The sequence below is a fragment of the Manis javanica genome, chromosome 6, assembly GCF_040802235.1.
Source record: "Manis javanica isolate MJ-LG chromosome 6, MJ_LKY, whole genome shotgun sequence".
Taxonomy (NCBI): domain Eukaryota; kingdom Metazoa; phylum Chordata; class Mammalia; order Pholidota; family Manidae; genus Manis; species Manis javanica.
This window is the reverse complement of record NC_133161.1, coordinates 68,387,153-68,938,653: the sequence shown is the minus strand read 5'-3', so window position 1 is coordinate 68,938,653 and position 551,501 is coordinate 68,387,153. Positions and strand designations below refer to the sequence as shown.

Genomic DNA, 551,501 nt, shown 5'->3' with positions numbered 1-551,501 from the left:
TGTTACTCCAAATATGATATAAAAAGCTATCAACCAAAGCACTTTGAAAAGAAATTGAAATAGGCCATTCATTCTGTTTTGTTATACCTAGACTCTTCCCGATCCTGAGCCCCACCCCTCTCCACAGACGATATGATTAAACAAACCCTAAGGGAAACAGAAGTGCTGAGCCTCAAGATTGTATTAAATTATACAGCTGGTTCACAATGATAGTCCAGAACATTAAACTTAAGCAATAATGGCAGTATTTGTTGAAACCCATAGCAGTTTTGTGAAAGAAGTGGCTTCCCAGAGAGATACTGAGGTCTATTTTGTAGCTGTAGAAATTATGTAAGGAATCCCCTTTATCTAGTGTAATTGAGGCCAGTAATTAATCAAAACAATTATTTAAAATGAGAACCACACTATTTTAATTTAAACACATAAATGTACTTTCACTGGTCAATCTTAATAGAGGCCTATGTTTCACTGAGTGAAACTCTGAGTTAACTTTCTTGCATAAATTATGTAAGTAACAAAAAGTAAGTGACACAACAGTGATAAAACACAACTTTTTAAAAGCATATACAAGTAATTAAATGTGAGTGTGGAGAAGAATCCCTTTAGATCCATACCTTAAAAAATACAGTAATGAATTCTAGATAAATCATTAAGAAACAAGAAGGGCTTAATCATGGGGGAGAGTAAATTAAATTATTCACGGAAGAAGAATTAAAAGTAAGATGAATGGTTTTTTGTTCATAAATAATATGCACAACAAAATGAAAAAATAGTTGGTACACACCTATATAATATGTGATAACTAAGTTATTTACCAAGAACTTAATATTCTCCTGGAGAAATTAAGTAAATACCTCCTCTACCCCTTGCCCTTAACTCCTTTTCTGGCTGCTTTGAATGTAGGTAGAAAGGAATCTGAATGGATATTAACTAACTAAAAACTTGAATATGTGTGTGTGTGTGTGTGTGTGTGTGTGTGTGTGTGTGTGTGTGTGTGTGTGTGTGTGTGCGCGCGCGCACGTGTGTATTTGCTGATTTCTTTCAACATGCTGAACGTAAGGCTGACGTTTTGGGAACAAAATGCTGGATACAGACTTTGGACTAATATAATGAAAGTACTCTCCAGCCCAGGTACCCCAAATGCTCTTAGGCACCATAATTGCCCAAGTCATTTGTGAGCAGGCACTATTTAACCACCGTTTCGTGCAGACAATGGGTCTTTCTTAATTTTTGGCACTTTGAGTTTTTTCTAGAACACACTTTTAAAATTTTATTTTATTAGTGTTTCACTGATAATTAGAAAGGATCAAGAAGAAAAAGGGAGGCTAGATGGCACTTTTCTCAAGCAATCAAACTCCCTAATTCTATGCCTAGATAATCCTTAGAGTTGACACATGCACATCTAGAATAGCGCTTCCTGGTAACCCAGGATAACTTACAGAAAAACATTTTGACCCAAGACAAGCTTAAAGGGAGAGCAAGTGAACCTCTGGAAAATAGCTGATTACTGTTTTATATCTGGCTTTTTACATAAGAAAATACTGAACTAAAATTATCACTTTATATTATTGGCTAGTGCTTCCCAAACAGTACACATCATAAAGCAAGAAAAAAAGTTGGTGGACATTATACCCAGAGCCCCTCATGAAAATTCATTATAGATGAAATTCTTTTAAAAAATTAAAACACATAAAATAAATAAAAATATCTCAAAACACCTTTTTTCTATTCTATTTCTAAGAAGTTTCAACATTATTTGAATCTCATTTACATCAACCTGATGTTAGGATAAGTCTAGTAAAATTTAGCACAACATCCTACTTTCTAGGCCTAAATTGACTTCATGACTATGTATCACTCATTTTTATAACTTTGAATCATCTCAGTATCACCCCAAGTTTCATCACTGCCTATAGTTCTTAAGATTAATCATAGCAGATGATAGCATTTTACTAGCATTAGGACCACAAAATTGTCATATCAATTTACCCTGTTAGTCCAACACTGAAATAATGCCCAATTCTGAGGACTAGGGTTAAACCTTGTTACCAGGTGTTAACTCTCACTGGAATCTATTGTTGGGACTGGGAGAATGTGCACTAATCACTTCTCTTCTCTTTTGAAACTCCTTCAGAATGAACACAGAAGTTAGATGTGGATTAAAATGTATTTTTTCCTTTTTCAATATTTTTTATTAAGATAAAATTGGCATATGACCTTGGTTTCAGGTGTACAAGATAATGATATGTATATATATTGTGAAATAATCACCACAATAAGTCTAGTTAACACTCATCCCATATACAGCTACACATTTTTTTCTTGTGATGAGACCTTTTGAGATTGACTATCTTACTTTCAAATATTCAATGCAGTATAAATAACTATGGACACCATGCTATATATTATATCCTCAGGATTTATTTATTTTATACCTGAAAGTTTGTATCCTTTGGCTATTTTCACCCATTTTTCCCACCCTCTCATCCCCTACCTCTAGTAACTACCAATCTCTCTTTCATTTCTATGAGCTTTATTTTGTTACAGATTTCACATGTCACTGAGGTCATAAAGTATTTATCTTTTTTTGTCTAGTTTATTTCACTTAACATAATGCCCTTAAGGTCCATCCATATTATGACAAATGGCAGGATTTCCCTTTTTTCGTGGCTGAGTAATATTCCATTGTATATATGTACCACCATTTCTCTATCTGTTTATTCATTGATGGACACTTAGGTTGTTTCTGTGTCTTGGCTATTCCAAATAATGCTCCAGTGAATGTACAGGTGCAAATACATTGTTCTGAGTTAATGTCTTTATTTTCTTTGGATAAATACCCTGAAATGGAATTGCTGAATCATATGGTAATTTTATTTTTAACTTTTTGAGGAAACTCCGTACTGTTTTCCATAGTGGCCACACCAATTTATATTCCCACCAGCAGTGCACAAGGGTCCCTTTTCTCTACAACCTCACCAACATTTGTTATTTTTTTGTCTTTTTCATGATAGCCATTCAAATAGGTGAAGTGATACCTCATTGTCATTTTGATTTGCATTTCCATGATGATTACTGACATTGAGCATCTTTTCACATACGTGTTGGCCATCTGTATGTCTTCTTCAGAAAAATGTATATTCAGATCCTCTGCCCATTCTTTAATCAGATTTTTTTTTTTTTGCTATTGAGGTGTATGAAGTTTTCATACGTTTTGGATATTAATCCCTTTTCAGATATATGGTTTGCAATTATTTTCTCCCATTTAGTAGATTACCTTTTCATTTTGTTCATTGTTTCTTATGATGTGTAGCTTTATTGTTTGATGTAGTCACACTTATTTATTTTTGTCTTTGCTTTTGGTGCCAAATCCAAAAAAAAAAGTCATTGCCAAAACCAAGGTCAAGGAGCTTACCACCTGTTTTTTTCTAGGAGTTTTATGGTTTCAGCCCTTACACCCAAGTCTTTAGTTCATTTGGAGTTGATTTTAGTCCATGGTGAAAGATAGTGGTCAAGTTTCATTCTTTTGCATTTGGCTGTCCAGTTTTGCCAGCACCATTTATTGATGAGACCTTCCTTTCCTACTGTGCATTATTGGCTCCTTTAGGGTATAAATTAATTGGCCATATAGGCATGGGTTAATTTCTGAGCTTTCGTTTCCATTCCACTGATCTATCTGTCTGAGTTGGGGACAATACCACATTGTATTCATAACTATAGCTTTGTAACATCAAGGAGTATGATGCCTCTAAGCTTTGTTCTTCTTTCTCAATATTGCTTTGGCTATTTGGGGATTCTGTGGTTTCATACAAATTTCAGGATTTTTAAAATTATGGTTTCATTAGTATACACTCTGATGAAGGTTTCACATGAAAAATATTGTGGTTACAATAGTCACCCATATTATCAAGTCCCCCACATACCCCATTTAAGTCACTGTCCATCACTGTAGTAAGATGCCACAGAGTCACTACTTGTCTTCTCTGTGCTACACTGTTTTCCCTGTGACCCCCCAGACACACCATGTGTACCAATCATAATACCCCTCAATCCTCTTCTCTCTCCCTCCCCATCCATCTTCTCCAAACCCTCACCTTTGGTAACCCCTAGTCCCTTCTTGGAGTCTGTGAGTCTGCTGTGTTTTGTTCCTTCAATTTTGCTTTGCTGTTATACTCTTCAAATGAGGGAAATCATTTGAAACATGTCTTTCTCCACCTGGTTTATTTCACCAAGCATAATACCCTCTACCTCCATCTATGTTGTTGTAAATGGTAGGATTTGTTTTTCTTCTCATGGCTAAATAATATTCCATTGTGTTTATGTACCACCTCTTCTTTATCCATTCATCTACTGATGGACACTTAGGTTGCTTCCATTTCTTGGCTATTGTAAATAGTGCTGCAATAAACATAGGGGTGCATGTGTCTTTTTCAAACTGGGCTCCTGCATTCTTAGGGTAAATTCCTAGGAGTGGAATTCCTGGGTCAAATGGTATTTCTATTTTTAGTTTTTGAGGAACCTCCATATTGCTTTTCACAATGGTTGAACTAATTTACATTCCCACCAGCAGTGTAGGAGGATTGCCCTTACTCTGCATCCTCACCAGCCAGCATTTGTTGTTCCTAGTCTTTTTGATCTTGGCCATCCTAACTGGTATGAGGTGATATCTCATTGTGGTTTTAATTTACATTTCCCTGATAATCAGTGATGTGGAGCATCTTTGCATGTGCCTGTTGGCCATCTGAATTTCTTCCATGGAGAAGTGTCTGTTCATATCCTCCACCCATTTTTTAAATTGGCCTATTTACTTTTTGTGTTGAGGCATGTGAGTTCTTTATATATTTTAGATGTTAACCCCTTGTCAGATATATTGTTTACAAATATATTCTCCCATAATGTAGGATGCCTTTTTGTTCTACTGATGGTGTCTTTTGCTATACAGAAGCTTTCTAGTTTGATGTATTCCCATTTGTTCATTTTTGCTTTTGTTTCCCTTGCCCAAGGAGATGTATTTAGGAAAAATTTGCTTGTGTTTATATTCAAGAGATTTTTACCACTGTTTCTTCTAAGAGTTTTATGATTTCATGACTTTCATTCATGTCTTTGATCCATTTTGAGTTTACTTTTGTGTATGAAGTTAGACAGTAATCCAGTTTCATTCTCTTACATGTAGCTGTCCAGTTTTGCCAACAACATTTGTTAAAGACGCTGTCATTTCCCCATTGTATATCCATGGCTCTTTTATAGTATATTACTTGCCATATATGTGTGGGTTAATATCTGGGCTCTCTATTCTGTTCCACTGATCTATGGGTCTGTTCTTGTGCCAGTACCAAATTGTCTTGATTACAGTGGCTTTGTAGTAGAACTTGAAGTCAGGGAGCATAATCTCCCCAGCTTTATTCTTCCTTTCCAGGATTGCTTTGGCTATTCAGGGTCTTTGGTGTTTCCATATGAATTTTAGAACTACTTGCTGTAGTTCATTGAAGAATGCCATTGGTATTTTCATAGGGATTGTATTGAATCTGTAGATGGCTTTGGGCATGATGGCCATTTTGACAATACTAATTTTTCCTACCCATGAGCATGGGATGCATTTCTATTTATTGGTGTCTTCTTTAATTTCTCTCATGACTGTCTTGTAGTTTTCACAGTATAGGTCTTTCACTTCCTTGGTTAGGTTTATTCCTAGGTATTTTATTCTTTCTGATGCAATTGAGAATGGAATTGTTTTCCTGATTTCTCTTCTGCTAGTTCATCATTACTATATAGGAATGCAACAGATTTCTGTATATTGATTTTGTGTCCTGCAAATTTGCTGAATTCAGTTATTAGTTCTAGTAGTTTTGGAGTGGATTCTTTAGGGTTTTTTATGTACTATATCATGTCATCTGCAAACAGTGACAGTTTAACTTCTTCCTTACCAATCTGGATACCTTTTATTTCTTTGTGTTGTCTGATTGCTGTGGCAAGAACCTCCAAAACTATATTGAATAAAAGTGGGGAGAGTGTGCCTCCTTGTCTTGTTGATAATCTTAAAGGAAAAGCTTTCAGCTTCTCACTGTTAAGTATTATGCTGGCTGTGGGTTTGTCATGTTATTTTTTATGTTGATGTACTTTATTATGTCCTTTATTATGTTGAGGTACTTGCCCACTATACCCAATTTGTTCAGAATTTTTAACATGAATGGATGTTGAATTTTGTCGAATGCTTTTTCAGCATCTATGGAAATGATCATGTGGTTTTTGTTCTTCTTTTTATTGATGTGGTGTTTGATGTTGATAGATTTTCAAATATTGTACCATCCTTGCATTCCTGGATAAATCCTAGTTGATCATGTATTTTTTAATTCAATTTGCTAATATTTTATTGAGTATTATTGCATCTATGTTCATCAGGGATATTGGTATATAATTTTCTTTTTTGTAGTGTCTTTGTCTGTTTTTGGTATTTGAGTGTTGCTGGCCTCATAGAATGAGTTTGGAAGTATTCCTTCCTCTTCTACTTTTTGGAAAACTTTAAGGGTGATGGGTATTAGGTCTTCACTAAATGTTTCATAAAATTCATCAGTGAAGCCATCTGGTTAAGGTATTTTGTTCTTCAGTAGTTTTTTTATTACCAATTCAATTCCATTACTTATAATTGGTCTGTTCATATTTTCTGTTTCTTCTTGGGTCAGCCTTGAAAGTTTGTATTTTTCTAGAAAGTTGTCCACTTCCTCTAGGTTATCCAGTTTGTTAGCATATAATTTTTCATAGTATTCTCTCATAATTCTTTGTATTTCTGTGGTGTCCATAGTGATTTTCCCTTTCTTATTTCTGATTCTGTCCATGTGTGTAGACTCTCTTTTTTTCTTGATAAGTCTGGCAAAGGGTTTATCTATTTTGTTTATTTTCTTAAGGAACTAGCCCCTGCTTTCATTGATTCTGTTGTTTTATTCTTCTTGATTTTATTTATTTATGCTCTAGTCTTTATTATGTCTCTCCTTCTACTGACTTTGGGCCTTATTTGTTCTTCTTTTTCTAGTTTTGTTAATTATGAGTTTGGACTGTTCATATGGGATTGTTCTTCTTTTCTATGATTGGCCTGTATTGCAATGTACTTCCCTCTCTGCACAGCCTTTGCTGCATCCCACAGATTTTGTGGTGTTGAATTATTGTCATTTGTCTCCATATATTGCTTGACCTCCATTTTTTATTTGGTCATTGATCCATTGATTATTTAGGAACATGTTGTTAAGCCTCCATGAGTTTGTGGGCTTTTTCATTTTCTTTGCTTAATTTTGTTTCTAGTTTCATACCTTTGTTCTGAGAAGCTGGTTGATACTATTTCAATCTTTTTACATTTACTGAGACTCTTTGTGGCCTAGTATGTTATCTATTCTTGAAAATGTTCCATGTGCATTTGAGAAGAATGTGTATCCTGCTGCATTTGGGTGGAGTGTTCTGTAGATGTCTATTAGGTCCATCTGTTCTAGTGTGTTGTTCAGTGCCTCTGTGTCCTTACTTCTTTTCTGTCTGGGTGACCTGTCCTTTGGAGTGAGTGGTCTGTTGAAGTCTCCTAAAATGAATGCATTGCATTCTATTTCTCCCTCTGGTTCTGTTAGTATTTGTTTCACATATGTAGATTCTCTGTGTTGGGTACATTTAACAGTTTTTATCTTCATTTTGTATTGACCTCTTTATCATTATGTAATGTCCATCTTTGTCTCTTCTGACTTTCTTGTTTTGAAGTCTATTTTGTGTTATAGAAGTACTGCAACTCCTCCTTTTTTATTCCTATTAGTTGCATGAAATATCTTTTTCCATCCCTTCACTTTTAGTTTGTGTATGTCTTCAGGTTTGAGGTGAGTCTCTTGTAGGCAGCATATAGATGGGTCTTGTTTTTTTATCCATTCAGTAACTCTATGTCTTTTGATTGGTGCATTCAGACCATTTAAATGTAGTGTGATTATTAATAGGTGTGTACTCATTGCCATTGCAGGCCTCAGATTCATGGTTACCAAAGGTTCAAGGGTAACTTCTTTACTATGCAACAGTCTAACTTAACTCACTTAGTATACTATTATAAACAAAATCTAAAGATTGTTTTTTCTTTTATCCTCCTTTTTCTTCCTCTTCCATTCTTTATATGTTAGGTATCATATTCTCTGCTCTTTGTCTATCCCTTGATTGACTTTGGGGGTAGTTGGCTTGATTGTGCATCTGCTTAGTAATTAATTGTTCTACTCTCTTTATTGTGGTTTTATTTCCTCTGGTGACAGCTATTTACCCTTAGGATTACTTCCATCAATAGCAGTCCCCCCAAAATACACTGTAGAGATTATTTTGGGGAGGTAAATTCTGGAAATTGTTTAATCCCTCCTTCAAATTTAAATGATAATCTTGCTGGGTAGAGTATTCTTGGTTTGAGGCCCTTCTGCTTCATTGCATTAAATATATCATGCCACTCCCTTCTAGCCTGTAAGGTTTCTGTTGAGAAATCTGGTGATAGCCTGATGGGTTTTCCTTTGTATGTGATCTTTTTTTCTCTCTCTGGCTGCTTTTAATACTCTGTCTTTATCCTTGATCTTTTCCATTTTAATTACTATGTGTCTTGGTGTTGTCTTCCTTGGGTCCCTTGTGTTGGGAGATCTGTGCACCTCCATGGCCTGAGAGACTATCTCCTTCCCCAGATTGGGGAAGTTCTTAGCAATTACCTCCTCAATGACACTTTCTATCCCTTTTTCTCTGTCTTCTTCTTCTGATACCCCTATAATGTAAATATTGTTCTGTTTGGATTGGTCACACAGTTCTCTCAATATTCTTTCATTCCTAGAGATCCTTTTTTCTCTCTGTGCCTCAGCTTCTTTGTATTCCTGGTCTCTAATTTCTATTTCATTTACTGTCTCCTCTACTTCATCTAATCTGCTTTAAAATCCTTCTATTCTATGTTTCATTTCGGATAGTGAATTCTTCAACATTTTTATCTCATTCCTGAATTCCTCCCTGCATATTTTTCACCTCCACGAGCATGTTTATGATTTTTATTTTGAAATCTCTTTCAGGAAGATTGATAAGTTCTGTTTCATTTGGCCCTCTTTTTGGTGTTTGTGGGATTTGGGTTTGAACCAGTTACTTTAACATTTCATATTTGTATGTGGTGCCCTCTAGTGCCCAGGTCTACTCTCTGGAGCTGCTCAGCCCCTAGAGTGATGTTGGGAGTCACAGGTAAGGTGTGCTGCGGCCTTTTGGGAGGAAAGAGCTCTTTTCTGCTTCCTGTTTCCAGCACCTGCCTTTACTGCTAGGGCCAGTGAACTGAGCACACAGTGAGAAGCCTGTATGCTTTGTGCTTGTAGCTACCATAGGTGGGGCCACCCTCTAGCTGGCTTGGTGCAATGGTAGGGGCATCCAGGTTGTGAACTGGTCCTGGCTGGGTGGAAGGCACAGCAGGCTGCATATTGTGGGTGATGGTTAGCTGCTTAGTCAGCCACAGGGATAGAATGCATAAAACCTGAAAGTTCTGAACCTGCTGGGCAGAGTGCACCCAGACAATTTTGTCCACCTGTCCTCTCTCCTGAGCAGCAAGCTCTGTGCAGTCCTTGCCCCTTTAGCAGCCCTCTCACTGTTAGGAAGTCTCTCAGACTACCTACCTTTATTTTGTGGATACGTGTTTTCTACAAGCAGCTGGAATCTCAGTCTCTCCAAGTATTCTATGTGTTTTAGCTTTCCAACTCCGCTAATATCCGGAGCACCATGTAATGTAGGTTATGCTCCCAGAGCAGATCTCCAGGGATGGGTGTTCAGCAGTCTTAGGCCTCCACCTCATCTCTGCTCCATTTCTCTTCTGCCCTCTGGTGGGGTGAGCTGGGTTGGGGGAAGGGCTTGAATACCTCAAGATCACGGCTTTGGTACTTTACCACTTCTTTGAGGTCTGCTGTTTTCCCCAGGTGTAGGCAGTCTGCTGCAGCCTTCTTTCCTGTTGTTCTTTCAGGATTAGATGTATTTGCTATATTTTCATATTATATGTGGTTTTGGCAGGAGATTTCTCTCTCACCTTTCACACAGCCATCTTTAATCACCATTCAAATTTATATTGGTATTAAATTGAATATGTAGATTGCTTTGGGTGTTATGGACATTTTAATAATACTAATTCTTCTAGTCCATGAACATGGAATATCTTTCCATTTCCTTTTTGTCTTCTTCAATTTCTTTCATCAATGTCTTACAGTTGTCAGTGTACAGGTCTTTTACCTACTTGGGTAGATTTATTACTAGGTATTTTATTCTTTTTGATGCAGTTATAAGGGGATTGTTTTCTTATTTCTCTTTCTGATAGCTTGTTGTTAGTGTATAGAAATACAATCGATGGTAAACAGAAAACTGTTATTTTTTTGTACATTAATGTTGTACCATAAAACCTTGCTATAATTGCTTTTTAGTGCCAGGAGTCTTTGTGTGCATTTTTTCTACTTTTCTACATCAACAATCATGTCATCTTTGAATAATGACTGTTTAATTTCTTTCTTCCAAATCTGTATATCTTTTACTTACTTTTCATGCCTTATTGCATTAATTAGCATTTCCAGTACAATGTTAATAAAGAGTGGTGAGAGGGGGCATTCTCACCTTCCTGATCTTAGTAGTAAAGATTCAAGTTTCTTTCCATTAAGTATGATCTTAACTGTTGGGTTTTGGAGATACTCTTTATTAAGTTGAGGAAGTTCCCCCTTTAGTCCTAGTTTGATCAAAGATTTCATCATGAATGTGTATTGGAATTTATCAAGTGCTTTTTCTACATCTCTTGATATGACCATGTTATTTTCTTTAACCTGTTGATGGGATATGACCATGTTATTTTTTAAGCTGTTTTTTTAACCTGTTGATTATATTAATTGATTTACAAGTGTTAAACCAGTCTTGCGTAGTTGGGTAAATCCCACTTGGTCATGTTGCATAATTCCTTTAATACATTTTCTTGAGGATTTTTTCACTTAAGTTCATAATAAGGATTCATTTGTAGTTTTCTTTTCTTATAATATCTTTGTCTGGTTTTGGTATTAGCCTCATAAAATGAATTAAGAATTATTTCATCTGCTTCTGTCCTCTGAAAGAGATTGTAGATAATTGTTATAATTTCTTTTTTAAATGTTTTGTAGGATTCACCAATGAACTCATATGGGCCTGGTTATTAATTATTGGAGGAAAGTTGTTAACTATTTTAGAAGGAAGATTATTAATTATTGATTTAATATCTTTAATAAATATAAAGATTGTCTATATCTTCTTGTATGCATTTTTGCAAACTATGCCTTTCAAAATTGGTTCATTTCATCTAGCTTATCAAATTTGTGGTTATAAAAATTGCTCTTATTCTAGTCCCTAAATTAGATGACTGATTTTAGATTTTCTTCTTTTCTAATATAGATATTTAAAGCTATAAATTTCTTGCTACACAATGTTCTTGTATATCACAAATTTTTATAAGTTGTATTTTCACTCTATTGCAAAATTTTTATAATTTGTTAAATGCTTCTTTGTTGACCACATGTTATTTAGATATATGTTGTTTAATTTCCAAATATTTGTGAATTTTTCAGATTTAGAATTGTGTTGGTCTAATTTAATTCCATTGGGTCTTACAACATATTTTGTATGATTTCTATTGTTTTAAATTTTTAAAGGTGACTTTTATGTCCCAGACTGTAGTCTACTTTTGTGAATGTTCCATGTAGGCTTGAGAAGAATGTGTATTCAGCTATTATTGAGTTATAATTATATTATAACAGCTATTATATTGTAGAGTGTTTTATAAATGTCAATTAGATCAAGTTGATTGATAGTGCTGTTCTAGTCAACTATATTCTTACTAATTTTCTGTCTTCCTGATCTATGCATTACCTATAGAGGGTTGTTGAAGTCTCCATAAATAATAGTCAATTTATCTATTTTTCTTAATAGTTCTATCAGTTTTTGCCTCACGTATTTTGAAGGTCTGTTGTTAGGTACACATACATTGATTAGTAGGTCTTCTTGAAGAACTGGCATCTTAAGCATTATATATTGCTTATCTTTATCCCTAATAATCTTTTTTTCTGAAGGCTGTTTTTTCTGAAATTAATATAGCTACTCCAGTTTTCTTTGTTATTAATGTTAGCACAGAATAGTTTTCTCCATTCCTTTCCTTTTAATCTGTGTCTCTATATTTAAAGTGGCTTTTTTGTGAACAATATATAGTAGGTGGTTTTTATTTTTTAAATTTATTCTGACAATCTTAGTCTTTTAATTTGTGTACATCGACTATTCACATTTAAAGTGATTATTGATATAGTTGATTAATATCTACCTTGTTAATAACTGTTCTCTATTCACTGTACTTATTTGTTCCCTTCCCCCCTCTTTTTCTGTTTTGTGTGGCTCAATTGAACATTTTGTGGTTCCACTTGTCTTTCACCATATTAATTATATTTATTTAAAAAAATAATTTAGTAAAGGTTGTCCTGGAGTTTGCAATATTTATTTTTAACTAATCAAATTTTACTTTCATAGAGAAAGACAATTACTATATGATTTCACTTATTTGTGGAATATAAAACAAAGCAAAATAAAATGAACAAAGCAGCAGTAGACAAAGATACTGAGAAGTGACTGGTAGTTACCATGGGGGAGGGTTTGGGGTGGGTTAGTGGAGAGTGTGAGGGGGATAAAAGGGCACAAAATTCTCCATTATAATGTAAGTTGGTCACAGGCATAGTAATACAGCATGGAGAATAGAGCCAATAATTCTGTAGCATCTTCCTATGTTGGCAGACAGAAACTGCTCAAGGTGGGGTTGAGGATTTAATAATATGGTTTAATGTTGAACCACTGCACTGTGTTGTGTATTTGAAACCAATACAAAATTGTATATCAATGATACTTCAATAAAAAAACATAGTATACATATAAAACAAAAAAAATTTTTACCTTCAAATAAAAAGGGAAGCTGGGAAGGCACATGTCTGGCTTCTACCTTGGTGATGCTTATAAGGTGGGAAATTCCTCAAATATTGGAAGGATGTTCAAAACTGCTGAGTTGCTAGAAAGAATGACAAATGTCTACTACATATTTTCTTAACTGTTTTTGTCTCATATTTTCCATCTCTTTGCTTAGTGTCTGAAACAGTGAATTCCATTCTAGTTTATCTTCCAGCTATTAGGTCATTCTACAAATATTTTATTGCTCTTCTGTCCTATAATTGAGTTCTTTTTCAAAAAATATTGTCATGCTTTTAATTTCCAAAAATGCTCTTATTCTGATAGTTTCATTTTTTTGGATGCTGTAACCTTTCAAATCTATTTGAAGGTATGAATTATAAATTTTCAGGTAGTCTTTTTTTTCTCCAGACTTGTATATTCATTTTGGTATATTTGTTGCCATTCAATTTCCTCAAAATACATGGTAACTCATTTTTTAAAAAATCATATGTATGTGAAGGACTTGGTTCATCAATATATGTGTCATGGAGTTCCTTGGCAATTTTCAAGCTTTCTTTCCTATTGAGAAGTGCCCCCCAAAAAGAAATAACTTAAGGGTTCCATAAATGTGGTGAGGTAAAGCTTAAGTAAAGTTTCTTGCCAGGGAAAAAAGGGCAACTTTTCTAAAAGGCCCATAGATAAGCAGCAGATAGACAACATACTGACCTTCCTGAAATGCTGAAAAGAAAAAGGTCACTGTGGTCCTGCTCATTTCAACCTGAAGCCAAATGACCTTGTTTTCTTCATGTCTATTCATGCCCATTTGAGGGTCAGATTTTAACTTTTTTACTTTACTCCAGCACAGGTGCTTTTGATGGATCTTCATTTTCCATGAGTTAGAAATTGCATCTTATTTAGCTCTTCTAATGGGATTTAGCCTGTAGGCTAATGAACATTCAAATCTGGGCTGTCCCGACTAGGTCACAATTCTTTAATAAATTGGCTCTCTAATTGGCCTGTGGCCAGCTCCCATTACCAACACTGCTGACTCAATGTTTTATGTTCCTCTGAGGTTTATAGTTGATATGTACTGTATATTTCAAAGAAATTCCTCAAATTTTCATTATGATGATGACACCGTAAGATTTGTTCCTTATCTTGTATCACTTCTATTTTTCAAGGTGATTTTACACATAAAAGAAATAATGTCTGTCATGTTGGTGTGGTGTCTACATTTGTTTTTTCCACTTCACTGTGGGTGAATAAGTCAATAGGTAAATCAGAATGAACAGATTAGCTTAGATAAATATACATTGATCTCACTGAAAATTAGCTTTTTCATTGGTATATTTGGAATTTGTGCTTGTGCCAAGATTCTTAGACATAGGTTTTTTCTATATTACTTTAAAAATGCAAATGCAAAGTGTTATTTGATGTTTATATAATTCATTTCAGTGCTTCTTAGAAATTTCTTCTTAGCTCTTTTCTGAACCACATGTATGTCCATTATCATAAAAATGTATTAACATAAATATATTTCATACTAAGATGAAAACATTTATAATGATTATTATGGAAGGTAGAATTTTGAATGAGTTTATTTTTGCTTTTAAATTTTATCTTCTAAATTTTGTACAGTAAACATCTAAGTAATTAAAAGGGGGCATTTAAAGATAAATGTATTTAATTTGCTTTTTCTCAGTTTGCTAGACAAATGTTACCATGCCCATGGATACACAGAGAAGTAATCACATTTTTGAGCAGTAAATTTAAGGTCTGGGAAAATCTGAAAGCATAAACAATCTTACACGTACCAGTTACACAGATTGTTTTGCATACTATGAAGTTTAAAACTTTGTGCATTATTTCTTCTCTGCTTTTTCCTGCCAGCTGCTGACCTTCTAAACACCATATTATTGAGATGACTCATGAGAATCAGTGTGAAATAGAACATCTTACTTACTGCTCGAAGTTTTTTCCTCCTTAGACTGCTTCGGACTGTTTGGCAGTATTGCATAAAGGAAAAACAAAGTTATAAAAGCTGAGATTAGAAATTAGTTCTGTCAGCACACCATAAAAGCACTATAATTTTGTTATGAACTTGCAACAAAGGAGTCAACGTGAACTATTCATTTAACAATCATTTATTATGTAGAAGAACTAATAGATTCCCAATATTAGAAGATGAGATCTATTTTAAGGTCTAATATGGCAAGTACAGAGCTTAGTAGGTCACATTATAGGCCAGCTAACAAACCACACCTCTCAAATTTCTCCATAAATGATATGAAGCTATATGCACAAAGATAATTTTACTTAAATTCTATACGTTAACATTTCTCTTTATTACTATTTGGGACTTATCCTGTTAAAGTATCTGGGGATTAGCAGACAGAAGATGACCCTAAATGTTGATGTGACATTGGGAGGCATTTTCAAAATCTAGGTAAACAATGCAAAGTATGAACATTTTTATTTGCTATGAAAAAATAGACAATATTTGAAAGTGAGGTGAAAAGTTGGGCCCATGTCCCTTCACTGTCATACTGGAGTGACAGCCACTGAAGGATTATTTAGGCAAATGGTCCTCAAACTTCAGTGTGCATCAATATCATCCAAAGGACTTATTAAATCAGATTACTGGTCCCCATCTTTTACTGAAAACCAGAACTTGTCATCAAAGTCAAATCACAATGACAAGGTTTTGAGGAAAGGAAAGGAATAGTTTACTAATTTGCCAAAAAATAAGGAAATGGTAGGCTCATGCCTTAGACCACTGTTCCCCTGAAGCACAAGCAATTAGGGCTTTTAAAGGGACAATTGTGGGGGAGAGGCTATGGTGTTTGTTCACAGACACGTGAAGTAGAATCTTGCAAGGATTTAAGCAGAGTTTCTTGCACTGATTCAATTGCTTTTTGTTTCTCTTATTGGTTCCTCCTTAATACTCTGTTCCTGCTCAGTACTCTGGGACAGGATGGCTTGGGTTCTGTAAAGTCAGCTTTCTGCATATCTCTGACCCTGAGATTCAGAAAAGAGGGAGAACAAAGAGAAACTGCCACCTGATAGTGGTTACAAAGATTTTAGGGCTACTTGAGTTTATTTTCAAGTTAATACTAGTGTTAGATTTTAAATGCCAGAGATTAATTCAGTTTTTCTGTTACACACCTGAAATTTCTGATCCTTTAAGTCTGGCATGGGGCCCAAGCATTCTCATTTCTAACAAATTCACAGATAATGCCAATTACTTTGATCCAGGGACTATAATTTCAGCAGTACTAATGTAGGAGAAAATGCCTATTTAGACCTACTATACACTGTGATTTAAAGTTTTCAAGCATTAATTATGGATTGTTAAATTAATTAAACAAAGGGGCCGTCAGACTAAGGTGGCTCTAATACCTTCCCAGCCTATATAAACAAACCAAAATCTAACCCTTTAAATGCCTCAAGGTTACAAAATCAAAATCAAAGGATACTCAATCACAAACAGCCAACTAGGCTCTCAGCTATAGCCAATCAAATAATTTCCTTCCTTGGTTCTTGTTGGCTGCGTGCTCCTAACCACTTCCTAATTGTCACTGCCTTATTTGAATCTATTTTGCTCAGTAAACTCTTAAAAATTTTAATATGCCACCTTTAATCTTTTAAAAAGATTTTTGCTCAATAGAGATGTAAATAATGTCTGATAATGCTATTATTAACACTAAGTATTATTATCCTCTAAGACACTATCAGTTTTGCATCTTATCCAATCATCTTATCTAAACATTTCTGTGTCTGCATGTATGTGTGTGCACACATGTGTATAATAGCTTTTCAGATGCTCCTTAAATAGGTTTTAACATCTTGTTCCCTCATGAATGAGTGTTTTCAATAACATTTTTGAAACAAATTCATAGTACATTTATATGGTAGTCATCACTTTACTTTTGTAAAAATATACTGTAATACATAAGAATGGACCCATTTTGCCTGAATTTTGATGCTCTTCTGGTCTTTATAATTTTAACCAAGTATTACACAGACCATCAAGAAAACAGCTTTAAAACTTAAAACTTCGTATTTTGTGAAATGTTAAGTTACTTTGAAATTTCCTATGTTAGTTCAGCAGACTTCCTTTGCTTGCTTCGGATTTATGTGCTTTTACATTTTCTTAAAGTTGTATCAAAACATTGTGTTAAAGGAAGATGATTAATCAGAAACCACTTCCTCTTCATTTTCATTTCGGTAACTTGTAAAGAGCCCTTTTTATGTTAATATGTGGGAATATACAACATGGCTTTACGTGTATTCTGCATAAAAACATAAAAATTTGGTGACATTCATATTAGGTAGTAAAAAATATATATTTTAGCATACGAAATAGTAATAGAACATGGAGCTAGGTAGTTGACCTGTATTTCAAAAAATTAAGTAAATAGCTGGAATTCAGAGCTACAAATTCAACTCCCAATGTATCACTAATTTCCTGTGAGTCTTGTAAAATCACTGTGAACTTGAATTCTTTTGCATCACTGTTTGCCAAGTATGGTAATATTTACAAGTATGCGATATGGCAATTTAGTGAAGTTATAGGCAACATTTATAATTGGGATGGTCTAGTGCAAAAATAAAGTACTGTCAAAAAGTACAAAGTTTTGAAACTACCACGAGATATTTATTTCACACCCATTAGGTTGGCTACTATCAAAAATCCCCTACAAAAACAAAAAAAAATAACAAGTGTTGGCAAGGATGTGCAGAAATTGGAACCCTTATGCGCTGTTGGTGGGAATGCAAAATGGTGCACTTGCTATGGAAAACAGTATAGAGGTTCTCCAAAATGTTAAAAATAGAATTCGTATATGATCCAGCAGTTTCACTTCTCAATTCAAAGAATTGAAAGCAAGATCCCAAAGAGATATTTTGCACACTCATGTTTATGGTAGCATTATTCACAAGAGCCAAGAGGTAGAAGCAACCCAAACATACATGGTATATACAATGGAATATGATTTGGCCTTAAAAAGGAAGTTAATCACGTTACATGCTACAAAATGGATGAACCATAAGGACATTAGGCTAAGTGAAATAAGCCAGTCATAAAAAGACAAACAGTGTGTGATTCCACTTAAAAAAGTATATAAAGTAGTCAGATTCATAGAACAGCAGAACAGCAGTTGCCAGGGGCTGGTGGGGAAGGAAAAATAAGGATTTGTTGTTTAATGGGTGTCCGTTTTATGACATGAAAAACTTGTGAGAACGCGTTGCACAACATTGTGAATATACTTAATTCTACTGAACTGTACACTTTATAAAAATGGTTAGGATAAGAAATTTTACATGTTTCTTAGCACAATTAAGAATAGAAAAAATATATAAATCTTTCTGGATAGGATGAACTTTATAGCTTTTTAAGAAGGCAGCTCCAGGAGTGTAATTTAATGCTCACCAAAAGACTCTCTTTTATCTATAACCCATCCTTATGCCTTAAATGCCACTATTAAAGTACCATTTCTTGCGGTTATAAGCATATTCCCTATTGTGAGTAAATACCAAATATAATGATCTATAATCAAGTCTTTACCTTTTAAGACCATTTATGTCAGATTGTTGAGGGTAAGATTTGATGGAGCAAGAGAAGGAAAAGTACAGGAGGGCAAGGGGTCCTGGGTGAACGTGTCAGAGCCTGGGGGAGCCTGAATATTTAGCAAAGAAGTCACCTATTAACACCACCTTAGACCTGCAGAAATATTTCCCCTTCCTATTTCCTCCTGCCCTGGGGAAAGTGCTATTGCCTTAGAAAAGAAATTCTGTATGTTTAACCTGTGCATTCCTTTCTAGGGCAGACGAAAGAAACACTGTGAGGAAATGACTTTCAGCTCTTCACCTCCAGACCATTAGTCTGCCCAATTTCAAGCAGTAGTTTTCCTGTTTTTGAAGTTAAATCTCTTTCTGATTGTTTCTTCTTCTCATTTCCACATCTTCCTTTAGTTTGATTGGGTAATATTACATTACGATCCTTACAAAGGTGCCAGAAGCGTCGATCCAGTTTAGGGTCCATTCAAACACAGATCATCACCTGTCCACCTTATGCTGTGGACCTTACTTCTGAGAGAAACTCCGATCTTAATTTTGTAATTCTTACACACACAACAACAAAAAAAGAGTTTACCCTGGAAACCGGGGAGCAAGTAACTTGCGAACTTGAGCAGAAGTGCTCAGTCGCTATTGCCAAAGCTAGAATAGCGATTGTGCATTTACCAGGGGAATACAGAACTTTGTATCCTAAAGTTGGCTCTTTCTTTCTGCCAGATGCTCTCTAACTCTTCAAATGTATTCCCAGTAGAGGAACAACATTTTGTGTATTAATGACATAGGAAAATATTATTTTGACATAACAGTATGGTGGTTAGAGAAAAAAATTAACTTAAAAGACAACTTATATTACCTTATGTCTACATCTTTCCCTTTTCTTCTCTCTGAGGTTTCCAAAGAGCATCCTTGAGGATTTTCTGGTTTATTAATTTTTTATTGATGTTATCACTGATATACAATCTTATATTGGTTTCAAATACACAACACAGTGGTTCAAAAGTTACTGACATTATTAAATCCTCTCCTCCACTAATGCAGTCACTATCTGTCAACATACGAAGACGTTACAGATTCATTGGCCATATTCTCCATGCTGTACTACCATCCCGTGACTAACTTATATTATGATGGAGAATTTTTGTGCCCTTTAGTCCCTCTCACCCTTCCCACCTATCCACCCCAACTCCACCCCCATGGTAACCACTAGTGACTTCTCAGTGTTTCTGAATCTAGTACTGTTTTGGTCATTTTGTTTTGTTTTTATATTCCACAAATAAGTGAAATTATATGGTATTTGCTTTGTCTGTTTTATTTCACTGAACATAATACCCTCTAGGTCCATCTTTGCTGTAAACTGGTTTCCTTTAGTTTTAATTAAACATTGAAGTGATTCATTACACAAAATCCAAAGAGCAGAGTAAAATGTAAAGAAGATAAGATAAATCAGTCACAATAGAACAACTACTATATCATCCCACTTACCGCAGTCAGATTCATAAAGTCAGAATGTAGAATGTGGCTGCAAGGGGACAAGGAGGAGAGAGGGATGAGGTGTTTAATGGGTATGGAGTTTCAATTGGGGAAGATGAAAAAGTTCTGGAAATTGATGGCATGAGGGTTACACAACAATGTCAATATACTTATTGTTCTTAATAGCCCAGAAGTGTACATTTAAAAATGGTTGTGAGGGTACATTTTGTCTTATATATATTTTGTCACAATAAAAAAAATGAAAAACATCCTAAAAGTTTAATTTTTCTGAATTTAGGATGTGACCTTGAGGAAGGAAAATAAAGAATTATCAGAAAAGATTTGGTTATTTGGTTGAGACAACAGTGTAATTACCTATGAGCATTGACAAGTTATACCCTAATTACACATAAATCAAAGTGACAACAATATTTTACAATAAAAATAGAAGGTAACAAAATTTTAAGGAATTTTAGCTGTTCTGAAGGGGTGAACTTTTTTTAATAAGAACATAGTAAAGTTAGAGCAAATTATAGGAAATTATTCTGTGATATACAGAATTTCTGCTAAACTTGCTGACTACAAAGAAGATAAAGAATAATTTTTTATTCCCTTATAGAAATCTGACTACATGTTTCAAGATCAATTTATATTTTCACAGGGAGAAAATAAAATTCTAGTATTATATTAATTTAGTCTTTGGCATAAATGCTATTAGCATATCTTTAGAAATAGAGTCATCAAAATTAAGCAAGCTTTGCCAGAATTTTACCTGTTTTGTCTATTTTCTTTCAGACTCATATATTATAAAATGTGGCAAATAAAATTCACTTCCCTAAAACCTTCCACAATTTGCTACATACACTTGTGTTTTGTCTTTCACTATATATATTTTTTAATATTCTGGAACAAACTGAACTTTACTCTAGAAAAAGTTTATGCTATTTTCCTCAAACAACATGCCAGCCTACCACTCCTAATTGTCAAGAGCTATGTTTCTTGTTCTCATTTTGTATGATTTCATGTTTGTCTTAATTTGTTGAGATTTGTTACATGACCCATAGTATGATCTATTTGGAGAATGTTCTGTTCATTTGAATGGTCATCATTTAACTTTTCCAAGTAATAGTTTTTCGCTCTGAGATCGACATTATATATTAATATAGCCACTCCAGTTTCTTTTGATTGTTGTTTAGTATATCTTTTAAACATTTAAACCTATCTATTATCGAGAGAGTAATTAATTGTGGAGGAGCATGAGGAAATTTTGGAGCTGATGGAAATATTCACTATCCTGATTGACAGTAATGTGAGAGTCATATATCTATTAAAACTTACCTTGTATATATATAATGGATATAGTTACATGTCTATTAAAACTCAAATTGTATACATGAGTTGAGAGCAGTTTTTGGTAGAAAAATTACACCTCAATTAAGCTTGATTAAATACAGAACATAATAAAAAATATCTAGAAATTCTCCAAGTATTTGAAAATTATCACACCTCCGGATAAAGCATGGGTCAAAGAAGAAATCACAATGAATATTTGAAATGTTTTGAACTGAGTAATAATCCAAAAATGTTATATCAAAATATGCAGGATGCAATTAGCATAGTGTTTTGGGAGGATTCTATAGTTCTAAATGTTTTTATGAGACGTGAGAAAACATTTAACAACAATCACCCAAGCTTCTATCTTAAGGACCAAACACCAAAACATAAGTCCAAAATAAGTGAAAAGAAAGAAACAGGAAAGACCAGAGTCAAAATCACTGAAATGGAAAATAACCAAAAATAGAGAAAATTAACAAAGCAAAAAATCTTGTTCCTTGAAAATATTAATCTAATTTAAAAAATCCCTGGATAGAAAACAGGCTGTTTTCTTTTGAGACATGAGCAAACTTACCAAACAAAATTGGATATCTCAGTGTTCCAGATAATATTACTTTTTACACTGAATATTATCAAGACAACTATGGATGCAAGTATTTGCTAACAGCTTTCAGTGAGCTTTTAAAGGCTACAGGAGGTTTGCTGGACAAAGAGTGAATGGCAACACATCAAATTAAGAGCAAGCATGTTGTAGTCACAATTTATGAAAGATTATCCAAACCTTGGGAGTAAATTCGAGAGACTACGGTATATATTTTAAATGTCATATTGAATCATTGTTTAATAAAAACATCTGAATGTTATTTAATTCTTTAGGAAAATTAAACTAGCATTTTGTTGTTGCTGTTTTACCATTCTCTTTGCTATTTGATTGGAGCCAGGACACTGAAATTTAAGCTATCTTGTAGATTTCTCTGTGATAGAAAAGTTAACTCCCAGAATTATGGTGTGTATTTTTGTTTGTTTTTCATTGCAAAGTAACCAATTTCATATCTAACCTAGCAATCTTATTCTACCATTACTTCACTCAAGTTCTTATAAATTAGAAAGTTCCTCAAAATATCTTTTCAATTAGGTTTACCATCTTAACTTCCTCATGTTAGCACACAATTCTCCATGGTCTCTCACATTTCTGTGTGTCTTATGAGCAGAGGTACTAACTGCCTTTGTTCTGCATTACCTTTTCAAGAATGTTTGTATAGCAAACAGCCTTTGAAGAAGCAGTATTTGCTTCCAGAGCAGAGCACAGGTTTGCTCATAGCCTTTGAAGCTCGAGATAGGTCTTTTTCTTGAGCAGGGTATCAGGCATGTATTACCTAAGCTCAGAATTGCTCTCCTAGAACACAACCTGCAGCATGTGTAGATGTCACTTGGCCTTCGTCACATCACTGGGTGGAAGTGTGGTTTGAAGCGTTGGCACCAAATATGCTTATACTTGTGCTGCTTGCTCTACCAGGAGAACTGAATTTCTTTTAGCCTCTGATCCAGGCTTCTTGTGACTTCTGTCTGCATCCATGAATCCATGGAAGGCAACTTTTCAGCTTGCAGGGAGGGCAAATCTCAGACTCTTTACTGTTCTTGATAGGTTCTTAGTTATTTTAAAATTTGGACAAAATATTGGACTTGTGTTCATTCTATATTTGTATGAGAGCTATGTTTCAATTCTGTGAATATGGCACTTTAACACACTGATGGGTCAACTACTGAGATACCTGAGTGAACTCACCTGTTGAATTTAACTGTCATTGTCCGAGAAGTGAACTTAACGGGCTGTTAAATCTAGGCAGGGTCTTGTCTTTGTGTGCCACTATTCCCGATCAACTGTGGAAACTCACCTTTGCTAATTCACTACTTCTCCGTTTTTAAATTTTTTTCCCCATTTCTTTTCTTTTTCCCTCCTGATTTTTGTTTTCTTTCTTGGTTCTTTCTCAGATCTGTTATCTGGTCTATGTTTTGTCTAACTGGGTGTTTGGCTAAGTTGCATTCTATAACTAAGAGCAGGGACAAAGGGCCTAGTAGGCTGGTCTTGATGGGACAGTCAGTTAAACACGTACAGGAATTTGATGTGTTTATGGCCCATAAATATTTCCTAACTGATTACAAAATGATTGGTGATCTGTTTGTATGTTCTTGACATTTTAGTAATTTCTTTAAGGGTGGTAGAGATCTGTTCTTTGGCAAGAGAATACAATAAAACTGTTTTTAGGTTTTTTTTTCTGTTTGACCATTTGTGAACTCCCATCAGTTAAAATATTTTTGTGTCCATTGGAAAGGAGAATAGCCCTTTGAAAATAGCCCATTTTGTGCTCTGTGTTTACACTTTTCTGTGGCTAATATTGTAGAACTGTAAAGCTGCAAACTTTCTCTGTGGTGTTTTGTGATTTAGGAAAAGTCTTTAGCTCCTTTTGGGTGATTTCAAATGATTTTCCTACCTTCAGAGGGTGTTAATAAATTAGATTGTAAAGCCTTACAAAATAAAATAACTCTGTTCTCGTTGGTTTATATAAATTAGTAAGTTATTATATAAACCTAATATTCCCAGAATTTCTGGAAATTAAATAAATGAAAATTCAACACTTCATATATGTTAATCTTTTTAACACCCCTTTCTAGAGAAATTTAGTTCAGAAGAATTTTTACATAAGAATCCAAAGCCACATTATGAAGGTGAAATTTTGCACAAATTAGACTGGACTTATAATTCTGGTTTCAACCACAGTTTCTCCACTGTGGCATATTGACATTTGAGGTCAGATGATAAGAATTTAAAAGACTGAACATTTTCCAAAGACATCTCTCCTTACATTTTCATTTAAACACATTTATTTAATCCTAAAAAATTGGTGGAAACAGAAGTAACTTACTAGATCCATGGAATTAATAGGAAATCTTTAACATTCGAATCATGAAAAATTGAACTCATCTCGTACTAACTAAAATATCTTGCTAAACATTTTTACATGTTGATAGAATTAGTAAGAAGACAGTGTTGATTTTAGGCTACAATTAAATTACTGCAACTTGTCCAAAAAATTGTCTAAGAAGAATATTTTTCCCAATTTTTCAAATGTAAATAAATTTGTAATGAAATATCAACAATTTTAAAGACTGGAATTTTGCCAAAAGTTCTGTGTTGAGATTTTCTTTCTAGCTAGGAACCACATCTATCACTTACTCTCACATTTAATTTTTCCTCTGAGTTTCACTGTTAGCAAGGAAAAACATACAGAAGAAGCACAAACAAATATTTATTTTGTCCCTTTTTTATTTCAGAAATTCTTGACTTTTTTTTAAGGTATCACTGATATACAATCTTACAAAGGTTTCACATGAGCAACATTGTGGTTTCAACATTCACCCCTATTATCAAGTTCCCCCTTCCCCACCCCATTGCAGTCACTGTCCATCAGCATAGTAAGATGCTATAGAGTCATTACTTGTCTTCTCTGTGCTATACTGCAGAAATTCTTGACTTTTTATCTGCACTAGATATTCCTAAAATTTACATGTAATGACAGAGCAATACCCATGAAAATTTAATTGCCAAATATCCAAAAAGAAGGTGAAAAAAAGGAAGAGAAGTGGGTAAGAAGAGACAAGAGGAAGAAAGCTTAAGGTAGATATGAAGTTATCATGATAAAAGGCTAGTTAATTAAACTTTGCAAGGAGAGAAGAAGGCTTAGATGAAAGAAACCCTAATTTTTACACATATGCACCCTGGAGAAAATCATTACAGTTTATTTAAATAATAGGGCCTTCTAACAATTCCACTGAACCTTATAATTAGTGAGTTGACACTTGGTAATCATCGAAGTAGGAAAACTTGAGGGAGTGAGGTCTCCTGACTTTTGGACACACAAGTCAGAGAACCTTTCCCCAAGGTTTTCCTGCCATTTGTTCTAATTTGGCTTTCAAGTGATCCATCTTGTTCATGTCAGAAATATCATGAAGTGGTCGCAAATCATTCTAAATTTTTCGTGGTGAAATTAGAGAAATATGCACATAAATGAAAGTGTGAAATCAGCTTATGTGTAGCTCAGAATGTCAAAAAAGACCTCACAATAATTGAAACACTTGGTAAGAATCTGATCAGCAAATCCCACAGCTTTGAGATTTCCAGCTCCAAGCAAAAGAAATCAAATTAAGTAATTATTAAGGAAACAAAGACATGACTGAGGAAAGTTCTTATTAGATTTGGATAGGTGGTCCAAGGCAAAATTGGTCCTATACGGATGCTGGTCTGATGAGACCTTCTGAACTTGTTAGCCCTTGAGGATGGATTGAGAGACTACTGAATCCATGCTTTTCTCTTATGGACTCACAACAAAAAGTGACAAGAACAGAGAAAGAACCAAAACATTGTATTATTAATAACAAGCCTAAGTTTGCCAAAGGTTTTTCTACAAATAGAAAAGTTTTCAAGTTTGAGCAGATGACCCAAGGTTTCCTAGGAGGAACCCTCATTCCCAGGACACAAAATAATCTTCAGTTTTGGAGGACTTGACATAAATCTACTGAGTGTGAACACCAAGGCAGGACCTATCTCACCACTGTAGTGGGAGAGACTCCTTGAATATGAGGTTCAAGAAGCCTCACAGGTACATGTGGGTTCACAGCTGCTGAGAGCTTGAGCTGAGTCAGCCAGGGGGCCTTGCTCAGCCACTCTTGTGGCCTTCAGGGCTATCAATACCAATCCCCCAGAAGAACATCAGAAAACCCTGTTGATCGAGTGAAGCTACATTTATTAGACTGATGGTAACAAGGCACAGCACCACTTTGAAAGTCCTAGTAGTGTCTCAGAAGGGAGATTCAATAAATAATATCCATAGGGTTTAGGAGGCTGATCTTCCAAGGCTTACAGCAAGTGTTTCATGGCAGGTTACTGTGATTGTGATCATTTGGACACAACAAATTGGGCTTGGTGGACATAACTATTGAAGGACAAGCAAATTGTTTGCCAAAGGCTGCTATCTATTGTCTTAATAGGAGAGCTGTTTATCCAAATGAGCAAAGTATTTGCTTGGAAAATATTGGTTTGCAGAAATTCCCTAAACAAATAGTCAAATTTACTGATTTATAGTCTTATCTCCCAGGGCCAAAATCCTTTGGAGCAAACAGTTGTGAAGTTATGGCACAGGTGCTCTGAGTTGTCAGAACCTCTCCATTCTGCGGCCTCTGCCCTAGCTTGCCCTGTAGCATGCCCGGAAGTCATTGCCTCCCTATGATTTCTCACATAAAAACTAGCTCATATTTTTCACAGGAACGATTTTCTTCTGTTTCCTCATAACATGCCATTTCTTTAAAAGGGTATTATCCTCTCATTGATCTGGTATTTCTGTTTCCCATTTCCTTGCACATGAGGTACGGTTGTTAATAGGTTAGGATTAAAGGTTTTTCCTTGGATCTCAGATTCTTTCAAGATTCACAGGTACACTGGCTTATCCTTCCTTAACCTGCTCCCATTTGTTTGTAGCAAAAATTCATCAAAACTTCTAAGGCTGGCAACAATTTCTTCTTGTTTTAATATTTTTCAGTTCTTTCCATAAAAATGTAGGTTGAGAAAAGTTAGCAGCTTCCGTATAACCAGTGTGTAAAGCAAACAAGTTGGACACATTCCTGCTAATGGCTGGTAAAATAAAAAGTAAGATCACAGATGACAGAATCACGCTGGTCACTTTGTAGTATGTCATTGGTTTGGAATAGAGCAAAAATGTCTTTGTCAGTAATAAAGCAGTGAAGCAGTTTGAATGGAGGCCTGAAATATATACATTACTGCTTGCATTTATTGAAACAAAAAAATTAAAACCTAAATTTGACTCACTACATATTAGAAATTTCCATAACCCATCCAAAAGAGCTTTTTAATTTGACAAGCCAGAAGAAGAGGCAGACATAGACAGACAATAGAGATACATAAAGAAAATGATCATACTGCACGTACAAGCGTCAGTAGAAAGACTTCAGGAGTCGAGAGTGAAAAAAAACCAGACAGACTCTTTAGGTTTACTTTAAAAATCTTTTCTAATATTTATAAAAATTGAAATCCTAGACGACAGAAAGGATGTGAAAAGAATGCAAGATATGGTTCAAGACCAACGATCTTTTAAGGTAGATATTTAAACATCTCAGGAGACAAGTAAATGAAAACCTAACTGCGATGAAGAAGCAACTGGCAACAATCTTAATGGGGGCTGCACATAGTTTAGAAGACAAGTGCAGGCATTTCCTGATTAACGTTAGCAAACAGTTCCTGACTATTAGCACTTGGGCACAAAATTGTTAACAGAAGCTAATGCCCAATTATTTTAAACAGGAATGCTTTTAATATGTGAGCCATCAACTCAAATGCCTCCAACCAGTTTCTTCAAACACAGGAAACAGTTGCATGAGTAACATATTCAGTGTTAGGATGTGAAGTTATTATAACTAAGTGTATTATATGCAGTAATGCTGCCATGCCTCTTTTTACACCATGGACATCATCAAAGTCACATCTCTTTTTCTGATGTTGTGATAAACTTGTCAAGTCTTCCACATGAATTCTGTGATTCCATCAGTTGTGTTTAGACCACAGTTCAAGGCCTTTTCCTCTCTTTTTCAAAGCTGAGCTTTGGGGTCCAAAACATACATTTTCCCCCATAAAAACAGCAGCTTAAAATGTTGTTTTGAGAGAGGAAAGTTAAGGGTGTTAAAATCCAGGAGGCATATTAGTGGGAAAATCTTAACTGAGGAGAAAATCAGCAGCTTATACCTATATTAAGAAATTTGTGACCTATATTAAGAAATTTGTGACTTCATGGACATGAGCTACATGAAACTCTTCTCCGTTCCCCTTTTGAAGGTAACAGTGATCTGGGTAAAATGGATGTTCATATAGCCGGGATCCTAACCTGACCTAAACTACTTGATGATGTAATTGGACTGCTGCTAGGCTACTGCTTCCACACCCCTTGGCAACCGAGTCACTATACAAAGAGCTATGCCCAATGCTCTAGGCAGAGTTAGAGATGGAGGTGGATTAGAGATTGAAGACTGCTGGATGCAGATGTGATTCTGCTACTCAACCTACCGCCATGAGAATAAAGCCAGGTATAAACCTTTTTACCCCAAGAATGTTCTGTTGTCATTTCCTGGTCTCAGCAAATGCATAGTGAGCTTGCCCGGGGGCTGAAACTCTCAGGCAAGACAAGTGATTATAACTAAGACTTAGTTTGAGCCCCATGCTATTGTCATTAAGAATCATTCTAGAATTACACTTTAAAGAAAGGAAGGAAATTCTGATGCACAGTACAACATGAATGAACTCTGAAGACATTTTGCTAAGTGAAATATATGAGGCTATATGAGGTGTCCAGAGTAGTCAAATTCTTTGAAAAAGAGAGCTGAATGGTGGTTGTCAGGGCCTGGGAAAGAGGGAGAAATGGGGAATTGCTTTTTAATGCAAATAGAGTTTCAACTTTCCAAGATGAAAAAGTTCTGGAGATTTCACAGCACTGTGAATATACTTAACACTGCTGAAATGCCTAAGATGGTAAATTTTAAGTTATTTCTTTTTTACTATAATTAAGAAAGTAAGAGGGAAAAAAAATCATTCTAGAACCTCACTTACTCAGAAGGCATCTCCAAAAAACTCTGGTAGAATGTAAATGTCTCTTTAGTGATTAAGCATCTTTTTATCCAGAAAGAATTAAAAGTAGTTATAAATATTTCAAGAAAATAAAATCCATAGTATTAATATTTTGTGTTAAGGAATCTTGCATATTTGTTACTATATTTCCTTATAATGTTTGTCTTACTAGCCTTGTAATTCCATTCTCTAAGGTGTACTTGTGTAACTGATTTAGTTTTATATTAAATTAAATTCTTATTAAGTTTATGTATATTCTTGAAAATTTTAAGATAATTGAGGTTTTATAAGTTTGATTTGAGATTAGTAAGTATTAAGTAGTCAGAAAGACTGTCTTTAAGTTGGACAATTGTATTGCTGAAAAAGAAAATTAAACATTTTAACAAAAAATGTCAAACATAAAAGGATATTAAATAAATTGAGACATTTAATAAGGTTCTAAAATCCCCTTTAAAACTAAAAATTTGCTGAGCTTTTAAAAAGAATTCAAAGACTACCAAAACTAAAAGCTTGAGAAAAATCAGGTAAATATTCATTTAAAAAGAAACCTAAGCAAATCTCTAAATGGTGTTTTCTACACGTAAAAATCTGTCCTTGAGGGAATTAAAAAACTCACTTTCACACTGGCAATAATATTGACTGTAAAGAAGAGAATGAGAGCTGGGTTGCAAGAAGCTAATATGTAATTGTTAACTACCACTGACACAGAGTGGGCAAGTCAGGTACCCTATAGGAGAGAAATAACTAAATTCAATGACTGAGGAGAACCATGGCTAAAATGTAGACGTGGACTATTTGTCTTCCTATTTGAATTATATCAAACCTTTCTTGGTAATTTTTAACCTCAGAGTTTTTACTCAGTTCTTTATTCATTAACTGCCTCACCAGCAGACAATTTATAGGAGTTCTAGGGTCAGCCTGAATCTGTGGGGCCAAGACTACTAGGAGCCTTGATAATGAGCAACCTGATTCTCTTCTCCTCTCCAAGACAGAGTAACTTGTAATTCTGCGAAGTGCAAAAGCAGTTTGAAACTGACTGTGTCTCTGGTTCTCAAAGGTTTTCTCACAGTCAAAAATATATTTTCTTTTCTCTTTAACTAATCTGCAAAGCACCCTGCTTAGGAACATGTACATTTAATAATTTGGGGGGAAGATAATAAGGATAACTTGGTGTGATACCATTTTAATGAGCCAGTTTCTCTCTCAGTAAGCAGTGGGTTTTGGGGAATCTGAGGTACACTTCAAATGAGTCAGAATCACTTATTGATCACCTCTGTGTGTGGATGACTGTGTTAGCATTATTGAGAATTTAAAAGAATAACAAAAGAAAAAGCCTTGGACTTCAAAGAGTTTCTAACAGTGTTTTTGGAATATGGGCAGGCCAGGCCAGGGCAACATGCTGTGGCCAGATGTCAGCTTCAGAGCACTAGGTCACACAGCAGGACAAGAGGAAAGGAAATGAGAACTAACACTAGGCTGCAAAAATGAAATTGCCTTGGAAGAAATCCTCAGACCGATGGGTCAGTAGAACATGTCAAGTAGGGACTAGAGAAACCCATCCAAAATTATACCTCTAACTGGCTGCAAGACTTGGTTCAACTCTCAGTTTAATGAAGACTTTTCAGATAAGAATAAAAAATCACTGCCCTCCTTGAGAGACTGAAAATGCAAACAGACAATGCCAGAACATACAGGATCATACAACTCTGCCTCACAGTGTCTGCAACCAACCCTGAATGATCAGGACCTGGTCAACAACCACCAGGTTCCTCTAATTTTTGCCCCAGCTTCCATCTCAGGACCAACCAGAGAGCCAAATAGACTTCTCAAAGCAATCATGTGGAATGCCCTCTTTCTAGCGAGCCCATGTCCAGCATTACCAGACCAACAGCATCCCATCAGAGCATATGTGAGGCCTAGTCACTGACCCCAAAACCTCCCCCCTTTTTTTAAATCATAAACTTCCTGCCTGTTTTGGAGTCTCTGCCACAAGCAGGTGAGGGTGGCTGACTCCCATACTCCAGCAAGCTCTGAATAAGTAGCTTTTAAAATTCTCACTTGGGTGGTATTCATTTATTTCCAGTTTTACTGTAGGCCCCACCTAGATATGATCTGCACTGCCTGTTGCCATGGATCCCAGCCTTCAGTCAGTTGAAATGCCCACGGAGGACCCTGGCACCTTACGGCTCCTGGTGTGGAGTGTGCACCCATATGGTAAGTCAGCACCGAGTCTGAACTCTGCCGTCTTTGCATTGAGTTCCTCTGCTATTTATCCTCAGTTTGATGGGCAGGCTTTGTTCTTGGTTCCCACTTGTTTGGCATTCTGGGTGAAATCAGTTCATTCTTTTTCATCACTTTTAAAGTGTTGTTTGTTGTAAGAAAACTCACAAGTGAGAACATAGGCCAGGGCTTATAAGCCTATTGATGCTGCTGACCTCATAGACTCCTGAATTTTCTGCTCTTTCTGAACAGATATCCATTTGGACAAACTCCACTAAGGGTCACCAAAAACCAGATGATTTCTCCTTCAGTCTAGAAGATGTTTGGTCTTCAGAACTTAGCTTTTTGATTCAGAGAGTGTTGCTCTGGTTTTCTGCCTGCAGGAAGGGGAGCTGGAGGGTACAGATTGTTGGGTCTGCACTTAGAGGCCAACCTTCAGGTTAGAGGCCCAAAGTATGAGATGCACAAGTAACTCACCTCTACTGACCACCACCAGCTCTCCTGGGCTCATCTACACCTAGGTCGTTCCTCCTAGGAAAATCTCTTATCTCATAAATACTCTTATAACAACTCTAATTCTAATTTTGTGTAGCATATCTTCACCAAGAATGATATGGGCCTTCAGTAGCCACTGTGGGACACATTTGACTGAAACAGATGGTTCATTTGAGAGGCACCTTAGGAAAGACAGAATAAAATTTCTCTTTGAAGAGATTTGTCTTTTGAAGAGTATTTGGCCATAAACAATGAGGAATTTAGCAAACTTAAGCAAAAACAAACTAGACTAATTTCCTTAGTAAGGCCTCCTCCTCCTTGTCCTCGTTGCCTCTCTGTATCCAGGTCTTCCTCTCCCCCTTATCCTCTGATCTCTTTCTCTTCTACGCTTCCATAGATTCTCCTTCTTCACCTGGCCCAGCTCATCTCCCTCTTGCCAGTGACTCTCCAGAGAACTGGAAATCACACTTGCCTCTAAAGATCCATCCCTCCCAGGAGCCAGGGATACAATTTAGGAATTAAACTTTTGACCCAAGATGAATTAAAATCTATAATTAAAGATTTCCCTAACTTTAGAGAAGACTAACAGCTATTCATAGATGACTTTGTAATTCTATTGGATGCATATGACAAAGGGTTATCTGGCCTGTATCAACTTGTGCACATATTGGTTAGAACCTAAATGCTAAATCCTAGATGGCAATGTTGATTGGATCTACTCAGAAAGGAACCTATCAGATCCCTCTTTTGAGAGTAAATCTGAGGGTTAGAAGAAGACTCAAGGAAGAGGTCAAAGTCTCCTCAAAGCCATACCTGAATCATTTCCAATAAAAATTGATTGGATCATAATTTAATTATGAAAACACAGAAAACATGAAACCATAGGAACAAGTCCTCAATCAAGATTTAAATGTCTAAATTTCCCTTCTTATTCAGTTCTGCTACTTTATGGATTGAAGATCTTATAGTACAGTTGACTATAAAATGCCTGAACAATCCCCATTGGTGAAGAGTGCATCTCTAGCTTTCCCTGAGTTGGTCAACCTCTACAAGTGAGAGAATGACTAAAGGGGAAGACGGAGACTAAACATTCAAACTGACAATGGCCAGACCACATGTGTAGCTCAGCTCTGGCTCACAACCTCTGCTGCGATCAGCTGAGAAGGATCAGAACTTGGCCAACAACTGTCAGCTTCCGTAACTGTTGCCCTGGTTCCAATTCAGGATGAATCAAAGAAAGCTAAATATTCTCCCCCAAACCAAATCCCATTTCTAGTTAGCCCCTTTTGCACCATAAAGCTTTTGGACTCTCCTGTCTGCCTTTGAGTCTCTGTCAAATGTAAGTGATGGAGGCTGCCTCACTATAACAAACTCGAATAAATAACCCATGTGTTCTCACTTGGGTTGTCTTTGCTTATTTCCACATCCCCCTCAGAATTTTCCCAAATGAAAAATTTCAACTTCTAGCTATGATAAATTCCTGAGCACCATCAATTAAACCCAGAGTCAATACAACAATTATGCTACTTGAGCCCAAACTCCAGAATCAACACATCTGAGTAAAAATACCATTTTTGTCTTACTCTAAAGAAATATATAGACACATATCATTTATCTGTCATGGTAACTATGAATCAAGCTAACTTACCCATGCTTGCCTATCTCTCTTGGATTAAACTAGATTATGGGCATCTCATTTTCTAAACTGACCTCTGAAAACTAATCAATCATACAACCATAGATAGTATGAGTAGTAAATTCCTAGTGACTTCATAGTCATTTCCACTAACTGGTCTACTAGGAGGGCTGCTGGTAAGAAGAGAAGCTTGGGCAACACTTTTTCTGATCATGTAGTTTTATAGAAATATCAAAATTATACTCAGGAAAATACTAGCCAGCCCTTAAAGAAAGCCAACATATTATCTCCACCAGTGTGATAGAACAATTACCCGAAAACCAGAAACAGGCAAAAGCAAGTGCTAGGTATTCTTACACAGTGCTGGGCTTGCAACTTTGATGAACTTTCTGTTGTCTTCATTATTTTACAACACTATAGGGACAGAAGTTAGCATGTAGATTTTTGTCCAGGAGAGATACAAAAAGCTTCTACATTTTATCATTTATTGTCCTGTAAGATATGAACCAGTTTAGCATCTACTGCAGAAATCTAACACGAATATTCTTTTATTAAATTATCTATAGATTCCTGGCTCTTCCAATGCTTTCTAATTCCCTCATTAATTTATGAGTTGAATAAAATCTGACACATGTTCATTTGATATTTTCATGAGAGGCATGATTTTACCCTTTTGAAAATTATACTTGAACCATTAAAATATTTAAGCTCTTAAAGAAAAGATGTCATAAGACTTTTTTCTCCTTCAATGTTATAATATAATTTGTACTAATAGCTATCCTAATATTGAGTTGAACTTTCATTCATGGGATATAATACATATGATATTACAGTGACAAATTTTATTTGCTAATATTTATAATTAGGAAATTTGCATTTATAATTATTAACAATTTTCAGCAAAAACAAAAATCATGACACTTGTACAAATACAAAACAACGTATTAAAGAATTTATTTTAATTGTATCATAGAAGGAAGAATACAGATATTATAAGCAGTTCACAGACACATTACATGCGGTAAAAGAATATTGAGAGGAATTTCAAATGGGGTTACAACTATTTTTTCCAAAGAAGGGAAGAAATAAATTAAAATTACTAACAGATAAGACAATATTTACATATTTATCAGTTACCTAAACATGAAAAAAATGCAAAATAGCTCAAAGACAATGAATGGAACTAGAATCTAATAACCTGGAAGGGTATGATATAGATGATACATAGTTTCCACTGGAACATAAAAATTTTTTGATGCAATTATTGATAAAATTGGCCTTTAAATTTTTTATGCAAGCTTCATTGCATTTTTGTATTGGAAAGGGAAAAAAATATTTCTCCAACCCTTTCATTAAAGAAGAATTTCAAGACTCATCAATGTCAGTGAAAATGATGGAGTACAAAGCTCCAGAGTCCTGTCTCTCTCAGACACATAAAAACTTGTCAAAGACTCTCAGAGTAGGCCTTATAGGAACTCTAGAAGATAGTCAAGATAGTTGCAGCAACCAGGAGAAAGGCCACAGTTATAGGATAAGAAAATTTTGTGACGGCTAAATTAGCCTTGCCCTGCACTTCTCCCCAGTACAACAGCAGTTCTGAGGATAGCGACCTATGTTGCTGATGTGGGAACACGGTTCCAGAGCGAGCTGAGCAGACCTTGTTCCTGGGAGATGTATTTTCCTCTGTGGACCTGTCTCTGGGTCTCGTGAAGGGCAGCTTCCAAGGGCCTGCCTTTGTTTCCCCTAACTTGGAACTCTCTCAAAGTGGAGGATATTCCTCCAAAATATCAAAAGTCAAAAGAATGAGCTTCTGCCAGCTAGAGTAAAAAATAATAGTTGGGACAAAGGATGGACACACAGAAAGCCTAGAATAAGAATTTGGAGAGTGAGTATCTTTGAAGAATAAGGACTTTGAACAGCTCCTTCCTATAATGGGGAATCTAGAAGGCTACACATATGCCCAGGGCAGGTGCCCACTCAGAAAAGACCTGAGGAGATCACAACCTTTCATCTCTGGCTTACCTTTAGAATCAAGGAAAGCAGGAAGTGAAGGCTTAATGAGAACTGTAAACAGACTAGCTAACACAATGAGAGAATGCCTCAACACACTGCCAACCTTCAAAGATGTGAGCTGTATTATTTTTCTTTCTTTTCTTTCCTTGCCTTCCCCCTGTACCCCATTCTCTTTCTTTTCCTTTCTTTCTCTTTATTTCTCTTTTGGCTTCAGGAGTGTAAAAATATCTCTTCAAGCAATTAGCTAACAGCTAAACTGAAGGAATATACATGACTTCAGAGACATACATGACAAAGAGTACTGTCCTTGCAAAAATGTATAAAAGTTGCTAAAAGAACTACAACCCACAACAAGCAAAAATGACAACTCCCAGAGTGAAAGGATAATTTAATTCCCAGTTACCACAACATAATATTCAAAATGTCTGGTTTTCAACAAAAAATTAGAGGCATCCAAAGAAAGAAGAGTATAGCTGTCTCACAGGAAAAAAGAAATGAGCACACTGTCCCTGAAGAGGCACAAACACTGTACTCAGGTAGACAAAAACCTTAACAAATTGTCTTACAAATGCTCAAAGAGCTAAAGGAAACCATAGACAAAGCAGTAAAGCAAACCAGAAAAATGATATTTCAATAAATAAAGAATAGCAGCAAAGAGTTAGACATTATAAAAAGGGGCCAAATAGGATATTTGGAGATGAAAAATACAATACCTGTAATGAAAAAATTCACTAGAGGGGTTTAGTAGCAGATCTGAACAGACAAAAGAAAGACTCAGAGAACTTAAAGATATAAATGAACTTACACAGTTTGAGAAACAGAAAGAAAAAAGGATGAAGAAAAATTGACAGAGCGTAAGAGAATTGTGAGACATCATCAAGTGTATCAAGAAATGCATAATGGAAATTCCAGAAGTGAGGAGAGAGAAAAAAGGGGGCAGGAAGAATATTTGAAGAATATTAAGTATTGCAAGAAATAATGGCTGAATATTTCCCAAGTTAAGAAAAAGAAATTATTAACCTATCCATCCAAGAAGTCCAACAAAGTCTGAGATTCATATTTCATTAGTAGTCCCTCGTATTTTCTCTTCTGTTACCTGCTTGTTCATTTTTGCTCATTTTCTTATTTTTGTTTACAGAATGTCTATATAAAAATATTTTTTCATATTGTCTTTTAGACAGGTGACCTAATTTTCATATTAGTAATTCTGTCCTTTTTGTTTTTTTCTGAGTTTTATGGATGGTCTGATAGTAATACTTCCTCCATCTCAAGATTATACAATGATTCCATTTTCTTCTAATATTTAATTTTGAACATTTACAATTTTATTTCATCTGCAATTTGCATTTTATATGTGATAAATTGGGGAGGTGTAAACCTTTTTCTTCCACATGTTTAACCAGTTGTACTGGCATAATTATTGAATAATATATTCTTCCCTCCACTAACTCTCTCTCTCCTCCCGTCCCCCAGCTTTCTCTCTTCAAGATTCAATATACACATGGATAAATTTGCAGACTTTCTTGATCTATTATCTATTTCTTTACCAGTATCCCAACATTTTAGTCAAAGAGCATCAAATGTTCATATTTAGTAGCACAATTTCTCCAGCATTATTCTTCATTTTCACAAACTTCTGGCAAATTTCATGTGTTTGTTTATTCTTTTACATGAACTTGAGAATTATTTTATTGAATGCCAAGGTTAAATATCTTGGGCTTCTGTTTGGAATTACGTTGATTTATATATTATTTTGGCAAGGATGGGCATGGATTCTTCTTATCCTGGAAAATGATGTCTTTCTATTTAATCAGATTTTGTTTTATGGTACTTTACATCTTTCTAAATTTCTTTTCACAAAATCTTAGTTTTCTTATTAAATATATTCCTATATATCATATAACTTTTTCACTATTATGGATGCAGAATATTTTTCCATTTAAATTTCTCTGATGAATTCTAATATAAAGGACTTGACTTTTATATATTTATTGTTAGCCATTTATTAAATTCTCAAACTAGCTATAATAGTTTTCAAAGTGAAGTCTCAGATTTTCTAGGTACAAATTCATAATAACTATAAATAATAATCTTTCAATAATTGTAGTTATTTCTTCTTCTTGCATTTCTAATATATTTAGAAAAAATGGAATAACAGCAGTGATAAAAAGATATTTCTGTCTTTTTTTCTGGTTTTAGTGGCAGTGCCCTCAATATTTTTATATTTTATGTGATTTTTTTGTTGGTAGTGGTGGTTTCTGTCTTTAACACCCTATCTTTAAAGAATTTCTTTCTGTTCCTTTTTGCCTAAATTTGTAATCAGGAAAGACATGAGTTTTACCAAATGCTTTAAAAAAATTATTAATTGATATCATGATATATTTTTCCTTTCATAATTATAAATATTATGGTGATAGACCACCTAACTGTAATTGCCTTTCTAGTGAAAAATATTCTTGCCCTTTGATTAACTTCCAGATTTCTTCCTGTGCTCTGCAGGATCTGGGTCTTAACCTATCTCCAACATCTTTTCAAACCAATTTCTCCCTTGACCCTTGCTTACTGCTATTTCATCTCACCAGCCTCCCTTCTATTTCCCCAAGAGCATTAAGTCTTTCCTATATATTGTTATCTTTGTCAGGAATGCTTTCTCCCTAATTCTTCTCAGGTCAAATAGTCTCATCCTACAGAACTCTATCTCCTCAAACTAGTTTTCCCTGACCCATCTCTCTGAAGATGACTCCTCCAGGTATTCTCCATGTCGCTAATTGATTTTTTCTTTACATCAGTTTTTTAAAAACTGTAATTATCTTTTCTTTTTTTTGGTCTATTTCAAGGTCAGCAAAATTTTTCCATAAAGGGCTAGTTGCGAATATTTTAGAGGTTTTGTTTTTTATGGTATCACGACTACTGAATTCAGACACTGCTGTGTAAAAGCAGCTATAGGCAAAGCATAAAGAAATAAATGTGGCTATGTTCCAATAAACTCTGTTCACAAATCAAGCAGCAAGCAAGATTTGGCAAAGGCTGGAGTTTGCCAACTCCTAGTTGTTAATATAATTACTTTGCTTTTTCTTTTCTCAGTTTACCAAATTGAATATCAAACTTCTACTTGAAGCAGCATGTCTTCAAGTACACGTTAGCTGTGTTCTTTTAGGTTTTTATCTGATATATTTTCCATTACTTTTTTGGGGATTTTACATTTCATTTTAAAATTCCTATTTCTTCTTGGGATCATATTAATTTATGGATCAGTTATGAAGCCACTAAGTTTATATTACTTCTTTATTATTGATTTTAGTTTTTTCACATTTTAGGGAAAGACCATTGTTTGCTCTCTTCATTTAAAATTTTTCCAAGCTTTTTGTCTGCCCAATTTCACATTTTTTTACAATTGCTCTATGAGTGTAACGAAATAAGAAATATGTATAGTGATAGAGACAGATAGATACAAATTATCATACACATATACATATATACATGTTAGTGGCTGTTCTGTTCAAAATCTTTATATTCTTAGTTACTTGGTAAACAAATATTAGTGATTGTCATGTCAATTTTTATTGTATTTTCTACAATTTTAAGTATTCTTCTTTGAATAATTTTGAATTCTACCACACTTGATATTAATATCCTTTGATTTTCTTATTTGCATATGCCTATGTTCCAACTCCTATGTTCATCATTTTATTCGTTTATTCTAGTCAGTGTATGGATAGATTTTATTTCTTAAACCAATCTGAAAGTCTCTTTACATGGGGAATTTAATCAAATCAATTATTCAGTTTGATTTTGTTTTGTCCAATGTATTTTATATTTATGCCTTACTATATTTTGTGATAGCCTTGTTTTCCCTTTCCATGTGTTTCTTGCATTGATCTTTTTAAAATGTCTCTTTCCCTTACTAATTTATTCTATTAGATAGTATGATTTTAATATTTTAACCAATCATATTTAAGCATGAGTTTCTCTATTGATATGACAAAATGAAATAATATTGTACTGCTCTGTACCAATTCTCTATGTTCTCTCCTTTTCCTTTTTCATTTTCTTGAGCTTTTGACTTATTTCTCTAACTTAAATTTTTTCCAGCTTTACTGAGAGATAATTGACATACATCATTGTATAAGTTTAAGGCTTACAACATGATGATTTGATTTACATATCCTGTGGGATGATTATCACAACAGATTCAGATAACCTCAATCTTCTCAAATGGATACAAGGAAAAGAAAAGAAAAGAAATAAGGAAAAATTTTTTCTCCTTGTGATAAGAACTCATGGATTTACTCTCTTAATAACTTTCCTACATGTCATAGAGCAGTGTTAGCCATAGTCATCATGTTGTACACTATATCCCTAGTACTTATAACTGGAAATCTATACCTTTTGACCACCTTCTTCCAATTTTCTCTTCCCCCACCCTCTGTCTCTGGTAACCACAATCTGTACTTTTCTTATAGGAGGTATTTTGTTTTGTTTTTTAATTTCCACATATAAGTAGATCACATAGTAATTGCCTTTCTCTGTCTGACATATTTCACCGAGCATAATGTCTTCAAGGCCCATCCACGTTGTCACAAATGGTAGGATTTCCCTGATTTTTATGGCTAAACAATGTTTCATTGTGTGTGTAAATATACGGACATCAGTGGTCACTTTGGTTGTTTCTATGTCTTGGTGATTGTAAATGATGCTGAAATCATGGAGGTACAGCTATCTTTTGAAGTTAGTATTTCCATTTCATTTGGATATATTTCCAGAAGTAGAACTGATGGATAATATGATTGTTATTTTTTTAATTTTTTCAGTATCCTCCATACTGTTTTCCATAGTGGCTATACCAATAATCCCACCAACAGTGTGCAAACGCTCCCTTTTCTCCACATCCACACCAGTATTCGCTATCTTTTCTTTAATGATGGCATTCTGAAGGTGTGAGGTGATATCTTATTATGCTCTTAATTTGCATTTCCTTAATGATGAGTGATGGTCAGCATCTTTTCATGTCCCTGTGGTGTTTCATATATCTTCTTTGAAGAAATATTTATTCATGTTGTTTGTGCATTTTTAATTGGGTTATTTCATTTTTTACTATTGATTTGTATGAGTTCTCCATATAATTTGGATATTAACCCCTTGTCAGATATATGGCTTGTAAATGTTTTTTTCCATTCTGTAAGTTGTCTTTTACTTTGTGGTTGGTTTCTTCTACTGTACAGAAGCTTTTTAGTCTGGTGTAATTCTACTTATTTGTTTTTTATTTTGGTGCTTGTGCTTTAAGGGTCATAATCAAAAAATCATTACCAAGACCCATATCAAGGAGCTTTATTCCTATGTTTTCTTCAGAAGTATCATGGTTTCTGGCCTAACATTTAGGCCTTAATCCACTATGAGTTAACCTTTTGTGAGTGGTGTAAGATATATAGGTCCAGTTTCATTCTTTTACATGTGATTATCCCATTATCCAGCAAATTTTTGAAAAAATTGTCCTTTCTCCATTGAGTATTCATGACTCCCTTGTCAAATACTAGTTAACCATATATGCTTGCATTTACAAGGGCTCCTAATTCTGTCCCATTAGCCTATTTGTCTATTTTTAATACCATGAGTATACTGTGTTGATGGCTATAGCTTTACAGCATTGCTTGAAATGAGGAAGGGTCATATGTGCTTTGTTCTTCTTTCTCAGGATTTCTTTGGCTATTCTGGGTCTTCTTGTGGTTGCATATAAATTTTAGGAGTGTTTTGGTTCTTTTTTTACTTCTATAAAAAATGCCATTGGAATTTTGATGATAATTGCATTAAATTTATAGATGCCTTTTGGTACTATTGACATTTTAGCAATATTCTTCCAATCCATGAACACAAGATACCTTTATATTTATTTGCATCTTCTTTGATTTCTTTCATTAGTGCCTTACAGTTTTCAGAGTAGAGATCTTACACCTCAGTTAAATTTATTCACAAGTATTTTTGATGCAATTATAGTGGGATCAATTTCATTATTTCTTTTTCAGAAAATTGGCTGTTAGTATATATAAACACTACTGACTTTTATATATTAACTTTGTATCCTGAAACTTTACTGAAGTCATTGATTAGATTTAATAGTGTTTTTGGTTGAGTCTTTAGGATTTTCTATGTATAAAATAATTTAATCTACAAATGGATACAATTTACTTCTTCATTTCCAATTTTGATACCTTTTATTTCTTTTCCTTTCCTTATTGCTCTGGCTAGGACTGATAACACTATGTTGAATAAAAGTGGTGAGAGTTATCTCCCTCATCTTGCTCCTGATCTTAAAGGAAATGCTTTCAGTCTTTTACCTTTGAATATGATCTCAGCTCTGAGCTTGTCATATATGGCCTTTATTATGTTCCTTCCATGTCCGATTTGTTGAGTTTTTAATCATGAATGGATATTGAATTGTCAAATGCTTCTTCTGTGTCTATTGAAATGATCATATGACTTTCCTTCCATTTCATTAATGTGATTTATCACATTTATTGTTTACATATGTTGAACCTTCTTGTCTCACAGGGATAAATCCCACTTGATTACGGTGTATGACCCTTTTAATGTGCTGCTGAATTTAGTTTGCTAGTATTTTATATATAATGTTTGTATCTATATTCATCAGGGATACCAGCATATAGTTTCCTTGTTTTAGTATTGTCCTTTTCTGGTTTTGGTATCAGTATAATGCTGGCTTCATAAAATGAGTTTGGTTGTGTTCCCTCCTGTTTGATGTTTTTTAGAAATGTTGAAAGGAATTGGTGTTCATTCTTCTTTAAATGCTTGGTAAAATTTACCAGTGAAGCCACCAGGTCCTAGAATTTTCTACATTGGGACATTTTTAAATTACTGATTCAATTTCCTTACTGTAATTGATGTATTCAGATTTTCTATTTCTTCCTAATTCAGTCTTGATAAATTGCATATTTCTAGAAATTTATCTATTTTTTTCTATGTTCTTCAGTTTTTGGCATATTGTTATTCATAATAACCTCTTATAACCTTTTACATTTTGTGGTATCAGTTGAAATGTTTCCTTTTTCATTTATAATTTTGTTGATTTGTGTCCTTTCTCTTCTTTCCTTTGTTAGTCTAGCTAAGGGTGTATCAGTTTTGTTTAGTTTTCAAATAACTATTTCTTAACTTGGTTAACCATTTCTATTATTTTTCTGTTCTCTATTTCATTTATTTCTGCTTTAATCTTTACAATTTCCTTTCTTTTGCTAACTTTGGGCTCAGTTTGTTTTTCTTTCTCTAGTTCCTGAAGCCATGGAGTTAGGTTGTTAATTTGGGATCTTTCCTACTTCTTAATATAGACATTTATTGTCATGAACCTTCCTCTTAGAACTGTTTTTGTTGCATCCAACAAGTTCTGTTAATGTTGTGTTTCCATTTTTGTTTGTCTCAAGGAACTTTACATTTCCCTTTAATTTCTTATTTGATCCATTGCTTGTTTCAGAGTGTTAATTTCCATGAACTTGTGACTTTTCCAGTTTTCCTCTTGTTAATAATTTCTAGTTTCATGTCATTGTGGTCAGAGAAGGTACTTGTGATGTCAATCTTCTCGAATTTGCTGAGACTTGTTTTGTGGCTTAACATATTGTCTATAGTAGAAAATGTTCCATGTGCACTTGAGAAGCACATGCATTCTGCTGTTGTTGGGTAGGATATTCAGTGTATGTCTGTTAGGTTCATTTGGTCTATATTGTTGTTAAAATCCACTGTTTCCTTATCGGTTCCTTGTCTGGATGAGATATCCACTGTTGAGAGTAGGATATTAAAGTTCCCAACTAATATTGCATTAATGTTTATTTCTCCCTTTAACTCTGTTATTTTTTGCTTTATATATTTAGGTGTTCCAATGTTAGGTGCATAAATATTTATAATTGTTTTATATTCCTGAGTGTTGTTGACACCTTTATCATTATATAATGTCCTTCTTTTCCCTTTTTACCATTTTTAGTTTAATGTCAATTTTGTCTGATCTAAGTATAGCTACCCCTCCTTTTCTTTAGTTACCATTTGCTTGGAATGTCTTTTTCCATCCCTTCACTCTCAGTTTATGTTTATCTTTAAGGCTAATGTAGGTTTCTTGTGGGTAGCATATCATTGGATCTTGTTTTTTTATCCAGTTGGCTATTCTATATCTTCTAACTGGAGAATTTAACTGTTTATGTTTAAAGTAATTATTGATAGGTAAGTCCTTACTATTGCTATTATGTTCATTGTTTTATGGTTGTTTTGAAGATCCATTGTTTGTGATCCTGCTGTCTTTTATTGTGTTTTGATGTCTTTTGGTAATCAGTATGCTCTGCCTTTATCATATTCTTCTGTGTAATTACCACAGGATTTTATCTTATGGTTACCCTGAAGCTTGCTTAAAATACCTTAAATTTATAATGCACTATTTTAAGATGATAACAACTTAACTTTAATAGAATTCACAAACTTTACGCTTTTGCTTCTCCTCCCCTTCACGATTTTAATTTATTGCTTTTACAATTAACATGTTTCTTCTATTATGCAACTAATAACAGATTATTGTAGTTACTGTTATTTTAACTACATTCATTTTTTTAAAAAGCTTTCAAACTGAGTTGTAAGTGAATTATACACAATTATTACTGTGTAGCAGAATCTAACTATGACTATATACTTACTATTGCCAGTGAGATTTACACTGCTTTTTTGTGTCGATGCTAACTAGTTTTCTTTTATTTCTACTCAATGTATTCCCTTCAGTGTTTCTTGTAAGACAGATCTGGTGGTAATGGACCCCCTCAGCTTTTGTTTGTTTGGGAAAGTCTTTTCCTCCTTGGTTTATGAAGGATAGCTTCATCAGGCATAGAATTCTTGGTCGACAGTTTTTTTCTTTCAATGTTTTGAGTATGTCACCCATTCTACCTGGCCTGAAAAGTTTCTATTAAGAATTCTGCCAGTGGCTTTATGGGAGTTCCTTATATGTAACTTCTCTCTTTTGCTGCCCTTTAAATTCTTTCTTTGTATTGACTTGATAATTTAATTATAGTATATCTCTGTGTAGCCCTATTTGGGTTTAGCTTATTCTGTGTTCTTAGGGCCTCATTTGTATGTCCATTTCTCTCCTCAGGAAATTTTTAGCTATTGCTTTAAATGTACTTTTGCCCCTTTCTCTTTCTCTTCTCCCTCTGGAATTCCCACAATGCTAATATTGTTTCTTTAAGTTGTGTCCTATATTTCCTGTAGGCTTTCTTCACTCTTTTTCATTCTTTTTTCTTTTTATACCTCTAACTAGGTAATTTCCAAAGTCTTACCCTCCAGGTTACTGATTCTTTCTACTGCATGTTCAAGTCTACTTTTGAAATTCTCTATTGAATGCTTCAGTTCAATTATTGCATTTTTCAACTGCAGGATTCCTGTTTTTGTTTGTTTGTTTTGCTAGTCACTATATCTTTGTCAACCTTCTCATTTTGTTCATGCTGTTTTCCTAATTTCATTTAGTTATTTATGCTTTCTTGTAGTTCATTAAATGACTTTAAGTTTATTCTGAATAATTTTTCTGACAGTTAATACATCACCATTTCTATTGGTCATTATCGGAGCTTTATTAGTTTCTTTTGGTGATGTCATATTTACCTGACTTTTTGTGGTCCTTGATTTCTTACATTGGTATTTGCTCAGTTAAGTACTTGGGTTTGGTTTCTCTGGCTGAACAAGCTGAAGGCTATCTTCATCAACAAGCAGGACTATGAATTAGATTCCTTGACCAGGCACAGTAGAAGAAGCAGCTCTTTAAAGCTGGCAAAGCTCTTTGTGTCTTAACTCAAGCCAATCACTACCCCAAGTTCCCTAACCAAACAGGGCCCCTGGCTTTGTTTTGTAAACTAGTGGCTCTGCCTGCCTGCCTCTTGACTCAAATGACACTGGGCTGCATACCTTGCAAGAGTTGTCACCAGCCCTTCAGGTCAGATAGGTTAGAACACACTTCCCACAGCATGTTTCTGCATGTGGGTCTCTGATTCACCTCCTTGTCTAGTCAGTGTTGGGAGGGGCCGCTCCAGGCTACTTTCAATTTACAAAATAGTCTCTGCCTGTGAAGGGCTGAGCGCTACCCTCAGCCTGGACTACCAACCCCCCTGCCTATGTGCAGCACAAAAATGCTCTACCGCTCAGTGTTGCCTTTGCTCTGGGGCAATTAACTTTACATGCCTGCCTGTTGGCTTGAGTGTCACTGGGCCACACAGCATCCAGGAGCTGTCGCCAGTGCTTCTGGTCAGATGGGGCCAAAAGACCTCTCCTTGTGAATCAGCTCCTTACCCGGGTGTGGGTAGACTGGGTATCTAGGGCCAGCAAACCTCTTCATTTGAGGATCCAAATCAGACAGATCTGCACCATGCCAAATTCCCTGGTCAGAGTATGACCTTAAATTGAATCTGCAGATGCCCAAAGTCATTGATTGGGATTACTACATAGGCACTGCAGGTAGGCCTGCCAAGATCTGGGGGCTGGTCATTGCAAGCCTCTCCCACTTGCCTGTCTGTCATAGTCACATTCCTAGTGGTTGACCTCCACAGATTCCCTGCAACCCCTTTAGTATGAAATCAGAGTAGGAGCTCCCACAGAGCAACATACAACACTGAGGGGGCTTGTTGCCCCCTCTGGGTTCTTGTTTTCCCACAGGAGGAACTGGAGTATCCAGGAGACCTCTTCACGTGGTGGTGCGTGCTACACAGGCCTGGGGGTGGAGTAATGTGGTCAACATGTAGCTGTTTCTCTTACCCTTCTAATGCAGTCTGTCTTGGTCTCTGTGTGCAGGGACTGTTGCAGCCTATGTTCTAGGGTTCTCTGTGTCATGTTTTGCTCTTAAATAGTTGTTAGTTGTTGTGACTGTGAGCAAAGTCAGGAACAATCTACATTACCATATTGGTGATTTCACTTTTTCTGATGCTGGGGATTACTGGTCTCTGACTTAGCTACAAAGCAGCACTGTGGAGACAAAATATCCACTCAGATAATTCTCAAGTTCTCTTAGCTATTCTAAATTAATGTACAAAGAATAACATAACAAGGAGGGGAGTATAGAGAGAATAATATTCTCCCTTAGAAAGCATCTACAGTGAGAAGGTAGTGTCCAGCCAGTTTCCGTTTGTTGGCCTTTTACCTGTCAGAGGGCTGCTTTCATTCCCTTTTGCATTGTTCCAGGGCAAAAGGTCAAATGTTCACTGGCTATGATTTGACTTGTTTAACCCTTAACATCTGCTTCTAATTAGTATGAGCTGCTCTAAGATTCTGACATATGATGAATTCTAATCCTTTATTTCTAGAATCATTGAACATGTTTTTCTGATATCTTTTTTCATAGATATTTCATAAAATTTTTGAGGGTTTTTATAGCTACTGAAAGAGCAACATGCAATATCTCCTAACATTTGGAAAATGCAAAAAAAGCCCCCAAAAGAAAATACCAATAATCCACTTATAAATAGTTTATCTCTGTTATCAGATTATTTCATATACATTATTCTATTTTTTATTTTATATCTATTTTTATAATGCTAGAGATAATCTATTTATAAACTGTTTTATGTTTTTAAATTTATATATCATGAACATGTTTTCATTTCATATAGTATTATTCAGCAGCATAATTTTTGTTATTTAGTATCCCATCTATAATTTCCAGAAAGTTATCTTCAAATTTATCAATAGAGTTGTACTAGTGTTTTTTCCCTGCGTTTTAGTGTCCTCTGCACTGTGCATATATCCACTTTCTCAGTCATAAATTTGTTTATTTGTGCTTACCTTCTATTATTTTTATTAGATTATGTAGATGTTATTATATTTGTCTCCTCTTTTAAATCGACACTTTAAAAAATTTCTTTGGTAAATTTTTATTTTAATGTAACTTCAAACTTGTATGAAAGTTAAATGAGTAAGGCAGGAAACTGCCATATGCCTAGTACCCAAATTCACCATTGTTTATACTTTTCCCTTTTCCTGTACTATATTTGTATATTATATATAAATTGTATATTACATATGTATTTCTATTACACAATATATTTTTATTGTATATTATATGAAGATAATTTTTAATTAATACACAATATTTACTGCATATTATATGGAGATAGGCCTATTTTTTTTCTAAATATTTTGTTGTGTATTTCCTAAGAACAAGGATATTTTCTTATTTAACCACAGGATAATTGTCAAAATTAGGAAACTAGACATTAATACACATTGTTGAATCCATAGTCCAAATTCAAATTTGTCTGTGCCTCAATGATATCCTTTATAGTATTGCTTTAGTTATCATGTCTCTGTTTTTTCCTTAGTCTGGAATAATTCTTCAGTCTTTTTCTTGACCTTGACATTTTGAAGAGGACAGGGCAGTTATTTTGCAGAATGTCCTTTAATGTGGCTTGTTTGATCATTCCTCATAATAAGATACAGGTTATGAATTTTGGTGGAAATATCACAGGAGACGTGTCATTCTCAGTGCATAATATAAGAAGTAACACGATCTTAGTTTTGATCACTTGGCTAAGATGGTATCTGCACGTTTCTCCACTTTAGAGTCATTGTTTATCCCTTTGTCATTAATAAGTAATTTGTGGGGAGATAATTTGAGGTTGTGAAATGTCCTGATCCTTTATATTCACTAATTTTAATATTTTTTGGTGATTTTTAACTCTGTTAATCCTTCTGTATTTATTGATACACTGTAAAAAAGTCTATTTATTATCACTTACTTATATTTGATTGGGATCATGGATTCTTATGTTACTAAATTGGTTATAATCCGTTACTCTATTTATTTAAATTTACAACTCATTCCAAATTTACCTGGTGTGAGTCCCTTGAAATTCTCTTTTTGTTCTTTTTTTGATAACCTTCAAATTGTATTGTCTTTTCATCAGCTCTATCAGTTGCTTCCTCTTGTTAAATTTGTTTCCATGTGTACTCATGAATACATTTAATTATGGTGTATAGAAAATGCCTCATAAAATTTCAACCTTTTGCTCAAGTTCTCTAATCAGATTAACCTTGACTTGCTAAGAAGTTTTCTGCATTAGAAAATAATTATACAGGTAAAACATAACATACTATGGATGTCAAGATTATTTACCTTCTCCCTTTTGTCTTTAACCATTTTAGTTTTTAATGCAGTAACTTATGGAAAAGCATCTGCTGTTTTTGTCTCTAGGATAACGGTCTTGTAGGATGTGAAAGGAGGACCTCATTGGGTTTGTTGATGTTCTAGTGACACTACTTTAGTGTTAGGGCCATGAATCTGTATCACCTATCACAAACTTTTGATTTTCAGTAGCCATTTTACTCTCACCCATTTCCACAGTTTGTTGATTTTATACACGCCATGCTTTCTTTTTTAACATGTTAGCAGGAATGTTCTGTGAGTTTGTCAATGTGTTTGTGTGTAAGTATACAAAGATGCTGTAATTTCCTCTGACATTTCTGTCTCAGATATATAAAAAGAAACAGAGAGGCATCCAGATATGCTTTTACATATTTGTGAAGAGAAATTCTCTGTTGCTTATAATCCTCTTTTTCTTGAATTTTTTAAACTCTCTTTACATGTATACTGGGATTCTTTCTTCTTTGGTCTCTGCTTTTTACTTGTCATGGTGGGATGTTTACTTGTTACTGAAATGCCACATTGAATGAGCCTGATGAGTATGCCAAAGAGCCAATATTTGTTGGTGACTGTGCTCTCTATGGACTTGTCCCCAAACATGCCCCTGCCAGTCCTCCTGTCTACTCAGCAGTGCAGGCCAGGGATTGCAGTCCATGCTTCTACTGAGGCTCTTCTTAATTCTTTTGACATATCTTCATGATTCTTGGAATGCTTTCTTACTTTCATTTTCCCAAGGAAATCTGGTAGTTTTTAGTGAAGAGTGGTGTTTAGATAATAATATCTGCATGCTAGATATGATCATTGCTCCTGATATGTCATTGCCTCTAGTCTTTTCAACAAAGAGAGCTAGGAAATATCTTTATCTGTTTATTTCCATCTATGCACTATATCTGTATTTATTTCTGTACCTATGTTTTTCTTTATAGGTATCTAAATTAATGACCATGAGTTTCATTTCCAATTAAATGTCACAGAGCACATGAGTCTCTACTGTCAGAATTAAAGACTCAATAAATAGAGCAGAAGAGACAAATTTCCCATGAGGGAGTTCCAAATAACTTGTGTAAATACTCTGCTGTTAAGAAGTGGGAACATAACCCCCCCACCAACTCCTTTAGTGTGTACTGTTCATAGTAACTTGGTTACAAGAAAAACGGGGACAAAGTAACATTACAATAGAGAAACCTGGCAAATACTACCTTGCCCAGTTCGCCAAAGTTAACATAAACAATGATTCCATATTAATAATATGTATTCTTGATAGAAAGTGACAGAAATGGTATTTTACCTCTGTTCTCTTCCTTATAAAAATACCTAACCCCAGTCTAACGATGGGAAAAATATCAGGCAAATATCACCAGAAGAGCCTTTTACAGAATACCTAACCAGTGCCCTTCAAAACTGTCAAGGTCATCAAAACTGTCAAGGTCATCAAAAACGAGGAAAGTCTGAGGAACTGTCAGAGCCAAGGGTAGTATAAGGGGACATGATGACTAAATGTCATATAGTATTCTGGATGAAGTCCTGGAAGAGAAAAAGGACATTTAGTAAAACTAAAGAAATAAGGAAAATCTGAATAATATATAGACTTTAGATAACAATAGGTGCCATAAAATTCTTAGAAGAAAACATAGGCAAAAATCTCTTGAATATAAACATGAGCGACTTTCTTCTGAACACATCTCGGGCAAGGGAAACAAAAGCAAAAATGAACACATGGGATTACATCAAACTAAAAAGCTTCTGTACAGCAAAGGACACCATCAACAGAACAAAAAGGCATCCTACAGTATGGGACAATATGTTCATAAATTATATATCTGACAAGAGGTTAACATCCAAAATATATAAAGAGCTCACATACCTCAACACCCAAAAAGCAAATAACCCTATTAATAAATGGGCAGATAATCTGAACAGACACTTCTCCAAAGAAGAAATTCAGATGGCCAACAGGCACATGATAAGATGCTCCACTTCGCTAATCATCAGGAAAAAACAAATTAAAACCACAATGAGATATTACCTCACACCATTTAGGAAGGCCAACATTGAAAAGACTAGGAACAACAAATGCTGGTGAGGACGTGGAGAAAGGGTAACCCTCGTACACTGCTGGTGGGAATATAAACTAGTTCAACTATTGTGAAAAGCAATATGGAGGTTCCTCAAAAACTAAAAATAGAAATACCATTTGACCCAGGAATTCCACTCCTAGGAATTTACCCTAAGAATGCAGGAGCCCAGTTTGAAAAAGACAGATGCACCCCTATGTTTATCACAGCACTATTTACAATAGCCAAGAAATGGAAACAACCTAAGTGTCCATCAGTAGATGAATGGATAAAGAAGAGGTGGTATACATACACAATGGAATATTATTCAGCCATGAGAAGAAAAGAAATCCTACCATTTGCAATAACATGGATGGAGCTAGAGGGTATTATGCTCAGTGAAAGAAGCCTGGTGGAGAAAGACAAATACCAAATCATTTCACTCATCTGTGGAGTATAAGAACAAAGCAAAAACTGAAGGAACAAAACAGCAGCAGACTCATAGAACCCAAGAATGGACTAATAGTTGCCAAAGGGAAAGGGACTTGGTGGCAGGGTGGCAAGGGAGGGAGAAGGAGATTGAGGGACATTATGACTGACACACATTGTGTGTGGGGGCGGGTCATGGGGAAGACAGTGTGGCACAGAGAAGACACTTGTAGTGACTCTATGGCATCTTACTACGCTGATGGACAGTAACTACAATGGGGTGTGTGCAGGGGACTTGATAATATGGGTGAATGTAGTAACCACAATGTTTCTCATGTGAAACCTTCATAAGATTGTATGTCAATGATACCTTAATAAAAAAATAATAATAATAGGTGACAAATGTACCATACTCATACAAGATGCTAATAAGGGAAACTGGGTGTGAGGGATAGGGTAACAGTATTATCAACTCAATTTTTCTGTAAATCCAAAACTGTTCTAAAAAATAAAGCCCATATTTTTAAAGCATATGTTGAAATAAAAAAGGCTTCATGGTTTGAGACTGTATGTATAAACTCTTAGCAGTCTAAAGGTCAATTGTATTGAGTTATTATTTATTATTCTTTCCTTGGTTTGCAATGTTAACTGCATTTTCTTGATAAAATGATTCAAAGTTATTTACTTTCACTCCCTCAGGTGAAAACTTCCACATATGCTCTTCAACATTCTTTAACCTCTTATTGAAATATTTTTTAATAAAATTTTTTTTGAGAAACAATATATTATGGAGTTGTGTTTTCAACTTTATTGAGTGAAGGACATTAGTTCTTCCCATTATAGGTTCAAATAAGTCTTGCATTCAAAATGCAGATTTCACATATATTACTTTTACTCTGAAAAGGAAAATGTGCCTTGTGAGATTAATTAAACAGAGTGCAACATGTGACAGTTGCAGATCTTGAGAGCTGAAAGTGACCCTGAAGCAAGGAACTCCAAGTACAACATTGTACAAATTATTCCAACAATGACTCAATTATGGCAGTCAGGGCAAAAAGAAAGTGCTATAAATAAGCAAAACAAAACAAAACACTTCAAGCACATCATAAATTGAAAATATAAATGTTAGAAATAACATTTATATAACAAAGATCTTCACTTTTTTCAGGAGTTCTCAGTATAGCATAGGAACACATTTAGGGGCCCATTTGCCATATAAACATGCAGTTAATTCCTGTTTCTCTATTTTGGAAATACCTATTAAAATCAAAGACTCTTCTCTGATATTGAAATTCTGTACAACCCAAGAAAAATTCTGGAAAGAAAGTTATTTTTTTATTTTGTGCAGGAATGCGTATTCTGTAATGGTTGGGGGAGAATTCAGTTGAAAACAGGGAGTTGTACCTCGAGCATGATGATGTTAGAACTACAGAAAGCAGCCTTTAGATATTGAGGAAAGCAATTATATCACCAAGGAAAATTATTTCAATTTGAAATAGGACAGAAGCATGACTGTACATTCTTCCAATATCCTATTGGGACATTGTCTAGTAGGACCACCCAAGGATTGTCTAATTCTCTAGGGGATGTACCTTTGCTTAAATTACTAGTTACCTTTGATTAAGGCCAAGGATCTGTGAATTATATGTCAATGGTATGGATTTTTTTTTTCCAGTAGAGGTACAAATGATTTCTCTTTGGGACAAAAATTAACCAAAAAGAGTATATAGTTTTATTGCCCTGTAGGATATTAATCAGTTTGTGTCTCACTGAGTAAATTTATTTCAGCAAATCTTTTTTTCCTTACTGACTTAATATGAATCAATTTCAATCTCCCTCCCTCTTTCTTTCTCTCTTTTTAGAAACACACATACATATACACATTTTATACATATATACATAATATATATGTATAATATATATGAAATATGTATTTGTATCTCAAAGGTTCTTTGTCTTAGCTTAACCATTTTACTTCGCATCCCTATTAGTAAGTCAAATACATTTTTGGCATATGTTTATATTATATTTGTATGACACTTATGTTATAATAAAATGATTCAAAGTTATTGACTATTACTACCCTAAGTGAGACCTTCCACATACACTTTCCAACCTTCTTATACAGGTAACTGAAAAAAAAAAAAGGTTTATGCATAAATTGCTTGGTTGAGAGCTACATTATTTCCCTAGAGTTCATTCACCTCTTCCCTGCTACTACATATGTCTTCATCTATTTATGATTATGAGGTGGCTCAAGATGGTATTTGTGAGCTACTATTAGTGGTGACAAAACATAGCTGGCTTAATCTTTGCAAAGCTGAACAGTTTGACCCTGTGATGGATGAACAAGTTGAAAGTGCTGGAAGTTTTCAGAGCTTTTAAGTAGATATCAGTTGGAGAAAATGATTTTGTTTAACATTTCACACTTTAAAAGGAAACCACTTTATTAATAAAAATCAATATTTACTCATCTCTCATCAAATATTATCCTCAAGGGAATGAAATGGATTTCAATCTGTGGATTACATGGGCAGAAATAATATAATCAATTCACATTATTTATTAAGGAGTCAATTTTATAAAGTGTCCTTTTTGTGATACAATTACCACAGAATCATTATGTAAGTACATTACATAAATAATTGAAATACATAAAACAAGGGCAGAATAACTAGTATGTTAATTTCATTAAATAATCAAGTGGACAAATTAATGAACAATAAACCATCTGGCCACTCAGTCAGCCTAGGAATAAAGTTCCACAAAATGATAGTCACCCTTGAAACCCTTCTGTATGTAGTCTCGAACAAAATAAAGAAATGTCACCCAAAGTATCCATGCTGCTGTAACCAGTACTGATGATGATAAGGCCTTAATTATTAGACCTTTACATTGTATAAATAAATGGTCATGGCAGTACAGATCCTGTCCCAATGAAAATCCCTTGCTTCCCCTGCTTATGTTCACTTGTCAGGGTTCTTACTTAATTTGTAATTTACAAGTCACCTTCAGGAGCCAATAAGTAGCATGGTAGGAATTTGAATGCAAAACTTTCAACTCTACCTTCAGTGCTTTCTTCAAAAGATAATAGTGTCCATATCCTGCACATCATGACTTTCCATTAGTTCAGATTCAGAGTTTATTAAAATCTTGTTTCATGTTTCAGCTTGGGTGACAAAATTTTCAAGGTTTTACACCATAGGAACAGGAGGTATGCACATACAGTAAATTCTAAGTTAACCCTGTCAAGGAAGAGCATTAGCATAAAAAATAAAAACATTATAACTAGCATATCACTTGATATAGAGATAAGTCACCTGCAAGGAAGTAAATGTATGTTTCCATGTCCATTTGTATTTGTATGTTTCATGACAAACTCCATAGAGTCAACTCCTAATTTTTTCCAAAAGATTTTCCCAAATATTTCCTACATTTAGTGCCACTCCCATTAGGGGTTCCCAGAACACACATATTCAGAAAACTTGGGGATTCTTCATTCTTTTACTGAAGTACTGCATTACTGAGGCAAATTGTACCTTTGACCAAAAGGCCAACAAATCTAGTAAATTTTTCGATTTTTCATCAATTTTAAAGAATATACAGAGCATTACTATTTAGACAGTCTTAAAATACACAAGTGAATTATAAATAAATCAAATGGAAAGGTCAACCACCCTGGACTGTAAACTAAGAACCTCAGGTTCCAACAGAGTTCACACTACCTGTGCAACATGACAAAATTAGGAAATCACCTGAAATTGTTTTTCTCAATTGGAATATCAGAGGGCTAAGTGGACTTCTAGAAAATGTTTGAAGTCTTTCTCTTCCATTTCATCATTCATTGACTTCTCTAAATTTTCCATGATGAAAAATAAATTCCAAGTAAAATTCTCGTGTTTATGAAAACATAAACACCTAACTTTAAATAGATATTTATACAGGGGGCAGGGAAAGAAAATGGTTTTCATAACTGCACCTAGGTTTTACACTTACTCTAAAAAGCTAAAATAACCTGTATAATGCAACCATGAATTTCTTTTACAGAAGAAATGTTCAATTTATTGTAATGATGCCAGTAGTTTTACCAAGTAAGACAAAATTATAAATCTCTTAAATTTAAACATTCTGCAGCATTTTAGACGTATTGACAAAAAAAATGTAACTATATCACATTGTGTGAATTCTATCAGCTTTTGTTTTCCAACCCCCTGAATCTTCTTTCCTTATCAAAAAAAAAAAATTCTACTTAAGTGGTATTATCTTCAGCATCAGTAATAGCTAAGTCAATGTGGTCTGATTGTATAATTTGGTATTTCAGCAAAAAGTAAGGCAAAAAAAAGCAAATAATTTCCAGAAGACTTAAAACATGGCTTTCTATTAGTGTTGGCATTTCAATTCTGTTCAGAGACCCTCTAAAGTTTAGGTAGAGAGTTTCCATGGTAATTGAAGTGCTCTGATGGGTCTTAAAACTGATAAATAAGAATCTTTGCTTCTCACAAGTGGGCAACAATTTACCTCTCTAATGCTTAATGGGAGACATCTGAATCTACTTCGGTTTCAGACAAAATCTGAGAAAAGGCCAATTCTGTCAATTTCACAAAGTCTAAATAAAGGTAGATACTAGTAAAGCTGAGGTTAGTACAGGACATTGATATACACCCCAGCTGTTTTAGCCTTTTCAAGATTCTTTTTCCAAAAGGAAGGGTATATTATCTGATCTTAAATGTTCTCCAATGAAGAACTTCAAAAACAGATTTTCTTAATCCGAGTAAATACATCACTTTCCATTGTCATTGTCAATTTTTAATTAATTATTACTGAAGAATATGAAATGCAAAGATAGATGATGTTTAATTTTTAATTTTTTTGTAAAGAAAAATTGGAGATGGATTAATTGGGAATGTGCAAATCAGTATGTGGAAGGATGAAACACTTGGAAACTACTGAGTTGTAAAACAGGTACAGCCTTTTAAAGTCTAAAAGAAAGAACAAACCTTGAATGTGAAACAGAACATTAGTATTACTCAAGAAAAAATCATGACCCTACATGAAAGTATCTCTGTATAAACTTCAATAGCAAAGATAATGGAAACAGATAAATATGCCCCAATCCAAAACCAAATCAACAAAAGGCATTCAACTCCCCAGAGAGGAATCTGTGTTTCTCTTGGTTGTGACAGTGGTTACCAAGGTACTGATTATATCTGATAGACCCATGGCTATAAATTCATTCTCTTGAATACCTTCAGTAGACTCTAAATCAAACAGACCCTTATAGTGGACACATTTATGTTCCCTACTGTTCAAATACCTGAAGTTTAGCAAATGAAACTTCGGATGTTGCAAAGCAAAGGCAAAAATCAAGCTAACTATTGAAAAATTTGGTTTAAACTGCTTTTATCACAACTTTTCAGAACAAAAAGTTAGAATATATTCATTTGGTGTCATTTGGAACCCTGTGACTCAGACATAGTAATTGTCAGGATAGCCTCAAGTCCACATGATGTATTTGTGTGATATAGAGGATTTGAGCGCTATGTTAAATTTGAGTAAATAAAATGTACCTTGGATTTGAGCTCTCCCTCGCCCTTCATCAGACATATTTATTTATTGTATAAATTATACAACTGTGCAAGGCAGACCTAACATTGGGTCTTAAGTATGCAATGAAGAATACAACAGGCCAGTCAATTCCAACAGAAAACAATGGTTGGAATCTGGTTATTAAAGGACTATTAGTATTTAAACTGACGTGGTTGACATTCATTGAGAACCTACTATGTACAGGAATACTGTGGAAGGGATACAAAGACAGTAACCAAGAACTACAAAAAACTGTTGACACATAACAGCTCTTTCAAATCTCTGTACTAAGAGACTTTACCAAACCAGTCACATCTTTTGGCAGCCAAACATACATTGCTGGGACTACTCAGCCCCTCTTTGAGTTCCTGCCTGAGAGAGCTCAAGGTTGTCAAATGAATTTACTGTTGGCTTTATTCAATACCCAACAATAGGCCCCTCCTACCCACCTTCTTAGGATATTTACTTAAAAAAAAACAAAAAAAAAAGAAAGGATAATAAAAGCTTACAATTGTGAATCTGTTCCCTGTTGTTTTGTGATACATATCTCCTAGGACCAAGGAGTGGCTTTCTCAAGGACCTAAAAGCCATTCCTTCAAAACGTAAACTTCAGGAAGGATAGGATCCTTGTTTCCCAGTGTCTATGAGAGGATATAACCCTAACTTCAACAATTGCTGGTGAGGAGGCACAGCAGCCTGATCGCTTTGATACTGGTCCAACACTTTTTGTTATTTTTCACTCCACTTAAACTAGTTGAACCGTCCCCTTCCCTCCTGCTTCATTCTTCCTCATTCTTTAGAACACTCAGTCACCTCTACACAAATTGGAGTGGAGCTCAGCACTTTTTTCTGCTGTCAGTAGTTACCAAATATAATGTGTTTTTACCACTTTAAATAATGTTTGACTTTGTATATCTCTGACAGATCTAAAGAAAATATTCTAGTGTGAAAAACAAATATGTTCAAAGTGACCGTAAAATATACAATAAAAATACTTTGATAGTACATTTGGTCAATTCACTTGAGAGTATGTGATAGTGATGTAAAGCCTGCACATTGACATTGATAAGGATAACGATTTCTGAGAAGAAGGGAGACTTCACTGGGTAGAGAAAAAAGGCAATACAGAAGGATTGGAACTTTATCAGGGCTTTATGAGTTTGGATTTGGACAAGAGAAGTTGTTAATTTAGCATTGTCCCAGGTTCATATCCCAGAAAACATAAGCATGGTCATAACCATACCAATAAATTCCAGGATCCATAGGGGAGAGATCTTGTCTGACTTTTTTTCATATCTACATCATCAAAGGGTAATATAAAATGGTCTTAACAAAAATTCCCTGAATTAACAAATAAATGAGGTATCATTTAAATAGAGACTAAATATGTGAACTAAAAGGCAGCATAGGCCTACCTAATCAGAAATGAAAGGAGAGATTACAACTGATGCCACAGAAATAAAAAGTATATAAAAGACTGGTGTGAGCAATGATATACCAACAAACAGGATAACCTAGAAAAAATGGATTAATTCCTAGGAATATACAATCTACCAAGACTGAATTAAGGAAAAATAGGAAGTCTGAACAGACCTACAGCTGATTTGAGGATGGAATTATTAATCAAAAGCTTCCCAGTGAAGAAAAATTCAGGCGTATATGGTTCCCCTAGTAAATTCTATCAAACATTTAATGAAGCATTAACATACATTTTTAGGAGACTCTTCTAAAAAATTGAAGGGAAGAGAATAATTCCAAGCTCATTTTATGAGGCCAACATTACCCTGATACCAAAACCAGACAAATATACCACAGAAAAAGAAAACTTAAGGCCAATATCCCTGATGAATATAGATGCCAAAATTCTCAGCAAAATACTAGCAAACCAAATCCAACAGCACATTAGCACATTAAAAGCGCGGTACACCATGATCAAAGGGATCTATCCCAGGGATGCAAGAATGTTTTAACATTCTTGGAATAAGCAGGTAAGGAAAGGCACAGACAAGAAAATATTTACAACATATATATGTGACACGGAATATATTAAATAACTTCTAATTGATAAAAATATGAACAACCCAATTTTTAACAAGGCAAAATATTTAAATAAGTATTTCAAAAAAGATATTTAAATGCCATTAAGTATATGGAAAGATGTGTTGTAAATTTGTTCATCAACTTCTAAAACATTAAAATTATACCTACCCAATGACCCAGTAATTCTATTATTAGGTATATAGCTCAGAAAAATGATATGTGCAGTGAAAGACTTATACAAGAATAAGACTTGTTTAAGAATATGAATAATTATCATACTGCCCAAATCTGGAAACATTCCAAGTGTCCTTCGATTGGTAAATGAATAAACTGTGATATATTCATACACTGGAATACTACTTGGCAATTAAAAGACAATAGTACTACCAGCACATGCAACAACATGTATGAACTACAGAAATATTATGCTGAGCAAAAGAAACTGGATACCAAAGAGCATATACTCTGATTCCAATTTTACCAAATTCTAGAAGATACAAAAAATCTAGAGTGAAAAAAAGGAGATCTGTGGATGCTTTGGGGTTCAGGAGAGAGTTTGATTTCAAAGAGCTCAAAGGATCCTTTTAGAGTAATTGACACATTCTGCCTATAGTGGTGGTTACCCATTGTATACATTTGTCAAGACTCATTAAACTGTACATTTGAAATATGTCAATATTATTGTATATAAATTGTGCCTGCATAGAATTTGAGGATATAGTCCAGTTATATAAAAGATGGCTTGAAATAACAAACTTAAAGATAAAGACACTGTGAGTGAAAAATGTGGTATTGGATTTGAATACAGTGAAACAGATTTAAATATAATCATATTATAAGATATTAGCAATTATAAGACAATTCAATAAGGTAGCTGGACACAAAAATTAATATTTAAATCTTAATTGCTTTTCTGTTTACAATTTTAAAAAGTAATGATGACTATTTCATTCAAAGTAACAGCACAAGTAAAAATACTTGGGAAAACACTTGAAAGGAAATATAAAGGATGTATATGAAAAACACTTTGTAATCCCACCATGGAACACAAGATATACTTGAATAAAATAAGACTGTTTTGGTTGGCTGTTGCTGTATAACAAACCACCCCAAAACTAAGTGGCTTAAAATACTTACTTATTTGTAGATTTGCTGGTGTTTAGGGGGCCAGGGAAGAGCTTGGCTGGGCAGCTCTGCTTCTCTCTATAATTCTGCAGACTGCCTGGGGTGCTTCTTGCCTGGCGTGCTTCTTAGCAACTGGGCTGGATCTGCTCTCCACATCTCTCATTCTCCTGATGGGTCATTAGTAGAGATGGATAATGCTTTCCTAATGGCAGAAGCAGAGGCTCAAGAAGGCAGTCCCATGACTCAGGAGCATTACAAATTCTGCTTATATTACTTCTGCTAATTATCGTTGGCCAAAGCAAATCCACAAGTTCACAGCCAAAGTCAATGGGCAAGAGAATAATGACTCCTATGGAGGAGTAGAAGGGACTGCAAAGTCACATGGAGAATTGTTTTAGGAACTGAATGTTTGTGTCCCTCCCACCAAATTCATATGTTGAAGTCCTAACTCCCAATGTAGATGTGAGGCCTTTGAGAGATAATTAGATTTAAATGAGGTCATGAGGGTGGAGCACTCATGATGGGATTTGAGCCCTGGTATGAAGAGGAAGACACACCAACCTTCATTTCTCTGACATGTGAGGGTGCAATGAAGAGACAGCCTCCTGCAAGCCAGGAAGAGAGCCTTCACAAGAACCCCACCTGCTGCCACCTTGAACTTCCCAGCCTCCAGAACTGTGAGAAATCACTGTCTGTCATTTAAGCTACACAGTCTCTAGTTTTTGTTACAGCAGCCGGAGCTGACTAAGACAGGTTGTCATTAAAGGGGTAGGTGAGGAATTGGGCCAATAATGTTATCTACTGAAAAGACATACCTATTTTATGGGATTTTGGACAAAAAAAAGAATCAGCAATTGTGGTGATTTTTAAACATGTACACAAATTTCTTGAAACAAACTAATTCTTTGACTTCTCCTATGAAAAGGAGTTACAATTCCTCCACTTGAACCTGGGGAGCCCTTGTGAATGAGTAGAATGTGCCAGGAAAGAAGCTTCATGACTTCTGAGGCTTTGTTAGCAAAGGCCACACTTTTAAAATATGCCTCAGTACTTGAGAATGATGATTATTGTGCTAACTGAAGTCATTTGCATAAGGTGTTAGTACACATGTTTTAGTTAGAGTGCCTAAATGTATCCAATAATTAACACCTACAATTGTGCTTACCTTTACATTTAAAAAATTTTTATGAAATACATAAACAAATTCAAAAATAGACAAATAGACTTTTAGCTTTGTTTATAGCATTCAGCTTTCAAACCACATGAATCAAAATCATTAAGAACATAAATAACTGTATAACACCAATTTTCCTGATCATTTTCCACAGAAGTTGTGAGGAACTGGCTAATGCCTACACAGTTGTTATAAGGCAAAGCTAGGGGTAGGTGAAGGCCAAGTGCAGGCCAACAGAATAAGGTACACAGAGACCAGTTCACTAAATCACAAAATGCTGAGGGTGGCATCAGTGCGGCACCATGGAACTCAAGTTGTCCTATTGTAGACCAAAGTGCTCCCAAAGGCCTCGGTCTTCTTTGCCTTAAGAAAAAACTACACTGAGGTCCTGAAAGCAGCCAGTCCTCTCACACGGCAAGGCTGAATTCACAGCTACTAATATGACATAGAAATAAGTGCAAGGATGACTTATAATGGGCAACATCTCCACTTCAAGATTAATGCAAAAAGTATATCTAAAATGTTAGAAAAGATGAAATAGTTTTCAAAATACTTGTGTAATGTAACAAAAGGCAGAGAAGAAAATTGTAACAAAAATTGGAAACAAGATGGTAGACTTAAGTCCAACCATACAAGTAATTACATTGAATGTTAATCATGATGAAATACTAAAATTAAGAAAAGATAATAAGACAGATTTTTTTTTAGCAGCTCTTTATTGACTCCATCTCTGGGTAAAGACTTGAGATCATCCACGGCTGCTGGAGGGCCTGTGCTTTGTGGCCCTCGACACGGAACTCCTGGTTGAACTTAACTCTTTCAAAGCTGGATTTGGCTGACTTTAAACCTGTATCAAGATAAGCTTTTATCTTTATTTCTAGTCATTTTTGAGGAAGTGAAGATGGAGAAATAAACATAATTATTGAACAGATATTTTAGATAATAAATTTATTAAATACTCAAGGCCCAATGTAGTTTTTTCACAATAGAAACATTTAAAAATATGAAAATTGATAGGCTGAAAGAAAAAGAATGAAAAAATATACACCATCCAAATATTAACTAAGAGAAAGCTGATGTGACTATATTATAATAAAACAAAGTAAACGTTGATCAAGCCATAGTACTAAAGATGGACATCTGATGATAAAAAAGTCAATGTACCAGGGACCATAAAAATACTAATTTTATTTCCACCTAATTATGACTATGAGGTATACAAATAAAAATTGGCAAAACCAAAAGGGGAAAACAGACAACTTCATAACCATAGTAGACAATATTAACACAACTCAGCAACTATTAGAACAAACTGACAAAAACATCAATAAGGATATAAAGATTTGAACAATGCTATTAAACAATGTGGCCTGAATGCACATTTGGATTACTACATATTATAACTGCAGAATACATTCTTTTTAAGTGCATAAGAAACTTTACCAACAATAGACTATACACTGGACCATAAAGCATGTCTTTGAAAATTACAAAGTATTGAAATAGTGGAGAAATGAATTAAAAATCTACACAGAAATAGAAGCGTAAAATTCCCCAAATATATGTATTAACATCTTTTTAAACACCTTAATAAGTAAGACAAAAGTCACAGTGAAAATTAGAAAATATTTTTAACTGAATACAAGGTAAATAGATGATAAAATGTGAGGAGTACAGTTAGGTATATAAAGAGACATTCCTTACTACAAATTCATGTTAGAAAAAGTGAAAAATGGAAAAATAAAATTTCTACCTCAAGGAGGTAGAAAAGGAGGAATTAACCTAAAAAACATAAAGAGAAGAAAATAATAGAAGAATGTAAGAAAAAACTTTGAAAAGAAGACAAAGAATAGAGATGATCAATAGAACCTAAAGCTAATTCTATGAAAATATTTTAAAAAATCGATAAGCCCTTGGAAGACTGAAACTCTAAAAAATGATGAGACACAAATCGCACTGTTAAAAATGGAAAGGATGACATCACTACCAAAATGGAAGGAACTTTTCTATATGCATTTTTAAAAATCAGAGGATACTATAAATTTAAGACTGACAAAATGAAAAAAATTTCTAAAAATTTTAACTCAACAGAACTAGTATAAAAAGAAATTGAAAGTCTGAATAATCTTTTTTCTGTTAATGTAGCTGAACCTTTCCACAATGAAAGCTCCAGGCAAGGATAACTACAAAGGCAAATTTTTTTCAACACTTAAGGAAGAAATAATACAAATCTTATGCAAACTCTTTGACACAACAGAGCAAAATGAAAGACTTCCCAATCTGTTCTATGATTGTAGTGTAACCCTAGTAGGAAATTACCAAATCTTTACAAGAACATTACAAGAAAGTAATGTTACAGGCCATATCTCTTACGAACATGCATTTAAAATTCCTGAATAAAATATTACCAAATAAATTTAGCAATGAGTATATACCAATATGTGTGAGCTAAATATAACCATTATATATATATATTATATGCATATATATATGCATATAATATATATATTATATGCTCTTCCTTCAGAGAGCCCCAATCACGCAAAAACATAAAAAATTTTCTCTATAGCTCCATCAATATGACTCAAATAAAATTTTACATATTTTAGTAAATATCCATAGACACTATTTTAAGATCTTAGTTATTAGCAAAATTATCTACATATTCAATACAATTCCAGTCCAAATCTTTCAGAAGAACATTCCCAGAGGAAACTGAATAGCATATTATATGCATATATATGTTATTTTACATTAGAAACAATTGATTTTTATGATGGTAAGATTAATTGAATATTTGTAAAGTAAGCAATGCTAATTTGCAACATTAACAAAGAAAGATTTTAAAATATGATCATTTTAATAAATGGAAAAGATAGTATTTTCTTGTTATAAAAAAATTATTATTCTCAGGAAGGTAGGAATAGTATAACTTCCTTAATCTGAAAACGGGTATCTAGGAAAACCCATTTCTGTCATCATACTTAATAGGGGCATATTGAATACTTTTTCCCTAAGATCCAGAACAAGACAAATGGAATATAAGTACATTTCTATCCAACATTGTGTTGAAGGTCTTAGTCAATACAGCAAGACAGGAAAAAAAAAAAAGGACGAAAGAAAGGAGAAGAGTAAAAGAGAGTGAACCATATAATTTTATACATGGAAAGTGATAGAATCCAGACCTGAGGACCACCTTTCGAATAAGCCCACCTGCCAACTCAGAGAGACCTAGGTGTCATCTTCCCCAGGCTAAAAGCATTCTGCAGAGGACGTGTCAGCAAGCCACAAGCCCACCTTTCCCCTGACCCCTCCTTTCAAAGAGCCCACCAAAAACCCTGGCCATAAAAAAGCCTTTTGGCCTGTTAGAGACTCTCCTTTGTTCTGTTGGCCAGGACAGAGGGATCCCTCTCAGGTTCAGCAGTAAACTTGCTTGGACTGTTGAGTTCACATCCCCTCTTTTTCTTTCATCTATCCCCCCTTTTCTCTTTCAGAAAGCCCCCAAGTACTCTACAAAGACATCATTAAATTTGGCAAGATTGATAGCTATAGATAAAATATTCAAAAATAAACTGAATTTCTATATTCTAGCAACAAATTATTGGAAAAAGAAATTTACAGTTATCCATAATTGAATTTTTAAAACATCAAATGCTCAGATATTATCTATTGAAGATGTGAAAGCCTTCTTTACTAAAAAGTATAAAATACTGGGAAGTTTTTATCTATATTTATTTGTATTTTCTGAAAGTAGGCATAAGCCTTCTAGAGCAAGAACAGATGAAGAATTTATAATAATAACTGTGTCAATTCTCATTTGCTCAGTTCTTTTCTCTTCTGGGAAGACAGGAAGAGTCAGATTAGATGTCACCCTCCTGATGCAGGGGTAAGGATCTGTACCACAGACTAAGAAAGAAATACGAATCTGGAAGATAAAATAGGAAAAGGGCCTTCCCTTCTGAGAGGATGATTGAAGACTGCTCTTTTATGATGTAAAAGATCCTTGAGAAGAGAAAGAGAATGATCCTCTTAATCTTTTAGAATGTAAATAAACGCCTTTTGGGGAAGATAACGGAAGCATCTTTGAGTTTACAACCAAAGTTTTATCTGTCTGTCTCCAGGACTCATCCCCTTGAAATGAAACTCACACCCCTATGAAAATAAATCTCTTAAAAAATTCTCACTATTGGTTCTCATTTGACTTTCAAGTCTTGAGTTTTAGCCCAGGTTTCAGATTTCTTTCCTTCAGAGAGCCCCAATCACGCAAAAACATAAAAAATTTTCTCTATAGCTCCATCAATATGACTCAAATAAAATTTTACATATTTTAGTAAATATCCATAGACACTATTTTAAGATCTTAGTTATTAGCAAAATTATCTACATATTCAATACAATTCCAGTCCAAATCTTTCAGAAGAACATTCCCAGAGGAAACTGAAAAGCTGTTTTAAAAATGTATAGGAAACCACAACAATGTAAAATACTCAAGAAAAATTTGAAAAAGACAGATATAGGGCATATAGTAGTAGATTTTAAGAATGTAAAACTGTAAAAATTAAGGCAGTATGATATTAGTGTAAGGCTACACACATAATTCAGAGGACTAGAAAAGTGTCTGGAAATAGTCCGTACGTGAAAGCCCAGTTGATTTAAGACAGATCCATTGTATTTAAATTTCCAAAGCAAATGGATTGTCTTTCCAATAAATAATGCTGGACCAATTAGCAATCCCTAAATTTGAAAGATGAATCAGTAAAGGTTCTGGAAAGTAACCTAGGACAATATTTCCATGACATTGGAATAAACAGTATTTCTTAAAAAGAGCACCAGAAGCAGCAAATTAATTAATATCATTAAATGACCGATATATTTGTCATAAGGGAAATTTAAATTAAAGCCACAATGACAGAGCATTTCACTCACAAAAGAATGTCTAAAATATATTTAAATAAACAGAATTGTATAGCAAATGTTGGTGAATGTGGACCAACTGGAACTCTTACACACTGCTGATGAAAAAAAAACCTGTTTAATAAAACTGACAATGTCTCATAAAGCTAAAGTACATCTATCCTATGATGTAGGAATATCCATCATATAACAGTCTCAGGTATATATCCTGAAAAATAAGTCCATAGGTCCATCAAAATATATGCATAAGACTGTTCAAAGCAATTGTTAATCATAGCCTAAATCTAGAAGTAACCCAAATGTCAATTACTTGGGGAATGGATAAATAGATTTTAATTCATTCATTCAATGGAATACTGCACAGTAGTATATGATGAATGCACTACTAATAATAAATAGGTGCACTACTATTACACAGACATGTTGAGTAAAAGCTGCTGAGCACAAAAGGACACATACAGGGTGATTTCATTTACGCTCAGTCGAAAAGACAGACAAAAGAGATGGTAATAGATGTCAGAAGAATGCTTACCTCAGTTTGAGGATATCGGCTGGAAAAGGATATGAGGGAACTTTATTAGAATGATCTGTATTTTGGTCTACTTGGTAGTTTCACAAGTGTATAAAAAAATCATTTAACTCCTCACTTAAGATTAGTGTACCTTATAAATATCATTGAGTATATGTTACAAGTCAAATGTAAAAAATAGGAAGACTTTTTATCTGGTGAGCTTTTTTGAGCATGTTTTGTGTGAGACACAAGAGGATGCTCAGAAGGAAAGATAATCATTTCTTGTTATTCACAGTAGTCATGTTCTATGAAGTCCCCACAAACATGCATTAGCAAATACTGAACCAATGATCCAGGAGAAATACAAGTTTAGCTTCCTGCTAGCATTTGGTCACAACATTTTTGTCAACTGATGAATATATAAACTTATTTTATGAGTATTTCTGTTTAAAGACACCTTATATAATATATGCTGTTGATTCATTAACATTGAACTCACAGCCAACAGCATTGTAACTCATGCCTGAACAAAGCTTCTCTAAACATACATGTTCTCCATAAGTCACCAACAAAAAGTACCAAAGAACAAAACCATGGTACTAACCAGACCATAGAATGGACAGAAGGCGCAGCATCACCTTGTTCAGCCTCAACTGGGAACATGCCATTCAGACAATTCAAATTTTTTGCCATTCTGCACATGGCCATGAATGACCACAAAAGCAACATAAGTATAGACTTGGGAGACATGAGTAAATTTAATGAACAGGCAAATGTGCAAATATGGAATCCTTGAATAGTGTGGATTGAGTATAACCAGAAGGCTATCAGACACATAAAGCTTTCAACAATTCTCAAATTCAGGAATAATGTCCCTTTTGGGGAAATTGATTTGGAAGACGTCTGGATACAGGAAGAAGTGTGTAGGAATCAATGAAATGTCAAGGCAGAAATGAGACTGAGAATAATAAAGCAAAATTTGAACTGGGACAATGACTGAACAGAGCAATCAGGGAGAACATGAGGTATCACTGCAAGAAATAATAAGGTGAAATGGATTGTTTAGTCTCCTAAAATCAACTAAAAACAAAAACTAATTTCTTTTGCTCCCTACAACACTTTCTCACCATGTCTTTTGGGGGACCCTGATCCATAATGATCTCAGTTTCTACTAACTTTGTAGACATTTATTTAAGATACATTAAACCCATGATAACATACCACAATAACATTAATGTAGGTATGATAAATTGGTATTTAAAATGGGTGTATGTGCACATCCCATAGCTTAGCAGTCAGGACAGTATAGGTTATGCTGCATTAACAAACAACTCTAAAATCTCAGTGGCTTCACACATTAAACTGTTTTATTTTTTGTTTTTCTCTCATGCATGTCTTTTGCAGGTCAACTGAAAGTTCTGCTTTAGCCGCAGTGCCACTCCAGGGAACAGCTACTATTTCAAAAGTTGCCTCTGGAGTGTAGTAGAGGTAAAGAAATGGTTTTGGAGAATTTTATATCAGCGATAAATGCTTCAACAGAGAAGTAACATACATAGATTTATCATCACTGGCCAAACCTAGTTAAAGAACTTTATCCAAACAAAAGGAGCCTTAATATTTTGTTAGGGATATTTGTGACTGTGGCATTTGGGTCTGTAGTTTCCTTTTCTTGTAATATTTTTATCTGGTTTTGGCATGAGACTAATGCTAGACTCATAAAATGAGCTGACAAGGTTTCTTGCTTCTTTATTTGCTGAAAGAGAGATCTAAAATTGGGATTATTTCACCCAAATGTTTGTTTATTAAATTTACCATTGAACTCTGAGCCTGGAGGTTTTTTTAATTTTTAAAAGGGATAAGAGCAATCAGATTTTCTATTTTTTCTCAATTCAGATTTGGTATTTTATGTCTTTCAAGAAACTCATCTGTGTAATACAGGCTGTAAAGTTGTTCATAATGCTCCCTCATTCCCTTTGGTATCTGCAGGTTATGTAAGTGATGTTTCCTCTTTTATTCCTGATTTGGTCATTTTTCTCTTTTCTTTTTTCAGATCACTATGAATAGAGTTTTATAACTTGTATTGTTCTTTTCAAAAAGAGCTTTTAATTTTACTTTATTATCTGTCCATCATTCTAAGATACAGAACAAGTGAGAGATGGGTGATATTTGGAGTCCCAATGACCCCACTTCTGAGTCCAGTGTTTGCAGATGGGGTTGAATTATAAAGCAAGGGGTTAGTTCAAGGTGAAGCTCCCAACAGAGCTGGCACCCAGATGCCAGAACTGCAGCATAAGCTGGAATTGCTGAGAACATCAGCCACATTTTAAAAACTCCTGAAAGTTTCTCTTGCAAATATCTGAGTTGTCTGGTGGCCTGCCAAAACTGATGTTTATTAAATCTTAGATATATCCCCAAGAATCCTGGATAACCTAGACATCTAAGAGAAGTCATGATCAGCAAATGTTGGGCTGCACCAGCAGGGGACAATATAGCCAACTGGGACCCTACAATGACTGTCACCTGGGTGAGAGGGTGGAGATGAGATATTGCATTCAGATCAAAGGGGTCTGGGCAGCAGAGATCATTGCAGCTGGGCTAAGTCAGATATGCTCTGGAATATGCTGCAGATTCGTTATTTCTGTGACTGAAACATTGGATCAATAGGCTATTGTTATTATGTCTACTGAATCTTTCTAACTTTTAATAAAATTGCTCTCAAATTTTGTAGGCAATGTGCTCAGAAAAGAGGTCATTGATAACAGAACTTTTGTATCTATGCAGAAACTTCTATCAGCAGAAAGACTTTTCTAGGACTCTTGGTGGAATTCAAATTAACTGATTGAATCAAGTAGTTGATAATTTTTCCTGTTTGTATCTTATCTCCCTAACCAGAACCCAGAATAGTACATTCATTTGTATCCCTTATTATGTAACCCTAGTTCATCATGTTCTGGGCATGTGTAATATTAATATATATGAACACACATACTCATGCACACACTATTTATTATTGTTCTACCTTTCAGACAAGTTCACAAATTATCTCTCTCATCTCACCGTGTTTTTCAGACATTTCCCCCATATGGTCCTGTAGGGCAAAATCAAAAGAGCATTAAGGCTGGGTACAGATGTTATGTGTATGCTTTCTGTTGAAATGTGGTAGTAGGACAGTAAATTATACTTTTTGTCACTCCTGGACCTTCATTCGTTTTAATATACCAGTGTTATATTTCTTTAACATTAGTATAGATACTGTGAGTTGACAACATTTGTAAAATAAAATGAGAAAGTGAGCAAAAGCTTCAGGGGAGATACTTAATAAAAAATTCATAGAATCAACATGGTAATAAAACTGTACAAATATTTATCTAATTGCAAAACTGTTATTAATGTTCCAAGTGTGCAATTTGGCATTATTACAAATTGGAAGAAAAACCATGTCTTTGTGAAGTAAGCAAATGTGAAGTGAGTAAAACTATACAAGGGTGTTTGCTAGCTCTAAAATAATTGTTCACCTTGAATTTTTCATGAAGACTATTTAATTAAATATGCTTGCTATCTTGGGTTGCATGTCATCATCTATTTCTTGGTGCTGTGAATGTTTTATATTTTAAAGCAGTACGGCATATTCTGAAAATAAAGCTTGGAAGGTCATTTACCTGTTTATGAATGATTAATTCTATTGCCATATTATTTGACCATTTACCAAATGTTCTTTGGTTCAGTCATCTCTATCCTTCTAAACCATTTTAAAGGAAAAAAATGGGATCTCTGTGAACTTTTTGGACTGGAAATTGCAAAAACTTGGTAATTTAATAATATATCTTAAATGTATAATACTGTTTGTACTGATACAGGGCTGAGAATGGCAGGTGGGAAAGGTTAAATAGAATGTTTATATTCTAGTAGCAATATGATGATTTCCAAATTCAAGAAATAATTTGTTCTGCTGCCTTTTTAAAAACATTTCCTTACCATTACTGTTCATAGCCACAAGACACCTACCCTCACTGTGATCAGTTTTTAACTTGGAACCCCCCTGTTCCATCTGTCAACGTCTGTCATTCTGAGCCAAATTTTGAAGTCTTAATTTAAGTTCCCACTCTTTTCTTTGTTCTTTCTCTTGGTTTCTAATTAATATATGTGACATTGCCATAGGGACTTGTGAAGTTTTTTGGGGAGATTGTCCTTGAAATCTTAAATTATTCTTCAGATTAGTCTGAACATGTATACTTACAGATGTGTAAAACATGTAAATCTTGCCATTTCTCTCTTCCAGTTCCCTAACAGCTAATTCCAGTTCTATTTTGTTAGGATTGTTTAAAACTTACTCTGTAAATACCAATTTGAACATATTGGCTTTGTGCACATTAACGTATTTCATATTTCACTGAGTTCATTTACAAAATAAATACTGAGAATCTATCATGCTTGCTCATTTTGTATCCTGAGGGATGCAAACAGGAGTGATATTCTAAGATCTGGTTAGGTTGAGAGATTATATACAGAAAAAGTCATCAATCCATATTAAATATACAATGAGGGTCACAGACAATGCTATAAGAATACAAAGCACATTTAATCACTGGTTGCTGAATTAGTCAAAAACCCTTTGTTTTTGAAATTCAGGGTACTAATGTAATTTTTAATTGTCATAATCATGGAATTCAACAAATTTCTTAATCAGCTTTGTGTCAAGGTGTAATTTTCAAAAAATTTACAAGTGACTCTCATGTAAATATAAAATTAAGACTTGCCATAGATATATTAAGTCATTAATGAGAGAGCTAGTAAGATGGATAAAACTTATTCAAAGATAACTTTGAGAAATTGGTTATTTAGGAATTTTGGGAATTGTGGGGGGAAATTTTAAATACAAACTAGTTAATATTTACAGGAGAGTTAAACCATAACCTGTGTAGTTACCATTTCTACCAAATAGAAATCTGTGAGTTAACATGTTGTTCACAGTGTCTACACTCAAATAGTAAAGTAGAAAGGCAAACACAGGTACATTCTCTTAGAGAATTAAATAGTTCTTGGGTAGGCCTTTTATACAATAATCTATATTACATTGAAAAGTCATACGGCTCTACCTCCATTTCCAAGTTTTGGATAAAAATTTTTTTAACACCAGTTTACCCTCTTGGGTGCTGTAAGTAAATTTCATAATTTCCTAGACCTCCTATTTCTTGCTATTAGAGGAATTCAAAATTTATTTTTCTCACAGTGGGGTTAATAAGCTGATGTACAAAGGGTCTTGAAAATATGATATATTTCATGGTCACTAATTATTTTAGTATTGTCCCACTCCTGTATTCTTCAAGAAATATTTACATAGCTACATGGTATTCTATTTTATCTTTCCTGATGTGTTTTTAGAGGTTAAGAACCTCTTTCTTCATCTGAATTTCAAATGATCTTGTGCATTGTCTCATGATAGACATCAACAAATGTTTGCTGGATGAATAACTAGTTTTTGTAAACATTGCTCATTGTTAATAAGGAAAGGTGGTAAAACCCACCTACTAATGAATTTTTTTTTTAATTACAATCTGTAATGCAGTGGTTTTCCTCCTTAAGTGGGCACCCCTGTTCTTTACTCCAACAGAACAAGTCTTCTTTGTAAAAAGATTAAGTCAACTTCGAGAGGCATTTTTGATTTAGCTATCACACTTAGCTCTGACAGTAGAGTAAGATGGTGCTTTGTTCAATAGCCTTATTTATTTATTTATCTACATGAAGAACATTATGTTTACTAGACTTCCCCCTTCACCAAGTCACCCCCACAAACCCCACAACAGTCACTGTCCATCAGCGCAGCAAGATGCCATAGAATCACCACCTGTCTTCTCTGTGTTGCATATCCCTCCCTATGCCACCCCACATTATACATGCTAATCATGAGGCCCCTTTCTTTTTGCTGCCCTTATCCTTCCCTTCCCACCCATCCTCCCCAGTCCCTTTACCTTTGGTAACTGTTAGTCTATTCTTGGGTTCTGTGATTCTGCTGCTGTTTTGTTCCTTCAGTTTTTCTTTTCTTCTTATATTCTACATATGTGTGAAATCATTTGGTACTTGTCTTTCTCCACCAGGCTTCTTTCACTGAGCATAATACCCTCTAGCTCCATCCGTCTTGTTGCAAATGGTAGGATTTATTTTCTTGTTATGGCTGAATAATATTCCATTGTGTATATGTGCCACATCTTCTTTATCCATTCATCTACTGATGGACATTTAGGTTGCTTCCATTTCTTGGCTATTGTAAATAGTGCAGCAATAAACATAGGGGTGCATCGGTCTTTTTCAAACTGGGCTACTGCATTCTTAGGGTAAACTCCTAGAAGTGGAATTCCTGGGTCAAATAACATTTTGAGCTTTTTGAGGAACCTGCATACTGCTTTCCACAATGGCTGAACTAATTTACATTCCCACCAGCACAGTAGGAAGGTTCCCCTTTCTCCACAACCTCACCAACATTTGTTGTTGTTTGTCTTTTGGATGGTGGCAATCCTTACTGGTGTGAGGTGATATCTCATTGTGGTTTTAATTTGCATTTCTCTGATGACTAGCGATGTGGAGCATCTTTTCATATGTCTATTGGCCATCTTAATTTCTTCTTTGGAGAACTGTCTGTTCAGGTCCTCTGCCCATTTTTTAATTGGGTTATTTTCTTTTTGTTTGTTGAGGTGTGTGAGCTCTTTATATATTTTGGATGTCAACCCTTTATTGGATCTGTCATTTATGAATATATTCTACCATACTGTAGAGTACCTTTTTGTTCTATTGATGGTGTCCTTTGCTGTACAGAAGCTTTTCAGCTTGATATAGTCCCACTTGTTCATTTTTTGCTTTTGTTTCCCTTGCCCGGGGAGATATGTTCATGAAGAAGTTGCTCATGTTTATGTCGAAGAGATTTTTGCCTATGTTTTTTTCTAAGAGTTTTGTGGTTTCATGACTTACATTCAGGTCTTTGATCCATTTTGAATTTACTTTTGTGTATGGGGTTAGACAGTGATCCAGTTTCATTCTCTTACATATAGCTGTCCAGTTTTGCCAGCACTATCTGTTGAAGAGACTGTCATTTCCCCATTGTATGTCCATGGCTCCTTTATCATATATTAATTGGCCATATATGTTTGGGTTAATATCTGGGGTCTCTGTTTTGTTCCACGGGTCTGTGGCTCTGTTTTTGTGCCACTACCAAATTGTCTTGATTACTGTGGCTTTGTAGTAGAGCTTGAAGTTAGGGAGTGAGATCCCTCCCACTTTATTCTTCCTCCTCAGGATTGCCTTGGCTATTTGGGGTCTTCGGTGTTTCCATATGAATTTTTGAACTATTTGTTCCAGTTCATTGAATAATGCTGTTGGTAATTTGATAGGGATTGCATCAAATCTGTATATTGCTTTGGGCAGGATGGCCATTTTGACGATATTAATTCTTCCTAGCCAAGACCATGGGAAGAGTTTCCATTTGTTAGTGTCCTTTTTAATTTCTCTTAAGAGTGTCTTATAGTTTCCAGGGTATAGGTCTTTCACTTCCTTGGTTAGGTTTATTCCTAAGTATTTTATTCTTTTTGATGCTACTGTGAATGAAATTATTTTCCTGATTTCTCTTTCTATTAGTTCATTGTTACTGTATAGGAAAGCCACAGATTTCTGTTTGTTAATTTTGTACCCTGCAACTTTGCTGTATTCCAATATCAGTTCTAGTAGTTTTGGAGTAGAGTCTTTAGGGTTTTTTATGTACAATATCATGTTATCTGCAAATAGTGACAGTTTAACTTCTTCTTTACCAATCTGGATTCCTTTTATTTCTCTGTTTTGTCTAATTGCCGTGGCTAGGACCTCCAGTACTATGTTAAATATCAGTGGGGAGAGTGGGCATCCCTGTCTTGTTCCCAATCTCAGAGGAAAAGCTTTCAGCTTCTCGCTCTTCAGTATGATGTTGGCTGTGGGTTTATCGTATGTGGCCTTTATTATGTTGGGTACTTGCCCTCTATACCCATTTTGCTGAGAGTTTTATCATGAATGGATGTTGAATTTTGTCGAATGGTTTTTCAGCATCTATAGAGATGATCATGTGGTTTTTGTCTTTCTTTCTGTTGATGTGGTGGATGATGTTGATGGATTTTCGAATGTTGTAGCATCCTTGCATCCCTGGGATGAATCCCACTTGGTCGTGGTGTATGATCCTTTTGCTATATTTTTTAATTCTGTTTGCTAATATTTTATTGAGTATTTTTACATCTACATTTATCAGGGATATTGGTCTGTAATTTTCTGTTTTGGTGGGGTCTTTGCCTGGTTTTGCTATTAGGGTGATGTTGGCTTCATAGAATGAGTTTGGGAGTATTACCTCCTCTTATATTATTTGGAAAAGTTGAAGGAAAATGGGTATTATACCTTCTCTGTATGTCTGATAAAATTCCGAGGTAAATCCATCTGGCCTGGGGGTTTTGTTCTTGGGTAATTTTTTGATTACCACTTCAATTTCTTTGCTGGTAATTGGTTTGTTTAGATTTTCTGTTTCTTTCTGGGTCAGTCTTGGAAGGTTGTATTTTTCTAGGAATTGTCCATTTCTTCTGTGTTTTCCAGCTTGTTAGCATACAGTTTTCATAGTATTCTCTAATAATTCTTTGTATTTCTGTGGGGTCCGTCATGATGTTTCCTTTCTCGTTTCTGATTCTGTTGATGTGTGTTGATTCTCTTTTTCTCTTAATAAGTTGGGCTAGAGGCTTATCTATTTTGTTTATTTTCTCAAAGAACCAGCTCTTGGTTATGTTGATTTTTGCTATTGTTTTATTCTTCTCAATTTTGTTTATTTCTTCTCTGATCTTTATTATGTCCCTCCTTCTGCTGACTTTAGGCCTCATTTGTTCTTCTTTTTCCAATTTCGATAATTGTGATATTAGATTATTCATTTGGGCTTGTTTTCCTTCTTTAAATATGCCTGGATTTCTATATACTTCCCTCTTAAGACTGCTTTCGCTGCGTCCCATGGAAGTTGGGGCTTTGTGTTGTTGTTGTCATTTGTTTCCATGTATTGCTTGATCTCTATTTTAATTTGGTCCTTGATCCATTGATTATTTAGGAGCATGTTGTTAAGCTTCCATGTGTTTGTGGGCCTTTTTGCTTTCTTTGTACAATTTAATTTCTAGTTTTATACCGTTGTGGTCTGAAAAGTTGACTGGTAGAATTTCAATCTTTTTGAATTTACTGAGGCTCTTTTGTGGCCTAGTATGTGATCTACTCTGGAGAATGTTCTATGTGCACTTGAGAAGAATGTGTATCCTGTTGCTTTTGGGTGTAGAGTTCTATAGATGTCTATTAGATCCATCTGTTCTAGTGTGCTGTTCAGTGCCTCTGTGTCCTTGCTTATTTTCTGTCTGGTAGATCTGTCCTTTGGAGTGAATGGTGTGTTGAAGTCTCCTAAAATGAATGCATTGCAGTCTATTTTCTCCCTTAGTTCTGTTAGTATTTGTTTCAGATATGCTGGTGCTCCTGTGTTGGGTGCATATATATTTATAATGGTTATATCCTCTTGTTGGACTGAGCCCTTTATCATTATGTAAAGTCCTTCTTTATCTCTTGTTACTTTCTTTGTTTTGAAGTCTATTTTGTCTGATACTAGTCCTGCAACACCTGCTTTTTTCTCCCTGTTGTTTGCATGAAATATTTTTTTCCATCCCTTGACTTTTAGTCTGTGCATGTCTTTGGGTTTGAGGTGAGTCTCTTGTAAGCAGCATACAGATGGGTCTTGTTTTTTTATCCATTCAGTGACTCTATGTCTTTCGATTGGTGCATTCAGTCCATTTACATTTAGGGTGATTATCAATAGGTATGTACTTATTGCCATTGCAGGCTTTAGATTTGTGGTTATGAAAGGTTAAAGGTTAATTTCCTTACTTAAGAATCTAACTTAACTCACTTAGTATACTGTTATGAACACAATCTAAAGGTTCTTTTCTGTTTCTCCTCCTTTTTCTTCCTCCTCCATTCTTTATATAGTAGGTATCATATTCTGTACTTTTTATCTATCCCTTTATTAACTCTGGGTAAAGTTAATTTAATTTTGTATTTGCTTAGTAATTAGTTGTTCTACTTTATTTACTGTGGTTTTATTACCTCTGGTGACAGCTATTTAACCTTAGGAACAGTTCTATCTATAGCAGTTCCTTCAAAATAGACTATAGAGATGGTTTGTGGGAGCTAAATTCTCTCAGCTTTTACTTATCTGGAAATTGCTTAATCCCTCCTTCAAATTTAAATGATAATCTTGCCAGATAAAGTAATCTTGGTTCCAGGCCCTTCTGCTTCATGGCATTAAATACATCATGCCTCTCCCTTCTGGCCTGTAAGGTTTCTGCTGAGAAGTCTGATCTTAGCCTGATGGGCTTTCCTTTGTATGTGATCTTATTTCTCTCTCTCTGGCTGCTTTTAATAGTCTGTCCATATCCTTGATCTTTGCCAATTTTATTACTATGTGTCTTGATGTTGTCTTCCTTGGTTCCCTTGTGTTGGGAGATCTGTGGATCTCCACGGCCTGAGAGACTATCTCCTTCCCCAGATGGGGGAAGTTTTCAGCAACTACCTCTTCAAAGACACTTTCTGTTCCTTTCTCTTTCTCTTCTTCTTCTGGTATCCCTATAATGCTAATATTGTTCCTTTTGGATTCGTCACACAGTTCTCTCAATATTCTTTCATTCTTAGAGATCCTTTATTCTCTCTGTGCCTCAGCTTCTTTGTATTCCTCATCTCTAGTTTCTATTTCATTTATCGTCTCCTCCACTGTATCCAACCTGCTTTTAATATCCTCCATCATGCTCCTAAGTGATTGGATCTCTGCCCTGAATTCATTCCTGAGTTCTTGGATATCTTTCTGTACCTCCATTAGCATGTTTATGATTTTTATTTTGAACTCCCTTTCAGTAAGAGTCGTAAGGTCCATGTCATTTAAGTCTTTCTCCAGAGTTGTATTAATTTTACTCTGGACCAGGTTCCTTTGGCATTTCATATTTGTATATGGCACCCTCTAGTATCCAGAAGCTGTGGTCTCTGGAGCTGCTCAGCCCCTGAAGCAATATTGGGGGTCACAGGGGAGTGGTATTGGTGCTTGGGGGAATGAAAGAGCTGTTCCCCACTTCCTGGCTGCTGTGCCTGTCTCCACTGCTAGAACCAGTGGGTGGAGCACGCACAAATAAGCTTTTTGTCCCAGAGCAGCAGGATATGGATCCCTGCTTTCCACAAGAGGCCAGAATCCCAGTGTCCCCAGAAACTTCTCCTGTCCCAGCTTTCCAACCCCATAATCAGAAGAGTATGATGAAAGCACCATGAAATGTAGGTTTGTGCTCCCAGAGCAGATCTCTGGAGCTAGGTATTCAGTAGTCCCAGGCCTTACAGTCCCTCTCTGCTCTGTTTCTCTTCCTCCCGCCAGTGAGCTGGGGTGGTGGAAGGGCTCGGATCCCATGGAGCCACAGCTCTGGTATGTTACCTCGTTTGGTGAGGTCTGCTCTTTTCTCCAGGTGTGTACAGTCTGGTGCTGTCCTCTTTCCTGTGGCTCTCTCAGGGTTACTTGGGCTAACTATATTTTCTAATTGCATCCAGTTTTAGGAGGAAGCCTCTGTCTCTCCTCTCACACTGCCATCTTTAATCTAATAGCCTTTTTATATATTCTGTTAGGCAGAAATAAATAATAATCCAGCCATCTATTTTTTTCATTAGCCTTTTATGGCAAATAAGGTTGCAGCACTGTTCATAACCAAGCACTAGATTATCCGTCTCCTCTTTTTTTTCATCTGTAAAATAGGGAGATTGTATTTTCTTATTTTTAAGAATCTTTTTAGTCTGTTATCCTCTACTGAAACATTGAAACAAACCTTTGAATTAAAAACGACAATTTGTGGGCCTTCACAGTTGCAGTTGTTCTTAATTCAAATGCTGTAGCACTGTCTTCATTTGGTATAAATCGTGTAATATCTTCACAGTTGTTAGGGATGGAATCATAGAGTGAATAAGAAAAATTACTGAATCAAGACTAAGTTTAAATTCTTAACTTAGTTAAGCAAGGGGCTGTGCCCCTTGCTAGGTTTAAAAGATCACATTTGATTAACTTTCAGCGTATGTATGAATTTCACAAAACTTAAAATGTGAGAGGCATGGGCCTTATAAACCCCCAATGCCTATATGTTTTATTTCTACAGAATATTAACAGTTTTCCACTGATAAGAAATAGGAATAGGTACAAAAAAGTTCCTTTTACGAAAATCATCTTTCAGATGCTAGCTATCAGAAGAAAGGCAAACATATGTCCTAGTTACAGAAAATAAACAGAAGGCAAGCTCGGGGTAGGGTTTTAGCTTGAACTGTTATAACAAAGTAACATAGGTGGTGGCTTACACAGCATACATTTATTTCTTACAGTCTGGAGACTGGGAAGTCCACAATTTAGGTGCTAGCACGTTCAGTTCTTCCTGGGTTGTGGAAGGCCACCATCTTGCTGTGTGCTCTTATGACATTAATAGGAAGCTCTTGTCTCTTCTTAGGAGGTCACAGTTATCAGCACGGTAACTCCACCCTATGACCTCACCTAAACCTGATCACCTCTCCTCGGCCTCATTTCCTAATACCATCACACTGGGGATTAGGGCATCAACATATGAATGTGGGGGGCACACATTCAGTCCATAATAGTGGGTATTTAAGCTAAATCCTCCAAACTTGGGGAAGGGATGGGAGACAGAGGGGCATGGGTATTCCTCTGTAAGTCTCCCCTGATGTCTGTGGACAAACAAACATTGTATATGCCCACTGTTAGCAAGCTGCTGTGATTCATCTCAATGAGAGATTTTGAAGTAGTGTTTGGTGTGATTTCTGGGAATATGCTTTTTATTAATCATCCTGACTGATTTTGACTCAGGTAGCCTATGGACTATACTACTATTTAACATTGGATTAGTTGCTCTGTGAGATCATTTAAATATTTAAAATGCTGACTATAAAAGCCTAGGAATTCAAGAATTCCATCTGATTTTACTATATTATAGTACAGACTGTCAAAGCAAAAGAATACTACCTATGAGTTATCACGATAATTAACCTGAGGAAGAGTAATACATCACCTTTGAGATTTTTTTTTAAAAACCCTAAACTAAAAGAAATAATTAAGATCTCTTTTTGTTCTTTGCTTGGCACAATGAATTTATTTTGCCCTGGGAAAATAGATATTTAATGTTAATAGGTCTTCCTATCAATACATTATCCTTTTTCTTTGTTCTTTTTCGTATTTATTCATATTTTCTCTAGGACACTAAAAATGCAACTTTAAAGAATTTCTACATAACCAATATCATTGCTAAGTAGTCATGTGTCCCTATACATACTAGTCATTATTTTCCCCTTCATTTTTTTTTCAATTTTATGAAGCTTATTCTAAGGCCACAGTGTCCTTCTTTAGTTCAAATAGTTTCTAATTAGAGTATCAGCCTCATTTTGTTTAATAATGCTCTTGAGTTGTCAGTTCCATTGGTGTTAAAAAAGGGGGAGCTAATATAGGAAAAGAAGTCAGAGCATCTGAATTCTATACTCTTCTACAGCACAGAAAACTGCTTTGCTTCTCAATAGGGACTTTTTTGTTTGTTTGTGTTGTTTTCTACTTTTATGGTAACATGTGCCCACTATTAATAATTTACAGGACACATAAGTTGGACCAGTAGAGCAATATGTACACAGTGACAGGTTTCCTTTTGCTCTGCTTTTTAACAGGACAAGTAATAAGGTTTCTTGGTGCCATGACCACCTCTATTGTCAAGAGCTCTTGGCCAATTTCCAGGTCAAGGCCTATTAAATGAAGCTTCTAAGAAGAGAAACAATTTAAATACCCTGGTGTTAAATTAAGGAATTCTATTCAAGTAGACATCAGCAAAGGTGACAGTACTGCCACTATTCCATTAACAATTCATGAATTTTCAGCAAATGTTGATGAGTTAATTCAATCACACAGTTAAAAAAATGGAGCTTAGATTCTACTCGTTTTTCTTCTTCAGCCAGAAAACATTAATACTTTTTTCTTTTTAATGAAAGATATTAAGGAGGAAAGAGGACTTTGGAACTGTAGTAGGTTGGTTCATATTCCAGTTCTGTTCATTATTAATAGCTTTGGGAAATGTTGTAACCTTTCTGAGTTTTAGAGTTTTTACCACAGTCAACTAGGAAAATAGAGCCTACCTCATTGAGGTACTGCAGGAATTGATATAAGGGCCAAAGTAATATGCTTAGTATAGTACATACAGGGCCCTTAATGAATGGTAGTTATTTAGCAAGAGGACAAATATTGATGTAAGTGAATGTGTAAGAATCACTAGGAGGGAAAGAAACACCTTAGAAAGGGAAATTTATGCCTGCGTTCACACAGATGGAGAAAGGCAGCAAACTCTTCCTGCATCTGTTTATTGTCAATTGCTTTCAAATCAAAACAATCCTTATGTCAAAATGACATATTTTGGGATGGCGTGTCCTGATCTTTTCAACTTTGTGCAACACCATATTGATAGCTACATGGCTACCTAAGCACTTCCTTATTCAGTCAGTTCGACTTCCATGGTATGCTCACTATAATCTCACAAATGCTGTGAGGATCACCTGTGTGCCTCCTTAAAAATTCAAACTAATAAGCCCTTTTACCTGTCTCTGGAGATGCTGATCTACATTGCAGGTATTGTTATGCAATTTAAAATTCAAGAATTCCACTTGTGTATCCTTAAGCACATACACATAATAAAAGAAGCAATAATGTTCTTACAAATAACACTTACCAGATCTTCAGTAAGGCCTGAATAGCGAGTCATAAGTTCTGTCTTGGAAGTAAATGGACACCTTTTCCCTAATGTAAGAGATAGCTAAGCATCCTGCTGTTACTTTGACCAATCCTAAAAATTGGGTTATAAACAGAACCAAGTTGAGCTCTATTTTGAGACATGTTAGCATCCCCTGAAGAATTCTTAAAGTCCTAATGCTCAGGACACACTCCAAAACAATGAAGTCAGGACCTTCGAGGGTGGGACTCAAGCATTTTTTAAAAGCTCCTCAGGGGATTACAACATACAGCCACATTTAAGAATCAGTGTATTAGAGTCCTGATTCTCAATCCTGGCTACATTTTTGAATTACGGGGAGGGTTTTCAAAAGACCTGGAGATCCACTCCCAGATTACCATGTAATTGTTCTGGAGTTACCCAGTTGTATAAAGGGCAGCCAAAGTTGAGATCAAAGGCAAGAGAGCCACAATTCGAAATGGGAATGAGGAAGGGTGGTGAGAAGGAAAATTTACTTTCAGGTTTGAAACAAAGAAGAGGAGAGGGGAAGGGGGAGGATCAAGTTTAGAGTTTGAGAGCAGGAAAGGGGCTAGTTTACATCAAATGATCCAGTATAGGCACTGTAATATAAAAGTGAACTACTATTTTGAGTACTCTAAACCTGAATGCACAGTTAAGGGTAGGTTGTTCCTATTTGAAAGACTAAGCAATTCTATACTCTAGGCTTTAGAGAAGCAGTATTCTAACTACTCTCAACAGCAGGTGTATTTTAAAACAACATAAGAAATGTTAGAGGCTTTTCATTGGTGTTCAGGGTATGTGGCTGGCTAGGAAGACTGTAGAGGTTCTTCTTCCCTTCATGTACAGGGTATTAGAATTTAACAAGATCTATGATCTGTTTTCTTGATACTCAAAATGTTGTCTATACTATCAGCTCCAGCAATAGGAGGGATTTCTTTAAAATGCAGGATCTCAGGCCCTATTCCAGATCTGTTACAGGTTGAGTTTGTTCTCCTCAGTTCTTGTCCCAGCCGCAACAAAGAATTGAAAGACAAAGACACAAGAGTGAAACAGAGCAAAGGTTTTATTTGAATAAAACTCCAAAGGAGAAGTGGGCCAGAGTCAAAGTAGAAAGACCTCCATCTGTTAGGCGGGAGGCCTATATACTGCATTCTGGCTAGGAAGCATGTCTTTGATTGACAAGATGGGGTTATTTGATTGACGGGTCCATCTATAGAGCCAACCCTCTCAGTGTGCATGTCCTTTCCTATGATGAGGCATGTTTTCGGCAGTTTTTAGTTTTGTTCAATTGAGCCCACGCTGGGAACAGGTTGGGACCAGTTTGGCCTGGTTTCGATAGGCAAAGAAGTTACCTCCCTGCAAAGCCTGTGTTGTCTTCACAGGGGACCCCAGCTGGGAGGTTTGAGCAGTTTTTTCCGTTGAACTTTATCTTCCCTGGATGATGTTCTTGTCTATCTTGTTATGTAACAGACCTACTGAATTAGATCTGTGTTTTGAATGAGATCTGCATTTGAACCAGGTTTGTATGCACTTTAAAGTTTGAAATGCATCGAATGGCACCTTAGACTTAATATTTTGAACCAGTCCTGTATTCAACCATGCAATTTACAACTTAGTCCTCTGACTCCTAAAATAAGGTCAGCTGAATCCTGCTAAGGTATTTGTATAGTATCTCCAAATGAAACTTTTCATACAATGCGATGGTTGGAGTACCTCAACAAGCGGAACAGAGAACTGGGATTTTTAACTTTTAGAACAGTTTGTGTCTGCTAATAAGTGTGTGCATGTGTGATGGAATTTGGTCTGAGATTTCCTCCTTGAGATACATCTCACCTAATAGCAAGGTTGTGCCTGCCTTTATCTTTAAATATTGGTGGTTCCATATAGCTGTCAAAAAAAACCTAATTAATTGTAAATGATGACATAGACTTAAATCAGTCCCAAAACTTGTCCAACCTCTACATTTGACAGACTAGAACATGGGGGTTCAGGGAATCTAGGGTCCCAGAATCCCATTGATACATGCCAGGGGCCACTTACAAGGTAGACTTTAAGAGAAACGAAGGGCTTCTTCTCTAAAGCATAGTTTTATTAATGTCACATCTCAAGAATCATTTCAATTTATGTATGTTATTTTTGAAGATCTGGAGAAAAGCTGGCTAACATAGTCACTGTTTTAACTCTGTTAAAAGTAAAATAATTATTCTTGGATAGGTATAAAAAAATGACTGTCATATAGTATTAAAGATTTTATTTTACTAGTTCATCAATGAGGGAACCAAACAGATATTAAAACAGCTTCAGAGGAAAAGTGAAAAAGCACAAATTTATATGGAATAAAGGAATTGGATTACCAAGGGAGGTAACACTGATTTTTTCCACAGGAGTTAGAGAAGTCAAACAAAACTCTATTGGACAACAGAGTTTTCATTTCCATCTGCTATCTGCAACTTAAACAATGGTGCAAAATAACTTAAAGACAATGAATAGGGCTATTACTAGACAAGCTGGAAGGATGTGTTATAGATAATGCACAGGTTTTCATTGAAGCACAAAATATTTTTGTACAACTGATTAAATAACTCACCATTCCTTATTTTTCCATAGCTATTATAATGACTATGTGGTAATGTGCCTTACAAATAATCCAGAATAATAAAACATAATCACTACCTAACACTATAAAAAGGCAGACTCCAAATGGATAAAGGACCTACATATAAAAAGCAAAACTATTGTGTGAAAAAGGGATAATATAGGAGAATATCTTTATGGTGTAAAGATAAAGAAGGATTTCTTAAAACTCCAAAGGCACAAATTGCAAGGCAAAAAAAAATACATGTATATATATATGAGTCGATCAAAATTAAGGACCACCACTGGCAAAGCTAGAGACATGACAGAGTAGGATGTGTTATGTACAATGTCTAAAACCAAAAAGGGCTAATATGTAATATATGGGGAACTCCTGCAAAACAAAAAGAAAAAAGCATGAACTCCAATAAAATAATGGACCATGAATTTTATCTAAGACTTTGCTGTTTTAACTTATCACCTAATCACAAGATCCAGCCACTTGCCGTTAACTGATGAGAATCACTAATATTTTTTTAATTAAGAATTCAACAGTTGTTGGTTGGCCAACTTAACTTAGTTGGCAAAAATATCTCAACGTTTCTGTGATGGAAACACTGGACTAGGAAGTTTTGACAGTGAAGAGGAGGAAGTCAAGCACATGAAACACTGCACTGAGAGATTCTGTTGGAAAAGGAAATGTTTGTAGCCAGGAGAAAACAAGGTGACTGACATCTTGGGAGCTGAGGAGAACTAACAGAACCAGTGTCACGTCTGCACAGATGAACCCAAGACACAGTTTGCCATGTGGGCTGGCCTTTTACTGCTTCTCACCCCATCTACTCACCAACCTGGAACTTGAGAAGCTAGTGCACTTACAGGCCAAGAAAATCATGCCTAATTATGTACATGCACATATATGTGCTTATCTTTGTATATTTGATATATTGTGTATTTGATACGTAAATTTTATATATTCATTCATTCATGATACACTCTGTTTTATGGAGTAAACATACATTCCCAGGAGACACATCCACATTGAAATTTGTATTTTGATGAGTGCCTACTAGGTGTATGTAACCTAAGAACAGGTGTATCACAAAGATCAGAGAAAGAATACTAATTAATTAATGACTTGTTACAATTTGTGGATGATAGTTCCCAGTGTTCAGAACAATGCCTCAAATATAGTAAATGTTCAGTAAATAGTTTTTGAGTGAAGAGAAATAAATGTGAGTATTCTATGTTCTGATAAGATATTGTTATTGTCAATTAACTAATTATTACCCCAACAAACTACTACTTATTATTAAATTGTTCTGAAAAGAGGGGTTAAGAATAACCAGTATTAAATAAAAATTACAATTTTAGGCAAATATTTGCAAATATTTGATAAACTTCTGTCTAATAACCCTATATAGGAGACTAAGTTAATATACCTATGGATATATTTTGCAACTAATTCATCTTGGAAGATTCACTGGAATATATATATTTAAAATTTTAGATATTTTCTGGGTGAATTATTAAGTTTTTTAATATATCATCTCCTATTAAATATTCCCAGGCACAAATAATTACAATTATGTACTATTACTCTCTAAAGTGGGACACTGGGGTCTTCCACATCCATTTATCTAAGTGCTAAGAAGATCCAGAATTACTTCTGGAGGAAAATCTTGGCTTTATCTAAAAATAGGCCCTGGGCCACCTCTGTTGGAAGAATTCTGGCCTTCTACTCAAACCTGTGCTTCCTTGATAGCTTTAATTTTTATAAAAAGGAATCTTCCTACTTTAACAATTAGTTGATTGTTAACGGCATAGCAGTCTTTCCATATTTGGCAAAATAAGATATGTCCATTATAAATTCCTACTAAACAGTCTGTCCTAGATTTCTTATTGCCCAATTCTTATAAAACCTGTAGGGGGAAAAATACTGGAAGATTGATAGAAATATTTCACACACATTTCTCTATTTGTATTAATGAAGTCATTTTTTCTCTATTTTTGATACTTTGACTTCTGGGGTCTAGCTGACTCTGGAGGGACTGTCTCTAGCAGGCTAGCTGAGTCCTAGAGATAGTGAACAATGTACCTGTATAAGCCCCTTTAAAATGCAAACCAGTTGATCCAGAGCCCACATCCCAAACATTCCCTTTAATGGGCTCATAGAGCTCTCTTACTCAAGGCCAATATTCCCTTCTCCTAATCACCTGAGGGCCAGGTAGATTACTAGAGACAGCCCTTAAACTCCAGAGACTGCTAAAATTTTCCAACGAACAATTTTCCTGAGCCAAGTATCTGGCTCAAGTTCAGGGGATTACCCTGATGGCAGAACTACCAGAAAACTGACTGTGTCTAATTCAGTGAGTAAAAATGAATCTGAGTTAGGTTGGCACAGCTAAAATCATTCTCTGTCAGACTGGAAACAGTGTCTCCACTTACTACACTATCCTGAAGTGAAGCCAGAATCAAAACGGCATCTTGGTTCATGAGAAAATAGTTGTTTGACTTCTTGTTTTGCATTAATAAAGAAGTTAGACCTGCAATTACAATTACAAAAGCCATGGTCAAAAGAGCTTAGGCATTTATATACTTTCAAATTATATGGCACTTAGATTTTAATACACAGCTAAATAATAAAGTCCTTGAAAAATAAGGAAGCAATTTCCGTACCTTTTGAGGCATTTGTGAAGCTAGAAATTTGAAACCTGGCAAAGTACGTTTGTTTATAAAATACCTTCTCCTGCCAATTAACCTTGATCTTGATGATTTTCCAGGGACACTCATACATATAAAACTGGTTTTCTTTGCTGTAGGTTCATCTTACAACAATGAAATCACACTTTTTTTCCTATTGTGGTAAGAAACACATAACATAAAATTTATCAACTTTTTAAAGAGTATATAGTGATACTAACTACACACTCTTGTGTGATAGATATCTAGAACTTCTTCATCTTGGGAAACTGAAACTGTATCCATTGAACAATTTCTCTTTCTCCCCACCTCCCAGCCCCTGGCATTCACCATTCTGCTTTTTGTTTTTGAGTTTGACTACTTTAGATTTCTCTTAGAAATAGAAACAGGCAGTATTTGTGTTTTTGTGACTGGCTTTTTTCACTTAGCATAATGTCATCACTGTTCATCCATGTTGTAGCATACAACAGGTTTTCCCTCTTTTTAAAGGTTGAACAGTATTCCATTTTATGCATATACCACATTTTTAAATCCTTTCTTCTTTTGATGGACATTTAGCTTGCTTCCATATCTTGTTTTTTGTGCAAAATGCCACAATGAACATGGAAGTGTAAATATCTCTTCAAGATCCTATTTTTCAGTCCCTTTTGGGTAAATACCCAGAAGTGATATTACTGGGACATAGAGTATTCTATTTAAAAAATTTTGAGGAATCTTTGTACTGTTTTTCACAGTTGCTGTATCATTTTATATTCCTGCCAACCGTGCCTGAAGGTTTCAATTTTTCCACATCTTCACTAACACTTCTTTTTTTTTTCATAATGGCAATCTTAATGGGTGTGAGGTGATACATCATTGTGGTTTTGATTTTCCTGATGATTAGTTGTGTTGAGCATCTTTCCATATGTTTTTTGGCCATTTGTATATCTTCTTTGGAGAAATGTCCATTCAAGTCCTCTCCTTGTTTTCTAATTGGATTGTGTTTTTTGTGTGAGCTGTAGGAGTTCTTTATATTCTAGATATTAACCTCTTACCAGATATACAGTTTGCAAGTATTTTCTCCCATTCCGTAGCTTGCCTTTTCACTCTGTTGATTGCTTCCTTTGCTCCACAGAAGCTTTATGTTAATGTAGTCCTACTTGTGTATTTTTGCTTTTGTTTTCTGTGTTTTTAGTGCTATATCCATTGTCAAATCCAATGTCATGAAGCTTTTCCCATGTTTTCTTTTAGGAGTTTTATAGGTTCTGATCTTATATTTAGGTTTCTAACCTATTATGAATTAATTTTTGTGTATGGTGTAGCAAAGGGAGCCAACTTCATTATTTTGCAGCTTTATATTCTGTTTTCCCATCACCATTTGTTGAAGTAACTATCCTTTTCCCATTGTGTAGCATTCGTTTCTTTGTTGAAGATCATTTGGTCATACATGTAAGAGTTTTATTTCTGTGTTCTCTGTTCTTTCCACTGGTCCTTATGTGTGCCTTTTTGTCAACATAATACTATTTTGGATTACTGTAACTTTGTAATATGTTTTGAAATCAGGAAGTGTGAGACCCCCAGCTTTGTTTTCTTTCTAGAGATGATCACACTTTTAACAATGAAAATGAAACAAGGAAAACTGACTATGAGGCAATCACACTTTTAACACTGAAAACTGGCTTTGAGACAATACTCTGTGAGCTTCTTCCACATTTTTGTATAGTATGCTAGGAATGACTTTCCACTGTATACTGAAGCTGTTTAGTATTATCTACTATATTATAAACAGTGATTGTTGTTATTTCTATAATATTTGCTGCAAATACTAGGCCATTTTTAATCTGTAACTTTGACAATACTGAGGTATATTAAAATGCAATAAAACAAATACAAAAATTATGCATCAAAATTAATGTTATCATCTTCCAAGAATATGCTTTTTCCAATAATGTTAAAAACTATTCTTTGGAATGCCTCCTTTTTGTAAACTGGCCTCTGATCCAGTGAGCCACTTGATAAAACTGAATTCACTACCATCATTTCTTATGTCATATTTGACTACAAATGTTTTTAGATTGGCAATAAATGTCAAATTCTACTTCAAACATTGAAGATGTGCATTACTGAGTAGACTTAGGAGACTGCTTTGAAGTAGGACTTTTTGGATGCAGTTTGGACAGGTTTGTTTAAAAATTACCCATATTGTCTGAGACATTTGTATGTAGAAAAAGTTTTGACTAATTGTAAGACATCTTAGAAAATAAATAAAACAAGAAACAAAATCAGCTGATTACAGAGGTTATCTGCCCATGAGTACCTCACATATTCCCTTCTAATTTTTAGATATGTCAAATCAGGGAATTAATTGTGTGTGTGTGTGTGTGTGTGTGTATATATATATATTTATTTATTTATATATTATATGTATAATATATATATATTCATTTTATCATATTCATATATCATATATCACATATATATCAAATATATATTCATCATATATATTTATATTTATATGTATAATATATATATTATATATATTTATATATTATATGTATAATATATATGTATATAATATATATATTTATATATTATATGTATAATATATATATGTATATAATATATATATATATATTCATTTATTGTCACTGCATTTCAAAAAGCATTTTAAGTTAAGCAAGGTGCAGTTCATAAAGAAGGAAACTACAGAGTCCTTGTTGCCTGGCAATGTAAGGAGAACATTATGCTTCAAGAGAAAACTATGCATTGTTTAGATCACATTCTTTCAAGTATTTGATTATAGTTTTTCATTGTCTTTGAGCTATTTTACAACTTTCTAAAGTGCAGATAGCTGATAGCAATACCAAAAAATTCCTGTCTACAGACCTACAAATTCTGTCAGGTGAAGGGTCTATTGCCTTTTCTCCCCCAGAAAAGAGGCCATTAGGCTTTCATTTGCACATTAATTTCAATATTTCTTATCTATAAATATGTGTTTTTAAAAAATAATCTCCCTTGAAGACAATTAATGACTCTATAACATTTATGCTGACAGACAGTGACAGCAATAGAGGGGATGAAGAATTGATAACATGGGTGAATGTTGAAACCACTGTGTTGTTTATGTGAAACTATCAGAAGATTGTGTATCAATAATACTTCAATAAAAAAGTAATAATCTCCCTTGAACTGGTTGTAATATCTTGCCCGTTTCCTCATTCATGATTTAAATATAATCATTAAGATGTTTTTAGATCTACATGGAGTCATGATTTTACTTTTTTCGAAAATGATCTTTTAACAACATGCTCAATATTTGGCTACCTCCAAAACTTCTCCATTTTCTGATTCAATTACAACTTCAGTGGCTCTGAGAAGTAGCCACCAGTTGGTTGAGAAATTTCTGAAATCTCAACAAAGGTAGTCAACATATCACTGTACTCTCAAATTTAAATACATTCTGTCTAAGAGACTGAATTTTCCCTGGATAGTCTTGAAGTCAGAGCAAAGTTTTGAGCAGAGGGACACAAGAAGGCTTCTCAATTCTTGGATATATGTGTACCACTTTTATAAATTTTTCTAGCTTAACTGGGGTCAATGTAGAGAGCCAATCAAGATAGTAACTATAAAGCAACAGTTTTTACTATCATCTTAACCAAAAAGCTAGAAGTCGACTTCATATCTAAAAACACAGGAGGTAAGATGGGGCTAGTGTGGTTTCTAATACCTCCTAGAATGGTCCCAAAAGCTTCCCCACATAGATGGCAACCATACTATATAGGGTCAACAAAATAGTGATTCAGGATTGAGAACTTTGGGTATATACTAGACATTAACAACTTATTAGATGCTAATATCAGTTACATTATCTAGTTACTGTTTCCCAAACATCCATTCTCCATCCTGCTGCACAAGACAATCACCTTTGGAACATTTTGAATTTATTAGATTCTACTCCAGAGATTCTTATTCAGGAGGACTGACATAGTATACAGGATTCTGACTCTGATCAAGCTCTTTAGGTGATTCTGATTTCCACACAAGATTTGGAGCCAGTTGATATGATACTACTAACAAAGATTTTCTGAACTTGGCAATATAATTATGTGCTTTTTAGTACGGCTTTCCAGGTATCCTTTACAAAGGCAAAGACAAAGATAGCTAACATTCACTTTTTCTGCCTACTGCTATGCCAGGGAATTAAATCCAGATAGTCAAACTTTTATGAGCAAGGAAAGTAGCAGAGTGTTATTAACTTATTTAATAAAGATTCTATAAGCCACCTAAACATTTTTTTAAACCTAACTAAAGGACAAGGTAGTATTTTTTTTTTTTTTTTTTTTTTTTTTTTTTACAATTCAGTATTTTTTTTTTTTTTTTTTTTTTTTTTTGAGAGGGCATCTCTCATATTTATTGATCAAATGGTTGTTAACAACAATAAAATTCAGTATAGGGGGGTCAATGCTCAATGTACAATCATTAATCCATCTCAAGCCTAATTCTCGTCAGTCTCCAATCTTCTGAAGCATAACGAACAAGTTCTTACATGGTGAACGAATTCTTACAGAGTGAATAAATTCTTACATGGTGAACAGTACAAGGGCAGTCATCACAGAAACTTTCGGTTTTGATCATGCAATATGACCTATAAACCATCAGGTCAAATATGAATATTCATTTGATTTTTGTACTTGATTTATATGTTGATCCCACATTTCTCCTATTATTATTATTATTTTTATTTTTAATAAAATGCTGAAGTGGTAGGTAGATGCAAGATAAAGGTAGAAAACATAGTTTAGTGCTGTAAGAAGGCAAATGTAGATGATCAGATGATCAGGTGTGTGCCTATGGACTAAGTATTAATCCAGGCTAGACAAGGGCAGCAAAACATCCACGGATGCAGAAGATTTCTCTCAAAGCAGGGGGGGTGAGGTTCTGAGCCTCACCTCTGTTGATCCCCAAATTCTCACCTGATGGCCCCCCTGCGACTGTGCCTGTCTTAGGTTGTTCCTCCCTTGAGGAATCTTACCCGTCTCTGGCTAACCAGTCATCTTCCGGGGCCATACAGGGAAATGTAAAGTTGGTAAGTGAGAGAGAAGCCATATTGTTTGCAAAGGTTAGCTTTTTACTTCTTTGCAGATTTATGCCCTGTGGCTTCTATGCCCAGCACTTGTCTCGAGGTATCTTTACCACCTGGAGGAATTATGATACTCGGTAAATTCGATATGAGGCACGAATTCTATTTAAAGTTTGTAATTAGGAAGGAAGAAGAAAAGCTATAGATGTAGCATATGAAGGAAACTTGGGAGGATTGATTATTTCTTTGACATATCTTCTTGTATAGTACCTTAAGTATGTATAGGTTTTAAACTACTAACTAATTTGCACACACATATTGACATAATAGGAATATGGTGACATAAACAAAGCAAATCTATAATTACCAACCATCTCCAGTGAAGCCAAGAAAACCATTTAGGCACCCTAGGCATTTGTGAAAATTTATCTATGATATGATGGATATTTTCCAACTGTACTTGAACCATCAGACAAATTAAAGCAGCCCATTTCTGGGATCTGTTCACATCCCATATGTTCCTTTAACCATAGATAGTCTATAGTCATGAGATTTTGGGGTGCTACAACTTGCACCCCTCCCAACTCCTGGTTGAGTTCCAACAGTACAGATCCAGTCAAATTCGTTGTCTCACTGTATGCACATGCCAGCCTAGACATCTCCCTCCTCCTTCTCATGGCAAGTCCAGGAGATGGTGGGCTGGATGCAGCCACAACCGCAGCATCGTCCGGATCCCTGTGGAGGCTTTTTGATGATCATCCCCCGGCACGAGTCCTCCAGAGAGTGCTGATGCCGGAAGCTCCTCCTCATATCGTATCTTAGTTCATTTTCTGGGTATCCAAGCTAGGCCTTGATCTTCTGCGTAGAAACAAACAGACCCTTTGCCCACACTTTGACATGCCCTCTATACCACTGTGCAGAACTCATTGGAGGTCAGCACACAGTAACTGCTTTTTTTTTTTTTTTTTTAATTAAGAGAAAGGAATATTATCAGAAAAGAGTACCTCCATAGCTGATCATCTGACACCCTTTAAGTGATCAACATTAAGGATATTTAAAGCATGCGTTGATCTTTGATTTACCAATAGTTTTATCCTGTTAAGGAGTAATCCCCCTTTTCTTTCTTTCTTTCTTTTTTTTTTTTTTTTTAAATTTTTAATCTACACTTACCTGAAGAATACTATGTTTACTATGCTCTCCCCTATATCAGGTCCCCCCTAACAACCACATTACGGTTACTGTCCATCAGCTTAGCAAAATGTTGTAGAGTCACTACTTGTCCTCTCTGTGTTGTGCAGCCCACCCTCCCCTTTCTCCCTCCCCCCCATGCATGCTAATCTTAATACCCCCCTTCTTCTTCCCCCCCCTTATCCCTCCCTGCCCACCCATCCTCCCCAGTTCCTTTCCCTTTGGTACCTGTTAGTCCATTTTTGGGTTCTGTAATTCTGCTGCTGTTTTGTTCCTTCAGTTTTTCCTTTGTTCCTATACTCCTCAGATGAGTGAAATCATTTGGTATTTCTCTTTCTCCGCTTGGCTTATTTCACTGAGCATAATACTCTCCAGCTCCATCCATGTTGCTGCAAATGGTTGGATTTTTCCACTTCTTATGGCTGAGTAGTATTCCATTGTGTATATGTACCACATCTTCTTTATCCATTCATCTACAGATGGACATTTAGGTTGCTTCCAATTCTTGGCTATTGTAAATAGTGCTGCGATAAACATAGGAGTGCATCTGTCTTTCTCAAACTTGATTGCTGCGTTCTTAGGGTAAATTCCTAGGAGTGGAATTCCTGGGTCAAATGGTAGGTCTGTTTTGAGCATTTTGATGCACCTCCATACTGCTTTCCACAATGGTTGAACTAATTTACATTCCCACCAGCAGTGTAGGAGGGTTCCCCTTTCTCCACAGCCTCGCCAACATTTGTGGTTGTTTGTCTTTTGGATGGCAGCTATCCTTACTGGTGTGAGGTGATACCTCATTGTAGTTTTAATTTGCATTTCTCTGATAATTAGCGATGTGGAGCATCTTTTCATGTGTCTCTTGGCCATCTGTATTTCTTTTTTGGAGAACTGTCTGTTCAGTTCCTCTGCCCATTTTTTAATTGGGTTATTTGTTTTTTGTTTGTTGAGGCGTGTGAGCTCTTTATATATTCTGGACGTCAAGCCTTTATCAGATCTGTCATTTTCAAATATATTCTCCCATACTGTAGGGTTCCTTTTTGTTCTATTGATGGTGTCTTTCGCTGTACAGAAGCTTTTCAGCTTAATGTAGTCCCACTTGCTCATTTTTGCTGTTGTTTTCCTTGCCCGGGGAGATATGTTCAAGAAGAGATCACTCATGTTTATGTCTAAGAGGTTTTTGCCTATGTTTTTTTCCAAGAGTTTAATGGTTTCGTGACTTACATTCAGGTCTTTGATCCATTTTGAGTTTACCTTTGTATATGGGGTTAGACAATGGTCCAGTTTCATTCTCCTACATGTAGCTGTCCAGTTTTGCCAGCACCATCTGTTGAAGAGACTGTCATTTTGCCATTGTATGTCCATGGCTCCTTTATCAAATATTAATTGACCATATATGTTTGGGTTAATTTCTGGGGTCTCTAATCTGTTCCACTGGTCTGTGGCTCTGTTCTTGTGCCAGTACCAAATTGTCTTGATTACTATGGCTTTGTAGTAGAGCTTGAAGTTGGGGAGTGAGATCCCCCCTACTTTATTCTTCTTTTTCAGGATTGCTTTGGCTATTCGGGGTCTTTGGTGTTTCCATATGAATTTTTGAATTATTTGTTCCAATTCATTGAAGAATGTTGCTGGTAATTTGAGAGGGATTGCATCAAATTTGTATATTGCTTTTGGCAGGATGGCCATTTTGACGATATTAATTCTTCCTAGCCATGAGCATGGGATGAGTTTCCATTTATTAGTGTCCCCTTTAATTTCTCTTAAGAGTGACTTGTAGTTTTCAGAGTATAAGTCTTTCACTTCCTTGGTTAGGTTTATTCCTAGGTATTTTATTCTTTTTGATGCAATGGTGAATGGAATTGTTTTCCTGATTTCTCTTTCTATTGATTCGTTGTTAGTGTATAGGAAAGCTACAGATTTCTGTGTGTTGATTTTGTATCCTGCAACTTTGCTGTATTCCGATATCAGTTCTAGTAGTTTTGGAGTGGAGTCTTTAGGGTTTTTTATGTACAGTATCATATCATCTGCAAATAGTGACAGTTTAACTTCTTCTTTACCAATCTGGATTCCTTGTATTTCTTTGTTTTGTCTGATTGCCGTGGCTAGGACCTCCAGTACTATGTTAAATAACAGTGGGGAGAGTGGGCATCCCTGTCTGGTTCCCGATCTCAGTGGAAATGCTTTCAGCTTCTCGCTGTTCAGTATAATGCTGGCTGTGGGTTTATCATATATGGCCTTTATTATGTTGAGGTACTTGCCCTCTATTCCCATTTTGCTGAGAGTTTTTATCATGAATGGATGTTGAATTTTGTCAAATGCTTTTTCAGCATCTATGGAGATGATCATGTGGTTTTTGTCTTTCTTTTTGTTGATGTGGTGGATGATGTTGATGGATTTTCGAATGTTGTACCATCCTTGCATCCCTGGGATGAACCCCACTTGGTCATGGTGTATGATCCTTTTGATATACTGTTGAATTCTGTTTGCTAATATTTTATTGAGTATTTTTGCATCTACGTTCATCAGGGATATTGGTCTGTAATTTTCTTTTTTGGTGGGGTCTTTGCCTGGTTTTGGTATTAGGGTGATGTTGGCTTCATAGAATGAGTTTGGGAGTATTCCCTCTTCTTCTATTTTGTGGAACACTTTAAGGAGAATGGGTATTATGTCTTCTCTGTGTGTCTGATAAAATTCCGAGGTAAATCCGTCCGGCCCCGGGGTTTTGTTCTTGGGTAGTTTTTTGATTACTGTTTCAATTTCTTTGCTTGTAATTGGTTTGTTTAACTTTTGTGTTTCTTCCTTGGTCAGTCTTGGGAGGTTGTATTTTTCTAGGAAGTTGTCCATTTCTTCTAGGTTTTCCAGCTTGTTGGCATATAGGTTTTCATAGTAGTCTTTAATAATTCTTTGTATTTCTGTGGAGTCTGTCGTGATTTTTCCATTCTCATTTCTGATTATGTTGATTTGTGTTGACTCTCTTTTTCTCTTAATAAGTTGGGCTAGAGGCTTATCTATTTTGTTTATTTTCTCAAAGAACCAGCTCTTGGTTTCGTTGATTTTTGCTATTGTTTTATTCTTCTCAATTTTGTTTATTTCTTCTCTGATCTTTATTATGTCCCTCCTTCTGCTGACTTTAGGCCTCATTTGTTCTTCTTTTTCCAGTTTTAATAATTGTGATGTTAGACTATTCATTTGGGATTGTTCTTCCTTCTTCAAGTGTGCCTGGATTGCTATATACTTTCCTCTTAAGACTGCTTTCGCTGCATCCCACAGAAGTTGGGGCTTAGTGTTGTTGTTGTCATTTGTTTCTATATATTCCTTGATCTCTATTTTGATTTGTTCATTGATCCATTGATTATTTAGTAGCATGTTGTTAAGCCTCCATGTGTTTGTGAGCCTTTTTGTTTTCTTTGTAGAATTTATTTCTACTTTCATACCTTTGTGGTCTGAAAAATTGGTTGGTAGAATTTCAATATTGTGGAATTTACTGAGGCTCTTTTTGTGAGCTAGTATGTGGTCTATTCTAGAGAATGTTCCATGTGCACTTGAGAAGAATGTATATCCTGTTGCTTTTGGATGTAAAGTTCTATAGATGTCTATTAGGTCCATCTGTTCTAGTGTGTTGTTCAGTGCCTGTGTGTCTTTACTTATTTTCTGCCCGGTGGATCTATCCTTTGGGGTGAGTGGTGTGTTGAAGTCTCCTACAATGAATGCATTGCAGTCTATTTCCCTCTTTAGTTCTGTTAGTATTTGCTTCACATATGCTGGTGCTCCTGTATTGGGTGCATATATATTTAGAATGGTTATATCCTCTTGTTGGACTAAGCCCTTTATCATTATGTAGTGGCCTTCTTTATCTCTTGTTACTTTCTTTGTTTTGAAGTCTATTTTGTCTGATATTAGTACTGCAACCCCTGCTTTCTTCTCACTGTTGTTTGCCTGAAATATGTTTTTCCATCCCTTGACTTTTAGTCTATGCTTATCTTTGGGTTTAAGGTGAGTTTCTTGTAAGCAGCATATAGATGGGTCTTGCTTTTTTATCCATTCTATTACTCTATGTCTTTTGATTGGTGCATTAAGTCCATTTACATTTAGGGTGACTATTGAAAGATATGTACTTATTGCCATTGCAGGCTTTAGATTCATGGTTACCAAAGGTTCAAGGTTAGCTTCTTTAGTATCTTACTGCCTAACTTAGCTCGCTTATTGAGCTGTTATATACACTGTCTGGAGAGTCTTTTCTTCTCTCCCTTCTTATTCCTCCTCCTCCCTTCTTCATATGTTGTGTGTTTTGTTCTGTGCTCTTTTTAGGGGTGCTCCCATCTAGAGCAGTCCCTGTAGGATGCCCTGTAGAGGTGGTTTGTGGGAAGCAAATTCCCTCAGCTTTTGCTTGTCTGGGAATTGTTTGATCCCACCATCATATTTAAATGATAGTCGTGCTGGATACAGTATCCTTGGTTCAAGGCCCTTCTGTTTCATTGCATTAAGTATATCATGCCATTCTCTTCTGGCCTGTAGGGTTTCTGTTGAGAAGTCTGATGTTAGCCTGATTGGTTTTCCTTTATAGGTGACCTTTTTCTCTCTAGCTGCCTTTAAAACTCTTTCCTTGTCCTTGATCCTTGCCATTTTAATTATTATGTGTCTTGGTGTTGTCCTCCTTGGATCCTTTCTGTTGGGGGTTCTGTATAATTCCATGGTCTGTTCGATTATTTCCTCCCCCAGTTTGGGGAAGTTTTCAGCAATTATTTCTTCAAAGACCCTTTCTATCCCTTTTCCTCTTTCTTCCTCTTCTGGTATCCCTATAATACGAATGTTTTTCCTTTTGTATTGGTCACATATTTCTCTTAGTGTTGTTTCATTCCTGGAGATCCTTTTATCTCTCTCTATGTCAGCTTCTATACGTTCCTGTTCTCTGGCTTCTATTCCTTCAATGGCCTCTTGCATCTTATCCATTCTGCTTATAAATCCTTCCAGGGATTGTTTCACTTCTGTGATCTCTTTCCTGACATCTGTGATCTCCTTCCGGACTTCATCCCACTGCTCTTGCATTTTTCTCTGCATCTCATCCCACTGCTCTTGCATTTTTCTCTGCATCTCATCCCATTGCTCTTGCATTTTTTTCTGCATCTCTGTCAGCATGTTCATGATTTTTATTTTGAATTCTTTTTCAGGAGGACTAGTTAGGTCTGTCTCCTTCTCAGGTGTTGTCTCTGTGATCTTTGTCTGCCTGTAGTTTTGCCTTTTCATGGTGATAGAGATAGTCTGCAGAGCTGGTACAAGTGACCGCTGGAAGAGCTTCCCTTCTTGTTGGTTTGTAGCCTTTTCCTGGGAGAATAGCGACCTCTAGTGGCTTGTGCTGGGCAGCTGTGCGCAGACAGGGCTTCTGCTTCCTGCCCAGTTGCTTTGGGGTTTATCTCCACTGTTGCTGTGGGCTTGGCCTGGCTGGGGCTGTTCCTCCAAAATGGTGGAGCCCCGTTAGAGGGGGAGCAGCCAGGAGACTATTTATCTCCGTAAGGGGCCTCTGTGCTCCCTGCTGCCCAGGGGGTTAGAGTGCCCAGAGATCCCCAGATTCCCTGCTTCTGGTCTAAGTGACCTGTCCTGCCCCTTTAAGATTTCCAAAAAGCACTCTCCAAACCAAAACAACAACAGCAACAATGAGAGAGGGAACAGAAAGGAAAAAAAAAAGAAAAAACACGCGATTTTTTTTTTTTTTTTCCTCAGGTGCCGGTCCCAGGCACCCGCGCACTGGTCCTGCTGCCCTGTCTCCCTAGCACCAGGGTCCCTGTCCTTTCAAGGCTTCCAAAAAGCACCCACCCACCGGTCCCGCAGGGAAGGAACGCTCAATATTCTTTGTCCTCAGGCACTGGTCCCACGCACCCGCTCACCAGTCCTGCCGCCCTGCCTCCCTAGCACCGGGGTCCCTGTCCCTTCAAGGCTTCCAAAAAGCACTTGGCAAAAAGAGAGAAAAAAAAGGGGAAAAACGCGCGATTTCTTCCGTCCTCAGGTGCTGGTCTCAGGCACCCACCCACCGGTCCCACAGGGAAAAATGCGGGATATTCTTTGTCCTCAGGTGCCGGTCCCAGGCACCCGCTCACCAGTCCCGCCGCCCTGCCTCCCTAGCACCGGGGTCCCTGTCCCTTTTAGGCTTCCAAAAAGCACTCGCAGAAAAGAGAAAAATAAAAGGGGAAAAACGCGCGATTTCCTCTGTCCTCAAGTGCCGGTCTCAGGCACCCGCCCACCGGTCCCGCAGGGAAAAACGGGGGATATTCTTTGCCCTCAGGCGCCGGTCCCAGCCACCCGCTCACCAGTCCCGCCACCGTGCCTCCCTAGCACTGGGGTCCCCGTCCCTTCAAGGCTTCCAAAAAGCGCTTGCCATAAAGAGAAAAAAAAAAAAGGGGAAAAACGCGCGACCTCCTCCGTCCTCAGGCACCGGTCTCAGGCACCCGCCCCCAGGTCTCGCAGGGAGAAACGTGGGATATTCTTTGTCCTCCGGCGCCGTTCCCAGGCACCTCCTCACCGGTCCCGCCACCCTGCCTCCCCAGCAACGGGGGCCCGTCCCTCTAAGGCTTCCAAAAAGCGCTCGCCAAAAAAAAAAAAAACTGCTCCGGTTTCTCTCCACCCGCCGGGAGCCGGGGGGAGGGGCGCTCGGGTCCCGCCGGGCTGGGGCTTGTATCTTACCCCCTTCACAAGGCGCTGGGTTCTTGCAGGTGTGGATGTGGTCTGGATGTTGTCCTGTGTCCTGTGGTCTCTATTTTAGGAAGATTTTTCTTTGTTATATTTTCATAGCTCTATGTGTTTTTGGGAGGAGATTTCCACTGCTCTACTCACGCCGCCATCTTGGCTCCCGCCTCCGGTAGTATACTTTTTTAAATGTCTAAGTATTACCAAGAACAATTTAAAAATCAGTTGCCTATTTGATTTCTACATGGTGAGCCTGCAAGACAATAATTTATTAGAAGTACTTTGTGTAATTTGTATTGGTCCCTTGGTCAGTTCTGCATTGTTTCTTCCTTGTATTTCTTAGGTTTTACACATCCATACATATGGTTAGGATACTGCAAAGAGGTCTTACCTTCCACAGTTGGAGACAATATCATTTAAAGCAAAATAAAAGTCACTATAGTATGCAATGATCTCGTGAGTAAAATATCTCACAGAGGCAATCAGAATGGTTTTAACGATGTGATGATGAATACAAATATTTTGGAAACATCGGCTTATGTAAATAAGTAAGTTTCTGGGTCAGCACTCATCTGAGAGTATCTTAGTGTCAATTTTAAGCTTAGTGTTAGATTTTTTAAGGTGCATTTGCTTTTCAGAAAATCAAACTACATTACATAATAAATGACTATTTATGCATCTAAATGCCTTATTTGGCCTTTGTCCAGCTCTCCTTTGTGTGAACATTTGGTAGTCTCTCATTTGGTTGTTTCTGGCCTTGCTTAACTTCTGAGACTTGAAATGAGCTCAATTTATCAATTTGTGAAATATGTATACTTTGCATAATTTGTAGCACACTGTACTTGAATACATGTAATTTATTATAAGAAAATTATTCAGGCTTCTCAAAATACTGTCAGACCAGATTGTTAAGATTGCATGGCAAAGCAAAACTTTAAAAAATCCACAAAATTCAGTTCCTGCCCTTTAAAGATATAATAGGTCAAATTTATATTCCCAACAAAATAGTATCGTTTTTGTTTCTGAAACTACACTATTGAACCCCCTTCTAAAATTTAATTAGTATCAGGTCAATATTAGCTTACATTAATGTGTTTGTTTCTATTCTCAGTATCATAAAATATGTATTCCATTTCTTTTGAGAATCCAGTTAGGTATTAGGCTGTTCAACTGTAACTATGTTGTTTCTGTATTCACGAAATAAACAAGATGTTTAGATTATTGTTTAAGTTTTTGTCACAATTCAGTATCAAAAAGCGTATGGTCTTTTTGCCTAGATATATATGGTCTTGGTGCTCACTGTTTTCTTTTAAAAGTAACTTGGTATAAGGAAAGAAACACTTGGCTCATAGGCCAGAGAATTATTAATGTAGAATTTAACAGTGTTTCGCTCAATTAAACAAAAAATAAGAGTGGGATTAAGTACAAGATGTTCTAGACTAACCGGTCCTTTTGTTTTGACTTATACATTCTCAGAAAACTAAAATCTTAAAATTTCAGTTAGAAAATTGTTTCTTATAACAATACCAAAAAAGCCCAAAAAGTATGTGACCCACCTATACATTTAGAATCTAATCAAAGATACTAGTTAAGTGAAGAACTTTGTAGTGGCTTAATCAAGAAGAATCTAGCTCTAAGGCCACCAACATTCCCAAATCCAGTCAGGGTGCTGAGTACTGTCCGAGAGGAACAACAAGAACAAGAGGGTTTGGTGCTCAAGGTCTGTCCGCTGATTAGGATAAGTACTTGTTCATTATTCATCCAATTCAACATGTAAGACATTATGATCTATTTTCAAACTTTATTTGAAATTACATGTTAAAATAATGGTAATTGACAAGAGCTTATGTTGGGCATCAAGATTATGGCTAAGAATTTATGGAAAATGCACTAACAACTTCAGAGCAAACTTTTAATTATTTCTAAAAGCATATGATCACATCTACAAATTAAATACTAGCATTTTCTTAAGATACAGTTTGTTATAATTTGAATTTTGTACAAATTGGGACAATAATGGACCTCCATAAGGACGTTTTATTATTAGAACAAGACTGGAAATGGGAAAAAAATTGCAGAAACTTCTTATTTAATTGTAGACAAACAGGGATGTTTATTTATTTACTTTGATAATTAATTTACCAAAGCTAATGCCATGAAACAGAGAAGCTACTGAGGTATCTTTGTCATTCTCTGATACACAACTACGAGTGTTTTGGATAACTATGTCTCCCAACAGTTGTTCAGAGAAGAACTATGCTATGTAGCTCAAGAACTAGGTTTAGCCTTTCTAGAGTAAAAGAATAGTGAATATGGATTCTAGTATAATGGTTTCAGATCGAATTCAATTTGACATTACACTCAGTGTTATCTTAATTTAGGATTGTTATGTCTCTATGTGTTTCAGTCTTGAAATCATAAATTATGCTGAAGCAGAGTAGACAACATGTGGATCCCAAGGATGCCAGAGTTGAGGTGTACCTAGTGGGGGGAGGATTGCCAGATGGAGTACACTATTACACTCCTGCCAGAGGAGCCTATCTGCCGAAAGTAACGTGGGCTTCTGTAGAAACAGATAAACACTTCACACTTGTGTTTAAACATGCAATTTGCACTACGGTAAAACTGAAAAAGGAAAAGAATGGTTTCAGCAGCTATTGTTTCAATCTTAGAAGCAGTATCAGTAATGAAAAACATCATACCCATTTCTAGTGCAATAAAACACTTGGTTTTCTGTTTTGTGTGGGCAACCAAATAAAGTAAAAATAGGGAGAAAAGAGAAGATGCATCACTTTTGTCTAAACACACTGTGTAAGTCTACTGTGGTTTATTTATGGAGCTAAGATATTAATAATACTTTTTAAATGACTTTAAGAAATCCCAAGAAGTTCTATAGGTTATTACTTGTTGCAAATAAAAGTAAATACTCAAACGTATCATGAGCCTATTTTTAGGCTGAAGCCAAGATATTGAATGTATTGTAGAACAAGGAATGGATCAAGATGATGGGATGCCCACACTATGAAAAGTAGGTAGAAAGTCATGCTGAATCATTATCAATTTATTTGGGCAGAAATGACATCTTCTAGATTACAAAATCCATTTATTGATTTAAACTTAATTTTATACTTAGCATCACAAAATCAGATTGATCATAGATATCTCTGATGTATTCTGAATGTACGCCTGAGAACGCTATCACTATTTTGGAGAAATATATTTTACCACTATAATGGAGTGTGTGTGAAATACCAAAAGACTAAAATATCACACGACAAACTTAAATTTTTACCCATAAATAAGGTTGGTTATTTTAAAAGGTGGAACTTTAAGATACCTGAATACCAACATTCACATCTGAAGGGGTCAAAGCACCCTGATATTTACAAATGTGAAATAAGCAGTTATAAGTAAACTTTTGGTAAACACATTTTCTCATAAATATCAACACATTTTTCTTACTAGTATTGGTAAAGAAACAGTAATAGGAATAAAATGTTCTTTTATGCTAAATTATATTTAAAAATTACCCATAGGAATTGGTCTTCCATTACTTTGCCTACTCCTTAAAGAAATTATTCTAAAGACCTTCAAGTTTGTTCTATTCCTTTGTCTCCATGTATGGACCTCTGTTAACACATAATCAGCCAGGTGGCTTCCTGCTATAAATTAAGGAGTGATAGTCAGCCTTCAGCCTCAACTTAATCAATTTTCCCTCCCCTTTAAAATTTGATTCAGGCTTGATTTAGGCTTAATTTCACAACTGCTCCTAATATTTCCCTCGTGCACATGAATAATTTAGTTCCTTGAATAGTTACTCAGAATATCCATTATGAAACTTTAAAAGTATTTGTTGAGAACATCCCTAAAACAATGCATTTAGTACTTTTTGTTTATTGACTGATCTTATAGTCCATTTTTACTACTCATGGTATTATTGGTTACAAAGGAAGTAAAAATAACAATAGCCTACATTATTCTACATGATATATGAAAGAAATCATATGTAAAAATCGAACACCCTCCTCATGCATTTTGCATGCACTGCATATCAGTACTAAACTTCACCTTTTATGCCTTTAAACTGTCCCAGTCCTTTTCCAATTGGAACAGGCAAAGTTTATGACCTCTAACCCCCAGTACAGTGATCTAGTCAACCAAATTTTACCTCTTATTAAGTCAATATGCTTTTCATAATTTATAGATATGCAAATGTTATCTAGGATAGCACTGTCTGGTAGAAATTTCTGTCATGGAAATTTCTACACTATACAACAGGGTAGCCACTAGCCACATATAGCTATTCAGTCCTTCAAATGTGGCTAGTGGGACTAAGGAACTGAATTTTTAATTGTACTTAATTTTAATCAATTTACAGCTATATGGCCACATGTACTGGATTACTCCTGACTAGAGGACCCTTCAAACATTTGGGTAAGTGTAAGAAGTGGTAGATTATGGGCAATCTAGGAATCTCTAAAATTAACAGCATTGTTTTAAAAACTGTCATTTGTTCCTTCAGTATGAATTTTTCCAGAAGGTTCACATTTAAAAAAAAAAAGAAACCCAAACTAATCAAATTCTTTTGGAGGCTTTTTTGTATGAATCATCTTTTTGCAAAGAGGTGTAAGACTGATTTTATTGCCAACTCTGCCTCCTCTTCTAGACAGAGCTCAGTGATTAGGTTCCTGCATTTATTTAGGTTATTCTCCTAAAAAACATGGTTTCCATACTGCAAATAAATGACAGGAACTTTTCCACTAAATTATCCCAGACAGCACAAATGTTCTTTCCAAAAGTGGAGACTAGAACCACAGCCCCCTCACATTGCCTGTTACATCTGTTTATGCTTCTAGAAGTGACATCCACTTCGTAGACAGAGAATGCCAGTTTCTTGGGAAAGCACCCAGAATTTGGTAAGACTTGAAGAAAAAAAAAATTTCACTGCTTAAAATAAAAGTTACATAGAATTGAGTAGCTGCAAAACCCCCAGGGTATAGATTCTGCATATACACTTGCCAGAGTTCATATCCAGCCATAATCATTTACTAGCTGACAAAGCTGTGGGGAAGTTACAAAAGCTAAACCTCAGTTTTCCCATCTGTAAAATGCTGATAATACAGTTCTGTTGGGAAAATGTATGTAAGACTTTGAAATGGGCAAAAGATGACTGACTGGGTGTCCCTTCAGTGGAATGGTGAACATTATCTACAGGACTCTGGAGTTTTGTTTTGTGGTCCCACAAGAGTCTGTGCCCTTCACTCCTTTGACTAGGCTATTTCATTATTCTATAAACTGTATCAGTTTATGGTAATATAAATGGTTATCTTTAAAAAATGCAAAATTAATTTGTTCCTTAGAGATAACAATAGATTACTACCCTGTAGAGCAGATAATTCAAAACATTTTAGTGCTTTATAGAACATTATTCAGTTTTGCCTCTTTCTGATTGTCTACAGAGATTTGTTCTTCACATTCTCATTTGAATGGGTTGCAGTATCTTGCTGGTTCCCTCCCTAGTTAATGAATCAAATAGCATTTTTGATACATGTTCATTTTATATTTCTATGACTCATATCTTTATCCTCTTGAAATTTTTCCCTTAAAAAATTTCGACTCTAGTTTTTGGGAGGATTGGTTTAAAGGTCTATATTGAGGGTCATGATCAGTTTCAGGTTTTGCAGTAAGGCTGTAACACTTCCGGTATTTTGGGGGGTGGGATTGAGGGGGCACTCAGCATTTATAAAAGGGTAGGGACTGAAAAACTTCCTCCTGACAGACAACAAAGTCACAAGACTTCATCCTTTTCCTTTGAGCAGTGGAGCCTTAAGGTCAAGGTGGGTGTTAGGCAGAGCACAGTGACCTAGATGTTAGCCTTCTAGGCCAGGAGAATGGCCTGGGGTTTTCGATGCCCTGGGGTCATGGAATTACCTGAAGACAATCTGGGGCCCCAGCAGCGAGCAGCCCAAGAACCCTGCTCGCCCCGAGACAACACCCGTGCAGTAAAGTGGACAGGGCCCAGAGGTGCAGGCCTTGCCCCAGGCCGGAGAGGCCCCGCGCCCACGGCCTAGGGGGTGGGGCGGCCTCGCCTCGGGCCGGTGCTTTTCGCCCTCCGTTGGCCGCCAGAGGCTCCCTCTCTCTCCCTCTCCTGGGATTTTGCTGCCGGGCTCCCTCTCTCTGCGGCCCTAGAGTTAATCCCATCAGCCGAGGTGAGGCACCTGTTACCCCGGGCCTTCCTCACCCCCGCGGCTTCTTCCCTGCTACAGCCCGGCTCCCAGGCCGGTCGAACGGCCCGGGGCGGGTGCCCGCACGTGGGCAAAGCCCGTTCCCCGGCCCCCCGGTCCAGGCCGCCCGAGTGTGGGCGCGCCTCAGGGCCCGGGCCGCCGCCCGCCGCCGTGGCGTAGGGGAGCGCCGCGCCTCCCGGGGCCTCCCGGGGCGGGCAGGGCGCGCGTGGGGGCCGCAGCGCGGGGGAAGCGGCCGCCGCAGCCGCCCTCCGCGCCGCGCAGGGAGGGGCGGGTGGAGGGGCGCCGAGCGGGCCCGCGCGGAGCCGAGCCGCGGTGACTGCGGGGCGGGGGGCGCCTCGGAGCAGGGGGTGGGAGCCGCGGCCGCCCAGCCCTCCCCGCCGCCGCCGGCGGCTCCCGCTTGGGTAAGGGGGAGGCGGTGCGTGGGGCGAGGAGCTGGGGCGGGTGGAGATGAAGAGGAAAAAAACCGGGATGTACAAAGGCTGAGGAGCAGGCTGGGGGTTGGGGGTGGGTTGTGGTCGGGGAGCGATAGGTTGAGGATCGGAGGCATTATCAGTGGGATCTATTGTTTCCTGGCACACTGGGAGGAAAAACAAAGGGATTTATTATCATTACCCTGTAATTTTTTTTTCTTTTTCTTTTTTAATGTGGCCAGGGAGCTCGGCTCTCCCCGTGCCACACTGGGATCCGCCTGGCAGCCGCCGGGAGCCGCAGCCAATGTGTTAGGACTTCAGGTGCTTCTTGGCACAAAGCTAGACTGCGACCTCCTACCATAGCGCTTGGCGTCACCTGCTCTCCCGGCCCTGCCCCGGGGCCGAGAGACTGCGTCCCGAACCAGGCTTGGGAATCGGCTGCCTCTCAAGTTGGTGTTATTTATGTTTGTCTTTTGTGAGGGCAGGTTTTGAATCCCCCGGCGGCCCCGTCTCCCCCGCCCCCGCCCCCTCCCTCTCGGGTTCCAACTGGCGGGGGCGGGAGTGGGGTGTGCGTGTCGGGGGGAGGGGAGGGTGTGCAAGGCTGAAACAAATGTCAGGGTAGGAGATTGGCGATGCTTTACAAAAAAACAGGCACCACACTCTTAAGCTTTTCTTGTTTGTCTGCATGGGCCATGCATGCGTGCTGGGCCAGGAGCCCAGTTTGGAGAGGATTTAAGTGAAAGTGTGTGCTTCCTCAGCTGATTGTGCATGCGGGTGATGCGGCTCGACCTAATATTAAAAGACAAAACAAAAACAAAATGAAAAATCTTTAGAACTACCTTGTCTGCTCCTCAGCAGATCCTGAAGTGTTTGATTGCTGGCATACTGATATAAAAGCCAGCTGGTGGGCCAGAGGAGGCCAGCAAGCATGCATTGCTTTGCATTTGGAGCTTGTAGTAAGTTAGGGGCACGTAGGAATAAACAACTCAGGGCTATGAAAAGAGGTCTCGGGGTGTGTTTGCTTTCTGATCGTCATGTTCTCATACATTTATTCCCATGCTATTTTTCTACATCCCACTCTATAGTTAATAATATTCACTCCTAGTAAACTTCCAAATATTTGAAATAACTGAACTTAAAGTGAAACTTAGTGCCATTTAAGAACTTCCTTCTGTTTCTTTCAGTCCGGATTTGCACTAGTGTTGCTCTGGGGATGCTGTAAATGAGAATATTGGACCAGAAAGAATGAAACAAGCCTTTGCAGGCATGTTTTGGAGTTTGTAAACATAGATTCCAAATGTAACTGTACTTATGTGGAAAGAATTAAGTTCTGTCTTACATGGAGAACCCCAAATGAAATACTATTTTTTTTGTGTGTGGACAGTTTGATAATTTCTTAAAGATCTTTGTGCACTGCTGGCTTCTTTTAAGGTCACTCAGAAAAATCGACTAAAACTTGGGCTGAAGTATTGCTTTCAAGTGTACTCATGTGTAACTTGTATGTGTGTATGTGTGTGATGTTGGTAGGGATCTCCAAATTGTGTTTGAAACATTTTGGTTGCCAAAGACCCATCAGAGTTACAACTTTTAAATTCTTGGCTTTTAAATTCCCATTTCAATAAGTAATTAAGTCTTTCTGTTTGACAAGTGGCGAAGCCACTTTGAAAAGAAAAGTTTGTGTTGGTTGAATAAATACAAATTCACATAAGTAAATGAATTCAGAAATTCATTCTTTTCTGTTACAGATGAACCTCTAGTCTTGCTTTGAAAAAGCCATTTTGTATTAACTCTTGACTGAATAATTTCCTAATACACCTGTTGGGAGGATCACTGTCACAGTATGCCATTTGAGAGGTACTTTTTCTTGATCAAATACTGGTGATTAGAGAAGAGAGGTGGTTTTTGTTTTTGTTTTTGTTTTTTGTTTTTTTTCTTGATCATTATGAACATTGGCTTTTCACCCCTGAAGTAAAAATGTTGAAAACCGAGTCTTCAGGTGAACGAACCACTCTGAGAAGTGCTTCTCCTCACAGGAATGCATATAGAACTGAGTTCCAGGCACTGAAAAGTACCTTTGACAAACCCAAATCAGATGGGGAACAAAAAAAAGAAGGTGAGGGCTTCCAGCAGAGCAGGGGGAGGAAATATGGCTCCAATGTCAACAGAATTAAAAATCTATTTATGCAGATGGGTATGGAACCCAATGAAAATGCTGCAGTCATTGCCAAAACAAGGGGGAAAGGTGGCCCTTCATCTCCTCAGAGAAGAATGAAGCCCAAAGAATTTCTGGAGAAAACAGATGGCTCAGTTGTTAAGTTGGAGTCCTCTGTTTCAGAACGAATTAGTAGATTTGACACAATGTACGATGGCCCTTCGTATTCTAAGTTCACAGAAACTCGGAAGATGTTTGAGAGAAGTGTGCATGAATCAGGACAAAACAACCGCTATTCCCCAAAGAGAGAAAAAGCTGGAGGGAGTGAACCTCAGGACGAGTGGGGTAGTTCCAAGTCCAACAGAGGCAGTAGTGATTCCTTGGACAGCCTTAGCTCCCGGACTGAGGCTGTCTCCCCAACGGTGAGTCAGTTGAGTGCAGTATTTGAGAACACCGATCCTTCCAGTGCCATTGTTTCTGAGAAAGCTGAAAATAACGAATACTCAGTGACTGGGCATTATCCCCTGAATTTACCATCTGTTACTGTCACAAATCTTGACACCTTTGGTCACCTGAAGGATTCAAATTCTTGGTCTCCAAGCAAACAGAGTGGGGATCCAGAGGATGCTCAGAAGAGGAGTACAACTCCAGTACCGGAAGTGGCTTCGAGAAGTACCTCTCTAGCTTCGGTGCCCAATGAAGAGACACAGCAGAGAAGGGAAGCTGAGGACTCCACAGCTAACCCAGAGACTCCTGACAGAATTGACAAAGACATTGCTGAAGAATCTTGTGCTGAAAGCAAGGCAATGCCAGAGTCTAAAATCCCTTCAGCACAGAATTCACCTTTAGAAGATGCCGGGGCTAGTTTGGTTGGGAGTGAGGCAGCAATGCATCAGAAGAAAGAACTTGAAGGGCATAATTTTACCTCTGCTGATGCTTCTGAATCCAGTTGTGGAAAGGAAGTACCCGAAGATGCAAATAATTTTGAGAGTTCCCATGTTTACATGCACAGTGACTACAATGTATATAGGGTACGGTCCAGGTATAATTCAGACTGGGGAGAGACAGGCACTCAACAGGATGAGCAGGAAGACAGTGATGAAAACGGTTACCATCAACCAGACATGGAATATTCGGAAATCGTGGGACTGCCAGAAGAAGAAGATGTCCCAGCTAACAGGAAAATTAAGTTTAGTAGTGCTCCAATTAAGGTAAGTATGTTTTCTCAATTTGTTTTTGAAGTTTTTTCTAAGTTTAAAATTTTCTTTTCTTTTTCTTTTTAGTATTTGGGCCTAACTGTATGCAGAATAGATTTGACAGTTATGAGGAGTACCAGGGTGTTGATATGCACAAGTTGTCAGGTGATTTTAAAAGTTTGGTGTTTGAGAGGTATCCACCTATTTTCTAATGTGTTTATAGTTGCCTTAACCAGTATTGAGTGATAATAAAGTTGAGGAAGTTTGGGGATTGTGAGATAAGATTCCAATGGACTGGAGTATAAAAAATAGGAACACTGAAAATGAGGAGTGTTAGTTTGAAATAGAATTCCTTTTACTAGTTTTACCAAAAATTACCCAGGAATAATAACATTTTCTGAACCTGAGCACTGTAGAGCCTGGGGTATAATGGATAATGGGAGAGTTATGGTAATCTTGAAATAACACTCTATTTCCTTGCTTAAGAAATCTAAGTTATCCCTTACTTCACTGTAAGTGGGTTGTGAGGAATGCTGGAACTTTTTTTTTTTGTACTGTTACTTGGTAGTGAAAGTTGGATTCATGGGAATCTATTAGCAGATTTAAATACCTTCATTGGAAAGTCATGACTGTAAATAGCTTTGAGTTCAGAATTCGTTACACAGCTTTAAAATGAAATTTTGTGAAAGGAAGTTAAATTGATTTGCCATTCATGGATTTATTTTTACCTCTTAAAAACTGGCTAAGTGCCAGTTGCATTAAGAATGCTCTCTACTAATGACTTCACTTAGTTAACTTTGGGGGTAGAAGAATAGCACAAAGTGCATCAGCAGCAGGTGGTGAAGCATTATTAGCTGATAATGGCAATAGGGGCAGGAGGTGGTTGGTCGAGTATCAGAATTGCCTGGAGTGCCTTTTCGAAGTGTTCTTGCCCACCAGCTCCAGTCCTAAGTTTCTGGCATGCCTTCCTGCGGGAATCTGGAGGCTTGTGGTGGCAGCCTGTGTACTTTGAAGCCACTTTCTAGGGGCTTCCAGCTTACACAGTGTGTATATATGATAGATTTGAAATTTGATATGTATCTTTTGAAAGTTTCTCCTCAAAATCTAAAATCACTATTGTTATTTTCATCTTATTTTGAAATGAAGTAATAACAGATATTAGCAGGCAAATTTTCATCTCATTAGTTTAAGGCAAAATTCTGGATCAGAATGGGCCATGTCAAGCTATGTTTAAAGTAAAACTGGAGATGTGAGTCTGGTTTCTGAGTAAGCTCAGTTTCTTTGCTGTGCTTGATCATTGTCCTTTGCTATTCTCTCCCCTGCACCCCAAATCTAGGCACTCTTTTAGAGGTGCCTTTACTTTGGGCTTATCCAGTGACCTCCTAAATTTCATCATTCATGTCCCCTTTGCAAGGGCTCCTCTTTGAACATCATTGTCTTTCCCCTTAGGAAGAAAGTGATATGATTAAATTGTTTCCCATTGAACAAGGCAGGAATAATTGAAATGAACTCTTCAAAGAGTTTGTTAAAACCAGTGACTGATTCCCTGATGGGAGGTTGCAGCTTAATGAACATTTATGAAGTAGAACATTACCCACTCAATCAAATGGGACACTAGCCTTGTTCTTGGGTCCCATACTGCAGAAAACATAACTGCACAGTAAGAGGTTTAATGAATTTTTAAGGATTTATCATTGAAATATGGCTGTTGGTATGTGAACAAACAAGGTTCTGGGTATCATATTTTGAAGTTCAAATGACTTTTTTACTACTATTGCTCATAATAAGCATTTTGTCTCTTAATTTGCATATAATAAAAAGAATGAAATAGATTACATACACTTTAAGTTTCATCACACACATTTCCTCAGCGACATAGACCAAGCATAACATTAGTGAACCAGAAAGCTTATACACTGTGTTTTAGTGGGCAGTTAACAGTACTGATTGGAGTGGATTAAGTTTGCAAACAGAAGCACTGTTCTTAGCCCTTTGTACTGAGTAAGAGTTACTCTTTCTGGTTGTTCCTATTATTTAACATGTAAGTGGATTCACTTGGAAATTTTGAGAGCTACTTTCTACTTTCTACTGGTGGTGGCAAGTGATGATAGTGTTTAGATTATTCTCCAATTAAGGTTTTTGCCTCAAAGGGTGGTAAAAATTAAATTCAGTAAGTATCTAATGAAGGCTTATCATGTGTCTGTTTTCATTCTGTTGGCTGCAGAATACAAAAAAATCTGTAAAGTTACCTATTTCCTCTGTGACTTGGGAGAGTCAATTCTTAAACTTATGGTATTTAAAACCCATAGGGTAAAAAACCTGTGCCAAAATGTCCAGTGTCCTATGAGCACTTTTACTGTCCTTGGCTCTCTAAATGCATGGAGTGAATAGGATTTGATAGGCCATTTGGAAGAGAATACACTCAGCCATTCCAATGTATGTTTCCTTATTCTTTTTGTAAAGATTTACTTAGGGACTGGGGAGTTACGATTTCCCACCTAAATCTTTTTCTTTGAAAATTAAACTCACTCCCAATATCAGAAACCATGGGGAACATATTCCTTACAGTAATGATCTTTACAACTTTTACCTTCTTTTGCTGATATTCTCATCTTATTTTTCATTAGGGCAAATATTCTCAACACCTTTAGATTTTTGTTTTACATCTTGTTTATGACCTTTGTGTGTTTCATGATATCCTCAATTTCTATTTCAATTTTTCTACAGATGCTTTAAATAGATATTTCCCTAAGATGTCTTAAGTCTGAATCTAGAGGAACATCAAAATAATAGCTGATCTTTCTTATGTAGCATATTCCTTAAACAGAATTGTTGGTGACTTTTAGAAATGGTCAGATTGTTTCTTCATGGATAGATTGATGTGTTTCATAGTGTCATAGAAAATTAGAATGGAATTAATAACAGAAAATATAAAACCCAACTTGGAATAAGGAGTGAGGGAGTGTTTTGAGCCATGCTAATTTGTGGTGTGGAATTACGCCTTCATTTTCAGGAATTTCTCAAAACCAAGGGATTGAATTAATTAAATTTGCCTTAGATAAATCAAGGATAGAAAGAAGGTCACTTTTCATTATCTTTTTCTATTAATTCAGAACATTTATTGAGCCTCTATGTTTCAGGACCAATGCAAAGGTAATAATAAATGCATAAATGACTAGAGCTGATCAAGTCAGCAACTGCTGGTGAGTGGGAAGTGTACAGCCCATTAAGGATGCTTCTTAGGCTGTTCTACTCACCTCTGTTCTTGGATGATCTAAGGTCACTGCAACCCTCTTAAGGAAGTCACAACTCCTTCTCTGTTTCTAGTAGGCTTATGTCCTTTGGATTGGTGTGTCTGAAAAAAGGGTATTTTTCTAATTCCCAGCAAGAAGGAGATTGCAGGGTTAATGCTGAAGTGCCTTAGGCTCTACTCCTCTGAGTGTGTTCTCCAACTTGACCGAGTGTACTGAGCTTTACAGAGCTGGTGGTTCAGAGGAGAGTAAGCAAATCAGCAAGGGCAGTCAATTGCTTCTCTAACCTGTTCAGGATAGTTGTTGAAAATGGATCCCTTAGCTTTCACTCCCTCTTCTGGGGCTCTGAGTTTTCAGAGGGTCCATGAAGCCTTTTATTCAAGGTGGTGGTCAGAGCATAGTTCTGAGATCCAAATTTTTGTCTTTGGAGCTTTCTCTTTCTTCTAACAGTGTTTATCAACTTTAATATGACTGTAAATCCCCTGGGGGTCTTTCAGAATGCAGACTTCTGCTTCAGTAGATGTTCTGTGGGAAATTACCTGGAGGTAATGGTTACCCTCCAGGTGTCCTACTAGCTATCCCAGAGGTTATGAAGTAGAGAGGCCCAGCAACCACATTACAATGCTCGGATCACACTGTTTATCCAATCAGTTTAAAACATAGCCAGAAGAAGAGGAAAGCCTTGGGGTAAGTTTACACACTTGAGGTGCAAACAAGGCTGGAAGGACAAGGATACTCCTTGAGTCCTGGGCGCACAATATTCATGTCCCATTCCTCTCCCTTTCACATCAACCTCCTCATTGATGGTGTGGTTATGAGGACTAGAGTTGATACTTGAGCAAGGACTCCACAGACTAAGAATGCCCTGGACTAATGATAGATACTTGTTCTATGGGAGAGAGTGGGGACAAGTACACTTAGATAAAGCTGTAGCTTTGCCAGTTCACCTGCTGATGATCCATTGTATTTTACCTGTGTTGTTTGGGTGTAGCACCTATTCCGGAGTAGAATCATACTGGGTGTCTTCCATAGGTGACTGATAGGGTGATGGCATAGCTGTCAGTCCAGTGATGGCAGGATGATGACTCAGTCTTTCTGGTAGCAAGTACACCTCTTACTTGTTCCATTGTATCTCTATTTCGGAATGTCTCATGGGTTACTAACTTACCTGTTTTTAACATGACTTGTAAAATTGGCCTTCATCATAAAAGCTCTCATTATCTAAACTGCATTGACTGTGGACTCTATCTCATAAACTATTAGCCTACTTACCATCCACAACTATCTCTTCTTATGAGTTTCATCCCTTCCATTTGTTTTCTTGGCCTTTACAACAGAATTTAATATTCTCAAGACAGCACACTCACCAAACAGTGAGTCTGGGGTGAGACTTTGTATTTCCAGCAAGTTCTCCAGTCGGTGTTGATGCTGCTGGTCAGCACACTGCTCTTTGCGCTATGATTTTGAAGAACAATCTTTTGGCTCCTGAGAGGGGCTGGTCACAAAATACTAGGAAAGCTCATTTAACACATTTGCTTCCCAGATGGATCTGCTGTAGCAGGTTGTGTGGGATAATATTTCTTAAAGATGGAGCTTTCGAAAACCTATAAAGTGTGTGAAGCACTGTTTCTGGGCACCAAAGTGGATTATGACCCCTAAATTCATGAAGAGTTTGGATCCTTAAAAAGTCACATCCTAGACTTTTTGTGTGGTCTCAGTTTTTAAATATGCAAGGTCAGGAGGAAGAAGTTCTTGATAGACTTAGAAATTCCATTGCTCTGATTCTTTCAGTAGCTCAGTTAATAAGTTTCGAAGAGAGTATATAAGTATTGTCATCTTTTTTAATAACTTGCTTTTATTTGGATAATTTTGATGTCATAACATTTAAATTGGACTTCCTTTTAAATTTGGATGTTTTGTAGTTGGTGGTTCATAACTGGGTAAATATGTCAAGTATTTTAATGTACCATGTAGAGTCAATGAATACTGAATGAATCTCTTTTTTAATATCGAGTGTGTGTACTAGTACATCTTTTTTTTTCCTACTGAACATTGGTGATCACTTGGTATTTCAAAAGGGATACTTTGTACATCACACTATTGCACATATTTGCTGGCATTTATTTGTAGTAGAAAAATTTAAAGTTTCTTGCTTCTGGGATCATCCGTACTATTTTGCCTTCCCCTGTAAACTTCCTCACAAAGGGCACTAGTTATTGGGTTAATGGACTTTAGAGATAAGAGGTTGAATTTGGAGGAAAATAACTTTCTGTTATGTTACCCATATATTGTTTATCTGATTAATAGATCTTAAAGATAAGAGGTTGTATTTGGAGGAAAATAACTTTGTTACTCATACATCATTTACCTTATGAACCCAGCTACATGCCCATCAGCAGTAATTTGATTTAAATCTCACTTGCATTAGGTATTTTTCTAACATCTTGCTTCTTCACCACTCAGAAAGAGAAAAGGTTTAGGAATTTCCGTAGAAAAACATTTCGATATATGACAAATTCTATATAAACAAAACACATTGCTGTGTTAAATTCTGAATATCATTGATTCTTGTGTTGTTTACTATCTAATTTACTTAATATATATTTTCTTAATTTTCTATGCTCTTCCTTTTTGGATCTATTTCATTTTGTTCTTTTGCTTCATTATTCCATTCTAATTTCTTTTGAGTAAGAAGAAAACTTTTCAAGGAGTGCTTCATATTTTTTCTTCCTGGTCACTTTACAAATTTTCCCCTGGCTTTAATGCCTGTATTTTAGTTTGTGATATAGAGATTTAAAGATGGAAAATACTTAAAGGTAATCTACTGTAATTTCCCACTCAGTTCAGTTGGCCCTTCAATAGCACATTGCTGACAGATGATCATTCAGCTTCTGCTTGGATAATTCCACTTATGGGGAGTTTATTATTTTGCAAGGTAAAAGGAAAGTAGGAAGAAGGATATGCTGTGTGTGTGTGTGCATGCATTTGCACAAATGAACATGCATGCATTGCATTTGCTTATTTTCATTTATTCTTAATTTGCAGTTTTTATTATGATAAAATTCAAATGACATAAAATTCACCATTTTAAAGTGTGCAATTCAGCAGTTTTCAATATATTCACAATGTTGCACAGTCATCACTATTATCTAATTGTAGGACATTTCCATCACCCTAGAAAAAAACCCCTGTGCCTCTTAGCAGTCACTCTCAATTCCCCTTCCTCCCGCATCCTCTGTCAAACACTTATGTACATTCTCTGTACATTTGCCTCTTCTGGACATTTCACATAAATGGTATCACATAAAGTGCTTTTCAAAAAGAATGTAGGAAATGCAATGAGTGTGGTTTGGAGAGGTTAAAATTTAAGACATCAGACAGGCAAGTCTAGAAAGCAGGGGGCAGAAGAGTTTTCTGGATGGTGACATGGTCTAAAGATGAAGTGGCAACAAATGCTGTCTGTCCTTTTTTACATTTTCATGGAGAGAAAGAAAACAACAAACTGAGGGCTTAGCAGGATCCAGAGAGACATGAGGGTATTTGTAAACTGAGGAAGAACAGGAAATGTGGCAAAGAGGATGGTCGCAATGATACCCTTGCTTGGAACACTGCACTGCTGCCATGTCATCTGAAATTGCTTACTAATGAAGCATAAATGTTTGTGTCAGCATAGTGAATCTTCAAAGGCACAAATAGTGCTGATGCTGCTTTTTCATCTTTACACTGGTCTTTTCTATCATGAAGGGACCCTTGTGCTTTCCTAATGATGTGATGTTTTTTCCATCCTACTGTTCTTATGTTGTTGCTTGCATTATTCTTTTATTTCAGCTGGAACTGTTCATAGACAAACTTCACTCTTTATTTTTAAAATTCTCCTCATCCTTCAATATTTTAATATAGATACCATAAGCTATGCTTGCTATTATCTGTAATATAACCAGCTATGAGATGAGTGATTTGAGGCAGGCATTTATTTAGTTTATTGCAATTGTTTATGAAGCATGTTAATATTATTATTAAATATTATTAACTGGTAATGAAAGTAGCCCCAAGAGTTACTTGATATTCTGTAAACTTGGGACAAATTTGCCTCTTGAGGCCTTGGTTTTCTTATTTGTGATTGAGTCTATCTTACTTTTAATTTATCATTAAGACCCCATCTCAGCTTTAACATCTTGTGATTCTCTGCTTCTCTCTTAAACATATTTGTACAGTACCATCATTATAAAAATTTGTGCTGTTATCTCAAAAGGAAAATTTGGGACATCCTTTGTTGAAATGTCAAAATGAAAAATTCATATTAAATTGCTCTTAAAAATGTTATTTAGGCTCTGGATTAGAGTAAAAATCTTAAGATGGTTAAAATATTAAATCCAAGGGACTGCATTTTTATAGAGTGGATTTTTAGAGCAACTCAACTTTTGAAAATATGGGTTGAACTATATATTAAATCACCCTGCTGAGGAACTGAAAAAGAAAGAAAGAAAGAAATGTTTTGTGATACAGTTGCTGACATATTAATTGCTTCACTCACTTTGTTCTGGAAATAGCTTCATAGCACAGTTCAACATGATTGAGATATTGGTAATTTTTGCACAATTTCTAATTTTTCAGCCTAACTTGTTCTTTTACGCGGCTGTCCTTACAAAAAGGACAGTGGAATAGACAAAGAATAAAGATACCTGGAAATTTTATATTTTAGAGGGAGGAAAGTTTTTGTTCTTTACTTATTTTATCTATTTCAGAGTGATTTAAAAATGTAGAGTTATAACTGTTCCCCATGTACTTATGTATGAAGAAAAGTGGTTTTAAGTGAAATGGCTCATAGACGCATTAGTCTCCTCTCTTTTATAAATTAGTTAACGAGTTTTGTTCTGGGGAAAGCTAATCTATCAAATTATTTTCTACATCAGCTGAAATACAGTGGGCTAGCCTGGGACACATAATGGTTGGCAAGAGTCAGAAAGGTAACAAAGTCATGACTGTGGAGGCTTCTTTCCAGTAGTGACTGGGTGAGAGGCTTCCAGAGTAGGTATTTGGTGTTTATCCTTTGATGCTTTGGGACTGGCAAGGCCAGGCATGTGTGACTCTATGGCTTAAGTCTGTCATTCTACAATGAGGCAGACCCTTCTGCATCCACTTCAGATCTCTCCTACAAAAATTACTTTTTCCTTCTACTCCTCTTTCAAAAGTAGGTTAGGTTAGAGATTCTTGGAAGATACATTCATACCAGAAACTTTGTCTGATCTCTAACACAAGGATTATAAATAATGCTCAAATTCAGGTGCCTGCTCTGTGTTTTGAAGAGATTTTCTTCCACAGTCAGGGACCTTAGTAAAGGAGAGGGAAAGCCAGGTTTGTTGGTTGATTACTAAGATCCACTTGTGAATCAAGCTTTATTAACTTGTATTAAGCATTTGTTTCAAAAATAGATGTGTAAAGTTGTTTCATAAGGGAAGAAAAAGACATAATTAACACTTTTAATTATGAATCAATTGATACAAGTATTTTTAAAGAACCCATTCCTCAGGGGGAAAAGCAGAACTTACTGTAGGATGACTTGCATCTTGTGCACCAATACATGAAACATACTTTTAGAAGTTTATCCTATAAGTAGAATAATAAAATAATGGAGTAATGTAAGTTGTGCATCTGTTATTATATAATATACTATGCCCAAAGCACCTATTTTCTCTTAAAAATGTTAAGATTGAGTACTGAGCATTAAAACAAACACACAAGCCTTATGAAAAATAAAAGCTGGATGAGAAGTGAAAATCTATGATACAGTAGGGAAAAAGCAGAATACAAGAATGACAGTAATGTCCATCAGCTCTTCATTGACTTTTGATACATGTGAATAACACTAAATTATCATTAAAAGGGAATTAAGTCTACAGTCCCCCCACCCACCAACATCTGGGATTATCTGTGATTAATTATTTAGGGTAGATTGCTAAAAAAAAAAGTATTGGCTAAAATATTTTAAAGCCCTTGATACATACTACTGGAATTATTATTCAGAAAGGTTGTACTAGTTTATAATGAGCATTGAAATGGGTGTCTCACATCCCCGTGTCAACACTTAGTATTATTTATATGCTTTATAGGTCTCAGGTTGGTGGGTGAAAAATGTCTCTCCTCATTTCTGTGTGTTATGTTGACTTATTGGTAAGGTTGAGTATTTCCATGTGCTTATAGACTTTTTAAAGATATGTGTTGTGACTGTTTTTTTCGTTGCCTTTTTTTGTCAATGATCGTTAGTGAAGAGTATATCAAAGTGTTATTTGTCTTGGTAGAAAGTAGAAAGAATCACATAACCAATAGTAGGGGGATGGTCCAATTCATTATGATACATACATATACTGGAGTAGGATAAATCATGTTTTCTAAACTTTTTAATATGAGAAATATACTATACCCAATGTACTGTAATGTAAAAAGACTGGTTAAATACTTAGTATTCATTTTTATCACAATTTTATTTTTAAAGTATGTGTATTTGCATATAGAGCAAAGATTGAAAGTATATAGATGAAACTGTTAACTAGTAATTTCTGTGTAGAGAGAATAAAAGTGATGTTTTAAAGAATTTTTTTTCTAGATTTACTAAATTTTCTACAATGAACATGTTACTTTAATTATGTGATAAAGGTGATGGTAGACATAACTGGAATGATTGGCAAGAGCAACTTTAGAAGTTGACAGAAACATTTTTTAAATACTGTCCAAGATTCTAATAATTCATTTCTTAGTGTCATTTTCTTTGGAGGTCAATCTGTCAAAAAAAAAATTCTGGTTGAAGAGTATAAATTTGCTGAATACTGAAGGTGTTGGTTTAAGAAAATGGGTGGACTTTTTGACAGTCAAAATCATTAACTGCATACTTTTTAATCCTTCATAAAATTGATCCCACATTTGTGACTAAGCTTGTAAGTGTTATGGTGGGGAGACCTTCCAATGTATTTTAAATTACAATGATAACATTTATGTAGGTGTTAGGTATTTTCCTCGAGTTCCTGTTGTGTGCTTGGTATCCTAACATGTTTCTTGAAGAATGTTTTAAAACCTGGGCATGTATTCTGTATTTGAAGTGAAAAATATTTTAATGGGTAGTCTTACTACAAATAATAAATATTTGTTTAAAGAAAGCCTAACAATAGTTCTGAGTGAGATCATGTCTTTCCGTGTGAATGTATTAAGTTATTGAGCCTCAATGAGCTTTTCTCTTTCAGAAGTTGAGAGAATAGAGATGTCAAGTGTAGTATCTTTTGTATATGAAATCCTGTGAAAACACTTGCATGTACTCAGTTAAAAACAGGATTTTGATTTCTGGGCCTCCACAGTATCCTTTTGAATATGTTTCCTGTTCCAAAACACTGGCCAATATGTAGTTTCCTGTTGTTCTTTGTAACAAAAGTTTTAGCTGAAAAGAGGTTCATTGCTGTATGATTAGCCTATATGATATATATAATATTTTTAGCTCGAGTCCGAGGTTCAGTTCCTCTCATGCACTGGCTAGTGTTCCAGCTTTGAAAGGCTTTGCTAGATAATGCTGGAGTATATAAATGATGCAAAAAATTGTTTTGTTGGGTAGCAGAGTTTTCTGAAATTAGAGGTTTAAAGTGGCCTAGTTAGATCAAATGATAATTGAAATCTTACAGTTTTAAGCAATTCTGCCATTATATAAGCTTTGGTAAAGTCCTAATTAAATTGCCTTACTGTATAATCTGGTGCTGCATTACCATTTTCATTAGGTGTACTTAAGCCTTACTACAGAATGGCTAATAAATTCAATCTGTATTTTACTGAGTTTGTATTAGCAGTATATATAGATATATATATTACAAATACACATAGTACAATATATATATTACAAATATACTAAGTAGTAATACTTAGGTGACTGTATATAATTGTAAGGATTGTTTAAAGGAAAAAAGGCAACATTTTTTTTTTTGAGAGGGCATCTCTCATTTATTGATCAAATGGTTGTTAACAACAATAAAATTCTGTATAGGGGGGTCAATGCTCAATGCACAATCATTAATCCATCTCAAGCCTAATTCTCGTCAGTCTCCAATCTTCTGAAGCATAACGAACAAGTTTTTACATGGTGAACGAATTCTTACATAGTAAATAAATTCTTACATGGTGAACAGTACAAGGGCATTCATCACAGAAACTTTTGGTTTTGATCACGCATTATGAACTATAAACAATCAGGTCAAATATGAATATTCGTTTGATTTTTATACTTGATTTATATGTTGATCCCACATTTCTCCCTTTATTATTATTATTATTTTTATTTTTAATAAAATGCTGAAGTGGTAGGTAGATGCAAGATAAAGGTAGAAAACATAGTTTAGTGCTGTAAGAAGGCAAATGTAGATGATCAGGTGTGTGCCTATGGACTAAGTATTAATAAAAGGCAACATTTTTATGCACCCAACAGAGTTGGAGATAAGACTTATGTTTTTCCATTAGAGACTATCTTGCTTATGGAATTTTTATATTGATTCCTTCTCTGAATAAAGAGTTCTTCAAGTTGAGTATATTTAAGGGAGTAGAAAGCTGTCAGTAGATTGCCCCATTTTAGATGTAGCAATCAGAAGTTTTAGTCAGAAGTTATTTGAGTCTGGCTTTTACTGTTTCATGAAATTCTTACCCTTAATCTAGAAACATCGACTAGATAGAATTGATCCCTTTTACTGGAGTGTGGCGGAAGTAAGTTGTAAATAACGATATGAAATACTTTTAAAGGTGTCTTTTTTCCAAGGCTTGTGGTTAATGTTTAGGTAGCATATTAGTCAGGATTCTCTAGAGAAACAGAGCCAATAGGATGTAAGTGTGTGTGTGTGTGTATACAAATATGCATGTATATATGTGTGGATATATAGAGAGAAAGAGAGAGGAAAAGGGAGAGGTATAGAGAGAGAAAGAGATTTATGTAAGAAATTGGCTGATGTGATTATGAAGGCTGGCAAGCCCAAGATCTGTAGTGAGGACTGGCATGCTGGAGGCCAGGGAAGAACTGATGTTGCAGTTCAAGACCAGAGGCTGTCAAGTGGCAGATTCAGGGAAGGACCCAGGCTGGGCACTCAGGGTTCACATCCAAAGGCTGTCTGCTGGAGAATTCTGTCTTACTTAGGGAAGTCAGATGTTTTTTTCCCTATTCAGGCCTTCAACTGATTGGATGAGGCCCATCCACATTATGGAGGGCAATCTGCCTTACTCACAATCAACTGATTTAAACATTAATCTCATTCAAAAACAAAGAATGAGATTCAAAACACAAAACACAAAAAATCTCACAGAAACATCCAGAATCAAGTTTGGTTAAGTATCTAGGCACCATGGCCCAGCCAAGATGACAATTAAATGAACTGTTACAGTCAGGTTTTCTTATTTGGTTGTACCTTCTGAGGCTGTTTCAGGGGAAACAAAAAACCCTCAAATATTCCACATATCTTAGTGAAGGAGTTGTTCTTCTGTTCCTGTCATTCTTACAACACCTGTTGAAGGGGTTCCCCTTCGTGGGCAGTGTGTGGTAGTGGTGGAGGGAAGATGACATGGTTTGGGATCAGACCTGGATTCAGATCCTACTGACATCTGAGCTGGCAAAAGGGTGTTTACACTTTGAAGGCAGAGAGTTTATCTGTTTTACGGTTATGTCTCCTGTCTGTCATATTGTAGTCACTGCTTGGCACATCGTAGGTACACAATCAGCATTAGTAACTTTGATGTCCATCACGCATGTTCCCCCTCCTTTCCTATTCCTTTCCCCTCATACCTGAAGGTCAAAATTGGGGTGATGGTGATAATATTTGTACATGTATAATGATTGTGTAATTTATGTATAAGTAAAATCCTTCAAGTTAGCTGTTATGAGTGAAAGCTGAGTGATCTCATTACAGATTGTAATCTTTTCTAGCCTATGCTCTCTGGGTTGCTGAAGCTGTTGTACTCTTTGATTTGGGAAATCTCAAACTATTGCCCTTTAAGATAATGACAATTTATAAGTAACCAGAACAGTCATTAAAGTATGGGTGCATGAGATATGGCCATGAGGGTTGAAGGGGGAGAGTATTCATTTTGCTTTAACTTTCTTTCTGCCTTGAGTGATCAGCCAAGCTTGTAATTAGTTGCAAGAGAATATAAAAATTGAGGCTCTGTATGAAAGCTGGAAAGCTACTTATTTAGAAATTGCAGTACTTTGCCACAACTTTGGTAACTTGGATATGTGGGTATATCTATATTTCTATTTGAAAATTACTGAAAATTTAATTTAAAAAGTGAGTTTAATTTGTTTTTTACCATATAGTCCCTTCCCCACCTTTTATTTCCTGACCTGTTTATTAAAATCTGATTTCTCTGGTTCTTTTTAGTGATTAAAGAGGAATTACTTGTTTTGGATAATTTCTGCCCTCTCCCCACCCCTTGATAATTGGTTTTAGAACTGTCTTTGTTTTTAATCATAAGGCTAAGTTATAATTTTGTGGTTACTTGGGTAGTCAGTTGTCCCATCCTCTAATCCAGCTCCTGCTGAGTCTGACTCTTGTTTATCTAGAAAACAGTTTTCTCTTTTTCTTTGTGACTTGAAAGTAATTAGTAATAAACTACATGGGAACAAATAATCCAAGGTCTTCAAATCACATTTTTGTCCCTATGTTTCCTCCATGAATTATATTATCTGAGACATGAAAGACAGTTATTATTAGGTCAAAAAATAAAATGGCTTTCCTTATTCATGGAAATTTGTTTATGTACAAAATGTACATCATTTTCCCCAGGCAGAAATACATTTTAATGGCACTAGAAGAGATTTGCTAAGCTATTTCCTACATTTCCCTTTTTAAACAAAAATAGAATAGAAGAACTTTTTTTGGATTTATGTACTTTTCTGGAGACACAAAAAGTGTTCTATAAAAAAATCACCTTTTAGTGCCGGTGATGTAAGCACTAACATCTGTGACTATGAAAGTTCATTGTGTTATTTGAATGAACTGAGTTCAGTATGTCGGCTGTGATGTTATTACTGCTGCTATTTTTTGTTTCAAGATTAATATGATTATAAAATTCTATAATTATGTGTAGGGTATTATTGGTCAAGGTTGACAGGTCCCTTATTATTCAGGTGTTTATAAATAATGGTTATGCTGCAGTTACTTGGAGACCCGTTGTCTTCTGGATTGATTGATAACAGTCAACAAGCATTATTGAATATACTTAATATGTTATGAGCTTTGGGCTCTGCTGTGTGGTTATTAAGATAAGTAAGACAAGCCTTTGCTTCTCAAGAAATTTAGTCTTGTAAAGAAGACAGAGAAGAAAATAATATAGGATAATGTCATAAGTGTTGTGGTATAGAATAGGTACATACAGAAGGTGACCATTTATCATTGTCCAAACTGTGACTCTTTTCAGAATAGAAAAGGGTGAATAACAGTTACACATATTTGATAAATGAGATACTGTGAGTGTGTTTATGTGTATTAAAAAAAATAAGACCACAGACCATTGCTAAGTCTTTTGTATCACACTGTGTCTAGGGTGACCATGTGATTTATTGTCAAACTGGGACACTTTTTGACATTAAATGAGTACAGTTAATACTTCGCTGGGGCAACAGGCATAACCTAGGAGCTACCCTGGGCAGCCAGCACACATGGTTGCCTGCATATAGCCAGGTACAGAGGTTCCCCTGAGCGGGGGCGTCTGCCTTCGCTGGAAGGAGGGGAATCATCAGGGAAGGCTTCTTAGAGGAAGTGACGCTTGAAGCTTTAAAGATTAATTAGAATCAATTAGGTAGAGAAGTGGGGCATCCTGAGTCAAGGGAAAAGTATGTTTGAGAACTGCAGATCAGTCAGAACAGCTGGAGGAGGTGTGTGTGTGTGTGTAGGAGTATAGTAGGCGTAAGTATTTCAAGGAGAGACGTGTGTGTGTGTGTGTGTGTGTGTGTGTGTGTGTGTAGGAGTATAGTAGGCATAAGTATTTCAAGGAGAGACTTGTCCACTAAGGGTTCGGAAATCAAATGCAGATGATGGGAGTCCTGCGGTGCTGTAAGGCATAGATACCTCATCATCCTACATAGTGCTTCCGTCCTGTGTGTTGGTGGTTATGGGAGGTTGGAGGAAATCCATCAGCTCTTCATTCTTTCTCTTTTGCTCCCTCTGTTCTTTCAGTAAATATTTACCTTAGGAGCTTTCAACCCACTTTAGTTTAACCACCTTGTTGGATTAACTGATTCTTTCCATTTGCTGGATAAAACACACTGATGGAGGCCCATCTGAGTGATTCTGGCTTTAGTATGCCCTCAGCACTCATCCTGCCAAATTGAGTTGTAGGCTCACTGTGAGTTGACTATGTCCATTTCTAAACCTGTTTTTGCCTACTTCTTCTCAAAGTATGTATTTTATTGAATATTATGTAAATTCATGAAATATGAATGTGAAAAGAAAGGTATTTTTTCTATACTAATGTAAACTGAATTCTTTGGAAAGATCTGATAAAGAGGGCACTTAAAATTCTTTCTGTTGATTTAAATGAGGGTGATATGGATGAATAAAACTGAGCAAATTAAAAAAAAGTAGACTAATACCAATTATTTTTCAAGTGTTTTTTAAGTTTTGGTTCACATTATAAAAGCCAAAATGGCATGGTAGCCAATGCATTATGCAGAAAGATAATGCTGATCATTAATCTGTACACCTAAACTCAAAAGGCTCTGGTCTAACAGCTAAAGATCAGTGAATGAATGTACTTTTAGATGTCTTAAATTAATATGGACCTGATGAAATATATACCAGTTTTTATGATGCCCCACTTTAACTGCCTTTTTCAATTAGTTGACAGATTCTTAGTCCAAACTGCTTCTGCTAAGAGGCCATGTTCTTGTAAAGAATGTGTGCACTGAGCTAGGTACTAAGCTATCCACCTGAATTACCTGCATTCCAGTGGGAGAGATGGGTGAGGAAGTCAGCAGCTATAATGGAGTGGGAGAAGCCCTGGAATAGAGGGGTGCACAGGACGCTGAGTGCAGAGAAAGGACACCTGGGCTCTGGTACAAGTAGAAGAAGCTTCTGGGAGGAGATGAAGCTCTAGCTAAGTTTTGAAGGTTTAGTAAATGTTTGTAGAGAAAGGGCAGGTGTGCAAGGTAGGAGGAAGGCAAAGAGGAGAGAAAAAAATGCTCTTTCATAGATCTTAAAGTAGTTTAATATTGTTGGTACATAGTAAGACAAGGGCAGATCAGGAAGGTTCCTTTGTGCTAGACTTAGGAGTTTGCATGCTTTTCTGAAAACTTATCATCATGGGAAAGGAATTTTGAACATGAAAGGCATGGTTGGATTTGTATATTAGAATGACCACTCTGATGCAGGGTGGAGATAGATTGAAGGGAAGGTGTGGAGATGGGGGTTGGGTGGGTACAGAGGAGTCCAGGTGAACAGGGATTAAACTGTTGAATGTAAGAATGGCGGTCAAGACAGGCAAAGGGCTACCTGGGATGTGATTCATTATACCAAAAATGATGAGAGGTGGTGCTTTTATAAATTAATGTTTCAGTAAAAAAACCAAATGCAACTATTTCTTATTCATCTATGATTTTCTCCTTCCGTCCCTGAGGAGGGCCTTGCCTAGTGCTTGGTTTATAACAGGTACTCAGTAAATGAGAAATAGTGAAGGAATTAACTGGACAGAAAGAGGGAGTTGACCGTCTTTGATCTGGCAGTTGCAAAAATAGGGTGGGTGAACTAATGGGGGCCTACAGCAAAGGCTGTGGATTTGAGAGTTGGATCCAACTCTATGTATCTGTGTCTTTAGGGTATTGTGAGGAGAAGAAAGATGAAAGTAAAGGAGTAAGACTTGATGAGAATATTGAGAGGCAGCATGATGGGCCAGACCCATATTCTGGAGAATAGAGTTTGGGACATAGTGCTTTGAAGAAAGCTCAGAAGAAGAGATTAGGAAGATTTTAAGAAGTGTAGAGGTTTAACAACTTGCTGGTGGGTTAGTAAGTGAGCTGGAGTAAGTCCTAGGAAAGCTGGTAGTATTTATGGGTTGATACTGGGGGCAGAGTGTTCTGATCCGGAAAGGGCAAGGAGGTAAGGAGATGTAAAGATAATTGACTCAGTTATTTCTGATAAAGGAGATTAGTACTACTGGACCATTGAAAATATGAAATAGTAACAAAGGGCTGTATACAAAGTTGGTTGCTGATTTGTAATCAGATTTCAGGGCCTTAAATAACTGCTACTGTGCTTATCTGTCAGAGTCTTGCAGGTTAAGCCTAGACGTTAACGCATATATCCAAAATAGCCACACATGCAGATTGCTATACGTGCTGTAGAATTACTTTCTACATGGAGAAATCTACTGCATAGTCTTCCTGCATGTGCAGCTGGAAGTTCTTTTCTTCCTGTGCAGGTTTTTTTAGCTGTATTTTGCCTGCTGATGTACTGGATCTGTAATGACACTAAACAAAGGCTCTAGGGTGATATACATGAATATTATTCTCTCTTCACTAGCCTGAAATTTCTTTCAATCTTAATTTTATATTGCAAAAGTAAGTGCTCATCAGTGAGCTGTTCCATTTGTTTTCTTTTCTAAAGGCAGGTTGAGCTTCAGGTGGTATTCTGATAACTCTTAAAATATGACCCAGTTGATTTCAAGCAAACCTTTTGACAGCTTATTGTAAATTAAAATCTTTTTCCTATTGGCCCAATATCATACAATGAAATTTTGTTCCTGAAAACAGATATCACCTTATAAAGATACTAAAGTTAATCATGAAAATGAACAAAGAGAACATATAATGTAAGTTTATGCAAATACGAGGTATACCAACCAATACAATAAAAATGTAAGTGTTCCTTTTAGTGGATTTTTCTGCATGAATTAGACTGACTATAGGTTCTTAAAATATTATTTCTCTGTGTATGAATGTGTTGCTCTGAAAATACTTCAATTGGGAGTGGCCATTTCCATGGCTGTTCTTCTTCAGTGAGCTTTTGCTGCTGAAACTGTGTTGACCTAGCTCTTGGCATTTAAGTCACTTGAGGTTGGTGTTGGGCTGGGTATTAGCCAGTTTTTAACGGCAGGTTTAGTTTCCTTTGCTGTTATATAAAATAAGCTGGCAACTGCTTCTGCTTAAGTCTTTCTATCTCAGGGGTGGCTAGAAATACACCTATTTAGTATTGACCTTCTTTAGAAAGAATATATAATGATTATGGTTATTTTTTAAGAAATCAGTATTTACCAGTTAAAAGGTGCTTTGGATTTTGTGTTGTTATATTTTACTTTATGATTTTATAAATTGTGTCAAAGATACTGAACTGGTACCAACTCTACTGATGAAGGTGCTAGTTTAGATGATCTTTACATCTAGAAGTCACTTATAGATATAAAATTTCAAACATTTATTATATAATTCTTAATTTGCTACATGAATAGTCAGAGCCCCTGCTTCTGTGAATGTTATTTTGAGGTGTGAATTTAGTGTTTTCTCATTTTATTAGAACTGAGGCAGAATTGTGGAGAGCTAGTTCTGGAAATTAAGTTTAGGCCTATGTTAAATTCAGAGAATGTATATTCACAGCATTTGACCTTGGAATTAGAGGTGGGAGCAGTTGAGAGAAAGGTAAAGGGGGATGGTGGGACTCATCATGACAGCTCATGAATTGAGTTAACCACCTACTCCACCAGTGATAATTATGATGTCTTTTTTTTTATGCTGCTCTTCATTTACAAAGATGGAGGGGGAGATTCCAGTCTCCCTGGGGCATATGCTTCACAGGAAATGTAATAAGGTTTTGATTCATCTACATTCTGTCTGATCTCCTGGGTGACTGGTGTCCCATAAGTATGAAACAGATGGTCAAGAGTGTGATATGTATTTGTAGACAGCATTATGGTACAGAACATGTGACTAAATGATTAAAAGTTAGGAAATCATTAATGTTGACTATAGAATGCACACATATATAGATTGTCTTTGGCTATATGTGCACCCACATCTCTATGCACATATTTGATATATAGCATATATAGTGTCCCTCCCGCATGTAGGGAAGTTTCAGTGCTTTAACTACTAAGAACAGGTACATTATCTTATCACAAAGCTGAAAGAAATTTTCTGGGAACCTAGTTTGCCATGATTACATTGAAAATGTGCAAATTTACCAGGAGATTAACAGAGAGAACTTTATTATGGTTCATTTTTTAACTACAGGCTGCTCCTTCTCTGAAAACTCAGAAATACAACAAGGTGAAGTTAAAATATTCTGAACTATTTGCAGAAATGCCACTGAAGCATGTAAAGTATCAGAGTGCTTCTTAAATCATCACTGAATTTAGGTAGACAGGCAGAGAGATCAGAATAGAATGTGAAGTGGGAGTCATTCTCCTCCCTTCTCTCAGCTGTATTGGGGACAGTTCCAGTGTGGTGGATGCTGTGTGCTGACATTTGAACATCAGTGTGGTCAAGTCCTTTAACCTGCAGAACTGGGATGAGCTGAAGAGCAGCATCGTAAGGCAGAGTAGTGAGGTATAGTGAAGTTAGGGTGCTCATAGTGCACAGTAAGGTTGCCTGAATACATTTTCGTTTCATTACTTTGTCTCTGTCTGTAACTACCTAGAGATTTCTTCGTAATTGAAGGAATTTTCCTAGCCACTTGAACACTTCACAATAGTAGAATAACAAGAGACATTCTTGCTTCCAGAGTTAAGAACATAAAACCTCTGTAGGTTCTTAGGTATAGATCTGCTATCCTTTACCAGTAGAGCAACAGACAAGTCTTTGAGGGCCTATTCATCCTAAATTTCCAGGAAATTCCAAACTTTCCTTTTAAAGATCCTTTTGTTACTCTGCTTCAACCAAGTAATCTCTGGTTGTGAGTGCTTACGGGCAGGGAGCTCAATGTCTCTGTAATTTTTATGTCCCTCCTGCCTATGGTACAAATTAGGTGCTTAATAATTAATTGTGAATGAATGATAGTTTATAGCCATCTATGCATAATTTAGTTATATGAGTATATGTCCTGATTTCCAGAGTTCTGAGGCATTAATTAGAATAATGAAGCCTGTGAATTTTAAGTATATGGCAATAAATGGCTTAATTTATTACAGAACTATATGCATCTTATGTAAACTGCTTTTTAGGGAAAATTGGAGATACAGCATTTTTTTTCCTTCTTTTTTTTATCTGACTTTTGAGGAGATGAAGATATTCAAGATATCCTAATGGTCTGCTTCCTCAGATAAGCCATTAGTTAGGTGGCTCTGATGATGGATATTGGCCTTTCCTTCAAGGTGCGACATGAGTACAAATTGAATAGCATTTTGGATAGGTTTCCAAGCTGTCTTATTTCTTAGTTTGATTTGTACTAACTTTGAAAATTAGTTTTCTTTTACAGTCTTGCAACAAAGCATATACTTATTTGTTGAATATTTGCTTTGGGCCTGGTGATGTTTTAGACATCTCTCCATATGTTCATGGAGGGATTTGTTTCTCCCTTGCCATTATTCCAGCAAACTTATGACAGTGCTTATGGGAAGGGAGCAGATATTTGAGGTTATTTATTTAAAAGATACGTGCTTTGTGAATTTCAGGCATCTTCTCCCTGTTTGCCTGTATCCTTGTATAAGTCCGAGGGTGCATAGGAGTGGTGTTTTAATGTCTTACTTATTGGGGTTTTGCTTTTATTTAAAATATTTATTGTGAAATATATTCCTTAGATTTTTATATTGTTATATAATTATTTTATGTGCAACTTTTATTTCCTCTTTCCCATTGTATTTCTATTTTCGATGTTTCTTTTTATGTGGTTTGCTTTTTTTCCCCCTGTGAGAAAGTAACTGGAGTCCTTGAATCTGCTGTCTTTGTCTTTTGTGGCTTGCTGTGCATGAGCATCATATGGCTGGGGTTGATATGAGATCAAGTCATTTTTTTTCTTTTAGTAAAACTAAATTGTGATTCTGTTTCAGTAACAGAAATTTAAATCTAGTTTTATTTCAGATGTAATTTAGTCCTGATTTCTGTAAAGTCCAGACTTCCTACCTAAGTTGATATGTATAATTTTGTTATTAAGTTGCCATTTTAAGGCTGCCACTTTTCTTTTTTTTTTTTTCATTTAAAAAAATTGAAATGTAGTTGAGGTACAAATATTAATTTCAGGTATACAACATATTGATTCAACATGTATATACATTACCAAGTAATCACCATGATAAATCTAGCTACCATCTGTTGCTATACAAAGTCGTTGCATATTTTTAACTATATTCCTTATGCTGTACATTGTAGCCCAGTGTCTTATTGTAAGGCTACCACTTTTACCCATTGTGGCATTTTTATAGAATCCTTCCATTGTCATCTGCTTAATATTGAAATCTCTTGTCCCCCCTTACAGGGTTTTTGCTCCATACCCTTTTTCATTAGTTCCCTTTTCTACTAACATTTCCTACTGTTTTCTATTTCATTTTGCTTACATAAACATTTGTTTCTTATTTGAAAAACTTCAGTTTTCAAAGTTTCTTTCTGTTGCTGTTGTTTTGTGCAGAGTATTTCTCAAAGGGTTCCAAATGACTGACAACAAGAAAACACAATAAAAACAAAAATAAATGGAAAATCAGAAATAAAGCAAAGAGGAGCCCAAATGTGGAGATTGTAAATCAGCAGAATTGGTTGCTCTGTTCGTGCTTATCATGTGATCTTAAGCATCCTATAAATCATAATGAAAGGGAGGTACACTCAATTACATATTTCTAATGCTAAGGACACACAGCATTTTTTTTTTAACCTCAGAAGCAACAAAACTTTGCCTTGCTCCTGAAGAGAAAGTTTTTATGGGGGACATTATCATGTTGATGATGATAATAAAAATATCTCACATTTACCATGCTAGGCACTCCTTATAGGGTTTTATTTGTGTTGATTCATTTAGTCCTTAGTTTAGCCAGCCATATTACAGAGCAGAAACACAGACACAGACAACTTGAGCACAGTTTATGGGTGGCCCCAGCATGTGGTGAGGTGGTCTGGCCCCAGAGCCTGTGTTCTTTCCGCACGTGAGACTCAGTCTTTAGGACAGGCCCTTCACGATCAGCTGTCTTTTTTTCTAGCTTTTATCACATTTGGAAAAGTTTTCCTATGAATACTTTTAGAGTATAGAACTTACTGGCATTGCATAGCATGATTAAACTACATTCAGATTCTCAGTTTGAGACAAATAGAACTCTAACATTTTCAGTTTTTCTTAATGTATTTTTATTCAACTAGTCTTTGAAAAATTTCTGTGAAATAGTCATATTTAACAGATGGAGAACCAAAGGAAGAGTGTTAAACCCACAAGATCAGGGCAAAATAAGATGATCACACTAAATTTACTTGATATACATTTTATGTCCAGAGGAGAGCATTGGACCATTGGTCAGTTAATGTGTCTTTCTTGTATCAGAGTCACTTGACAGCTCAGTAAGTTTAATTGAGTCACAACAGCACACCCTTAACAATTTAGACATCAAACAGTTGCTTTGAACATATTGTCCTCTGTTTAATCTCTTCTAGTGTGACATTTCAAGATCCCTAACATGTGGTATAAATTTTAGAGCTTCTCAGTCTTAACTGCAGAGATCTATCCTGAGTTTTATCATCCAAGTATTACCCCTAATGTTTATAAACCATTATTATTTTTGTTAAAAAGATCTGGCCTTTGAATTCAGAACCGATTCAGTATAAAGAAAATATCTCAAAATGAGTACATTCAGCAATTCACATTCCCTTTGTATTCTGTTTAGTCTGTTTCCGAATTTTTGTCATATTTTGCCCTTTTATCTTCTTTTGTAGGTTATCTCTTAAAAATACATACACGTTTCTGGTGTATGGAATATAAATTTTTGATTAACAACAATTCTAAGAGAATGTTATGTAATAAAGTATGAGAATAACAGATGCAGTGGTTTGAGGTTGAAGACAATATAATTGTATGCTTGTAAGTAGTAACTTGTGTTTTCATACATTAACTCTGAAAAGGCCATTTTCATTGCCCAGTATAAGCCACTTCTTTCATTTCTCTTTACTAGGGTACAAGGATAGGGCTGAGCTACCACCTTGACAGTTTTTAATCCAAAGCCCTTCTAAGAGGCCTAGTGAGCAAGGGCTTTGTTTAGTCTAGAGTCAAATGACAAGATGTGGTGGCATATCCCGAAGGTGTGTTTTACTGGGTATTAGTTCTTTAAGGAGCACTGAGAAAATTTCTGTGGTTAAATATGTTTTGAAACTTCATACCATAGCTCCTTCTTAGAGAAACACAAGACTGTTAGTCTATTAGTCAAGGCTCCAAGGAGACCATGCTGTTACATTTTTGGAAAAAATCATTTACCACCCTCTTCTTTTTCATTTAGTATTCCATAATATAATTGAGCGTTCCATGATTCATGGAACATGCTTTGGGAAAAATTGTTTTAAAAATGTATAGTTTAAAAAACTTCTTCTTTTCCCACCATTGATATCCCAGAAATCTGAAATTTTATAACAATGTATGTTGGATGGTTTCAATTAATGAAAGTACTGCTATGATTAAGTAGTTTCAACTTGAGGAGAGCTTGTTGATTGTAGTAAGTAGTCCATTTTTTCTATTTCATTCTAGAAACCAGAGATTCTGGATTTTAAATTTTCTTTCAATCCCTTGAATCAGTCTGGATTACAGAATGCTATATTTTCTGTCTCATGATAACCAGATTGCCCTAAAATATAAGAAAAAATTTTTAAATTCTGTTTTCCTATTGTTTAAATAATTGAGTGAAGTAAGAATTTTAGGCTGTGTTTATAATTGGGAGAGGAGATTTGAGCTATAATCCCACCCACTAAAGATACCCCATTTAGATAATTAAGCCTAAATTAAAACAATTTTCTTCAATAACTAGATTTAAGTGTTGCTGTGTGGGTACCAGAGAAGGCAGTGGAATGAGAGTAAGGAGACTTTAGACATGCCTGGTGGTTTTCTCGTATTGGTAATGACTAATGATGAGTGATCTTTTTTTTAAAGGGCCTCAGTTTCCACTCTGTAAAATGAAAAAGTCTATTAGATGATCGTTTAAAGATCTCTTCCAACTCCTAAAATGAGTTTTCCTTAATTCTATACCTAACAAAATTTTTAGTTCCTATTCCTTATTTTGCTTGGAAAAACTTTTAATACCAAATCAGGCTTAGGCCACTAACATTCTTTGTTCTTTAGTAATACTGGAGGTCCAGGAAAAAGAACTCTTTTTTTATCCTATTATTTTCTGTCTTATTTTATGCACTGTTTTCTTTTCTCTTTTGGATTTGAATAGAAAAAATATTTCATTTGTATAGGACATATTTATGTAGCATTATAAACAGGGAAACTTCAGAAAGGATCATATGAAAAAACTTTTTGCAAGTGCTGTACCTTGAAATAATATTAATGTTGTTTAAATCAATATATTAGTAAAACCTCAGTACAGGGAAAATGAAAAAAATACACACATATAGTTATTCATTTAGAAGAATAACTTACCAATCCAAATAATTAAAAATTCTAAAATTACTGGTGGGAAATATTGCCAGTGATAGTATTTTAATATTCAACATTACCATATTTATCATACTATTACCTTAAAATTCATAAACATTTTTTTTCAGAGTTGGGAGAAAAAAAATCACTATTTCTACCTTAAACAGTAACAGTATATCTGCATCATGATACTAGTCTAGAATTAGTAAATGGTAAAACATTAATTCTGTAATATGTTCAGTTTAATGAATGACTAGCTCATATTCATTAATTGCTTCCTTGACTTTGAGAATGTCATTTCTCCAGTTCCTGGACTCCTCAGTTCATATATATACTTAAAAGTATATAAAAGTAAAAATAGGATCACATTTGTTTTGTCTTCATGCTCCTTCCATTTTTCAATTAATAGTATGAGAGTTAAAGCCATGATAAGTCCCCTCCATGTCTGTGAATCATCATTTTTAATAGCTCCTTAGTATAGGTATAATTTAATATTTACCTTTCCCTTATTGATGGGTATTTGCTTTTTCCATTTCTTTTCTCTGAAGAGTAATGCTACAGTTAATATCTTGATGTGTTTTGTGCACATATGTGAGTGTTGTTGAGGGACAGATTTCTGGAAGTGGTTCTACTCAGGGTCCTTTCCGGACCTCTAACCTGGGTACGTCCACCTCTCCTAAGCTCCCAAAGCTTCCCACACATTCCTCTGCATTTTATTGTAAATGTGAGGCTGTTCCTTTCACTGGACAATCTTAAGGGACATAGGTTGTGATTTATTTACCGTTGCATCCCCAGTACTGAGCACATAGTATGTCAAAAAGAAATTTGAACTTAACTTGAGACTTGAAAATCAGTATCCAACTCCTCCATTTTTAAGGTCTAGTCCTCTCTCTCACAGACTTCTTTCACACTCCAGTAATTTTTTTCCTGTGTATTTGGATCATGGCAACATAGCTCTCCTGACATTTAGAGCTATCAACATATAGAGTAGCTCCTCTGTTCTTTGCAACTCAAGTTTCAAAAGCTTGGCATGACCCAGGTACCCAGGTGTGGTTTTTTACAGAATGAAGTGCCTTACAAATCTCTCCAGATAATTCTCCTAATTAGGAATCAGGAGAATAAGAATTTTAATGTCATCAGCATTGTGGTAGAGTGAAAAGAATACAGGTTTGTGAATCAGATGTTTGAAAGCATCTTCTCTGTGGCATATTGCAGTCCTTTAACTTAGGGCAAGTTTCTTGATCTCTGTGAGACTCAGTTTCCTCATCTGTAAAATGAGGATAGTGTTATATATTAAGATAGGGTGTTGGAAGGATTAAAGGAGGTGTTATATGTTAGATGTCTAATTTAGGACTTGGCACATGATAGGCATTTGGGAAATGTTCATACCCTTCCCCATTTATCTTCAGAGTTCTCCAGCCTTCAGGGGAACTGGCCTGACAGCACATCCTCCATGGTTCTCTACACCACTTGGGTCCTCTGGTAGAGTAGAATGTTATTCTAATTGACAGGCATTTTGGAGATTTTAGACAATTCCCGTTCAGTATTTTTCTCCATTTGGATATATTGGCTGTCTCCCCCAAAATTGTTTCCTGTGATGAGTGCATGGACTGTGGTATAGGCAGTTGTCACCAGGAGAAAAGTGCCCCCAGTTCACACAGTCAGTGCTTCTGTGTGTTCACTCCACCTCCTTGTCTTGTTTCTCAGTCATCCTTCTTCATGCGATTCATTTGAAAGCTTTCCTTGATTGCATCCTGTTCCAAAGTGAGTTAGGTTACACTTGTCAAAAGATGAGAAGTGGGCCTGGTTCTCATCTTTCTGGATCAAATTCATTTTTAAACTAATCTGTAAATTTCATCAGACCGATTTGTGAACAAGAAGGACAGCTACTTTCAAATGCATAAACTAGCAGAAGTAACAGTTGGTTCTTCTTTTAGTAAATTCTCCTTTTTGGGGGTACAAAACTGAAATATGCCCTGCTTTATGTAGCTTTGGGAAGTAGAAGGGTTCTGGCAATATTTTCTTGTATAATCACAGACTGGTATCATGATGTGGATATGCTACTTTTGTTTTTTTAAGGGAGAAATAAATAGTGATTTTTTTTTTTCCTCCTAAACTGTGAGAAAAATGTATGTGAATTTTGTGAGCAAATGTATTTGTTTACTGGCCCGGGTGCTAAGCCAGGCATTCACTGGCATGTGATATAGGTGAGAATCACTGTAGAGGCTCTGATTTATCGTAGAGAGGAGGATGGGTTTGGACAGAAGAGATCTGGGTTTGGGACTCAGCTCTGAAGATTACTGATTGTGTAATAGTCTACCTATCGTCCCATTTTCAATTTCTTCATCTCCAAAAAGGAATGACAGTACGTTTTTATAATTCTGTTTAGGGACATAAATGAGTGTGTGAACACAATTTCTAAACTTACAAGTATTATCTACATAGGTGGAGCTGTTACTATGCTGGCTCCTAGTGCTGTGCTGGCAGATGGTGTGTGTACAGTAAATACTTGCTGAGTTAATGAACCAGGAGAAAATTAGCTGGGACACTTTGCTTCTTAACATAAACATCCAGCTTACCCCTTCTCATTTTCTTCTTTCTATATGTTTCAAGTCAGGAAAAAATAATCGTCTAATATATAGATTTTCGGCAGACAAGATTTTTTATAGTAATAATGGGCTGCTCAGTATGCATTGGACCTTAGATCAATATAGTCAGCAAAACAGAGGGTGCAAATTATTTACATTGTTAAACAGTTTACTTAATAAATAAGCATTTGTTGAACCTACACTGTGTACTCAGCAGATAGTCAGGTAAATATTGGTTTGGGAACACTCCATGTGTCCAACCCATGGGGTTGCTCACAGGCATACCTCAAAGGTAATATGGGTTTGGTTCTCACATAGAGCACCGCAGTGAAGTGAGTCAAATGAATTTTTTTGGTCTCCAAGTGCATATAAAAGTTATGTTTACACTACACTGTAGTCTACTAAAGTGTGCAGTAGCGTTATGTATAAAATAACAGTGTACATACCTTAATGAAGAAATATTTTATTGCTAAAATGCTAACTATTGTCTGAACTTTCAGCGATTTGTAATCTTTTTCTGGTGGAAGCAACACCTTGTCTGGGTGCTGAGGGCTGCTGACTGATCAGGGTGGTGGTTCTGAAGGTTGGGGTAGCTGTGCAGTTTCTTAAAATAAGACAACAGTGAAGTTCACCTCCTCAGCTGATTCTTCCTTTCACAAATGATTTCTCTGTAGCATATGATGCTGTTTGATAGCATTTTACCCACAGTAGAAATTCTTTTGAAATCAGAGTCAATCCTTTCAAACTCTGTCCCTATTTTATCATGTACGTGTATGTAATAATCTAAATCCTTTGTATTCATTTCCGCAACCATTGTAGCATCTTCACTAGGAGACATGAAGTGAGCACATGTTTTTGGAAGAATGGCCCTAGTAGACTTGCTCAATGCAGAGGTGCCACAAACCTTTAATTGGTAAAAACCACAGTATCTGCACAGTACAGTAAAGCACAGTGCAGTAAAACAAGGTATGCCTGCAGTGTCGTGGCTACCTCACCCACCTTGCCTGCTGGTTAGACTCTCTTTGCTTTCTCCTTACCTCGACCTGTCCTGATTGCAAACTGCAAATTCCACAAGTGCGGGGCTGAGTTTTGTTCATTTCTGCACCAACACTTGGCACGGTGCCTAGGACATAACAATAAATACATGCTGGGTCATGAATAGATGATGGTCCCAATTTAGTAGTGTTTGTACAGAAAAGAATTTGAGCCATAACAATAATAATGTCTAACATTAATTAAACACTTGCAATGTATAATGTCCTATGCTAAGTGACTTACAGGCAGTAACTCATTTAATCCTCTCATAATACCTTGAGGAGGCTGCTGTTGTTATTCTCATTTTCCATATGAAGAGTTGGCATCCCAGAGAGGGTAGGTAATTGGTCTGATGTCTTGTGCTGTCTTCCATTGCTTCCACTCAGGAGGATCAAGCGTAGCATAGCCTCTCCTTTTACTTTTCCTCTTGCTACAACTGAGTGAACTTGAGTTAAACTATTTCATCCAGATGTGCAGCAGCTTCCTTAATACTATTTCCCTTCCCTTCGAATTCATTCCTAGTTACTCTGAAGAGTGTTTCCCTCTCTTCCTTTGATCTGTAAGCCTAAGATGATGGTAATCATAGCTCAGAAACATTAAGATTGGTATTAGCGTTATATTTGTAATAAAGGAAAAGGAGAGCTTCAAGCTTTAAAGTAAAATGTACCAGTGTTGTTAGCCTCTAGAGTTCACTGAAAATAATTAAAAGTCCATTCTGGATTCTTCCAAATGTCTTCATCTACTTTACTATCTTTCTCCACTTAAACCTGTTTCTCTTCAAAACCAGAGTGCAAGATCAAACAGTAAAGTATTATATATAAGATTTTTTTTGTAGATTCATAGAATTGGAAATTGAAATTTGTAAACAGGCTCATTTTATTTTGGCATATTTTATTTTTTTAAGTGGGACAAACCTTTTATAAAAGTTTAGGAAACTAACTAGGTTGGGAAATTGGAAGCTGTAAGAGTGTTAATTCTGCCAAAAAGCTCCTTACCCTTCTATTATATACACTGTCACTGTGATTCTATGTTTCATCAGAAAGAATAAAAGATAAGTTTCTCCTATTTGGCTTGGTGTTATCTACATGAAAGACTAACATTTTTTAAATTGAGAAATAGTAGGACAGACAGTAACATGAAAGACACAAAGATAAAATAGAAGTAAAAAGAGGAAGAAGTAAAAAAAGAAAGCACTATTACAGAGACAGGTGGGACAGACAGACAGAGTTGGTAACAAAGAAACAAAGCAGAGATTGGTGTTGCCATCAACAGGTGCTGTGGTGAGAGTGTGTGTGGGTGGTGAGATAGTGTGTGTGTTGGGGATCACCTAAACCGTGGTGAAGGTATAGACATTGGAATTGTATATTTACATGTACCTTTAGACCTAGTGACTGGCTCTGCCCACCTGCATATTTGATAGCATGTGTCAGTGATAATTTAAACATCTTCAGTGTGCTCTTTTTTGGAGGCATGAAAGTATGTTTGCATATTTCAGAAAGAAGTTTATCTAAAGGTTCCTACAATATAATTTGATACTTAAATGGTCAAGCCTCAGTTAATTGGCAACTTATTTTCCCCTTTCTTGCTGTAGGCTGACCTATTTCCTCAAAATTAAACGCCAGTCATATTTGGGGGTCCAGTAAGCTTTTGTGTGCTGGCAAGTGTCGATACTTAATTTCCATTTACATCTTTATTTTTGCATAATTAAATTTTAGCTTCTATATACCCTAAAAACCTTTAAAATTTCATCTTGATGATAAAAATTGGAGTGCTATTTTTATTTTTTAAATAGAGAAACAAAAATCGTTGACTATTTAGCAAGGCAATGTGCTTGGATTTTTGGAAATAGCATGAATTTGGTTATTTAAGTTTCATCTTTCACATTCTCATTGTGATCTTGGACTTCAGTCACTTTCTTTGATCCTCACTTTCCTTAGCTAAAAATAGGAATAATTTCTGCTCCATATGGTTTTGTACGTTACATGAAACTCTTATAGTTTGTGTCTGACACATAGACTCATTCAGAAATATTGTTTTCCCCACTTCTTTTCAGTCAGATAGAATTTTCTCTCTGATTCTTAGTCCCTGGGCCATTCATTCAGAAGCCCTAATAGCATAAACATCAGTTTCCCTAGGCTATAGAAATACCTTAGAGTTTAATTTGAGCTTCAAATTAGTTCCCCTGTATTCTACAGCAGGAAGCAGCCACTTCCTGGTCTTGCATTGGAATTTAAAAAGGATATGAACCATCTAGGAATAAGTCAACCATCTCAATGAAAAGCAATCATCATAATTGAATAATTTAGAACAGAGGTTGGCGAATTGTGACCCCTGCGTCAAATCTAGACCTCTATTATTGTATGATTGTAGATTAAGTTTTATAGAACACAACTATACACATTCCTTTAAGCGTGGTTTATGGCTGGTTTTACACTATAAAGACAGAAAGAGTAGTTGTGAAAGAGATTGTATGGCCGGCAACGTCTAAAATATTTATTATCTGCCCTTTTCAGAATGATTTTTCCAACTCTGATTAGAAGATTGTGATAGTTCCTTTAGGTGAATGTTTCCTGACAAACTTTGGCTTAAATATCCATATTTGAACAACTGTGCTAATATTCTCATTAAATATCCCATCTTATAACTTCTGGGAGTTTGCTACACTGAGTCTGGGTGAGCTAAAATGTGATCTGGAATTCATAGATCTCATTATTTTATAATTCTTGGACTAGTTAAGTGTTCTGGGTAGAGCCTGTAATCTTCAATCTCAATCTTCTATTAAGATTAAGGTAAAGCCTTAATATTTCATGTGTTTCCCCAAATTTCAGGAAAACTGTTTCAAAGTTCCTAAAACATTGTAAACTGCTGATTAAAATAATTTCATAAGCATTTTTATTTACATTATTTAGACATCTGCTTTTGGAAATGATTCTTTTATCTGAAACTACTCCATCTAATAATATATTTTGAACTATCGTGGTGCAAGGCAGTGTGGTAGACCTAGAGGGTGGTAGTGGGGTGGAGATACTATTTATTGTGCGTGTTTCAGACACAAAGGTAGGCCGTTGTCCATACTGACATTTTAAAAGATCTATGAATTACCATAATTTCTATGCCTGTTGGATAGTGGTATCTTATGAAAGAGGTTACAAACATGTTGAGAATTAAGATCTCTTTCAGTGGAATATGATTAGGAGGCAATCAGAGAAAGCTAAATTATGATCTATATTTTAGCAAAACTGGAATATTTGTTTCTTCAGTGTTGTCTGTCAGTTGCTCATTTCTGAGTTTGTTCCCTTTGTAAAATGCTTACTTACCTCCTTCCACCTATATGAATATTCTGCCTGTAATCTAAATTTCTTTGTATTAACGCCTCCTCCTTCAGCCTATCCTTCCACCCCAACACATAGACCTGCTTTGGATCACCTGCCCCTTCAAATCTCTCTCATGAGATTTAAATGAAATAATGCTGGATGCTATCACTTTTAATGCTTAGCATCATGTCCTCCACACTCTTACTAAAAATTTAACATATAATTAGTGAGGTAGTTTATGACTATAGTAGAAATGTGCTCCATTAAAAAAAAAAAGATCATTACTACTGTTCTTTGGAGTTGATTCATGGTTCTTTAGATCAGCTAATTTTTATTTCAGGTGGAAGAGTGCCCCTCATTTCCTAAACCTGTAGTTTAAATTTGGCTAAAACCAGAGTGATGGACCTGGTGATCAAAGACATTTCTTTGACAGATTGTTCATCTGTAGAAATCACAAACCCTTTTCAGAGCAGTTTTTATAGCCACTTTTTGTATACTTTGTTAGGCTTTCTGATTCTTTATTTCAAAATAGCAGATTGCCTGGAATTGGTATTCCAGTTACCTCTGAAGAGGATTTTTGGAAGCTACTGTAGAATCTTTAATTGAATTCTATTATTTTAGGGCATGAGGGCAATGCTTTTCAGATGTGTATGGATAGTTAAATTGCAAGGATTCAAAAAAATTCAAATTCTTAATCAAAGTTTGTGTTTTAAGTCTAGATTCTCCACCTAGTTCCATTGAGTTTGAGGGGTGATCTATGATGTCTGTGTTAATAAAATTGCCTAAGAGAATACTTTTTGGAAGTACATGGTAGCCAAGAGACAGGCTTTTGTTTCTAAAGATCTCTTACTTGCCCTGATTACCTCTCCTCATGTGAGGTATGTACTTTTACTTAATTTTCATAAGATACACATGTATATAAAAGCAATCAGAGCAGGATGGTAGTGAAAGCATTTAGGTTAGGTGCCTCAGCTTTTTGCGAACTTGAGTAAACTCATGTAAATTCCCTAACCTCTGGTGCATTTCTTTCCTCTTACAAAATGAGAATGATTGTAGACCTTCCAAAGTGGAGATTGTGAGGCTTATTTTCATGACATACAGAAAAGTCAGGGATTCTTAGGTCAAATGAACACAGTGAGGGTTATCTGGATAACTAAGTCTGAGACCTTGAGAAAAAGGTTTTATGGGGGTGGAGGGACATATTTTAGGGAGAGTGTCTAAATAATTTAAATTGATTCATTGTGCTTGTCTCAGTTCATGGAAAAATTGCCAATGTTTTGTTTTGTATGAAATTGGCATAAAACAGCCATTTTAGTCACTTCATATTTATGCCCAGTTCACAAACATCCTCTTGCTGTTTAGTCACAGTGTGAAGACAATAATATTCTATTAAAATGTATCAGTTGAAATAGGCTAAAATATTTATGAACATATGTTTTGAAATTTGGACATACTGGAGGAAAAGAATCAATAAAGATGTATATTTGTTTTGTTAAAACAGTTTGAATCTGTTAAGCATTTTCTTAGTAATCTGCTTGACATGCACAAAGTATTATACATAGAAATGAAAGAGCTTGTTAATAAAGATGTTTGCATAAGTACAGATTTTATTTTTTGGATTTTGTTCCATTCACCTGAATATTTTAATTGAGTGTACTTGATCAGTGGCTCACTTAGCATTAATTCTGGGAACTTACAGTCATCAGAAAGATAATATGATGCTAAGACTGTATAGAGCTTCTTAATAAAGCTTTAAATTATACATAAAGAAGATGTATTGAGACTCTTCTCAAATTGAAGTGATACCTGTATTGTAGCAAAGTTCTGAAAGCTTCTTTTCCTTTCTAAAAGTAGCACTTTAAAGCTCCCTGAGGATACCCTGCATAACTTCCACTTCAGTGTTCCTTAGAAAACTCTGGCCTTAAGGTGTGTCCAAATATAGGCTAAATTTTTGCATTTGCTTCCTTAAGCACAGCTGAGATAGGTTAGAATTAAAAAAAGAATCTTAAATACTAAGGGATAATGGTAGGAAAATGTTTTTTATTAAAAAAAAAAATTACAGGGTTTGCCTATCTGTTTCCAGTTTTGACCAGTGTGAGCAGAACTACTCTAAACAGATTGTGCCTTGTGAGGGCTTTGCTTGATTTACATAGGGTGAACTCAAGGGCTAGCACCTGGTCTTTGGGAGTTTAAGTGCGTAGTTCTGAAATGCTTACTTACCCTTTTTTATGACTACCCCTACAAACTTCCACCATTCACCTACTGATACAAGGAAGAGTAATAAAAGGTGAACTTCATGAGGACCATTAGGTTCATGGTTATATTAAGAAGAATAGTAAGTCAGATTTCGTGCTGATTCTGGCTCTGGTTGGAGGTATGAAGCACAGAATGGAACACTCAGTAGGTTAGCTCAAGGAGGGACCTCGGAATTGGGGGTGAATGCTGTGCCTCCCAAACAGCAAGAATGGGATTTACTTAAAAGGCTACTATGACTTATTTTAGGGACTTTGAAGCCTCTACTAGGCCAGTTAGTAACTCAGGCAGTGGTGGGATTTCATCAAAGTGTGGTGGTGTCTATAATGTCTGCAGTGTAATAGCAACACATTGAAAAGCCTCTTGTGAGGACAGGAACCTCATTGGGGGCAGAGGGGGCGGCAATGGGGGAAACGAGTTAGAGAGCCCTGAGTTCCTGAAGTAGATCACAGCGTGTCGTGTGGAGGGCTTTTGCTCCTCCACTGGAGCACTTCTCTAAGTTTATGGCTTCTGCGTGCTAGAGCACTCAGAATGCCTCATGCTTCCAAATGATGTGTTCTGCCCCCTCTACAATCAGGATCCTACTCTTTTAAGAAGTACCTTTTTTCTTCTTTTCTGAAAAGCAGCAATTCTATATGGAAGGTATTTGCCTCTATTGCATTTGTTTGCCTGTCTTCAATAAATTATATCATTTCCCCCCACACAAACTTAAGAGGCTAGGATGAGCAAGGTTTCTACTTGTTGTTCTTGGAGTATGAATAGTGGATGTTGGAAGTTTTACATTTTTCCCTTTTATGTAACTTAATATATAGTTCAGAGAGCTGGATTGCCATGTCAAGGGTAATGGACTAGGCCTGCTCTCTCTGATGTTCATTTCCATGTAAGAAGCATTTTGTTTCTGGAATCTCTGTTCTGTTCTGTTCTAATGATTGATTTGTCATTACTTCTACACCAATCTCAACCCGTTTTCTTAACTTCTGTACGTTCTGGTACCTGACAGTGCAAGTTCCCCCACCTTGTTCTCTGTTAAGAGCCACTTGGCTCATCTTAGTCCTTTGTTCTTCTTTATAATTTTAGTATCAGTTGTGAGATTCCTCAAAAATCATTTTCCCATTTTGATTGGAATTTCATTGAATCAGTACAGTAAATTTGAGAGAATTTTTGTATTTTCTAGTCCTTGGCTATGGAAAGGTATGTAGATAGATATACCTTTCTGTTTCTTTGGGCCTTCGTTAGTGCTTTATTAGTTTTATGAATTACTGTATAGCTTTAGTTAAAATGTTTTTATTGTAAATGGTATCTCTCTTCTTTGGTCCATGAATTTAAAGTCAGTTGATATTTAATATTGTTCTTATGATTTGTGACCTTTTGAATTACTATTAATTCTAGATTTTTGCTTGCAGAATATTTGGGCTTTCTAAAAAGATGACCATATGATAACTTAATAATGGTAGTTTACTTTTTGTTTTCCAAGACTATACCTTTGTTTTCTTTTTCTTGTCTTGGACTATAAAATACTGACCAGAGGTGGTAGTAATGGACTTTTTGTCATGTTCCTTCCTTTAGTGGAAATCATTTTAATATTTTATTACTACTTTTCACATATGCTATAGATTTTTGGTAGGTATTCTTTATCAGGTTAAGAAAATTCTGTTCAGTTACCATTTATTTGGTGATCTGTTTTTTTAAGTTTTGAATGAATATGGAAATTCCATTGCCTGAATCTATTTAGATGATGTATAAGATTTCTCCTTTGATCAAAGTAATAGGTTTGTTTGTTTTGTTTTGACATTACACCACTCTTGAATTCCCAGGATAAATCTAACTTTGTTATATTCATATCATCTATTCACTGATTGATTTTATTTGCTAGTATTTTCTTTAGGAGGTTTGTTTTGCATCAGTATGAGACAGACCCTATAGTTTTCCTTTCTTCTACTATCCTTGCTTGGTTTGGTATAACCATTGTAACAGACTCATACAGTGACCTGGGAAGTGGTTCCTTTCCTATATTCTGAAGTAGTTTGTGTAATGCTGGATTGATCATTTCCTTAAGTGTTTGATTCAGTTTCTTGTAAGACCATATAGGCATCTTTTTCTGTCTGTGAGATTTAAGATTTTCATTCACTATCTTTAAAAATTTAGCACTGAAGTTGAAAGTCACTTTTGAATCAATTTTTGTAGGTTATGTATTTTAGGAAATTGTCCATTTTGTCTGTTTCAGAATCATTGACATAAAGTTTTTTATAATCTTTTGTTCACATTTATGCTGCATTTGTAGTTCCTAATATTGTTAACTTATGATTTATTACAGACATATGTCATTTTTAGTCTTTTCAAAAGAACCAACTTTTGTCTCTTTGATCTGTTGTTTTCTGTTTTATTCATTTCTATTTACTTTATTCTTTCATTTTCATTGTTTTTTATGTGTTTTTTGTAAATTTTAAATTTGATGCTTAGCTTATTAATTTTCAGCCTTCCTTTCTGAAAAAGATTTTTAGACTGAACTTTAGGTATTGCTTTAGCTAAATTTTACAAATTATTAGTATTTTTCACTATTCATTTTTAAGTATTTTCTGATTTCTATGGCAATTACTCCTTTACCTATGAAATATTAGAAGTGTGTTTTAAAATATCCTAATACCTGTTCCCCCATTTATGTTTTTATTATTTATTTTGAACTTAACCTGCATTATGACCAGAGAATATGTTTTACACAATACTAATTTCTTGAGTTAAGCCTGGCCTGAAGACTTAGGCCATGGCCAGTTTATGTAGCTGTCCCTTGTGCTGGAAAGGAGTCTGTGGTCTCTGGTTCATGGCCCCAGTTTTCTATATATGTCCTCTAACTCAAGTTTGGTACTTACATTGTGGAACTCTATATCTTTGCTAAGCATTTTATTAGCTTTATGTATTAGTTGTGAGAGAATTGTGTTAATCTCTCACTGAAAACTTTATTTGCATTTTTTGAAGGTTAAGTTATAGACAAGTTTAGAGTTGTTATGTCTTTTATAATTTCTGATGTCAGTCTTTCTTTATGTATTGTTATATGCCATTTCATTATTTCTGCTCAAGGTCCATTATGTCAAACACAAATAATGCTGTGTCAGTGTTTGTTTGTCAGCCTAATAACATTTTTTAATCTATTTATTGGCAAACTTTTTGTGTTTTAGGCATTTCTAATGAATATACTATTGGGTTTTTAAAAAAATCAGGCCTTTTTTTAAAGTGAAGGGTTTGTTCTGCTTAGATTTATAACAATTACTAATGTATTTGTGTCTGTTTTGAGCTTTTTTTGCATGTACTACCACCTAATGCTGTTTTTCTTTTTCCTCTTTTTTTTTTTTAGGAATTTTTAAGTTTTTCCTTTGGACTTGTTTTATACTCACCACTAGTTTAGAAGATATAGAGTCTATTTTTAATTGGCTACTCTAGAAATGTGTTTTTGAGTATATACATAGGTATGTATATATATGTGTATATGTATATATCTTAGCAAAGTCTAAAATCATTCAATATTTTTACTTCCCTCCTGAACCATAAAAGTAATTTTTATTGATCCTCTTCCTATGTTTACAAAATTATGCATATTGTAGGTCCTTCATAAAATTTATATTAGTCAATTGTTATTAACATAGTCATTGTTTATTTACAATTTTTGTACTTTTTGTTCATTTTCATTTTTCACTGTTTATTCATGAGTTTTTCTCAGGTATGATCTTCCTTTTCCCTTAGTCTTTTAATAAAGGATCACTGGTGTTAAGCCCTTTCCAATATTTCATCTGAAATTTCATGTTTATTTTTAAGCAACCTTAAATAGCACACTGTCTGATTCTTATTGTAGTAAGACAGATTTAGTGTAGAATTTTTATTTCTTAAAATGTATATCAGAGTGTAATGGTTTTTGTAATATCTGTTGTTACATTTTATCCATACCCCTGTATTCTTCCTGTGGCATGGATAACAAGCATAACCTGAAGGAGATCAGAATATTCTTTCTATTACAAAATTGACCCAAAATAGTTCCCCTATTTCTTTTGATTCCCTCTGGATTGTACTTTCTTTTTTGCTGTAATTGCTGTCCCATAAAAATGTCTGAACTTGACTTGTGTTAACTTTTCTTTAGTTCACTTGTCTGTCTGGGCACTGAATTTCCTCATGAGAGAGGAATAGCTATTCTCAGTACATTCTCTTTTGTTGCAAATGTCTTGTTTCTTATTCTAAAAATCAGTGCTTATTTGAAGGAGAAATAAGACTTAGAATTTCTTCATGTATGTGTTTATAGTTCTGACTTTGTGATCACCTGCGTGACTAAATGTCTCCAGATTCTACCTGTCTCCTATAAAACTTCCCTGCTTTTTGAATCAGTCCTAACTTAGGCTGTGGGGCCAGTGTTGTTTCATGTTGGGGAAGATTAGGTGTTCAGTCCTCCTGTTGTAGGATGGGAGTCCCTGGCTTGCTTCCTGTGTGTGGTTATCTACATAGTACCATGGCCACATGAGCTGGGGTCTCAACCTGCTGCCAGGCCTGCCTGCTTTGCTGCCCACCTGTCCCTGTCACAGTGTTGTTCACTCCATCAGGCTGCCTGATGCCCGTTCTCTGGTTACTTCTGGCCTCCAGCCTGGCTAGATTCCTTCCATCATTGAATGAATGATGATGGATGAACTGCCAAGCCGGTCATTTCTATAGGCATGTCTGGTTTTCCAGGACAGCCCACTGCACTGGCATCTGAACCCCTGTTCTAAAGTAACTTTGGGCATTTCAGAAAAGACAAAGTTGGTTTGTCACTAAAGCTTGTAAGAGAAATATTAGTAGCAAGTAAGAAATGTTCTGTATGAAAACTTACTGGACATTAATGTACTCTGTCTGGTTGTAGCATACTTCCAAACAAAAGTATAACCACCACCTGTGTGCCATAGCAGTAGAATCTTAAATCCTATATATTATATATAAAGATTGATTTCTTAATTTCATTCATTTTGCATTTAATATTATTTTGTCATATTTAACTTGACTAAACAAATGGATTATTTTTGTACAGTACTGAAATATTACCTAATTGATTTATTTCATTTTTCAAGTTGTTACCCAGTGATTCAGTTTTGTAAGTCAACAGAAGTTGCACTGTGGTATGACTGTTTAAAATTTAGCAGTAAGAACTTTTAAGATTGATGCAGCAGTGGTAAAAATGTGTTTTCTAGAACATGCATTTTTGGCCCTAGGAGCTATATTTTCATATATAAAGGCAAATGACAGCAGTAAATGCATTAGATTCCTTTTCTCAAATAATTATGTCATTAAACTGTATCTTTAGTACTTTTTCTTTCTTCTGAATTCCCATGCCTTCTGGCTTATGTTAACTTCCTTGTGTGAATATCCACATTTAATTTAAAGTATAGAAGTAGTATATATATATATATATATATATATATATATATATATATGCCAAATATATATATATGCCAATATATATATATATATATATTGCCAGTCCTCTAAAGGCAAATCTTACCCTTCTTTATTCCATGGCCCCTGGTTCACTGCTTGTCTACAGTGGACAGAGTTGTGCTTCAGCCAGTGTTTGCATAGACATCAATCAGATGGGCTAGCATTATGTTTTACATGCAGACTTTCATTTGTCAATATTTGCAGAGATGTAGGTAGTTCTAAGATAACTACTTTCCTACAGTTATTTCTAGACATCTGTAAACATAGCCAGTTTTCCTTTTCACAAGTAAGTGCTAACTAAAATAAACATCAAAGTAGTTTCTCTCCTGTTTAAATATAACTTTCAAATTTTAATTATCATTATATATTTTATTTCTTTTAATGTGTATGAGGCTTATGGACTGCAGACTTCTCAAGTTTTATGACTTATTTTGGAACAAGTACAAAATTTGGTTCCCTACATCCTTTGTTTTAGAGCTATGCTGCAGTTTTATGTTAGTCATGGACTTAATCTTGGCATTACATCCAGTGGTTGAAGGGGGAGACAGTCTCTGCCACAGTCATTAATAGCATAAAGGGATAGGACAGCCCAGACACGTGGCTACTCAGCTGTTGCACCTAACCACGGTTAACCCCAAAGTTCTTCATCTCTTTAAAATTTTTGTGTTTTTGAGTGCAACTCTGTTAATATTACCAACATTCATCAAAGACGGCATCTTTTAAAAAAGGAAAAATTTTGAATAAAATTGATTCTGCTAAGTAGAAAGAATGTTCTTGATGGAAGGATGGAAGCCAGGGCTTTAGGAAGAGTGTGATCAGGAGGCAGATGGAAGTATGACTAGCTGGTTATTGCCAGGTGTGGCTGGAGCTGGGCTCCAAAGATTAAGGATAGGGAGAGGAGGACTGTGTTTCTTCTGATGTGGATGTTTATTTAGGCTTTGGGTTTATTGTCTTATTGGAGGTGGTATATACCTCATTTTTTACCCCTTTCACAACAACATAAATTTGGCATATTACTAAGACTACATTATCTGTAATTTTCTGTGTATTGGCTATTACCTCTGAAGTTATCTGTGTAGAATTTGGGAACAAACTTTCATTCTTTAACAAATGGAGGAATCTGGTTATTGCTCTTCCTGCTGTTGTTGAAGAGACCGACACCAATTGTACAGTTAAAACTTGGTCCCTGGGGATAGCATGCTTTGCTACTTTGCTGAACCCCAGCTCATCACCCCTCTTTTTGTAAGAACAACAGTATTAGCAGGAAGTAAGCCACACTAAGTAAAGCAATTAAAATTTTTTCTTTCTACATTTGGCCAAGTTATTATGAGAAAGCTCCTGTGGATTTGATTGGCCAGTTATTATGATTTGTGATTAGAAAATTTACAGGCAGCCAATGTTCTTCTTTATATTAAAAAGTGAGGTATTGATGTGAGGTCCTTATTCTTTATTAAATAAATGATTAATCATCCAGGAATGTGAACTACAAAAGTGCTGTAGAAGGCAAGACTAATGTGGACTTTTTGTCAAAAAAGCCTAAGAGGTGTTTGCTGTGTCAGTAGATCCAGCACTTGCCAAGAACACAGGAGAAACTAAATTTTGTGAATGATGTGCCAGAAGGATTTTACAAATTTGACTCCAGATACTGTGTCTTTCATACTTGTACCTGTCTTTGGGCCTTGAACTAGGCATCTGTCTGACCTGAGCTTGCCTTCTTCCAGATATTTGCGTGGCTGGTTCCTGACACTGTGCCTAAATGTCATCTCCTTAGAGGCTTTCCCTGTTTACTGGTTTATATCAGCCCATTATGCTCTATCATATCACACTCTTTGTTTCCATGATAGAACTTACCAATTGATGTTTTCTTTTGTTATTTCTGTCCTATAACAATTTATCCTCCAGGAGAACAGAGACCTTGTCTTTCTTATTCACCTTTATATTTCCATGGCCTAAGTCAGTGCCTGGCATAAGATAGTTGTTCAAAAAAGTTCACTAACTATATATGTACATTTTCTTATTCTGTTCTTTTTTTGGTGGTTGTTATTTGTTATGATGGTACTGAGGGAGTTAGTATGGGAATAAATGATAGTTGAGCACTAAAACATAATGAATGGCCATCCCAAATTAAGGCACTGGGGTTGATGTAGTTTCATTAAGTCATCTGAAATACTAAATTAAACTTTACAAATGTATTTGCTTTTTTGTTACATTGAATATACATTTATTGTCATCCATAAAAATTGAAATCTGGCTAAAATCTGAGATTATACAAACAATTTCTTTTTTCAGTTGACTTGGTTATTTTCTAAGAAAAGAGACATTTTCCATATCACTGCCCAAATTCCCTTTAGGGCTTTTCCAACAGTATGGCTTAAAATACCAATATGAATATAGTTATATATTTTTTGTAAGGTTGAGAAAATAGTTAATGAACAACTACTACAAAGTTAATGAAAACAGTTAATGAACAACCACTAGAAAGTAGAATAAAAGTTTCATTTATATCCAAACTAAATCTAGAGTGTCCTTTCATTATGACACTTTAGATTCGGTCTGGATATAAATGCAAAAGTACAAAGTGTATCAAGATTAGTAAGTATTTCATTTTACTTTTGAAAGAATCATTAGTTATACCTTCGGTATTTAGTAATTACCTACAGTTGAAGGGATCGTATGAATGCACATTCTACAAAAGAAGTAGCCACTTTCAAAGCCTGTCATTAAATTTGCTTTATTTAGTGTGATGTTTTTGGTACTCCTGAGCATAGTGGTGTGTGCAGAAAAAATTATCCAGGGATTATACAGATTTGAAAATTAATATTTAAAGTTACAGATTCAATTCCTCATTTTACTTTTGGCTTGTAAGTTTAGTTTATAAATTGTCCTTGTTATAAGTCTATCAAATTTTAACAATTTAAAGGTTGAATAATACTGAGTCACATTTACAAACTTAATACATTAAACCACTTAAAATTCTTATTTATATAAAGTTTATTATATTTAAGTGCTTTTCTGAGAATTAACATAATTTTTATACATCTACAATTTAAATTTATAAATATGATGACTCTAAAGTTCTCATAATATGTCAACACTATGTATAGAGCCAGTGAGGTTTCTACTTATAATTACTGGTCTAAATCAGTTACTCAATTTTGTATTTTAATTGGAATTATAAGGCTGACCCAGTATTCTAATAGGTGAAATTGTCCTTAAAGTTACAAATACTTAAAACATAATTGGGCTTATTATCATAAAATAGTAATGGTATGAGTTTGATTCTTCTAAATATGTTTACATTTAAATCTGAATCTCCTCATGATTATATCATCCCAGGCATTTCACTCAACCATTTGAGACTGCATGAGGAATTTGAGCAGGATGCTAACCAATTTCTTGTCAGTTCGTTTCACAGATGTACAGATATACTAAATGTTATTTGTATATAATAAGGATGTATTCAGTTAGTCCCTTCTTAACCATATAGCCCACCTCCATACTCTATTCATTTATAGAATGTCATTACAATACTTGGTTGAATTTTGTATTCTTTGGCCCTTAAGACAATTAAATATCTTTTCACCAAACTTTGAAGAACTTTGAAATTGATGGGATTATCTAAATTAAAAAAAAAAAAACGTTTTTTCTGTGTGGCTGGAATACAAAAATCTTACTGATATTAAAAATACCTAATGGAATGCTGGCTTTCTCTCAAGACTTTGTTCAGTCACAACTTCCAAGGTCATTTAACTCATGTTAAGTAAAAATGACCAGTGAACTTTGTTAGTTTCTTGGTCCTTTCTTCAAGGGCTTGTGTATGTCCTCTATACAAGGGGAAAAAATTGAAAGTGCTCTTAGGAAGTACATGGATGCTAATCCTGTGATATCTTTATTTGATAAATGATAGCTGCTGTTCCTTTTGTTTTAGGTCAAAACAAAATGAAGAGAGAATCCTGAAGTCCTTTTAGAAAATAGGAGAAGATAAAGGAAATAACACTAAATCCCATGCTTTGTCTAGTGCTTTACCTGTATTATCCAATTTAAATTCCTTCCATTCTTACCATATACCTGCCAGATAGGTATTAGTTCTTCATGCAATGTCGATGTATAGATAAGTGATAATGATACAGTGAGATTAACAATTTGCCAGAGGTTATAAAACTATTAAGTGGTAGAGCCAGAATTTGAATCTTGATCTGTTTATGCCCAGATTTTTTCCCTGCCTTGCTAGAAAATAAATGAAAATAAAATGGAGATTGTATTCTTTTAAAAAATGTTCCTTCTGGTTGATGCTTTCTCACGTTTGCTTATTTTCCCTGCTAATGTATTTAGTAGAAAAGCAAAGTTCAGTGCCTCTCTGAAATTGCCCCTATTGGTTTTGTAGACTCAGCTGCTGGCAGAGAAAGATGCACATTCTGTAGAACTGGCATCCACTTGCAGTCTTCTGTAGACTTTCTTCTATGTCAGTTTGAATCAGTAAAGGAGAGAGCTGAGTAATGATATGCATCTGTTCTGGAAGGGAAACTCCTAAGTTCACTACCTTCCTGACTTTGGTTTGTTTTCTTCTTCCTCTGCTTTATAAGAAGGAAACAAAGCTGGCCAATAAAGTGACACATTTGCCCTTGAAGGGGATTAGGGTATGCTACCTCAAATTATGCCAGTTTTGCATAAGAATTATTTTCAACTGAAGGAAATTGAGTCAACAGATGCAGGAAGAGTTCTCTGCTCTACTCTCATCTGCCTGAAAGCAGGGCATAAATTTCTCTTGTACCACAAAGAGCAGAGTGACTCTTTTATTACTGGATTTGGAGATTTGGCATCTACAGGAGTCTGCATAAATAAACCTTATTGAAATAGCTGTATCTTCTATTAGTCTCCCCCATATATTTCTTAGTCACTTTTCCACAATTTATCATCCCTTAAAGTCTAAATCCCCCTTCCTTTGTTAAAATGGTATATAAGCCCCTGAGTCCAACCAGTTCTTTGAGTTTTACTTCTTTTCAGTGACTTCTCATTCACCTAAAAAGTTAATAAAAATTGTATGCCTTTTCTCCTGTTCATTTATCTTTTGTAAGTTGAATTTGCAGGCACACCATCACTGAACCTAAGAGAATAGAGGAAAACATTTTTCTCATCAACACCTAAAAGGGAAACATGAACCTTATGAGGGGTAGTTCATTTTTTCATACAACTATGCTCTCTTTTGACTATATGAAATGTTTATGCTTTTCAGAGTGGTATCATGGCAAATAATATTAGTATATCATTCTACTAGCCCAATGGGTTGGGTAGGACAGGTATTATTACTATTTCATTGATAAGTAAATTAAAAAATGAACAACCTGAGTCATTTACCTCAGGCTAATTTAGAGTAATTTTTTAAACAGAAAAGCAGACAATGAGTTTCCTTATAAATATAACATTTGATAGATTTAGGACCTCTAGCTGTTTTTTTATAGGCAGTTGGAACAACTAAGGAGCTAAGGTTAATTTTAGAGATGACTGGTACCCCCTTTGCAAAAACTATTTAGAATATTTATACCCACTGTGGCAGCAAGTAGTGCCAAATTTGGGTATAAATGGTCTCTTAGGCAGCAAATTGCCTTTTAAAGTTTGAGTTAAAAGTATTTGGAAAATGTTTACCCTAGGACTTCAACACACTTCTGCTTTACTTGTGATTCGGGCCCCTCTCCTAGAACAGATTTTTATTTGTATAGCCAATGTATTTGGGCAGAGCGTGAGGATCAGTGTGCCAGAGAATGCTCATGTTGCTGTAATTTATGAATATGGTTGATTATTACAGAAATATCTGAATACTCACTCTGTGCCTAATATGTACCTTATAAGAAATACATTGAGTACTTTTTGAATCTTCATTGGGTTTTAGGATGGAAGCTTACTTTAGATTCAAATTAATTTCCTGGGATTCACTGCAGGTCAACTAATCCCCTAGTCTTAATTTAAATCTTATCAACTCTCAGGAGTGTCAGAACTCATTCTCCTAGAATCTTTCTTTTCTTTTTGTATTTTTCTGCAGTGCAGCTGGGTATTCATCCTTTACATAGAAAGAGTTTAAAAAATATTGGCTTATGTCCAACTCGTTCTCAACTTAGCACATGCTGTATTTCTGTGCAGGTCTAAAATTTGTTTATCACAAAAATGTGCTACTGCTTAGATATCTGTTATTAATTAATTTCATTAAGTATATGCTGTCAGCTCTAATGGTCTTTAAAAACCCTCCTGATAAAGCAGGATAGTTAGATATTATTATATTGTGTTGTCTGTTGAAACTAGTGGGTTTTAAAAAATCCCAATTTTTTATACATATTCAGAAGAGTTTTCTCCTCATGTTGGTGGTTTATGACATATGACCTTAAATTGATTTTCTTTAACTTCTTCCCCCTCAAAGAAAATCTCACTTCTCTGTTTAAAGAAATGTAAAAGTTATTCCTTATAAGGAGAAAATCTAGAGTTCTATTTATAAGCATATAGTATTTAAATTAAAAAAGAACTCATGTTGAAAATTCAGATAAACTGGCAAAATCACTGTGCATTAAAAAATACATTGAAATGATGCATGTGGAATCTAAAAAACAAATACACGTTTACAATGAAATCCACCTTAATTTTAGGCTTTATCTTGGGAGTCTGAGTGACTACAGGATCATTGACTTGATCATAAAAGGACTACGTATATTCATTCCCACTGGAGTCAAGTTAGCTCCCTTAGAATTTCTGTATCTGTGGGTTTCAGTGTAGGCAGAAGACTTGCCACAGATTAACAGGATAATACATAGTAGCTCTCAGAGAAAGAAATTTCCTTTCCTGGGGTTGCTTCCTCTTTATATATGCTTTATGAGTGAAATGCCTTGCTTTTGAACTGAACATATGAAATCACAGCATTTAACTTTCCAAATAGAAATTATTTAAATACAGTGGAAATCTTTCTAGCAAGATGTCAGGGAAATCAAGCATTCAGTTTTATAGAACCACATAGCCTTTGTATGAGGAGGCACTTCTCAGAATATTAAAATATATTTAATATCAAAACTTCTTTGACTGTAAATAGTGCGGTTTGTTTTATGATGTAAACATGGCATTTTTGGCATTTGAAATGAATTTTGGGTCTACGAAATTTTCAAATTCTAATATGCCAGATAAATCTGTTTTCAACTATAGTTACTATCTTATGCAACAGCTTTATTGAGATATAATTCACATACTATTAAATTTTTAGTACTCAACCATCACCATAAGCAATTTTAGAAATTTCTATTACCCCTGAAGGGAACCCTATACTAAGTTACTCACCATGTGCCTGTCACCGAAGCCCTGGACAATGGTTAATCTATTTTCTGTGTCTTGATCTTCCTGTTCTGCACATTTTATATAACCAGAATCATACAGTATGTGATCTTTTGTGTCTGCCTTCTCTCACTTAGAAAAAATGTTTTCAAGGTTCATCCATGTTGTAGTATGTATCAACCCTGTATTCCTTTTTATGGCCATGTGATATTCCATTATATGGCTATACCATATATTTATTCATCCATCAGTTGATGGACATATGGGCTTTTTTTCCCCTTCTTGGCTATTACGAATAATGTTGCTATAACCATTCATGTGTAAATTATCATAGGGGCATAAGTGTTCATTTCTTCGGATATATTAGTAGAAGTGCATAGTGAGTATCTGAAAACATTTATTTGTTACATTGATAAAAGAAGATTACATTCTGTATATATTGAACTAACATAGGATACTTCTTTGAGTGGTAGAAATGGGCTTTTTCATCCTGGCTCTAGTATTTAACCTTTTATACCTCAAATTCATTATATGGCAGGTGAGAGTTCTATTGGAAGCCATCTTACAGTCCATTTAAACTCTTAAGCTCTTTGTGTGTGCGTGTGTTGTGTGTTCTCATTCAGCAAACCTTTGGTAAATATCTACTCTGTGGCAGCTTTATGCAAGGATGTGGGGACAGTGAGTCTTCAGAGGTGCTCAGAGGCTAGTAGGAATGTGGGGAGAGGGACAAAAAAAAAACAGCTTATAAGTCAACAGTTGGAAGCCAGTGTTGTGCATGCCCAGAGGGTGGTGATCACTGAATGCTGGTGGACTACTGAGGAGTAGTACTCAACCCATTGTGGGCCAGGATGTGGATGGAGGGAGGTCTGGGAAAACCTCTTGGTGGAAATGACACTTAAGCAACCCTCAGGAAGGCAGCCAAGTGGATTAATGGGTGAATAGCATTTTATAACAAAAGCTACTTGGTGATCATTTTCAGCTTAAAAGTGGGGTAAATGAATTGTTAAAGTTGACCAAGCAAGAAAAGACTGCAATATTTTTTTTCTTTACTGTTTGCCAGACCTCCTAGTTGTTTTTCTCATTGCAAAAGAATGTAAAACAAGCTGATTAAGCTTAAAGTAATTCTTAACACTTACTTGAACTCTTATTTAAATTATTCTAGTCACCATCAAAACCTGCTTGAACTCTTACTTGAACTATTCTATCCACCTTCAAAACTATCTGGGGTCTGCATGAGAGAATTCAGTTTTCTTTCTTTTTTTCTTCAATAAGAAATTGAACTTTATTTGTTTAAATATTGATTTAATGTTTTAGTAATTATACCTTTCCTCACAAGGAGATACCTAGGAATGGCATTGGCCTTGGCTAAAGGTGTCTGGATGAGAAAGCCTCAGAATGGAGTTGTCCGGGCTAGAAATGTGGATCTGTGTACTGTATAAGCATGGCCAGCTTCAAGCCTGGGCATGGATGGGCTGCTGCTTGGAAGGCTGAGTCTGGACTCCCTTCAGAGATTGCCAAGCACCGGCTGAGCACCAAGTGTGTGGAGGGCAGCTTTCCCCCATGAGACCTGCCAGGCAAAGCCTTTCCAATTGTTTTTTTTTTTTTACTTTTGAGGCTCTTGGCCTCACACTCTTTTTGCTTGTTTATTTTTTGTTGGGTTGTAGCTGACATATAACTTTGTGTAAATTTAATGTGTATAGCTGTTGATTTGATTCATTTAAAAATTGCAGTATGATTACCACTGTGGCTGACAACCTCCATCATGTCTCATAATTATCATTTCCTTTTTGTTGTGAGAACATTTAAGATCTAATCTTTTGGCAGTTTTGAGAAGTACAATACAGTATCATCAACTATATCACAATGCCTTAGATCTCCAGAACTTATTAATCTTCTAACTGCGAGTTTGTACCCTTTGACCAACATCTCCATAATTTCCTCACCCCCTGACCCTAGCGATCACCATTTTACTCTTTCTATAAGTTTGACTTTTTTAGATTCCACATGTATGTGACATCATATTCTATTTGTCTTTCTCTGTCTGACTTACCTCACTTAGCAAAATGTCCTTAAGGTCTATCCATGTTGTCACAAACAGCAGGATTTCCATCTTTCTCATTGCTGAATAATACTTCATTATGTATATACATATTTTTGAATCACATTCCATTGTGTGTATGTATGTGTGTGTGTGAGTGTATATATGTATGTATCTTTGTTTATATACATCTTCTTTATCCATTCATCCACTGATGGACACTTAGATTGTTTCCATATGTTGGCTATTGTGAATAATGTTGCAGTAGACATGGGAATGCAGATAACTCTCTTCAAGCTTGTTTTCATTTCCTTCATGTATACACTCAGATGTGGCGTTGCTGGATCATATGGTAGATGTATTTTTTATTTTTTGAAAAACCTTCATACTATTTTCCCATAGTGGCTGCACCAATTTACATTCCCACCGATGGTGTTCCAGGGTTCCCTTTTCTCCACATCCTCACCAACACTTATTATCTCTTATCTTTGTTATGATACCCATTCTAACAGGTGTGAGGTGATACCTCATTGTGGTTTTGATTTGCATTTTCCTGAGCACCTTTTCATGTACCTGTTGGCCAATTGAAAGTCTTCTTTGGAGTAATGTCCATTCAATTCCTCTGCCCATTTTAAAATTGGAATTTTTTTTTGTTACTGAGTTGTATGAGTTCTTTATAAATTTTGGATATTAACCCTTATTGGCTATACAGTTTGCAAATATTTTCTCCCATCCTGTAAGTTATGTTTTCAGTGTGTTTATTGTTCCTTTTGTTGTGAGAAGCTTTTTAGTTTGATGTAGGCCCACTTGTTGATTTTTGCTTTGTTGTGAAAATTCAGTTTCTATTCCTTTGGTAGTTAATAGGTGGAGTATATGTAACTTTGAAATCGTCTGTATGTGATAATCTATAGTAATCACAGGGGTGTTTCCATAGGAGTGTTTGTAAGTGACTGTGGGTCACTGGAGAAACAGATAAAACAATAACCAAATAGTGCTGAGAGTTGCTCTAATTTGCAGAAACAATAATCTAGTTGAAGTAGTTTTAAAATCTCATTAGTGCTATTAAAAAGGTGAATATAATGAACTTTGTTAACAAACTGAAAATTTCAAGATTTTTAAACTGGTCAAGATAGATGAATTCTTCCCTTCCCAAGTTCTTCCCTGTCTTTTATAAGCGTCATTTCCTTCAAAACCTGATTTAAAGTTCTGCCTTGAAGGAAGCCTTCCACCATTAAAAACTCCTCTTATACTATTTTCTTACATACTAATATGTATTTTATTACCTAGCTTGTATTCTCGTAATGGATTCATTTAAAACAAAAATACAGAGATTTCTGCCCAGGTCTTGGTGACAGAGGCACACACAGAAGGTGGCTGTGAGACATGAAATGACTTAATCTTAATCCATAAACACAGTTATCTGTTTTTTTCATATCCTTGGTTTTGTACTGTATGTACTATTTCAGGGTCTTATTTTAATTAGGCAGTTTGTCTCTTCTAGGTTTTAGTTCCAGATCTATAAAGGGGTAAGATTCACATTGATCTCAGCTTTCATGATTTATTACATTGATGCAAATCTGTTAAATAAGAACAGAGAAGGGAAACAACCTTTCTTAGAGGAAGCAATGCATTCTTAATTTACGACTTTTTTTTTCTGTTACAAATGTGACAAGTATCGTATTCTCTGGCAGTGACCTCTACCTTGGCCCTGACTCAGCTGGTATGATGGCTCCTTGTGCAAATATTTTCTCAACCTTCAGTTTGTCACAAGTGTAGCTAAGCATTATCTCATGAATAATAGATGTATGCTTTTTCTAGCACTAGCAAAGCGGCTAGGGTACTAACTTGTCCCAGCTGTCCTGGATTTGTTCTTTCTTTGCAGGGACTGGCCTTTCTGAGCAAGAAGAAAATGAATGGTTAGTTTAATAGATTACAATGGGTATGTATTGGCTTGGCCCTGAGGAAGATTAATCTGAATATAGGTTAAGAGCACCTGGAATTCTTTAGGCTTTTGATAATCTGAATGTAAAGTGTTGGCAAGTCATGCTGTTATTGATGAGGAGACTGTATTTTAGAGAGATAGAGAGGAACTTGCCAAAAATTTGTCCCAATCTAAATTTAATACAAACTTTGAGACTCCAAGTTCCATGCTCTTTCCATTCAATTGTTGTATATAAAGACTCAAGGAAATGAATAGATTTTTAATGCTAAGAAAATAACTACTTCCTGGACAGAATAATTTAAAAAAGTAGAAATTACTGTGTTTCCTGAATGTTTCAATTATTAAATGCTAACATTCCACTTGCTTCATTTTTTTGCCTCATTAGAGTTCTGTCTCTTTTCTTAAATGCATGAAAACAAGGAATCTCCACAAAACAAAGTAAAAAAAAAATCCACCGAATCATAAAAATTATGTGTTTGTATGTTTTGGTTATTATTGTTTACTAAGGTATTTTCTACCTTAGATTATAAACTCCTTACTGTTTAAAGGGCCACACTGTTTATTTAATCTAATGATGCTGAGTTTTGTACTGTGTACTGAAAGAAATAAAGGATTTTGGATTGGCAGAGTGGGAGGAGAAGATCCTTCCATATTAAGAAAAGTAGCTTGAATGAAATTGGATTTTAGGGCAACTGGAGTTAATTGATTCAGTGTAGTTGATTGGGCCTTGTATGCTAGACCTAGGATTTGAACATAACTGGAGGGATAATAAAGACCAGTATGGCTGTTGCTGCATAAGGGAGTCTGAAAGCAGTTGTAATAAAGTGATGTGTTGAGAGCCAAGAGACAGTTAGGGACTAATCTTCCCCTTGAGGAAGTCATAGATAAGAGAGGGGTGGACATTACAGGGTGTGGGGAGTTGAGCTGGTGGTGGTAGAATATGTCAGACTAAGATGAGTATGATCGTTGAAGTATGGGTTAGCATTTTGATCTGGGGTTTGTGACTGGATTGAGGGCTCCTGGGGGACAAGGAGAGAGATAGGTTGGAATCAGATTATAGATAGTCTCAGAAATTAGGAGGATGAATTTTAATTATGGTGTGTAATTCAAGACCAGTTAGAGAGCACGGAAAACAAAAATGGCATTTTAGAACTTTCAATTTAAGGAATAGTTGACATCATTCAGGAAATTGATTGTGTTTAAGGATGTTGGAATGTAGTAGCAATAGGATTTGGGAGAGGAAGGATGCGATCTGGATGCACTGAGTGAGTTAGGGAGGGAAGTAAGATAGAGGTTCTCAAACTTAAATGTTCAGTAGAATCACCTGATGGGTTTATTAAAAATTCCCAGATAATAGGCTTTGAGGATCTGATTTTGGAAATATGGGTAAAGGGCAGAAATCTGCATTTTTAAAGTTACTCTAGGTGATTCTAAGTGGTGAACAAAAGTTCCCAGCCAGAGTTACTGGGATAATCGTAGATGAAATGGAAATTCAGTGAGTAATTCTGTGAGGCAAATGGTGAGTTTGATTTTGGACAAGCTGAGTATGTGATCTATATGTGCTACAGTGAGTTTGATGGCTGGACATCCAAGTGGAAAGAGCTGTCCTGGAAAAACAGGTCTGTACATTGGATAGAGTGCATTTGTCTGGCTTTGAGAATGGGTGACATATCAAGAGGAAGGGTGCTGAGAAAAGTGCAAGAATGTGACCTTTTCTTCTGGTTAACTTACTTCAGAAACACCAGGACACTGATGGATCTCTTCAGTTAAATCAGCCCAGCACAGCTTCATTCTTGTTTTTCTTGCAAAAGAACACTGACATTTCTTGTTTTGTTTTTTCAACTCCTGGGAAATATACATAAATATCTTTGGCAGAGTCAAGCTGGTCTTGACATAGCTAACAGTATTTTCAATCACTGTAGACAGCTGTTTGAGCTATTCAGTTGACGCACACTAAAATAATTCATAAAGCACAGTTAGTAATTACAGCACTAACCTGTAACAGTATGCTAGTGACTTATTTGGTTCAATGTCCTCTACTTGTGCATTTCAACGTAGGAATTTACATTGTTATTATGTTAATAGTATCTGAGATATCACCATTCATAAATGATTTATAAGTGATTCTTAATCCATATTTTTCAGGACCCCCAGAAAACTTCAAATAATTTTAGCTACTATTTTGAAATTCTCAAAAATTAAGTCTAATTGCTCTTAATTTGAAAGTCAAATACTGTTTTGCACTGTTTAGAAGAGTCTGGATATATGAATTGCTCTGGTCTCTAATTCAAATTTGTAATGACAATGTACTTCAACTCCCAAATTGATGTGAATCACTGTGACAAAGGAATTTTAATTCATTCATAGAGGAAGAAAAGTGGCCTGGTAACTTGAAGCCCTTCTTTTGGCTTTGCTGCAAATTTTATAAAATGTTGAGCATGCTCATTCACCTCTGGACAATCTGTAGTTCTTTGAAACTCACTATCTGAGTAGAAGAGGCCTAATATAAAGTGACTTACTCTTAAACATATTCAGAAATGCCATGGGCCAAATTGAATCCCATGAAACTTAACCTATATACAGATAGTTTCCAGCATGTGAGCCAGTGTGTTTCAAAAGTTTATGTGTAAGGCAGCTGTTTGGAACTCAGAACACATTTTTTTCCCACTTACTGAAATACTATAAAAAAATATTGGCTATGTTCCCAGGCCAAATCACAAATCTTTTTAACCCAAAATGTACCTTTAGTTTTAACAGTACAGTTTCACTTTACTAAGTTGACATTTTTGTTTCTGTGGGAAAATACATCCCAAATCAGTTTGAAACAAATGCATTATCTTTGCTAAACTGAGTTAGGGTCTTCTCAGAAGATGTCACTGGTCAAGCTGGAGCCTAGTAATTTATTAACTACATTTGTAAATAGCCATCCTCTTGCTATTATAAAGACACTTTTCTAGGTTATTCATTCTCTAGGTTATTACTGTTTCAGAAAGATGGCCTCAGTTTCTCACTCTTCTCTTTCTTTACTTTCTCCTCTTCTCTTCCCCAATGTGGGTTATTATTAGGTGATGTTCATAAATCAGGGGTTGCCGGTAACAGGTAACAGATTCAGCTTTAAAATGTCTAGTGCTCCTGCATTTCATAACCAGCATTAATTAATAGGGTTAATCACTTTCTGTCTTAAATGAGGCTGGTGAGGGCTTATGATGTAAAATAAAGCTTGTTTGGGAAATTATCAGTTATCTGACGAGGATGGTTGATAATTGGTGTTGTCTAGGGAAAACACTGAAATACCTATTAAATTATCAGTGAAATAAAATGATATGAAATACTATTGTAGCAGTGCCTATTATATTGGATTTTAGTGCTTTGAACTTGGTGATCCATACATAATATATGATCTCTACTATATTAACATGTTTTATTATTCTTGATCCATATTTTGTTTTGACTGGTCGTGATTGGTGAGTATGTATTCAGTAAATGAAAGGAGACTCAGATTAAGTATATCTTAGGTTCAGCCACAAGGAATGTTTTACCTTGGTGGTATTGCTATTGTTTGAGTGGAATTGAAGATCTGGAAACTCTCATCCATTCATTGAATTATTCACTCCACATAGATTATTGAGTGTCTGCTGCATGTCAGGCTCTATTCTAGGTTCTGGGGATACTGCAGTGACCAAAACAGAGGTGGTCCTTTCCCATATGTAGTTTATAGTCTTGCTGGGAGTAAAGAGAATAAACAATAACAGAATAAATAAATTGTTAGTGTGTCTGGATATATTGTGACAGTAGATCCCACTTGGCTAACAGACTGGCTGTTGTGTATGACTCAAGTAAAGATTCTGGCCTAAAGCAACTGGGAGCATGTATTGCTTTTCCTGACAGTGAGGAAGACTGCATGTGGTGGGAGCTTGGAGGTACTGGGGTGGATCAATAATATACTTTTATGTATTAAAGTTGAGGTACCTGTTAGGCATTTAAATTGAGATGTTCAGAAAGCAGTTAAGTTCAGAAAGTCAGGGTTGAAGATAGAAATTTGGCAATTGTCGCTAGAGAATGGTTATAAAAAAAGAAGAAGTCCAAAGTATGAGCTATGGAGCACTGCAAAATTGAGCAACTGGGGAGATAAGGAATCAGCAGAGGAGACAAAGAAGAGCAGTTGGTGAACTTCAAGAACCAAGATAGTCGGTGCCAAGTTAAAGAAAAAGTTTCAAGATGATCACTTCTGCTAATTGTCGCTTGTAGTCCAACTAACACAAGAAATGACCACTGAGCAACACTGAAGACATGGTGACTTATGACAAATCATTTTCATAAGAGGTGGAGACAAAAGCCTGAATGGGGCAGCGGGGTTGTTCAGGAGAGAATTTAAAGGAGAGGAATGAAAGGCAAAGAAAACAGTTGGGAAACAGTGAGGCACAGGGGCAGCATTTCAGGATGTGAGGAATGCTAGGAGATGGGGCCAAGCCAGGGAATACAGAGAGCATCCTGGGGATAAGAGGATCATTTGGGCTCCTTAGGCTTCTTATAGTGACTGATGTGAAGCTGGATAAAAGACATGATGCATTTAGTCCTAATTATCTTCAAAGTAGATTGCAATGCAAAGCTGTTGAATGTGTAGGGATAGGAAAGGGCAGCTGTTTGGCCAAGAGCTCTAGGCTGTAGGCTTGTTCTCAGCCAATAACATGGTTTCTTGTAGAACATTTTGCTAAAGAATAATCTAGGTAAGTAGTTAAGTTACTCCAGTTTGCCTGTATGTTTTTGATGAAGGTATGATTATAAAATAGACTTCATATTTTGCCTGGCATGTAAATGGCTATTGAAGGAACAAATGCTTGAAAGAATGAATAGATGCTGCATTCTCCTTTCAGTATATTTTTGAAGACCTGGTAAGTGATTTTAGGTGTGAAAGCATTTTTCCTATCATTTACTCATTTTCTTGGAGGTTGCTTCTACATTGCCACTCCATACCTCAATATTTTTTTTCTGTTTGGTCTTTTTTATGGGGCTGCACTCATTTTCATTCAGAAAATTTTTTGCTGAGTACATTTCCAAAATAAACACCATGATAGTTAGAATGAAATCATGACGAGTGTTAAGTAGTCCGAATGCTGTTTCAACATTTCATTGTTTCTAGAAATTCTAGACTAATTCATTTTTCAGTATCCATTTGATTTAGGTGTTCAGAGTATTGTTTCTTTCTAAAACATCAATTTTTGTGTGTGTGAGATAATTTGAGTTAGGTGAAGTTTATAGAGCTTTCTAGGGAAATTCTGAAGGAAGAAATAACTCTTACTATTGGAATTTGCTTGTTTGAACAAACTCCCTACTATTGTGTAAGTCAAATATGTCATATATTTGTAATTCCAGGTCAAATTTTAGTTTTTCAGCCACAAATTGCATTAATTTCCAATTAATAATGGCCAGACGTATTCCATGTATCTCCATCAGCCAGTCTTTGTAGGAACTGCAGTCAGAAGTTGGTGCCTTCTCATGTGAGTTCTGTTGGAGATCTCTCAATGGGATGTGTGGTTTGAATATATCACCCTTATATTTTTACAGAAGATAATAAACACTGTTAAATGCCGTTTAGCAAATGGATGCAAAAGGTTGATAGTAATTTTAGGTTACGACTAGATAATGTGGACTTAAATTTTTTTTTTTTAGAAAGCAGTTTTCAGTTAGCTCACAGTTGCTTGTACTCTGTTATTATCAAGGTCACCCCAGGGAAGATCTCTGAATACTCACTGAGCCATGTATAGTTATTACCTCTTAGTTTTCTGCAGAGGAAATATAAAATTCTCTAGTGGCTTACATGGATGAACAAGTAAGGCTCGTTATTAAGTTTCTGTGTTGACTGGTAATGGTGCAGCTATCTTCTCCTATATCCTTTGGCCAATTATTTAACATAATGGAAGCCAAATTCTGGCTTGGCCGTATATAGGCATAACTCTCAATTATCTAACAATGAGAAGAGAATAGTTGTGTATAATTCATACAGGCTGGTAATGTAAAAAATCACTATCTTTTGGCTTTGGAATACCTTTTAGTACTTTCTAAGCTATTAGATCTGAAAGTTAATACTTGTGAAGCACCACCTATATAATTGTCAAGATCAGAGGTTTTTCAATGTGATCACATCTCTTAACTGATAGTAAGAATCCATTCTACACTGTAACCTAGTGCATGGTCTATCACATTTGTATGTGTGTATATGTATGTGTTAGTAATTGTAATATGTAATACATGATATATAAAGAAGTTTCATGAAATAATACTGAAACTACATCATGCAGTGTATTATAATGTTTTCTATTCTAGTTAATTTTTGAAAAAAATAATTGCATGTGAACTAAATTGCTTTCATAACCCATTATTAGGTCATGACTGGTTGTTTAAGTAATCCTGCCTTAACTGATCTCTAAAGGTGTCCTACAACTACGGAATGTTTTATTATGATAGTGTACACTTAAAAAAACTGTTTTTAATTCCTATGAGAAGAGTATTAAAGTATTGAATATTTACTTAAAGCCCACTGATCTTAAGAAAGTGATCTTCACTATCAGATAATCTAAGAAATGCTTTTAATAGAATAATTTATTCATTCAGTAATCTTCCCTGAGTGACAGTTTTGTATCAGACTCTGAACTAACACTACTGTGTGTTCTAAGTTGAAGAAACAGAGGCCCTCTATGGCTCCAAGAAGCTTCCATTTCAGTGGGAGAGAAGATGAACAAGAAAATAAATATGCACTTAATAATTGCTGTGGAGCTGTGATAGAGGATAATACAAGATGTTTGCTTGCCCGCAGCTTTTAATCACCTCATTTATGAGTCATTGAAAGAAGGAAGATGAGAACTGAAGCCTCAGTGTTTAGTTCCAGTGTCAGATTCTGTTTCTCAGGGAGGGTAGTCTCCTCTCCATATGTCCTCTTAGACAGGAGGGCTAATGTACACTTTTAAAAAACCTTTAATATTAAAAATAATTTTCTTTTGGGCATTTTTCACTTTGCATTGCAGATAATTTTTTTGCTGCCTCCCATTTTCTGTTTAGTGTTTTCAAGTAAAATCCTCATCATAGGTGGTTAGCTTATAATTGTGATATATATATGTATATGTGTGTGTACATATATGTATATATTCTAATACAGTTTTCTGTTTTTAATTTTTTCACACTAATGTTCATACTTGCATAGCAGTCATGAAGAAAAGTTGAGGTTGTTACAGATTGTTGGAGTTTTCAATGGAGGAGAGTTTCACATGAATAAGGGTGTTAACCCGAACTTCTTTCTACCTCTATAAATGAAATGAAATCATATAACATTTTCATATTTTCCAACTTAATTCTAATAGCTGATGGTATTGCCGTGTGTAGATGTATATGAGAAACTTTTGAGAAAATGAGATACCAAAGCTGATTTGGCAATGGGAGGAGGGAAAGTGATAGCCCTTATCAGATTTTTAGTAGAAGAGGGACTGCACAATTTTTTAAAGTTTTACAAACTTGAGATCAGCAGGTAGAAAATTCCAACAGAGCAAATTTTAATGCATAAGGAGGAAACTGTAACCTTTTTGGTGTAATAATATGTTAGATAGATTCTTTCAAAGTTTGCCCTTCTTTTACCTCTACTGTTACCTTCTTTTTAGTTAAATCTGTAGTTCTGTTGCTCAAGTTCTAGAAGGACCTGGTCTGTTTCTCCGCTTTTCTCCATTATTCTTGCCCACCTGATTTTGTTCTCTCTTACAATAAACAAAATTATTGTCACAAATGGATTGAAATATTGCTGTTCACAGATGATATTCATGATTCTTACTTTTGGAAGAAATTTATACTTTTTGTCATGATACTGTTTTTTTAATTGAAGTATAGTTGATACACAATATTTTATTGGTTTCACATATACAACACCATGGTTCAACAGTTACCTGTATTATTAAATTCTAACCTCCTCTTGTGCAGTTACTATCTGTCAACATAGAAAAATTTTACAGAATCATTAGCTATATTCTCCATGCTGCACCTCCATCCCTATGACCAATTTATATTATGACTAAAATTTATATTTTTAAAAAGATGATGCTTCTGGTTTTAGATAGTTTGAATTTGTCTTTCTAGTAGTTGCACTGGCTTATATCATGTCTTTAATGCTCTGAAAGTATCCTCTACTTTCCAGCCACATATAAATGAGCAGCAGCATTTGGTTTGGAGCTGTTTTCTTGTCTTGATATCACTTGGGCCACCTTCTTCTTAACCATGAACTGTAGTAATGGACAATCCAAACAGCCTGGTTCCTCGGTGACCTCAAAGCAAGAGGCCAGTAAGGTTTAGTGTAAAATAAGATATCTGCAACTGAGTAAAAATTTATAAACTATCAACCACATGACAATTATGATGTGGTTGACAAAGTAAGGAATATAGTTGACCTTTGAACTGCATTAGTTTGAACTGTGCCAGTCCACTTACACATGGATTTTTTTCAATAAATATAATGGAAAATTTTTTAGGGATTTGTGACTATTTGAAAAAATCATTTTCTTTATTGTGAGAATAAAGTATATAATACACAGAACATACAAAATATGTGTTAATCAATTTTGTGTTATTGGTTAGGCTTCTGGTCAGAGTAGACTATTAGTTAAGTTTTGGGGGAGTCAAAAGTTTTTTGCAGATTTCGACTGCATGGAGGGTTGGCACCCCAACCCCTACATTGTTCAAGGTCAACTATATTTATTTTTGAAATCCTTTTCTCTTTTAAACCTAGCTTTGGCTGTGCCTCTGCTTTTATATTAAATAAAACACTTCATTCTATTCAGCAAAGAAACAGCATTTCAAACTTTGTTTAAAGTAAAAGTATTGTAAATTTAGTGAAACTGCAAAAATAGTTGAAGATTTAGAATTTAAATCTTATTAAGAAAACTGTGTCTTAGCTATATTAAGTATGGTAGCAGGAGCCGAGGTATTTTCTCCAGTAAAAATCAAGACATGTTTATATTCTTGGAGCAGGTAGGCCCACTTCTTCTATATAAATAATTGAAAAGGAGAGGCATGGTTTTTGTAGCATTATTTATACTAGTGAACATATGTATTCTTGCCTTTATATATATCTTATCCTAAAGTATAACATTTTAGTTATCATCCCTGAATACTACTTTATGCAGTCATTAAAAGGAATATATTTGGAATTATTACAATATGGGTCATGCAATTAAATTTATACCACTTATGTAAAACATTTTTTAAAGTCTCAAAAAATGCTCTTTTCTTTTGAAAACATGTTTAGAATAATTTTTTCTCTTTTGACTTATTTACTGACTTAATTTTTACCACTTGCTCCTATTCCATTGCATGCATTTATGTTGTTCAGATTTCTACCTTTTTTCTTTTAAAATAGTAATTGTCCTTTGACAATAATTGCTCTTTTATATTCCAAATTATTTAATATCTTAGCTTAAGGGTGAGAAAACACATCCTCATGTGTATAAGTTTTGTTTGTTGTATTTGAGAAATAGTTAACATGAAAAATATTGCAGTTGGGTCAGAGGTTCATCACACTCTGGCAGAGAGGCCTGGGAATCTGTCATCTGTGTTTCCAGATGAGAGATGCTTACCTTTTGATATTTAGTCTTCATCACTTCTAAAATACCAGAAAAATTTTGTCAGAAGCAGATGTAACCCAAATGTGTATTTTGCAATTCTGGAGGAAATAGCACAGTTACAAACAAACAAACAAAAAAGAAAAATGTTAAAACCCCTGTATAATCTGATGATAGAACTTTCATATCATCTCATATTTAAGTATTTATTTTAGACATTTACAGTTTAACTATTTAAGAAGAGACCTATCCAGTTTTTTAAAAATTGCTGGATAAGAGGCTTATTCAGCAGTTTTGTCATTTTTTTTCCTTAAATTTTCCAAATGGTAACGTTGTGTATATTTAAGTAAGTAGCAAACTGGAGAGATGAGCTACTTTCCAGAAAATATGATTAGATTAGAAAGCCAGGCTAAATAATTCCTGTCGAATATAACAACAGGATTTGAATATCTCAATTATGTAGGTATTATTTCAGTTCCATTTGCTTAACTTGTTGAAAACAGTAGAAAGGTGAAATGAGAAACTTTATAAAAAATAAGGAGAGGGGAGCAGTGAATAGGCAGAACAGAGGGTATTTTTAGGTTCAGTGAAAATTCTCTGTGTGATATTAGGATGGACATATGTGATTATACCATAGTCCAAACTCTCAGAATGTACACCAAGAGTCAACCTTTAGGTCAACCATGGACGTTGTTTGAGTGGTTGTCTCGTGTCAATTTAGGGTCATCCTTGGTCAAAATGTCCCATTCTGTTGAGTGATGTTGATAATGGGGGAGGGTATGCCTGTATGGGAAAGCTCTGTACCATCCTTTCAATTTTGCTGTAAACTTAAAACTGCTCTTAAAAATGTCTTTTAAAAATGAAGGTAAGAAATTATGAGTCAAAATATACATTGAGAGGAAACCATTCTTCAGGTGTAGAGTAGAATAGATGCAAATCAAATTCATTTACTTTTCCATTTCCTAACGTCTTGAAGTGATTGACACCCTTGAAGTGATCCTCACTTCCACCTGTTTGGATGGTAGTGGTGGTGTATTACCCTGTATTTCTAATATGGCTTGACTCCTGATTTAGCCAACGTTTTTCAGTACTCTTAAACTTGCATTTCATCTCTTAGGTTATTTGTCTCCTTATAAAACTAACAACTTGATGTGGCTTTACAGGGGAAACCATCAAAATAAATATAACTAACCCCCAAACAATGGTCATCTCAATTTTAAGTGATCTTTAGTCCAGAGTTTTCAAATTTTAGCCTGCATCAGAATTACTCAGAAGTTTTGTCAGAAAAGATTGTTGGCCCTTATCCCCAGATCTTCTCGTTTTGGGGTCTGAATGTGCCCTTCTGACCCGTTTCCAGGTGAAGCTTATGCCACTGGATTGGGCACCATCCCCCCAAAACCGCTGATTTAGCAAGTGTAGTGTACAGCTCATTCTTCATGTTTCAGAAAAATTTAAAAAAAGGTAAAATCATCACTCTCATATACTGAGCTTATAAATATTGCACACATGTTAGATGTTAGATAATTATTTAAGTCATTGTTAATGAGGGAAACAGGCAGATCTTACAACTGATTCAAAGGAGAAGTCAAATTCAAATTTGTATGGTGCAAAGAATATTGAAGGGAATTTATAAATGATCAGGAAATTGGCCTTTTCCATTTGAGGGAGTCAACTGACCCTCCACAGAGATTATCTGTAGACAAGAATACTTTGCATTGCTCTCAGTTACCTGTGATAATCAGGTATCCACAGCTTACTTTGAGTTGTAAAATAGCTCAAAGTTAGTGAAAGACCAGAACCAAGTAACAAAGAAGTTTGTCCACTGCCAAGGCCATATTTTTCCACTGGAGCACACAGTTTTCTTTTTTCTCATTCCTAATTTTCTTACAGTGGTTGTAGAACTTGGTTTTAACATAGTGATAGGCTTTTAAACAAACCATTTACATGATTCTCATGCACTCCAAAATTTGAGAACCATGATTTTAATGTAACAGGGTAAGGACTTAGTATATTCATAACATTATTTACGATCACATTTTTCTCCCATCATACAAATTATGTTGTATGTAGCCATTCATTATTTGAAAAATCTAGGTGAGGATGCTCCCAATAGCTGAAAAGTTTAACCCATATTAAATTAAAGGAATTTAATATGCATTTATATAATTAAGTAGTTATGAAGTTTTTAAACACAATCAGGAAAAGGCTCTGTTTTGATCACTGTAAAATGTGCTTCATAACGCATTTGGTTAATCAAAATATTAAAAATTTTAGTTGAAGATTTTTTAGTGAACAATATCTTAAATCAACCTTTTTACACATAGTAAAATGTATCTCATAATTTTAAAAAACACAGTTATTTTAAAAGGCCAAATACTATAAATGAATTTAGGAGGTCTCTTTCCCTTTTGTAGCCAGTAAGTTATTAAATTTGTACTTTATGATGATGGTGGAAACATAAATGCATTAAACCTCTTGTGAAGACAGGAGCTTGCTTTTTTGGACCTCAGTTTTCTCAAGAACAGAACCATAGTGATAGAATCAGATGAGGTCCAAATCTTCTTGAACACTAATATTGTATGATACTTTGGATTTTGTACAGCAGAAATCATTAAGTGTATGTTAAACAGTAGTTGTTCACCATTTCTCTTTCACATTTTCCCCTTTGCTTCGCCAGGCTTGACTGGTTATAGCTTCTTCTTTTAAAATAGCTTTACAAGTGTAGTCAATATCCAGTAAATGGCACATGTTTTAAGTATGTTATTTGGTAAGGTCAAACATAACATATGCGCCTGTGAGATCACCACGGCAGTGAAGATCATGAACATATGACATCGAAGTTCCTTTGAGTCGCTCTGTAATCTGCCCCCTCCCACTCCAGACAACTATTGAGAAGCTTTCCACTATTAAAGACTAGGTTGCATTTTCTGGAATTTCATATAAATGTAATTACAGGATTTGTTTTCTTTTTTTGTTTGTCTTTTTGTTCAGCATAGTTATCCATGTTGTGCACATATTAATTCTTCATCCCTTTTTATTGCTGAGTAGGATTCTGTTTTATGTTATACTATAATTACATATCATATATATATACATATATCATCCATGTGATGTTTTCAGTTTGGGGTATTACAAATAAAGGGTTGCTATGAATTGTATGTTATACCGGTTTTCATATAAACATACACTTTTCTTTTCTTTTGGGTGATCACCCAGGAGTGGGTTGATTAGATCATTTAATAGGTATATATTTAACTTTTTAAGAAACTGCCAAACTGTTTTCCAAAGTGGTTGTACCACTTCACATTCCTACTGCCAGTGTCTTAGAACTGCAGTTTCTTTGCTTCTGCATCAGCACTTGATAGGGGCAGTGTTTTTTTTAATTTTAGTCATTCTTATAGGTGTGTAGTAGAGTGTTAAGGTTTTAACTTAAATTTTGCTAATGACTAATGATATTAAGCATCTTTTAATGTGCTTTTATTTGCCACCCATATATCTTATTTTTTGAAAATCTGAAGAAGTATTTTCCCAATTTTTAAAATTAAGTTGTTTGTTTTTTTATTGTTGACTTTTAAAAGTTCTTTATATATTCTGGATGCAAGCCCTTTAATAGATACATGCTTTTGCAAATACTTTCTTCCAGTCTGTGGCTTGCTCTTTTATTCTCTTACCAGTCAGTATCTTTTGGGTAGAAGAAGCTTTTTAATTTTGAAGTCCAGTTTACATAATTTTCTTTTATGAATCATCTTGTGATGCCACATTTAAGAAATCTTTGGTTAACTCACAGTCACCAAAATATCCTCCTATGTTTTCTTTTAGACTTTTATAGTTTTCAGTTTTACTTTTAAGTGTATGATACATTTTGAGTTAATGTGAGTTATATATGCTATGAGATAATGGATCAATGCTCTTTTTGTTTTATATGGATATATCTAGCTGTTGTACTTGTTGAAAAGATTGACCTTTTTCTACTTAGCATTACCTTTGTCAAAAATCAGTTGTTCACATATATATGTGGGTCTGTTTCTGGACACTCCATTCTATCCCACTGAGCTGTTTGTCTTATGTTGACAATACCACATTGTGTTGATCATCATAGCTTTGTAAGAAGTCTTAAAATCTTAAGGAATTCATCTTCCAACTTGTTCTTCTTTTTTAAAGTTGTTTGGCTCTTCTTTTCATCTCCATATGAATTTCAAAGTTAGTTTGTCAATTTCTACAAAGAGCATGCTCATGATTGAATCTATAGATTAAGTTGGGGAGAATTGACATCTCAACACTGTTGAATTTTCATGAACAAGTTATCTGTGCATTTATGTAGGTCTTTAATTTCTCTGAGTAGTGTTTTATAGTTTTCAGTGTACATTCTTACACATCTTTTGCCAGATTTATCCCTAAATAATTCATATTTCTATAACTTGACCATTTGATACAATTTTAATGATGGTTTCATGCCCTTACCTGCCATTTCTAAAATTTGTGTAAGTTCTAGGTTGGTTTCAATTATTGATTTTTCTCAGCATCATGGTTCCAATTTTCCTGCTTCTTTGCATTTCTTTTAATCTTTGATTGGATGCCAGACATTATCAAGCGCTAAATATTTTTGTATTCCTAAAATACAAAAAAAACCAAGGTCTTTTTCCAGGATAAAATTAACTTACTTGGATGGAATTTTGCCCTTTTAGATCTTTCTTTTAAATATCTGTTGGGCAGGACAAGAGCAGCATTAGTCCATGGCTCATTATTTTTTGGCCAAGGCAGGGCCCTTCTGAGTACTCTATGCAATGCCCTGCTAATTATGGTGTTTTCCAGTCTGGCTGGAACAACTGGATATATCTTTGGGGAAAACTGTACCTTGACTTCTAGCTCATGATATATACCAGTATTAATTTGTGATGGATCATAGATGATCAAAAGAGAATATTTTAATAGTCTAAAAGATAGGAAATGATTTATTATATAACATAGCACTAAGTATAAAAGAAAAATGGATAAATTGGATTTGATAAAAATTATAGTCTTCATATCAGTATGCACTATTTAGATATGAGTAGAAATACTAGTAAGAGAAAATATGTGCCATAGCTATATTTGATAAAGGACTCTTGTGTAGACTACTTAAAGATCTATAGCTGCTGTAAGGCTTTATGCTTATCACTGGTTTTCAGTAATGTCATGTTGGTGCACTCTGGTGGTTTTCAGTGTCACTATCCTACTTGAGCTTCTTCTATCTGTGAGTTTATTATTTTATAAAAATCTGGGTAATTGTTGGCCATTATTTCCTCAAATTCTCTTTCTGACCTTTCCCTTTTTTACTTCTTGATTCTAATGACACCTATGTCAGACTGTTTATTATTAACCCATAGGTTACTTGTGCTCTATTCATTTTTTTGCAGTCCTTTTTTCCCCTCTCTTCCATTTTGTTAGTTTCTATTGCCATGTTTTTAAATGTACCATTCTTCTCATTTCAGATACTCTGTTTTGCATATCTATAGGTTTCATCTTTGTGCCTTCAATTTTTCTTTTTGTAATATTTTGTTTTAAATACTTGAGCCTATTGATATAAACTGTTTCAGTTTCCTTGTTTGCTAAGTTTATTGCTTTTTTTTTTTTTGCATTTTGTGGTCTGTTCTTTCTTTTTTTTCCATCCATTTGTGGATCACATTTCTATCTTTTTATTCATGGTCATGCTTGGACATTTTTGATTGGATATTGTGTATTATATTTAGTATGCTGTTAAATGTCTAGATTTAAATTGTGGTCCTTTAAATTTTTTGAAATTTGTTTTAGGTGGTGGCTAACTTGTTTCTTAGTTTGATTTTTTAAGGCTTTTTGCAAAGCTCTGTTAGGGTGGGTCTTCAGACATCCTTATGTAGGCTAGTTCAGCCTTCCTACTAAAATATGACCCTTCTGGGGTGACTGCCCAATGTTTGGGGTATTCAGTGAGTCCCTCCTCTCACTCTCCTTCAGATCTTGAGGATCTCCCAGCCTAGGGGGCACATTGGGAAATATTTAGGATGTAGCTCCCCAACAGTTTGCCCAACCCCCCAACATCTGAACAGCTTAATAATCATCAGTCATAGACTCAAAGGACTTCTGTGCAGATTTCTGGGGCCCTTTCTCTGCTAGTCTCCCAAATCTCTGGTATTCTGCCCCCAAACTCTAGCCTCTTCCATCTGTCCTCATTCTTACTTATCTCTCCTCCACTCAGTGAGACTGACATGATCTATTTTTCAGGAGGTTCCTCCTCCCTGTGCTCTGTTACAGAAAGTGTCTCTTAGAAGAAGAATTTCACTCTTGTCTGTTTTTCTTCATTCATGGATCATCGTCTGGGGCTGCCTTTTGTCTCAGTGTCTGAAAAAATATATTTTTCCAGTTTTCTAGTTGTTTATGGTGAGAGGGCATGATCAGTTCTACTTATTCCATTATGGCAGGAGCGGAACAGTTTCTGTTTTTAATAGAAGCATTTATTACAATCATGGTTTTGAATAAATGTGATCTGAGGTTATTTACTTTTGTTGTTTTCTGAGTAATTCTTTTCAGCAGCAGAACCCTAACCCCCCTTTTTTTCCAAATGAAATTCTACACAGGGCTCAAATATAGAAAACAGTTAAAACTTCATCTGCTCTTATTTAAGTGAGGTTTGGAGCTGGCGTGGTTTCCACCTAACCCTGAAGCAATCTGGTGCTCCTGAAAATAAAATTTGAAGACCAGTGAACTATTTACCCCTCTCATTTTACGTACGAGGAAACAAACTTCTGAAAGGGTCAAATGTTTTGTCCTAAAGTAATGAATCTTAAACTATCTTGCTCACATGACTTTTCTAGCACTTGAAATAAACCTCTTATATCCAATTCAGTGCCTTATTCTCCTTAGGTCAGCTCAATTGGAAAAAAAATAAAAAGTTTTCTTTGATTCTGAGTTGTTTTAACCTGAGATTCTCAGAGAACTACATTTCCTATTAACCTTTGTGTAGTACATTAAGCTCTGTGGTGACTTCTGGCTGTTTAAACAGTCTTAAATCTTAGTCTATTTTAAAACCACTCCAGCATTTTGGTTTATTTTGCTTTCTTAGTATTTCTGTATGTTAGATTTCTGCTTATCCATTTTACAAGAGCTCCATGTGAAGATGGCTGCATACAGTTGTTTTAATCTTCCCTCCTCTTCAATTATTGTGCTTATGTTGTGTAATCTCCTGGAAACTACTTGGACTATATTCTAAAGAATGCTGTACTTTGAACTCTAAATAGTAGATCATTGGTTGTGACCTTGAATTGTTGGGGAAGGTTTCATATTGAAGGAAGCAGAGTGTCAGCAGCTTGCACTGTATTTCTTGGCAGAAATCTGCTTTGTGTGCACCTGGGGCTGTCTGCAATCAGAATCTGAGAGCTTACAGTTTAATTATTTCATCCTGAAAGCCATCCTGTGTTCATTCACTGCTTTATTAGTGTGGTCTAGAGTACAGAGATGAATAGTCACCATAGATGGATGAGAGGTAGAGAGGCAGGGTAAATGTAGCAGTAGTCTACTCCTTAAGTCAGCTGACTGTAGCTACACTTTAATGTTGGAGAATTATATTGGTGCTATTCTATTCCTTTTTTTTCATATTATTGTAGAAGGAAATTCAAAGAAAACAACAAGTACTTTAGCTATTATGTCCTTATGAAAGGAAAGGAGCGACACACAGCAGCAATTCACCGGAGAATTCCACTTTATTAGGGAAAGGTGCTGGGTTATATAGGAAGGGGCATGAATTGATTGAGGTGTCACTTCTACGGGGCTGGTGGCTGTTGGCTAGGTGCTGGGATTGGGAGGGGGCGAGAGGTGATTGGGCTTCAGGTGGCGCCGGCGGGAACTGAGGACCCCGAAGAGAAGCCGGAAGTTTGCCATCTTACTGGTGGGGGCCCTTCATTCCCCCCTTTCTCCTCTATGGGGTTGTGGACGTTGCTTTCTCTCTGGCTGCTTCCTGCTGAACGGGCTTGAGAACCGGGAGGAAAGGGTTGATAGGACTCCCTGCAGTAAGGACGAGTAGGTGTGGACTTCTTCAGGTTGGAAATCAATGAAGGTTCCCTGTAACCATAGGTTGAGGACTTGTTGATTCCAATGGTGCCAAGAGGATATGGGTGTCAGGAGCCAGGCGTCTGCAGCCATTGTTTCCAGGAACAGTTTCCAGTGGAGAGAGGGGTCCATCTCAGCGTGTGGTGAGGAGGTCACGTGAGGGTGAGGGATCTTCTGTGGCCAGAAGCTGGTAGTTCCTGAGTAAAAGCTGGTTGAAAGCTTGATTAGAGATTTTTCTGACTTGGGATTTGATGAACTTTATTATACAGGGTAAGAAGAGACAGGTGAGAAGAATGATTATTATGGGGCCTGCAATGGGCCAGAGCCAGGTAAGGAGGGGTTTTGTTAGTATTGAAGAGAATGGGTTGGAATTGGAAGCAGAGTGGAGACTGGAGGCAAGGTCAGTGAGTTTGGTGATGTCAGTTTCTACAATGCCAGATTCATTGATGTAATAGCAGCACTCCTCTTGAAGGAAGACACAGGTGCGGCCCTTCTCGGCTGTAAGCAGATTTAAGGCCCGCCGGTTTTGAAGGGTGACTTTAGCTAGCGAAGTGACCTGTCTTTGGAGAGAGGCTAGGGAATCGGCAGTGGATATCAGGGCTCCCTCAAGTTTGGCGTTGAGATCTCTAACTGCCCATAGAGAGTGACTCAAGGCTTCTCCCGAAAACCCTGCCCCAATGGCTGAGGTGATCAAAGAGATACCGACCATGATGGGAAGGAAAGCAGCCCTTTTTGTGCGCGAGGGCAAGGGAGGTTGGAGCTCAAGGAATTCTGCCATGCTGTAAAGTGTAAGCTCTGGGATTAGGGTGACGAGAATGCAGGGTGTGCTGGAGTTGGGAGGCAGTGAAGTGCGCTGGAGGGGGGTGGAGTCGGGCCTACACAGTGGTAGATGGTGAGATTATCTGCGTATTCTGGTTCTCATAGGGGTATGTCTGCCAGGGGGCAGAGGGGTTGTCTTTCTGCATGGAAGGAGTAGTTGGAAATATTAAGGGGCACGGCGGCCAGCAGTGGGCACTGTAGTGATGCGCACAAGAAACAATTGGCGGTGTTAAGGGTGTGGTTGAGAAAGATGGTGGTGTCCTGAATGAGCTGTAATGAAGAGTAGGAGAAATGGAAAGAGGGGCGGGGATAAGAATATGAAGAGGCGCCATCAAGAGTTTGGATAATGACTTTTTCGGAATGTCTGATATCTGATGCAACTTGAGAGATCTGGGAATGAGAGGAGACATACTTTCGAGAGATATGAAGGGTACCGTGGGGGGTTGAGGACCCCCCCGTAGTAAACTGAGGCTGTGACTCTGGCAGCCCACGAGAGTCCCAGGGATCTGGGATTGATAAGGAGAATGAGCCGTTGGGATATTTCATGAAATGGTTGGAGGAGTAATACTGTGGGTACCGGGAGTTACCCATGTAGTGAATGGCGCAAGACCAGTAGGGACATCTCTCGTAGGTATCTGGCCATCGCCTACAATAGGCTTGTTTTTGGTCATAGAGGAAGCAGAGGTAGGGAGAATAAGGGTAGCTGCTAGTGAACACTTCAGTGGAGGGAGGAAAGTGGAGGTATAAAGGCTCAGAGCAGCTTTTCAGAGGGCAGTCTGGTGTGGCAATGAGGGCAGTAACTTTTGTTTGATGCTTTGTGTAAGTCTGTCTGACTTTGAATCACCATACAAAGGAGGCTGGGGTGGCGGGGAAGACAATAGGAATGAGGAAAAAAAGAGAGAGAGCAGTAAAGGAGGAAAAAGTCATGATTCGGGTATGGATGGCAAAGGGGGTAAACGGGATTTTGGAGGAAAGAGGACAGTAAGGTCAGGAGTCTGGAGGGAGGGAGAGTCTGTAACTTTTGTAGGTTAAGAGATCTTTTAGGTGATGTGGGGACAGAATGGTAAGGGGCGCCCTGAATGTCAGTTTATGAGCTTCTTTCTGCAAGAGCTGTCTAGTGGCTAATGCTCGTAGGCAGGGGCCCATCCCCAAACTGTGGGGTCTAATTGCTTGGAGAGATAAGCTACTGGGGCAAAGGATGGGCCATAATATTGGCCTAGGACTCCTAGAGCTTGACTGGACCTCTCATGAATGTGTAATGAGAAGGGTTTCAACAAATCAGGAAGATGGAGAGCTGGGGCTTCCACAAGGGCTTGACGGAGCTTAATGAAGGAGTGTCGGGGTGAGGAGGATAATGGTTCTTTAGGGGGGCCCTTCCTGAGGTCGTATAGGGGTCTTGCCAACAGGGAGAAGTTAGGGATCTACGCTCTAAAATATCTAGCCAGGCCTAGAAAGAAAAGGATTTCTGTCTTGGTTTTGGGAACGGGCAGGTCAGAGAGGAGCCGTTTTCTGTCTAAGGTAATGGACTTTGTTGAGATAGAAGGAATCTGAGGTAATGACTTTTTCGGAATGTCTGATATCTGATGCAGCTTGAGAGATCTGGGAATGAGAGGGAACATACTTTCGAGAGATATGAAGGGTACCGTGGGGGGTCGAGGACCCCCCCCGTAGTAAACTGAGGCTGTGACTCTGGCAGCCCACCAGAGTCCCAGGGATCTGGGATTGATAAGGAGAATGAGCCGTTGGGATATTTCATGAAATGGTTGAAGGAGAAGAGGGGAAAAGATTTGAGCTTTGACAGGGGATACTTGGTAACTTCTGGAAGCTAGAAGGTTAAGTAGGGAGGCAGTGTCAAGTTGAGACTGTTCTCACGAGAGACTGCAGAGTAGAAGATTGTCTGTGTATTGTAATAAGGTGGACTCGGAGTGATCATGATGAAACTGTTTGAGGTCCTGAGCTAGGACCTGTCTAAAAATATGGGGACTATCTTGGAAGCTTTGTGGCAAAACTGTCCAAGTGAGTTGTTCAGAATGTCTTGTGTATGGGTCCGTCCAGGTGAAGATGAAAAAATCTTGGGAGCAGGGGTCTAGAGGGATAGAAAAATGGGTCCTTGAGATCTAGGACTGAGAAGTGGGATGCTGAGGCAGGGATCTGCGATAAAAGGCTGTATGGATTTGGAACTAAGGGATGGATAGGGACAATGGCCATGTTGATGAGGCGAAGGTCTTGGACAAGGCAGAAAGATCTGTTGGTTTTTTAACAGCTAATATGGGGGTATTAAACAGGGAGTGAGTGGGTCTGAGGTAATTTTTGTTTAAGAGATCTTGAATGATGGGTTGGAGGCCTATGAGGGCTGAAGTGGTTAGGGGATATTGGGCCTGACAGATATACTGAGAGGGGTCATGTAATTTGATAGAGGCAGGAGGACATAGAGCCACGGAGGGGCTTGTAATGTCCCAAACTTTGGGATTTACAGGGTGTATGAGGGCGGAACCGGAGCTTTCGTTGGGTAGAGGGGGGTCGTCAGCTATGAGGGCCATCAGAAAGGGAGTACTGGGGGCTGTGGGAGTGGATATAGTTATGGAAACATGGAGGAGAGAAAGGATGTCCCATCCTAGTAAAGGGATGGGACACTGGGGCATAACCAGGAAGGAGTGGGAGAAAGGTATGGGATTGTCTTGGATTGTGCATAAAAAGGGGGGGGGTTTAATGGGAAAATCTGTTTACCTCTTACCCCGACTATAGGAGTAATGGCTGGCGTGGTAGGGCCCCGGTATTCTCGCAAGACTGAGAAGGTGGCTCCTGTATCTAGGAAGAAGGAGATGGGGCGACCGTCTACTGTTAAAGTAACCCTGGGCTCCTGTTTGGTGATGGAAATGGTCGGGTGAGAAGCCCCCGGGCCCCATCAATCTTCTTCTGCCAGCCCCACTATGGCGGGCTTAGGATGGGGGTTGTTCGTCCAGCCTCCCCTTCGGGTGGTTGGTCAATCAGACCCCCAGTGGCCCTTTTTGTGGCATCTGGGGCATGGGGTGGTAGGAGATCTGGGTGAGGGGCACATCCTTGACCAATGTCCCTCTTTTCTGCACTTGAAACAAGCTCCTGGGGGGGGCTTGTTTGTAGAGGTGCGCCCAGGTTGTGGTTTTATCAGCTGGGCCAACATTTGAAAATTGGCTTAATCAGCCTTTTGTTTACGGCGTTCTTTCTCCTCCTCCTGGTTATGGAAGACTTTAAAGGCTACTGTTAGGATCTCAGTCTGTGGGGTAGCGGGGCCCTGTTCTAACTTTTTGAGTTTAGCTTTAATGTTGGGGTAGCTTTGCGCTAGGAAGTATGTCATAAGGACATGTCTTCCTTCAGGTGTTTCTGGGTCCAGGCTGGTATACTGTAATAGGGCTTGAGTGAGTCTGTCTAAGAACTTGGAGGGGGTTTTGTCTCTCTTTTGAATTATGTCTTGGAGCTTTTGAAAATTGACTACTTTACGAGCTGCCTTTTTCAGACCTGCTATTAAGCAGGAGGCAAAAATATCTTGAGAGCGGAGACCCACAGCGGTGTTATAATCCCAGTGTGGGTCTTGTTCGGGTACACCAGTGGGGCCAGGGGGATAGGTGGGGTCAGTCCTGTGGGTTTCGGTAGCATGCGTTTGGGCGAAGTCCCAAACTTGTCTACACTCTTCAGGGAGTTGAGTATTGGCCAGGAGCATGAAAATGTCATGATGCGTGAGGCTGTAAGACTGGAGGGTCCATTGAAATTCCCTGATGTATGTCGTGGGATCAGTGGAAAAGGAACTTAGGCGTTTCTCTAGTTGGGCTAAATCTCCTAAGGAGAAAGGGATGTGAACGCGCATGATGCCTTTGGATCCTGCTACCTCCCGGAGGGGGGCGATAATTTTGGGAGGCTCTCGGGACCGAGTCTGAGGGGGACTGAAGGGTTCTGGCTCAGTCTGTGGGGGAGTGATGCGGTCTAGCCGCGCCTAGTCGAGCAGGTCCTGAAGTACGGAAGGGGGGCAAAGAAAATAAAGAAAGATAGAATCGGACCCACGTGTTGCCAGCTAGCAGCCCAGCTGCTTGCCTCTGACAGTCTAGTTGGGCTTGAACTCATGACTCTGAGGTTAAGAGTCTCATGCTCTACTAACTGAGCTACAGCAGGGCTCCAGTTAATTGCTTATGGAATGCATAAACAGAATGTTCTTTGTTCTCCATTCCTGCCACATCGGCAAGTGGGGGAAGGGCATAGCTAGAAGCAGGGGCGGTGTTTCTACACATCTTTAAGGTCTCCCTATTTTCAGAGTGAGGAGTCTTGGCTCATCTTCGAGGACAAGATATGTTTTTGTGGACATGGGGGAAGGTGCTTTCCCATTCTCCCTACAAACATGTGAGAAGACAGAGGCGGTCCCTAACAGGGGAGAAACAGGTGATGAGGGCAAAGACGGAGGAGGCCCCTGGGACCTAGTTAAAGGGGGGGCTGAAAGGCTCAGGCTTAATCTGCGGGGGATGAAGGCGGAGGAGGTGAGATGGGAGAGGAGACAGTGGGGGAGGAAGGGAGAAGGGCTGTTGTAGGAGAAGAAGGGGAAGGGAGTGAACAGGAGGCTTCTGCGGGGGCGGTGGCTTGCAGGCTAGGAGAACTTGGGAGGGGGCGGGGGTGGGGGGGGTGGGGAGGAGGAGGCGAAAGCTTCAATATAGGGAATCTCCTTCCATTTTTTCAGGTGCTGGCAGTAGTTAAAGAGATTGCAAGTGATGTTAGGATTAAGAGTTCCCCCTGCGGGCCATTGGTTGTTATTGTCTAGGGGGTATGTCGGCCAATCTTGGGAGCAATATTTACAGAGAAGTTTTGGTTTTATATCAGGCGTCAGGGAGAGGGTAGCCAGATGCTTAAGCAGGCAAGAGGTGAACTTTCAGGGAGGGATGAGAAGGCTCCCATGGCTAAAGGACAGAGAAGGAGACAAACAGGGGAAGATGAACGGAGATCCTCAGACTGGAAGCAGACCGCAAGGAGACAAAGGGCATCCCCGATGATCCTTGGTGGTCTGCGGAAACTCGTATACGAGTCGGAATTTCTTAGGAAGTGTGGGTCGTCACCCAGACTTCCCTAAGAAGGCAGTTTGCCAGAGTCACGAGGTACCTAGTGCTAGGAATTTTCGGCAGACGGAACGGATTTCGGCGGACGAAACAGAAGGAGGAGGGGGGGAAAAAGGGAGCATTCTCATCCGCAAAGGAGTCACCTCATTTATGGCTGTTGAAGGAGGGGCCTGAGGGTCTGCCGCAGCCGTAAAGACTTGAGGCGGGGATTTATGGCTGCCGGAGGAGGGGCCTGAGGGTCCGCCGCAGCCGTGAAGGCCTGAGGCGGGGATTTATGACTCTCGGAGGGGGGCCTGAGGGTCTGCTGCAGCCGTGAAGGCCTGAGGCAGGGATTTATGACTGTCGGAGGTGGGCCTGAGGGTCCGCCGCAGCCGTGAAGGCCTGAGGCGGGGAGAGTTCCCTCCTCATCCCCGAGCATCAGGGCCTTGCTGGACGATCACGGTCAATGGCGCTGCGATAGCTTGGGGAAGAGTGGCCCACTCTGGGGAAAAACTTACCTAAAGGCCAGAGAGGAGTGGTGAGTGTGATGAGCCAGCGCCGGAAAAAGAGGACGAGGGCAAGCTGCTGCTGGTGTCGGGGGGGGGGGGGGAAGACGGGGCCCAGTTGGGGTGTCCCGTCTCCCGCGTTTTGGCACCAATGAAAGGAAAGGAGCGACACACAGCAGCAATTCACCAGAGAATTCCACTTTATTAGGGAAAGGTGCTGGGTTATATAGGAAGGGGCATGAATTGATTGAGGTGTCACTTCTACGGGGCTGGTGGCTGTTGGCTAGGTGCTGGGATTGGGAGGGGGGGGCAAGAGGTGATTGGGCTTCAGGTGGCGCCGGCGGGAACTGAGGACCCCTAAGAGAAGCCGGAAGTTTGCCATCTTACTGGTGGGGGCCCTTCACCTTATATAGTCTTAGGTTAGGATTCCTTGCCTTCCATTCCTTCTATTCCTGCCATTTGATTAGAAAGTTTCATTTAAAAAAAAATCTTATATTTTTAATATATTTGATGCTTTTTCTGTGTATTCTTCTTACGGTCAAAAATGTTGATTTTCCCTTTTATCAGGTGAAAACTTCCCACCTGTTGGAAATAAAATTTGTAGCTTTCTGACTGATTACTAACATTTGTAAAAGTCAGCAATTTAAGAAGGGATCTCACGCATGTTTTCTTATTTGCTCCCTGGACTTAAATAAATAGGCAGGTAAAGCAAGCAGATAAATTCATTGTCTGAAAGTTACACAGCTAGTTAAGTGTTAGGGTTAGGCCAGTGTGCTTGTGGTTGATTCTAAACTGCCTCTGTATTTTGAAACTGTTTCAAAAAGTGACATAATCTATTTGCTTTATTTAACTTTTATTAGAATTGATTATATGTGATTTTGATTAAAGAAAATGATAAGGAAATGGCACTATTTAATGGGAATAATATAATTCTGAAGGTTTTTTTATATGTATATATATATATATATATATATATATATATATATATATATATATATATATATACACATATAACATCTTGAAATTATAATTCTCCTGTCTAGGGATCTGTGTCTTAACATCCTTAGTTCAAAAATTTGTTTCTGATATAGGCAGATGGTGAGAAAACAATGATTCCCAGATCTGTTATTACTGCTGTGGCAATTTGATGTTTTACAGATAAGAATTTTGACTGGTGGGTGGTAGTCTGGAATTCAAATGTCTCAGGGGACCCACATTGTTTAGTTTTGGAGTGTATTTGCACTTGAATTCAAGAATGCTGTTGTAAACAAGGACTTGGCCTGCATTATAATTAAAATTTGGATCTTTATGTTGCGATTCCTTCGAGCTGCTGAAAGCAAAAAACACAACAAAACAAAACAAAACAAAAAACAAACAGCAAACTTTATTTTTAAGATAGGGAGTCTGAAGCTTTTCTTACTGGTCTATTCCTCTCTCATCACCATCATAGTGTTAGGCATGCATTTGTATATAAAGGCATAGAAATTGAAAGTCAAAAGGTATTAAATTTTAGCAGTGAATAAGAACCTTTGTGTCATATAAAACATTGGAAAGAGATAAGTTCAGAGCTTCTTAACAGATCTAATTGCCATGTGACTCCGACAGTGAACTCTTTTATGAGAACAAAATGATGCTTTGAGGGACTTTTGCAACATTTAAAATCAGTTGAAACATATTTTATTTTGATTTTTCAGCCTTATTTATTTATAATTATCTCTCATTTTTCCATTATATTTCTCTATATAATTATCTTTTCATTATTTCCTATTTTTTATTAGTTTTTTGTTTATCAGTTCAAAAGGAGTTTTTTTTTTTTTACCTCCTTCTGAAAGCTGAAGTCTACCTATATCAGGAGTTTTCTAAGGAATTTTCTAAATTCCTTAAAATCTGATATAAAGCTCTCGTGTTCCAGAAGCATACTTAAAAAAAAAAACAAAGGAAATTTTAGTGTTTTTTCTTAGTGACATGAATTCAGGTATTATCTAAATAACTCTAAAAGTTAATTGACAGAATTATTTGAATGTTTTTGTGTTCACATGAACATCACAAGCCATGCTTGTTAGAAAGAGAACTTTGCAATAAGTGCCCTCTCTGCACAGTGGTTGTAAAGTGGTCTCACCTATGGCAAATACTGGGGATAAATAGCTGGCTCCTCAAAATACTTTGTAGGAGTGCAAATTGCCTTTCATACTGAAACTTGCTAACCCCGAAAGTTAAGGGGAACCCCCAAATGGCCCAAAAATATGTAGTTAAAAATGTATGAGTGTACACTTGTGGAGTATAATAACAAAGCAAAAACTGAAGGAACAAAACAGCAAGCAGACTCACAGAACCCAAGAATGGACTAGCAGTTACCAAAGGGAAAGAGGGTGGGGAGGGTGGGCAGGAAGGGACTGAGAAGGGGATTAAGGGGCATTATGATTAGCACAGATAACAGCGGGGTGGGGGGCGCACAGGGAAGGCAGTATAGCACAGAGAAGACAAGTAGTGACTCTATAGCATCTTACTACGCTGATGGACAATGACTGTAATGGGGTATGTGGTGGAGACTTAATAATAGGAGGGAATGTAGTAACCACAATGTTGCTCATGTAAAACTTTCATAAGATTGTATATCAGTGATACCTGAATTTAAAAAAATGTATGAGTGCAGTATTTCAAGTGTGTGAATATTACCACAAAGCTTACAATATTACAGAATAGAATTTCTTTATACACTGAATTCTAATAAGTTGATGTGAATAACTTGCTGCTTAAGAAGGCTTTCAAAACAGAAATCAAGATCATGAGAGATCTGAGAGTTTATCAAGTCCTGCAAGTTCCAGAAAAGGAAGAAAGAAGAGTCAAGAGGCAGCTGGTAGCATGGTCTTCACCCCATGTAGCTGGAGGTGGGAGTGAACTGAGCCTTAGGGAGCCTGAGAAAGGTGCCTCGGTGCATAAAACCACAGGACAGTCTAGTTGGGGATTTCTGTTAGGAGAATCTAGGTCTCTTCACTGAAATGAACACCCAGGTGAAGGTAAGGAGAGCAGTTTAGACCTGAGGATGAATTTGTGGCTTGGAACCCAGAATTAATAGAGAATTTCTGGAGTTCAAAGCTATTACATGGCTTATTATCGGAAGTAGAATGATCTAACAGGAAAGAAAAGTGAAAGAGGAAATATCATCTCCTAGGAAAAACAGAACAGTGAGGGTCAGAAAGAAATCAAGGGATGCTGTCAACCTGAGATTAGCTAATTGAATGGCATAATGGGTGCCTTACCTGCATAAAGTTTGAGTTCTTCTGATGTCCTTAATGCTGTAATGAATGTATTCATCTTACTTTATTCTGTATTTACATTCCATCAGTAATAGCTGTAATAGCTATTTCAGAAAATCAGGGCCAGTGTCATAACTCTGGATAGTCACACTGCGTTAGTGTCTAGTTTGTCGTAGAACCTGATCATGAGGCCTTCTGACTGGAGGGTTACCAGTATACATCATAGCTTGTTAAAAAGCTCCATCAGATACATGTAGAGGACATGTTTTTAAAAATGTATAAGAGTAAATCAGTAGAAAATTGCCTTTTAAAAATGTTGGGTTACTATTTCTTTTTTCTCATTAGGATTAATTAATAATTATATTAGTAAGGTGTTCTTAGTGACTACAGAAAATAATTGTGTTCTTTTGTGTTCAGCAGTCAGAATTAAGCCTTTATGAGAAACTTAAGAGTAATTATTTTTATGTGTCAATTACTATGAAGAATCATGCATAAAATGTAGGTCCAAGCTTGTCCATAAATTGAACAAGGAAATACATTTCTTGGTTTTGTTAGTTCTAACAAAATATGATTACTCAGCTTTGTTCTGTACTTTGGGAAGAAATGCTTCCTTGTTGATTCAAGTGAAATCATTTAGAAATTAAAGTCTACCACGTGGTTGTAAAAATCATGATATTTCTAAGGATATAATCCTTCAATCTGAAAACTCTTTGATGAGAAAGCAAAAATATAACATTTATTTGGTTCCTCACTGCTCAAACAAACATATTCTCTTTTGAAGGGAAACCCTGGTTTATTCGTCATGTAAATTTTTACAGAAATCATTTAAATGAGGGAGAGGCAATTCTTAATCTCAGATATAGGCCAGATACCTCTTGATTTGTTTGAACTGTGACATTGGTTCTCAACCTTTGTTGCTCTTTAGAATCAGTTGGGGAGTTTCTTAAAATTACCAATGTGGTTTCATCCCCCAAAGATTCTGAATTATTGTTGGTCTGAATTTGGGCTTGGGAATGGTTGAGCACCATAGGTAATTCTAATCTGTAGTCAGAGTTGAGAACCATTGCCTTGGAAACATTCAGCTGAACTTTCTTTTGTCTTCGTATGAAGTCAGAGGGGAAAAGGAAGAGAAAGAAAAGGAGTGACCTGCAGCATTAGTTACCCATCTGTGTTATTCTAAAGGATCACCTTTAGAATCTAAAGGATGCTAAAAGATCATTCTAAAGGGAGCAAGTGGAAGTCTAGATTTTGCGTCCTGTGCACCAGGGCACATGGGATGGGATGTACTACTGGAAGGAATGTTCTTGAATGTTGCAGTGTGGTTGCATTTCTTGCCAGGAGTAAAGGGAATGATGGATTATTTTTGTTTCTCTGGTTTTGCTCGACTTGGAGTAAAAGCGACTATCTCCTGCTTTTTTAGCATTTTAGGAAAAAAATTATTGTGCCAAGAGTATCAGGTAATTTGTCAGAAAAATGTATGAATGGAACAGATCTGTGTGTATCACTTCAAACCAAAGAAGTTTAAAACCATTCCTTTTTTGCTTTCTGGCTGACCTATCACAGCATGATCCCTGGTAATTTTGCAAAGAAATTTATTTTGAGACAACATGAGAGCCAGAAAAAAAGCTCTTTTAGGGAGAGAGAACATACCTGGGTTATATTGTGTCTATTTAAAAGTCTATGAGAAGGGTTTAAAATCTTTAAAGAAAGCTCACTTTGTCATTATCCCATTTCTGATACACTTTTTGCATAAACTTAATTGTATATTTCCAAATTAACTAATTTGTGGATACATATTGAGTGAGTTCTATGCATATGGAACTGTTTAAAGACCAAAAAGAAGAATAGGAAATAGGAAACTGTCTTGTTAATAACAATTCCAGACACAATAAGCCTAAATTAATTATTTTTTTTCCCATTGCAGAATGGTACATAGTATAACTGGTGTCCTGTTGGGTATTGCTACCCTGTAGTCATTGGTTAGACAGCTATTTCCTGCAACCTTTGCAGCTGCACACTGCCACATTGAAAGGAAGGACACACTAGAAATGATGCCTTCCCACTGATGACAGTACTTGCAACATCAAAGATCTGATGGGTGTGCCCCACTGGAAAGAAGGAATACATTTTTCTGTCAATCAGTTGGCTAAAGAGTTTTGATTATCCTACAGCTGAGGTGATGGAAATAATTTTTAGGAATTGTATGCTCTTTTGCTACTAAAGTGTGCTATAATTTGCATTCTGGTGGTTGGGTCCCAGGCCATAAGATTCTAAGTTCCATCTGGGCAGGGATTTAGTCTCTTTTACTCACTGTGGTATCCTCAACAAAAATTAAGTGTTTAAAATTTTGATGAAGTAATTTACTTACGTTTTAACTTTTCCATTCTTCTTACTTCTTTCTTCACTTTGTAATTATATGAAATATATACGGCTAAATATGGTAACATTTTACAATTTAGTGAAGACAGTTTTAGCAAAAGCTGATGATTTATGAATAATTTGTGAATAAATTATATAGAGAATAACAATTTAAAAAACTAATGACTTAATAATGACCTAACATTACTGTTGAGCCTTTCTCTTATGTTTTTTATTAGAGTTTAAGTAAGATTTAAAAACATTCCAAGTCATGTCATCACAAATATGGAACAAAGCAAAGAATCCCATTCAGCATCATTCTGGTTTATTCACTTTTCAAAACACTTCTCTGTAAAAAATTGTCTATAGGGTGGTTTTAAATTACTCACCTAGTGAGTTTAAACCTAATTTATTTTCAAAACCTCAAATTTCAGATCATTTTAGAACCATATATATTGTAAAATGCGATATATACTAGCATCTGGTTATGGTCAACATCTACCAGAAAAATTAAGATAGAATTTCTTTAAGATCTATGCTTGAGAAAAATGTCCCATCTGTATTTATAGCAGTCTGTATAAATAAGTTCTATAAACTTACCAGCTCACCATGTTTGTGAATTCTGTCCCCAACCATGAACAGATGCTAATAAAAAATTAATTAGCTCTTTTTTATTATCTTTCTTAAATTATTCTCACCTAAAGATACACAAAAAAATGATGATGTGTAGAATCAAACACTTTCAGAGATGGAGAGGGTCTAGATCTTAAACTTACTTTTAGGGTCTTGATCGTAGATTATAATTTTGTAAAAAGCTTGGTGGTATTTTTATGGAGGGATGTTTTTATTAATCTTTTGGTGCCTTAATATTCTTGCAGTAGCATTATTTGTTAATTTTTGCCGAGAGTCCCGTTGAGAGATTTGAACCACTTGCTCCAGTTTGTGGTTTACATAAGGCTAAAAATAAGTTGAGATCTTAAGAACATTTTTTGATGCCTTTGATTTTTGAAACAAAGGCCCCCGATAAGGTGCACAACCTGTTAGAAGTGATGTTTAGAACTATTTTTACAACAAAAGAAACTCAGTTTTCACTCAGTAGGATAAAGCCTTCAGTAACATTTTAGGAACAAAAAAAGTTACTACAAATTAATATAAAAAGGCAGTTTGCCAGACCCCCGTCGCTCCTCAGTGGTGATGTATCCTCCCTGAGACCAAACAGGGTTTGCTTGCTTCTTCAGCAGTGCAGCTGTTTCACCACCGTCGCACTCTCCCATCCTGTGAGAAAACACTGTTTCAAGGTCTGATGTGTGTGTGTGTGTGTGTGTGTGTGTGTGTGTGTGTATTTTTAAAATACATGATCTGCTTTTCCACCTTTTTTGGAGCAATCCTTTTTGTTTTAATAGCCATCCTAAATTGTAGGTGCTTCACTGGGTATAGAATTTTGCCCTAGATTGTAAATTATTTTAGGGCGGGGATCTCAATCTCTGTGCTGTGATGTTTGAACCAGTCATGTCTTTATCCTGGGGCCTGTCTTGTATGTTGTAGGGTGTTTCACAGTTCTTCTAGCCCCTACCCACTAGACGCTGGTAGCACCTTCTCCCCCATTCGTGACAACCAAAAATGTCTCCAGACATTGCCACACTTCTCTAGGGGGCAGAATTCTGGTTGAGAACCATGTATGTGTCCCTCCCAATTATGTATAATAGGTTTTAAACACACAATAAGTGTTTACTGAGTTGAAATAGTAGCTTTATTTCAAGGCCTGATTATACTGTGTTTATAACTGTATGTGCTGACAAGTATGTAAAGACTTGGAAAGGAGATGCAGTTGACTCTTGAACAACGTGGGGATTAGGAGTTCAACGTAGGGATTAGCAGGCGCCCCCATGCTGTCAAAACCAGCACATAACTTTTGACACCCCAAAAACTTAACAAACATCCTCCTGTTGATTTTATAGTAGTAAATGATAAAATAGATCAGTATCTGCATGTATTTCATTCATTCGTGACGTACCTTTTTTCTTAACTTTTTCACTACACTTAAGCAACGCAGTTCATCTGACTTTCTTTGAGTTGTCACTAAGCTCCAAAATTTTTTCCCCCAATATGTTTGTTAAAAAAAAAATCCATGTATAAGTGGACCATGCATTTCAAACCCATGTTGTTCAAGGGTCAGCTGTATAGTGTAATCCAGTATAGTATCAATGAAGAGTTAGTTTTGGTAATCTTATTAGATCAGTTTAAAATTCCATGCTTAGTTTTCCATATATGGCTGTTAAAAAGTTATTGAAAATAAGTTGCTATTTTTTCCTTCTGTGAAATGGAGATATCTATTTCATAGTTTTGGTGTGAGGATCAAATTAGGTAGATGTTTAATAAAACAGGCTAAGACCAGCTGATAACCAGATACCTTTGGTGGGTTTGGTTTGATGGGACCCTTCTCACATTTTAACATTTGCATTGTCTGGTTTATATAAAGGATTTCTAGGGCTAAAAACTTCCTTGATATTTCCCCTACAGTGGAATTTAGATATGTATGAACCTTTGAAATGCATTATAGAGGCTCTTTATAGATTTCTGTATATATTCCTTTAGATTGCAAGTAATTCTGCATATATTCCTTTAGATTAGAGTAGATTGCAAGAAAGGATGATAGAGGAGCAGATAATCAATCTTATTGTGGGATCCTGATTTAATTAGTGTAGCTGGCCGTAACAGACCCACATGTTTAATGGCTCAAATCAGTAAAGCATATTGCCTCCTCACGTGATAGTCCTGGCTGCCTCAGGTCGGCAGGGCGTTCACTCAGGAACAGAGACTCTGTCTAATGGAGTCACCATCCCCACTGTAAGCTTCATTGCCCAGATGGTGGGAGGGATAAGAGTGTGGAAGAGTTGTCTTCACTCTCCTCGAAGCAATGATCTGGAGGTGGGACATATATACCTTCTGCTCATATCCTCTTTGTTCTTCCTTTGGTGAGAACTTGGTTTCATGGCCACAACTGCCCCCGTGGAGACTGAGAGAAAATGTATCCAGCTTCTGCTGTATAGTCTTTTCCCAAAGAAAGAGGATGCTGCCTGCTCTCTTGACAAGAACTATAGCTTTATTCTCTGGCATTCAGGTGTGCTGGAATTCCTACCTCTCAATGACAAAATGTGTGGCTTTCCAACCAGCATCTAGGCCCAGGGGGTTTATGGGTGCCTCTTTGATTAGCACCTCTCCAGACCCATCAAGGCTGGACCTGGATGACCTTTGATGTGAAGTAGAAATGTGTAGTCTTCTGTGGACTCCAGTACATCCTTTGATTCCTGAGAATCAAAACTGGGAAACTGGGAAGTTGTGTAACCCTGCCAAACTGTGGGCTTCAGTCTGTGAACTAAGTAGGGCTTAGAGTTGTTGGCTAGGCAGCTAGGGGCTTAAAATCATAGAGAGCCAATTGAAATGAGAGAAATAAAAATATATTCATAAGTGGGTGAGTTTGAAAAATTCTGGTTACTTGGGTATAAATAGTGTACATGGCACATGGCTCCCTTCTTCAGTTGGCCATGTAGCCCAGCTAGGTAGAGAGGAGGATAGAGGGCTGAATTACTTAGTAGGAACAGTGCCCCTTGCTGGATAGGGTAAATGGCCTTTCAGTTTTTGTAGGGATGGTTAGGTAGGTGACAAATTAATTTGATTATAAGAAAAACAGAAGACTTTTGTATTAAACCACTCCTTAATGAATGACACATCCTATTAAGAATTTTCCATGCTAGAGATCTTAAAAAAACATTTAGCATTTTTGGTATTATATGTTATATAATACAGGGTACAGAATGTCAATATCAAAGACTAGCAGATAATAAATTTCATACCTTCCTTTAAATTCTATCTAATTTCTTAGCTTCTCCCTTTTTTTCTTTGCAAGTTTGATAATTATCTCAGCTTTTAAAAGAAAGGAAATTTGTTCTTTTAATTTTACTTTGTCTTTTGGTTTCTGTCAATCCCACTCCTAATGAATTTGTAGCAAACAACAGGAGGTCAAGTTATATAATATTTAAGTTGAAGTTTGTGTCTTTGTATTGTGAGCCACACAGATATCTTCTGCAGTTTGTAGGTGTTGGAACTGTTTACCTTGAAGTATATAATCAAAGCACATAGTTTAAAAATAATTCTGTGTGCTAGTTTTTAAAACATTATAACTATCTCAATCAGGAAGAAATTCATCAAATTGCAGAGTAATTACAATATTTTAAATACCTCTCATTAGTAGAAACTATATATATATATGTATTTCAGAACCTTTAGGGAAATTTTAAAGAAGTTCATTCTGAACTTCTGCTTTCTGTTGCTATAACAGAGTAATATTTAAAAAATTTGAAGATAACCAGAGGATTTGTTAAAGGAACAATATTCTTGTATTGATGTTCTATGTTTTGTTGTATATGTTATTGTCCATAAAAATACTGAAGTTCCACTGATGTCAGTATTGCACACAGCAGCCAGCTAAAAATTATGAACTGGATGATCTGCCTGATAGAAATGCAGTCTGAGAAGAGAATTTTTCTCTTTGACTAGAATTCTTTTTACCCTTGGCTTGAATTTAAGATAACAATACGGCCTTTCAGAATCCAGCCTTTCTCTAAAGATATTTTTCATAATCAGCACATTACATCCAAAATAACTCATGCTAAATATCATGTTAAATATAAAATGAGAATCATTCAAACATTAATATTTGAATTAAGCATATTGAAATTAATTTTATACTTTTAAATGAAGAAATCACAACTTTCTTTTACAAGGTTGTTTTTCAGATTATTTTACAAGTAAAAGCATCTGAAAAATGTTGGCAAGCTTGGTCTTTTTCAGAGTGAGTATGTCTTTCTTTTTATAGGAGAATCCTGGCAGATTGTGGCCTATTTTTGTGAACTGTTGACTGTAGAGGGAAATAAAGATGCTATTTATTTTTTTGATTTTCTTTAACTGAGCAATCAAGTTAAAACCTACAATAATGTTTTAAAAGTTATCACCATATATGTGTTTTTTTCTCCTTTTTTCCTTAAACTATTTATTTTGTTTTAATTCCTTAATATATTTTACTTTACTCAATTAAAATTTATTAATCACACATTTTTTGCTAGTCAGGAATTTTCATGAGGGCTGATATTTAAAAATTATTCTACTAGAGGGACCAATTGGTCAGTTAAAATAATTCACAAGTAGGTAGGTAAAGATTCTTACAGAGCATGGACTAAATGAATCAGTTTGGAAAAAGGGCTCATTCTTTAACTTCGTTCCACTTTTATTTGAATGACTTAGATGACTCCCAGTTATGGAGTCTAAGTTAAACTCCACTCTACATGAAGTTCAACTTTGCAACTCCATGCAAATGTGAAAGGGATAGCGAATATATTAATTAGAATTAAAAATGATCTGAATGGGCTGATATGCTGTCATAGCAAAGAAAATGTAATTTAATATGGATAAATGTGTATGCCCATATTTAAAAATTAATGAAGTAGTCACTAAGTTCAAGAAAACTCAGCAAAATGGTTTTAGTTGACTACATGTTTTATGAGAACCAACAATGTGATAAAGCTGCTAAAATTGCAAAGTAGTAATGAGCGATAGTAGTTAGAGTTTCAAAGTCAGGTTTTTCAAGGGTTTCCCTGAGCTCTGTTACCTGCTCTTCAAGAGCATTTGTTCCATTGTAGACTTAATTTGTTAAGGAATAATAGGACATCCTTAGGTGTAAACAAGATCTTGCTCTGAGGAAGAGAGATTTTATTTGGAAAGGCATGAGAGGTCTGGAGAAGGACAGTTTTGGGTGACTTGATATGGAGGAACGTTTTTTGGCAATGGTCATAATCTTTTATGGAAGGCAGAACTAGGATCACTGAGCTGGTCGAAAGATTAGGGAGGTTGGTTATTGATGTAATAATTTCAAAACTTAGAGCCATTCAGTATTATATTGATTGGGGTGCTACACACAGTGACTAGAACTAAGAACCATCACCACCATTGCAAACTATAAGGTTACTATTCTAAAATCGGTTGTAGTTGTATACCCTAACAGCAAGTGATTGGAAAATGAAGCTAAAAAGAATTTATAGTAGTACCAAAAAAATCATAAAATAATTAGGTATAAGTACAACAGAAGAGGGTCAAGGCCTATACACTGCAAAATACAAAATACTGCTGCTAAAAAAAAAAACCCAAAACCAAAACACTAAAGCAGCCAAAATGAATGGAGAGATTGAACCACACTCATGGATTGGAAGACAGAGTATTGTTAAAATGGAAATTTCTACATAATTTCCAATCAAAGTACCAGCAGGCTTTTCAAAAATTTTTGGTAGAAACTAACAAGCTGATTATAACATTTATAGGGAAGCTCAAAAACTCTAGAATAACAAAAGCAATTTGAAAAGAAGAACTAAGTTGGAGAACTTACCCTACTTGATTTGAAGACTCAGTATATATAAAACTACAGTAATCAATACAGTTTGACCTCCTGAAGTTAAACAAAACAGGGAATCCAGAACTTGGCCCACCTATGTATGATGAATCGACTTTCAATAGAGGTGCCTTTTGTGACACAGTTTCTGTGATTCTGTGATATTTCTACACATTTTCTGAGCAGGAGGCATTGATATCTTTGTTCTAAACTACCTTTAAAAAGATGTTTGTGTAGCATACAGCTTTGGGAGATTGAGATAGTGCCTTTCTCTGGGACAGAGGCTGGATTGTTCTCTCCCAGGAGAGTCAACATAATGCCTCCCACTCAGAAGACTGGCAGGTCTGCTAGCAGCCCCTTTGTAAGTGTTGGAACTTCCTCGGTTTGTGGTCTCTTAGTTGAGACCAGACACCTTGGGTGTGCAAACTTCACCTGAATTTACCTCTTCATTTCCCTGGTAGAACTTGTGGGCAAGGGGAACCAATGTAAACATGAAACTCATGCTCCCTTATATGCTGTAATTAAGTGCTTGATCTCTGACCCCAAAGTCTTGGATCTTCTGGTAATGTCAAGGAAACCATGGCAGGCAAATAGTGTAAAACCTTAGACCTTTTGGAGTTCCTAACAGTACTGAAAGAATTAAAAGGGGAAATGAAAGTCTTTCCAGCTAACAGCACTGGATCAACTGGATATGCATGTGGAAAAAAGTGGACATTGACTGTTACCTCATACTAGATATAAAACTTAACTTAAAATGGCTCATGGACCTACGTATAAAACTTGAAACTATACTACTGATAATAAAACCCTATAGAACTTAAGTTCTGTAACCTCAAGGCTGATAGCAAGTCATATCATAAAAGAAAATATCAGTAGGACTTTATCAAAATAATAAACTTTTTCCTCATAAAAATTTCCATTAGGGAACAAAAAGGCAAGACTGGGAGAAAACATTTATAAAACATGTATCAGACAAAGGACTGTGTCCAGAATATATAAAGTACCCTCTCAATTTAATAGTAAGAAGACAAACAATCCAATGAGATAAAAAGTGGACAAATGTTTGAAAAGACACTTCACAAGATAGAATAAATGAATGATCGATTAGCACATAAGATAAGCATAATTTGTCATCAGAGAAATGAAGAGTAAAATCACAATTTTATCCTACTGCACACACCCATTAGAATGGTGTATATGTGGAGCATCTGGAACTTTAGATACATTGCTGAACATATGAATGTAATGAAAAGTGGTGTAACTACTTTAGTAGACAGTTTAGCAGTTTCTCAAAAAGTTAACTACACATGAACCCTCTACTAAGCCAGCCATTCTACTCCTAGTTATTTACACCAGGTAAATGAAAACATATGCCTACACAAAGATTTGTACATGAATGTTTACAGCACTTTCATTTGTAGTAGTCAACATTGGAACAACCCAAATGTCATCATCAGGTGAGAGGACAGACAAACTATGTCATACCTGCACTGTGGACTGCTATTCGGTAGTAAAAAGGAGCAGACTTCTGATACATGCAACATTATGGATTAATCTCTAAATAATTATGCTTCAAGAAGCCAGACAAAGATATGTATTATATAAGTTTATTATGTACATTTCTAGAATTCCCAAATGAATCTATAACAACATAAAGCAGATTAGTGTTAGCCTAGCAATAGTAGAGTGAGGGATGGATTATAAAAAGTTGCAAGGAAGTTCATGTGTGTGGTAGAAATGTTATCTTGATTGTAATAATGGTCTCAGGGGTGTATATTCAAGGTCAGAATCCATCAAATTGCACCTTTCAAGTTTATGTAGATCACTGTATGCCAATTAAGTCTCAATAAAATTGGACAAAGAAGACATAATTTTAGATTAAATATTTTATTATATTTTAGAATATTTAGTTTTCTTAGTTCAGCTTTATCATATAAAAGAGCTACATTTTTATTTGCTTCATGTGTTTTTGATTGTGACCTCATAAATGGTTTGTCTATATATTTACTTTAAAATCCATATAGTTCCAAATATTTAGGTTTGAGATAACAGAAAATTAATATAATTGGCTTCACTTCCTTTAACTGTAAATTAAAGGCTGTGTAATATTCCATCATTACAATTCTTTAATGTAATTGTGGGTAAATTGATCTTTTGGGATTCAGAATCACCTCCTAAGAGAACACTGTGGAGAGGTCAGGAATATCTAATGACAGAGATCTAATGGTTTGTCTATATATTTACTTTAAGGTCCCTATAGTTCCATATATTTAGGTTTCGGATAACAGAAAATTTAAAATAACACTGTGGAGAGGTCAGGAATATCTAATCACAGAGATCATGTTAAATCTTTCAGAGAATTATGTTGAATAGTTTTATGTTGGTATGGTAATGCAAAGTTGGACAACCAGAACACAGTGTAAGGATGAAAACCCAGTCTTTGTTGGGTTTAGCTAGTACTCATAATCAGGGGTATAAATGAAATGTAAGGAAAGTGAATTTTTATTATTTAAAAATTCTTATTGTGTATTTGGAGTGATTTAGAAGAGCAATCTCATGCTTTGCTCAAGGAAATTTAAAAATCAACACAGCAAATTTTATTAATATACTATAATTGTACAAGCCAACATGTAGTGAGGTAAGTTTTTATTAGAAATCGTGTAATGTGATCCCCTTCTTAGAGATGGGGAAAGAATGTGTGTTCACTTGGCTAAGTAGAATGTGGAGCATGGATATGGAGAATCAAGAAAATGCATCTTTTTTAATGTTCAGAAAAAGTGCTTTTTATAAAGTTTAATGCTTTTAGGATATGCTTTAAAGTTTTACTCTAATATACCTGTACCTGTTAAATATATACAAATTCCATTGACAGACATTCCCTGGTAACAGAAATGAAACACCTACCAACGTTGTATCAGGACTGCATTGGGAAACTAGCCCTCTTTGAGTGCAGCCTAAGCAGGAAGATAGTATTACTGACCAAGCATTGTGGTTTCACTCTTTAGGCCATGCTTGGACAAACAAGGAGGTCAGTGTGAACAGTCTATTTGTGGGTTGATCTCAAAAGAAATTCTCAGAAGTTATTTTTAATAGCCAAGGAAAATAGAGCTCCTGTTTTTGGTGCATATGTCACAGCTGAGACTCTCTGTTTGAAAAGCTTCATTTAGTATTTTTTGCTCTTTGTATGGTACACTCTAGACTATATCCCAGACACTGCAGCATTGATAAAATGTTAATATATACAGAAGCTTTGGGTATTCTTTGCACCAAATTCCTTTCTTTCTCCCACTGTTCTACTACAAATCTTTTTCATAGAGTTTGGAAATGTTTCATGGATGGTGGGAAAAAAACAATTGAAATTTTTATTATTATTATTATTATTATTGTTTTTATTGTATTTGCTGTTAGTAAGTCCTATATTAATGGAACTTTCTCATATTCTGGAAATGTAAGCAGGTGTGAGCCTACTGGAAGTGGGCCAGGTTTTGGTTTAGAAAAAGTATCAGGGAAAAGAAATAGGAAAATGGTGATTGCCATAATCAATACCAGACAATAGCTTATGACATTAAAATTCTAAGTAATTTGATAGAATGCAAATTGAAGTTATAATTAACTGTTCAGGCATCAGTGAATGAAGGGAACCCAAAAGACATAAACGTATTAAGAAATGACAGAAGAAGCCATGTGTATAGGTAAAATGAAACAGTTTTTCCGTAATAGGTTCAGTAAAGAACTATTCGATGTAGCAAATTTATCACACTCTACTATTGAAATTATTATAATTTATAAGTAAGAGTTTTATCTACTTTGAGAATTATTTAGGTGTATTTGATTTCTTCTGATGCGTATTTTACTGGATTAGAACTGGCCTACGTAACCATTTTAGTTGGTATTTAGCATATCACATGATCGGTACGCATCCTGCAGTTTTCGTGTTGCAGCGTGGAGGTGACTGTAGGCCTGGCCTGGGCTCCGAGCCTGTGCAGGCCCCACGTCTTCCTCCACTGCCTCTCAAGAGCCTGTGCAGCGGAGTGAAGGTGGTGCTGATGAGGCGAAAGAGGCTGCGTGGTCATAAATCCCTTCTCAGTTCTCTATGTTGTCTCTCTAACTTGCCCTTTAGTTACAGCTTTAAGTTTCTTTGGGGAACACTTTAGGCCTCTTTTGCCCTGTGCTAGTGCTTTTCTTCCAAATATCAGTGTTTCAATGTTCAAATCCACCTTTCTTATTTACCAACAGCAGAGCAGTGGGCAAATTTCTTACAACATCAATTTCCTCATCTGTGAAATAGAGATGACATTATATCTCGAGATAAATGGTCAGATCCAAATGAGATAATATTTAGAAAAAGCTTCTCAAAAGTGTTATTTAAATGTTAGTCACTTTAACTCACTGTTCAGTAAGATAATTGAATTGAACTGATAACCGTTTTATATCTGGGGATATTCTAGAACTAGTCCATTAAGTTTCTGTGATACTAGTTAGAGGAAAACTGTATATTTTGTTGTGTTTCATTGAAAACCAATTTTGTGACCCTGTGTGTGTACACAGATTGAGATTAGGGAATGAGACTGCCATATACTTTACAATGTCTGATTTCCTAGAAGCAAATGCAGTTGACCCTGGAACATTATAGATTTGAACTGTGCGAGTCCACTTACACAAACTTTTCTTCAATAAATACATTGGAAAATTTTTTGGAGATTTGTACAATTTGAAAAAATGTCTTTTTCTCTATCTGACTTTATCGCAAGAGCACAGTATATAATAAATATGCAAAATATGCATTAATTAGCTGTTTATGTTATCAGTAAGGCTTTACTAATAGTAGGCTATTAATAAAGTCTTGGGGGAGTCAGAAATTATATGTGGATGTTGGACTACACCAGGGGCTGGCACCCCTAATCCCCACAATTTTCAAGGGTCAGCTGTGCTTTGTACTCGGTCTAGCAGGATTTTTTTGCCCAAGTGTTAGTTCTGAACTTATTATTATTGTAATGACAACAAAGGAGAGAGATATGGCAACCCATAAAAGGGCAAAGAGTGACTGGTTGTCTATCTATATGAAGCTGGCATAATCTGATCAATTCAAGTCACACCCTCTTAACCTTTTGTTTTTCTTTTAAAATGCAAAAAATATATTTCACTTACTTCCAGTTTACCCAAGAGTGAGTGTCCAAATATTTAATAACCAGTATGGCACAGGCACTAAGCAGTTAGGACTGGAAATGCATTCTAGGGACACCTGCTCTGCTAAGGTTTAGATAATTTAGTTGTGGAATTGTTTAGGGGCATTAAGAGCAGATGGCTGGGTTGCATAGCTTGTGTGGGACAATAGCACTTGGGCCTCTATTATAAACAGCTGCTGCTGGCCACGTAGTACAGAAACCTGTATGTAACTATTGAATTCAAGTAAATATCATTTACCTGAATATGCATATTAAAACTGAATTCATTATATATAATTAAATCTGATATCTGATTTTCAATTTTGTTTTACAGAAATGTATTGTTCCTTTCTTTTTTTCTTTAAGTAGCTATTGGAGATGGTTATAGGTATAACTTAATGTAATACTAATTGCCGTTGAGTAAAGTATATATAAAATGGTAACTTTAAAAAATAGAAATGTAAGTCCTAGGAAAATGACTTAGAGAAACCTTAGTTTGAATCCTTTCATACAGTGATGATTTTAATTAGTTATAATCTTGAATTTTTACTTCTTAGGTTTATTGTAAAAGCAGTATTAAGAGAGCATAGAACCCTAGGTAGCATATAGTTTTGGAAAGACTAATTTACAGGTAGTCATAGCATTGAGGGAAGAGCTTTAAATGAGAGGCAGATTGGTCCCGCTCATCTGGTCAGTCACTCAGTTGGTAAATGCCCAAACCTGAAATGTCTGATTCCTGTCTTCTTTTATTTCTATGGTAACCTGTTTGTGTTAAGAAGAAATGGCCCTCTTTATGATCTGTCTTCTTCAAATTACTTTGGCAACAATTATGTGTCTTTCAAGATATGTAGCATGGAAGTTATTGTTTGTTTGAAAATTGGAGAAACTGAGGCCCAGAATTTCTTGGTTCCTGATCTAGTTCACTATTCACATTGCTTTAGTCAAAGGTACAGCTTGTCACTTACCCTGCATTGCCAGACAAAGATACTTTCTGTATTCTCTTGCTTGCTGAAAATCACAGTGAAAGTTAATAGGGCACATCTGTGGACTTCCTCTCAAGTATGCATGTTGTGAAAGCATATCTCCAGGGACAGAAAACTTGATACTTGCATTTTTACTAAGGCATAATCCTTTTTTTTTTCTTAATTGAATGAGAAAACTGAGATCCAAGGAAGCAAGCTCAGTCAGGAAGATTTACTCATCAAACTGACGGTAGGATTAGTAGAACTAATTGCATCCCTTCCCCAATCCACCCATATCTAAATCTTATCCTTTAAGACACAGATCACGGAAGCTACCTCTTCCATGTAGCTTTCTCTGGAGAAAGTAATATGTGACCTACAAGGGTCAGTCTGACTCTAGAGGAACAAAATCTAGAATATCTGAATCTAGAAATTACATTTATAGGTCAATTTTTACTTTTGGGTATAAAGTCTGGTTATCTGGAAAATTGATACCATTTGGTCTGAGTTCTCTCAGTAGACTTAAGAACATCTGCTTTTATTATAAAATATAGCACACAAAAGTGTATAAAACAATTGTAGAGCATGTATAATTATGAAATAAACACCAGTGTAACCACTTTCCACATGAAGAAATAGAATATTGTCATGGCCTCTGAAGTTATTTTAATTTTTGGAGGTAACCACTGTCCATGACTTGAATGGTAAGCTCTTTATGCCTTTTTAAATAAAATTAGTTTTCAATTCTTATATGTATCTTGAAATTACACTTTGCTCTTACTTTTGCCTATTTTTAAATACATATTTAAGTCTTCGTTCCTTTTTTCATCCTAGGGGGCTGTCTTTTCTTATCAATTGTAAAATATATGCATAGAGTTTGACTAGAAACCCTTTATTGCATCTATGGGTTAAAAATGTTATCTCACTCTATACCATGCCTTTTCACTCAATGTTATGGTTTTTTTTGTTGTTGAACAGCAGTTTATTATTTTTCTTTAACTTAGTCAAGTTTATCAATGATTTCCTTTATGGTTGATGCTTTTAGTATGTTGTTTAAGAAACTTTTCCCTCCCCCAAGATCATAAAGATATTATCTGATATCCTAAAAGCTTTATATTTTTATCTTTCACATTAGGGTCTGAAAATTCACCAGAAATCCCTCACCACCTTGGGTAGTGGAGGGAAAGATCCAATTAAGTTTTTTCTTTAAGGATATTACTTTTCACAACATTGTTTATTGAAAACACTGTCCTTTTTTCTACTTCCATGTAGTGCTACTTGTATTCTATATAAACTCTTCACATATTATGGATTTCTTTCTAGATTCTTTAGTCTGTCCCAGTTGTCTTTTTCTTGTGTTGCTGTACCAATATTGTGCTATCTTAATTGCTCTTTCTTTATAGTAACTTTATATCTGATAGAATCCTCACACTTTGTTCTTCTTCAAGATTGCCTTGCTTATTTTTGGCCTTTTACATTACCATGTAAATTTTAGAATCATCAGAGAATTTTCCACACTGAACCTTTGTAATTTTGGATTGTGATTACATTGAATCCAAAGAACAGTCTGGAAAAATTGACCCTCTAATCCATATAAGTGGTATATACTTTCATTTATCTAGGTCTTCTTAAATGTCTCAATAAAATTAAAGTTATCTTTACATATTATGTGTGTCTGTTGTTAGATGTATTCTTACTTAGCAAGGTTTCTGGTATCTCAAACAAACATTTGTTGTATATCTGTGTAACAGCAACAAACAAAATAAAATTTAAAAAGATATAATTTGCAAAAACATTTATTCTAAATACATTTCAACTTAAGGTTTCATTTTACCACCTTATTTTGTGCTTTCAATTCAAAGTCTATGCTATTTGAGTCTGCAAAGATGGTAGTGTCCAGCTGCACACCATTTTGTACAGTTCTATCAATTATTCAGCAGTATGAAATACTCTGAGAAGTAACAGGTATTTGATTTTATAGTGTTAATGGCACCCATCACTATATTTTTGCATATACTCATTTAATCCTTCTAACAGCCTTATGAAAACAACTTTATGGTTCCTGTTTTATAGTAGATGAAACTTAAATATATGGATGTTAATTGGTTAGCCCTTTATCATAGGGCTAGAAAGTTGTACCTTAATCTGGACCAGGTTGTGTCTGACACTACTGTGCATGATGTTTTCAATATTAACATTTTGTCCCTTATCAATAACTCCTGAGAGCAGTACAATACTTCAGAATGGGATGATAAGCAATTATAAGAAGAAAACTGAAGTACCAAAAGACTAATTAATATTCCATTTATTTTGTTTCACTAAGCAAGAAAGAAAATAATACATTTTGGAAAGATTTCCATTCAAAACATTAAAATCAAATTTTGAGCTCCTTGAGTTTTCTGATACAAATGAATTCAAATCATTTTTTATATAATATGTAAATATAATGCTCATCAATGCTATCTGTTAAAATAGAAAAATATTTTATAGTTAAGGACTCAAATTTTTATGTAAAGCTCAATTTTTTAGGATAGAAAAATATGAAACTTAAGCTTATATTTATATATATTTTCCCCTTCTGTCAGTGACTGCCACCTTGCCAAATCTCTGGGAGTTTTATGATCTGTTATCCTCTGAGATCTGTGGATTCATTTAACATTTTGCTGTGATTTTATTGGTTTTGGAATCAAGAACTAAAAACTGAATATAGTTCACTATTCATATAACGAGATTTAAGGATGCTTGATTTTTAAAAGTTCGTTTGGTGCCCATTAGATTTATTTCTGTTTGACTACTGAGTAGATGGAGGAAAAAAATCAAAATTGCATATGGTTTCTGGATGTATGTTTTCATAAAAAAATCAAGTCTGGTCAATGAAACCTTTCAGGAAATGATTTTATGAAAGACTTGCATTCTTTTAAATCAACAACAGTTTTTCCTCTAAGCCTGTTAGTCATACCACTTTTTTCCTTATTTTCTGTTCTCCATTTTTGTCTGTTTCTTTAAAATATTTCTTAGCCATGTGGAGATTTGCCTCAGACGGTCTTTTACTTAGGTAGAGATCAATAAAATGATAACTGTAAAAACTTTAGATTGTCTATCATGAAGGCTAGGATAGAATATAAAAAAATAAGTAAATGCTGTTGTGATTTTTCTACTATATACTAACGGCTCTCTTAGTAAGGCTGTGGTGTAAACTGTGTCTTTTAAACTGAGGCTTGCAACCCATTAGTGGATCACAAAATAGATTTAAAACATTATATTCAGCATTTTATTTAACGAATAGAATATTATGGAAATTTAAATTAAAAGTGAACATACATTAAGGGAATTTTAAATAGGACAAGTGAAATAGAAGAACTAATGTTTCACATAATAAAGTTAAGTATTCATGAAAGTTTAATATCAGTTCCATAGACACACAGATATATCAAATAGTATGTCAAGATTTAGTGTAGAAAACAGAAACAACAGGTGTTTTAAACAGGAAGATATTTAATGCAAGGGAATTAGGGGCTTATAAAATTGATTTATGATATAAAAAACAGGTTCTAGGCTGTTCTTACAGGAATGACTTCTAGAAGGTATAGAACATAAGAGCTGCTTACACCTGAGGCTGTTGCCGGAGCTATCAGTGTAAAAACATACTCCATAGCTGCAATCCAGTAATCAGGAAGCCAGGATTAAATGGATGCTGCTGTGGCTACAATTGCCTCTTGACACCCAGAAAATTCAAAAATGCTAGTATGAACACTGTTGTGGAAAAACCTCACATTTCCTTGTCTTTACTTGCAGTTGAAAGAGCCAAAGGGTGTGGGAAAATGACCTGTGTTTCACTTCTGCTTTCATCCTCTTAGATGAGTTGCTTCTATTTGCAGGACTAAGTCTCATCCACAATTTGAAATACAAGAGAAATATTCTTAGCTTATTGATCTGTCCAACAGTCTAGATGGAGTACTGAGAGATGCAGATAAAAGAATCAGTGCATAATATCTAACTCAGTTCATCCCTTTGATTTTTCAACATCATACTTTTCTGTTCATGCTGAGATTTTTATATAACAATACTAGTTGCAAAAACATGCAGCTGTCATTCCTATATAGGAAATGTGTTCACTTTTCCCCAAAAGCGGTTAGATCAAAGTCACTGTATCCACTGAATGGAATTTATTATCCAGCAGAGATGCATACTGAAGTGTTTGTATGTTATTTGGGATTTGCTTGAAAATATTCTGGGAAAAAAAAGAAGTGGGAGAAAGGGATGAGTCAAGATCAACAAAAATGTTGATGATTACTGAGACTGGATTATAGGTACATAGGGACCATTATTTTTCTCTATTTTTAAATGTGTTTGAAAATTTCAATAACTAGAAATTTTAAAGACACATAAATGTAAATATTTGCTCATACTTCTTTAACCTAAAAAATTGGCAAATTTATTTTGGAAGAATAACAGACAGAAGCAGGGAAACAGAAACTGAACCACAGTGATAAAGACCTGTAGATGTGAGAATATGGATTATCCTCACTTTATGATATTTTTTCATTAGTGATTGCATTCATATGAATAAAGTGTTGTCACTCTTGTCTTCTTATTTTAAAATAAAAATGCTACTTGGGATTAGGATAATTAGCACCCACATATGTTATGACCAAATAGTGAACTCATAGTTATTTGATTGAATTAAGATTAGAGGAGTTATAGACATGATATATTACATCACAAAGTCTCATGGCTAGGTCTTCTGACTCTAAATACCATGTTGGCACCATCGCAATATACTTGAGTTGCATATTACATTATCAAAGATGCTAATGAGCTTGAATGTGCTCTACACATGCATTTTCTTCTCTTGCCCCTTGTTGAAAGTAGAATCTGAAGGAATTGTGTGTGTGTGCATGTGTGTTTAACACTGTATTAATATGAAAAGTGGGTGTTAAGACTTCCAGTTTCAGCTGTGAAAGGTCTTGAAAGTTGTCGCTCCCCATACTTAGAATAAGGAAAAGCTGGACAAATTAAAAAATTAGTATCTTCCAAAATAGAACATGGCAAACCACCACCCTGAAATCTGGAGAGAGAGGTGCATTAGAGAGTGTCAGCCAAGATCTTCTTACCTGGAGCAGAAATTGCTGAAGCCCTTTTACTTACATGGTAATTTTGATACATTGTTGGAAGCTGAATGTGTACTAGTGTGAGAGTTAGAAATTTCTGAGGTCCTCAGTCTTAAGGTGGCTCTAGCCCTCACATTGTCATGGGCCTTACCTATAGGGATTCCACCAAGTTCTCACAGTGAAGATTTGAGAATAATCTATACATACCTCTGACAGGAGGAGTGGGTGAGTAATCATCATAAAATTACTCAGAGCCTTCTCCATAAAAAGCCTGCTCTCCAGAGTGGAAGACCTTATCAGATCCTGTCCTAGGGCTGTGGAGCCTTCCTGTCTCACCTAAGGAAATAGGCAAAAACTGTTCAATAAGAAACTTGTAAAGGTCACAGGTCGGAGACACATAGTTGCTAAAAGGCTGAAACTTAATCAGAAGATTGTAGAGTGCCACTGCTCACCCACCGTTTTACCACTATACCAACAGGTCTTCATGAAATTAAAGTGAATTACAGCTGAAAGAGCTGCAAGACACAGGCTCCCTCTGAGGAGAAGTATGTAGAGATGCCCAAGTTAAAAGGGGGACAAAACAAGGACACTAAAGGAATTTGGTGCCTCTGACACCAATAGCTACAGCAAACATGAAACCCGACCCAGTGTGTAGCCAGATGAACATAAATCCTCCCACTGAAAGCCTGTTTACTTCAGTTCTTATTTCCCAATAGAACATGTTTGATTTCAACAAAAAATTACCAGACATGCTAAAAGGCAAGAAAAACTGGCCTGAAGATACAACGAGATACAAAGCAACCATTGGAACCAGACTCAGATAGGACAAAGATATTAGAATTATCAGACAGGCAATTTAAAAAAACTATGATTAATGTATGAAGGAGTCTAATTTATAGCATGCAAGAATGAATGGGTTGCATAAGAATGGAAATGGAAATTCCAAGAAAGAATAAAAAGAAAATGGTAGAAATCAAAAACACTGTAAAAGAAGTGAAGAACCCTTCAATGGTTTCATCAGTAGGCTTGAATGTCTGAGGAAGGAATCAGTGAGTTTGAAGATAGGTCAATAAGAGCTTCCCAAATTGAAATGTAAGGAAAATAGGGCATTCAAAAACTGTGGGACAGTTCTTAAAGGTGTTACCTACCCATAACTGGAATACCAGAAGGAGGAAAAGAGGCAGAAAAAGTATTTGCATTGATAATGAACAAGTCATTCTAAAATTGACCAAAAAAACCCGTAGACAACAGGAAGCTCACAAAATACTAGTGTAAAGACAAAAACATCAAGCAAACAAACAAATGATAAACAAACACCAACAAGGCACTCCTATCATATTCAAACTGCTGAAAAACACAGGCAAAGAGAAAACCTTGAAATAAACCACAAAAATCTTACTTATGTAGGAACAAGGATAAGAAAGGTGGATGTTGAAGCAAGGTTACATATATTTCATGACACATGCATTTATCCTTCAATTTAACAAGGATGTTTTAAATGCTTTCTAAATGTCATGTTTTATGAAAGGTGATACAGGCTAAGTAAGACCTAGTAACCTCCCTCTCTCCCAGTCAAGTAGTTAAAATTTAGTAGAAGAAAGTATGATAAGCATATAAGTAATAAAAATAATAGTATAAAGATTTAAAAATTTTCACAAGGAAGGTACCAAAAAGAGTTTTATAGGGGAGGAAAAGATAGCATTAGCTGGGTGGGTCAGCAACAGCTGCATGAGTGATGATGGAAAACAGTTGTTATAAGTAGTCAGCTTCCTTCCCTGTTGCCCAACAGAATTGACCCAAAACTTGATCTTCATTTTCCTCACATGTCCTTAAATTTTCACCGAAGGAACACTGACAGTCAAAAGCTTAGACAGCCTTAATTTCTGTCCTTTTCTTAATAGCATATCCAATTTTTATGAGGTGCTTCTCATGTGTGCAGAAACTGTTTAAATATGCTCTCCTCTGTTTCTTCAGTTACTGCCTGAACCCTGGCCTGTCTTGCATGATTATTTTGATGACCCTTTCCACTCTTCTTCCTGGTACCATCTTTACGGCATCCTATACATTCCCCATGAAACAGATTAATCATATCTCTTCCATGTTTAACCTCTTCTGTGCATCTTCCATTGTCTACATAATTAAACCTACTTCTTTACCTTGTCTTTCATATTCTGCCCCAAATTACATGTTGTGATTTCTGATATGAGATAGCCCATGAAATATTTTCCAAACTTACTTGACAGATGCATCCATTTAATGTCTCCTGGGTCTCTAGTGTTTTGCAGAGTACAGTTTGAGAAATGCTGGGATTGAATGAAGAATGTGAACTTCAGGGAATGGGAGCAGGAGGGAAAAGCATGACTAACGTCATCTTGGTAATAATGAGCATGGAGAATAGGCCATCTGTGCATGAGGTCATGACATACATCAGTACATGATTCTCAAAATGCTGATTTCTTCTCCAAGATTTTTAGCAGTGATCCTCTGTGTCTGCTTATAATCTGCAGACTTTGTCATCCAGAAAAATAGGAGGAAAAACCTTTCTGCTTTTAATCTCAGGAGAAAAAGATTTTAACCGTATTTCTGGAAACTTGCTTTGGCAGAATTTGAAGTCTTCCAGAGAGCTCAGTTGTATTTCATTTATGGCTGTATTTCATTTTAGTAATGTGAGTGTAAGATTATTTGGAAAATTTGAGAAAAATAATGCATTTTCATGTCTTATGAATTTTTATGCTGCTTTTTATGTATAGCTTCCCTAAAATATTATTTACATTTATTTGATTGTCACCCTAAAATCTGAAAATATGTTTTGATAATGTTCCTATTGTAAAAGCTGTTACTCATTGAGTGTCCTTTTATTTGCAATTTTTGTTGACTAGAAATCTTGCTTTCCTGGAATACGGATAATTGAGTATTTATTGTCATGTCCTTAAGGAGTACTAAATCACTCTGAAGTGACTTGTGACACATTAAAAAATTAATTTTAGTTTGTATTATATATTATGTTTGGGTTTTTATATTTTGATAATTTTAAATTCCATTATTTAAAAGATTTTTTCAGCCAGATTTTTAGAGCTTGGGTTGGAAGGCCAGTTTAAGAGACTGACTAATCCCACTGGGTGTTGCAAATAGAAATTGTAACTCTATGTAAGACCTTTATATGGTGAGAGGGCAAAATGCATGGCAGGCCATATAGTACATCCTTAGGACTATTTCTAGGCCTTCCTTATAGGTGGGGAGAGGGTCCTCATATCCATCTGGGCCTGGTCCATGTGGTTCTGGGCCTAGTGTAGCAAAGCCTGTGGGTAGCAGGTATCACCTGGGCTGTCAGGGAAGGCAGGTAGCCAGACATGCTCTTACTGCCCCCATAGAATTTCCAATCTAGCTGTGCATGAAGTATATCCATGCCTAAGCATTAAACTTTAGGAGTATACCATAATTTCTGGCTTTTTCAGAAGGTGTAGAGTTAGAAGTAGAGAAAGAGGCAAAAGTGCTCAGGGAATCCATGACACAAACGCATCATGCCAATGCAATGGGTCTCTTTCTGAAATTTTGCCTTAAGACCCTGAAATTCATACTTGTGCTACTACTTTTTGAAACCAGTATGCTTCTATCAGAAGAGGCACAAAGGGCATGTCTCTTCAGATAGAGAGCTTTTTACATCAAATGAAGTTAAGAATGCTATCTTATGATCCTGTTTTTGTGTTAAGGTATCTATGCCATCTTTTGTCTCATTAGATGAAAATATCAAATTTTGGTAAAGCCATTCTTCATTTATGATGCCTTGAAAAATAAACCACATACTGTGAATCATTTAATTTTTAGATCATCGACAGTGTGTCAGTTTTTTTATTATGAAATCTCTAAATATCCCTGCCTATTTAACATACCTATTCTTCACAACTATATAATAATGGGAAACTCATGATGTCTTGATGTACAGTGACATTTCTAATTGATCTTGAATTTAGTCAGTAGATTGTGTAATGTTATCTTCATGATCAAGACAAAGATATCAAACTGCCCAAATACAGTGCTTTTAGCTTCATCTGCATGTTAAAATAAATTACAGTCTTAGACTTTTAGGTGATAGCTCTCATTTCAGAATTATTTATATTTCTGATATATATAAAAGTATAGTTTTGCCAAAAAATGATCCATTAAGATGTATTTTAGATATTCCATTTGCTATATAATTTCATTAACTTAGAACATATTTTTAAAATGTAGTCCTTTTATAGCTAGAGATGTGGAATTTTGCTACTGTGCAGTCACAGTAACATATATTAAACATGAGACTACTAAATGAAGTCTTTTCTTCTCTACTTTCTTTAAAAGTATATTATTGTATTTCTTTGTTATATTCCCATCACTTAAGGGAATAAGATTTCAAATTAAATTCTAGAGAGACTTAAGTTCCCCTTGGGCTCTCTCACTGGAGGTATGTGTCAACTATGAGGTAAGTAGTGGTGCCTCATTAGGATAATACAGGCAGAGTGGCAAGACTTACTTCTGCCTTTAATAACTCCGCTGAGGAAAAACAGGCACACACCACTAAGTAAATATCCTTGCTTGTGCTGTCTATAAAATTAGAATACTTTGGATAGAATACATAACATACAGCACAAACGAATGAAAAACTTAAAAGTGATGTATTCTTCTAACAATAAACTGGCAAATCATCATTTCTAAATATGGACTTAGCTTTCTACGTACTACAGGCTCTCCCAAGCTATTTGTTTTCTATTCCTAATGCTAGTCCCTGTTTTAATAGTTCTTCCCAATTCTGTCCAACACCTAAACCTCCTATTAACTCATTTTCTTAGGTTTTGAAGTAATTCAGAGGCGAGATTTAGTGGATCACCCTCTTAGTTTGGCCAAGATTTAAACTCCACTTACCTCAGGAGAAAAAAAACACATTAGAGGCTGTGTGTTTTAAAATTTGACTGAACAGGAGAAACACCAAAAGAAGCCTTAGGCTACAGGAGGAGGAAATGAGGCAATGACTGTTTTTCTAATTGTCTGTAGTTAATTTCTGGTCACTGTCCTCCAGTGGCTGTTCTGAGCTCTCTCACCTCAAGTCCTGAAAGCTACACTTTATCCATCATTCTCACCTCCTGTCTTCTGAAAGGTTGAGGCAACATGAAGTGAGTTCCCTCCACTTCCTTCTCTTCCAGCTTAACTGTGGCTCTGAATTGTGGCTCTTAACTGTGGTTACTCATGCTCTTTTTTTTCTTTCCCTCACCTCTACTGTCTGTAAGTCACTGAAGTTTAAAAGAAAAAATGTCAACATTTTGCCCCATGCAGTATCACTGGAAAGATCAGAGATATGTCCTTTTTCTGTTTTTAACTCAAAATGTTCTAATGACTCTGAAACAGGAAAGTAAATATGAAAGTGGCTTGAAAACAATAAAGGGCTGTACAATAATTAAGTTATTTGAATCTTTTTCATTGTTTGGTCTTGACATAGTTTCATCCAGTTTTTGTTAGTGGGATAGATTTGTTTTAAAAGCACATAGCAAAATTTGAGTAGATTCAGTAAAGAGCAAGGATGAAAAGAACAGAAAACAGGACCTGAGAGTAAAATTGAAAAGGGTTAGAGCTTGATTTTGTCCTTATAAAATTAGGTAAGACGACTCTTTCAGGCATATGATATTCTATACAAAAATGGTCTTAAATTATAGCCATAGAGAATAGTTTGTAATTTCTGAATTAAGGGATTGTTATACCCTGAAACAGGCTACTGTAGGAAAGTGTTCAAATTCTCAGCATTGAGTACTATTAATATTAGGTATTATTTCTATTAAATGTTTCAGACTTTTTTTCCAAAGACAGATGACCTGATGACCTCTGGCATTACCTTCTGGACTCTACTATTTTATATCATGGGAATTTGGAGCATCACATGAAGCACTCTTTTTTCTCTTCTGTTCTATCTATATAAATTTTCCTTAATAGGCACATTTTCTAAGAAGATAACCTTTTTTTTAGAGAGAGAAAAGATGGAGGTCTACATGGATTATATTTGGATTGAGTGATGAAGATTCTCTGCCATGACTCCAGACTGGGACAAAAACTGCTGCTTATTTGCTACTACATTCTTAACCTCCTTCTTTTTTGTGCCAGTTTGAAATTGCTTAGTTCTAAATAATCCATCATCCTTGTATAAACTAGACCAGAAATCACAAGCCTGTGAATCCTCCAATAAAAGGCAAGCATTCAGGTCTTCTTGACTCTGCTCCTGTAAAGTTATTTCCAAGTGTTTATAACCAACTTGGTTGGCCAAGTTTTCCCTGCCTGTTCCTTAGAGAGAAACTATGACTTGCAGCCCTCTGCGACCATCAAGCCAAATGTATTGTGACATTAATGCTCACAGGCTTTTTGTATGTCTTGATGTTAGTGCTGGCACCCCTCCTGGATTTGCTGATCCCAAGAAAGGAGTAATTAAGGAGTGAGGGATCTTCTGGAGCCCCCCAGGTGCCCTGTAATGCACCCCACTGTTGGCAGCAGCTCAGTTCACTTTACCTCCCCTGGGGTTATGGTTTCTTCAGTCCCAAGAATAAAGTCAGCATTCATCTCTTTGCATTATCTGTCATAGCTTTTTACTTTTGTAGTATAAATGAATTAACATTTATTATTTGGGTGTACTGAGTTCTTTAGAACAAATGTCTTAAAGTACATTTTTTAGTTGTATAACATGTCAGTTATAGAGAGCCATCAATATAGTTTCAGTCTTCAGTGACATTACTTTGAGCTATCTTTTTCCAACCCACTGTAAACCTTTCCTTTTAAAAATTCGGTTCTTGAGCCATAACTACTTCAGGTTCTCTTTGTGCCTGTTTTGAATGAGGTTATTGTTTATTCACAGTAAAGAATGTTTCTCATGCTGCTTGTTGTAAATATAATTGAATGCCCTCACTGACATTCTTGTTGAGCCCAAAAAGTCTATTTTGAGTACACTTTCTCTCAGGCTCTACTTTTGCTGAAACTGAAGAAGATTTTGAAGAATTTCCCCAATCTCACTAGGCTATTTTAGCTACTTTCACTTTTCCTTTTGTATTTGCCATAACTTTTGCCAGCTATGGAGATTGATTCACTGGGGGCCACTTTATCTTTTTGCATTGTGGTATTAAGTATAGATTTAAAGGGGATTGTTAAGGTAGCTTATTTCAGGCATTGACAGTTGGAAGTATCCATATAGGAGGTGTCTGAAGGTTTTTTTTTTAATGTATGCTATATGTTAAAGATACAACAAAATATAAAGGCATGGTAGGTACTAATAGATACTCTGTTTCTCCTTGGACAGAATATAGTGTTGTTTGTATGATCAAATTAAAATAAGACAGTATCAATATTTTTCTTATGTTTTTAAAAGGAACTTCTGTTAATAGAATGAGGAATTCCTTTTGTTTTTAATTCTTCACCTAATTTTACATAAAAGCAAATGTATATTAAATGGTGGTACAAAAAGTCTAATATAAAACCAGTTGTAGTACAAATTTTGATGTTTATTTTTCATTGACTACCATTATAAAAATTCAGGATAATTTTCCTACTTAATAATTAACATCCATTTAGTCTACTTTATGACTTCTTGTATTATAACGCATTTATCATTTCATAAGTATTCCTTCAAAAATGTATGTGACTGGGAGGATATTAAGATAAATAGCATACATAGACTCTTCTTCAGAACTAACTTGGGAAGCTTCGATATGAAAAATAAATATATACAAGAAGTAGAGTAATAGAAATGTTATTACAGCAGCATATTTTGCATCATCTCTGCTTTTTAAGAAAACGTCTGGAATCTCCAAAACAAGCTTTACCAGTGATTTTCAACTTGTATGTGTGTGGTGGGTGTTTTAAGAGTTCTGCAAATCTTGGCATTGAATCTGGTTTGAATTAATAATCTATGATTCACATATGTATTGCTGTTTTCCAATTGTATGTAGAAGCAATCTTATATTCAATGAAATGTGAATTCATTTATATAGTTACCAAATACATAGTAGTTTTTTGTTCATTATATGCAATTTCATTCTAAAATTCAATGCTGAAAGTGCATCCACTCTTATAGGTCTGTGAGAGTTGTTGGTTTTGAAAATGAATGTCAGGACATTGGATTCGAGATTTTAGAGAGCATGTGAAACCATTCTCAGGGCTATCATAAGTTTGAAAGATAAGTTTAGGTCTTTGTTGAAAATGGCTCTTTGGTTTGGCTGATTATCTTTTCAATCACATTTTTACTTGAGTGGTACTGTCACCTGTGGACATTATCTATGCTTTGACTTGGATCCACCCTTTGCATTTATATTAAGCTCTTCCTAGAAAATTCCTGAGAGGTTATACTGCCAGTTCTCAAAAAGTTATCTTTCTTCTTCTCAAGCCCTGAATATTGATTTCCCTTTCAGAGCAACAGTTTTATGAGCATTCCTGTGGTGACTAGTTGCTTTTGACATGGGCCCTCTCTGCCCTTTCATTTTGATGAGATTTTCCTTTCTCTCTCCCAGAGTAGTACTTTCAGTCTGATACCAGCCTATGTCATCTTATTGACTCTAGTTGTTTTTGCTTTAAATAAGTCAAATCTGGGATTAAAGATGGCAGTATGAGAGGTGAGACAGAGGCCTCCTTCTAAAACCACATATAATATGAAAATATAATTAATACAACTAATCCTAAAAGAGCAACAGGAAAGAAGGCTGTGCCAGACTACATACACCTGGAGGAAAGAACAGAACTCATGAAATAGGATAACGTACAAAAGCTGTGATCCAGTGGGACCCAAGCCCTTCCCCCACCCTACCTCACTGACAGGAGGAAGAGAAACAGAGCAGGGAGGGTGTGGAAGCCTGGGACTGCTGAACACCTAGCCCTGGAGATCTGCTCTGGGAGCAGGAACCTACATTGCATGGTGCTCTGGTATTAGTGGGGTTGGAAAGCTAAGACAGTGGAATACCTGGAGAGACTGAGATTCCAGCTGCTTGTGGAAAATAGGGATCCACATCCAGCTGCTCTGGGACAAAAAAAGGCGGCAGTCTGAGATACTTCCTAACAGCGGGAGGGCTGCTAAAGAGGCAAGGATTACACAGAGCTTACTCTCAGGAGAAAGGACAAGTAGACAAAATTGTCTGGGCTCACTCTGCCCAGCAGGTTGGAAACTTTCAGGAGCTACAGGCACTCCATCCCCCTGGCTGGATGCACAGCTCCAAGGCCCCCCACCATGATACACAGCCTGCTGTGACTTCCTCCTGGCTAGCCCGCACCTGATTTGCAAACCAGCAGCCTCCTGCCCTGGTGTCAGGCCAGCCAGAGGGAAGCCTTGCCTATGGCAACTATAAACACAAAGTATAGAGGCTTATACCTGTGTGTTCGGCCCACTGGTTCTGGCAGTAGAGCCAGGCATAATAGCCGGGAGGCAGGAAAAAGCTCTTTCCTCCCCCACAGGCACCAGCACCACTGCCCTGAGACCCCAGACATTGCTCCAAGGGCCGAGCAGCTCCAGAGACTAGTGCTTATAGGCACTAGAGGGTGCCACACACAAATATGAAACATCAAAGGAACCTGGTTCAAAAAAAATCCCTCAAACACCTGAAAAAGGATCAAGTGAAACTGACCTGGTCAATATTCCTGAAAGAGATTTCAAAATAAAAATCATAAACATGCTCATGGAGGTACAGAAAAATGTTCAAGAACTCAGGAATAAATTCTGGTCAGAAATACAGGCATTATGGAATACAATGGAAGGATTTAAAAGCAAATTAGGTGCCGTGGAGGAGATGATAAATGAAATAGAAGTTAGAGAAGAGGAATACAAAGAAGCTGAGGCACAGAGAGAAAAAAGGACCTCTAAGAATTAAAGAATATTGAGAGAACTGTGTGACCAATCCAAAAGGAACAATATTCATATTATAGGGGTACCAGAAGAAGAAGAGAGAGAAAAAGAGATAGAAGGTGTCTTTGAGGAGATTATTGTTGAAAACTTCCCCCATCTGGGCAAGGAGACAGTCTCTCAGGCCATTGAGGTGCACAGATCTCCCAATACAAGGGACCCAAGGAAGACAACACCAAGACATATAATAATTAAAGTGGCAAAGGATCAAGGATAAGGACAGACTATTAAAAGTAGCCAGAGAGAGAAAAAAGATCCTATACAGACTTCATCCCATCAGACTATCATCAGACTTCTCAGCATAAACCTTACAGGCCAGAAGGGAGTGGCAATGATGCAGAAGGGCCTCGAACCAAGAATACTCTATCCAGCAAGATTATCATTTAAATTCAAAGGCTGTGTTAAACAATTCCCAGATAAGCAAAAGCTGAGGGAATTTACATCCCACAAACTGTCTCTACAGTGTATTTTGAAGGGACTGCTATAGATCAAGTGTCCCTAAGGTTAAATAGCTGTAACCAGAAGTAAAGAAACCACAACAAAGAAAGTAGAACAGTTAATTACTAAGCAAATGCAAAATTAAATCAACTACCCCCAAAGTAAGTCAAGGGCTAGACAAAGTACAGAATATGATACCTAATATATAAAGAATGGAGGAGGAAGAAAAATAAGGAGGAAAAAAAAAAGTAAAAAGAACCTTTAGATTGTGTTTGCAATAGCATACTAAGTGAGTTAAGTTATACTCTTAGATAGTAAGGAAGTTAAACTTGAACTTTGGTAACCACTAATCTAAAGCTTGCAATGGCAATAAGTACATACCTATTGATAATCACCCTAAATGTAAATGGTCTGAATGCACCAATCAAAAGACATACAGTCACTAAATGGATAAAAAAACAAGACCCATCTATGTGCTGCCTACAAGAGACTCACTTCAAACCCAAAGACATACATAGACTAAAAGTGAAAGAATAGAAAAAGATTATTTTATGTGACTAATAGGGAGAAAAAAGTTGGAGTTGCAGTACTTGTATCAGACAAAATAGACATCAAAACAAAGAAAGTCACAATGTATAAAGAAGGACATTACATAATGATAAAGGGGTCAGTCCAACAAGAGGATATAACCATTATAAATATCTATGTACCCAACACAGGAGCACCTACATATGTGAAATAAATACAACCAGAATTAAAAGGGGAAATAGAATGCAATGCATTCATTCTAGGAGACTTCAACATTCCACTCACTCCTAAGGACAGATCAACCAGACAGAAAATAGGGAGACAGAGGCAATGAACAACACATTAGAACAGATGTACCTAACAGACATCTATAGAACTCTACATCCAAAAGCGGCAGCATACACATTCTTCTCAAGTGCACATGGAACATTTTCAAGAATAGATCTTATGCTAGGACACAAAAAGAGCTGCAGTAAATTCAAAAAGATTGAAATTGTACCAACTAACTTCTCAGACCACAAAGGTAAGAAATAACTTATGCAAAGAAACTAAAAAATCTCACGAACACATGGAAGCTTAACAATATGCTCCTAAATAACCATTGGCTCAATGCCAAATAAAAACAGAGATTAAGCAATATATGGAGACAAATGACAACAATAATTCAACACCGCAAAATGTGTGGGATACAGTGAAGGCCATGCTAAGAGGGAAGTATATTGCAATACAGGCATACCTCAGGAAAGAAGAACAATCCCATATGAACAGTCTAAATGCAAAATTAACAAAACTAGAAAAAGAACAAATGAGGCCCAAAGTCATACAGAAGGAGGGACATAATAAAGATTAGATCAGAAATAAATAAATAATATTGAGAAGAATAAAACAGTAGAAAGAATCAATGAAAGCAGGAGCTGGTTCTTTAAGAAAATAAACAAAATAGATAAGCTCCTAGCTAGACTTATCAAGAAAAAAAGACAGTCTATGTGCATGAACAGAATCAGAAATGAGAAAGGAAAAATCACTACATACACCACAGAAATACAAAGAATTATTAGAGAATACTGTGGAAAATTATATGCTAACAAACTGGATAATCTAGAAGAAATGGACAACATTTTAGAAAAATACAACCTTCCAAGTATGACCCAGAAAGATACAGAAAATCTGAACAGACCAGTTACCAGCAACAAAATTGAATTGGTAATCAAAAAACTACCTAAGAACAAAACCCATGGACCAGATGGCTTCATTGCTGAATTTTATAAAACATTTAGTGAAGATGTAATACCCATCCTCCTTAAAGTTTTCCAAAGAGTAGAATAAGAGGGAATACTTCCAAACTCATTCTATGAGGTCAACATCACTCTAATACCAAAATCAGGAAAAGACACCAAAAAAGAGAATTACAGACCAATATCCCTGATGAACACAGATGCAAAAGTACTCAACAAAATATTAGCAAACTGAATTAAAAAATACATCAAAAAGATCATTTATCATGATCAAGTAGGATTTATTCCAGGGATACAAAGATGGTACAATATTAGTAAATCGATCAACATCATTCACCACATCAACAAAAAGAAGGTAAAAACCCCATGATCATCTTCATAGATGCTGAATAAGCATTTGACAAAATTCAACTTACATTCATGATAAAAACTCTCAACAAAATGGGTATAGAGGGTAAGTACCTCAACATAATAAAGGCCATATATGACAAACCTATAGCCAACATCATATTTAACAGCAAGAAGCTGAAATACTTTCCTTTAGGATTGGGAACAAGACAAGGATGCCCACTCCCTCCACTTTTATTCGGCATAATTCTGGAGGTCCTTGCCATGGTAATCAGACGAAACAAAGAAATAAAAGACATCCAGATTGGTAAAGAAGAAGTTAAACGGTTGTTGTTTGCAGATGACATGATATTGTACATAAAATACCCTAAAAAATCCACTCCAAAACTACTAGATCTAATATCTGAATTCAGCAAGTTGCAGGATACAAAATTAATACACAGAAATCTGTTGCATTCCTATACACTAGCAATGAACTGGCAGAAAGAGAAATCAGGAAAACAATTCCATTCACAATTGCATCAAAAAGAATAAAGTATCTAGGAATAAACCTAACCAAGGAAGTGAAAGACCGATGCTCTGACAACAAGACACTCATGAGAGGAATTAAAGAAGATACCTATAAATGGAAACAACCCCATACACAAAAGTAAACTTGAAATGGATGAAAGACCTGAATGTAAGTCATGAAACCATAAAACTCTTAGAAGACAATGTAGGAAAAAATCTCCTAAATATAAACATAAGCAACTTTTTCCTGAACACATCTCCTCAGGCAAGGGATATAAAAGCAAAAATGAACAGATGGGAATACATCAAACTAAAAAGCTTCTGTACAGCAAAGGACACCATTAACAGAACAAAAAGGCATCTTATAGTATGGGAGAATATATTTATAAACGATATATCCTTCAAGGGATTAACATCCAAAATGTATAAAGAACTCAACGCCTCAACACCAAAAAGCAAATAACCCGATTAAAAAAATGGATGGTTGATATGAACAGATAGTTCTCCAAAGAAGAAATTCAGATGTCCAACAGGCACATGAAAAGATGCTCCATATAACTAATTATCAGGGAAATACAAATAAAAAGCACAGTTAGGTATCACCTCACACCAGTTAGGATGGCCAATATCAAAAAGACTAAAAACAACAAATGCTGGCAAGGATGTGGAGAAAGGGGAACCCTCCTACACTCCTGGTGGGAATATAAGCTAGTTCAACCATTGTGGAAAGCAATATGGAGGTTCCTCAAAAAACTAAAAATAGAAACACCATTTGACCCAGGAATTCCACTCTTAGGAATTTACCCAAAGAATATAACTTCTCAGATTCAAAAAAGACATATGTTCCCATGTTTATTGCAGCACTATTTACAATAGCCAAGATATGGAAGCAACCTAAGTGTCCATCAGTAGATGAATGGATAAAGAAGAGGTGGTACGTATATATAATGGAACACTATTCAGCCATAAGAAAGAAACAAATCCTACCATTTGCAACAACATGGATGGAGCTGGAGGGTATTATGCTCAGTGAAATAAGACAGGTGGAGAAAGACAAATACCAAATGATTTCCCTCATTTGTGGAGTATAACAGCGAAGCAAAACTGAAGGACCAAAACAGTAGCAGACTCACAGACTCCAAGAAGGGACTAGCAGGTACCAAGGGCAGGGTAATGGGAGGGTGGTTAGGGAGGGAAGGAGAAGGGGATTGAGGGGTATTATGATTGGCACATATGGTGTGGGGGAGATCATTGGGAAGACAGTGTAGCACAGAGAAGAGAATTAGTGAATCTGTGGCATCTTACTACACTGATGGACAGACACTGCAATGGGTTATCAGGGGGGCTCTGTTATATGGGGGTAAGTAGTAACTGCATTGTTTTCTCATGTGAAACCTTCATAAGTTTCTATATAATAATACCTTAGTAAAAAAAATCTCAGCTAAAAATAAACAATCAAAATAAATAAATAAATAAGTCAAATCCCTTCTGAATTATTACAGATTAAATATTTGTGATTGACTATAGGCAATGGCAGTTCATAGAAGTATAACAGAAAACCTTTTTCTAGAAAAGTTGTTGAATGTTTCTGAAAATTCTGCATTGAATCCTTTTCTGTAAGTATCAGCATTTATAAAACTTTACCACAGGTTTTAATTTTCTTAGCTGTTTTATGTGCCTGAGTTGGCATTTGGAGAATTAGCAGTACTTATAAGAGGTTTGGTAGGCAGGGGAAACATTTGTCAGAATATGTTGTTTGGTGATGATGGATAATTAGAATATGTGTTTTAAATTAATGAAACCTTTTTAATTCCTGAACTGCTCCTTGTATAAAATACAGTGAGTTTATAGTTTTTCTTTGCTTGGGATAATGGAATAAGAGTTAATAGTTTTTTTGGGGGAGGTTAATAGTTTTTAATCATTTGATTAATAGCCCAATCTAAGATATTAAAATGATTGAAGAACATACAAGGAATTCATGTTTCAACTATTACATTTTTTTCCCATTTTATTCTTTTTCTATTATAATATACTTGAGTCAATAAAATATCCAGATCAATGTGAGAATCCTCATTCTTGGACTTCCCCAGGAGTTTTTAGATGATTACAGCCTTAATGTTGTTACTGCTCGCAAGATATAACATTCCTTTTTTTTTTTTGCCTATATTTTGAAAGTATCACATTGTATATAATTTTCTAGTATGGCTTTTGCCCTTTGATTCTCAAACGAAGAATGTTAGAAGCAGGTGAAGATGTGGACATGTTTTAACCATTGTGCCATAGATTTATATAATACTAAGTCATTGTATTTCCCTTTTCCTGCTGGATATTTCTACATGGGTGGTTGTAGTGCTTCATTTTCTCTCCAAAGCCTTTTTTTTTCTTATGCTCTCAACTTTAATTATTGCCATTAACCAGCTGTCAGGAACTCTGGACAGCAGCCTTGGAGTCATTTTCAATTTTCCTCTTCCCTTACAAGTCTGTGTCCAATCAGTTGCCATGTACCATTAGTTCTAGATCTGCAATATATCTTTTCCCTCCACTTCTTTTTCTCGTTACTGCTCTTGCTCTGCATAATCTCTACTCTGGAAAAGTGCAAAAGCCTGCTTGCTTCTTCCCTTCTGCTAGCTCATTATTGACTGAATCCTTATGGCAGTCTTCACCGGGGTCTCACCGAGGGTTTCAGCCCCAGGCAGGTTCACTCTGGATTTGGTGAGACTGAAATAATGACAGTGGAACACTGAGGGTAAAAGGGTTTATACCAAGTTTTATTTTCACAGTGGCAGGTCAGGTGTTAAAATCATGTCTGCCTCTGGCCAGTCCACAGTTCATCTCTGTCTCTGGTGCCCAGGGAGAGCACTGGACTTTACATACAGCAACACAGACAATAATGGCTCATTGCTAGTAGTTGTATAAGCATGTGCCTATGCAGTAGGCCAATTACATCATCAAGTAGATTAGGGTCAGAGGAGGATCCTGGCCATAGAACTTCCATTTTCACTACAATGGGTGATAAAACATGCTGCCTTCATAGAGGCTATTTCATTGCTTTTTGGTAGAGTTGGTGGGACTATTCCTCTTTTGTATTATGCTCTCATTAAAATGTTTTTAGTAGTTTGGGTCTCTGAATATTGAGATGGATGTAAAGGATCTTATTGTTGAAAGAAGAGCAAACAAAATCATGTAAGTTTTCCCAAATCAAAACTGAGGGAAGACAGTAAAAACAGGTTAGGGCTTTTATCAAGAAGTCTCTGGTATATGCTTGTCAGTAAATTACAAAGCAGAGGAAATTAGGAACAGAGTAACTGTGGAACTTGAACCTCACACTAAGGAAGTATATCTGTATTTTTCTCATAATACAGCTGGCTCTGGAGGACTCTCTTTTATGCACATGGAAGAAATATTGCAGCACAACTCCATATGTTTGTAAATTTCTCAGAATTAAAGAAATCAGAGTACTAAATACTTGTGAAAACAGTATTGAAAACTTCACGGAAAGGCTAATCTTAGGTGTAACTTTACTTTTAAACTCTGGTGGGAAAGTGAGAGTGGGAATCGAGACCAGCACACACTTTTTGGAGAGAGTGCTTAATAACTTGGCTCTCTAAAGCTGAGGAGAAGATGGCAGCCTAGGCCAGAATCTCTTCGTCAGCCACTTGCCATATTGTTCCATGTGATGGTTTGCAGTGTAGGCAGCAGGCTCTTTCCTTACTTAGATTTCTGCTCTCCTCACCAAGCTTAGGAAGCTTCATCAGTTACTCTGGACAGCAGACGGTAGGATGAAGAAATGGAGCCACACTGCTTGGCAAAGCCTCCGAACAAGATACGTAATGGACTTCTCCCTAGGAGTGTAGGTAGTTCAACTCATTTAAGCAGATAAAGATAGGAAAGAACAATTCCAAAACTGTTTTTGCCTGGAAAGATAAATGTGATAGAACTGAATGTTAAAAACAGCTACAGCAAGCATGTATGGATGGCTTATGTTGGGTAAGTAGAGAAGCATGACATTTTAGAATGGATGCATTGATCATATAACATTATTTCACTGTGGCTTCTTTTAGTGGTTTCCCATTGAGATGTAATTCTAAGTCTTTACCATGCATTGCCTGAAGCTAGGATGACCATTTAATTTATCATTGAATCAGAACTTTTGAGAGTGAAAGGAAGTGCATTTGAAGTTACTAGTTGTACCTGAAGAATAGAAATACCTAGCCCTGTCCTAAGCAAATTAGTATGTTCCTTCCCAGAACCTCAATTTCCAAATCTGTTAAATAGGGATAACACCTGCCTTGCCCATCTCACCATTATTAGTATAAAATCAGTGTTTACGAAGGGACTATACACATTGTTAGTGGGCCCTTATAATTAGGTGTTACCTTACATTTACACTTCTTTCCAATTAAAATACTGCTCTTTTCTAACTTCCCCATTTATATTTAGACCTTGAGGCTGGGAACCTTAGAAATATTCTTAACTCTCTCACTCTTGTTCTTGACATGGGGTTAAGTCTCTAAGCTGTTAATTCTTCCTTTAAAACATCTCCAATTTCAGTTTTTATTACCGCTACTTAACACCCAACCCTAATGCCTCATCACTTTTTCCTAGATTACTATGATAACATTTAACATGTTTGTTTTCTCTTCCCCATCTGGCTCAACAAAGGCAGGTTAATCTTCCTTAAAAGAGATGTTTGCCAATAATTTCCAGTGATTTCCCCTGTAGCCTAATTTGAAAACACCCCTATTTCTAGCCTGGCTTTTGGGGTCTTCTAAAGTTATACTCTGCATTTTAATTTCTGCCTCATGATCATCCATCTCCTTGGTTTCTCATTAATGCATTCATTTCTGGTTTTTCCCCCCATTTATTTCTTATTCTAACCTAGAATGCCCTTCTACACAAGGATCTGATCCTCCAGCAATTCCACACATTTAATCTCAACATAGTTTCCAAGCTTCTTGCACTTATTTCTGTTACATAAACATTGTGTACCTATTTTAGCTTCTATTTATTGAGTACCTACCATATACCAGTTATACTAAATGTTTTATTATAATTACCAAATGAATACAAGGCAAACCCAAGAAAGGTGTTAATACAGTTATTTACTAGCTTGTGTTGTTATTTAACTGTTGAATAAAAATGTGTTTGGTCTTAAAAAATTCAAAAGATTTCAGAAGGCAAGACCATGTGTCATAGTTCTTCACTTGCACATACTATTAGCAATATTAAGTTCTCACTTATGCTTGTTAATATGGCACATATGTTTTATATTTCCTAAAGGCTGACTTTTATTATCATCAGGAACACTAGGTACCTATGAATTTGTGTGCTACGGAACTTTATTGGTCCAAGAGGTTCTCATGTAAACAATTAAATTGGAATGACAATAGTTCAGTGAATTTGCTAATTGCCTTGTGATCATTCATTATCCAGGAACAAGTTTATAACCATGGGATTTATGCAATATTCACCTTTCCCCCCACTGAATCAACACTCTGTTTTATAGTCATGCAAAGTTAATTTCAGTATAACTGTGGAATACTTTGAGCAACATGGGGGATTATTTTTCTTCTCTTAATACTGGTTATTTGAAACCTTGGAGCTCACAATGGTCTGAGGTTAATGAAGTGTTGCATTTTTGTTAACCATGGTGAGCTTGTGGTGTTACAACATACTAGGTTTCCTTGCCATATCATTTTTTTACCCTGCCTTAGGACTTTGCTGCATTTTTCAGACTGTTAATACAGCATGCCTTATATTACCATATTCCCAGGAGTTGCTTGTTGAAAGCCAAGTTTGCCTGCAGTAATGCTAATGGCATTTACACCTCGTGAAACTTGTCACAGATCTGTTTAAATCAGATATTTTAACTAGTATATTTTTGCAGATATTTGCTTTAACAACAGCTCTTAAGAAAAATGAAATTTATACACCATTGAATCTTGAAAAGTCCAAAATCCAAATGAAATACTTATTCTTAGACATTCACTATGTAATTCAGCCAGAGCAGTTCTAAAAATAATCACACTAAAATTTGTGGGACAACTTCAAGTTATGTATAAACATTAAGCTACTAATGTGATTTATTGATTTTTAAAAAATAGTTGAATTTTGATCTTTTATGTGGCACATGTATTGTTTAGAGACTTCACTTAGAAAAGAAAAAGGAATTTATGATGACTTCATCAAAACCTTCATTAGGGAATATGTTTGGCTTTCAGGATGAGTGTTTTCTTTTTTTACTTTGTTTTGCCCCAAGAAATTCAGTCTTCTCAGTCACATAATTTGGGGGATTTCAGTGCTACATCATTCAGCCACAGCTGTTTTAGATATGCCACAAATTGTAGTTTGTATGAAATTGACTTTTTTCCCTGAATATGGAGTAAGGCAAAGATTACAGAAAAGAAAACAGGGAAAATTTAAACTGTCTCCACAATAATTGAAGAATTCATGCAGCCAAAATGCTATAGTTCAGTCAGTAACTATGTTGCTTTTAATGTGATATCAAATACTGGTGGTTTGCTTTGCATTTAGTGCAGATGTGGAATATTCTACATCTCTAGGGTGGTTTATAAGAAAGTATGGTCATGGTAGAGAGGTTTAATTTGGGTTTGTCCCATGAACTTAAGGCATTTTTACCAAGATGGAACTGGCAGTTGAATTTTGGGTACATTAAAGAAATAACTACAGACAGCTTGTACAACCTCTAGAACTTGGAAAACCATCCCTTAATTTTTTCTAATTCTCTCTGAGCTATATGTTAATAACTCTCTTTTTACTTATTCATTTTTATCCCTTCCATTTACCCAATTTTCTGCTTGTAGTAATTTTCTGCGTAAGAGAATCCATTTGATTCCTTCTATCTATACCCTTCCAGTATAGTATTGAAGATAAGTTAATTATATTGAACAACCGTTTTTAAATTTGTTTCACTTACCTCCTCTCTAATCATCCATTTTTTTTTCTCATTTTGAATTTCACATATGGATAGTAGATCAGGAGTAGGAAAGATTTTTGTTCTGAATAATTGGGGTGACCATATTTGCCTATTAGAGAGATACATGGAGCACTGGTTATAAACCTGTCTGAGTACTAAAATTTCATAGAGAACATTTAGAAACATGTATTTTCAAGTTTCTACCTAGAGATACTGGCTTAGTAAGCCCAAAGTGGCCTTACGAATAAGTACTAGAAATAATTGACAACAGTGCTCTTTTTAAGTCACCTTAAATGAAACTCTAAGGATTGGTTTAAAAGAGAAAAAAAATATTTTTATTCTTTTATAGATTTGCCTCCTGAAGGTCCTAAGTCCTATTTTTGGCTGGACTGGTAGGTTGGGTCATAAGTAAAAAAAAATAATTTAGGCTAAATTAATTAACTGTACTGTTAATGAAACTATTACTAGGTATTAGATGTTATACTGGATAAAGTAGAAAATGCAAAGAATATAAGATGTTTTTCCTGGGGAAAAAACATATATATATATATATATCTGAAAATATATATGTTTGATCTAGAGATGGAACCAACCTAGTAAGTGAGACTTCTTAAGGGGAGAATATAAACTGAGAAGAGAAGCGGGTCTACCATGGAGTCCTCAGGAATGTAGTTTTTGTCTTTGCAGGGGAAAGGGTCTGAAAGGGAGATTGTGAAGCACTTGCTAGAGAGGTGGGAAGAAGACAAGAAAGGTGTCTTGACAGTCAGAGAAAAAAAAATCTCAAGGAGGAAATAGTCCAATGTGTTGAGGCTGCCGTAAAAGGTCAAATAAAATGAAGACTAGAAAATTGGCTTTACCAAAGAAAAAAAAGGATGGGTCTGGGCTGTGTGTGTGTTGTGTGTGTGTGTGTGTGTGTGTCTAGAAAGTTCTTTTATCAAAGGGTATTTGTATTTTTCGAATTAGTTATTCACATATCTCCCCAATTTTTTTCATTTCTAATTACCATCGTAACTATTCTTCACTCTTTTTCTTCTTGACTTCTATAGGTGATATTGCATGGTTAATAATAATCAACATTTTATAAAAAGGTGTGTTTAAGATTCACTTCACAATCATCCCAGGCTTCTTACATCCCTTGCACCCCACTGCGTACAGACAACCATTCTTAATTAGCTTCTTGTTTGTGCTTTCACGTTTCTTTTTTACAATGTCCCTATGAGAGAATAACAGTGCAGCAATGGCTTTTCAGTTCTCAGGTCAGCCTTTGGAGGGTCTGAGCCAGTCTACTATGTGACTGTGATTAAACTGGCCAAACACATGTCCCCAAGTAAACCATGGCCTGTGCCTGAAGGTAGTCCTAAAGTTCATATTTTATTACTTAAACTTTTATATCCCTTAATCCTGAAACATAAGCATTTGGCATTTTGTGTGAGGGTGAATATAACAAAATTTATGTACATTAAGTGTGGGTTTTAAGGGAAAATTCCTATAATGTATTAGTCCCTACAAAATAATTTTGTATCTCAGTACTCCACCACCTAGACTTGAATTTGAATCTTACTCAGTTTTCTTCACTCCCAATGTGCACCGGGTCCTTTTGAAGTAGTGGAAGCCTTGGATCCTGCTCCTGACCCACTTTCAGCCCATTTGCTCTTGTCCTGCAAGAGTGTAAGGGGATGCAGGAACATAAAGTAGTTTTTGAAAAATGTTACCAAGATGTTTTGCCTCTGATGTTGGGAGGGGTTAACGTGCAGAAGAAGCTACAGTCTGAGAGAGAACTAGCAGACCACTTGGAAATGATTCTGGACATGGAAAAATCCAGGAGATAGACTGGTGGTTCTCTAAAGCCTGCTGTCCCCAGTTCTCCCACACAGTAGAGGGTACGAGTCTGACTCTAAAACACACCAGCTCCATAGGTGCTACCGTGCCTTCAGGCCTAACTGGGGTAAAGCCCAGCCTTTCGTATGTCCTGGCTTTCTTAGGAAACTGAAATCCAGGTATCTGAGTTATTGCCACATAATTATGTAAGGCTGATGAATAAGTGTCTGGGTAGGCTGAACATCCCACAGTGGACACCCTCAGCCATACCGTTTGGCAAGGAGGTGGGGCAGAGTTGGATATTAATATAAATTTGGCTTTATGGATTAAGGCACGAATTAGGAACTGAACTTGAACACTAATGAAGAGCAGACATGCAGATAAAAGGTGAAATGGCCATGATCCAGTGGCCCTCTGGCTATGCCACCTTCACCAGTGCCCAATGAGAAGGTCTTTCATGATGTTTACATTGAAGTAATGCAATCAACAAATCAGTTTTGGTTTGTTATGTACCACATTAAAGAGATAAGATCACATGCCCCCAACCTTTACCTACAAGTTAATTAAATTTAGAAGCTGGCATCGTGTAAGTGTGGTTTTGCAACCTCAGGAAGTTAGCACTTTCACCCCGCCTGAACCTCATTGCACCAGGTTCCCAGATTGGCCATAGGGGATTCATATTCCAATTTAGATATGACTTTAACATAATAGATTTGTACCATGTGGCCTCATGCTCATACGTACACCACTTAACTGTACATTCTTCAGAGGAGGCCTCAGTATTACTGAGTATAAATATTTAATCAATTCTAGCATAACTCAGACTCTGAATGCCAAGTAGTTAGGCTGGGAGATATTCCTAGTTTATGGGCTAGATGACACAGGCAAGTTGGGAGCCAATAGCGATGGTTGGGATATAGCATAAAGGTGGGGTGCACAAATAGAAATGTTACCTTCAGCTTTAAATATATTATGCATATCAAGATACAAATTTACTACAACAGAGTTCTATAATAATATGAGATTTTTAAAGCATCTTGTGCATTATAACTAGGTCTAGAAAATGAAAAACACCTGGACAAACAAAACACCTGGAATTTTCTGGCCTTCTTGCCTTCCTGGGCTTATGGTAGGCTCAGACCAATGCCAGCAATGGGAAGTTCTCTTTGGAAATCTATAAAAAGTTTTAACATGTATCACCTAACACCTATAAAAATATTAATAGGCAAAAATTCTATAGGTGATATTCTAATAACTGCTATTTGGAATGCTATCATTTATGTGATTAAGTCATTTTTACAAAATACAACAGGCCTTTAAAAATAGGAGTTGCCGTCATTCTTTGAATGGTGTTTAATAAGCTGTGGTTTTGTCTGTGTTAGCAACTTGATGCAGAGTAATGTTGCTATTACCAAGATACAATAAAACCTTATTAGTACAGAGAATGTACCTGAAAAAGGTTTGTAAATTAATGGTTTTAAAAATAAAAACAGTAACATACGAGGCTAGTGAATATAGAATTTGCTTAAAATACCTTGGTGATTTGAGAAACTTGGATTATCATGGAAAGATGACTCCAAGTTCTTTTAAAATCAAAGCAGCAAGGCAGTTTAATTGAAGAGGGTCTCATTAGCTTGTGTCCTCTTGTAATGTTTTGGATCTCATTTTACTTTGACAAGGGCCATTGTGTATATCTTGAAGACAGAAGAGCTACTCCTTTGCACAGCTGACAGGATGCTTGGAGTCAGAGGAATGATTTAGGTGACCTTTCAGGGTGAGTGGAGCAGTCTGCCCAGGATACTGTTACTGTACAGATTCAGCAAACAGCGTCTTCAGACTCAAAGTCTCATACTCGTTTTTATGGCAGAACACATGACAGTGAACATTTAAGAGGATGTAGGAAAGGAACTGCAAACCCGATCGTTTACAGTCCCCTGTGTATTGAGAAGAAAGGAAACCAAAAATGTCCTTCGCAGGTCCTTCTTGTCTTACAAATAGAAGAAGCTCAGTTCGTAGAAGAGGGGCTTTTCCCTTTTCAGTTATGATTGTTATAGTATGGTTATAAAACTGCCTTTCTTTTACCCCCGCTCCCCCATTTTATTTTATCCCTAGCAGAGCCACTAAATGTGTTAAAGAAAAATGTCCACAACACGCTTTGCTGTCACAGAGCACTTATGTCTGTGTGTTTCTCCTCTTATGAAGGGAGGAGTGTTGCTGGGCAGCAGTAGTGGCTGTGGGTGTTTGATGGCAGATGGGGGACTGCAGGGCTGCAGCTTCAGTCTTGCAAATATTGTTAAAATAAACTTCCACTGCAGATTGACTAGTCAAATAGAGTGTCGTTGTGATGAAGCAGAGCTGAAAACCTAATGTGAAGAAGAGCAAAAGCATTTATCTGAGCCCTGAATATGTTGAGGCTGAGCAGTGTTGATGAGGTTTCTTGGCAGGGAATTGGTGGACTGTGACCCTAACATGCCTCTAGGGAATGATTGGAAAAAGTGTCTCTAACAGAGTATTTTGATGAAAGAGAAAGCAATTCGAATATTTATTCTAAGAAGATTTTATTTCACAAGTGAATCTTGTATAACCCTGTAGTATGTGCCATACTAAATTAAATTTTTAAAAAATCTGTTCATTTATCACAGGTCCTCGTGTATGCATAAGATAAAGTTTGGATGTGGGTAAATTTGCATATTAGACATGTTACTTTGGCCTGCACAGGACACTACAATCAGTTTTCTTAAAACTGCAAAAGAGCCAAGTGAATAAATGAATGGTTGCTATCAAGAGAGATGTGGAAATTTATGGAGATTTGTCTTCTAGTGTTGTTGAGCCTGAGGGATATTTATATTTCAGTATGTTTTATTATTTTATCATAAATTATATTCTTCTTATGTTTTCCTATTTAAATGAGAGAATAATACTTTGAAATTTTGTGTGGGGTAGGTTTTACCATGAGTTCGTTTCCAGATAGTAAAGGAAGAATTATAAAATTTATTATAAAAAGGGTGACTTTTGAGATCCACTTATCTTGACAATAATTAAATGGGATTTCTGAAATTGTTTAACTTTATGTATTCCACAGAATTTCTTTTCTTTTACCTTTTAAAGTAAAGTTTGTTATTGTTTGTATTGGTTATGTTCTGTAAGGTTGCTGCAAACATAGTATCAGTGAATACAGAGTAATTTCTCCTAGGGGAAATACAACATTAAGTTCCTATGAGCCTCCGAGCATAACACCCATCAATCAATCAATATATAACTTGTTTTATGGGTATTTCTGTTTAAAGACATTTTGTTTAGTATTACTGATTCATTAAGACTGAACTCACAGCCAATGCTAGAAATTTTTTAAAAGTACAGTAACAGAAATGAAGAATGCCTTCAATAGGCTAATTAAGAGACTTGACTCCATTCAGGCAAGAATCAGTGATCTTCAGGGTAGGTCAACAGAAATTACTCAAACCAAAAAAGAAAAAGGAAAAAAGGAGTGGGGAAAATAGCAAAGTTTCAAAGATTTGTGAGCAATACCACGTAATCTAATGTATGTGTTGATGGCAATGTAGAAGAAGAAGAAAAGAGAGTATGGAGAGATAACGAAGAAATATTTGAAGAGATAATGGCCAGAACTTTCCCAAATTAACAAAGTATAATAAATTATTGCTTAAAGAAGCTCAGAGATTCCCAATTAGGATAAATCTTTAAAAAGCTGTCTGTAAAAATGTCTTTCAAAAATAAAGGTGAATAAAACACTTTTCAAGAAAAGTAAAACTGAGGAAATTCATTACCAGCAGACCTGTGCCCCAAGAAATGTTAAAGGAAGCTCTTCAAACACAAAGAATATGATACCAGACAGAAACTTGGACCCACATTAGGAGACAAAGAACCACTGAGAATACCAAAAGTTGAGAGACTTCAGGTACTTCTAAGGATTGAAGTGTGCAATTGGGGTAAGAGCAGATTTGTTTGAAGGTTTGAATGAGTAGTAAATTTTCTCCCTAACAGTGCAACCAGGTATTTACTTTCCAATTTTCCTTTTCATGGCTAGGAGATGAGAATTTTAACTACCTATTGATTTGAGCAAAGCTATATATATCTGCATACTGAGTAGTAAGATTGCCAGTCTCCTTCCCTTATGTTGCTCCCAGCAGGATAAGGACTCCTCTCTGAGAAACTTTTTAAGCCCAGAGGAAGATCTCAGCAGATATTTGCAGTCAACCAAAGAGACAGCTGGGTTATCACTTCATCAACCCACACTGAGATTCACCAGTTAATAAGCCTTGTGCAAGGGCTTACAGCACTCCGATTGGCTTCATAGAAATATATCGTTGTGGGCTAAACTGTGTCTTCTCCCCTAAATTCCCGTGTCAAAGCCCTAACCCCCAGTACCTCATAATGTGCTGTGTTTGGACACAGGGCTTTTAAAAGGTAATCAGGTTTTTTTTAAAAAGCCATTAAAGTGGGCCCTAACCCAATCTGACTAGTGTCCTTTCCTATAAACTAAACCTAATAGTACTATCTAGCTTTATAATTCTTACATTCTTTTGGTAAAATATTAATAGTAGTAAAGGATATAGAGCTACATATTAGATGAAGAAAATGCTTTCAGTGGGGGAAGCAGTTAAAGGGGAAGAAAAAATGAAGTAGGACATCAAACCCATGTAGGATGGAGTTTTTAGGGAGTTAGTGGGGAGAGAGAAGAAAGGAAAAATTAGGACACCTTGGAGACTCCATCAGGTGGCCCAATCTTATTTAGGTTACTTAAATAAGAAGTAATATGCTCCAGCCTTTTATTGTTTCATAATTATTGTATGTTCAGCTGTCAGCCTGCATTTCTCTCAGTCTTGACATATGTAGTTACATTAATAGCAGCCAGGGTTCTCCACTTTAAGCTGTTTTTTCTCGTTAGGTACCTGCTGTGCCTTGAAATGCAGTTTGTTGGTCCCCCATCACCCACCAGGAATCCTTTTGTCAGAGACAAGAGAGCCAAGTGACAGCCAGGATAGAAGAGAGTAAAATTAACCATTACTTCTTACCTTGAGCACTGGGGTCCTTCATCTTCATACTAGCAATGTAGGAAGTACTATCATAATGCTGTTGTTAACACAATAAAATAGTCTCTTCTTACCCTCTCAGCTATAACCTTCAAATTCTAAATTCCTTTCTACTTCTTACTATCCTTAGGCACCATTTTTATACATGCTGACTTCTCTTTGTGGGTGCACATATTATGTGATTGCAAAGGATGCTTTTTCCAGCCCGACTCATACCAGTATTTCCCAAGGTCTTGGCTTCCTTGATTCTCTTTGTTGACCTTGGTATAATACTCAAGTGGCACCTAATTTTTTCTAGAAATCATTCCACAGTGTGTGTAAAACCATAGATGTCAGCCTTATATCCTTGCATGCTTCTTTCCTTTCATTGTTTGTCATGGAAGGGCATTTTGCTGGACTTTTTATGTCAACTAGAAATGATTTTTGCTTTGATTATGTTTGAAAATAGTATTTTTGAATGGAGGTACAGCATAACAAGAGACATTGAAATAATTGCTTAAGTAAATGTAGAGCACCATGACATTGCAGTAGTTTCCCTTGATAACATTCAGTGAGAGCAAATTTAGGAAGTTCCTGAAAAACCGGTAGTCAAAGAGGAAATGAACTGTCACAGTTTTCTATTTTTTAGGCCCCCCCAAAAATACCACACTTGGCTAATACTAACATTTAAATTTCAATCATTTTAATTTCTGGTAGATATGTATACAGTGTTGTTTTTGCTTATTAAGATTATTTTGTCAGATTTGTTGTACTTAACTAAATTATAAGTTCAGCATCATGATGAATACATTTTCTTTGATTTTTTTGTCAGGTCATGCTTCCCTACCTCCACACACTTTTACAGTCATTACCTATTTCTCTTATGCCCACACACTTTTACAGTCATTACCTATTTCTCTTATAAATATCTATTATTTTGTTCTTTTCAGAGTATTATAAAATCATTATTTGACTCTTAATTAAATGAAAAGAGAGAATATTAGTGAACAATCGCTCTCTAGTTTGAAACTGAACAGCAAGGGAAGCAGTTCTCAGATGATCAGAATTATGATAATTGGCCAGAAAAATGAGAAATCCTTTTTTTAGTGTCAAGGGTAAAAGAGGAAGTAGCTTTTCATTAGAGTACTGGGATTCATCTCAAACTGGAAGCTGGTTTTCAGCTGCAACAGTGAATTAAGATTTCCTCTTGATTCACTTATATTCGGTGCTCATACAACTAAGTCCTCATACTTAGAGAGAATTTTTCACTATCACAGCACCTGGTAGAATTAGCAGGCAATATCTCATAGCAAATTTTAAGTATATTGGAGGTTTAAACAAATTATAAAATGAGATTTTAGAATTTTAAGGTGAGCTTTGGGAACATACAATATAGATAAATCTATTTCCAGAGTTCCTTGCAAAAGTAAATAGTAGCAGACCATTTTGGGGAATTTCTGAGTTTTTAAATTTTATTTTTCTCAGGTACAACATCTTGTTGAATGTCTTTTATGCAGCAATTCTAGGAGCACCACAGAGTGTGACAAAATCAGAACTGTGACTAGTTTGGCTCAATTCACCTTTTACTTTTGTTGTTTTTAGGTGAGCACAAAATAGACTATGCAAAAATGTTACCTAAGAACTAGTATTTTGAATAGCTGAGACTTAAAAATAGCTGAGGATGCAGTATTTTTATATTTAAAAGAAAATATTTTATAATAAAAATTTTTGATGTAGAAAGTACAGAATCATACTTTGTACAAAGTACAGAAATAACATAAACAAGAAGAAAATAGAATTTTTTATAGCTCTGTTATTATCCAGTGCTAACTGAAAGTAGATTGCCCAGCTATTTTACTGTGAATACATATACTTTTATTTTTTAAAGGATCATATTGTATCTACTTTGTTATCTTTTCCCTGCATTACTAATATATTTTAAATAGTAGCCCATTTCATTAAATATTATTCTGCAGTATAATTTTTTCCAATAAAAAGATGATAGAATTCTTCAAAAATAATACAAGCCATTTTCTATGTTTGAGCAAAATCTTGTGCAAAGGAAACATTTGAAATTTCATTTAAAAGTGATTACAAGGTGAAAGGTTTATGAAATGTAGCCTAATGTTACTCATTCTCATAAAATTTCTTCTCTACTTCAGTGTTAGAATACAAACAATACCCTATTCAGTGGGATGAGTTAAAGAGGTAGCTTGAAAGGAAAGGCAAAAGAGGCTAAAAATATCCTTAAATCCTAACCTCACTTTGACAATAACCATTGAAATTAAAGATCAACAGAGTATCATTGCCATCTTTATGAAATGTTTTGAAATGGCCTTCTGCCAAAATAAAGGTATATTCCCAAATTCCTTCCTTCTTCAGAATCTCTTGTCTGTGTAAAGTAATAAAATGGAAACTATCATTGAATGTTTTAAGGATATCATACTTAAAATTGTCTAAATGCTGTTTATAAAATTTAGTACACTTCTTGTTTGGAGGGTCTTTAGCACAAAAGCATATACCTTAGGCCACTTAAACTAGTTTTGAGAGCTGAATGGGTTAAGGATACATGTTTGAGACTCTACTGTGTTTATTTGTTGTTTCATCCTGCTTCGCCAAACCTCGCAATGGTAATGATGGGTAGTGGGCTATTATCTCTGCATAGGACAGGCAGGAGGACCCTCCTCCATTCTTCATATGTTGTGTGTTTTGTTCTGTGCTCTTTTTAGGGGTGCTCCCATCTAGAGCAGTCCCTGTAGGATGCCCTGTAGAGGTGGTTTGTGGGAAGCAAATTCCCTCAGCTTTTGCTTGTCTGGGAATTGTTAATAATCCTGAAAATACTTACCAGGTGAGTTCAGTATCTCTATTCAAAACAAACAAGAAACCCCTACTCCTCTAAATTTACTAAAAGCATAAACCCAAGGTTATCAGGATTTTCATTGCCCTGCCAGGTTAGGAATTCATAAACATCACCAAAACCACATTTGGTCACAAATGGGAACTTTTCCAAAAAATCCACTGGAATCAGAAACTGAAAATGTAACTCTTCTTAAACTTCACAAAGCGATTTTTTTTTTTTATCTGTAAAGTTCTCTGTCTTCTAAGGTAAAATTATATCCTTTCTGGAGGCCTTATACATAAATGTTATCACATGAAACTTTTACAAATCTATGGTAGATAACTTGATTGGAATAATCTTTTGATAGCATAGGGAAATTTATGCCACCTTCACAAGAGAAATTTTATCCTGTTTTTGGTGGATAAGGGTAAGTCAGAAGTTCTTCTGCATCTGTTGATTGTCAGTTGCCTTCAGCTCAAAATAATCCTTATTATCAAAGTGGCGTATTTTGGACTGACATGTACTGATACATGGTATAGTTTCCTTATACAAAAATCTTTTAATTAGCTCTGGTGAAATCTTAATTAAAGCTTAACATGGTGAATGGATACTAGTTAAACAGTAATAGATCTCAGATTCAATAAAATTGAGATGATATGAATGAAGGCATGTATCTTTGTTCTTTGTATATAGCACTGTCTCATTTATTGCTTCCTCTACTGATAAAAATAATCACATTCTGTTAATCTCTTTAGTACCTTAGATTTTTAGACACTTAGTTTTCCTCTAATTTTAATGTAAATATTAAAATTGATTGGGAAGACTAGTGGATAAAGTAGATAAAATGTTGATTTAAAAAAAATCGTGTTTTGCAAACATTCAAATAGTACAGAAAAGTAAAAAGCAAAGCAAAAAGTAAATGTTTTGTCAAGTCTCACTTCCCAGAAGTACCACTGATACATTTCCTTTCTATCCCTCCAGTAAATTTAAATGCATATATAAGTACATATAATATATATTTTTATGTAAAAATGTTACACAAGCACTTGCACACCTCAACTTTCCGCTTAAGATGTATTTTCAGAATAGTCATTGCTGGTAAAAACACAGTATCTCAATTGATCCCCAATTCTAGCATTTACTATCTGTGACACCTTGGGCAAGTTATTTAACACCTTAGTGTTTTACTTTCGTCATGTTTAAAATAGGAGACAATATTATTACCTTTCTCATAGAGCTGATGTGAGCATCTAATAAGGCAATTATGGAAAAGTACTTAGATTATTTCCTGGCAATACAGAACAATAGTATGTTAGCTGCTAATCTTTCCATGTCAGAATATATAAATTTATTTTATTTTTTCTAGTATATTCAGATTACCCTGTTTTAATATTACTATAACTGTTGATCTATCCTGCATTATGGGCCATTGAACTGTTTCCCCATTTTACGTTATTGAAACAGTGTTGCAAAAACTGTCTCTGTTCTCATGATTTTCCACATGTGTAATGTAAATATATAAAGTTCTAGAAGCATAATCCCCATGTCAAAACTACATATTTTATTTATATATTTATTTTTATTTTAGTTGAAGTATAGTTGACATTCAGTATCATATTAGTTTCAGGTGTACAACATAGTGATTCAGCAATTCATTACAATATGAAATGCTCACTGCTTTAAGTATAGTTGCATATGTCACCATACTAAGATATTCCAGTATTATTGACTATATTCCCTATGCTTCACCATTCATCCCCATAACTTAATTATTTTATAACTGGAAGTTTGTACCTCTTGATCACCTTTATCTATTTTGTCCATCCCCCAAACCCCTTCCCCTCTGCAACCATTAGTTTGTTCTCTATGATTATGAGTCTGTTTCTGTTTTTAGATTCCATGTGTAAGTGAATTCATTTGATATTGGTCTTTCTCTATCTGACTTACTTCACTTAACATAATACTTTCTATGTTCATCCATGTTGCCACAATTGGCAAGATTTCATTCTTTTTTAGGGCTGAGTAATATTCCTGTGTCTATTTATATATATGTGTGTATATATACCACATTTTTATCCATTCATCTCTTAGTGGACACTTAGGTTGCTTCTCTATCTTGGCTATTGTAATAATGCTGCAATAATTGAAGAGGCATATGCATCTTTTTAAATTAATTTTTCATTTTCTTTGGGTAAATACCTAGAAACATAATTACTGGATTGTATGGCATTTCTATTTTTAATTATTTGAGGACCCTCCATACTGTTTTCCGTTGTGTCTGCACCGGTTTACAGTTCCAACAACACACAAGGGTTCCCTTTTCTTTACATCCTTGCCAGTGCTTGTTATTTTTAAAACAGTTTTTTAATCGAAGTGTAGTTGATCTACAATCCTGTATTGGTTTCAAGTATACAGCACAGTATACACACATTCTTAAATCATCACCCCAACTAGTGCAGTTACTGTCTGCCAACATAAGAAGGTGTTACAGAACCATTGGCTACCTTCTCCATACTGCACTACCATCCCCATGACCATCTCATATTATGATTAAGAATTTTTGTGCCCCTTTATACCCCTTACCCTCTCCACCCACTGAAACCCTCCCCCATGGTAACCACCAGTCTCTTTTCAATGTCTATGAGTCTACAGCTATTTTGTTCAATTTATTTTGTTTTTAGATTCTGCAAATAAGTGAAATCATTTGGTATTTGTCATTCTCTACCTGGCTTATTTCACTTAGCATAATACCCTCTTGGTCCATCCATGTCATTGCATAATTTTAAAATGGCAGGATTTCTTTCTTTCTTATGGCTGAATAATATTCCATTTTGTATATGTACCACATCATTATCCATTCATTTATTGATGGATACCTTGGTTGCTTCCATTTCTTGGTTGTTGTAAATAATGAGGCAATAAACATGGTGTGCATATATCTTTTCAGATCAGGGGTTTTGTTTTCTTTGGGTAAATTCTTAGAAGTGGAATTACTGGATTGTATGGTATTTCTGTTTTTAGAGGAATCTCCATACTGCTTTCCATAGTGGCTGCACCAATTTTCATCCCCACCAGCAGTGTAGGTGGGTTCCCTTTTCTCCACATCCTTGCCAACAGGTGTTATTTCTTGTCTTTTTGGTATTAACCATTCTGACTGGTATGAGGTGATATTTTGTGGCTTTGATTTTCATTTCTCTGATGATTAGTGATGTGAAGCATCTTTTCACATATCTATTGGCAATCTGAATGTCTTCTTTGGAAAAAATGTCTTTACAGATCTTATGCCCATTTTTAAATTGGATTATTATTATTATTATTTTTTGGCATTGAGCTGTATATGAGTTTGAATATCCAGGATATTAACTCCTTATTGGATATAGCATTTGCAAATATCTTCTCCCATAAACTCTACATATTTTAAATTTCTTTGGATATTGCTAAATAGTCCTTCAAATTGTATGAGACTGCTTTTCTCCTCCTATCTCTCCAATGTTAGACATTACCGATTTTTCAATTTTTGCTGAAGTGATTAGTGATTGGTGATGTTAATTTTTATTGTAATTTATTTCATTTTTATTGATATATAATTATAAGTAGACTTGAATATCTTTTCATATTTTTGGGCCATTTGTATTCTTTTTCCATGAAGTACATGTCTCTGTAATTGCCTAATTTTTCTATTGATTTATCAATTTTCTATATTACTTTGTAAGAATACTTTGTCTCAAAAGGAAATAACCCTTCACCAGCCCATTTTTGCTATAAATAATTTTCTGTTTATTATTAATAATATGTTTATGTCTTCTTTTCATTTTTTGGCCATAATTATTATAATTTTTATATATTAAGATTTATATATTTTTTATTGCTTTGAAGTATTATGTCTTTCTTCAGAATTTCTTTCCCAGCATAGGAAAGGGGTGTGTGTATGTGTATATATATGTATTATACTTGTACATAATTTATATTTGAGTTGGATCTTTCTGGACTCTGTTTTGTTTCATCAATCTGTCATCTACTATTACACTAATAATAAGCAATCTTAATTGTGTATTTGTATTACTTTAAACTTCCTCTTACATGTAGTCTTTTTGTCCAGAAGTTTCTTGTTCATTCTTTAGTGTGTATTTTTCCTGGTGAACTTAACATCTTCATCACATTTTAAAAAACCATAAAATTTGTAGGTTATTTTAAGTGAGAATCCACTGAGTTTGTAAATTTGGTGGACTTAATATCATAATGTCTTTTTCCTTTCACTATTTATGCCATTATCTCAGTGTTTATAGGTTTTATTTCTTTTTCTTGTCTCATTTCACTGGATGATTTTTTCCAGAAAGTGCCATTTTACTTTCAACTTTTTCGAGTGCCTTTATTCTAAACGGGCCTTTTGTTGTAAATATATAGTTGACTTGCAGTTTTTAATCCAGTGTGAAATTCTTATTCATTGAAATGGCTCACTGCTCAGTAAGCAATTACTATTATGACAAAAATGTTTGCTCTTAATTTCCTCAGCCTACTTTTTGACAGTTTTTGATTCCTTTCCCTCCTTTGTTTTTTTGCTCTATGTGCTTGTTTGTTACAGTTAGCATAAACTGTGATTATTTTTAATCAAGTAGAGACTATATGTGAGTAACTTGTTACTGAATATGAGGATATTAGTATACTTTTAAAGGGATCAGGATATGCAACCCAAAAATATACCACTTTGGCATAAGGATTACTTTGAGCTGAAGGCAACTGAGAAATAGACATGGGAGGAACAAGCCGTCCTCCCTCTTTCTGCCTAATAGCAGGGTATAAATTTTCCTTTTTAAAGGTAAAATAAATGTCCATTTGTAAAGGTCACCCTCCCTTTCCTGTATCAAGAAGAGGAGAATGGTTCTTAGCACCGATAACTTTAGCCTGCATAAAAACATCGTTAAACAAACCTTAACCTTTCATACATTTCCTGATTACCTTCCCACAGTTTACCATGTCTAGGAGCCCTAACTCCCTTTTTCTTTGTTTAGTCACTTCTCTATAATTTACTGTCCTTTGTTAAAATGGTTTATAACCCCTAGGTCTAATCATCTCTTTGGTTTTTACTTCTTTTCTGTGAAGCCCCCCACCTTTAAAGACATCAATAAAAGTTGTATGCCTTTTTTCCTGTTAATAGTTTGTCTTCTTTCGGTTTAACTCATAGTCCCCAGGTTCAGAGTCTAAGAGAAATTTTTCCTCTCCTACAACTTCCATTTCCTTTTCCTTGACTTCCTGTGTTAAAAAATAATTTAGAAAAAGGTAAAAACATATCTTTTATAATAATAGATTTAAGAAGGAACATGTTAAAGAATTTAATTTACTTTTGTGATATGAGGGAACCAAGTAACAGGTTCAGAGCAAGTCAGCAACAGCACGGACTTACATGAAGTGAAGAAGTGTTGAGATGACTTGCAAAAGGAAGCAAAACTGTTTTTTTCTACAGTTGGTAGAAAATCAATTAAAAAACTCTCTAGGCTGGTCAGAATTTACACATCTGTTAGTTATAATTTACAAAGTGTTGAAAAGAGCTGAAAGACACACAATAACAAGACGAAAATTCATTAACTCGCCTGAAGCGTATGCTATGTAAGATGCATAGTTTCCATTGAAACATACATTTTTCTTTGACTTTACTTTTACATAGGAAATGTTTGTGACATTTATTTTATGTATCATTATGTAATTTCCAGTTATTTAAACATTCATTCTCTATACTAAGGATTAAGAAATTTTTTCTTTAAAGGGCCAGACAGCAAATACTTCAGGTTTTGTGGGATACATATGTTTTTTGTCATATATCCTTTGTTTTCTTATTTTAATTTTCTTTCTACAACCCTTTCTGAATGTAAAAACCATTATTAGCTTGTGGGCTGTACAAAAACAGGCTGTGAGCCATATTTTGCTTTCCTCTGCTCTATACAAATGATTAGAAGTTCACCAGTCATTTCAAATCATCAATTTACAATTCTTGAGATCTTTGTTTTGATAAATCTCTTGGCTGACTGGTATTCATTATAAAATACACACAAACACAAACACATTTTTCCTGAGAAAGCTCATTAGTGCAATGCATTTATTTTCCATTTGTCTCGGCATGTTTCTCAGTGCTTTTATGTAGGTCAGTGGTACACCAAGGGCAAGTCAGTGGGTGTGGTGTGCCTTAGGTACAGGATATGCAGTGGCACATTGTCTCCAGAAAATTTTAAAGTAATAATAAAGTTGAGTAAAAGTTAATCTATCCAAGTTCATGTCAAGGGTAAATTCAACTTCTGCTGCCCTCACAATGTATACACAAAGACTGGATTTACCCTCCTCTTTGAAACAACAAAAAAAAATTGGACAAATTCTGTGAAACATTGGCAGTGAAGACATTAAATAACAGGCAGTGAAGAACAATCCTCCCTGAAAGATAAGAAAAAATAAGATGAGTTCTACAATTGCCCAGCTTCACCTGGAGGAAGTTGCTGGACCATGGAGCAGTCCAGGCAGACAGAGCTTTGCACTGTCACTGAGATGCAGTGACAGAGCTGGAGTCTGGGGAATCCACAGTAGCTAGAGTACACAGGGCAGAGTACTGAGGAGGGGAGAGCCACACTGAGAGAGACCTCTAGAGATCTCCAGGGGCTCCTCCTCAGACTGAGATTAATACTGGCCAATGTATGCATGTGAGAAAAGTACCCAAGGTAGGAGAATGAAGTATCAGAAAGGATTAGAGGGTACAGAGGCAGGATGTCATATCTGGTGTTGCATAGTGCTCATTCCCAGCAGCTGGAGTAAAGAAACCTTATAATTCTGTAGGTTTCAGTGAGAGTGGCAAAGAAGGGTCTCACCTCCTTAGTGAGTAAAAAAAAATTAAATCTAGACTAAATACAGCTTCATTTCTTTATAAAGCTTAAAATCAAACCTGCATGACTCAGTTTCCAGGGAACTTAACCATATCCTCCTCCAAAAGGCTCAAGAATACTTACAAAAATATCAAAATGTGCAGTATCCGAGAACCTAAGATTCACAATGTCTGGCATTCAATTAGAGATCTCAAAGCTTACAAAGAAGCATGGGAAAAAAGCCTAATGGGAAGAAAGAAGCAATGAAAACTGACCCTGAAATGACACAAGTGGTAGAATTAGTACACAGTATATTAAAATTGTTATTTTGCCTGGGTTCCCTATGTTTGAGATCCTGAAGAAAAGACTGATAGTATGAGATAGAGATGCCAAAGTTACTAGAAAATATTCAAATTAAACTTCTAAAGATAAGCAATACAATTCATTGAGATGAAAAATGTACTGAATGGATTTAACTGCACATTAGGTAATGGACAAATAAAGGTGAACGAAAGAGAAGACATAGCAATAGAAACTCTCCCAAATGAAACCAAGGGAAAAAACTAGAGTAAAATCCCCTGAACAAGGGCATCATTAAACTGAAATAACTTAGGTGGTCAAATAAATGTGCAGTAATGTCAGTAAGAATGGTGGAATAAGGAACTCCAAACATCCTCTCCTCTGTAAGAGCAGTACTGGCAAAAATGGTCAGAATCAACTTTTTCAGAAATTAATGAAAGGAAATTAACCAAAGGTTTGCAGCATTCATGGACCATTTATTCAAGGAAAACAACTAAATCTCAGTAAGAGCAGCAAGCTTAGTAGTGTTTTCACTTGTTCTCTTACCCCTGCTGTGTAATCCCCCAAACCCCCCAGTGCCATGGTAGCCTTGAGAACCACTCTTCTGACAGCCACTGGAGGGGACATATGGTTTGAAGCTCTTTTAAAACCCCATTTCCATACATGAAATTGTCATTATTTGACTTGTGCTGTGATCCTCAGGAAGACTGCTCATAAAGAAAGTCTTTATTGGACCTAACTTAGAACTCTTCTAGTGCAAAGCCTTTTCTGGGCAGGTGGGGGGAATACTGCCTTAAGGGGTAGATGTTAGGCTAACCAAGGAGCTTAAAAGAAAAGCTGGGGAATCAGATATTCATAGGGGGCTTTGAAGAAGTTCTGACATATCCTGGGAATGTAAAAAACTGTGCAAATGTGTAGGGCAATGAATATGCTCAGACCAGGGCCCTAAGCTGTCCCCTTTGGCCTACCTTGAGGCTCTGCATAGGATGAAGTATGGTCTAAAGCAGGGATACCTACTGCCTGGTGGGTGTTGAAGGAGTGTCCCCAACACACAGCTCTGAGGCAAAGACTGAGAGACTTAGTGCTTCTAGGTGGCTAAAGAAATCTTGTCTAATTACTAGCAAACTACTAAGCTAACTAAGCACAGACTTCAGTGGCCATGTAATTCAAAGAATATAGACTTTACAGAATTAGTTTAGAAACATCAGTAACCACCAACCATGGACACCACAAAGAGTAGCAAGAAATATATCTGTAGGTAGATTTTAGAAAGGAGGTGAGAATGAAAAAATATTTGAAAAAATAGTGCTGAAAAAAATCTCCAAATATCCAAATTTGATGAAAACACTAAGTTCATAGATCCAAGGAATTCAAATAACCCAGGTAAAGAAATATGAGGAAAACTACACAAAGATGCATCATTTTCCAAGTGTTCAGAACCGATGAGTGATCACCAGAAAAATACAAAAGTAGCCAGAGGCTAAAGGTACATTACATGTAAGGAAACAAAAAGAAATGTGACAGCAGATTTCTTATCAGAAACAATGAAAACTAGAAAACAGAGAGAGGACATCTTCAAAGTCCTCAAAGAAAAAACTGTTCATGCTTACATAGTATGTACATACCACAGGCATCATTTCTTTAAGAGAGAAAAGAAAAATGGATTACTATTCAACAGTGAACTGACACAAAACTTAAGGCCCAAGTTAAAAGAAAGTCTAGGAAAAAATTGTGTTTGTTAAAGGTCAGTTTGGACAGAGAAATCAGTGTGTCATTACTAGATATATGAGAGATGTGTACATGAGGACAGAGAATAATGAAAAGGACAAAATGAGACAAAACAGCTAGTGAAAACTTGAGAAAATATGCAAAAAGTCACTGAAAATTATTTCCATCATATTTTGTCTTTACATGTTTTTATTATAAAGGATTTTGAACATATAGAAAATACATAGTATGACAACTTGGGCATCCATTGCTCAGTTTTGTATATTTTAATGTTTTACCATATTTGCTTTGTATTTTTCTACTTAAGGAAATAGAATATCACAGTCTTAGCTAATGTCCATCTCTCTGTATAAAATAATCTTGCAGCCCTTTCCAGAAGTAATCACTTTTATGAATTTGGTGCTAAGGTACTTAGCATTTTTATTCTTTTAAAACATATGTATAAATAAAATATTTAATTTATGTGTTCAAACTGTATGTAAATGGTATCATATAAATGTGCTCTTTGGTAACTTTTTTCTCAATTTAAACATTTTGAGATTTGTCTTTACTGATACAAGAGCCATAGTCCACTTATAGTCTATATAGTTAGTACATGTATTCCATTGTATGAATATTCCAGAATTTATTTGTTTTCTTACTTTGGACATTAACATTGTTTACAGTTTATCACTGTCACAAACAGTGCTTCACTGTATATCCTTGTATTTACCTACAGATGCACATGAGCAAATGTTTCTCCATGCTGGGTTCCTCCATGTGAACTAGCTAGGTTTTAGGTACCTGTGTATGTATCCTTAACTTCAGTGTCTGTTGCCAATCTACTTTCCAGAAGGCTCTACTAACTCTCACATTCTTCCCCAGTTCCTGTTGCTCCACATTCTCAGCAATACTTGGCCTATCTGATGGATGTAGAAAGGAATTCATTGTTTTAATTTATGTCTTTCTGATTGCTGGTAAAGCAGGAGCCCCTTAGTGTGTGTGTATTAACCATTAGATTTTCCTTTTCTGTGAGTTGTGTGTCTGTATATTTCCCCAATTATTCTATTTGTTTGATTTTGATTTTTATTAAATATTTTTCTGAATTTTAAAACTTTATATTGAATGCCAGTTTACCTGTATCCTCTCCCAATTTATAACTTGTATTTTCACTTTGTGTATGGTATCTATAATACAGAGGTTTGGTATTTTAATAGAGCAATAATTATTAATATTTGTCTTCTTTTTCTGACATTTTTAGAAATGTTTTTAATTCCATAGGTATCTTTTTATCTAAAAGTTTTATGAGTTTGCTTTTCAGTTTATCTTTAATTCACTCATGAATCCACTTGGAATTTTTGGAATTTATTTTACACAGAATATGAAGTAGGGTTGGAACTTAATGTGTTCTTTTCTTTGTTTGTCTTTGTCAGATAAGTAACCAATTACTTTCCCTAACTTATTTTCTCAAATAATTTTTAAAATTTAGAATAGATTTAGATTTGCAGGAAACTTAGAAAGATAGTACAGAGAATTCCTATGTACTTCATACCCAGTTCTCGGGTTGTTAGCACCACCTTACATTTACATGGTTTTGAAGCAGACTACAAGAACAGGTTGCCCTTCACAGTCTAGAAGTGTAGAAAGGGACTTTGTCTCACCACAGGAAAACATTACGGAAATTCAGTACACAACTAGAGTTGATCTAACTTGGGAAATTCTGCTTAGGACCACAGAGGGTTCTATATTACAATTCAGAAAAATATAATCTTATAAAGATCAGTTGTGGCACTCTAATACATTTAAGTGCCATTCTCAGATTAACCTTTTCTCATCCATCTGCACATGAACAGATATTACCTTCATTTTGTTATTGTTGAAGACCTGCAAACCAGTTTGCAGAGAGGTAGAAGAGTGCATACTCTGAGTTATAATTGGAGGTATGTTAAAAATCCATAGATGGGAGGGATCAGTTGCCTAGAATCTGGCATTTCCAGGGAGATAGAATCTAGGAATATGGAGAAGTCCCGTGATCTTGGCAGGGATTCTCAATTGCACTCATTTAAAAATTAGCAAAAGACCCAGGACAGAGCACTGTAATAGAAGCTTTTTTGGAAATTACTAGGAAATATGAGGTCATTTGGTAAAAATGAAAACTTTGGGGAAGAATTTTAATCAACTAGACAAGTGGTGATTTGTTTCATCCTGTTGTCTTCTTATTGGCAAAATGATGTTTGAATTATTTTACAGTATTTATAGCTGTATAGTTTGTTGATATGAGAAGTTAAGTATCACCAACAACCTCTATAGACAGTTCTAAACACTAGTATGGGAAGCAAAGTTTTCTCCTAAAACCTACTCCTAGTTTTGCCGCACTAGGCTAAGAATTCTTTTGCTTACTCTTATACTTTTCTGTGGTACCTCACTAATAAAATACACACTAAAATATGGAGACTGAAAAACAGGTATATAATGCATTTGAACTTCAGCTCAAAAGCAGTTAAAAATAACGTCAAGGAAAATAGTAAACATAACTTATAAAGTCGTTGATACTTTAGACAGTAGGTCAGTGAAATTCATGAAAATGCTATTTCAGCTCAGAATTTAAAAAGCTCAGAACAGGAAAAGCATAAGGCTTATCCATCGTAAGGCTGATCAAATGATCGTCATGCCAGTCTGTGAAGCCACCTAATATACTTACAGTAATTGTGCTGAGAATGTGAGTCTACCTTCTGTAACATTTCCTCACCCTTTAAGACAGAGAAGTAAATATAAATCAGATAGAATGTGTAGCACCCAGGTGTTTTTTTTTTATCCCAGAGAGAAATTGGAGATGCATTTTGGAGTTCTCTCCCTCTAATCAGGTATGGTCTCAATAACTTATTTAAAGACAAATACTTCTTGAAATGTAACATTATCTGTAGCTCACTAGAAATTTTAATCTCCTTACTCTAATCTTATTTTAAAGTACAAATAAAATTAATTTTCTTTATTCATAATTCTGTTGAATCCCTAACATGGGCAGTCTCTTTGCTAGATCATGGGCTATAATGCATGAAAGACTCATAGTATCATAGGCAAAGTGTAACGTGCTGAAACATTTATAATAGAGGGACAGATTGACATATATATATATATATATGTGTGTGTTTCCATGGAGTACTCTTCCTTAGGATGGTTACAGGGTTGTTGCAAAAGAAGTCCAGATAAATGTAGCCAATCATGGGCTCTTTTTGTTGTTGTCATTGTTTTGTATTCCCAGTTCTTCTCTGTGGTTTTAATCTGGTAATACTCACTGGGAATGTGCTGTTTGATATTTTTTCCTAGGTGTATGTAGCCAGTAAGTCCTTTTTAGGCAGGACCCACAAACATCTCCTGGAACTGCACCGAGGTCACCAGGTTAGAACACAGAGGAGATTATAGAATTTAAGTGGAAAAAGCTCTGAACTATGACTCAGTCAAGAAAGATTCATAAGTGAAGTCATGTATACATGAATCTTTTAAAGGTTGTTTGTAAGATGGGTAAGATGATCATAAAAGGACATTCTGTTCATTTTAAGTAGTTTGAGATCTTGATATTGCTGGAGATACTGATAAGAATGTGTCAGGGAGAGGATGAGAAGTGAACATATTAAAGAAAAATCTTGTAAGATCTGTTATATTGTTGGAATTTTATCTGGTGACTTATAAGAAGCCATTGAAGGTTTTAAAAATTGAAACCAAAGATTTTTTTTGACTCCTTAAGCAGAGAAGTCCTGTTAAAATTTGTGCTTTTAGAGGAGTAACCCTAGTGACAATGTGGAGTGGTTAGAGGGGTACCTGAGTAGTAGCTGAGCCTTGATATGTAATAATCAGTGCAATTTATCAATGAAAAGAGCATTTGTCTCTGTGGAGAAGAAAGCTAGTTAAGGAGTTGGAATATTCTGGACCCGATCATCTGCTTTCTACTCTAAGAGACATAAATGGATGGTGGGGTGGCCTTGTAAGTCTCCTTTTTTTTTTTTTAAGATCATGGCATTCTGTGTTACATGTTTTCTTTGTTTAAGTTTTGGAAGTCTCACTGAAGTTCGTTAAGTTCTTGGAAAACACTGTGCAACTAGGGAGACTTAATGATAAAAGTGAATGAGTTATACCCACAATTGCCTGTGTTCCTAAGAAAACTTTTTTTGGAAGGGGTTTAGAGTTTGAGGAGCCTAGTAGCAATATTCCTCTTCTCTGATAAATTCTGAACCACTTGAGAGAAAACTTGATAAAAGTTATAGCTGTAGAGATCAAAGTATCCCCTGTTGAAGACTGGGTATGAGGTGTAGCTGAGATTTGTAGGAGTTGTGGGCTTCCTAAATTCTGAACTCCAAAATTAGGCTTACCCTTTTAGTCTCTACTGACCTGGAAAACAACAGGTCTGTCCACCCAAGAGAAAGCCCCAAAATTACAACATTGAGGAGCAGACCAGAATATGGACTCTCTGCATACAGCCTGTTCCCAAAGAGAAGAGCAGACTTACACTAGCCTAGTTTCTTATCTATAAAGGACCAGCCAGATAAGTAGATCATTTTTGGTGGTATGAATGAGTGAGGGAACCTGTGGGCACATACTAATTGATGTCCTTTCCCATAAAAAATAAGGCAGTAGAAAGGTGATTCCTTTTCTCCCCAACAGCCATGGGCACTGCTAAGAATGGAAACCATTGATAGGATGGTATCATGCTACTTTCAAATAGCAGATTTAATGTAAATATAGTTTTGGAATGTTAGAGCCACAAGTGGTCTTGGAGATCATTTACTTTACTCATCGTTTTTGCAGATGAGGAAAATGTGGGCCTAAAAAGGTCAACTTACTTAAGATAGCACAAGCAGAAGAGCAGATCTTCTGAGTCACCATGCCGACATCTATTTATAAGTAGGAATGCTAATGTATTGTAAATGCAAATGCTTTTTCAAAAGAAAATTAAGTGAATTTCTTCATTGTCAATTCTTTTCAGAAACCCAAAATATGAGAATATTAAAAACAATAAAGCAAATTCATAATCCATCTTAAAACAGCTACTATCATTCCATATTTTCTTTCCAAATGTTTTCTAATGTACAAAAGTTTTATGTGAAGTATACCTGTGACCCCAAACTAGGATTGTTTTCTGAGGCAGGCTTACTTTGGCTCATGTGGAAGGACTTTATTTTGCTACTGGTATTTTTCATAGAGAACCATTCTGAAGGAATACAGATAGTTTGAAAGTACTCTATAACACATCTGGAAATTATTGTTCTAGCATCCTATTTGACTAACTGTGTGATCTTGGATCATCTCCCTTTAACCTAAAATAAGAGATTTGACCAGATAGAGCAAATATGTTCCTTTTGCCCTTCCCCTAACTGGGTAAATTAGCAGTGACTGCATTGAAGAGGCTACGAAGATGGCTGCATTTAGCTAGAATTACTCACCTGGCTAATCCCCTCCAAGGAGGAGGAGTGGTGTGTGTGGCCTTTATTTGAGTCCCTACTGGGGCACTTGCCAAGATTGCATTTGGTTGTGTAATTCTGTGATTACATACTTCAGAAGCTATTCTTTTTTCTAAATTAAACTAATTTATAATTTTACTGAGTTTTAAGTAAAGTTATGTTCTTCAGATGGATCAGTATGCTATACTTATGTATAGATGTATCTCGGAACCAGTTCTTCTGTACACATGATAAAAATCGTTCCACAGACTCACACACATACACATGTACATACACACACACAGCTCTTGTGAACTAAGTCCAGAAAACTTCAACTGAAACAGTATGTTTTGCTCAGCATGAGCAGTGATTTTCCACTGAGCAAACACTCAGCTACATGTCTGAAAGCAGAGAGTGTATCACTGACTTTCCTGTAGCATGTTCTCAGAATTAAAACCAGAGTATTCTAGTAACTAAGCTCTCTTGGATAGGAAATGGGATCTAGATCTTAATTATTTAGGATCAAGACTTTGGTAGTGACTTAGTATTTAAGGCCAGAACTCACAAGTATTTTTTTGGTCTATGATATTTTAACTATAAATCTGTAAAGCATAGTTTCTGAACTTCTTGGCACATATATGCTTATTACATTTTAAACTGAACATGATTTTATTTTACTTTTAAGATTTACAAAACACAAGGTCTTTTTTTTCCCTTAGTTTCATCCTTGCAAACATCAGTTATCACTGTCTAAATTAACACTGAAAGTGCTATTAAAATACGTTTTAAATTAATGCCAAGACAGATAAACTTGTTTTACAGTATTTGGAAAAACTTATGCTGTTTGATCATTCAAGATTTGGTAATGAGTGTTTTTAAAATAACATTTATTATTTTTTTTACTTATTTACCAAAGCTCTATATTAAAAATAAGCCAGAAAAATACAAAGAAAATAAAATCATTTATAATTCTAGTAACCAGAAAATGTTATGTCTGTAGGTATATATGTAATTGTGATCACTCATATTCTGTGTGTGTACACATGTGGTTTTATAATCTCACATACAATATATTTAAACATTCTTTGTGTCATTAAATAATCTTATAGAGCATGATTGTTAAGTTACATCTATAAAAATCAGTGTGTTCCATCTTAAGGTTCTAAATAAGCATTATTTAGTCATCCTTCCTTTTTTGGACATTTAGATTGCTTCAGATTTTTTCCCCTTTTTAGATAATACTGTGGTCAATATCAGTGTATATAAATATTTCTGTGTATCTAAGATGTCACTAGATTAAGTCTTTAGAATCTATTAGGTCATTTGATAATAAAGTTTTCAAGATTTTTAACATATTTTTTTCCAGAAAGTTATGCCAGTGTTAAAGGGATCATTGGGCCCTTTGCCTGGTTTTAACTCTTTGTAGACAAAAAAAATAACTTAATGTAGTTTGCATTTCTTTAGTTACTAAAAATCTGAATTTTTGCCCTATCTTGTCAGTGGGTTTCAGCCCCTGGCAAATTCAGTCTTGATTTGTGGAGACTGAAAAATGACAGTGGAACGTTCTGGGAAGGAAGGGTTTATACCCAGCTTTATTCCCATGGTGGCAGGTCAAGCGCTAGAATCCTGTCCACCTCAGGGCAAGTCTGCATTCAGCAAGCTGATCTCTGCCTCTGGGCCTCTCTGCCCCCATAGCCGTCTCAGTCTCTGTCCTCTGTGCTGCCACCACTCCAGCCTCTACTCTCCTGCAGCTGTGTAGCCCAGAGTATTGGGCAGAGCTCTTTATACAGAGTCAATAATAAGGTATTGCTACACGTGTGCAGTGAGGGAGCGGACGTGGGTCAGGTGAGAATCCTGGCTATAGGAACTTTAATTTTCCCCACATGCCCCATTACAGTTGCAGTACATATGTCCGTGTGTGCATGTGTGTGCTGTTTATTCTGTATAGGGGTACTTATTTTATATTTTACTTCCTCTACTAAAGCAGTATGGCATGTGGGAAAGTGCGTGAGCTTTTGATTCACCCAGACCTGGGCTTGCTTTCAGTTGTCACTTACATATTTTTCAAGTATTATTGGGCAAACTGCCTGTCATCTATGGGTCTGAAGTCCACTGATCTGCAAAATAAGACCATTATGAGATTTAAATAAGACACTTAACTCAGAAAAGTCACTCAATGATAGATTTCTCTTTCTCTTTCTCATCTCCTCTATACCACCTTCTTGTCATTTCTCTGTTCAGGTAATTTTGAGTAAAACTGAAGTCAGCATTTTGCCTCTAAGTGGAGTGGCTTAGTTCTCTTCATGTTCCACCTAATGGTCACTGTTGAAATCTTCTTGTCAATTCTTATGGTGGTGGCTGATTGACATGCATTTCCATTATGTGTAGTGAGAAAGGAGTGAAAAAGCTAGCAAAGGAATAGCAGCAACCACCAGAGAACTGTTTCTGTCCTTGTCTGATCCTACTTTTTCACTAACAGCTGGCTCCCTGTGCCCTTTTATGGTGTCTGCATTTGGTGCCTGCATTTGGTGCCCTAACTGCCCGAGCTTGTAGAGGGAGCCGCAGGGTAGATCAGACAGTGAGCGAGATTCCTGTACTCACTCCCATTGCGAGCTTATCTGGAAAACTCCAACAACCGCTTGAGTGAATGAACAGAGAACCTATTCAAGGGAACCTGAGTTACAGGATCTCCAGAAGAACTGCATTTATCAGGCGGTCTCCCTTACAAGGTGCTTCTGCCAACAACCATCTGTGCAGTAGGCATCTTGTGTCAAGCAAAGTGCCAAGGGGTGGAGATGCAGTAGCAAGGGAATAAGGCAGTAGTCTTGGATTGAAGATGCCAGATCATGATAAGATTTAAACACATACAATATTACTAACACATAAAAGGTAAGTACTGAATGATTTGGAGACACAAGGAGTTCTGGAGAAGAAGGAAGTGATGGAATATGGGAAGATACTGCCATAATGAGTGTACAAAATGTTCAAGAAATTGAGTCCTGTATTTTGAAACAGTGGTTTTTGTTTCTTTCAAAGTGAAAGGGTGATGCACAATTCTCCTTTGTATTCAACTCTGCTTCTAATTGCTTCTGCTATGTCAGGTTGATCTGCAAGAGGCAGATGGGAGTTTGAGTACATCAAATTTAGGACACAGGACACACATGTCTACCCTCCTGATGTTCATATGGCAGGTGGAGATGACATGGAAACAGAATTTGGCAAACTTGAGCTCTTACACACTGGATTTTTGTGTTTTTTTGACTTGGGAGAGGACAGGAACCAGTGGATGGTATCTCTTATGGGACGACTATCATGACCAGAAGGCAAAGCTGTAAAAGTGACTGCTGGTCTTAATCAGCAACTCTGCCATAGCTGTGGGACAGTGGGGCCGTACCTGACCCCTTATCACTTAGGAACAGATGCTGCACTCCAGACTATAAAGGGAGCTAACTACTTTCATATATTTACATATTTAGATCTACTGTCTAGCTACAATTGAAATAGTTTTAAATTCCTCCTGCCCACTCCTCATTTCAACCAGAGAACCCCATATTAGAAATTATTCTCTCTCTCAAATGATACATTTTCTTAACCAATGAAGCTAATTACCCTTGACTACCATATTCCTACCAATACACTTTATATATTAGCATTTCAAAAAATGTTCAAAGAAAACCCATCAGTTCTATCAAACTGACTTACTTTGTCAATCACACTAAACTGACCAAAAAGGGGGCATTAAAAAATTTCTTCCTAGGAGCTAATCAACCTTTAAAAAAGGAGGATAGTGTTTTTTATTTATTTATTTATTGTATTTTGTATAACAATAGGTTATAAAATTAATTTTAATAATATTCATTCTTTGGTAGCATTTGATCCCTGACATAAATAATCTTTAAGAACATATTAAGTCATCTCTTCTAGATTACACCCTTGCAAATAATTATGCTAACTGGGTATTATAACAGGCTTATTTGGCTAATGGATTACCACTAAAGGTCATCCCCAAGTCTGCACATGTGAAGACTTCTTTGTTTTAAAGCTGTAAGTTTTATTTTAAAACTTTTTATCATTGGGATTCCCTTTCACCTTTTGAAGTTGACTTTTCCTTTGTTCAGAAACAGTTGTGATTTAAGATGTCATCCATATATAGGTCACTGACAATTTTAGAAAATTGTCTTTTAAGATACTGTACTGTTAACACTAGGTTATATTGTGGTAAATGTTTCACAATGTATATGTCAAAACATCATGTTGTTAGATAGAATTTATATTTGTAAATTATACCTCAGTAAAGCTGGAAGAAAAAAAACAAAACCAGTAGGTGATAGAAAGATAAATAAGACTACCCCACCCCTGGGGAGGGGTCAATTAATTGGAATAAAAAATATGGTCATAGATAACTACAGTTTATAGCAGAATGTGAGAAATTCTACAGGAGAGACCCCAAAAATGTAACAAAGTAGTAACAACTTTTGCACATAGAGTGAGTGAAAACAAGTAGCACAAGGTAGATGCTGGCAATGTGAGCTGGAGTCAGATCTTGGAGAACTTTGATGTCCTAAAATATTTGAACTTTATTCTGGAGGGATTAGAGAACCTTAGCTATTTTTTTAAAATTTTGGTATCATTAATCTGCAATTACATGAGGAACATTATGTGTACTAGACTTCCCCCATCACCAAGTCCCCGCCACATACCTCATTACGGTCTCTGTCCATCAGCGTAGTAAGATGCTATAGAGTCACTACTTGTCTTCTCTGTGTTGCACAGCGCTCCCCATCCCCCACCCCTCATTATACATGCTAATCTTAATGCTTCCTTTCTCCCCCCACCACCTTATGTCTCCCTTCCCACCCATCCTCCCCAGTCCCTTTCCCTTTGGTAACTGTTAGTCCATTCTTGGGTTCTGTGAGTCTGCTGCTGTTTTGCTCCTTCAGTTTTTTTCTTTGTTCATATACTCCACAGATGAGTGAAATCATTTGATACTTGTCTTTCTCCACCTGGCTTATTTCACTGAGCATAATATCCTCTAGCTCCGTCCATGCTCTTGCAAATGGTAGGATTTGTGTTCTTCTTATGGCTGAATAATATTCCATTGTGTATATGTACCACATCTTCTTTATCCATTCATCTACTGATGGATACTTAGGTTGCTTCCAATTATTGACTATTGTAAATAGTGCTGCAATAAACATAGGAATGAATCTGTCTTTTTCAAACTGGGCTGCTGCATTCTTAGGGTGAATTCCTAGGAGTGGAAATACTGGGTCAAATGGTATTTCTATTTTGAGCTTTTTGAGGAACCTCCACATTGCTTTCTGTAATGGTTGAACTAATTTACATTCCCACCAGCAGTGTAGGAGGGTTCTCCTTTCTCCACAACCTCGCCAACATTTGTTGTTGTTTGTCTTTTGGATGGTGGCGATCCTTACTGGTGTGAGGTGATATCTCATTGTGGTTTTATTTGCATTTCTCTGATGACTAGCGATGTGGAGCATTTCTTCATGTGTCTGTTGGCCATCTGAATTTCTTCCTTGGAGCACTGTCTGTTCAGCTCCTCTGCCAGTTTTTCAATTGGATTATTTGCTTTTTGTTTGTTGAGGTGTGTTAGCTCTTTATATATTTTGGATGTCAACCCTTTTTCAGATCTGTCATTTATGAATATATTCTCCCATACTGTAGGATTCCTTTTTGTTCTACTGGTGGTGTCCTTTGCTGTACAGAAGCTTTTCAGCTTGATATAGTCCCAGTTGTTCATTTTTGCTTTTGTTTCCTTTGCCCAGGGAGATATGTTCATGAAGAAATTGTTCATGTTTATGTCCAAGAGATTTTTGCCTATGACTTTTTCTAAGAGTTTTATGGTTTCATGACTTACATTCAGGTCTTTGATCCATTTCGAATTTACTTTTGTGTATGGGGTTAGACAATGATCCGGTTTCATTCTCTTATATGTAGCTGTCCAATTTTGCCAACATCAGTTGTTGAAGAGACTGTCATTTCCCCATTGTAAGTCCATAGCTGCTTTATCATATATTAATTGACCATATATGTTTGGGTTAATAATTGGGCTCTCTATCCTGTTCCACTGGTCTGTGGGTCTGTTCTTATGCCAGTACCAAATTGTCTTGATTATTGTGGCTTTGTAGTAGAGTTTGAAGTTCCTTCTCAGGATTGCTTTAGCTATTTGGGGTCTTTTGTGGTTCCATATGAATTTTAAAACTATTTGTTCCAGTTCAGTGAAGAATGCTGTTGGTATTTTGATAGGGATTGCATTGAATCTGTAGATTGCTTTAGGCAGGATGGCCATTTTGACAATATTAATTCTTCCTAGCCAAGAGCATGGGATGAGTTTCCATTTCTTAGTGTCCTCTTTAATTTTTCTTAAGAGTGTCTCATAGTTTTAGAGGTATCGGTCTGTCACTTCCTTGGTTAGGTTTATTCCTAGGTATTTTATTCTTTTGATGCAATTGTGAATGGAACTTTTTTCCTGATTTTTCTTTCTGCTAGTTTATCGTTAGTGTATAGGAATGCAACAGATTTCTGTGTATTAATTTTGTATCCTGCAACTTTGCTGAATTCACATATTTGTTCTAGTAGTTTTGGAGTGGAGTCTTTAGGGTTTTTTATGTAAAATATCACATCATCTGCAAATAGTGACAGTTTGACTTCTTCTTTACCAGTCTGGATTCCTTGTATTTCTTTGTTTGGTCTGATTGCTGTGGCCAGGACCTCCAGTACTATGTTGAATAACAGCAGGGAGAGTGGGCATCCCTGTCTTGTTCCCAATCGTAGAGGAAAGGCTTTCAGCTTCTCGCTGTTAAGTACGATGTTGGCTGTGGATTTGTCATATATGGCCTTTATTATGCTGAGGTACTTGCCCTCTATATCCATTTTGTTGAGAGTTTTTATCATGAATGGATGTTGATTTTTGTCAAATGCTTTTTCAGCATCTATGGAGATGATCATGTAGTTTTTGTCCTTCTTTGTGTTAATGTGGTGGATGATGTTGATAGATTTTCTTATGTTGTATCATCCTTGCATCCCTGAGATGAATCCCACTTGATCATGGTGTATGATCTTCTTGATGTGTTTTTGAATTTGGTTTGCTAATATTTTGTTGAGTATATTTGCATCTATGTTCCTCAGGGATATTGGTCTGTAATTTTCTTTTTTTCGTGGGGTGTTTGCATTTCATAGTTTTGGTATTAGAGTGATGCTGGCTTCATAGAATGAGTTTGGAAGTATTCCCTCCTCTTCTATTTTTTGAAAAACTTTAAGGAGAATGGGTATTATGTCTTCTCTATATGTCTGATAAAATTCTGTGGTAAATCCATCTGGCCTGGGGGTTTTGTTCTTGGGTAGTTTTTTGATTACGGATTCAATTTCATTGCTGTTAATTGGTCTGTTTTGATTTTCTGTTTCTTCCTTGGTCAGTCTTGGAAGGTTGTATTTTTCTAAGAAGTTGTCCATTTCTTCTAGGTTTTCCAGTTTGTTAGCATATAGATTCTCATAGTATTCTCTAATAATTCTTTGTATTTCTACGGGGCCCATCGTGATTTTTCCTTTCTCATTTCTGATTCTGTTTATGTGTATAGATTCTCTTTTTCTCTTAATAAGTCTGGCTAGAGGCTTATCTATTTTGTTTATTTTCTCAAAGAACCAGCTCTTGGTTTCATTGATCTTTATTGTTTTATTCTTCTCAATTTTATTTATTTCTTCTCTGATTTTTATTATGTTCCCTCCTTCTGCTGATGTTGGGCCTCATTTGTTCTTCTTTTTCCAATCTCAATAATTGTGACTTTAGATGATTCATTTGGGATTGTTCTTCCTTCTTTAAATAGTCCTGGACTGCTATATACTTTCCTCTTAGAACTGCCTTCGCTGCATCCCACAGAAGTTGGGGCTTTGTGCTGTTGTTTTCATTTGTCTCCATATATTGCTTGATCTCTATTTTAATTTTGTCATTGATCCACTGATTATTTAGGAGCATGTTGGCAAGCCTCCATTGTTTGTGAGCCTTTTTGTTTTCTTTGTACAATTTATTTTTAGTTTTATACCATTGTAGTCTGTGAAGTTGGTTGGTAGAATTTCAATCTTTTTGAATTTACTGAGTCTCTTTTTGTGGCCTAGTATATGGTCTATTCTGGAGAATGTTCCATGTGCACTTGAGAAGAATGTGTATCCTGCTGCTTTTGGGTGTAGAGTTCTGTAGATGTCTGTTAGGTCCATCTGTTCTAGTATGTTGTTCAGTGCCTCCGTGTCCTTATTTATTTTCTGTCTGGTGAATCTCTCCTTTGAAGTGAGTGGTGAGTTAAAGTCTCCTAGAACAAATGCAGTGCAATCTATTTCCTCCTTTTATTCTGTTAGTATTTCTTTCACATATGTTGGTGCTCCTGTATTGGGCGCATATATATTTATAATGGTTATATTCTCTTGTTGGACTGATCCCTTCATCATTAAGTAATGTCCTTCTTTATCTCTTGTCACTTTCTTTATTTTGAAGTTTGTTTTGCCTGATACTAGTACTGCAACACATGCTTTTTTCTCCCTGTTGTTTGCATGAAATATCTTTTTCCATCCCTTGACTTTTAGTCTGTGTGTGTCTTTGGATTTGAGGTGAGTCTCCTGTAAGCAGCATAGAGATGGGTTTTACTTTTTTATCCATTCTATTACTCTGTGTCTTTTGATTGCTGCATTCAGTCCACTTACATTTAGGGTGATTATTTAAAGACATATACTTATTGCCATTGCTGGCTTTAGATTGGTGGTTACCAAAGGTTCAAAGGGTAGCTTCTTTACTATCTAATCATCTAACAACTTATTAAGCTATTATAAACACAGTCTGATGATTCTTTATTTCTCTCCCTTCTTATTCCTCCTCCTCCATTCTGTATATTTTAGGTGTTTTAATCTGTACTCTTTTGTGTTTCCTTTGACTGCTTTTATGCATAGTTGATTTTATTTTTTGCCTTTAGTTAGTATTTGATTGGTCTCCTTTCTTTGGTGTGATTTAACTTTCTCTGGTGACATCTGTTTAGCCTTAGGAGTGCTCCCATTTAGAGCAGTCCCTTTAAAGTATCCTGTAGAGATGGTTTGTGGGATGCAAATTCCCTCAACTTTTGCTTGTCTGGGAATTGTTAATCCCTCCGTATTTAAATGATAATCGTGCTGGATACAGTATTCTTGGTTCAAGGGCATTCTGTTTCATTACATTAAATATATCATGCCATTCTCTTCTGGCCTATAAGATTTCTGTTGAGAAGTCTGATGATAGCCAGATGGGTTTTCCTTTGTAGGTGTCCTTTTTTCTCTCTCTCTGGCTGCCTTTAATACTTTCTCCTTGTCTTTGATCTTTGCCATTTCAATTATTATATTTCTTGGTGTTGTCCTCCTTGGGTCCCTTGTGTTGGGAGAGATCTGTGGGCTTCCATGTTCTGAGAGACTATTTCCTTCCCCAGTTTGGGGGAGTTTACAGCAATTATTTATTCAAAGACACTTTCTATCCCTTTCTTTCTCTCTTCTTCTTCTTCTGGTACCCCTATAATGCGAATATTGTTCTGTTTGGATTGGTCACACAGGTCTATTAATATTCTTTTATTCCTGGAGATCCTTTTATCTCTCTCTGTATTCCTCAGCTCCTCTATATTCCTTTTCTCTGATTTCTATTCCATTAATAGCCTCTTGCACCTCATCCTATCTGCTCTTAAGTCCTTCCAAAGATTGTTTTATTTCTGTATTCTCCTTCCTAACTTGATCCTTTAGCTCTTGCATATTTCTCTGCAGGTCCATTAGCATGTTTATGACCTTTATTTTGAATTCTTTTTCAGGAAAATTGGTTAAATCTATCTCCCAGGCCCTCTCTCATGGGTTGTCTGTGTGATTCTGGACTGGACCAAATTCTTCTGCCTTTTCATGGCATTAGAGGTAGTCGTAGGCAGGTAGCACATCTGTTAGCTGGGAGAACAAAGTCCCTTCCTGTTTGCTGGTTTCCTTGCCCTTCTCTGCTGTGTGTGCTGGTTATCCGCACACCAAGAGCAGGCTCCAGCTTAATTTGCCTTTAGTTAGTATTTGGTTGGTCTCCTTTCTTTGGTGTGATTTAATTTTCTCTGGTGGTATCTATTTAGCCTTAGGAGTGCTCCCATTTAGAGCAGTCCCTTTAAAATATCCTGTAGAGGTGGTTTGTGGTAGGCAAATTCCCTCAACTTAGCCCAGAGCCCTGTGGGGAGTGGCTGGTGCACTTGGTGTGCTCTCCTGTGAGAACTGTGCCCCTTCGCACCTTTCCCCAGCTTCCTCTGCCTGCGCCGGGCAGCTGCTCGCTGGCGGTGGTGTTTGGATCTGTCCTGGTTGGCCACACAGTGGGAGGAGACTCTAGGCAGCTGCTGTGGGTGCAGCTGCTCCCAGGCTGCTTTGCCAGGGCTGTGCAGGAGGGCAAATGAACTGCAGGCTCTTTATCACCGTGAAGGGCTTCAGAGCTGCTCTGCCTCCCAGGGGGTTAGGGTGCCTGAAGTTCCCTGGGATTCCCAGCTGCTAAACTGAGTGTCCTGGGATGATTCCATCCAGCTGTGAAGCCCCTCTCCCTTTAAGACTTTCAAAAAGCACTCACTTTTCTTTTGTTCCTGGGGAGCTGGCTGTGGGGGAACCACTTGCAGATTTTACTTTTCCATTTCCTTAATATCCAGCACACCATGCACTGTGGGTCTGCGCTGCCAGTGTGGCTGGCTAGGGCTGGGTATTTAGCAGTCCTGGGCTCCCTCTCCCTCTCCGTTCTGACTCCTTTCCTCCCACTGGAGAACTGGGGTGGGGGGAGTGCTTGGGTCCTGCCAGGCCGCGGCTTGTATCTTACCCCCTTTGTGAGAAGCTGTGTTCTCGCAGATGTAAATGTAGCCTGGCTCTTGTACTGTATCCTCTGGTCTCTCTGTTAGGCATAGTTTTACTTGTATTTTCAAAAATATATATGGTTTTGGGAGGAGATTTCTGCTGCTCTACTCACACCACCATCTTCCCCCAAATCCCTTAGGTCATTTTTTAAAGTGTCCTCCCCACTCCAATCCCATTAGAAAGTAATACTTGATTATATGTGGACTTGGAAAGTACAGAAAAGGTGTGCAGAAGAAATGTGAAATCACTCATAAATTCACTCTCCCTTTTTGTTCCTGCTGCACCTCCATCTCCCAGTTCTGCTCCTGACCACAGTGACAGGATTAAAATGGTACTTACGTGTGGTGTGTAATAAGTTGTAGGAGAGTAGAATGCAATAAATACATTGCAGGATGTTTTCATTCTTAGGGATCTGATCAGCTGGAGAGCAGGAAGGAATGAGAATGAGAATCCATTTAAAGATAGAATGCAGGAGATTTGACTAATGTTTTAAGAGGGTGGGAAGGAGGAGAAAGATTTGTTGCATGACTGACTGCCTTTTCAAGCCCACATGACCAAAAGGATTGAGTTGTCATCAAATGAAGGAGATCTTACAGGAGGCAGAGGATGGGAAATGCTACAGTTTTGCTTTGGGGCACTTTGACTTTGAGGTGCTGTGAAGGCATCAAATGGGTCCAAAAGTGTGGACTCTGAATGGAGTCAGAACCCATGTGACAGTGATTGTTTCATCCTCTACTCCGGTTACAGAATATTCACTGATTTCTAACAAATTAACTACTTAGCTTTGCTGACATCTTCTTTTGTATGGACAGTTTCTGAGGTTGTGGAGAAAATTGATTTAAGAAGCATAGTGGTTAGCACAGTATTTACAAAACCATTATTTCTGTTACCACATATATGAGGTCAAAGTTAGTGTGATTTAAGGGTTGGTGATCCCCGATTTGACCATTAATCCTAGGATAATGGAAGTGATGGCAACTTTCACTTCAGATACACCAAGAATAATGTGACAGCCCTGTCATTCATGTTTTGACAAAGATTGCCTGTTATTTTGTTTCCTGTAAAGCATTCCTGCCCTTTAGTTTTTTGCCTATTAATAAGGGACACCCTACTTGTAGATTTAGCATATATTGACATTTTCAATGATGATCCAGAATTGCTGCATTACATTTGACTATAGTTCTTAGAGAAGCCTGAGTGGAAGGGACAATTTATTTAAAACAAAGTCGGGTCTTTCCTGCTTTGTTGGGGTAACATGATTAATTTAACATTGGATGACAGCTGCCCAGAATGTAGCAAAGTTCCTTTTGCATCTAGTGTTAGGTTTACAATCTCAGACTTGTACCATGGGATCAGGGTCTTCAGCAGGAGATTATGTCTGGCCTCAGCTTGCAAAGTTAAAAATTAAGCGTATTTTACCCCTGACCTTTACAAAAATTAAAAATTTCAGTTGGCTATTAGGTCTCAGTGGGTGCTAGAAATGCTTGCTAAAACGAGTTTTTCAGCTCTGTCAGCAGTGAACCTCTTTGAGATTTTAGAAAATTATTTTTTATTTTCATTATCTGACCTTTGTTTTCATTATTTGACTCCCCACCCCCATAACTGGTGATAAAGCTTTGATACGAATTTTCTCTTCCAGAGACCAGCATGCTGCTTAAGTGCAGAATTTTAGATAGGCCTTTAGCTTGCATGATTTCTACATAATTTCACTCCAGAAATGTTACAGATATATTCGTCAAAGAGGGGTCTTTATTGCTGTTGTCACTTACATGCCTCTGTTGTGTTAGGTGACCTCAGCAGAGGAACTTGAGTTCTCAGTACCTGAATTTACTCACCTTCCTTCTGAGACTAATTGTGTCTCTGCTGGTTTTTCTTCCCAGCCCCTGTTCAAGGGCAGTGTGCCCACATCCTGCCTTTTTGCTGCTGTTGTGCAAGTGACTGGCCACATCACTAGGGGCACTTTGGGGAAAATCTTGTAGTACCTTGAGGGCCTAGGCTCCTGATAATTCCCCCAGAAGGAGGGCAGATAGCGGATTCTTAGAGCTTCTAGTTCATCTCTCTCTTCTAATTCTGGTCTCTTCTAATCCTTTTCAAAACTCCCATTCTCTTTGAGGGCTGTAACATGTGAATTTTATGCCCACACAATGGTCTTGCATCACAAAGCTCTCCCTACAAACTTTTGTCCCATCTCTTACCATACACTGGTCCAACGTTGGCCATATCAAATTATATCCAGTTCCATAATTCTGTGCTCTGTTATTCCTGTCTTGCACATGCTGCTCTTTCTCCCAGAATGCCTCCCACATACCTTCCTTTCCCCACTTATTATTTGTTGATACTAACTTGAGCTGGCTGAAGTCTGTGCTTGTAGGATCTCTGCAAATCCTTCCTTGTTCGCCTCCTCTTGCCAGCAGGCTTAGAGGTCTCCACTGTGCCTTCCCATAGCATTGTCCTCATCTCTGAGGTTACTGTCACAGTTCTGAGATAAACATGGTTATACCAGTACTGACCTCGGTGTCAACACCTAAGCTGGTGCTCAGTAAGAATTGGAAGTAACAATCAGTGGCTCAAGAATGATAGAAAGTGTGAAGGGTAATTATTTTTGTGTACTGTCATCCTTCATGGGCTCAATAGCTTGAGACATTTGCATTGCCTATTTTGTAATTAGATTAGGATGTAAACTAAATGGGAATTCTCTCATGGTAAGGATATTTAAAAAGTTATTTCTTAAGTGTACTGTTTCTTTAGTTTCTAAATCATAACCATTTTATATCGAGACAGTACATGCACATGTGTGTGTATTTGAAACTGAAACTGTTAAAGGATATTGCATCTCTTACTTCTTGTAATGAACACCAATGCTTTCGGGTCTATTCTTTTCCAGTTAGTTTTTCTCACTGTTGTTCATGACCCATCACATTGATTTCACAACTCCATATATGTCTCCAATTACCATATTTTGTCCTGTGATGAAGACTTGAAGGGTTGGTGTATCAGAGTTCAACCAGTAGAAGATACATGTTAAGAGATTTATTGCCAGGACTTGGCTTACACAGCTGTTGGAAGTTGATATGCAAGTCTGCAACCTGCAGAGGCACGCTTCAGTGTAGAAGGAGGGTGGGCTCTGCAACAGGCTAAAGCTGCTGTCCAGAGGCAGAACTTCTTCCTCCAGGAAGCCTTAGCTCTGTCCTTAAGGTCTTTCAATGGATTGAAACAGACCCTTCCCCCCAGATTATCTAGGGTGATCTCCTTTACTTAAAAGACAACTGATTTGGGGCTTGAATCATATCTACCAAATACCTCACAGTGACATCTAGATTAGTGTTCGAATAAATACTTGGAGACTGTAGCCTAGGAAATCTGCACAAAGAGTTGGTGTGAGAAGTCCGGACTTCAACCCATTTTATCTAAGGAGTTGGGGTCTATTTTAGTTCACCCACCACTAGGGTACTTTATGTCATATTCCTTTCCTCTGCTTTACTAAAGTTAACCTTCTGGAGATCTTCAACCACTTGTTTGTCTGGTGATTCAGTCTCCCATCCATGTTTTTGAAATTTCTTTCACCACTCTGGGTGAATGCACAATTTCTGCAAGTTTAACAGAATTCATTGTGCTAGAAGCCTTTCTGCCTTTAACCCACACTGTTACTTCTGAAGATCTCCTGAACAAATGGTCAAGTTCCCTTCAAGGCTGTTTTATTCTGTTACCAGGCAAAATTTTGGACCCAGCGTGCTCTTTGCCCAGAGTTTAGCACTTAATTTTCATGATACCTCTCAGCCCTCCCATCAGATGTGCTGTCATGCCTGGGGGCTTCGCATGGAGGAGTGTAAATATCTATACCTGAGGAACTTCTTTGCCCTGAGAAAGCCTCACTTTCCTTCCCCAGCCTCAAGAGAAGCTCTCAAACCCTCTTTGGTATGGCCAGCCTCCTCTTCTTCCTCCTTAACCTCACCACCCACACATGCTGTAGTATGCCCCTCCAGCTCTTTTCCTGTTTAGACAATTCAGAACAATCTCCTTATCATGGGCCTTTAGAAACACAGTACTGGCGCCAGTAGTGAAAGAAGAAGCAAATACCAAATGCTAAGACAAATGCTAGAACAGACTCTGAATCAGTAATGCATCCTGTTGCATCTGTACAAGAGTATGAGCTTCTGTGAATGAGAAGCCAGTTATTCCTTTTAGTCGATTATCCCATCCTCCCAATACAAGGTGCCAATTGGTGCTAATTAGTTCAGTTTTTCTGTGATGAAGACACCTGTCCAGTAGGAACTGGAACAAGGCCACCAATTTATTTCATGCTGGCCACCAGTAGTCACTTTGTAAAGCGTATGTCTCCAGTTTAAACTAAAAGTCTGGCTAAGCTGAAAGAGAACATTGCTAATTTCTCACAGATGTGTTTGTTTATAATAATTTGAAAAATTCTGTGAAAAACATGAACATCAGTGGAATCATCCAGTTTTCTGTTAAACTATCTACTGGAAAAACTCACTAATTTGGGCTTTACTGTCTTAGAATTTATCCAAATTTAGAATGAGCTAAGTTTATGATGGAAATTCCTCTTGATTTCTTTGATGGTGTAGACTGTTTTTGATATTAAACTTACTTTTAAAAGTTTTCAAATACTTTAACGACACATATTTGCATATAAATACTAACTATAATTGAATGCTATCTTGTCAACATGAAGAAACATAGCACCTTCTAATTTTTTATTTCATTGATTTTTTTCTGTACATGTGACCCTAATAAAACTGCTTATTTTGAAAAATTCTTTCATTAAGTCTTCATACAGTATTTGTCTTTCTCCACTTGGCTTATTACAAATACATGATTTCACTTATTTATGGAACATAGAAACAAAGCAAAACAGAATGAACACAACAGAAGTAGACTCATAGACACTGATAAGTGACTGGTAGTTACCATGGGGGAGGAGCTGGGGGGTGGGAAAGGAGGGTGAAGTGAGTAAAGGGGCACAAAAATTCTCAGTATAAGTTGGTCATAAGGATGGAAGTGAAGCATCGAGAATATAGTCAATGATTCTGTAGCATCTTTCATGTTGACAGTAACTACAGTAGTGGGGGGTGAGGATTTAATAATATAGATAGCTGTTGAACCACTGTGTTGTATATATGAAATCAATATAAGATTATATATTAATGATGCTTCAGTTAAAAAAAATAAATAATCTATTAAATAAATAAAACCTTCATATATATAACTTATATTTCCATAGAATCAATCACAGCTAGTCTAAATTTGAAGAGTTTACATTTCCCATGTTTTGGTTGTAATTATCTACAACTATGAAGTGGTTGGTGCCATTGACAATACAAAAATTTATATTTGATTTTATCATGTATTTTACATACATTCCATGAATATGCCTAGGAAAAATCACTATCAGGATGTGATTATCTTCAGATGTCAAGAGACTAGTTTTGGAGCCAGAGTATATTCTATTTTAAGGGCTTTGTGATCGTTAATTTTATGTGTCAACTTGGCTGGACCATGGTGTCCATATGTTTAGTCCAACAGTTATTTTAGATGTCTCTGTGAGGATTTTAAATGAGATTAGCATTTCAGTTGGTGGCCTTTGAATAAAGCAGATTGACCTTTCTAATGAGAGTTGGCCTCATCCAAATTGAAGGCCTTAATAGTAAAAGACTGTCCTCTCTCAAAAAAGAGGGAATTTTGTCAGCAGACTGCCTTTGGACTTAAACTGCTACATTAACTTTTCCCTGAGTCTCCAGGCTGCTGGCCTTCCCTTCAGATTTTAGGATTGTCAGCCTCTATATTCACATGAACTAATTCCTTAAAATAAGTCTAGTTTAATACAAGTACAAATATATGTATATTTTATACATATATATATATAAATACACACACAGACACACACACACACACACACACACACACACACACACACACACACACACACACACACACACACACACACACACACCCACCCACCCACCCACCCACCCACCGCTGGTTGTTTCTCTGGAGAAGCCTGACAAATAACTTCCTTGTATTGCCTTTTGAACTAGCCTGTTCTCTGTCTCCCATTATGTAGAGTGTTTGTTTTTTAGTTATCCATGTTTAAGTATGCATAAAGAACTTCCTGTTCTTTAGTTATACATGAAAACACTAGGCTTATAATTAGTGAACTATACCTCTTGACCTTATAGACTGTCTTCATTAATCACCCTTAAATATACTATGTATGTTGTTCTCTGAGCTTCAGATTTCTCCTATAAATTATGAAAAGTGAGCGCTCTCTTTATTTTTTTATCCTTTACTTAGGGAATCAGTTGGTGCAAGAATTAAAGATAATTTATATAAAGTTTTTTATTGTCTGTAATTTACTTCCAACTACTTCAGCAGATATACATATATATATATTATATATCTCACAATATTTATGGGTGTAACTTTGTCTTAAGAGCCTTCTCATTCCAGGTACACCAATCACGAATCCTCACTCTTGAATTAGTTAGTATTTGAAAAGACACTAATTAGAAGTCTGCAGTCCAGAGATGAATACTTTAAATCTGCACAAGAAGGTTTATTACTGTTGAGGATGTAGTGGATAATTGGTAAAATGAATGATGCTGAAGGTAAGTGGATTGACCTTAGAAATATTTTGTCAATGGATTTTGAGCCAGGCAAGGGCAATAAACAGCTTCTGTAGTGACACCTAATTTGTTGTCATTTGGTTCTGTTTTCTGATATATAGGATTCTGTTGAGTGATTGATTAGAAGGTTAGACACATCCTACTATAGAATGTTGTCACGACTGCTTCAAGTGCACCTTCATGCAGGTTACTTGTCAGAGTAATTTAAGGACAGAAATCTGGAGCTTTACTGAGCTTGCAAGGCAGAGCTTTAGGTCTGTTTTCACCTTCCTGCTCATCAATGTTTTTATATATGGCAGAAAGCCCTCACCTGTTTAGAATCTTAGGAAACTACCAGTGTGTATCCCCAAATGCCTGATAATTGTGGATTCCAATTTGGCTTATATTAGTCTACAAGAACCTAACGTACTCCTTGGCACACGCTAGGCAGTCAAGAAACTATAATTCTTACTATCATAAATCAGTGAATTGGCCTGGCTTCTGGGGGAAGAAAAGGAAAGCTGAAGTTATGCACTGTTCTAAGGCTGTCAGGATCCTCTTTTTTGAGGATGGCTTATTGCCAAATTTGTTTTTAAAACTTTTAAGATATGCACTGTCTTTTCCATGCTTTTTCTTAGTTTCAGAGTCTCCTTAGCAGAGTCACTAAAACCATGTGAAGGTGAGTTAGATTTCTGCCAAGGACGTGGGGCCAGTTTGTGGAAGCATGTGAATGTTTGGCTCATCTCCAGGCACACACTGGGCCAAGCCATCATCTGAAACACAGCATGCCAGAATCTGGAACATTTTCCATCTTTGATGTGTCAGGAAGATGAAGCAGAATCCAGATGACAGGTAGAACTGAGACCTTATGGAAGCATTGAGGAAGGTTCCTTACAGTCAATATTTACAGAAAATTCTGAATTTATTTTGTCCTGCATTGATTAAAGAAAATGTGTCATAAGAAAGTAAAGGAAATGTGTTCTTTTCCCCTTATTGTTGAGGAAGTGTTGCTGTTGTTATGAAAAAGTGTTATAGCTCAAACTAACAAATGTGAAAAAAGAATGATTCTAATTGAACTCTTACAATAAGCTAATTTTAACTTTGTTTTTCATAGGGGGTTGCTGGGTCAGAAATGTCACCACTAACTGTATTTGTAAACTTGTTACCCCTAAAGCATGCCTCTGCTGTGAAGCAAGCGATGAGGTCATGTTTTCTTTGATCGAGGAACAGAATGTCACTTGCTGGCTCTGAAACAAGAAGTCTTAACTTTAAACATCCTTTTGTTTGCTTTTCTCAGTGAAATAGCACAGGAACAATGTGAAGGTGACTGAACTATATGTATATTGATGGTGTTAAATATTAGGGCCCCAGAAGCTTTTGACCTTCAAAGAGTTTTTTTGTGTGTATGTGCGTGTGTGGCATTAATATCGATTGGGTTGTAATTATTATTTGATTAATTAACTATCCATATTTTTGCAAAACAATTACTGTAATATAAATAAAAATGATAGAACTATTGTAAGAAGTTTTAAAGAATCAAGACCATAGTGATGAAAGGGGAATATTTACCTAGGTCAGCTTTCCTTTCATCTGTGAGGTGCTTCCTGGTCGAGGCAAAATAAAGCAGGGCAGGTGATGAGCCACTGTGTAATGAAAATGCATTGCTCTGGACACAGGTCAGGAGTGTGGCAGGCCAGTCTGCCTTATACTATCAAATTAGTTATGTAGATGCTTGTCAAGGGAATTAAACATCATTGTAGATGAAATATTCAAAACTTATTTATGAACAAGAGTATGAGATGACTGGAGGTATCTGGGGAAATACTGTTGTCTGTTATATTAACCCAGGGAAGCTTTCCCTCCCCAACCACAGTGAACCAAGCATGATTATCTAATTTCATTTTCACAAGAACTTTATGGGGTAGGTATTATTATTATAATAGCCATTTTGTAAATAAGGAAACTGAGGCTTAAAGAGATTTTACAATTTGGCAAGCTAAAGAATTTAGGAGGTTTTTAAATTAGATTAAAATTGGGATCATACCAACTGGGAAGATAGATAGGTAGATAAGTAGGTAGGTAGGTAGAAAAATAGATCTTTAAATTAGATTAAAATTAGGATAATACCAATAGGGAATATAGATGTAGATATTTCTGCTGTGTGCTTTTTTGGTTTAATAATATATGTATTTCAGAGCCTTTGATGTCAGCAGAGATAGAGCTTTCTAATCATTGCATAAAATTACATGTTTGTATATATTATAATTTAGTAAGGCATTTTTTCTTTCACTGGACATGTAGGTAATTTCCCATTTTTGGGTATTACAAATAAGGCTATAATGAACCTCCCTGGCATACATCTTTGTGCAGTTTTGGAAGTATCTCTGTAAATACTTAGATGTAGCATTAAGTCAAAGGCATTTACATTTAAAATCTTGACAGCCATTCTCAAATTATGCTTTTTTGTTCTTGCTTTTCCAAGAGTATTTTTTTCTCATATCCTCACAAAAAGTGGATATTGCTTTGCAGACTTTTTTTAAAAACCATTCTTATGGATGAACATGGTATTGCCTTGTTGTAATTTACAATTGCTTAATTTTAAGATTTAATGAAGTTGAGCATCTTTTACATCATTTATTGAACATTAATATTTCTTCATTGAATTCTGAATTTCCTTTTCCCTACTTATTTATGCAGTTGCCTGAGTGGATAAAACCCTTTATATATTATCCATATTCTTATTTCATCTTGATATTTGGCAATGTTTTCTCCTAATATTTGACTTTTCTTACAGCTTTTTTGTGGTATATTTAGTTGTCTAGGAGTTTGAGTTTTGATTTTTAATCAAATAGTTTATTCATTTCCTAGAATTTCTAGGATTTTAGTTTTTAAGAAGGTTCTCTCTAGCCTATTAAATGTTGTCCCATGTTTTCTTTTAGCACTTTTCATAATTTATAGTTTTTTGTTCTCAGCTAATCTGAATTTGACTTTTGTTAATGATATGAAGATGGAGATCTCATTCTTTCCCTACTATTTATGGAATAGATCACCCTAATTAATTTGAATAGAAACATAAAGGAGTAGAACAAAAGAGAGTGAAAAACTAGGTCTACCATGGGGCAAAAACTACATCGCCTTAATAAATGAAGTTTTAGCATATGTTTTGATATATAATACAGTCTATTTCCATCCTTATTACTCTTTTTCAAATGACTTGTTAGTTTCCATGAAAACTGTGAGTGGGATTTTAATTTTGATAGCTCATAATTCATAAATTGGAGCAAACTGATATTTACCATAATTTAGGAGCATACATGTCTTTAAAATAGTGAAGATTTTAGTACAGGAACATGGTATGGCATATACAAGGTTATTTATATTTTTCAGTTGAGTTTTATAGAGATGGATATCCTTGAACATTAATAATCAGTAATTACTGCATATTTTATGTTTGTGATCTATTAAACTTTCTAAAGACATTGTGGGTTTTTTTGTGTATGTATTTTTTATTCTGTTACTTTACTGCATTAGTTCTAATAGCTTTCCTGTTAAGCCTCTTGGATTCTCCAAGTAAACAACAGCTTAATGTGCAAATGAATTCTAGCTTTTCTTTTTCAGTTATCTATAGCTTTTTTCTATGTGCCCATGTAATTTACCAGACTATGAGCAAAACTGAAGATGGGAAGTATCTTAACATTATTCTTTTCTACAGAATGAAATGGTGATATAATCATCTGATTGGTAGATGCCTCAAAAATTATTCAGAGTATTATTTTCAAATACATATAGTCTTTTGTCTGTTTTAATTTCTGATACCCTCAAATGAACTTTATAAACCATCCTGATTGGGGAAGAACATTTGATAGCGAGTGTTTTGGGATCCTGAAAAAAGTTAGGAAGGAGTAATTTTATTTGAAACATTTTTCTATTACATATACATACACACACATATATTTATTTACTTATTTACTATGCAGTAGCAAAATTGAGCTATGTTGCAGAATGAATATCATTTAAATCCTTGTTCTGCAGTCATGTACTTGAACATATTAGCAGAAGTAGACAAATGGCGAACATTAATGGAGTAACATCTGCCAATAGTTTCCAGGACATGGATGTTCCAGATCCATGTTTTGTGGTGTGTGTTGTTAAAGTTTCTTTCCTAGGCATGTTGTATTGTAGATCACTCAAATATCAATGTTTTCAAGAAGATATAGATAATATATATTTTTTTGTCTAGGCTCCTGTATTTGAAATTATGTTCTACCTCTTCTACACTCCAGTATCTGAATCCTTATTCTTTAAGACTTAACTTGAATATTTTCCTATATATAAAATTCTTTCTCAGGCAAATAAAAACCATCATTTGTATATTCCTCTGGTACATTAGTTACCACATTATATTTTGCTTGTTTATTTTTATTTCTGTACCCCTACTCTGGTGGGATACACTTGAGACTGTACCTTCTTCAGTGTCTACCATAACATCTGACACAGAGTTGGTACTCTGTACATTTTTGATGAATGAATAAATGTGAATAAGTAATTAACAAAACATGTAAGGGAGTGAAAAATAAAAAGGGCTATCTAAGAGAAAGTCACAAACCTACAATTTTAAGAAGAATATTAGGGGATTCTTTGGAAGTGGCATAGGAAGCTTATTTTATGAAAAGATTAATAAAAAGGTATAAACCCCATGGTTTAGAAATGTGCATTTTGATGCAGTAATGTTCATTATAGTGATAAATTTGGTAGAGACCAAGGAAGTGGCATTAGTCTATGAAAACATGTTGAAAGTCAGGAGGAAAAGCAGTATCCATTCTGGTAAAAATCCTGTAAGTGACAATGATTTTGAGAAGTGTATACCATTAGAAACTACACTACATCTGCTTCTCTATATACAGTATGTATTCCTGGTTTATGGGTTACTATATATAACACATAAGGGTTGCCAGTTTTCCAATAATATGAATGCAAAACACACCTAGTCTAGCAGGGCCAGCTTTGTAGGCAACAGACTTGATTTCTTTCTTCTCGACCTTCTGTTCTGACTCTACTTTTATTAGAACATTTTATGAGTATTGAAAAAATATTTCACTCGTACATTTAAAGATTTTTGGAAATATTAAAGAGTTTTGGGGGGCATAGTTAAGATTCTAAGTAATTGTTGAATTTAATTAAAAATGTCAGTTTTTATTATACATGTTAATTAGACTTGATAGATTATACATTTCTTTTTTTAAATATTCTTCAGTGTGTTAAGCGAGGGATTGTATACCTATTTCCAGTTAATTTTCAAATGGAACAAATATGTCAGCAGAAATAAGGAGAATCAAGTTTCTTATGGCCACACCTGAAGATAGATAGCACTTAACAGTCTTTTGAATGATTTAGGTCAGAAAGAAAGAGCTGGCAGTATGCTATTTATTTGTTCTGCAGCTCTTGAGCAATATTTTGATAGTAATTTCAGAGAAAGGTTCAATGAGAATTTAATTTAAATCTACATGCAAGTAAAATGAGAGATGACAAATGAGAGCTTAACACAGCCTAGTGCAGTATAGAACAGAAATCACTTTCAGTGATTCTGTGATTGGAATAGAGTTATAGTACTGACATACTGCAGCGCCAGGGCTTGTGTAGGTCGTAGCCTAGAACAGGTTTGGTGGATGTTAGCTTAAGTAGCCTGAAGGTGCTTTACCTTAGTTTTATCAGAAACCAGCAGAGTATTGCACATAATATGGTATATACTCTGATTCTATAAAAAGCTATAAATATTGCTATCCAAATAATGTATTCTGGGGCTACTGTGGTCTCCCAGTTTATTAACAGTGGTAGAATGACTCATGGTTTTTTCAAATTAGTCATTTTTATTCTGATTCAGTTTTCCTTTTCTTAACATCTCAGTTGTTTTTGAAGGCAAAACAGTTGTTTGGAAGAAATCTGTCATACAAATTTTTAAACTTAGTTTTGGATACTAGCAGATTTTTTAAAAATTAAGAAACCATCTTTTCTCGATTATCATCTTGTTGTTGCCCTCTTACTATAGGTTTTCAGCACATACTCTAATGAAGACTATGACAGGAGAAATGATGAAGTTGACCCTGTGGCTGCTTCAGCTGAGTATGAACTTGAAAAACGTGTAGAAAAGCTGGAACTTTTCCCAGTGGAACTAGAGAAAGGTATATGACCTCCATGATGTTTATAATATCATTATATTGCTATATTTATAATACAGAAATGACTTTATTTTTCCCAAGTGTAGCCTTTTTTTCTAAGGATTGGATAAAGTTTTAGTGCTCATGGAGGGTGTTATGTGTTAATCTCCAAAAAAAAATAGTTGACTTGACTTCTGTATGGATAGTGGATTGAATGACTCTCCTCGGACCCACTTCCAAATGCAGCCCATTCACTTTCGTTGGCTGGGATGATGGCTCGGAGTGCGAGGGATGAGTGAGGCCTGAAGTTTTGTTAGTGCTCCTGCAAAAGGGCTGGTGCAGGTGAGACCCAGAGAGGGCTGCTGTGAGAGCCTGCGGCAGGTGGGTGTTTCTGGATTGTTGGTGGAGAGTAGTCATGGTTAGCTTCTAAAAGTGATAGATGTGAGGATGCGGGGCCTTGAGAAAACTATGAATTTTGAAATGAAGGCAGCATAATCATCTGTGTCTCTGAGGGGCACAGGCTAATGGAGAGCAGATGGGCCTCCCCCTGATGTCACTTCTGGAATCACAGCCTGTCCCATGGGATCGGCAGGACCAGCGGCTGCCATGTTCATCATCATGGAAGATGGGCATTTGGGTACTGAGTAGGACCTGATGAACAGCTCCAGCAAAAAAGCACAACAAATGACAACTTAAGTAGCAATAATAACAACAAACAAATAAGGACATCAAGTATGGCTCAAAAAAGACATTCTTTAGCAAATTAGCAACAACAAAAATGTTGATTTTATAATTTTAAATTTCAGTAGAGGAATTGAAGGAGAAACAAAGGATGGTTATTGTTGAGACTTGAATTGGTGACCTGGAAGGTCAAGTATAAGAATTACCCCAAACTAATTCTCAAACCACAGAGCAAAAATCCAAGATAAATAATGAAGGAGACCCAACATCTAACTTGTAGAAAACAGAAGAGGAAAAGACAGTAGAGGGTAAGAGACATATGAGACAAATAATAGAAGAAATTTTCCTGAGCTCATCGAGAAAGACCTGAGCCTCATATTTGAAAGGGCTTAACCAGTTGGTTGCAAGTGGGAGGATTTAAAAAAAATCCCATACTGAGGTAAGGCCTTGGAAATTCCTAATCTTAAACCTTGAAGTGAAAGTCTTACAAAATAACAGGTCAAACCAAAGCAAAGAAGCATAAGTATTTGCAAAGAAGCACAAGTATTAGATTAGCATCAGACTTCTCATTTGTAATACTGGAAGTGGAGAGACATACACATAATTTCACACACCACTGAGAAAAAAAGGATGAATTAAGAATCCTACATCTGTTAAAGAGCATTTATGTATCCTTGTGAAAGAAAGAAATTTGCTATTTGTAACAACTTAACACAAAAAATGAGAATGGTCCAAATATCCATCAGTGATAGAAAAAGGTATATAACTTGTGGTGTATCTATTCAATAAAATATTACTCAGCAGTAAAAATGAAGGAACCACAGTTCCATACAACAGTATGTAAGATCCTTACAAACATGAAATTGTTGGGGGGGTGGGGGAAAGCAAGTCACAAAAAAGCTATTCAATATGATGCTATTTATTTAAACTTCAAAGCCAGGAAAAATTAAACAGCATACCATTTATTTTTGTACCATTCTGTAATAGCTTTGTAATATAGTTAGAAATTAGGAAGTGTGATGCTTCTAGCTTTGTTCTTATTGCCCTAGATAGTTTTGGCTATTCAGAGTTTTTTGTGGTTCTATACAAATTTAAGATTGTTTGTTCTATTTTTATGAAAAGTATCATTGGAATTTTGATAGAGATTGCACTGTGTTTGTAGATTATTTTGGTTAGTATGGACAATTTAATAATATTTATTCTTTGAGTCCCTAAGCATGGGCTATCTATCTTTCCATTTATTTGTGTTTTCTTCAATTTCTTTCATTGACGTTAGAGCTTTCAGTGTACACATCTTTCATCTCCTCAGGTAAGTTTACTCCTAGGTATTTTGTTCTTTTGATGCAATTGTAAATGGGATTGTTTTCTTAATTTCTTTCTGTTAGTTTGTTAATATATAGAAACCTAAATATGATACAAACTATAGATTTTAATTCCAACAGAGAATTTTACTTTTAAACTGAGGAAACACTAAAATTATTTTAATGAAAACCAGGAGTGAGATTTGGATGCTCTTTAAATGTAATAATCAGTATCAACTATAGAAAATAAAAGATGAAAAGTAACCTTTACATATACATATATTTATATATATACACATACCTTATATAGTATATGAAAAAAAACAAATATGCATATGAAAAGCCAAATTAATTCTAATTTTAAAATAATAGAATTGTTAAGATTATTTGTAAAAGAGGAGATCAAGTCCTAGATACATATATGAATATTAATTTTTCTTCTCTATATTCACATTAAAAAACTAGAAATGTAATTGGGAACACTATTTCACTTAAAATACTACCAAAACAACAAAGTACTTATTAAATTATCACCAAGAAAAACAAAATTTATCCATAAAAAATATGTCTTTTTGAATGAAAGAATTTCTAAGCAAATAGAAAGACATACCATATTCTTGGATGGGAAGACTCAGTACCAGAGAGTCTCTCCTCTTCTGTATCTCTGATACCTGTATATTAATATATTAATTTAATGCAGTTCAAATAGAACTGCCATCAGAGTTTGGTTGGGAGAGGGGATTGAATAAGTAATATTTATATGGAAAAATACAGACCTAAGGGAAGTATGAGAAAAGAATGTGAAAAGATATAATTTCCCAAATATCTGAATTTAATATAAAGCCTTTATAATCATAAAAAATTGTATTCACATAGCAATTGATCAGTAGAACAACACAGAAAATTCAGAGAAAGATGTTAGTATGAATGAAAAATTAATATATGATTAATATGTATGATGTTCTAATGTAAAAGTAACAGTGTTTTACAAATCACTCTGGCATAACTGAGCATTGATTTGGAAGAATATAAAAGCTGGATACCTTCATTTTCCTTACATCATATATAAAAATAACTACACACATTAAGTAATTAAATATTAAAAACAAATTTGATAAAAATTTGTAAGTATACATATATTATCTAGGCTTATAGGAGGAGGGGCTTAACCAAAATGGAAAAAGTTATAAAAGAAAAGATGGACCAATACAATCATTCAAAATTTTAAGCTTTTGAAGGCAACATTGTCCAGCCAAGCCATTAGATAAGTGATGAATATGAGGAGGGGAAATCTTCATTATAGATGACATGAAATTAACATCTATAATATGCTAAGAATCTTTGCAAATTACCAGGAAAAAAGAGACAATTAAAATTCAGAAAAATTAAGTGTACTGAAGAGGAAATCTAATGACCCATGCTCATATGAACATCAGCTCAGATCTGACCAACAATCATGGGAATGCTAAACCAAAATGAGTTTATTTCCTGAGAGAGAAAATAAACTCTGAGCTTATTAACATCTTCCATAGTAACACAGCCTTACAGTCTTTTCTATCTTTTCCTAGCTGTTTTGCCCACTTAGTGCTCTGCCTGCCCGTAGGAGGGTATATATAGAGAGGAAAACAGAGTGGCTGCTGGGTAATTGACAGTGCAACCACAAGAATCAGTGGGCTTCAACTATGTGACTTTGGACTTCCCTCATGCTTGATACCTCTCAGGGAAAGCTGTATGGAGATGAGTTCGGTCATCTGGTCTATGTGGGTTGATTGTACTCTTCCTTTAATTGTCTTTCAGATATCAACCTATCTTTTAGGTATTTTGTACTGGAAATGAGGATGACTTAAGCTAATATAGCTTTTCCCACAATTGGGTTTTCAGCTCGCAAATCTGAGTAATTTCCACTTAGAGCAGCAAGAAGAGCTATGGAAGGAAGAAAGATAATTTTAATAAAGCCTGAGTCCAGGAAGGAAAACAGATTTAAAACCTAAGATGTAATTTTCTTGCTGGATATTTGCATGCAGAAACTGTCTAATGGTATGATCTAATGATATGGTAGTACAGAGTCCACATTTGAGAGAAGCCCTTTGAGTGTACTGGGCATGGGAAAGTTTAACTTACTGCCCAACATTGGCTTGATATGTGATAACTCATAACAAAGAGAAACTCCTATATATACAATGAATGTGAACAAGAATTCAGCTAATATTTAGTGTACAGCAACATGCTGGAGGGAAAAACCTGTGGATGGAAACAGTGTGAGAAAGTTTTAGGTCATCATTCATCATTCATCAACACAAACAAGTTCAGATTCTAGAAAATCCCTGTGAATATGATGAATATTGGCAAGAATTCAAACATACAGCTACCCTTACACACATGTGGTAGAGAAGGAACTTCATACCCATACACACCTGTAACCAATGAGGAAGAGCCTTCAGCACATATCTTTCATGCTTGATACAAGAAAACTCATTATGGAAGAAACCTAAAAGTGTAATGAATTTAGGAAAGTTTTTAGCAAGAGAAGCCTCTTGATTAACATTAGTATTAATGAGAAACAATTAGAATGAAATAAATATGGGAAATCAATCACACATGGGCAAACATTCTAAATGTCAGGAATGAAAGAAAATCTCCAGTGATCACTCAGACATTATTCAACATTGCAGTTCTTACCCTGCGGGGGTACTTAAGCCTAGTATTAATGTGGAAATGCCCCCAGCTGGGGATAACATCAGGTAAGTCCTCCAGGGAGGACACCTTTCTTTATACTTTCTTCATTCTTGTTGAATGAGCAAACAACACTTTTGCCAATGACAAATCTTTAAACATATGTAAAATAAATATATTTAGAATTATTAATTGTACTTAGAAATACTTAAAGCAGAAGTTGATGACAAATAATAACAATATTCAATGAGATGAACCCTATTCAAAAGATTAATAATTAAGAAAACTTAGTAAATTAAAGGTTATGGCTAAAAAGTCTTCTAAAAGCATCAAGCATTCTGTTGAGCACAGGGCTAGTTTTCCTTTAATAATCCACCACTGTTGATTAGCTAATATCTGTTTCTTATAGCTCATACATCATGATTACCAACACTTTGAGGCTATCAGAAAATAACTTTGAATGTGGAATGCAAAATAGTGTGTATTTTATTTCATTGATAGTAAAATTTGTATGTTCATGCACAGGACAAGTGGAAATATGGATGAACACATGATTCATAACAGGTTAAAAAACAGCATGTTTGTTAGTGTTGTTCACAGGGCATATAAAATGGAAACAAAAGTAAATGTCAGAGAAATGATTTTGTAAGTTACGATGCCATCTTACTGTGAAATACTATGTAGTCATTAGAAGTCATTTAAGGCTATGCACATTCATATCCAGGAGGTATCACTGAATTAGAAAGTAAGCTGCAGAGGGAAGTAGGTATAATATGATCTTATTTGTGTAAAGCAAATAAGAAGGAAAATAAGCCATATGTATATATATATATATATATATATATATATATATATATATATATATATATGCTTATATATGTTTTTATTGTAGCTGTTGATACATTTATATGCTTTTATAGTAGGACAGAGGAAAGTACTGAAAGACGCTGCCATTTTATTAACATAAATGGGAATATAAAACAAGTAAAGAGAAGACCACGTAACAGGGAAAATCCAGATGTGTTATGATCATGTTTATTTAAAACAATACATATGTGTTTGTGTATGTATGTTTTTGCACTTAAAATGTTATATTATTTTGAAAATCTGCATTTTAAGGGAGTATGATTACTCAATAACTGAATTATTACCTTTTCTTGGGAATCACACGGAATAGCCGACTGCAGGAGTAAATGAGAATAAACTCACAAGCCTTTTGAGGGGGTCTTATTTGATACCCTTGCTCCCCAGCATAGAAAAAAATAATTCTGCCAAGGCAAGCAAATCATAGAATCCATGCAGAACAAATTATAAGCATCAAATTGTGGACTAATGTAGAACTTAGGTTGTTGTGTATTTTTTCCTTTTTCATAGATGAGGATGGACTTGGTATAAGTATTATTGGAATGGGTGTTGGAGCAGATGCTGGACTTGAAAAGCTGGGAATCTTTGTCAAGACAGTAACAGAAGGTGGTGCGGCTCAGCGAGATGGCAGGTAAGCTACTATTGCGAATCACTAGAATTTTCTAGGAAGCTTTTCTTTGAATTTCTTTCAATGGTAGCTTTCTTTTGATTGTTTTAGGACAGAGTTTCGGAGAGTGTCTCAGATGTGGAAAATGTTAAAACACTTGAATTACTTTCCAATTTGTAGGCAGGATACCTTCTTTCTTTAATATATATCTGATAAATGGGTGGATGGATCTATTACGTATACCTGTCTACCCTTGTATCTATCCATTCATCTATTTATCTAGTAGGAAGTCGTCAGCAGAAACATGGTTGTATATCATTTAGGACTATTTACTGTGGAGATCAGCATGTAGTTTTACTTCAGAGATAGCAAAACAAATGGTAACAGTTCTGACACTTTTGAAAATGGCAGAGGTAGAAGAGAAAATAGAAACTCTTAATTCTGAGATGATGGTAATTCTGGAGATCAGTGTTCCTTAAAATGTTTTCTAAAATCCAGGTTCTTGAGTAGCTCCTAAGGCTGTGGAATTTAAATCTGTAGGATAGGGGTCTGGCAGTCTTTACTTACACACCCACCTTGAGTAATTTGGAAGCACATTAGAGCATCAGATGATCATTGTTTTATGTCTTAGCTCTTATGATCTTAAGCTACAAGATTCTTTAAAGATTTTGATTAATCCTCATACTACATTTCCCGACTGCATCAGGTTGGGGCTGAAGCAGAAAGTTGGCAGTAGAAGTAAAAGTAACTCCCAAAACTGAGTGGCAAACTCAAAGACACATCATCTCATTTCTTTAGGAAATTGAATAACTGACTTTGACTTTTTTCAAGATTTCAAGATTTAAGTGTATATATCACTTAACCATCTTATCAAGAAATAATAAAGTATGCAGAAAAATCATTTGTGAATCTGGTGAGACCCATAGTAGCATTATTTTTTTTGTAATCTTAAAAACACATATTGATAATATTGATATACACAGGTGTTGCCCAAGGAGAAGTAAACTGGTTTATTTAAATAAGAATGCCACATCTTCAGTATCACCTCTTTCCTTGAGGTTAGGGACCATATCTTAGTCAGTAGCCTTACTTGAAGAAAGGAGGTCCAAGATGAATCTTTGTGTCATTGTTTAGCTGACACAATGTGTGTCACACTTAAAGAAAGTGGGGTATTAATGTTGTGTGCTTAAAAGTAATTTTCAACAGTCTTCCTTTTAAAGTTGTTCAGAAAATAAACTCTTTGCCCCTTCAATGAATTACAAAATGGTAGTAGTAAATATTTTCCATTATTAATTTAGAACCTTTCTTCCAAGTGAGTTAAAACTTGTCTTCAAAATCTGCATCATTTTTCTTTAAGTTTCATGAAAAATTTAAAGGTCATTCTAAAGTGATAGGAAATAATTCTTATTGTTAGTATTCAAGCAATACTAAACTATTATGAATCATCCTTCTTAAGCCACTAAAGCAAACCAAAATGCAAATTGATTTTTTGTTAAAGTTATAAAATTTTGCATGTAGCACTTAGGCAGTTCCCCTTGTAAACTCAGACATTTTGTTTTTCTATCACTAATTTGAAAATAAATTTGTTCTCTATTAACCTATTTACTGATTTGTTCTCCTGGGTAGTTTCTGTGTTTACAGTGATATGAGAGCTTTGCTTTATCAGTCCTAGTGTGTATTTCCTCAGTCCTTTTAAATTGTTAACCTAGTATAGTAATCCTGTTGTTGTTTTAATAGATGCTTAATAAATGCCTCAGTGAATATATTAAGAAAGGCAACTTGATGTAATGAAATAAGAATTATTTTGGGGATCATGTGACCAGGAATCTTACTTCTGCCCCCTCTACTTACCAGTTGTGGGATATTTTAAAAAATTACTCAATTTTCATGTTATCTACATTGCAGGGCTGTTATAAGTGTTGAATCAGCTTATGTAAATAAAAAACCTCCAGCAGTGATGTTCGTGTATGAAACTGCTCTTGAATGTAGCAGAAATAAGCTTGAAATTTATTTAAAAAAATAGTTATCCTGGGGAGTCTTATGAAAAACTGTAGAAAGATGTATAAAATATATACAGAACCATAAAATTTGGGGGATCAGAGGGACTTCAAAGGTCTCTCAATTCATAACTTTCATTTTATAAATGTGTGAAAATTGTAGATATACATATATATATATAAATAAGGGGTTTCACTTAAAAATTATTTTAATTTATTTAAAAATTTTATTGAAATACAGTTGACATAATGTATTAGCTTCAAGTGTACAATGCAGTAATTTGCCATTTATATACATTGCAAAATGCTCACCGTGGTAAGTGTACTAACTGTCTGTCACCATACAAAGTTATTACAATATTATTGACTATACTCCCCATATTGTGCTATCCATTCTGGTGACTTATTTATTTTATTACTGGAAGTTTGTACATCTCAATTCCCTTCACCTGTTTTTCCCATCCCCCTGCCCCTCTCTCCTCTGGCAACCACCAGTTTGTTCTCTGTATTTATGAGTGTGTTTCTGGGATTTCTTTGTTCATCTATTTTGTATTTTAGATTTCACCTATAAGTGAAATCATATGGTACTTGCCTTTCTCTGTATAAGTGGCCTCAATATTAGACCAGTGGTGGTGTTCACATCCTTTATTATGTTATTGTAGCCACCATTACTGGTGTGCTCATTTGCACAGTATTTAAATTGCCTACTGTTTTAAAGGCATCAGTATAAAGAATTACAAAAGGAACAGTTGATTGTTGTTTACAGTCAGTAACAATTATTTAAAGTCATGTATACTTGTTGATATATAAAAATGTCATGCTAAGGATTTACAAAAGAGTATGATGCATTCTTGTGTAGGTAAGTTTTCTATTTCTCTGCACACACCCCACCTCTCTCTCTCTCTTTCTTGCTCTCAAAAAATGTAGAATTAATACACATCAAAGTCTTAAATGTCTCTAGTCTGTGATTCTTTTGGATTTTAGCTAATATGGAGTATTTCCTTTTCCTATAGAGAATATGTAATAGTTGTATATATATTTTAAACTATAATTAAAGATAACAAAGCTATCACCATGTGACTATGGGAAAGTTACTCTTAGACCTCAGTTGTGGACAAAATTGAACTTCTGAATTAGTTCTTTGTAGTGCTTTTAAGCTTTTAAGGATAAGGGTATATATTATACCTTTATAGTTTTCTTTACTTCCTTCATAAATCTTCCTTATTTAAGAAAATGGCTTCAGTTTAATCTCAGATTTGGTCACACTTCCATTAAGTAATGTTACAGAAACAGATGTATATAGAAAATTCTTTTCTTCTTCCTCCCCTCTTCCTGCCCCCCCACAAAAAGCCTTTTTGTTGTGATGGTTTTTCCTTTTCTAAATGTCTCATAAACTCTCACCACATTTTGAGTATTTTAAAAATTTGTCATCGATATTTATCCTCTGAGTCACCCAGCATTCTTAAAAACCTTTGAGTCTTCCTTATTCTTTGATATTATGTCCTACCTTCTGGATTTTCTTTCTTCAGGCTTTTCGTGTCTGTCTGTACCTTTTCATATGATTCTTGAACTGTAGGGGCGCTCAGTGAACATTTGTTGGGTGAGTGAGTACTTGTGCTTCAATCATTTCCAAAGCTTTTGCTTGGACCTAACATTTTTCTCTTCCCTCCCTCATTCTCTCTGTCTGTTCTCTTTCCTTTGTGCTACCCTGCCTCTTACTGGTTGACTTATAATTTAGCTGAGTGACATGATAGCCATTTTTATCTTCTGTTTTTATCCTAAATTTTCAGTAAAACAATATTAAATATATTAATCATTAGTTTTTGTGTCCCACATTTTATGATTGTGCACAGGACACTTGCACACTAATTATTTCTCCACTCTTCTTTAATGAGTCTATAAAGAAAAATGAATTTTATAACCCATTTGAAAATGCTGTTAGAATAAATCAAATGGATGGTAACCAAGAAAGGATAGTAATGATGTGCTAAAGAGGCAAATTAAAAACACATTTGACATCTGCTTTGTTTCTGGCTCCCATGTTTGTTTCTCAAGCTTTTGCATGTCATCATTTTAGGACACTGTCCTTTTCAGGTTTTTTGGAAAAGATGTTGAACATGAAATTAAGATGCTATGTAGTTTATCCTCAATCACATTCTGGTTTTCAAACAATTTTGATTTTTTGTACCATATTTTAGGTAATACCAACATATAGAACAGATGAGGAGCCCTATTCTTAGGCTTCCCTGCAGCAAACTCTCCCTCTTGCAGGACCTGGCTGTGACCCCGAGGCACCCTTAAGCCTGTGACAACCCTGAGTGGCCACTGCTGTTTCATTGTGTCCATCTGTCAGAATTCAATGGTTTCTTCTCTGTGCACACACTTCGTTGTCACTCTTCTAATCAAGTATTTGCTTATTCACCCCTTGGAGATTTGAGATACTACTGCTTTGATACATATGTATATTCATATACGTTAAAACCTTCACTGTCTAGCATTTGGGGGAAGGCTCTCTGTTGACCAGAGGTCATCAGTGTTGCTCCAGCTGGTCACCCTGACTCATCGTTGGACACTCTGTTTCCATAAGGCCTGGGAGATAGAATTGTTCTTTTTGTTTCGTTTCCCAGGTACATCACATGAATAAATAACTACACAATAATATGAAACAAACCCTAAAATAGTCCAACTTACATATTTTTATTAGCCTTACTCCCACTGATTCTGGTTTTTAGAGTCAGAGTTGAGGGATTATCAGGAACACCAGACTGCGGCTAACGAGCACCAGCAGAGCACACTGTTGTTTGTTAGAATGAGGAAACCATGAAGGAAGTGACCAGAACTACATAGAAGCCTTTTACAAACTGGCTCGGGACATTCCCATAAATTCCATTCCAGTGGATAAAGTTTCTAGGGAAAAACAGGCTATTTCCTCTGCTATTCTGGAAAATTTTTGGAACATCCAGATTATCAGTATTCTTTGTACTCTAGGATGGTCTAATGCAGAGTGCTGACCATTTGATTTTCACTACTGGGAACCTGGCTTTTCTGTGCTTCTGATTATGAGACAGGATTTGACATTGTCAATGTTGATATTCTGTGGGGTTGCATCTAAATGTTGTCCTCTCTCAGGGTAAGAGATTCAGTGGGTACAAGACACCAGAAACTTTTTCCTTACCTTAATAACCATTTCTGTATTAAATACCTGCTGATTTATGACCTAGTGTGTCGTGGGGTTAGCCTATGGCATCAGTAAACCTGAATTACTGCCCTTTGTAAACCAGTATTATTCCTCTCATCCCCCGTCCAATCCTCTTTATCTTTCTTCCTTCTTTTGCTCATTTGTAGTTTCTTGAGTTTGTTTCTACCTGAATCATCACACAGTCTATGTCTCTAAAAAGGTGAATTGAAATGCCCCTCAAATAAAATAGCAAACTCCACAGAATTTCCCTCCTTCCCTCCCTCTCTCTTTTAAATTAAAGGTGGTTTTTATATCTTTGGCTTTTTTTTTTATTGTTAATAAGATTTAAATTTTTTTCTTTAATAAATGTATCACTTTTGAAATTAAAAAGGTTTTTAAAATATTCTTTTAATGAAATAATAATCAAAGTGTTGAGCTCTCTTCATCCCCTTAATGCTCTCTGTATCAAGGCAGGCAGGAAGAATTATGTAGGCACAGGAATCCGTATTTTAATAAAGGGATCCCTCTACCTTACACTGGTGTCTGAGAGCAAAGAGCAAATCCAGCGAAATGCCTGTTGTCCCTGTTACTATTGCATGGAATGCTTGGATTGCTTCTGTCTTCCCAGTGGCCATTCCCACTGTTCTTCATTCCTGTGTGGAGATCTGTTTCCATCCAGTTTTTCTGCTCCCTGGGGGGCTGCCTCTAACATTTTATCTCAGGTCTGCTGGTGATGAATTCTTTCAGCTTTGTATGTCTGAAGAAGTCTTTGCTTCACCTTTGTTTTTTAAAATATATTTTCTCTATGTATAGAATTCTAGATTGACAAGAGCTTTTTACTTTTAATACCTTTCCCAGACTTTTGTGATCTTGGGCACATGGGTGTGGATGAACGTGAGTACATGTACGCAGATGAACTAAGGAAGCAAGGAGGGGCTATAAATATTTTGTTTCCTGCTTGTTTAATTGTATATCATGAACATTGTAAAATTTCTATTGAAAAACAATGTCTGTTTGGGTTTGGGTTATAGGTTATAGATCTTTGAGTCCAGAGCCTTTTGTCTGATGACTGTAGTTTTATGCACATAGGCATCTTTAATAAAGAACAAAAGACTGTAATGCTTCAGTCTAAAGGAAAACTTGGTAGTTTCCACGGTCACTGTAAGTGCTATCATCAGTTGACAAATTAGCATGTGCTAATTTAGAGAACATTTTAAAGCTATAAATGTAATACATGTTCATTGTTGAAACTTTGGCAAATGTAGAAAAATATAAAGAAGAAAATAAAAGTCTCATGTAATCCCACCATCTAGAGTTAATCACTATTAAGATTCTTCTGGTGAATTTCCTCCCAGATTTTTTCTATTGTTTATTTACTTAACAAAATTAGGACCAATTGAATATATAGTTTTATAGATGCTTGTACTTTTTTCATCAATATTTGTTGAGTGCTTTCTGTATGTCAGGCTTTATGCTATTATGTTCTATGTATTTGTATCTTAATCCTGCTAATAGACCTCATTAAATATAAATTATTATTATTATTTTTGTTTTATATGTAAGGAAGCTATAATTCCTGTTCTATAATCACAGCAAGTAAGTGGCAGAGCCTGGCTGTGAACCTAGAATATCTGATTCCAGAGCCTATAATTAAGTAATGCATCATTTTATATCACATCATTAAATGTTTTCTACAACATACTCTAAGGACATGTTATGCTACAGTATTGTATTTGTAAACCATTTGCATACTTTTATACTAGTATGTTGTTTCAGTGTGTTAATCCAGTTAGAATTTTTATATAAGAATCACTGAATATCTCTGATTATTTCTCTGAAATTACTTCCTTGGAGTGGAATTACTATGTCAAGGAACATTACATTTTAGGTGCTTTACAAAACACATTGCTAAACTGCCCTCAGAAAGGTTGTTCAATTTGCATTCCCCCTAGCAGTGTTGAAGAGTAGTCATTGCACCCTCAAAGGCTGAATATCATGTTATAAAATCTTTAATAACTTAATAAGTGAGATGTAATTTGAAAATTTTAATTTCTTGTTTTTGAGAACTCTTAAGATGTTTGTTGGTTACTTGTATTTCTTTCTTTTTTTGTAAATTATTTGCAGTTTGCCTTTTTCCTGTTATATTTTTTACAACTGTGTTACCATCTGTTTTTTGAGTGGTAATCTCCACAAATAAATGGTCCGTACCAACTGTCCCCCTACTCTCCTAATCTGATAACAAAAATGATCAAATACAATAAACAGAATTAATGTGCAACTCTAAACTTAAGTACATTAAAATTATCTTTTTAGTTTATACCTTTAATTTTTTGCCTTGAAAATTATTTGCCTACTTTTTGAGGTATCCAGTAACCTTTTCATAGACCTACTCTTCTTAAACTTTTCAGAGTAAATTTATAATTACTTATTTTTATTGAGATCCATGTCCCCTTCCTTAGTTTTTTGTTGTTGTTGATTTTTCTTGGTGTGTGTGTGTGTGTGTATGCAAGAGAGAGATACTTCCCAGGTTCTCCTTCTATATAGATCCTTTTCCCCCTATTTTTCATTCTGTGTTGTAAAACTCTTATTTTCTTGAACTCATTTTTTTATTCAGTCATTGAGCTGATTTTTTCAATGATTCTATAGAAATTACTCCCACATCATACCCAGTCTTAGTGCATGTAGAACCTATTCACTTATATCACTCATACCTTATTTTCATCTCAGATTCAACATAAAATAAATTGAATTACTCTTTTCCTTTTTTTCTTTCTTCCTTTCTCTTGATCAGAGTAGTCTTTTTTTTTTTCATGTTAAACTGCTTTTTCATTACTTTAGATGTGAAACTTCCTGGTTGTCTTTTATTCGTTCACCTATTTTATCTGCATAATATGTTGTATATTTCTTTCCTTGGAATGTCCCTCTTTGATGTTCCTTCTCTGGACACAGCTCTGGATCAGGGCTCTCTCTTATTCCTTAGTTTCTGTGGGGCTACTTTCAGCTGACCTTTCCCAGTTTATCCTTAAGTTTATCCCAAGATTATCCTTCTACAACTATCACTGCATTTACGTACCTGTTCTGAACAATGGGGTACATACAGTTGCTCTCCATTTTTTGCCAGTCATTACCCAAGGTCATGTTGGCACTGAAGGCCAATGTTATTAGGTGCATATTCACTTCTCTCATTAATCAGGATGATTACATTATTGTTTTAACTAGTTCTTTTCTCCAACTTTCTTGCACATCTGATTCAAAATAATAATTAACTAAAACTACAGTGTGTTAAGGCCATATGATAGGTCGATTACTATGCTAACCCTTTCATATACATATTTGCTAATCTTTAGGACCAGCATACATGGTAGCTACAGTAGACCTTCTCTATATAAACTAAGGGTTAATTCTTTAAGGAAATCATAGTTGAAGATACAAAGGTTTATAGAAAATGAGAGGAAAACTGTAAATGAAAGCATCTAAATAACAAATAGTTACTGAAGTTAAACAATCAAATGCATTATTAAGAAAGAGACTATCAATTACACATTTAAAAATTTTACTATAATACATACAGTACCATTAATTTACATTTAATATTTTACTTGTTATATACTCTGAAATGGAATATCCCTTTCTAACCCCCAACCAGTATCAGGAAAATGCTTGTAAATTTGTTTTCCCTTGGTGGTGGTGGTATGCATTTTAAATTATATTTTTTCTCCCCAGTCCATCTTCTTTTTTCTAAGCTTTCATTGTTTTTCTAGTTTTGTAGATCTAGAGTTTGCCACCAATGGCTGGGACCTTGTCCCTTAAGTCATCAGTCTCCCTGGTCATGCTTAATTTTCACCAGACTTGTAGGGTGGGTGGGTGGTCTAGATTTACTTTGCCTCAGATTTCTTTCTGTCAATGAAATCACTTAACTATCTCTTCACCTCTGTACTTGCAAATGTAATTTTTTAAAAATTGTTTGTCATCATGTTATGTCTATTGAGTATGTGTCCCTTCACTGTTAGATCATTAGTAGTAGGGACCACAGTTATGTTTCTGGTGTCCTCCACAGCACCATGTTGGTACACCTGTGATAAGCATTTAAGCCCATTTATAGATGGATTGATTCCTGTTCTAGGATTCAATCATTTTCTTTTTTTGGCAAATTTCCTATGACTAGTTTTTAATGTTCTGTTGCTTTTCCTAAAGGTAATTTCCAGTAATCTCATAGTCTTTGAGGGTCACATTGACATTTGTTTGTTTTGTTTTGTTTTGATAACAATATATATGACGGCTGTTGATTTTTTTTGGCTTATGTGGAAAAACCCCATGACTTCATTGTGAATCTATTCTCAGTTTTTTCTTTGCTCTGGTTTCTCTTGACCCATGCTCAGAGTCAATAGCCCTCTCCTCTTAACATTTACCTTTTTTTGTTCAGACCTTTCTTAACACACTTACTGTAATGTTTAGTGTATTTTAGACACTCCCATGTTTCCAATCCCTGCAACAAATACACACACACACACACACACCTCTATATGTACATAAATATGTGTGTATGTATGTGTATGTGTATGATACTCTCAAACAGGAACCAGACGTCATTCCAGTTTGTATCCCAAGAAGTCTCACCATTCTTAGAATAAGTCAGGATTGACTCTTGCTAAATTAAGGACTGAATGAATCAATCAAATCAATGAAGTAAGCATATTATTTTCTATACTTATAGCTTCCAGCACTTTTGCTGTCTTTTTTCTGATTAGGATACTTAGAAATATCCCCTTAATTGTATTTACCTCATCACATTTATCTAAATTACTCTGTATGAAGATGTGTATTTTCAAAAATTTGCTTGACTTTATTCTTTCTTTATTCTTGCCCATTAAGGCAGTCATCTCCCTAATATTCTTTCACCTCTGGGCATTCTGTCTGCTGGCAGTATAAAAACCTGTATTTTTTTTCTTTTAGGTCCTCCAAGTAAATGCTAGCCCTATACATTTTGGCTTTTTAAAAAATAAAAAAAACCTCTGTTTTAAAAGTTTTCTGTCCTCTATTTAGTACTCCTTTTATTTATCCTTAAGTTTTTCCTTTCTTAAAATGCCTGCCTTCTCAGATGCTCTTACCTGATTAAAGGCATGAAAGTATGACAATGACTGTCTTTCTTTCTGAGAGTTCGAGCTTTTCAGCTATATTTTTTTTCCTGAAAGGCCAACTGTGTTCATCTTTCAAATTGCACACTCCAACATTAATCTGGCTTTTCAAAATCAAAAGTTTAAACATTTTAATTAAATGTTTGAAAGATAAAGAATTTCTTCTTGCCTTTATCTTCCACAGTTATCAGTAAGTCAAGCATTTGAATTCCCATGAAAGTTGCTTGGAGAGTTGGTCATGGAAAACCACTGATGAGATATTACTGTCAAAGTGTATATTGAGCACATACTACTTGAGAGAGAGCATCCTATTTTATTTAGGAAGAAATACAAGTATAATTTTGGCCATTAAAGTAGTTTAGAATCAACTTTCAACCAGAAGTCCCTATCCTCAACCTAGACAAAATGAATCTTAAAAAACAACACAAGGAAATATAGAATTATATAGTAAAGGTATAAAGTTTAAAAACAGTATTGGTTATGTAACAGTTAATCAGGAAAAAATGTTTTCTAGATAGTTTCTGAGAAATATTTTTAAATGACAACTGGCCAACAAAGATTTTATCAGAGAAAAAGGAATGTCATAAACAGAATGACAAAAAGGGAACCAAACAGGTAGGCATTTGCCTCTTTTGATTCTAATCAACAACAGTGTATCAAAAATGTTATCCTAAAAATGGACATTTAACTTGTCCCATCCAGAGAATAAAACTGCACATACAAGGAATTCTTTCTATTCCTTTTTTTCCCAAAATGATTTAATAAGACTAACAATACATATTTATTGCTCTGGGCTTGGATACAGACCCAAGAAATTTGCAATCTGTCTGCTTAGTGAGACCTTACACATCAAGAAATAAAAAACAATATCTGGTAACATGTAACATTAGGTGGAGGTGTAAAATATGTGATATAGGAGAGGTTCAAAGGATGAAGAAGATCACTGGGCTTCGAAAGGCAGATAACTTCTCAAGGAGAAGTTAACATAACTGCTGGGTGTTGAAGAGAAGACTTTGGAGAGGGTAGAGAAGGGATTTATGGGCAAATGGTTTGTAAAAGATACAAAAGCAGGGATGTGAACAGTTCTTTCAGGGTATGGCTTGTCTCAGAGCTTTTATGTGAGGATGTGAGGATGTTGTTGGGTAAAAATGAAAAATGAGATGACATTGTGGTGGATGGTAATAAAATATTTGGTTAGGTAAATAAATGGAGACATGCCATGTAATAGAACAGATGGTTCAATACTGTTAGCATGCCAAATGTCCCAATATTGATCTGTCAAAATCCGAGCATGCTGTGTGTGTGTGTGTGTGTGTGTGTGTGTGTGTGTGTGTGTGTGTGTGTGTGTAGAAATTGACTAGATAGTTCCAAAAATGCATTTGGGAATGCAAAGAACCTAGAATAACAATTCTGAAAAAGAATAAAGTTAAAAGACTGACCTTATCTATCAAGACTTACTATTAAGCATAAGTAACCAAGACTATGTGTTCTTGGTATAAAATAGAAATGTAAATGAATGGAGTAGAACAGAAAATAAATAGATTGAAACATATATGTCAGTTGACTTACTGTGAAAGTGCCATGATAATTCAATGGTAAAATGTGTTTTTTCAACAAATAGGGCCAAAAGAATCAAATATCCATATGGAAAAACAAAAAATTGAACCACAGACTTTACCTAAACATACATGAAATTAACTCAGAATTAATTGTAGATCTATATAAGAGTTTGTAAGAATACACAGGAGAAAATCTTTGTATCCTTACATAATAGATTTCTGAGACAGGACATGTGGATCATCAACTTTCCTACACTGTTGATGAGAATGTGCATCCACTATTGAAAACAGTATGGAGGTGCCTCAGAAAGCTAAATATAGAAATAGCATACAAACCAGTAATTCCACTTTTGGAAACTTGTCTGAAGAAGAAAAATCGCTAATTCAGAGTATATATGCACTCCTATGTTTATTGCCACTTCCTACAATAGCCAAGATATGGAAGCAACCTAAATATCCCTCAACAGATGAATGGATAAAGAAGATGTGATACAGTGCTTGTTTTAGCAGTACATATACTAAAATTGGAATGATACAGAGAAGATTTGCATGGCCCCTGTGCAATGATGACATGCAAGTTCATGAAGTGTTCCATATTTTTAGGAACAAAACAGCAGCAGACTCACAGACTCAAGAAGAGACTAGCAGTTACCAAAGGGAAAGGGTTGGAGAGGGTGGGTGAGGAGGGAAGGAGAAGGGGATTAAGGGGCACTATAATTAGCAATCACAATGTAAGTAGGGCACGGAGAAGGCAGCATGGAGAAGACAAGTAATGACTCTATAGGATCTTACTACGCTGATGAACAGTGACTGCAACGGGGAGGGGGCGAGGACTTGATAATATGGGTGAATGTTGAAACCAGTGTTATTCATGTGAAACCTTCATAAGATTATATATCAATGATATTTTAATAAAAAGAAGATGTGGTACATTTATACAATGGAATATTACGCAGCCATAAAAAAGAGTAAAATCATGCCATTTGCAACAACATGGGTGGACCTAGAGGGTATTACGGTAAGTGAAAAACATCATATAGAGAGAGGCGAATACCATATGGTTTCACTTATATGTGGAATCCCAAAATCAAATAAAACAGGAATAGACTCATAAACACAGAGAATAGACTGGTGGTTTCCATAGGGGAGAGGGATAGGAAAATGGGAGAAATAGGTGAAGAAAAAAAAAGATGAACTTTTATTTATAAAATAAATTAGTCATAGGAATGAAAGTATAGCATAGGGAATATAGTCAATAATACTGTAATATCTTTGTATATTGACAGATGGTAACTACACTTATGGTGAGCACTTAGTATTGAATTGTCAAATTACTGTGTTGTACACATAAAACAAATATATTGTATATCAACTATATTTCAATAAAAAACTGACTCATTAAAATAAAAGCTCTTACTCTTTGAGAAGCACAGTTAAGAAATTAAAAGCTATTAATTAGACAAAGAGAAAATATTTGCAAAACAGACATATGAGGACTTGTGTCCAGAAAATTAAGAACACTTACAACTAAATAGCAAGAACAACATTTAAAAATATGGACAAAAGATTTGAGCAGTTATTTCAAAGAGGAAAATATATAACTGGCCAATAGCATACAAAAATATGTTCAGCATCATTAGTCATTAGGAATTCAAGTTAAAACCACAGCAAGTTACCACTGTATGACTACTAGGATGGCTACTGATAAGAATGCTGACAATAAAATTTGGCAGAGATTTGGAGAAATGAAACACTCATGGCTGGTGGAAATGTAAATTCTACTGCCACTTAGGAAAACCGTTTGGCAGTTCTTTTAAAATGAAACATATACTTAACCTTTCAAGCCAGCAATTCTACTCTGGTATTTTTTAAGAGATATGAAAACATATGTCCACATAAAGACTCGTATGTGAATGACAACTTTATTTCTAATAGATGACATTGGTAAATAATTCAAAAATCTATCATGTGCTTTATTCCACATCTTCTGAATGAGGATTTTGGAGGAGTCCGCCTCCAGGAATCTAAGTTTCGAAGCTGTTCCATTCTACTACCTGTTGCAGTTCGGTAGATTCAGAACTAGTCACGAGGCTGGCCTAACCAGTAGGGGAAGGGCCACTGCTGGCTCCTGTTGTACTTTTCTGCATATTTGAAAAAATCTCTTGCAGTAGGTACATGCCTTGGCAGCCAGGATGAGGGCTGAATTTCAGCTCCCTTCTGAGTCCCTCAGGTGGGAGCCCTAGTTCAGTTTTATGTGATGTATATACAACATAAAAGAAAATATAAAACAAATTTACTTGAAGCTGTAACTCACAACCTCATCACAAGTAAGATTGATCTGGTAGAGTATTTAAGCTAGGTGAGTCTGGAGTTGGCTAAAAAGGACTTCACTGTTTTTTGTTTCTTGTTTTTTTTTCCTCTAAGGCAAGTCTTTAATGTTAACCACCACAGTGGTACCAATGGCCATACTACTTAGACCTGGAGGAAAACCAGAAACAGGCTATACTGGAAAAAAACTATGTGAGATGGTTAAGCAACATGGTTGTTAAAATGAACTAGCTAGCATTGTATTTATAACCATGGATAAATCTCATATTAACATTGAGTGAAGCAAACTAAATTGTAGAGACATACACTTTAATGTTTGAAAACTGCAAGTATACATGTATTATGCCTATCCATGCATACACTTTATTTCTATTTTAAAACATTGGTAGAAAGAGCAAGCATCAAAATTAGTATGAAGATTTGTAGAAGCAGTAAGGGAATAGAATCAGAAACAAATAATAAAGGTGCTTCAGCTTCTCTGTAATATATTTATTTAGAAAAAATCTGACTCATTTGTTGCACAGTGCTGAGATTGATAAAGCTGCATGTTGGGTACATGAATATTTATTATCTAATTCCCTCAGCATTTCTCCATGATTGAAATATCTCATTTTGAAAAATAAAAAATGTTATGTATAAAACATGTATATAATTTAAAAGCATTATACACTAATACTGCATACTGTTCCTAATATACATTGTTTACACATATGTATATACATATGTCTGCATTACATATTTAAGGGTGTTACCTATTTCAAGTGTATGGCTCCTGGTGATGTTTTTCCTTATGAGGAGAGGTGGATGAAGGACTATGTATAAGGCCAAAGCTTATTTCAGCTAAATCTGTTAAGTTTTATGTAACTTATTAAAGGCAAAAATTATGTTAATGTTCTACATTAGCAGTTATCAGTTCTTTGTGGTAGGAATATGGATGTTGGATAAACTGAATCTCTCCATTTAGTATTGCTCATATTTATTTTTCCAATCTTTTAAAAACATTAATCACTTGACTAATATTATCTTAAAAATCTGGTAATTTATCAACTCATTTTTTAGGAATGTATTATCAGAAAAATTAATTGTGGGTAATTTCCCCCCCTTCCCAAAGAATACAAGTCAATGACCAGATTGTGGAAGTGGATGGAATCAGCTTGGTGGGTGTCACACAGAATTTTGCTGCAACAGTTCTCAGAAACACCAAGGGCAATGTCAGGTAAATACATGGCTTCAAATATGTACAGTTTGGTTACCTGGTACTTTGTTGAATTTTAGTTTTCTACAATTGTAACTATAAGATATATGAAATTACAATGAGAATTTTACCTAAATATTAAAAGCTTGCCATTAGTTTTTAATTTTTCCTTCTTGTCATTAGTGCATGTAAATGTAATTAAAAAGTGAAAGCTACAGTATTCTAGAAAAGACATGAATATATGAAGCAATTAGTGTGGATCAGTATGGTTAATCACTGAGCCATGTTAGTTTGCCTTATTGCTAAGATAGTAAAAATTTTTAGGCAGATGGAATTTTGAGTTATAACTTCAATAAATATGAATTCAGTTCCAAATATTTTTAATAAAACCAGTTATACAGCAAATTGAAATTGAAATGGTTATACATATATCCAGTGATACATGTTATTTAGACAAACAGACTGAATGTTCTTAAGTTAATAAATGCATTTTAAAAATCTCTTGTTCTAAAGAATCAGGGAGGACTAATCTCTGGTAACTATTTTTTCCAACTTAATATGACAGAAGGTATAGTCTTTTGGGCCTTGAAATTTATATGCAATGCTGGGGTTCTGAAAATTGTAGTTTAGAAAACAGATAAGAATGTAGTCCTGATCCAACTTAGGTCAAGGCTTGAAACCCATTTTATTTGGTCATAGGGTACTTGTTTTTTTAATATAGTATTGCTTATTGTTCTTTCCCAACAGTCCTATGAAAGACTCCATAGAGGAATTACTTAGCATGTGTAATTATGAAGTGTTTTAGTTTATCATAAAAATGAATCTGCCAAATATCCTGAAAATATCGATGAGTGAAAATTGCTGTTTTGTGGTTGACGTTAGGGTTTTATTGCAGCATATTGTATGTTGCACAAGCATGAGTTTTTGTTTTAGAATTGGGACTTTTTCAATTGGAAAGCACCCTTTAACGCTGAAGGGAATGTCTAAGGAATACAACATAAATGACTCGAGTGGGTGCTGTGCCAATGCTTCAAGAATACTCTGTCCCAAGAGAAGTATGTGTAAGAACGAAAAGAGTACAGAAGAGCTGCCTGCTGCTCTTGGAGCCACATGGGTGGGTCCCCTCTGTAAATGTGGTTGTCTTTCTGCAGATTGCTGGTCTGTTCTTAAGAGAGCGTTTTCCAGTGTCAGTATAGAACTTGGCTATGAAGTTGCCTATTAGGCTTTAAAGTAAAATAAGTAAGAGATCCATTCATTTATAAGGGCATTTGTCAGTTGGAAAAAAGTTTGAAGTTATATGAAATCATAGTCATCACTTTCTTTCTCTTCATAATTTTGTGCTGTTATCAATTCAAGCCTTGTACAGATTGCAAATGGCTTTTCATCTTTTTTTTAATTTCAGTCTCTCCCTTCTTCAAACTCTCCTTCTCATCCTAACCCCTAAAGGAACAACATAATAGCAGTTTTCAAATATGTGCAGGGCTATTATGGAAAAAGGAATCAACTCTTTCCATATAACTAGGAGTAGAACAACAAAGACCTGTGGGTAGAAATGATAATTCAGCATCCATTATGTCCCTCTCCTCTTCAGAAAGCTTCAGTGGCTCTCCATTCTAAGCTCTTTATCCTGGTATCACTGACCTTTCATAACCCGATCCTATCACTTACTGTTCCCTGTATTCCTGCTCTGGTCCAGTCATACTAGTGTAGTCGTTATACTTCAAAATGGACTTGTGAATTACCGTTTTTGTGCCTTTCTTTCTGCCATTTTTTTTTCTGTTTGAAATAATCTCTTCTGTTTTGAACCTACTTATCTTGAACATACTTCAGCTCCTTTGCCCTCCAAGAAGTTGTCCTTGACCCCCCTATCTCCTAGTGATCTTTTCTTCCTGGTAACACTCATCATTCATACCACTTTTTTAACCTTAAGGCTACAGAATATTCTGCTTTCATTTTTGAAAGCAAAAATCTTATTTCCTTATTGGCTTTGAAAAAAATGTTGATATCAAAATGGGACCTTAGTCTCCTTTGTCCCCTGAAATTATTTAACCCTGGGTCTTCATTAATTCAATGTAAGGAAAATTCTTTTCTCAGTTTTTATTTATTAAAAATAATATTTGAATCCTCTGCATATAATTTAGGTGGTAGTTTTCATAAGTTATTCATACAAAAACAGGATCTAAAAACTAGATATGTTTTTTCAATGAACTGTTTTAAACTGAGGATTTAAAATATATGTGGCTCTATATTTCTTACTCATTTGGTGACCTAGCTGTCACCTTTAGTGGTTATTAAAATTTATTTTCAGAAAGGGATATCAGAAACATTACTAAATTTTGTTTGGTGTTTTTCTAGCTACAAAGCATAGATCTGGGAGGAGAAATGTGTGGAACTCATGGCTTCAAAGAGCATGAGGGGAAAAGATAAGAACCTAGTGGCAATAAGAAACTTTAAACAGATTTGGATGGTGATTGTTTTTTAAGTTTGGAGATCAAGATTTTATTTATTTCCTAGAAATGTATATGAAATTGGTGCCAGTACTGGGTATGAATCAAAATCACACAATGAAGTTCTATGACTTCATTTACACTTAGAGAGAATCTTCTATCTGACCTCTTAGTCTGCTTTATTATTTTATTATACCTGAGTTTATTACCTAATAGTGCTAACAAAGGTGTCATTAATATGCCATTTTTAACATACTAGAGAAATTATAAGTACTTTAATATGATAACTTCCAAGAGTATATGTGTTTTTCAACCCCTACATCATTTATATGAGTTAAAGTATATTAGGCCACTGTGAAGATGGGGTTCAGCTCAAACCAGGCTAGCTTCCTGGGGGATTGGAAGCCCCGGCCTGTGTCAGAGAATGGTAAGCAATTATTATTTCATCCATTTACCGACATCATTTAAAAGCAAGTATTCACAATGAATACTGTGATACTGTAATGTTAATTAAGTGACAGATTAGAAAAAGGACTCAAACAGTTTATACTTAGAAATGAAACAACAGCAACAGCAGGGAAAAGATAAGCATTGAAGGGGTGATGGGGGTGGAGGACTCAGACACACTCTTATGTATCAGCCCCACACCCGGCCTCACAGTACTTGTTGGTCTCGATTTTAAACCATCATGGGCATATGCATGAAGCACCTTCATACCAAAAAGCCCAGCATTTATAATCTGATGGTTATGAAAATATTAGTTGCCTTCGAATCAAATAGTATGACTGAACTGACAGGAAAAAAAAAAGTAATCTTGTGTTATTCAGTTTTTTCACTCCAAGGGAGACTCTTCAAGGCATGAAGGTTCTAATGGAATCTTAATGTATTTCTAGTCTTCTTAATTTCCTCTGGGTTATATATAGCTGCCAGGGTGCTTACATGTCTGAAAATGCAGAGTTTGGCCCTCAAATATTGCTGGGTATAGTATTTGAGGTTCAAATCCTTTTCCATCCCTGTTATGAAGATGTCCATTGTCCTTAATATCTGTAATTGGTAATAAGAAGTGTGATGTTAATCCAATTATAGGCCTTTACAGTTTCATCTTTTGGATTTTTTTTCCCCTCATAATTGGGTTTTTGAAAATTTTACCAGGCTGTATCAAGATCTGTGTTTGTGTATTTGCTCATTTTATTTTTGTGTAATTCTACTGTGGACTCAATCTGAAGACTTCGGTTTGGGAAATTTTCTGTTATTATATTATTTTATTTCTTTTTCACTGTCTTGGTCCTCTCTTCTCAAACCAGTATTAAATGGGATTAGCTATCCTGGGCATATCCTGTAGCATCTTCTTTTCTTTAAGAATCTCCATCGGTCTACATTTTTACTAATATGTTCTAAGAGTTTCTCACTTTATCTTCCAAATTACCAACTTATTTGAAAGCCATGGCCTTTTTCAGCTCCCCTGGCTGCCCCTGTTCTCTATTTTCTTTTCTGTTTAAAGCTTTCCTCTCTTGTATAAGCCTGAGAATTATCCATCTTCCTTCTTGATGTCTTCATGTGGCTTTCTAAAAGGTGCATCAAATGTAATGTGTTCAAAGTATGATCCTTTATCTGTATTATTTCCAGTCCCTCCTCAAAAAAAAAATTAAAATAAGCCTTATATCATACAATATTTACATAGTTGATTCCTTTAACTATGGGTCTTCATTAATTCAATGTAAGGAAAATTCTTTTCTCAGTTTTTATTTATTAAAAATAATATTTGAATCCTCTGCATATAATTTAGGTGGTAGTTTTCATAAGTTATTCATACAAAAACAGGATCTAAAAACTAGACATGTTTAAAAATCCCTTTTTCAGTGAGTAAGTTCTTATATTATGCTATTTATGTTGTCCAAACTCCAAGTCAGTATCACTTTACCATGTTTGTTGCATCCCGTCTGCCTAATGATCCTCTGATGCGCCTCTCCTCCTGGCATTGATTCTCTTGTTCAGTCCTCTCCCACACTGACTCCTGTCTGATCTGCATGATAATTAGAATATGAAGAAAGTAATGATGTGTGACTTCTGAGTCTAGGCAATAAAAGGCTTCTACATTGGTCTTTTGGATCACTGGCTCTGGAAAAATCTAGCTGCTATCTTGAGAAGACATTCTAATAGCCTTATGGAGAGGCACAAACAAGGAATAACAGGCCTGTCAATAGCCAGCATCAACTTGCCAGCCATGTGCAGAGTGCACCTTGGAAGGAGGTCCTCCAGCAACAGTAAAGCCTTCAGATGACGGCATCCTCCATCAACATTTGATTGAACTTTATGAGAATCACTAAGCAGAATACCCAGTCATGTCTCTTCTGAATTCTTGACTCAGAGAAACTATGAAAGATAAAAAGTCTGTAAGTTTTAGGGTAATTCATGTCAGAGAAGATATAAGCTAGAAGAAAAGAGAACACATCATTACAGATCCAACAGATTATTGTAAGGATTAACTAGTATTATAAAGAACTTTATATGCTAACAAATACAACTTAGAATAAATGATTAAATTTCTTGCAAGAAAATACTATGAAAAAGTACCAAAATTCACTCAAGAAAAAAATAATGTGTGTGTGTGTATTAGAGAGACAGAGAGAGAGAGAGATTAATTTAGAGTTAAAGCTTTCCAGCAAATTTGTTCCAATTCGAGTTTGTTTCCTTGGTGAATCTTACCAAATTTTAGAAAAATACCAATTCTACATAAACTCTTTTAGAACATAGAAGAGTGGACACATCTCAATTAATTTTATGAGGGCAGCATTACCATCTTATCCAAGTCAGAAAAAGACATTAAAACAAAAATCATTACTTCCTGTATTCCTCATGAATGTAGATATAAAAATCATTAACACAATTTTAGCAGATTGAAGTCAGGAGTATAGAAAAAGGATAAGAAATTACGGCTAAATGACATTTATCTTTGGAATGTATGGTTGATTTAATGTTTGAAATTCAACCTATGGAGTTTTCCATCCTAATAAAATAATAGAGAAAAATCATATGCTCATATGCTCATCTTAGTAGATGGAGATATTTTTTAAAAACTCAGGAAATTTGAAATGTATGGGAATTTGATCAATGTGATAAATAACATCTAAGTGAAATCTACAGCCAGTGTCATACTTAATGATGAAAGACCAAATGCTTTCCCCTTAGTATAAGAACAATACAAGTATGTCCACTTTCACCATTTCTATTCAGCACTGTATTGCAGTTCAGTGAAGCAAGAATAAGAAATGGAAAGCGCATAGGTTGAATAGAAAGAGATAAAACTCTCTTTTCACAGATGACATGGTCATCTATGTAGAAAATCCTAAGAAATCTACAAAACGTGCTATAGCACTAATAAATGAGTCAAACAGGGTAACAGGAGACAGGTTGGTATACTGAGGCCAATTCTATTTCTATATTACCAACAACAAAGAATTGAAAATTCATATTAAAAATAACTTAATGAAAACATCAAACACATGTCATACTTAAGGGTAATCTGACATAATATGTTAAAGACTTAAGCAAAACATTTCTGAGAGACAATAAAAACAATCTAAATGAGTGAAGAAACAGACCATATTCATGGATCAGAATGCTCAGTATTGTTAACATTTCCAATTTTCACTAAATTTGAGATTAAGTACAATCTCAATGAAAATCTCAGCAGAAATTTTTGTAGAAATTAACATATTTTAAAATGAACAAAGTTGGAGAATTTTCCCTGCCTAAAACTACACTAATTGCAGCAGTCTGGTTTAGGCATAATAATAGAAATACAGATTAATGGAACAGAATAGAGAGCTCCAATGTAGGCATGCACAGACATAAATTATTGATTTTTAACAAATGTATCAGGGTAATTCAATGCAGGAAGTTACGGTCCTCTCCACTTATAGTGCTGGAACAATCGGATAATCACATCAAAAACAAATGACCCTTATCCCGCAGTATATATAAAAGCCAACTCAATTGATCACAGACTTAAGTGTAAGAGCTGAAACCATAAAACGTCTAGAAAACAGACAATAATATTTGTGATCTTGGGTTAATCAAAGATATTTTAAAATAAAAAGCAAAGAAATATAAGCAAAAGAAATAAACTACAAAATTAAAAACATTTGTTCAAAAAGTACCCCTAAAATGAAAAAGCAACCTGAAGACAGTATTTGCAGAATAATTACCTGACAAAGAACAGTTATTTAGAAGATATGAAGAATGTTTATAATACAATAAGAGATATATAACCTTATCAAAACTGTGCAAATCAATTAAAGTGACACTTCACCAAGGAAGATAAACAGTTAAGCACATGAAATGCTACTCAACATCATTAATCATTAGGGAAATGTAAATTACAGTGAGGTACTACTGCACACCCACTAGAATGGCTGAAATTTAAAAGACTGATGATACTATGTCTTGACTAGGCTGTGGAGAAACTTTAACATTCATTCATTGCAAGCAGAAATGCAGAATAACACAACCATTTTGCAGAACAGTTTGGCAGGTTCTTAAAAAGTTAAATATACCCTTACCATACTGGCCAACAATTCTACCGCCAGCTATAAACTCAAGAGTAGTAAAAACATAAATGTACCCAAAAATTCATACTGGCATGTTCATAAAAACTTTGTTTATAATAACTAAGAACTGGAAACAACTCAAATGTCCTTTAACGAATCTCATGCAATGAATTCTCAGCATTTTGAAGAATTGAACTACCCATATATTCAACACCATATTTGATCCTCAAAACTATTACATTGAGTAAAAGAAAACAGACACAAAAGGCTTTACTCAAGAAGGGACTCAAGAAGACAACACTACATTTAAACTGCAAAGAATGAGGGAACACTTTTGCATTGATGAAGCTGTGTTATATTGTGTTTATTGTGTTTGTTACACAACTGTGTATATGTTTATCAACTTATACAACTTAAATTTGGTGAATTTTTTATTGTATATAAATTTGATCTCAGTAAAACCAATTTTAAAAATATATTATAATAATTACTATTAACTTAAAAAGCACCATGCTAATGTTTGTGGTGATGGTAATTTGGAAAGTATGACCATGTCTCTTTAAAAAAGAGAAAGGTAGACATAGTCAAATTTAATTTCCTTAGCAATTAATACATTTTAATATGCTGTATACCTTTATTCTTAAAAATAATTTGTTGTAAGGTAGAAACAGGCATGGCAGCTGGGAAGGAGGAAACAGCTCTTTCCTCCTTCCAGGTGCCAATGCCGCTCCCCTGCGACCCTCAACATTGCTCCAGAGGCTGAGCAGCTCCAGAGAGTAGAACTTCTGGGCAATAGAGGGCGCCACATACAAATATGAAACATCAAAGGAACCTGGTTCACAGCAAAATTATGAATACACCAGAGAAAAATTCAAATGAAATTGACCTCATTCAAAATAAAAATAATTAATATGCTCATGGAGGTACAAAAAAATATTCAAGAACTCAGGAATGAATTCTGGTCAGAAATCCAATCATTATGGAACATAGTATCAGAAATGAAACATACAATGGAAGGTTTTAAAAGCAGATTAGATATGGTGGAGGAGACAATAAATAAAACAAATTAGAGAAGAGGAATAAAAGAAGCTGAGGTACAGAGAGAAAAAAGGATCTCTAAGAAAGAAAGAATATTGAGAGAATTGTTTGACCAATCCAAATGGAATAATATTTGCATTATAAGGGTATCAGAAGAAGAAGAGAGAGAAAAAGAAATAGAAAGTGTTTTTGAGGAGGTAATTGCTGAAAACTTCCCCAATCTGGGAAGGAGAAAGTCTCTCAGACCATGGAGATCCACAGATCTCCCAAACACAAGGGACCCAAGGAAGACAACACCAAGACAGTAATTAAAATGGCAAAGATCAAGGATAAAAACAGACTAGTAAAAGCAGCCAGAGAGAGAGAAATAAGATCACATACAAAGGAAAGCCCATCAGGCTATCATCAGACTTCTCAGCAGAAACATTACAGGCCAGAAGGGAGTGGCATGATGCATTTAATGCAATGAAGCAGAAGGGCCTGGAACCAAGAGTACTTTATCCAGCAAGATTATCATTTAAATTTGAAGGAGGGATTAAACAATTTCAGATAAGCAAAAGTTGAGAATGTTTACCTCTCACAAAGCTTCACTACAGTGTATTTTGGAGGGACTGCTATAGATGGAAGTGTTCCTAAGGTTTAATAGCTGTCACCAGAGGTTAAAAAAAAAAACCACAGTAAAGGAAGTAGAACAGTTAATTACTAAGCAAATGCAAAATTAAATCAACTACCCCCAAAGTCAGTCAAGGGACAAAGAGTACAGAATATGAAACCTAATATATAAAGAATAGAGGAGGAAGAAAAAGAAGGAGCAAAAAAGAACCTTTAGATTGTGTTTATAATAGCATACTAAGTGAGTTCAGTTAGACTTTTAGAGAGTAAGGAAGTTAACCTTGAACCTTTGGTAACTACGAATCTAAAGCTTGCAATGGCAGTAGGTACATACCTATCAATAATCACCCTAAATGTAAATGGTCTAAATGCACCAACCAAAAGACATAGATTCGCTGAATGGATAAAAAAACAAGACCAATCTATATGCTGCCTACAAGAGACTCATTTTAAACCCAAAGACATACACAGACTAAAAGTGAAAAGATACTTCATGCAAGTAATGGGGTGAAAAAAGTTGGAGTGCAGTACTTATATAAGACAAAATAGACTCCAGAACAAAGTCACAAGAGACAAAGAAGGATGTTACATAATGATAAAGGGCTCAATCCAACAAGAAGATATAACCATTATAAATATCTATGTACCCAACACAGGAGCACCTACATATGTGAAACAAATACTAACAGAATTAAAAGGGGAAATAGAATACAATGCATTTATTGTAGGAGACTTCAACACTCCACTCACTCCAAAGGACAGATCAACCAGACAGAAAATAAGTAAGGAAACAGGCACCAAACAACACATTAGAACAGATAGGCCTAATAGACATCTATAGAACTCTACATCCAAAAGCAGCATAATACACATTCTTCTCAAGTGCACATGGAACATTTTCAAGAATAGATTATATACTAGGCCACAAAAAGAGCCTCAGTAAATTCAAAAAGGTTGAAATTGTACCAACCAGTGTCTCAGACCACAAAGGTATGAAACTAGAAACAAATTACGCAAAGAAAATGTAAAATCCCACAAACACATGGAGGCTTCACAACATGCTCCTAAATAACCAATGCATCAATGACCAAATAAAAACAGAGATCAAGCAATGTATGGAGACAAATAACAACAATAATTCAACACCACAAAATCTGTGGGATGCAGCAAAGGCTCTGTGTGCTAAAAGGAAAGTTTTTGCAATACAGGCCTGCCTCAGGAAAGAAGAACAATCCCATATGAACACTCGAAACTCACAATTAATGAAACTAGGAAAAAAAGAACAAATGAGACCCAAAGTCAGTAGAAGGAGGGATATAATAAAGATTAGAGCAGAAATTAATAAAATCAAGAAGAATAAAACAATAGAAAAAATCGATGAAAGCAGGAGCTGGTTCCTTAAGAAAATAAACAAAATAAATAAACCCCTAACCAGACTTATCAAGAAAAAAAGAGTCTACACACATAAACAGAATCATAAATGAGAAAGGAAAAATCACTACTGACACCACAGAAATACAAAGAATTATTAGAGAATACTATGAAAAATTATATGCTAACAAACTGGATAACCTAGAAGAAATGGACAACTTTCTAGAAAAATACAGCCTTCCAAGGCTGACCCAGAAAGAAAGACAAAATCTGAACATATCAATTACCAGCAATGAAATTGAATCGGTAATCAAAAAATACCGAAGAACAAAACCCCTGAACCAGACAGCTTCACTGCTGAATTTTATCAACACTTAATGAAGACCTAATACCCATTCTTAAAGTTTTCCAAAAAGTAGAAGAAGAGGGAGTACTCCCAAACTCATTCTGTGAGGCCAAAAACACTCTAATACCCAAGTCAGGCAAAAACAGCACAAAAAAAGAAAATTACAGACCAATATCCCTGATATAGATGCAAAAATACTCAACAAAATATTAGCAAACCAAATTCAAAAATATATGGAAAGATCATCCATTATGATCAAGTAGGATTTATTCCAGGGATGCAAGGACGGTACAACATTAAAAAAATCCATCAATGTCATCCACCAAATCCACAAAAAGAAGGACATAAACCACATGATCATCTCCATAGATGCTGAAAAAGCATCTGACAAAATTCAACATCTATTCATGATAAAAACTCTCAACAAAATGGGTATAGAGGGCAAGTACCTCAACATAATAAAGGCCATATATGACAAACCCACAGCCAACATTATACTTAATGGTGAGAAGCTAAAGGCTTTTCCTTTAAGATCAGAAACAAGACAAGGATGCCCTCTCCCCATTTTAATTCAACATAGTTCTGGAGGTCCTAGCCATGGCAATCAGACAACCAGAAAGAAAAAGCATCCAGAGTGGCAAGGAAAAAGATAAACTGTTCCTGTTTGCAGGTGACATGATATTGTACATAAGAAACCCTAAAGAATCCACTCCAAAACTACTAGATCTAATACCTGATTTCAGCAAAGTTGCGGGATACAAAATTAATACACAGAAATCTGTTGCATTCCTATACACTAACGATGAACTAGCACAAAGAGAAATCAGGAAAACAATTCCATTCACAACTGCATCAAAAAGAATAAAATGCCTAGGAATAAAACTAACCAAGGAAGTGAAAGACCTGTACTCTGAAAACTATAAGACACTCATGAGAGAAATTAAAGAAGATACCAATAAATGGAAACACATCACGTGCTCATGAATAGGAAGAATTAATATTGTCAAAATGGCCATCCTGCCTAAAGCAATCTACAGATTCAATGCAATTCCTATCAAAATACCAACAGCATTCTTCAATGAACTAGAGTAAATCATTCTAAAATTCATATGGAACCACAAAAGACTCCGAATAGCCAAAGCAATCCTGAGAAGGAAGAATAAAGCTGGGGGGATTATGCTCCCCAACTTCAAGCTCTACCACAAAGCCACAGTAATCAAGACAATTTTTTATTGGCACAAGAACAGAACCATGGCCCAATGGAACAGAATAGAGAGGCCATATCTAAATCCAACCATATATAGTCAATTAATATATGATAAAGGAGCCATGGACATACAATGGGGAAATGACAGCCTCTTCAACAACTGGTGTTGGCAAAACTGGACAGCTACATGCAAGAGAAGAGACTGGATTACCCTTTAACCCCGTATACAAAAGTAAACTCAAAATGGATCAAAGACCTGAATGTAAGTCACGAAACCATAAAACTCTTAGAAGAAAACATAGCCGAAAATTTCCTGAATATAAACATGAGCAACTTCTTCCTTGAACGCATCTCCTCAAGCAAAGGAAACAAATGCAAAATGAACACATGGGACTATATCAAATTAAAAGGCTTCTGTACAGCAAAGGACACCATCAACAGAACAAAAAGGCATCCTACATTATGGGAGAATATATTTGTAAATGACATATCTGACAAGGGGTTAACATCCAAAATATATAAAGAGCTCACATGCCTCAACACCCAAAAAGCAAATAATCTGATTAAAACATGAGTGGAGGATATGAACAGACACTTCTCCAAAGAAGAAATTCAGATGGCCAACAGGCACATGAAAAGATGCTCCATATCACTAATCATCAGGGAAATGCAAATTAAAACCACAATGAGGTATCACGTCACAGCAGTAAGGATGGCCAGCATCAAAAAGAATAAGAACAACAAATGCTGGCGAGGATGAGGAGAAAGGGGAACCCTCTTACACTGATGGTGGAAATGTAAGCTAGTTCAACCATTGTGGAAAGCAATATGGAGGTTCCTCAAAAAACTAAAAATAGAAATACCATTTGACCTGGGAATCCCACTCCTTGGTATTTACCCAAAGAAAACAACTTCTCAGATTCAAAAGGACATATGCACCCCTATGTTTATTGCAGCACTATTTACAATAGCCAAGATGTGGAAGCAACCTAAGTGTCCATCAGTAGATGAATGGATAAAGAAGAGGTGGGACATATACACAATGGAATACTATTCAGCCATAAGAAAGAAACAAATCCTACCACTTGCAACAACATGGATGGATCTGTAGGATATTATACTCAGTGAAATAATCCAAAGAAGAAATAATCTAAAGAAGAAATTCAGGCCGAGAAAGACGAATGCCAAATGATTTACCTAATTTGTTTAGCATAACAATGAAGCAAAACTAAAAGAACAAAACAGCAGCAGACTCACCGCCGACTCCAAGATGGGACTAGTGGTTAACAGAGTAGGGGTGTGGGAGGGCGGATCAAGAAGGAGGGAGATGGGGATTGAGGAGTATTATGTTTAGTACACATGATATGAGGGGTCACAGGGAAAACAGTATAGCACAGAGAAGGCAAATAGTGAATCTGTGGAATCTTACTGCACTGATGGAGTGTGACTGCAATGAGGTATGTATGGGGACTTGATAATATGTGTAAATGTAGTAATCACATTGTTTTTTCATGTGAAACCTTCATAAGAGTGTATATCAATAATAATAAAAAATTTAAAAAGAAAATAGTAATTTATTGTAACTGGGTTTTTTTTACCAGAAAAAAAATGTGTCTATATCAAATCTTTATGTCTAGACACTCTTCCTTATTCACCTGTGGATTTGCAACATAACTTTTAAGAACTCATATCTTTTTTGTTCAATAGCTTTAAGGGGGACCTTGCCTTTGTTCACTTCTGTGTGCCTGGCATAGTTAGTGTACCTATTGTTGCATAATGTATCACACCAAAATTTAGTGACCTGAAACAACAAACTTTTATTACCTCACAATTTCTGTCATCTGCTCCCCAGTCTCAATGGAGTTTCTCTACAGGTGTGCCTCACAGCATGGAAACAGGCTTCCACAGAATTAGTGGTCTGAGAAAGGCCCCAAGGTGGGATCTACCATCTTTCATAACTTAATGTCCAAAGTGACATTCCATCAGTTTTGTATTTTATTTGATAAAAGTGAATCAACAAGTCCCTCCCACATTCAAGGGGAGAGAATCGCCTACAACAACATCGGAAGCCAGAGATCACTTGGGTCCGTCTTAAAGGCTGCCTACCATGCAGTGATTAATAACTAGTTGAATGGACAGGGAAATGTGTAGGCAATCAGGGAGACAGACTGATGTGTACCACAATGCAATTCGTCTGTTTAATATTGCGAACCCTATCTTAAGAAGAACCCTGAAAAATTTGACACTAGGAAAGATTGACCAGGATTGTGAGCGGTCTAGACATTTTTCCTTCTATATATATAAGTAAAAGATTCTACAAACTTTTGCTTAATAAACAGAAATTTAAAAAAAATTGAAAGAATTGTAAAGCATTTGAAAGAGCGAACTCTGGAAAAGGGTTAGGTATTTTTTAAAACTCCAGACAGCTAAACTATCACTAAAAGACAGCAGTTATAGGAAAGTGATGTAATAGGAGATTGTGTTTCAGTATGAAAGATTTCTAATAAATTATGTTTGCTCTTCATCTCTGTTCACATTAAACTTTAAATACTTTCTGATGAGTGCCTGCTACTTATGGTCAATAATTGCATTCATCATGCTTTCATTCATCTCTAACATATGTATTTAATGACTTTTTGACATCACTCCATATAACACTTCTGAGGTCAAGATTGTATAGGAATTGTATTCACACACAATAGAAAAATTAATCTGAGGTACTTAAATATTTCTTTATCCTTTTAGGAAGAGATTATAATGAGAAGAAAATATAAATGAATAATAAGTGAGATTTTTATAGATACGCACATGATTATATTGGATTTATACCTTGCATACAATTTCTAAATATGAAATTAATTAATTAATTAATTTTATTGAAGTATAGTTGATATGCAACCTTATGTTGATTTCAAGTATATATAGCACAGTGGTTCAACAGTCACCCACATTATTAAATCCTCACCCCAACTAGTACAGTTACTGTCTGTTAACATAGAAAGATGTTACAGAATCATTGGCTATATTCTCCATGCTGTACTACCATCCCTGTGACCAACTTGTATTATGATTGAGAACTTTTGTACCCCTTCATGCCTCTCCCCTCTCCAGCCACCCATCTCAACCCCTCCCCCATGGTAACCATTTACCATGCATTTAACTGTTTTTAAACTACACTTTTCAGTGTCTGTGAGTCTACTGCTATTTTGTTCATTTTGTTTTGTTTTGTTTTTATATTCCACAAATAAGTGAAATCATATGGTATTTGTCTTTCTCTGCCTGCCTTATTTCTCTTAGCATAATATCCTGTAGGTCCATCCATGTTGTTGCAAATGGCAGGATTTCTTTCTTTATTATAGCTGAATGATGATATTCCATTGTGTGTATGTACCTCATCTTCTTTATCCATTCATCTATTGACGAACACTTTAGTTGCTTCCATATCTTGCCCACTGTAAATAATGCCACCATAAACTTGGGGTGAATATATCTTTTTGAATCAGAGATTTTGTTTTCTTCAGGTAAATTCCTAGAAGTGGAATTACTGGGTCATGTGGTATTTCTATTTTTAGTTTTTTGAAGGATCTCCATACTGCTTTTCCCAGCAGTGAGAAGTGTGCATTGTGGTTTTAATTTGCATTTCCCTGATGATTAGCAATGTGGAGCATCTTTTCATGTGCCTGTTGGCCATCTGTATTTCTTCTTTGGAGAAATGTCTGTTCAGGCACTCTGCCCATTTTTTAATTGGGTTATTTGTTTTTTTTGGTGTTGAGTCTTATGAGTTCTTTATATACTTTGGATGATAACCGCTTACGGGATGAATTATTTACCAATATATTGTCCCATACTGTAGGATGCCTTTTCGTCCTGTTGATGGTGTCCTTTGCTGTATGGAAGCTTTTTTGGTTTGATGTAGTCCCACTTGTTCATTTTTTATTTTGTCTCTTTTGCCCAAGAACATGTGTTCAGGAGAATGTGACTCATGCTTATGTTCAAGAGATTTTTGCCTGTTTTCTTCTAAAGGTTTTATGTTTCCATGTTTTACATTTGGGTCTTTAATCCATTTCGAGTTTACTTTTATGTATGGAGTTATAAAGTAATCCAGTTTCATTCCTTTGCATGTAGCTGTCCAGTTTAAATATGAAATAAAAAAGTTTTACTTAAAATCATTTGTGTATCTCAGATTTCTATTTGAAATGAATTGTCTTGAAATGTTTTCACTTCATTCACATGATTTTAATGAGTTTTTATTGCAATTATAGCACAAGAGGAAATTGAGAGTTTTACTTTTTTTATCAGAATATGGATTTTGTGATTGTGCATAAGGAGTGTCATATGTAATGGAGGACAATGAGGTCATTGCCATTGTCGTGTCAATCAGTCATTGTGGATTTTGCATTTACTCCTAAGATTTTACCCCTTACTGTCAGACAAGAGGAGCAGCTGCTATGGAGTTGGGACCCTTTTTAATCTTAAATATATAAGAGTGGCCAGCAACCACTGGTGATAGAAAGATTAAAAATAGTGGAGATTAAAAAAAAAAAAGACTTTAAAGGGGACTTCAGCTTAAGGAGACATTTTCTGGTATTCCTATGTACACATTAATGTTTTTTAAAAATTCCCTTTAAATGTTCATATGTATAAATATAAATATTTAAACCTGAGAAATGAAAGCTAACTTTTTTTAATTTAAGTATCATTGCTATACAATCTTATGAAGGTTTCACATGAACATTGTGATTACAACATTCCTGCATATTATCAAGTCCTCAATGCCCCCATTGCAGTCCTGTCTGTCAGCATAGTAAATTGCTGTAGAGTCACTACTTGTCTTCTCCATGCTGTACTGCCTTCCCCATGACCTACCTATATTGTGATTACAAATTATAGTACCCCTCAATTCCCTTCTCCCTTCCTATGCAACCTCCCTAACCCCTCCCCTTTGGCAACCGCTAGTCCCTTCTCAGAGTCTGTCAGTCTGCTTCTATTTTGTTCCTTCAGTTTTGCTCAAAGCTAACTTTTAAATAAAGAAATACCACTTCTTGAGAGGATGTAGCATTTTTAGAAAATATTTGTTTATATAAATGAAATAGTTTATAGTCCTTGAAGTAGTGTGTGTTCGGCAATGTTTTTTAAAGGATTCAATTACTTTTGTTTTACACTGAAATATGGTGTAGGAAAAGTTCTTGTAATTAGTATTAGGTTAGATACAAAATTCATTTCAAAGAACTATTGCTTACAATTAAGTTTAAATGTTTCAGGTCTAGATATTAAAAACAAACATTTTCCTAGAGGACTTCAAAAAATTCATGTTTTATATATACATATATAGTTTATTAGTCTAGCTCCCAATATAGAAAGGAAAAATATTAAAGAGTATGCAAGTATAAGAAAGAGGAGAAGGTTGGTTGTGTAGGTCTTTAACCCCTAAATACTATCAGTAAATATTAGTGAAAGTGACTGGATATACATTTAGAATCACTTACTCAAGTACAGTTGAGTCAAATATTTAAAAAGTTGTCAAGTTCAGAGTGAGGCTGTAAAATGTGATCAAACATAGGAAAAATGGGCCATTTTTTACAAAAATGTTTCGAAGTACCATGTGATCAAGTATAGTGGGAGTAGATCTTGTGTATCGATTTTTTTTGTTTTTTAAAGATCTATCATTCAGGTAGTTGGTGTACATACAAACAATATTTGTTTAAAGGATACCTGAATGAAAGAATTGATTGGATAAGAACTAATAACTATATCCTGGTATAGTTTTCCCTCTTTTAGACTACCTTAATTGAGAATTCTTAAATTTTGACATTTATGTGCCATGTATGACTGATATGTAACTTTTATGAGAGTAACTTATGTTTTGAAACATGGCACTCATAAATCATTTTACAACATAACCTCTCACATCGTTCCCCCAGAACATGTAAGAAGATCCTTATGACTTCAGTTCAGCAAATTGTTAAAGCAATTTTATAGTTGTTTAATTTTTGCTTGACAGCTCACCAGAGAATTCAATAAACTAATCAGATGAATCCTGTTATAATCTTGTCATCCAAACTCTGAAGGACAGTATGTGGACATTGCTTAATCTGATAATAGATGAAAAGAAAGGGAAAAACTGATCTGTCTGTCTTTGCCTATTTTATCTCAGCCTGATGGGGAGAGGTTGCAGTTCTTAGTGAAACAATTCAGACTGGAACAAGATTGTTTTAAACACTAGAAACAGGCCACACCAAAAGCATAAACTCTAATTCTGTATTTTAGTTTTAGTATTGACATTACTTGCTGATCATAATCTTAGAAAATGCCTAACTTTTAATTTAGGTACCATTACAGTTTGGTTTCTGTTATCTCATTTTCTGTAGCTAAAAAATAAGATTACACCATTCCTTTTTGATGGAAAGAAAAAAAATTGGAAAGTAAATTTTGAAAGAAAAAAGTATTTATTTCTTAAAGGATCTTTAAGTTTAGAAAAAGCTGATTCAACCACATACATATCATTTCAATTGGAGATAATGTCTAAAATATAATTGTGCATTTGTATTAGTTGGTTTGGTCACATATGTTTAGAGGGACTGACTTGCTGACTTTATTAATTGTTATTTTTTAAAGATTAAAAAAATCAGCTTAAAGTGAGAATGTAATCCCTGCTTGTTTATCTCAATGGTAACTGAAATTAAGGTTTTCAGAACACATGTTAGTGCAAGTATTCTATTTTTTTACTGTGGTTGACTCACAGAAACCTACTCCTGTTTTCAAAATTAGTGTGATTCATATAAGAAGTAATTGGGACAGTGTGTACAGATAGTACTTTTAAATTCACTCAATCCTATCTACATTATCTAGATAAAAACAGCGGTAAAGATTCATTAAACAGTCTTTAGGCATCAAGCACTTAGTTAAACTTTTTGTTTGGATGATATAATATTTATTTGTTAAAGTTACTATATTCATTTTACAAATATGGCAACTAAGGATTAGAAATATTAATATAATCAAGGTCACAGAGCCAGTAAATCATGTTTATGGTTCAGTGAATTCATCCTATCAAAGCCATTTTTCCCTTTTGCAGACTCTTTTAACCTCTAAGTTATAGTATCAGAGTATATCCATACTGTAAATCCATCATTAAAATAATTAACCATGCTTTAATTTTTACATTTTCTACTCAATTTCATATGTGCTAGATTGCACACATCCTGTTATAGGACATATTTATAAAAACAATTTTAAAATGGACCAAACATTTAAGAACACATACAAAGGTAATTTGAATGTTGTACATTTTCCAAATGCACACATCCTGTTACAGGACATATTTACATATTTATAAAAACATATTTATAAAAACCTTAAAATGGACCAAACATTTAAGAACAAATGGTAATTTGAATGTTGTACATTTTCCAAATGCAAGATTTTATCAGTTTTGTTATAATAATAACAGTGCTTTAAATTCTTTCATGTTTATACCATATCTTATTCTCTTATTATTCTCTTAGACATATGGAGTAGATACTAATTTCCACATGAGCAAATAAGGCATAGAGAATAGGTTAGTTCCACTTCTGAGTGCTTTCACTCTGCTGCATCTTTATCAGAATGACATTCTTTCATTGCAAATCTGTACTATAGGTTACACTAGATCTTAAGGTTTTACAGATGTGTGTAGTTGGATGCTATAATGCTACCCAAATAATGCAACCAAAATATCTGCCTAAATGAAAAGATATGTATTCTAATATAATACTTTAAAAAGTGAGTACATTTCATGAGATGAATTTTCTGCTTTATATGCAATTACAAATAATTCCTCTTTCATCAGACTGTAAAGTGATCTTGAATATGAAATAATATTGGGCAAATACTGAAAAATGTTAAATTGTAGGGGCAAGTTCAGAAAGTCAGATTGTGATTGTGAACAACTATACCTTTATAACTTAAAATGCTGGTGTTTTATTCAATATTGAATAACTTACTTCCTCTGAAACTGTCTTTTAGTTTTACCATCACAAAAGATTCTGGCTTGGAATTAGGGATCATGTTTTGAGGATAGGAAGAAACTTGCATATCATATTGGAGTTTTGATTATAATGACACATTAATATAATAATATCCTATAATAACTATAACTTGGGCTTTTTTAAAAAGAATTTTCTGCTTTAAAATTTCTCACAAGGCCTTTCTTAAGACTCATTTCTTTATCTCTACAATCAGCAGCAATGGTTTCAACTCTTTGACAAGTGGACCAAATCTTATCATTCTCTCCCTGAATTGTGTTCAGAATAACTTTAAACTCCTGCCAAGGAAATAAATCTCTTCATTCTTAGAGAAAACTGCTAAACTAAAAGATCTAAAAATATAGTTCTCAAATGAGTTTTAAAAATGTAATGGCTTAAGTGAATATGAATTCTAATTTACCTTTTACTTTGAGCTTGGCTCCTGTTTTCGCTTTGTGAGCACTTGGTTTATTAATTGCTTCCTTGAATCTCTTATCAACTTTATAGTAGTAGGTAAGTGATACTCTCTCAAGCCCCAGTGTGTTGTGCATTTAAATAAAGATGACAGATCAATCTAGGTTTTCCTAAAACCAGCATTCTAGGATATGATTTTCTTAATTGCTTTTTATTTGTATCCCTAGACTTCATTTCTGGCTTTCATATTGTTACCAAAAATACAATGAATTCAATAGAGTCATTGTATGTCTAGATTAGTTGGGCATGTTAATAATTTTATGTATCTTCCCTCATAGAATATTTCCAAATGAAATCACTCTGTGTATCTTTAGACAATTCAGTGCTCAGATTCTAGAACTGTAGGAAACAAGTCAGGGATGTCAGCTCTTACACCTTCTTTTTAACATACACTAGAGATCTTAGCTAGTGCAATAACGCAATAATCAAATAGTTAAACAGACAGAAAAAAGCAAGACATAGGGAAGGAAGTAACAAAGTCTTTCTTCATAATAGATATGATCTTTTATATAGAAAAATACTAAGGAATTTATTAAAAAGCTATGATAATAAATGAGTTTAGCAAGGTCACAGAATGCAAGACCGATATTAAAAAATCAATTGTATTTCTATATTCTACAAACAATTAGACACTGAAATTTTAAAATTTAAAAAACACTTAAAATAATTTGAAAAAACATGAAATAGAAGTAAATTTAACAAACTACAGCTACAACCTACACTGAACACTGTAGTGTATTACTGAAAGAAACTGAAGAAAATCTAAATAAATGCAGAGATGCCCCATGGTCATGGATCATACAGCTCAGTATTGGTAAGATGTCAGCTCTCCACAGATCTGTAGATCCAAAGCAATACCAAATCATACATCAGTGGGCTTTTTAAAAGAAATTGATAAGTCAATTGTAAAATCTATATGAAAATGCAAATAACTTAGAATAAGTCAAAGTCATTTTGAACAAGATATCGAGTTGGAAAATTCACACCACCTAGTTTCAAGACTTACTATATAGTAGTCAAGGCAGTGTGGTAATGGAACTAGGATAAATACATCAACAGATTAATTTGGAAAGTCCAGAAATCAGCTTACAATCATATGGTCAACTGATTTTCAACAAATTTGCCCATGTAATTCAATAGCAGTATTGAATAGTCTTTTCAACAAATGGTGTTGAAACAACTGGTTATCCATTTGGAAAATAATGAAACCACCCTCAACAAACACCATGAATGAAAATTAATTTGAAAGATACTATAGATCTATTATAAAATCAAAACATTAACACTTCAAGAAGAAAAATAGGAGAACATCTTAGAATCTTAAATCAAGCAAAGATTTCTTAGCTAGGAAATAAAAGGCACAAATTTTTTTAAAAGGTGATAAATTGGACTTCCTTGAAAGACATAATTAAGAAAATTAAAAGGCAGACCATAGATTGGGAGAAGAAAATAAATAGGTCAAGTAAACAAACACACAAACATATATTATTTGCTTGTGTGTCTTTGTATGTATGTATCTGCAATATATATAGATGAGGATAAGTATTCAGAATAAGAAAGATCCATTATAACTCAAAAATAAAAAGTCAGACATCCTAGTTTTTTTTAATGGACAAAATATTTGAAAGATAATTCACTGAAGAAGATACATGAATGGTCAATAAACACATGAACAAATACTTAAAATCGTTAGTCATCAGGGCATTGAAAATTAAAACCACTCTAAGATACCATTAGATAAGCAGTAGAACAGCTAAAAATTTAAAAAGCAGTACTAAGTGTTAGTGAGAATGTATAACAACTGCACCTTTCATGCATTGTTATCAGGAAAGTAAAATTGTAACCACCACTTTGAAAAACAATTTGGTAATTTCTTTACAAATTAAAGTACACTTACCCTATGACATCAATTCCACTAGCTATTTGTATAAGGGAAATTAAAATTCATGTCCCCATAAAGATTTGCACATGTTTATAGTAACATTGCTCATAAAATCCAAAATCCAACACAAATGCCTGTCAATAGCCAGGTGAAGAAAGACAAACACCATATGATTTCACTTATTTGTGGGGTATAAAAACAAAGCAAAACAGAAGGAACAAAACAGCAGTAGACTCATAGACACTGAGAAGTGACTAGTGGTTACCAAGGGAGGGAGTTGGGGTGGTTGGGAGAGGCAGGGTGAGGGGGATAAAGGAGCACAATAATTTGGAATCACAGTGTAAGTTGGTCACAGGGACAGTAGTATAGCATGGAGAATATAGTCAATGATTCTGTAGCATCTTTCTACGTCGATAGATAGTAACCTCACTAGAGAGGGTGAGGATTTAATAATGTGGGTAATTGTTGAACCACTGTGTTTCACATTTGAAACCATTCTAAGGTTGTGTATCAATGATGTTTCGATTAAAAGAAAAATTGACATCCAAAATAATAAAGTTAAATGATATACAGAAACTATATCATGGAGTATATATTTCAATTTTTAGAAAAACAGAACCATGTATTAGTGTTAAAAGGTGTTAAAAAGTGAGTATTAATTTATTGAGTAAGTCATAGTATTGATGAGGATGTATCATTAAGTGACTGTGGCTTGCAATAACTAAATGATTCTTTTTTTTCTCTATTCATTTTTCTTATAAGAATTCATATAATCAATAAGAACTTCCCTTGGTTCGGTCTCTTTAGTTCTTGAAGCTGTACACTTCCTCACACCATCTCTTTCTCCAAAAGAAATGAGTTTATCCACCACCTCTCCTTATTTTACTTTTTCATTTTAAAAACAAACCCCCAAATCTCTGCATTTGTCTCCCCTTCTTTATGTTATCTCCAAAGTCATAGTAACATAGCAAAAAGTCAGTGCCTCTCTATTTATCCACCCATGGTGTGCTATACTTCAAAATGTTTTTGAAGCTGTTTCTGCATTTTAAAGAGTATATCTGATTCTTAAGTTCAATGGTACAGGAAATTATGAGTTTGCTTCCATTTCATAGGGCATCAAAATGTGTCAAGTATTGTGGAATGGCTTGTATCTGTTTTCTTCTTCCAAATTAGTATAAAAAAAAAAAGTATAATCTTTTACCTTTTTCCTTTGTTTTCCTTTGAGCTATGTCTACAAAAATCCCTTTACTTGCTCAGCCAGCCTCTCCTTCCAGCGGGCAGACCATTCCAAGGACACAGTTGATATTTGAGGATTATGGACCCTGATGAGATCTCAAGCCAGGTTACTTCTCTTTGGTATTTTTTTGCTGGACAGTCTAGCCATCTTAGTCTTTCTTAACCTTCCCACAGATTTGTTATTGGGCGAGAGAAACCAGGACAAGTGAGCGAGGTTGCTCAGCTGATAAGCCAGACGCTTGAACAGGAAAGGCGCCAGAGAGAGCTGCTGGAGCAGCACTACGCACAGTACGACGCCGACGACGACGAGGTACGTAGCACCGGCAGACACTCTCTTGCCTGCACTTCTTCTCACTACATTCCTACTTTACAGAACTCCTTACCATGCAGCGGTATGACGGATTCGCTGCAGTTTCTACGTTCCACCTCGAGAAAAGAAATACACCTTACATGTGTTATTAACTTATGAATCAAGTAATGTAATTCTATTTACAGTATGAAGACTTTGGAATCAAAAAAGTCGTCTTTACCACTATTCAAAAAAATTCACTGAAGCAATGAAGGGTAAAAACACCAGAATGTGAATAGTAGCTATCTTTATTGTTGGAATTAGGTGATTTTCTTTCTCCACTTTATATTTTTCTCATTTTTTTCCAAATTTTCTACAATCAGTACATGATGATTTTTCAAAACAGCAAACGTTTTGAGTGAACACAACCCACAAATGCATACACAAACATACAAGAAAAATACTAAAACTTGTTGAGCATTTTCAGGGCTTTTTTTTTTTTCCAGGAAAAGAAAGTTCTTTGGATGTGCTCACTATGATTTGTGCTAACATAATGCAGAACAAAGCTTTCCATCAGCACATATTCCATAGAGTAGATACATATTGGAATAATTTTGCATCCTGTTCTCTGTAGAAGATTAAGTAAATGAATAGAAGCTAACTCCCAAGTGAAAATGGCTCTCTGGAACCCTTGTGTGTTGTAATATAATACAGATGCTGGTCTATTTCTAATGTAAATGCCAAATGTACATTGATATAATGGGACAACATGCTTTATTATAAACATGTTTAAACGTGTGTTTCATATTGGTATGTCAAAACATCTATCAGCAATTTAGTTGTAGTATCTTATATTCCATAAACATAGTAAATATTCAGGTAAAACAAATATTTTTTATACCAGCAGATACAACGACAGTGCAATTTTACTCACCTGAATATATTCTTCTTCCAGAAGATCTCTTGGGTTCTAGCCAGGACATAGTGAAGATTAATAAATGGACACTCAAAATATTTAATGTGTTTTTAGTCTGGAATGTCTTAACCCAAATGCATATTAATTTTTCATGTGTTTGTGTTATAATGAAGAGGTATTCTCCATTTATTATAGTATAGAGAATTAAAAATGGTGCATCAGTTAACTTTTGATCAAAGTTAACAAGTCTTCATGTGAATTAGTGTCTTAGAATTCTATTTCACTGATTTAGTTTTTCACTTGCAGAGTTCATTTCAAATGGTGAGTATATTTTTATTATACTGACAATATTACATATAAAAATGTTATCTTAGATTTAGAAAGTAAAAAAGCAATTTCCTCAAATATTTGAACTTCCAGTTGCCTAGTTTTAAATTCTCTGTGCTGGTATTTTTGTTTTATCAGAGACACTGATTTGCTTTGGCTACAAGCCTATTTTAGGATTTAGGAATCATTCTCTGCAAGTTTGTTTTTTACCTGCTCACTTTGCTAGAAAGAATTTGGATCTGAGGTTCAGGGGAGTGCGGGTGACATCAAGTGGCAGAAGATGAGGAAGCCACGCTTTCCAGTCTTTGCGGAAATCAGTACATAATGATTTTTCAAAACAGTAAATGTTTGGGCTGAATCTCTAATTCCCCCAACTTCTAATATTCCATGGATCAGTGAAATTAAGTGTTAGGTCTAATGAGGAAAGAGGGGAAGAAAATAAGATTTCGTAAGCATCGCCAAGTGAAAATTTTAGATCACATATTATAACTACTTCCTGTAGCTAGTTTGAGGAATTGATCGCATTCATTCCCCTGAATTTTCAACTCAAGCAGCTGAAGCTTTTATTGTTTTTATTTTTGATATAAGATTGTCTCTAATTTAATAATTTGAGTAAATGCAGGAGAATTTGTTACTCAACATTTATTACTCAGGTGCACATCATAAGGATTTTTTTGTTTGCTTTTTTTTGTAAGGAATTCAGAGTTGATTATCAACTGACAAGTATTTTCAGGGATAAGGGAAACAGGTAAATACTCAGTGCCAGGCACCTTGAAAGGTGCATTTCCTACATGATTTCATGTAATCTTTACAACAAACAGAAGTGTTTTTTTTCCCCAGAAAATCATCAACCGAGGCCTTTTCTAATGGTATGGCTGACAGTTGGCAAATTTAAGATGGGGTCTTCCTGACTCCAAAGCCTAGACTCTGCACACTGCTGTTTTTGAGTGAAGTGAACTATGGGTCTGTCTGTGTTCAGGTATACACACAATAACTGGGCAAAAAGAGATGTGGGAGAGAGGATTTCTGTTTTGAGTGATGGAGTTTCTTGTAATACTTAGGTTCTGCAATTGTTTGTTCTTAATTTCTAATAATAGAGGAATCAAATCCTTGGAGAGTTATTTTACTCTAGGCAAATACTTAATCCATAAGCTTCCTATGAAGATAGGGCTTTAAGGGAATGAATAATTAGCATACAAGTGTTTTACAAAAAATTAGAGTTTAGCTTTAGGTTACACTTTTTCTTCTGTCTGTAAGTTGTAGAAATAGAAATCAGGTACTTGCTACTATGTTGCTCCAAGAAACCCTCACTTTATTGAAACCTTTTCCTTTGTCTCTCTCTCTCTATCTTAAGCTCCTCTCTGACTTGTGTTTTTCCCCTTTTTTTTGTGTGATACACACTGTCACCCAAACATGGCCAGCTTAAAACTAACTATTAATTTTCTATACATGCAAAGATGAAAATTATACAAGTAATGAAAATTCACTCTTGTGTAAACCCTTTATCTACTTGGTTTAATTTCATTTTTTAACTAATGCTACCAGATATTGTTAAATTGATTTGAGTGTTATATCCCTATTTTTATTTACTCTCTCTCTCTCTGTTTTAATGAAAAGTTTAATAATGTCCAAGAGGCATAGTGGAAGTAAGAAGAACCAATATTGGCTATCCAATGGGTAAATGACCCTTAAATAATTGAGTTAATTTTAAATGTAATTGAACAATTTATTGATTTACTTATCTTTGCTAATCCTGAATTGTGTAACCAATCACTTGGTTTTCTCACTTTTCTTATCATTTATGTAATCATCTTGTGATTTCAAAGTAAGAGTCATTTTTATTTGAGTTTCCTCTGTGGCATTCCCTGGGCCAGCCAGGAAAACCTCTAATTAAATGCAGAACAACCAAGTTCATTCAACTAATTCCCAGAGCCAGCAGTTAGATCAGCATTTTCTGCTGAAGGATAGCTAGCTTCTGGTTTTGGTCAAATCATCCAAGGTTGATTCTAACTTGGAACTTGTCACATTGACAGAGAGGAGTTGTTTGCTTAAATTGCCTACAGGGAAAACAATGCATTGTGAAAAATACATCCTGAAATTGTAGAAGCAGTGGTTCTCTATTAGAACCATATTTAGGTTTAAGATACTGTCTCATGTATTGTGTGTGCTTAGATATATCTGTTTTAATGCTTTGGGAAAAATTATAAACCATCCTCCAAAGGAATTTAAAACATACAGAGAAGCCCCAAACTCACTTTAAGTTTCTGCATCTTCTGTTTTTGCCTCCAAATGTTTATACTAGAAGAGTTTAAAGTAAGCAAACAGCCAATTCAGTTTTAATTTGTATTCCTGTTTCTGTTTACTGTCCATTAACATTCTGACTTTAAAAAACTTAAAATGCCTAAAGGCTGAAGAACAAAAGGAAGGATCCTATGAAGCAGGGTACAGAAACCTGAACAATTAAAAAATGCTGAATGTATATCTACATATATCTGTGATTACTGATTGCATTTCTGGATTTAATAGAATTATTGTTCCTTTCCTTTCCTTTCTTTTTTTTTTAACAATCTGAAAGATAACCATGAAGTATTTCCATAAACCCCCCAGACAGCAATATCCCATGAAATTCTGGGGGTATGGTATATCTTTCAACTAGATTTTAATTTTCAATAATAAATTTGATCTCCTGTCATACTCCACAACTATTAGTGTTTTCCACAACTGTCAATGTTTAGCCTTTTAGTGGTGGGATGATATAATTCTGGTACGTACTTTGTGTAGCATGGGTCATGTATGTATATTTCGGGCATCTGTTTCTATCAAAGAACATTTTTCAATGTGAAGTACTCAAGTGTGAGCTTGAACTGGAAATGAAGTATGAACTGGTCTGTAGCACTTCTTTTTTGAATTAGAGAATACATATGGTTATTCAAATTAAAATGAGCTATTTTACATGCACTTTTAAATTCATGGGGTTATTTTGCTTTTGCTTCTTTAAATAGCTCTTTAAAATGTACTATTTATTACATTATTAAATCTTAGATTATAGATGGTGTTTCAAAGTCTCTAGGTGGTAGCTTGTAACAAGTTTAGTCATCACTCCAGAAACTGAGGGCCCTTCTCTGAAAATTATAATTTAATCTTCCTTTCATAATTTGTTTTCATTACCAGAAATTAATATCATTGTGGCTGTAGAATGACAACATAAGTTTATTGTTTAGAAACTTTCAAAGTATTGAATACAAATTAGAACAGCTACCTACATGGATATGCATTTTATTGCTTGTGTTAAAATGTAGTAATAGAGGCAGAAATATAATGGAAGCTATGGTTTGCATAAGTGTTAAAAATGATATTCTTGTAAACCTTTTAAGTGAAAAGATTAAAGGGATAACATTACATTTGACTCATGCTGTTTGCTTTTCCTGGTTGGAAGCAGCTTGTATGTGTGAACAGAGGTTGCCATTACTATAGATGGCCTTTTAATAATGTGAATTGACTTTATACTGTGTTTATGACATTGGCAAACTAAGAGTGGGGACATTCTCTTAGTTCTCGAAAGTCTGTGTTATAGCAGACACCTGAACTGTTTTTTCTATCCTTTGTCATTAGGTTGCTCTCTTTAGTGGGGAAAAGCCTCTTTTAATTTTTGTTGTCAACCATTTTAGAACACTATGGCTGAATTGCAAGGAGTGTCTGGCAACTGCAATAACAATAACAACTATTTCCTTAAGGTTTGTTTTTTTGGTGGAAAATAATGCTTATCTGTACTTTCCTGCTTCATGTGTGAAATTAAATACTCTGTGTCTTATTAGCTGTATGCTCAGAAGAACTTCTCTAGAGCCATGTGTCTTGTATGTTTAATAATAGTTTGAAATTGTAAGTTGAAAAATATTTAATTCTGAAGCATAGCATGTATTTTAGGCACAGGGTTTGCAATTTGGACTCATTTTCTAATATTTAACCATGGATGTTTTTAACCTCTAACACCTTAAATATCTTGTGATTCATGTTAAAGAGGAAAAACAAAAGATATCCAATAGCATGGTTAGATGATGTTCGCATGGTACAGTGTACAGAGTGATTTATATTGTCTTTAAATCCAGTGATTATTTTAGAAAAGAATATTTTGAAACAAAGTTCTTAAATTTTAAAAAATCAACTGCGTATGTCTTTACATTATAGTAGTACCTATTTACACAGTTGATATGATGGACATGCAAGGATGTCTAAAAAGATACTACACTTCAAATAATAATTCTATCCTATCCTTACCTGCCAAAAACAGAGATAGATGAATTTAAAAATAGAAACAAGAAGTCAGCTATGTTTCAAAGAGAGATTGGCTTATGGTGAATCCAGAGCCTGAATAATAGGAGAAAAAGAAAACCTAACAGGTTTACAAAAAAACCTTTTTAAACAACTTCTTTACAAACTCAATTTGACTGGATCTATAAAGTCATTAAATTTAATTGCATCCTTTCATTTCTTCCCTTCAAGTCTACAGTAGTGGTCATTGTCATTGAAACCCAGAATCATAAGGTGCATGGTAAACATACAGTTGAAGACCATCCCTTAAGCATGATCTAACCTAAGCAGTGTACATGTGGCACACATGCACGTGTACACACACACAAACACGTGCATGTGTGTGCACTATCCCCTGGAGATGGACATCTTCCCCTACTTGAAAAGTCTTCTTGAGAAATGTTCATTTTGTTTTGTTTTTAGATTCGACATATAAGTGAAATCATACGGTATTTGTCTTTCTCCGCCTAGCTTATTTCTCTGAAAATAACCTTCTAGGTCCATCCATGTTGCCATGGGGGAGGGGCTAGGGTGGGTGTGAAATAGGTGAAAGGGAAGAGAGGCACAAAATCCCAATCATAATATAAATTAAATTAGTCATGGAGATGAAAGTACAGCATAGAGAAAATAGTAATTCTGTAGCATCTTTCTGTTGACAGATAGTAACCACACTACTTGGGATGAACATTTAATAATGTAGATAAATGTTGAGTCACTGTTATATACTTGAAACTAATATAATATTGTATATCAACTATACTTCAATAAAAATTTAAAGAAGAATATTCTTTGTATATACAAACATTATTTATGACATTGAGCACAGACAAGAAGATGGGTATAGGTTAGAATGGAAACCTTCGCCTAAATGATCTGATCTTTTTGTAGCTCATTTTCTATTTTATTTTGTTTATCATAATGCAAGTGATCTGAATATGTTTTATTTTTTCCAGTTGCCACATTGTGGTGATATTTATAAATGAGCCAGATACAAAATATCAAAAAGTGTTATCAAACTCTTCAACACCATTAAGTTCCTCTGAGTACAGACTTTGTACTTCCTAGAAATCATACTAGAACACTTCTGTACTGCAGTGATGAACCGCAGAGTTTGCAATGTTAGGTGATGTAGAACTAATACAAATGACGGTATTTTTCCAATTTTAAAAACATTTACTAGTCGAATATAGTTAATAATTCTGTAACATCTGTAGAATTTTTTACCAAAAAGTTCTAAAATGCTGAAAGGTGCTGTAAGAGGTGGGCCTTACCAGCCTGGGACACAGACTAACTTTCCAGAGGACCCTACGAATGCCGTGGTTTCCCCATGCCGTTGCTCCTGTTTCCTCCATCTTGCGTATTGTTCCCTTCACTGATTCTCGGTTGCTCTTGTTTGCACAGTAATCCTGTCCACCTTTTAGGACTCTGTTTCAGTTTCATCCATCTCCTTTGCACAGCCTTCTTGGACTCTCTCAGCTGAGCTGGGATTCTTTTCTTTTTTTAATGAGTCCATAACATCATGTGAGATGCTATTGGGGTAAACTTTGAGAGTGTAAGATATATGAGGTAATGAGGTATAGCCTTGGTTCCAAACCAAATAATGATGTGAAAGAAGACTTACAAGTCCATCCTACCTGTAAGAATAATGCAAAAAAAAAAAAATTCTAAGCAAAATATTAGCAAAGCATATCAACAACACATAAAGGAGGTATTATGGCTGAGTTTAGCCAATAATGCAAGTAGAATTTAACCTCTGAAAATCAGTCACTACTTGCATTTGTCATCATACTAGAAGGCAAGAAGAAGAAATAAAAGAAATAATTGAAGAAATAAAACTTACTGTTCACAGGTGATGTGATTGTCTATTTAGAAAAATTTGAACATAGCTACAGATTAGAATATAAGATTGTAATTAATTTACTAGATACACAATTAATATAAAATATAACATCTGTTGCAATGTGTCTATAGCAAAAACATAGTTTGTGTTATCACTTATCTTGTTAAAAAACAAGACTTTACCTAATAAAAGATAGGCAAGACCTTGGAGAAAAATAAATTTTATTGAAATAATATTAAAGAAAGCTTATATAAAAGGACAAACCTTGTTCATGAATTAGAAGACTGAGTAGATAATTGAGTCAGTTTTCTCTAAGATGGTTTATACATTCAATGAAATTCCAGGAAAAATAATTCTAAAGAATTTTAAAGTAGAATTTCATAAACTATTGCTAAATGATATGTGATACATGTGATAATGATAATGATATATATTAAAGATCAATGTACCAGAAATAATCATGACATTTTGCCTGCTCTAAAAGAGAGATTTTTATTAACTAACTGTAGCAAGTTAGACTCTGGGGCAAAAGAATGGCCAAGTGGGTCAAAAAACCCAGAAACAGGCCCTCATGTATATGAAAATTTGCTTTGTAACACCAGTAACACTCTAAATGAGTTGAGAAATGTTAGGCTTCTCAGTGAAGGAAAAATGGCAATCTCAATTCACACTCAAAAGTTCATTCCAGGTGGATTGATTGCTCAAATGCAAAAAGCAAAACAATAATTCAAAAGACACTGTAGAAGAATATCTTTATGAACTCAGTGTAAGAAATGGTTTCTTACATGACACACTTAAGAAAGCAAAAACCGTAACAAAGGATTGGGAAAACTGATGACATTAAAGAACTTCTGTTCATTGAAAGGATACATTTATGAAAGCAAAAAAGACAAACTAGCAGCTGGCCAAGAGTATTTGAAAAATAAATAACTGAAAGAGAATTATATAAAATGTACTTCCTTGAGCCAAAAAAAAAAAAAAAAAGAAAATGTAAAAGATAGACTACAGATGGGCCGCTGTCTTAAACAGTCATGCCAGAGGAGAGGAAACCTCAGTGGCTAATGAACATATGAAAAGATGCCCAACCATATTAGTGATCAGGATGTGAAAATTAAAAACCAAGTGAAATACCATTTCATACCTACTGAATTGATTTAAATTGGGTATTTTAAGTTTTGGTGAGGATATGGAATAAAAGGAACATAGGGATATAAACCTCTGCCCATAGTAATATGAACTGATCCATCCACTTTGAAAAATAATTTGATATTATCTAGGGAAGTTGACTCAACAATCCTATTTCTTTCTAAAAACTTTAGTGAAACTCATATATCTGAGCTGTAAGACATGTATAATACTGTTCTTGTAATAGAAAAAAATCTGATACAATGATATCTGTATCAGCAAGAGAATGGGTGACTCTATTATAGTGTATTCACAAAGTGAAATAATACACAGAAGTTATTTTCAGCAATCCACAACAGCTGGTGGAGTCTCAGGAACATGCGATTAAAAGCAAAAGAGCACAAAATACAATGTAATTCCATTTATATGAAACTTAAAATCATGTAGAATAAATGGTGCATTGTTTAGTTATACAAAAATGTAAAAATAAGAAAAACCAAGAATGATAAAATTCTCTGATTACTCTGGATAGGCAAGATTACTTTGAATGGCAAGGACTGAAATACAATCAAGGAAGCACATACAAAGGAGTATAATTAAAATGTAATGATACTGCTTATTTTCTTGAACTAGGTTGCTAATTCACTCGTGGTTAACTCATTGTTCACTATACTGTCTGTATGTTTCATAAATATTCTTTGTGCCAACTCAACATTTAATGAAAAATATTAAAATCTCCCATGTACAAGTTCTTATATTGAGCAGTTATATGGGTATAAATTGAAAATGACAGTTCCTGTCCTCTAGGGACTTATAAAATTGCTTAAGATTCTGTCTCAAACTTGCCTCAGTGTGAGAATTTCATGGCACTTCTTTAAAAATCACACATTTCTCCATTCAGCCTCAGACCTATTGAAAAAGAACACACATTGTCGTGGGCCTAGGGTTAAGGGGGTTTGTGGGAAGGGGTTAGATGCAATCAGAGGTAGAGCTGTCCAGTTCAAAGATGCCAGCAAAACTGATATAAAGACCTTTGGGTCCTGGTATGTTAGAGACTTTGCAAGAAGAAATTACTGCCACACGCCACCAGATAGCCACAATGAGGAAAAGAGTAGAATTATTCTCCCTCAAAGGAAATTATAAGATTGAGATCATAATTATCATTAATCCATAAAAATGCATAGAAATACCATTAGTGGCATTTTCATCGGTTTCAGTTTTTTGTTGACTATAAATTCTGTAACTAAAACTTCTGGTTCTATTTGATGATCTGTTAGTATTTTTGCAATTGTAGATGTCAGCTTTTATATGAACATACCATATCTTTCAAGGTTCAATTAGTTATATAATCATAGAATTATTAAGATAATAAAAATAACAGTTGCCACTTTGGTCACTATAGATTTTTCTTCTGAACACTAAAAATTCAGAGAAATACAAATCTCTTAGTCTCTTCCCACAGTTCTGCTGGCATCAGAATAAGTGCCTCATTGTTTCCTTGGCAAGTAAAATGAAACTTGGGGAAGGCTGCCAATTTGAAATTGCAGTGTGACGTTTGAAAAACAGAGGTCTACTTTGGTCTGTTAACTGTTTAGTTCTGGATCTCAGTGGGGAAAATAGGGATCCCTGGTTCCCTCCTCATATTGAATATATTTATCAGGGACTTAAAGACAATGGCATTTATGTCTCAGTAAGTAGGTAACACTTATTAAGAGAAATTGAACTCAGAATGTTGAGTCACAGAAAAATGCAGTTTATACTCCCAAGAAGTTTGCTATTTTGCTGTGGAAATAATGAATATGTAAAGAATTCAAATCACTTCCAAGACAACCTGTCCAAAGACTAGATAACTATTGTGTAAAAGAATCATCACAACTAAGGACATACAAGATAAAGGCATAGACTTTAGATCTGTGGTTTCAGTTTTGTTTGCAAGAAGTTTTTTGTTGTTCTCGTTTGTTTGTTTTCTGTCACCAAGAAGTTGGGTCAGTGTTGGGTGTGTTCAAGAAATAAAAAGACTAGTTTATCTGCAGAGCAGAGTGTAGAGAAAGGAATAATGATTGGAAAGTCTTTGCAAACGTAAATTGAACAATATTGTATAGACTTTAAAAACCAGCTGAATTTCTAGACTTTCTTATATGAAATAATTGGAAAATAGTTCTCCACGGGGCTTACATTTCTAAGGCACTGACTGCCCTTCATTCTAGATTACTTGTCAAGTGTTTGTGTAGTGTAAAGTCTTAAAAGATAGAGAGAGTCTTTCCCTCTGGAGCACGGGCAGTAATACTGCTTATTACAAAAAATGCAGGTTATCTGAACTCTAGGCTCCTTTCCTGACAGATCTGTTTGTGCAGGTGTCATCTGGCCCTCTTCTCATCACTCTGGACATTTGAAGAACCAACACAAAAATCATGTACTGTATCAACTAATACAAAGATCCATCCTGGGTTAGAGGGAGGTTCTGACCTTGTTCAGACAACAGTTACAGAGACACACACCTACATGGAGTATGAAAGGAAGGAATTTGCAATTGCCGTGTTCATAAGCCTGGTAAATCCTTAGAACTTCAGCTGATTCACTGGGGAGAGATTGGGACAAGGCACAGACTGCTAGTTAAGTAGAAACACCAACTGGGCTGCCTTTTGACCCAACCTCTCCTGTAGTTTAATATGTGAACTTTAGATTTGTTTAGACAGTAAAAGGTCTCAAAGTTTTTTGCAGTGGGTCTTGGCTGCTATAAGTAAATGCTGGCTTTGTCAGGGAGGTTTCCTTGAGATGGACTACTCCTGTGGGAAACCATAGATGAGTGGCTGGGTTCAAACTGGTCCATAAGGCTGACGAAAGTCATCCCCTAGAGAATGAGAAACTGTCCCAAAACAACCAAGATAAATTATGGTCAGCCTCAACACCCGGGAAAATGTCCTCATCCGCTATGTTAAACTGGACTTTGATTGGGCTCCAGATGGACATGGACTCTGTGACATTAGAGCCTCTGCTGTGGGAGTCAAAGCTGTGGCTGCTGAATCAAAGACCCCCCAGTGCTGAATTGATTGTGTCAGTAATGACGACTTACTCTATATAGTGCTTTAGGCAGACTGTAGACTTTGGAAGTTTGTTTAAAATACAGATAACCATTGGGGGGGGGACTTGAAAATATGGGTGAGTGTTGAAACCACAATGTTGCTAATGTGAAACCTTCATAAGATTGTATACCAATGATACCTGAATAAAAAAATATATGAATAACCACTGCACTGCTCAAAACTGAAAATAAGTGGACCGATGTACTGGCACAGAGCTGCTCTCTGCCTCCTCTCTCTACCCTGAACTCAGCTGGCTTTAAGGAGAAAGATGACTAGGTGTAGGGCTGAAATTTCTTTTGTCCTCCAAAGAGACCAATTGCTACATTAACCCTTCTGTGGGCTGGGAACTTTGGGAGGGGAGGCAGTCAAACTTGATGGTTCTGTAGACACTGGCCCACAAATCACCATCTTCCCTGGTCCCATAGTGAGGAAGGATGCCCACAGGATGCGGTTTGAATAGGACTCACTGTTGGAAGGGAAGTTAAAATGGCCTTGTGGATGGGACCATTAGGCAGATGTGAGATAATGCTGTGATGGTTTCTTCTGCTAAATGTGTAATAGAATTTATTGGTTTTATGCCTGTACATCTTTGTCGCATCAGTGCCAGTGGGGTCTTCCTTTCAGGGATTGCCACATGTAAAGCAGTAATACTAGGACATGTAGGTCACTCTCCTCTTTTCTCCCAGGTGATATAGCAGAAATGATACAGAATCCCAGGAAGAGAAAGGGAAATCACAGCTCTGAACTCTTAATGGCTGCCGAAAGGCTCGAGCCACTTCCCAGCACAGCAACACTGCATGCCTGATGCAGCAATCAGTAAAAGGTGGTGGGCAACTATTAATCTTCTCCTGAGCTCTTACAGAACCTGAAACTGGATACCTGACTCAGTGAAAGCCTTGCAGTTCTCTGGCCTAATGTTCTCATTTTGAGATGGGTCAACTTGCACTCACTAACCAATAGGTTGGAAGGGCCCCTATGAACCCTGCTTGTCAGATGGAAATGATCAGTTCAAGAAAGCTACCAGCCTGGCCCAGCAGCATCTTAGATTTACTTGAACAAGTAGCAGCTTTCCATTCTGGGGAAATTTTATCTGCAACTCCATCTCCTGAAACAAGGCTCTAGATCTTGAGGTCTTCAGTTCTCAAAGGCTTCCTTACCTTCCTGCCTTGGTTCACTGATGGCTCAAGTAAGCCGGCCAAATGCTGTCTACTAGGCTTTCCAACCTCAGCACCAACTATGGAGACCCAAAAACAGACATGGTCACTTTGTTCAGTGGGCAGAACTCAAGGCCATTCTTACGGTATGGCCAGTACTCCCCTTGATGAACCTTGTTGATTTTTACTGACTTGAGCTATTGCCAAGACCTAATTGTTTGATGTATCACAGGGAAAATTACAGACGTTTGACAGAGGAAAGTTTGGGATGGCAAACTATGGAAACAAATTATGGAAGTTGATCAGACTCTTGGGGGTGGTCATAAGAGGCCTTTATGCGTTTAGAGAAACATCATCATTAGATCAGGTACCCCTCAGATGACCCTAGAAATCCCTCCAAAATGAGGTTATTCTTGATTACTCAGGGTTGCTTTCCTGAGGGATCACTGCCTTATTATTTACGTGTATCCTATGAAAAAAATTATTCTTAGGACTGGACTCAGTTATTTAGATAAAGTGGTACAAAATTTGTTTCTGACTTTAGGTAATGTGATCAGTGACACCATTTCAATCCTGGAAGGCATTCAGATCAACCTCAACTTGCTGGCCAGGATAGGTATGGTTGATAGAATTTCCTGAAACTCTAGATTTTGTCCATGTGGGTAAACATCAAGTTTGGGCAATCACTGATACATCCTGCATACCTGGATTAATACCTTAGGCCAGGTGGAAAGATCAATAGACAAGCATCAGGAGAAAGCCACCTGGATCTCTAAGGTAGACCCTGATGGTTTATGGGATTTGTTAGCAAGTAGGGTCTAGAAGCCTAGGGAATATGGCTAATCTCAGTACTGCAAGTTGGCCTCATTCTGCTGCTTAGAGTTCTTTTAACAGTTGTCTTAATTATATACTGTGAGATAGACTGAGTAGATTTGGCCCTGGCCACTTTTGGTCACACTGATCAGTATAGCTGAGGGAATATCATACAAGAAAATTCACCAGAAGCCACGATGGTCTAGAAACAAGAGTGGATGTCATTGGGAGACAGAGCCCTTAAGGGTCTCCCACTTCTCTGCATGTCTCATGAGCAGAGGCACTAACAGCCTTTGTTTAAATAAGAGTATCTTTTCAATGATGTTTGTACTGTGAACAGCCTCAGACAATAGAGATAGTGTTTCTCTTTAGGACAGGTGACAGACTTGTTTACCACCCATTATCAAAATTTTGGGTTTCCTAAGCTCAGAATTCTTAACAAAAGGTTTTACAGTCAGACACTCTGCTTCATTTCTATACCATGTTGTCCTGGTAGTACCCTGGATCTGAACTTTGTTTGGAAGCCATTTCTTAACTTTAGAACCCAAACTTTCAAAACCATCGTATCTTGGTTCCTTTCTTTCTGTTTAATAGTCCCCTCAATTTCTTTCTTTTCCATCACTTTTTGCTATGTACAGCAGGAAGAAATCAGGCAGCACCTTCAAAACTTTGAAAATCTGCTTAGCTAGTTCATTCTGTTCACTGGGGATATTTCCTACTTTTTCCTTGTAGGAGGTGGTAACGTTGCTAAGCTTTCTGCTACTACACAACAAGGATGCACCTTCCGAACTTCCACTGACAGTCTGTTCAAAGCAATTCTGCTTGCTTTAACATGCTACTGCCCCATTTTTCTGTTTTTTGGTATGACAGTACCCCCTTTCAATTGCTAACTAATTACCACCAAAACTTAACAGCTTAAAATAAATAGATATACATTACAGTACCTTTGGGTCAGTCTAGCTGGATGCCTCTGACTCAAGGTCTCTGCCAAGACTGCAAGTAAGGTGTCAGCCAGAGTTGCAGTCCTCTAAATGCTCAGCTAGGGGAAGATATGCTCCCAGGCTCGCTCACAGCTGTTGGCAGAATGCAGAAGATCCACTTCCAGGTTCCCTCATGGGTCTGTTGGCAGGCCTCAGGTCCTCTCTGGCTGTTGGCCAGAAACATCAGTTCCTTGTGATGTGGGCCTCTCTATAGGGTCACATACAGTATGGCAGCTTAGTTCTCAAGATCAAGAGGACAAAAGAGACATGAGTCAGTCTTCTTGTAAACTAATCTCAGAAGTGAGATTCCATTACTGTGTTGTATGCTGGTTGTTAGATGTGAGCCGCTAGGCACAGCCCACATTCAAGGGGAAGGGATTCCATGTGAGCCTGATTGTCCAGGAAGAAGGGATCACTGGGGGTCATTTGAGAGTGTGCCTCTCATAGTCGGAAACAGAGTCCCTACTTTGGAGGAGTACACTTTCTAAAAGTAAAAGGGGGTACTAATATGTCTTGCCAAATGGGTTTCAGATTCGGGCAAGTTCACTATGGATTCAGTGAAACTGAAAAATGACAGTGGAATGTTCTTGGGGTGAAATGGTTTATACCCAAATTTATTCCCATGGTGGCAGGTCAGTCACTAGAATCCCATCCACTCAGAGCGAGTCTGCATGCAGCAAGCCAGTCTCTACCTCTGGGCCTTCTCTGCCGCTGCAGCCATCTCAGTCTCTGTTCTTGGCACTGCCACCATTCCAGCCTCTGCTCTCCTGCAACCTTGCAGCCGTGCCACCTGTCTTCTAGAGCTCTGGGATGAGTCTCCCAGAGACTCTTTATATAGAGTCAGTAGCAACATATTGCCCACACATGTGTAGTGAGCTAGCCAACCAGCCCCAGGTGAGAATCCTGGCCACAGGAACCTTCACTTTATCCATATAAAGTTTTAAAATACTGTAAATCAAATGCTAATTTGTGAACCACCTACCATGATTACTAGCAAATTTTAAGAAGGGAAGGAGTTTGAATTGTTACAAAAGATTTTATAGGCAAGTCTCAAATCTACCTGGTCAGAATTTTAGGAAAAATATTTTGTCAGCAGTATAACCAATGACCCAAGGAGCTGATCACCTGCTGACAGGGAACAAAGAAGGCTGTGTCAATAACATAGATACAAATTTCCGACGTTTCTTGATTTGGTGCCTAGATAGTAAGAATGGAGTGAAATATCAGAAAACATTCCAAGAGCAAAGATAGACAAGAAAATTGTGAATGACTTGATAACTGAGAGGGAAACTGAATATATAGCCTGGGCCAGGCATCCTGTTGGCTGTTTTACATATTTTGTTTCTTTGAGTCCTCTTAGTACTCTCTGAAATTGTTATGTTTTGCACCATTTTATAGGAGAGGAGAGCACAAAAGACACAAGCTGAGTGACTTGCCTCCTATCATCCCACCATGACACTGTGTTTTCTCTTTGGGGCCTTGGTGTGTGCAGCCCCACAGCCCTTGTTCTGTTCTGTGGTATTGCTCTATGGTACGTCCTGAGAAAACCAGGGATGGTGAAGGAATCAAGAGTCATAAAGGCACCCAGCCATTTAGCATCTTGTAGGTGCTGTGATTAGCACTTTGAATATATCACTACTGGAAATTCTCCCAACAACCGTAGGAAGAAGCTACTATTGTTCCCACTTTATAGATGGGCAAATGACATTACAAGAGGCGAAGTGGAGTGACAATAGAAAACTAGGACTCCCAGAAGTCAGCTGACAAGAAATGGAAGGAGAGATGCCATTGCAGGGAAAGGCATATGCTTTTGTCCAAAGCCATCTGGATGGTCGGTACAGATTTGGGAATTTTAAAGCATTAGTTTGAAGCCTTTCTCCTCCAAAGAAAAAGCAACTCTCTTCTGTTCTCTCAGAAAACTGAGTTGAACCAAAATTCAACTCTAGTAAACAAGTTCCAACAAAAACTGCATGATCAAGGCTATTTTTATGATTAGCAACATTTTGTTTCCTTGAATTTACCAGAGCAAACATTGCTACAGCAAAAATTCCTGCTCATGGCTGAACCTAACAAAAAGAAAGATCCCCAAAAGGGTCATTTAGGCCTCAGCTGCAGCTGTGCTTCACTATATTTTTTACTGGAAAGCTGAGAATTAACAGAAAAATCAGGTTCTGCTGTGCTGTGCAGATGTGGCTAAAACTGTATTCATTTATTAAGCAAACATTTATTTGTTAAGTGCCCACTGTATGCCAAGCAGTGTGCTAGCTGCACCGGGATTACAGGAACACATCACATCTGGCCCTCTTAAGGAACTTACAGTTCAAAGAAGTCCACTGTAGAAGGAAGATACAAAAAACAGCAAAGTTTTATGAACAATATGGGCATGTAGTGGAAACCTAAATGAGTCTTAGAATGAGATCAGAAGAGCCTTAAGGCAGCAGCCTCATAGGATGTGCTAAGTAGATGGATGTTCATCTTGGATCACTGGGGCAGGAGCCAAGCCAGTAAGTGAGAACAGAAGCCTGGAAGTTTTCTTGGTCTGAGGTAGAAGCTGGTGCCTACTTCTAAGCTGGGAATATAAGAAGAGGAGCACATTTAGGGAAAGGAAAAATCTTACTTCACAAATGACTGTTTTGCTTGTAAAAGATTCATATGGCAAGGTCTTCTGGAACATTGTATGTATGAGACCAAAACTTAGCAAATGTCTGGTGTGGGGAAGTTGGGGTTCCTATGGCCAGGATCCTCACTGAACTTAAACCACCTGATGATGTAACTGGCCTGTTGCTAGGCTACTACTTCCACACTTTTAGGCAATAAGCTATTATTGTGCTATATAGAGAGCTCGGCCAAGTGCTCTGGGTGGAGGCAGAGACGCTGGTGCTTGACCTACTGCCGGAAGAACAAGCCGAGTAATAAACCCTTTCACCCCAAGAACGTTCTGCTGTCATTTATTTGGTTGCATAGAATCCATAGCGAACTTGACCAGGGCTGAAACCCATTGGCAAGACATCTGGTTACAAGATACAGATTTGGAGAGGCTCTCATGTGCCATGGTTGTAGTAGTATTAAGTACCATTACTGGCAAAAGCAGCAGCAATTGCTTATTTTGAGCACACCTACCACGTGCCAGAACTTGTTCTAAATACTTCCCAGGTGCCATCTAACATTTAAGACAACCTTGCTATATTAAGGAACTGATTTTATCCTCACTTTATCCATGAGGAAATCGAAATGTAGACCTGGAAGCTAATCTTACCAATGTCACAGAGCTACGATTTGGACCCAAGCCTCAGCGACTTCAAAATCAAGATTCTTTAATTGGCCCCCACTTAATCAACTTACCAATGTAAGAGATACTGTCCATTCCTTCTACAAAACCTAGACTGAGATCTTTAACTCTCCTGAGTGTTGAACACTCTACATCTACATGCTTCTGCTTCCACCAGGCAAAAATTACTTTACAAAGAGGTAGAACCTTAGTAACCCTCAGCTGTACTTACTGTAATTATGTATTGTAATAAAACTTTAAATGCTCTGATGTAATATGAGTATAAAGGACGTTGTGTCTGAAAACGTGATCAAATGCTATGGGAAGATTCAGTAAAGACTGGTAGCTCAAAAGAATGACGTACTGCCCACATGTATGTAGTGAGCTAGCCAACCAGGGCCAGGTGAGAATCGTGGCCATAGGAACCTTCATTTTATCCACAGCACAATTGCAGGTAGTTTGGGTATTGAGAGGAGATTGGCAAAGTAAAAAAAAAAAAATCCGGAGGAATTCTTTATTAACTTAGATTTATGAAGATAATTTTGATACCCAAAACGCTAAAATTAATTTGATACCCACACAACTATAATTAAACTGAAAGGTGAGAATTGCATAGATTGCATACAACTTAATTATGTTATTTACTATAAAGAATGTTAAAAAATAAATGTGACACTACTGCCTTCTTAACAAATGACTTCGCAGTTTATTTTTTTGACAGTATTGAAAACTACCTTAGGAAGTTTATAGATCTTACCAAGTAAATGCAATTGTCATTCTTGTGTTTATTCTTTTTTTTTTATTTTTTATTTTGGTATCATTAATCTACAATTAGATGAAGGACATTTTGTTTACTAGGCTCCCCCCTTCACCAAGTCCCCCCCCACATTCCCGTTCACAGTCACTGTCCATCAACATAGTAAGATGCTGTTAAATCACTACTTGTCTTCTCTGTGTTGCACAGCCCTCCCCATGCCCCCCCCCAACACTATACATGCTAATCATAATGCCCCCTTTCTTTTCTTCCCGCCCTTATTCCTCCCTTCCCACCCATCCTCCCTAGTCCCTTTCCCTTTGGTAACTATTAGTCCATTCTTGGGCTCTGTGCTTCTGCTGCTGTTTTGTTCCTTCAGTTTTCTTTTGTTCTTATACTCCACATATGAGTGAAATCATTTGGTACTTGTCTTTCTCCGCCTGGATTATTTCACTGCGCATAATACCCTCTAGCTCCATCCATGTTGTTGCTAATGGTAGGATTTGTTTTTTTCTTATGGCTGCGTAATATTCCATTGTGTATATGTACCACATCTTCTTTATCCATTCATCTACTGATGGACATTTAGGTTGCTTCAATATCTTGGCTATTGTAAATAGTGCAATGATAAACACAGGGGTGCATCTGTCTTTTTCAAAGTGGAGTGCTGCATTCTTAGGGTAAATTCCTAGAAGTGATTCCTGGGTCAAATGGTATTTCTATTTTGAGCATTTTGAGGAACCTCCGTACTGCTTTCCACAATGGTTGAACTAATTTACATTCCCACCAGCAGTGTAGGAGGGTTCCCCTTTCTCCACAACCGCGCCAACATTTGTTGTTGTTTGTCTTTTGGATGGTAGCCATCCTTACTGGTGTGAGATGATATCTCCTTGTGGTTCTAATTTGCATTTCTCTGATGACAAGCGATGTGGAGCATCTTTTCATGTGTCTGTTGGCCATCTGAATTTCTTCTTTGGAGAACTGTCTGTTCAGCTCCTCTGCCCAATTTTTAATTGGATTATTTGCTTTTTGTTTGTTGAGGTGTGCGAGCTCTTTATATATTTTGGATGTCAACCCTTTATTGGATCTGTGATTTTCGAATATATTCTCCCATACTGTAGGATACCTTTTTGTTCTGTTGATGGTATTCTTTGCTGTATAGAAGCTTTTCAGCTTGATATAGTCTCATTTGTTCATTTTTGCATTTGTTTCCCTTGCCCGGGGAGATATGTTCAAGAAGAGGTCACTCATGTTTATGTCTAAGAGATTTTTGCCTATGTTTTTTTCTAAGAGTTTTATGGTTTCATGACTTACATTCAGGTCTTTGATCCATTTTGAATTTACTCTTGTGTATGGGGTTAGACAGTGGTCCAGTTTCATTCTCCTACATGTAGCTGTCCAGTTTTGCCAGCACCATCTGTTGAAGAGACTGTCATTTTACCATTGTATGTCCATGGCCCCTTTATCAAATATTAGTTGACCATATATGTTTGGGTTAATGTTTGGAGTCTCTATTCTGTTCCATTGGTCTGTGGCTCTGTTCTTGTGCCAGTACCAAATTGTCTTGATTACTGTGGCTTTGTAGTAGAGCTTGAAGTTGGGGAGTCAGATCCCCCCCCACTTTATTCTTCCTTCTCAGGATTGCTTTAGCTATTTGGGGTCTTTGGTGTTTCCATATGAATTTTTGAACTATTTGTTCCAGTTCATTGAAGAAAGCTGTTGGTAATTTGATAGGGATTGCATCGAATCTGTATATTGCTTTGGGCAGGATGGCCATTTTGACAATATTAATTCTTCCTAGCCAAGAGCATGGGATGAGTTTCCATTTGTTAGTGACCTCTTTAATTTCTCTTAAGAGTGTCTTATAGTTTTCAGGGTATAGGTCTTTCACTTCCTTGGTTAGGTTTATTCCTAGGTATTTTATTCTTTTTGATGCAATTGTGAATGGAATTGTTTTCCTGATTTCTCTTTCTATTGGCTCCTTGTTAGTGTATAGGAAAGCCACAGATTTCTGTGTTAATTTTTTATCCTGCAACTTTGCTGAATTCCGATATTAGCTCTAGTAGTTTTGGAGTGGAGTCTTTAGTGTTTTTTATGTACAATATCATGTCATTTGCAAATAGTGACAGTTTAACTTCTTCTTTACCAATCTGGATTCCTTATGTTTCTTTGTTTTGTCTAATTGCCATGGCTAGGACCTCCAGTACTACGTTGAATAACAGTGGGGATAGTGGGCATCCCTGTCTTGTTCCCGATCGCAGAGGAAAAGCTTTCAGCTTCTCGCTGTTCAGTATGATGTTGGCTGTGGGTTTATCATATATGGCCTTTATTATGTTGAGGCACTTGCCCTCTATACCCATTTTGTTGGGAGTTTTTATCATGAATGGATGTTGAATTTTATTGAATGCTTTTTCAGCATCCATGGAGATGATCATGTGGTTTTTGTCTTTCTTTTTGTTGATGTGGTGGATGATGATGGTGGATTTTCGAATGTTGTACCATCCTTGCATCCCTGGGATGAATCCCACTTGGTCATGGTTTACGATCCTTTTGATATATTTTTGAATTCGGTTTGCTAATATTTTGTTGAGTATTTTTGCATCTACGTTCATCAGGGATATTGCTCTGTAATTTTCTTTTTTGGTGGGCTCTTTGCCTGGTTTTGGTACTAGGATAATGTTGGCTTCATAGAATGAGTTTGGGAGTATTCCCTCCTCTTCTATTTTTTGGAAAACTTTAAGGAGAATGGGTGTTATGTCTTCTCTGTATGTCTGATAAAATTCCAAGGTAAATCCATCTGGCCCAGGGGTTTTGTTCTTTGGTAGTTTTTTTATTACCACTTCAATTTCGTTGCAGGTAATTGGTCTGTTTAGATTTTCTGTTTCTTTCTGAGTCAGTCTTGGAAGGTTGTATTTTTCTAGGAAGTTGTCCATTTCTCCTAGGTTTCCCAGCTTGTTAGCATATAGGTTTTCATAGTACTCTCTAATAATTCTTTGTATTTCTGTGGGGTTCGTCGTGATTTTTCCTTTCTCGTTTCTGATTCTGTTGATGTGTGTTGACTGTCCTTTCCTCTTAATAAGTCTGGCTAGAGGCTTATCTATTTTGTTTATTTTCTCGAAGAACCAGCTATTGGTTTCATTGATTTTTGCTATTGTTTTATTCTTCTCAATTTTATTTATTTCTTCTCTGATCTTTATTATGTCCCTCCTTCTGCTGACCTTAGGCCTCTTTTGTTCTTCTTTTTCCAATTTCAATAATTGTGACATTAGACCATTCATTTGGGATTGTTCTTCCTTCTTTAAATATGCCTGGATTGCTATATACTTTCCTCTTAAGACTGCTTTTGCTGTATCCCACAGTAGTTGGGGCTTTGTGTTGTTGTTGTCGTTTGTTTCCATTTATTGCTGGATCTCCATTTTGATTTGGTCATTGATCCATTGATTATTTAGGAGTGTGTTGTTAAGCCTCCATGTGTTTGTGAGCCTTTTTGCCTTCTTTGTACAATTTATTTCTGGTTTTATGCCTTTGTGGTCTGAAAAGTTGGTTGGTAGGATTTCAATCTTTTGGAATTTACTGAGGCTCTTTTTGTGGCCTAGTATGTGGTCTATTCTGGAGAATGTTCCATGTCCACTTGAGAAGAATGTGTATCCTGTTCTTTTGGATGTAGAGTGCTGTAGATGTCTATTAGGTCCATCTGTTCTAGTGTGTTGTTCAGTGCCTCCGTGTCCTTATTTATTTTCTGTCTGGTGGATCTCTCCTTTGAAGTGAGTGGTGTGTTGAAGTCTCCTAGAACAAATGCAGTGCAATCTATTTCCTCCTTTAATTCTGTTAGTATTTCTTTCACATATGCTGGTGCTCCTGTATTGGGTACATATATATTTATAATGGTTATATCCTCTTGTTGGACTGAGCCCTTTATCATTATGTAATGTCCTTCTTTATCTTTTGTTACTTTCTTTATTTTGAAGTCTATTTTGTCTAATACTAGTATTGCAACACCTGCTTTTTTCTCTCTGTTGTTTGCATGAAATATCTTTTTCCATCCCTTGACTTTAAGTCTGTGCATGTCTTTGGGTTTGAGGTGAGTCTCTTGTAAGCAGCATATGGATGGGTCTTGCTTTTTTATCCATTCTATTACTCTGTGTCTTTTGATTGGTGCATTCAGTCCATTTACATTTAGGGTGATTATGAAAGGTATGTACTTATTGCCATTGCAGGCTTTAAGTTTGTGGTTACCAAAGGTTCAAGGTTAGCTTCTTTACTATCTACTGTCTAACTTAACTCGCTTATTGAGCTATTATAAACACAGTCTGATGATTCTTTATTTCTCTCCCTTCTTATTCCTCCTCCTCCCTTCTTCATATGTTGGGTGTTTTGTTCTGTGCTCCTTTTAGGAGTGCTCCCATCTAGAGCAGTCCCTGTAAGATGCCCTGTAGAGGTGGTTTGTGGGAGGCAGATTCCCTCAACTTTTGCTTGTCTGGGAATTGTTTAATCCCTCCTTCATATTTAAATGATAATCGTGCTGGATACAGTAGTCTTGATTCGAGGCCCTTCTATTTCATTGCATTAAGTATATCATGCCATTCTCTTCTGGCCTGTAGGGTTTCTGTTGAGAAGTCTGATGATAGCCTGATGAGTTTTCCTTTGTAGGTGACCTTTTTTTTCTCTCTGGTTATTTTTAATACTTTGTCCTTATCTTTGATCTTTGCCATTTTAATTACTATGTGTCTTGGTGTTGCCCTCCTTGGATCCCTTTGCAATGGGAGTTCTGTTTCCCTCTGTGGTCTGAGAGGCATTTCCTCCCCTAGTTTGGGGAAGTTTCCAGCATTTATTTCTTCAAAGACACTTTCTATATCCCTTTTTCTCTCTCTTCTTCTTCTGGTACCCCTATAATGCGGATGTTGTTCCATTTTGATTGGTCACTCAGTTCTCTTAAAATTCTTTCATTCCTGGAGATCCTTTTATCTCTCTCTGCATCAGCTTCTCTGCGTTCCTGTTTTCTGTTTTCTAGTCCATTAATGGTCTCTTGCATCTTGTCCATTCTGTTTTGAAGTCCTTCCAGAGATTGTTTTATTTCTGTATTCTCCCTCCTTAGTTCTTGCATATTTCTCTGCAAGTCCATCAGCATGGTTATGACTTTTGTTTTGAATTCTTTTTCAGGAAGACTGGTTAAATCTATCTCCCTGGGTTCCTTTTCAGGGGAAGATGTAGCAGATGTCAAAGCTGTGTGGGTTAGTCTTGCCTGGATCAAATTTTTTTGCCTTTTCATATTGATATGTGCAATGGTGAACTATTGACTTTCTGTCAGCTGGGAGGGCCAAGGCTTTCCACTTGCTCCTGGTCTCTTTACTGGGACAACTGCGACCCCTAGTGGCTTGTGTTGGGCAATTGTGTGTAGACTGGGTCACTGTATCTTGCCCGGCCGGTATGGGGGAAGCTCCCTTGCTGTGGGCATGGCCAGCCTCAGGCATCTGCTCTACTATGGCGGGGCCCTGGAAGGGTTATGGACGGGAGGCTGTTTGGTTGTTTACCTCCATGAGGCATCTCAGAGCTGTTGCCCAGGGGGTTAGTGTGCCCAGAGTTCCCTGGAATTTCCAGCTGCTGGACTGTCATCCAGAATGCTTCCGTCCAGCTGTGGCGTCCCTGTCCCTTTAAGACTTTCAAAAAACACTCGCTTTTCTTTGTCACAGGGGCGCCAGCTTTGGGACTCGCTCAAAGATCTTGCTGTCCTGTTTCCCTAGTATCCAGGACCCCACGCATGCACTGTGTCTGTGCTCTGGTGTGGATGGCTGGGGCTGGGTGTTTAGCAGTCCTGGGCTCCCTCTTCCCTCCCTGCTCTGACTCCTCTCCTCCCGCCGGGAGCTGGGGGGGAGGGGCGCTTGGGTCCCGCTGGGCGGGGGCTTGTATCTTACCCCCTTCACGAGGTGCTGGGTTCTCGCAGGTGTGGATGTAGTCTGGCTGTTGTCCTGTGTCTTCTGGTCTCTCTAATAGGATTAGTTGTATTTGTTGTATTTTCAAAAATATATATGTTTTTGGGAGGAGATTCCCACTGTCCTACTCATGCCGCCATCTTGGCTCCACCCCTGTCTCTTGTGTTTATTCTTTTAAAAATATTTTTTGAGATTCTGTTGTATGTCAGACCCCAACCAATGCACATATTCATATTCCTTTATACATAATGAAGAAGTTCCTATTTTCAAGCTGGTAAAGGGAAATCAAATAGTTTGTTTCAGTCTTTATGCTTGAAATGTGCCACATTTAAGTCATCAGTCAAATTTGGCTGAAGATTTTATATTAAGTCCTCCATGAAATTTATCAAATTGATGCTATAGAAGTAAATTTTGTATACCTGGTTTAGGCATGGTGTGGCTTTGCTGCTAGCTGTTTTAGTATTAAAAACAAGCACCTGGTTTTATGTCTCTAAAGCAAAACTTTCCTCAAGGTGTCTTGAGATTGTGTACCTGCTAGCCTTGCTACATTCCTATTAATTAACATCACAAAATACCTGTTGATTCTAAAATATGTAAATAGAAGATGAATTAATTTATAGAATAGCACAAACCACCACACCAGATCTCTAACTAGAGTCCTTTTAAGATGTACAGGATCTCATACCAACAAATGGAAGCTATCTGGAACCAACCAGCACTCCCTCTTCAGCTACCTTCCACTCCAGAGCCAAATACACTTGGGATGATGTTTATAGTTTAGACATTTCCAGATTGGTTTCTAAAGAGTTCTAGGGTTCCAGATAGGATCAAAGATGGAGGCCATCCACCTCTTTCCCTTTCAGTCAAGGCATCTCTGATTTTATTTGGGGGGGGAAGAAAAGGTTCTAACTAATGTGTAACCAATTTGGAATATCACTGCTCTGTATGAAATACCTGAGCTTAATTATAGATGCAGATGTCACGAGAGTCACAGTCTTCATGATAATAGCCTCCAGGTGGAGAAATAGAGTCTAAAGGAACCTGAGGCAGTTTACTCACAGTGGTCAATGGCCCTCCGATTCCTTACTAGAAATTGTGCCTACTTCTGGCCCCTGCTATTTAAGAGAAATGTGGAGAACTTGGAGAGAAGTCAGAGTACAGGCACAGAGACAATTACAGAGAAAGAAACCTATGAGGAAACTAGAATTCTTTTACTTGAAAAAGAGAAGTCAGAATGGCAATTTACTAATGGCCTTTTAGACATTAGGAATTATTACATTGAGGTTAATGGCCAGATGTCCTTCATGTGCAAACACAATGAAAGAAATAAGAATTTCAGCTTTAACAAGAGGATTGTAGCACAGACCAAAGGAAAAAACAGCAATCAGGTACTAGCTTATTTAATCAAAGGAATAGATCACTCAGTGCACTGTTTATGAAAGTTTTTTATAAGGCAATATGAATTTCTATTTGTTTTATGTATTAGATGTTATACCACCTGAAAGAACAGGGGTGAATTAAATGAACTTTGTTTTCAACCCTGTGAATCAGTGATTTATCTTTAAATTATATCATAAGGTATAGATTTCAAACAATTATTTTGAATTAGAGTCTCATAGCCTGATGCTGCCAGGAGAGGAGCTACTTTCTAATAATGTTAAGGAAGTTAGTGGTGAGGAGGAACATTTATTCCAGGGGTCACAAACTTAAATATCCAAGGGGCCAATGGGTATTCTGGAGTGAAGCTAACAGCATAGAACAATATGGAGTTATGGAAGTTGTTGTGTATTGGACAGTGTGTGACCCACCTGAAAGGGGCAACTGCGGCTGGCTCTGGCCAGTTGTCATGTCACTATGTGCCTACATTACTAGATCTTTGGCTTTCTGAAGAAAAACTGGAACTCTAGAATCTTATGTGAATTTTTTTAAACATTGCAAACCACTAGGATTTATCAAAATGCTCTGCAGGCAAAGCAATCCACCTGTGCAGATGATAATTTAGAAGCATTTGGTTTAGCCTTTTAGGTCACTGGCTAACCACCACATTAGTTAAACCAACAAACATGCAGCAGACCTGATTGAACTCTAAAACTGGGGAGAATTCATCTACTAAACCTTTATAAGGCTTAATTAAGGCCCTTTCCATTTCTCTGCATCTTTGATCTCCCCTTCCTTCTTCCCTGTCCTTCCATAGGTGGAAGCAGTGTAAAGGAATTAAGTTATTTCCCTTAGCAACATAGTTTTATTCAGTAAAACCACAAAATACTTACATTGAAAACAACTTTTGTTGCTGTACTAAAGATGCTGCTGATGTGTATTAGATTCTGGAAATGCACTTACATATAGGGCACAGACCTGTCACTTTGGATCTTTGAACTAACATTTGTTTATAACATTGGCTGCATGAGGCATGCCTGACTTAAAAGCCTACTTACCATTTTACTATTTGGTGACATGTCTCATTTATCTTTCATAAAATATTTTCTAATAATCCACCTCCACTTGGGGTAAGGAGAGCTGGATTTCTGAAATCGCCTTCCTTCCAGACTGGAGAATATGCCACAGATGAAGAAGAGGATGAGGCAGGACCTGTTCCTGGCAGTGAGATAGCCATTGAAGTCTTTGAGCTGCCTGAGAACGAGGACATGTTTTCCCCATCAGACCTGGACACAAGCAAGCTCAGTCACAAGTTCAAAGAGGTAAGCTGCTGATCTGCAAAATACTTTTCTACACCTTTCCATCTCATTATCAAGCATATATTTTTGTTGGAAAAATGTATTAAGAATAATCTGTTTTCAAAAGAAAGCCTTTTAATAACAGATTGTTTGAATCTCCTTGAGTTTCGAGGAAGAATTTAACTAGATCTTGTTCCACAGTTACTAATTTCAATGCTTGTTATTTGTCATAGTGACAACTTGCAACTGGTCTGTTCCATTTTCAAGCTGTAGTTTAAATATGCAGTTTTCCTGGTAAGTTCAGGTTATATTTTTTTCAGTTTTATAGAAGTTTTGTGACTTGGTGATAAGCTTTCCTCTAAGGCAGTAGTTTCTAAAAAAAACTTTTTTTTCCCCTTGTCCTAACATAGACAGGGTCTCAGCAGGAATCAGATACCATATTCAGGTGGTTTAATTGAATAAATTAAAGGTTGATGAATGAACTTTGAACAGAGTTAAAGAACTACCAAGGGATGGTGAAGTGTACAGGGTCTGGCAACAGCAGGAAGCTGTTACCATCTTTTGGCTTAATGGGTACAGAAGGACAAAGATTGCCTTTTTTGAAGGAAGGCCATCAGCATCTGCAGCTTTAGAAGATGCAGCCACTGCTAAATACTGCATCCTGGGGACAAGGGTGATAATACCCAGACCCTTCTCTCCTCCTGCTGATGCTTCCCATTGGACAAACCCTGGCAGGGGAGCCTGGGGGATGCATTTTTGAAGTCCTGAGAGTCCAGCTTCCTGAGGCAGGAGATGTCAGAGAATGGCCAAGAGTGGGTCCTGAGGGGACAAATGTGGATAACCACATAAAGTCTTCTTCCAAGTTAAGAACTACTCAGAACCCCAACCTGTGAAATGCAAACAGTTTTGAATGGATCCACAAGCAGTTTATTCTTCATTGTTTTAAGGAATGTCCTCCATTGTTAAAGGCAAGTATGTCTTGATTTACAACCTCCCCACAATAATCTTGAAGCTTTGAGGCTTGAAAAAGCACTATTCTGTAGTTTCAAGTCTATTAGTGACTTGACCCCTTGGGGAAAAAAAAATGTTCTTCTAAAGGAGAAAAGCAAGATTGATGATTGGAGATTTATTATTTTTAATTTTATTTATTTCCTATTTTATTTCATTAATAATTTCTAATTTTGGTGTTTCATAAATAGCTCAATTGTATACTTAGGTGTTATACCTAATAGGCCTAACTTACCTTTTTAATCCCTTATGACAATTTACATTTGTAAGACAAGTATCGAAGTGAATGTACTTTTCTAATATAAATTTTTGTTAAAAAAAAACCCAAACATGCTCATTATACAGTTTTGGAAAATACAGATTTGTAAAAATGTCAAAAAATCATTCATAATCCTAGTATTGTATTATTTGAGATTATACAATATATGCTGTGTTAAATTCCTACTCTTGATACTTAAAATTCTATTATTAGGATTTTCCTGTATCATGAAATGGTCTTTCATAAATGATACTTCTTCACTGTTGCATTTTATGGATCTTATAAAATTGATTTATTAATTCCTTGTCTTGGAACATTTCCTTTGTTTCTAGGTTTTTAAAAATTATTATTATTAAATTTAATAGTGCAATAAATATCTGTATACTTACCCTTCAGATAATTTCTCACAGTGGAGTCATTAGATCAAAAAATATGAATATTTTGAGTTATGGTTCTTAATACCATGTTGCCACCAGCATGGCTTTTCTTGGTGATGTAGAAATTTATTTATATCTTCTAGTGTGTTAAGAGTGCCCATTTCTCTTCCACCTATTATTATTAGGATAAACCATTTCCATTTATATAGTTCACAGAATCCTTGAGGCAAAATCCATGGGTTTTTCAGATGATTTATGACTATTCCTAGTTCCAAATCAGATACAGACATCTTGGTGACTGTGAAGTACACTATTTTGTAATGATAACAAAATAGTGTTTTGTAAAGGAATTACAGTGGGAGTAGCGATGCCTATCATAGGCCGTTCCTTCTAAAACCTTTTGATTAATTGAGATCTTCAAATGAAAGAACAATGCAGAAAAGAAGGTATTCTGCAGCAAGTGTCTGAGTTGAGGGAAGAAGTGTAATCTAGGGACCTGTTTCTCTATGGCCCTGATTTGGCCCAAGAATACAGATTATCTAGAAGAGTAGATGGACTACTTATCCTTTCAGAAATCTTTCTTGAGTATTGTAACTCTCAGTCCAACTCTGAGGCAGTTAGGCCAAAGCAGTATACCCTGGCAAAAGAAAGCCTGTAATACATTTCTTCATGTTGCCGGGGGAGTGTGTCCCCTACTCTTTGGAAGATAATTGAACTGGAAGGAAAGTTCACATTCTTTTATGGAAGCTAAAGAGTCTAACAAGCAGAAATAGTATATGGAAGGTTTTGTACTTCATTTTCTGAATTGAGCCAAAAACTCTATGCTTTGTAAATATTTTCTAACGTGTATACCGCTGTGTAGACAACTGCACAGTCTTGACCAACTGTCGGCAAACCATGATCCACTGGTTGAATCTGACTTACTGCCTTTGGTCATAAATAAACTTGCATTCAAACAAAGCCATGAATATATATTTATTTATTGTTTGTGGCTGTTTTCATGCTGCAGCAGGAAAGAGTTGATATGACCTGCAAATCCTGAATTATTTGCTCTCTGGCCTTTTACAGAAAATGGATGCTGACCTTGGTGTAGGCTGCTGTGTGATCTGGACCCACTCTCTATAACATGGCTGATTTATTTTTAGTCTAGCAACCGGATCAGTAGTTTCCTTTTAATTTGGGGAATTGAAGTTGTATCCAGTTTCCTTTTAATTTGGGGAATTGAAGTTGTATCCCCCTCAAGAACAGGCAAATACCACAATCATTTCACTTCTAATTATTTTATCGTCTTTTGTTTTATGTTTAACATATTAATATATTCCTTTCTTCAGGAGATTGCCACTAAGTACCAGCTGTGTGGCACTCTTTCACTGCAGTCAAATGCCACACTATCACAGTGTTAAATATATTTGTGTAATTAACATACATGCCCAAATACTGTATAGCACTAGATTTTTTTTCTTAAATTATGCACAAAACTTGGGGTGGAGGTGGAGAATCATGTTGCATTGGAGTCTGTAAAAAGCCTCACATTATAAAAGCTTTTTACAGACATTATTTCAGTCCCGCTTTGGGCCTATTATGTGTCTTCCTACTAGATTCATAGCTTCTGGGTTTGCTCACTATTTTATCCTCAGTCCTTGCACAGTTCTTGGCATATAGTTAATGGTTAAATATTTGGTGACTAAAAAGTATAAAGCATACACTGAAAATTGTATAATACAAGACAGGTACCTAATTTAATTTTCCTAAATAGTTGACAAGGTTGCCAGCACATTTCTTAAATGCTCATTTACTCATTTCCCTCTGTTTGGACAGCCAGCATTATTTTCTCCAGAATTTGTGCCTTTCTACTCTGGGCTGCTTTTGGTCTTCATATTCTGTTCTGTTTTCTCACTATTCTTTGGTGCAATATTGGTGGACTGTATATTAAAAATTGATTGACTAAATCAGATCCATCTAACTCTTCCCTTAAGAAATTCCTTTACTTTTCAGTTTATTCAAGAAAACATTTGAGTCACTTTACTAAAGCCCTTGAGACAATGTCCTTGCATTTTTATTGTAGCTAAATTAAGTTAGTAAATTAACTTCAGAAAATTGGCATTTAAAAAAAATCACATCGACTCTTTTAATCCAACTTTATGGAGTATATCTAATTCAAGTCCTTTTTTCTGACTCTACAATTTTACACTCCCTATGTTAGTTACTTAGAACATAAGCATTCACCTATAAGTAACAGAAAATATTAACTAGAGTAAATTAATCAAAAGGTGCCACAAAGGTTGTATTAGCTTCAATATAAGTTAAGAGGAATTCTATCTCCATTTTTCTATTTTCAGGTATGACTTTTATAAGAGAAACTTAATGACTTGCATATGATAGAAATTTCTGTTCCCTGTAAGTTTGCTATTACTCAGCTCTACAACCATCTGTGCCTTTGTGGAGGAAGGTTTTAAATACCTTTGATAATAGCCATCACTCTGTTCATGTTTTCATAGTTTTCTTAGGCCAATTTTGGTATTTTGCATTTCTCAAGCAATTCATGTATTTCCTCTAGGCATTCATATTTATTATATTTTTATAATGTAAACTTTAAATACTGAAATCTTCACTGTCATTACCCTTTTTCTAGTATTTATTTGACTATTTCATGTTTTTTCTAGAATTTTGTCTGTCATGTTAGCTTTTACATTCCTAGTTTTTTCTTTTTAAATTAAAAAATGCTTATTTTATGATTTCTTACCAATGTTTTTATTTCTCCTTCTTCCTTTTTTGGTGTTAATTGGTTGAACTTAGTACATTTATTTTTGACAATTCTTGCATTCTGATAAGTATACTTAAAGTTATAATTTCTTTTCTGAATATTGCTTTAGCTACATGTCACAACTTTTTTACATTTAGAATGCCATTGTCATTTAGACACAATTTCTCTTGGGATTTTCTCTTTAAAACAGAATTATTTGGTGGTATATTTTGCTTTCCAGACATATGGAACTTTATTTTGCTGTCCTTTTGTTACTGGATTCTAATTTTATCACATTCTAGTCAGAAAACATATTCCATATGATAGCTATTTAGAATTTTCAAGACTTCTTTTTAAGCTTTATTCATGAACAGTTTTGTTTGAATATTACTCATGCATGCAAAATGCACACATATTCTGTGGGTATGAAATTTATATATGTTTTCCTTTATGTAAGTAAGATTAATGGTACAAACACTCATTTTTTTTATAGCATGACTTAGATTTTTTCTGCTTGATCTGCTAATTCTGAAAAGCATATGTTAACAAAAACTGTAGTTGTTTTTTTCTTTCTATACTTCTGTCATTTGTAGTTTTATATATTTTAAACCTTTATTGTTAGCTGCATATACGTTAGTTTATTACAACTTTTTGATCTATTGTTAACACCTCTCATGTCCTTTATGATACATTTTGTCCCCAAATTCTACTTTTACAGCAAAAGTAGAACACTGCCTTTTGCTTCATATTTGTTTCACAGCATCTACTTTTTCCATCTCTTTGCTTTTAGCTTTTCTATATCCTTTTGTTCATATGTGTTTCTTTAATCAACCTATTCCTAAATCTTCCTTTTATATGCCTCTGGGAGTCTTTATCAGTTCATTGGTAAATTTAATCCATTTACATTTCTTTAATCACTTTGATATTAGAACTTAACAGCGCCATCTTATTTCATATTTTATAATTTCTATGCTTTTTTCTTCCTTTTTAAAATAAATCTTTTCACCTGCTAGCCCTTAGATATATTAGATTTTCATTTGATGTTATGCATTTTTATTCTATTCTTCAAGCAATTACCCATGAGCAAACTGACTCACTCTTAGGTTATGTTTCTCCTGGCAATATAGAAAGCAGATCCATAGCTGTGCCTTTACCATATAAGAAAATAATGACCATAGCATACTGTCATTCACCTCTCCTTCCCTCCAATTTTTTTTGTATTTCAAGAGTTTTAGTTAAATATATTTATAGATATGCTTTTTACAAAATAATTAGTTTCAACTCACCTGTACTTCTTCTGGCTGTAATTGGGGGGGGGGGTATCCCTGGTGTTAATTCGCCATCATTCTGGCACTGCTGCTTTCCTATACAGCACCAAAATCTAAGTTAGGAACCAGGAGGTCCAAACTTCAGGGCAGGAGAACAGATTGTCCCTGATTCACCTCCAGACACAGGCTTGCCTAGGTCACGTGTGTAAGAGTAAAGATTAATTAGATTGCTGTATCCCATTCATGGCTGTTGACGTTTTCCTGCTTCAGGTCCTCATTTTTTCCAACACATCTGGAAAATTTGTGTTCTATCTCTCAAGACTTTCTCATGAGCTTTTTTTGTTAACTGATGGCTGAGACCCGGAAGCTCGCAGTGTTCTTTTTTTTTTTCCTCTTTTGCTATCCAAAGTTGTATTCAGGACAGGCAAAAAATAGCTTTTGTTGATTTGCTGTGTTGTACTGAGTGGAAGTTTTCCCCTACCTAATTCAGTCATTTCTACTTTAAAAAAAAAAAATTAATTCCATCATCCTATTATCCTTAGGAATGTTTGATTTCTCTTGTTCTAATTTCTTGCAATAAATGCTAAATTGATTGTAATACTTTGTTTCAACCCAAAAGCATTTAAAACTATGAATCTCTCCCTTAGGAGGCCTTTGGCCACATCTCTTAGTTTTCAAGATGCATTTTTCTTGCTGTCGTCATTTTGCAAATATGCCATAATTTTTCACTTTTACTGTTTTCATTTCTCTCTGACTTGAACAATTGAGGAAGCAGTTTTTAATTTGTAACTTTCTATTATTAATGTTTTTTTACATTCTGGTCAGGTAATGCTGTCTTTGCAAGTTTTGGTTTTTTTAAAGTGGTGATTTTATTATAGATTAATATGGATATTTGTGATAAAAATGATATGTTTTATACCTTCTATATCCATATTTGTTTTCCCTACTTAACCTAATAAACTGAGAGCCATTTATTACAGTAAGATTACATTTATTAAATGATTATATTTTGTGTTATTATATAGTATCTCATTATTATATTTTGTGTCTAACAGCTTTGATTATTTCAATAGATTATCTATTTCAATGTTAAAAACACTGAAAGCATATAGAATATGACTTAAAGATTTTTTATCTTTATTTTTTCTGATATTAATAATGTGACTGCTACTTTTGTTTGTAGCTGCTGGATAAACATACTATGCTGGTTAAACATATGAATAAACATATGTATATATATGTACCTGCTTTTAACATAAACCGAATTGCAGCACTCTATTTTATTTTATTTTAATTAAGGTATCATTGATATAAAATCTTATGAAGGTTTCACATGAACAACATTGTGATTTCAACATTCACGCATATTATCAGGTCCCCCCAACACTCCACTGCAGTCACTGTCCATCAGCATAGTAAGATGCTATAGAGTCACTACTTATCTTCTCCATGCTATACTGTCATCCCTGTGACCTACCTAAATTGTGAGTGCTAATTATAATGCCCATTAATCCCCTTCTCCCTCCCTCCTCGCCCACTCTCCCACCCCCTTCCCTTTGGTGACTGAGTCTGCTGCTGTTTTATTCCTTCTGTTTTGCTTTGTTGTTACACTTCAAAGATGAGTATAATCATTTGGTACTTGCCTTTCTCCACCTGGCTTATTTCACTGAACATAATACCCTCTAGCTGTATCCATGTCATTGCAAATGGTAGGATTTGTTTTCTTTTTATGGCTAAATAATATTCCATTATGTATATGTACCACCTCTTCTTTATCCATTTATCTCCTGATGGGCACTCAGTTTGTTTCCATATATTGGCTATTGTAAATAGTGCAGCACTTTATTTTATTGCAAATTTTAAAAATATCTTGGAGTCTTCATCTTTTAGTTAAAAAAATTAAATTTGTTGCTATAGTTATTCAGAATCTAATTGGTCTCATTTTATGGTTTTCATTTCTTTTCTGTTTATTGGTTTTTACTAAGGATTATCTTCAAGTTTTTAGAAAGCATTTTCTAGCTCTTTAATTTTCAAAATTAAGAACAGAACAATGCCATTGAATCTTCCACCTAGAAGATTTTTATACAATCTTGTTTTCTAAGACAAGATTGTTAAAAATGTAATTTCCACATTTTTTTAAAACTTAACTTTTCAGTTAACTTTATGATAATATATACTGTAAATAGTTATACTCTCAGCTTATTCAGTTTCAACTATTATTCACTTTACACTAAAATTTCCCAATTGTTAAGTTTTAGATTTTCCCTCATTTCCCTGAATATGTCTTTAAGTAATTCATTAAGTGCTCATGGAGGGTACAGTTTTCATGAGCTACCTGATAATGGGACATCCTAATTATCATGATATAGGAATGACAGTTTAGCTGGGTTTAATAGTTTGACTCACATCCTTTTTTCCTGAAAATGTTATAAGGCAAGTTTCATTGTTTTAAGGTAGCATTGCATATTGTAAAGTCTAATGCCAGGCTGCATTTGGATGCTTGTATTATTTTAGTCTTGCACTTTAAAATTTTTATCCCAGTTTCTTGAAAGAAGCCTCCTTTCATTGATTTTTTTTTTTCATCTAACTGGCTTCCCCTGTTTGTTTCTGTTTGTGTTTTGGTTTTGTTTCATTTTAGTCCATGAATATTTTATTCAAATTTTATTATTTTTGTTTGTTTTCTAGAAACACTTTATCTTCAGTATTATCTTTCCTCATGTTTTCTTTTGTATTCTATTTTTTCTATGTATGAGATTATTCTCATATCAGTGATTGTTTTCTCAAGCATTGAATGTACTTATAACTTCAAATACAGTTATACTCTTCAGCATATTTAATCATTTGACATGACTTAATTCTCTTATTAAAGCCTTAGTTCCTTACCCTTCATCCACTCCTCTGCCTCCTCACTTTGTCTTCACCCTGCTATTCCTTAAAGTTACCTTAAAGTATCTGCGTGCTTATGGGATGCATCATTTCCCCAGGTTTACTTATCTGAGTTTTCAAGTTGATTTTCTCTTTACCTAGATTTAAAGTAGTTAGTAACAGGCTCAGCTGTGCCTTTTTCTCCTTTTACTTATCTTGAAATGAGCCTAAAGCCTTTTTCTACTTGATGTGAGCAACTCTCCACTCTTGATTATGAATCCCATTTCTAGACCTATTTCAGGAGGACATATCAATGTGCCTAGTTTCCCCACCAGATGCTATTTTCTGTCAGTCTGTCATCATGTATACTGTTCTCTGTACTCATTTGAGGTATTCCTGAATCTCAGCACTCAGTTCTCCAAGTTAAAGGAAAAAAAAGATTATTCCCTGCTATCAAAGCACTAGCTGCAACCACCTCTGTCTATATTGCTCTACTTTCTGGGCTATCGCGGAAAACGTGTCATATGCTGCTGTCAGCCCCTTTCCTGCATTCTCTTTCTATTCCAAGAGTTGCTTTCTGAATGAATATGGAATACTGAGAGAATGAGAGAGCCTGGTTTGAGGGCAGTTCCTGGGAGAGACAGCAGTTGCCCAGCTCTCTTACTGGACAGACTCAGGATCTCAGTGATCAGCGAGGGAGGCCCAGAGTGTCTCCCTATCTTCAGAGTGAAGCTTGGATAGGTTTTTCTTAACTCAGTTTCATGACTTTCATATTCTAGTAATGGTTGTTTTTAGTTTTAGTTTCCATTGGTTTTCCATTCTCTTTTTTAATGTGATTTCACTGGAAGTTTAGTGGGAAGTAGGAAGAGGCCAAATGAGAAGCTGCTGGCCAGGTGCCAGTGTCCCCCACCCCACCTCCTCAGAAGCCATGGGTCTCAGCCCCCAGGAAAAACACATCTGCACTTGTCCTGAGGAGAAAGTGAAGCCTAAAATTTGCATTATTTTACTTACTTAGTCATGAGGAATCTATGAAAAATAATCCAGAAAAAGTTATAAATAGATAATAAAATTGTGTTTAAGGACCATTCCATTATAGAGAATTTTCCACGGGTATAAAATGTTACCTGCTTAGCAGTGAAGATTTTTCTTTAAAGAGGAACTGTAATTATAGGCTGTCACCTACATCCAGTCCCTTCATTATTAATAAGCAGTTTATGAGCACCTCCTTAGGGAGTGACCTTGCTGGAGTACCTCACCCATGCTACATATGCTGCAATTAGTGTTATCATTTAGATTAGATTGTGTTATCGTTCAGTCAGCCAGTTTCAGCTAATTTTGCATAAACTATTCCCTGCGAAAAACACTTTTGTGAATATTAAGATAGATAATATATATAAAGCTTTGAGCAGAAATTATAAAGAAATATGGTATAGCTTCATTTTAACAGTATCAAAGTATAGGCAAAAACAGCTCTGATTCTTTCTTTTGTGGAAGTTATGTTTTCATGGTTAAGACAGACTTAAATTAAACAAAGATCACTGTAAAAGTTTTTATTCTAACACTGAAACTATTTCCCAAACTTCTATACAAATATCATTTTGGCCTTGTATAAGAATAGGGAATGTTGCTACTATCTGATTGTAAATTCGCTAGTACTAAAGTTTTCTTAAATTCTTTCCTGCAAAGATAATGTCTTAAAAATGTTTTCCATGCTTGCACAAGATAGGTAAAGACAGTGCAAAAATTAAGTTTTTCTATTTATGTTTCTATGTAAGGATTTCTAGTGAAGTTATATTAGGGTTATATTAGGATTATATTGATTTGGTGATAGGGTACATGTTCTATATTCATATTTTTGAAAGAAATAAACAGAAAATATACACAGCAGATACACCTGCATGGAGCTACTACTGTCCTCAGGAACACATATGTTTATTTTTGCTGTAATCCTGGGTTGGATATCTATGTCATTCATGTCAAAGATGACAAAGATAAGTCTTATAAGTTAAGACACTGACCTGCAATCCTTAACCTTTTCTTTTTATTTATATCCTCTCTTCCCAACTCTTTTCTCCAAACCTACATTCTCTGAAGCCTATAAGTTCCAACAGGAATTTCAGGCTCTGTTTCTATTAACCAATCCTGTTGAGCAACTCTCCCTGCAGTCAGCCACCCTGACCAGTCTCAGGTGATGTGTGAACCCGTAGACCTCTACTTTGGAAAGGTTAATTAAATACATGGAGGGAAAACTGCTCTAGAAGAATACTCAACTCTTTTTTTTTTTTTAACCAGCTGTTGTTCCTCTATCAAGTTATTTCACCTCTTTGAAAAGCAGTTTTCTCTTCCTCATGAGAAGGAGGTATCTCAGGCCCTCCATGCCCACTTTGCCCAGAAGTAGGGTCCACGGTTGGAGATGTAACAAATAGGCCAAAGCTGAAGGCCATCAGATCTGCTTATAGGAATAAGATTAATGAGGCTATCTAGGAGCAGGTGCCCTCTGATATTTCTGTCAAGGTTTCTCTCAGGGTGATCTGGAAACTTCTCTCAGGAGGGGTATTCCTTGTAGTTTTTGAAGGTAGATTCTCTGTCACATTCCTGTATCCTCAGTGACTAGCACAGTACCTGATACATAGTCTCATTCAGTAAATGCTGGTTGAATAATGAGGAATGTATTTCTTCCTAAAATCCATGAATAATAGCAGCAACTGATTGAGCACCATTTTGTATTTAGTGTCAGAATACTCAGAGACTACCAGAAGTGATCCATGGTCTCCAGTCAGAGTAATAATTTCTCATCTGGGAGGTGACAATGGTGACATGAGCCTCGGGGTTTTTGTGAGGATTAAATGAAAAATGTATCCCCAAATTAGGTTCATCGTGAAGGAAACACAGGGGCAGCAGGGGAATCAGACCTCAAGGCATGTAACTTCTCTGAGCCTCTTTCCCCAAATGAACAATGAGGTGAATAGCTCCTGTCCTGCTTCCTTAGCAGACTCATCGGCAATGATACAGGAAATAATAAAAAAGATAGAGGGTCCTGAAAATGTAACCAACTTAGTATTAGTGGAATGGGCTGAAATGTGTAAAACCTGGCTTTGACACTTGCTATGAGCTCTGCAACTTAAACTACTGAAACCCAGTTTCAGATCATTCTCTCCTCGTCATGGCCAACTTTAAAGGGCTTATTCTGTACCAGCCACTGTGCTAAGAGCTCTACATGGGTTATGTCACTTAATCTTCCAATAAGGAAGGTCATGACTTACGAGGAGCTACATTTTACAGGTGAGGAAAATGAAAGCAAGAGACGTTATGGAATTTTCAGGCGTCGTGCGTTTAGTCCACAGTAGGCCTGAGAGGAATTGAAGCAGTCTAACGTGCCTCCTCTTCATATTCGGCACACAGTGAAAAGAGCAAGGAGTTGATCTTCTTGTCAGTAACAATTGCAGATACTCCAAAATCATCTACGCACATGGATTTGCTGGTTGTCTCTGTGTGTTCACAATGAAGTGTAAGATCTCCATGGCAAATAATTCCTTATAGTCATAAATGTGTGACTGAGTGTATATATTTATATTTATATATATAAAGTAATGTATATTTACTTTATACAAAAGTACTAACATCTAAGTACTTTTGCCATTTTTTAGTTTATTAGTTTATATTGCTAGGGGAGATTAGCACTAACATTTATTAGGAGGAGAAAGAGTTACCTTCACAGCCTCTTGCACATAGCAGTTAATAAATGCCTATTAAACTAAACCCTGTTTTCTAAGGAAAATGGAACTGGATCAGGAACCAAAGGATCCAGGTTGTAGTCTTGATTTTAACAGTGGTCTGCTGTGAACATAGACCAGGCCGATTTTCCATGTCTAAAGTTGAGTCCTAAAGGGTCAGGATCCATGATTCTGCAGTGCTGTGTTCACTGCAGGGCTCATAGTTGGAGTATTCACTTGGGCATTTGAGCATGTCAGGCTGGGCTGCCCAGTATTGTCAAGTCCCCAGAGATTCATCCAGATGAGAGCTGTGGGTAAGCTCAGACCTCAGTGAGGTGGAGGGAGTTGCCGTGAATTTGGAGCAGCCCTTGCCGGGTACATTGGTGCTCTGGGCTATCTGCTAAAGGCAGGTAAGTTAAGCATAGTACACGAGGGCTGATTAGAAACTGAGAGAGCCGGGACTGCCTGTTTGGGCTTCATAAAAGAATGACAGCTGCACAGAGGGTGCTTCCTGTCTAGAGACTGGGAGCAGAGCGCAGAACTGGTTCCAGAGCAGTAGGAACCAGTGAGGATTGGTGTATTTTTGTTTATCCCCATGGCAAGACGGCAGGAGTTTCCAGACCCGAGAGTGAGAAGGGAAGATAAATGATGCGAGTGGGGCAGAACTTTATTTAAAACAGTCAAGATGGCAATACCACAGGGCCTTAAACATAATGGGAGACCTGGGAGCATCAAAAGGGAGCATTTTGCGCAGAATTTGGAGTTCTCAGGTTCTGGGCTTTTTTATTCATTGACCTCCAAGGGTGTTGAACAAACCTGTCCTTGATTATAGCTTCTTTCCCTCTTCATCCATCTCCTATTCCCCTACCAGCCCTGTATAAAGCAAGGAAATGCAGGTTACAAACCAAGGGAGGGCTGAGGCTTATGAGGGGTTGTGATCTCCAAAGGTTCTTCACGTTTATGTCCTATCAACTCTCTCACTTATTTTTTCAATAATAAAACCTTAGACTTATTTGGTTACAGTAATAGTAAAGGTTTATAGTCTCTCTTGTATAATCTTAAATCCAAAATACTCAAAAAACCGTTTTTAAAAATAATTTGGTGCCAACTCATTTGGAGGTAAACCCGACCCAAACTGATAGGATGTTATTTTTAGTCTTCATATCCCTCACTTAGTTGGGATTTTCATAGTTTGGTGACAAAAAACATTCATGTGTGATTACAGAGTGCCTCCACAGACCCTGCTGTGGGTAACACACAATTTATAGAAAATGCACCTTACTACCTTTCTGAAATTGGAAGAATTCTAAATTCTAAAAACATCTGGCCTCAAGGATTTCAGAGATTAACCTGTCAATCCATAAATTGTTTTCCATAAATTTTGGTGTGTTTTTTTTTATCCCCTAAGGAAGTGAATGTTTCTGGCCTTCCCTGACAGAGAAAACAAAGAGGGGGAGGGGAGAAGCAAAACAAACAAAAGCAAATGGTGGCTTTCAGGCTCATAAACTGCAGCTGAAGCTTTCTGGGGTCTAGGTCCTCAGTTAAGAGTAGATCTTTGGGAGGACAGAAATCTAGATCTATACCTTTTCTGCGATTACAAAAAAAAGTCACAGATTTCTCTGTGGAACTGTCGGCGTCATCCCCGGCTGCTGCTTTCCAAATTGCCTGAGTGGTGGAAGCGCTGTTCCACCTAACGTGTGGGTGACTCGCGGAACCTTAGCGCCACCTTTCTGCCAAACTTGGAACCGAATCTTCACACCGCCACCGGCTGATTTGCCGGCTTAAACTGTCTGCAAGACTGCAAGGAAATGATTCCTTGACACTCAAATCATCAAGGAAGAGCTGCAAAGAGGGCAAGCAAATTGCGTTTTCTTCTCTTTGGTCTCTGAGCAGTTAAATTCGTAACCCAATCTAATGTTAAGGAGTGTGGGCCATAAACCCTGTGTTTAGTTTGTACTTAGGGAATCATTTTACACACTAGACGTTGTAATTTACAGCCTGCTGCATTGCAGCACTTTGCTAGGCTTTCTGCAGTGTAATAAGGTTCTCTTCTAGCTGCCGAAGCTTTAAAAATATGCATACACTTTCTTAGTTCAGATTTTTTCCTTTCTTTTCAATTTTCAGTTGCAAATCAAACATGCAGTTACAGAAGCAGAGATTCAAAAATTGAAGACCAAGGTAAGCACCAACACATGCGATTTGAATTGAACTTTTTAAACTTAGCATGCTATGAATAAATTCCGCCCTAGGACGAAAGGATTTGTTCCTGAGCTTTTCAAAGAGTATAAATGTGAGAGAATCACTTCCACAGTTGGATGTGTAGGCAAACCCGCCAGTGAGAGCACATACCCCTAGAGGGGTGAGCATCACCATACCCCCTCAGTGGAAATAGCACAGTGCTTTAAAAATACATGTTTACATATTTGCACCTATATTGGCATCTCCCTCTGAGCTTTCCTTAAAAAGTGAGTATTTTTAATGGTTCAAGCATCTGGATTATTATCTCACCACTAATTCCTTAAGCACAAGCTATTATATTGTATCTATGTCTCTTTATTTACCTTATTTTAAATAGGTTTAATAACTTATTTCTAACTTATTCATCAAAAACAATGTATTTTTTAACATAGCACATTATTTTTCATGGAAAAATATTCCAATTTCTAATAATTAAATATGAAATTTCATGTAATATGAATAATTGATTTTAGCTGCTAGATGCTGCTGGAAATTATGAGATATGTTTAGCTCACACTATTTAAATCTGTGGAAAAAGGAATTCTTGATAAAGGGAATATGTATTTTTAGTTTACATATGAAAAAATACAAGATTCAAAAAGGCATTTTTAATTGGGAAATCATAAGGTATTTGTAAATTCCTAGAATTGTGTCTAGTATATCAAATAAGTAATTTCAAAGATTGAAAAATGCCTTTTGAATTACTTTTAAAACAAATTTTTTTGTTGTTGATGTGGTCTTTAAAAAATTAAGACACAATTCCTCCCCCCACCATTAACAATCTGCTTTCCTGTTCACACTGAACACTTGTTTTAGTTTTTCCATGTGTTTTCATTGGAGATGAATTAATGAGGCTATTTTGGTTAAATGGTATTCTCAGCTAATAACTCTGTAGCTCTTTAGTCAAAACATGACTATACATCATTCATGGTGTCAGCCAAGCTCTGTGAATAATAATCTTTAAATTAGTAGTGGTTGGTAAATAAACAACTTAAGTGCAGAACATTGCTTAATAAAAGAGGCAGTAAAAACCCAGGTCTGTTTTAAATTGCTATTGTTTCTTCGCATAGAAAAGGAGAATAGAAGATTTTTAAAAAAATTCTTGGTTACAATCAGGGAAAAGTTTTCTTTGTGATTGTATGTGCTTTAACAAAGCCTATGTGTTAGAGTATGAACATTTAATATAGAAAATCCTGTAAGTTAGTATTTTGCATTTTCTCATTATTGACAATATAATATCCATAGATAATGTACTTTACTGTGACTCTATTTATATCCATGTTGATAATAGAATTCCTGACTTTGAAATGTTTTTTGATTACTTTTTTACATTGTGATCTGTTTTGCCAATGTATTTAGTTTAAAATAAACATAAAAACATATATGAATTTCCATTGTATGATTTTGGAATGTCTTAGATTTTGAAAATTGGTATGTGTATCCTTTGAGTTTTAAAGGAGGCATGTGAAATAAATGAAGCACTACTATAAAGGTAATTTATTTGAATAGATGACCTTTGACCCCTCACCTGAAGGATAAGCTTTCAATTTCTGTTGAAATGAGAGATTTGGCTAGATTCCTATCTATTCGTAAGAGTCCCTGGAAGCAGAAACTGCAGGAATCTGCCTTTCTGTTCTGTTGGAGGAATTTAAATTAATTCAGCGATAATTTATATTTTTACTTATACCACTTTTTATGCTTTACTGCAAATTGGGGTTTATAAGGCTCTAGAAATTCAGAACACTGCCAGTAAACTAATGATCTATAGACTATGTTCATGTCAATTGAAATAAAGCATATAATAATGTCACCAAAAGGAATAAAAACAAAGTAAAAATAACTAACACACATCAGATTATTATGCCCCAGGAGCTATTCCAAGCATGCTGGTGTGTTATATCACAGTTCTGTCTCATCGATAATATAATTGAGTTTTAGAGAACTTCAATTATCTGCCTAAGGTTTAAAGGCCAATAATGGCAGAGCTCGGATTCACATCTAAACTGAATAATTCCAGAGTCCTTCTCTTAGCCATTGGATCATTCTGTGCTACAACCCTCTCTCCTTCCCAGCTTGCCTCTCCCTCCTCCCTTTTTGTGTTAATTTTTTACATATAATTATGACTTTAAAATTTCTAAAAGAAAGCATGTTGAAGTTCATTGGACATAATCAAATTCTGAAACATTTTTTTATTGCTCACAGAATTTTAGACCACATGGTGTGATAAAAAGCTCATGGGGGTTGGAATTAAATCCATGTTTTATCATATGTGCGACCTTAGAACATTTCACTTTTCAAGGCTTCCATTTTGTAATCTATGAAATGATGAAAATAATGCTTGCTCTTCTCATCTCAAGGTGTTTGATGATTCAGTATATATAACTATGGAATTTAATCTAAAACACACTGTAAAACTAGGAGGGATTTCTGCTGCAGAAGTGCCCCTATTATCTGTGCCTTGACATTTGCTTTATCCAGCTGCAAGCAGCAGAAAATGAGAAAGTGAGGTGGGAGCTAGAAAAAACCCAACTCCAACAGAATATAGAAGAGAATAAAGAGAGAATGTTGAAGTTGGAGAGTTACTGGATTGAGGCCCAAACGCTGTGCCACACGGTGAACGAGCACCTCAAAGAGACTCAAAGCCAGTATCAGGCCTTGGAAAAGAAATACAACAAGGCAAAGAAATTGATCAAGGATTTTCAACAAAAGTAAGCAACTTCTAATCACTAAAGAACAGCTATGTAGGTCTAAAGAAGGTTTATATCCACTAATTTTATAATATCTAGTGCAATAGAAAAGGTAGCCTCAGAGTCATCCCTCTAAGAAGCATAGTTAAAGCATAAATGGGCAATGAGTTTTGGGAAGCCTTTCTGTCATTTTTTTATATGAGACCATATTTTGTTTATATTATGCTTTTTTGACAACTCGTTACCTCCTGATTTCTTTCCAATAGTTAATCATTGATAGTAACTATGAAGACATTTGAATCTCTACCCTTTTTGAAACATCTGATTTAGAAGCAAGAAGTCCAGTTTGAAGTCGTGCAGAATGACTGTTGGGCATAGTATATGCGAAGCAGCAACTGGGCCTTGATGAGGCTGCTGTTTTCTCTGTTAGAATGAGAAACTGCAGATTTTTCCCACTACATGTAGTGTAAATATTGAGCAGCAAGACTGCCTGCCCTGCCACTTCCTTTTCTCAGCTGTTGAGAGAATCACGAGGGCCTCCGTTCACTGCAGTACTAGACCCACCACACTCTGCTTTTGAATTTCAGCAGCTCTTTCTGAGCTAGTGCCATTGGCTCTTGGTGTAATTTCAGGGAAATTGGCCAGGGAGATACTGTTCTGGTGAGTAGGAACAGGAAAAAGTAGTGCTAGTACCTCTTCTGGTCTTCCATTGCCAAGAGTTAGGAGCTAAGCATATATGTAAGATCCTCCATATCTCTGTTAATTTCTTATCATGGAAAATGTTTTTAATTTTTAAAGTAGAATGCTATAAAAACATTATTGTTAAAAAGAGGGAAATTGCTCTTTGTGACCATGAATTGATACATCACTATTTTAACAGTATCATACCTAACTCTTACCTCATGTAATAATTTTATAAGTTTAGCTAAATTTGTATATTGTATTTCAAGCTCTCAAAATGGAGATATTTCTCCTCCCCATTTTATCCTCAGATGTGTAAGTGACAGCAACCCCCCTCAGAGTTTCTGACCCACCCATTCACAGGAAGCAATCTCATTTTAATTATCTTTTCTGAACTCTTACCATATAGTTTCATCAGTTTACTAGGCATATGGCTTTGTAAAAGTGGAATTCTATCTAACATGTAATTATCTCCACTAAATTACCCAAGGTGAGTCATTAGTTCAGTAGCTCCTATCTAAATGTGTCTGGGTGCTCTAGAATCAGGAGCTTGACAAATGAAAATCATAATAAAAAGAATCAAATCATTTTTCTTTACTTTGTGATCCATTAAAATGTTCTATTTGCTTTCATTATCAGATACCTTTTTTCTAACTGTGATTGAGTTTTGCTTATTTAAATGGCTGTCTAGTTATTTATCCTACTCTGTAGTTTAGTGCTTCAGATAAGAACTTCCACGTTTCCTCATTTATTGACTGTTTGATGTAATCGTATCTATTGTTTTCTCCTTAAGAGAACTTGATTTCATCAAAAGACAGGAAGCCGAAAGAAAGAAAATGGAAGATTTGGAAAAAGCTCATCTTGTAGAAGTTCAAGGCCTGCAAGTACGGGTGAGTTTGTCCTGAAAGCGACTAAATAATCAGGCAGTTTGCCTGGTACCTGGTGCTTGGAGCGGTGTCTTAGAGTTTTACGAATGGATTTTCTTTCTTTAGATTAAAGATTTAGAAGCTGAGGTGTTCAGGCTACTAAAGCAAAATGGGACTCAAGTTAACAATAACAACAACATCTTTGAGAGAAGAACATCTCTTGGTGAGGTCTCTAAAGCAGACACCATGGAGAACGTGGATGTCAAGCATACATCTTGTCAAGATGGCCTAAGTCAAGGTTGGTTTAACCTAACTACAAAAATTGGTTTTTAATGACTGTAAAATTTGGCCTTACATTCTTTTTCTCACAAAGAGATATAAAATTGAGAAAGCATTCCTGTTGAGAGAAAGAAGCAAGGCTTATGTAAGGAAATAACAAAATTCCAACCTAAGACTGGTCAATTATTATTTTAAAACTGTAGTATAGATAGACTTAGTTGACTATCTGAAAATAGTAGTTCATCCCATCTATTGTGAGCTACACTACTTATTTAGTAATGAGTAAGGCTTAAAATTTTTGAATCACTAATGAAGTTCTTTTTCATAGCATCAGGCAGCTAACAGCCTCCCTTCAACCTTTGGAATTCATGGAGTTAAGAAGTTCTGTATAATTTTGTGCTTTTCCATTAGTGTCCTATGTATATACTTATTCTTTCCTGTCAAAGACCAAATAAGACCAAAAGCTCTTCTTTTTAAACAATTTTTTTAATGCTTAAATATTAAAATATTTAAAAACATAAATATTTTTTCAAAATATTTTCTATTGTAAATAATTGTCTTCTTTCATACAGCCGTAGATAAAACACTTACTTTCTTGCACACACATACCCCCACACAGAGATTGCATATATATATACATATATATATATATATGAAGGTGAGTGATCATTTTAATATCTATAGTATATTTATAAGTAAGAAAAATGTGTAAGACTTTATAAAGATCAATACACAGGAGGAAATAAACCTTCTGGGTTTGTCTTTTAAAATATCTGCTGCATAGTCCTTGGAAAAAGGGAAAATAACAATGTTGTGCAGTGAGCAATGTCATGGTAGAACTGACAACTCACAGGCAGTGATTTGGTGTGCAGGAAAACTCTGCTCATAATGAGCCGCTTAATTCTTTGATGATCTTTCTCACATATTAAAATGGCTCCAATGAGATTTTCCAGATAAACGAGTATTTATAACATATAGTTAACTTTTAGAACTAAACTCTTAGCCACTGAAAAATGAGAAGTATGGGACATCTTCATTTTAAAATTAAAGCAGTATCTGGAGATGTAAGTCCAATCACTAACTTTATATCCTTTCTCTGGGTTTTCCCTTAACAAGATGTTATCTGTAAATAACACCTCTTGGGCAGCTTGAAGTGGAATATTTAGCATCAGCATTTCTGCTCACTGAAGAGCTGCATGACTTTAGGAAGGTCATTCAACTTCTCTGGGTTGGCTTTGCTACACATAATACAGAAATAGTAACACTTCTTTCTTCCCCACCCTAAAGGTATTTGGAGGCTACATGAACAGCCCATGAAATGAAAAAAGGCAATTTTATTAGAGCTTTTCTGGAATTATAGCTGTTACATCTGGAATGCTATTTAACTGATCTCTAAAGAAAAATGTCAGAACTCAAATCAATGTGGGTTTTTTCCACCTTCTTGAATATTTTAATTCTTAAAATAAATGTAATTTTTAAATATATGTTTCTGCTGTGATACACACAGAGCATAATGAGTAACCAATAGCTTTTGAGTCCAATTCATTTCTGCTCATTCTTTCAGTTGAGAAATCTGTATCTTGTGAAACATAATTAATGGTATTTATTTAATTATGTGACTACCAAAGATCAACAAACTCTACTATTAACATACTGATCTGGATCAAAACCTTATATTTCTTCTCTACCCTTTTTCTATTCTACACCCTCCATTTTGCCACATAATTATCAGTTTCCCTAGCAACACTGTCAGTTCACAGTGAGATGCAGAGACTACTAATTCTTACTGAAACCAATCCATGCTTGTGCAGTAGAGGTAGAATCCGTCATCGCAGACATTAGTAGCATACATATCAAGCAGTGCTCTTCCAGTTTTGCTGCCGAGGACAGTGATAAATCTCCTTGAATTTCAACGTGTGATCACATAAACTAAAATGGCTCAGTCAGTAGCAATATAGGAATGCTCTGGAAAGCATTTTTCTAAATTGATCCTTTGCTTCTGTTGCTAGGTTACGCTAAGTCCTAGAGGTTTAGAAAAGGAAGTCAAACTGAGGACCCAACATAGGCCATTTGACATTTAAAGATTTCCCCTACCAGACACCCCTTTTTGCCAGAGGATGAGCACAGCCATTACCGTCAGTCCCACTAGTTCCTGCCCCTGAGATGCAGGGCGGTGCCTCCTGACCTCCTGTGGACTGTCCGGTTCTGATGTGCTTTCCAAGCACTGGAGTGTTTTATTGTGAGGATGAGTGGCTCACAGTTTTTTAGGCCTTCAGGCAGCTCGTGAAGCAAAAGGATTATCAATTACATTATAGGTCAAGGAAAACCTTTGTTAGAATGAAATGGTGAAAGAATGAGAAAGGAAAGGGAGGGTGAAGGAGGAAGGAAGGGTGACATAGGTAGCCATGTCTTCACGTGGTTTCATGTTCTAGGAATGAGCTTCCCGAGTGGGGATGGATTAATTATGTGACTCTCAATGTTGAATTATTGTCAGTTTTTAGAGTGATAAAAGCTTTTTCCCAACCATGCAAAAATTTACCACAGTCGAAGTTGTATTTGAACACCATTTAAATGGTTCTCTTTATAAACTAAGGCTACTCAAATATATCATTAAAATTTTGATAGGTTATATATACAAATTAATTCTAAGACTTTTTTTCTTGTCAGAAAGAAAAAATGAATATAAGAATATTTTTTCACCAAACCCAAAGTCCCTTCTAGTTGACACCAGTGTGCTGGTCAAATATTATTTTACGTATTCCAGAATGTGAAAAATGATCATTTTGTCCTTACTGCCATGTTTCATGGTTGTCATTTCTCAGTGCCTGATTAATGCTGGTCTATAGAATTCTCTACCTCATACCACAGTGACTAGAAATGTCTGTGGCTGCTCAGATATTTAAGTAAAGACTAGAATAAGAGCAGAGAACAGGCATGTTGGAGGGATCTTGGTAAGAGAAGGGTTGTAGTCTTAGTTTGATTAGATTCCCTAGAAAATTCATTTAAACAGGTTGCTCTTACTGAACTTCTAGATATTCCAGAATTCTTATGATAATATTAGTTTCAGCTTGAAATATTTTAAAGGCTGTTTTGTTAAAGGAGAGTCTGCAGATTCCTTAAATATACTGAAAAAAAAAAAACAAACCTATGACCAATAGGTAGAAGTTACATATGAAGGCAGATTATGATTAAAGTCTTACCTAGAGTGGTCAGAAGTAGCTATACCTTTAAAAAAGTATTTTGAATACCAAAAGCCTGGTGGCACACTGACTTACAAGAACAACTTTCTAAACGCATTTTAAAAATTAAGAAAAATTTAAGAAAGAAGAGAGACTGTAATATAAAAATAACTATATGATGCCTTGAAAACTAAGAGAAAGCCTGCAGTAAAAGAATGGAAAAAGAATTGATTTAACATTTAAAAACTCATATAACTCACACATTAGTTAGAGGAAAAATATGTATGATCATCTCATTAGATGAAGATAAACATTTAATACAATTGAACCCTTTTTCATTACAAAAAGTTTATTAAAACTACAAATGCAAAGGGGCTTTCTCAGTTTGACATGTGAAGCTAACAGAAGTCTCCATCAAACATATTAAGTGGTGAAATGTTAAAATCAAGAATTTCCTTCAAAATTAAGAATAATTTTTACATCTCACCATTAAATTTGCTATTATTGCTTCTATTCACTGTTGTCTTAGAGGTTCTAGCAATGCTAGACAAGCAAAGGAGAGAAAAGATAATAAGGAATGAAAAGAAAGAAGCAAAATTATTTTATTCACTGATAATAAAATTGAATACTTAAATTGGAGTCTAGAGATCATTAGAACTAATGAGAGTTCAGCAGGGTGGATGGCTCTAAGAATCATTAGACATCAATCAATTCTAACAAACAGAAAATATTTTTTTACAAAATACCATTTATAATAGCAACAAAAAATAACTAAGGTAGACAGTAGGAATTTAATAAAAGAAGCTTAAGACCCATGGAAAGACATTCAAGAAACCCTATAAAATTAGAAGAGGTAGGAAGCCTTGATATTATAAAAGCACCATAATGCCAAATTAATCTACATATTCCATAGAGTTTCAATCAGAATTTGAACAGGGCTTTCATTTTTCTTTTAGAACTTGTCAGGTTATTTCTAAAATGAATATGGAAGAACAACTTGGCCTAGAATTGTCAGAATATTCCTGAGGAAAGGGGAGGGAACATGATCTTTCAGGTGCAATACCCATTATAAAAATGATAGCAACGAAGACGATCTCAGCAGTTGACCAGTAGACCAGCACAGCAGAATAGAGTCCAGAGACAGACTGACCATCCTTGTCAGTTGGAGAATAATACAGAATTGAGACTGCAGATTAGTAGGGAAAGGATGGACTAACAAATGGTGCTGGGAAAATGGATCGTTGATTTGGAAAAAAAGTGAAATTGGATCTGACCTTATATCATACATGAAATAGATTCTAAATTCAAGTCTCAAATATGAAAGGCAGTATTTTAAACTTTTAGAAGAAAATGTAGGAGAATGTTAATATGATTTCTTAAGACACAAAAATTCCAAATCATAAGAAAAGTTTGATAAATTTTGACTACAGTAACATGAAGAAAATTTGACCATCCAAAGATAATATACAGAACATGGAAAGTGAAGGCAAAAATCTAGAGAAGATATTTATAGCCCATAAAACTAAGAAAGACGATTGTTATCCAGAATAAACTAAGAGCTCAAACTAATCATAGGAAAATACAACTAACATGAAAGAAAGATGGAATAAACACATAAGCTATCAGTTCACAAAAGAAGAAACCAAAGATTAATGAATGTAAATAAATATTCAGACTCGGTAATAAAAATAAAAGAATTGACAAAGATAAAGTTTCACAGTAATACGTGATAGCCAGCATGTATGAGAGAAAAAGGAAAACTCATACAGCTGTTTTGTGAAAACAATATGGTATTATACAGTAAAATAGAAGATGTGCAAATTCTATGGCCTAATAAGTTCACTCCTGTGTACATATATGCACTCCAGAAATTCTTGCAAATGTATACCAAAAGACATGTTCAAAAATGTGCAACTGTATGGCTAACAATAGCTGGGGTAAAACTAATCCTCGTAAAACCTTTCAATGTAATTTTGAACAAACAAAAAAACAATTTTGAGAATGTAATGTACTGTTCATGTACATGTATACAAAGTTAAAAAACAAGCAAAATCAATTAATATATTCTTTAGGGATACTTTTGTGGAATAACTAAGGTGCAAAAACAGGCTCCAACTAGAAATGAGGCATGGAGGGGGATTCAAAGTACTCATTTTATTTTTTAGGCCTGATGATAGGAACATGGGTGTCATTTTCTCCTCCTTTTTCTATATGATCTTCATACATAGTAAACTTTTTTGAATATTTTGAATATAAAAAATTTTAAGTAGCATAATTGAAAAATAAGAATGAGAAAAATAACAAAAATTTTAGGCTTAAAATATAAGGAAAAAAAAAAGGTTGGCACCAGACACCAGTCAGACATTTACATTACACCTTCTAGAAGGTTCCTGTGGCTGCTGGATTCTGTCAAGAAATTTTCGGCTTTGGCTGTGACAATGTGTTGTCTCTGTCCTTTTTGACCTTCCCTGAACCCTCACTGCTCATGGATCTTTTCAGATACCTGTGGATCTGAGGCCAAGCCAGACCCTTACCATAACATCTGATTTATTTCCTGATAGAGTCTGAGAGTACATTAAGCATTCACTTTTAGCATTAGAATCCACAATTTTAAAATAAAGTTAAAGGCATGATTAAAGCCAGAATTCATTAAATGGCAAGTCATTAAAAGGAAAGCAAAGGCTTGCACTACATTATAGGAGTGTCTTATACAAGTGCATTAGATACAGAGCAATGAGGTAATTATTCCATGCTGTCATGTTGTTTAGCTCTAAACTGGGGCAGGGGACAATTCCAAAGTAGATTCAAGCTTTTTCTATCACTCATTCAGACATATTTCTTGATAAACTTTTATAATTTTCATGTTTTTCTGAACAAATTATTTTCAATAACTTTTAATCCCCAATAAATAATTTTGACTGTGAAATATTATTGAATTGCACTAATTAAAGAGTGAACATTCCCAGTAAAAATCACTGTGGAAAATTTTAATGAACAAGCCAGATGAATGAGAAATCAATACGTATTGATTATTTTCTGGCATATCATTAAAGCCAAAATCTGTGCTCTTAGTCAAAAAAGCAAAGCACCTAAATTGCCTGTCTAGTTTTGTGAAAGTTTTGCATCGGTCTGTGTTTAAGCCATTAAGACTTTTGTTGTTGAATCAATGAGGCATTCAGAAGGAGGTATTCAATTGCAAAATGACAACTCTCTTCCGTTCATATTTCTCATCATATCTGCCAAAGTTCACATAAGTCACCAGACCCTGTAGTCATACTGAAGTATGCTTTAGTACTGAAAGATGTCAATTTGATAGAAAACAAATTATTTTGTCAGCAATGAGCATAAGCTTAATGATTTCTGTCCATTTTAGGAAAAGTGGGCTACTTTATATTCTATTTTGACTTAACAAATTTTATTTGCTTGCCATCAATCTGTAAGGTTGATTGTGATCTTCTGGAAGACATTTAACCCAAATGTGGTACTTAGCTCCTTTTCAAGGAAACTTCACAAGATAGCAGTATTCTGAAGGGTGGTTTACATTTTATAAATATGCTCTGGTTCACCATGGAATTATATTTATATAGATAGGAGATACCATATAGTTATGCTAAGGTAAAATTGATTAGAAGACAGTTTGGGAAATCAGGATGAAGGGGTATGGAAGTAGGAAGAAGAGGCTGCCCAAGTGGTTTGCATATGAAGTGCAGGTTGTTGGGACCTGTAGATTTTCTGGGATGGGCCACAGATTTAACTTGATATCTCCCTGTCAAGATGGAAACATGATCAATCATGTGGTCACAACATCTGTAAAATTAAAACTAAAAAAGAACAGCTATTTTTGGAATTAGGACCGGAAAATTCTTTTGTGTATATGATAATGAACCATGTGCCAACCATATTGTTTCAATAGTTATGGTATCAAGACCCTTAGGGCTTTTTCTGTTATAACTCAACTCTGGTGGCCATGAAGTAATGTTCTACTTTGATACTCTAGTAATTATGTCTGAGGCCTAGAGGAAATTCCACTAACCAGGAAGCTTAAGAAACATTAGAATATAGGTCCTCTGAAAACTCTGTTGCTTGTGAGTTTTTTGATGACACTGAGGGGTTTATGAGTACCCCAAAGGTCATTTGGATATTTATTTTATTTTTAAATACGATGTTTGATTTACTTAAGTTAAACTATAAAAAACCTAGTTTGAATAATATTTAGTATTTTGAATATACTTAGTTCCTATTTACAAACTTTGCTAAATACCTACAAACATTTTAAATTGCACTTATAGACTTCTGTTTTATTTCTTTTTTAAGTACTCTTAGTGGCTACAGTCTTTTACAAGTACTTAAGAAATTGCTACACATCTATTGCATTATTACGATGGCAAGTATTATGAGATAAGTTTTCTTAAATCTTCTAATGTTGTCCATAACTAAGTTTTCCCATAGTTGAAAGATTCATTTCACCAACTCTCATCTCAGGTAACTGAGTAATTTTTCTACCAAAGACATAAGATCTGAATTCTTCCTGGACTAATCAAGGAATATCGCAATACGTTAATTTGGGGGATTGCCTACTTAGTTAGCATGCTTAGAATTACTAGTACCCAGAGATTTTTGACTGAGATTCTTGTAGGCAGTCTTGAATGAGAACATAGAATCTTGTGTATTATTTTCATGTCAAAGACACTAATGTAAAGAAGAGGATATTCACATATCTCATCTGCCTAGACCCAATTTCTGCACATGACCTTATAGTTCTACTCACAGAAGTCTGCCTTATTTTGACCAAACTATGTGGCAGTAATGTAGCAAGGCAGGCAAACAGTCTCCCTGATGTAGTGGAAAAGCAGCCTTCTACATGGAGCAGGATGATAGTCACACAGATTTTGACAGTTCCCTGGGCTAATATCAACATCTGGGAACACCAAGGCCTAAAACAGCAGAATTATCAGATAAGAATGGAATTAACATATTTGTAAAAGAGAATGCTCAACATGTGTTTTGAATTTTTTACTAATTTTAACTACATAAGTAAGACATAATGCAGAAAATTTAGCATCACATGTAAGATTAAGGTAGCTGTTGACCAACATCTCCAAATCTAATACCTTCTTGGGAGGTAACCAGCATTATCAGTATGAAGTATATCTTTCCACTTCCAATTATATGCCTATGCTTAGTATTAGGAAAAACATTTTATGTGGCTGTCATTTAAATATTTAAAATGAAATGTATATTGTTCTGCAACTTGCTTTAGTCACTTAAGAATACCTTGCTAACCTTTTTTTATGTCAGCAAATAAAAACATTTATTGAATGCTTATTATGTAGCAGTCAGTCTTCTAAACACTTGTATACCTATTCATGCATTCAGTCCTCCTGACAGTGCAATTATTATTATGTTGTGTTATTGTCATGCCTGTTTTGCAGCTGAGGAGTCAGAGGGACAGAAAGGTTAGGCAAGTTGCCTAATTTAGTGGGAGAGCCACTGTTCTGTATTCTGTTCAAGGACAACTAAATCAAGGTCTACTCTCATGGTAACTAATTCACCCTGCCCCTCTGAGATACGTACACCTACCTCTGAATGCAGTATGTACCAGCCCAAAGCCCATGGGCCCATCTTTTAAGAGCTTGCAGTTACTCTGAATGAGATGCAGATACTGTACAAGTTTACAAATGCCACCAGTGCCTCATTATGCTCAGCATTATAGTTGACAACAGCACAAGGCAGGCAATGTGATGGTATAAGGTATAAGTGCATTTGAGGAGAATAACGCACATAAGAATGAGGAGCTCAGCCCCCATTGTTATGCTGCTCCACTCCCTGCTTCTTCAGCCGCCTGTATCTGATCTGTGGGCAGCATTCCATTTACGTCAAAAATAACGTCAAGCCAGTGAAAAAACTGAATGACTCACAGCATTACTGTAGGGAACTGGTCTCTGCGTAATATGATATATTACATCCTTACTTCAGAGGGCATTTTTCATAATAGCTGCTAAAATTGTAATAGAATCCATTAAAATCTTTTAAAGGATCCAATTTGAAGCAATACTGAAACGAGTCTTAAAATGCAGGTGTATTGAAGTGGAGTCCCACCCACACAAAACTGCTCTATCATGAGCTACTTCATATCTTTTTTGTATATGTGTGTCTGTGTTTACCAATCCACTTGAGTCTGCTCTTCTTTGTATTTCCAGCTGCATTTGAGTCAGAGGTAGGCTTTTGCAGAAACTAGAGGATCTGAAAGAAAAAATACAGGAGAGAGGAAAAGGAATTTTTCTCTGATTCTTATGGACAACAGAACATGATGCACTGAACAGAAGGGGTAGAGGAAGAAGGGGTAGAAGTTTATAAAAGCAATGTAATATTATATTTTTATATAATTTTTTATTAAGATATTATTGATATACACTGTTAAGAAGCTTTTGCATGAAAAAACAATGTGGTTACTACATTCACCCATATTATCGAATACCCCCCAAAGCCCACTGCAGTCACTGTCCATCAGTGTACTAAGATGTCACAGAGTCACTACTTGTCTTCTCTGTGCTACACTGTATTCCACAAGATCTCCCCCACAACATGTGTGCCAATCTTAATACCCCTCAATCCCCTTCTCCCTCCCTCCACACCCACCCTCCCATCCCTCTTCCCTTTGGTAACCGCTAGTCTCTTCTTGGAGTCTGTGAGTCTGATGCTGTTTTGGTCCTTCAGTTTTGCTTCACTGTTACACTCCACAAATGAGGGAAATCATTTGGTGCTTGTCATTCTCCATCTGGCTTATTTCACTGAGCATAATATCTTCCAGCTCTATCCATGTTGTTGCAAATGGTAGGATTTTTTCTTTCTTATGGCTGAAGAGTATTCCATTATGTATATGTACCATCTCTTCTTTATCCATTCATCTACTGATGGACACTTAGATTGCTTCCATATCTTGGCTACTGTAAATAGTGTGGCAATAAACACAAGGGTGCATATATCTTTTTGAATCTGAAAAGTTATATTCTTTAGGTAAATTCCTAAGAGTGGAATTCCAGGTCAAATGGTATTTCTATTTTTAGTTTTTGAGGAACCTCCATATTGCTTTCCACAATCATTGAACTAGCTTACATTCCCACCAGCAGTGTAGGAGGGTTCCCCTTTCTCCACATCCTTGCCAGCATTTGTTGTTCTTCATCTTTTTAATACTGACCATCCTAACTGGTGTGAGGTGATAACTCATTGTGGTTTTTATTTGAACTCCCCTTATAATTAGTGATGGGAAGCATCTTTTCATGTGCCTGTTGGCCATCTGAATTTCTTCTTTGGAGAATTGTCTGTTCATATCCTCCGCCCACTTTTTAATCGGGTTATTAGCTTTTTGGTTGTTGAGGTGTGTGAGTTCTTTATATATTTTGTATGTTAACCCCTTGTCGAATATGTCATTTACAAATATATTCTTCCATACTGTAGGATGCCTTTTTGTTCTGTTGATGGTGTCTTTTGCTCTACAGAAGCTTTTTAGTTTGATGTAATCCCATGTGTTCATTATTGCTTTTGTTTCCCTTGCTTGAGGAGATGTGTTCAGGAAAAAGTTGCCCATGTTTATATTCAGGAGATGTTTTCCTACATTGTCTTCTAAGAGTTTTATGGTTTCATGACCTACATTCAGGTCTTTGATCCATTTTGAGTTTATTTTTGTGTATGGGGTTAGACAATAATCCATTTTCATTCTCTTGCATGTAGCTGTCCAGTTTTGCAACACCAGTTGTTGAAGAGACTGTCATTTCCCCATTGTATGCCCATGGCTCCTTTATCATATATTAATTGACCATATATGGTTGGGTTTAGATCTGGACTCTCTAGTCTGTTCCATTGATCTATTGTTCTGTTCTTGTGCCAGTACCAAATTGTCTTGATTACTGTGGCTTTGTGTTAGAGCTTGAAGTTGGGGAGCATAATCCCCCCAGCTTTATTCTTCCTTCTCAGGATTGCTTTGGCTATCTGGGGTCTTTAGTGGTTCCATATGAAATTTAGAACAATTTGCTCTAGTTTGTTGAAGAATGCTGTTGGTATTTTGATAGGGATTGCATTGAATCTCTGGATTGCTTTAGGCAGGATGGCCATTTTGACAATATTAATTCTTCCTATCCATGAGCACAGGATATTTTTCCATTTATTGGTGTCTTCTTTAATTTCTCTCTTGAGTGTCTTGTTTTCAAAGTATAGGTCTTTCACTTCCTTGGTTTGGTTTATTCCTAGGTATTTTATTCTTTTTGATGCAGCTGTGAATGGAATTGTTTTCCTGATTTCCCTTTCTGCTACTTCATCATTAGTGTATGGGAATGCAACAGATTTCTGTGTATTAATTTTGTATCCTGCAACTTTGCTGAATTCAGATATTAGATCTAGTAGTTTTGGAGTGGATTCTTTAGGGTTTTTTATGTACAATAACATGTCATCTGCAAACAGTGACAGTTTAACTTCTTCCTTACCAATCTGGATGCCTTTTATTTCTGTGTTATCTGATTGCCATGGCTAGGACCTCCAGTACTATGTTGAATAAAAGAGGGGAGAGTGGGCATCCTTGTCTTGTTCCCAATCTTATAGAAAAGGCTTTCAGCTTCTCACTGTTAAGTATAATGTTGGCTGTGGGTTTGTTATATATGGCCTTTATTACGTGGAGGTACTTACCCTCTATACCCATTTTGTTGAGATTTTTATCATGAATGGATGTTGAATTTTGTCAAATGCTGTTTGGCATCTATGGAAATGATCATGTGGTTTTTGTCCTTCTTTTTCTTGAGGTGGTGGATGATGTTGATGGATTTTCTAGTACTGTACCATCCTTGCCTCCCTGGAATAAATCCTACTTTATCATGATGGATGATCTTTTTGATGTATTTTTTAATTTGGTTTGCTAATATTTTGTTGTGTATTTTTGCATCTATGTGCATCAGGGATACTGGTCTGTAATTTTCTTTTTTGGGGGTATCTATGCCTGCTTTTGATATTAGAGTGATTCTGTCCTCATAGAATGAGTTTGGAAGTATTCCCTCTTCTACCTTTTGGAAAACTTCAGAGGATGACTATTAGGTCTTCACTTAATGTTTGATAAAATTCAGCAGTGAAACCTGTACCAGGAGTATTGTTCTTAGGTAGTTTTTTGATTACCAATTCAATTTAATTGCTGGTAATTGGTCTGTTCAGATTTTCCGATTCTTTCTGGGTCAGCCTGGGAAGGTTGTATTTTTCTAAAAATTTTCCATTTCTTCTAGGTTATCCAGTTTGTTACCATATGATTTTTCATAGTATTTGCTCATAATTGTTTGTATTTCTGTGGTGTCCATAGGGATTTTTTCTTTCTCATTTCTGATTCTGTTTGTTTGTGTAGACTCTCTTTTTTTCTTGATAAGTCTGGCTAAGGGTTTATCTATTTTGTTTACTTTCTTGAAGAACCAGCTCCTGCTTTCATTGATACTTGCTATTGTTTTGTTCTTCTCGATTTTATTTATTTATGCTTTAATCTTTATTATGTCCCTCCTTCTACTGACTTTGGGCCTCATTTGTTCTTCTTTTTCTCATTTTGCTAATTGTGAGTTTAAACTGTCCTTATGGATTGTTCTTCTTTCCTGAGACAGCCCTGTTTTGCAATCTACTTCCCTCATAGCATGGCCTTTGCTGTATCCCACATTTTGCAGTGTTGAATTATTGTTGTCATTTATCTCCATATGTTGTTTGATCTCTGTTTTTATTTGGTCATTGATCCATTGGTTATTTAGGAGCATATTCTTAAGCATCCTGTGTTTATGGGATTTTTTGTTTTCTTTGCATAATTTATTTCTAGTTTCATACCTTTATGGTCTGAGAAACTGGTTGGTACAATTTCAATCTTTTTAAATTTACTGAGGCTCTTTTTGTGGCCTAGTATATGATCTATTCTTAAAAATGTTCCATGTGCACTTGAGAAGAATGTGTATCCTGCTGCTTTTGGGTGTAGAGTTCTGTAGATGTCTGTCAGGCCCATCTGTTCTAATATGTTGTTCAATGCCTCTGTCTCCTTACTGATTTTCCATCTAGTTGATCTGTCCTTTGGAGTGAGTGGAGTGTTGAAGTCTCCTAGAATGAATGCATTGCATTCTGTTTTCTCTTTTAATTCTGTTAGTATTTGTTTCACATATGTAGGTGCTGTTATGGGTGCATAGATATTTATAATGGTTACGTCCTTTTGTTGGACTGACCCCTTTATCATGATGTAATGACCTTCTTTGTTTTCAAGTCTCTTTTGTCTGATACAATTTCCTTTTTTTCCTCCTCCATTCTTTATGTATTAGGTATCATATTCTGTATTCTTTCTCTATCCCTTGACTGACTTTGGGGGTAGTTGATTTAATTTTGCATTTACTTAGTAATTAACTGCTCTCCTTTCTTTACTGTGGTTTTATTACCCCTGGTGACAGCTATTTAGCCTTAGGAACTCCTCCATCTATGGCAGTCCCTCCAAAACACACTGTAGAGACAGTTTGTGTGGGAGGTACATTCTCTCAGCTTTTGCTTATCTGGAAATTGTTTAATCCCATGGTAATCTTACTGGATAGAGTATTCTTGGTTCATGGCCCTTCTGCTTCATGGCATTAAATATATCTTGTCACTCCCTTCTGGCCTGTAAGGTTTATGCTGAGGAGTCAGATGATAGCCTAATAAGTTGTCCTTTGTATGTGATCTTTTTTCTCTCTCTGGCTGCTTTTAATAGTCTGTCCTTATCCTTGATCTTTGTCATTTTAATTATTATATATCTTTGTGTTGTCTTCCTTGGTCCCTTGTGTTGGGAGATCTGTCCACCTCCATGGCCTGAGAGACTATCTCCTTCCCCACATTGGGAAGTTTTCAACAATAACCTCCTCAAAGACACTTTCTATCCCTTTTTCTCTTTTCTTCTTCTTCTTCTGGTACCCCTATTATATGAATATTGTTCCGTTTGTATTGGTCACACATTTCTCTCAATGTTCTTTCATTCCTAGAGATCTTTTTTTCTCTCTGTGCCTCAGCTTCTTTGTATTCCTCTTCTCTAATTTCTGTTCCATTTACCATCTCTTCTACTACATCTCATCTGTTTTTAAATCCCTCCATTGTATGTTTAATTTAAGATTTGAAATTTCTTAATGATTGAATGAATCTCCATCCTAAATTCATCCATGGGTTCTTCCATATTTTTCTGTACCTCCATGAGCATGTTTATGATTTTTATTTTGAAATCTCTTTCAGAAAGATTTACAAGGTCAGTTTCACTTGGTCCTTTTTCAGGTGTTTGAGGGATTTTTGTTTGAACCAGGTTCCTTTGACATTTCATATTTGTATGTGGCACCCTCCAGTGCCCAGAAGCTCTACTCTCTGGAGCTGCTTGGCCCCTGGAGTGATGTCTGGTGTCTCAGGGGAGTGGTGCTGTTGCCTAGAGGGAAGAAAGAGCTGTTTCCTGCTTCCCAGCTATTATCCTTATCTCCACTGCCAGAACCAGTGGGCCAAACACATAGGTATAAGCCTCTATGCTTTGTGTTTATAGTTGCCGTAGGTGAGGCTTCCCTCTGGCTGGCCTGACGCCAGGGAAGGGGCTGCCGGTGTGCGATCCAGGTGCTGGCTGGCCAGGAAGAAGGCGCATCAGGCTGTGGATCACAATGGGGAGCCTTGAAGCTGCATATCCAGCCAGGGGGATGGAGCACCTGTCTCTCTTGAAAGTTCCCAACCTGCTGGGCACAGTGAGCCTGGACTATTTTGTCTACCTGTCCTTTCACCTGAGCAGTAAGCTCTGTGTAGTCCTTGCTCCATTAGCAGCCCGCTCACTGTTAGGATGTATCTCAGACTTCCTGCCTTTCTTTTATCCCAGAGCATCCAGATATGGATCCCTGTTTTCCACCAGTGTCTGAATCTCAGTCTCTCCAGGTATTCTGCCTGTCTTAGCTTTCCAACCCCACTAATACCAGAGAAGCATGCAATGTAGGTTTGTGCTCCCAGAGCAGATCACCAGGATTAGGTGTTTAGTAGTCCCAGGCCTCCACTCTCTCCCCACTCTGTTTCTGTTCCTCTGGCCATGAGCTGGGGTTGGGGAAGGGCTTGGGTCCTGCCGCATCATGGCTTTGGTACATTACCCTGTTCCATGAGGTCTTTTTTTTTCCTCCAGATGTATGCACTCTGGTGCAGCCTTCTTTCCTGTTGCTCTTTCAGGATTAGTTGTATAATTTTATTTTCGTATTATATGTGATTTTAGGAGGAGGCCTCTGTCTCACCTCTCATGCCACCATCTTAATCCATCTCCAGTGTAATATTATTGATTAAGACTTCTGTAGAGAATGAGTCTTAGGAGAGAACATGGCCACTGAAGCTTTTACATTTAGTAGCATATAACTTAGAAACGTTGAATAAGTTGGATTTCTCCTACCACAAAACTGACCATCCAGAAAACTGACAGCTAATTATTTTTATGTAATAGTTTTATTCCTTGTGTAAATATAAAACCAAATAAAATCTTATTGGCATTTTTTTATTCTGATAGTGTATACTTGTGGGAATTTGCAAAGTTAGCCCTTGATGTGTATTTTTTGTTTGGAGCATAAAGGAAGACTTAAATGAAGACTTGAAGAAGTCAGGAATTCCCTTGTGAAGTTTGATCTCAGACTTGAGGATGACCTTCTAGGAAGATAGGCTTCTAAGGGTTGAGCTCTCTCCTGTCTCTTCTGTAGATTAACTGTGTGTTACAGTTAGAAGACTAGTTAGTAACATTCTTTGAGCCTTGGTTTTCCTATCTGAAAAAGAAGGCTGGGCTAAAATCCCTATGGTTATTTAGAGTTGTAATATTCTGGTTCTTATATGACATGATAGGAAATGATAGCTTCTAGTGGTTATACAGATCACCCAGCAGCCTAATTCCTGGACCTATTTCCTTCTATTCCATGCATCTCCTCTAAATCCTAAGATGGGTGTTACCTGTGGTATCGTTAATAGTCACTTCCCCACAGCATTCCTCCCAGCTTCCTTCTGGTGTAAGAGTTGTTGAAGTGCAGGCTCTCAGCTGCATTCAGTTTTTCTGGTTCTTTGCTTTAATTTTTTTTTTCTCAGGTTGGAATGTAAATCATGGTTTCCACCTAGTCAGTGCCAGTTGACATTAAAGCAGATATACCAGATTGCCAGTTTGGGGTCATCTAACACCAGTACCAGGCGAATTACTGAATAGTAGTGGAGCCAGAAGTCCCAGATAAATTCTCTACACTAAGCCCTGCTAGTGAGTCATTCTCCCTCACTGTGGCTGCCCAGCACCCAGGGCAGTAACTGCTGCAGCCCTGTGTGCTGAGCGCTGTGCAGGGTCCTCTAGGGCCAATCCTGTTGCAAAAGGAGCCACGTTTACGAAACAGAATAAGCTTCCTCCTTGGATCTTTTTGTCACCAAGTAACCAAAACTGTTATTAAACCAACCAATAAGAAATCATCTAACGAATAATTTTTTCTATAGTTTTCAACATGTTTTCCTTTTTTTATGCTCTCTTAACACATATATGGGATATTGGTGACATTTCATACATAGCCTGTTGGAGAAGTGAATTCCCTAACTAATCACATCAAACGTGATTTTACAACTGAAAGTACTGACCTCTAATGGCATTAAAACCTTACTCAGGTAACTTGTTCAACACTAACCAAACTGGAGCACACTGACTAGTACCCCAGGAGTCAAAAACTAGAATAGTCACAGAAGCTTATTAACTAGTTATGTAGAGGAAGACAAGTTACTCAAGTTCTCTGAGCTTCAGGAAAGGAACAGACATGCTTGGCTACTCTCTCTCTTGGTGCTATTGTGAGGAACACACAAAATGCTTTGTGCTATAGGATGTAGAATCCAAATATGAGATAGATAAGCTGTAAAATGTGCTTTTACAACAATATATTGAACTATGTAAACAAGACCTTGTAAAGTGATTCTTTCCCAATGATTGCAATTAATGAACTCTTCAGGCAGCTGTAAGTTTAAACTTTATTGGAAGAAGGAAATTAAATGATCAAAGAGATAAATTTTTTCTCCATTGTCAGGTTAAAAAAAAAGAGAGACTACTAATTGAAAAATATTTAGTTGTCCTTTATATATACCTGAATGGCCTGATTTTTCTGAATACTCACTTTTCTTTCAAATATAGGAAATGAAACGTCAGAACCTTCTGTAGACATTGGCATTCAATGGATGTATTCCCTGCATAAAATGTTTGATTTTATTTGTTACTATATGGCATGTGCTAGTTCATAAGCAAGGGAGGTACAACTTGAAGTGCTTCCTTGCTTTGGCTTTATAATATAATAATTTTAGAGTACACCTTCATAGTAAGATTGTGAAAGGGAATTTCCTGAGGGTAATGCTACTGTAAGAAATTGTTTTACTCTATTAATACATTCTAATTTTTTGCAACTCAGTTACTTACTTTGTTTTTAATTATTTAAATCTAGAAGCACTTTTTAATTATTAATTCCTTAAACATTATGACTTCATTTAATGACTGCCACTCTGAAAAGACAAAATAGAATTAATGATCAAGCTACATTATTTCTAAGGAGTGACTCCATGTGCAAATATGAGGAGTAGAAACATGCCACATAAATCCAGCCAGAGAAGACTTTTCCTTAGCCAATGCCTAGGTATTATGCATGGGGAACTTTTCCTCTTCCCCTTCAGAATGGTAACTTCTGAGTCCTGACCTAGACTCTGGTCGCCAAGATTAAAGATCATAATGAGAGGCAGACTAATGAAAACCACATTGGACTCTCCTTTTAGCCTTTAGCAGTTCATTTTCTTTGTGTTCCACTTCACTTTTTTTCCTTCTCTTTGACCCTTTCTATTTAAAGACTTAAACATTTTCCTTTGGAAAATCGGTATGGTTTCTGGTGGGGAGAGAAGCTATCTAGAAAAAAGGGATGAGGCAGACAAAGGCACAAATAACTTGGAACAGAAACTTAAAGTTAATAAAAGGACATGTTTATCCTACCCCCCTCCATAATGTAGTAAATTAAGTGCTTGCGGTCATTTAATTGTTTCTTTGTTTGGATAACAGCTTGTTTTATTTCCTCAGCTATCTTAAATATGCTGTTGAGGTAAATTCTTCACTGGTCTTTCTAGAGAGTTCAGTGAGGAACAAGCTAGATTTTTCAGAAGGTTTGTTTAGGGTAGAAAAAATATATTAAGACTCTAATGGTACTGTCATTGCACCCTATTAGTAAAAAATTTTGCTGTAGAAAATTTATGCTGATGATCACCTTTTGTAACTTGCAGGTTTTTATCCTTGGTTTCTAAGATCTCCCACTTTTGACACAACTTCCTCCTGTATATCTTTGTTCATCAAAGTCCAGCATACACACGCATAAATGACCAAGTACAAATCAGTGCTTTTTGTAATTGTGCTGTGATGAGGTGTTAATGCTCTTTGGATGTTAGATTTTTTGTTGTTGCCTCACTCATCTTCACTGTTGGTTTCTTCCCTTTGGCTTTGTACATTTCTTCTAATTCTTAATGATTTCTTTGTAACCAGTGGGATATCGGATAGGCTGCATGGTGGTCATCTGTTTCTTGCCCAGTGTTACCAATAACCTTGAGATGTTATCAGTGTCTGTGGTCTCTTTGTCAATCCTCCCCAAAGTTTTCTCTCCAGTTACTTCGCAACATTCTTTTCTTAGACTTGAATGAAGCAGTCCCGGAGACGGAACGCCTGGATTCAAAAGCACTGAAAACTCGAGCCCAGCTCTCCGTGAAGAACAGACGCCAGAGGCCCTCTAGGACAAGACTCTATGATAGTGTCAGTTCAACAGATGGGGAGGACAGTCTAGAGCGAAAGGTGAGCACTTTCGACGGTTTTCTGACTTGCAGCCTTGGGCTGTGTCCTTGTTCCTACAGCTTATTGAAAGTAATGATTTTTCTGCAACCACATTCTGTGCCCTGGCTGGAAACAGCTGGAATGCTTCACTTCTTTGTCTCCTGAATTCTTACTCAACTCAATATATTGTCATAATTCATATTTTTTCTGTATTCATTCAGCAAACTAACCAAGAGCATTATCCATATGGTCATATTTCATGATGGTGCTTTTGATGTTCTGTCATTGGTGTTACCTGCTGGGAAATAATGAGTGTACAAGTAATCATTTCTATATGTCTCAGGTATCTGTGTTAGCTACAATGGTAATTTGGTGAATTGTTGTGAACTACACAGTCGCATCTGTAAACCAACAAACAAAAGTTGGTTTTCAAGAGGATTTACTAGAAAAAAAAAAGAAAAGTTGGTCTAATTTCAAAGTAAGTATTATAAGGAACTGATGTTTGGAGGCATAACCAACTTTATGATCTCTTACACCAACAGTCTTTAAAGGGTTTCTGTAAGCATATGCATATTTTACCAAATCACTTCTGCCCAAGGGTTTGAGAACTTCTTCTCCAGAATCAGATTCTGGTGCTCCATGCCTCACCCCAGTGGCTGGCAGTTTACCCTTCTCATCCGACCACATGGCTGAATTTCCAGAAGGACCACTGCATCCGGGAAGGGAGCCTTCCTCCTCTGTTTGGGGAGACACTTCCCTTTCCTCTCCTTCAAAATCTGATCACGATACAGAAGAATCTCTTTGCCACCATCAAGCCACCACCAAGAAAATATTACAAGAGAAAGGTACTGTTAATTTTTGTTGTTGTTGTTTTTGCTTTTGTTTTGTCTAACTTTACTGATACCTAGATTTGTGCAATATAAAAATGGCTTTTTTTTCTCTTAGTCATAAGTCCTTCATCTACTTATAGCTAATCAGTATATTGTCTCTTTCTTTGAAAATTGGTTATGGGAAAAGAGAACACCCCTCTCCTTTTTTATTTGTCTATTTATTTATTCCTCCCAGGTTAGTATTTTTACTTCTTTGGTTCTCCACAAGTTTACCGTTAAGGGAAATTCTTCCAGGGGCCTTCTAGAGATTTTGTAAAGTAGCAGTCCATAGTTTCAAAAACATTAACATAGTTGTATACAAAAATAAATATTTAGGAGAAATTTTCACAGTAATGACTTACATTACAAAGAATGTGCTAGAAAAGCTATGAAAAAGATAATGCAAGGAGATTAGTCAATTAAATTTTCAAATAAGCTCCTAAAATTAACACCAGAATTTCATAACAGTGTCAGTATACTTTTGTCTTTTTATTTTTGTTTTAATTTATAGAAGTAATAAATTCTTAAGTCAAATGATGCAGAGTTGTGTAAAGAATAGGTTGATTCTCTTCTTACCACATTTGATGTATTCCTTTAAAGTAACTACATAGATTTGGTTATATTGTCTTTCACATCTGAACTATATCTATCTATCTATATATATATAGATAGATAGATAGATAGATAGATAGATAGATAGATAGATAGATAGATAGATAGATAGATATGCAGCAACCATTATAGTATTGCTGAACATTTAGTCTGTACCCTGGGGAGGGGGAGCGGTTGTTGCTTTGCTTGTTTGCAAACACTGTGGAAAGAAAGATACGATGAGTATCCTTGTGCTTCATTGTCTTGTATGCTGATACTTTTATTTCTGTAGAATAAATTTCCAGAAATTACTTGGTAAACAGAGTATATTGTACTCAGAGGGAAATGTATAGCTTTAAATGCTTTTATTATTAAAAATAAAAACTGAAAGTAAATAAATATTTGAAATAATAGGGGCAAAGCAACCATATAATAGAAAATAGAAAGGAGAAGATAAAGGATATAAGCTGAGTTTAATTTTTATTGAAATGAAAAAGCTGTTTCTCACTCCTCCCAACCCAAAAAAATATATATAATAAAAGTATTTAAATTATTCCAGGTTAAGGTAAATAGTCCCTTAGAAGGATGGATTAAGAAAACAATAGAGAATTAAATAAACAAATGAACACCAGAGCATTAGAAATAAGGAGATACAGAGATTAAAGTATGTATTTTTTAAAGATAGTATGCAAACTCTTTGGCAGTAGATTTGAAAATCTAGAGGAAGTGGAGAATTTCCTACCAGAATATAAAGTACTCAAATTGGCCTAAGAAGAAGAAAATCTGGATAAAACAATAATCACAGAAATATGAAATGTGCTTTTATAGCTTCCATTTAGAAAGGCACCAGACCCAGGTAGCTTTATGACTGAATTGTGCCTAACCTATAAAAAGATAGTTTCTATCTTATGCTAAATGTTCCAGGCAGGGTGTTCCTCATTTTATTTAGGTAGACTTTTAAAAACTAGTAAAGATCAAATGGAAAAAGAAAACATAATGCATGTAGATGCATTTAAAACAGAGTGCTAGTAAATTGACCCCAAGAGTGCAAATTAACTATATTCCATAATTAGGTAGTGCTGATTCTGGAAATGTAAGAATGGTTCAGTATTAGAAATCTAACAATATAAGTCATCATATCAACAAACAAAAGGTAAAGTGTTGTTAATAGAGGTTGAAAGACATTTGATATAATTCTTCTGATATTTCCAATAAAAACTTAGGTAAAAATGGGATTAGAAAAAATTTTTCTAAATATGAGTATTTACCAGAGATCAACCACTAAATGGTGAATCCTGAACCATTTGCAGAAAAATTAGGATTAAGACATGAATGCTAACTATCATCACTATTTTTAAGTCTGTTTTTGAGAATTTTCTAATTGCAGAAAGGTAAGAATATTAAATAATCAGTAAAAATTTGGAACAGAAAAGACAAAAGTATCTTTATTTGAGTATTGAATGAATGGTAATCTAGAAGATTAAGAGGCCAGATATAAAATTAATATATAAAAATTAGTACTTTGATGTGTGTACAGATGAAATGTCTGTAACTTTTAAATGCATTTAAAAGTGAATGGGATAATGGATGAATATAGGGATAGCTATATGATAAAGTAAATGTAGTAAAATAGAAATTGTAGGATCTAGGTGGTGAATATGTGTTTGTGACTGTAAAATTCTTTTTTTTTTTAATTGGTGGCAGAAAGGAATGTCATTTCTGTCTTTACTGATCTGGAGATTCAGTACAACAACATTTTGAGGAAGTTGGTAATATGTTGATTCTAAAATTTATAAGAAAGGAAGTAAGTCAAACATATCTAAGACCCTTGAAGAAGAATGAGGTTAGGATACTGGCTTACCTGATACCTGGAATTATTAAAAAGCCACAGAATTAATTCTGTATTTTATTTGTAAGAGGTATACAAATTAATCAAGGAACAGAATAAAGAACATAGAAACAATTTTATACATACATACACACATGTATTTCATTTATATGAACTTATTTTATGATAAGAAAGAACAGAGTTTTAAATAAATTGTTATGGGAAAATTGGTTATCCATATTTTAATTAAGGTATCGTTGATATACAGTCTTATGATTTCACATGAACAACACTGATTATCAAGTCCCCCCAACACACCCCATTGCAGTTAAGATGCTAGAGTCACTACTTGTCTTCCCTGTGCTATACTGCTTTCCCTGTGACCCACGTACATTATGTGTATTCTAATCATAATGCCCCTTAATTCCTTTCTGCCACCCCCCGCAACCCCTTGCCTTTGGCAACCATTAGCCCCTTCTTGGAGTCTGAGAGTCCGCTGCTGTTTTGTTCCTCCAGGTTTGCTTTGTTGTTATGCTCCACAAATGAGTGAAATCATTTGGTACTTGCCTTCTCCACCCGGCTTATTTCACCAAGCATAACACCATCTAGCTGCATCCATGTTGTTGCAAATGGTAGGATTTGTTTTCTCCATATGGCTAAATAATATTCCATTGTGTATATGTATCACATCTTCTTTATCCATTCATCTACTGATGGACACTTAAGTTGCTTCCATTTCTTGGCTATTGTAAATAGTGCTATGATGAACACAGGGGTGCATATGTCCTTTTCCATCAGGGATCTTGTTTTCTTTGGGTAAATTCCTAGGAGTGGGATTCCTGTCAAATTGTATTTCTATCTTTAGTTTTTTGAGGAACCTCCATATGGCTTTCCACAATGGTTCAACTAATTTACATTCCCCCCAGCAGTGTACGAGTGTTCCCCTTTCTCTGCATCCTCATCAGCATTGTTGTTCCTTGTCTTTTCTATGTTGACCATCCTAATTAGTGTGAGATAATAGCTCATTGTGGTTTTAATTTGCATTTCCCTGATAATTAGCGATGTGGAGCATCTTATCATGTGCCTGTTGGCCATCTGAATTTCTTCTTTGGAAAAGTGTCTGTTCAGATCCTCCATCCATTTTTTAATCAAGTTATTTGCTTTTTGAGTCTTGAGGCATATATATTTTGGATGTTAACCCCTTATCAGGTATGTCATGTATGACTATATTCTCCCATACTGTAGGATATCTTTTTGATGGTATGTTTTGCTGTACAGAAGCTTTTTAGTTTGTTATAGTCCCATTTGCTAATTTTTGCTTTTGTTTCCCTTGCCCAAGGAGATGTGTTCAGGAAAAAGTTGCTCGTATTTAGATTCAAGAGATTTTTGCCAATGTTTTCTTTTATGAGTTTTATGGTTTCATGACTTACATTCAGGTCTTTGATCCATTTTGGGTTTACTTTTGTGTATGGATTTGGACAGTAATCCAGTTTCATTTTCTTACATGTAGCTGCCCAGTTTTGCCAACACCAGTTGTTGAAGAGACTGTTATTTCCCCATTGTATATCCATGTCTCCTTTATCATATATTAATTGACCATATGTGTGTAGGTTTATATCTGGGCTCTGTATTCTGTTCCATTGATCTCTGGGTCTGTTCTTGTGCCAGTACCAAATTGTCTTGATTACTGTGGCTTTGTAGTAGAGCTTGAAGTTGGGGAGTGAGATCCCCCCCCACTTTATTCTTCCTTCTCAGGATTACTTTGGCTATTTGAGGTCTTTTGTGGTTCCACATGACTTGAGAATTCTTTATTCTAGTTCATTGAAGAATGCTGTAGGTATTTTGATAGGGGTTTCATTGAATTATAGATTGCTTTAGGCATGATTGCCATTTTGACAATATTATTTCTTCCTATCCATGAGCATGGGAGTTATCCACATTTTTTAAAATTACATTCAACATTCCCTTCAGTTTCATACCTTGCAAAAAAAGAAAAAATCCATTCAAAGTGTATTTAAGACTTAACTGGAAAATACAAAGCCTAAAACTTTTTTAAAACTATATAAAATATTTTTGTGACTTCAGGGTAGGAAAGGATTTCAAGCAAGACACAAAAAAGAAACCATAAAGGAAAGATTAATAATGTCAAAAGATACTAAAATCAGAAACTTCTGTTTCTTAAAGACACAACAAAGAATCCCACAAAAATTGGAGAAGATATTTACTGGCCATGTAACTAACAAAGGATTAGTATCTGGATTTTATTAACTCCTTTTAATCTCTAAGAAAAGACAAATAGTACAGAAGGAAAACATGTAATGTTCTGAAGAGGCACTTCACAGAAAATGAAAATCAATAGGCCAAAATATTTATGAAAAGTCATTCAACATCATTACTAATCAGTAAAATGTGAAATAAACCAGATGAGTTACCACATTATACCTACCAAATTGCCAAAATAATTTAAGTTTCATGTTGCCAAATCCTGGCAAATACATGAAACAACCAGAAATTGAATCATCTTCTGTGGAAGTGTAATTTGGTCCAAGCTGTTTGAGGACCATTTGGCATTACCTGATAAAGTTGAAAATGTGTATACCTTGTGCCCCAGCAAATCTTCATCTGCTTGTGTATCTTATACTTGTCTACTAAGAGTCATGTACAAGAGCATTCATAGCAGCCCTGTTGTATAATAGCAAAACCTGAGAAAAGACAAAAAGTGGTAATTGCTGGAATAATCACTGGTAAAAGAGATAAGTAAATTGTAACATATGCAAAGAATACATCTGTGTAGCAGAGAAAATCATACTGAAACATAACAACGGGTGAATCTCATCACATCAAGTGAAACAACAATCTCCAGAATAAGACATTGAGAGGATAAAGCAAACTGCAAAACAGTGCATAGGATTCATTGTATAGTGTTAAAAAAATAGCAGATTATTTAGAGATACAAACAAAAGTTGAGGTTATAAATGGAATGACAAAGTCAATTATTTCCCCGGGGGGAGTGTCAGGGAATTGAAATGGGAAGATATTTACTGGAGACTTCGAAAGTATTAACTGCACTGGGGGGTAGGGGTGATAAATGAAATGGGTATTTGTTTTATTGCTTTTCCCTTATACTCTACAGCTATTTTATAAATATACTTCGTTTCAGGAGTCAATAAGCATATTAAAGGACCCTATATACAAAGCTAATTGATAAACTATCTCTACTTATACAAGTAAATTCAAAGAATATTTTAAACGTGAAAAATATGCTAAGGAAATAAACTTTCAATTCATTGAAGAGAAAATTCGCATTTCTTACAAGATAGGAAAAGATGATCAACCTCACTGATGACTTTATAAATGATCATTTAGATTAGATACCCATCAGATCACCAGAACTTAAAGAATTCTACAACCAGTCCCAGCAGTGGTGTGCAATACAGGTGTACATCGTGGGTGTGATTGTACATCACTGCATTTTTGAGAATTCCATACTCACTAAGCTCTTCCACAAATCAAAAACTGTAATCTTTCCACAGACACATTGTGAACACAGAAATGCCTTTGATTGGGGGGGCTCAGTCTGTGTTATAGCTCTTTGTAAACACCACCGCTTTCTTCATGATGTTTCTCCTTGGTTCCTTTCCTGTACCTATCAATTGCTGGAATTATCTTCCACAGACTGTTCCTAAGCACAGCTCTTCTAGAAGTTTTGAGGTAAAAATTAAGTACTTAGGGAGTAAAAAGTACCAGTAGAAGCAAAAGAAAATGTCAAGCCTGCTAATTCATCAGAAGTGGTTGTCAAGTTGGTAAAGGCCTTACACGGTGACTCTGCCTACTTTCAAAAGAATTAAAGGCTTCAAACATTCTCATTAACCCAAATTATGGATTACAATAGCACTTTTATAGAAATACACTTATGGCAAGCCCTCTGTCATCTCTTCAGAAAAATATGCATGGACCCTAATTGGCCCTTAAGAAGGCAAAACGGCAGAAGCAAGTATTTTGGGGCTGTAGGTTAATTCTTTGTAGTCCACTGCCTGAGTTTATCAGACCAAACCATCTATGTGGGAGAAAGCACATTGTCATTGGGGTGGATCACTCACACATGAAATCTGACCCAAAGATTTTTTTAAGTGGCTAAATCTTGTCTAGATTATTTCTCTCTGCCATTTACTTCTAATTGGTTTGTGACTCTTTGAAGTTGGCAAATGTCTCCTGTCAGACTAGAGAAGTAGTGTATTCATGTGGACTGTCTTCTGCATCCACTAGAGGTCACAGAGCCGCCAACGGTGAGCCTCCATCCCTGCCCGCACCCCTGCTTCCCTTGTTTGCTGCTGTGTCTTCTCTGGGACTCAGCTCCCAGTGGTAACAAGCAGGACCAAGAATGAGAGGTGGGTGGCATCTTCTTGAGAGACAAGTACTTGGGCTTTCCCATTTTTTGTTTCCCAGGGCTGATCATGCTTCTGGATAACAGGGCAGAAGCAGGTTATGGAGCTTTTATGAATAGTCAGTCACTTGTGATAACCACTGTCAGGTACTAACCATGACCAGATGAAAACAGTGCCTCTCATTCTTTCCTTCTCTCAATACAATTTTCCTGTCTTGAAGAATTTTCTGTGCCTTCCGTGTTCCTTGACATCAATCCATTCATTAATGTGTTCATTTAACAGATAATTATTGAGCATCCCCTCTATGTCAGGCATTGTGCTAAAGGCTAAGTATACAGTGATTAACAACAGTTCATCTTTTCTGTCAGGAGTTTGCAGATGAGTCTGTCTACCTCCTTCCTCCCTCCCTCCCTCCCTCCCTCTTTCTCTCATTTTTGTTGTTCATTTGTTCATTTTGTGACAGATCTTGTCTCTCTGACACCTCACAACCACCACCATCAACAACAGGGAAGACCTATACTTTCTTGCTTTCCACTTTCAGACTCGGCTGCTCCTTTCAGAAGATGTCAAGGAGACCTGTCAGCCAGCTGACCCCAGCAGTACCTGCCAGCAGTCAGCGCCCTGAGAGTCAAGGGTCCCAGTCCTCAGTTTTCGAAGTCCGGAAACTCATTAATATGCCCAGATTTAATCCAGTTCCAAGTGACTGATTCTTGCTGCCCCGACTTAGAAAACACTGATTTCTAAACCAGAATACCACTTTTCTGATTTACTTTGGTAGATACAGCTGACAAAATAACCAACATCATTCTTGTTCTGTTCTGTCTCCCCTGGCGGCTGAGTTCATAATCAGAAAGTTGCTCAGTGAGCATGAAATTGGAGTAAGTGACCTGGACGGCACAGAGTGTGCGTGTCATACCAAGCTGACCAGTGGGCAGCACCACTGTTGCTACAGCACTGCCATGCCCCTCAAGGACTCTCCCTACCCGGTTTCCAAGAAATGGGCCATAGTGTCATTAAAATGAGGAGAAAGTTCCACCTTCCATTGTTGTGACATGCTGGGGGGCTGATACTGGACAGATGAACAAAGGCATCCAGATTTGTTATCCTCCAGATCCAGTTTGGAGAATAGCAATCTGTCAAATCCTCAAGCTCCTTACAATATGAGACTTATCTATTCATATCTGAACTAACGGAGGTTAGATATTAACCTGATTTCCTGCTGTGTGTGTTTTATGTGTGGTTCTTAAAACTCCTTGGCTCATCAGTAAAGGAACTGGAATGGGGTTTAGTGAGACTTCATGTTTACATTCTTGCCTAACATTCCACTCCAGGGAAACCATGTCCTTCGACAAAGTTAAATTTAAATCTCACTGCCCATAGTGGACCCTTAGTACACCCTTCCCATTCCCAAGCCAAGTGAAATTCTCTTCTCTCTGATGCCACAGATATTTTCACACTGTTACTTCTGCTTCTGTTACTTTGTGATAACAATAAGTGATCTAGTTGTCAAGTGGGAGCCATTTTTTTTCTCAATTCATCTTATTCATCTTGTATTCTTGATCCCCAGCAAAGAGTACAGCATATAGGTGGTGCTTAATGAATTGGATAAATTAATGTCTCTGTAGATGAACAATGCATGTAATCATACCAAATCTGTCCCCTACCTGTTTTTATAAAGTCTTCCTGGAATACAGCCACACTCATTAAATGATATACTATCTAGTTTCATGCCTCAATAGCAAAGTTGAGTAGCTTTACAGAGATGGTATAGCCCATAAACCTAAAGTATTTACTGTCTGGCCCTTTACAGAAAAAGCTTGCTGACCCCTGGTTGAGAGGTCCGTTTCCCTCCACTCAGCACTGCTGTGTAAACACTGAAAATGCCTTCGTCTCTGGTTGCTGTTTAGCTAGACTTTATAAAAGTAATATCAAGTGCCACAAAGGTAATGATTAAGTTACAGCTGCATGTGATTGCAGTCTTAAAGCTAACACTCTGGTGTTATTGACAACCTGAGTGAAGCTGATTATTTTGTAAATCACATTCTAAGCCGCATTGCCAAGTCCTCATTTTGTTGTGCTATTTGAGGGACCTCAGTGGAAAGTAGAATAGAAGAAGTCCCATTAAAACTGGCTAAATAATAAACATCTAACCTCATTTCAGTTAAAATCACAGGAAGTAAAAGGGTATTTCTGGAGGCTTATAAAACAAGTCACATGGCAGTACAAGCCATGACAATACTTGCCTCATGCCTAGTCTTTGACAGCCTAATAATAAAGTTTTGCAATACAGTTGCAGTAAATACAGTTACATAGCAATGGGTGTTTGTTCAGACAAGGTGAAGAAAAGGAACTTGAGCACTATCAGTTTTCTACTCATGACTTCTAGAGATAATTATTCTAAGTTTCTTTGTGGCTATTTTATCTGTGGCTGCTTGTGTTCATGCTCGTTGTCGGACACAGAACTTGCCTTTGAAAATATTTGCTGAATTTATGTCCTGGAAAGTAGAACCTGGTTTTTCAAAGCCTTTGCATTACACCTTTATATATGTCTGTGTACAGAAATAGTAAATTTATCACTGCTCAAAGGAAGACAAGGTTATATCTAGCTGAGATTGGTAAATAAGACTTGGCAAAGGATGTAAAATTAGAGTAACCATTGAAAGACTTGGGGGAAAGTAAGGATAGGTAAGGAAGGCACATTCAGGCAGGGGGATGACTGTAAGAGAGACAAGCACACATGAGATAAATTGAAAGGAATGGGGCTGTTCCAGCCTGCCTGAAGCAGTTTGTTTAGGTTAGTTAGTTATGCATGGGAAACTGAGCAGGTAGGTAAGTCTGTAGCTCTAGAATCTAAATACCTTAGATACCTTACCATACTACTAGAAAACCACAAGACGCTTGAGAAGAGGACTGAAAAGGAAAAGATACCAGGTTTGGGAAAGATGAGTTAGGAGACTGTGGTGGTAGCTTCTGAAGAGGAGCAATGGACAATGGTAGGAAAGAATTACATAAGAACTCTTGAAATGTGAAATAACTAAATACAGGGAGAAGAAAGTGAGGAGGTCAAAACTGATCACAGGGTTTCTAGCCTCAAAAATATTATGGGAGGAGATGATTAACTCATTTTTTAAATAAAGGATGTCATGAGCTCAGGAGAGAAGCCAGGGCTGGGAAGTAGATTTGGGAGTCCTGATGATAAAGAAAGAGATAGTCAAGAGTCTTACTGTAGTGAGATTAAGGAGAATCCCATCCAAGAAAAGGCCTTAGCATTTAATTATCAAGAGATCATTTATTACTTTTGAAAAAGAAGACAAGGCTGCCAAAGATTAAAGCTGAGGCTTTCAGTCTGAGGGTTTAGACTTCTAATTGCTCATGAAGGTAGCATTGGAGAGATTTCAAAAAGCCTAACAGAAGTTCTACATAAAGCTATATAACTAAATAAACAAGCAAAAATATCACCTTTTTCTCTTTTACTGAAATCATACCAATCCAGTGTTGATTTTTATGCAGGCTAGAAGTTGTGATGTACACTAAAAATGTATTTGGTTGATTTAAAATGGGGACAGGCATTATTACTTAATCTTGCCTCTTCAGCTTTTGAAAGCATTCATTTATGTGTTCCTTGGCACACACTTTGGCAAATGCATGAGATAATGATGTGAGGTTGCCTAGCAGCAGGCTCTATGATGGGCAGAATCAGGCTTTTAGTCCCAAGATGTCCAAATAACTACAACACTAATAGGTTACAGAGTGTGTCCGTGTACATTGTCCCATCTGGTCCTCTCACCACTCATTAAAACATCTCCCACTACCTCTAGTTCAGAAAATCATTAGACAATTTCTTTTTTTAACTTGCACAGTCCGGCCATTAAGAGTTGCTTTAGAATTGATCTGGAAGAGTCCAGCATTTTCTTTGCCTTGGCTTCTATTAGGAAAATTGAAATATTTTTTTTTAAACTCCATTAGCAAAATCACCTCAAAAGGCATTTGTGCCTTGTCTGTGGATTTTCTTTATGTGTATTTGTCACATCTGTGACTGTTTAATTCAATTATCCAAAGAGTAATGATGAAAATATCTGTAATAAATATTTAAGGCTGGAAGTGGATTTTTTTTGACATGGACATATTTCTGACTCTTGTATTTCATTATGTACCTTTTCAAGGTATTGATTATTGTAATCTGAGCATCATTAACTAAAAATATGAAAAGCTCATTGCTAAAAATCTTTAGATTGTTTGCCAGCATTCTATGCTTCTGAACATCAACTCCTAAATGAGAACTGTGTGTGCACTTGGTATTTTGTGTGTGTGTATAGCAATTTCTCCTGAAATAAACAAAATAAGCAAAATCAACCTGCAAGGTTAATTGGACACTTTCTCAGGAAGACTTTTCTGTCTCCACTGTGTGCCACAAAGTTGCTGGAATTTTTTTTCATTTTAAAGGGAGAGACATACACAGACAGACACCAGGGGGCAATTAGCAAGGATGCGTTTCACAAGCAAATGTGCCTCAAATGTAAAACACCCATTGCTAATCAGCTCAGATAACTGGATTTGCTGAAACACAATACCAAACAGTATCCTTTGCTAAATCATTCCAGGTAGAGCCTTAGGATTATCTACCCTGCCCAAGATGTAGTATGTCCCAGCTGGTGGAATCTAGCTCTTGAATTTGACTGTGAACTCCATTTGCAAAGCCTCTCCTCTGGCTGGTTTTCGGCATCACATCAAGTGTCCCCATCTGCCAGCAGCTGCTGCCCTTTAGAGTGCCAGCAAACCTCAAGGAGGCAAACATCTCTAGACGCTGAGGAAATTCTGATATCTTTCACATCACGGGAAGCCAGACAAGTTGTGCTCCAACACAACTTCCAATAGCGACCTTTCAAAGATACCACTGTTTTACAGCTGAGCTCCTGCTTGAGAAGTCCTCCCTACATTCAGCCCTCCTCTGTCTAGGCACTAGCCATAGGCCATGAGCAAGGGAGAGACCAGAAGGGAAGCTTTGATTCTCACTCTCTCCCTAAATCTCCCAGACTCCCCGGGGTGACATTCTGTACTAGGCTTGGGAGGTATGGGAGAAGTGGGTTGGGTTGCTGTCAGAAGGCTCTAAAAACCCAAAAAGGCAGGAAAAGAATGGGAGACAGAGCCCAGGCGCTGGAAACAAAAAGTTGGGGCCAGAGAAAGAACAAAAGCAAAGTCATATTGGTCCTACTTTGAGTGTAAAAGATGATTTGATAGTGTTTAATTCTTGGTTGGCTTTGTTCATCCAAGTGTATTTATTGGAAGCTAAAACTCTTTGTGACATGTATTGGGTCTCTGTCCATCAGGACCTCTCCTGGCTTAATGTTCCTCAATGTAACTGTGTTTCCTATAGTTTAAAAAAAGGCATCTGTTATTTTCTTTCATAGTTTGAAATTGAGGCAAACCCCTTAGATTCAAAGAAACCCTGACTTTTGACTCATGGCTTTTAAAAAAATAATAGTAATTGGTCTTTTTCATATATTTGTGTATCCTAGATGGTGCCAAAGGCCCCAAATCACTAAGGGCATCCAGTTCATTGGTGGCTCAAGGAGGAAAAATTAAGCGGAAGTTTGTGGCTCTGGGGTAAGCACTTCACGATGTAAAAAGCAAGCCCTCTGTGAAAAAAGGATTAAAGGAGAAATTATCTACTTCCACTTTCTGACTGTGTGCTGTCATTACAGGGCACCTTTGAGAAGGAATTCCAACAAGGGAAAGAAATGGAAAGAAAAGGAAAAAGAAGCCCATAGGCTATCTCCAGGTAGCAGGTACGGGTGGTAATGAAGAACACAGATTTATCTGTTTCCAAACCTGACCCCCTTTCATTGTTCACCACAATCAGTGGTTAGTATCTTTGAGCTGAAATGATATATCTAGAAGTGAGATGAAAGAAAAATTGCACAATCTGGTTATATCTGTCTTAACTTCAGTTATAGCCTGCACCTGGCTTTGGATATCACCATTGGCTTAATTGCAAATTTTGGTCACATGAGCAGTTTCAATAAATGCTTATCTAAATACAGCAGCAATATATGTACAAGGTATGTCTGCTTTTTTGCCTGGCTACCCACAGTAGTCGCATCTTCTCTTTCTGTTTAGTCTGAAAGGGTAATTTTGCCTTCAGGTACCTTGTTGGCTTTTAAGACTGTTCTGTCCACATTCATGTAAGAATAACCACCATCTCTTGGTGGACTCAGCTACTTAATTGATTTTTGCAAGTGCCACCAATTATGCTTACTGTTCAAAAAAGACTTGCCCATAGAGAAATGAGCTTTGTACAGCATGCAATCAAGTTTCCCCAATTTTATTCTGAGATTACATAATTTTAAATGTAGGTTTGTAATGGGAGGTGGTGAAGCATACACCAACTCTGAAGTCCAACTGCCCAGGTTTGAGTCAGAGCCCTCCCAGTTATTACTTTTAAAATCTTGAACAAGTTACTTAGCCTGTGTGTCCCCATTTTCTCATATGTGAAATGAGGGTAATAATAGGGCCTACTTCACAATGCTAGTGTAAGAATTAAATGAATTTTCATGGAAAGCATTTGTAATGGTACCCGGCCCAGAGGAGGTATTCAAAAATAATAATAAAGATAAAAATTTGCTATGATTCTTAATATTTGCAAGTTACAATGAAGTTTTACATCTGTCACTTCATTTGATCTTTATAATAAAATTGGGAGAGCAGATAATAATACATACTTCATTGATGAAGAACTTCACCTTCATAGAATTTAATCGATTTGCCCAGGATTATGCAACAGGCAGTTAATGCAACATCCTGTCTAGATGTCTTTCCAATACACCATGGCACTCCAGTTATGTGTGTATCTAGTGATGCTTAAATTTCTTTATGAAACTAGGGAATCTGCTCAATAGCTTAGAATAAGGAAGAAACAGATAAAATGTCATAAGAATAAATGACAGTAAAATCATTTGGGAGCCACCTATCCATTTTGTAGGTTGTCCCCTGCTCTTTTCTTCTTTTTTCCTCTTTCCTGGCATACAACTTACTGAAAAATTGTACCTTCTTCCTGGGATTACAGGAGAATGGGTAGGAGATGAGAAGGGAGAATTCTCTACTTCTGTGAATCTGGGTTTCCTTTATGCTGTACAATGGAGAAAGGGCAGAGAGCTCTGTTGATATTGAGGGTCAACAGTATCAGGCAAAATAAGGCCAAACTACAACTCACAGGCACTCTAACTGTGAAACTCTGGACTGAGAAATATAAAACAGTCTACCTTGTGCCTAAAATTAAGAACAGAAAGCTATCAAATCTACTCAGGAAAAAAACACAGCAACAAGAGCTAATGAAACTGTTTAAAGGAAAGAGAGATGCCCAGATACCAGGGGGAGAAGCTCAGACACTTCTGAAGTGACCCTGTTCCCCTTTGTTCCCTGGGCTCCACCCCAAATGGGATCTAAGCACAGGCATCCAGCAGGGAGGAGAGGGTTTCACTGAATTTCCTCATAGTAGCCAGAGGGCATCACCTCCTTGCATAAATTCCAGGTGAAAAGCCAGCAAATCTTGATTCTGCTGGTGAGTGCTCACCTTACTCTAGGCAGAACCACAGGTAGTCAAAGGCGGGCTGTCGTCAGCATGCTGTCAGCTAACACCAGCTTTTGAACCAGCAGCCAGCCAGGTTTCTGGCTTGGCCACCTAGTCAGCTCTGTATTTTTACAATGTTAACTCTGGTTTCTTTTGTTTCAGTAACCACAAATATTTCCACATGGGCCAATGCTACAAAATGGTTTTCAGTTAAGTCATAATTTTGTGACTATTTGTAATTCCAGTAGAATTTTGCAGGAGTGAAAGGAATTCATGTCATTAAAGCAGAGAAGGAAAAGGGAAGGACAGGGAAGTTTTCTGTTTCACAAAAATGATTGAGCTCTCTCAGTAAGCGGTCAAGACGAATCAGATCTGATCACAGCCTCTGTTCTCCAGTGTAGATTGATAATGGGCCCAGAACCTTATAAACATACTCCAGGAAAAACAGAGGCACTGCCCAGGGGGAGCTTACTGCAGCTGAGCTCACTTCACAGGCCCCAGAAGTCGGTGGGTGATGAGCTCTGCCAGGGCCCCAGTGCAGCTGGGAGGGGAACAGCGAATAAACTCATCCTCCCTGGGAGGCTGTTTCAGGAAAAGGAGTGGATGATCTACCCTCGAGTTCGTAATCTTACCTCTTAGGCTTTTCATACAGCTCTTACTAGGTTGTAAAAATTTGATGAGGTCAACCAATCAGTTATAACCTGAGGCTTATTGGGCTGTAAAGAGGCAAGACTTTTGCCAAGCCTGGTCATGGTTTTAGTTTTTTCCCTTCTAAAGAGTTAAGAGTTTACTTTATTGTATTCCTTGTAGAGATATAGTGACTCAAATACAAGGTTAAAATAACAATAGCAATAAATAAACCCTTCAAAGAAATAATGGCTGAGTTCTGTCCTTTGCAAATATGCGCCCAGTGAGCATTATGATTTAACCAAGCGGCAGAGCAGATAACAAAAGCTGCAAACACTTAGTTGGCAGAATTTGTTCATCCCTGAAATGACACACCAAAGAGTAAAATAAAATACTTCATAAATCCTAGATTAAGTAGCCACTAAGGTTGGAGAAGTGGCTGCTTTGGAGCACTGTGGAAGAAGCTCCCAGTTCAGTCACTGAGTGGGAAGCCTTGAGGTCAGATATGTGCATCTCAGAACCAGGCTGGATGGCAGCCTGTGGGAAAATGACAGGGAGGGAGACGGCAGTCCTCTGTGGAAGTGAATTCACATTCACCTTAAGAGTGTGAGCAGTTGAAAAAACACTGCTGGAATCCAAGGTTTCATCCTGACACAAGGTGCCCATGTGTAAGTCTCTGAATTCCTTGGACCTTGGACCTTGGATTCCTACCAAAAAATAAGTGAGATGGAGTAAAACTACAATGGTCTCCAAGATCCATCCATCCATCCCTGTCTGCACTAGGCAGTATGGTAGCGTCTAGTCAGATGTGGCCATTGAGTATGAGAAATGTGGCTAGTCTGTATTGAGATTTCTTGTGGGAGAAAATGCATGCTGGCTTTCAAAGTGATAGTATGAAATAAAAAGAAAGTGAAGTATTTTATTAATGATTTTATAATACTAATTATAATTTGAAATGAAAATATTTGAATACTTGGAGGTTAAAATTGCTATAAAAATTAATTTCACCTTTTTTCATGTGACTACTAAAAAATTTTAATTTTTGTGCATGGCTTATATTTGTGTTGGACAACTTTGATCTGTATGATTCTCTGAAAACCAAATCCTCTTTTCATTCCTAACTCATTATTTAGTTGGTCTATAAATGGCATGTATTTGTTTTTTTCTTTATTTTTAAAAATCTATATCTAATCCTCTTTGTTCCAAATATAATTTGTTTATACACAAAAGTACAAAAGGTGCAACTGTATAATTTATTTTAAAAGTAAATTGAATAGGGAAAAATAAGATAAAACAAAAAGTAAGATTGATGTTTAAAAGACTCTATCTTCAACAATACCTGCATAGTAAATATGGCAGTGGCCTTCAGTAAAAGCCAAGAGCATAATTTCGTAGTGTTTAAGAGCCTGGGTTCAAATCCCAGCTCTGCCACTTATCTTGAGCAAGTTACTTGACCTCTCTGTGCCTCAGTTTCCTTATCTGTAAGATGGAAATACACATACCTCTTTGGGTCACTGGCAGGATTGAAAGAGTCCCATTGAGCACATTTTAAGTCCTTAATAAACATAAACAGCTATTGTTATCATTATTAACATTTAAAGCAATTCCAGTTAGAGGGACGTAAAGCAAACTATTCTCCGTAGGTATTTTTGCTAGCAGTTTTATTCATCCAAAGTTGATTTTGGTAATATCTTGAAGAATGAAAGCGCTTTGTGGAATATAATTTAGACTCTGTGGAATAAAATTTCCATGACAAGTGCCTGAGGACAGCTCTGGCCTGTTGCAGAGCCAGGTGAAGAGAGTTCCACGGAGGCACAGAGAGGTCAAGTAACTTCACCTGGCCTGTTGCAGAGCCAACCTGGGGTGAAGACACAGCCACCCAGCCTGGTTGGGGAGCAGGGTGAGCACTGTGCTTGAGGAGAAAAACACTTCACCTCTGACTGAACCTGACTCATGGAGGCACCCCAGGGAGGAGCCACAGTTTTCCTTAAAAAATAAGATTTTACAAAACAAACAAAAGTGCAGTTGTAAATGGCTAGCAGAGAATGGCCATTAGAGAATGGCAGAATAATGTGAGCCCCGAACATTTTAAAGCCTGCGCCACCACGCGTCTGTGTGGCCACAGACAATGATGTCAGTGCTCAGGGAAGTGCCAGCGGTGTGACTGACTTCACAATATAACTTGTGTGGGTTCTTCCCTCCACTTGATGTTTTTCACGTCCAGAGGTAGCATTTTGTTCTTAAAAAGAGGATTTGTTGGTGAGGGATGTAAATTAAAGAGTAATTTATTAAAGTCTCCAGTTTTAAAACCTTTCTTTTTTTGAGTTTCCATTCAACTTACAAATCTTGTCATTTTATTTATACATCTAGTAAAATTTACATAAAAGCTGTCACTTTCATGGAAACCTCTGAGTATATTAGTCTCATGGAGCAGGCATTCCCCTATAATTGTCCTGTTTTTAGCTGCGTTTATAAATTTAATCTACTCAGTTTTCTTTTTAAGTCCTTCCTAATGCCTAAAACCTGACAAGCTTATATGCCTAGCATTAGTCAACACTTTTCCATACTTAAAAAAACTCTCAAAAATCTATTAATTAAAAGAACTGCAGGGACACTAAACATCCCAGTATGCTTATTGTCAAGATGGTTACTTTGCATTTTAATCAGTTAAATCTGAAATCAGTTAAATATATTAAGATAAAATCAGTAGACAAATTCCTCAGGTTTCTAATAATACAAATCTTCTTAAATCCTAGGCAATTATATTATTCCTAGCCTTAACCTTTGTGTTTTGATAATATGGATTTTATTTACATAACCATCTTATTGTTTCATTTTAAACCTTCACCAGTATGGGGGAGACTCATTGAGGGAAGAGTTTCTCCATCTCAAATGAGTATAGAAGAGGAAAACATCCTTTCTCCTCTGCCCTCCTAGGCTCTCTGGCTGGAGCCCTGTAAATCAGACTGACAAAAGACACATTAACAACCAAAAAGCACACAAATTTAGTTAATATAAGTTTTATGTGACACAACTTCATCATAAGAAAGTGAAAACCCAAAGAACTGGGGTTAAGCCTGAACATCTCTATAGTAGGTTTGATGAAAAGTAGAAAGTCACGGAAAAATGTGATAAGACTAAAGGGTAGAAGCTAAACATAGTCAACTGGGGGAAACAGCAAGAACTGTTCATGTGCTCCAATTCCTCTTGGTGTCCCTCCGTGTATAAGATAAGGAGGCCTCTCTCCTTCAAGTACAGGGAGGGAACCTCTCACTTGAGGGTCTTATGAACCTGCTTCAGGGGAGATAGGAGAGGTCAGAGAGCCCCTTCTATACCTGTTCTCAAATTTCTTCAGTTTAGAATATTCAGTACACCAAGGTGTCATATTTTGGGTTAGTCCTGAACCCCATCATAAGTTAAGGTTGAACACTCCACAGTGACCATCTCAGATGGGCTATTGGTTATTGATCAGAGACTTAGACCATAACTCAGGGTCTGGAAGCAGGATATATCCAGGGTAGATGCCTAAGCTGCAGATGGACACCTGCTTGTGATAACTGTTATCCGTTAGGTCTCTCCTTTTGGAAGGGTTGACTGTACAACCTTTCTTCTTGGTGGATGTTAGAACCTTACAGAATTACTTCATGTGATTTGACTAAGTGGAAGTATGCAACCCTTCCTGTGGTTGTATCTAACTTTCTTCAATTAACCTCCTATACTACCTACTTGTGTTCTATATTGTTTACCTTTCCTGTTCTGGCAGTTCCTACACTCCTAATTATATTTTGATGGCATCCAATAAAGGTCTGAATACTTGACACCCCTTGTATTCAAAGTTAAAACATAGCAAAAAAAAAAAAATCACCATGGAATATATTTACCTGAGCAATGTGATTTTGGAGTGCAGCCCCTGGACAAGCTGGTTTCAAGATGTATGTAAATGAGTTCATTGCTCTGTAGAGCCGTTAACTATAAACCATCTAATGCCAGGGAACAAACAATTTCTCTTCCCCCTCTGCCCCCTACCAAATCCATTAAGTGTTCATTTCTCCCCATCTTGGATTTTCAAGGGGACTATTAAGGATCTATATGGAGTTTATGCACCTTAGCCCATAACCTGCTCTCAGAGTTAAAAAAGTTCAGAGGGAAGGAGGAGAGGAGAGAGAGGAGAAGAAGAAAGGCAGCAAGGAGGCCAGGAAGAATTTGTTGTTATTAACCGATTTCTCCACAAAGTGAAACTATGCGAGTTGTCATTAATAGAACAACTGTTACCAAACCATCTCTGCTCCTTTCATAAGCCCAAGAGTTCAATTTATCCAGAAAAAAAAAATTGGCATTTATTTTATGAAGCGTATCTGGTAAGCTGAGAGGTCTGTAATTTTAAAGTAATGGAGTTTGCTTTTTTAAATGAATATTTTCTAGGTCCAGGCAGATAGGAAGCCTGACACTGTTGGGTTCTTGAAGGACGCTAGGAAACACACCGAGTTCCCAGCAGTTAATGGAGTCATAGAGTCACAGATGTATAAATTGCTGAGTGGGACAGGATACAGCCTCAGCAAGGGCACAGCCAGACCTCCCGGAGACCCGGTACATACTTTTCAGAACACCCCAGGACCTGGTGGCTTTCAGTTGTGACAATGGTGATTGTCTCCTTAGGACGGGCTTTCATTGCTTTTTTTTAATTTTTTTTTTATTTTTATTTTTGAAGAACATTATATTTACTAGGCTCTCCCCTTCACCAAGTCCCCCCCACAAACCCCATTACAGTCACTGTCCATCAGCATAGTAAGATGTTGTAGAATCACTACTTGTCTTCTCTGTGTTGCACAGCCCTCCCTTTCCCCCCACCCATATTATACATGCTAATTGTAATGCCCACTTTCTTTTTCCCCACCCATATCCCTCCCTACCCTCACATTCTCCCCAGTCCCTTTCCCTTTGGTAACTGTTAGTCCATTCTTGGGTTCTGTGATTCTGCGGCTATTTTGTTCCTTCAGTTTTTCTTTGTTCTTATACTCCACATATGAGTGAAATCATTTGGTATTTGTCTTTGTCCGCTTGACTTACTTCACTGAGCATAATACCCTCTAGCTCCATCCATGTTGTTGCAAATGGTAGGATTTGTTTTCTTCTTATGGCTGAGTAATATTCCATTGTGTATATGTACCACATCTTCTTTATCCATTCATCTACTGATGGACACTTAGGTTGCTTCCATTTCTTGGCTATTGTAAATAGTGCTGCGATAAACATAGGGGTGCATCTGTCTTTCAAACTGAGCTGCTGCATTCTTAGGGTATATTCCTAGAAGTGGAATTCCTGGGTCAATGGTAAGTCTATTTTGAGCATTTTGAGGAACCTCCATACTGCTTTTCACAATGGTTGAACTAATTTACATTCCCACCAGCAGTGTAGGAGGGTTCCTCTTTCTTCACAACCTCACCAACATTTGTTGTTTGTCTTGTGGATGGTAGCAATCCTTACTGGTGTGAGGTGATATCTCATTGTGGTTTTAATTTGCATTTCTCTGATAATGAGCGATGTGGAGCATCTTTTCATGTGTCTGCTTTCATTGCTTTTTATGTGATTATTCCTCCATTCTTTCCATCATCTTGGTGTGTAACACCAGAGAAGAAAACCTCTGGTTATCAATCACCCAGGATCACCCAAGGCTCAGCTTCCATGATCTCCTTCAGCTCTCTTACCCCATGGCTTCCAGACCTGTCTTCTTTGCTACATGTACAAGTCCTCATGGAATTATTAGTCTTTCATATTCTTCTGGCAGTGAGAATTTTAGGAAAGAGACTAATGTTATGTAGTCTTCAGGTTTTGTTTGAAATGTCACCTGCCCAGGATCTGAACTACCAAAAATCCTTTCCAAGTAAGGCATTAGAATGGTAACAGTAAGGCAATATATTCTTATTTTCTGCCTATTAAAAACATAAAAAAGGTGGTGGTGGTGATCGTTATAAAAGTATTGTTACAAAAGCGGTTCACTTGAGAATAGGACAAAATAATTATGTTCTCATTAATTATGGCCTGTTTATAAACTCTAAAGCAGTATCCATATACTTAAGCCCTCTGTACCTTATTTGAATTAGGGGTGGAACTCTAACTTTTCCCAAGTTAGTTTGATTAATTCATTCCGAAATATATACCCAGTGGGGAAAAAAATCATGTCCAGTTTATGTGAATATGCCTAATTGTAAGAGTGTGGGACTACAGAGAAATACTTTTGTTTCTGCACAGAGCTTTCTGAGCATTTTTGCTGGAATGATGATCTGCACTAAAAGACAGGCCTGAGAAGTTAGGACTGGATAGATAGTGAGAACTGCAGAGGGATTTACCTCCCAGAGGAGCTTATGTTTCCCAGGAGTGGGGTTGAGACCCAGCTCCATGGAGGCGCTCCAGGGTTGTGAAACTGGAGACGGTAGTTGTATTTCCTCCTAAGATACATATTACTTTCCAAAAGGTAAGAACCCCAAATCCTTCCAAGTTAAACATGTGTACATTAAGAAGAAAAGACTTCTCTCTCTCTCTCTCTCTCTCTCTCTCTCTCTCTCTCTCTCTCTCTCTCTCTCTCTCTCTCTCAGTGGGGAAAGGGCAACAGCTATGCCTCTCCTCAGAACCATCCAGATTCATATTGTATGGCCCCCTCCCCTACAGTGCAGACAGTGTAGGATGACAACTAGTTCTCATTGTGTCACCCTGGAAAGAGGAAATTAGGGCTTGGGGAGCCAGTGCAATAATCTTCCATAAGTAATAACCTATTCTGCTCCACAAACTTCATATTTACATTCAGGGGAGTATTAATAAATATAGATATTAAGAGCTTTAAGAATCAGCTCAGAAATACATTAAAATATAAATTTCAGGCCAGCTCTTTCCTTCCTCTCCTCCAGATTCTAATTCACTAAGTCTGGGCACCCAAAAATCTCTATTTGAACAGTTGCCCCAGATGGTTCTGATCAACTTGGGAAACACTGCCCTGGTTCATGACCGAGAAGTGCAAAGTGCTTCTTCCAGAAGCATGCCTCTGCTAGCATGCTTTCTTACGTTCAGTTATTGGAACCCCCACATCTTTTGGTAGTAAGTAGGTAAATTTAAAGATACAATTTTTTTTTTGGTTTAGATATTGGAATGAAAATGAAGGTTGACTCACCACTGGTTGGTCTTTATCCTTGCAGGGCCCTTTTATATTGTTGTTTTAAGGAAACACACCATAAAAATCATCACATCTTCTGGGATCTTTATTGTGACCAACCATTTTCCTCACCCAACCTACAGTCTGAACATTCTTCCAGAACTTCAATGACTTCTCCATTCTCTTTATCATTTTTATATTCCCTTTATTTTTGTATATTGCTTTATAGTTTATAAGATGCTTTTACATTTATTATTGTCCCATTTGATTCTCACAATATTCTTTGGAAAAGAAACAGGAATTATTAGGAATTAACACTATTATGTAAGTTTGAAATATATAATATGTCAACATATTTGAAATGAGATATGAGAAGATTCAAATCCAGTGTACATGTGGGACATACATTGTCTAGCTATGGTGTAGAATCGCCTTTAATTGAATTGGAATCTCTTTGCTGTCATGACATCAACAGCTAACAAATAACAGACATTGTATCAAATATCATTTGGACATGTTGAGGGTAACCTCCTCAAGGATGAACAGAATCTACTGCCTGTTCCTACCTCAGTTTCTGATCATTATTTTTCTCTAATCAAAAGAGAAATATAAATATGCAGGTACCTGCATTAAGAAAAGTGTCTATTTTCAAGCTGTGTTCCTCAAATGCCTTTGAATCCTTTAAATGTTAAACAATAAGCATAGCCACAACTATACTTTTACATTGTCACACACATACTATGTCATTTAATTCTTAACCACATAGGAGATACATGAAATATCCCCCTTTTACAGATGAGGCAATAGAGGCCAAGAGAAGGGCCATAAGGTCAAGTACGAGGTGACAGATCTTGGACCTCCAAGCAGAGTATGAAGACTTCCGGCCTGGTGCTCCTTCTATGGAAAGGCACTACGATTATGATGAAAAAACAGCCAAGTGTGTGTTCTGCTTCAAGTATCATGGGCCCCGCAATTTCCAAGTTATTTAAATTAAAGTCTCAGACCCTTGGACACATGAATTCAGAGGAGATGAAGGAAGAATGCTGGCTATGAGCAAATGTCACCAGCAGTGAGGCACCAATAAGTGACCCAAACACAGGAATGCTGTGATGATTAACCTAATAGGAGTTTCTAAAGGACTGTGTCCCTCTCTAACTTTAACTCTTCCTTATATATTTATTAGTCACATTTCATAAAGAATTCACATTGGCAATACTGATGTTCAAAAATGTTGATCATTGTTATAGGATCTGTTTATATGCTGGAAAAAAACCCCATTAAGATCAATATTCTAGTCAACAGTGCAAAATTTTTCCTCTGTCTCTTGTGTAGAACAATTTCTCAAACTGATACTTCAAACTATATTCAGAGTCCTTTCAGAATTCAGCTCAAAACATTTTACATGTGCTCCTTTTTTGGCTAATACACCTATTTTTTGCATAAAACAGGATCTTCAGAAGCAGGCTGGAACACTGGAAACTGAAGCCGTCCTCCGCAGCTCCGGCCTCCACTCTCTCACCTTGCGTGCCTCTCTCGTGGTTTAACGAAAGCCGGAAAGGATCCTATTCCTTCAGGAACCTGCCTTCATCCCCAAGTCCCCTTCAGCCTTCTCCTGAAACTCTAATAGATAAAAAGAGGTCCAAGGTAGAAAACACATGGATTAAAAAAGCAAACAAGAAAACCCCAAATCCTTCCTCCTCTTCAATCTTGGAAAGCATTCTCAACTTGTGTGTATGCTCTGGACCCAAGAAATCAATGTGATAACACTGCAATAAACAATGCATGGTATTTGTGTGGGGAAAAAGGAAGCCTCATTTAACCATTACCTTCTTTAATACTGTTCCATTCCAGCTTATATGTTAATCTTTGATTTGCCTGTCTTTTCACATGTAGCTATTTAATCTCAGTTTGACAGTTAAGCCATGCTGGGAAAGATGCATTTGAATCATGGAACAGTATGATAGATCTGTTTACCAAGTATTCCACTTTAAATTACATTACAAGATGATTTTTTTGCTGTGCTCTTCAAGATTTACTGAAAAACAAATAAATTCGAGACAATATGTGTTCAATATATCTAAATGAAACTCTTTAAAACAAACCAATGCTGACATAGCACTGTTAACTTAGTTCTTCTTTTAAATCAAACTTCCATGTTGAAAAACTGTTTTAATTCTACCACCAAAGTTTTAACTGTTGCAGAATTAGGAACTCTATGCATGGATGTTATGTTTTTAAATGCATGATGGTTATTTCCAGCATGACGCTGCAAACCTTACCTAACATTTTATTGAAACACGTAGGGTGGCTAACTTTCACGTGTTTTTTGGTCTTCTTTTATCTATGTTCACTTTTCTTTCTAAAACAGAAACGTGTGATTAATGTTACTTAATTCTTTTCTTGAGGTCAACAGCTCCCAGGGGATTGACAGGGTTTGGGGTTGTTTCTTCGATGACAAAACCAAATGGCAAATGTGTGTTAGATGCTCTCCTGCTTAAAGTGTTCCAGCAGCCGAGCTCCATGTGCTCTGATTTAGTCTCCTTTTCTGAAGTTTTAGCAAACCTTGGAGTTTGTCTGGTACTGAATTCCCCAGCCCTGTCATGGTATTTATTTTTGACGACCAACTAAACCCAGGGCGGGGGCATCTAATGGAAAACTAACAATCCCGATCCTCAGGACATGAAATATGAAACAAGATGGTGTTGGTCACGTGCTTAGAGTTCCTAGGAAGCCAGTCATTCTAGAGTTATTAGCAGAAGTTTTGGCAGCAATAGACCACTGTGGTCCTGAAGCATGTTCAGTATTGTTTCTGAGAAAGCTAAACATTATTTGAACAATGCTACCATTATCTTCCATTGGAGAGACTTCAGATTTGGTTTAAATGTTTTCACAATGCAGTTTTATAATTATTGTGAATGTATTTGACTTTAATATCCACCAAACATTTTAATGAAGTTCTGGGGAAATTTAATTTACACACCCTCACCTTCCCACCCCCAGGTGATTATTGGGAAATGTGTATCTGTTCGTGCTGCAGCCACTTTAGTCCTCTACTAGTGCTGTGTGAAAGCTGAATTTTAGCATGTAGCTAGTAGTGTTTTGTCAGACTGTGACTTCCACCAGAACTCATCAGCTTGAAGGTTACATCCAGGAGAGGATCTGCCATTTCTCACAGTATTTATCACAGCCAACGGCAAGCTATCCTTCCCTGGGGGTGCTCAAGCTACCTTTCTAATATGGATTGCCATCTGTTCCTAATAACTCAGGCTCTCCACACCATCTTGTATTTTTACTTACACTCTTACTCATCACAATTAGGGTCAAAGAAGATAGGCTTATTAATATTACTCCTCTGAGCAGTTGCAGAGGAGAATGAATGCTATACCCTTGAAGAAAGAAGAATCATTTTTCCAAAACCCCCATCCTTTTGTCTGGTGGAGAGAGTCCCCAGAATTCCCTGTCATCTGCAAAAGGCACAGCGTTCACATCCGCTGCTTGGTTGAAGGTCATTACCAAACCAAATATGAATTCTTTCTAGATTCCTTTAAAAGAACCTTTTTGAGAACTTGCAAACACACCTACCTGTGGTCATTGTGTCCATTTAACAGTGAGCTTCATTTATTTTTGCAGAATTTCACCTTCAATGATGACTTCAGTCCTAGCAGTACAAGCTCGGCAGACCTGAGCGGCCTAGGAACAGAACCCAAAACACCAGGGCTCTCTCAGTCCCTAGCGCTGTCGTCAGATGAGGTATGCCCATGGCACGCACCATGCAACCACCTTCTCAGGTCATACATTTAACCCAGAAGCTAATCACCAGGAAAATGTTTCCAGGTAGATTTTGCATATAAATCCTCGAGACCATGGTTTCATTATTAATATGAAATCTTCATGATTTCTCTCCCTCTGTCTCAAGATGAAAGCTGAGTATTGTTTCTGAGCCCCTGTAAGCTGTCTGGGGACAGCCTTTCTCAGTTTTAAATGGATGACTAAACAACAGATGAGATGGGAGACTGGGCACTGGAGAACAAATATAGGGAAGAGCTCAGAAATCACATGGGAGTTTAGAGATTCTCCATTCCCTCCCCTCCCCTTCCCCATCCTCACCCCAGCCAAGGTTCTGAGGTTCCCTTGAGTAGTGGCTGGCTCCAGATTAAGAATCACTGTAGCAGAGAGGAGAGAGGTACAGGTCTGATAAAGAAGGAAACCTGGGTAATAATCACTGATTTAGAAGCCCAGGTCACATTAGTATTGTGAGGAATTCTCAGCAGGTAACTGTGAACACAAGCAGGAAATGACTTAAGGACTGAGTTAGTGCCCCAAGAAATAAGCAGAGGGAAAAAGTACCAGTATTTGGTGTGGGGAGGGGTAGAGAAGCTCTGTAAGTAAAGATATTTTAGCTCTGAGTATTTTTTCTTAGTCATTTCTTTCTAACATGATTTTTGTTTTGTTAAACTTTTTTCCCCTAAAAAAGTTTTCTGCCCATATATCCTTCAGGCTTGGCATGATTTTAATTTTATTAAAACTTTATACTGTAAATGTTGTGTCTCCTGTTTCTATAACACTTTTCTTTTTGATTCCTTTGTTGCTCCATCACTCAGAGCCTGGATATGATAGATGACGAGGTGAGCTGTCAGGGCGCCCTGTTTGGTGGCTGTGTGCTGTTGTGTGAGCCTTCTTTCCTCTCTGCCAATGATTTAAAAATCAAGCCATACAAGAATGCTTTCCTCTGCAGTGGAGGATTTCCTTGTGTTAAATGGTTTCATCCTATGCCCTTGTCTGTAACTTAGTTAAAAGATATTCCTGAGTCAAGAGGCTCTCGGTGCAGCCCCCATCACCATTGCCTTGACACAGTCCATCCTGTTCCACCTCCTTCGCCCGCATCTCGGCTTCCCCCGCCGCCTCTTCTGTGTGCCCCACATGAGCCACCCCAGTGACTCCTGGCTCTCCTCCCAGGCCTATCATCGCCTCATCTCCTCTCAGCTCAGCGGTTCTAGGAACCCAGCTGCCCTTTGCACTGAAAAGTAATGTTCTGCCTTGGGCAGAGCCCGAGATCTGGATTAAACCACATGCTGTTGAGCCACTTACTAGCTGGGTGATCTTGGATGCATTTATAGACTTTCCACCTTCTTCATTTATTAAAAGTAATTATGGATATTCCCTGCCCCACCTTCCTCACGGGTTCACCTGCTGCTCAAATAAAATAATGGCTGAAATTTCCCCTAAGAATGCTTGCGGATTAAGGCTCTCCTTTTCTAAGTGAAAGAGGCCTCACTGTTTTTAAACATACATTTACATATCTCTAATGTCTTCTCAGAGACTAAAGGCAGAGTGGTGCATTGATTGCACACAGAGATTAAAGGAGTACTTGCTTTCTGCATCTGATAACCTTTCCAAAGTGCTGTAATGAAAAAGCTTGCAACATTAGCGTATATTTTCCAATATTAAACTTCCTACATTAATAATGCTTCTTTATTTGGGGGAATTTTTAATTTCCAGATACCTTTTTCAAAGTAGGTAATAATTACATGTATGTTACACACACCACTAGAACCAGGTGCTTCTCATTTTATGGTTTAAAAATAAATGTGGCTCTAAGCAGGCAAGAAATTCCTTTTCATAGCATCATAGGCCATGCTGAGCCATAGAATTTCGGTCCTTTAACAACACTGCATAACATTCCTACCTCAGATCCTTGACGATGGACAGTCTCCCAAACACAGTCAGTGTCAGAACCGGGCCGTTCATGAATGGAGTGTGCAGCAGGTTTCTCACTGGCTAGTGAGCCTAAATCTGGAGAAGTATGTATCTGAATTCAGTGCCCAAAACATCACTGGAGAACAACTCCTGCAATTGGATGGAAATAAACTTAAGGTAAAGAATTGTATGTCTGTGTTAGGTTTCCAGGTATAATTTGTATCACTTATAGCACCAAAAATGTTTTCATTAGATAAGAGCATTCAGCATATCTGAGAGGTAATTCTCATCAATGCTCGAATGGACATTGAGTTATTTCTGAGTAGTAAATGAAGTTTCAGAAAGATGTCAGGGGTTCTCGATTAAACAGTAGGCTGCTGAGCAGGAGAGCTAGGGACTCACTTCATTGCCTCCACCTAGCAACATATGGTCCATGTATTAACTCTACTTACTTCCTATGTAATGTGAGTTTTAATAATGGCCAATGTGGACTTCCATCACATTAAGAGTTAAAACCCAGATGCATGAATTGTCCATCCCTTTTTTATTCATTTCTCTTTCACACTGACCCTTCCCTGCACATCAGTCCAACCCCAGGTGAAGTACTTTCTTCCCCACGTACATGTGGGCTGTGTCCTCCCTCCCCTCCATCGCGCTCTCATCTTCACCCGTCCTCTTCAGCCTTTTGGAGACTGAGGTGGCTCCCACCCCTGGGGGAAGAGTGCAAAAGGAGCATCTAGCTGGCTCCCACCTCCCCACCCAAGCCCCCTGCTGGGGTGCCTAGCTGATGAGAATCTCTTGACAGCCATGAAAAGGTTAGGGATCAATCAATAGCCTGTGAGTCTGAAGGCCATGCTGGCAAGGCTGTCCCTGCTGGGAGATGGATGCATCCCGCCATTGATTCTGAAGGTCATGGATTTAAAGTTTGACACCAACTCCCCTTATTCTGAATTCCAAGCTCATCGAGCAACCAACCCATTATAATCAGGCTTCCTTTATAGGTCTGCCTACAAGGAGAGAAGGCTAGTCATGCTAACATGAGCATTCTGATCCCAAAGACATGTTTGGTCCTCATTGTAAATGAATACATTGGCAGAAAGGAGGCCATTTCACTCCTTGCTGCCCTTCTTGGAGCTTGCTGTGGCAGCAGGTGCCGACTCCTATCTTTTGAAAATATTGATGAGTTTAGCAGTACTTTTGCCTCCAAGCCCAAAGGTTGGAGAAGAAGAATTGTGCCCTTTTTTGGATTTATTCACCCATTAACTTCCAATTTGGAAAGCATTTACCCAGTGAGGTGTGGGGTGCTCTGTGCTGGGGACATCAAAGAACAAAAGAACAAATTAAGCTCAGCCCCCACTCTATGGATTTTCAGCTAATGGAACCAGCCATTCTTCAGTTTTTACCTCTTCAATTATGTTTAAATTAGATCTTGAGTTTGAACATATTGTGATAACAACTTTATTGTAAGCAGAGAGGTTGCTGGTTTTCAATTTCAGTTATTTTTATGTGTTTCCTTCTTAGGCTCTTGGAATGACATCATCCCAAGACCGAGCAGTGGTCAAAAAAAAGCTCAAGGAAATGAAGGTGTCTCTAGAGAAGGCTCGGAAGGCTCAAGAGAAAATGGAAAAACAAAGAGAAAAGCTGAGGAGGAAGGAACAAGAGCAAATGCAGAGGAGGTCTAAAAAGGCAGAGAAGATGACAGCCGCAGCAGAGGGCACTGGCGAGCAGTAACACACCCTCCCTCCACAGAGGGTGGAGGTGCTCGAGAGAGACATCTCTACCCCACGTCTTCCTGCCCTGCTCTCCTCTGGAGGATGAAGAAACTGATATGGGGTAATGTGCTCTAGGCAGACTGGGAGCCTAGTCTGTTGAATAACTGCATTTTCTGCAAGTAGAAAATGCTTTTAATTTTATCCTACTGAAATACTCCCAAGTCACCTTTGGTGTATTAACAAACCAAGGATCTCATTTGTGAGATATGCAAAAGTGGCTGTGTTTCTCTCTTCTCTTAATTACCAGCATCTTATGTTGTATTGGATGGGTTGTGTTGCTTGGGGAAACAATGTGAGTCTGCCCAACAAGATCCTGACACCCGCTGGTAGTGGTAGTGGAATGCCGTGAGTTTCAGTATGGGATCTTGAACCTGAGCAATTGCACACATCTGCCTGGCTGAGAGCACTACTCTGCCATGAGATCTGGGCTGCAGAATCTAATCAATGTGTGGGAAAGGCCCCCCCTCATTTCTGTGTCTGGACAGGGAGATGATCCCACTGTGGAAATGTGGGTGCTCTGCCACGTAATTACCTACCATAGCAAAAGGCAAGTCAGCTGTTCTGCTTACTGGGCATTGGAAAGAGAGAAAAGAATTACATTACTTCGTTAACCCCAGAAAGAAGCAAAAAGCCTTAAGAATGTGCATATGGGTGTTACCTTGGGGTTCTGAGGGCAAGATTTATCCTCCAGATTTAGCCAAACAAAGAAAAAATCGGACCTTAGTGCAGCCATGGGATATAGGGATATGTTGTTAATTTTGCTACTCCTGCGTGTTCAGTATTTCAGCAACCCTGACGCACACAGCACAGTTCCTTTTTTTCCCCCCAACAAATTGAACAGGAAATTGATTTTTAAGGAAACCAACATTTTCAGGTTTCCTCTCCTGGGGAACATTCTGGCTGGTCTTCAGCCTACCTATGACACAATCAGAAACTCGTCACATATTTTCTACTCAATATTTCCCAAGTGGGCTCAGTTAGTGTTTTAACAAATGTACTTTTAAGAAAACTAGAAATATCAGTTTGATAAAATTTAGATTTGAGTAATACTCGGCAAGAGAAAGCAATTGTTTTGAGCACACAGAATGTTCCTGTAAAGGAGAGCTGCCAGTTACATGTTAGAGATATTTTGAATGGTTTTTCTGAGCCATTCTCTGCCTTTCTTTAGAGATTTCCACTTTCACAGTTAAGTTTTGATGAAGAGAATACACAGGATACAGTCTAGCAGTGGAGACACACAGTTCTTTTAAAGCCAGTATTAAGGATTTCCATGTTTTAAGTGCAGGAGACTGGGGCAGAAAGAGGAAAAAATAAACTCATCTTGAGAAACCACAACGAATGAGGTGTTTGCTGTTGCTTTGATTTCTGCACTCATGTATCTGGTTCTCTTTGCTTCATTAGCTCTAAATATGAGGTCATCTGCTGTCCAAGGGACAGATTTCAAAACAAGAGTTGAGGCCAGACCAGTTCTTGGACAAGTATTTTACTTTCTTTACCACATGGGGCTGGGGGTGGGGGAGATGGGGGGGTTTCTGTCTCTGTGTTCCCCTGGAAATGTGACATCTGCACAGCTTGAGGGGAAGCTTGTGATGGTCATAAGATAATATAAAGGGGCCTATGCCTTTGAGCTCCATCATGTATTCATGAAAATGGTGATTTTTTTTTTTTGCTTGTCTGAATATCCAAAACCCAGAACTGTCCAAACTAGGAATTTACAATCTGGTTCTTTCCCTAAGGTCTGTTTCCTTTTCAGTGATGGAGTACTGTCTGCTAAGCTTCAGTCCCTTCAGCACTAGGTACAGATCTTCATTAAATCCTCAGAAATCTTGACAGAAAGTAACATTGGATTTTGTAACGATCAAAGTCGCTATGTATGTTTTTTTGTCTCTCTTCATTGGGGATATGGTAATGAAACTGCCATAATGGATACTTTATTAATATTTTGAGATGTGCAGTGCTGTGGTATTTATTAATATCATCAGAAACAAGGAACCACTATTGATGAACTACAAAATTTGGCAAATCTTTTTTAATACTCTAAGATGAAATCAGTCAAAAATCTGGTAATATGAGTGCTTGCTGTTGTACATTTTTGTCACTTTTGTTTATCTTTGGAGAAAAAAGTGATCTGGATCACACTGGAAGCATCACTGTATTCATTTTAAGAGTGGAAATAGAAGGGTGACTATCTCAAGTTACGTTTACACTTTGGTAATATATGGAAATGGATGTAAATAATGGAAATGTCTATAAGTCTCAGTCTGCACATAATTTATGATCTATTATATTGCATTTCCTTAAATGTCTTAGCAGTATTTTTCCTTATTTTAACTTTATTTGTACACTTCCAATGTTTAGATCAATGACCAACTGACAATATTGTAAGTCAAATTCTTATTCCTCAAATCATTTAATTTGTATTATAACTATTTTGATTTTTTAAGTTCAACTGTAGTAATTTTAGGTCTTGATGAGTTATTTTAACATTACCACTTCAAACTGCTGGCATTGTAAGAGGCACTTGATTGTCCAGCAAGGGATCAAATGTCCACTGATTGATACAAGGGCATGAAAACAAAGTGCGGGACCTCAGATCTCATGACCATTTTGTTTTCCTATTATTTCTTTTGTTGACTCTAGTGCATGATGCCTAATCAAGATTCCAGTGTCTTACACAATTCCTACTTTCATGCTAGTGGTTTTCAGTGTCCATAGAATTTTATACAGAATTGTTGCTTCACGAACCTTAAAGACTTTGCAGTTTTTTATTTATCATAAAATGAACAAAAAGGGAATATCTGGTAACTATGAACTGTGTTCCCTAAATGACAGCTCAGTGTGACTCTAACAATAGCCAAAAATGTTTAGGGGTAAACGTTATGCTTTGGGGGACAAGGAATGTGTGGGGAGGCCAAGCTGTAGACAGAGAATATTGCATGAGCTGAGTGTCTGGGGCGGGGTTTTCCATTTAAGGGCTTTATTTTTATAACAGATTACTTTATTTAAGACCATCTCCCTTAAAGGAATTAATTTATATAGTCTTTCTCTTTTTTTGCCAAATAAGTTTACTTCACAGTGATACATTATTTTGTCATTCTAACACAGTGATGAAGTCCACTGTTAGATTCATGACAATAAAGCTATTCCATGGCATCCTCCTTTAGCTGAGGCTGACATAGATTTCCCAGCCTCAACATCACATCACCATTTTTAGCCCATAACAGTTCATGATTGTAATATGCTAGGTGCTAATTCCAAACTCAGCTATTAAGGGTCATGAAATGGGAACATCTACCTTGTGTTCCTTTGTTATTGTTGGAAACAAAGTGCCAAAAGGACAAGTAGGGAACCAAATGAAGCCTTGCCCCCTGCCTTTTATCCTATAGTCATCCCTAGCCTGGAATCTTCAGATATCCCAGGACCATGCTACCAAACTAGTCACAGGTTGTTAGATTTAGCACCTTAAGTAGCCTTTGTGGTTTCTGCTGAAGACAAAGAATTCTGTTATAGGTTTCTTTGTATAATAGGATTAACACATACTTTTAAAATTATGTTTAAAAGGCAAATGAAAATTTGCATGTGTATGGATATTCTAACTCATTTATAAATTTTAAATTTCAAGAGAGGAAACTCAGTGTTTAGTAATAGTATTCCTGAAGCACCTAAAGGTAGGTGTTCTGACAATTCTAAAAAAAAATCTTTACATTTTGGATATGTTGTAGCCCCTAATTACATTGAGTTATTTAAAAATTACCAAATTCTATCTGAGTAACTAAATTTGTTGTCCCAATAGAGCTGCAGATGAGGGGCATTTCACTTTGATGGACAGCAGTTCATGTCATCTACTTACTTCTAAGTTTTAGTGCTTTCTGAATAAAAGGTAAAATGAAAAACAAAAGCCCAAGTTTTTAAGTATCTTTTCAAATTTCCCTTTAATCAAGGATCTCCCTGCACTATTCTGAAGCTAAGCACCTAAGGATGATGTCCAGAAACAAAACATCCATATTTTCTCCTAGAATTGTTTTTCATTATGATGCTGGGGATGGACAGTAAATTCTCCTAAGAAAACTGTTATAAGAGATATGAATGCGCTTCAGTGATTTCATCCCTGAGAAACAGCTGTGTATGCAGGCAGGCCTTGCTTATGTTTGTCTGAGGTACTTAAAGCCTCAGGAAGTTTATTCTTGGTCCAAAACACTGAGGAGAAAGCACCACCAGACAGTATACCAGTAGTATTTGACATAAAGTAGCAGCACAGAATAGACTGAACAATGGAGTTGGAGGGTGAAGAAAAAGCCTACAGAATCAATTTCCCCCTGGAAAATGAAAGCACCAAGATCTGCCTTATGGTAAACAGAGGGTCCTTAGCATGCTTGTGTGGGGATATCTTAGTGGATGTGTTGAGGGAACAGTTGTTACTTGAAGACTTACATATGTGAGTGTGTGGACCAAGCAGAGCATGTGACCTGCTTCCAGATTACAGAGTGGGAAAGGAAATGTTGACTTCTTCCAGTCCTTAGTCCTACCCAAATCCAACCCCAAAACTGCTAGGGGTTCAAGAATGAGTAAGAGGTAAGGAATAAGAGAACAAGAGGCAACTTCTCAATAATGTGCATGCCACTTGTATAGATGTATGGAACTACATATGTGTGAATATATAGCCCACCTTACATACACACATACACACACTGCAACCACATGGCATAAACATAGATATATTGTACATGGAACTTGATCATGTCAGTTAGGACCCAGAGCAGTCATCCTAGCCTTACAGCCACGTTTTGTGTGTGTATACATGGAATGGCTCATAAGATTTTAAGAGATTTTTTTTAATGTAAGTATTTCTACTAAATGCACTTATCCTTCTACATGTTTATATATTTTGGTAAAATTGATTTATTAGATACTTGATATTTTAGTAAGATAAAACTTCCTCAAATGCTTGGTTAATGCTTTGATGTCAAGATTGCACATTGCTGAGTTGAAGCTCAGAAGTTTATGCAGCTTTGGGCATTTTTCAACTGCAGACGGCAGTTTCTTTGGCTAAAAATTGCACTGTGTGTCCTTGTGCATTTGCTCATGCTCTAAAGTGTTGTGTTTGGTGGCTATGCTGTGTAAGTCACTGCTGGCTCTCTGATGGCAGCACTGCCATCCCAGGGCCATTCATTTACTTCTTTTGCAGAGGGATGGCATGGATGTGAGCATGAGTGTGTTGGTGGGAGGTGTACACTTCTCTTTCTTTCAGCTCCTTTCTTCACACACCCAGGTTTTCTGTTAAGGGTTTAATATTTCACCCATGAAAGGAGAATTGGCCAAAAATCATTTTAAAGACCTTTGAAGTGGGAATTAAGAGGCACTCCAGCTAGATAACACCTCCCAACAACATCAGATTTCGTTAGTACTTAGTGAATCCCTTGAAATATGTGTCTGTTCTCCTTAGAATTACTTATGATCATCACGGCTGCTTTTGCATTTTCTAATGATGTTGCACTTAAGCCACTAGGACTCTGGCTACACATCACTAGCAAAACTGGCCAGCTGAAAAAAGAGAAAATGAATTCTGTTCCATTATAAGAAGTTGATTTGCTTTAACCTTTCTTTCTATATCACTAAAGGAAAAAGAGTTGTTTGAAAATAATTTTAAGTCCAATAAATATGGATAGCATGTGTTATCTGAAACTTTTAATTTGCACACTTTGGTATCTGATCATTTGCATGGGGGAGACAATAGTGCCATGTCTGAACTGTTCTCTTGTGCGTGGTTCATATGTACTTCTCTAGATCATTCTGTTTCAAATGACATTTCCTACTCTTTGGATTTCAGAGTCACTCAAAGCAAAGTATCACAGTGGTCCTTTGTTTTCTGACCAACTTAAAAATACCTGTGATTTAATTTACTTTGTTAGTGTAAATAAATCCTTGCCAATGAGTATTATTGTTGTTAGACAACGAATGCAATAAAAAGAAATATTGAGATCTGCCGAAGTAAGTTTTTTTTCCATCTTCCATTTTCACCTTCAACTAAAACAAGCCTTGACTGGGTAAACCTGTATTATCTGTCAAAATGTATCTCTCAATCAAGAGCAAAGTGCACATTTTCCATGGAAATGAAACTAAAAATAAGTTGCAGTCCTGGTAAAGTGTAAATTGGCAGCTAGAATTACATTTGAGAGCACAATTCTGCAACTGGGTATGAAGTTAAAAGATCAGAGTTTCCGCTAGAAGTGCCCTCACCCGTCGTTCTGCTCCGCTATCAGTTTGTTATACCTATCAGCCAGCAAGAGGTTTATGACAAATGCATCAAGCAGGTGGCCTCACCCAGCACAGGGCAAGCTAAGAGGCCATCCCTGGGTTCCTTTCAACAACTTTATTTCTAAAACCTTAAATGTTCAGGATACTTGAATATAACAAAGGAGGGATATTAAATCCTCTCTTTCTCACACACACACACACCGTCATTTTGTGACTAAACCTTTGGCAATGCAAAAATTGATATCTGAGTATCCCAGAACAAGTGAATCAAGCTGTGTTAGGAAACTCCTAACCCTCTGTGGCATGTATCCCTTTGAATAATCTTGAGTGTAAGCTATTGGATAGCTTTTGTTTGTTTTGCTTTGTTACTTGTCTTGGCAGGATTTATTTATTCTGTCAAGAGCAAGAGAGAACAGAGTATGCTCATTTTATTGGTGACATCAAATGATATTTTTTAAAGGAACTATGTGGGTTCCTTTCAACCGAAGAACTGCAGCCACTGATAGTTTCAAAACAATATTTCAAAGAATCCTGCATCAAGGGCTGTGAACAGCATTACTGAATAATTGAGCACCTGTGGAGCACACACTAGGCTCACTGAAATTGTGACTAAAATAACTCTAATCCCAATGGGAGGAAAGGGTTTTTCAAGCCAAACAAAATGTTCCTGTTTGTTACTTTCAGTCAGTGGTCTTAAACTGTTGGCAGCTCTCAATTTATCTGCAAAACATGTTTCCCCAAGTGCCTTCAGAAAACTTTGTTTCTAACATGACTGCCTTAGCATCCCAAGATATAATCGAGCCTGGGAGTCATATCTTCAAAACAGACAGATGAAGACAGATAACCTTCCCATTCCAGCTCTTATACTGATAAGGTCGTCTTTTCTTCCTAGTCACATCCCTCAGAAGACAGCCAAAAGTTGTCAGTCTTTTCTATTTTTTGTTTGTTTGTTTACCTTCCTGTTATTTTCTTAACCTCCACAGTAAGTTAGAAAAAAATACACACCATCACCACCACAGCCCCCATCGCAAAGACATTGCCTTTGGGGCACTTAGCTTTTACCTGGATCAGTTACAGGCTTCATTCTGTATCCAAACCAGGTCAGAGAAACTAAAATGTACAATTTGTGCTGAGCTAACAGACACTTCTAGTTTTCAGGTGTGCCAAACACTCCCAAGAATTGTAAGATTTTCCTGCAGGTCATTGCTAGAAGGGAATCAAATTGGCAAGAGTCAAAGGAGAGTAGAAGTAATTTAGGTTTCTATTTACTAAGAGACGCATATGTACAAGGAAAAATGTGACTAGGTCTGACTCTGCCAGTGTGTCTAATGGCTTTACTGAGGAGCTATGCCCAGAGCTGAGGAGTGACTGTTTAGTGGCCCATGAGCTGGAGCCCTTGGGTGAGCACTGGAGTTCAGGTGATGCGGGAGGTCAGCCTGCTCCACCAGACACAGGGAGGCAGCTATTAGCTCGTGTGCTCTCTGGCGACGTACGCTTTAGGGAAAGTATTTTGGGGATCAAATACAGTTAAATGACTTAAGACCTGAGAACTGATGTAACAATTTTAGTCATTTTATTGAAAAGGATTTGTGCTGGTAAATTTGGTTTGCAAACATTCCATTTGTACCCTCAAAAAAGCAATATGCATTGTGTCTGTTCTCAGTTAAACAGCATTTTCATTCCTTATCATGGCCACATTTAGGGTCAAAGGTCATTGACCAGGTGAAACCACTGTGGCCCCTGAGACGTGGCCAGCAGCTGAATTGATGGGCTCACAGTTTCCATGGAATGGGTGCCAATTGGCCTTTTAGAGCTTACAATAAAGAGCTTTGTGGAACACAGTGCCAATCAGCAGTTGCCCTTTGTACACAGAGGCCACTGTGCTTCCTTGCAACACTGTACCATTTTCTGCATAAACCACCGTGACTCTGGGTTCCTCTGTTAGAATATTCTGGATTTGGAGCACCTATCAAGGAAATGACATTAGGTTAAAATGTTATTAAATGTCATGTAAAACATAACTTTAAATATGTGGTCATTCCTCCCTAAGAAAAAGCCTTTAGGTGCATCATATCTTGTTTCAAAATTACTCTCTCCATAAAACACCTGTTCCCTCATTGACAAAGTGATAGGTTTGATCAAGTTATCTTTAACAGAGATCAAGACAGATAAGCCTTGCAGAAGCTAGGCAAGAAATGCAGGTGAGAGGCACAGCCCAGGTGTGCAGTGTTAGGGAGCAGTCGAGAATATGGTAAATGGCTAGGTTGGTGGGGAGAAGCTGTTACCAAGTAATAGTCAAATTATTACCATGCTGGAATTCAAGCCAGATTTTGTGTATTTTCAGATAAGCTAGGCATCTTAATGTTTACACTTCATTCTTGGTTTTCAAATGCTGGTAATAAAAAAGAATGCTGGTAAAAAAAAAAAAAAAGTACTGCCCCCAAAGAAACATATCTCTGTACCACACTCACCCATTCCTCCAAATATAAGGCCCCAACTCTAAATGTATGAGATTTCATATGTTCTGTTTCCTTCATTTATTTGAGCAGAAAAGTGATGGTATCATTAGCAACAGTGTAGCAGTATGTTAAGCTGACTATAAATAATAGCCAACATTTGACCATTCTGGCCAATAAAGTGGCAGTTTCGGGGTATGATTCATCCTGCTGCAAAGAGTGCATGGTAAGGCCGGATCCCAGGGCTATGTTCGGGATCATCCACTTGCTTACCATCTCTTTTCGTCTGTAGAATGTAATGGGTGGAGTGAGATTAACTCGAAATTCCCTTTCAACAATAAATTCCTATTATCCTTAAGCCATTAGGATAAAATATAACACCTGAAGAAAGGATACCGACACACAAAAACACAAAATATGGCACAGTAGGAAGGCCAGTGCCTGCCTATTAAAGGGTCAGTGGCAGCATTTAAAAGGACCTCTTAAAACCAGCTGGGCACCAAAGAGACGTTTCAGGAAGTTGCCTTAGCATTAACATGTAGTAGTTACCAGATGCATAACAGTACCCCTTGGCTCAAGTAAGCTTTTTTCTAATAAAACTAAATCATTCTTTGGAGCAGTGCATTAGATAATGGGTTGTTATTACTCTTTGGCTATTCCTTACCAGATCCATCATTAGAAAGGATGCATTTTTTTTTCCAGGCAGCAACCCAAGTCCATACTAGAGTAAACGACCCTGATACACCAAATGAGTTAAGAGGCAGAAGCAAATTAAACTCTAACCTTCTGCTCAGCTCTGAACAGTGAACACGCCGCAGCATATATTTCTTCAATTCTATTAAACATACAGTAATCCTAATAGCTAAGAACTAGCAAAAGGCAGAGGACTGCCATTAAACATAATCACAATTGTCCTATAAACCTAAAGATAAAGGGTATGAAGGGCCTTGGAAATACACATTCATGTTTTATTTTATCCAAGAGGCACAGGCTTTAAGAAACTATTTGTGGGGGAGGGGGCAGAGGAATGGGGGAATTAGACTATTTAAAAAGGATACAGAGCAGTAAATTATGTCAAAGAAGTATATCATGTATTTGATGTGAATCACAAGCATAATTAGTACACACTGAAAACTCAAAATAGAAAACCCCAAATAAGTCATAGTCAATATTCAAACGCTTATGGCAAAATGAGTTACAAATTCTTGTTTGCACTGCCAAAATAGTCCACTGAATAAAAACCAGGGGCACCAAGAGGGGCCCTGAGTACTGTACTTAAGAAGGAAGAAAAAGACTTTTAAACCAAATTAATTCCAGCAAGTGATTTATCTTGCCATACTGCTGGGAAGGTTTAGGGAGGGTAGCCATTTGTGCATTAACTTGTGTACACACCGACACAGGCAGAGGGAGTTGAAAGGAAAGTAACAAATGAATGATTGGTGCATTATATTTCTTAAACAACTGTGAATTCCCAAGTTGGAGAAAGTCACGATCGAAATAAAGATAGTGCAGTGCTGGTTATCCCGACCCAGCCCTGTACACCCAGCCCACTCTGCCCAGACCTGTCCAGAGGCTCCCTTGCCCTCCAGCTCCTGTTTGGATCCCCAAGGGCAGCAGCAGTGGGGGTGGGGGATGGAGACAGAACTGGGGTATATGCTCCAGGTCTCCTCCCTCTGGGGCCCCTGCTGGTTGGCTTCATCCCTCAACCAGAGGTCGGTTCTTCTCAGGGGACCCTCTCCACACACTCTTTCCTGGCTCTGGCTTCAGTAACCATTTCCTGCCTCCCTTGCCAGCCCTGAGATACCGGTTATCCTATGTGTGCCCACACCTTTATATATCGTGGCCTTATTAAATCCCCTCAAATTACCCAATTTAAACATACTATCTGCCCCCTCTCGAACCCGTGACTAAATGACTGCCAAAGTCAAATTCCTTTTTATATCTGACTATTTGGATCCTCTATCTGTATCCACCCCCCACCCCCACCCTTTTACTTGCACATGTAATTGAGATTTGTGTTCTCAACTGAAAAGAGCTGGCAATAAGGTCACCGATCTGATTTGAGTTCAAACTAACCTCTGATGCGGGAAGATTCTCTGGGTCATAGAAGAAGATTTTCATGCCATTGGGATGACATCCAACCCAAAGGTCCCCTGTCACAGGGTCCACGGATATGTTATCCACGAGTGTGTTAAAGTTGAGGGACTTCCAGATTAAATCCAGGGAGAGAAGGGAACACAGAAAATGAAAACAAATTTTGAGAGGTGGTGGAGCAATACGTCAGAGAAAACTGTCACCTCGTCGCCAGCGCCCACACTGCTGGTCCCAGGAGCACAGCAGCTCACAGTCCTCAGGGAGCTCCTCCAGCTTGCCCTCTCTGCTAGTATTTTATCATTTTCCAGGACAGATGGAGAGGGAAGACACAGAAAGACAGAAAGACTGTTACAAGTTAGATGAAAGCATTTGGACTCATATGCCTGTGTATGAACTTAAAAGGAAAAATAAAAGTTTAAAGTGCAGCATAAAACAGTTCCTCCTAAAAGGGCATGTGGAAATGATATGTTTATAAGCATTCAGAAAACAATCAGGAGATGTAGATTCATTTCTGATGAGAACTTGGATGATATGTAGGCTCTTCTGTAACGGCTAATCATAGGCTTTGTAACCAGAGAAGAAATGATCACCCAGGGTCTAATTTTTGCCTTGGAGTTGGGGAAATGTTTCTTCTGTAGCATCCTGATGTTATTCAACTCCCTGTTCTTCTGCTGTTGGTTTTCTAAATATAAGTTGCAAGCATGTGATGACAGCACAGACTGCTGTCAAGGCTTTTTGTACCAGGATTGTAAATAATACCAACCATTCTTAATTTCACCATTCATCATCTTGGGTGCCTCTACCAGGGAGAAATTGTATCTGTTTGTTTACAACTAACTCTCAAGTGGAGAAATGACATCTACCATGTACCTCAAACATGGGCCAGGGTACCTGAGTGCCCACAGACCCTGTAATAACTGGGGACGACTCGTTGCAAAGGCCAGGGTGTGGGCAGGCAGCTGCAGCGAGTCAGCGCTGCCCTGTGCTTCTTGCTCAAAATGAGAGCTATCCCCACATGCCCATGAAGGAACTAGAGGGCTCACACGCCATGGCAGAGCCTTCATGCAGAGCCAACACTAACCTGGACACAGGCACAGATGGCTGGAGTAGATGGCCAAGCAAATAACCTCTGGCCAAAATCAGCTCCAGACCCTCTCCATCCACCAAGTCCCCAGCTATCACAGTGTCAGACATGCTATGCTGCCATGTGAACTTCCTTAAGTTAGGAAAATATTTGTCTCAGGGCTCTGCTATTATCTTTGGAAGGAGTAATAGCCAATTGGCAAATTCCATAACAGATGAAAGCCTGCAGAGATTAGAGTTGGTGGGGGGAGTGGGAGAAGGGCACAGAAGCCTGAGGTCCTATTCATTCAACGTGGCTTCTACTCTGTGTTCTGCAAAAAGCCCCCACTGGAGAGTGCAGGGTAAAAGGCAGGCCTGCTTCCTGCCAAGGAAGAGCTGAAAGTCCAGCAGGGAGCCTGCTTTGGGCCCAGCAATGAACTCCTGCCTTGCAAATCCCCAGCTCCTAGCAATGCTAACTCACCACAGTTCACAAGCATAACCACATTCTGTGCCTCCACAAAGCCAAGTGGAAAATTTTACTTTCCTTGGGCAAAGTTATTCACTTTGGGGAAAATTGTATCCTCTGTTAACAAATATCCTAATTTTTAGGGAATGGGAACTCACTGAAGTGATACTAATTTATTGACTGTGTCTTGAAGTCTTTTTTTTTTTGAAAAGGGAATTGTTTTTATTGTGGCAGTGGTACTAATTTATTGACTGTGTCTTGAAGTCTTTTTTTTTTTGAAAAGGGAATTGTTTTTATTGTGGCAAAATATGCATAACACCTGAAATTTGTCATTTGAACCATTTTTAAGTGTACAGTTCAGTGGCATTAAGTACATCCACATTGTTGTGCAGCCATCACCATTTCCAGTGCCTTTCATCATCCCAAACAGAGACTCTGTACCCAATAGCCCCACATTTCTCCCTCCTCCAGCCCCTGGCAACCCCTGCTCCACTTTCTATGAATTTGCCTATTCTAAGTACCTGTAAGTAGAATCATACAGTATGTGCTCTTCTGTGTCTAGCTCATTTCACTTAGCATAATGTCTCCAAGGTTCATCCATGTTGTAGCATGTATCAGTACTTCATTCCTTTTTAGGACTGAATAATATTCCATGACATGGATATTCCACACTTAGATAGGACACAAGCCCATCCACATCTCATCACAAATTCTAAGATCAGTCTCAGCTAGTTTATCAAATTTCTTGGCATACCAGGAATTAATTAACTGGTCTTAATTAATGTGATCCTTCAAAAGAAGGACATCATCTCAATGGGCATCATCTCAATGAGTTATGTCAGGAGATGGGCATGACCTATTGCCCAAGGTGGAAGCCAAACCTGAAATAACCCTTGCCCCTGACCTTGCCGGGTAGGAGCAGCACCATTATCATTCTGTGTTGAAAGTATATTGGATTGGGTTCTATTCTTATAAGATTCTTTAACTTTCAATTTTCAGAAAAGTGCCTATTTTTATAACCACAGATTGTTTTTATTCCCTCAGCCAGTATGAATGTGTGAGATTCCATTTTACTTCAGCTAATACCAAAACTAGCCATGCCAATGATTTTTAATGTCAAACTTGATGTTACATTTGATGTTGCTGTGAGGTAATTTTCTCAGAAGGAAGCCCCTCATGACAGGGCCTTAGATGTGCTGATGGGAAGTGACAGCACTTCGTGCTGTGGGTGAACATGGCAGGCGAGCAATGTCTTGTTTTTCAGGGGCAGGGAACTACTTCCATAATGCTCCACTTTGCTCATTCTCTTTCCTCTCCTCTGTGTTTTTACATCTTTGGACCCAACCTTTAGACAAGATTAGAATTCGTGGGGCTGGAGGATGCTCTCCTAGCATACCCAGCACTGTCATATTAATTTAGTATTTGTTGAGTGACTACTAGGTGTTGGGAACTCTCCCAGGAGCAAGTAGAAAACAATCTGTCACTGTGGAGCTTACATCCTAGTGGGAAAGGCACACAACAGAGATGATAAATAAAATATATAGTATGTTAGTAACAAATGCTAAAGGGAATATAAAGCCATAAAGGAGACAGAAGTGTGTGTGTGTGTGTGTGTGTGTGTGTGTGTGTGTATGTGTGTGTGTTGTAGGAGATAATCAAGAAAATGTGATATGACTGCTGCCTGATCATCAAGCTGGACCCAGACAATCCAAGGCTCCTAACACCATCCCCTGTCCTTGGGATGAACATTCTGTCCTCCATTCCCAAAGTGGGAGCTGGTCCAATGACGTAGCCTTGAAAGAGCCATGTGTTGCTAAGACCATCTGGACAGTATAGTGACTGAACCCAGTTAAGGGCTCTGTATAAACTTTTAAGATTTTTTAGGTAGGTGGAGAGATCTACTCATCTTGCAGCTGCCCAAGACAGGCCTCAGTGTAAGTTCTCTTGCTTATTAAAGCTGGCACCTGCCCATCTGGAATGGCCTGCCTCTTTTTTTTGTCTCTCCTTGCCCTCTGTGTATGGGGCCTGTCTCAGATTTTGCATCTAACTGCACATTAGGTTGCAAACTAACTGTGTGGAAAGGAGAGCAGAGTTGAAAGTTTTCATTTGGTAGCCAAGGAAGGCCTCATTGAGGCGATATTAGAATCCAGAAGGATATGAAGGAGAGAGCCATGGAAGCTGGAGGAAGATCTCCTGATCAGAGGAACAAGAGCCCCATCTGAGGCAAGGCCACGCCTCCAGGAACATGCGGGCAGGGGAGGCTGGGCAGGTGGCAGGGGCTGATGGCGCAGGCAGTGAAGTGTGGAGTTGAGTTGCCGGGGTGCAGTGGCCCCTGTGAGTCCTTGAGCTTCTTGAGTATTGTTCAGAGCACCATCATGTGAAATACAACTGGAGGCTATTTCCTATCTCTTCCGTCAACCTGGAGGGAGAAAATGAAAGAGAGAGAAAAAGGGGAGGAGATGGAGGGAGGGAAGGAAGATGGAAGAAAGGAAAGGAGGCAGGAAGGAAAGGGGAGGGTGGGAGAGAAAGGAGGGAAAAAACTGAGGAACACAACGCCAAGCTTAAAATTCATTAGCTCAGAAGGAGTCAGTGTCATTGGTGAGAGGTGTGGTTAGCTGCTTCCCGCTACACTTCCCACTCTGCAGCCGAGGGAAGGGAACAAAACACACAATGCTGACAACTCTTAATAAAGGAGTGAAAAACTGGTACTCACCCACTCCAATTAGACAATCCTTTTTTCTCACTTTTAATTTCACAAATCAATTAGAATCTAATTACCACTCTGCAAACTTACAGTGTTAATACATCTTACCTTCAATGGAGTTAAAGTCCAATTAGCATGTTTTTCATATACATGAATCTTATGAGCCATCAATTCAGCTATATAGACATACCTTCAAAGAGGAAAGAGCTACATCAAAGCACTTGAATTAATACAATTCAGAAGGTTACAATGAAGTTGTAATAACTCTTCCTAAGGAGGAACTTGGATTAGAGCCTGGAAAATGGAACCCATCTCCAAGCACACCGAGCTCTGAAAGAACTCCATGATCTTACCATGCACAAAGGAGTTATAATCTCTGAAACATTTCTAAAGGTAGGAACCTAGCTTTCCCTGGTTAGTAGGGAAGACACTTAGCCCCTACACCAGCGATTAATATTTGGGAACAAATATGTCACAGTGCTTCTTGGCCAGAGAAAGTGTGAGAGAAGACAAGAGGCTGGGCCTGGGCCTGAAACAAGTCCTCCTCCCTGGCTAGTGAGGTCTGGTCCTAACTCTGTGCAGTCAGCATTTTGCACCCAGGGCAGCGCCGCATGCATCACAAAGACCTGTGGTCAGTCAAACCACAGTGCAGCTCAGAGCTACAGAGAAATGACTGCTTGATTGCCTGCTATTTTTGAAGACCAGGAGGTACTGTGAATAAGTGAGAGTTGTCTAGGCTGCTTTCTCTAATTGTGTTACTAACCCTCTGAAATCCTTGGCAGCACAAGATAAGGAAGGGCTTATATGGATGGATACATAGATTAGGGAGAGAGACCAGGTCCACCCAAAGTGCAATAGATCAGTCCTGGTCTGTGAGCTGTTTCAGGGCCACCACCAGATAATGATGTAAATCAACGACCTCACTAAGCACACTGCTTCGTTCGGCTGATTGTTTTTTTCCCCCAGAGTAACACTTTTTTGATGAAGGAAGCAGTGCCTTGACTTGACATTTGAGTGTAAGCTCTTTGTCACAAGCCAGCACTACTGATGTCAATACCTACACATTGTTAATCTCCCCTCAAAACAAAGCTATTTGGTAATACTAAATGTTTAGCACTGCTCTCCCTCTTGAAATGTACATTATTCCCAAAAAAGGAATTTAAAAGGGTATGCCTTCACAAAATAGAAAATATTGATTTGATAAATTTTATCCCTCCCAAATTTAGATATTATACTTTTTTCCTAATTTTCTTTTAAGAGGAAAACATGTTAGTTTGGGTCCCATTATTTAGAAAATGAGTATGTTTTAAAGATACCTAACAAGAATCTAGGGAAATGTGTGACATTTTAAAGAATTCACATACTTGCCATCAGGTGAAATGTTGATTCCATTAGCAAGATCAAATCCATCTGCCACCACTCGAACTTCATTTGGAGTATAGTAAACAACGTTTGACCATGCTAAGCCCAAATATAACTCCCAGGATCTCAAGTAAGTGTCAACAAAATAGTGGTCATTTGTGGCATAAAATTGCTCAGGTCCTAGAGCAACAATATCATTCAAACTGCAATTCAAACATACACATATGATATATACAGGGGAAGGTATTGTACATTTCAAGGTTATAGACTGATTGGCATTCATTAATGTCTATTCTGAAAGTCACAATGTGGGATGGATCCTTTCCTCTGTTAGGCAGAGAATTAATATGAAGTCAGTCCCATATATACAATCCTCAAAGGCAATAAATCTAAGAAACTCTAAGAGGTTATTATATATTGTAGCAATATAACATAAATCTGATTAACTATGTCTAACAAATAGTACTATGGTATGTGTAGATATACTAAATTCAGTATAGAACTTATTCTTATATAGAACAGTCCAAGACGTCAGCAGGCAGTGGAAGAAAACTGCCAAAGTTGAGACTTGCATTTTAGTTAAAGCTTCACTACTATTAGCTGTGAGATTTAGGGAAAATCAATCGGTTCACATGCCAGTGCCTCACTTTCCTTATCTGAGAAAGGACAATGAGATGGACTGGTCTATCTTGCAGCCTCAAAGGGTACTTGCAGCCTTAAAATTTCATGATTCTAAACTGAGTAAAATGTCCAGAACAAGAATGCTCAGAAATAAGCTGCCACGGCTTTTTTTCTTTCTGGTTTGGATCCTCTCTCTGTTACTGAAAATCTAAGATATATGAGTCTATTTTTCTGCTTAAATAGGTACAACAGTGAACACATAAGTGAGTCTGATTGAGGTGACAGAAGTTCCCCAGGGCCATTATTTGAGAGAAAATTATCTCTGCTCTATTGCAGAAGGTGTAATGGGCAACCCATCAGCCCTGGTGCACCTCCAGGCTCCTGGGTAAGTCAGACAAGTGTACAGAGCCTCAGTTTTCTCATCTGTAAAGAGAGGTAAAAAGAGTTTCCCAAAGTCAGACAGCTCATTAGTGTAAGAATAAGGGTCAGAATCTTAATCTGTGAAGTTGCAGTGGGAATTACAATGAGATAATGCCTGCTGTGTGCTTGCCAGGAGCCTGCCACTCACCAAGCCCTCAATCAATAGTAGCCGCTATTACTACATAAGGAGAAAGGTAGAGGGAGATTCAAGATGGCAGCCAAAACCACATATAATGTGAAAATATAGTTGATACAACTAATCCTAAAAAAGCAACAGGAAAGAAGGCTGTGCCAGACTGCACACACCTGGAGAACAGCGCAGACCTCATGAAACAGGGTAACATACCAAAGCCTTGATCTGGTGGGACCTAAGCCCTTCCCCCACCCCAGCTCACTGGCGGGAGGAAGAGAAACAGAGCAGGGAGGGGGTGGAAGCCTAGGACTGCTGAACACCCAGTGGTGGAGATCTGCTTTGGGAGCACAAACCTACATTGCACAGTGCTCTGGATATTAGTGGGGTTGGAAAGCTAACACAGGCGGAATACTTAGCAAGACTGAGATTCCAGCCATTTGTGGAGGACAGGAACCCACATCCAGCTGCTCCAAAACAAAGGAAAGGCAAGCAGTCTGAGAGGCTTCCTAGCAGCAAGAGGGCTGCTGAAGGAGCTTGCTGCACGGGAGAAAGTATAGGTGGACAAGGTTGTCTGAGTGCACTCTGCCCAGCAGGTTGGGAACTTTCAGGAGCTTCAGGCGCTCCATCCCTCTGGCTGTCTACTCAGCTCCGAGGCCCCCCACTGTGACACACAGCCTGCTGAGCCTTCCTCCTGGCTTACGGGCACAGGCTCACAAACCAGCAGTCCCTGCCCTGGCATCAGGCCAACCAGAGGGAGTCCCGGCCTACAGCAGCTACAGATACAAAGCTCAGAGGCTTATACCTGTGTGCTTGGCCCACTGATTCTAACAGTGGAGACAGGCACTGCAGCTGGGAAGCAGGAAACAGCTCTTTAATCCCCCCAGGCATGAGCGCAGCTCCCCTGCAACCCCTGACGTCACTCCAAGGGCTGAACAACTTCAGAGCACAGAGCCTCCAGTCACTAGAGGGCTCAACATACAAATATGAAACATCAAAGGAACCTGGTTCAAACAAAAATTTCAGAAACACCAGAAAAAGGTCCAAATGTGACTGAACTCACCAATCTTCCTGAATGAGAGTTCAAAATAAAAATCAGAAACATGCTCATGGAGGTACAGAAAAATATTCAAGAACTCAGGGATGAATTTAGGACATAGATTCAATCATTAAGAAATTCCATATCTGAAATGAAACATACAATGGAGGGATTAAAAAGCAGATTAGATGTAACAAAAGAGATGCTAAATGAAACAAAGAGAAGAGGAATACAAAGAAGCTGAGGCACAGAGAGAAAAAAAGATATCTAAGAATGAAAGAATATTGAGAAAACTGTGTGACCAATCCAAATGGAACAATATTTGCATTATAGGAGTACCAGAAGAAGAGAGAGGAAAAGGGATAGGAAGTGTCTATGAGAAGGTATTGCTGAAAACCTCCCCAATCCAGGGGAGTAGATAGTCTCTCAGGCCATGGAGGTGCACAGATCTCCCAACACAAGGGACCCAAGGAAGAGGACCCAAGGAAAACAAGACTAAGACATATAATAATTAAAATGGCAAAGATCAAGGATAAGGACAGATTTTTTAAAAGCATCTAGAGAGAGAAAAAAGATCACATACAGGGGAAAACCTATCAGGTTATCATCAGACTTCTCAACAGAAACCTTACAAGCCAGAAGGGAGTGGGATGATATATTTAATGCAATGAAGCAGAAGGCCTCGAAACAAGAATACCCTACTCAGCAAGATTATCATTTAAATTTGAAGGAGGGATTAAACAATTTTCAGAAAAGCAAAAACTAAGAGAATTTACCTCCCACAAACCACTTGTACAGTGCATTTTTGAGGGACTGCTATAGATGGAAGTATTCCTAAGGCTAAACAGCTGTCACCAGGGGAAATAAAACCACAGCAAAGTACAACAATTAATCACTAAGAAGATACAAAATCAAATCAACTATCCCCAAAGTCAATAAAGGGACAGAGTACAGAATATGATACTTAATATATAAAGAATGGAGCAGGAAGAGAAATGAAAAAAAAAAAGAACCTTTAGGTTGTGTTTATAATAGCATACTAAGTGACTTAAATTAGACTGTGAGATAGTAAGGGAATTACCCTTGAACTTTTAGTAACCACAAATCTAAAGCCTGCAAGGGCAATGAGTACATACCTACTGATAATCACCCTAAATGGAAATGGTCTAAATGCACCAATCAAAAGACATAGAGTCACTGAACGGATGAAAAAAACAAGATCAATCTATATATCTATATGCTGCCTACAAGAGACTCACTTCAAACCCAAAGACATGCACAGACTAAAAGTAAAGGGATGGAAAAAGATATTTCATGAAACTAATAGGGAGGAAAAAGCTAGAGTTGCAGTACTTGTTTCAGACAAAATAGACTTCAAAACAAAGAAAGTCACAAAAGACAAAGAAGGACATTACATAATGATAAAGGGGTCAGTCCAACAAGAAGATATAACTATTATAAAGATCTATGCATGAAACATAGGGTCACCTACATATGTGAAACAAATACTAAGAGAATTAAAGGGAAGTAGAATGCAATGCATTCATTTTAAGAGATTTCAACATACCACTCACTCCAAAGGACAGATCAACAAGACAGAAGATAAGTAAGGAGACAGAGGCACTGAACAATGTATTAGAACAGATGGACCTAACGGCCACCTACAGGACACTCCATTCAAAAGCAACGTGATTCTTCTCAAGTGCACATGGAACATTTTCAAGAATAGATCATATACTAGGCCACAAAAATAGACTCAGTAAATTAAAAAAGATTGAAATTGTACCAACCAGGTTCTCAGACCAGAAAGGTATGAAACTAGAAATAAATTATGCAAAGAAAAATAAAAACCCACAAACACATGGAGGCTTAATAACATGCTCCTAAATAATCACTGGATCTATGACCAAATAAAAACAGAGATCAAGCAATATATGGAGACAAATGACAATAATAATTCAATACCACAAAATTGGTGGGATGCAGCAAAGGCTGTGCTACAAGAGAAGTATATTGCAATACAGGCCTACCTCAGGAAAGAAGAACAATTCCACATGAACAGTCTAAACTCACAATTAATGAAACTAGAAAAAGAAGAACAAATGAGGCCTAAAGTCAGTAGAAGGAGGGACATAATAAAGATTAGAGCAGAAATAAATAAAATAGAGAAGAATTAAACAACAGAAAGAATCAATGAAAGCAGGAGCTGGTTCTTCGAGAAAATAAACAAAATAGATAAACACCTAGCCAGACTTATCAAGAAAAAAAGAGTCTACACACATAAACAGAATCAAAAATGAGAAAGGAAAAATCACTATGGACACCACAGAAATACAAAGAATTATGAGAGAATACTATGAAAATTATATGCTAACAAACTGGATAATCCAGAAGAAATGGACAACTTTCTAGAAAAATACAACCTTCCAAGGCTGACCAAGGAAGAAACAGAATATATGAATAGATGAATTACCAGCAAGGCAATTAAATTAGTAATAAAAAAACTACCCAAGAACAAAACCCCTGTTACAGATGGTTCCACTGCTGAATTTTATCAAACATTTAGTAAAGACCTAATACCTATCCTCCTTAAAATTTTCCAAAAAGTAGAAGAGGAGGGAATACTCCTTTACCAAATGCCAAAACCAGGCAAAGACACCACAAAAAAATAAAATTACAGACCAATATCCCTGATGAACTTAGATGCAAAAATACTCAACAAAATATTAGCAAACGAAATCAAAAATACATAAAAAAGGTAAACCATTATGATGAAGTAGGATTTTTTGCGGGGATGCAAGGATGGTACAACACTCAAAATTCCATCAACATCCACCACATCAACAAGAAGAAGGACAAAAACCACATGATCACCTCCATAGATGCTGAAAAAGCATTTGACAAATTTCAACATCCATTCATGATAAAAACTCTCAACAAAGTGGGTATAGAGGGTAAGTACCTCAACATAATAAAGACCATATATGACAAACCACAACCAACATTATACTTAACAGCAAGAAGCTGAAAGCTTTTCCTTTAGATCAGGAGCAAGGCAAGGATGCCCACTCTCCTCACTTTTATTCAACATAGTTCTGAAGGTCCTCACCATGGCAAACAATCAGCACAAACAAATAAAAGGCACCCAGATTGGCAAGGAAGAAGTTAAACTGTTCCTGTTTGCAGATGACATGATATTGTACATAAAAAACCCTAAATAATCCAATTTAATATCTGAATTCAGGAAAGTTGCAAGATACAGAATTTATACACAGAAATCTGTTGCATTCTTATACACTAACAATGAACTAGCAGAGAGAGAAATCAGGAAAACAATTCCATTCACAATTGCATCAAAAAGAATAAAATATCTAGGAATAAACCTAACCAAGGAAGTGAAAGACCTAAGCTCTGAAAACTACAAGACACTCATGAGAGGAATTAAAGAAGATACCAATAAATGGAAACACATCCGGTGCTCATGGATAGGAAGAATTAATATTGTCAAAATGGCCATCCTGCCTAAAGCAATTTACAGAATCAATGCAATCCCTATCAAAATACCAACAGCATTCTTCAATGAACTAAAGCAAATTGTTCCAAAATTCATATGGAACCACAAAAGACCTCAGACAGCCTGAGCAACCCTGAGAAGTAATAAAGCAGGGGGGATTATGCTCCCCAACTTCAACATCTACTACAAAGCCACAGTAATCAAGACAATTTGGTACTGGTACAAGAACAGACCCATAGACCAATGGAACAGACTAGAGAGCCCAGATACAAACCCAAGCATATACGGTCAATTAATGTACAATATAGGAGCCATGGATATACAGCGTCAACCTTTTTGACATCTGGTGTTGGCAAAACTGTGCAGCAACATGCAAGAAAATGAAGATAGATTATTGTCTAACCCCATACACAGAAGTAAACTCAAAATGGATCACAGACCTGAATGTAAGTCATGAAACCATAAAACTCTTAGAAAAAAACATTGGCAAAAATCTCTTGAATATAAACATGAGCAACTTTTACCTGAATGCATCTCCTTGGGCAAGGGAAACAAAATAAAAAATGAACAAATGGGACTACATCAAATTAAAAGGCTTCTGTACAGCAAAGGACACCATCAACAGAACAAAAAGGCATCCTACAGTATGGGAGAATATATCTGTAAATGACATATCTGACAAGGGGTTAACATCCAAAATATATAAAGAACTCACACACCTCAACACCCAAAAAGCTAACAACCTGATTAAAAAGTGGGCCGAGGATATGAACAGACAATTCTCCAAAGAAGAAATTCAGATGGTCAACAGGCACACTAAAAGATGCTCCACATCGCCAATTATCAGGGAAATGCAAATTAAAACCACAATGAGCTATCACCTCACACCAGTTAGGATGGCCAACATAGAAAAGACTAGCAACAACAAATGCTGGCAAGGATGCAGAGAAAGGGCAACCCTCCTACACTGCTGGTGGGAATATAAACTTGCTCAACCATTGTGAAAAGCAGCATGGAGGTTCCTCAAATAACTCAAAATAGAAATATCATTTGACCCAGGAATTCCACTCCCAGGAATTTACCCTAAGAATGTAGGAGCCCTGTTTCAGAAATACATATGCACCCCTAAGTTTATCGCAACACTATTTACAATAGCCAAGATAGGGAAGCAACCTAAGTGTCCATCAGTAGATGAATGGATAAAGAAGATGTGGTACATATACACAATGGAATATTATTCAGCCATAAGAAGAAAACAAATGCTACCATTTGCAACAACATGGATGGAGCTAGAGGGTATTATGCTCAGTGAAATAAGCCAGGCAGAGAAAGACAAGTACCAAATGATTTTACTCATCTGTGGAGCATAACAAAGCAAAAACTGAAGGAACAAAACAGCAGCAGACTCACAGAACCCAAGAATGGACTAACAGGTACCAAAGGGAAAGGGACTGGCGTGGGTGGGTGGGAAGGGAGGGGTAAGGAGATTAAGGGGCATTATGATTAGCACACATAATGTAGGAGGGGCATGGGGACGGCAGTATAGCACAGAGAAGACAAGTAAAGACTCTATAGCATCTTACTATGCTGATGGACAGTGACTGTAATGGGGTATGTGGTGGGGACTTGATAACAGGGAGAATCTAGTAACCACAATGTTGCCCATGTGATTTTATATTAATGATAACAAAATAAAAAAATAAAAAATTAGAAAAAAAAGATAAGGAAAAAAATGTCTAGGTATTTAGGATTAGTCTGCATGGGTTCCAGGCATAAACCTGCAAGGGGGGCGAGGACATCTCTCTCTTAAGGTAAATTTCCAAAATTAGCTACTCTACAATCATTTGTTTGTTTCTCATAAAAAAGGAGCAGAGTGGAATGATTTAGAGTAATAGCTTTGAAATCTGATGGACTGCATTTGAATCCTGACATTGGTCAATGGGGCCACATTCATATCACTAAATTCTTAGCTTGTTCCTCTCTGTACATTGAAAGGTTACGGTAAGAATAAAATGAAAGAATGGATGCTAAGACCTTGGCACCACGACGGTCACAGTAATGACCATTGTGTTATAATTAACAATAAGATGTTTAAATTATAATAGATTAGTACTTGGAATATTAATGCTATAAACAATGTAAACAACCATCAGATACAAAGCAGAGAGTATACATGGCTAGTTCTTGGGTTGAGAGAGCAGATTTTTCCTTAATTGTGGCACTATGGTTCCCTTCAGTTTGGTTCCATATAGTCAAAGACTAGTATCTTTGCAGCTGGCCCAGAAAAGAATACTGTAATCCTGAGAAATTGGACAAATACCTGCAATTTCCAAGATTAAATAGTGAAACAAATACAAGTTTTCACTTTTTTATACTGGCTCAGAGCACCAGCTCAAGACTCAAACTACCAGGATTAAAATCCCAGCTGTCTGCTTTGCTGATGGTGTCCTCTGGGGCAAGTTCAATTCTCCAGGCTTCAGATTTTTCTTTTAGTCAAAATGGTATAATAATAAAATCTAATTAAGATGGGCTTTGTAAAAAGTTAATAAAATGATCTGTTTAAATCTGCTTGGTTATTGTTATTGCAGCACCTAACTCATACTTAAATTCATTAAATTGTTATTATTATCATTATTAGCCCAGCTTCTCTATTCTACATACCTTTGCCTAATTTAGGCCTTGGTATCTGGCACATTCACTAGACCCTCAGTGTTCTCATTTTCTTTCCAAATAAAATTTGTTGAATGAGTGTATGAATAACCTCTCCTACCAAAAGCTGTCCTCTGAATTCTCACTCATTCTAGGGAGGCAGAAGACCTGGGTGGTAGCTCCCATTCAGCTAATTAATTGATTGGCCTTCAGCCAGTAACTCAATTTCTCTCTAGTCTCAGTCTGCTCATCTTGAAAAGCACCGGGTAAGAAAACAAAGGGGCACTGGTCACACTGAGTGCCCATTGCACACAGGCACTGTGCTAGGTACCTGCACTTAAGTAATGCATGGTTTAAAAGAAATCCAGATTTACAAATACTGATGTCATCTATTGTTGTATGGAAATTATTCGAATAGAGATCAAGATTCTGGACAATCATAATGATTAGAGGACAAAAATTATTTGGGAAGATGGTATCAGATTATTGTCCTAAATCCAGCCTCATAAACCAAATCCTAAGGCAAGTGAGGAAGTTGACTCTGTTTTGGGTTGATGGGGACCAGGGGATCCTTGGGTGTTTTCTTTCTCCATATGTTATATTGTCAAGGAACCTAGGCTGCAGCTGAGTGTTACCACAGGTCAGCTATTCCATAAATTATGTGCAACCACACCTCAGTAAAGCTGGTGCAGGGAGGTCTTGGAGGCCCAGGTTTCAGGTCTCCTCTTAGGTCTGTTTCTAATTCATAGAAATATTCAAGACTCTAGTCTTTTTTTTTTTTGGTATCATTAATCTACAATTACATGAAGAACATTATGTTTACTAGGCTCCCCCCTTCACCAAGTCCCCCCTCCACAAACCCCATTACAGTCACTGTCCATCAGCATAGTAAGATGCTACAGAATCCCTACTCATCTTCTCTGTGTTGTACAGCCCTCCTCATGCCCTCCACCATATTACACTTACAATAGCCAAGAAATGGAAGACTCTATTCTTTAAATACAAAAATATATAAAAAATAAATCAGCTTAAGATGTGGAATTCATTTATGAAACTGGGTTGAGTTTTACACACTAAGTTGGGTTTTGGAGAACAAAGTTTTTCCTTGGTAAAATCTCAAAAGAACATTTTGAGGCCAGGAGCCATAAACCAGCACCCAGCTAGTGTGGGGGGTTGGGGGGATAAGGGCGGAAGCAAATGGGTCTTCTCCAAAGGGCTTGAGTCGTCAGAAGTTTCTGCAGAAGAATATTTGGAAGAGTTGGTGATCATCGGAAAGGAGAGTTGAATAGCCATTATCAAACCTCCACCCAAACCCAACCATAAAGAAAAACTAAAAGTGCATTAACCATCCACTGGTATTAAAGGAAAATAGAAATATGATATATCACAATACTTAGGCAGAAGTTCATGTCTGATGGTTTTCAGATGCAAAAGTGATTTTTCGTCTTCTTGAAATTTAAGCAATTCAACTGTGGACTTAACATCTGGATGGTTCACTACTAGCAGGTACACAGTATTATCTGAGAAGAGATTAAAAACAAAAGTTGAAACATTAACTGAGCCCTCAGCTGTCAGCCCTGTCTCCAAAAACACCTCCAACTAGTACTTAGGGTGTCAGACAGATGGAATATTTTCATCTCTTCGCAGAGAGAAGTATTTGTGATTGCTCCAAAGAAAAATGGCTAAAAGAAGAACTAGTGACAGTCTCTAAAAACTCCAAACTCCATAGCAGGGAGGAAATCCTCAACTTAAGAAGGAGAGGTGCCTGACACTAAAACTCCAAAGTGCTAATTAAGTTTTCTACTGCAATTCTTTCTATTGCAAAAAGATGCAGAGATGACATAAAAGACATAAAAGATATGGAGAATACCAATATGAGATGGTATGCTCAGGTAGATTTTACACAGTGTAAGATGACAAACTCCATAAAAAGAACACCTGAGAGACAGTATCAAAGGGAAGTAGTTTCGTGAGTTGGCGCAACTTTGGGATGTAAAAAAGCCCAGTCTTAAGTGGTCAAGAAGATGTGATCAGAGTTAGCAGGTGAAGTTAGATTATAGTCTTTGCCTGAAGAAACAGCAGGAAGTTCTTTGGAAACCTTTAACATGACCAAATTGAGGCTTAAAGAAATGCAATGCAAAGTTTAGTAGATTGAATTGAAGAGATTTGAAGAGAGAAGCCAGCTAGGAGATTCCTCATTGATCCGTTCAAAAACAAGTGTTTATTTTAATTGGTGTTAAATGCTACAAAGAGAAAATAAAACCAGATAAAGGAAGGGAGAGTAATGAGATGTTTTCTTCATGGGAGTCAGAGAAGTTCTGATGAGAAGATGCTAAAACAGAGACCCAAATGAAATAGAGACCAAACCATGTGAATATCTGGAGAAAAAGCAGATAGGCTGAGAGAAGAGACTGTGCAAAGGGCCTGAGGCAGGAGCTTCCTTGTTCACTTAATAATGAGGTTGTAGATTGAGCGAAAGAAAGAGTGGGAGGGCTGAAACCATAGAGGTAGGGAGCCAAGGTCAGTCTTGTAAGGCCTTGGGCAAGTATCTAGGGTTTATTCATCAGCCAAAGACTAAAGTGACCTGAGGGTACAGCACAATTCCAGACATGTGAAGGGAAGGAACTGGACCAAGAAGGTGGTACTGACAAGAAAGGGCAGGAAAGAAGAATATGAGAGGTATTTGACAGGAAGTATAAAAAAACTTGACAAGGAGGATCAAAAGTATCAAGATGTCTGAGGAATAAGGGAGTGGGAAATCAAATGTAAGTGACAATTCATGTTTTGCACAGAAGTTTCCACCTCTAGGAATTCATCATAAGGAATTATTCACAGAAAATATTTGTACAAGAGTGTCTATTCTGGCACTGCTTGCAATGAGCATATAGGTGGGAACAGACTAAATATCCACAACCAGAAGAACTATATATTACGGTATTCCCTTCAACTGAATCCTCAACAGCCATTGCAAAGTAGCTCTAAATGCACTATCATAGAAAGGAGTCTGTGATACAGTGTTTGATGCAAAAGCAATTTATAGAAGGGTTTGTGTACTATTTTTGTAATGTTGCCCTATTTTTATTTTTAAAGTTATACTGTGCACATTCAACACTATATTTCTTTGCAGTTAAAATAATTTAAAATAAATTTAAAATAAAATATAATGTTGATAAATGAGTGGAGAGATCACTGAAAACAAATATATATAATAAATTATATACATGATTTGTTGTAAATTATATACACATATGTAAATAGATAAAATTATATAAATTTCTCTTTTATAGATGTAAAATCATGTGGAGTAGAGGTGGAGAAGGGAAGATCATTTTTTGACATTTTGAGTTTAAAGTGGCTATAGGGGAGAAACCCAAACAGAAATATTTAGTAAGGTAAAGGAATGGAACTGAAGAGCTGATTTAAAAAAAAAAATTACCCCATTGGGGGTGTTCTTCTAGAAAGCAGGTACAGGTGCAGCTGTGACATGACTGAACTTTCTGAATAGAGAAAATGAAGAAGAGGCAAAATATCAGTCCTTTGGGGAATGCTCATAGTATTCAAAATGACTGACAATGAGCAGGGAGAAAAACTGCAGGAGGATCAGAACTAGAACAGATAGGCGTATTGGATATCAGAGAGGAGCAACTTACATGAAGGAAGAGGTGGTCAACAGCATAAAATGAGGTGGCAAAGGAAGGTGGGAAGGAAGGTGGGCAGATGGGAAGGAAGGTGGGCAGGGGAGTGCAGGGGAGGGGAGGAATGAAGGAAGTAGAGGAAGAGAAGGAACAGGTTTCTTATGGAGGACATTACTGATGACTTTCAAAGGAGCAATTTTAGCCATTTACAATGGGAAGAGCCTGGAAGAAAGACTGAAGGACAGAGTGTCTGCTAAGGAGATAAGAGGAAATGGGTATAGACATGGTTCTCAACCCCAGCCTTACATGTTTCTAACCTGGTGAACTTCTAACAAGTACTTCTGCCCAGGCCCTGCTCAGACCAACTAGGTCAGGATACATGGGATTGGGGCCTGGGCATCAGGCTTTTTAAAACTCTCCATGGTTAGAACAAATCAATGAATTCAGTAAAGCTGCAGGGTACAAAATCAATAGACACAAATGTTTTGTTTCTGTACACTAATAATGAACTATCTGAAGGAGAAATTAAGAGAACAACCCCATTTACAATTGAATCTCCCCCCAAAATATTTAGGAATAAATTTAATCAAGGAAAGACCTGTATATTTGTAACTACAAGACATTAATGAAAGAAGTTGAAGAAGATATGAATAAATAGAAAGATATTTATATTTCACGGTCCTGGATTGGTAAATAAATATTAAAATGCCTATGCTACCCAAAGCAATCTACAGATTCAAGGCAATCCCTATAAAAATTCCAATGGCATTTTTCAAAAGAAATGGAATAAATAATCCTAAAATTTGCATATAACCACAAAAAATCCCCAATAGCCAAAGCAATCTTGAGAAAGAAGAACAAAACTGGAAGCATCACACTCCCTGATTTCAAACTATTTTACCAAGCTATAACAATGAAAACAGTATGGTATTGGCATAAAAAACAGACACTACATCAGTGGAACAGAATAAAGGGCCCAGAAATAAATCCATAGATATATGGTCAACTCGCAACAAAGGAGCCAAAAATATATCTTGGGGAAAGGATGGTCTCTTCAATAAGGGGCATAAGGAAACTGGACAGCCACATGCAAAAGAAAAGATTCTACCACTGTCTTAACACCATTCACAAAAATAAACTCAAAATGGATTCAAGTCCTCAACACAAAGCCTGAGACCATGAAACTCCTAGAAAAAAAATATATAAGCAGTAAGCCCTTTGACACTGGTCTTGGCAAAGCTTTTGCACAGCAAGGGAAACCATCAACAAGATGGAAAGGCAACTTACTGAGTGGGAGAAAATATTTTCAAGTCACGTACCTGGTATGGAGTTAATATCCAAAGTGTATAAGGAATGAATATAAATCAATAGAAAAACCAATCTGATTAAAAAAGTGGAAGAAAATCCAAATAGATGTATTTCCAAAGAAGGTATACAGATGACCAACAGGCACATGAAAAGATGCTCAAGATCATTAATCACCCGGGATATGCAAATAAAGACCACAATTAGATATCACCTCACACCTGTTAGAATGGCTATTATCAAAAAGACAAGAAATAATGAGTGTTGGCAAGGATGTGGAGAAAAGGGAACCCTCATACACTGTTGGTGGGAATGCAAATTGGTGCAGCCACTAGGACAAACAATATTGAATTTCCTCAAAAAATTATAATTAGAATTATGATATAATCCAGTAATTCCACTTGTGGGTATTTATCTGAAGAAAATGAAAACACTAACTCAAAAAGATATATATGCCTATGTTTACTACAGCATGATTTACAAGAGCCAAGATATGGAAGTAGCCTAAATGTTCATGAATGGATGAATGGATAAATTGTAATATATATGTATATCATACATACATACATATATACATGTATGTATTACTCAATTCAAACTATATTCCATATATGTGTGTGTGTGTGTGTGTGTATTATTCAGCCATAAAAAAGAATGAAATCTTGCCATTTTCAACAACATGGATGGACTGTCCTCAAGGGAGTTATGCTTTGAAATAAGTCAGACAAAGACAAACACTGTAAGCTCTCTCTTATATGTGGAATCTAAAACAAAACAAAACAAAAACAAGCTCATAGTCACAGAAAACAGATTGGGTGGTTGCCAGAGGTAGGGGTAGAAGAAATGGGTGAAGTGGATCAAAAGGTAAAAAGAAAAAAAAACATAGGTGAAGTAAAACTCTCAGGTGCTTCTGTGTTCAACTGGGGTTGAGAATTAATGTAGAGACAAAAGAACAGTCTATCAATAGAAAGGAAGAAATGGGATAAAGGCATAGGGGGAGTGGGGTTGGGGTGGCAACATGCTGAAAAATTACTGAAATTCACATGAGCAGTTTGAAGACCAAACAGAGGAACCACTGGACAAGGAGACATTGAAGGCGACAAGGCTGAGAAAAAGCTGACCATTGAGATTTCTGCCAGTGGACCTATAGGATGCAGATGTTAGGTTGGAAAAGTCTATTCCTGCAAATTCCTGGATCTGTAAAATTGTTTAAAATGGAAAAGCCGTAATAATTAGGGATGAATATTATTGCTATAATATTTATAGGGATAATGTGAATGTTCATTTTTGAAAAAATTAGATACTTTACAAATCTTAAATATTTTAGTATTCTCAAGCATTTAAGTGGTTATGATATAATATTTAATTAACACGGGGGGTAAGTTTAAAAGCCCAAATAATACCATTATTTTGGTTATACTCTAGTTGAATATGAAGAAATATTCTTTCATTAACATTTTTCTGGTTTGTTTTTAATTTGGTTTCACTTTTCATAAACATTAAATACTGTTACCTTCATCTATGAATGTGCTAAGCCCATGAGGGTTAAATGAAGACAAATCAAATGTGCTTCCAGTGATCCTCAATTCTAACACTGTTGGATTTTCTTCATTCAGGTTCATCAGAAGTATTTTTCCAGGCTTATCAGGTTCAAAGCTCTTTATTCCAGGATATTTTAATCCCTTGTAAATCATGAAGAAGGAAAAACAGGCACATTACAAATACTTCAAATGCTGATGGAGGTGGTGAATGGCACATGGGTTCACACTGTGTGGAAACACAGGACTGCATGGGAAGCCTCTTGGCTGGCTTATGTAATAGCCCAAGGGGGGCTCTGGGAGTCACATGCTTCACCACGCCCCCACACACAACACACAGGCACATACCCTTCCATCACCAGCAGCAAAGCCATTTGTGTCCATACCACAGTTTCCGACACATGAGAAAGCTCAAAAATGGAAGGGCAGACTAAAAGGGCATTGACTAATGGGCTTTGATAACATAAGCAAAGAATGTGGAGAACACTGGTTATCAGGCATTTTTTTAAGCATTTTTTTTTGTGTGTGAAATAGGGCAAATATGCAGAAAAGTGCATAAAACACAAATGTTCTTTAAGGAATTATTAAAAAGTAGACACTTGTAATCAGCACTCAGATACAGAAAAAGAATTTGCCAGGAGCCCCACCCTGCCCCTTCCTGACCACAACCCCTTCTCTTACCCCTAAAGGTAACTATACCTCTGATTTTTTTTTATTGAGATACACACAATAAATTGCACAAATCTTAGTTTATAGCTGGATGGATTTTTACAGGCGTATCCATTCATGCAACCATCACCCAGATCAAGATATCAAACATTCTCATTAATTTTAACCCTTTCACCTATTTCACCCATTCTCCACCCCCCCATGGCAACACCAGTTCATTCTCTGTGTTTATAAGTCTGTTTGTTTTGTTTATTTGTTTTGTTTTTTAGATTCTACATATATGTGAAGTCATACGGTATTTGTATTTCTCCGTCTGACTTATTTCACTTAACCTAACACCCTCTAGGTCCATTCATAGAGGCACAAATGGCAAAATTTCATTCTTTTTATGGCTGAGTACTGTTTCATTGTGTATATGTACCACATCTTCTTTCCATTCATCTATCAATGGACAGCTTCCATATTTTGGCTGTGGTAAATAATGCTGCAATATACATAAAAGTGTATATGCTTTTCAAATTAGTGGTTTTGTTTTCTTTGGGTAAGTGGAAAGAAACTCACTATCACTAATCTTTAGGAAATGTAAATCAAAACTGCAACTAGATATCACCTTACATCAGTCAGAATGACTATCATCCAAAAGACAGTAACAAGTTTGGCAAGGATGTGGAAAAAGGTGCACTCTTGTACCCTGCTGGTGGGAATGGAAACTGGTACAACTACTATAGAAAGCAGTATGGAGGTTTCTCAAAATCCAAAAACAAATACCATATGACCCAGTAACTTAATTGGTTATGTTTTTTTAAACTGTTCTTTGGAAGGTTCTTCGGAGGCATCTCAGGGACAGAGTTTCAGGGGAAGTCTAGTGAGCTCTGGGAACAACTTCTTTCTTAGCCTTCAATTGGAACCACACAGCTGTTACTTGTTTTAGATATTGGGGTCAAGATAAGATTTTGCCTGTAAAATGTACTCTGTTGCTTGAAAAGATTTGCAAGTTATTGCTGTATAGGATGATTAGTCCTCCATCTTCATAAGAGAAAACTAAATAAATTACAGTAGGTCACAAAGGGTTTTCAATGGCTGGATGACTTGTATACTCTATCCTACCAACTCTATTATCCCAGACTAGATTGTTGACTTCTTTTCTCTTGAGCTATATCACTACAGTGATTTGTGTGCAGGAGAGGATCAACAAACATGGTTCCTTTTTTTCCTTAGAAGTTTGGAAATTGTAGAATGACCCATCAATAATTTTAAATTAAAGGGCTTATTCTGAAAAGTGTAAAACAAAGTAAAAATCTAAATGACATGTGAGGGCACATATATAAACATACACTCAGTTCGACAAATACTTGGGTAAACCTCTTAAGTGCTTCAAGGGATAGACAGCTGAATGGGAAGCCATTCTTGAGCTAACTGGTCTCATAAGTTGCTGCAGTGGAAGGTAAGATAGTACAAGAGTTCAATGTACATATGGAATACACAAATGCAAAGAATGCATTCAGTCAATATTATAACACCAGTATAAATGGACACACAGTTTGTTTTCTGAACCATATGACCTTTCATTTTATTTGAAGGTAGGTATCAGTATATAAGAGACTTAAGTGAAAGACTTAGCTGCTGGCCCTAGAAAATGGTCTAGAATACAGTAAATGAAAGAAAACACTTACAGAGCTAATGAAAGCTAGTCCATTAGGAAGTATCTCCAAGTCTTCAGAGCCAGCTTCTGTCAGAATTAAGAACAGAGAGCTCAGACTGTTTCAGACTATGGCTGGAAGCTAGTGATCCTTTTCTTTATCACTCCTAACTTGATAATGGAGCTACATATTTAACTCTTCTCTCATAGGTGCAGAATACTTAATTCTCTCATTCATTTGTTCAAATTGACTAATATAGTTATATAAAAATTAAAAGAAATTAATAGAAATAAGTGTAATTTAAATTGACACAATATATTTGCTGTAATTGCTGGGCTAGAACTTTTTCCTCAGAGTCTGAAATCTCTTACATAAAGTTCATGGGGATTCACAAAATATACAAAATGTAAGATACTTTGAAAATAGCTTGCTGTTTTTTTAAATGCACTGAGTAAACTACCAATATATATTGATACTTTATAGTTCCAAGTCAAATAAACTATTGAAAACCATTTTGGAAATATAAGCAACTTCCAAATGCTTCAGTTAGAATGGAGATACATTTCATATACAGAATAAGCATTTACTATTAGTTATAAACATCAATAAATATCAAGTTAGTTATACTCCCAGTACATGTAAATTTTTAAAATTTCAACCAATGTAGAGACAAATGACATTTTTGATTATGTATTGGTACTCTTAATGTTGTTTGTTTTTCAAATATCCAGTGATATCTGATATCAATATCAAGTCTATTTTCTAGAAAAAGTTTCACTATAAGCACCATAAGATATCTGACCAAGCTTATTGATGCTAAGTGAATATGTCATCTGGTTTAGCCTTTCTAGCCTTAGCCAACTGAGGTAAGTAATTCTAAAAAAAAAAAAGAGAGAGAGGAAAGAATAAAAGCATGGATTTCAAACAAGTTGTCATCAAATAACAAAGCTGGTTGGTTGAAGCCGGGTGGGGACCTGAGTCCTCTGACACTCCCCACTGGTTACCCACCGGCTGCTATTTGCCTGCGTCTTCTTCTTTGCTGACAGGGCCTGCCTCCCACAGTGGAGATCCAATAATTACTTTCCCAGCTTCCCTTGCAGCTAGGGCTATGGCCTGTTGCCTGGCTCTGACTAAGATCTAAGGAGAAATCTGCTGAGAGCTTCTGGGAAAAAACTTCCTCCCTGATTTTAAAAAGAGATGCATGAGGGGAAGCCTTGTGGTCACTGTAAAGATGTGTGAGGGCTTTTAAAAAATGTACCCTTTACTCACTACTTTTCTCCTTCTTCACTCCCTCCTCTGACATCTCCTCAGGTTATATTACCATAAAATCAAGTGTTGTTCTGACTATTGTTTTTGCTAAACTGGCCTAAACAAAAACAATTTAAAAACTGTCAGTACATTGGCAATATGTTGGTGAAGTCAAAAGTCAAAAAACACACTATTTATAATTAACTACTGACTTAATAAGATACACCTGGTTCATAGTTTTATATTTGAACAAAATTAAATATGTGTATAATCAAATCAATAGCAAGATAATACTGCAAGTTCAAATGAGACACTTCCTCCTCTCAGATGCTTACCTATTCCTTTAATTAAATTGCAGTTAGGAAGGTTTACTGGTTCTACTTCTCGGAAAGCATTCATTCGTGTTCTGGGGAAGAAAAAAAAGAATAAAGTAGCAAAGGTAAGCAGCCAACGAAGTTCTCTTTAACTGAACTTTGCCTGGGTTTCAACCTTAGGGTTAGTGGTCCTGGAACCTAAGAAACTTTAACAGGCAAGAACAGAGCAAGACACATGGGGCGTGTGGGTACAGTTAGTGTTTATTTAGCAGAGGTGGACAGATACACAAAAGAGATACAAAATGTCCTCTCCTAGGCTCTGTGCACTTTGGCAGTAACAGGAACTATTTTATCAGTTGTGTAAAAAGTCATATGTGGAAATTTGGGTTAAATAGTAACATGGTTCCAACTTATTCCATTGATGTTTCAGGGCTGCTAGCAGATGGACCTTCTGCTCATCTTCCCAGTCTGTCTCCAAAGCCCGAACTGGGCATCTGCTATTGGGTCTGTTTCTTGAAAAACACAGGTGTGCTCAAAGGATTCATAACTTCAGAAAGTCATACCCAAGGCCAGCATATAAAAAGGCATTTCGCGCACACACACACACAAAAAGCAACTCACTAAATCTGAGTACATAAACATCATGGGGAACATTAAGTGAAGGACAAAGGGAAAAAGGACAGGCGTGAGAAGGAAATACCAGCAGGCCGCCCGAGCTGAACAAAGCTCCCGATGAGGCATTTGAAAGAAACGCACCACAGCAACAGGAGCACAGCCAAGAGATTTAAACAATAAACATGTTTTGAAAACTAATGATATAATATAATCTTAGTGAGTAGCAATAATTATCCAAGAATCCCTAGAAATCTTATTTGGCTAAAGATAGAATGAGAAAACTCTTCACTTGCCTTACTGATAATTTCATTTCACAGAAGGAAGAGGATGGGCCAGGGGTGAATGGACACTCTGGATAAAATTCCTAACAACATGGTATTAAATGACAGGAATTTGGAGGTGACTGGCCTCTCATCCTTTCATTCAGAAAAAAACATGTTCCTGCTACCATGTCATTGGCTATCAATTCCACCTTTAAAGAGGGTCTGATACAAGGAGTGGGGTCTTGTAAGCAGCTTTGTTAAATAAAGCACCACAGTTCATTCTGATGCACAGTCAGAGTGGAGAACCACCCGTCTGGGTGCTAGAGAGCCAGAGATGAATGAATAGATGAGGAAGACCCGGCATGCCAGGAGAATGGTTTTCTGAATAATGGACATGAATTTAGCAGGCAGATTTCAAAGGAAAGGTGGGATCTGTTCCTATGATTTGAGAAATAAAAAGATATTTCAGAACTGGAAATTTGACATTTTGAAATCTGACAAATCTGAAATCACGGAAGTCTGCAATAAAGAAATAAAAGGGAAAGTGATGGCGCAGTGGTGTGCAAACTTTTCAGACTGCAACCCATATTAGAAAAAGCATTTTACATGACAAATATACACACACACATCTGAAACAAGGTTCACAAAAGAGCACTCATCCTAATATGTGCAATATAGTCTGAATTTTTCTATTCAATTCTATTTAATTTATTTTAAAATGATGGTCATAACAAAATTGATTTTGTGACCCATCATTTTGCAAAACACTGGTCTAGAGAAAGGTCAGTGAATATTCATAGAGTGCCCCAAGGAACTCAAAGGACAGGTACAAGATGTTAAGGGTGCAGATCATGACCAAGGATAGTACAAAGAGTGACACAGAAGAGTCAATGATGTGCAATCACTTGGCTTTTAGCTTTCCATCAAGTCAAAACCACACAGGATGAACAGCTCACAAGGCTCATTAAATGTGGTGGGTTCACAGAGGACAGAGAAAAGCAAAACCAATTAACCCCTATTCTAATTCAGTCTTTTTTCTAGGGGCAGATGATCTCTAACTTGTAAAAGGAAGAATAATCACAGTTAAAAAGGGAGCCAAGGGTAGGTAAGGAGACATTAAATCAGCATTCAGTTGCTCTGAGTTCAAATATGTGACCAACACAATCATACCTCAAGAGGATAATGACTGTCACTACAGTTCAGGTACTGTATACAAACACTTCCCTGAAGTATTAGTTTCCCTAGTTTGCAGATGACTAGGATTAAGTGACTTTTCAAAGCCCCAAAGTAATGAAGTGGCTGAGCTGGGATCAGAACTCAAGCATCAACGTAAAGTTTACATTCAGTCTTGGACCCAAGCAAAATTTACAGATACCACTGCTTAAAAGCTAGAGGAAGCACCAGAAGACAGTATTACCTGTATTACTATAATCCAGCCCATGTTTTTCTTATTCTCAATTATCATGAAATACCTTACAAAGTGCTTAAGTCCAAATGTTCCAAGTCTAAGGAATAAAATTCAATGTCTGACCTGTGTTCCTAAATCATTAGTCTCTGAACACTGGCCAGAAATTACACAGTCCTTGCTGTGAATTATTCTTTGTAAATGTGTGCTTACATCTTACAAAACGAAGTGAAGATCCTTAGCTAGGCACTAAGAAATCCATTCTAGAACTTTCCTTGAGGCCATACTTACCCTCATCAATCTGCTTTCTGCTTCTGCATGCTCTAATTCATTTAATATTCTCTATTGGGGCCTACTATGTACCAAATCACTCACACACATACATCCTTACTCAGCTTCCTGAGTCACCTTGGAGGCAAGGATGAATATTTCGCCTGTTTTATAGAAGTACACTGAGGCATGGAGAAGGTAAGTAGTTTGCCTGTAGTCACTTATTTAAAAGGGAGTTGGGATTGAAATTAGGTGTCATGATACTGAGGACCCTTTTCTCTTCATCACTTGCACACCTCTTTTCATCTGCTCAGGCTTTTCCCTCCACCTAGAACACTCTTTACCTCCTGATCCATTGGGAAGACTGATCAGGAGTCATAGTCACGACATTTTTTAGCTTCTCCTTTTCTTGTGATAGGATTAATAGCTCCTTTTACAAATGTGACAAATGAACTGTCACATTTACACTGATCAAGTCTCTCACTATGTTGCTTTACAATTATCAGTTTTTAGTCTTGCTGCTCACAGTAAACTCTGAAATCTGTGAGTGAATGCTGCGTCCTGTTCATCTTGTGTCTTCCAGCATGAACACAGCACTCAGAGAGCAAAGGAACTTAATGGATGTGTGCTGAATGGTTTTGTGGAATTAGCAGGCTCGTGCATGAGATGGAGAAGATGGTGTTGGCTGTATTGACGAGGGGAGGCTAGAGTTATAGGTCCTTAGCCCAGGGTCTCAATGAGGTATTATCATAATATTATTCAAGTATCACTCAAGTTAATAATGTATATAACTGTTGAATCACTATGTTGTATATCTGAAACGAAAATAATAATGTGTATCAACTATACTTCAATAAAAAAACTGTAAAAACAATTAAGATCATCTGTATATTAAAAAAAGTAAAAAGTATCACTCATTAGGTACATCACTCATGGGTGGATTTTTGGCAATAATAAAAGCTAACATTTATAGCACCTTTTACATGCCAGATTTTATATATATCCTGCTGTGATATGTACTATTATCCCATAATTGTTAGGTGGAGAAAGAGCTCAGATGGGAAAATGACTGGAAAGTTGCAGAAAGGAGACCCACCCACCATCTTCTAGAATCCACCACTGCCCTCTTCCCACTAGAGTGTGGTGTCTGGAATGGGCATGGGGTGCAGGTGGCAGAAATGCCAACCACTAGCTTGCAGTCTCCTTCTAATGAAGGGAAATGCAGTGGTCTCAGGCATTACAGTCGGCAGGAATAGGGCAGCTGCCGCAGAGGTGCAGGGCTGCAACATTCTGCACTCCCAGGGGCACTGTTTATATCCAGATCCACGGCATCCTCTAGGCTTGTGCAGTGCACCCCGTAAGCGGCAAGCCACTAACTACAAAGATGGGCAGGAGAACTACTGACTGATTCAGCGGAGCTCTCAGTCCCTTACTCTGTGCTATCACCTCGGAGGTGTCAGGAACCTCACCTCCACCTTCACACCACCAACGCACACACCTCTGTATCCTTCCACTAGTCTCTCCAGCCCAGACCTAGATAACTTCCTGTGAACCTATCCCACTCCCCCTGCACCTCATCTCAGAATAAGAAATGAAAGTATCCATGCTGGGGATTTGGTTTGGCGCTAGTGTAGGCCTCAGGGTATACGTTCTTTTCTCTCTCCCTTGGGCAGATTCAGATTCTTCTGGATTCAGGGGTCTCTCTTATCTCTAGAATGTGGATGAAGGTACTTTACTGATCCTTAGGATCTCTTGATGTGGATTTAGCATGAATGATGCTGGATTTGAATGTCTTTGAGAGAAGTGCATAGAGATTCCCCTGGGAGGCTTGTAAATATTGCGGATTCTGACTCACCAGCCTGGAGTGGGCTATGAGAGCCTGCAAGTGCAGGGAGCTCCCAGGTGATGCTGGAGCATCAGCCCAGAGCTGGTCTGAGTCAATCTTTAGGGCCTTTCAAACAGAAGGTGTGACTTCCCTCCCTCCTCCTGCTGGCTGCTCCCCCAGGCTCTGCACCCATCCTGCAACTCCCCATCCTCTCAGCCTGCATTGCTCTTATTTCTCCTCCTGGCTCTTCTAGTCCTCCTTTCCCTTCTAAGACCAGAAGTCCATCGGACTCCCTCTGCCCTTTCCCCTTCTCCTGATTGCAGCAGTTCAAGGACCCGAGGCTCTCTCCCCACTCACTGGATCCAGGTGCTGAAAGTGAAGCAGTGAGACCTTCTTTACAAACCAGCCCCCGCTCTTCCCTATGCGGCATCCTCCGTGGCGAAGACTCTGCCCACACCCTGGGCAGGACAGGGAGCCTCAGGCAAGGCCGACAAAGGAATTCATGGAACCTGGTGCTCTGTTGAGCTATGACCATAGTGTGCTTTGGTCCCTTCAAGAAAATCAGAACCAGGATTAGGGCCCAGAAACCAAGGCCAAGGTTCCCCCAGCTACCCAGGGCCAGACCCCAAATTTTTCAGGTTGAAATGTCCATCGCGGTGTAAGCTGATTATAGGCACTAGTAGTCAAACTGTATCCCAGAGACTTGCACAGGATGTTACTAGACAGTGCCAAAAAGGGAGTCGAGGATGTGGTCTGTGAAATGATGCCTTAAACAAAGCAAAATCTTTTTTTTTTTTTTTTTTTTTACTGACAGAATTTTCAAAGCTTTCCATATGCATGAGTGTATTGCCAGTCTCTAGGGAAAGGCTGTAAGAGACATTACCCAAATTTACTTGTCCAAGGAACCTATCTTTTTTGTGTGTGTGTGAAGCAAGTCTTGTGACTCATGTTTCAAGGAACAAACTTAGGGAAATATTAGTGTTGAATCAAATAAGTTAAGACCTCATGTTAGGAGAGAAATTTTTTTAGGGTAGGGGTGGTAAAGCTATACTTTTTACACAAAAAAGTATACAAAATGTCCACAGCCTGCATTCTTAGACTAAAGTAAGAGTGGTAAACCAGAAAGACAGACCCTCACTCCTCCCTGGCAGATATGCAATTGTTTGGAAGATATCTGCATGTGGGGCAACTGGGAGCGTATGGGCAGAACAAAATACAGGGGTGATGGAAATAGAGACTCAAAAGGAGAAAGCTTAGAAAGGCTGTTAGATATTCATATCTCATTTATTTTCACCCCAGGATAATATCACACCCCACACATACACTGGGGAAACAAGGAAGGAAGGGAGGGAAGGAGGGAGGAAGGGAGGAAGGCAGGAAGGAAGGAAGAAAGGAAATTATTCTCCTTTGTTAGCAAATAGTACCATAATTAATAAAATTCCACAAACAGTAATTTTACATTACTTAAAATCCCAAATCATTGCTTCTAACCTTTTCCTAGCAGTTTATGATTCCAAAAATAATGAACAATTTCAAGAAAAAAGTATGATAGTTAATAAAAACCTATTCCAAAACTAAGCTTTTAATCATCCATAGGATCATATGATTTTTTTAAAATCCAAAATGTTCAGCTTCATTTTCAGTAATGTTTATTTCAAAGTAAATACAAGATATTATTGACTGAGCCTTAGGGATTAGATTGATCTCTAGACTTTGAACCCCTATAAGAAGTTTCCACAAAACTTCTGATATTCTTAAACACTTTTTTTCCACTTGTATAGTACCTAAAGGTTTATAAAATACTTCCAAGGAAACAGGGCACTTACATTATGGAATAGTTACTATATCCAAGGCACCGTGTTAATTGTTTCATATATGGTTCTATATTACCTTTTCAGGCTTACCGAAGCAGTGAATGTTAGAAATGTAAGATGATCTGCCCAAGATCCCACAATGGAAGGGTCAGAGGGAAACAGCCAGGACCCCACAAGCCAGTGACAGGGATCTTTCTCTACCTGCCCCAGCACTGGAGCAGGTGGACCAGCCATCACAGCACGTATTCACTCCCACCTGCTACGCACCACCTGCGCGTCTCTGTCTCTCAGTGTGGCCTCTCAGGGTAAACCTCCAAGCTGGGGAGCAATGCGCCATGGCCTGGCAGCCAAAACGGGTGCTCATTCACTGACACAGTATCCGGGTCCTCCAGTGTGGTTATCTATTTTGAAGGGAATCTATAGCTTAGGCACACGGATCTTCAGGAAAAATTAATTTGCGTTTACCAACAACCTGGCCATTCACACCATTTAGATTGTCTATCCCATCTCGCAGACGGTGAGCAAGAATATGCTTTCATATGTCATATGTTTCAAGCTGGACAAACATTTCCGAACCTGCTGCGGAAGGTGCATCTAGCACTTGCCTGGAGACTTTCTGGTAAGAAAACTAGACAACACTTTCGGGGGGCTCCTAGGGCTGACGGAGGTGGGGAGGACGGGGGCTGCAGACCTCACTGCACCCCACTTACTGGTAAGAAGACCGGTGATCCCTGAAGAGTTGTATTCCCAGATGCAGGAGGAGGAGCACCAGCAGTTTCGCCATGGCCTGCGACAACCAGATGAATGGCAGGATACACAGACCGCCAGGAGACCCGGCCTGCCTGCAGCCAGAGGCGCGCTCACTCGGGCCGCGGGGCTTGCCCCGCCCCGCCCCGCCCCTCCGGGGCCGCTGCTCGCCCGGCGGGCAGGGCTCACGCCCCGCGAGGCTGCGTGCTCCCCGGGACTTCAAGCGAGCGGGTCAAACAGGTGTCTAGGGCCGGCAAGATGGGAAGAGCAAGCGGACTGGAGGAAATGCAGGGCCGTGAGAAAGCGGAGCCAAGTAGTGAGCGCTCCGTCTGTGCCAACAAAGTCCTAATCCGCGTGACTCAGAGGGCTTCAGCAACTTGATCACCGTGACTCAGCCAGGAAAGACACGTTAGGAAGGGAGGGCTGTGAATGGAACCCCTAAGATCTAACTTGATTCTCACCAGGTTACTGCCGTGCGTCACCTTCCAGCACCTGGATGTCTAAGCATCTCATTCTCTCAGCACCACTCCTCACCTTACCACTCTCAGGTACATCACTCTGGTGTCCCTTTGTTCAGGGCACTCGCTGGCATTTAGTGAGTATCTGGTATGTTCCAGAAATCTGTAAAATGTGTCACGCCTATATCTATCAGCACTGCATATACAGTGCTGCAGATAATACACATATGCATTATGGATTTGCACATGTTCTGTGGAGAAGAATAAAGCAGAGAAGGGAAGCAGGAGGACTGAGGTGCCATTTAAGAAAGGGAGCTAGAGAAGGCCTCACTGGCAGGGGGACTCCTGAGAAAAGCCGCGGAGATGCCTCTGGAAGCTCCTCTCTCCCTTCTCTCCTGTTACCGTGAGTGGAGTGTTTCCTGCCTCACTGAAGGCCAGCCTCTCCCTTTCCTCTGGGCCCTTTTCCTTCATTCCTTCTCAAGAAATTTGGTCTCAGTTACACCTTCTCTCTCCCACAACAGCCATCTCTTCTTCTTTTCTGGCATATTGCCATCACATGCCAACATGCTTTAGCGTGATTTTTAGTTTTTGGTGGAAAATGCTTGTTAACCCCACATTTTAACTACACCCTCTTCCTCTGCTCCTTCTGTAATGAATTAAAATCTCTTTAAAAGATTTGTCAACTGTTGCTGCTTCCATTTTATGATCTCTTTGACAGATTAATGATACACACAAATTCTTTGACACCCCTGCAACTGAAAAGTGAGGTGCAGGGCCCTCCCCTCAAGATTTTCTGAATTCATAAAATGCAGTGGTGCTCCTCAAGCTTGAAGGCAGAGCCTCAGAGACCAGCAGCTTTCCCCTCCTGCCACTTGGAACGCTTGCTCTTTAAACCTTGAGCTTCTGCATAATAAATCTGACCACCCCACTGGAGTGTCTACTTGAAAGGTCCTGAGCACATGGAGAGAGAAAGTGGCCGGCTAAGGCATGCCTTCCAGTGTCTCCACCAAAGTAGCAGACATATGAGTGAATCCCTCCTGGACAGTCTGGACAAGTTCAGCCATCAGCTGATTACCACTGAGGCACCCCAGGTGGCACCATGTGACGCTGAGCCCCTATCCAAATCCTTTACTCATTGTTGATGGACTAAGAAATGATTATTTGGTTTAGCAATTACCTTTAGGGAATACCTCCATTCTCCCATTCTTTACTTAGCCTATTCCAATACAGCTTGTGTTCCTCTGACTCAAAACTGTAGAATCTGCTCTTATTAAACCAACCATAACATCCATATTATCAAATCCATAGGTTACTTTTCTGCTGTAATCAGACTCAACTTGTAACCACATTGGGCACAGATCCCTACTCCTTTCTTTTCAAATACTTTCCTCTCTTGAAATCTCCCACCCACCCAATCCCCAATTTTTCTCCAAACTTCTAGGGCTTCCTTACAGAGTTCTCCTGTCCCTATTTCAAAGGGATGGAGCCCTAGGTCTAATGCTACATACCTTCTCTTTCTCAGTTCTCCCTCGAGGTGGTCCCATCACTTCCAAAAGTTTTAAATACCATCAGTCTGTGGTGTTCCCAAAATGTGCACACCCTTTTACGCAAGCCTCTGACGGTAGCTCTAACAAATCATCCTTGATCTTTCTAGCTAAAGTAGCACACCTACCTCCAGCAGCCTTTGACACAATCTCAGTTTTTTCATTCGTGGTTGCTGAAATTATCTTTTAATTTACTTGTGCATTCAAGGCCTGTTGCTGCCCATTGAAACATAAGCCCCGAGGTCAGGTGTTCTGTCTTGTTCCCCACTATTACACCACAGCATAGAACAGTCTGGCAAAGAGTTATTAGACATTGAATAACTGGATAGCTGGTATGCACTCACTTTGTGCTCACTGACAGGCTGCCTGGTTGACATCCCCACTGGATGTCTAATAGTCTCTCTGTATCCAAAGCAGAACTCTTGATTTCCGCACCCCAACATGTTTTGTCCTCCAAGCTCTTCACACTTCAATAAATGGCACAACTACCATCGAATTTCTCAAAACCAAAAATCTAGATATCTTCATTCACCCATCTCTTTCTCTTTTACACCCTTGTACCAAATCTATTAGTCCCATAAGCTCACATTACTCAGATTACATCAAAGCCTAGTGTTTAAAAACACTTATTATCTCGTAGTTTCTGTGAATCAGGAATCTGGGATATTCATCTTCTCCTGCCCTTGGATATGGAAGTTTCACATTCTCAGGCCTTTGGATTCTAGGACTCATACTAGTAGCCCCCTCATTTATTAGGCCTTCAAACTGGACTGAATTATACCACCAGCTTTCCTGGGTCTCCAGCTTGCAGATAGCATATTGTCACATATCTGAGCCTCCAAAATCATGTGAGCCATTCCATGATAAATCTTGTCCTATTTAGCTATATATGCGCTATTTGTTCTGTTTCTCTGGAGAACCCTGACTAATACAGTCTCATCTGAAGGCTCACCCGGGATGCAGTGGAGGAGGTGAGATCAGCTTCCATGATCACTCAGATAGTTCTTGGCAGACTTCAGCCACCGGCCACATGGGCCTCTCCACAGAGCTGCAGCATAATAAGGTAGCTGGCTTTCCCCAGGGTGAGCAACCTAACAGAGCAGAAGACCATGCTCTGCAGTGGAAGCCACTATCTTTTAATAGCCTAACTACAGAAGGGCCATCCCTTAACTTCTGCCACATTCTCTTTGCTAGAAGCAAACGACTAACTCCATTTTATTTAAGGGAAGAGGAATTAAGCTCCACCTCTTGAAGGGAAGCATTTCAGAAAATGTGTAGACATATCTTTAAAACCACCACAATTTCCAAATAAATCTTGAATCAGCCCCCTTCTGTCCATTTCTACTGCCATTACACTGATCCAGGCTATTTCATAGGCTCAAGCAATCTCTTCACTCTTCTCTCCTTAACTACCTGGTCTATTCTTCTCACTGCAGCTAGAGTAAATTTTTTAGCACAGAAATAAGATCATGTGATTTTCTTGCTTAAAACCTGCCTCTTATGGCTTCTCATTTTGCTTTCTCATCATGGCCTAAAAGGCTCCACAAGTTCTGGCCCATGCTAATCAACTGACCTGATTTCTTTCCATTCACTCAGCCTAATGTTCCAGCAACAGTTACCTTCTTATCTTTATGTAAATATGCCAAGTTCATTGCACATCATCATTTTTTCCTCTGCAACTTTTCCTGGAATGCTCTCCTCACCCCTTACCTGTTCCCTGACCACTCCATGAGTCTCTCTTTCTTGTCATTTAGGTCTTAGCTGAAATGTTATTTCTCCTGAGAGGGCTGCAATCAAAGGCAGACTTCCCTTATAGCCTCAGCCCACCGCCAGTCACTAAGCCCCCAGAGCTGATATGAAATTGTCAGCATCAGGACAGGGATACAGGTTGTTAGAAGAGTAAGACTTCACCATGATCCAGCAAGTAGGGGGTGATCATCCACATGGCAGAGTCTCCAGGACTCATCCCCCACACAGAGCCCAGCTCATGTGACCGATTAAAGATGTGTTACACTGACTGTTAAGGACTCTGTCATCCCTGCCTTTGCAATGAAATCTTGCTTACCTGTTTATTTGTATGCAGCTTCCTCACTAGCATGTAAACTTGAGAGGCACAGACCTTGACTACTTTCAACTCCTTGAACATTTTCTGGCACACAGTAGGTGTTCAAAAATTTGGAAAAGGAAGGAAAAAATGGCAAGAGATGTGGGATAAAGGAGGAGGAGCAGTAATTGAAGGATGAGTTAGGGAATAGACAAGAGATGCCACTCCCTCCTCCTCTGCCTCAGGTAACTTACTGATTTATTTATTGTATAAGTTATACAATATACAAATACCCTATGCAACTTGTTTTTTCTACTCTGTGAGACCTTAAGGCAGTGGTTTTTAACTTTTTTTAAGGAAGCCAATCAACTTTGAGACTCTGATGAATGTAGTAAGCCCCCTCCTTGGATTCATACATACACAAAACTCACATTCAATGTTGGTGGTCTCATATGCCCACCCCTGAAGCCCATAATGGTCAAAGGCAGACATTAAGAATCCTTGTCTGAAAAAGAAGTGAAAGCTCTTGAGTAATTAATTGCAGCCAATGGTCTATCAATTACTTTGAAATGGCCTACTCTTTGTAGAACTCTTACCCTGGGTCTTTGCACAAACTTAAAGAGAAAGATCCATTGCATGGAATGTTATTCAGTCATAAAAAAAATTAATGGGTTCCACTATATGCCACATACAACACAGATGCAAATATGTGAAAGAAGCCTGGCACAGAAGGGCACATACTGAGTGCTCCCATTTCTCCATAACAGCTAGAATAGGCAAACACCCAGAGACACAAAGCACATTAGGAGTTATCAGGGGCTGTGGGGAGAGGGCAATGTGGAGGAACAGCTTAATCCTCTCTGAGTGGTGAAAATATTCTGGCACTATATAGTGATGATGGTTGCAAAATGTTGGCACTATATTAAATATCATTGAAATGCATTCTTTAAAAAGGTTAAAATAGTAAATTTTACGTTATGTGGATTTTACAATAAAAAAAACTTAGAGAAGACAAAGATTCAAAAGTTGGCTATCAAAAATACTAATAAAATTTATAAACACCTAGTAAGACTGACAGAGAGAGACATTGACATTAGCAATTCTAAATATGAGTGGTGAAGAAGAGACTATCACTACAGATACTAAACATATTTTTTAAAAGCATATTATGAACTAGTTTATTCCACTAAATTTGCAAACATAAGGGCAAAGAATGAATTCCTGAACTCACCAAAAAATAGACAAGAAGAACAGAATATCTCAATATTTTTGTATTTATTAAATAATTTTAATCCATGATTTAAAATCTTCAGTCCTAGGTAGCTTCGCCGTGAGTTCTTCCATTTACTAAACTTTACACGAACTCATTCACAGAATAAAAAACTGTTTCTCATCTCTTACCACAAAACCTGAAAAGTTAGTTTGTAAACAAAACCTGACAAGTTAGTTATCAGAAAGGAAAATTAAAACCAAAGACCAATATTTATCATGAACATGGAAATGAATATCTTAGACAAAGTATTAGCCAATTGTATCCACAGTATATAAACAGAAAATATATTATGACCAAGTATGGTATAAACCCAGTATACATGTTGGCTTTTAAGCTTTAAACCAATCATATAATTAATAGAATTAGGGAGAAAAACAAAATGAGCCTCTCAATAGATGCAGAAAAAATACTTTTAAAAATTCAATACTCATTTATGATTTTTAAAAAACTCAGTAAATTAGAATTAGAAATACAAGGAACATTTCTTAGATAAAGAACAGCCATGAACGGTAAAAAGCTGTAGCAAACATCATATCTGATGAGAAATTAAAAACTTTTCCTGATAATTGAGAATGAGACATGGAAACTTACTATTATCACATGTAATCAATATTAAACTAGAGGTAAAAATAAATAAAAGATACCAAGACTGGAAAAGAAAATGAAGCAGTTATCACATATAACATGATGAGTATCTGTACAATCTAAAAGCCTTTACAGATAAACTATTAAAATTTTAATGTGTGAATGTACCAAGGCAGCTAGCCCACTACAAGGTCATATGCAGAGGTACTCCTTTTCATATTGAAACAAATAATTAGAAAAAGAAAATTTAAAAAGATATTTACGGTAGCATCAAAACTGCCAAATTCTTGGGCTCTACAAAACATGTACAGCAGTTCTACATAGAAAACTATAAAATTTTACTGACAGAAACCAAAGATCTAAATACATGTACCAACTTCAGTTAGTGGAAGACTCAAAATTTAATGATGTCCATTATCTGCAAGTCATGTATACATTCAATGTAATCCCAATTAAACTCCCAGCAAAGTTTTGTAGTATTGATGAGCTGATTCTAAATTTAAATGGAAGTTCAGAGAATGAAGGATAGCATAAACATTTTGAGAAAAATAAATTTGGAGGATGTTAGTACCTATAATCAAGACTTACTATAAATATAATAATTAAAACAATGTGATGTTGATGCAATGACTGACAAATAATTTTGTGGAGCAGAATAGAGAGTGTAGATATAAACCCACACATATATGGTCACCTTATTTATGTCAAAGTGCCACTGTGATACTATGGGGAAAGAATTTTCCTTTCAATGAGTAATGTATTGGTGGTATATATGTGGCCACACATGAATCTTGATACCTACTGAGAGGATACCCTAAAATATATTTCCATATAGATGATACATCTAACTGTGGAAAATAAAACAATAAATATTTTATAAGATAACAAAGGAGCATATTTCATAACCTATGCAAAGGATATACACAGGATATACAAAGTCACATCCATAAAGGAAAATACTGATAAACTGGACTTCATTAAAATTGTAAATTTTCTGTTCATCAAAATACATGCTTGAGAAAGTGAAAAGCCTCACCTAAAATTTTAAATACACATGTCTACAAAGGACTCATACCTGCAAATCAATAAGAAAAATAATGTCAGCACAACATTTTAAATGGCCAAAAAGTTGAATGTTCATTGCATAAAAGAAGACTCCAAAAAGCCAGTAAGCACAGGAAAATGTGTTTAATTCCATAAGTCACCTTGAAATTGCAAATAAAAATCACAATGATATATTCCTGTACACCCATAAGAATAGTTAAACATTTTTTAAAAAAAGGAAAAAGAGAAAACCTGAAACTATTAACTGTTGGCAAGGAAATGGAGCAAACAGAACTCTCAGCCTTATTAGTGGGAGAGTATGTTGGCACAGATACTTTGGAAAACTGCTAGCCAGTGTCTACTAACATTGTGCATATGTATGCCCTATTATTCAGTAATTCCAATTCTGCATATTATACATACCCACAGAAATGTTACATATGTGCATTAAAATGCATTGTACAAGACAGTTTATTGCAGCTTAGTTCATAATACTTTAAAAACCTGGATATAACATAAATGTCTATCAGTAGTAGAATGGATAAATTAATCATAGTAGACACATAAAATGAAATACTAGACACAACAAATGAAAAAGATGAATTACTGCAGCATACTACAGAGGCTTTCCACGTTGGTTTGTATCACTCAAGGTACATGTCCATTGCAGGCTGGCTGCAGCTGCTTTCCATCAGCACCAATCCAGGATCCAGCCTAGGCATTCTAGAACACTACCAGTTTGGGGGCAGAGGAAACACATCCTAGCTCTTAAAATTTCTACCTGGAAGTGACACGTTACTTCTACCAACATTTCATTGGCCAAACTCAATCATATGGCCACTCTTGAGTTCAACAGCACAGAGATGTGTCATCAGCACACCGAGAATAGCATGCCATGAAAAGAACCAGGATATTTGGGAAACAGTTATCCAACCCACTACAGAAGTCGAGAAAGTGAGTATATGGCTTTTCTTGAGCAAAGAGAAGCCAGGTTGAATGTCTGTGTCTGTTTCCTCAGAAGTAGAAGCTGAGAGAGGATTTCAGAAGTACATGATTTAATGAGTGTTCATCAGGAAAAACCCTGGAAAGAAGGATTTTTCATATGAATGGATTCTAGAGAAAATAGTATTTTCCAAAGATTTTGAGTTTACATTCCACCCACAATCTTCAGATTCACTACAGAAGCCACTATCATTTCTGTACTGGAAATTGTTAACAGTTCACAAAATGCTTCTTCTGCCCTTCATTTAGGTTTTACTTCTCAGTGGAATCAAAGATGTTCACCAGTTAGTTGTTAGAAACTACAGAGCTCCTCTGGATGACAAAGCCTAGGGCTTGGTGAGCACAGTTTTGTGGTAAATACTCATTTCACCATTTTCCTAAGTCATCCCTGATGGACTGCACTTTTTCTGCTATATCTGTTTTAGAGAGTATCAGACTAAAGTGTGTTAAGTTTCCACTATATTCTCTGCTCCTACTTAAGCCTGTTCCTTTTGGTTTTCCTCAATTGGATGACTTTCCCTTAAGTGGGCTGATTGTGGTGATCTACATCTCCAGTAAGCTGGTGTTCTGAACAACCTCACTGCATGGCAAAAATGAGTTTTGGCAAAAAAAAAAGGTAAGTGATTTGTTTTCCTGCTGCAATATTATGACAAATAATATGAACACAAGTGTATCAATAATGCTGAGTGTGCACACAGGTTCATTTCTGTGGTGTGGTAAAGATACTAAGTAGCACCTTCTGATTCTTTTCAAATATCCTTTGGGTGCACTATTTTAAAACCCTGGTTACATGTTAGAATTGTGTAGGGAGAGTTTATAAAAACTGGTGCCTGAGCCCTACCTGGCAGGGAGGTGGGTGGACTCCACTCTTCCTGCCCCTCAGAGGTAGAAATTAGAACTTATGTTTCCCCAGCTCTCTTGAAACCACAGTACAGGATGCCATTTTGGGTCTGTAAATTAGAAGGCTTGAGCAAGACTACAGCTTGAAACTGAGAAAAGAGGCAGTATCACAAGCATCTGTTTTCCTAGAGTGGACCTTGGCTGCAGAAGTGGCTCTGAAACCTACATGTCTTAAGCTGCCTTGAGCTCTGCGTCTTACCTATGGTGGCCGCAACTGTCTACCCTCCTTCCACTGAAGCATAAGGTCATCCCCACCTCCCAATCAACACTTGGCAATGAAGCCTTTTAATTTTTGCTAGTCTAAGAGGTATAAAGTAATTTAATAGTGCTGTTTTAATTGACACTTCTCTGATTACAAAAGATTCTGAGCATTTTTCATGTCCGTCATTTTTTCCCCTTTTCTGTATATTGCCTTTTCACACCATTTGCCTCTTATTCCTTGGGGTTACCACCTCCACTTTGTTAGTCCCAAGAGTTCCCCAATATATTCTGCTTACTAATACCTTCTTAGTTTAACATTGCAAATATTTCTCATTCTGTTATTTGTCGATTATTTTTGTCAGTGCTGTCCTTCCCTAAGAGGAAATCCTTAATTTTGGTGACTCAAATTCAGTTGAAACTTGGGGTTTCTTGTCTTAGGGTTTGTATTTTTGAAATTTTATTTCAGAAGTCCTTTCCTACCCTTAAGTCTTAAAGGTACTCTCCTACATCATCTTCTATTAACTCTAAAGATTATAGACCCTTGTTTGGTTGTTTCTCAGTGATGTTAGGTAAGCCATAGCTTTATTTCTATCAGTAGCATGAGTCCATTCTCCCAAGGCCATCTCCTAAACAAACATCCTTTCCCTATTAATTGGTACTGCTAACTTCATCTTACATTAATTCCTCAAAGAAAAATATATCTGAGATCTTTATTCTGTTCCATTGATCTATTTGTTTTTTCTTTCACAAATACTTGTGTTTTTATTATTAGATCTACCTCTGCCATTCACTTTTATTTTTTGAAGTTGATTTAGCTCTTCCATATGCATGAAAAATCTATTGTGAAATATATCATATATACATAACAATGTATCAAAAACCATATATACAGTTGTAGAGTAATTATAAAAGAAATATCAATATAAATTACCATCCAGGTAAGGAAATGTACTATTACCAGCACCCTAGACGCTTCTCTATGTCTCTTTCCCTGATCACAATTCCCTCCTTCTTTAGGTCAACCACTACCTTAACTTTTTTTGATAATCATTGCCTCCCTGTTCTAACTTAACCACCTGTACATATATCATCAAACATCATGTTTAATTTTGCCTCTTTTGGAATTCCCACCAAACAGAATCATACTACATGTATTCATTTTTTAAAAATATGGAACACTTCATGAATTTGCATGTCAACCTTGCATAGAGGCCATGCTAATCTTCTGTGTGTCATTCTAGTTTTAGTATATGTGCTGCCAAAGTGAGCACTACATGGATTCATTTTTGTTTCATGTAGCTCAACATTATTTAAGAAATTCATCCCTGTTGTTGCATGTTGTTCTAGTTGTGGTATACATCACTGTATAGCATTTCATTGTATGAACTTACTACAATTTATCCATCCACTTCAACTTTCTTAACACTTGATGGTCTCTAGCTTTTAGTTTCTTTTAATGTAAAATTTTTAAATTACTAACTCAATCTTCTTAATACCTACAGAATTATAAGGATTTCCAAACTTTTTTGAGTCAGTTAAAGGAACTATGGTAGAAGTGTCTAGCTATCTATCCAAATCCCTCCTTTCTGGGCACAAGGCTTCCAGCTAAACTAAATTATCCAGTCTCCTTTCCAATTAGGTAGAGCCACAGAATTGTACTCTTATTAAGAGAACATCAATGGCAGTGGTTTGTGCTGTTTCTAGGCTGAGCCTGGAGACATTTGGTGTGTGTCCTCACACTCTGTGTCCCATTTGCATTGGACAGAATCCAGGATGATGACTGATCATGAAGACGATGATGCTCCACAGAACACATGCCACTGTGTGAAAACTGCTGGAATGCAAGGATCAGAATTTTCGTGTGATCTGTTTCAGAACAGTCAGCTGACATCTCTTACGTGAAAGAGGTTATAAATATATTTTTAAATTTAGCAAGTAACTTATACAACAGTGACATGTAACAAGCACTGTTCCAAGTTTTAAGTTTTACATGTACTCTTAATCCCCTTACTAACCCTCAGTGGTAGTTACTATTATTGCCTCAGTTTTAAAGATCTGAAAACTGAGACTCAGAGAAAGCCAGAGTTGCATAGTTAGTAAACAGCTGAACTGGGATTCAAATCCAGAAAACTGGGCTCCCCGATCTATGCACTTATCCACTATGATGTACTACATTTTAGCAATGTCTATATTCTCTAAGTTGTCATATTTGAGGTTACTTTGTTAACAGCAGCTTAGTGTGACCTTAAAAATATAGAAATTTGAACTTGGAAGTAGGGTTCTATAAAGTGACCTTAAATATGTGGTTAGACTAGAGTTGACTAAACAAATATCATTGGCTATAAAACTGGAGACCCCTGAAATGTCCTCACCAAAAATATATTATTAAACCATTTCCTGAAGTAACTTAAAAGATTGGCCATTTACCCAGACAGCAACCAAATGTTGACATGTATTGCTTGTTCCTTGATGATTTTTGTAGAGGGTGGTAAAGAAAATTATGTGCTCACGTAGGAACTAGCAGGCATAAAGCAGAAGACTAAGAGAAGGTGTACAAATTTGGTTCTGTGCCCCAACAGCAGAAGGCAAGATTGCTACAGCTCTTGGTCTTCCCCGAATTCCAATCAGTTAGGAAAGCCCAGGGATCCAGCACCATGGAAGACTATATTCATGGGGTTGCCTCTTCTTACCCATCATTCCGATGGCCTAAAAGGAGACAGTACTTAAATGAGGGAGAGAGAAATGTATAGATGTAGAAACCAGGAAATAAAGTTGGCTTAAAAACTGCTCCAAAAAGAAATCTGAGTGTTGCTGTTGGCACAGGGCACTGGCTGGAAACAAAAGCCACAGAAGCCTATCGAATTTCTAAGATACTCACCTTTCAGAAGCAACGAAAAGCCTGTCCTGAAAGTGTCCTCAGACTCTCAAACCTACGCCTGTAGGAGACTACTAAAATCATGTAGTCTTTCCAAAGACCACTGTACAGATGTGGCCTTAAGCATAATGCACTAGGAAGAATTCCCAAAGGGCAAAGTTTGGAACCACAGAGGACATGGGAAATTACATCACTGCCAAGCCCAGAAGCTTCTCAATCCCTCTCTAGAGGAATAATGAAGCAGTGACTGCATAACATATCCCATTCCACCTTTCTTTTCCTAGGCGTGTTTATTATAGTTGTTCTGCTTGTACATGACCATTGTAATTGAATGTGTTGGTGCAGGGTGTTGGGTTTGGTCAATAATTTTATTTTTCAGACTGCCACATGTAACCACATCTAACCGAATGCAGAAGTCAAGCATCACCCAAAGATCTGTGCTTTGAGCTGCGTGCAAAAATGGGATGGAACTTTGGGTTATATTCCTTGGTGAGGAATCCAAAGTGTAAGAGAAGAATGCAGATGGGTTTTTGGTGGCCAAAGGGTGGACTGTGACACAGACTACAAATTGTTTACTGAAATTTATTATTTCTTTTTCCTTGCACATGTTTCTGTAGTCATATTACATCACTTATTTTTCCTTGCAGTTAGTTAGGTGTGGCCTTGTGGTTAGTTTTTACTATTGGTAAGGGAATGGAAGTAATGACTCCCATTTCTGGTCCTGGGCCTTAAGACATTGGTTATTTCTCCTTGAGACCCTCTGTCCTCTTTCTCCTTCCAGTCTGATGACACATAGACATGGTAGTGACCTAGCTTCTGTCATGCAGATGTGCAATAGTGCAGCAACATGATGAAACCACTTGCTGCTCAAGATCTACTCTCTATGCAACTTCCCATCGCTCTGTGTCCTGGAGGCTCTATGGGCTTCATTAATAGTCCGTTGTCTTCTGGCTTTTAGTGTGGAGGGAGTTAAGATATTTATCCTCTCTGCTCTCTCTCTGCTGAGGTGTCACAGGTTGGCTGCCTCCTTCTACCAATGAACACACCATCTATTGGGAGAGGCTCCACTTTATCTCTCTTTTGATTCTAGTAACTGTTTCCACATCTTGTTCCTTCATATCTTGGGTTTGAAAGACACCCTGGCCTTCTCTGCACCCCATCTCTCTCATGCATTGCCAGCACTAGAGTTTTGTACTGTGTTTTGTTAGTTTCCCTTAAACTTCTGACCATAGTGTAAAGAGTCCCTTTAAAGAACTTCCCTCAATAGCCCTGTTTGAGGGTGCCTTCTCTTCCCTGCAAGATCCTGACCAGTGATGTCTCTGAATGGCCCCCTAAAGGCAAGCTGTCCCATCAGATACTTTCCTGAGAACTAGAAAGTGAAAGAGTAATGATCATTCAATTTTATAGTTTAGGATTACCCTAATAGAGTGCTATATTTTTTCTAGGTGGTTGTTCTTTTAATAAAGTTTCAAATTTATTGGCATAAAGTGGTTCATCACTTCCTCTTTTTATCTCTCTTAGCATCTATACATCTTATTTTTGATTTCTGACATTGCATCATTGAGCCATTCTTTATCTTGATTAAGTCTCACCAGATGTGTATTAGCTTCTATTAATCTTTTAAAAGAATGAACTTTTGGCCTTTGTTGAATCTGTATGTTATAGTAGTTTTCTGTTCCATTAGCTGATTAAATACCATAACACATAACTCCAGAACTTAGCATCTAAGATAATCAGAAACTTCTATGACGATGCACAGTTTTTGTGAGCAGGGTAGAAATGGCAATGTGTTTATTTTACGTAGTGTGGGTAAAATTTCAATATTTCCAGAATCTCTTGCTTGGCTTTAGTGTATCTCCATATCAGTAAGTGTTTCCAAGGGGAAGAGAGAAGTAGTCCATCTCCATAATAATAGGTAATTAATTACTTGGGTGAGTGAGGGCATATCTGGACCAGAGAGGTTGGGTGGGGTCCCTCCTTCTGCAGCTGGGTTGGGAGAGACACGGGAGAGCAGAAGTGGACTGCTTGTAAGAAATAAACAGGTTTCTCCCACCTTATTTCTCCCTTTGACTGATTTCAATTTCAAAGGTATTTTGCCCAGGGATTCCTCCCCACCCCAGAGTTACAAAAGGGAGACAGTGAATCATCAAAAGGCAGCATTTATTGTTGTGGGTATTTCCCACAAAAAAATATTGTTGCAATATTTCCAGAATCTCCTGTCTGACCTTAGTTCATCTCCCTATCAATAATTATTTCCAAGGGGTGGAGAGAAGTAGTTCATCTCCATATCAATAGGTAATTACAATTGGGAGCACTGGCATATCTGGAAGGGTGAGGTTGAGTGGGGCCTCTTCTTCTGCAGCATTATTTGTAAGAAATAAGCATGTTTCTCACACTTTATTTCTCCCTTTGACTGATTTTGGTTTCAAAGGTACTTTATACCAGGATTTTCCTCCCAGAGTTAAAATTGTGAGGGATGTGGCTCAAAATAATCCCATAAAGATAGGGAGTGCTACAGGAAGGGGAACCCTAAAGCCTTGTGACTTTCCTAGGCCTACCCATCCTTCAAATATCTCTGGTGGTTTGATGATGCAGTCTTTCATAATTTGGCCTGGGGAGAAGGCAGGGCAGGCGGGTCCTCAGGAACCCACCAATGAGACAGGGACCGTGGGATTAGGCAGAGTAGGGTGAGGGCCTCCGGAGAAAAAGCAGAGCAAGATAATTACAGTCAGAACAATGTAGCAATGTGCAAAGAAGTCCCTATTGAAACTCTGTGATAAGCATTACGCAAAGTCAGTCACTAGTCACTAATTTTCTAGGGTAAAGATACCAGACTGGGAATATAGACATCTTCAGTGAGATCAGTTAAAACTCAAAAGGCCAGGAGCAACTTAGCCTGGAATGTTTGAGTGTTCTGCAGATAAAGAAAAGTGTGTCAGCATAACCTGTGACTTCACTGTAAAATTTACCTTAGCCTGCTAAAAGGCCCAGCTTATTTTAACCATACCTATGTACTATATTTCTTTCTCTGATCCTAACCAAGTAATCTGCAACCTAGGAAAAAGATAAATTTAGTAAGCAAGCCCAACTATAAACAGCCCAAGAAGTTAAGAAGTAAGATTCTTAACTTACTTCAGCAAACAGGCAAAAACCCAGCCCACCTTGGGGGCAGGGTAGGCAGTCTTAATTGACATGCTCCCAGAGGGAAACTGCTGTCTTGAGAAAGAATCTAGAGCTGAAAATCTCCTCTGTTACTCATCAAGAATGAGCATTCTGGGACCACTCAAGAAGTCTGCACCCCTAACCCTTTACCCTCATTTCTGAAAATCCTCAACTGCGCATAAAACCCCTAGACAATGAGCCAACTACGGACTCTCTTGTCCCCTCCTGGCGTGAGCTGGGAGCTCTTTATCTCTAAATAAAAGCCTGTACCTTGCTCTCCTACCTTGAGTGTTTGTGAAGCTCATTCTTCGGCTTCGTGAACAAGAACCCCGGCATCACCGGCATCTAAATCCCTTAGCTTTCCCGTCTCTGGCTCTCCAAGTTCACCCCACTAGTCTGGTAAACCTTATCCAACCTAATGGGTGTAATGCTTAGGGACAGAAAGAAAGAAACACTATTATATATTTTTTAACTGATTGTATACATGCTCTTAGTTATTATTTTTTCCTGTGTTATCCTGATGATTAGGCTTTTGATATTTAAATTCTGAGAACTGACAATAACATTCTGCTTTGTCATTCCTCCCCTGAAGCAATGGAAACTACAACTTTACTGTATAAATGAGAAAGACTCACAAGGGCCAGATAGTACAACTTTACTCTGCTACAAAACTTTTCCCCAAAACTTGATCTAACTGAGCAAAATTCTTTAGAAAATTAAGAGGCCTCACCAATTCCGCATTACCAGAGAAGGAAAAAAAAAAAACCCATAACTTTACAATAAAAGTCACAAAAGGCTAAGGGGGTGGGGTGCTTGAGTATACTGCTTCTCGTTAATGATTTGCTAAAGGGTGTCCTGGTTTTTGATCAAGAAAGGGACACTTTAATTCATTCTCATGAAACAAAGGTTGAAGTGGTCCTTAAGACAGGACTTCAAGCCAGAACTGTGTTATTTACTTCTGACTCCTTAGGGTCATGTCTATGGGACAATGCTTAACAACTATTTATTGAATTAAGCAAAAAAAGCAAGTTTAAAGCAGTTGGAGGTTAAGAACCCTGAGGTTCCATCTTATGGTTCAGGGCCAAGCTTTACCATACTTCAGAGATAGATATCGCCATAAATAAAGAAACACCTATTTCAGAGAAACAGATCAGCCCTACCATGCCCTAGAGTAGCTAATGAGGCCTTTCTCTGTAAGATTTTCCAGAACCTAGTTTCCTTCATGTCTGTACTGAGGAGAATGCAAATTTCAGGGGGCTTTGAGCAGTCTCATGGTACCAATTCTTGCTTTTATCTGTGGGCTGGGCATTTGACTGGCAGTTTGTGCCTTGCACTATTAGAGGACAAGGAGAATGGTAAATATTTGAACATTAGCTTTTCTCCTGGTCTGGACTGCAGGAGGTAATTTTGCCACAGTTACCAAGGTTGGTGTTTGTCATGTACTTACAGTTTCACTTATCACATAATTAGGGGTTCATTTTTACCAAACATGTAGACTTATTGGGATACCTGTAGTCAGAGCACACAGTACAGAGCTTTGTGAAATACAGTGCCTATGAGAAGTTGCCTGTGGTATGCAGAAGCCACAGAGCTGCCCTGCAGCACAAAACCATTATTGGCATACTCAGTGCTTATCCTGGGCTTCTCAGACAAAACATCCTGGATGCGAAGTACCTGTGGAGAGATTATCTGTTAGTATACTATATATCGGTGATGGTTTCCTTCCCAAATCCTCCAAGGCTAATATTCTTCTTAGTAATCAATAAGGTAAAATCCATATATCTTCAATCATTTTTTTTCCTTCTGGTTTTAATGATATCTATGTAGTCAAGTGCACTATTTATCCTGCATTGGTCAAATTCCTTAACAGGTGGTTTGCACAGTTTTGATATCTCAGGCATTTCCTCCAGGAGAAGGTGAGAACTGGTGGATGCTCTTATCTAATTCTTGAGTGAGCCATGTTCCTCTGTGGGTAGGGTCTTGCCTGTGACTGGGCTGATGGCATGGAGACAGTGGTGGGGGGGGGGGTAACAGGATGAAATGATGCAGGGCCACTCAGTTAGGGAGCCAACCCAACATTGTGTAATCAGTAGGGTGTTAATTGTCACAGCTGGAGCCCCCTCACATCTACAAAGTGGCTGGGAAGCTTAAAGAGTGGGATTCAATCTGACATCACTGGCTAGTACTGCTATTGATCCCCAGGATTAACACATTTTCATTTGTTAATCAGTAAATACACAAGTGCTCAGGTTTCCCAATAACCTTGCTGAAGTTCATTCAAACAAGACACGATAAGAATTAAAGAAAACCTATTAAAAATTCATGAGTCACGAGTCAATATTGATGTCTCTTAGAGTTCAGCTGAGTTTTTTTTGTTTTCTTTTTTAATCTTAATGAAGATTGTACAACTTCATCTCAGGTTTATTATACGGAAATATTCAAGCTTAGAACTACGTAGAAAACATTAACTGCAACCAAAAGTAAAAGATATCAGTAATTGTAAAGAAGTCTTATCTAAAGTAAACAAATGATTAAACTTGAAAATAGAGACATGAAAAATATTTTAAACAATTTTCAAATCATCTTATGGGCTGTATTTTCATTCTCTTGAAGGGATGTTCTCGGGCATTTGTAGAAAACTTCTATGTATCACTGTTGGGGGTACATATATGAGGCAAGGCTAGCTGGTTAGCTTACGGTAACAATTCTAGGTTCAGGCTGGAATTTTGTTTCTTTTTATAGTTTTTTTTTTTTTTTTAAGAAACTGTGACCAATATGCTAAAAAGAGAAACAAATATATACATATTTTTTAACTGTAAAATACCAATATTGGAAGCAGAAATAACTTTATGTTCACTGGGCCAATTGCCAGGGTAGGATTTGAACCTTAATTTCCCAATTTCCCAAGCTTAGACTCAAATGTTCTATTTTTCTTCAAACCTTACATTCTCATGAGGCCTATCCTGATCTCTGTATTAAGAGGTCCATCCCCCTATTCACAGCAATCCTAATCTCCTTTACTATACTTTTTACCCCATAGAACTTACCACCTTCAAACTTAGTATGTAATTACTTATTTCTTATGCTTATTGTTCATTGCCTGTGTCCCCTCCCTAAGAGCAGGAATCTTTGTATGTTTTGTTTTCTCATATATCCTAAGCATTAGAACAAAGTCTGGCACATTATAAGTGCTCAAAAAATTTTGTGAATGAAGTTCTCAGAGAATATGTGCCAAGAATTTATATCATATTTAAATTAACTAGAGATACTTTTATACACACAATGCTATAGGAAATGCAATGCTTTATGCTATTGTTTTCAATACCACATAAAATTCAGTGGCTGGTTCTTTGAGAAAATAAACAAAAGAGATAAATCCCTAGCCAGACTTATCAAGAAGAAAAGAGAGTGTATGCACATAAACAGAATCAGAAATGAGAAAGGAACATAACTATGGAATACAAAAAATTTTTAGAGAATACTATGAAAAATTTTATGCTAACACATTGGATAACCTAGAAGAAATGGTCAACTTTCTAGAAAAATACAGCCTTCCAAGACTGACCCACGAAGAAATGAAAATTTGAACAGACCAATTACCAGCAATGAAATTGAACTGGTAATCAAAAAACTACCTAAGAACAAAATCCCTGTCCCAGATGGCCTCACCACTGAATTTTATCAAACATTTAGAGAAGACTCAATACCATCCTCATTAAAGTTTTCCAAGAAGTAGAAGAGGAGGGAATACTTGCAAACTCATTCTATGAGACCAGCATCACTCTAATACCAAAACCAGACAAAGACACGACAAAAAAAAAATTACAGACCAACAACCCTGATGAACATAAATGCAAAAATACCCAACAAAATATTAGCAAACCAAATTCAGAAATACATGCAAAAGATCATCCATCATGATCAAGGGGGATTTATTACACAGATGCAGGGATGGTACAATATTTGAAAATCCATCAACAACATATACCACATAAACAAAAAGAAGAACAAAAATCACATGATCATCTCCATAGATGCTGAAAAAGCATTTGACAAAATTCAACATCCATTCATGATAAAAACTCAACAAATGAGTATAGAAGGCAAGTACCACAACTTAATAAAGGCCATATATGACAAACCACAACCAACATTATACTTAACAGCGAGAAGCTGAAAGCTTTTCCTTTAAGATTGGGAACAAGACAAGGATGCCCACTCTCCTCACTTTTATTCAACATAGTTCTGGAGGTCCTCACCATGGTGATCAGACAACACAAAAAAATAAAAGGCATCCAGACTGATAAGGAAGAAGTTAAACTGTCACTGTTTGCAGATGACATGATATTGTACATAAAAAATCCTGAAGAATCTGCTCCAAAACTACTAGAACTAATAACTGAATTCAGCAAAGTTGCAGGATACCAAATCAATACACAGAAATCTGTTGCATTCCTACATACTAATGATGAACTATCAGAAAGAGAAATCAGGAAAACAACTGCATTTATGATTTCATCAGAAAGAATAAAATACCTAGGAATAAACCTAACCAAGGATGTGAAAGACCTATATCTTGAAAACTACAAGACACTCATGAAAGAAATTAAAGAAGACACCAATAAATTGAAATACATCTCATGCTCATGGATAGAGAGATTTAATATTAGCACAATGGCCATCCTGCCTATAGCAATCTACAAATTCAATGCAATCCCTATCAAAATGCCAAGAGCATTCTTCAATGAACTATAACAAATTGTCCTAAAATTCATATGGAACCTCAAAAGACCCTGAATAGCCAAACAATCCTGAGAAGGAAGAACAAAGCTGGAGGTATTATATTCCCAATGTCAAGCTCTACTACAAAGCCACAGTAATCAAAATAATTTGGTACTGGCACAAGAACAGATCCATAAATCAGTGAAACATAATTGAGAGCCCAGATATAAACCCACACATATATAGCCAATTAATATACAATAAAGGAGCCATGGATATACAATGGGGAAATGACAATCTCATCAACAACTGGTGTTGGCAAAACTGGACAGCTACATATAAGAGAATGAAACTGGATTATTGTCTAACTCCATATACAAAAGTAAACTTGAAATGGATCAAAGACCTGAATGTAAGTCATGAAACCATAAAACTCATGGGAAGAATAATCTCTTGAATTTAAACATAAGGAAATTTTTCCTGTACACATCTCCTCAGGCAAGGGAAACAAAGGTAAAAATGAACAAATAGGGCTACATTAACTTAAAAAGCTTCTGTACAGCAAAGGATACCATCATCAGAACAAAAGGGCATCCTATAGTATGGGAGAATATATTTGTAAACCACTTATCTGATAAGGGGTTAACATCCAAAATATATAAAGAGCTCACATGCCTCAAAACTCAAAAAACAAATAACCTAATTAAAAAATGGGTGGAGGATCTGAACAGACACTTCTCCCAAGAAGAAATTCAGATGGCCAACAGGCACATGAAAAGATGCTCCACAATGCTAATAATCAGGGAAATGCAAATTAAAACCATGATGAGATATCATCTCATACCAGTTAGGATGGCCAATATCCAGAAGACAATGAACAGCAAATGTTGGTGAGGATGTGGAGAAAGGGGAACCCTCCTACACTGCTTGTGGGAATGTAAATTAGTTCAACCATTGTGGAAAACAATATGTGGGTTCCTCAAAAAACTAAAAATAACAACACCATTTGACTCAGGAATTCCACTCCTAGGAATTTACCGAAGAAAACAAGATTCCTGACTGAAAAAGACATATGCACCTCTAAGTTTATTGCAACACTGTTTACAATAGCCAAGATATAGAAGCAACCTAAGTGTCCATCAATAGATGAATGGATAAAAAAGAGATAATACATATACCCAATGGTATATTATTCAGCCATAAAGAAAACACATCCTACCATTTGCAACAGTGTGGTAGGAGCTAGAGGTGGTTATGCTCAGTGAAATAAGCCAGGCAGAGAAAGACAAGTACCCAATGATTTCCCTCATTTGTGGAGTATAACAACAAAGCAAAACTGAAAGAACAAAACAGCAGTAGACTCACAGACTCCAAGCTAGCAGTTACCCGAGTGAAGGCATTGGGGAGGGTGGGTTGGGAGGTAGGGAAAAGGGGATTAAGGGGCATTATAATTAGCACACACAATATAGGTAGGTGACAGGGAATGTAGTACAGCATGGAGAAGACAAGTAAGGGTTCTATAGCATCTTACTACACTGATGGACAGTTATTTCAATGTAGTGTGGACAGGATTTGATAATATGGGTGAATGTTGAAACCTCAATGTTGCTCAGGTGAAACCTTCACAAGATTGTATATCAATGATACTTTAATTTTTAAAATTTCAATTGCATAAGTTATTGTTTTAGCAGAGATTTTAAATAAGACAAATACAATCCTTAAGATGAGACTTTCCTAAACACTATTATATATATTAGAACCTGCTGGCAAAAACTAATTTTGATTTGAGACTACAGTCATTTAAACCCTTTCATCTGAACTTCATGTCAGACAGTATGAAAGAAAATGGTTCGATATATGATTCTTCCTTTGTCTAACTTCAGGGCCTGCTCAGAGCCTACATTCTGATTGCATCTATGATATGGCAATCTCAGCCAATGTGAAAAATCAGGCTAATATTTTCCCATTATTCCCAATAGCAAGTATAGCCCTTGTCAGGACGTGCTATGTCTCGCACTGATGTTAAATTGGCACTAAAAGAATTAATGGGCTATGTATCCTTATCCTGTCAAATCTCTACTCTTTCCATATGTAGAATTTGTCAGTTCTGGAAAATCTCATATGACCTGCTAAATTCTACCAAGTCACCTCAGGAGTTTGTTCTTGCAGCTTCGTCTGTGAGCCCAGAAAAGTACAGGAACTTACTTCCGACCCTGGAGGATCCTCAGGGTTATAGATCAGCAGCTTCACGGCATTGGGATGGCATCCTGCCAAAATATCTCCAGTGTCGGGATCAACACTTAGGTTGTCTGGTAAGGTGCCCAACTGGATTACCTTTCAACAAAGAGGAAGCAGTGAAAACATTGTTGTGACTTTCTTCCCTACCTTCCCCCCTCCCATCAGCCTCTTCTGGATCCTGAAATCAGTATTTCTAAGGGGCTTGCTGCTCAGTTTTATAAGAACAAGCACAATCTCGCTAACATTCTCCTAAAATAGTCATGTTTCCCTCATTCAAGAAGCACATTTTGTATGTCAAGTGTGGGAGCTAATGTCAGAGGCCATGTTGTGTGGGAAAGCCAGGGTTCTCTTACCTTCAGTTGAGTTAAATCCCAGTTATCGTGTATCTTCATTATATGAATGTTCTTAGCCAGTACATCAGCTACATAGATATACCTTTGAAGCAAATAGCGTGTGTATTTAAGCAAGTAGTAATGAGATACGACATTAACTTATATTTTGGAGAAGAGGGATAAAAATTCACAGTAGTTCAATGTGACACTGCAATGCCTTTCTAAGTCACAGTAGAAGATAATGGAGTAATATTTTTAATATTCTTGAAGTGCTTTAAAAAAGCTTTGAAAATGAGATGTGGCTATAAAGTAATGAAATTGGTGTTTCTAGATGACAGTCTTGTTACTTAGGAATCATGATTTACTCTTTAAATTGAATGGAGGTAAGTGGATTCTTATAAAGCTGAAAGTGTCTATACTTCTAAAACTAGTGCTTGAAAAGGAATGTCAGATGACCATGAAGCTCCACAACTGCTTTTAAAAAGAGAAGACCACTTAGAGTTGTTTTCACAGGATCATCTCCATTTATTATTCAAATTTACATATCAACATACATCATACTTTTTTTTAAATACCTTCAATTTTTCAACACTTTAAAAGAGTGTTTCTCATAAAATTTCAACTGCACAAAATAGTGTGTTCTCTGAAAAGTCTGCCATAACATATCAATAACTCTGAAACTTATATAATCACAGTATGTAAACTAAGTTGGGCCTCCTTCTAAAATAAGCACTTCTGGTTAAATCAACTTAGTAGAAGTAGTTAAGATCTTCTAGCCTCATAAGGGATAGAAGTATTATGCATTTATTATCATTTTTAGTGTATTAGGTAGATTTCATAAAAATTTAGAAGCGAGACAGATATCCTTGAGTCTAAACCCCTTATTTTATTGTGGCAAGCCTGAAGCACAAGGGGGCAAATGGTTTGCTTGAGATCACACATTTAGTGTGAACCCTGGCCATGCCTGCTTCCTCTACACATACCCTGACTACTTAAGACTAAGGAAGTAACCACATCTTAAGGAAAGGAGTCCCCTAAATTGTGAAAACAAAGGATTGAAAAATCGTGAAAGCACTTACTTTTTGTCTTGTGAGACTGTGATCCCATTGGCTGAACTAAATCCTTCAGCCACCACTTTGACCTCTCCTGGACTGTAGAAAAGCACGTAGGTCCAGCGAAGATCCATCACCACCTCTAAGAATCCCAAGAAGAAGTTGGTAAAATAGTGGTCTCTGGTGGCATAGAACTGCTCTGGTCCTAGCACCACAATGTCATTCACACTAAATTGAAAAAGAATAAAAGAGAGAGATGGGGAATAAAAACCCAAAGAGTATTTAAATATCCTGATTGTGGTCAAAATCGCTAAATTTCAAGGACCACTTTGTTCATCAGTTTGAAAAAGTACACATGAACTAGTATGGATTAAAGAATTCCACAGAAAGGATATGATTTTTCATTGCCCTGATGGCTTCTCTTTTAGCCATTTGTTATTTTCTCACTCTTCTCTTCCACAGAAGTCAGCAAACCCGAAGAAATATACAAATAAACCTCAACTCCAAATCTGTTGACTTGTGAATGTTAATAATGGTTATCTGTGGTGGCCATATGCAGTTCATCTATAGTTTGGGTTCCCTTCCTTCTAGAATTAGGCTTCTCCATGCCCTTGATGTTATGTTCAGCTGTGTAACTTGTCTTGGCCAATGACATGAAAAGACGTGTGTGACTTCCAGATGGAAGACTCTAAGAACCAGTGGGTGATCGTTATGCTTTCCTCACCCTTCCACAGTGACCAGCAACTTTTCTGATTATAAGGAGCATAGTTCTCCCAGGGCCCTACATGAGAACAATATAAAACTGAGCCCCTGAATCATCTACAATGGCTATATAGCATGAATGAGAAAAAAAAATTTTGAGGAGTTGAGCCACTAAAATGTTAGCATTTTTCTTTGTTGTTTTTGTATCACAACCAGTCTATGCTGACCTTTATATTTACTCTGAGTAGGTGGTATTATGAATGCTGTTCTTTCTTACTTGTTATTTTACACCATTAAAAATTTTAAACGAAGCCAGTGTTACTCTTGTAACAGTAAAAACCAATGAAGTCACTTCTATTTGGAAAAGAAAAACAGTGCCAATAACCTGAAAAGAAAATGTAGAAAAAGATTAAACATTCTTAGATTAAATTTAGGAAAGAAAAATTTGGGTGAATCAGGAAAATCTTTGAGGTTTTGATGTACAATCACCCTCCCAGGGTCACTAGACTACTCATCCTTTGGATCTTGGCTTAAGCAATTCTTTCTCCCAACAGCATTGCCTGACACCGTAGGTTAAGTTGAATTTCCTCACTGTTAATTTCCACAGCACTTTGTTCTACCCATTGAAATGTCTGGTTAATGTGTGCATCAGGGCACCTCTCAAGGTCCTCCTTAGATCCTCAAAGCCTCACCTGCTCTGTTCCCGCTCGCAGTACTTCAAGCAGCTCTGCAGGCGTTCTGACACTGGGGCCCACAGTGCCGCCTGACAGCGCCCCACCCTGGGACTGCTATGGGCTTCCCTGTTGACATCAAAGGACTGGGTATGGCCAGACTTGACTTGCACTTGCACAACCAGGAGTGGGCAGGAGTTAACATCCCTTGAGGCAAACCTCTGACTAATGGGAGATAGGGCTGGTGGAGAAACTCTTCTCCTTTTCTTATCTTGACCAGATTTTTTGAAATGAGGTTTATGCTGTTTATTGGAGAATGATCCCAAGATTCAAGCTGTCAGCTGCACTTAGCCCTGGATGGTTTGACAAAGCGTTTGCTGTAGACTCTCCCGTGTGAGAGCTCTAGGGCTGCCGTAACAAGGTACCATGAACTGGGTGGCTTAAGACAACAGAAGTGTATTGACTGACAGTTCTTGAGTCTAGAAGTCTCACATCAATGTGTTGACAAAGCCTTGCTTCCTCTGAAGCGTCTATGGGAGGATTCTTCCTTGCCACTTCCAGTTTCTGGGAGTCCCAGGCACCCCTTGGTTTGTAGATAATGATTTCAATCTCACTCTCCATCTCCCCATGTGTCTGTCTGTCTTCTTTTAAGGACATCTGTCATGTTGGATTAAGGGCCCACTGTGCTCCAGTGTTACCTCATTTAACTAATTACATCTATAATGATCCCATTTCCAAATAAGATCATGTTCTGAGGTGTCAGCGTTAAATTTTCCACGTATCTTTTCGAAAGGACACAGATATATATATTTCCCTGCCTCAGGCTGGTCTCTTCTATGTCCAGGATGGTAGAACAACTGTGCATAGAGTTTTCTCTCTGGCTGTGCTGTCTGAGGAGCTCTCCCCACGGGGTGGGATGTTACTGCGTTTGATCCGCACAGGACCTGTGGGGTAAGCGAGGCCAGCGAGAGAATCCCCATTGTGCTGAGGAAGTGGAATCACAGGCTAAGCGATTTGCCCCTATCTCTCCTTCCCTCTGTGGCCGTCCCAGTGCCCACTGTGCCTAGGAACTCAGCACAGTAAGTCATGGTAAGAGGTCAAGAAATTCAACTTCTTTTACTTCTTCTGCCCTCTGCTTTTTGCCTCCAGTCTCAAGGGAGAAATTCATGCATGATGTTGGGAATAGGAGCCCAGGAGAGAAAATGAGCTTCCTGTTCTTTTCCTATTCTTTTATCCCATGGGAAGATTAACCTCTACTGTTTGAGAACCGGTCATTCAGTGTTGAGTACATTTTATAAAAGACAAATTCTTCACTGTTTGTTACACCTTGAAAGAGGCAACCTCCACTAAAAATCTTACTATTTTTCTCCACATGGTAAGAAAGGCATTCATCACTGCGCGAGACCAGCTTTGGATGCAGTTGGATCTAGGCTTACACTCTGACTGGTTCTGCCACCTACAGATTATGTAATTTTGGTAAGTGTCTAAACCCCAAACTTCTCTAAGTCTCAGTTTACACATGGCTATTACTAAAGGCTGGAGTGAGAATTAAATGAGATGAATTTTGGCATAGTGCCTAGCACAGTCTAAGTTTTAACAAAAGTGGATTCTACTTCAAAGCTTTGCTGGAACAAAGCAATGTCCCATCTGGAGGCAGGTGGTAACAGCCAGTGAGGGTGGTTCTCAGAATACAACCCACTAGGACATTTCAAAAAGGGTGTAGGTATTTCACGTAAAGAGAACCTGATAGTGGGTATTGCAATGTTGTGGTATGGGGGGTGGAATTAGAGCAGGAAATCTGACTGAGCACCTTTGTAGGATTAAAATGCTTTCCAAAGGTTGGAGAATATAAACATATTCAGTACTGAATATGGCAGTTTCTAGTGAGGTGCTGGGTAGTGTCACTATACGAACCTTTATTCGGCTTTAGAAAAAGTGTTACAAAAGTTTAAGAAAGCCTGCTGAACAAAGAAAACAAAAGCACACAGCAGAGGTGAAAAATAAGGAGAAGTACAAAATACCTTAATTCCATACCTCTTGAGAAGTTCATGTTTTATGGTTTTCAGATGTACCAGTGAGTGCTGTTGTTCCTCAAATTTAAATATCTCCACAGTGGACTTCATGTGGGGATGATTCACAACGTAAAGATACACATTATGGTCTGAAGGGGGAAAAAGGCATAATTTCCAAGAAGTTTACCTCTATTGCAACTCTTTATAGACTTGGTGTAAAATTTAGTCTATTCTTCTCATACATCTTGCACAGGATCCCACTGTCCACCTGATAGGTAAGTCAATAAATGCCAGAATCCCCAATTTCTTGAGAAAATCAAGGCTCAGGAGGTGAATGAAACATCAGGGACTTCACCACCACTAAGTCCCAGAAGCAATCCCAGATGTTTCTGCCATAGCCTCTTCAGCCTCACCTGCCTACCTTCTCTAATAGGAAACTCCAGAACTACAATGTGCACAAACATCGAGGCAATTTCCCAGAATGGTCCTTCAACAAGAGAAGTGGGTGAAAGCAAGCAAAGCTTTGCTGATATGTCTTTTCTGTGAGAACTGCCTACATTGCAACACACATTTGAGAAATGTCAGGGCTATGTAAACATCTTAAAATGAGCAATATTTCCCAGCTAGAGAATCAACTTTCACAGCTAGTTAACTCCCTGAGGTTGCAATACCACCACTTAGTGAATCCAGCAGACACAGAACGTAAATAGGAATTCAAGAAAAAAGACTAGCCGATTCTAGGAAATATCATTGCCAAGAACTGTTCACCTGCTTTCATATTGGAATGTGAACTGCTGTGAACAGGATCGAGGTTGGTAATCTGGCTTCTCAGAGCACTGTTTTTGATTTGTCAGGATCTCTACATCGGATGAGCTCTGGAGTTTGAAAGAGCCCAGGCCCCCCTGTAGGACTTGCTCTGCATTCATCTCCTTTCCTCCTCTTAATGGGGTCTTCTTGCAATCATGCTGCGGGAAAACATGAGCTGAGATACAGGCACCTTTATGCAAATTGAGGAAAGTTTCTCTCACAGATGAATTTTTCTTTTGTTTTGACCTCCAGGGCCTGGGGCTTGGCAAGCTGTAACCTAGCTGGATCTTAGCCCCCATTACCACTAGGCCCTTCAGCCAGACACTCTGCCAAATGCAGGTGAACAAAACATGTGCTGTCATGGCTTTACCTCTTCATTAGGCCACTATTGGACCTCATCTTCCACATGAAAGATGCTTGGTGAGAATACTTTTGTTCTCTGTTTTCTCACTCCATTATAATTTATGTGTAATATTTTAGCCTTATGAATTAAATACATGATTAAGGGAGGTGACTAATAAATAAAATAAAGTGTTAATCATACTTCACTTCCAAAAGCCTGATTATATGCCTGAGCGTTAATCTGTAAACTGATCCTATTTCAATGAAGAAAAACCAAAACTAAAACCAACTACCCTGGGGAAAAAAAGCAAACCTACCTCTAACCCATGCAATAAAATAGCTCCAGGTTAATCTAATCACGTATCACACTTCCTCAGGTGGAGCATCATATGTTGGGCATCAGGCAAAACAGTGATGACTCTTGAATTATTTAAATAGACCCTGGAGCCCTAATTTCACCTGAGTAAGGGACATAAGATTAACAGTATGACCACCTGGGCTCTACTTCTGGAACTGCTATTTACTACTGAAAAAAGTGATGTCACACTTCACTACATTTCTCTAAACTCCATTTTCCATCTTTAAAAGTGAGTATTAAATCTGTCCTGCCTGTTCTCATAGGATTCATTCATTTATTTATGTAACACATGTTCATACAGCACCTATTATGCAGGTGATACTGTTCTAGACTCTAGGAATCCAGCAATGAGCATGTCACACATAGTTTTATGGTGATTATATTCTAGAGAAAACATAGAGGAAATAATGAGTAAATAAAAGAATAGTGGAGGGTGGTAAAGATGCCTTCTTCATAGAGTGGCACCTGCTTGAAGAGTGATAGTTAAGCTTGGCTCTAAAGATGAGATGGAGCTCACTGTACAGCAGTAGTGGGAGAAAGAAAGGAAGGTTGATGTCATTTAACATTATTTAAAAAATGAATTGCCATTTTGAGGAGCACTAAAAAAAGAAGTGTATGAGAAGAAATTTAACAAGGTTCATACCCTGAAACAATGGTGGAAAGCTTTCCTGAGAAGGTGACGTTTAAGGTGACGTTTAAGCTGAGGTTTGAATGATGACATGAGTAAGCCAGAAGTGGTGGAAAGATTTCAGGCAGAGGGCACTGCAGCAAAGGCCCTGAGGTATGTAGCATTTTATAGGAGTAAAGGAAATGCAGTGTAACTGATCCAGAAGTCAGGGAGAGAGTGGTGTCTGGTGAGGCTAGAGAAAGCACCAGAAGCCAGGAAGTGTAGGAGTAGTGCCAGGAACCCAGGCAGTGTAGGAGCGGTGCCCAGGAAGCCAGGCCATTTTGGAGATTGGGGGTATATCTTCCAAATAATGGAAACAACATGGAGAATTTTAAGAAGGGGGTGACATGATCAGATTTGCATTAAAAAAATAACTTTCAACTTATGTAAGTGGATTGAGATGGTATGAGAGGGAAGGTGCCATCAGGGGACCACTGCAGAATCCAGGCAAGAACCTGTGAATCCATTAATCTAGAATCCATGATGAGGGCTTGGAGTGGGAAGGTGACAGTGAGGATGGGGGGCAGGTAGACAGCTTGAAGAGATCATTTGAGGGGTAAATTGAACAGAATGTTGTAACTAGTTGGCTGAATGGGGCAGGAAGAGGGAAAGTGTCAAAGTCGGGCCCAGGGGTTTATTTTGAAGAACAAATATACATGAAAATGGTTTGTAAACTGTAAAGCAATACAAACTTGTTAGGTACAATGATCTTTTCAAGAAGGACTTGCTAAGCACATAAATTGCATATATAACATTTCAGGCAAATATTTAACCTACTTAATGAAATAGTATTCAAGCATTTAAAAATGTACCCATTTATTTAAAATGGACAAATCTGCTGGAGCAGACCAAAGGAATTCAACAAAGATCCGCTGGATTAGGGGATAGAAATAATTATTACCTATTCTTTTTTATTCATTAAAATTACTCCAGAAAACTTACACTTAACAATACATTATAATTCCAGAATATATTTGGATGAATTAAAACACCATTTCTTCAAAAATTCTGAAATAGAACACTTCCCATTTGGGCTTCCCTTCTTGAGTACATACCAGTGACGTTTTGCAGACCTGTTCTATGGACCCAAAAATATTTAAAAATTAAATTAGTCTGGAATTATGAAATATGAACAGGTAAAAAGTAATTTTGAAAATTGTTTTAAAGCATATAAAATGTTTTAATAATTATGTTCAGTTTTTTATAATAGCTTTTTGGAGATACAATTTACTTGACATTAAACTCATATTTTAAAAATGTACAATTTAGTGGTTTTTAAGATATTCACAGAGTTATGCAACCATAAGCATTATCTAGTTCCAGAACATTTTCATCATCCCAGAAAGAAACCCCATACCCATTAGCTGTCACTCCCTACTTTCTACTTCCCTAGCCCTGCCTACAACTAATCTACTTTTTGATTCTGTGAATTTGCCTATTCTGGACAGTTAATATAAATGAAATCATACAATATGTGGCTTTTAGTGATTTAATTATTTTACTTTATTGTTTGCAAGTTTCATTCATGTTGTAGCATGCATCAGTTCCTCATTTCTTTTTATGGCCAGATATTACTCTTTTGCACAAATATACAAAAAAAACCTCTTGTTTATGCATTCATCAGTTGGTGGGAATTTGGGTTATTTTCACATTTTGCATGTTAGGAGTAATGCTGCTATGAACATTTGTGTGTAATTTTTTGCATAGACCTATGCTTTCTGATCTCTTGAGTATATATACCAAAGAGTGGAGCTTCTGGGTCATATGGTAGCTATGTTTAACATTTCAATGAACTGCCGAGCTGCTTTCAAAAGTGATTGCACCATTTTACAATCCCACCAGCAAAGTGTGAAGGTTCCAAATTCTTCACATTCTCCCAACATTTTTATTGTCTGTAGTGTTTTTTTTAAAATTATAGTCATCCTAGTGGGTATGAGGTAGTATCTCATTATGGTTTCGAATTACATTTCCTGACTGAATAAGAGATTGAGTATCTTTTCATATGTCTATTGGCCATTCATACATCTTTTTGGAGAGATGTCTACTGAGATCTTTTGTCCATTTTATAATTGGGTTATTTGTCTTTTTATTGTTGAACTGTAAGAATTGTTTATATATTCTGGATATAAATCTCTTATCAAATATATGATTTACAAATGTATTCCTTCATTCTTTGGGTTATTTATTTACTTTCTTCATGGTGTCATTGGAAGGAGAAAGCTTTTAGTTTTGACAAAGTCTAATTTGTCTATTGCTTTATGTTACCTTTTTTTAATATCAGACAATTATTTTGAAAGGGACTTCAGTCTATATGTTAGATTTGTGAGAACAGTGTTCAAATTAGTTTTGATGGTCAAATGAGAAGAAAGAGAGAGGGAGGAAGGGGGAGGGACCACATTTTAGTGTCCTGTCTTTAATGAAATATGTAAAAATGTTTTGATACATACTAATTATCTTACAGATAGACATATTTATGTAAGATAGCATCTTCCCTCCTTTCATGTATGTATGGAGAGGTAAGGAACAAGTGACTTGTATTTCTCTCATTTCCACTTTATTCTTAAGCATTCAGGCTTTACCTTTGTCGGTGAAAGTACTGATTCCATGTGGATTAAATGATTCTTTGTCAAAACCATCACTGATGTTTAGTGCCTGGACCCTTGGGCTTTGCTCATTCAGATCCATCAGGAAGATCTGTCCTGGCTCATCCGGAGCAAAGTTTGGCATGCCGGGATATTTTAATCCCTTTAAAAAATAGAGAATAAGTATGCATTCATATATATCAAAACAACATTTTCATATGCAAGCTAAAATCTCAAAGCCTAACAAAAATGGTCAAAGCTCTACATTTCTTTTCTATTTCTGGGATTTTACACTCCGCCAGCTAGTGCCACCATCTGATCTAACACGAATTACCTCTGTCATCTAAGCCACTGGGAATCGGAGTGAGAATATGGGAAGAACCCATATTTTTTTCTAGAGAAGGAAAGGGTTAAGCCCAAAGGTCTAATGCAGGAGACTAGACTGCGTTGTTACTTTGTGTGTGTCCCTTGGCCTGCCTGTGCCTCAGGTTCCTTAGTAATAAAATGAGAAAGTTAAAATGTATGATTACTAAGATTCTTACCAGTCCTGAGGTTTCACAATTAACCTTCCTCAAAGCAGAGAGGAGTGTATGGTTTCATCAGGTTGCTCCACCTCCACACATGTTATGTAGTGACAGATAGTAGAATCAGCCAAGAATTAGCATAGAGGAACCATTTTCATTGAGTTGACTATTTCTGATCTATTTTGTTCCTTTAGATGTGTCTGACTATTCAGACATGACTCCTTTTCGCTAAATATTGTTAAAAAAAAAAAGTTCATTCCAGTACCCTGGACAGTGGCTCTTTCTACTGGAAGGATCAGATGGTCATCAACCAGTAATAGGCACCTCGAATATACTGGCCCCCTGCTGCACCCCAGGTCAATGTGACAAACCTTGACAGTGTTTTTTTCTGCACCAGTTACTAAACTCCGCGTATTTCCTCCCCATATGCCTCCCCTCACTCTGATATATATCAATGTCAACAACCTTGTATGTTTTCTTGAACTCTCATGTCCGTTTATAGTCAATTTAAATTCCCTCCTTCCTACTCTACCTTATCTCTCCCTCCTTCCTCCCTTTTTTATAAACATACACACACACACACACACACACACACACACACACACACACACACCACACACTTACTATAATAATACTACTTTTGGCCCTTCCACTGCACCACCCCCTGACCCCTAGGGAGTCATTCTTCACTCCGAACTTCTCTTCCTGCCTCTCTTCTTGCCTCTTCCTCTTTCTGTCCTCATTTATTCCTCTTTCCTTCTTACTCTGTACTTCTTTTTTTGCAGATCTTATTCATAAGATTTCAGATAGCTCTTCCATACTGATGGTTTTCAAATCTGCACATTTACCTGGACCCTCTCTCTGGAGTGCCAGCTAACATTCCCAACTTCTTCCTGAGGGCAGCTCAGCTCAAAACCCAAATCAACATTCTTTGCTCAGATCCTTCCTCCCATTAGTACCCACAGTTCTCAGGTAAGGGCAGCATTGTGCTTCCAAATGTCTGGCCATAAAATTCAGCCTTCAAGTCTGTCCATTCCCCCACAGTCAGTCTGTCACCAAGCCCAGTGGCTTAGATAATGGTAGCATTGGGGAAAAAAGTGTCAGTGACATCTGATCCTTCCCTTTTCACTTGAGAAAAATTAAGCCGAGAGAAGCAAAAAATAACTGAAGAGCATTAATTGGACAGACTCTTTCCACAACACCATAAAGAAAGTTTTTACAGTAGAGAATATTGGTCAGGAAGGCAGCTCAAGGCAGAACATGACAGCAAGTTTCTTGGTAGTTTAGGGGCATGTGAGGCACTGCCAGCTGGTAGACATACTGGATGCTCTGGAAATGTAAATGATTCCAGAGAGAAATAAGGGTGTGGTATTATGAACAACTTGACCTAGATGAAGCATCACAATGAAACTCTGCAAATAAATGGCTTCACACTCATCTGGTTTTCTATTTAAGGTGGTCAGGTAGGAATTTGTGGTAAGTGATGGCAAAAAATTCTTTTGACAGCATTTATCACCACTGAAAATGGTGAGAACTACCTGGAGGTACAGACATCTTATCTTACCCAGCAGACTATAGGTATGTGGGCATAGGCATTAAAATCTTCCACTGCCTTCATTCGCCAGCGCATGCATTCCATAAATATCCAAGCATCTGTGTATGCCAGGTAGTGTGTTATATGCTGAGGATGGCAATGAGCTCTCCAAAGTCCTGGCCTCAAGAAGCTTGATATCGAAGGAGGCAGGACCAAGCTGGCACATCAGTTATGGTGGGGTGTGTTAGAGCCTAAGCACAGGGCATGTTAACACCCCCAGAAACAGAGTGTTAGGGAAGACTTTCCTGAAGAATTCAAGTGCCACCATGGTGAGGGCTTACAGAAAACTAGGAGTTAGCTAGTATGTGTAAAAAAGGGAGTGATTTTTCAGGCAAAGAGAAGCATGCCAAGTCCAAAAGTAAGGCAGCAAATAGCTTGCTTGGCACCTTGAAATAGACTAAAAATTTCTATTACACATAATTACTCTCTGAATCAGCAGCTTCCAAACATGCCCTAGGATGGTAAGAAAGGGCAACAGGAGAAAGCAAGAACAAGGATTTGAATTTATTACACTGTAGAATGATAAAAAATAATCAGAAAGTGTTAACCTTAGTCTATGAATATGAGCTGTTTGTTGGTTTACAAAAAGAGCTCCATTACTTAAAGTTCCATGTTAACATTTCTGATGTAATTATTTGTGATAAAAGTCTCTACTTTCGGTAGAGCACTAATTCAGTACTTTGCATTCCAGTGAAAACAGAGAAGCGCACAGTAGGAACTACAAATATGATTTCCTAAAGGCAAAGAAGTCTCCAAGCTATAGATTAACCATTTTTAAAGGTCTACAGCATAACCTTGACCATCTCAATTGACAATAGAAAGCTGTCAACAAAGAAAGGGCCTTCCTAGACAGTTTTGTTTTATCTTTGGTTTTAGAGGAAAACTAAAGAAATAAAATCCCCTCTCACTCACCTACTCCCACACATATCACCACCAGCAGCAATTTAAAATCCAAAGGAGACCTGACGATACTGTGTATACTTAAGAATTTAGGAATTAAGGCCATTAAAAGTTATTATCTGTGCCCCTTTTTTTGGCCAAAAAGATAGATTTAAAAATTCATGTTATTTGGTAGTTTGATGGTCAAAATGAAATATTAGGAAATGCAACACTAGTAATCAGAGTTTATATTGAAAATATACTCAATTTACATTTTCAAAATCTTAGGTCACATCCCAAATTGCAACCGATTTAATCAATACATGATAAGTTTCAATATCTTCACAATATATACATTTTAATTTTTTGAAAGTCAGTGCTTCCATGGCTTCTAAATTATCCCAAATCTGTGAAGGCAGTATGGGGAATGAAATGCAGGTTCTTCTCCACTTTTCTTTGAAAGAGCTGGAAAGAATGGCAGGGACCCAAACTGTGAAATGCTCAGGGTTTTTCAATCAGTAACATGGTTAACACTCAATCCATGAACATTTTACTAAGCTCTAACCACAGGCAGGCATAGCAAGAAGAATGCTAGTTAGTGAGAAGATGACTACCAGAAGCTGAGGCTCAGCCAAAGAGGGCAATGATGGAGATGGAGATGGACAGCAACAGGATAAATCTGGAGACTAGTCTAGGAGTTGAATGGAAATCAATATACGTTTCTGGAGATCCTACTGAGTATGCAGCTGCCCACAGGGCACTGTCCACCATGGGCAGGCCAGCCTGGGCATTCCTGTGGCATCCTGATGAGCTCTCTGGAATCCTGTTTTGGCTTTTTTAGTTGACTGTTTTACTCGTGGGTGGGATCAGTGTGGGGTCCCTTGTAGCTCTAGTCAGCAACATTAATGTACTGTCTATACAGCTACTGACATGAGCATCTCAGGGGCAAGGAAAATACTCACTGTGGAGATAAAAGCCAGCCCATTAGGCAGGATGTCAATATCTTCAGAGCCATTTTCTGCAAAAGAATGGGAGGATCAGGAAGATGCATGCATGAAGGCTTAAAAAGTAAATCTCACGGTCAAAACGTGGAACTTCTTTGGAAACTACATAAACCTTTTCAGTTATCTGTTTGGGAAACTGTATTAACTTTCAGGATTCCCACAGGCATGCAATTGTGCAGTACACCCTGAGGGAGACTCCTCAAATACTACACTCCTTTTTTAGAACTCCATTTTCAGGAGAAGAAGGCAAATAACTGTAAAATAAATTCATGTCCTACAGTTATTCTTTAAATAACAATGTCAAGGTATGTCCTGAGAGATCCAACTTTATTCCTCAGAGAAGACTTGATCAACAGACCAAGAGATAACACTTGGAAAGTCACTGTTGTGAAGATCTCTTAAAATCCTCCCTACCAAGCATTTCTCTCTTCCAACTTGTTGGCCTAAACAAATCTCTCATTCTCCAACCACTCGGTAATTATTGAGTAACTGTTCTCTGTTATAAAAGCAAGATGTCTTAAAATGGACTCTTGAATATAAATTAATTCAAAAGAATTTAGTTAGATCTCTTTCTCACTGAGAACTGGTCCTGAGCATTTTTCTATGGAAAGAGGCATATAATAAGGAAGTTATGACTAAAAACAGGATGAAAAAAGGGCTTGCATGGCTCCCAGTAAAGAGATAAACCCCTATATGACACGGTCCCAAGCAGGCAGAACTGACGGTGAAGGCAATGGTTATCTAGTGTGGCAAACTGTAGTTTACAAATACGACAGAACCAATGCATATTGCAACCACATATTCTTCTTAAAATGTGATGTTCCTACTCTTCCATCAAGAGGTAAGTCTTAAAACTGGTTGGACCTTTGGAGCTGCTTTGACAAATAGGATGCGGTAGAAGTAATGACACATGACATAAAAGGTCAGGTCACAACCATAGCTGCTGCTGGTGTTCACTCTCTCTCTCTCAAGGCACGTGCCCTGGGAGCCCTGAACCTACATGTAAAAAGTCTGGCTACATTGAAGCTACAAAGACGATAGAGACCACACAAGGTAGAGAGTGACGTTGGAAGAGGCTCAGATGACTTCAGTTTCCAGCCCTTGAGTTGGCCTACCTGATACAAAAGGAACAGAGAAGAGCTGTCTCCCCTGAGCCCTGCCCAAACCACAAATTCATGAGCAAAATGAGCGTTGTCATTTTAAATCACTTAGTTTGGGGGTGGCTTGTTACACAGCTATAGTGATTAGAACATGCAGCAAATGGTTAGCTGGGGTCACAGGTTGCTACTCTATCGAAAAGCAATTGAGAGACAATAGGGGAGAATGGAGAAAAGAAAAGTGGGGCAAAGCTGAAAGAAATGCAAATTTGAATCCATAGCATATGAACAATAGGCACTGACAGCTTGAGAACAGAAAAATTATTTCATTATATTCACTATACTGAAGGTTGCAACTAATCCCCAACTAGTAACCTGAAAATCAAATTAATCAGACTTTTCTGTTTTCTAAGCATTCCAGTTAGTTGAAATTTACCTATATATGATATCCGGAAGGCCTGAAAGATTTAATGCTATTTCCACAAAGAGGAAGATAAGCATTGGGAGAATCCAGTGAATAGAATAAAGCAAATTTAAAAATCATATTGAATACGAGTTGGTTAGTTTTTTGAACCAACTGGTTAGTTTTTTGAACCAACACTTTCTTCTCTTAGTTTTTTCTCTGAACACCCCTTCTTGGTTTCTTTTGCCCTAATCTCCTTTCCACCTCTCTCCTGGATATGGATTTCTCCAGGCTCTGTCTACCTGTGGCTATTTCTCTCTGTGGAGCATCCCTTCGACGTGCACAGCCTACTCCTGCCCCATGGCTGCAACTTCCTCCCATGTACTCTTGACTCTCCAATCTTTAAATCAAGCCCAAATCATTCTCCTAAATTCCAGACCTGTGTATTCACTTATACATTGGACACTTCTACCTGGCTTTTTCATTCCTCATATTTAACATGTCCCAAACTAATCTGGACATTTCCCCCTTGAATCTGCTCCATTTTTTAAATTTCAATTTCAGTGAATGGCACTTCCATCCTCTAGCAGCCCAAGCAGGAACCTTTGAATTAATTTTGACATCTTCCTTTTCCTTACTCCTCAAATCCAACTGACCACCATCATTCAAGCTCTAGAACCCCCTGCTGGATTTCTACAATAACTTCCTAAGAAGTCAGTTTTGTTTCCCTATAATCATTCTCCTGGGTTGCTGAAAGTCATCTTTTTAAATTGCAAAACTGACCTTGTCATTCCCCTGCTTAAAGTCCACTAGGGGTGGGATATAAATCCAGGCTTGCTGGCCAGGTCCTCAAACTCTCCATATCTTGGCTCCTGTCTCAGATCTGTGGCTCCCACCCTCCACTCTCTGCTCCAGCTGTGCTGCAGTACTTTTGTTAGTAGCTCCTGAAATGTGCCAGATTCATTCACCTGCATGTGTGAGCACACGCTGCTCCCTGTTCTTGGCCACCCACACTTTCCCACACCACTCTCACCTCCTCTTGGCTGAGTATCACGGGCTCTTATATATGAGTCTAGGGGCCATCGTCTCAGGCTTTCCAGCCTCTCTTGGTTCCAGTATCTATTTAATCTGCTAATGTGGTCACCGTGACTACCTCCACCATGACCTTTTTGTCACGTTTGGGCTGCAACCTTCTGTTCCTTGCTAATTTCCTACTAGACAGTAAGCTTCTGGGTTTGGAACTGCATCCTTGCACCCAATATAGTACCTGTTTTTTCACTGTAAAAGCTCTCAGTAAAAACTGGTTGGCTGACCAAATGAGATCAACCATTTTAGTTTCTTGAAATTTGTATTGTCTTGAGGTTAAACTAGTGACAAGACAATGTTGATTTCAGAGTACAAGGTATCTTGAGCTGTGTGCTCTCTGGTTTGGTCTTTTGGTCTTCCAAACACCATTTCACATATCTCCTGTGACCCCATTAACCTACCTCAATAACTCCCTTACAAGAGGAGCTGGGCATGTTCCAGGGGTGTTGCATTTGTCTTTCCTTGCTCCATCCAGAGCATAGAAAAGCTAGTGCTTTACACTCAGATGCAGAAAGAACTACCAGCTGATAGCACATTATTCCTGTTCCTCCTTATCCCTCCCCCACCTGCACTGCATCTCCATGACGTCCAGTGCATCTCAGCAACAGTGGCACCTGTGGGAGTAAAAGCCCCTGGGCCACCCTCCCCTGAGCTCTCCCCACATACTCACTAGGCTGTGCACAACTATCATTAAAACCCCACTGCTAGGTCTAAAATCAGTCCTACGAATAGGTAGGTGTCTACTGCTTTTCAACCTGTCAACCCTAGTACTTGGCATAACGCTGCTTCTTTGGCCTTTAATCATTCTCCACAGGCACCCCGAGAAAAGGTCACACTGAAACATTACTACCAATTAGTATTATCATTTCACATCTTGGAGAGAAGATTTGGACAGCCTGCTAAGAACACAAATGGAACCTACGAGGAGAAACATACCTTGGAGACATGGGGAGCTGCAGGTGGGGAAAAGGGAAGGAGGGAAAGGAAGACACCAAAAACAATGGCTGCTTGATAATCCTGCCAAGGGCAAGCCCTAATAAAGCTGCTCGTATTTCAACTGCAGCTGTGATTAAATACCAAACACAGCCAAATAACTTCCTGGTTAAAACAACACTTGACCTTCAAAGCCTTGGGAAAAAAAGATGGACTTAATACAAAGATCTGTGGGATATGATTCTGGAGGTTAGCATTATTTCGCCCTCCAACCTTTCCTCCCAGAAAGAACAGTGCAGAAGGAAAACAAAAGAGAGGAATCATTTCTTCCACCAACAAAATTAACCACAAGTCTAGGTCTTGAAGAAAGAAATCAGAATTCTTCCCAAGCTCTTACCTCCTACCATACCCTGCCTAAAATGCTTTAGTGGTTTTCCATTGCTTCATAAAGTTTTTCACTAATCAGAATTGGGTCTTTTGAGTACTGTCTCATTCTTGATCTTTACTTAGCTATCTACCCTGCCTTATTTGTGTCAGCCTTCTTTATTAATATTTCACCTTTTTGCATGTCAGATTTTCTGCTGCTTGCTGCCATTGTACTTTCTTGAAGCTTCCATAATAAAAGGGTGTTTCTTATCAGTACATAAGAAAGTCAACATTACACAACACAGAGAAGAAAAGCCTAGAGGAGAATGGCCCTGCTCATATTCTAAGCTCATCACCCTCCAGTTCTGGACCACTGGGCAGGTAACCTTATTCTTCTGTATGTCAGCTTCCAAATCTTCAAGGAGAGATGGCAGCACCCTCAGGTTGGTTGTGAGTATGATGAAAATATTTGTAAAGGACTCAGCAAAATATTCATAGACTCTAGGCCTATCAAGACAATAATATTATATAAATATATAAATATATATATATATATATATATATATATATATATATATATATATAGTCCTTTTGAGAAATGACCCATGATCATTCTAACTTGTTTAGTTCTCCAAATATAAAATGTAAATACGTCGAAAGACATGAGAAGTAATATGCCGTTTTTTATTCTGCTCCCAGCCAGTTTTCAATCACTTAAGTCATTCTCTTCAAAATATTTGGATAATCAGAATGTTGACCTATGTGTTAGCTTCTCAAATCTATTGAATTATACCACCTGAGAATCAGATTAGGCTTCAGCAATCATCTAGTCTAATTACCCCCCTAAATTACTTGGCAGGCTCATATCTTTTGAGAGATACATCTAAGTAAATATGAATATTCCTTCACAAACAGTAAACGAATGAATGTTACATTTCCTTGTTTTTTAAGTCAAATTTAATCTGATCCTGAGCCCACATTCTACTAAACTGAAGGGAAACTCTTTGTGAGTCATTACTGGGTCTCTCTGCCAGGGTTGTGCCAAGATTATAGATGGTGAGTTTTAAAAAAGTAGACTATTTGGGGAAGTCTATCTGGCCTTTATTCTACACTGGTCATCACTGAATTACTCATGTCAAGCCCATGTGGATCCTTTAATTTAGATAATTCTGCCACGTCTATGTTCTTCATGATCTTTGCTAAGGCTGGAACACATAGTACAAACTATCCAGCCTCCCTAAAGGTACAGTGTAGCCATTCCCTCTGAGGTCTGTTTCTCTCCAAGAATGCTGTCAGGCAGTGGAACAATGGTCCCTGTTACTCAGAAACTTCACATGTTCTTATCCCTTCTCCATCACAACCCTTTGAAGGAGCTCAGGATTTTGACAACAAAAGTCAGGATGGAGTTTGTCTTCCATTCCTTCTGCTTTCTAGCTGGCAACACAAACCTCCTCTAAGCCTAGGGAATACAAGGGCAGGCTACTTATTTTAGAAATGAGAGGAAGAAGAAAAGACAGAAAACCAAAATCAAAAATCACAAAGGGCTCTTACTCTTTCTAAGAGTATTTTTAAAATTTATTTTTCAAGAAACATAAAATACAAACTCCTATCACAATAAACTATGCTGTCATCCTGTCACATACTGATGAATAAGTCACAGTCCTTAAGCCTAGGGAGTTTACAATCTGATAGTGAGACAACACTGTTAACTATAAAATAAAGCAGGTGGTAGGTGTCATAAGTGAATCAGAGTCTCAGAGTGCTGTGAGAATTCAGAGGTGGGAGAGGAATTTCAGCTGATTCACCAAATGGACATGAAGAATCAGTTGAGCAAAAGTTCAGGAGCAAAGTAGAGAAAGTGAAAGAACGCATTCCCAGAACAGTGAACAGAAACTAGCTGGAGTTTCTTCCAGTAGCAATGTCAGGGAGAAGTAGAAGCTTGGAGACCAAATAAGCAGTCATGCAGTAACAAATAAGTGAGACCAGCCCTGGGTGGGGAGCACAGAGGAGGCTGATGCCAACCTGTCATTTATGTGGATGGTGACCAAGAAATTGTGCTGTCACATACATACCAAGTCCCTCAATAAGGTGGCAATGCTGGGGTTCTACTGGCTCCACTTCTCGAGATGCATTAGTTCTTTGTCTGCAAAGAGAAGAACACTGGAGGTCAATGCACAGTATCCAAAGGCAACATCTAAGCATGGTCTTTAATCACCCTTAGATTCATTAACTCTGTATCCTATCATTTATGGATGATATAACAAGTAAGTAGGCACCTCCTACTCTCACTGACATTTATTTATGTATGTGGACATTATGTGGACAATGTCCCTATACCAGCTAACTTCAGCCAGTTACAGTTGAAAGACTAAAACACAACCATACATGGATCACATCTGCTGCCCAAATAAATGATACTACATAACAGTATGAGTAATTTAAATGTACAAAATAATGTTATTTAATTTGCTAAAGTACTGTCTATTATAAATCTGCTCTTTGGCTCCCCAATAGTCTTGCCTTTTGTCCCCTCAACCCCCTCAACCTTCCTAATATTCAACTAATAGCTTATAGATGAGCCTTGCAGCTTTTGCTTTAACTTTATTATTTTTTTATGATTGAATGTGGACCACATACGTAAATTTATTAACCACAATTGAAACAAGTGGTCAAGTTACTTTTCCATACAGTGTCCTTGTTTCCACATTGAAACATTCTTCTAAATACCAGGATAATTTTAATTTTTTTATTAAATTGTATTCATGAAGACTCTACACTTAGACTCATCTTACTGTCACTTTTAAAAAGTGTGCCCTTGACCTACTTCATAATTATTTTCTATGATTCTCCCACTTGGGTGCCCTGGGAGCAAGTGTGAAAATAAACACTCTCACGTGGAACTAGAAAGTATTACCAAACGGCAGCAGGCTCCTCAGTAGACTCAAGAGGAGAACTTCTGAGGAGACCTGCTTCTACTTAGAGAAAGAAAGAAAAACAGCCCAAGTTCAACTGAAGGCAAGCAGGGCTTTCGATCCTCTCAGAAGTGCATATATCATCAGCTAATATCTCTTCTTTCTAGCTCAGTATTGACTTTTCCTGAGAAATTTCTGGGATGGTTATCATCACGAGATATTCCACTTCAAAAGGTCGGATACCTACAAATGCCAGGTACCACCTGCAGATTTCAGCTCATTTCCCTGCTCTCTGACTAGCTCTTTTAATGTGGATGAGCTCTGTAACCCAGTACTCATCTATATTTATCCCTGGGCACTCTGAGTCTGTCATAAAGCTCCGGCTGGTAGTTGAGGACGACCTGGAAAAGGGCATAACCTTCAGACAATAAATGGGGGGCATTTCTGCCCTGCCATCTTAGGAAAGGCAAAGGACTCACTTTCCACATCAGTGCCTCCAAAGGAATTTGCTGGGTGGAACTCACGAGTGAGTTTCCAAACTGCTCAGTCCTACCTGCTGGGAAGGCAGCAGGCGGCGACCCTTGACTTCACTTGGAAGAGGAGAGCGAGCCAAGGCGCCCCTATCACTTACCTAAATGCCACAAACCTCTCCCCGAGGAGGGCCAGCGCGGCCCCGAGCAGCGTCAGCGCCACCAGTTTCCCCATGGTCTCTCCCCCAGAGGCGCCCAGCCGCGGGGAGCACCCGGGGGCGTGGCCGGCGGGCTCCCGGCCCCGCCCCCCGGGGCGCCCGCTCCTCCCTCCCGCACCTCCCGGCAGGTGCGCCGCCCGGGCGCCGAGGCTGAGGTCCGGGTCTCCCCGCCCCGCAGCCCCCGTGCAAGGCCATCTTCACGCTCGAGGTTCAAGGAAACATTTACGCGGGATTCCTTTTTTTCTTCCGGGCTTCACGTACAGAGGAAGCCCGAGCCCGGGGCTAAGGCACGGTGTTCTCGTGACGGCTTTGGCGGGAGGGAACGCACCCGTGGATGGGGCACCAGAGGCAGTTCGCCGCCCAGGGCGGCGGGATTCTACCGCAGCCGCACCGACCGACTGCCCGCGAAACTCGGGGGGCGTGGGAGCGCGGGGAGCTGCAGTTCACAGCCTCGAACTTGGCGTTTCCGGAAGGCAGGACGCGAGATGAGACCAAGGTTGATCCCGAGACACTGAGAGGAGTAATACACGAAGATAATCGAAGCGAAGAGCTCAAACTCCCCCTTTTCCAAGATTTGGGGCACGGGATCTTATCTCCTGCCTTCCTGCCCTGTCTCAGAATGCTGAGGGGGAGCGGGGCGCGGTTCAATTTGTGGACTGGGTGGATTTGTGAATACCAGTATTTGCGTCAAGAGAAATCCAGAGCAGTGAAGGAAAAGAAATAAATAGCATAGGTAACAAGATGAGCAGAGTAGGGGGAAGGGAAAAGGGTAATTGATCTTTAAAGAGTGCAAGCAGAGGAGGAATTTAATGCTACTGCTGTGAGGGCTTAGAAGGAGAGGTGAAGAGCGAAGTGCTCCCAAAGCTGAGAGGTCAGGAGGTGTGGTACAAGTGCGCATGCAGGGTCTGGGGGTCAAGCTGCCTGGGTTTGGATCCAGCTTGGATAAGGTGCTGAGCTTTCTGATCTGGAGATTCCTCTTCTCTAAAAGAACATTCACCTCACAGGTGGCTTAAAATAAAATATTATCATGGGTGCAAAGTGCTCAACACTGTGCTTGGTACACATTAACCATCAATTAAATCTGACCCTCCATGTGAGAGTGCAGGCTCATTGTGGAGAGAGAGCCCCATCCCTTTGGTCAATGGGTCTTCCAATGCCAGCCATAGAACGTAGATGATGAAGTATTTGTGATTGTACTAATGTGCTAAGCATTTTCATGTTTTACCATCTTAATTTTCATTATCCTCACTGTACAAATGAGGAAAGTGAGGCTTGGAGAGGTTAAGTAATAATTTGCTTATGGTTACATAATAAGAAGTCAGAGACTCCATTAGGACTCGGGTCAAGTGAGGCAAGAGTTCATGATCCTTATCATTGTGTTTGCTGCCTTCCAGCAGAGCAGAAAAAAGGGCATAGGGAAAGAAGTATTTTCTTGGGCAACTGATTACAGGTGCTGTGTCATCTATAATTTGTTTAGAATTTCTTTGTGTTAGGCAGAGGCATGTGTGTGTAAGTATGCGTGCATGCATACATCAACTTTAAACCTTAGGAGTAGTTAGTTATCATTTGAATACCACAGTCAGTAGTTCAAATCCCCAGGCTGGTTAGTTAGCATGAAGGAGTTCCAAACTTTGGAGACCATTGTTCCAAGTGTCACCAACGAAATCTGCACCTGGAGCTCAAGCATTATTAGAGATAATTATTCATGGTGAATCCAGTTTTGTCCAAAATATACAGATTAGTGAGACATTTTGTATAAGTAGCTCCAGCTCTGCCTAGAGTAAGAATGAAAGCAAGGAAGCCAGTACCCTCACCCAAATGGAGTGGGTTCTTGGCCCCTAGTCCATTGAGTCTGTACAACAACAGAAAAACCTAAACTAAGTGGACCTTTCTCACAGATCTGGAGACTAGAAGTCCAATATGAAGGCACTGGCAGCTTCAGTGCCAGGTGAGAGCCTGCTTCCCAGGATGCAGGGGGGCCCTGTAAGGTCTCTTTTATAAGGGCTCTAGTACCATTCATGAAGGATCCACCCTGATAAGTTAATCACCTCCCCAGAGCCTCACCTCTTAATACTATCACAGTGCAGGTTAGGATTTCAGCATGTGAAGTGTGGGTGGACACAAAGGTTAAGACTGCAACACTGGTTCCACAACACTGTTGTGCACTGTGTCTACACTATTGACCAAGGAAGATTCTGCTTTCTGACTCCATGAGCTGAATCCTCCCTTCAGAACTTTATTTCATACTGAACCATTTTGTCATGTGTTTTTTGAAATACACAGCTTACTGAAATATAGAAGACAAACCTGGCATTTCACTGAGTTTACAGAGCAACTATTCTCATGCCTCCTTGGAAATAAACATTTCAGTGTGGCAGATTTGGGTTTGAGCCTTGTGTTTATTGGGCCATACTGCTCAGTGGTGAGATTGTGGGGAGAAGGACCAATAGTCCTCATCCACATTTAATCTTTGAAGGCCATTATGGCCATTCAGCACAAAGACCCTGACAGGAGGCCAAACTGGCTTAGTCCAGAGACAACTGAGTATATCAGTGTTATAAATGGGACTTACTGTCATTGAAAGATCAGGACAAATTAATTAAAAAGTCCCGGAGTCAAATTCTAGTTCTGTGTATAACCAGCTCTTGAAAGCTTTAAAAATCACCTATTGCCCCAAGGCCTTTCTTTTCTTACATGAACAGTAGGGATTTTCAAATTGCTGAGGACCAAATGAAATAGTATGTGACTAACCAAGAAGTAATGCAATACATACATCTACTTAATCCAACACCATTGATAATCAAAGCACCATTCAGGTGGATGCAGAATGTATCTATGTTATAATCCTATTGTATTAATAGTAGGGAAATTATGTCACACATGTGTATGATATACATACAAACAATCTAGACAGAAATTGAAGAGTGGTTACATGAATGGGAAATTGAGGTCATGGAGACTGGGATGGTCAGTGACAGTGGAAGGAGTCTTTGCTTTCATTGTATGACCTTCTCTGATGTCTGAGAAATTTTAAACCATGTGTCTTTATCATGTTTACGATCATACAATTTTTAGTTTAAAAAGATCAATTGTATCTTTTTAGTTGAAAAAGATACAAATTGTATCAGTGAATCTTGCCCAGGAAAAGAAGTGGTGATAGAAGGAGAGAACAGCCAACCAAAGATGAGATTATATTTCAATAAAGGTATTTTTTTAAAAAAAGAAGACATGGATTTTAGAACATTAAGAAACATTATCCTAAACTGTAGTGACCAGCATTCAAAATCTGGCATTGGATAACTACCTGCCATTGATATGTGCCTCATGCTGCATGGGGGAGGACAAAGCTAGAGGAGCACAGAATTATATTGTTTTTGGAATATGATACACTTGAATTTAAGTCAAATTCTCAACTTCACTCTGAGGATGCAGCTAATAATGGAGCCACATGGTGAGTGTCTGATACTTTGTTCAGTTTCTTCCTGCAGCCCATCAGGGGAAAGGTATGCCCCCACTCTGGACTTTAGGTGCAGCCTGGGGTGTGCTGGGAGTCAGCTGTGCTGGGTGTGTTTAGCAGTGGGGAGCACCAGGGGCAAACCAGCCTGAGGTCGCACTATACAAGCACTAAGTGGATGCGGGAGTGTTAAGGGGTCATGCTTTGCCAGAAAGGGCCTTACCAGATTAATCTTCCACTTTAACTCTCTTCAGGGGAGCCCTCACCAATATTCTTTGGCCCAAGTGGCTCTAGTTTGGATTACACCTCAAGGTGGATCCAACATGTGACATTATTTGATTCAATAAGAACTTACCAGAGTATATGACCAGGAGAAGGAGGAGTTAGGCAGAATAAAGGGTGTTAATACACCTAGAAAGATGGCAGGGCATCTACAAAGAACTGGGGAATTAGAACCAAAACGAGTAAGTCCAGGATGGACAGAGTAGCGGTTCTCAAGCTGAGGGATTAGAAACCACCTGAAGGGCTTGTTATAAGCAGATTGCTGAGCCCCACCCCCAGAGTTTCTGTTTTTCTGATTGGGTAGATTTGGGGCAGGGCCCAAGAATCTGCATCTCTGACAAGTTTCCCGGTAATGCTGGTGTTGCTGGGCTGGGAACCACACTTTGAGAACCACTGGGCTGAAACTTGAAGGGCTGGAGGAAGGTGGTGAGAATTCAATCCATGGAGGTATGCAGGGCCTCATAGGCCTAGTTAAGAACTTGGAATTCTATCCTAGGGGCAGTGGGAAATGACCGGAATGACATGAGCCAGTAGATGTTTTTACAAACATCACCCTGCAGTGACGAGAATGGGTTAAGGAGTGGGTAGGGTCCTGCCTCTCCTGGAGAAAGCAAGAAATAGCTGGAGGCCTGGGAGAAGCAGAAATATTTGGGGGTGGGGACACTGATAGCATTAGTAATTGTGTGGATGTGGGCAGAGGGGTGGGAAGGGAGGAAGACTAAGGAAGGTGTCTAGGCTTGAAGAATCTGGTAGAGAAGGCTGGATTCTTGGATATACTGGCCAGGGTATACCAAGAAGGAGCAGTATAGGTAGAAAAACAGGAAGTACATTGAAAATGATTTGTTATGATATTATAGGAGAAATCTTCGAGTTTTCTTCAAAGTGGAGTAACAAGAACAGTTGCAAGGAGAACAGTGGTGCCAGATAAAGCTGGAGAGGGAAGCTGAGTCCAGACCACACAACACCTTGTAGGCCTTCACAAAGAAAACAAATAACTCAGAAAGGTTTTAAGCAGGAGTACTTTGCTAATAATCAAAAATGGATTGGAAAGGGAAAATACTGTGCTTGGAAAACTTTTGAGTAAGAGGTAATAAAGGGCTCAATCACAGAGCTGGCAGTGGAAATAGGCAGAGGATAGATTTGAGATATCACTTGGAGAGAGAAGGAAGGAGAGTTTCTAATGGTTAAAGACAAAGAATCAAGGAAGACTGCAAGGGTCCATCTGGTGTTATTAATTTTGGAGTCATCAGCATACAGGTAGTACATAACCCCACTGGAATTAATGAGAGAGATGAAAGAGGAAAGAGCACCCAGTTCTGAGCCCCAAAGAATTGTTATGTTTCTATTTTAAATGAGGTGCAGGAAGGGGCCAAAGAGGTTAGCAAAGAGACAACAGGGTCAAAATGGAGTCACTTGTGATATGTCCATATCACCAAACCAAGACTTAATATCTAACCTAATTTTTTCAGTTTCAGCCTCTCCCAGGAATGACTCTCAGTAGACAGCATGGGTGAGGTAATCCACCTGAGAGGTCCCAAAGAAAACTGACCATAACTGAAAACTCAGCTCTTTACATGAATAGAATAACTTCTTTGTCCCTCCTCCCTTGCCTTTAAAAGTCTTCCAGTTTGTATAGCTCTTCTGTGGGCTAGTGGGTGCTGCCCAATTCATAAATCCTTGAATAAAGCCAATAAAATCTTTAAAATGTACTCAATTGAATTCTCCTTTTCAGTAAGTCAAAAACACATTATCAGATCATTTAAATAAATCTCTACAACATGATTATTATCCTGATTCCAGAGATAACAGGCAGAAAACAGTGAAAAGGAATAAGGAGTATCTCTATGATCAGATAGTAAATGACTCCCAGGAGAAAAGAGAGTGCAGAAGAGGGCAATCAGGAGATCTAGAGCAGAGAATTTTTTTCTAGAGTACTTTCCACCAATATAAATAGAAATGAAAGAAAATCACCATTTTGCAACTTTGAAATAATCATAATCCAGGTAAAAATCATTAATGGATGCCAAAACTAAATAGATGATAGGTTTTAGGGGACAGAATATTTACATGGATTTATAAAATGAGAGAAATTAACCCTGTTGATCCAGTGGTCACCACATTAATCACTTACTCATATTTAGCACTACAAATAATGAAACAACCTGACCTTATATTCTGATACAATGCAATGTCAAGAACATGTTGCTTATTAAATATTCTTGTCCAAGTTGTTTAACCTGAATCTAATTAAGCTTCAAGTAACTTAAAATATAAATGATACTGAATTAAGCTAAGGACTTCAGGAAGAAACAATCAAATAAAACCAGAATGAAGGTCATTTCACAAGACATCTTGCCTGCACTAAAAAAAGTACCATGAAAACAGAAAATAACAGAGCAACTGTTTCATATTAAAAGTGAGTGAAGAGATAACAATTCACACAGTGAATCTTGACTGGATCCTGGATTGGGGGTAAAGGGAGAAGGAAGAATAACTATGAAAGGTGTTTGGAGACAACTGAGAAAATTTGAATTTGGATATTAGAAGGCGTGATAGAAGCATCACTAATACCTTTAGATGATAATACAGTGGTTATGTATGTCCTTATATTTAGAAGATGCAAGCTGAAGTATACAGAAGTGAAGGTATGTCTAGAGCTTTCAAATGGCTCAGAAATATAAAAGCATCTATACTTGGAATGATAAAGCAAATGTGGAAAATGATAAAGGGTGATTAGTGAATACCAGCGAAGGATATATACAGGTAGTCACTGAACTACTCTTCCAACTTTTCTGCAGGTTAAAAGTTTTCAAAAGTTGTGTGTGGTAGGAAAAAGTAGGTTTCTCCGAATTTTTCTTCTTATAACATTTCTCCGCTAAGAGAGATCTATGGGGATTCTTCCAACCCTCTTTCTCACACAAGTCCTTTCCGGGAAAACTGAGTGAATGATACAAACTACAAATAGCCAGAGAAAGTGAATGTGGGGTGTGATTGGGGGATACTGTTAATTCATTGGTTTGCTGAATAGACATTCATCAGCCTAGGTAAAAAAACCTCTAAGATAGGTTTCAAACTGAGCAAACAAAAGTCTAGATTACTTGTCATTAATAATCCATACACAAAATGAGGGAAAAGATACTATATTATTGCTTATTTTTAATTTTTCTTGTTCTCTGCATTAAATATTCATGTTTACATTTAGCTGTTGTAAAAGAAGTGAGGTTTTGTGAAAAATCAAAAATATTTACTGTCAGTGAAGGATCTCAGGTATTAAAGAATTAAAACACACTCACACACACGCACACCCTGGACCTACATCCACCTAGTGGTGGTATGTTGCAATTGCAGTTTCAATCCTTTTGAAAGAACTTTCAATTACCAACCAAATTGTTAAACTCAGTATATGATTACAATAAGATTACCATACATAAATCCCTCAGGGTTCACAGACATAAGAAAACAGAGTTTGTTTTAAAAATTCTTTTTGTGTGCCTAAGATATATCACACATATCCTTATTAATTTATATTTACTTTTATCCAAATAAAATTTATCATAAATAAAATAGAAAACAAGTTTATTTGATGCCTACTGTATACTGGAGCTTTTTATGAATATAGGTTTTTAGATAGTCATTGTCATAATCTAAAATCTAAGAGAGACCACTTCTTGGTTTGGAATTCCTACTGAACAAAATCTTGCTTTATTCATCTGTGACTTAAGATTGTTCCTATGGATAATGGAAACAGCAAAAAAACAGTAATTATTTTAGCATGAAATAGTTCCAATAGACATTAGTAATGGACCATTTGGCAGAAAAACATAAATGAGCAGGATGAAAAGGAGAGCGGGCCCCACAAAAATGACTCAGGAAGTTGATCAGGTAGAGCCAGAGAGCCAGAAATGACTCAGAGCTAATCAGATGAAGCCACAGGGTCCAAGAGTGACTCGGAATGTCCAGGGTCTCCCCAGATAAGAAACATCAGTGAAGTACAGGCACCACACAGCCTGTGTCCTCATTGCACCAATCAGAACAAGCTTAGAGGGCTAAGAGCTGTCAATCAAGGACCTCTCTGCCCTGCCAAAATCACATAAAAGAAGCCTCAGAATGAGCACCCTGACCTATCTCACCTTAGGCAAGCCTGCTCTGTGACTCTATGAAGAGTGCATTAAAAGTTACTTTGCTTTCTTGACTTTGATTTCTCATCTTACTGTATCTGACTTCCCTATAATACCAAGTCGATTTCCTTCCTTCCCAACAAGACCATTTTAAAATGTAAATAAAAACACAGACCAATTGGACAGAGGCCAAGTTTAAGAATACTTCTCCTATTTACCCTTACAAGCCATTAAATGATCTACCCAAAAGCTGAATGCAAACTGGTATCTAAAAAACAGATAATAAAGAATTAAGTCCATGGCAGTAGCTTCATGTAGAGAGTACAGGACAACCTCTGGCATCAGAAATAGATTGAGAGCCACCCCTTACTAGATGTGTGACCTTGAACACATATATGTGAAATGTTAACAGTTACATGATGTCAATAATTAGGATTAAATGAGATAGTAGATGTACCATTTTCAGTGCATTGTCTGGCATGTTGAAAGTAACTGACAAATATTTTGACAATAATGATGCTGAAGATGGGACAAAGTATGAGAAGTGAAGTAAAATGCTTTATAAGTTAGAATGAATAGAAACATATGAAAGTCTCTCCAGAGCTTTAGAGGGTTTTACAGGCCATACAGTGAGTGGAAAGGACTCCCCTGTGAGGCAGGCACCAGTGGGGCTGGCCCTAGCATCGTTAGGATTAACCAGGCAGCCCCGGCCAGTGACTTCATCTCTCCTGAGGACGTTCCCAGTTGTGTCCCAAGAGGAGGTGGTATGACCTTCAGCTCCAGTCTTTCATTTCCTCTTTGTATGCAAGGCGGGCTTCCATTCAGGAAGACTGCTGATGGAACACTCTGTGCTAACTGAGAATAGAGTTGCCATATTTCGTTTATTCTTTGTTTTATTTTACTCAAAAAAAGACCTCACTTATATTCAGTTTTCCATGAGGGAAATGAACATTGCCATGCCTGCCTACCTCAGGGAGACCCCACAGGGAAGTGGCCACTCTCCATTCCCCTGGAAGACCTTCCTTGGGAGTTAAATACAAACAAAGTTGGATTTTAGTTAGTTTTTAATATAACTCCAACTCTTTAATAGTAAACCAAGATGTAAGTACAAAACATGTTACTAGTCAGTAGTTCTGAACAGTCACAGTGGTCACACTGTTGGAGAGGAGGTCACTACATTTTAAGGAAATAGACTCTACCCTGTTTCAGTGGCATTCAGGCTCTGGTGGCTGGAAGGCAGAGGTAAGGCTTATCTTGTGCAGAGTGTATTCTCTTTACCGAAAGCAGCTTTCTTCTCTCTCTTTTACTAGGTATTTTCAAAAATGGTTCATTTTCCTTTTCTGTTAAAAGTGCTATAAGAACTGAAGGAACATTTCCATACTGAAATAAAATTAGCTATACATGTCAGACATTTATGGGTTACCTTTGCTGGTTAAATTCCCTCAGAATTAGTAATTCTTAGAAAACTTAATTGTATACCCAAAGTACAGTTTAAAGTTCACAGTACAGGGCTCTGTGGTATAAAGTGCCTATGAGCAGCTTCCTATCATACACTGAGGCTACAGAACTTCCCTGGAGAACAGATCCGTTGTTGGCATAAACTGTAGTCACCGTAGGCTTCTCCGATAGAATATTCTGGATGCGGAGAACCTATTGAGGAGATACAAAGGATTAACACAGAACCACCATAAACCCATGTCACTCAATCACCAATAATCTCTGTCTTCTACAATGACACAATGATTAAGAGGACATGCTGTTGAAAACAGCAGTAACCAATCTGTTCAATATTCAAATTAAAGAGAAAGTACTTTCTTAAATCTTCAAAGAGAAAGTACTTTCTTAAACCATCTAGTTATTGCATGCCAACACAGGATTTAGTGTTATTATAGTAATTGAGCATTAATAGAAATACTTCCACACTAATGTGCCTATTTTCACACTACGTTATATGAACAGTCATGTCATGTGGTGAGCTGACAATAAGCCAGGTATTTAAAAAATTGCCAGTATACCACATAAGGAGGAAGAACATCATTATAAAAATGACTTTTGACTAGTTTCCACCATAATTTAATACATCAAAAGATCACTTTTCTACAAGTATTTGAACAAGGTGAAGTTCTGCCCATTATGGGCTTAAAGCAGTTACAAAACCACTATGTAAGTTTATTGTATTACTAGTTTAAAAAGACTAAATAAACCATCCCGTGGCAATTTATATACTGTATTGCCTTCAAAAGGACTTGCATAATTAAGGTTAAAAAACTAAAAATATAAAAACCTCTGATGAGGGTGGATTGTTCGGGTCATAAACGAAGAGCTTCTGGCCATTAGGATGACAGCCTACTAAGATGTCCCCCGAGGAAGGATCGATAGATAAATTATCCACCAGTGTATCCAACTTGAGTACCTTCCAAAATGAAAGTGTGTCAATATCTAAATGGCATGAGAAACTTGATTAAATAATTTAGGGCTAACCTTTCCTGCCTCTCTGCATGTGGAGAAATTATACAGATTCCCCCTGCTTCCACCCCTTAACATCTATATAGTTTAAGATAAATTTTTAAAACTTTCATCTTCCCTGAAATTAAGAAAGTTAGGGTGATAATCAATCTCTCTAAAAAATGAACTCCTTTTCTCTTAAAAGATGCACAATGATCAGGGAGCTCAAGGAACTCATTCAAAGCAAAATAGGAAATTCTTAATCTAAAATATGTGTTGTTAAGCAGGAAGAATATAATAATGGTGTGGAACCCAATTTCTACCTTCATTTATTATTGAAAGAACTGACAACATGCATAAGTCTTCATTTCAGAATTCATCTATTAGTCTTTTCAATTGTGAAAATTCTTACTGGAATTCATTGGGCGGCATCAGTACTTCACAGAATGGGCTATAAATCTGATGCAGATATTATTCCCAACCCACTGCTGCAAGTAATCACAGTCAGTCCTTGTGATTGCTAGGAACAGGGGACTTGGCCAGTTATAGGGAAGGAATATTTAAAAACCCACAATAACAACACTGGTATCCATATACTGTTCTAAGTGAGGTATTGTTAAAATACGTCAATTTCAAAGTATAGTAGGTTAATGTCTACTTTATATATAAAAATAAATACCTTTACCTTAAATTGAGTTAAATTCATATTAGGGTATCTTTCCAAAACATGAATTTCATGAGCCAGTATATCAGCAACATAGATGTACCTTTGCAGAAAAGACATAATGGTTAGAGCTCCACACCAATACAAAGCTTCATTAACACAGAATGGAAGACTAAATCTTAATAATCTGCCAAGAAGTTAATCAATGAAGGACCTTCAAGGAATGCTTGATAAAGGTCAATTTTTATTTAAAAAAGAAGCTTTCAAAATCAATTCAGTGTTGCCACACAATGATGGAATTGTTAAATGATTTTTCAAAAGGTTTATAAGGAAAATTAATATAGGACATTATTTTGAATATAAAGTCTGTAATATTTGCCACAGAAAACACAAGAAAACAAATGCTTGGCTTCAGAAAAAATGCTTTAATATTCCACAGTAAAATCTGAGATGCAACTTATATGTAGAAATATATGGTATGGAACAGAACACATTTTATTAGAATATTTATTAATATTCCTTAATATTTAATAAAACATTATTAACATCAATAATTTTAGGAGTAAGAAATAAATATATATTCAGAACAATCTGTCTACATCTGAGAAGGGTGAATTAATGGGCTACTTTATACTAACTTGACTCATTGAATTGACTGTCCCATGGCAAGTCTTCTGTTGAGCACTTATCCCATGTAAAGCCATGAATGCAGTGCTGTGACAGATATAAACAGGAAGTAGACACAGCCTTTTCTTCCTAAGTTTATAGTATTTTGGGATGGTGAGACTGGTTTGTTACACATTAAACAAGTAAGACAGCATGACTGTTATCATGGAAGCTGAATCCCCTTTTATTAGTAGTGTTTTTTTAGCTTGGGGACTGGAAAGTTTGACTCTTATTATTGAAAGATGAGAGTTGGGGAGAAAAACAGATTTGATGGGGGAGGCTGGGTTGGGCCAGTTATAGAGAATTTAAATTAAATGATTCTATATTCATTTCCTATAATCAATAAGAAAGAAGAAATTGTGTCATGAAAACAAAGACATTTAGTTGTCAAAGAATGCCAAGTTTATTTCATGTTTTTTTGTAGTAGCTTAAATTGTTGAGTGTGCTAAAGCAGTGGAAGGGAAAGTTAACAATGAATTTCATATCCTTTCTATAAGCTGTAGTTGAATATATAACAATAGTGAGATGATTCTGGGGTCAATTTGGCAATATCTATTAAAAGCTAACATTAAAAGGGATCACTCTTTGAGCAAGTAGTTCTATTTTGAGGGATTTGTTCTACAGAAACACATGTACAAATGTGCAAAGACAGAGAACTCATGTCACCACATTTAACCAGTACATGGATGGCATTTGAACCCTGGTCTGGATGACCCCAAAATCTGAATATTTAATCATTATGCTATAATTCTCCCTTTGGAAATGTTTCCTCAAAAAATATTTGTATAACTTTCACTGGTAAATGAGAAATACAAAATGGTTTTGTACAGAAAAAAACCCCTACATAACCATTATCAATAGGGAATTGGTTGAATTAGTTTAGGACTACCCTTATAATGGAATAAGGGCAGCCAATAAAACAATGATATATTTATTTAAAAGGCAATACCTAGCTAATACTTTAATATGTATATATAAATATCCCATTTTATAAAAATTTACATTTATAAAATTCAATTCTGTAATGATATATACCAAAATTTAGATACTGCATGAAAATAAAACCTATATTTACATATTATAGGTATATATATATATATATATAGTACATATAATTATATATTACAAATAAGTACATTAATATATTTAATAATATATCTAGGAATATATTGCATATAAATATATTATATGCAAATATTATATATATATATATATATATATATTATGTATGTCACAGTCCAAAAATATCAAGTAAACTACTTCCACATAGTAAAAAAAAAAAGCAAAGTGAAGAATCTGGTCCAGCCATGCCTGAGGAAAAATAAAGATACTTCTATAAGTGGTCATACTTTTTGTCAGGTGAAATATTGATCCCATTTGCAGAATCAAATCCTTCCGCTACCACTTTAACTTCATTGGGACTGTAGTAAACGACATTTGTCCAGTGTAAGTTCAAGTATGTTTCCAAATACTTTAAGAAAGGATCAGAGAAATAGTGGTCATTGGTGGCATAGAAATGTGATGGTCCAACAGCTACAATATCATTCACACTGAAAGAGAAAAATAAAATGTGAGAGAAAATGAAAAACCAGTTGGTCTCCACAGTAAAGATTAAGTATCCAAAAGGTTTACACAATATGTGCTTTGAAGTTTGGGTAACAGGTTTCCCAGGAAAGGCTCAGCTAAAATCACAAAACTACAGTCACATGCAGTCTACTTGAATATCATTTTCCAGAGAACAATTTAATATAGTACCAGGTAATTTGAAGGCAGGTCATTAAAAAATTCTGGCAGGATTATTATAAAAGAAAAAAAGGACTTGGTGTCAACAGGGTGTTTTCTTGACAGCAAGAAATGTAGGGTTTAACACTATGAAAGAACACTGCTATCCCCAGCATGGAATGGGATAGGCCTCATTGGTTGGTGAGCTGGTTGGCCATCAATAACCTTTACCTAGCTCTCATTTACTCAGTTGCTGGATTTTTCCTGAGTTCCTTTGCCTAGTTATTAGTCAAACTAAGGTTGACTGTTCAATTTTTACCTGACTCACAAAGCTGACCTGCCGAGAATGAATAGGCACTCAATAAGCACTTGCAGAGAGATGGATGATGAAATTGCCATAGTACAATGCTTCAGGTGAGAGATTTATACGCTAAAAACAATTACAGTTTTAAAACCAGTAGGCAAGGGTGTTATTAAATGTAAACTCCAATTACCCTATGCAAAATTTCTGAAAGAGCTTCATTCCCTTTTGTTAAATAAAAAACAAAGCTACAGGGAAGGTGGGTCCCCTCTCCTGAAAGAGCTCTGGAATGCAGAGGCTGCCCAGATGGTATTTTTGCTCCTATTTATTATGAAGTGCATTTCTGGAAGAATGAATGGAAGTTACATGCTAAGCCCTACATAGGGAAGTGGAAATTAAAAATATTCATCAAGTTCAAACTTTAAAGAAGCAGTAGGCTAATGCAAGCTGAGCTGGGAAGGTAAACAATTCTCTTCTGGCCACATCACCAACTGGCTCTAAATTCCTGAAGTAGTAGCGACCCACTTCCAGTCTTAATCCCTTCAATTCTGTAGGGCCATTTGCCCACAGCTACCATTAACCCCATGAAAGGACTTCGTACTAGTCCCATACAAACATAAAAACTATAAAAAGCAGGCAGGACTAGTATTATTATCTGGATGACATTCAAGGTGACAGCCAGAAAAATGGTGAGGTCTTTTTTTTTCTACTACCAAGGTGGCTCTGAAAAGCATCTCCTCTGTTGTCCAGTATTTCATCATTTCTCGAGGGATTCACCCAGAGTCCTGATAGTTATAATGAGTGATACATCCTTCTCTACAAGGAAACTATACACACATTCTGTGTATATATACACACATTTTATATATATAAAAAACACATATATGTGTGCGTGCATTTATTTTAGCACTTACAAAAGGTGAATATTCCCACCATGGTGAATATTTCAAAATGCTAGAGATAAAAAGGAGAATGAACAACAGGTCTAAGTACCTTGGAAGAAGGTCATGTTTGATTGTTTTTAGATGCAAAAGAGAATTTTCTTCTTCTTCAAATTTAAAAATTTCCACTGTATTCTTGAATTCTGGGTGGTTTACAACAAAGAGATAAACTGTGTCATCTGAAGAATTGAAAGAACAGAGTTAATTTACAAGACGTAACCATAGGGCCACTGGGCAGACGCTGACATTTAAATACCACAGGCAAGGAAAGGTTGAAATGTATAAGCTGTTAGACGCCTTAGCAAGTCATTCTTCTTCCCCACCTTTACAATCACTGTCTGTCTGGTTATTTCTGATCATTGGTTCCCTGACCTTTAAGAAGGAGTGTTTCCTACTCCATATACACAATTTATGTATAATCTGTTTGTAGTTTCATTCAGAAATATAGCTCTTTTTTAATGCAATGACCAGAAGCATATGAAAAGGTTATGAAGTCTAAACATTCTTTCAGGTGTTAACTGTTAGAAATTTCAAAATGTAGCATAACTCGCTGCTAGCTGAAGAGGCAAATAATCAATTTATTTGTATGAAGAATACAGAAAGAATTCGTAAGTTAATTGCGCTTATACAGATACTGCCTAGATCTATTTTTCACAGTCATCTGCAAGCCATTATAAGTTTCTTAATACTGATACTCATCGGCTCTTACCTCTGTCTATAAAAGTGCTGATACCGTGTGGATTAAATGAAGCCAAATTGAACCCACGGCTGATTCTTAATTCCAGTGCCCTTGGGTTTTCTTCCTTTAGATCCATCATTAGTATTCCTCCAGGCCTATCTGGTGCAAAGCTGTGGAGTCCTGGATATTTTAGACCCTTTTCAACACAGGAAAAAGTTAAATATAAATGCTTAAGTAGTTTTATAGACTAAAAGTGGGAACTATAAATAAATGATAACTAGAACATTTGGTTAAAGGTGGTAGGATAAAGCTACAAACAAAGAAAGCAGAGAGGACACAATAGAAGAAATAGTTGGGAGCTAGAAAGCTGAATGATAATCAATTGATTTTTCTGAGCTGAGGCAGGACACTAGGGGTTTAGTCTCTTCAGAGGGTAGGTGGAGGGGAACGAGCCTTAATAAATATTATAATAAATATTAATATTAAATAATAATGTAGTCTCCAAACTATTCAATGACAAAACATTTAAATATATAGGGAAAAAAACAGATAAAGTAGAAGTTGGAATAATATTCATTTTCAAACAATACATACTTCTCAGCATCTCAAATAACATCCTCATAAGTGCTCAGCAATCCACATCATGCTAAAATGAACACTAAAAAATTCATTCTTTTTGATTTTTAATGTTCAAATAACCTGTAGGAGATTCTTAGATTATCACAGGAATTCAGAGAAGCCAGCCTTTGTACTCCATACACTCCTCCAATGGCTAGTCATTCTAACTCAGTCTAGAAATTGGGAGATACCAGGCAGAGTGCACGGTGGGAATACTGACTGTTGGTCCTCAAGCCCTTAGTCTGCTCTGTGCTTCTACAAAGTCCCCTATCCCACAACTCTTTGCTATACCTTTATAAAACAGTCTTAAATATTTCTTCTGATTAATTTTTCTGTATAAATTTTGGGAATTAAGTTGCTATCCTTCATGAAACCTTATTATACTATTATTATTACATTTTCTATTTGATTTTTTATGTTAGCTTTGAGGTGATCCTCAAGCCTCTAACTATGGAATAAGATGGGATGCGTAGATGGGCTAAAAAGCCCAGAACAAACAGTTACTATGATGTCTGAGTCTCTCATTTAAAAAGGAGCATATTCTGTGAAGGATTAGAGACAATGCTGAGTGAATTAAAAAACAGAAGTAAAGTGGGATTGTTCCTAAGTTTGAAAAAAAAAGAAAGTCATATACAAAAGGAAGGATAACAGAAAAAAAGTAGATGACATTCTGACATCGCTACAAGATTATTGTGACTGTAATAAGCCCCTCAGCTAAAATGGCTAGAGATTTATGTGCTTGGAGACCTCACTTCTAATTCAGAATTATTCTTGCAGGGGGAAATCTTTAAAGAGGTGAGTTCTGGGTTACACAAATCTCTGAGAAGAGTTCCTTGGAAAAAAGAAAGCACTTGCCTTCTACTCTATTCAGGATTTTTGTATCTCTAGTTATGAATATTTTTGAGGAGAAGTCCCAGTGTTTCTTCCTAAGCATAGAGACATATGTGTAAGCCTGTGCTGCTAAACAAACCCAGAGTCCTCCTAGGAATATCATTTTACTCATTCTGTATAGGTAATTCAGTACAACTTTACTTGTAAAAGTATATATTTAAAATGTAAAATAAATAGTGGTATTTCTGCCAAAGCCCACAGGGCTCCTTTTTTCCCTCAGTGTTAACACCCCCTGCTCGCAGTCTTTCATATCAACACCGCCAGGAGCCATCAGGATTTCTCATCAAAGCTGAGTTCTCTCACCTTTTTCCCAAGTCTGCCAACTACTTTATTAGTGTTGCAACTCTCTTCTAAAGCACCTCCAACTTCTTCACATCCCTCCTGAGTCTCAAGAGCCTGAAAATAATGGCTGCTGAGATGGAACAGAATAATTACAGACTGCCTTCCAGCTGGGGTACTTCTTCCTCAAGAGAAACCAAGCCCAGGAGCATGCCAAGGACTGGCACCTGGGCACCAGGGACGGAGAGTGGTCAGAACTTCCTCTTGGGCCCATTTATTCAGCTTTCAGTCAGAATGGATGTTGGTGTAGGCCAGCATCACACAGACCAGGCAATTTTAAAGTCTTTCTAATGTGTGCCCAGAAGGTTATTATTTGTAAGTGCATAAGAATTATGTCAAAAGTGAAGGGTATAAAATAAACTCAGTTGATGACTTTCAACTTAAGATAGGCTATTCAGGGGGGAAAGAAAGAAAGAAAAAAAGAAAAAGCACTGGCTTTGGTATGGGAAAGTTGGTATATTGTTTGAAAATAAGCAATAGCAGCAAGAATATTAGTTTTAAATTGAACATTTAATGGAAAGAAAGGTAGATGCTCCATTTAAAATAGTAAATGTAGTATCAAATATCCACACCAATGGCCAAAATATCTTTTTAATAACAAAAATCCTAAGACACTGATTGCCCTGGCTAGTTTTAGTGCAATGCAGTGGAGACACAAAGAGCAAAATGCCTTTTTCAAAAGGCAAAGAGCTTTTCATCTCTACATTTAGACAAGCTTGAAGAACTTTTCCATGATCTTATTTGACCTGTCTTTTTTTCAGAATGTATTTTTGAAAGTGAGGAATGTTAAAAAACAAGTTACTGCTCCACAGGCCTCATCACACTCCCTCAGACCTCCTCCACTGAATGTGTGGAAAAATGATACTCACCACACTAAAGAAAGCCAGGCCATTGGGAAGTATGTCAATATCTTCAGAGCCAGCTTCTGTAAGTTCAAGAAATAGATAAATGTCATTTTCAAATTCTGTGATTTGTTAGATATAGCACAACTAGACTATGTTTACTTCATCAGTGTCTGTATCTTTAGGAATGGTTCCAATATTTTGCTGAGGAACCATTCTCTTTAATAAATGTCAGCCTAAATCCCTTCCTGCAGTGAACTTCTGACTTTAAATGTTAGATATTTTATGTTTACTCAAATCAAAGTCAAGCAATCACCACATTTCTAGCTCTAGTATGGAAAAAGTTGACATCTGTACACCCTGATGATAAACATCCAGATGTCTGTACAAAAGTAATTGACATCAGGGGAATATTACTTTTGAAATGAGGGGCTCATAGTCATTTAACCATGCAAATGTCCTTGTCCTTTTCTCTGCTCATTCAATCTGAAGCAAACACAGACATTTCTCTCATTAACAGAGATAAAACACCTGGGATTACGTATTCCTCCTTTAAAAAAAAATGCCTGCTTGTTGTCATAAGTGAAGAAAGCTTTCCATTTAATCTTTAAATTAAGGCTTTAAATTACAGAAAAAACTAGCAAAAGAAAATGAAAGCTACCATACACCTAATCCTGTTGAAGCTCTTAACGTTTGTCTCTGAGGCAGACTACAATTACTATTGATTGTTTATTGATTGTCTGCAGTACACTCCACATGGCACAGCAAATAATTAGACTAAGACCTTCCCAACAGTCTCACTGTACAAATTCCGTAGACAGATAATAGATGTAAACAGAAGAAAAGAGGAATAAAAATGGCTTAGATTAAGTCAAATCATGACACATTCTTTGAGTCCACAAAACCCAATATTTTCCTTTAAGACCTCTCCAAAGGATTCTTCCAAGATTATTTCTAGGTTGTCAAAAACAAACAGTGTCTACCCAGCCATTTGGTTTTGATTCATGAGTTTGCATTTGGATGGCTGCCTCCCGTGTTGCTGGCTCTATCATAATAGTGGAGAAAAGCAAAAGAAAATAAAAATGCCAAGCACTTCACTTTGTGAAATGACTGCAGTCATGAATGCTGTGATGCCAGTTTCTTGGAAAGTATACATAGACGCTTAAGCATGGTATAGTGTAAGAGTTCTTAGCCTGGGGTCTGTACTCTCCTAAGGAACTACAGATGGATTTCGAAGAGTCTATGAACCCTCTGAAATTCTGTGCAATGCAAAATATCTTCTATATGTACAGATGAGCAACTTTCTGTGAAAGGGGTCTTAGGCTTTCAGCAGATTCAAAAAGGGTCTGTGATACCACAGAAAGGCTAAAAACTACTGAACTCTGGTCCCATGTGGTTCTCAACTGGTAATGAGCAGGGACCATGAGAACTCTATTCCACCTGTACATACACAAATACAAACACACAAACACCCATGCACACACATGCACATGTGCATACAGACAAGAATTCTAGACCCAGTTTTCCTTTCTGGATTCATTTAGTAGGAGCTCAATTAATTCAAGTTTGTTGTTCCTGAAAATGTATATAAGGCAATTTAATTTCAATGTTTACATGATTACACACATAGAAAAAGTAAAGACATATAGAAAAAAATAATGTTTCTTTGGGCAGTAGCGCTGTGTGTGATTTTCATTTACTTCTTTATACTTTTCTTTGTTTAAACTTTTCTACAAATAATAGTATTGTCTTAATAATCAAGGAAAGCACAATTTTTTAAAAGTATTTTCATTTCACCCACATTGTAACTTCTTTCTGTTTAATCCTATTGCCTAATTCAAAGAAGAAAAATAAGTCTTATCTGTAGCTTTCTTTAGAATATTTTTGAGATCTACTCCCTCATCTTCATTTCTATAGCCATTACTACGATAGGCTTGTATCATCTCATATCAGCTCTTTGGTGTGATCACAAATCACTTTGGTATGACTGAATAGTCAATGCTGGAGAAGTTTTTTTTCTCCTCAAATTCAATAATCATAGTAGTAGTAATAGTAATAGCTACTAACATATATTGTTTACCAAGTACTAGGCTCCTTGTATTTTACATACATTAATTCTTATAATTTTCATAACCCTAATAAGCACTATTATTATCTTTTATTTTAGAGTTGAGAATATAGAGACTTTGAAAGCTTAGGCAAATCATTCAGAATCACAGAATGGGAAGCTGATATTCAAGACCTTTTGTTCTGACTTAAAAGCACATACAAAAAATTCAATCTAGCATTTAACAAATTATCTCTGTTAGAAGCATCACCTGGTTCCTCTCTAAAGACACTTCACTTTGCAAATTCAGCTGTGGTCAAAATAGGGTGGCTTTTCCCCAGAATGTTTGCTGTTGCGCCTCTCACCAAGATCTTCACCAATTCATATTCTGTACTTTTCTTTAAACCTTCTTTCAAGATCCTCTTTCTCTAGAAAGCCTTCCAGCTTAGCACATCTGATTTTGATCTCTGCTTATTCCTTCAGCAATTATCTGTCTGGATCAAAGACAGCCAAGTACTCCCCAGTGTCTCTATTTCTTTTCTTCCTTTTCAGCTACAGGCACATAGTGACACAACTACAAACATTCCCTACCTTTTCTTGCTGATGGATTTGGCCATTTGTTTAAACTCAGGTTAATGGGATATGATAGGACAGAATGTATGCAAATTTATTGGGTAAAATAAATTAAAAGTAATATCCGAATAAATTTCCTTTCTACCATTTCCTGCTGGGAAATGGCAACAACTGGACTCCTAGTCTTGGACCAAGATGGAAGCAATATGCTAAAGATAGTTGTATTGCTTCACCAGCCTTTGTCCCACAATGACCGTATGACACGCAGCTACCACCCTAGAATATTTGCTAATCTTGGTACTGGCATGTAACAGAAAATAGGTTTCTCTCTTTTCTAAGTTACTTACTGTAACTTTCTAACAACAAACCAGCCCTTGCCATACCCAATAGAGTACCCAATATGTAATGTAGCTTATTATTTTCTTCTTTAATTTACTAGTCAGGTATGTGTGTTAATCACTCTGGGAAGAAGATACTAATTGGAAAGAGAATTTGCAAAAGTTACTTAACCTCTCTGAACCTTGGGTCCTTATCTGTTATAAAAAGAAAAAAGAAAAAATACATGTGTATCTCACAGTAATGGGTTTTTCTGTTTTTCTTTTCATAGGTAGATTATACAGTACTTGATGAAAAGGGTTACAAACTTTAATGCTTTTTTTCTTAATCTCCCAAGCAGCAGTTATTATAAAGATTTTGATTACCGAGTGTATAAAACTATTCATTAACTCAAGAGAGATAATCCATTCAAAATTTTATATTAGTCCAGGACTCACTCTGAATGCCATCATTTTCAAAAACATTTAGAAAATGTTTTAAACACTTAAGCCTCAAATAGAATTAACTAAGTCATTGTAATATTTACTATTTGGATGTTGATATTATGCCTAATCTTACTTTCTGTCTGTAAGATACACTGGTATACAAAAAAGGGAATAAATAGGGGCTTACTTTCTGCCCCACAGAGTTCATCCATACTGTATGGTATGTGGTAGATAATTATTATTTATTAAAATAGAAAGAGATGATATGATATGTATAAAGCACCCAAGTGTTGCAAAGTTCATTTCCAGTTGTGGTGAATGTAGTATTGTGGGGTGCACACACACAAGCATGCGTGGGTGTGTGTGTGTTGATGGTGGTGGAAGGGGAAAGGGAACCCCTCCTGGAGGGGTTGGATGGCCTTCAGAGCATGGCTACTACTGTTTCCAAAGTGGAAACTAAAAATAAAGAACCTCTCTACCCTTGCTGGCTACCATAAGAACTCACTTTTGCTGTATGGGATGTATGCCCAGCACTGTTACTCCTTGTAATCAAAGACCACGGAATAAGTAGCTGTCATTAAAAACTTATAACCATAAGCTATTATTAACCATTATGCATCACTAACATAGCATTCAACAAAGGTTCACATAGTGTGTGCTAAGCACAGAGGAAAAGCAAAGAAGAAAGGAAAAAAAAAAGCACATTTCTAATTAGATCTAAGAATGTATCCCAAATGTGCTTCTAATCACTCATCATCTTCGCTCTGTTGCCTTGTGAAGTGCCTCAGAGGCATTAAACACTTCATGAGAGGGGCCATAGGTGACATATTTCCTCATTCTTTCCAATCCCAGACAGCAGCTCACACACATCACAACATAAAGGTCACCAACACAGACAGATGCCTGTTCAGAATACAAATGCTGCTGGGCTTGTGTTTCTCCGAGGAGCCCTCCATCCCAGTGAGTTGTGATGCAATACACTTGGCAGTTTGTCCTGTAATGTGTCTAGTTGTGCCCTATTGTCTACTCTGAGACTCGAATTCACAGAAGGTAGGATTCGCAGGGGCCAAGGGCTGTTTGATGATTTGCTAATTATTAACTCAGTAGCAAGAGTAACTTCAGAGATCACTGACTCAACCTCCCAACTTGTTCAACACCCCTCACAGATGTCATCTGGCTTTTGCTTGGTGACCAGTTCGGAGGGGACTCCATGACTGCGGCAGGAGGCAGGAGGCTGCCGCTGAGTTTCTTGGGATTCCAGACAACCTTTGTTCTAGAACTGTGTGTATTATCCAGCACAAGACTAGTCAACCTGGTATTTGATACTGAGTTTGAATCTTCCTGCTAAATGTTCAGGCAACTGAAACAGAGAGGAAAAGCCCCAGGAGAAAAATGTCAAGACAGCCAGGTCTATGAAAAAGTGCAGAAGTACCAACGGAAAGGAGGAGACAGAGCAAATAGCAAACAGGTGTGACAAGAAAGAGACGTGAGTAACAGAACTGGAAGGAAGTAATGAGTGGAAAGGCTGCTCTGAAAACCAGTATGTTTCATAAAGTGAAGCCTTCTTGTGTGTGACCCAGAGAAGGATCACCACTTTATTTTTGCTCAAAGAGCATTGTGAACCCGGTCTAGAGTTTAATGTGATTGTGAATATGAGGTACTAAGTTTTTAGAGTTGACAACTTGAGGGCAATTTCACAATGACTATCAAAACTTTAAACAAACATGCTAACTAACTGAACAACAACCCTGCTGTTAAGGATTCAACCTACACATAAACAAACACAAGAGCCACATGTCCATTGATATTCCCTGATTCATTTGTAGTTGCAAAAAACTGCAACCACTCAAATGGGCATTTAGAGGGAATTGGTTAAGTAAATCATGGTATGTGCAAATATTAAAAAGAATGAGGTAGAGAACCAAGTGCTGATGGGGTAAGCTGCTCACACTGCATTCGGAATAAAGCAGGCTGCAGAATTTAATCTTAGACTAAGATGCCATTTGTGAAACAAGTATGTATATGCATGTATGTGTTTGCATTTGCACTGGAAGTATTGTTGAGAAATTTTTAATTTCTGCTTTATAATGTCTCTTCCTTCTGACTTACCTTCAGGAGCTGACTACTAGACTAATGAAACACAGATTTCAGTGCCCAGACATGACAAAGAACACAGACTTATACAAAACTATTTCAGAAACGTCACTAAACAAGCAAGAAATAAAAAAATAAACATAGGTTTATGCAAGTAATTAATAAATTACAGTGAAAGTAAGAGAGAAGAAATACAGGGTGCATGAAATCCAAAGAGATTGACAGAAGGTGTTTTGGTTAATTTAATGTGACTTTTTTCCTCTGATAAATAGCAGTTGTGTGACAAAACACTGTTAATGAGTTTTTTAGTGTTGGTGGCCAAATAATGTAAGGTGTATAATAAACATTTTCTCATACTTACCGATTCCTTTAATGAGGTGGCAGTTTGGAAGGTCTATGGATTCTACTTCTCTGGAGGCTTTAAGTCGATTCCTGTTTTAAAAAAAAAAATCTATCCATTTATGTATTCCCTGCTTCATTGCAGAAAGGGTTTAAAGAGGCTTACATGAAACACAGCATAAATCTAAAGAAGATAAAAGAGAAGATAGAAAAACAGGGGCAGAAATATAAAGTAGCACCAGAGATGAAGTTAAAATAAAAATGTGTCATCACAAAGTTCTGTATGTGAATGTGGGTCACAAAAGAAAGTAACTCAACAAATAAAATATCTCATGCAATTCCCTATGCACACATAAGCATGGCACCAGGACATTCTCATATCTCTAGTGTGGTGGGTAGAGCTCCAAATGTAGACCTAGAAGCCCTGTTTTTCTTCTGAGGACCTGGAAGAGCCAAAAAATGCTTATACCTTCAGACACAGTGACAGAAAAGAGGCCAAGAAAAAAAATGGCACTGTCCAGAGCATGGCACACAGAAGATACCCCACAACTTGCTATTAAGAAATAAGTGGAGAAGATCCCAGCCCCACAACACTGTTTATTGGGGTGAGAAGTTTGGTAAGCACCGATCACTTAGCAAAACTGCCTACTGTTGTTTCACGAAAACTAAAGTGAAGAAGTAATGAGAAAATGTGGAAAACTAATCAATATCTTTCCCCTTCCTTCCCACCCTAGAGTAGAGGGTCACAGAACAGTTGGGCAAACACATCTGGGATCCAGGCACAGCTCCTTTTGTTGCTCTCTGCTGTACGGCACTTTGCAGATAGCCATTTTTTTTATCAACGGGAGGTTTGGGGCAGACCAGCAGAGCAAGTCTACTGGCGCCATTTTCTTAAACACATTTGCTCACTTTGTGTCTCTGTCACATTTTGACAACTCTCCCAATATTTCAAACTTGTTCCTAGGATTATATTTGTTACAGCGATCTGTGATCCGTGATCTTTGATATTGCTACTGTAATTGTCTTGGGGCACCATGAACTTAATCCATATAAGAAAATGAACTTAAATTGAAAACTGCTGTGTATGTTCTGACTGCATCAACAACTGACCATTCCCCCATCTCTTTCTCTCCTTGGGCCTCCCTATTCCCTGAGACACAACAATATTGAAATCAGGCCAGTTAATAAACCCACAGCGGCCTCTACATGTTCAAGTGCAAGGAAGAGTTGTGCATCTCTCACTTTAAGTCAAACACTGGAAATAGTAAGTTAGTGAGGAAGGCATGTCAAAAGTGGAGGTAGGCCAGGAGCTAGGCCTCTTGTACAAAACCATTAGCCAAGTTGTGAAGGCAAAGAAAAAGTTCTGGAAGGAAATGAAAATGCTCCTCCGGTGAACACACGAACAGTGAGCATAACAGCTTTATTGCTGTTTTAGAGTCTAATTAGATCAAACTTGACACATTATTCCCTTAGGCCAAAGTCTAGTCTAGAACAAGGCCCTAACTCTCTTCAAGTCTATAATGGTTTAGAGAGGTGAGGAAACTACAGAAGAAAAGCTGGAAGCTAGTAGAGCTGGGTTTATGAGGTTTAAGGAAAGGAGCTGTTTATAACATAAGTGCAGGGTGAAGCAGCAAGCACTGATGGAGAAGCTGCAGACAAATTATCCCAAAGATCTAGCTAGATCATTAATAAAGGTGGTGGCACTAAACAACAGATTTTCAATGTACACGAAATAGCCTTCTGTTGGAAAACAATGCCATCTAGAACTTTCACAGGTAAGAGGAGAGCTCAGTGCCTGGCTTCAAAGATTCAAAGGACAGGCTGACTCTCTTGTTAGGAGCTAATGCAGCTGGTGACTAAGTTGAAGCCAGTGCTCATTTACCATTCTGAAAATTCTAAGGCCCTTAAGAATTAGACTAAACCTGCTCTGCCTGTGCTCTAGAAACAGAACAACAAAGCCTCTATGACAGCACATCTGTTTACAGCGTAGTTTGCTGAGTATCTTAAGCCTACTGTTGAGACCTACTGCACAGAAAAAAAGATTCCTTCCAAAATATTAATGTTCATTGGTAACACACATGGACACCAAAGAGCTTTGATAGAGGTGTACAATGAGATGAATGTTGTTTTTATGCCTGCTCACAACATCCATTCTGTAGCCCACGGATCAAGGAATTATTTTCACTTCCAAGTCTTATTTAAGAAATACATTTCATAAGGCTATAGCTGCCATCGATAGTGATTCCTGTGAAGAGTCTGGGAAAAGTAAATTGAAAACCTTCTGGAAAGGACTTACCATTCTAGATCCCATTAAGAAGAGTCGTGATTTATGGGAAAAGGTCAAAATATCAATATGTACAGGAGTTTGTAAGAAGTTGATTCCAAACCTCATGAATGACTTTGAGGGGTTCCATGAGGGGAAGACTTCAGTGGAGGAAGTAACTGCAGATGTGGTGGAAAAAGCATGAGAATTAGAATGAAAGTGGAGCCTGGAGATGTGACTGAATTCCTGCAACCTCGTGATCAAACGTTAATGGATGTGGAGCTGCTTCTTACGGATGAGGAAGGAAAGTGGTTCCTTGAGGTGGAACCTATTTCTGGTGCAGATACGGTGAATATTATTGAAATGACAACAAAGGATGAAGGATTTTACATAAACTTAGTCAAAAAAGCAGCAGCAGGGTTTGAAAGGATTAATTCCAATTTTGAAAAAAGTTCTACTGTGAGTAAACTGCTACCAAACAGCATCACATGCTACCAAGAAATTGTTCATAAAAGGAAAAGTCAACTGATGTGTCAAACTTCACTGTTGCCTCATTTTAACAAATAATTACAGCCAACCTACCCTCAGCACCCACCACCCTGGTCAGTCAGCAGCCCCAGCACTGAGGCGGGAGCCTCCACCAGCAAAGATTACGACTTGTTGAGAGCTCAGATGATGGTCAGCATTTTCAGCCAATAAAGTATTTTTTAAATTGAGATACATAATTTTTTTAGATATGCTATTGTACACTTAATAGACTACAGCATAGTATAAACTAGTATAAACATGACTTTCATATGCACTGGAAACCAAAAAATTCATTGGACTCACTTTATTTTGCTACCTATTTTATTGCAGTGGTCTGAAAGCAAACCCACAGTATCTCCGAAATATGCCTGTATTGTTTTGAATGCCACATATTATAGGGGTTCCCTTCTCTTCTCTCATTGTCTCAACATCTCTTTCTGTTCTCTACAGTCATAAATAATAATAACGTGTTCACAGAGTAGTTTACATTTTTCAAAGTGGTTCAGGCCTACTATACATTTAAGAGACAAAGTAACAATTTGTCTCTTGTCTCTCTCCTACTCATATCTTTGACAGCTTCTAACTTCTAGACACTGAATACGGGAAGGCTACTGGTTTCCCAGCAAAGTGGAAAAAAAGATTAGACCTAAATAACTCAGAATTACCAATAGGTGGTGGCAACTATGTATTTGGCAGTTCATATCATGCATAAAGTCTCTAATTAAAGTGTTAATCAGTTTGCACTTGGAATCATATAACTCAAATAGTGTTATATTTCTTGAAAAAATCTAGCAATAAAACAATAAATAAAATAAGTGAATAAAATAAATATGTAAAATATATAGATGAATAAAAATTAAAAATTTAAATAAAGCAATAAAAATACAATAAATCTCAGAACTACGAGTTCTAGGAGTTATTCAAGGGGGAAGCAAGTATATTTAGCCTAATGTACTAGTAATAGTAATATGAATGATGATGATAATCATAGGTGGTAAAAAAGAAAATCAATAATAAAAATAGATAAATTTTATTGACTCTACCACTGTTCTACTGATTTAATTTACCTACCGATTTAATTTACTTCTTAAAACAACCTTAAGAAGTAGGTAGCATTATCCCCATTTCAGTGATGAGGTGACTCAGAGGTGAAACAACTTTCCTGAGGTTTGGCACCCAGCTAGGAATTACCAGAGGCAGTGCTCTAATCTGCTGTTGTATTTTTCTCAGAAAGGAGTGAAGACATCTGTATTTTTGTTTTAGCAACAAGACTGCAAGACCGCTGGTAGGTCAGATGATCTCTGTCAGCTTGTCTTCTTTATGTATAAAATAAGGATGAAACTAGATGGTCTACAATATGTTAACACTGGTCAGTAGATGTAAGACGTAGGTCACACTGTAGATGTAGATGTAAGTCAGTAGGTCACAGCTGCAGTTTTTATCAAGTTTCTGTATCATGCGTTGGTTTGGGTGTCAACTGTATGTAACTTAGTATTATGCCCGTTTGACTAAACAAAAATAGGGATAATGATAATTACCATCTACCTTTCTCAAAGATAAATTGCACGGATAAATAAAATTCACATGTGTCTGAACAGTTTAATATGGGGTATTTTTCAGAACCAACTTAGGTTTGCATAAATGACTGATTATACTTTGCTAATAAGCAATCTTCATCAACTAGTTTAATTGTATAATATAGTCTCTAGATATGCCTCTATTAAAACTGAAGAGTTACACAAGGGCTGTGTATAACTTCTAATTAATCATATCCTTTTTCTTATCTTTCCTTGACAGTAAAAGAAAAAGAGGATTTTGCTTCTACCCGTTGTGGCCCATCAAGACTTGCAAATTCTTTCAGTAGTAAACTGCTAGGCATTTGGCCCAGCAGACTGATCAGTTCGCAACCCATTAGTATTCTGGGGTGGCAGACCCTACTGGCTGGCAGACCTAAAGTCATTCTCACCCCCTTTGTTCCTTGCTCCTTTCACTGTGGAGGTAGGGAAGCCACATATTTGTTTTCTTAGCCTCCTTTGTGTTTAGGGGTAATCGAAAGACTCAGATTTGGGGGAGATGTTTTTGCTTCTGATAGAAAAGGCAGACACAAGAAGATACCCAACTGGCACCACCACTTCTCCCTTTGTCATGATTACCACAGTACCCGTTCAGCATCCTTATGACAAAAAATATGTAGACATAAAGCCAACAGTGAAGGATCAAAGAACAAAAATACAAGAATATATTCTTATATTTTTGATGTGATCACTGACTCAGTGGACAGACCCTAGAATGACTCACAGAGTTTTTGTTATGTGGGAAAAATAAGTCCCTATTTATATGAGTTATCATTAATTTGATATATGTTACTTGCAGCTGAAAGCACTCCTAACTGATAATAGAGTCTTAAATAAATAAATTTAAGAAGTTTGGGGAACATCTTTGGATCAATGCAAATCAACAAGCCTAAATAGTAGATCAATAAGCCTAAATGCATACATGAAAACAAAAAAAGGAAGGAAGGGAGGGAGGGAGGAAGAAAAATGTTACAAACACGAGTAAGTGATATTTTTCATAGCCTATTAGCTCCTAACACTTTACGTACATAGCATGCTTATGAATGTATGAGGTCAGAGATGACATGACTGTTGCCACTTGGCTGCTGTGCAGACATTGCTAATTAACCACAGCAGTCTTTCCCTTTAACCCTGAGCCAGTTTCAGGCATAATATTCCAATCAACTACTGCCAGTGTTAAAAGAGATACTCATTGTGAAAGCTATTTGTGTTCTCTGTTCTAGGTTCCTTTTGCTTTGTTTTTTTTCCTTTTCTTTTTCATTAAAACATGGTTATTTTCCTTTTAGTTATGAGCTTATGATAGGTATAATACAGCAAAGAACATACATTGTTTTCCTTCAGGTGAGCTGGCAGTCATTCCCCAAATGATCCCCACCAGAAACACGTATATGGTGACAAACCACATCTTCACTTAAACGTCTAATTGAAACTGAGTATTTCTTTTGATAATGAGCATAGGCAACAAACCACAGAATGTTCTACTAGTAGTACCTGTGACTCTGTTACTAATAGAAATCACAGACATTTCACATCACATTTCAGTTGCTGGAGATGTCTCAAAATACTATTTATACTCATCACTACTTTGATTATCTACTGTTAGATATTCAACTTCTTCTAGATCTTGTCAAGACTCATCAAGAAGCCCATGTTATTACACCATGCATTAGATTTAAAAAATAGTTCAGTATTTAAATTAGGATGCAGGTATTCAAATTAGTATTAAGTTAAATAGCATTTAGTTTTGTTTTGTAATCCTATGTATTTTATCTTACGCATTTAAAACAAGATGCTGAGAAGGAGCCACGGCTTTATCAGACTGCCAAAGGGATCTATGGCACAAAAAGTCTGAGAACCCCAGCTAGTACATCATGGTCATCATAGGTAACTGGTTTTGAGCACTTTCTATGTGCCTGGCATGTCCTAGCACTTTTCAAGAAGGAACTCATTTGTGGAGCAGGTAGTAGTATGAACCCCACTTTACAGACAGGATAACAAGGCACAGAAAGATGAAATAAAAAGCAACAATCTCAGGGAAATAGCGGGGCTAAGAAATGAAATCAGGCTATTTGGCCACAAAACATAAACTTCAAATCAACAGTTATTACCATACATCTCTATTTCCTCCGAAAACTCTGGAAACAGCATTACCCATCCAGAGTGGAATGACACAGGGGGGTAGTTACTGTCTTGTCTCACTGTGTGGTAGCAGTAAGGGTGCACCAGGCTGTGGAGCCAATACACCTTCAGCGAACTGGGAACATAGTGGTACCAGGCATTACTTCGTGGCATAGCTTGCTGCCTTTGAATTCACGAAACACTGATGGGGCTTTATCTTTTACTTAACTACCAACAAACCGGGGCTTTATCCTTTTTATATGCAGACTTGTAAAACCCTCCGGAATTCACCCCTTGGGCCCCTAAAATGCTTGCCCTTAGGAACTAAGAATTTGTGTTTAGGTATGTAAAGCTGGAGAAAATGTGCTTCAATGGCAGAGAAGCTAGGAAGCTGTGGGGGATTTGGTTCAAACTGTGTTTGGAATCAGAAGACCTGGTTTAGAATGCGGGGGCAGCACTAATTACTTGTCGAACTAACTAGTTAACCTCTCCCAGCCTCTGTTTTGACATGTATAATATGGAAAGGAAAACATATGAAGACTGAACGAAGACATAAATGTAAATGGGCTTTTTTTCCCCAAAAGTCAGTAAATGTGTATTTAGTTTAATATCAAGAATTTTTGAACAGTGACCAGCACACAGCAGTCACAAAATAAATGATGAGGAAGATGGTGGTTTAAAAAGAGACGGGCCCTTCAGAAGTGTTCAAGAGCAGGTTGCATAGCTTCTCGGTGGAGCTGTCATAAAAGGTGTCAGGCAACATGTAGAATGTTCAGATGCTTGTTTATTTGGATTCCTGCCCACGCACAGGTCTCTGAGGTGCCCAAATCTCATGATTCATTTAAAAGTGTGTACTTTGCAACAGGTAGCAACTGGCCTGGGGATATTTGTGTATTTGTATTTTCCCTTTTATTGCTCAACTAGGGAGGAGTGGAAAAGAGAAGTGTGATATGCCATCCTACCCTGGAAACCTTAACCAGTTACAGCCCAGATGGAAAGAGACAACTTTGATTCCATTTATCCATCTGGGACATACTTATACTAAAAAATTATTCATTATTTATCTGAAATTCAAGTTGAAATTTAAGTGGTCTTCCCGGGGAAGGGAAATAACTTGATTGTCAAAGTACCATCTCTAAAAATAGAAAAATGAAATAGGAGACACCAGATTAGAGAAAAAACAAACAAAAAACACACTGTTTTTTGAAGAGTACTTCCTTATGTGGAAGTGGGAACATACTGCCTTTCAAAACAGCGTCTAAGGGTCTGAAAGGAGAAGTGCTATGCATTTGAGCACTCCACCTTTAACCCCACAAAGAGCAGGCACTTAATGTTTCATAATCATAGGGTCACCAGATAAAATACAAGATGCCCAGTTAAATTTGAATTTCAGATAAATAATGAATGATGTTTTGGTATAAATATGTCCCAAATATTGAATGGGATATGCTTATACTAAAAAATGATTCTTTATTTGAAATTCAAATTTAAGTGGGAGTCTTGCATTTTTATTTTCTATATCTAGCCACCCATCACTCATTGCAACATTCTTACATCAGCTGATTTGGAGTTTCAACTATCCAGTGAAGTCACTACCCTATAAAATCATGGCTCAGTAAAGTTTATTATAGTCAAGTCTCTATAAAGAGGTATTAAATTGTACATTACCTATCAGGTGTGTTTTATGTAAAAAAGCTTTACTTTGTCTTAGGTTTGCAACGGTAACATTCATCATTTAAAGAGGTTTAAATTTAAAACCTTAACATTAATGGAAAAAAAAACTGACCATTGACTGAGAACTTCAACCTGAGTAAGCACTAGTGGTTTGAACTTCAGGGACATGGTAATGAGCTTGTGAAGTATAATGGTCTTGCCTTTGAAACTGAGAGCCGGACAGATCATACACAAAATCATCCAAGTCAAGAATGTTCTGCTGAGCAGAGTGGGTGTTTACATGACATGAAAATTAAGGTCAGCAGGTCCATATCCTACCAATCAAAGTTCCTGCCTCAATCTATCCTCCTCCCCTCCCCTTCCCAGTCCCGCCCCACCTCTCCGCCTACCCCTAAGCCCCCCCCCCCGCCCCCCCCTCCAAAGTTCCTCTTCCCTGCATTCCTTTATCAGCAGATACAGCTACAGCTAAGGGGCAGTAGAGCAGGAAACTCTGACTTGCCCTCCTCCCTGGGGTTCCAGAATTTCGGCCCCTGTTATTCATTCTCTCCAAACTACTGCAGTATCTTAACTAGTTTCTCCATGTCTATTCACTCTTTACTCTAGTACTTCTCAACTTTAACTGCATATTAGAACGATCAGAATTAAAAATAAAAAATACTCATGCTCAGGCCCTACCCAGACCAAGTGAATCAGAATCTGGGGGTATAGCCTAGACATCAGCCAGTCCATCCTTCCAGACTCGCCTCTGCACAGCAACCTGATTATGTTTTGAAACAGGTTTCTGTATAAAAGATACACACACACACACACACACACACACACACACACAATCATTTCCCCTTTACCTATCAAAACAGGCCCCAATATTTAACCATCTCAAAGCATCACCCGCCTCCCATGATTCTCATCCCCTAACTTTATGCTCCCTTCAATAGTTTCCAGCTTGCCCACCTACCTGATTGCCTTCCTTTGCACAGCACTCTCCATTTGGGGTGGCATCCTTCATCCCCATATGTACTTCCTTCAAGGCCAATGTCAAATGTCTTTTCCTCCTGAATGCCACCTTCAAGGGGATATAATCTTTCCTCCTTAAGCCTGTAGGGGTTGGTTTTTACCTGTCCTGGAAATCCTAATGTATATATTTATTTTATTTCTCTCCTGACCTGTAATAGGGTAAACTTCTTCAGGATACGTGCCTAACTGTTACAGGAGCTTAGGAGAACACACCATGCATAGTAGGTGCTCAATATTTCTGGAATTATTTTGCATGAGGCTTACAAAATTTGAGTTGGTAATTGAATTTAGAAACTATGATGTCTATACATCTGCTTTTTTTCATTGTAACTAAAATGTGAGATGGATGAGGCTTGGACTGTTTTGCATTCTGGTTTCAGGATTCTTGGGTAAAGAGATAGTATGAAAGTGATGTAAAAACAGTAGCTGAATATCTCAAGTGTCTTTGATCTTGAGCACTAATATTAGAGAGCTCAAGAATTTTTCAAACTATGCAGTGGAAGGACGGAGGACACTTTATTGAAGACGGAGGCTAGTTTGGGGAACAAAGAGTAGCAGCATCAATGACCTGAAATAAATCTTTATAACCAAGCTTCAATGTATGAGTAATAGTTTTGTTTTCAAGTTACAGCACCAGGTTTGCCCTTGAGTAATTACAAAGCACTCGCTTGTCATCTTAGGTAGGAAAGAACTTTGTTAGCAAGCAAAGGCTTATAAACTTTCCACAAAGTCTTGCGATTCAGCCCAAACTGCGCTGGGTGTTGCTAGCAGCCGGGGGTGGGGGTGGAGGTGTTCGACCCGCTGGAGAGCAATGGAGGGTTCTGCAGCCGCGACCGCTCGCTCCAGGGCCTGCGCCTTCTGCCGCCGCCCCACCGCGGGCCTAGAGACCCGCGGGCCGCGGAGCTTCCCCGGGAGGGCGTCCCGGAGGCGGGCGCGCCGGCCGGGCTGCGCACCAGCGGCTCGGTCCGAGGGGGCCCCACCTACCTGAGTGCCAGGAGCCTCTCGCCCAGGAGCGCCAGCGCGATCCCCAGCAGGCTCGCAGCCACCAGCCGCCCCATTGCGCGGAGTCCGCGCCGCCTCGCTCGGGCCGGGCGGGGAGCACTGAGGGCGGCGCCCGCTTCCCGCGCGGGCCGCGCTCCGCCCCGTCTCCGGCCTGGGCAGCCTGCCGCCGGGGGGCCGCCGCGGCTCCGCCCTCGCCGGGGCCTTTGGTCTCTTGTCACCACAAACCTGTCACTCGAGACGCCTTCCCCGGGACAGGGAACTGTGCTCCCACGCCCCAGTCTCGGTTAAGGGCGTGAAACTGAATTCTTTCACCTCCTGTCCCAAACAACGCCCCACCCCAGGAACCTCAGGCAGCCCGCATACCTTTCTCATTCTCCTAGTCTTCGAGGACGTTCCTTAGTCCATATTCCAGTAAGAACTTCTCCAGTAAAGTTTTAAAGGTTCTGGGTCAGGTCTTGTCAATATTTCATGTTGGAGTCACTACTTTTTATAACAAGGTGTAGATGGGAGGAAAGAAACATCCTGTTTCTAGTAATGCTTCATCTAGAGACCTACAGACTAGGACAATGTCTTATTTTTTAAATCTCAACTCAGTTTAATGGAATAAGAGCCGTTCTTCAGTTTGTTTTTGTCTTTTAATTTAAGATGCATATCATGAATAAAGAAAGAGAAGATACATACAAAAGGGAAAACCTGCCCGCTAAAATTGAGACGGTTGTAATAAGTGAGTATGCCTGAAATAAATGTCTAATGGTTTCCAGTGTTTCGTTGCACGGTACAGTATGTAGGCAAGAATGGTCACAAGCGCCCATTTTCAACAAACATCAGTTTTACAAACAACAGCTAAATAAAGCAGATGCAAGCTTCTCACCGCACCCCTGCCCCTCAAAGACTCCTCTGCTTGTGTATGTGTGTATCTGATTCAGTCCTAAGGGATATTAGGTTATGCTGAATGGTAGATAGAGAGATAGCTGTCTTTTGAAAGCCCAGAAGATTTACTATTTTTTTTTTTTGTCACTGGCCCCTCTTCTGGCAATAGCAAATCTATAGATACCTTCTCAGAATAATATTTGTAAGTGCATACAATAAAATGCACAAGATTGCCAATTACATTCAAATGCAATTATCAAAATATTCTTTTAAAAGTTTGTGCTATGGTAACATACTATTATAATGTATGCTACATTATTAACATTAAATAACAAGATATAGCACCATTTCTTCACATTGTGATGGGCATAAATATTATTTTAAGATACCTGCAACACTGTAATGAGATAATGAAAATAACTATTATTTCCATTAGTAACAAAGTCACTAGTCCTGTTATGTTTCTGAGGTTTGTTTTCGACTTTCATAGTTGTTGGAAATGTTAAATTCCATTTGAAATCAAGGTTGTGAAACCTATAGAACTCTATCCATGGACCACTCTGGTTATTAATTCCTCCATAGTTACCCTATGAATGGGTAGGTAGGGGTGTGATCTCTTCTCTAGGGACATTTTTGGTATCAAAATTTTGGGAAGAGAAAAGCCTCACATACGAAATCAGAATTTAGAATGAGAACTAAAATAGGCCCTTGGAAATTACCAGGGCTCCTGCCTTAGGTCTGGGAGTGTTGATTTAAGGATTCTGGATAGTGGTGAGACCATGAGACTATGCTTCATGGACTCTAGGTTAGGAAAGTATGGCGTTACCGTACTCTTCACATAGAGTAAGGAGGGAATTAGGAGATCAAGTTTGGAGGAACAATACATTATAAACAAAGGCCCCCATACATTTTCATGGAAACCATACATTGTTAATAAAAATTATTTTGTTGTGTACTATTTGCTTGGGTCTATTTCCCTTTTGCTATTCTCAGCCTTTTTTAAAAAAAAAAAAAAAGAAAAGTCTTGTTCTCAATAATTCAGCCCAGCTTCAGCTGGAAGTAAAAGGTTAAAGGTCTGTATCTTTTAGGATGCATTCAGGATAGCATAAGGCAGCCCTTGTGCTGACTCCCCCCTTCCTCCTTTGCCTATGGTAGATGTCACTAATTGAGTCTACCAATGTTTCTCACCAAACCTGGACTTGTCTTCATAACCTTTTCAAACAAAAGGGAAAAATAATCCCTGAGGTAGCTACTGACAGACCTCAGTTCAGGATGAGGCCTAAAAAACATCCTGGTGCTAGACCACCAAAGGAAAAATGCCCAGGAGTTTAGTATGGAGACACTGGTGGTAAAGAACCCGGGTTTTCCCTACCTAACCTAACCTGCCTACTTAACCTCAGTCTCAGAGAATCTTGGAGAAACCTCAGTTTAATCTTAACACGACCAGCGAGTTCCTCCAAACTTGATCTCCTAATTCCCTCCTTACTCTATGTGACAAGTATGGTAGCGCCATACACTTCCTCTTTCTGAGGGTTGCTGTAGCAACACCTTCTGCATGAGAAGCCTGGGTCCTTATTCCCATCCCTCCCACTATACTAGGGCTAGAATTAGCCATGTCTCACACTCAGATGGGGAAGAGAGGTATTTTCTGATTCGGAAATCAGATGCCTATCTTCCCCATTTTAAGAGGATGGAGAAGACTGGTTATTACATTTTATAGTATGTACCAGTTATTAAATTTCACAGTAGAGTTTAGCAGTGTTTTGAGATAGCTGGGATTTATAGGCTACATGAAGAATATAACCCCAGTTTATGTTATTTGATGGAAAAAATGGTTTCTGACTCTTCAATAACCAAATTATCCAATTCAAAACAAACTTGTTCTGGAATTTGTTTGTATGCTGGCAACTCTTTACACTTGGTAAGAGACAGTGTTTCTCAAATAATGACATACAACTAGCTTATAATTAGAAATTTAATGGTTCTTAGGCAAATTTTCAGAAATAATAATACCTTTTATAAATGCTTCTCAAACTATGTGTGGTGAAAGACAGGTTTTTCTTTGCCTTTGTGAAGTACAATGAAAATAATTACTAGAAAATGAAGTAAAAATCAGACATACAAAATACAAGCCCAAATCTTTTATTATGTGACTCAACAGACATAAAATTACTTTGTCAAATTTCTGTGACAGTTTTTAAATACTTACTCTCAAATTTTCATACTTATCTCACCATGGACCACAAACAAAGAGTTCACAGACTGAAAATGGTCCTTTGGAGCACATTATAAGTGGACTGACTTTCATGATTATACTTTTAACTCTTTGAGGTTCTTTGCAGTGTATTATCACTTGTCCTCTTCCTGGTAGTTTGTAAATAGGTGACTCATGATTAGTGTCTTTTTATATATTATGTAATGGGAAGTTGGTTCCTCTGTATCCCTTTTATTTCCTTCCTCTTCTTACCTCTCTTAAGAAGGGGTTTTGGGGGGAAGTTCTTTTAACACAAAAATACACGTTGAAGAGATGTTATAAAAGATAGTTATTATCAGTAAAAGAAAGCTTTGCTTTGTAGATGCTTCATTCCAGGGCTTCTTAGAGGGTAAAGAAGACCTCCTCCCAAATCAAGCCATTTCCTGAGAACCCAATACATTAAAAAGTGAAGAAATTAAAAACCACAGAAGAGTGGTTGTAGATATTTTTTGAGTATTTATAGTTAACAAATTAACATTCTTCAAATATTAGGTTGAACAGTATGAATTTGCTGTTTGGAGAGGTAGAAAAACACAAATATAAAATACAATGTAATGTGCTAGTCACAAAATAATTATGCAATTTATTTAAAAAGTTTATTCCCGGTTTACTACACGAGGAGTGATCCAGTGAAGGAATTCAAGTTTAAAGTGAATGAGTTTTCTCAATTGTGTAAATGTAGTTCTATGACATATGAAGAAATAAATTCTAAGAAAATGTTGACATTTGCGGCTCTCTTCCAGGAGCAGTCAGACCCTGGAGGGAGAGGACTGGAGGTAGAAAACACTGGGAGAGAGAAAAGTTGGGGAGACAAGAGATAAAAACTCCCACCCTCCATCAGAGGCTGATTCTGTATGGCCTGAACTGTATGGAAAAAGTAAAGACAGGTTTCCCCCATTCTAAGAAATATATGCATGTTTTCCATTGTCTAATAACAATAATGTTTCTAGTTATCTGTTAATGAATTCTTTCTGCAACCTCTTTAAAAGTAACAACAGCAGCTATTAGTTAGTGAACATGTCCTATTCTATACACTCTACATACACTCCGTTATTTAATTCCCATAACAAACATCGGAATTAGATAATTATATCTCCAATTTAGAAGTGATAAAACTGAGGCCAGAGGTTAAGTATCTTGCCAAGGGATACACACCTAGAAAATGATGGAGCCAGAATCCAACATAAGAAAATTTATATTAAAACCCCATTTCTACCCTTGATATATCTTTTTTTAATTGTCAAAAGAATATTACTGTTCCTTTGCTATCTATAGTAAGAACAGAGATGAGTGAGCTGGTAGTGAGAGTTGTAGAAAACAATCTCATGTCAAGTCTCATGAGAGAGTCTTTAAAACTAGGTTGTTTTTATACTTGTCCTCTGCCTGCTTGCATTACTTCACTCAACATTTACTGAACATGTTCTACCTCTCCAAGCAGTTACTGGGAATTCAAAATAAAGGAGGCATACATTCCTGCCTTAGTGGCAGTCACAGTCTAGTGAGAAAGAGAGAGAGAGAGGCACCAGGCAAACACATGCAATGATATGTGTCAAGGGCTAAGAATTTTGATCCTTATCCTGTATGTGGTGTAAAGCCACTGAAGCCTCTCAAAGGAAGGAGACACATTCATGTTTTATAAGATCACTCTGATGGCTATGGGAAGGTGAGTTGGAGTATACTTCCCAAGTCTACTTGAGAGAAGATACAAATGTGACAAGGCAGGGGAAGTGGGGGTCAGAGAGTCAGAGAGAGGGAGAAGACTTGAGGAATACAGTTGGAATGGATAACAATGGGTGACTGAAGAGAAAGTGTAGGGAAAGGAGAAGTTGAAGATAACTTGGGTAGTACAAATGGACAAACAGAAGTATGCTAGCTGCGATGGGAGAGGCACTGTTTGGGGTGGCAGGGACTGGGGAGGTTTCAAGGGCACATTTGATGTGCTCAGAGCCCAGGAGATGATTGCAGACAAGTTTCTGGTGCTCAGGAATGAGGTCTTGTCTGGACATGGAGCCTTGGGCATCATTAGTAGAAAGCGGCAAGGTGAGTAAATGACTTTTAGGAAGGTTTGAGGTTGTAGCCTAAAATGAAGTAGTAAATGTCAAAGTCCTATAAGCTTTATGGCTGTGTAAGTAGCTAGGGGTCAGGTTGAAAAGTGGGGAGGGGGATGGTGAACTGGGAATTGAATTGAGCTCTAGGTGCCTTAAACCAGGGAAGGTAGATGTCTGCGTAGAGGTGGCATTGGCCTTTTCTCCTGAATATGGACATGGGCTTGAGTTCTTCACAGTGCTGGTGCTCCAGGCCGTCGCTCCCTGTCCATGGAGAACGAAACCTATTTGCTGTCCCTCCACAGGGACTGGGAACCATACAGAAGGTGGAGATAGGGGGATTGGAAAGAAATCTCTAGAATTTGAGCTTGGTGTAAAATGGCCCCTCTCCTGGCCTCTACACGTCCACTTGGCAGGACTGGCAAGAGAATCTTGGAGCAGCTTCTGGCAAGAGCTCTCTCTTCCTCAGCACTTCCTGCCTCACCTCACTGTCTGTACTATTTTGTTAGGTCTCTTATCCCTGTGTTATTCAGTTGCCTTGAGAAGCTCAGGCTCCCTAGTCAACCTTCATCCTCCAGGCTCTCTCCCCATGTGGCTGGGTGCTCTCTTCCATCTCCCTGTCCCCCCAACTTCCAAACCCCATTTGCTGGGTCCTCTGGAACTCATTGTCACTCATAACAAAGTTCCCTGTATCCTCTTCGTCTTTAAATACTCTCTTCAACTTTCTGTTTTATCTACTGACCCAAACCCCAGCACATGTCCCTGTCTGTCCTAGTAGGTTCTAGCTCCTGACTCATAGTCATGCCCTATTATACTACTCTGCCAGAATTCTTGGTGATTTTAATAGCCACATTGGTAACTTTTCTAGATCCAACTTTTTAGTTCTATGAAATCTTTTCCTCCAATGGCCTTGTTTCTACCCTAATTTGCCACCTACTTCTATGGTTATACTTTAAGATTTTGCCATTACCAGTAATTACAGCATCTCCAAAATCTCAATTTAAAGATCTCATTTTACAATTACCACTTCTTCTCTTCTTAGCACATTCCCTGAAGGTACTTTTGCAAACTCTTTGATCTTGCTTTGATGTCTGACTTCTTTCTAAAAACTATTGCCTTTCATTACACACATACTCCTTTTAATTCCACTTCATAATATGGTTATTTACTAAAAGAGCATATATACAAATCCAGCATAACACTGTAAGTACATATATTTCTCCTAAGTTCAAAGGGTGACTATATACTCTCATCTAGTAAGAACCAGTAAAAAAAAGTATGCTCTGGTAATTTCTTCAAGTAGGTGAGTTTCCTGAAAAATGAATTATTTTCTCCTCTGAGTACACTTTCCCGCCCTTTATTCTCTGTTCTGGTGAACAGTTGAGTCACACAGGCTGCCAAAAGGAGCAAAGGTGATACAACTGGGTTGGTCACAGAAAACAAAGGGAGAGAATCATCATGGATTTCAGTTTTAGATGAGAGATTCGAAGCCCATTCAGAGAAACCTCTGAGGAACAGAGGTAAAGATTAACCAGTTGACTATCGGATTCTGAGGTTAGGCCTGGACATTGTGAGGGACATCATAAACCTGACTGCCACTTGGGAGGACAGCCCAGCATGTTAACAAGTGAAAGCAACCACTGCTGGGGTCAAAGAAGATACAGTGACCGGTAGGGGAGAGAGGTCAAGACTGTTTCTGTAGGGGCAGCATTATAAAGACCAGGAAACTGCTCACTCAGTTAATGCTCCCATTTCCAGAAACCCAACCCCTTTGCTAATGAACTAGAAGCATAGAGCCCAGATGAGGGGGAAGAATGTAGATTTTATTTGATATGTATGATTTTAGGAGAATAGACTTGAGAGTGAGAGTCTTAAAGAGTTACTTTTGGAGGCTGATTTCATTTTCTGCCTTTCATTTATTTTTCCTGCAAGCAGTATTTTATTATTATTATCATTATTTCTTTTTAAGTTTGTACATTTTCTTTTCATTATTCTATAGTTCACAGAAGCTGTGGAGTTTGAATTTGCTGGGGTGCCTCAGGGCAGATGAACTCCCTGTTGGCGTGGGAGTTAGGGCAGGCCGATTTCTTATTTCAAACACAGATAGTGGTTATCATATGTATTGGCTTAATATTTTATAAATTAGAATCATAATGGCTATTTACATGCAGTACAATTAATTGCAGAGATAGAGGGGAAATGCTAAATGAAGTCCTCCAGATTTTTTGTGACCTGATGTTTCACTTCCAATAAACTCCTCTACATTTTTTGACACTGATATATATCTCTTCCATCTTTAAAAGTGTCTTGTGACTCTTCTTTCTGAGAAGAAACTGAAGTTACTTGAGTGTCTTATGAGTAGAAATGAAGTCAATCTTTGTAACGTGAGGCACTGCATAGAGGCCCATAAGCCATGAGACATCACAGGAGTGCGTACAGGCAGGCAAGGAGAATAATGGAAAATTCCTGGTGGAGGAAATTGGACAGAATGGGACAGTAGGAAGCACACAGGAGGACGAGATGAAAGAGGAGTGCTGGGTTTGTGGGGCAGCAGTTTCTGCTCAGACTCCATGCTGGTGGTTGTTCCTGTTCCAAGTCCAAGGGCATCTCTGGAGCCTGGGATCAAAAATTGTCCCCATGGCACCACAGGGGCTACAGAAAAAACTAACCTAGGCAATCTTCCAAATCTTTGGTGAATTATTTCCTGCCACCAAAGAAAGCAACCACCAAGGAAAGCACTTTTTCCTCACTGTCCCCAGTTTCCCTGCTTACACAGAATTTGGGCATTCTGTTGGTTTTAGGTAGGCATACTCACAGACTGTGCTGGTGTTCATTGGTTCTGCCATTGTCGTTAACTAGAGAAGAAATTTCTTAAACATTAAAGAAACTATTTGAGGTGCAAAGGAAATAGAAAATGTTATTGAGGAAAACTGGGAGTGATAGATCGATTCAGTGGTAGGTGGATGGATAAAGAGGTAGATAATGAATCTCAGAGTCCCCTGGAATACTGGACCCATTTTTTTTTTTTTTTTTGAGAGGGCATCTCTCATATTTATTGATCAAATGGTTGTTAACAACAATAAAATTCAGTATAGGGGAGTCAATGCTCAATGTACAATCATTAATCCATCTCAAGCCTAATTCTCGTCAGTCTCCAATCTTCTGAAGCATAACGAACAAGTTCTTACATGGTGAACAAATTCTTACAGAGTGAATAAATTCTTACATGGTGAACAGTACAAGGGCATTCATCACAGAAACTTTCGGTTTTGATCATGCAATATGACCTATAAACCATCAGGTCAAATATGAATATTCATTTGATTTTTGTACTTGATTTATATGTTGATCCCACATTTCTCCTATTATTATTATTATTTTTCTTTTTAATAAAATGCTGAAGTGGTAGGTAGATGCAAGATAAAGGTAGAAAACATAGTTTAGTGCTGTAAGAAGGCAAATATAGATGATCAGATGATCAGGTGAGTGCCTATGGACTAAGTATTAATCCAGGCTAGACAAGGGCAGCAAGACATCCACGGATGCAGAAGATTTCTCTCAAAGCAGGGGGGGTGAGGTTCTGAGCCTCACCTCTGTTGATCCCCAAATTCTCACCTGATGGCCCCCCTGCGACTGTGCCTGTCTTAGGTTGTTCCTCCCTTGAGGAATCTTACCCGTCTCTGGCTAACCAGTCATCTTCCGGGGCCATACAGGGAAATGTAAAGTTGGTAAGTGAGAGAGAAGCCATATTGTTTGCAAAGGTTAGCTTTTTACTTCTTTGCAGATTTATGCCCTGTGGCTTCTATGCCCAGCACTTGTCTCGAGGTATCTTTACCACCTGGAGGAATTATGATACTCGGTAAATTCGATATGAGGCACGAATTCTATTTAAGGTTTGTAATTAGGAAGGAAGAAGAAAAGCTATAGATGTAGCATATGAAGGAAACTTGGGAGGATTGATTATTTCTTTGACATATCTTCTTGTATAGTACCTTAAGTATGTATAGGTTTTAAACTACTAACTAATTTGCACACACATATTAACATAATAGGAATACGGTGACATAAACAAAGCAAATCTATAATTACCAGCCATCTCCAGTGAAGCCAAGAAAACCATTTAGGCACCCTAGGCATTTGTGAAAATTTATCTATGATATGATGGATATTGTCCAACTGTACTTGAACCATCAGACAAATTAAAGCAGCCCATTTCTGGGATCTGTTCACATCCCATATGTTCTTTTAACCATAGATAGTCTATAGTCATGAGATTTTGGGGTGCTACAACTTGCACCCCTCCCAACTCCTGGTTGAGTTCCAACAGTACAGATCCAGTCAAATTCGTTGTCTCACTGTATGCACATGCCAGCCTAGACATCTCCCTCCTCCTTCTTATGGCAAGTCCAGGAGACGGTGGGCTGGATGCAGCCACAACCGCAGCATCGTCCGGATCCCTGTGGAGGCTTTTTGATGATCATCCCCCGGCACGAGTCCTCCAGAGAGTGCTGATGCCGGAAGCTCCTCCTCATATCGTATCTTAGTTCATTTTCTGGGTATCCAAGCTAGGCCTTGATCTTCTGCGTAGAAACAAACAGACCCTTTGCCCACACTTTGACATGCCCTCTATACCACTGTGCAGAACTCATTGGAGGTCAGCACACAGTAACTGCTTTTTTTTTTTTTTTTTTAATTAAGAGAAAGGAATATTATCAGAAAAGAGTACCTCCATAGCTGATCATCTGACACCCTTTAAGTGATCAACATTAAGGATATTTAAAGCATGCGTTGATCTTTGATTTACCAATAGTTTTATCCTGTTAAGGAGTAATCCCCCTTTTCTTTCTTTCTTTCTTTTTTTTTTAAATTTTTAATCTACACTTACCTGAAGAATACTATGTTTACTATGCTCTCCCCTATATCAGGTCCCCCCTAACAACCACATTACGGTTACTGTCCATCAGCTTAGCAAAATGTGGTAGAGTCACTACTTGTCCTCTCTGTGTTGTGCAGCCCACCCTCCCCTTTCTCCCTCCCCCCCATGCATGCTAATCTTAATACCCCCCTTCTTCTTCCCCCCTCTTATCCCTCCCTGCCCACCCATCCTCCCCAGTTCCTTTCCCTTTGGTACCTGTTAGTCCATTTTTGGGTTCTGTAATTCTGCTGCTGTTTTGTTCCTTCAGTTTTTCCTTTGTTCCTATACTCCTCAGATGAGTGAAATCATTTGGTATTTCTCTTTCTCCGCTTGGCTTATTTCACTGAGCATAATACTCTCCAGCTCCATCCATGTTGCTGCAAATGGTTGGATTTTTCCACTTCTTATGGCTGAGTAGTATTCCATTGTGTATATGTACCACATCTTCTTTATCCATTCATCTACAGATGGACATTTAGGTTGCTTCCAATTCTTGGCTATTGTAAATAGTGCTGCGATAAACATAGGAGTGCATCTGTCTTTCTCAAACTTGATTGCTGCGTTCTTAGGGTAAATTCCTAGGAGTGGAATTCCTGGGTCAAATGGTAGGTCTGTTTTGAGCATTTTGATGCACCTCCATACTGCTTTCCACAATGGTTGAACTAATTTACATTCCCACCAGCAGTGTAGGAGGGTTCCCCTTTCTCCACAGCCTCGCCAACATTTGTTGTTGTTTGTCTTTTGGATGACAGCTATCCTTACTGGTGTGAGGTGATACCTCATTGTAGTTTTAATTTGCATTTCTCTGATAATTAGCGATGTGGAGCATCTTTTCATGTGTCTCTTGGCCATCTGTATTTCTTTTTTGGAGAACTGTCTGTTCAGTTCCTCTGCCCATTTTTTAATTGGGTTATTTGTTTTTTGTTTGTTGAGGCGTGTGAGCTCTTTATATATTCTGGACGTCAAGCCTTTATCAGATCTGTCATTTTCAAATATATTCTCCCATACTGTAGGGTTCCTTTTTGTTCTATTGATGGTGTCTTTCGCTGTACAGAAGCTTTTCAGCTTAATGTAGTCCCACTTGCTCATTTTTGCTGTTGTTTTCCTTGCCCGGGGAGATATGTTCAAGAAGAGATCACTCATGTTTACATCTAAGAGGTTTTTGCCTATGTTTTTTTCCAAGAGTTTAATGGTTTCGTGACTTACATTCAGGTCTTTGATCCATTTTGAGTTTACCTTTGTATATGGGGTTAGACAATGGTCCAGTTTCATTCTCCTACATGTAGCTGTCCAGTTTTGCCAGCACCATCTGTTGAAGAGACTGTCATTTTGCCATTGTATGTCCATGGCTCCTTTATCAAATATTAATTGACCATATATGTTTGGGTTAATTTCTGGGGTCTCTAATCTGTTCCACTGGTCTGTGGCTCTGTTCTTGTGCCAGTACCAAATTGTCTTGATTACTATGGCTTTGTAGTAGAGCTTGAAGTTGGGGAGTGAGATCCCCCCTACTTTATTCTTCTTTTTCAGGATTGCTTTGGCTATTCGGGGTCTTTGGTGTTTCCATATGAATTTTTGAATTATTTGTTCCAATTCATTGAAGAATGTTGCTGGTAATTTGAGAGGGATTGCATCAAATTTGTATATTGTTTTCGGCAGGATGGCCATTTTGACGATATTAATTCTTCCTAGCCATGAGCATGGGATGAGTTTCCATTTATTAGTGTCCCCTTTAATTTCTCTTAAGAGTGACTTGTAGTTTTCAGAGTATAAGTCTTTCACTTCCTTGGTTAGGTTTATTCCTAGGTATTTTATTCTTTTTGATGCAATGGTAAATGGAATTGTTTTCCTGATTTCTCTTTCTATTGATTCGTTGTTAGTGTATAGGAAAGCTACAGATTTCTGTGTGTTGATTTTGTATCCTGCAACTTTGCTGTATTCCGATATCAGTTCTAGTAGTTTTGGAGTGGAGTCTTTAGGGTTTTTTATGTACAGTATCATATCATCTGCAAATAGTGACAGTTTAACTTCTTCTTTACCAATCTGGATTCCTTGTATTTCTTTGTTTTGTCTGATTGCCGTGGCTAGGACCTCCAGTACTATGTTAAATAACAGTGGGGAGAGTGGGCATCCCTGTCTGGTTCCCGATCTCAGTGGAAATGCTTTCAGCTTCTCGCTGTTCAGTATAATGCTGGCTGTGGGTTTATCATATATGGCCTTTATTATGTTGAGGTACTTGCCCTCTATTCCCATTTTGCTGAGAGTTTTTATCATGAATGGATGTTGAATTTTGTCAAATGCTTTTTCAGCATCTATGGAGATGATCATGTGGTTTTTGTCTTTCTTTTTGTTGATGTGGTGGATGATGTTGATGGATTTTCGAATGTTGTACCATCCTTGCATCCCTGGGATGAACCCCACTTGGTCATGGTGTATGATCCTTTTGATATACTGTTGAATTCTGTTTGCTAATATTTTATTGAGTATTTTTGCATCTACATTCATCAGGGATATTGGTCTGTAATTTTCTTTTTTGGTGGGGTCTTTTCCTGGTTTTGGTATTAGGGTGATGTTGGCTTCATAGAATGAGTTTGGGAGTATTCCCTCTTCTTCTATTTTGTGGAACACTTTAAGGAGAATGGGTATTATGTCTTCTCTGTGTGTCTGATAAAATTCCGAGGTAAATCCGTCCGGCCCCGGGGTTTTGTTCTTGGGTAGTTTTTTGATTACTGTTTCAATTTCTTTGCTTGTAATTGGTTTGTTTAACTTTTGTGTTTCTTCCTTGGTCAGTCTTGGGAGGTTGTATTTTTCTAGGAAGTTGTCCATTTCTTCTAGGTTTTCCAGCTTGTTGGCATATAGGTTTTCATAGTAGTCTTTAATAATTCTTTGTATTTCTGTTGAGTCTGTCGTGATTTTTCCATTCTCATTTCTGATTATGTTGATTTGTGTTGACTCTCTTTTTCTCTTAATAAGTTGTGCTAGAGGCTTATCTATTTTGTTTATTTTCTCAAAGAACCAGCTCTTGGTTTCGTTGATTTTTGCTATTGTTTTATTCTTCTCAATTTTGTTTATTTCTTCTCTGATCTTTATTATGTCCCTCCTTCTGCTGACTTTAGGCCTCATTTGTTCTTCTTTTTCCAGTTTTAATAGTTGTGATGTTAGACTATTCATTTGGGATTGTTCTTCCTTCTTCAAGTGTGCCTGGATTGCTATATACTTTCCTCTTAAGACTGCTTTCGCTGCATCCCACAGAAGTTGGGGCTTAGTGTTGTTGTTGTCATTTGTTTCTATATATTCCTTGATCTCTATTTTGATTTGTTCATTGATCCATTGATTATTTAGTAGCATGTTGTTAAGCCTCCATGTGTTTGTGAGCCTTTTTGTTTTCTTTGTAGAATTTATTTCTACTTTCATACCTTTGTGGTCTGAAAAATTGGTTGGTAGAATTTCAATATTGTGGAATTTACTGAGGCTCTTTTTGTGAGCTAGTATGTGGTCTATTCTGGAGAATGTTCCATGTGCACTTGAGAAGAATGTATATCCTGTTGCTTTTGGATGTAAAGTTCTATAGATGTCTATTAGGTCCATCTGTTCTAGTGTGTTGTTCAGTGCCTGTGTGTCTTTACTTATTTTCTGCCCAGTGGATCTATCCTTTGGGGTGAGTGGTGTGTTGAAGTCTCCTACAATGAATGCATTGCAGTCTATTTCCCTCTTTAGTTCTGTTAGTATTTGCTTCACATATGCTGGTGCTCCTGTATTGGGTGCATATATATTTAGAATGGTTATTTCCTCTTGTTGGACTAAGCCCTTTATCATTATGTAGTGGCCTTCTTTATCTCTTGTTACTTTCTTTGTTTTGAAGTCTATTTTGTCTGATATTAGTACTGCAACCCCTGCTTTCTTCTCACTGTTGTTTGCCTGAAATATGTTTTTCCATCCCTTGACTTTTAGTCTATGCTTATCTTTGGGTTTAAGGTGAGTTTCTTGTAAGCAGCATATAGATGGGTCTTGCTTTTTTATCCATTCTATTACTCTATGTCTTTTGATTGGTGCATTAAGTCCATTTACATTTAGGGTGACTATTGAAAGATATGTACTTATTGCCATTTCAGGCTTTAGATTCGTGGTTACCAAAGGTTCAAGGTTAGCTTCTTTAGTATCTTACTGCCTAACTTAGCTCGCTTATTGAGCTGTTATATACACTGTCTGGAGAGTCTTTTCTTCTCTCCCTTCTTATTCCTCCTCCTCCATTCTTCATATGTTGTGTGTTTTGTTCTGTGCTCTTTTTAGGGGTGCTCCCATCTAGAGCAGTCCCTGTAGGATGCCCTGTAGAGGTGGTTTGTGGGAAGCAAATTCCCTCAGCTTTTGCTTGTCTGGGAATTGTTTGATCCCACCATCATATTTAAATGATAGTCGTGCTGGATACAGTATCCTTGGTTCAAGGCCCTTCTGTTTCATTGCATTAAGTATATCATGCCATTCTCTTCTGGCCTGTAGGGTTTCTGTTGAGAAGTCTGATGTTAGCCTGATTGGTTTTCCTTTATAGGTGACCTTTTTCTCTCTAGCTGCCTTTAAAACTCTTTCCTTGTCCTTGATCCTTGCCATTTTAATCATTATGTGTCTTGGTGTTGTCCTCCTTGGATCCTTTCTGTTGGGGGTTCTGTATAATTCCATGGTCTGTTCGATTATTTCCTCCCCCAGTTTGGGGAAGTTTTCAGCAATTATTTCTTCAAAGACACTTTCTATCCCTTTTCCTCTTTCTTCCTCTTCTGGTATCCCTATAATACGAATGTTTTTCCTTTTGTATTGGTCACATATTTCTCTTAGTGTTGTTTCATTCCTGGAGATCCTTTTATCTCTCTCTATGTCAGCTTCTATACGTTCCTGTTCTCTGGCTTCTATTCCTTCAATGGCCTCTTGCATCTTATCCATTCTGCTTATAAATCCTTCCAGGGATTGTTTCACTTCAGTGATCTCTTTCCTGACATCTGTGATCTCCTTCCGGACTTCATCCCACTGCTCTTGCATTTTTCTCTGCATCTCATCCCATTGCTCTTGCATTTTTTTCTGCATCTCTGTCAGCATGTTCATGATTTTTATTTTGAATTCTTTTTCAGGAAGACTAGTTAGGTCTGTCTCCTTCTCAGGTGTTGTCTCTGTGATCTTTGTCTGCCTGTAGTTTTGCCTTTTCATGGTGATAGAGATAGTTTGCAGAGCTGGTACAAGTGACCGCTGGAAGAGCTTCCCTTCTTGTTGGTTTGTAGCCTTTTCCTGGGAGAATAGCGACCTCTAGTGGCTTGTGCTGGGCAGCTGTGCGCAGACAGGGCTTCTGCTTCCTGCCCAGTTGCTTTGGGGTTTATCTCCGCTGTTACTGTGGGCTTGGCCTGGCTGGGGCTGTTCCTCCAAAATGGTGGAGCCCCGTTGGAGGGGGAGCAGCCAGGAGACTATTTATCTCCGTAAGGGGCCTCTGTGCTCCCTGCTGCCCAGGGGGTTAGAGTGCCCAGAGATCCCCAGATTCCCTGCTTCTGGTCTAAGTGACCTGTCCTGCCCCTTTAAGATTTCCAAAAAGCACTCTCCAAACCAAAACAACAGCAGCAACAATGAGAGAGGGAACAGAAACAAAGAGAAAAAAAAAAACAGGAAAAAAAAGGAAAAAACAAGCGATTTTTTTTTTTTTTTTTTTTTTTGTCCTCAGGTGCCGGTCCCAGGCACCCGCTCACTGGTCCTGCTGCCCTGTCTCCCTAGCACCAGGGTCCCTGTCCTTTCAAGGCTTCCAAAAAGCACCCACCCACCGGTCCCGCAGGGAAGGAATGCTCAATATTCTTTGTCCTCAGGCACTGGTCCCACGCACCCGCTCACCAGTCCCGCCGCCCTGCCTCCCTAGCACCGGGGTCCCTGTCCCTTCAAGGCTTCCAAAAAGCACTCGGCAAAAAGAGAGAAAAAAAAGGGGAAAAACACGCGATTTCTTCCGTCCTCAGGTGCTGGTCTCAGGCACCCACCCACCGGTCCCACAGGGAAAAATGCGGGATATTCTTTGTCCTCAGGTGCCGGTCCCAGGCACCCGCTCACCAGTCCCGCCGCCCTGCCTCCCTAGCACCGGGGTCCCTGTCCCTTTTAGGCTTCCAAAAAGCACTCGCATAAAAGAGAAAAAAAAAGGGGAAAAACGCGCGATTTCCTCTGTCCTCAAGTGCCGGTCTCAGGCACCCGCCCACCGGTCCCGCAGGGAAAAACGGGGGATATTCTTTGTCCTCAGGCACCGGTCCCAGCCACCCGCTCACCAGTCCCGCCACCGTGCCTCCCTAGCACTGGGGTCCCCGTCCCTTCAAGGCTTCCAAAAAGCGCTCGCCAAAAAGAGAAAAAAAAAAAAAAGGGGAAAAACGCGCGACCTCCTCCGTCCTCAGGCACTGGTCTCAGGCACCCGCCCCCAGGTCTCGCAGGGAGAAACGCGGGATATTCTTTGTCCTCCAGCGCCGTTCCCAGGCACCTCCTCACCGGTACCGCCACCCTGCCTCCCCAGCAACGGGGGCCCTTCCCTCTAAGGCTTCCAAAAAGCGCTCGCCAAAAAAAAAAAAAAAAAAAACCGCTCCGGTTTCTCTCCACCCGCCGGGAGCCGGGGGGAGGGGCGCTCGGGTCCCGCCGGGCTGGGGCTTGTATCTTACCCCCTTCACAAGGCGCTAGGTTCTTGCAGGTGTGGATGTGGTCTGGATGTTGTCCTGTGTCCTGTGGTCTCTATTTTAGGAAGATTTTTCTTTGTTATATTTTCATAGCTCTATGTGTTTTTGGGAGGAGA

At 36.9% G+C, this 551,501-nt stretch overlaps 4 protein-coding genes, 1 long non-coding RNA gene and 2 other non-coding genes across 26 annotated transcripts; 2 read left to right on the top strand and 5 right to left on the bottom strand.

The window, feature by feature from the left end:
- Window positions 1-105,497: 105,497 nt before the first annotated feature.
- Window positions 105,498-416,898, top strand: PPP1R9A (protein phosphatase 1 regulatory subunit 9A). Of its 16 annotated transcripts, none has more exons than XM_073238810.1 (23): window positions 105,512-105,603; window positions 106,292-106,498; window positions 107,795-109,412; window positions 274,836-274,968; window positions 276,902-276,934; window positions 280,974-281,094; window positions 296,379-296,483; window positions 319,803-319,938; window positions 324,829-324,894; window positions 346,962-347,114; window positions 361,448-361,501; window positions 364,040-364,269; window positions 365,723-365,819; window positions 365,922-366,093; window positions 384,943-385,100; window positions 385,678-385,924; window positions 398,269-398,356; window positions 398,455-398,538; window positions 409,539-409,734; window positions 411,721-411,840; window positions 412,692-412,715; window positions 413,782-413,964; window positions 415,309-416,898. In XM_073238810.1, exons 3-23 carry the CDS (start codon window positions 108,024-108,026, stop codon window positions 415,516-415,518), a joined length of 3,999 nt encoding a protein of 1,332 aa, XP_073094911.1. In that variant the 5' UTR covers window positions 105,512-105,603; window positions 106,292-106,498; window positions 107,795-108,023; the 3' UTR covers window positions 415,519-416,898. The 16 variants fall into 16 exon arrangements, with proteins under 16 accessions (XP_073094912.1, XP_073094911.1, XP_073094916.1 ...); XM_073238809.1 differs by lacking the exon at window positions 105,512-105,603 and adding an exon at window positions 105,905-106,040; XM_073238811.1 differs by lacking the exon at window positions 106,292-106,498 and having other exon boundaries at window positions 105,498-105,603.
- Window positions 293,434-293,540, top strand: LOC118972670 (U6 spliceosomal RNA). The gene has a single exon (XR_005061743.1). It is a non-coding gene; the product is annotated as a U6 spliceosomal RNA (small nuclear RNA).
- Window positions 324,913-353,507, bottom strand: LOC140849910 (uncharacterized). Its single transcript, XR_012132296.1, has 3 exons — window positions 352,764-353,507; window positions 334,428-334,671; window positions 324,913-327,102 (listed from the first exon to the last, which is right to left on the bottom strand). It is a non-coding gene; the product is annotated as an uncharacterized lncRNA (long non-coding RNA).
- A 6,472-nt stretch (window positions 416,899-423,370) lies between the features above and the next one.
- Window positions 423,371-457,908, bottom strand: PON1 (paraoxonase 1). 4 transcript variants are annotated; one of them, XR_005061728.2, is made up of 10 exons: window positions 457,583-457,908; window positions 450,702-450,772; window positions 449,152-449,207; window positions 446,785-446,953; window positions 441,725-441,851; window positions 431,961-432,161; window positions 430,705-430,786; window positions 426,347-426,475; window positions 424,122-424,206; window positions 423,643-423,780 (listed from the first exon to the last, which is right to left on the bottom strand). XR_005061728.2 is itself a non-coding variant. In XM_017674817.3 (9 exons), exons 1-9 carry the CDS (start codon window positions 457,654-457,656, stop codon window positions 423,622-423,624), a joined length of 1,068 nt encoding a protein of 355 aa, XP_017530306.3. In that variant the 5' UTR covers window positions 457,657-457,901; the 3' UTR covers window positions 423,371-423,621. The 4 variants fall into 4 exon arrangements, 1 of the variants encoding a protein (XP_017530306.3); XR_012132294.1 differs by lacking the exon at window positions 424,122-424,206 and adding an exon at window positions 428,414-430,311 and having other exon boundaries at window positions 423,761-423,780; window positions 426,347-426,650; XM_017674817.3 differs by lacking the exon at window positions 424,122-424,206 and having other exon boundaries at window positions 423,371-423,780; window positions 457,583-457,901.
- A 9,926-nt stretch (window positions 457,909-467,834) lies between these two features.
- On the bottom strand, window positions 467,835-467,941 carry LOC118972671 (U6 spliceosomal RNA). Its single transcript, XR_005061744.1, has one exon. It is a non-coding gene; the product is annotated as a U6 spliceosomal RNA (small nuclear RNA).
- A 3,747-nt stretch (window positions 467,942-471,688) lies between these two features.
- Window positions 471,689-501,265, bottom strand: PON3 (paraoxonase 3). Of its 2 annotated transcripts, none has more exons than XM_073238808.1 (9): window positions 501,007-501,265; window positions 499,151-499,221; window positions 493,152-493,207; window positions 489,190-489,355; window positions 484,459-484,585; window positions 481,079-481,279; window positions 480,021-480,102; window positions 479,635-479,763; window positions 471,689-474,381 (listed from the first exon to the last, which is right to left on the bottom strand). In XM_073238808.1, the coding sequence occupies exons 4-9, from the start codon at window positions 489,335-489,337 to the stop codon at window positions 474,223-474,225; spliced, it is 846 nt and encodes a 281-aa protein (XP_073094909.1). In that variant the 5' UTR covers window positions 489,338-489,355; window positions 493,152-493,207; window positions 499,151-499,221; window positions 501,007-501,265; the 3' UTR covers window positions 471,689-474,222. The 2 variants fall into 2 exon arrangements, with proteins under 2 accessions (XP_073094909.1, XP_017530309.2); XM_017674820.3 differs by lacking the exon at window positions 501,007-501,265 and adding an exon at window positions 500,622-500,778.
- A 7,805-nt stretch (window positions 501,266-509,070) lies between these two features.
- On the bottom strand, window positions 509,071-534,911 carry PON2 (paraoxonase 2). The gene is made up of 9 exons (XM_037019845.2): window positions 534,610-534,911; window positions 524,477-524,547; window positions 518,668-518,723; window positions 515,981-516,146; window positions 515,324-515,450; window positions 513,657-513,857; window positions 511,663-511,744; window positions 510,817-510,945; window positions 509,071-510,182 (listed from the first exon to the last, which is right to left on the bottom strand). Exons 1-9 carry the CDS (start codon window positions 534,681-534,683, stop codon window positions 510,024-510,026), a joined length of 1,065 nt encoding a protein of 354 aa, XP_036875740.2. The 5' UTR covers window positions 534,684-534,911; the 3' UTR covers window positions 509,071-510,023.
- Between the last annotated feature and the right edge of the window lie 16,590 nt (window positions 534,912-551,501).

Bases quoted from the DNA above. Each gene is read 5' to 3' on its own strand.
- PPP1R9A (XM_073238811.1), top strand. From the start codon at position 108,024: ATGTTGAAAACCGAGTCTTCAGGTGAACGAACCACTCTGAGAAGTGCT. The intron at 274,969-276,901 runs GTATATGACCTC...CATTGACGTTAG, and splicing joins CCCAGTGGAACTAGAGAAAG to AGCTTTCAGTGTACACATCT. The intron at 319,939-324,828 runs GTACGTAGCACC...CAACCATTTTAG, and splicing joins ACGACGCCGACGACGACGAG to AACACTATGGCTGAATTGCA.
- PON1 (XM_017674817.3), bottom strand. From the start codon at position 457,656: ATGGCGAAACTGCTGGTGCTCCTCCTCCTGCATCTGGGAATACAACTC. The intron at 441,852-446,784 runs GTAACAGTATTT...ATCTCTTCTCAG, and splicing joins TAGCACATTCATAGATGAAG to ATAATACTGTGTACCTGCTA. The intron at 426,476-430,704 runs GTAAGATGTATT...TTAATCTGGAAG, and splicing joins GGACTTTAACTCCATTGAAG to TCCCTCAACTTTAACACACT.
- PON3 (XM_017674820.3), bottom strand. From the start codon at position 500,695: ATGGGGAAACTGGTGGCGCTGACGCTGCTCGGGGCCGCGCTGGCCCTC. The intron at 480,103-481,078 runs GTAAGTGCTTTC...TTTGCTTCAAAG, and splicing joins ACAGTCTCACAAGACAAAAA to GTATATCTATGTAGCTGATG. The intron at 474,382-479,634 runs GTAAGTTCCTGT...ATCTCTCCACAG, and splicing joins AGGATCCTCCAGGGTCGGAA to GTACTTCGCATCCAGGATGT.
- PON2 (XM_037019845.2), bottom strand. From the start codon at position 534,683: ATGGGGCGGCTGGTGGCTGCGAGCCTGCTGGGGATCGCGCTGGCGCTC. The intron at 524,548-534,609 runs GTAGGTGGGGCC...TTTTTAAAACAG, and splicing joins GAGAGGCTCCTGGCACTCAG to GAATCGACTTAAAGCCTCCA. The intron at 513,858-515,323 runs GTACTTAGACCT...TTTCTCTTTCAG, and splicing joins AAACATGACCTTCTTCCAAG to TGTGAATGATATTGTAGCTG.